This window comes from Tiliqua scincoides, chromosome 2, assembly GCF_035046505.1.
Source record: "Tiliqua scincoides isolate rTilSci1 chromosome 2, rTilSci1.hap2, whole genome shotgun sequence".
In the NCBI taxonomy this organism is placed as follows: domain Eukaryota; kingdom Metazoa; phylum Chordata; class Lepidosauria; order Squamata; family Scincidae; genus Tiliqua; species Tiliqua scincoides.
In genome coordinates, this window is record NC_089822.1 from 204,246,858 (window position 1) to 204,823,573 (window position 576,716).

At 44.9% G+C, this 576,716-nt stretch overlaps 10 protein-coding genes and 1 pseudogene across 15 annotated transcripts; 5 read left to right on the forward strand and 6 right to left on the reverse strand.

Annotated features, from left to right (window-relative positions):
* Positions 1-21,409: 21,409 nt before the first annotated feature.
* Positions 21,410-21,529, reverse strand: LOC136642735 (5S ribosomal RNA; annotated as a pseudogene).
* Positions 21,530-63,451: 41,922 nt separating this feature from the next.
* Positions 63,452-134,690, forward strand: SEMA3B (semaphorin 3B). 2 transcript variants are annotated; one of them, XM_066616489.1, is made up of 18 exons: positions 63,452-63,607; positions 99,458-99,602; positions 110,461-110,618; positions 113,145-113,207; positions 121,941-122,060; positions 122,243-122,336; positions 122,937-123,056; positions 123,931-124,076; positions 124,365-124,479; positions 125,173-125,242; positions 125,697-125,841; positions 126,636-126,855; positions 128,222-128,313; positions 128,614-128,655; positions 129,437-129,594; positions 129,885-129,940; positions 131,827-131,966; positions 132,554-134,690. In XM_066616489.1, the coding sequence occupies exons 1-18, from the start codon at positions 63,467-63,469 to the stop codon at positions 133,013-133,015; spliced, it is 2,487 nt and encodes an 828-aa protein (XP_066472586.1). In that variant the 5' UTR covers positions 63,452-63,466; the 3' UTR covers positions 133,016-134,690. The 2 variants fall into 2 exon arrangements, with proteins under 2 accessions (XP_066472586.1, XP_066472587.1); XM_066616490.1 differs by lacking the exon at positions 63,452-63,607 and adding an exon at positions 83,971-84,625.
* Positions 134,691-137,957: 3,267 nt separating this feature from the next.
* LOC136641101 (2'-5'-oligoadenylate synthase 1-like) lies at positions 137,958-151,275 on the forward strand. Its single transcript, XM_066616737.1, has 6 exons — positions 137,958-138,315; positions 139,111-139,399; positions 143,324-143,508; positions 144,131-144,372; positions 146,984-147,128; positions 150,017-151,275. Exons 1-6 carry the CDS (start codon positions 138,151-138,153, stop codon positions 150,503-150,505), a joined length of 1,515 nt encoding a protein of 504 aa, XP_066472834.1. The 5' UTR covers positions 137,958-138,150; the 3' UTR covers positions 150,506-151,275.
* A 54,325-nt stretch (positions 151,276-205,600) lies between these two features.
* Positions 205,601-465,826, forward strand: BSN (bassoon presynaptic cytomatrix protein). Its single transcript, XM_066612954.1, has 11 exons — positions 205,601-206,020; positions 252,435-253,277; positions 420,320-420,754; positions 431,688-438,521; positions 450,747-452,919; positions 453,279-454,108; positions 454,972-455,065; positions 456,039-456,188; positions 456,747-456,801; positions 457,080-457,177; positions 460,805-465,826. Exons 1-9 carry the CDS (start codon positions 205,601-205,603, stop codon positions 456,785-456,787), a joined length of 11,820 nt encoding a protein of 3,939 aa, XP_066469051.1. The 3' UTR covers positions 456,788-456,801; positions 457,080-457,177; positions 460,805-465,826.
* Positions 465,827-473,856: 8,030 nt separating this feature from the next.
* APEH (acylaminoacyl-peptide hydrolase) lies at positions 473,857-490,535 on the forward strand. Its single transcript, XM_066615157.1, has 22 exons — positions 473,857-473,935; positions 476,127-476,256; positions 476,665-476,791; positions 478,311-478,401; positions 479,052-479,127; positions 479,475-479,635; positions 480,296-480,433; positions 480,613-480,704; positions 481,435-481,475; positions 481,563-481,684; positions 482,354-482,414; positions 483,176-483,273; positions 483,693-483,744; positions 483,923-484,011; positions 485,031-485,169; positions 485,346-485,429; positions 485,525-485,605; positions 486,015-486,103; positions 486,559-486,749; positions 486,847-486,949; positions 487,083-487,189; positions 487,387-490,535. Exons 1-22 carry the CDS (start codon positions 473,924-473,926, stop codon positions 487,487-487,489), a joined length of 2,187 nt encoding a protein of 728 aa, XP_066471254.1. The 5' UTR covers positions 473,857-473,923; the 3' UTR covers positions 487,490-490,535.
* Positions 490,536-493,573: 3,038 nt separating this feature from the next.
* On the forward strand, positions 493,574-576,259 carry LOC136640595 (acylamino-acid-releasing enzyme-like). Of its 5 annotated transcripts, none has more exons than XM_066615778.1 (22): positions 493,574-493,845; positions 498,169-498,295; positions 499,052-499,139; positions 500,458-500,533; positions 501,361-501,500; positions 503,539-503,676; positions 504,378-504,469; positions 505,566-505,606; positions 506,873-506,994; positions 507,882-507,942; positions 508,115-508,209; positions 511,035-511,086; positions 513,416-513,504; positions 513,938-514,076; positions 514,956-515,042; positions 515,413-515,493; positions 517,067-517,155; positions 517,852-518,042; positions 518,445-518,547; positions 525,510-525,616; positions 573,617-573,755; positions 575,935-576,259. In XM_066615778.1, the coding sequence occupies exons 1-22, from the start codon at positions 493,611-493,613 to the stop codon at positions 575,944-575,946; spliced, it is 2,304 nt and encodes a 767-aa protein (XP_066471875.1). In that variant the 5' UTR covers positions 493,574-493,610; the 3' UTR covers positions 575,947-576,259. The 5 variants fall into 5 exon arrangements, with proteins under 5 accessions (XP_066471875.1, XP_066471876.1, XP_066471874.1 ...); XM_066615779.1 differs by lacking the exon at positions 575,935-576,259 and adding an exon at positions 520,788-520,885 and having other exon boundaries at positions 573,617-573,741; XM_066615777.1 differs by lacking the exons at positions 573,617-573,755; positions 575,935-576,259 and adding exons at positions 520,788-520,885; positions 546,160-546,313.
* On the reverse strand, positions 530,281-531,186 carry LOC136641141 (taste receptor type 2 member 40-like). Its single transcript, XM_066616803.1, has one exon. The coding sequence runs from the start codon at positions 531,184-531,186 to the stop codon at positions 530,281-530,283; it is 906 nt and encodes a 301-aa protein (XP_066472900.1).
* LOC136641150 (taste receptor type 2 member 60-like) lies at positions 531,198-541,006 on the reverse strand. Its single transcript, XM_066616814.1, is given in 5 exon segments — positions 531,198-531,262; positions 539,846-539,890; positions 539,893-540,187; positions 540,284-540,759; positions 540,946-541,006. Coding segments are annotated over 5 exon segments (942 nt in total).
* Positions 543,582-544,472, reverse strand: LOC136641156 (taste receptor type 2 member 8-like). The gene has a single exon (XM_066616823.1). The coding sequence runs from the start codon at positions 544,470-544,472 to the stop codon at positions 543,582-543,584; it is 891 nt and encodes a 296-aa protein (XP_066472920.1).
* Positions 549,174-550,061, reverse strand: LOC136641159 (taste receptor type 2 member 40-like). Its single transcript, XM_066616826.1, has one exon. The coding sequence runs from the start codon at positions 550,059-550,061 to the stop codon at positions 549,174-549,176; it is 888 nt and encodes a 295-aa protein (XP_066472923.1).
* LOC136641163 (taste receptor type 2 member 8-like) lies at positions 552,088-552,999 on the reverse strand. The gene has a single exon (XM_066616830.1). The coding sequence runs from the start codon at positions 552,997-552,999 to the stop codon at positions 552,088-552,090; it is 912 nt and encodes a 303-aa protein (XP_066472927.1).
* Positions 576,260-576,716: the final 457 nt, after the last annotated feature.

Consider the following 576,716-nt stretch of genomic DNA (forward strand, 5'->3'; position numbering starts at 1 on the left):
AACTTCTCAGCATGCATGTGTGTGCATCTCTCGCTTCTTATATTGTATCAGTGTGGTGAGTTTTGATTGTTATGGGCTGCTTGAGGAACTAATTTTAGCTGAAATTGGGGTGGAAATATCAGGACTAAGAGCAGTAGTTTATAAAGTTTAGTAATAAATAAATAGTAAGTAAATTTCATAGGTTTATTAATTTGTGTATGTAAATTATTATTATTGTTATTATTATTATTATTAATTATTATTATTAACAGTACTTATATGCTGCTTTTCACAATAAATTCACAAAGCGGTTTACAGAGAAGATCAAATAACGAATGGCTCCCTGTCTCCAAAGGGCTGACAATGTAAGAAGGTGCAAAAGAGCACCAGTAGGCAGCCACTAGAAAAGACACTGCTGGGGTGAGGAGGGCCGGTTACTCTCCCTCTGCTAAATAAAAGAGGAGCACCCACTTGAAAAAGTGCCTCTGACCCAGTTAGCAGGGGTAAATGCTGCTTCACTAGAAGGAAATTTAGAGTGAAGAAGCAGGGGAAGGTTTTAGCCTTTCCCCCAGCAATCTCCTCTCCGAAATTATCGTGCATGCACCTTCCCCGCCCCCAATATGATAAAAAAATAAACACATGTGAAAATCTATTTTTGAAAAATGCGTTGAAAAGCCACTTGGATGTATTGGGAGGATTAGAGAGTGAGGGAAAGGGTTAAGTGTTCATTCCTCCTATATGACTTCTTCATGCCAGATGGTCTCCTGGTGATATGGCTTTGAAGAAAAAAAAAACAGAAAGGAAAGAAGAGGAGCATGTGAGCATAGTTGCATGGATTAGCTGTGCGTACTGTGTATGGATACAGCAATGTCTCAGCAGCACAGCTTGACCACAGGGTGGCACCAGAAGACTTTTCAGGGCAGCATAGTTGCTCTTGAAAATCAGCAACAGTGTACTGCTGTCATCCTGTTCACAGCAGCCAATCCTTGATGCTTTGTAAAGTACGGTCTATGAAATTATCACATTTGCTTATGTTCAAACTATTAGTAATAGAAATTCCCTGAGTAATAAATAAATAAATAAACTTGGGGGGGGGGGGGAGAGAAACTCCCTGCTACTTAACATGCATCTGGGCTCTTCCCTGCTTTTTATTTTTATTTTTATTTTGGGCCAGACTCAACAAATGTGGTTCTCGTAGCAGGCTTTTCCTGGACTCATTTGACTAGAGCTGCAATCCAATACACACCTTCCTGGGAGTAAGCCCTACTGAACCCAGGCTTACTTCTGAGTAGATCCACTGTGCTGTTAGTTACTGACTCTTCTGGTTGTGTTCAATTGGGCTTGCTCCCAGGAAAGTATGTATAGGATTGCAGGCTGATAGCCCAACCCTAACCTGTGCTGGAACAGGCAGGCCAGTTGACCTGCTGTATACCTAGTGCAGGGTTGGAGGTGACTGTGGTGCAACTTAGGGCAAGGGGATATTTTTCCCTTTACCCTGAGCACTGCCCGAGCTACTACAATGGGGCTATTTGGATCTGTACCAGCTAAATAGCTGATGCAGATCATAAGAACATAAGAAGAGCCCTGCTGGATCAGGCCAAAGGCCCATCTAGTCCAGCTTCCTGTATCTCACAGTGGCCCACCAAATGCATCAGGGAGCACACAAGACAACAGGCACAACCTGTGTCCTGGTGCCCTCCTCTGCATCTGGCAATCAGAGGCAGCTTCCCCTAAAACCAAGAGCTTGCATATACCTACTATGACTTGTAACCCGCAATGAACTTTTCCTCCAGAAGTTTGTCCAATCCCCTCTTAAAGGCATCCAGGCAAGATGCCATAACTACTTCTTGTGGCAAAGAGTTCCAAAAACTAATCCAAGCAGAAAAAAACTAAAGATCCAAGCAGACCGGTGTTTGCAGTTTGCAGACGTGTAAATACAGGGATATATTTGAGGGCCTTTTTCTAGTTATTATTACTTGTACATATATAAATATCATTTCTTTTAGATATCCTTTTTTAAAGTCTAGCAAACTTAGATGGGTCCTGATAGAGTGTCACTGTAAGTGGGTCTTGGTGCTAAAACATTTGGGAACCACTGTTCTAGTGCTAACAGCATGTGGCAGCCTGGAATTGACATGCGTGTTGTATATTGATTGTTCTGTGTGACAGCTATACCATTTCTGTCTCACTATATATACACACAGGGTGACATGTACAGAATTTTGACACCACCACCACCACCACCCCCACCAAAAGTTCATTGTTGGAAATGGCACTAATGAAGGCACTTTGGAATCTAAGGGCAAAACACAGGTGAGGATTTCTCTTGCATCCTGAAATGAAACAAATGCCATGAAAGGCCCATCATCCTCTTGTGAACAGACTTGAGCAGAATGTTCTTCCAAGATGCCTGGGAATCTTTCCATTTTTCCTTCCCCTTTCAACACATTATCCTGCCTTTATGGTGAAAGGCCCTTGCCCTGCCTGCGATTCTCAAGTTGGCCTTCCCCTTCTAGCCACATTCCAGTCCTGTGCCTCACAACCATTTTCCTCAGATTTACATACCAGATGAGCAAACTGGTCCAAAAGGGGCTATTAGAGGGGCTGCATCATTCCTATCAAGTGCAGAGTCACATCTCAGAGATGCACTATGAAGGATGACAGTTCATTTTCCCCTTGAAATTTAAGCTTGGAACCCCTCCACCAATGGCAGGAAATGCCTTTCTCTGGTGCTTGATGCCAACAGTGAGGAATAGCCTTGAGTGTTCACTGTCTCAGAGTCGTGGCTTGCGCATGCTTAAGGCAGTGATGCCTAAAATCACCTCATAATCAGCTATGAGGTAGACTTTTTTCCAGGCAACATGTGGGAGAGGGAAGAACACTGGAGAAGAATCAACAGATACAAAGACACTTTGAGTGCCCTTCGAGGAAATAAAGCAGGGTATAAATACAGTAAATAAACACAGTAAGTAAATACATCACCATCAAAAAGCTAATTTGTCCCCATGGCAGGGTCTTATATTAGTTCAGTCCTAAGTGGTGCATGTCAGAAAAAGCTTAGGAAATGTCATTTGCTGTATAAGGCCTCTGCATCTGCCTCTTATGATCTAGAGCAGGGGTGTCAAACATAAGGCCCGGGGGCCAGATGCGGCCTGCGGAAGCTTTGTATCTGGCCCGTAGGCTCTCATCTGCTGAGCAGTGCTGTGGTGTTACTGCTGAAAGGGCAGCCAGCCCACATGAAAATTGGGCCCTCTCATATCTTGAAATATGATCAAGATTTGTGTATTTTCTCTACTGTTGTTTGCAGCTAATGAGTTCCTAAGTAAGAAAAACATGCTTATTTTTTATTTTGACCTGTTTAATGATATTAATTCCTGCCTAATGACATCACTTCCGGCCCTCAGCAGGTATCATGAATGCTATTCGGCCCTCGGTATGAAACAAGTTTGACACCCCTGGTCTAGAGCATCATTTCCCAGACTGTGGGTCTGGGCCCACCAGTGGGTCGCAACCTGATTGTGGTTGGTTGGTTGTAAAACTGACAAGCAAATAGTTGACAAGGAAACTGTATTGAGCCCTATAGAAAGTGAACCTGATCCATATGTGCATTTTTACTCACAAGTAGATGAATGTGTCTCAGCTCCTATCAAAGACCAGGCAAAGGAGAATGTAACAATGCCAGAATTGTCCCCATTTGATGAACCTGGAGCTCAACAAACACTCCATAAGTCATCCCTGTCCCCAACCAAAGTAAAAAGGATAAAAACAGAGACGTGAGCAGCTGGTAAAGTGAAACTTTTGTTTAAAGTCTCATAAAGCTAGGGGGTCCCGATAGAGTGTAATTTAAAAAAGTGGTTCCAGGTGCTAAAAAGTTTGGGAACCACTGATCTAGAGGCAAAACACAGGTCCAGCTCCCATCTTTTCATGCAGGAAGGCAGGGCTGGTTGGGGAGAGCAACTTTTGGAGTTGTAACACCTCACAATGCTCTGCCCCAGTTCTTCTAGCTGTGATTGGGGCAGTTATAACACTTGTTCACAGAGGCCTGCCACCATTCCATCTCAATACTTTATACCAGGGGTCTCCAAACCTTTTGGCCAGAGGGCTGCATCAAATACCTGGCACGGTGTTGAGGGCGGGAAAAAAATTTAAATATAAAATCTATATAAATAAATTAGAGATAGAACTTAGATGAGTGAATAAATGAATGAATTGGCTCATTCATTCAAACTCTATGGCCCTTAGAACACCCTCCAGACACAACCAGAGCATAGTTCCTGTCATCTTCAGCCAAGTGGGCCAGAGGCTTTCAGGGGACAAGAGGCTGGCCACGGGCCAGATAGAAGCTTGCCGCGGGCTGCTTCTGGCCGCTGGGCCGGGGTTTGGAGACCCTCTGCTTTATACCCAACACAACTGTGTAGGTAGACTTTTTGCTGTTGTAGGCTATGAACATCATTGAGGGGATAAGAAATCAGATGGTAGGGTGTGGAATAGGATAACAGAAGTAAGTGTATACTTTGAGACAGGGTAAGAGAGGATAAAGTTGACAGAAACAACCTGAAGGATAATGGAACAGGAACTTTGGAGTAATTTGCTGCAGAACAGAGGCAGAAAAGGAAAGGCCATCTGCCCTACCCTGCTAGGAAGGAAGGAACGGCCTCAAATGTATTGGAGCCATAGTCAACAGCCTCTCACAGGGCACCTAACATTCAGGCTGGAGGGCCTGCCGGCATTTGAAAGAGAATTCTTCCTTGAGTGTTCCAGGCGAAGGGATGTTCCCACAAAGCCACTCATTGTATGAGGGATGATGAGATTTCAACAGGGCCAGTTCGGCTCTCAAGGCGGGATGCAGGGGTTATGGTGCTTTTTCCTTTGGACCAAAGCCATGCGGCTAACAAAAGAGGCTTAGTCCTCCTCTGGGTGAATGGTGGGACAAGTCTATGTAGCATTTGAAGACTGAGACTAGGAACTAAGGTGCTCAGAGGCTCTTTATCAAGCAATATCTTCCTCAAATCAGCTCAAGAGAAACCATCCCATTAAAGCCACAATCAAGGGATGCCAATCCACATTGTTGAGTGAAGCTGCCCATCCAAGTAAATGATGGAAACCACCCCATTTACGCTAATTCCATTGCATAACATCAACACTGAAGTTAACATTGATGCCAATAGAAGCTTTTTTTCTTGGGGCAAACAGCAGCTGGAGGGGGGGTTGGAATCAGGGTCATAGTAGGTAGAAGGTTTATTCCCCCCACTTCAGGGTCCTGATGTGGGTGAGGACCCACCACTGGCTGTTTTTAACATTAACAAGCACAGAAGCACTACTGATGAGCTTCTCGCTAACTGCGGTTTAACCTAAATGTATAAACGTTAATAACACATACAGCACATTACAGTCCACACACTAGTGGGAAACAGAATCATAACCATTTCATGATAACAACAGATAACAATGTCTGTTATCATCTACTAAAAGTGATCTACAAATGCAGGGAAAGCATTCGGTATTGTCCTCCCTGGGATGCTACTATTTCAGACTGTAGATTGGGGATAACATTTCATAGTTCCTTGCTTCTTATTCAAAGAACTCCCTGCCCCTAGAAATCTAGCATGTAAGGGAAAAGGATTCTAACCTCACTTTCCCAGTGTGCTAATTTTCTATGTATATGGAGAATTTGTAATGGCTGCAACTGGCCTTTTTCATAGTGATGCTGCAGTTGTGGAATTCTCTCCCTCTGGAATTGATAGGCCCACTTCTCTATCAGTTTAACTCTTTCTGTTATGTTGTGAAGCCCCTCGCTCTGGTTTTTATTGTTGCTCTATAGTTGTTTACTACTTATTATTTTTGTTGGTAATGTGACTGAATTCTGTATCTTACCTAGTGGTTGCTTTTTCAGGTCCCATTTGGGAAAAGGTGAGCTATATATGTTTATAAATAAATAAAATATGAAGAGTGAGAAATAGTGGGGCAAAGGGGATTTCATTCATATCCTATCACCCCAGCTTTGGAACATTGCCTCTTTTGTGAGAATGAATCCCTTCCAGAAATTTGACAAGTCAGGCATGGCAGTGCTGTGCTGTGCTCATGGAAAGAATCTCCAAATGACACGTGGCTGAATTCTGAGTCCTTTGTAATGACAGAGAGAGCTTGTGTGAGACTAGACAGTGTCCCAAGATTGTTCAAATAGTGTTCCACCCACAGTGTCTCTGATAGGCATTCTTCTAAACTTGTGTAACTCTAGTGCCTAAAAGTAGGCTGAATTATCTTTTCTGTGCCTGATCCACAGAGATAACCGCCAGACTTGGGTGCTGTAGATTTTAACATTGCAAATACTTGGTCTCTTGCCAGTTATTCATGAAGGTGCCACATAGCACCCATACCACCAGCTCTGAGTATTGTTTCAGCAACTCTAAAACACAAGGTTGTGTCTTTAATATGTAATTGTATAACACTCAACCAAAATCTTAAATATGAAAAGTACGATATATTACAAATGTAATATAGGGGAGGGGAATAGTGCCACCATCAACAGAGTGACGGGCCATGGAAGATATGGCGGGAGGGCATGGGCTGGCCATTTCAGGGTAAGGAGGGTCCATCGTAGAAAGATTGTCTCTCTTTCCAGCCTTCCCTCCAGCTCTCTGACGACTGGGAGCCTTGGCAGTAGTGCCCTGGGTCTGAAACTGCTGCTCTTAAATGCCAGATCAGTTAACAATAAAACCTGTCTCATCCAGGATTAAATCCTGGGTGAGGGTGCTGATCTGGCTTGTATTATGGAGACCTGGTTGGATGAAGCAGGAGGAGTGAATCTTTCCCAGCTTTGTCCTCCAGGTTTCTGGGTAGTGCAGCAGCCACAACTGCAGGGACGGGGAGGGGAGGTCGCGATATTCTATCCGGAGTCCATCTCCCTTGCCAGGAGCCCTGTCTGGCAATTTACTGGGTTTGAGTGTCTGTATGTCTCGCTGGAAGGGTGAGACAGGATTGAGATTCTGTTGGTGTACCGTCCGCTTTGCTGCCCAACAGTCTCCCTGCCTGAGCTGACTGGGTTGATCTCGGACATTGCATTGGAGGCTCCCTGCCTATTGGTGTTGGGGACTTCAATGTGCACACCGAGGCCCCAGAAGTAGGTGTAGCTCAGGATTTCATGGCCGCCATGGCTACCATGGGCCTGTCACAGATCTCAACCTCAACCCACAAGGCTGGACCTGGTGTTTTTGTCGGGACAAAGGGATGGTGATCTGGATGTGGAGGAGATCATGTGGAGATCATGATCACTCCATTGTCATGGACAGATCACTTCCTGGTAAGGTCTAGGCTTGTTGCAGCCACCTGTCTCTGCAGAGACGGAGGACCTTATTGTATGGTCTGCCCCCGAAGATTAATGGATCCAAATGGTTTCCTGAGGGCTTTGGGGTTTTTCCTGCTGCTAAGGCCAGTGACTCATTTGAGGCTCTAGTTGACTTCTGGAATAGTGAGTTGGCCAGGGCCGTGGATGAGATTGCTCCTAAGCGGTGTCTGCCACTTAGCAAATGTAGCTCCTTGGTTTACCAAGGAGCTGCAGATGATGAAGCGGCAGGGTAGACATCTTGAGCAACAGTGGAGAAAGACTCGTGACAATTCCAACACAGGCTAGGACCCACTATAGGGCCTACTCTGTGGCGATGGTGGCAGCGAAGTGTTCCTTCTTCTCTGCTACCATTGCATCTGCACAGAGCCGACCAGTGGAACTGTTCTGTGTTGTACAGGGTCTTTTCCATCAGACCCCACCAACTAATCAGGAGGAACACAAGGAAGTCCACTGTGACATGTTTGCCAGACACTTTGGGAATAAAATTGCTCAGATTCACCACGACTTGGACTGCATGTTGACAATGTCTAGTGATGTCCCCGTGGCACCTGTCAGTCCTGTTTTGTTTGATTCTTTTCAGCTTGTAGAACCTGAGGATGTGGACAGGATCCTTTGGAGTGTGAGGCCATCCACCTGCCCGCTGGATCCATGCCCAGCATGGCTGATTAGATCTGCCCAGGAGGGACTGGCCGAGTGGACAGAGAAGGTAGTAAATGCATCTTTGAGTGAGGGGGTGTTGCCTCTGGCATTAAAGCAGGCAGTGGTTCATCCCCTCCTGAAAAAGCCCTCTCTGGATCCCTCTATACTGGATAATTATTGGCCAGTCTTGAACCTCCCATTTCTGGGCAAAGTGATCGAGTGGCGTGGTGGCGACTCAGCTCCAGAGGATCCTGGATGAAGCGGATTATCTAGATCCCTTTCAATCTGGCTTCAGGCCTGGCTTTGGGACAGAGACAGCCTTGATCGCCTTAGTGGATGACTTTTGCCAAGGGCTGGATGGAGGGAGTGCATCCTTGCTAGTCCTTTTGGACCTCTCAGTGGCTTTCGACACCATCAACCATGGTGTCCTTCTGGGACGGATGGCCGAGGGGGGCATTGGGGGCACTGTTTTGCAGTGGTTCCCATCCTTCTTGGCCAACAGATCCCAGATGGTGGTACTGGGAGACTCCTGTTTGGCACCCTGGCCCTTGAGGTGTGGGGTGCCACAGGGTTCTATACTGTCCCCCATGTTGTTTAATATCTACATGAAACTGCTGGGAGAGGTCATCCAGGGATTTGGAGTTGGGTGTCGTCAGTATGTGGATGACACTCGACTCTGTCTCTCCTTTCCACCAGACTCCAGGGTGGCTATCTCTGTCCCTGGAGCGCTGCCTGGAGGCAGTTGGGATCTGGATGAGGACAAACAAGCTGAAATTAAATACGGACAAGACAGAGGTTCTCCTGGTGCAGAAATCCACAATGCAGGTGCTGGAATATCGCCCTGCTCTGAATGGGGTTTCACTCCTCCTGAAAGAGCAGGTTTGCAGCTTGGGGGTTCTCCTGGACTCACGGCTCTTCCTCGATGTCGAGGTGTCGGCTCTGGCCAGGAGTGCCTTTGCCCAGCTTCGGCTGGTGTGCCAGCTGCAGCTGTACCTGTCTCGGGCGGATCTGGCCATGGTGGTTCATGCCATGGTGACATCAAGATAAGATTATTGTAACGCACTCTACGTGGGGCTGTCCTTGAAGGTAGTCTGGAAGTTACAGCTAGTGCAGAATGTGGCGGCTCATGTAGTTGCTAGAGTTCAGCGATTTGACTGTCACGCTGCTGCTCTGGCGGCTGCACTGGCTGCCCATTCGTTTCCAGGTTGAATTCAAGGTACCGATTTTGACCTTTAAAGCCCTAAATGGCTTGGGACCAGCGTATTGAGAGACTGCCTTCTTCCGTATAGTCTGATCCATTCTCTGAGGTCATCAGAAGAGGCCCTGTTGGTTGTGCCATCATTGAAAGTGGTGAGAGGGATGGCGGCCAGAAACAGGGCCTTTTTGGTGGTGGTACCTGTACTATGGAATTCCCTCCCCTTTGAATTAAGAACAGCTTCCTCATTATTGATATTCCGGCAGGGCCTGAAGACTTTTTTATTCAGGAAAGCCTTCGAGGTCTTACAAGGGCTGCTTCTATGAGTTATGTCTTTTACTGCGTGCTTTTAATCTGCTGCTGATATGTATTTTATCTTGTTTTAATTGTTTTTTATTTTTAATGTTTATTTGTATTTTACTTTGTTTGCATTTTAAATTTGATTGTTAGCTGCCTTTTGGCGCCCTTCGGGAAGAAAGGTGGAATACAAATCTAATAAATAAATAAATAAAATTATGCATAATCAAATTTATAGTTTTACATTCCACATGATAGTATATCCCTCTACTAAATATTTAAAATAAATAACTGGTCTTGAAGTCATGGAAAATATTTCATCATCCTGAAATGTACTAAGAACATAAGAACAGCCCCACTGGATCAGGCCATAGGCCCATCTAGTCCAGCTTCCTGTATCTCACAGCGGCCCACCAAATGCCCCAGGGAGCACACAAGATAACAAGAGACCTGTATCCTGGTGCCCTCCCTTGCATCTGACATAGCCCATTTCTAAAATTAGATTTCTAAAATCTGAAGACTGTTCCAAAATGCAAAAAAAGTAGATCATTTCTGAATAAATGGTTCTCCTTGTTATACGTGCCTCTTTCCCTTGCACAAAATACACTGTTTTTGACATTATGACTACTTTGCAATTTGTGGAACCATTTGAATATAGGAGCTAGATTCTTCTCCCTATAACAGGCAACAAACTTTAGCAGCAGTTAGCAACTTTATAACCATTTCCAATTCCCTCTTTTCCATCAGTCCATCCAAAGAGTTCAACCACAGAAATAAGTGATCCACAGAAATGTTATAGGCAGGTTATATTGGTACCAAATTTCCAAATGCCTGAATTGTATTATACTTTCAGTAAGTACGTAAAAGCAAAAATTCTGTACAGTATGTGACTTGCAGGATCACCAACAGTGATTGATGACTACTAGCACCCACGTAGTCATTTCATAACAACCTCTTTGCACAAAAGCCGCCTGGTTCATCAGTGAAAGACAATCTGGAATCCCCCATTCTTGTCTTGGAGAGTTGGCTGGAAAGTAATTTAAACACTTGTTCTTAGTTAAAAATGAATTTTATAGCTTGGGAAAAAGGGAAGGCTTACATCACAAATCTCACATGCATGCCAAAAACAATGGGTTTTGAGTTTGTTTGTCTACTTGTTTGTCCATTAGCAGGAAAACAGAGAATTAAAACCCAAAATGAAAAATGGTTACACACAAAGATATTGAAATCAAACATTTGTTAGAGCAAAATGTTAATTTGTTACATATGTTTGGGTGCCATGAAATACAGTTTGGCTTCTTTTGCAGAATATGGGTGTTATTGCCCCTGGTCCAAATGTCACCTTAGCCATAAACTCAGTAGGTGGTCCTAAGCAAGACATCATCACTCAGCCTTGGTCTCCCATCTGCAAAATGAGGACAATTACACTGACCGATCTTCTCACCAGGGGCGCATAAGCAAATTTAATAATACTGGGAATTTATATTGTGTAATTTATATAGCATCATTGGTGTACATGGTGCTTTACACAGAATGAGGAACAAGTCCCTATCCAGAGGGGCTTATAATCTAGAAAGACATGAGAAACAACAGATGAAAGAGAAGGAAATGGAAATAGGGGAGGCAGAAAAGAATATGCAGCTATTTCAGTGATTCATATTAAAGTTTAATTACAGTAATCAGACAAGATTAGGATGGTGTATAAAAGGCTTTGCTGAAAAAGTGAGTTTTAAGAAGGGATTTAAGTTAAAGAGGAGGGCTTTTGAGAAGCAGTTCCAAGCATAAGGGTCAACCAGGGAGATGTTTTGAGGAACCAGGAGACCCTCAGACTCTGCATTGTTCAGTTGCTAAAGAAGCAAATATCCTGGATAAAAGCTGGATAAAGAACTGGGAGCAGAGAATAGGAGTACTTAGATGGACAGCTGGATCTCCACCATGGATAGAACATAAGAACATAAGAACATAAGAACAGCCCCACTGGATCAGGCCATAGGCCCATCTAGTCCAGCTTCCTGTATCTCACAGCGGCCCACCGAATGCCCCAGGGAGCACACCAGATAACAAGAGACCTCATCCTGGTGCCCTCCCTTGCATCTGGCATTCTGACATAACCCATTTCTAACATCAGGAGGTTGCGCATACACATCATGGCTTGTACCCCATCATGGATTTTTCCTCCAGAAACTTGTCCAATCCCCTTTTAAAGGCGTCTAGGCTAGACGCTAGCACCACATCCTGTGGCAAGGAGTTCCACAGACCAACCACACGCTGAGTAAAGAAATATTTTCTCTTGTCTGTCCTAACCCGCCCAACACTCAATTTTAGTGGATGTCCCCTGGTTCTGGTATTATGTGAGAGTGTAAAGAGTATCTCCCTATCCACTCTGTCCATCCCCTGCATAATTTTGTATGTCTCAATCATGTCCCCCCTCAGGCGTCTCTTTTCTAGGCTGAAGAGGCCCAAACGCTGTAGCCTTTCCTCATAAGGAAGGTGCCCCAGCCCCGTAGATAGAAGTCATCCAAGAGTGTATTGGGGCTGGTGTTAACATTTATAAATGATAGGGGTAAGCAGTGAGGCAGCCAATATTGTGGTTGATAGCAAAATGTTCAAAATACTAAAAACCAATCCAGAATGTAAAGCATGCAAAAAGGACCTCTTCAAACTGGTCAATTGAGCAATGATATGGAAAATGAAATTCAAGGTAAAATGAAAAAAAAAGGTCTAACTTGACATAAACCCTGAATTTTGTAGAAATGACCTGGCTATGATCTCCAGGAAAGGTATCGTAGGGCCATCATGAATAGGTCAATAAAAAATGTCAACTCTGTGTGCAGAGTCCATTTTGGAGATCATTAGAGAAAGGGATGCAAATTAAATGGCCTATATCACAAAGTGTAGCCAGACTTGGAACACAGTGTATACAGTTCTGGTCATCCCATCTCAAAAAAGATACCTCAAAGCTGGAAAATTTGCAAGAAAGGGCAATGAGTTGAGGAACTTTCCTTTTAAAGAAAGGCAGAAGTATTTGGGGCTCTGGGACTATTTATTATGATGATGATTACTCACAGCCCATGTGGTGGCGGCTGGTGTTTTCTACATATTAAGTCCTTCCTAAGGACCTAGGATATTTAGGGTGGAATCCTAACCAACTTTCCAGCAAGGCAAGGGCAATGCAGCCCTGAGGAAAGATAACAAACATTCTCTTACCTTGAGGAGGCCTCCATGACTGCCTCTCAACTCCAGCACATACCTCATTGGCATAGCTATGATAGAGTTGGAAAGTGGATTAGGATTTGGGCCTTAGAAGTATTTACATAACATATGTGCAGTTCCGGGTAGAGTTGCCTTTTACAGCAGTTGTATGTAATTGTATGTATGTAGCAATTTTCATTTACACTTAAGATATGCAGGTGTTTTTACATGTTTTTCAGTATGGTGCCTAAAAGCACACACTACTATTGATACCATTTTCTCCTTTCTTTGCCAGAGTCATTCCACATCAATCTTGTACTTGATTTGTAGTTGATTACTTTTTCATGTTCTTTATCTTCAATTTGTGCATCTGCAGGTATTGCCACATCTACAATCCAGACCATTTTCTTTTCCACTGTTGTTAAATCTGGTGTGTTATGTGCCATGTATGAATGTGTTGTCGTCGTCATCATGGTCAGTTCCAAGTTTGTCATTTTTTCATGAGAATTGCCTCAAAGCTGAGTGGTACTGAGCCAGAAATGGTTAAAGGATCTCAGAGCTTGTATCTGTTGGAGTTGATGCAACTCCATCTGCTGTCCAGAGGGGCAGGATGCTATCCAGAAGGGGTCAAGCTATGGCCCAGTGAATCTGACCTTTCTACCTGTTCTCTCTGTGATCCTTGTGGGGTGTGGCCCTAACCCTTTATCCTTCCCTTCTCCTCTGAGCACTTCCTCTTGTCCTTTAACAACCACCGACCTGTTAAGATAGTGCACACCAGGGCTCTGATGCCCAGGCCATCTTGAGCACAAGGCATGCAGGGCAAGGCAGCTCCAGGGCCCTGCTATCTCTAAGTGTTAGCTGAACCTCTGATCCTAATCAGATGCTGTAAATATACACTCAATGGAACTGTAAGTAAATAACTTCTTTTTGTAACTTTAACAAGCCATTGCCTCTTTGTCTTTTTTTATTGATTAGCAGTCAGCTGGGTGAGGGAGGTTCCCTGGGGTGATGCACAAAGGGGGGGGGGGTCCGCTGCTTAAGCTACTCTGCTTCCCCCCCAAAGAGGAAACTATTTTTAATTTCCTCCAACAGTATCTTCTTCCCTCCCTGCTACATCATCATTTATCACGATTGATCCAAGCCCAAACTCAGACAGAAATGGCTCTTCGACTTTGAATCACTGTGGACAAAAGTGGCATTTTTGTTCTTGCTAGGCCCTAGAAACAAAGCAGTGGGAACTGAAGGCGGAGGAGGAATCATGGGCTGGGTTTCACTGCAGACTGCACAATGTTCGTCTGCTGGTGCCAAAGGAACTCTTATTGACCTGAGTCTTGGCATCTTTGGAGAGTGCTGCAGACACTAGGATGGAGAGGTCAGGAGAGAGATGACGCCATCTCCCACACATACATCCAGCTACAAAATAGCAAGGAAATTAAGGACATGCAATTCCCGTTGCTTTGACATTGCTCTTCCTCTCCAGAATTGTTATAATTTCTTTGCTCAACTTTTTCTGGAGAAGCAAGATAATATTGTTGTCAAAACAGTGTTTTCTGTGTTGCCTCCCATTTTTTTTCTCCCAGATCTGCAAAATAAAATAAAATGCAATTGCAACACCAGTGTGGATAGGCAAAGTACCATTGAGGCTCTCAGGGGTCCTGTGCCTTTAATGAAAAGTTTGCTGTTTGTCAATACTCTGCTTTATTGTATCCTCTTGATGGGGGGGGGGGTGGTTTAGTGATAAATCCCTCTGTGAGGTGTGGTAGAGTGGGGTCAGGAATCCCAACCAGAAGAGGAACCCAAGAAGGCTGTCTTATTGCAAGCAGCCCTCCCTTTTTCTAGGCTTATAGCTGTTCTTTTAAGGTTCTAATCCTAGCCTTCAATCTTTTGTATTTTCATTGGTACAGTATATTGTTCTACCTTTTAGATCTGACTTTGAGCTCAATCCTCTCCAACTTTCCAGCTGCAATGCAATCCCTAAGTAAGGAAACAAACATTCACTTACATTGAGGAGGCCTCCATGACTGCCTCCCCACCACAGGATGTAGCGCACCGTTGACACGGTTGCATCAAGCTCTGGAAAGTTGGATAGGTTTGGGTCCTTTGTTTCATACGGATTCCTACCAGGGTCATGTGTTGTGGGGACAGCAAATGAGATAGAACCACCTTACCATAGTCCTCAGAAAATAGCTGCAGCCTCCTTTGTGAATGCACACGCACTCCAGGTATACATGCTGAGTCAGAAAGTTGGTGGATCACATATACAATATGAGGGGAGGCTGTGGGTATTTTCTGTCATCTACTTTAGGGTTGTTCTGCTTCACTTGCCACTCCCACACAGCATGTCCCTGATTCTTACCTACACCAAAGCCTTGCAAAAGGGAGGGAGGAGAAGACGAATAATAGAATTGCCGAAGTTAAAGCAGGCATCTCCTATTCCATTAGACACTCAACTGCGGGCACATATATCATGGAAACAACAAGTGGAGGGGGAGGGAAACTGAGTCACAGAAGGCTGTTAGTGTGCAACCACTTCTGAACATAAGAACATAAGAACAGCCCCACTGGATCAGGCCATAGGCCCATCTAGTCCAGCTTCCTGTATCTCACAGCGGCCCACCAAATGCCCCAGGGAGCACACCAGATAACAAGAGACCTCATCCTGGTGCCCTCCCCTACATCTGGCATTCTGACTTAACCCATTCCTAAAATCAGGAGGTTGCGCATACTCATCATGGCTTGTACCCCATAATGGATTTTTCCTCCAGAAACTCGTCCAATCCCCTTTTAAAGGCGTCTAGGCTAGACGCCAGCACCACATCCTGTGGCAAGGAGTTCCACAGACCGACCACACGCTGAGTAAAGAAATATTTTCTTTTGTCTGTCCTAACCCGCCCAACACTCAATTTTAGTGGATGTCCCCTGGTTCTGGTGTTATGTGAGACTGTAAAGAGCATCTCCCTATCCACTCTGTCCATCCCCTGCATAATTTTGTATGTCTCAATCATGTCCCCCCTCAAGCGTCTCTTTTCTAGGCTGAAGAGGCCCAAACGCCGTAGCCTTTCCTCATAAGGAAGGTGCTCCAGCCCCGTAATCATCTTAGTCGCTCTCTTTTGCACCTTTTCCATTTCCACTATGTCTTTTTTGAGATGCGGCGACCAGAACTGGACACAATACTCCAGGTGTGGCCTTACCATCGATTTGTACAACGGCATTATAATACTAGCTGTTTTGTTCTCAATACCCTTCCTAATGATCCCAAGCATAGAATTGGCCTTCTTCACTGCCGCCGCACATTGGGTCGACACTTTCATCGACCTGTCCACCACCACCCCAAGATCTCTCTCCTGATCTGTCACAGTCAGCTCAGAACCCATCAGCCTATATGTGAAGTTTTGATTTTTTGCCCCAATGTGCATGACTTTACACTTACTGACATTGAAGCGCATCTGCCATTTTGCTGCCCATTCTGCCAGTCTGGAGAGATCCTTCTGGAGCTCCTCACAATCACTTCTGGTCTTTACCACTCGGAAAAGTTTGGTGTCGTCTGCAAACTTAGCCACTTCACTGCTCAACCCTGTCTCCAGGTCATTTATGAAGAGGTTGAAAAGCACCGGTCCCAGGACAGATCCTTGGGGCACACCGCCTTTCACCTCTCTCCATTGTGAAAATTGGTGTGCACCACACATTCTGCTATGGTGTGAGGGAGAGGGGGGTGAAAGAGAAAGGGGGAATTGGGCAGGCACCAGATTACTGTCTGCTATGAATCTTGGACTGCTCAGATAGCAATGATTATGCTGAACTGACCTGGCACAGTTCCTCGGAGTGTTCCAGGACTGCTTGCCAACCAGTGCTCATGACATGAGGGATATTCTTTGCATCACTTTGCAGAAATGGCTACATTAACTAATTACACAGGTTACACAGGCCAACACACATTTTGCTTCCTTAAACATTACATCAATTCCTGGGTATATTTGCGGTGCAGATTCCAAAAATGGCATCCGTTTAGTAAATGGTTCAAGTAACTTCCTCATGAGGAAGCCTACACCATGGCTTCCTCATGAGGAAGCTGCTTGAACCATTCAGTAATGAGGCTATACTATATCTCCAAAACTAGACGTGATAGGGCAAAACGGGTGCCTTTTTGGAATTGGCACCCCAAATTCATATCAAATCACCATAAAGTTTGGGAAAAACTTTTCTGACCCTCAGTTTTGTACGCCTGTGTTATAAGAAGGCATGCAGAAAATGAACAGCTTCATTCAAAATTGGAAGTGATTTATTGATTTGGGAAAGAATAAAGCCAACTCTTCTTCAGATGCATTTCATTTGTTTAACAGGCTGTAAAAATCAATGTTGCTGCTACGAAACTGTTGTCTTTTTGTCCTTTCTCTCTTTGTTCTAAATAACAATGTAAAAAAATCATGTATACAGCTTAGAATGTCATGTGGGGAAGCTTAAGAACTTTTGGCACATGAGACATGACACGGAGCCACCTCTCATACACCACAATAGTAAAAGGATATAATTATTCTGTGTAACAAAATGTGAACAATTTCATGTTTATCTGAATTTCAATGCTTCTTTATCAATTTTGGTGCAAGGATTTCAAAAATGCCACTATTTTTGACATAGCATCAATAGTGTAGCCACAATTTATGCTATTCAGGGCGCAATCCTAACTGCGCCTTATGCTGGCCCAAGTCCCTTGGTCTGGCATAGGAGAGTTGCAAACTTGCCGTAAAGCACATTTGTGCCTCCATGGGAGGAAGCCACATTGGCGCATGTAGATGCGCTGACGTGCGGAGGCCGGCAGAAGCCATCTAGTTTGGTCCCAAGTCAGAAAACATTCCCCCAGGACTTAGTTATACATCTTGTCCCAGCTTCTAAGCAGGAGGAAGACAACCCTCTGTGATAGGTCTTTCTTTTTCCTGCACTTCAAGAGTCTCAGAGAGGAGACATTCTTTTCCTCCAAAGGGATAAGCATTCCAGGAAGCAGCACTACCAGGCAATAGTGTCCCTTGATTTGCCAAGAGTGGCCCAGGGCTGACATCATGCAGCAATAGCAGGGTGGAAAGAGGAAGTACAGCAAGTGATTCCTTTTCCCAAGAGGGTCCAGCTGTCATTGTGATGCAACTAGAAAGTCTCCTGGTCTTGGCTGCATCCTCAAAACCAGCACCAGGCACAATAAGTCCTGCATGGAGCCTCTGTGGCCTTGGTCTTATTTCAGGGAAGTTCCAGTCCCTGACTCAACAGCTGTTTACAGGGAAAGGGACAGAAGGGCCATTGAAGCCTTTCTTTGGCAAGGGAAGTAGCTTTGTCTCTGAGTTATTTCCTCATTCATTAATGGACTGTCAACTGTTAGCCCATCACAAATGATGATCAAATTGTAAAGACTGGCTGAGTTCAACACAGTGTCCTCTGTGTGAAAAGGCCAAGGCTGAAGGAGATAGGAGCTGTCCCTCCCAGCCGCTGCCACTGAATTATCTAGAATAGATCAGTGGTTCCCAATCTTTTTAGCTCTAGGACCCACTTTTTAAAACAACACTCTGTCGGAACTACCTAGGTTTACAAGATTTTCAAAAAAGATCTAGAAAGTACTTACTTACTTACTTACTTACTTACTTACTTACTTACGTACAGTTAATAATATTTTTATTTATTTACAGAAATTTTGCTACATTTTTCTTAATGAAGCAGCCCTAATGAACTTTAAAGAATGCTCTCCTTCCTTTCCCATTCCTCCCCCCCCCCAAAATAAAAAAAACATAAAATCCAAAGGCGAAAGGGAGACATGATTTGGCTACAAATGGGGGGGGAGTCAGAGGGTGGGGCTTGTGAGGTTTGTTAAGGCCATTCACACTCTTCCTCCAACAGGTTCACCTGTTTTGATCCCACATGCAGCCTCTAGCAAGCTCACAGCACAAGACCCTGTTAGCATTCTGGACTTGGAGGGATGTCCAGATCAGCAGCTGCATTATTCTTGCACATGGTTCTTTAAGAAATTTCTAGTTTGGATGTTACATGAACGTGTTCTGGCCTGATGCTATCCATCTTCCCAGCACCAATGCAGCCACAATGCAGCCTCAGGGTAAGGGAACAAGCATCCTCTTACCTTGAGGAGACCCCCATGACTGCCCCCCCAACTACTGGAGGCAGCGCATGCCCCAATGGCACAGCTGCATCAGTGCTGGAAAGTTGGATAGGACTGGGCACTTATAAGGCACATTTATTAATTTTCAGTTGACCTTTAGTTAGGAATCTTGGTTTCATTGATGAGGTTTTATGACCTTCCCCCAGGTTGTTATGAGTCATGATTGGTGACTTCCTTTCTGCTGGTTGTTGATTAATTGGTTTTGGTTTATATCCTTGTTTTTTGGCTGTCCATATTTTAATGAGCTGCGTATCATGTACAATGGGTATTTTATTGCTATATATATTGTGCAATATATATACATTATATATTTTAAATATATTGTAATTTTCAACTTTTATTTTGTAAGCCTCTTTGAGTTATCTACCAGGTTTAAGAAAAGTGGGGTATAAATACTCCAAATAAATATACTGTATACTGTTACTGGATTAAAATCTCATGAGATTTTTGTGTGTTTTTTTCATTCAGCTGAGATTCTCTCTCTCTCTCTCTCTCTCTCTCTCTCTCTCTCTCTCTCTCTGCTTGATGGAGAGGTTAGGAACAAGGACTGTGAGCAGGATCTTTTGGGTTTAAGACATTATTGCGATTCAAGTCTTTCTCCTGGGGGGTGGAGCAATGCCTGGCCAAAGGATTTCTCTTTTCCTCTCAATAGGTTCACCTGTACCCCTCCTCCTGCTTCCAGCCTTAGAAGCAGGAGTTCTGAGCAAGTAAGCTGAACTATTAGTAGTTATCATTCTTATTTAATCTTCTTTTTAACTTTAATTACAAACACACATATATGCCACAGTCAATCTACAGTCCCATTTTACAGGTGAGAAACAGAGTCTAAGAAACTATGGGCCCAATCCTATCCTGTTCTGGAACAGGCAAACCAAGAGGCTTGCGCTGCATTCAGCGCAGGATAGGGGTCAGAATCGGCTCAGCCAGAGGCAAGGGGAAACTCTTTCCTTTACCCTTGGGTAAAGCACCCAGAACCCAATGGGTCTCCTTAGACTTGCGCCACCTCAGGAGATGGCACAAGTCTGACGAGAATGGAGCGGCTTCAAGCTACTTCGCGCTGCTCGGGAAACAGGGTTGGGATCCGGCATAACAGCCAGGTCCCAGCCCTGCCTCCTGCTCCCCGCCTGCCCGCCCCCAGAAGCCTCCTGGTGTGGCACAAGTCTGAGGAGAGTGGAGCGGCTTCAAGCCACTCCAAACTCCCCAGGAACGGGGGTTGGAATCTGGCAGAACTGCTGGATCCCAGCCCCGCCTCCTGCTCCCAGCCTCCTCCCCGCCTCCTTCCCACCCACCCCAGATCCTTGTGAACCCAGCTGGGCCGACACAAGGCTCTTTCCCTCCATCAGTGCAGAGGCTTCTGCCAGCCTGCGCAGCCTGACATGCCTCTGTGCACCGGCCTTGTCAACTGTCAAGGAGGCGCAAACATGCCTTATGGCATGTTTGCGACCCTCCTGGGCCAACACAGGGAACTTGCAACGGCCCATGTGCAGCTCAGGATTGCGCTGTTTGTCTCACCCCAAGACCAATTAGTGAGTTCATGGCCAAGCAGGAATTTACACCCATATTTAAGTTTAAGTAGTCTACAGTTAGGATTTGCACCTGATGGCTTGCATTTCTATCTGGGAAAGGTCACTGTTCTAGTGAGCATTTGAGAGCTGCCTCATACCGATTTCCGCACTTCATCCCTGCTAGAAGTGGTCTTCTCCTTGGTGATTACCTCCTCTCCAAACTGCCCCAGCCCTCCTTAGCGAGTGGAACTAAGTAAGATCAAACCCCCATGCAATATGCCTGCCCAGCTGCCAAGGTTGAGACACTCCCCTGCACCCTGGTTCTGGATCAGCCTGGGAGCTGGCACTTCAGATGCTGCAGTGCCCTCCCTTTCTAGCCCACATCCCGATGAAGTTCAGCCTTCCTTTGTTCCCCAAGACACTTGTGTTTGTTAAGTAAGGGACTAAAGAGAAAGGAAGCCTCGCCCCCTTCTTTACTCACACAGACACAGGCGCACAAAACCTTCCCTGCGTTGCTTTGTTTCCCTTACACAGGCAAGCAGTAAATTCTCCTTGGCTCCCAGGGATGGATTTGATCACAGCTTGCTTAATTGAATGCCTCAGCCAGCTCCCTGCTGGGACATGACACAAGGGAACAAGCATGGCTGCTTTGGCATTTTTCATAGGCACAGTAAGGCACAATGGTCATGTTACTGAGAGGTCTCAGTCCTTCAGGCCTGACATCCAGAGCCTTAGGAGCATGGTGGGACTCAAATGGGTGACCAATGATCCATTGTGTCACCCAGTTTCAGAAAGAAACACGTATGTGTGTGCAAGTATGGACAGATGTATTCAGGCTGTCAGAAGCCAGCTGAGTGCGGCTGTCTCTGTGTTTATTGTACTGGTACTTATGAGTAAAAAGCCTATGCTTTCTTTAACATGGTGAGATAGCAAAACCCCAAGGGAAGCGCATCTGTAAGTGGATATCAGAACTGCAAGCAGAACCCATTCCAGCTGGTCACAGAAAAAACACCAACAAGCCCAACTCTTCCCTCCTTGTGAGCTTCAGGTAGGGTCCATTCTAAGCTGATTGGCAACCTTCAGTCTCGAAAGACTATGGTATAAGCCTACAGCACCCGGTATTCCCAGGCAGTCTCCCATCCAAGTACTAACCAGGCCTGACCCTGCTTAGCTTCCAAGATTAGAGGAGATCAGGCATCTGCAGGGTAACAGTTGCTGCAGGCTAGGAATCCTTTGAACTTGGAATCCCAAAGGATTATCCAGTCATGTGTATGAGACTTTATTTACAGAACAGAAACACGCCCAGAATGGCATTCACCAATGCTACTCAAAGGGTCCGCTATTGTGGACCTTTAATTTTTTTCCTGATGTGCTGTGGACTGGCACTCCGTGTGTGTCAGGTCCCAGTTTGTGGCACATAGGCTTTCCTGGTCTTTCCTGCTTCTGCCTTCTCAGAGCCTCTCACAGGCATGGCCCATGTTGTGCACCAAGCTTTGGGAGACTCTGAGAAGCCAGAAGTGGGAAGCACCAGGAGACACACTACAGACTGATAGCCAATGGCTCACAGACCGGCAACTGGTCAGCTGTCCACACTTTGAGAAGCATTGGCATACATCACACTCCCTCTCTTGTTATGAACTATCTAGTATGATTTCTAGTTCATACTGTTGACAATGACCTTGCACTTGAAATGCGCACAGTTTCTCTAAACTGCATTTTGGCTCCTTAGCTGATACTCCTGAGAGTCAAAGGGACTGAATAATGAGTTAAGCCCAGTGGCCAGGCTTCCTAAACTGCCTTTTCAGACTCCTTATCCAGGATGTCCTTCCCACCAATGGCCTAAGGATGGGTGCTGCCCACCCTACCATACCTTTTGTCCCTTCAGGAACCTCTCCAACTGGGGTGCAATTGAACCTTTTGGGCTCTCCTGGAGGGGCACACCTTAATCAAGTCTAGGCTTACCTCAGGAGATGTTCCAGATATTTAAGAACACCCTTGTCCAAATTCCTATAACAAACTCTGAGTATTTGCTTCCCCACTGAAGGCATCCATGCAGTTCATTTTATAATGTGTCTTTCTGATAGAGACTTCCACAATGTTCATTTTTGTGAGGTTTTTCCTGCTTGCAGAACCACCTGCCTTGGTAATCACCTTCATCTCTAGAGAAACTACTTTCTCTTCAACTTTTTAGCTGCATTTTTCCATTTTTTCTCAGGAACTGACTTCATTTCATAGCACATCTTACCCTCATCTATCCAGCAGACTAAGGATAGGTAGATACTCGCCTATAGTACCTGAAATTTTTGTCAAATAATCAAGCTCAAATGCTCACTTTACCTTATCTCCAGGTCAATCAGAGGGCAAAGCCTTTCCACTCTGAAAAGTTTTGTTTCTCAAGGGTGCCAAGTTTCTCAAGCAGCAGGCAGGCACAGCTCCTTAGAAGCAATTTGTTTACCTTTTATTCTCCTTCCTTCCGATGCAGCCTGCTTCTGCTTTGCAAATGCTTGCAAAGCAGGTCTGTTTTTTGAAACACCAGGATGGGAATCCTCCTTTCCATCTGAAGCAGGCTACAATTCAATGCACCCTTACTTAAGAATAACACCTATGGAAAGCAGTGGGTCTACTTCTGAGTAAAAAATATATGCAACTGCATCACTCTGCTGTGAATTGAATTGCACACTCCCAGTTATGTGTTATGGGTTGTATGTTGTATGTAGAGCTTCTGGCTTAACACACCTTAAAGGTGGGTTTGATTCATGGTTCTCCTGCAGTGGTTCCCAACCTTTATCACTTGCATATCCCTTGGCAGCCCATTTCCATAAATTGTACCCTTCATATTAGCAAAATGTTTGTAATTAATAATACAAGCCCTCATCTCCTCTATATGAAAGCCCAGACTTCATGTATTCATCACAGTGTTTTCTCTTTTCATCTGTTTGAAGAACAGAAGACTCTGCCTTTGCACCAGAAGTGTGCTGAGAAATTCTGGGTGATTGATCACTTTCCATATTACGTTTCAGCTTTTTTACTGTGCTAGTTTTCAATCTCTGGTTCATACATGAATTGATGACCCAAAACTAGCTATTGGTGGGGCTTTCACAGCCAACTACCTACCTCCCTTCCTGCCTTGCTGGTCTTTGCAAGACATTCCAGTCCTGCAAGGCATTCTGGAGCATGACCTGCCTTTTCCTACCATTATTCCATTCTTTTTCAATTACCCCTAAAGGTCCTGTTGAGTGTCCCTGGGAGTACATGAATACCAGGTTGGGAACCACTGTTTTACTGGTATGTTGTTTACAGTGCACTTACTCTGATAGTGCTTACAAAAAGGTGATGAAGACCAGAATTTAAAAAGAAAAAAAATAAATTAGAGACTACAGTTCTTAGGTAACAATTAGTGGTGGGTTATTTTTCAGGATCTGGCCTGGAGTAAAATCAGCAAAACTATAATCAGACACCCCCCTAAGTTTAACCCCGACTTATCTGAGGGTCACAGAAAATTCCATGATTGTTGGCTCAAAACCTGCCCTCGACTTATCTGTGGGATCGACTTATAGGCAAGTGCCTGCGGTAATTTATCTTCTCCTTCTTCCCCAACCCTGTAACCACTCTTCCATCTTTCTGAAATCCTCCACTCCCCAGTGCCTATTTTAAACTTCCGCTGCAGTAATTCTCTCTCTCTCTCTCTCTCTCTCTCTCTCTCTCTCTCTCTCTCTCTCTCTCTCTGGGTCATCTCAGGCAGAGGAAACTCAGCCCAGGTGGCAGCCAACTCTTCCTCTTTCCCTCTTCCCTTCTTTCATTTTATCCCATGTCTGTCCAAATGGAGCTATTTACAAGCATCCTTTTTCGCCCACCACCACCTCTGTGCAAAAACCTCTGTGCAAGAAAGCATTGCCGTTCCTTTGTTTTTATAGATCTCTGAATAAAATCTGCATTCTTTTGGAAAATCCTGTCTTATGGTTATTGTCTGCCTAATTAGAGGCACCTTGAGGTTGTTTGCTCCACTATCCAGTCAATGGCTCCCAAACAACCATTCTGGTCTCTCTTGTTATACATTCCCTCAGTTTAGTCTATTTGTGGGCTGGGCAGACCTGAATGGTTTGTGTCTGCACATGTATTGGTGGAGGTGTAAGTGTGTGGGAGACTATTTTTGTGTTGTGTTGGCAATAATATCTCTATTAGTAGAAGCAGGCCTGTCAATTCTGCCCCTTCCCCAGTGCCCCATTCAAATAGTCACTTCACCCAGCCATATGGCTGGGCCAGCCCAGCTAGAAAGTTATGTAAATCTTGTGAGAATCTTCTTTCATTTCTGCATTTCACTACAGCGAATGAACGTGGTAGAGCAGCCATTCTTCTCTTCTCAGCAGGGATCTTTGTTGGTTTCGCTGCTTGCACTAATGGGTGATCTCATTGCTGATCCAGCCATTTCAGATTATTTCAGTTCTGACTGCTTGTGTTACTGGTTAAAGAGATGTTTCGTCCCGAGAATAATAGTGTTGCTTTCATTTGGCTTCATTGTTTGGTTGCTCATATTTTGTGGTGAAGTGAATGCTGGCTGCTTTGGCTGACCTGGCACTGAAAGCTGAACTCAGTTTTCTGTAGACTTAGTAACAAGGAGACTTGGGAGAAGGTTGCTTTGAAGCCTTTCTTCTTCAGCTCAAAACTTTTGCTTTCTTTTTCCATAGTCCCCCATTATGAAAGAGTCAGGCTTGGGAGAGGCAGAGAGCAGAGGCTGAGGGAACTTCTCTCTTTTATCTATAGAATGGAACCCACGTTCTTACCCTTTGAAGAGTCAGCGCATTTTCAGGCTGGTGCGTTTGCTGGCAGCGGTGGCATCCACCACTGAGGAAATGTGCCTGACGCTCATAAGTCTCATGTAGGAACTGTGCCCCCTGCTGGTCAGTGTTAGTCCAAACTGTAACACCACTACGGTGCCAAACCGCCATGCTTGGAAGTCCTTGTTCCTCAAAGAAAAGGCGCTTCCTATTCAGCTTTCTCCACTGGCAATAGGATTGTGCCATTTCAGCATCATGGGTGGAATGGAACAAGATATGGAGCTAAGTGCCAAATGGCACGTGATGTTCAATTGTACATACTTTTTCTTCCACTTTTTCTTCTGTGGCAAAATGAAGAAATACTTTGGCGTTGCAATCTGTAGCAGATGACTGGCATGGGACGGGGTTTCTTAGCTCTTTTCTCTCTGTTATTTTTTCCTTAAACTCTCTCCTGCCCTGTTTCTTTTCTCCTACAAGGCAAAAGCTGTGAATGTTTTTGTTTTTGCCATTTTAAGCAGAAAAAATGCGCAGATAAAAGTTTAGCAGGCCCTTCCCTCCCTCACTTTCTGTGCAGCTTCTGATCTGCAACCTCCATGCCTGCATTTTGTTAAGTAAGAGCATGTCAGAGGAAAAAGCTACAAGTTACTATCCTGTGTAGTTTGGACATAAGATAGCGCTCGCTCTCTCACTCTCTCTCTCTCTCTCTCTCTCTCTCTCTCTCTCTCTCAAGTTTTGTCCTCCACTGTACCACTTCACATGGTCCACCTATTCAAAGTATCACTGGAAGTAACTGGTGATGACATTATCACCAGTTACATCTGGGTTGGGAGGCCAGATGCAATGCAAGAAACACTAGTAAGAGGCTCAGGGTGGATGGGAGGGCTTTTTTGAATGTGGAAAAGCATACTTTGGAGCTTTGCCCGCCAAGCCAAGCCTCCTACTGCTGCTTGTTGCACCACGTTCCATGTCTTGCTGCTGGGCGGCAGGGATCCAGGGGTCCTGTGAGTACCACCAGACAACACCTCAAGTACCACTGGTGATACCTGTACCACTGGTTGAGAAACCTTGATCTATCTATCTCTCTCCATCCATTTCCTCTTATGATCCCTCTCTACTTGTTCTTCTTCCTTCTCATTGGTTCATCATATCACTAGTGCTTTGTTTGGAGAGTATGTCAATCAAAATGAAAGATTTTTAAAGTGACAGTAAGAAGGAGCTATCAGGGCTAAACCTGATGACTCCAGACAAGAAAGAAGGGTGAAAAAGCCAATATGGTAGGACTATGGCATAAGGAGCTGCACAGCCCAATCCTATGCCTTTCTACTCAAAAGTAAGTCCCATTAGAGTCAATAGGGCTTACCCCCAGGAAAGTGTGGATAGGATGGGGTTATAAATCAGCAGCAGATACATTGGTCTTGGTTGATGGATTTCTGCCTATGGAAAGAAAAGGGAGAAAGAACAGGGTATCCCAGCATGTGTGACCAGATAAAAGTCTGTCAAAGGGTCCCATGATGGAAACACCCTGCTTAAAAATAGCAGCCCACTGGCAGGGTGGGACACTGTCTCAGGAGAGCTATTTTTAATTGGGGGTGTGCCACAGTAGCATTGGTTTCCCTCTGAAGGTTGAAAGGGGGGAGGAGGAGGAGGAACATGGAAAAACTACAAGTCAGAAACAGATTTTAGGGGAATAGTTATGCTGGTCTGTGGCAGAAAAACAAGTAAGAGCTTTGAGGCACCTTAGAGATTATGATATGGAATTATTTCATAGGTATGGGGTTGTGATTAGAAATGTTAGCTAGTGCCATAAACTGATTTCTTAAATGGAGAGTATTGGCTGACTAACCACTTTCCTCACATGTACAGAAGAAGTGCCTGGAAGCTCAGAAAATCACTCAGCCCTCCCTAAAGGGATGTGAAGGATCTGGGATGCTTTGTAATGGGAAATTTCCCTAGAAGGTAGAGGAAGGCTTCAAAGTTTTGGAGAATGTTGTGTCATGCATGGAGAGGCGGGGCCCTGCGGTGAGAGTGGGAGCTCATTCATCCACATGTACTCTTTCCTGTAAAGAAAGTCTGAATCTAGCCCATGCTGTGCTCCTGGCACTTGTTAGCACTCCAGAAAGTGGGGCACAAGCGCATAACACTGTATTTTTCTAGATCAAAATTGCCTTTGGTCTAGGAGAAGAGTTCAGGTGTTTACAAACTTACTCATAAAGGAAATTATAGGGTAGTGGCCACCTCATTCAACACTGACTCGCTGCTTTTCCTATATCTTTCATTTGTGTTAGGAAGAATGGCACGCGTGAGTATTGGCAGGCTGGGTTGGGAGGGGAGGGGGCGGGATAGACCAAGTTGATGGATGGCATTTACATCCATTTGCACACCATGAAGGCCTTCCATAGACACAACACAACAATTCACTCCTTTTGTGAGGGATAGACCCACTGTGCCTCATTTTCTACCCTCCTCATGCCACTTCTGTGCCCCAGCTCTCTCCCCTCCCCTAGCCCTTCCACCTGTAAGGTGATGTATCTGTGTTCTAGTTAAATAGTTGATGTGACTGTAGTTGAAAATGTAAAGTGTGATTTCTTTCTTTTGTATTATTTATTGTAGTATGAAACTTTTTAAATAAAAATCTATATTTAAAAAAAAAAATAAAAATCTATATTTCCCAGCCCTTCTGCATATATTGTTCAAGAGGCAAGCTAGAGCCACTAACTGGGTGTCTTGGCCCTGCTTCCCAGAAATGCAACAACTCATTACCCTCCTGACTCCCTTCCCAGCTTCTTCGCTTCTTGAGCCCAACCAGAATTTTCTCAAAGATTTATTGCAGCTACTTAGAACTATTTCCACTATAGCTGTTCTTTAGGAATGGGATTCCTTTGGCCACAAAGATGCATGCATTTCAGTCCAAACAGAAATAAACTGAAAAGTGACATTGTAGAATTTCTTACAATGGAGACTGGGGTTTTTTTAATGATTTCTTCTGAGAGAGGGGGAAAAAATAGTATGAACAATCTGGTGTTTGAAGGACCCTTTATTTCCCTGTCTTTTAGGAGGGATTTATTTTTTTTCCTACACATATCAAGAATGGAAGTTGTCTACTAAGCAATTCAGATACCTGAAGAATCAGCTTCTCCCACATCACATGAACCTGCCCATTCACTGCATTTGGCATCAGAGGCCTTGTTTTACATGCTATCACTAGCAGAGGTGCCGCTGGTGGAGATACAAGATAGGGCCTTCTCAGTGGTGGCACAAAGACTGTAGACTCTCTCCCTGGGGAGGCCCAACTAGCCCAGTCACTTCCTGTTTTTAAGCAGGCAGTAAAAATTAACCTGTTCTGGGAAGAATTCTACTAATTCATTTTTTTGTTGTTGTTCCTGTCTCTTTGGATGCGTTTTTAATGTCATTCATGTATTTATTTGTTGTCTCTTATTTCTTGAGTTTTGATTATTTTGTATTAATTGATTTATACTTTGTCTTAAAATTAGAATTTTCACCCTGCCTTTCTCCCAGTAAGGGCAAATCTAGGTGGCTTACAAATTTAAACATAACAATAACAAAACATTAAAAACCATTTAAACAATAAAAACAATACAAAATCCCTAATGGATCAGATAAAAACAATTAAGAATTACATTTAATTACACCAGTCCATCCTGTCAGCTATCAAATGCCTGCACATACAATGCTGCATGCACATACTTAAGCCAGTCACCTTCACTCAAATTGTTAAGCACAATGACCATTCAAATTGTTAAGCAGGTCACCCATCTCTCATTATTGCTCCACTTTCCCGCTTTGTTCTGCAACATTCACCTTTTTGTCTAGTCCACCACTGAACTCGGATGCTGGAGTGGACAGGGCCACTTGAATCAATACACACTCAAGTGGACACGTCCTCTTCCTCCTCCTCAGGTCATCTGCTCAGAGCACTCTCAGAGCCTTGGACAGTTCCTCGTATTGGCAGCATAAGCAATAAGAAGTACAGGCTGTTTCTGCTATTGACCCACATTCCCCCAGGAAAAACAACATTTCACATGCCTAGAGTTTGCTGGCATTGCTTCCTCTCCATAATGGGATCCAGATTGTGTCACTCCCTCCTTTTGGGGGTAGGGCTGGGGGATAGTGTCATTCCTGGTCACTCTAACCTCTGCTTGGCTTCAATCCACCATAGGGAGCAAGATCTTGTGCTGCTGCCACCGTCACAGCTTTCAATGCATTCCCCGTGAAAGAGAGCCTAGCCAAGAGAAACCACAGCTCGTGCTGTGCAAAACCATGACCGTTTTATCATTCCCTGACAGCAAACCACACAGAGCACTCCCCACTGGGACCAATCCTTTGCAAGGGGGGCATTCAAGGCTTAGAGATGATCTGATTTTTCCATGTAATTCGTTTCCCTGACACATTCTATCAAAACTTTTAGAACGGGTATAATTAGGAGAAACATGACAAGGATCTGGTCAACATCTCTTTTCTTTCCGGGGTAGAGAGGCTGGATCTGTGCGTTACTAGACAGGGTTGCAGCAACTGTTTGTTAGACTAGAAAGAAAACTGCTTTCCTTTGAGATCCTCCCCTACAGCTAGAAGAGTGTCTGTATATTTGCAGTCAGAGAGATAAGGGATGGAGGAGAGCTGGATGCCAATCTGTCTGTTTGCTTGGAGTAAGCTGTGTATCTCCATAACACAAGTAACAAGGAAGAATCAATTTAAAAAGATAAAGAAGGAAGTTTGCAATTTCAGAGATTGTGAAGAAAGAGAGGGGGATGGAGGGCAAAACAGGTACAACACCTAGCAATTGACAAGAGTCCTTTACTTTCCAGTCTTTCTAGTGGACAGACTGGGGGTTAATGAGAAATTGGTTGTTTCCCTGCTGCCACCACCCAAGACAAGGAAGCTGTCAGAAAGGGGCCACCTTGGGAAGGTCCTTCTCCCAGGTTGACCAAAAGGACCCTAAATCCAAGGGTTACCTTTTGTGCCAATCAGTATAAAAACTTTAGCGATCCTATACACTTACACAAGACTATAAGATACTTGTACCCTATTGCCACTCCCTTGCATCCGGCATTCAGAGATAGGCTACCCCTATAACCTGGAGGTTGTGTTGCATGGAGTTATCATGACTTATAACCTGTAAGCAGTCCTCTCTTGTTGTTTGTCTCCAATTTCTGGTATTTAGAGAAGGATATTACATGTATCCTAGATAGTAGTCTGTAGTATGAATGGACTGACTCAAGATGACTATTTAGAGAAAAGTCAGAGGGCATCCAAACCTTGACAAATATTCCTGCAACACTGCTCCATGCCACCCATTCTGCTGGAAATGGATTTATTATCTGGACATATAAATACTGCACCTTGATGACCCTAGCAAGAACCTTAAATCAGTTGATGGACTGCAGGCTTCCCAAGAACTGCCTTGCTAAGGCTTGGAAAATTTCTGAACTGATTAGATACATTCCCTTTGCCAGTTCAGCCTGATTCTCTGGCTTGAATTTTGTTTGACTGGGGTAGTTTTAGCAGAGAAATAATCTATCCGAAATTCAAGCAAATGGTGGTTTCAAAATGTACACATCCAACATCAATAAACCATTAAGAGCAGTTTCCCCCTTGTTTTGGCAGGACTGCCATGTTGTGATGAACTGTGTCTCAATGGGCTAACTTTGTAAAAATGTTGTACTGTCTTCCCTGAGAGGGATTCATTAGTAGAAACACTCAGCAGCGAACAGACTCTGTACCTACCGTATTTCCTCTGTGAGATCAGACAGTTCCATGCTGACGTTAAACTCTGGAAAATGCCATCACCTTTCTTGCCAGAAAAAGTAGAAAATGTGGTTTTCTCTGGTCCGCCTCTGAACTCTCCTTTTCCACTACAGATAATTTTCATGAAATCGGTTTGAGAGTATAATTCCACTACATATGGTAGAGGATTCCAGATTGTTCATGTCTGACACACTGTTCATTCTATATTTTAATTTCTTAACTTTTTGACCAATAGGATGGGGGTAAAGAAAAGTCTTGAGGTACAGAGAGGTATCAAGAAACTTGGAGAGTGCTGGAAGGCAGGTTCTTGCTTGTAACCTGGAATAAATGTAGCCATGAACATGTAGCCCTGTCCCTTTCCTCATAGGAGGTAACAAACCAATTCAGCTTTCTTTCTGCCACTAGCAGATCTGTGGGCTTTAAAAGAAAAGACCAATAAAGATTTTTGATTGTGGCTTCTCAAGAAAATGGCAGCTGACCATCTTCAGGCCAAGTCACATGGCTTGACATTTAGCAGAAGCAAACATTTGAAAAAGAAGCCTGTTTTCCTTTAAAGGGTGGGTTCTCCTTAGGTAATTTAAGGGTTCATAACACTCAGTATTAAAAACTGTACATCTGGTCTGAAGAAAGAAACCTCCTTCAAGCAAAGAGGGAGTTTCTCCATTCCAAAGCTGATAAATGTAGTCCAACTGAGAAAATGCATTGTGGGGGCCAGAGAAGGAATAGGGTTGCCCAAGCCAATTGAACTCGAACAGCCTCCAAGGGTGAAACCACATGTGATATTCCAGATGCATGATTGGAACTTCCCACTCTAAATTTCATTAGGGCTTGGAATTTGATCATAGCAGGAGAGCTGGAAAAATGGCATTGAATTCTTACCTCCTTATGTCATTTCCCTAGACTAAACTCTCCTCCTCCCTCAGCTGCTATTTGCCCATATTTACCTGTGCATATGCTGTACCTGCATTTACCCCCTACAGGGCTAATAGCATCCGTAGAGGAAATTTAGGTCAGAAGAACAGCATAGGGAAATGGGTTAAAACTCTCTCCCCCAGCATCACTGCTCCCTATGAAAAATGCAGAGCTCCTGGCACCTGTTTAAAATCAGGAAATTCTATCATCGATTTCCCACATCATGTGTCCCCAAGTCTTCTAGATGTCGATACACAGTCTTATTCACTATGTTGCACTATGTTTCTGGTTCCCCATCTCGTGCTAAAGTGCTAGATTTTTTTCTGCCACGTGACAGCACCCAGAGCAAACTACATTCCCTAGAAAACTCTGTATCTAGTCGACACCCTGCATAGTCAAATACTCTCCTTGGAGCTCTGATCAACATAGTCAATATTTATGTTAGCTCTTGTGAGGTTTATCAGAGGATACCTGGTATTAGCAGGCAGGCCTGTTTAGCAGGACTTATCAAGTAGTTGCTGCAGGCAGTGCCAGATGTCTCACTTCCATGCCTCTCTCCCTGCAAGAGAACTGAAATGTATTGCTCCTCCTCATAGCTTGTGCCTCTTTGGAAGCAGGGTTCACAATGAAATGGGAGAGGAATGCTCCATTCTACACGCACCCTCATTATGAGATCCCAAAGCAATCACCCACCCGGGCTGGGGTGAGCAAACCCCAGCCCAGGGGCCATGTGCAGCCCTCATGGTCCCCCAATCTGGCCCCCAAGGAGCCCCCAGTCTCCAATGAGCCCCTGGTCCATCAAACACTGTTGGAGCCCGTGCTGGCCCGTGACTGCCAGTCACAACCACCTGATGCGAGCTGCCAGCCGAGATAGAGCAAGGCCTTTTATAGTCTTCATGCATTTTCTGCTTGTCCCAGGGCATTATTTTAACACACACACACACTCACTCACTCACTCACTGCCTCTGAACAACTTATGTCTCCATGTGTTTCTGGCTTGCATGTGTTTCACACCTCACTGTGCAAGAGGTGTGTGGCAAATAGCTCATAGTTCTCATGTGGTTCTACATGCCTGTATTATAGTTCTCATGTGTATAATAAATAAACCCAGTAAAATTCTTTCATTCATAAATGTTCCATCTCTAATGTATTCATTTATGTAAATTTATTCAAATTTTAAATGTAAATTAATTCTTTTTTCCCCAGCCCCTGACATAGTGCAGCCCTCATGGTCCCCCAACCTGGACCCCAAGGAGCCCCCAGTCTCCAATGAGCCTCTGGCCCATCAGAGACTGTTGGAGCCCATGCTGGCCCGCAACTGCCTCCTGCGACCGCCAGATGAAAGCTGTGAGCTGAGTTAGAGCAAGGCCTTTTATAGTTTCCATGTGTTTTCTGCTTTTCCCTGGGCATAATTTTAATTCCCCCCCCCAATTATCTCTGAACAACTTATGCCTCCATGTGTTTCTGGCTTGGTCTGTTTCCACTGTGAAAGGTGTGTAGCAAACAGTTCAAAGTTCATATGGTTCTAAAGGCCTGTATTACAGTTATCATGTGCATTATAAATATGCTCAGTAAAATTCATTCATTGGTATAAATTTCATCTCTGATATAGTCATTCATGTAAATTTATTCAAAATTGAAAAGTAAATTAATTCTTTTTTCCCAGCCCCCGACACAGTGTCAGAGAGACAACGTGGCCCTCCTACCTATGTTTGCCCACCTCTGTCTTAGACCAAAATTCAAAAGCTGGATCTGGACTCTAGGCACTTTCTGAACCTCATTCCTCAGTTATTTACATATTTCATCCAATATAGACAACAAAAATGTCCTGTGGTACTTGAAAGACTAGCAAATATATTGTTGCATAAGCTTTTGTGGGCCAGAGCCCACTTAATCAATGTTTTTTCAGATACTCCAATTGAGTTATATCGCTGTTCTGAAAGTGTCCTCATTGGTCCCAATTCTTGCCCATTCCACCCAAGTCTTTTCTGGGGTACGAAGTCCAGAGAGAAGATCAAACTACCCCAGGCTGCATTCTCTCACACCAGGGTAGCTGGATCGTCTGCATCCTCCTGCCATGTGGTCAGGGAGGATTTTACCACACGACACATGCTGATGTGTGGTGACTTGGAACCACACGCATTCCCCAGCCCCAGAGTTATGCTCAAGAGAGCCAAACTACACATTACGTGTGGCTGAAGTTTTGAATATTTGATTTCCAGTTATTTTCTTAGAAAAGCATGAGTGGATTGGACCAAAACGTTGTGAAACTACAGAAGGGGGGGGGGGGGCTTCAGTACTTTGTCCTGCCATGTTTCCTATCACGATTGTGCTCCCAACCACACCCAGGGCACTCGTTATGGAGGAAAAAATAAGTTCCACTGAAAGCCAACAGAAGCTTTTCTCCATCTGTAAGAAGCGAGTTGGGGAGGGTGTCATTTCTGGTAGAACTACAGCAGAGGCAAAGTGTAAAAAAAAAAAAATCATTTTGCCCAGTTTTGCTGCATTTCAGTGTTCTCTCCCACTTGCTTTTTAAAAGAAAATAACCCTAAAATTAAATAGGCAAAATATGTAGTATGTAACATGTAGTTGGGTGCTAACTCACCAGTTGACTCTGAACCACCATTCAGGAATTTCTTCCCCCCCCCCCCCCCAAAAAAAAAAAAGAAAAGAAAGAGGCTTCTGTGGTCAGTTATCACAGCAAGTGTCATGAACTCCCAGAGACTGATTCCAGCGATAGATGCCTCTTTGGAGGTCTCCTGAACCAAAGCAGGCAAACTGGATTTTCCCCCTGGAGGCCACCCAAGGAAAACTGCACATGGTCTATGCTCCCCTGCAGCTGAGGGTCACTTTCAGCCCAATCCCAAGGAAGGAAGTGCTGGCAGAACACATGCGCTGCTGGCGTCGGCTGCTGCAAAAGCGCTTGAAAGTGCCTTGCATCAACACAAGCAACAAGCATACCAGTGCAAAGACCAGAGCCTTTCTGCACACACTGGCAGATCAATGGAGACCTGCTGGCAGAGATGAGCCCACACAGGGGGTGGGGGGAGGACAGGAAGGGGGTTGAATGGGCTGGGGGAGGGCAGAATGGGGTTCAAAGGAGGCAATGGTGGCAAAAAATGAGGGAGAGGAGAGCTGGAGTCAAGTGTGACCTCAGATGCCCGAGGCCTGTGTGTGTAGGTGCATGCTGCCTGGTGCTGGAGGGATGGCATGAGGGAGGTAGGTGCTGGCAGATATACTTGCACATGCACACAGGCAGATCAGTGGCAGCATTGGGGGGACTGACAAATCAGGCAGTGGATCGATTTGGACTGCCCCTCCTGATACTGGCCCTGATTCTCAGAATTACAGTTCTGTAGGGGAGACCAGAGATTTTTAACAGGATTCTTTGTCTCCTCAAACTACAATTTCAGGAGTTTTAGGGGGAAGCCACTGAAAAAAAGAAAGATACAAGTATAACCAAAGACTTAGCCACACTGGGCTTGAAACCAATTTGATCTACTCATTGGTTTAAGTATTTTAATGCAAACAAAATCTGGAATTTTACTAATAGCTTTCTAAAATAAATCATACATGACTATGTTGGTTCAAAGAAAAAAGAATCAACAGTCCGAAACAGGAAACCTTCTCCCCACCCCCATCCTTTTGCTTGCATGTGCCTGATGAAGAGCCTTGTAGGGCTTCAATGCTCACAGCTCAACATTACCTTTGGTTGGCCCTAATGACTACCCTGCTTGGGATTATGAGTAACTTTCTGAAAGGTTCGTACTTTTTCACATGAGAGATTTAAAAAGCAGTGAGAGGTGGGGCATTTTTCAGTCTTTTTTTTTTTGTTTTAAAGACAAAAAAGGGATACCTTTCCTGTTTCTTGTATGAAATCGCTAATTCGTTGTATCCTGCTTTGGAGCATTTTGTGCAAATCCCTTGGCATTTCTCTTACATTCTAATACGCAAACTTCCACCCTTCCTTTGGCAACAGATACTTCCCTCTCTTCTTGCATGGTAGCTTGGATCCTCCTTTCAGATGGCTCTCTGCGTCACTTGTAACCCGACCCTCTGAAAATATCCACATATTTCCCAACTAGTGCTGGTGCTGTGATGCTGGTGTTCAGTTAACAAGCCTTGCTGGGCATAAACAATGTTATTCTTGCCTCCTCTGACGGCTCAAGTTAACCTAAACAATGACAGCAACAGTTCCTGTTGCCCTTCACAGGGGTCTGCTCATGTCCTTGTTCTTAAACACGTCATAATGAGATTACTTTGCACATTCCCAGCACAAAAAAGGGAAGTTGTGTTTTTTTTCTTTTTTAAAATGTCTAGAACAGTATTTCTCAAACTGTGGGTCAGGACCCACTAGGTGGGTCATGAGCCAGTTTCAGGTGGGTCCCCATTCATTTCTATATTTTATTTTTTATATATTAGACTTGATGCTACCATGGAATGTGACTGCATTTGCATTACAGACCTGTACTTTTAACAAGCTACTTTTAACAATGATAGTCAATGGGACTTACTCCTGGGTCAGTGTGGGTAGGATTGCAGCCTAGGACTGTTAAAATGTTCCTGCTTGGTGATGTCACTTCCGGTCATGACATCACTTCTGTTGCATCCTGACAGATTCTCATTCTAAAATGTGCATCCCGGTGCTAAATATGTGAGAACCACTGGTCTAGAATCTATAATCTTCATTCATCTGAGTCAGGGTGAGGTACAATTCCTTGGTCTTCATGTTATGCCCTTGGGACAAGAGTGATGGACTTTTTTCATTAGTTGCTGCCTAGTATTTATAGTCAGGTGCTATAACTGGGAGTGTTTGTGATCAACCTAGTTTCTAATTATCTGCTCTTGCCAGGGAGCCTATAACTCATATTCATCCAGTGTGGGAGGCCAGCGCATCACCCCCATGATGGACCTCCTCCCATGCAGTGGGCTGGGCAATGCTCCAGGTGGTGGGCGTGGTGATACATCATTGCTCTGCCCCCACTGCTTTTTAGCTATAACTTTTGATAGAGTAATTTCAACTTGGTTTGTTTCATTGCTTTTCTGCATGAAATTACACATCAAAACATATAGTATGATGGTATTATTCAAAAATACCAAGATTAAAAAAATTTTGGCCAGTAGTGGTACCACACCACAGTGCACGTCACCCAGTGCGACCTGCACCTCCTGTAGCGACACCATTGATGCAGTGACATTAGGAGTGAGCGCTCACATTGATATCCGACTATGGATTCATCACTTAGAAACAGTGCCAGATTAACCAAGTAGCAAAACTAGCATATGTTATGGGGCCTGCATTTTTGAAGGCCCTGCATTAAATGCTTGCAGTCTGTTTCTGGTGAAATTGGCATCTCAGGATCTGGCTACCTTGTTGTTTACATGGCAGGGGAGCTGCATGCTGCATGTTATGTAATCATTACGGATGTCATTAATGAAAAGATATGAGTAAATTTATGTTTTAATAGTTATGTGTATTTTTTTAATTTAGGGCTGCATAAAATATGCATAAAATATGTAGCATAAAATATGCTACAGGCAGCACACTAGCTTAATCCAACCCTGCTTAGAAATTATGTTCTATTTTTCTTGTTTCTTTTGTTCCTAGCATTACTAATGTTAAGTATTACAGTGTGTTGTGTTGTGTTGTGTTGTGTTTCTTTCTTTCTTTCTTTCTTTCTTTCTTTCTTTCTTTCTTTCTATTTGTGCATTTATTAAATATCATATTACTCCAAACATATCTGCCATTCACAGACCTTGCAGAAAGTTAACCATTTTTCAAACAGTATTTCCATAAAGAAGCTCCTCGTCCATTTACTGCAACACTACTTGCCTTCCCCACTTCACTATTAGTCTTTGGTCTTTGTTCACTAGTTATCTTTGTTCATGCTCCTTTCTGTGTCAGGTTCCCTCTTGCTGTTACTTGGATCCAAACATCCCTTCCCCCACCATGACGAAAGGCTGAGTGGGGACAGAGACCATGCCAAGAAGGTGGGAAGATGTGGGAGGTGCAGAGTGAGTCCCAGGAATGTGCCAACTCCATTCTTCTCAGCCACTGACATTCCCAGCATGGGAGCACACTAATGAGATCTGACTGGAAGCCTGGGTGGCGGCTTTGCTGCCAAGTAATCCCCACCGCCATCTTGCTCTCAATTAGCATGTTGGTCAACATTCTCTCTCTGTCCTGACCACTCTCATTTAGAACCCCAACCCCAGAGCTTTTCAGTCATGGGCCCTCATGACTTGGCTCAGACAAACTTGTCTGCAAGTCTGAAACACAACACCTTCTCATCTCTCATTTTAGCAGCTTCACCTTTCAGAGAAAACAGTAGTGGAGACTATTAGTGGCCTATGTTAATGACCCTCATTTCCCCAAAACTACTGGGTCAATCTCAAAAAGTCGCTTTTGCCAGCCATTGTTGACTCTGGCTTGTTTGAAAAGAGACATCAAATACAGGTAACTCTATTCAAATGACTGCTTGGGGGGGGGGCGGTAATTTTGATTGGCGGCACCAGGTAAACAAGCCCTCCCTGAGTATTGCTGCTCCTGTCAAACTGACAGCCTCCTGCAGCTGCATTTTATTAGGCAAAAATGACATGGGCTGGAGATCTGTGATTGAACCTTCCAAAGCTGTATTTTGGCCCTGAGAGACCAAAGTGATGTAATAACTCTCTTCCTCAATTCCCTTCATCCAAAGAACTTTCTCTTGTTTCAGCCACTGGAAACAAGAGGCTGAAACTAGAGGCTGAAACTTGCTACTGTCTGTCTGACGATAAAGTGTTTTACCAGAACTGTTGCCTTTTGTTGTCAGTCATCAGAGAACTGTGGCTTTTTCTCTATCAGGATGAATGTGGGCCAAGATGGCACCTTATCCAGCAGGGATGAAGTCTGTACCCCATCCCACATTGTGCTCTGGCCAAAGAAGAGTGCTAGAGAGAGATGCTGAAACAGAAAAGGAGGATCAAAAACAGATATTAAAAGATGCAGAAGCACCCACAGCAAGGACAGCTGCAAGGACCGGTGTAATCCAAGCGCCTTTTGATAGTAGCTTTGAAATGATACACACAACTCCTTTGTAAACCTGCTCAACAAAGCTGCATCCTCAATGAGCTCAAGCAAAAAAGCAAGTCTGAGGCTATTGCAGGATGCAGCTCTGTTGAACAGGTTTTCAAGGCGTTATGTGTAGCACATCAAAATGCATTGTTAACACTAATCATTGCAGTTGCCATTCCAATGTGTGAAAGACGTCTTGCCTACCTCTGTATGTATGTTACATGTCATCACAGGAGCGTGATATGTGTACTGTCTCAACTAAAGGCATGTCTAGATCCACAACAGTCTCATCTTACTTACTGTCAGCTGCATTATTAAAGACTAAGCAGTTACACATACATAATTTCACAGACAAGAAGACACCATCACCATGAGTCTTTTTCCTGAACTGTTACGTGCAACTCACAATCTCTCAGTGCGTACATGCCTTGGTTCACACTTACACCTGAATCTCATCTCCCATTCTGTTGCTCCGTCACCCAATTTGGTTAGAGTCTTCCAGGATTTTTCACACTGCATTGGAATTAAGTATTCTGAGTACCTCAGAGCCCAATCTCCTATTCCCTGCCATGCTCTTGTGCAGCTGTGCCCAAAAGGAGCACGCTGCATGCGATGATGGGAGGGGGCAACCTGAAGGCAAATGGGAAGTAATTAAAAAACATTTTTACTTACCTCTGCAAAAGCCCAGAGACTGCCTATGGGTCTCCTTGGAGCATGCCATTTTGGTGGCATATGTCCAAGGAGAGAAAAAGGGCATGGAGGTTTTGAAAAGATAGGATAACATCCAGTGTGTGTGACTGCCATCAGATTCACCCCTCCCTCCTGTTCCCCTTCCCCCTCCTTGGGTTCCTCCCCAACATGCTCCATTACTCCCCCTCCCTGCCTATGATTCCCCTCGCGCACTGGCTTTCCTGCACTAGAGCAAATTGCCAGTTGCAGCACCAGGCCACCAGTGTTGCTGCCACAGTGACTCAGAAATAGCCACCAGCAGCGTGCTCCACACATTGGCGATGGAGATCTCTTTACAACAGTGGGACAGTGTCCGCTGCTGTAAGTCAGGGGATAGCACTGGACTATCACTGTCATCTAAAAATGTGGCTCTCTCAATGTTCATTCTTTTCTTCTGATCATTTATTAATGTCAATCAAAGCTGGCCCACTGATGATGCAAAATGAAGTGATGGTGCAATGATGACGAGCACCCAACACCACCTACATTCCTGCCACTCCCTCCAGCCCACTGCCAACAGAAGCGCTTCAGTCCATACTTTATCCCCTTCCTGCTTGCTTTGAGCAGTCCCCTTCTTCTTCCTGGAAGAAGGGGGTAAACACTGCTGCAGCTGCCTTCCATCTCCCTGCCCCACAGCTGTTTAAGAAAGCAGACAATTGGGCCAAGAGAGGCAGAGCCCCCTCAGCCCCTTTCTCTTATCCCCAACTTTGGCGATGCTGGGCATAGCCTCCACTCAGGTCATGGTAAGGGAAAGAGGTGGGGGAGGCACAGTGGCTTGGCTTGGTTGGCTGACTCCCTTCCCCCCAGCACCTGAGGAGGAAGTGGGCTGGCATGCGGTAATGCATGTCAAGATTTTCATTTTTATTTTTTGAGAGACCAGGGAGTAAAAAGGACTTTTTGTGGGTCAGCTTGGTGACATGCAACCACCAGCTGGGCCTGATGTCAACTAATGGCAGCACAAGAGACGAGGATATACTATTCCAGACATGCTGATGAACAAATAGTACATTTAATTAAATTCTCTGGCTCAAGCAGGGCTACAGCTGACATTATACAAGGGAAAGTGGACAACAGCAAATCCAATTTAAGAAAAATCCCTTCTCTAACCCAGTCTGTTTGGCCCCACATGAAAAAACAAAACTTGCATTTTTATCTTTCTCCCCCAAAAGTGTATCTTAAGTGTCCTTCTGGAAGGAGAATTTCTATGACAGTCTTAATTATTTTTCGGATGACTTAGCCTGTTTCTGAATTAAAACAAAAGTTCCTTTCTCCCTTGCATTCTGACATTGCAACAGCTCAATTTTGCTAATGAACAAAAACCCCATTTGAAAAGCAAGGGGACAAATAATTAACAACCTACTGCTATCACAGTACTAGAAAAAAGACTAGAGAGGCAAGCCATGAACTCCAAGGACAGGGCAAGCATGCATATGAAGAGGGTCTGAAAAGCATATGTCTGCTTAATTGGCAAAGAATAAGAGGAGATGTAATAATGGCAGAGAGTGTAACAAAGCAACAGAAACACCCATTAAGAGCAGTCTCTTTTGATACAAAGAAACATTCATGGAGCACTGCAGTTTGAAGTGTATTGAAGGGAATAAAAGATCCCATGGAAAATACTTCCAAAGGATGTGATAAAATCAAAACAGTTAAGAACAAAAAGGACTAGATAATGTGACGTAATTCCAAGGACTTCTCTCTCTCAAGATCATTTTCCTATAGAGAGATAACATCTGTGTGAGAACATTGATTACAAATCATTACAAGTGATGAAACATACATGTCCATTTCTCCACACATGACAAGCATCCAGAATCTAGAAGTCATCTTGTATGAAATGGCTGTGGGGATCCATCCATCACAAAAATTTCTTGCACTGATTTGATAACTTGCACTTTTTGTAGCTCTTCTAAGAGGCTTTTTAATGTAAACAAAGAGGCTTCTAAGTGTAATTATGGAAACTGGGGTGGAAAATAAGTTCTTGCTTTTAGTAGACAACAGCCATTGTCACAGAATACAGGATTTGCCCTAAAGGTTTTGTCTCTTTCACCACCACAATCTCTGCCTGCCAAGAACCAAGCAGTGTCCTGCTAGTGGCTGAAACTAAGGGTGGCATTAATGTACTCCAATGACCAACCAACAGCTCAATCCTATTGAACTCCCCCCCCCCGCCACCCAACAGAGCATGTGCTGCATCTTATGGTAGGAGGGCAATCACAGAGCTCTCCTCAGAGTTTGAGAACTTTTGTTCCCTGCTACGTACTTTCCCAATGGGTTTCCTCAGTTCTGCACCAGCCACTTTGCTGGTGCAGAACCAATTTGAGTAAGGGAGAGAGAAGGGGAGTTGGCATCACCAACTCACTGGTCCTGGCAGATAGTGGCCTCTCCACTGGCCTACTCATGTAGTCTATAGTCATTGAGCTGATGGACTTGTTGCACTTGCTTACACAGTCAGCTCATTGGTCCCCCTCACCCCGTGTTGCCTACTCCAGAAGTAATCATGCTCTAGAGAGCATCAAGTGGCAGAGACCCTTTCCATCACTTGCAACCTATTCCCTAAACTGGATCTGCCGGGGATTGAACCTAGGACCTACTGCATGGAACGTATGTGCCACTGAGCTAGCTTCATCCCCCTGGACAGGGCATTGTTTGAAGTTTCCACTAGCAATTAAAGAGCATGTTGCTCTGAAACAGCCACAAGTATACATACCTCAAATGGTATCAAGGGCATTGATCTAGTACCAATACCACCTAAGCATTTCTCACCATCCCTGCTATTGACTTTCAGCATTAGTTCCAGCTCAAAGAAGTTTGTGGCACTGCATCAAATTGGATGCTGGCACTAGGATTACCAACCCTCTAGGATTGGTTTGGAGTCTCCAGGAATCAGCATCAGTCTCCAGGTGACTTCTGAAATAATCCTGAAGCTTTTAACAGGACCTTCAGGAATATCCGATGCTAATCCTGTTGGGAAAAAAAAAAAATCTCCAGCAACACTTCCTGTTAGAGTTGGCAACCCAAGTTGGCACATATGCATCTTTACCTCCTGGTTATCCCATTAGGTCTGCTAGGCTGTGGGTGATTGATTTGTCCAAGATCACCTAGTGAGATTTGGGCTCTGGGCTTCTCACCTGTACATTCTAGTCACTACACTGGCTGTCTGGCATAGCATGTCATGGAAGATGGTGCTATTATTTGATCCCCTCAGCCTCTATTGTGCTCAAGCACACACACAAATGGAAAAGAAATGCAAAAAAAAAAAACACACACACACACAAAATGGTAAAGAGAGAGAAGGAACATAAGAACATAAGAACATAAGAACATAAGAACAGCCCCACTGGATCAGGCCATAGGCCCATCTAGTCCAGCTTCCTGTATCTCACAGCGGCCCACCAAATGCCCCAGGGAGCACACCAGATAACAAGAGACCTCATCCTGGTGCCCTCCCCTACATCTGGCATTCTGACTTAACCCATTTCTAAAATCAGGAGGTTGCGCATACACATCATGGCTTGTACCCCATAATGGATTTTTCCTCCAGAAACTCGTCCAATCCCCTTTTAAAGGCATCTAGGCTAGACGCCAGCACCACATCCTGTGGCAAGGAGTTCCACAGACCGACCACGCGCTGAGTAAAGAAATATTTTCTTTTGTCTGTCCTAACCCGCCCAACACTCAATTTTAGTGGATGTCCCCTGGTTCTGGTATTATGTGAGAGTGTAAAGAGCATCTCCCTATCCACTCTGTCCATCCCCTGCATAATTTTGTATGTCTCAATCATGTCCCCCCTCAAGCGTCTCTTTTCTAGGCTGAAGAGGCCCAAACGCCGTAGCCTTTCCTCATAAGGAAGGTGCCCCAGCCCCGTAATCATCTTAGTCGCTCTCTTTTGCACCTTTTCCATTTCCACTATGTCTTTTTTGAGATGCGGCGACCAGAACTGGACACAATACTCCAGGTGTGGCCTTACCATCGATTTGTACAACGGCATTATAATACTAACCGTTTTGTTCTCAATACCCTTCCTAATGATCCCAAGCATAGAATTGGCCTTCTTCACTGCCGCCGCACATTGGGTCGACACTTTCATCGACCTGTCCACCACCACCCCAAGATCTCTCTCCTGATCTGTCACAGACAGCTCAGAACCCATCAGCCTATATCTAAAGTTTTGATTTTTTGCCCCAATGTGCATGACTTTACACTTACTGACATTGAAGCGCATCTGCCATTTTGCTGCCCATTCTGCCAGTCTGGAGAGATCCTTCTGGAGCTCCTCACAATCACTTCTGTTCTTTACCACTCGGAAAAGTTTGGTGTCGTCTGCAAACTTAGCCACTTCACTGCTCAACCCTGTCTCCAGGTCATTTATGAAGAGGTTGAAAAGCACCGGTCCCAGGACAGATCCTTGGGGCACACCACTTTTCACCTCTCTCCATTGGGAAAATTGCCCATTGACACCCACTCTCTGCTTCCTGGCCTCCAACCAGTTCTCAATCCACGAGAGGACCTGTCCTCTAATTCCCTGACTGTGGAGTTTTTTCAGTAGCCTTTGGTGAGGGACCGTGTCAAACGCCTTCTGAAAGTCCAGATATATAATGTCCACGGGTTCTCCCGCATCCACATGCCTGTTGATCTTTTCAAAGAATTCTATAAGGTTCGTGAGGCAAGACTTACCCTTACAGAAGCCATGCTGACTCTCCCTCAGCAAGGCCTGTTCGTCTATGTGTTTTGAGATCCTATCTTTGATGAGGCATTCCACCATCTTACCCGGTATGGATGTTAGGCTGACCGGCCTATAGTTTCCCGGGTCCCCCCTCTTTCCCTTTTTAAAAATAGGCGTGACATTTGCTATCCTCCAATCTTCTGGCACCGTGGCCGTTTTGAGGGACAAGTTGCATACCTTAGTCAAGAGATCTGCAACTTCATTCTTCAATTCCTTAATAACCCTTGGGTGTATGCCATCAGGGCCCGGTGACTTATTGATCTTTAATTTATCAATGAGGTCTGAAACATCTTCTCTTTTAACCTCTATCTGACTTAACTCCTCGGTCAGGAGGGGCCGTTCGGGCAGCGGTATCTGCCCGAGGTCTTCTGCCGTGAAGACAGATGCAAAGAACTCATTTAATTTCTCTGCCATCTCTAAGTCTCCTTTTATCTCCCCTTTCCCTCCCTCACCATCCAGAGGGCCAACCGCTTCTCTGGCGGGTTTCCTGCTTCTAACATATTTGAAGAAGCTTTTATTATTCCCCTTAATGTTGCTGGCCATGCGTTCCTCATAGTCTCGCTTGGCCTCCCCTATCACCTTCTTACATTTCTTTTGCCACAGTTTATGTTCCTTTTTATTCTCTTCATTAGGGCAAGACTTCCATTTACGGAAGGAAGCTTCCTTGCCCTTCACAGCCTCTCTAACTTGGCTGGTTAGCCATGTGGGCACTCTCCTGGATTTAGTGGAACCCTTCTTTCTTTGCGGTATACACCTCTGCTGGGCCTCTATTACTGTTGTTTTAAGCAGCCTCCATGCACTCTGGAGAGACTGGACTCTTTTTACCCTCCCTTTCAACCTCCTTCTAACCAGCCTCCTCATTTGAGGGAAGTCCGCCCGTCGGAAGTCAAGGGTTTTTGTTAGAGATTTGCCTGGTATTTTTCCCCCAACATGCACGTCAAAACGGATTGCAGCATGATCACTGTTCCCCAATGGCTCAGTAACGTTTACATCTCTAACCAGGTCCTGCGTACCGCACAAAATTAAATCCAGAGTCACCTGTCCTCTGGTGGGCTCCGTGACTAGCTGATCTAAGCCACAGTCATTTAGCACGTCAAGAAATCCGGTTTCCTTATCGTGACCAGAACACAAATTGACCCAGTCAATATGAGGATAATTGAAGTCCCCCATGATTACAAACCTGTCCTTCCTTGTCACCTCCCTGATCTGTTTCCTCATTTCAAGGTCCCCATCAGATTTCTGGTCTGGAGGACGATAGCACGCCCCCAGTATTACATCGCTGCACAAGCTTGGTAATTTAACCCACAGAGATTCTACGGTGGAGTCGGACCCACCTTCAATCTCTACTTTGCTGGATTCTATCCCTTCCTTAACATAGAGGGCCACCCCACCTCCAACACGCCCCTGCCTGTCCCTCCTGTAGAGTTTATAGCCCGGGATTGCGGTATCCCACTGATTCTCCGCATTCCACCAGGTTTCCGTTATGCCCACTATGTCAATGTTTTCCCTTGTCACCAGACATTCCAGTTCTCCCACCTTTGCTCGTAGACTTCGGGCATTCGCATAAAAGCATTTATACACGGAATGCCCCAGGATGGGCTGCTTATTCGCTCCTTTGTCCCCGCATCCTCTCATTGTGCCAAACCGTCTATCACATCCCATCACCCTACCTTTCCCAATTTCTTCTCCTACCCTGCCTTTGTCTTGTTGTTCTCTAACCTCCCCATCCTCATCCCATAGGGATGAGGAGTCCCGAACCGGATGCCTGTCGGCCTTCCCCCAGGGATCAGTTTAAAAGCTGCTCTGCCACCTTTTTAATGTTATGCGCCAGCAGTCTGGTTCCATTCTGGTTCAAATGGAGCCCGTCCCTCTTGTACAGGCCCCGCTTGTCCCAAAACGTTCCCCAGTGCCTAACAAATCTAAACCCCTCCTCCCTACACCACCGTCTCATCCACGCATTGAGACCCCTGATCTCCGCCTGCCTAGCTGGCCCTGCGCGTGGAACAGGTAGCACTTCAGAGAACGCTACCTTTGAGGTCCTGGCTTTCAGCTTCCTGCCTAAAAGCCTAAATTTGGCCTCCAGGACCTCCCAGCTACACTTGCCCACATCGTTGGTGCCGACATGCACCACAGCCACTACCTCTCCCCCAGCACTGTCTACCAGCCTGTCTAGACGAGAAGTGATGTCCGCAACCTTCGCACCAGGCAGGCAAGTCACCATGCGGTCCTCACATCCGTCGCAAACCCCCCTCTCTATGTTTCTAATAATCGAATCCCCCACTACAAGAAGCCCCCGACCCCCCTCCCGCCGAGGAGTATCCCGAGTGCGTATCCCGAGGAGTATCCCGAGTGCAAGGAAGGATTTGGCTAGAGCTAGCTCAGCTTCTGAAAGGTGGCAGATAAGATTAACAAGCATCTGTGAGGGGTTAAACTCAAGCCTTGCAAACTACCTGGCTTCCAAACTACTTATCAGGAAAATGTTCCTTAAGCAGGGCTGGAAGCAGGCCAGGAATCATTCTCACACTCAGTGCGGTACCAGGCAATCCCGCCAACGCTCCCAGCTGCCTAGCCTAGACTCAAAGTCTGCCGCACACACACGTCGAAGGGCTCAGCTCTTTGGTGTGGGCTTCTTTGATTTCCTATTTTGGGGAACTCTTTAGTGTGATTGAAAACAGCCACGCTGGCTTGAGGAAGTGAAAGAGGAGAAGGACCCTGAGCGACTGCTTGGATTCCTGAAGCAGCCCCTCTGCTGCTAGTCTGCTATTTACAGTGTCACCAGTACAAACCATTGCAATTGTCTAGCTCACTGGACTGCTCTCATCCCCGGGTGCTCACCTGGGGCTACTCCAGTCTTAGGAAATGCCTCCTTCCAAAATGCCATTAGTGCTTCTAAATTCTCATCCAGGATCTCAATTTCCAGACCTGTGTTTCCAACTTATGCACCTCTCCAGTCACTGAAACACCTTGGATCTTGCTTGGACACTCTGCCATTCATTGCCTTAATTCTCTTGGCAGCAAGAACATAAAAGTTAAAGAAAAGCCCTGCTAAATCCTGTCTGATCTCCCACCTTTTGTTAGCACAGGATTATTTGTTATGGTACATTTTGCTGCTTCAATCAAGTTGAAATTACTCCAGTGACAAAGTTCTCCCCAATTGCTAAGAAGGACCAAAGTTTCAAAGTCAATTCAAACCTAGGAACGTTTCTCTGAAAATCAGCCCATGTGCAGTGTCATCCTAATCAAACAGATGTACCTTATTTGTGTGTCTTTTCACCTGTAGTCTTTTTGGTTCTGTCTTGAAGGGTGCTCCTCTTTGAGTTGATCAGTAGCCTAGTTCTCACTCAGGTAGTCCATGTGGGTCTATGCTATATCACTTCTGACTACAAACGGTGCCAGACATAACTGAGCACTCTTCTCTACAAAAAGATTACCTCCATACAGAAAACTAGATCTCAGCAAGAAATGTCTCCTCAGAACTGAGCCAAGATATTCCGGCATCTAAGGTGGCTTGCTGCCAAATTCTACCCCGTGTTGGCAACCTTCAGAGACTATGGTGTCGCGCTCTGAATGGTGGTTCTGGAACAGCGTCTAGTGTGGCTGAAAAGGCCAATTCGGGAGTGACAATCCCTTCCACACTGGGAGCAAGTGCAGTCTGTCCCTGGTCTGTCTCCCTGGCTATGGGCCTTCCTTCTTTGCCTCTTTGCCTCAGACTGTTGGCCAAGTGTCTCTTCAAACTGGGAAAGGCCATGCTGCACAGCCTGCCTCCAAGCGGGCCGCTCAGAGGCCAGGGTTTCCCACTTGTTGAGGTCCACTCCTAAGGCCTTCAGATCCCTCTTGCAGATGTCCTTGTATCGCAGCTGTGGTCTACCTGTAGGGCGCTTTCCTTGCACGAGTTCTCCATAGAGGAGATCCTTTGGGATCCGGCCATCATCCATACTACCCCAGGGCCAGGCCAATCCTGGTAGCCTTCTTCCCAACATGCTAGTTTTCTGCATTTAGGAATGGTGTGCTACTGAGGAACAATGAAACCCAGAACCTCCATCTGCAAGAACTAAGGGGCATAGCCCAAACACAGGCTTACTTGCTTCATGAGAACTATGCCAACCTCACTCACTTAAATAAGAGCCCGGAAGCAAACACAGCACCCCAGATGCATAGAAGCTGCTAATTATATTGACTCTTGTTGGTTTTGCGACTTGAGCGAACTGGCTTCTGGTGCTTTTGTTGGCTGCCAGTTCCTTTCCCCCATGATGGCAAGTGTTAATTCAACTGCTTTAATCCATTTTTTACTCTGTGCTCACAATTCATAAATGGGAAATCCATTTGATGACAGTATTCTGTGAAGGTCTATGGAAGGCACTTGCTGCAGAGGCGCAGAAAGGTTTTCTTCTGCGGTGGCACTTCATGCAGCTCTGTCTTTAGACTAATTCAATTGCCACATGCAGACTCGACTGAGACTCCAATCCTACGTGGGCCAAGTGCTGTCACTGAGCTCCAGCTCTGGTGCTGGGTGTTGCAAACATGCCGTAACACCTGGAGAGGAGAGACTGCCGGCACTTGGCCAGTACCAGTCGGTGCCAGACCCAGTGCTGGATGGATGCCACCTGGAGCATGGTAAGAGCTCTGGGTGGCTGTGCCTTGGGGGCAGGGGGAGGCATTCCAGGGCAGGGAGAGGGTGGGGAAGAGCAGGGAGGGGACTGGTCTGGGAGCGGAGTGGGACTGCTGGAGTCCAAATCATATTCTGTGTTGGGCTGCACAGCCCAGCAGAGAGGTTCTCTCATCTGTACCAGCAAAATAGCTGGTGCAAACTTGAGAAGCCCCACTGCAGGGTCTGGGGCTTTCCTTGGGGGAAAGGAGACAAAAATCCTCTTCCCTCAAGGAGACCTCCAGCAGTGCCGCTAGATACAGCTGTAGCCATTTTGCCACTGCTGCACTTGGCAGTACCACCAAGGCATATAGGACTGGGCTGCCCAAGGAGAACATTGAACTACCCTTAGCACATTCTTTTATTAAACCAGCAATTGAGGAGACATCATCTTGCTTTTTGTCATAATTGCTAACCAATGTCTTTGACAAATTTGACAAATCAGTGTCTTTGACATGACTCAGAGCTGGCCCAAGATCTCATGACACTTGAGGCAGTATGTCAGATGCTTCCCCGTCTTGCCCAGTGATGTGCCAGCCTCTGCTCCTCCCACCCTCCAATGTTCTAGCTCAGCACTCTGCTCCCCTCTACACTTCCTCTTCCTCTCTCTTCCTTTTCCAATCCAGGGACTGGAAGGAGTAGTAGTAATGGGGGCAAGTAGGTGGGCAGAGATGGGCACTCTCACCAATCTGCAGCTTGAGGCAATCACTTCAGTTGGCCTCATGGTTAGGCCAGCTCTGATGACTGCAAGATTAACGGTAGAAAACAAGACCTTTACTAGTCAGCTCTAGAGCATCCTATTCCATTGATTTAGTTGAAACAGTGGCTAGTAGTAATCATACAATCATACATTACCCTACTTAGAAACCTGTTTGTTTTGCACAGCAAGTGACCACATTGTCAGATACACTTTCCTGGTTGTAACTTCTCTCGTATCCTGTGTAACCAATACCTAACTGTTCATAATGTTAGGAATGGATCCTATCCTGTTAGTCGAAGAATCATATTGGCAGAGCTTTTTTTGCTATTAGGTTGGCAGGTGCAAAACAGTTGCTGTAAGACATCTTGTCACCTTTCCAGTTGCCTTTTCTTTTTTTAAAGTGCAGGTGCTTGGCATGTGTCAGATTCTTGGTTTCCAAGAAACACAAGATTCACCAGCATCAAAGGGTTGAGGGTGACAGATGTGAAGCCACTGCTTTGTGCAAATTAAGACAATGGTATAGAAGAGGTCATGGCAATTAAATTTTATTCTTCACAAAGCTTAGCAAATTAAAATGAAAATTGAAGAGGCACTTCACTCCCACTGTTGGGGTGCTTCTCAATGCAATGGTGCTGGAATTTGCAAATAAACAACAGGCAATGGACAGACCATTCCATAACTGACCTTTTGGCTTTTTGTACACTTTCTCTAGCATCCACACTCATTTTGCCCCAAAATATTTAGTGATTAGCAATGCTGGCAGCCAGGAATAGCTGAAATCCAGGAATCTGTCATTCTTTGCTCAAGAAACACCATAGCTTGAACCAGCTTGAACTGGAAAAGGGAGTTCATCATGCTTGTAAGAGGTCTTCCATCCTGAACAGTTTATGCAAGATCTTCCTCAATGGAATCCATCCTAAATGAATTGCTAAACGCTGCCTTGTATATCACATTTTTCTTATTGTCACACACCTAGTGGAACATGAGTGTTTATTTCAGTTGCCTGATCTGTGTATCCATACCAAAACAACAGGCTGTACTATATGTGACTTGGAGCCCAATCCTATGCATGTCTATTCAGAATTAAGTATCATTATAGCCATTGTGGGGCTTATTCCTAGGTAAGCGTGGATAAGATTACAGCCACAGTGTTGTACACTTTTTCCTACATGGAGATTAATTCAATGTAGTTAGAATTAAACTACCATTAGTATTGCATCTCAGAGCTTATAGAGTGTGAAAATTCTAAACAGACCATGGCAGAGAAAAGTGTTCTGTAGCAAAGAAATCAAGCACCATCCTGCACAGGTGGAAATGGCTGTTCCATGCTCAACCACATTCAGTATATTAGCATAAAAGGGCACGTGGAAAAAGCAGAGTTGGCAGGACTGCAGCAAATGCTCAAAGAGAGGAAGAATTTCCAGTCAACTGACTATCATATTCACATGGTTGCTTTTATCAATAAACTGCTAGTAAAAAGGTGGTACATTTTTGTCCCTGCAAACATCCGCTCCAGGAAGAGACACACCACAATCCCTGAGGGACATATGATTAAAAAAGACAAGTGCAGCTCACAAAACTTAAACAACAGCTATTATGGTCCGGAGTGAGGAAGCAAGCACATGCCACCGCTCCTGGGCAGAGGTGTGACATTCATAAGAAGGGCAGGGAGAGAAAATGTTTAAAGCAGTTATTCTTGCAGAAATACCAGCCAAATTCTGGCAGCAAGAGCAACGGAATGGTTATTTTGAAATGGAAAGGCAGTAATTATTTCCACTTCTTTCTCCAGGCAGAGTAGCACAGAGTAGCACACTTCTTAGATACAGAAACTGGGATCAGTATTTATCAGATTATGCCGGATTCCCAAAACCCCCATTGACAGCTCTTCTTATGCCTTTGACATCCACAGCATCTGTACAGGGATCCAGCTTGGACCACTGCATTATCAGCATGCATCTACCTGCAGCAGAGCAAGGCAGGCAGGTAGGCAGAATGTTAAGGAGAAGTACTATAGACCTCAGAAAACCCCACTGAAGAAGCACTGGGCCCTTGCTAACTGGGTAAAGAGGCATCTTTTAAGTGACGGTTCTCTTATATTTTATAGATATTTCTCTTATATTTTATATCTTATATAGAAGAGCAACTGTTCCTGTTCATCCCAACATAGGTTTATAAATATTCATGATGATGATGGTGGTGGTGGTGATGATCTGTTGATCGCTTAATGCCACTGCCTTCAAATTCTCTGCAGATGAATTTGTAAGTGGAAGGTAAATAACGCTTCAACTCTAAGCACAGTGACTTCAAAGCAGCTATTTAAATTGCCCAGTTTTAAGTCTTGACCTTTGTAAGAGACTGAGGCCCAAATCCTAACCCACTTTTAAGCACTGGAATAGCTGTTTCAATGGGATGTGTGCTGCATCCTGCAGTTGGGTGGCACTCACGGAGACCTCCTCAAAGTAAGGGAATGTTTGTTCCCTTATTTTGCAGCTGCATTGCCCTTATGTCGGTGCTGGAAAGTGGGTTAGGATTGTGCCCTGTTAATTTCCATTCATAAAAATTCCATCATAGCCAATACATGTGAAAAATCAGAGTGACCAGGTCAGACCAAGGTAATACCTGCACTCCAGATCTGGTTTAAGTGAATATCTGTCACAAGATCCAGAATCAGAGAGTCACTCCACATATTCCACAGGTAAACAACAAGAAAAGAGACTGATGTTAACATACCACTGAAGTGTATAAGGATGTCAACATGGTGATAAAAATTCTCCAATATTCGTAATTTATACGCAGGACTGACATTTGTTTAGAACATTTAATACCCCACCTTCAGTTTTACAACTTCCAGACCAACTTACAATCAATATTGGAAAATAAAAAACAAACCAAGGAGAAAACAAAAATGTTTACAATCAGTTTCCATAGCACAGAAAAGTAGAATTAAAACAATTCCAAAAAAAGGACATCATAATACAACTAAAACAGCAGACCACATAAGCTAATTAATTCTTATCAACCACCTAAAAGAGGGGGAAGGTGGAAGAGGAAACCAGAAGCATTCAGGCAGTTTCAAATGAGAGTTGGTGAGGCTTTGGATCCCTGGTGCCAAGCCATATAAGCACGTTGAATTGTGCTTTGGAATTGACTGGAAGTTGTTTAAGAATAGGAAGATATGGTAAACCATGTTCATAAGAACATAAGAAGAGCCCCACTGGATCAGGCCATAGGCCCATCTAGTCCAGCTTCCTGTATCTCACAGCGGCCCACCAAATGCCCCAGGGAGCACACCAGATAACAAGAGACCTGCATCCTGGTGCCCTCCCTTGCATCTGGCATTCTGACATAGCACATTTCTAAAATCAGGAGGTTGCGCATACACATCATGGCTTGTACCCGTAATGGATTTTTCCTCCAGAAACTTGTCCAATCCCCTTTTAAAGGCGTCCAGGCCAGTCGCCATCACCACATCCTGTGGCAAGGAGTTCCACAGACCAACCACACGCTGAGTAAAGAAATATTTTCTCGTCTGTTCTAACTCTCCCAAAACTCAATTTTAGTGGATGTCCCCTGGTTCTGGTGTTATGTGAGAGTGTAAAGAGCATCTCCCTATCCACTCTGTCCATCCCCTGCATAATTTTGTATGTTTCAATCATGTCCCCCCTCAGGCGTCTCTTTTCTAGGCTGAAGAGGCCCAAACGCCATAGCCTTTCCTCGTAAGGAAGGTGCCCCAGCCCCGTAATCATCTTAGTCGCTCTCTTTTGCACCTTTTCCATTTCCACTATGGAGATGCGGCGACCAGAACTGGACACAATACTCCAGGTGTGGCTTTACCATAGATTTGTACAACGGCATTATAATATTAGCCATTTTGTTCTCAATACCTTTTCTAATGATCCCAAGCATAGAATTGGCCTTCTTCACTGCCGCCGCACATTGGGTCGACACTTTCATCGACCTGTCCACCACCACCCCAAGATCTCTCTCCTGATCTGTCACAGACAGTTCAGAACACATCAGCCTATATCTAAAGTTTTGATTTTTTGCCCCAATGTGCATGACCTTACACTTACTGACATTGAAGCACATCTGTCATTTTGTTGCCCATTCTGCCAGTCTGGAGAGATCCTTCTGGAGCTCCTCACAGTCACTTCTGGTCTTCACCACTTGGAAAAGTTTGCTGTCGTCTGCAAACTTTGCAACTTCACTGCTCACCCCTGTCTCCAGGTCATTTATGAAGAGGTTGAAAAGCACCGGTCCCAGGACAGATCCTTGGGGCACACCGCTTTTCACCTCTCTCCATTGTGAAAATTACCCATTGACACCCACTCTCTGCTTCCTGGCCTCCAACCAGTTCTCAATCCATGAGAGGACCTGTCCTCTAATTCCCTGACTGTGGAGTTTTTTCAGTAGCCTTTGATGAGGGACCGTGTAGAACGCCTTCTGAAAGTCCAGATATATAATGTCCATGGGTTCTCCCGCATCCACATGCCTGTTGACCTTTTCAAAGAATTCTATAAGGTTTGTGAGGCAAGACTTACCCTTACAGAAGCCATGCTGATTCTCCCTCAGCAAGGCCTGTTCATCTATGTGTTTTGAGATCCTATCTTTGATGAGGCATTCCACCATCTTACCCGGTATAGATGTTAGGCTGACCGGCCTATAGTTTCCCGGGTCCCCCCTCTTTCCCTTTTTAAAGATAGGCGTGACATTTGCTATCCTCCAATCTTCTGGCACCGTGTCCATTTTGAGGGACAAGCATATCTTATTCTGTCAGACCTGGATAACAAGCTAGCAGCTGAATTTGGATCAGTTGCAGCTTCTGAGAAGTCTTCAAGGCAGCTCCACATATAATGCATTGCAGGCCACTACCATGATGCCACCAGAGCATGGAGTATAGTGGCTGATTAATTGGTTGAGTTTTTGGAATTAGGGGTGAACTACAAGGTGGCCAAGTCTGCTTTGTAGATGACAGCAAACTATTCAGGGTAGTAAAAAACCAAAGCAGATTGTGGAGGGTTTCAAAATGACCTCTCCTAACTGATTTCATTGAACTGTTCTGGCTATTTTTAATGCATAATTATAATAATAGAGTTACACCCAAGGCAGACTGAAAAGTTACAGAAATACACCTTCGGGTAACAAAAGGGTAGCTATTTCAAGTTGAGAAAGAAAATTATAAATTCTGCCCAGCCCTCAGCAGGATGTTTCAAAAGCAAGTCTCAGTTAACTCAGTGGGATTTACTTCCACAATAGTTACCTAGATAGTCCACAATAGAGTCCACAATAGTTACCTAGATAGACAGGGATCGCACTGCCCATCCTGCTCAATGGCACAATTCTACGCATGTTTACTCAGAAGTAAGTCCCACTGTGTTCAGTGGTGCTCACTCCAAGTAAGCCTGTATTATTGGGATGTGCTTCAGCTCAGCCAGTACATGCAGCACTAAAGAAGGCAAAGGCAATCCCAGCAGAGATAATAAGGCCCTGGGAGACAGATGAAAATCATGCCTTGAGGTCTCTGTGTAGTCAACATCCTGAGTAATTGGATACTGAATGCTGCCCCTTGGCTGCCAGCTAGCACAGGGGTGACATTTCGCAACTCGTTTCACACAGAGGGCTGAACAGCATTCATGAAGCCTGCTGAGGGTCAGAAGTGATGTCATTAGGCAGGAAGTGATGTCATTAAAAAGGTCATAATCAAAAATAAGCACTTTTTTCTCCTTTAGAAACTCATTAGCTGCCAATGAGAAGAGAAAACACACAAATGCTGATCTTATTTCAAGAGACAGGACAGCCCAATCATTGTGTAGGCTGCCCGTTCAGCAGTAACACCTCAGCATTGCTCAGCAGCTGAGAGGGTCAGATAAAAAGCTTGGGTGGGCCACCAGGCTTTATGTGTGACACCCCTAAGGTAGCATCCTGCCAGCCAGCAACCCTTGGAGGAGTAGGATTGCCAACTTTTTCCCCAGGCAGAGCTCTTGTGCCTTTGACAGCTGCCTGCGATACCAAGAAAGCTTTTCCATTCACGTTGCATCTTCTGCATCAGCTTTCCTGGCTAACTGCCTGCTGCATCTCAGGCGCACAGAAAGCCAAAGCAGTGGCTGGTGGGGGGAAGCTGGCAACCTCTTGGCACAGAGTCGTCCAGCGCCAGAGCCTCGACTCGCGCTCCCCGCCTAAGATGCTCCCCTGCAGGCAGAACCAGCGCCCGTTCCTGCGCTCCCGCTCCTCCGAAGCCCACGTGGCCCACTGGGATGTCCTTGCCGGGAATGCTTTGGAGCCGCGTCACCCAGCCTGGAGGGCCCCCAGCTGGGGAGCCAAGAAACGAAGTGGCCTTGGCGCACACGTGAACCGAGCGCAGCCGGAGCCAAGAGCTCGGCCCCGCACGTGCTTCCCAGATCCGCCCTGGACTTAGAGCCAGTGTCCCCCCCAAAGGTCTCTGGGATTTGTAGTCCCGGCGGTCTTCTCAGCAGAGGGAAGGAGCAGGCGCATCCCCGTAGGCACCGATGGGCTGCTGGTGTCCTGTGCACGAGAGACGTGTCAGACCTGAGGAAGCGCGCCAGGGAATCCACAGGCGCCTCTCCCCTTTGGTGCTTGTGCAATCTGAACCTGTGCATCTTTACTCAGAAGTAAACTCTACGAAGTTCAATAGACTTTACTCGCAGAGCAGTTGCCAAAGCTGGCAGGGCAGGGTGGCCCCTTCTTGAGAACTTCAGTCTGGGGCTGAAGGATCACCAGTTTTTCTTTCTTTCAACGCTCCTCTGCCTCGATCAGCTCTATGTGGAGGTGTTTGGAAACTGTCAGCCCCATCCTATCCACACTTTCCTGGGAATAAGCCTCATTGACACTAATGGGACTTACTTCTGGGTAGACAGGCATAGGATTGGGCTGTGTGTTATTTATTTTACCCAGAAGTAAAGCCCACTGTGCTCAGTAAGACTTGGGCTGCAATCCTATCCTACTCACCAGAAACAAACACCTCAAAACACATGGCAAACTTCAAATGCTATTCAAGGAAGGCACAGGAATCTTTCGAACAACAACAAAAATGGCACAGGAGCCCTGCCAGGAAGAAAACATTGGCAAAAGGGTGCAGGAGCAAAGGCCTTAATTTTCAATAACAGTGTTGTACAGCACAGTATTTTCTAAAGCAGGCTCCATGTAAAATCATCCGTAAATCTTATCGCTGACTGCAATTCTATAGATTCTATAGAATGTTTCTCAAACACCAGTGTTTCTCAAACTGTGGGTCGGGATCCACTAGGTGGGTCACGAGCCAATTTCAGGTGGGTCCCCATTCATTTCAATATTTAATTTTTAATATATTAGACTTGATGCTACCATGGGATGTGACTGCATTTGGGGAAATGTTAAACACCTGTACTTTTAACAAGATAACTATGTATATTCTTTTAACAATGATAGTAAATGGGACTTACTCCTGGGTAAGTGTGGATAGGATTGCAGCCTAGGATTGTTAAAAATGGTCCTGCTTGATGATGTCACTTCCAATCATGACATCACTTCCAATCATGATATTACTTCCAGATTCTCAATCAATCAATCAAACCTTTATTAGGCATAAAAATTAACAGGTAATATCTCTATACAATCCAATATATAAATATATGTTAAAAAAGAGAAATAAAGATAAAGGTTAAAACACAACAATTTACTTGCGAGGTAACTCCAGGTTGCTTAGGACCAACAGATTAGCCCACTTCAAGTTACTCAGGTGTAAAAATTTCGCAACTGGAAGGGTCACAAGTTCAGAATCCCCCACCAACAAAAATTGTAGGCAAACATTCTCAGGAAGACCTTTTTCAGTTCTTAAGGATGGGAGAAGGTACTGGTCTCTGAGTACTTGATTGCTAACACAGTGCAAAACAATGTGTAAAAGAGAGTCTACCTCTCTAAGGCCGAAGTTACAGACTCGTTCTTCCTTCAGGGCATTTCTAAACTGCCAAGTAGGTCTTTAGAAGGCAACACGTTGCAGCGAGCTAATGTAAAAGTCCTCCTTGCAAAGGGGCACTCCAAGAAGGTCAGATACTTTGGTTGTTGACCAAATGTATTATTAAGGTGGAAATTCAGGGGCGAACTTTTTTTTGTGCTGCACCCAAAATCTCTTGCCTTTCTATATCAGTTAATCTTGTTATCAGGAGCCTAATAGAAACCTCAGGTGTTGAGATTTCCTTGTAGATCTGCCTCGAGGCCCATTTGTCTGATTTTCTTATAGAAAAGAGCTAAGCAGGGAGATAACAGTGGGTCAGTCAGTATCCCTTTTAACAATGGGTTTTGGTCAGCCCTGAAACACACTTTGGCCCAGTATTTTAAGAAACTGGACCATGCTAGAAACTCCAGTCTATATTGGCCTGTCTCCAGGCAGAGTGCCGCGTAGGGAACGCAATGCGGAACACCTAAGATTTCGTATAGAAAATTTGAATGGATCTTTTCAATCAAATCATTTAATGCTGGCATCCATACAGGAATGCCATACAGAATTTGAGGTGGATTCTCATTCTAAAAAGTGGGTCTTGGTGCTAAAAGTTTGAGAACCACTGCTATAGAGCTCTATCCATTTCTTCCCTTGAATAGTTGCTAACTCTGGTAGGGTTTCTGTGCCTTTAAGAGCTGCCTGGAATGGAAGAAAATTAGCAGGCATTGCAATGCTTTCCTGTTATTTTATTTTCATGCCAGAAAAATCTTTATTTGTTAAATTTCTGTTTGTCAGGCTGCAAGCAGTTGTTGCAAAAGGCATCAAACAAAGCCAGTTTATTTTTAAAAAAACAAAAAACTGACAGCCTTGAGAAAGCTAAATTAGTTCCTTGTGATGTTACACACTTTTGAAAACATCCTAAATTGATAAAATGGGATAACACGCACACACCCATGGTGTTGTTCTGTGTTCCTTGGAAGAAGGGTGGAGTACAATTGTGTTAAATAGAAACAGAAAATGTTATCATTGCCATGAAGAGGAAGCAAGTCTATATGCTCTGAAAAAATTTTATATGAAAAAATTATGTATTCTTGAGAGCCCTTGGCATAAATCAGCATTTTTAACATATTCACAGTCAGAGTAGTAAAAAATATGACATATATCTACAATTGCAGTGTGTACTATATGTGTACTTTTGCCAATCAGATATAGATTGTGCAAATTGTGCAACCAAATGCTGCACTTGGTTTATGCATCACTAACAACCCAATGCTTTCTAAATCTCCCCCTTGATGCATCCACAGCACCATAGCGTACACTGCGTCCTGCAGAGTGGGGGTAGTCATGGAGGTCTCCTCTGGGCAAGGAAACATTTGTTTCCTTGTCCAGGGATAAGTCTCCACTGCCCAAATGCGTCTACTCATACCTGAGGCAGCAATTTTGCTGGTGCAAGTCCAAGTGGGCCTGAAACTGTGAATCAAAGGCAGGAAGGGGATAGTATATCAGCAGTGCTGCTTCCAGCCCCCCCCCCCCCACTGATTTAGGGGTGCCAGGACTTTTCCTGAGGCTCCTGGCACATGGTCATGGCCATTCACCACTTGCAGCAATTGCCCAGTTGTGCTCTATGGCAGGGGTGGGCAAACCCCAGCCTGGGAGCTATTTGCAGCTCTCAGGGATTCCCAATCTGGCCCTCAGGGAGCCCCCAGTCTCCAAGGAGCCTCTGGTCCATCAAAGACTGTTGGAGCCCATGCTGGCCCGCTACTGCTGGTCGCGACCACCAGACATAGTGTTAGAGAGATGATGTGGTCCTCCTGCCACCCCTGCTCTATGGCATGTAACCTTTTATAAAAGCCATAAACTATGCTGCACTGCTGGAACATTGGTTCTGGTGATGCCGCTGGCCCATAGGATTGGGCCCTCAGTCTAAACAACATCTTTCCCCCTGACTATCACATAGGAGAGGCTAGGTCTCTGCCTACTATCATTTGGGAAGGGATATTCCTACATCCCTGGCGGGGAAGACTTCATCTCATGACAAAGAAATCCACAGAGCTCTGGACAATAACAAATCAATTTGGTGTTAATTTATCTTCAGAAGGACAAACGTCTTGTGCATTGCCAGAAAATAAGCGGCCTTTTTTGGATCAGCCCGCACATTGTGTGTTGTCCCTTAGATCTCTACTTTACCTTCCAAAACTGCATTTTTAGAAAAAAAAAAGTCCTCACTCTACTGCCTCTTTTCTTCCATTTTGAAATATGTTGCGTGCAAACACAAAAATAATAAACATGAGCAGACCTGCAAATGATTTCCTGCTCAGCAATTCCAGCTGGGTCCATTTACTCCTAAGTGCGATAAAGGCCACATCAAATAAAGAAACGGCATGCTTTCTACCACTCCTTGCAAAGGAACACCTGCCTGCTTTTAAACATCCCTCATCCCTCTCAGTGCCTCCTGCCAGTGGTTGAATATTACTGTCAATCCTGAAGGCTGTTCTGCAAAGTATAAGCAAAGTTAGCCTGCAGGTGTTTTTGAAGCAAACATTGCACGTGATGGCCTGCAAGTGCTCTAACTAATCTAAACTTTGTGGCATTTGACCTGCAAAGAAATGAGTGTTGTGTTTTTTTTAGTCTTTCTGTTTTCATGAGCACTTTCTGCTTAGACCAGTGATTTTCAACCTTTTTCATCTCGTGCACACTGGCAAGGCACTAAAATGGTCAAGGCACATAATCAGCTTTTTGAAAATTGACAAGGCACACTGTGCTGTCAACGGGAGCTCACATCTCCCAATGGTCCTATTGATAAATGACCTTCTCCCAAATTCCCGTGGCACACCTGGGGACCATTCACAGCACACCAGTGTGCCATGGCAGTGGTTGAAAATGGCTGGCTTAGATTACTCTGTCTAACAACTCCTGGACATCTGTCACAGGTTTGGGAGTTAGCTTAAACACTTAAACTTAAATTCATGTTGAACACTAGCCAGCAGCATTAGACCACGCCAGCATTTTGTGCAAACTGAGTATGCCCAACACCCCATTCTGTCTACTGTACAAACTGAATGAGAATTTTGACTGATCTGTATGTCTGAAGTTCATAGATTCATTAATGATCTTCTCTCTGGGGATTGCATAATAAAATCCCAAGGAGCACCCTTCAGCAGTATGAAAATCACTGACACAAAGGCTCACCAATGTTTTCCAGGCAGGACTCCTGTGCCTTCAACATTTAATAGGGGACATTCTTCTTGACATGGATATGGTGATGGGCAAAGCTTCCCCATGTTCTGTCTCAAAATTCAGGAAGCTCTTTCAAGGTTGGGTTCTTGAGCCGATGGCTGCCAGGCAGTGTTGACAATCCCGAGCTAGATGGATCAATCTTCTGACTGGGCATAAGGCAGCTTCCTCTGCCCCACTTTCCCCATCAGTGTAGTGGCAGCAGCTATTTATTTCAGTTTTATGTGGAGAGCCACTGCAGGTAGATGGTCAGATGTGGCTCAAGGAGGCAAAGCCCCACAGGTCAGCCATGATGATTCTGGTCACTTACCGTAGATACCGTAGATACTCGCCTATAGTGATACTTGCCTATAGTGAAATTTTTGCCAAGTAATCAAGCTCAAATTCTCACTTCGCCTTATCTCTGGGTCAATCAGAGGGCAAAGCCTTTCCACTCTGAAAAGTTTCTTTCTCAAGGGCAGAAAGGTACCAAGTTTCTCAAGCAGCAGGCAGGCACAGCTCCTTAGAAGCAATTTGTTAACCTTTTATTCTCCTTCCTTCTGCTGCAGCCTGCTTCTGCTTTGCAAATGCTTGCAAAGCAGGTCTGTTTTTTGAAACACCAGGATGGGAATCCTCCTTTCCATCTGAAGCAGGCTACAATTCAATGCACCCTTACTTAAGAATAACACCTATGGAAAGCAGTGGGTCTACTTCTGAGTAAAAAAATATATGCAGCTGCATCTCTCTGCTGTGAATTGAATTGCACACTCCCAGTTATGTGTTATGGGTTGTATGTTGTACGTAGAGCTCTGGCTTAACACACCAGACATCTTAAAGGTGGATTTGATTCATGGTTCTCCTGCAGTGGTTCCCAACCTTTTTCACTTGCATATCCCTTGGCAGCCCATTTCCATAAATTGTACCCTTCATATTAGCAAAATGTTTGTAATTAATAATACAAGCCCTCATCTCCTCTCTATGAAAGCACAGACTTCACGTATTTATCACAGTGTTTTCTCTTTTTATCTGTTTGAAGAACAGAAGACTCTGCCTTTGCACTATTTTGCACCAGAAGTGTGCTGAGAAATTCTGGGTGATTGATCACTTTCCATATTATGTTTCAGCTTTTTTACTGTGCTGGTTTTCAATCACTGGTTCATACATGAATTGATGACCAAAAACCAGCTATTGGTGGGGCTTTCACAGTCAACTACCTACCTCCCTTCCTGCCTTGCTGGTCCTTGCAAGGCATTCCTGTCTTGCAAGGCATTCTGGAACATGACCTGCCTTTTCCTACCATTATTCCATTCTTTTTCAAGTACCCCTAAAGGTCCTGTTGAGTGTCCCTGGGAGTACATGAATACCAGGTTGGGAACCACTGTTTTACTGGCATGTTGTTTACAGTGCACTTACTCTGATAGTGCTTACAAAAAGCTGATGAAGACCAGAATTTAAAAAGAATAAAAATGTATCTTATGATCTTTTACTATGTTTTTAATAAATTAGAGACTACAGTTCTTAGGTAACAATTAGTGGTGGATTATTTTTCAGGATCTGGCCTCGAGTAAAATCAGACAAAACTATAGTCAGACACCCCCCTAAGTTTAACCCCCGACTTATCCAAGGGTCATAGAAAATTCCATGATTATTGGCTCGAGACCTACCCTCGACTTATCTGTGGGGTCGACTTATGTTCAGGTGCCTGCGATGCTTTCGAATTCAGCCTAACCTACCTGTGTCAAGGGTAGAGAGGGTAATAACGTATGCTGGGGGGGGAGGGAAGGCTGAGATTATGATGGGGAGGGGGTGGCTATTTTGAAATTCTCCCAGCTGAATGAGAGCTGCATCCAGTGTGACTAGGGCGGCATTTGGAGGGAAGGGAGTGATGGTAGCCGCAGGTAAGTCACTGTCCCACATCAGCATTCTATCTGTGGCTTCTCACTTGCCTTGGGTAGAGTTTCCCACCCCCACCTGGAACACCAACAGCTGGGCTGAGCAAGGGTTTATTAACACTGAAACCAAGGGGTGGAGGGTGCAACTCTACTTTTTCTCAGTACTTTGTGTATCCACCTTGTGTATTCGCCTCTGGGGGGGGGGAGCCTAATGCAATGGAGCACCTTCTATGCACGCAGCGGGTATGTATTCTGGGTCGCCCCCCCCCTTTCTGCTTTTTCAATGAGATTGTTATAGGGAACGTTCACACAGTCATGAAGTTCAGGAGGTCTGATCTTTCCACGCACCCGAGAGCAGCTCAAGCACAGAAGCGGAGAGGGCGGACCATGTGGGGGGGGGGGGGGATTGTGGATGTGCTTCCCAGAAAAAAGGTTCGCTTCTACGAAGCGAGCTGGTCGCGCGTGTGCACGGCAGGGGCCCTTCTGGTTCTTGGCCCAGGGTGGTGCTCTGGCCCTGCAGTCAGGCGCTGGGACTTGGCCCGGGCTCCGGCTTCCAGGCTCCCCGCTCCACACACCGAGCTGGGATCGCAGAGTTCTGCTGCTCCCTCTGGCACGAGGCTGGCTTTTCCAGGAGGCTGCAGTGTCGCTCCCGCGGAGAGTTTCCTTCCTCCCTTTCCATGGAACGCGCTTGTTTGTCTCCGGCAGTCCCGCGGGGCGGGCCGGTGCCCTGCGCACTCTCTCCTGTTCCCGGCTCGCTCCGCTCAGCTGCTGGCCTGAGAGGCTGCGCACAAGCAAAACTGGCGGCGGAGTGGTCGATGTGGCAAGCGGCCTCCCCCAACACACACGCGCCGCAGCGGCTGCAAGACCCAGAGCTGCACCGGGCTCTTCCTGCTCTGTGCCGAGCGCGTGATGCTGGGGGAACTCGCAGCCCAAGCCTTAGCCATGTCTACTCAGAAGTAAGTCCCATCAGAGTCCATGCGGCTTACTCCCAAGAAAGTGTAGCAAACATTGCAGCCTCAGAGCCCAATCCTGTGCATGTCTACTCAGAAGTAAGTCCCATCAGAGTCCATGCGGCTTACTCCCAAGAAAGTGTAGCAAACATTGCAGCCTCAGAGCCCAATCCTGTGCATGTCTACTCAGAAGTAAGTCCCATCAGAGTCCATGCGGCTTACTCCCAAGAAAGTGTAGCAAGCACTGCAGCCTCAGAGCCCAATCCTAGGCATGTCTACTCAGAAGTAAGCCCCATCAGAGCCAAAGACGTTTACTCCCAGGAAAGCGTGGAGAGGAGCCTCAGAACCCAAGCCTATCCATGTCTACTCAGAAGTAAGTCCCACTATCGTCAGTGGAGCTTACTCCCAGGAAAGTATGGATAGGATTACAGCCTCATGCACACAGGTGGGGTCTGGGAGTTCATGCTCCTCTTAAATTTCTGCCCAGCCTACAGGTGTATGCATTTCATCCCTATTGCGTATATGGGACGTTGGGCAGAAATGGCTTAAAGATGCGTTGCTAGGAGGGTGGCAAGATGTGCAGCTCATTTTAGGAACTCTTCTTGTTGCCATTTTTCTTTTCCTGTGATGTGTTGCTGCTGCTGCTACTCTCCCCCCAAAGTGATGGGTGGATCAGATGCTGTGCTGGGTTTTGAGAACTGAACTTGTGGCTTGTCAGTTTTGCAAACTGGCCTCTAGGCTTTGAATAGCAGGTCAGCGTGCAAAAATTTTCCCCATGATAAATGCTAATCTCCATGTGGTGAAAAGCCGCACTTGGAAAGGTTTGCAGATCCAACAGCTGCTCAAGGCACAAGTGCAGAAGGCCAGGACTTCATGGGGCCAGTTGGCAACCCTCTCCACCTACCAATCCCAAGCCATGTTCCAAAAGAGACATTTCTTTCAAACCTCATTATGCATTATCCTAGCACACACTGAACCTCATGACCTACCTGACCAACTTCAGTTAACACTTTTGAAGTGTTATTGACACTGCGTGAAGCGTTATATACAGTCCGTAAGGAAGGTGTTGTACAATTAGTAGTACATACAGTTATAAACACCTCCCCTCCTCCCTTCAAAACATGAGCTTATTCTACTATATACGTACAGCCTACCTTTCCTCCAGGTAACACAGGCCAGAGTACACACAGCTCTCCTTTTTATCCTCACCCCATGGAGCAGAAGGTTAGGTTAAGAGAGTGGCTGACCCAAGGTCACTATAAGTGACCCTCACAGAGTGAGGATTGGAACCCACTTCTTCCCAATTCTAGTCTGACACATTAACCCAGCCATTTTCAACCACTATGCCATGGCACACTGGTGTGCCACGAATGGTCCCCAGGTGTGCCGCGGGAATTTGGGAGAGGGTCATTTATCAATAGGACCATTGGGGAATGTGAGCTCCCATTGACAGCACAGTGTGCCTTGCCAATTGTCAAAAAGCTGATGGTGTGCATTGACCATTTTAGTGCCTTGCCAGTGTGCCACGAGATGAAAAAGGTTGAAAATCACTGCATTAACCTCTAATCTACATCATGCTCTGGAGTTTCTGGTCATTAGTGTGCCTACCTAAGAGCAAGGGAGAGTACACTTACTAACTTTTTTTGACAGTACTATTGGATCTTTACAGCTACTATGCGTGATAACCAAAATGTAGCAGGTGCACCTTTCTGCCATCACTACATCTTCACACTGGAACTGGGTACTGGGTACACTACATCATACAGTGCCTGAACTTCTGCCTATTCTGTAATTGTCAAAGGCAGCAGAGCTGTTTTGGGAAAAAGTTGGCAACCCTAGGAAGAAAGGGAGGGAATGTCTGGTTTAATTTGAGACAGAGCTGAGTCCCAAAGCCTAGTCTTAGTGCTAGGGCTGAGCCCTGGGAGTGATGAAATAGTAGACAAGTGTGACTCTCAGCACATGCAGAGTGAATTTCCACTGAGAGTACACTAGTGACAATGTGCAATATGATAATGTAGGGAAAGAGTTTCCACATCACAAGCCATGACTTCTTGACAGAAGAGGCTTGAATTTTATAAATTCAACACTGGAAATGCCTTGCTTAATAAAGGTCACTCATGTGACCGAGAAATATGGTTCCAGAAGGAGCTGGTGTTAATGTATAAACCAGGATTTCTCAGGCAGCAGCAGAAACAAGCCAGAGCTTGTGAGGGGAGCCAGCCTGCATTCCTGAGCAGCAAAGGAGAAATTAGATCAACAGAGAACTGTGCACATTGGCCTAGACCCACCCTCCTTTGCTTTCCTTGCTCTTTTCTCTCCCCTTTGGCTGCACTCTTCCACTAATTATTGTCCTCTACCTTCCCATCTTTTAAGTTCTGGGTCACTTCTGGTGTGCTTTTGGAATAATTCTGCCCATGAAACCAAAACACTTTAAATAACCATGATGTCAGAGCTGTGTCAGGTAGCCAGCAGACCATAATTTTTCCAGCCTGCAACTTGCCCCAGCAAGATCAATAATGGGCATTATCCAGGAGTTATCCAGAAAGTGAATGGGTCTGCAATACCAGTGAATTCAGATCTCACTAGATCTAATTCCTCCTTTGCTTTGCTGAGACATGGTATACGTGTTCCATGCACAGTACAATGCTTTTTACCGTACATGTCATCACGAAACTATTCTCCCTACATATTCTGGAAGGTTCTGTGTGTGCCATGAATGTTGCAAATGTTCAAAAATGTGCCATCTTACTTGGAGTCAGCAAACCTGACTGAGCAAGCCAAACAGGAAACTGAAGAAATAAAATCTGGTGCTCAAGTCTTGGAGAAGTAAGAACGTTTTCACATGTGATGCTGCAAACATCTTTGAACCATACCTGATATTTATATGTATTCATTTTTAATGTGGAAGTGGAAAGGATTCATTGTTAGATCCGTCTTACGGCCTAGGACTGGTAATGCAAGTGTTGCACTCCTACTACTGTTCAGAGAAATTTTCAATGTGTTTTAATGTCATGTGCAGGGGTGGCTCGCCTGTTGGAAGAGGTGATGCAGGCTGCATCAGTGGCAGATTGCAATGAGGGCAAGAGGGCAGCAGCCCTGATTCTAATCTGAGATAGGAATGTAGATGGAGCAGGACAGTTAAGAGCAAAGCCCCTTGGATGTAGTTCTAGGTGGGGAGCAGTGGTTTAGAGAGAGCTTGCATGAAATGGCTATGAAATTCTGTTTTTGGATTCCTCTGATCTGACGTTATGTTGATCAACACAATTATTTTTTGGAACTTCTGGTGCCTATTCCCAATTGTCCTATGATAATTAGTTTTCCCCATCCCTCATCCAAGAGCCACTTTGTCCATTATGCAGCAAAGCTAATTTCCCACAGTGTGTACACCTTAGCTATGACTAATCCTGCCCTCCTAAAAGTGCACCTTTCCAACACAAGTGTTTGTGAACCTCTGTTTGTCACATCTAGAGTGTGAGAAACATAATAGATTATAATGATCATTTCTTTTTCCATGCACCAAGCACAGATGAGGCACCAGGCCACTGAGTGATAGATGAGGTAAAATCAACTTTCCATGCTCATTTGATGAAGCTCACCTGCTTCCATTGTCTGGACTTGGGAAAAGGAAGTCTCTACCACAGATTGTCATTGACTAACTGTGTGACACAATCAAATAATATTTCTCTTGTACCCCCAGTGAAGATTCATGAGTGTTTTGAGTTAAGCTGTGCTATTCCATACAAAAAGTTCTTTCATGCTGTAGTGTTAGAGATCCCCGAGTGCAGGAATTCACTAGCCACGAATGCATATCTGGCTACTGGGTTGCTGGGTTCTGGATTGTAGTACGGGAAGAAATGCTTTTTGGAGAAGCCTCATTGGGCAGGGATTTGAATATAGTTTACTTGTCTGTGAATACAGTTATTTAGGATACTGAATACCTACCACATATTCTTCCATTTGCATTTCATGTTCAAAGTATAGTGAGTGCACCATTATGCACCCTTAAATCTCAGTTTTCAGCAGGAGAAATGAAAGCGTGCACTCCATTTAAATAAATGGACCATTGCACTTAATTGTGGTTGTGCTGTGCTTGATCTTTGTACTTTCAGCTTACTGTGACAGTGCTATGGTTCTGCACTGAGATCTTGGTACAGCAATTTTTTTCTTCTTCTCAGTGCTCACTGATCTTTATGGTCTTCTCTATGGTCCTCACCTCTTGTGATGTCCCGGGAGACTTGTCCAGGTTCTGAAACTCTGTTTCTAGGGCAACTGTCTGTTGTAACGAGTTGCCTGTTCTTTTGCCTTCGGAGCCATTACTACAGACAGGGTGCAAGCCTAACCTACTTTCCAGCACCAACATAAGGGCAATGCAGCTCCAAGGTAAGGGAATAAACATTCCCTTACTTTGAGGAGGGCTCCGTGAGTGCCCCCCAACTGCAGGATGCAGCACACGTCCCATTCGCACAGCAATGCCAGTGCTGGAAAAGTTGGTTAGGATTTGGGCCACAGTTGCCCTAGAAACAAAGGTGCAGAACCCAGAAGAGTTTTTCAGCAATTTTCAACACTGTGCTTCAAACTCCCATGGCACACCCGTGGACCTTTTACAGCACACCAACGTACCTTGGCAAATCAGTTGAAAATTGCTGTCTTGGAAGTTTAAATTGCTCAATTGGTTGAGGTAAATGAGCAGTGTTGTGACCTAGGCAGTTCTAGGAGCCTTAAGTATATGCTCCTATCATACAAAGCTGCCTTATGTTAATCAACCCATTGATCCACATAGTTCAGCATCAGCTACACTGGTTGGTAGCTCTTTTCAGTTTCAGGGTCTTTTCCAGCCCTTCCTGAAGATACCAGGTATTGAACTTGGGACCTTCTCTATGTAACACATGTTCTACCATAGAGCTATCGTCCCAACCTAGCTTGTAGCGAGCCATGTGATGCTTATTGTGCATAAAATGATCACATGGCAACATTCTGTGGGAGAACTGTTGGACCAGACATCCCAAATTCCCTCCTCAAAGGATTCACATCAATTGTGCATGAAACTTGTCCCTTGCTCCACCCATGTTATCTGTGCCACATGCATTTTTATCTATGCCTAAATGACGCTGAGCCTGATAGTTTCCACAGCAAAACTTTCCAGGCAGTTCCTTTACATGCTGATGTATTCATGACAGTTTCTTTCAAACACTTTGAGAGAACAGAAGAATAGAATGGCTGTCTCATTACTGTTGCTTAATCACTGCAGAGATGCTAATAAACATGGGGGCAGGAATGCATAAGTTGAGGAGACCACCACCCCCTCCAAGTGGAGAGACCACTGTGGGCTGCATGACAAGATTAATGTAGTATATAAATACAGTAACCTGTCCCTGAAGACCCAGAGAGAATCCAATCAGAGGAGAGCCAGGCTCTAGGAGACTTTGAAACTGGACAAGGCTTAAATCAGGGTTTGAAGGCTGACCAGGCTTGCCCCCACTGACAAAACTGGCTGAAACAAGCCTTGTTTAAAAGAAACTGCCATGCTGGGTCACAGTCAACCCAAGTATTCATCTAGCCCATATCCTGCCTCTGGGGCCTTGTATACATGGACCATAACAACTGGTGGTAAGGGAATAAACATCTGTGCGTTTTGAAGTGGGGGCAGACTGGCCAAGGCAAGGGCTTTGCATGCTTATTATAGCAATGTAATAACCTCCCTGCTAATTACCACTGTGCAATAAAAACCAGTGGTAATTCGAGTTGCAATCCTATGTGGACATATTTGAACTCAGAGGGATAATAGAATTCCGATATAGCACATATGGAAGTGAGGTGGAAGTCTTGTTGGTCATGCAAACTGACCATAGCCTTCATGATCTGCAGTGAGGTTACTTAAAGGACCACTTTCGTTCATATAAGTCCGCCTGATCCTATCCAGCTCCTAGAAGGTTCTACTCTCTAGACCAGGGGTGTCCAAACTTTTTTGGCAGAAGAGCTACATTATCTCTCCAACAGTCAGGGGGGGCGGGGTGGGAAAAAAGCATTAATTTACATTTCAAATTTAAATAAATCTACATAAATGAATATATTAGAGATGGAAGTTATATGAATGAATGAAGCTCTTACAATAACTCAAGCCTATAAAAGGCCTTGCACAAAGCAAGGCCGACCTTTCCTTTGCTGCCACTGCTGCATCACAGACGTGAAACAGCAAGCAGTGGAGGGAGCCTTTGTCCCACAGCTCACACAAGAGGCTGAACAATTGGCTGTCATGCTGAGAGCAGTTGCATCAGGCCAGCATGGGCTTCAGCAAGTCTCAGGAGGGCCAGAAGTTCTTTTGAGAATGGGGGAATCCCCGCATGGCTGGATTAGGAGTCCTCAAGAGCCACAAGTGGCCCCAGGGCTGGGGTTTGGGCACCCCTACTCTAGACCATTGCTGTTGGCTACAAGGTTGGTGAGTAACAGGCTCTTTCCTTGTCCACCTTCTGGTGGACTTCTAAATTTAGGCAGACTTTGGGGATTCGTTTTACCATTGTTGAACTGCCCCTTCAATTGTTTGGTTGCCTGGTGCTGTGTTTTTGGCTTAAATTGACTTCATATTGTCTGCCTTGAAGCTATCAGAAGGAAAATGTGATAATGTCCTGTAGTGTAGTGTAGTGAGGAGGTCAGAGAAGTTTCCTTTTTTCCATTCTTTGTCTCTACCCCAAGACAACTGTAGTCTGAGGAGTTTACAGATGTTTACCTATCTCATTAAACTCCTATCCCAGTCAAAATACCCCTCCCCTAAAAATGGGTAGGTCATACTACATTTAGACCAATTGACACTTGGGGTGTTTTCTGTCCTGTAGAAAGGATTCTCAGGGCCCAATAATTATCTTCACTCAGCCATGACCTTGGCTGTTCATTATTGTGCAGAGTTGAAACCAGGAGACCTTCACTACAGCCTAAACAACACATCCAAGCCCAGACAGCAAGTGCGTGAAAGGCTGGGAAGTGTTTACATCTGCCTACTCTAGAGATTATGACCTCACTAACCACTCTAAATAAGGGAGATAAAGCACTTTGGTTATTGCTCATCCTTCCCTCTGATAAAGGAAGCTGGTGGGGGGGAAGGCATAATTTGATGCAGACCGAGCAAGCTTCTTTAAATGGCTGTTCCTACTGGAAAAGATCAGCAGCTTCTCTATCAAGAGAGATTCACTCAGCTGCCACTTTCCATAAGCACCCACCCAGCACTGTTTCCATTACTGCCACAAGTGTCCAAGTGGCTGCCATATTTAGCACCCCTTACGGCAACCTCCCTGGGAAAGTAAGCTCAGAAGAATGATTCACCAAAGTCCCAAGTGATCAGTTTGTGGTTTTGATGTCCAACAAAACTGTGATTGACCGTCCATCCCCACCCTTATTGAGGCTTAGCGGCTTCCATTCTATGCTTTAATTGGGCTAGTTTTGTTTCTTCAGAAATGAGGTCCCAAAAGATGGTGATTTTATTTTTTTCATCACTTTGAATGTAAGCAGCCTTGCATATCTAGTTTAAAGGCAACGAGCAAGTAACATTTCCTTATCTTGTTCTTATAACATTGTATTTCAAAGAAGATCACTATTATTCCCATTACAAGAACAGATATTGAAATATAATGTCCAGATGACAGCCACAGAGTGGATCCTCATTCTTCCCAGAGCAGATATATATCCCATGAGCTATCTTTACCCCTTTCCTGAAATAGACTGGTCAGATGGCAGCTTTATTCTCAAGGTCTCTTTCTGCAGAGCCTGCCAGAGGGGAACTAAGTTAGTACAGTTTATGTTCCAAGAGGGAAGGGCATCTCCATGCCCCCCCCTCAGCCACCCATCACCATCAAGGTCACCAGAAAGCATGTATTACATGCATATCAATATTTCATATGCTGACACTGAGCAAACAGATCTAATTCAAATCAGCACCGAGATGTGAGAGATTTTTTCCTCAAATCTTAGAATGCCATCACTGATCACTTCTTATCTCTCACAGCTACCTCCTGAATATCCGAGGCCCGGTCTGTGTGGGAGTGATGTAGCAGAATGGACCAGCAGGTGCAGAATTTGCATGAGTGTTCTTCTATTGAAAGAAACTTCCCTTGAGTAGAGACCAGCTCAACAGAGAGCAGTACTCCAGGCTTTCTCCCAGATTTTATTTGCAGCAATTGAAAAAATGTTTTTAATGTTTAAAAAACATTTTGAATGAGTTGCCCTGGGATGGCAGACCTGAAGGGAAGCACCTACTGGCCAGTGCTTTCAGCCAAAGGACTAAAGTTCACCGGAAGCTGCACCCCCTTTCTCCTAGGAAAAACATCTTAGCAAGAGGAATCCCAGCCTGGCTCCATCCATTGGCCAGAGAAGGAGTAGCTGCAGGACCTTGTTTTCCCCAGCCCTGCCAGAAAGAACACTGTGGTCCAATTGTCAGTTGCCCAAGGACTGCAGAAGTGAAAGGATGCACACTCTGGCCTCGCCTGTTGACTAATTAAGAGCTGTTGGATTGTGTGGATATCTGTGGGATTTATTATTTGTATCAGAGCCGGTCAGTCCATGAGACTGACAGAACTGGTTGCTTTGGGCAGCAAGTTGGTAAAAGGCACCTGCTTCTGCTGCTCCTTCTCCCTGGATTCAGGAAGGAAGAGGGGGTGGAGGGGGAGCAGAGAGGAGACTGGTGAGCTAGATCACCCCTGGCCCAACTATCCACAAATGTTTTGGTCCCTGGAGCCCTTTAACCTCCTAAGAGGAGTCTCAGGGCAGTAACAGACCTGCCCCTCTATGCGCCCTGGGACAAAGGTCCACAATGCTGCCCCCCTGCACCATGCCACCACCCCCATACTTACCCAGCGCAACAGAGCCTCACGCAGAGTTAGAGACTACTCAAAAAGCCTTCTGAGGCTTCCAATGCAGTGTGAAACAGTACTTTCAGGAAACCGGAAGTATTAACACCATGTTGGAAGCCCCAGAAGGCTTCCCGCGTGGTTCGCAACACCATGCAGACACAGCACTTGTGGCTTTTGCTCCCCTACCACCCTCCAGACCTGCTATTGTCTCAGGGAGTCCTGCCGGCACATGCAAGGAGTCACGGAGAGCCCCAGAGTGGTGCAGTGCTAAGGCCAGTTCCAAATACCAGCAAAGAGCTAGAACAGGAGGGGAATGAGGAAGGGCGGTAGGGGAGTCAGATGAGCACAGGGGGCAGAAGGCAGCCATTTATGGTGCGCTTGTGGAGCCACTAAAAGGGTCTCAAGGAGCCCCGGGGATTCTAGGAGCACACTTTGAGTTTGTGAAATGCTGCTGTAGCCCACCACTCACTCACTCACTCAATCTAGGCAGCAGAATACAGAGAAGCAGTGGAAGAAACAATGGATGCACCATTGGGTACAGGGCAGTATTTGGCCACAACCTCCAGAACCAGGAGGTCTTGGGCTAGCCCCAGTTTGTATCTTTGCAACTGTATTGTTGATATTCTGTGGAAGCCACCTTGAGGATCCTTTGATTGAAAGATGGGATATCTTCAAAATAAATTGATGAGTAATGTTGGGGAACATTATAAAAAGGGCACACTGAAGCTCAGGGTTCTACCACCCCATTGCACTGCATGTGGAGACGAGCCTGATAAATTCTTCTTTGCCCTTCTCAGGGACCAGACAATTCCTTCACTTTTGGTCCCAATCCTAAATTCAGCTAGCACCACGCTGAATAAAAGCATGTTTACAGCACAGGATGAGTAAGATGCTCCGGTGCTGGGCCCATGCCAGGCAGAGCTCTGCTCAGCCAGATCCTGAACTTTCTGTCAGGCCAGAAGGCCAGACACAGAGTCTCTCAAGTCTGTGCTGCAAAATAGCTGGTGCAGACTTGAGAAGCCCCACTGTGGCACTTGGGGCTTTTCCCTGGGGGAAGGAGACAAAAGTCCCCTTCCCCAAGGTGATCTCCGGCTGCTTCCTGGCACTCGCTGGATATAGTGGTAGCTGCTTTCACGCTGCTTTTCCAGTGGGCACCAGGAAGCTCTGGATTGGGCTGCCTATTAGTTCTATATCAGCTGAGCTGGCCATGTTCACCTCTTTGCCACCCTTGTCCTGATGGTTGCTGAAGCAAGGTCAGTGTGGAGGTCACAGTGTGCCCTGCTGTCCTCTTGGCTCTGCTGATAACAGAAAGGTGGAAAGCACAAAGCATCAGATGCCTGATGCTGGATAGCACTTGCTATTCTTGGCATCAAAGGCTGGAAAATTGGAAGCTTCCAAAGAATTTTGTTTTCATTTGTTTGGGAGGCAGCCAGGCATCTGGGAAGCAGCTGAGGGGAAACAGTGTAAGTGAAGGGAGACCTGCCTAGTCACTATCCACCTATCAGCTATGCATCCAAAATTGCCTGTCACCAGGTGTTGCAGTAGTCTGAAGGAACATCTTCATGTCTCCTGCCTAGAACTTCAAGATGTGCTTGTGCTGTCTTCTGCCCTGATGACTTTTCAGCATGCACAGAGTAGGTATTCCTACCTACCTTAGCATCAAGTCAGAGATTCCCCTGATCAATGTAACTATCTTCTATATTGTTATTGAAAGAGCTCTGGTTTCTCACCCCATTCTTAGATCTTCACAGTCACCCTGTAAGATAGGTAGTTAGGAAGAGAGTGGGGGGGGGGGGAGCACTGAATCTCTTCATGACTGAATGGGGATTTCAATCCAAGCCTCCCTGGTCTAGTGTAAATGCAACACTCTAGCTGGCCACTACATCACACTGGCTGTAATCAGGACACTCCTTGAGTAGTAACTGGCAGCAAGAAACAAAGTCAACATCCTGAAAGACACATTGCTTGCTTTTCTTCCAAAGCCATAATCCTGATTCAACACAATCTCTACTTTATGTTGTCGCTTCAGTGCAGCCATTTTCAACCACAGTGCCGTGGCACACTGATGTGCCACGAGTGGCCCACAGGTGTGCCACAAGAATTTGGGGGAAAGTTATTTATTAATAGGGCCAATGGGAGATGTGAGCCCCCACTGGCAGCATGGTGTGCCTTGCCAATTGTCAAAAACCTGGTGGTGTGCCTTGACCATTTTAGTGCCTTGTCAGTGTGCAGTGAGATGGAAAAGGTTGACAATCACTGCTTCAGTGCATTTGCATCGCTTCCTATATTTAGAAAAAAAAGGAAATGCAATAGCTTTATAGAAAGGGCGTTCACACAACCTGTTGGCTGTTTTTTTTTATGTTTGCTGTGACGGAATTGGTCATGTGCTCATGTCAGGGCTGCTTTAAGTGTATACTATAAATAAAGGCTTATAGCACAATAAAACTGTGACTTGTTAACAGGCCACAAGACTCTTCGTACATTTACTCTTTAGCAGGGCTTTAATACAAACTATTTATAAACTTGGCAAATCTTTGAACATATTTGAAATTCCACTTTCATCACTGATGAGCTTTCTGGATGATACTTAACATTTCATGCATTTTGTGCACTCAAAATGTGCCTGTTTACTTATCACACTCACTTCCTCACAATGTGTGGCAACTTTTGATGAGCAGTAATATATATGTACCATGCAGATGAAGCACACTTTCAAATTGGGTGTTCTTTTCTTTTTCTATGATACCAGCTGCAAGTATGGCACCAGTTCTTAAAATAGAAGGAACTAAATTGTACATGACTGGAAATGTTGGCCACCGTCCAACTCAGAGTTAAGCATGTTTAAAAATCCATTGATTTCAATGAGCTTAAGTGCAGTGTGTCGGATTATTGTAGCCATGATTAGTATTTGTGATGCTTTGCAACACAATGAATACTATTCAGATCTACAGTCCAACTCCTATGCAAATTTCTTTAGAAGCAAGTGCCATTGTACTCAGTGGGACGTGTTTCTGAGTACACATGTATAGCAGCAGGCTGCAAAAAGTTGCATATTTTCAATCCACTGTTTCAGAAATTCCTTAAAGATGGCTTCTGCCACACTGCATGGAAACAGCTGAGCTTGCTGTCTGTTATGGGATGTGTCACTTGACTACTTAACATATAGTAGAGTGAATTTATTTTTATCTGTCAATTGCTGGAGGTTAGAGTTGAGCTCCTCTCAGACAGTCCTGTTGATGAATACTCATCGACATTGTCTAAAATAAGGGTAGTAATTGGAGCATTTCTGAGCAGGAGTTGCTTTAATTTCATGAGGTGACTTCCCACTGTTTAATACAGGTTGTTGCAAACACACACACACACACACAACTCCTTGAGAAGCAGAACAAATTCCCAAGCAAGGACATTGTTTACTTCATACAGTTTAATCATATCCTTTTTTCCAATGAGCTCAGAGCAGCTTACACATAGGCTTTCCAAACAAAATACTGGTTGGGTCCAGGCTTGGTTAACTCTCAGGATGAAACTGCATCAGATGCCATCAAGCCATTTCCTGGACCCAAGACTAAGAGCCCAATCCTAAGTCCCCCCAGCATCAAAGCAGTGGCACCCCAACTACAGGTGTGCACTGCATCCTGTAGCGGTGGAGGGCAGTCACAGAGGCCTCTTCAAGGTAAAGGAACTTTCATTCCCTTACCTCAGAGCAGGGGTGTCCAAAGTTTTTGGCAGAAGGGCCACATCATCTCTCTGACACTGTGTCGGGGGCTGGGGGAAAAAAGAATTAATTTACATTCAAAATTTGAGTACATTGACATAAGTATACATAAATGAATATATTAAAGATGAACTTATATGAATGAATGAAAGTCTTGCAATAGCTCAAGGCCTATAAAAGGCCTTGCACAAAGCAAGGCTGGCCTTTCCTTTGCTGTAGCTACTGTATCACAGATGTGAAACAGCAAGCAGTGGAGGGAGCCCTCATCCCACAGCTCACGCAAAGAGGTCAAACAGTTGCCCTCACGCTGAGAGCAGTTGCGTCAGGCCAGTGCTGGCTCCAACAAATCTCTGGAGGGCCAGAGGCTCATTGGAGACTGGGGGCTCCCTGAAGGCTGCATTGAGAGGCCTCGAGGGCCGCATGTGGCCCCAGGGCCGGGGTTTGGGCACCCCTGCCTCAGAGTAAGCCTCTGTTTCCCTAATGGGTCTCTGCAGATGTACATCAGCTATTTTACTGGTGTAATTCCAAGGAGAGTAAAGCACATGCCTGATCTCATCTGATCTTGGAAGCTAAGTATGGTCAGGCCTGGTTAGTACTTGGATGGGGGACCGCCTGGGAATACCGAGTGCTGCAGGCTTATACCAGAGTCTTTTAAGACTGAAGGAGGCCAACCAAACAAAGGAGACAGAAGGTGAGAAAGGATGGGGATAGAATCCTGGCAGAAGTCATTGCTGCTGGGATGCACACCCTTCTTTGCCCCAGTCCTCCTCCTGCCATCTCCCCTCTCCATCCAGATGTTCCCCTGTTCTTCCCCCTCCCACCCCATATCTCCCTCTGTCCACCCCCATGCTTAACTTGTGCTCCCACAGGTAGCGGCTGCAGCAGCAAGCCACTGACACTGCCTCCATTTGTGGCACCAGCCCCCAAATGGCAGCACACTGCATATGCTGCCGTATGGCACTTTGTGATAGCAGGACCATGATTCCACTGTTGTAAAAGTTCGGTTTGGGCTGTAAGCAAACCAAGTTTTTGATTTGAAGTTTCAACCTTCATATCTAGCTAGCCTCAGAGATGGGTCATATTTTTATTTTCAAGTCTCTATTTTGGATTATCTCTACAGCAGCCTTTGCACAGGATTGTTATCCTCACAATGACCTTGTCAGGTAAGCAGTTACTATTCCCATTTCATAGATGACAACATGAGATTGAGATAGCAACTAGCACAAAGTTTGCCATGGCTGTGCAGGAAGTTGAATTAGTCACTGTGAATCTAGGTGTCTCAGGTTCCAACCCAAATGTTCTCCACTGGGGCACACTACTTGACCTGTTTCACGGGGCTGTCAATCAGGCTGCACTTCATGTACATTTACTTGGAAATAAGTTAAGAACATAAGAACATAAGAAGAGCCCCGCTGGATCAGGCCATAGGCCCATCTAGTCCAGCTTCCTGTATCTCACAGTGGCCCACCAAATGCTTCAGGAGCACACAAGACAGCAAGACACAACCTGTGTCCTGGTGCCCTCCCCTGCATCCGGCATTCTGAGGTAGTCCACCACTAAAATCAGGAGGTTGCCCATACCCATCATGGCTTGTAACCCGTGATGAACTTTTCCTCCAGAAATTTATCCAATTCCCTCTTAAAGCCATCTAGGCAAGATGCCATCACCACTTCCTGTGGCAAGGAGTTCCACAGACTAACTACACTGAGTTCAAGAGACCTTTCTTCTGAGTAAACGTGTAGGGGATAGAGTTGCCAATAAGATAAAGCTGTTTGAATCCATTACAAGACCTGAGGGTAAGCCAGGAAAAAATCAACAACAGCAATATATGATTCATAGTCCCAAGTCAACCATTTAAACTACAAGACAATTTGACCTGACATGAGATACTTGCATCTGTGGGATCTGGCATAACCTTAGCCTCTTCCAGTGTTGTACATGTGGTACACAGAAAACACTTCCGTGCAGGAAAGAAGTGTCAAAATCATTGGCTGTTGGCTTCCCTGAGCTTTTGTACTCTATGTGTGCATGCTGAATCACGTACACACACATTGCACTTGTGGCTGTTTAAAAAAAAATAATAATGAAGCAACACAAGTTTTATTGCTTCTTTAATAATAGGAATTCTCCTCATTAGGCTCCTGGAACAAATTATGGTGGCAGGAACATATGGAGGGTCTCCTTCCAGCATAGACTACATGTGCCTTTAGTGGAAACCCCAAGCCAAACCCAGGCTAATTGTTCTCCTCTGAGGGAAGTCTTCCCAGGTGGCTCCTATGGAAAATCTCCCTTATGCTTCAGAAAGGCCCCAAGGGCCACATTACCCCTTCTCCCTCCCTCGAATCAAACTCCAATCTCAACCCTCTGTGCCTCCTGTTTCTCCGAAGTTCACACCACCTCTCATGATTTTCAGGCACTTCTGATTCGTTTTATTTCATGGCTCATGCAGGATGTAGCTAAGCTTGCTGCAACTAAGCAGGTCTGAGTCTGGACAGGACCTGGATGAGACAGTGGTTGAGAACTCCATGTATACTGCCTTTGGTTCCGTGATTGAAGAAGCTGGGATGTCAATAAATACTTGAGAATCAGGATAGCACATGAAAGGGCTGACTGCTGGGGTTGCTGGGAAAGCTCTAAGCCAAATCTCCTAGCCAAGGGGCAGTGAGGATGTAAAAACCCAAAATTTGTACTATGCTTTGCTTTTCCCATCAGACCCTCTGCCTCTCCTACCTTCAGGTCTTTCTTAGAGGCATCAAATTAATGTTGCTCAACAGTGTGGGAAGCATGTAAAGCACAGAAAGGCCCTCAGGGTCACTTTGCTTGGATTGTTCTGCACACCAGTTGAAAGCATCAGTGGCCATTCTTGTTCTGCCAAAGCAATTCCAGCCCACACACATCCTGAAACATTCAGGACAAGCAATCAGTCAATCCTGGATATACAAATCCTGGACAATCCTGGATGTACAAATCACAGAATGTTAGAGTTGGAAGGGATCATAGTGGTCACCTGGTCCAATCACCTGCTCACTGCAGGCAACTGCTACAACATCCTTGACACATGTCTGTCAAGCTAGCCTCTGCTTGAAACCTCCAATGGGGGGAGAGCACACAACTGCCCAAGGTAGACTGTTTCAGTGCTGGACAGCTCTTACAGTTAGGGAATCCTTCCTAATGTCCAGCCTAAATCTCCTTTCCTATAGCTTCAACCCAGTTCTAGTTAGTCAGGTACTTCTCCAGTACTTTCGCATTAGGTAGCTCATTTTCCCAAGAGCTGTTGTGGTTTCTCCTTGTGTATCAGACTGGGCCAGGGTGGAAATGACTGAAACAAAGAAGAGTAGTAACTCAGACAGAGGCACTAGAGTTCTTATAATGCAAGAGCATGAATAATTGGGGAATTGGGATAGAGTCAGCTTTCCTTTGTGGATTCAAATCTCCAGCCACAATCATAATTCCATGGCATCCCTTTCTGTCAACTCTATTGAGGAAACAGTTCATATGACTTTAGAGCTATTTAGTGTTCAAACTGTGTGCAATGAAAACGTGGGAGGGAATTACATATGTGGGGCTAATTCTGCAGGGTTAGGATCCCTACTTTTCCTGGGTTCTCAGCTGTGCTTCTAGAACCTTATGCACCTACAGTTATACAACCATAGGCTTCATGCAGATATTCAGCTGAACATGTATGACAATAGGACCTGCAGCCACAATCTCCCACCCAAGTGCATTCACAACTTGAATGTCTTTATAGTGCTTTTGTTTCTCACAAGTCCCAGGAAATTTCCAAACTGAAGCACAGAAATGCTTTTGGCGCTATCAAAGACATTTTCAGTTCTCCACCTGATACAGCCTGTTAGGCTGTCCACCTGGCCATTCTTCTCTTGCTCTATTGATTTTTGTCCCTTCCTATCCTGGTACCTATCTTTAAGGCAGTGATTTTCAACCACTGTTCTGCAGCACATTGGTGTGCTGTGGATGTCCAGACATGTGCTGCGGGAGTTTAGGGAGGGACATTTATTTGTAGGGCCATTGGGGGATGTGAGCCCCCCCTCTGGTGGTGCAGTTTGCCTTGTCGATTATCAAAAAACTGATGGTATGCCTTGACAATTTTAGCACCTTGTTGTGTGCCATGAGATGAAAAAGCCTGAAAATAGCTGCTTTAAAGCATACACACATCCTCCTCTTGGAATGCAAGGGCTGCTTATTTCATTGTTTAAAATAACATTGAACGTACACCATGGTATACAAACCCATGCCAATCAAATAGATGCAGCTTGCCAAAAATCTTACATTAAAAAGAGCAGGCGGGAGGAAGGAGGAATCTGAAATGAGATAATAAGTCCTCAGAATTGTGAAGCAGCCAGGTTTCATTTACACTGAAAGAAATTGGTGGAAAAAATTAACAAGGTGCATGACAAGTGAAAATGACATACACATGCTTACTTTTTATGACACAGACAGATGGAAGCCAGAGGAAGGAAAACAGTAGCACTTCTTCAATGTGCCACCCCAAACAATCTTTTAACCATGGGTCCAAGGACATGCATTCACTTTAATTTCTTTTTAAATACTCAGTAATGAGGAGGAGGGTGCAGGACAACACTGGAAGGATTAAGAATTATATTTCTTTCCAGACTGTAAATGTAGCACTAAACTGGATGCAGTGTGGATTACTCTGCCATTTCCTTATGCAATTGTCAATCATAGATTGCATCCAAAACACACAGACACAGACACAGACACACACAGACACACACACACATGCAGAGCTTATCTGGGTACATCTTCAGACATGACTACTTCCTGAGCAGAGGAAGGTTTACCCTAATGAAATCTGCTCTGGTTTTAAATAGACATGCTCCACAGAAAGCGGCTGGAGATGGCGGACAGGTTTTAAGAGCTAACAGGGGTCAGAATGAAGTTCCACCAATATACACACACATGTCCTTTTCCCCACTGCCTTCTCTGGTCAAACAGGTTTGTCATACTTTTGAAATAACACAAACACTTTCAAAACCTGTCACCCTGATGCGTTAGTGGGATGAGCGCACAGACCTCCAACAACAGCCCCTCTTTCACCTCTTAAAAAAGTCTGTCTCCAACTAGAAATGCTGTGGGACAGAAGATGATATACACATGTGCATACAGTACTACCATATCCCACAGACATATAAAGGATCCCCCTAATAATCAGTGAGCACAACTCTTGTCAATCTCTCCAGCACTTTGGAGAGATGCAGTACAACACAGTAAGTTAGTTTAGGCAGGTTGCTTACCAGGAGCTGAGCAAAGGCAGGCTGTGGGCCCTGGGGGGATCACACCAGCCAGTAACCCGTTCTGCAAGATGCTGGGGGGGGGGGGGAGGGAGAACGACCCTGTCCAGGGAGAGTGGGAGGAAGAGAGAATGCCTTACAGTAAAAGCCCGCTGCAGTAGCAGCCCTGAACTTTCCCAGCACCCCATGCCAGAGACTGAGCCTCTGTGAGCAGAATGCAAGGTCAGAAGGGCCCCAGAGCTTGTTCCACCCCCATCACTGGCTTGCAAAGGAGGCCCAAGAATGGACAATAGAAATAGCAAATACTGGGGTCACAGAGCATCAGGAAGAAGAGGCCCTTCTGGGAGTAATAGTCCTTGGGTGTGTGTCCTTCCCTACCAGAGAGAGAGAGAGAGAGAGAGAGAGAGAGAGAGAAAGAGAGAGAGAGTCGACTTTTTCAAACTACAGTTCTATGGATTTGTATGTAAGTGCCTGTCTGGGAATTTGCATGCATGTACAGTAAGGCTGCAATGCTATAACACTTGCCTGGGTGAAAGTCCTATAGAACACAATGGGACTGACTTCTGAGTCGGCAAGCATAGGATTGTGCCCTAAGAGAGTCTGATTCCAAGGAGCTGGGAGAACAAGGGGTTTCCAGGCCACTGTCTGTGTCCCATGTATGTCACCAGATATACAACAAACAATGTCTCGTATCCATCATCACAACAGCTCCTCTCCTTCCAAAGGTTCTCTGGTCTAGATGTTTGTGCATGGTTGCGAGGAGTCGTCGTGTTCACCTGTTGCAGAGCCTGGCAGCACCCTAAAACACTGAGCGGTTTATTTCAGCACAGGCTTTTGAGGACTACAGTCCCCTTCACCGGATGCAGGCTGCAAAACTTTCAGTGCGTGCTTTCTGTGCACCTGCAAGACCGTGCCACGTTTCAACGCCCAGTTCAAGATGCAATCGGTGGCTAAGCCAGGCCATTTCCCTCTAACAGTCCTGCACCCACCTGAGGAAGGGGAGCATCGCGCAGTGGCCAGAGCAGATGGTTTGCATGTGGAAGATCACAGGTTCGCCCCCCCCCCCAGCCACTTCCAGAAACGTTTCTGGTGGGCCAGTGGCATAGCTAGCAGGGGGTGCTTCGCCCCGGGTGCCACCCTTGGGTGGTGTAACACCACAAATGCCCCAACATCGCTAACATCGTGAAAGTTAGGAGTAACCCCATCATGCTATACACCGTTGGATGCAGAATTTCCAGCGGAATGCAATGCAAAAAGCCAGATTGAAGTATCTCCTTTCCATCAAAAGTTATGGCAAAAATACCGGAAACCAAAAAATGCATTGAACCCTATGGAAAATGAAACTGAGCTATATCACGCGTTTACTTGCAAGTAGGTGAACTTGCCATAGTTTGTCGGAAAGGGCAGGCTGAGAGGAATCCAATGACACCAGAATGGGTCCTATCCAATGAAAGTAGCCCCCAAAAAACACCCAAGAAGGAAGTCCCTCCCTCCAAGCAGACAAATGTATTGAGCCCCATGGAAAGCGAAAGTAAGCCACATGGTCTCGAGTAAGCAAATGGCACTGGGGACGGCTGAAAATGTCACTGCTTTATCTGTGTGTGTGTGTGTGGGGGGAGTGTTATTGCAAGCAGGCTACAGAAAAAATTCACTTGGTGAAACAGGGCTGGCTTCCCCTTATTTATCTGTTGTTTTTTTTAATTTATTTATAATTATTTTATTTTGCTTGCTGATGTCACTTCCAGCCATAACATCACTTCCGGGGGTCCTGGACAGATTGTCATTCTAAAAAGTGGGTCCCAGTGTTAAAAGTTTGAGAACCACTGCCTTAACTCAAAACAGACCAATGAAACATGGGGGAGGGGTGATACCCTAGTGACCAAAATTCTGGAAATCATGGCTTTTAGGAATAATACTATCATGTTATAAACCATTTGATGTAGAATTTCATCCACTGCTTGTGGGGAAATATTCACTGCATTTATTTTTCTGGTCATTATTATTATTCATTCCATGTCATGACTATTACTATCTCTGTCTCACCTACCTCACAGGGTTGTTGTGAGGACAAAATAAGGGGAGGAACCATGTACACCACCCTGAGCTGCTTAGAGGAAGGGTGTTATAAAAAAGTGAATTAATTAATCAAACAATATAATTAATTAATTAAGTCATATGGGGTGACAAAAATTTATGGGCCCCGCGTGTCAAATGACCTAGCTATGCCTCTGTGGGGGGCAACAGGATCACAGCCTGCTGGGAAAGTTCTCTGCCCAAATGCCGCTCAGTGAACCGCACTGAGAGCCCAACCCTATGCATGTCTACTCAGAAGTACCAAGTTCCATTATCGTCAGTGGAGCTTACTCCCAGGAAAGGGTGCATAGGATGGGAGCCTGAGCGCCCAACCCTATGCATGTCTACTCAGAAGTAAATCCCATTAGTCAGTGGGGCTTACTCCCAGGAAAGGGTGCATAGGATTGCAACCTGACTCCAGATCGGGAGTGGCGCTCTCTGGCAAAAGGTGGTGACTAGGGCTGAAATCCTATCCTCACTTTCCTGGGTGTAAGCCCCATTGACTATAATGGAACTTTCTGCTGGGTGCGGAACTGGGCTCTAGATCTGCCCGCTTTGGGGGCGCCTGAAGGCGATGAACGTGGGCAGGGGGAGCGGAGGGCTGCCCCTGCTGGGCGTGAGCGTGTGCGGGGCGCTGGTACTCCGCGTCTGCCGAAAGGACCCCGCTCCGACTGCTCGGGGGGCGCGCCCCGCGCTCCGCTCCTGCCTTTCCCCTCTGCGGGCTCTGGGCGTGCATCGGCCCCTTTGGCCCCACCCAGGGACTCCGCTGCCTGCCTGACGCCTCCGGCGGGAACCACTTCGGATCAAGCCGGCCCGGCTCCACCCCTTCTGGTCAGTCGCCGGCGCTGCGGGCTGAGAGGAGCGAGAGCGGCCGGGTGGAGGGCGAGAAGGTGGCCAGCCAGCCAGCCAGTCAGCCGCACTCCCAGGCAGGAGCCGGCAGCCCAGTGTCACCTCCGCGGACTGCGAGGACCCGCGACAGCCCGGGCGGAGCGGGATCGGGACCGGGACCGGGACCCTTCCCCAGTGGGACTCCGGAGAGGCGCTGCGCCAAGTGCCCGTCTGACAAGCGCCCCCCACCGGCGGCCACGGCGGGAGCAAGGAGGAAAGGGGTCGCCGCGCCTGGAGGCAGGTGAGACCGGCGCCCCTTCCCTTCCCTTCTGTATCCACAGGGACTGGAGGGGTGCGGGCGCAGAAGGGGAGCGAGGCGGCTGGGAAGAAGAGCCTGGGGCTTGGAGTGGGGATGGTCTTTGCCCCCGTGGAGGTGGTCCGGGGGAGAGAGACAGCGCGTTCCCTGTCTTCCCTGAAAGTAAGAGCCAAATCCTAGGCATCTCTACTCGGAAGTAAGTCCCATTATAATCAGTGGGGCTTACTCCCAGGAAAGTGTGCATAGGATTGTAGCCCAGGGGTGTCCAAACTTTTGGCAGGAGGGCCACATAATCTCTCTGACGGCGGGGGGGGGGGGAGAGAATTAATTTACATTTCAAATTTGAATAATTTACACAAATGAATAGATTAATACGAATGAATGAAGGCCTTGCAATAGCTCAAGGCCTATAAAAGGCCTTGCACAAAGCAAGGCTGGCCTTTCCTTTGCTGCCTCTGCTGCATCACAGAAGTGAAACAACAAGCAGTGGAGGGAGCCCTCATCCCACAGCTCACGCAAGAGGTTGAACAGCTGACCATCACGCTGAGAGCAGTTGCGTTGGGCCAGCACAGGCTCCAGCAAGTCTCTGGAGGGTCAGAGGCTCATTGGAGACTGGGAGCTTCTTGAGGGCTGGATTGGGAGTCCTGGAGGGCCCCAAGTGGCCCCAGGGTTGGGGTTTGGGCACCCCTGTTGTAGCCTAACAGCTCAATCCTATGCACACTTTCCTGGAAGTAAGCCCCATTGATTCTAATGGGACTTGAGCTGTTAGGCTACAATCCTATGCACACTTTCCTGGCAGTAAGCCCCACTGACTATAATGGGACTTACTTCTGAGTAGGCATGCATAGGATTGGACTGTAAGCCATTTCTGCCCAATGTTGCCTATATGCAACAGGGATCCAATGTGCACACCTGTGGGCTGGGCAGAAATGGGTTAAACAATCTCACAGTTCCCACCACCACCACCACCACCACCACACACCATTGATTCATGTGAAACAGCCCTGGCTGTTATCATCACTCCCATTGCACTCCCCATTTCACTCTATTTGGACTGGGGCAGTCCACATTCTCTAGCCACTAGGACTGTGTGTAGTCAAAGGGGTGCACTGATGTGCGCTGGGAAGAGGCGCCTGGTTTGGTTTTGGTCCACCTCCACATGCATCCCAAGCCATTCAATGGAAGGGATACAAGGTACCAGGAAGAGAGTTCTCATAGCATGCTTGGAGGTGATTCTCATTCTACAGAATCAGTGGATTGTCAAGCAGATGGGACTTTAAGGTTGTGTGCTCTTGACCTCCTTTCTCCATGACACACCTGAACACGTAATAACAGGCTATGTGTGAGGTGTGAAAGGGCTGGAATAAAAATCAGGACGCCTCATGGATTCTGGTAGTGTGGAAAAAGCGAGCAAAGCCTACTGGTTTGAGGATGGAAACCTGAGACTAGAAATCTACACCCCCCAAATGTGTTGATTACTTCTGGGAGAGCAGTGGCTGTGGCATCCAAGAGTTAATAATGGAGAAGTGGAAGTTGGAAGTTTGTCCACACTGAGAAGAGACTGTATGTTCTGGGGTGACTAGTAAAGAGTGGATTTGTTCAATGTGTAGTCATGGGGGAGTGGGGGAGATCTCCTGCAGGTGACTCGCCATTGGATGGTATCACTTCCTGTAATTAGATTGAAGAGATGGAAACAGTAGAACTGAGCAGTCTTCAGTATTGTTCATTCAAGCTCTATGGCTCTATGGATGCTTGTTCCTTAGAAGTTTGGTATTTTTTTAGGAGAATGACTGTATATTCCTCAGTCAGCATTTCTCCTTGCAAAGCCACTAGAGTCAGCCCAAGTGGAAGGAGGCCAAGCCTCTGTGTGGAATCAGGGCATATTATTTTGGGACAGGGCTTTAAAGGAATATGGAGTCGGTTCCTTCCTCTCCTTGTGTTAGTTCTCCCTTTAATTTTCTGTATCATTACACAGAGCAAGGTCGGGAAGGAGGTATGTGCATGCATGATTTAACATTGATGTGGCAGACTTAATATGACCCGTCACTGGGACAAACCAAGTATTATAATAGCTCTCCTGTTTTATAGCTTTCATGTGTGATGGATGCAAAGAATTATTGGGGGAAAGTTGGATTCCTGGTCACATACGCATGTGCCACATTGATAAGGACAACTATTAAATGTGTAGCTCACCCAGCTCAAGTAACAATCTGAACACAACCATTTTTGAGGAAATCAGACATATCAGACTCCCAGTAGGAAGGTATTAGCGACTAATTAAGTATGCTGGGGTTGGAATAAATATCCGGAGAAGGGGAAGTTCCTTTGATTTGGTCAGTCACAGAGATTGCATCTCAGTATGCCCATATTGTACACAGTGCACTGGTGAAATGTCACAGACACTGATGTAATGGGGCAAATGCTAAAGAGATTCAGGAAGTTGAAGGTGAGAAGCTTCTCCCACTTTTGCCTCTGTTTCTGCTCCATTCCACCCTCTCTGTCCCCCCCCCCCCCCACTGATTTACTGGCACTGGGGCTTTTCCTGAGTCTCTGCTGAGGCAGCTCTCAGCAGTGGTCTGGTTATGCTCTGTGGGGTGTTGCCTTTCATGACAGACATAAAGCACATTGCGCTGCCAGAACATGAGTCCAGGCAGTGCAGCTGGCCCATGGGATTGGGCCAAAAAAGAAAATGTGCATACATCATGAGAAGTGAGACCTCTTTAAACAATTTTCAAATCTCCCAAAATCATTGTCCTCCTCTTCAGACCATCTCTACCTTGGAAGGACAAGGCTATGGAAATAAGATACTGCAGGTGGCTATTGTCAGAACTGAGTACCTGTTGGAGTTGTGGACAAGAGCTGGGGAGGTGGAATCCAAGCCAAAAGCTTACAGGACTGCTTCATGCAACACACTCACCGTTTGTGAAATAAAACACCTTTGCATTGGGGATACTGTGCCTCCTAGGCCATGGGGATAAGGTCCCTTTGCATGGTCTGCCTCTGGACTGCTGCTAGTGTCACAAGGGATGTTGGAAATAGACCATGCACTGAAAGTGGATCCCTTTTGTGAATGGGTCATGCAGAGCTGCCTACTGCAAGGGGACAGGTTCAAGAAGCCCCTCTGTGGTGGTCCTGTCAGAGGAAGCAACTGTCGACCCAAACCTGGTAGTCAGTAGGAAAGTCTGGTGATGTTTGGTGCTTGCAGTGATGTTTTGGAGAACTGAGCAACAACCCAGGTTTGTGGAATGCAACTAATGAGAGTCTCTGAGACCTATAAGGAGTCTTATGTGGTCCAGAGTGGTAGGCTGCAGTATTGCAACCGAGAACTCTCCCCAGAACCTGAGTTCGATCCCAGTGGAAGCTGGAATCTCAGGTAGCCAGCTCAAGATCGACTCAGCCTTCCGTCCTTCTGAGGTCAGTAAAATGAGTACCCAGCTGACTTGGGGAAAGGTAACATGACTGTGGAAGGCAATGGCAAACCACCCCATGATGTGCATGTACAACCTCCTGATTTTAGAAATGGGCTATGTCAGAATGCCAGATGCAAGGGTGGGCACCAGGATGAGGTCTCTTGTTATCAGGTGTGCTCCCTGGGGCATTTGGTGGGCCACTGTGAGATACAGGAAGCTGGACTAGATGGGCCTATGGCCTGATCCAGTGGGGCTCTTCTTATGTTCTTATTTATAGTCTGCTGTGAAAGTGTTGTGGAAGCAGCTACACCCCAAGAGTCAGTAATGACTCTGTGTTTGCACAGGGAACCTTTCTTTTCTCTCTGTACTGTATTGTGACTGAGAGAATTTATTTCCCCTGGCCTGAAAGTGTGAGGAGACAACCAGCATGTGGAGTTCTTGTTCCTGTTCCTTGTCCTCCATCATCTGAATGGGGTAATCAGGTGATAGTCCTGATGCATTTATTAGTCCACACATCAGGTAATGATGGGATGGCTTTGAATTTTTTTTTTTTAACATTTTAGGTTAATGACCTTTTGATTTAAATAACAACCAACTCTGTGGTTAATTTCCACAAGCGTAATAAGACTGGATTTGGGTTTAGCATGCCTGCATCAGGATTTTCTCCTGCATCGAGAAACTCCAGCTAAACACACCCTAATATGGACAAGTTCTTTGGGTCCTTTAGTACGTAGAGCAGCATTGCATAACTGAAGCTGAGCTGGTGCTGCTTAGTTTGTTCTGCTCCAAGATTTGCTACGGGCATCTTCCATTTATCTGCTCAATCTCCCTTCCCCTCTGCCTGTGGAGAGGATGGAGTCAAGAGTATTGCCTTACCAGCTGACTTCTGTTCTTCTTGTCACCCAGTCCATGTACAGTAATAAACTTTTACAGGATTCAAGCATGCTGTGGTTTCTCTGGCTTTGCTCCCTTCCCTGGCAAGACCTCAGCTTTGAATCTTTCTTTTAAAGGAACAGTCCATCTTTCAGTTGGAGAGAAAACAACTCTATCCTTGGCTGGTAATGGGGATGTGCAAAGTAGCACCATGAGGTCTCTGGCATCTGGAAACAGTTTACTTTCAAAGCAACCAGAGGACAGATGTGAGACGATCCCCATTGGCATGGCATGGTGATTGTCATGGATTTACTCTGCAAACCTATGCATGTCTACTCAGATCTAAGTCCCATTGTATTCAGTGGGGCTTCTTCCCAGGAAAGTGTAGATAGGAGCAACTTCATTTAGTCACATCAAATCCTTCAGTTAGAAGACTTTGGATTTCTCAGACTTTTACCTAGAATGACACTGAAGTTCTCTCTGTGTGTATGTTGTAAAAAACCTCAGAGAAACCACAAGAAGCTGTGGGGAAAAGCAAATCATAACAGAGTTTTACCAGGAGGATGGAGTAGCACTTTCGGAAAAGCAATTCTTGAGAGTCAACTGTGCCTCATTTTTGATGCAGAAAGTGTCCCCAATAGGCATCTTGGCTTTGAGAGCAAAGAAAACAAAAACAAATGGGTCAAATGATCAGGAAGCTGCCTTATACAGACACTTCGCCATTCAGTTTAGTATTGTGATCACTGTTGGGAAGGAGCTCCCCAGGACTTCAGATTGGGGTCTTTCTGAGCCCTACCTGCAGACACCTGGAGTTGAATCTGCATTCTTCTGCATGCAAAACATGTGTTACATCACTGTGCTGCACAGCTCCTTTCCATGCATGATTGTTGACTTCCATAAAATGCCCCTATCGCACTGCCACAATTTAGCAATGGAGCAGCATCTTTCCAGGCAACATCTGGCAAGGATGATGAAAACCTGACCCTCCTGTGGGGCCACACTGTCATCCTGTGTGCCTGACTGAAATGGTTATGAGGATGCTTGGGAGAATGAGTTACAGTTCCATCCCCCCAGGGGCGGAGATGGACATTAGTAATGCCTTGGTGAAACACTCAGTGCAACACTTTCCAAAGAATTCCAGCAACCTGTAGCCACCAGGTAGTCCACTGGAAACTAACCAGTAATTTTTTCTGCTTGTCCATACTACGTGGAGAACACAGGGCTGTTTTCTACGTAGATAACAGATGACTCTGGATTCTCGGCTGCAAAAATTCCACACGCTTTCCCTTTCGAGTGCCACTGCCTTTTGCAGCCCAGTGCAGGGGAGGTCTAATTTCAGAACTGATGGAGGTGCCCCCCTGCCCAGTGGCAGGGGCGGGTTCCTTAGGAAACCAGCCAACTCCTCACTAGTCACTTCTTTGCTTTCTTCCAAGGGGGAGTGCTTCAGTGCAGTCATTTTAATGTGCTCTAATTAGGCATCTGCTGGGAGGGAAGACTGGTTTCTCCAGCAGTCACACCACAAAGCCCTTCCCTGCTGGGACTGGGAAAATTTTCTATCTGATAAAATATGACTTTGGATGGGGCTGCTCAGCACTGCGAGGAATTCTTGAACATGGGACAGAGCCGGTTTCCAGACCCCACAAATCCAGCCTGGGCAATTCTACGTAGCTGCGAGTCTTCTTGTAGAGCATGTTTGCATATTATCCAAGAGTTCCTCCCCACAAATTTCCAGGAGCTGCTGCAGCCAGAGCCTATTCTAGGAAGCACTCCCACTCCCACCTCACGCACACCAAATATGAATTAAGGCTTTCTAGAATTAAACCTCTTTCTAAGGAGATAGATTATTCTTGACGCCTGGGCAGTTTGTTAGTTGACACGCCAACCATGGAGTAGTAACCAGAAAATCCCTGCCTTACAGTAGGGCTTACATGACATGCCCATAATTGCTTTAGGAAGCTGGCATCATTTAATTGCCAGGGTTCAGAGAAATAATTGCCACAGACAAATGGACTCCAAGGTGGCCCTGTCTGTCTGTAAAGAACAGGCTGGAGAAGATTCATTCAAGGAAAATGCTAAAAGGGGTGAAGTAAATAAAGGCATGGGGGAAAGGGGGAAGGGGCTGAATTCACCGTCTTTGCTGGGAGCTTGGCTGGCAGCCTTGCTTTTCACACAGGGGGAAAATGCCGTAGTTTTGTTTCTGGCTTGTGTACAGAGGGGTTGATTTGTTTTGGATACCACCAATTATGAGATGTATGGCACCCATGCAACCCCAGGAACTGTGACTAGCCTGAGAAGAGAGGCAAGCAGGCCCTTGGCTATAGATTGAGCTCCTTTGGGTCATCATGCATATAAGCCAACAAGTTTATGATAATAATATTGCAGTGTCCTAATTGGTAGACTGCAGGGCAATGAAGGAGCCACATCTAGGGGCTGGCATCTTTTTCATCTGGCTGCAATGCCTTCTGCCTAGACTCTCTGAAACACCCCTTCCTAAGATCATGGTACATTTTTGGTTATTATTTACAGTGTCAGCCACTTTAGGAGCCTTCCTGGCAGAAAAACGGGGTATACATGTAAACTTAAATAAATGAAATAACTGACCTGTTAGTCAGTGAGTGCCTAGGAAGGATGTAGCCATCGCTCTCATTGTATTACTTTGGATGCCATCAGCTGGCAAGACATCCAAGGGGCAGCTTCCTTTGGCTGCTTTTTGATCAGCAGAAGGACCCAGATGGTCTATGGAAATTGGGATGGACTCTTGGCTCAGTGTGGGGCAATGTTGTACTGTACATGAATGGCTGTCATAATAAGGAACTCTTCTTGGTTCTCAGTGATGGCACATACATCGCTGATGTATTAATATTCCATTCTGCTTATGTGTGTGTTTGGCTATGTAAACCACCTTATGGACTACTTTTTGTTGAAAAGCCAGTATATACATATTTTTATTCTTAACCATTATTAGAAAAGGTTATTTTAGTTAGCAGTTTTTTTGTGAAGAGACTGTGGGTGGATCCTTCACTTATGCCCTCTGGATGGCTTTTGTTGTCTGTTGAGCAAGCAGCCATTCCACTCACAGTGCCCCTTGATGCCACCCTTTGGCAGTGCCCTTCAGAGAAGCCAGGATGTTATCTTCATATGTTGACTTCCTCTTGTTGCCCCACATGTTTGTTGCCATTCTTCTTGTTGCCTCATTTTCCCCCTTGCTGTCTATGGCTTTCTCTCTACACTTACAATTATCTCTTTTGCTATCTGTCATCCTTCTGCTCTTTTTCCCCCTCTTAAAGGCCTCTTATCTTTCCACCCCCTCCCTCAACATTTTATTTTCACCTGCGTGCACACACGCCCAAAAGGAAACTTCCATCCACCTGCAACAATGATTTCGGCTATTTTTGAAGGTGTGCTGTTCGATGCATAATGCACATCTGTGCACATTCTTGTCTCCCGTTTTTTCTATTCTACTCTTCCCTCTTTGTCATGTCAACATCAAGACTTGGAAAACTTATAGTTTTCCGTTCAAGGCTTAATTTACTTCATGCTCTTATTCAGAGGAATAAAAATGTGGTAGTTTTGCACATACTGTACTGTGGAATGGCATTCCCCATGGCATTCCACAATATGTGCAAAGCCAGACTCAGAGGCTGTACTGTGGACACAATTGAAAAGTATTACAGACCTTGGCTTGGGCCAGTATTTTGTGGCTGGTTTTAAGTGTGTGTAGAGTAGGGGGGCATTTAAATGTATAGACTTTTACATAGGCTCCTCAAGTTATAGACACCTGCAGCAGCACTTTGATGCAGGCACAGTATATCCTTTAGTGGTGGTTTTGTACAGGTTCAATAGCTTTGGGCTGGCATGAGCTGGATGTCTCAAGCCACGTATGTTTCAACTTCCATACAGACTTCTGGAATCGAACTGGAACATATGTGGGGGATTTAGTATGTTTTCTATTATGATGCCTTTGGTGGCCAAAGTGGGGCACTGGCCAGGTGTCCATGCCACCTGTCTGGGCTGGTCCCCAGGTGGCAGTAATAGTGTCCAGTGTGCCAATAGAGTGCATCCGGGGAGTGTAGGACTTTGTCCCAGGGCCCCCAGTGTCATGGAGCAGAATCCACCTGATGGCTTTTATGTGCTAGACCAGTGTTTCCCAAACTGTGGATTGGGACCTACAGGTGGACTGCAAGCTGATTTTTGGCGGGTCACAAAAAGTTTTTGAAACATTGAAAATAAAACTTTGCATGTACCCTTGCCCGGTTTGCAGAAGAAAATTGTTAGCTGGAATGCTAACCTGTGGTATGAGGCAATCTTCATACCCTTCAATCAAAATGTCACATTTTCTGATTTTCTCTAGTACTGTTGACATGCCATCGATCGTGTGTGAACCCAGTTCCAGCCCTTTATCTGACCTGGAAGTCCCTAACAGTGCATCTTGCCTTCTGGATACCCTGAAATAACTGTAGAGCAGGGGTGCTCACACTTTTTTGGCTCGAGAGCTACTTTGAAACCCAGCAAGGCCTGGAGATCTACCAGAGTTTTTTTTACAATGTTCGCGCCATCATAACATATAACATTTATGTGTACAATGTATGTTGGTGTACCTTGAGCCCCACTGAGTATAACAGGACTTACTCCTGAGTAGACATGCCTAGGATTAGGCTGTGAGGCTGCAATCCTAGCCACACTTACCTGGGAGTAAGCCCCATTGAGTACAATGGGCCTTACTCCCTGCGTTTCCTCCCAGAGGCACCTGAAAGGGGGGGGTCAGCACTCCGCGATCTACTCATTTTGCCTCGCGATCTACTGGTAGATCGCGATCCACCTATTGAGCACCCCTGCTGTAGAGGTTTGGGAGAATATTCCTTGAGCTCCATTTCTAGGAAGAGTCTAGCAAATGTCTACACACAAATACTACATGTAAGATTTCTAGCAGCCTTGTGAGCTCAGGATCCTGTTTATTATTAACAAATTATTATTATTATTATTATTGTCTAGTGAGTCTTGATAGAGTGTCATTTTTAAAAGTGAGTCCTGGTACTAAAAGACTTGGGAAGCACTGACCAGACAACGCTGTGCCTACATACAGCAGACTGGTTTTCTTTTCCGTTAGATTGTCGTCAGACAATGATAAATACTTGTAGGCAATCCAGCCATATATTATGGTTGCATTAGCTGCAACTGCCACATATTCAACTCCTTTAATTCCAGAGTCAGATCAGCCATTCCAAGTGTATTTGTGAAAACATTCCGCTGCCCAACCCACACATGGCATTACAGGACTATTCTGAACTTGAACATAGCAACGTTGCTCCTCTGTGCTTAGTAGCTTAACCATAATATCTTAGGAGGCTGCCTTATGCCAGATCATTCCATTGTTCCAGCCAATTCCATCTTGTCAGCTCAGACTAACTGTGGCTCTCCAGAGTTTTAGGTAGGAATGTTTCTCTGCCCTACCTGGAGGTGCTAGACCTGGAGGTGTTGAAACTGGGGCCTTCTGCATGCAAAACAGATGCTCTTCCTATGAATGACATCCCCTCTCTCTTTACCTCTTCTGGTACCCTGTGTAAGCTTGACAACATTTGCTGATCAGAAGTATCACACACAATGCAATCTGATTCATGTCTACTTAGACATAAATCCCATTGTGTTCAGTGGGATTTACTCCCAGGAAGGTGTGCATATGCAATCTTAGAGTCCAATCGTATGGGCACTCTGCACTGCCAGAATTCGCGTTCTGGTGGTGCAGCATGCTTTGTGGTGGTCACAAAAGCCAGGCCACCACCATGAGCAACTGCACACCAGTGGGTCCCAGAAAAGTCAGTGCAGCAGGTCTACAGAATGGGGCAGGGCAGGGGAGGAATGGGGCAGAGATCAGGGTGGGGAAGGGTTTGTGTTGAGGCCAGGAAGGGAGCAATATCAATGTTGGTGGCATCACTAATAACCTATCCCTCTTTCTGACCTCATTACACCTTCCTGGGTCCCCTCAGACTTGTGCCAGCACAGATCACATTTGGGCAAAGGTTCCCTTACCTAGAGGAGACCTCTAGGGCTGCCCCCCCACAGGGTGCAGCACTCCAGTGGCACAGCTGCATTAGTAGGGGTGGTTTAGATCAAATTGGGCTCTTAGTCACTGCAGTCTGAAACATGCTTCCTAGGCAGTAAGCCCCACTGAAGACAGCAGGACTTGTTTCTAAGTAAACCAGCATAGGAATGTGCTGTTAGTTTCTGCAAAGGAGTAAACCACAACAACAGTTCTTCAGGAGACATCTGCAAAATGTCCCTCTGATGCCTCTTTGTGACTGATGTGCAAAGCACATGAGGCTGCCAAGGTTTAATCTGGCAAATGGAATTGTGTTTTCAGTTGGGCTAGGTGTGTTTCCACTGATGGAGTGGAAGATGAATGCAGTATGGGCTGTTTGGAGAACGCTGCAGATAGCGCTTGCATGTGAGTAGTAAATGGTGAGGGATGTGGGCTGCTTTCCTCACCAGGTGTTGTTGTGAGACTTTAGGTGTTCCTTCAGTGGACTTAGAACAGTTTTGTATCTTAGTGGCCTTTTTCCTGAGTGCACAGCCAGCTCTGTTGTATGATGGAAAATGGGAAGAAAGAGCAGAACTGCAGGAAAGGAATGATGTGGCTTTGGAGAGAGTGCCTGGCCTTTTATTGTATGATACAGGGCAGATCAGGGCAGGAGGGCAACTTGAAGATGCCAGGGATTGAACTTGCCACCTTCTGAATATAATGAAAATGTTCTTTCATTGAGCTACAGCTCCTCCTCACATGGCAACCCCTACTATATCTGGATATTTTCAAGATTCCCCCCCCCCCCCGAATGCATGACTGCAAATCTAGAGTGCTAACTTTCACTGATCTGTACTTAAACAAGCTTCACCTAATGGCCCTTTATTTGTACTTGGGTTTCATTCCATAGCCATTACTTTGTTAGCCTCTTCCTAACTATCATGGGGACTAGAGGTACTTCTATTGGATTAAACTGAGAAATTCGAACTGCTGGAAAGCCTACCCCTGCTCAGCTTCTTAGCTTTCCAGTTAACCTACTTTAGCTTCAAACTATGCCAAAAGATCAAATTTACATAAGGGAACTGCATCCGTTTTGTTGTGAAAGCAGTGCAGTAAGGCTAGGCCTGCATGCAGTGGACCAAGGGCTATCTCCTGTCTCTAAGTCAGAGCAAGGGTGGTGCCACAGGTGGGACATATTTCTTTACCCAGCATGTAATTAGTCTGTGGAACTCCTTGCCACGGAATGTAGTGATGGCATCTGGCCTGGATGCCTTTAAAAGGGGATTGGACAAATTTCTGGAGGAAAAGTCCATCACAGTTTACAAGCTGTTTTGAGTACAGTATGTATGACTTCCAGATTTTAGAAGTAGGCTACCTCAGAATGCCAGATGCAAGGGAGTGCACCAGGATAGAGATCTCTTGTTGTCTTGTGTGCTCCCTGAAGCATCTGGTGGGCCACTATGAGATACAGGAAGCTGGACTAGATAGACCTATGATCTGATCCAGCAGGGTTCTTCTTGTGTTCTTAAGAGTCTTCCTTCACTGTTGCTCCTGTAGCTGCAGGCAGAAGCAAGAATAAGTACTAGGAGCAATGGCCTAAGCGCACGCTTTTCAGAGCACGTGGGAGTGTGCAATTGGGGATCCTTGCAGGGCTTTTGCAACAAGCCTTCCTGAAAATGTGAACCACGTGGTCCTATTTTGACCTGAGGTTTTAATCATCCAATTTGTACCCTCTTAGAGTGAAGTGATAGTTGGATGGACAGATCCATTGTTCTGCACATGGATTTAACTGGGACTAATTAAGCCTTGGTAGTTCTGACTGCCACCACCCAAGACCAGGGAAAACATGAGAAAAGGAGGCTGCCTTGGGGTAATCTCCCTGCCAAAAAAATGGAATGCCCCCCATCCCCTGGGGGGGTCCCTTTAAAAGCCAGCCAGTAATCAAGGTTGGGGGACTGGGAAGATGGGATAACCAACTCCCTCCTTAGTGAACTGAGACCAAGCAGGTTGAAATAGTAATAATCAAAAGAGTTTTATTTTATTAAAAGGAAGAACACCAGACAAAGGGGATAAAATAAAAGGCAACAATTGTATTGTGGATGGGCAACAGAAAGTTTAGGTGAATGGGTTGGGCAAAGGTTGGCATGAAGCCAAAAAGGCAAACTAAAAATAAAACAAAACCCTAATACAGCTACCTGGGGATTTTTCCTACTCAATGTAGTCAAGCTAGCTCTGGATGTTCCTTATACCCACATCTAGCTGGGGTTGCCGGCAATGCCTGATGAAGCACCGTATGCTCCAGCTGATGGACCAGGGTAAATGCACTCAGTGGCACAATCTTGCTTTTTCAAACCTGTGGATGTTAACTAGGCTTTACCTATGGGATTGGATTCTAGGACGGGTCACCTAAGCTCTGATTTCCTTCTCTTGGGAATCAGGTTGGCTTCCCAGACCAGTGAGCTGGCTCGAACCATGTTCTTGGTTTATCAGTCAGTTGAGGATGAAGGGTAAACAACTGGCAACAACAGGGTAAACATGACTTTTACACCTCCATGATTCAACAGCCCCTTCAGGATGCTGAAATATCACCAGAGCTTCTGAGATAAGAGGAAGGTTCAAAGGCGGAAAACAGGGATTTTCACCACAAGTGGAGTGAGGAAGAAAGATTGAAATCTGCACCAAATTTAGTTTGAGGTGTGAATAACAGCGATTGGAGTCCTTTGATCTTGGTTGCCATGCAAGCAGACAGCTTTTCCTTGCCCTCCCCTATCTCTGAGATCAGGATAGGATAGGGAGAAGAGCGCATTGACTTTTTGTCTGATTTATGAGCTGCTGTTCACAATGGGTTGCCAGAGCACTTTGTGTGAAGCTCAAATGCTCAGGCATTGGGTGTTTCTGGGGCCATCATGCCCTTCACTGCAGTTTGTTCTGAATAGCCCTCTCTAAACTTTCACTAGACTCAGAATTTTAATGGCCCATTAAACTGTAATGAATTGGAATACCCAGCCCCTATCACTGGAGTCAGGATAACATTACCCAACATCAGTCTTCCCTAAAAGTGAAGTACAGAGCCCAAGGTGTGAATTACTGATCAAGGGGTAGGATAGCCTTTTGGGTCCCAAACAGTGCCAAAAAATGGTCTTGTTCATGCACAGAAAAAATGTCATATCAAGTAATTGACTGGACACCTCAGTTTCTTCATTTGGACAGAGGTGTTTGTACCCTGGGTATCATAAATTGGTAAGAGACTGGGAGAGTCTTCTTTTAGCTCGCTACAAAAATCAAAGGGGTGCTTGACTTAACTGAATCACACATATTTCTCTGGACATCATGGCTCTATCGTAGTGGTAACTTAACTGTTCTGTGGTTTTTGCTCCAACCAGCTTTCTCACACACACACACCCCCACAATGCCTTGGAAATCCTGCATGAAATGTTTCACGTTATGTCCATCCTTTGACAGCATTTGCCATTGTTTGGGATGAACAATTGGTTTCTTGCTCCCCCCCCTTTCCTTTAGTATCATTGATACTGCAAGATACACTGAGCTAATACATTCACTCCACCCTCTAGGGTGCCTATCAGGGGACTTCTATGGACACCAGATCAAATGTTTATAGATCCTATAAATAAAAGTAGAACAAGGAAAGCATGGCAGGGGCTGAAATAAATAATATTGCAGCAGATTCCCAAATAACAAATATAAGATGGCTTCCTCGCCTGGTTTGTCTGTGTTACTGTAGAAACCTCTCTTCACTGAGACCCTGTTATGCTGGACACTGCCTCAGTTCCAACAATGAGCTATAAGTCAAACCCTGTCTTCAGATGCATGAACAGCACTTGTTCAACAACACTTCCATCCTCATCAAGTTTGACTGACTGAACAATCCTATAGATGTCTACTTAGAAGTAAGTCCCAATGAGTTCAAAGGGACTTATTCCTAGGTAAGTGTGTATAGGATTGCATCCAAATGACCCAATCCTATTCAGTGGATCTCATGATCCGGTGCTGTAACCCCATTCCAGGGCTCAAAAGCCACGTCTGCATCATGCGCTTTGGAGCTGCTGGCGCAAACAACCAGAGGCTCCGCACAACCAGAGGCTTGCTCAGCCTATACCAGAATGCGAGAAAATGACATTCTATAAGGGAGGCGTAGGTTTGTCAATAAATGTGGAAAAACATGTTATGGCAGCAACTGTGGAAGCCCTAAGGGAGCCCTTGTAAACTGAAAGGACCTTTTGCACCATCATGGAAGAAGTGGGTGCGTGCATCCCTTGCAGTTCTTTTGGGAAGACTTCTTCAAGCCACTTGCTTTGCTTTGGAATGTGACTTGACAAGCAGAAAGTAGGTGAATAGTTCTAGGAGATCATTGTTTCTCCAGATGGGTCTCTTTCCCTTCTAAGGCAGGCTGAGGATTTTCCCCCTCACTGCCTCCTCCCCCCCCTCCCATTTGCCATGTGAGGGGCTGTTGTAACCCAATCTTGCAGACAGTCTCACTCTTGTTTCTCTGTCTTTCAGCCGCCAGAAGTTCAGAGTCCAGCACTTTCTTGCAGAGGAGGGGAGGCAGCAACTGCGATGATCCACGCACTGATGCTCCTGTGGCTGGCTGGGAATGGAGCCATGGCCACCAGCACCAATCCCCGACTGAAGCTCTCTTTCCAGGGTAAGGGGGAAACAAACCAGTCAAGGTGGTAGATGAGCAAGGAGTGAGGTATGTATAAGACAGAGTTTGCCACTGCTCAGGGGAGCTATGAACTTGGGATTAGCTCTGTGGGAGTCTCTAGTGCTCTGAATGGGCAGTGTTGCATAGGTGAGAGAGTGTGCGCTAGGATGGTGTGGGCCATGCATTTGCCTGGAGTAAGTCTCTGAAAGGTGGGCTGTGAGATGGCAAACAGAGTCAATGTGTCTGGAAGGGGTGGGGCAGCCCGCAAGTTAAGTGTGGCAAGTACTGGACAATTATTCTTTTTACTAAGGCTTTGCATCCTTTGACCCATTTGACATTTGCCACTCCCCTTGTATACTTCCTTCTTCCTCTGATTCAACAAGTGATCTTTATAGAAACACACAAGGTTGTGGAGAACTGCACACCACCACCACCCCCCACTCTCCAGTGCTTGACATGGTAGCTGGAACAGTCAATTTCCAGTCTGTTCTGTGGGCAGCAAGGCCATGTAGGATGTCTGGAAAGGCAAAGTCCTTCTGTATAAATTGGGAATGGTTCTTTTCTGGAGTGAAAACTGGATTCTGCCCTTTTCAACCCTTGTGTAAGCTAGAGAGCAAGTTTCCTTATGCTGGCAGCATTACCTTGGATTTATGTGCTGTTGTCATTGAGGTCTGGCTCTGATCCCGCACGCTGTGGATATACAGTATTTCTTTCCAGTTTAGGGCAGAGATGCTCAAGAAGAACTGAGATCTGTAACATAATAAACACTTTGGGAAAGCCAAAATGGAACATTAGCTCACTGCGATATGACACCACAGGTTAAGTGGTAATATTAGTAATCCTCGGGTTTAAAGCGAACTGAAAGATTTTGACAAAGGTTTGATACTGAGTGACAGTACACCAGGGCTTTAAAAGGGACAAGATAAGTTAAAGAACAACAGAGGTGTTCAGAATGCACCCTGTTAGAGGTAGACTCACTTAAATCTTTTCTTAAAAGCTTTTTTATTGTCAAGGTTTTAAGTAACGTTTTAGATACAATAACAAATGTAACATTAATAAGGGTCTCTTTAAAAAAAAACATTATCCTCATGGGCCATTGATGTGTTTTAAATTTAGAAAGCAGGAGTTCATTCTCCTGCTTCTTAACGTTAAGGCATAGCTGTTCAGTGTTAATTGATTCAGAGCATTGCATTCTTGCTGATGAATATAAGAAGTGCCTTGCTGGATCAGGCAAGGTCCACCAGATTCAGTTGTCTTTGCAAGAATCCCTGCAGCCAGCAGGTATTGAATGATCCACCAGAAATTTCCCATTGGTGGACAAGGGTCCCACTATTTGCACAGCCTGCAAAATACATCTCGAGATGCAAACCTATGCACATTTTCCTGTAAGCGCTGCAAATAATGGGATTTACCTCTGAGTAGACATGCATAGTATTGTGCTGCCAATAGTTAGACTGTTGGAAGTGATAAATGGCAAGCCCTGGAATACTCAGTGCTTAACATGCTTCTTTTAAAGTATCTGGAAGTATTTCAGAGATTAGATGGACTGTTAGTTTGTTTAATAAAGGATGTTCTTATATGACATAAGATATAAAGCAGCTGGCCAAGATGAAGAGAAATAAGAAACCAGTTCTGACATGCACTCGTACGGATGATATCATGGAACCTAGTTCTGGGATAAACCACAGAAAGTCATCCAATTCATATATGTGATTTTAAGGGGAAACAGGTCTACTGAAACTGTTGCTGTCCTACGTATTCCTAACAGGGTTCTATCATTATTCTTGCCATTCCTCCATTGCCTTCTGGTTTTTGAACCCTTGCTATGTACTGCCCAGCTTCTAAACCTTTTCCTACAAACAGGAGATTTCAAACATGGTTTTTTTTTTTAATTGAAGAGAGAGATTCCTAGGTTGTACTAGATTGGTGGTATAATTCATAGACACCAGAATATCATTCAGCCAATAAAAGGGTTTTGCCAGCAGTGCTGCTGTTTGGGGAGGGTTCTTTTGGGCTGATCCCCCACACCACCCGAGAAGTATAAATTTACTAAGAGCCAGTCTAGAATGGTATAGAAGTTTATCTACCACTAATGGCCATAATGGGGTGTTCAGGAGCTGGTCCAACTTGCCGGTGTGGCTGTGTGATCTTTAGAGGAATTTCTGCTGGGCTTTTTTCTTTCCACCAGACTAGTAAATCCAGTAAAATGTTGGGCTGTTTCATCATTTGGGTGATTTCCCAAAGTTGCTAGCAGAGCAACTTTAGGTCACACAGTTAGGCTGTACCACGTCCAGTCCTTGAATGCTCACAGCCGAGTTCTTTGACAGCAAGCATTGCACAAATTGCAGAGGAAGGAAATTAGGAAAAGAGAGGCTGCCCATCTGGTCAGGGAAGGGCACTGTGTTTGTGTCAGGCTTCAGCCAAGTTGAAGGACAATTTCCAGAGCAGGCAAACATGGGGTGGGGGGGAGGACAGAAGCAGCTATGTTGTCAAGTCAAACATACAGTTGTGTCATTAATGGTGGCAGTTGGAGGGCTGACTGAAGGAGCAAGCATGAAGCAACAGTCACTGAGAACCATCTAGCCCCCTATTTGTTCTCCAGTGCACTTGCCAGGCTGACCCAATCAGGAAAGACCTTCTCTGGCCATCATCTGGGTGGCACTGCAGCATAGCACAGATAAGGCCAATAGCTCCCCCAACGTGAGAGCTATTTCCAGGGTGCCTAGTTTACCACATATAGATGGTGCCTTATAGCAGGGGTGCCCAAATCCCAGCCCTGGGGCCACTTGTGGCCCTCGAGGACTCTCAATCTGGCCCTCAGGGAGCCCCCAGTCTCCAATAAGCCCCTGGCCCTCCTGAGACTTGCTGGAGCCTGTGCTGGCCTGATGCAACTGTTCTCAGCATGAAAGCCGACCTCTTGTATGAACTGTGAGACAAGGGCTCCCTCCATTGCTTGCTGTTTCACATCTGTGATGCAGCAGTGGCAGCAAAGGAAACACCGGCCTTGCTTTGTGCAAGGCCTTTTAGAGGACTTGAGCTATTGCAAGACCTTCATTCGTCCATATACTCGTAAGTTCCATCTCTAATATATTCATTTATGTAAATTTATTCAAATTTGAAATGTTAATTAATTTTTTCCCAGCCCCCAACAGTGTCAGAGAGATGATGTGGTCCTCCTGCAATAAAGTTTGGACACCCTTCCCTTATACGAGTAGTATGGGACTAAGCAACGAGGGCAGATGGGTTAGTGTTTAGGGCAGTATGTTCTTTCTACATAGTCATTTCTCCTAGATTGGGGTTTCTCAAACTGGGTCATGACCCACTTGATGGGTCACAACCTGATTGTTAGTGGGTAGTGAGCCTGAAACTGACAAGATGATAGCTGAGGAGGAAAATGCATGGAGCCCTATGGAAAGTGAAACTGAGCCACATCGTGTGTTCAGTCATGAGCAGGTGAATGTGCCTTGGTCCATTTCAAAGGGCAGGCTGAGAGGAATCCAATGCCACCAGAATGGTTCCAATCCGAAGATCGCAGCCCCCAAGAAAAACCCAAAAAGGAAGTCCCTCCCTCCATTCTGACAAATGTATTGAACCCTATGGAAAGCAAAACAGCTATACAGTCATGTTTACTCATGAGTAAGCAACCATGGGGAATATAAGGCCACCAGAATGGTCTCGATCTGATCAAAGTGGAGCTCCACAAATGCTCCAGAAGACAGCTTCCCCCCCCCCATCAAAAAGGCTAAAAATAGGCTTGCACTAATAAGGTGATTTTTTTTTTCTTTTTTAGACTTGTAAAGCTAGGTGTGTTCTAGGAGTTTCTCATTTTAAATAGTGGGTTCTGGTACTAATAGGTTTGTTGCCTTTTCCATACTTCTCTCCCCCCTCCATCACTCTGGGGTTTTAATGCTGTTTAGCGGGAAGCTTTGAATCTCAATCTAGCCCCCCCCCCCCCAAAAAAAAAATTTGGATTTAAAACTGATTTCATTCCAAAGCACACTGAACTGGTTTAAATATAATAACTTAAACAGAACTGAGCACTGGATAGGGCTGGAAATCTTACTGGTTTTGGGGGTAGGTTGGGGTTGAGGCTATTGCAGGCAGGCTACAGAGAGGCAGGCTTCCATTCACTTGGTGGAACAGGGCTAGCTTCCCCATCTCATCTCCCTTTATTTAATTATTTGTTTCACTTTAATTAATTATAATTATTTATTTTAATTTGCTTGATGATGTCACTTCTGGCCATAACATCACTTCTGGTAGGTTCCGGAAAGATTCTCATTTTAAAAAGTGGGTCGCATGCTAAAATGTTTGGGAACCACTGTCCTAGATTAAACCAAGAGTATTTGTCCCAACTGAGGCTATCTGTTAACCATCCTCCTTTTCCTCCCTTAACCCCACAAATGTAACCCAAGCCAGACTAAGTTCACCAGATTTCATCCAGGCATCTTGTCCCCCAAATTAGTTTTTCTCAAACTATGGGTCAGGACCCACTAGGTGGGTCACAAGCCAATTTCAGGTGGGTCCCCATTCATTTCAATATTTTATTTTTCATATATTAGAATTGATGCTACCATGGTATGTGACTGCATTTGGGGAAATGTTACAGATCTGTACTTTTAATAAGCTGCTATGTATATTCTTTTAACAATGTTAGTAAATGGGACTTACTCCTGGGTCAATGTGGGTAGGATTGCAGCCCAGGATTGTTAAAAATGTTCCTGCTTGCTGATGTCACTTTTGGTCATGACATCACTTCCGGTGGGCTCTGACAGATTCTCATTCTAAAAAGTGGGTCCTGGTGTTAAATGTATGAGAACCACTGCTCCAGAGTATAGCAATCACAGCAGATGCTCGCCTATAAGTTGATCTCACAGATGAGCCAAGGACAGGTTTTGAGCCAAAAATCATAATTTTCTATTATAAGAAAATATTCTTGGATAAGTCGGGGGTTAAACGTAGAGGGGCGTCTGGCAATAGTTTTGTCCGATTTTACCCGAGGCCAGATCCTGAAAAATAACTTATCAGTAATTGTTACCTAAGAACTGTACAGTCTCTAATTTATTAAAAACATAGTAAAAGGTTGTAAGATCCATTTTTATTCTTTAACTTTTAAATTCTGGTCTTCACTACCTTTTGTAAACATTATCAAAGTAAGTGCACTGTAAACAACATACCAGTAAAACAGTGGTTTCCAACATGTGGTACTTGTACCCCCAGGGGCACTCAACAGGACCTTTAGGGGTACTTGAAAAAGAATGGAATAATGGCAGGGGGCATAGCTAGTTGACTGTGAAAGCCCCACCAATAGCTAGTTTTTGGTCATCAATTCATATATGAACCAGAGACTGAAAACCAGCACAGTAAAAATATAATGGAAAGTGATCAGTCACCAGTTCTGCTGCAAAACAGTGCAGAGGCATAGCCTTCTGTTCTTCAAACAGACAAAAAGAGAAAATACTTGTATTCATGAATACATGAAGTATGAGTTTTGATATGGAGGAGATGAGGGCTCATATTATTTATTACAAACATTTTGCTAATATGAAGGGTACAATTTATGGAAATAGGCTGCCAAGGGATATGCAAGTGAAAAAGGTTGGGAACCACTGCAGAAGAACCATGAATCAAATCCATGGTACTATCACTGAGGGCTTCCTTATGCTCAGGAGGAAATGGGTTGTTACTCCGACTGCGAAAATCTGCAGCTCATGTGCCCTTCAGACCATCCAACTCTTTTTTTATTTTATTTTTTTTGCCATCCCTGTTTTAAAATGAAAAACTAAGGCAAAGCAGCAAGGCTTTAGGTAGGCCCACTATATCCAGAATAATCACAGAGCAGAATGTTTCTTTGAAAAAGATTTTATGAAGTGGAAGTAGATAAGCAGAAGTGTTTAGAAAACCGAACTGCAGTAGAAGAAACTACAGGGCTATCTTGTCTAGCCCCTGCTTTATTGAACAGTCCCTTCTCATTTCCCATCTCTGGTTAAGTGAGGCTACTTGATGCACATAGCATTGCACGACTGCAATGTGACAAACTTCAGTCAACTTATAAGAGTTACAGCACAATTCTGTCTTGTGCTGGAACAGGCACCTCAGGAGATGGCATAAGTCCGAGGAGAGCGAAGCGGCTTGTAGCCATTCTGCACTGCTTGGGGAACGGGGTTGGGATCTGACATAGCTGCCAGGTCCCAGCACCACCTCCCACTCCTCACCTGCCCGCCCCCTGGACCACCCTCCACCCGCCCTGCCCCAGAATGCCTCTGTCTTATCCCCACCCTCCCCAGACCCTTGCGTCAGCTGAGCTCAGCCAGTGCATCCCTCCCTGTCTGAGTCAGCGTGGAGGCTGTTGCGGGCCAGCACACGTTCCAGCGCCAGCTCAACCGGCTCTCGAGGAGGCGCAAATGTACTTTATGGCCTTCTTGGGCTGGTGCAAGGTGCACTCAGGATTGCACCCTTATTGACTTATGGCCTCAGTCTTACAGAGTATTTATGTCAAAGCCTTTCATTGGAAACCCAGAGCACTGGTGCTCTGTGCCAGGCTTTTGAAGTCTCTGCACAAATCAGTGCTCAGATTATAAGGGGAGTGTAGGGGCAGGGATGGCGCCAGCCTAAGACTTCCTGTCACCTGAGGCAGTGTGCCAAATGCTATCCTCCTCTTACAAGATGATGTTCCACTCTCCAAGGTTCTAGCTCAGCACTCTTGTCCTCTCCACTTTTCCTCTTCCTCTCTGTCCCTCTCTCGCTTTTCCAATTCAAAGAGGGGAGGGGGGAGAGAGAGAAAGAGCATTTTCATCCATGCCATGGAGTCTAGGTGTGTGTTTCCTGTCTCTTCAATGGATTGCGACATCATTGGGGGCAATGTTGGTGATCTGGTTTGAGAAAGGAATCATCATGTTCAGTTACTGTCCATTTTCTAAAGTATCTGAAATTGGAGACTGGCACTTTTAAAATTAAAAAAGTGGTTACCCTCTCTATGTGTTGCTGTTAAAACTGAGCTGCCTTGACCAATCACTTGGAAAATTTGTGCACTTGGGATATCCCTCCTAAGGGACAACACAAAGTGCTTTTTAAATGGTTTCTCTGCTCCCCATTAAGGTGCATTATGTTTAACCTGTTGCTCTCTAGAGTCCCCTGTGAATAATATGGAAAGCAGGGAGAGTCCAGCTGATCATCTTGTCCGGGTCAGTGTGATTCAAAGTCATTCTCAAGGAGGCACTCGATTTCGCTCTTCCCTTTCTCCCTCCCTGTGACGCTTGCACTTGCACCAGCTCCCCTCCTCCCTGTGTTCTTTCTTTCTTTTGCATGAATGGCAAAAGGAGGAGTTTATTTTAGAGGTCAAACATATATAAGTGGAAATCACAGGTGCATGGTTGTCTTGTGGGCTGTACAGCCCAGGTGTACAGCCATGTGCTAAGCTATATGCATAGGGAAACCAAAGTGCAGATTTTCCAAAGTGCTCTTTCAATCATATTCGCACTAGGCCTTTCCACAGGCTTTAATGCAGGAGCATGAGAAAGAAACATTCTTTCAAATCAGGAGCGGCATGGTACTGTATACAGGAGAAAGTCAGTACGACATGACTTCAGCCCCACAAAGGCTGTGCTCACCCATGCTTGCTCCTTGGTGTTTCTCAGCCTTTGTGCCCCAGTGTACCACTTCTCATGGTCTTTCTTATCTTAAGTACCACCAATCAACTCAAGGTGCTGCCCCTTCCAGTCCCATCATGTGGAAGCTTCGAGGGAAGGCGGGAAACTTTCATGCTCTTACCAGCCAGCAGCTCATCAGCTGAATGTCTGCAGCGCGGCCAGCAGTCAGCTGGTGAATGGGAGCCTGCCTGAGCCTGCCTGAGATTCTTCCATGAAAATTGGCTCAGGTAGCGGAGGCTGACAGCATCTAAACAGAAGCTCAGGACAGCAGCTCAGGTACCCCTGGTTGTACATGTACCACTTGTTGAGAAACGCTGCTGGTCAAATGTGATCCAGCCATTTGCTGTGGGCCCTGCAACTGTGGTGCACTTCATGTACTTGTGCGATGTCACATCCTGTCTGCTAATAACCCCTGTCTGGCCTGGCTGGTACTGGTGTGATTGCAAAGCTCCCTATTCCACTGTTTGTCAGCTCCGTATGCAGATAGCCCAACAAGATGGCATGTTTTTACTGCAGTCTGGGCCTGTGTGAAAAACGTATGTAACCAGTTCACAATGGATGAAATGCAGCAGAAGGCAATTTGAATGTAAAAATAAAAACATACTAGAGGCCTGGTGATTGTGAGAATCGGTCCTCTTTCATCATCAATGGGCATATGAAACAAATGAGCAATTTGCTGCTGTTTGAACTGGATGTGGGCCTTGCTCCTTGAATATTATTATTATTAACAGTATTTATATACTGCTTTTCAACAAAAAGTTCACAAAGCGGTTTACGGAGAAAAATCAAATAACTAATGGCTCCCTGTCCCAAAAGGGCTCACAATCCAAAAAGATGCCAAAGAACACCAGCAGACAGCCACTAGAAAAGACACTGCTGGGGTGAGGTGGGCCAGTTACTCTCCCCCTGCTAAAAAGAGGAGCACCCACTTGAAAAAGTTTCTCTTACCCAGTTAGCAGGGGTTAAATATTTAGATTTAGCAAAAAATCTCCTTTGATTTAAATTGGATGGAGGAGGAAGGAATGGGAGAGGCGAGAGTCAGGTGAGTCAAAAGAGATACTCCAGCAGCCCAATGCAATGCTGGGCTTATACTGATGGATTTTGGAATCCTTCAGTGTAAGTCCTACTCCAACAGTATGAAAGTCACGCTGCCACTGTGCATTTTGATGCTGCAAGCGCAAATAGCCAGAGGCCCTGCATACACAGCAGTGATGCCCAGATGCCCCACCAGAGCAAGGAAGGTGGCAGTGGAGGCGGTTTGGGGTAGGGAGGGGCCTGAACCAGGAGCAGGAGAGGGGAATCAGTGAGGTAATCAGTGAGGTGAGGATCTCAGTGGCCGCAGTGCATGCCAAGATCCTATCCCCCTTTTTGTGTCCCAACATGTCCCCTGAGGCTTTTTGGATTTACACCAGCTAAGCAGCTGGGATAGGTCCAAGGACACCCATTCAGGGCCACACAGCTAATGGGGATGTAAGTGAAAATTATTTTTACTTCCCTCTCCTGGGCTGTCTGGTTGCTCCCCCTCCCAGCATTCAGCATGCACTCGGTGCCACTGCATTGCAGGGGATAGGATTGTGCTGTAGGCGAGGTAAGCTCAGACGTTTCTGCCAAGTGTGGTACAACCAGAGCAGGAGAAATTGGCACAGAGAAGCAGGGAGAGGCATGGAGAGAAGGCTGCAGTGAAGTGATGGCACTGCAGAACCAGAGGTTTATGCCAATAAAAGCCAAACCTTTGGAAGCCCATGGGGCAGATCAGGCCATGATGTCCCTGTGGACACTGTGCACCCCATGCACCCGACATGGGTGACAGCTCATTAGCGGGTGGATTGCTCCCCTGCCAGCCATTTTCTTTCACATCCCCACAATGGCTTTTTTGTTCCTTTTGCTGAAAGCAGATTAGGCTCTGTGGATAGAGAAAGGGCCCTTTCTCCACACAGATGCCTATTGTGCTGGAAGATTAATGTGTCAGTGCTGTTGTGGCTGCTAACCTGTTAACGCCAATGGGGAAGATCAGGGGCTTAAAAGGTGGGTTGGGGGAGCCTGTCATAGCCCAGATATTGGATGGGGGTGGGGTGGGAAGATTAGATCAGTAGAGCCTCTGGGACCCTCAGCCTACTCCATCCTAGCTGCCTGACAAGCTGCTTCTTGTCAAAGGACCACAGCAAGTTCTTTACCAACTTCTAGTCTGTGGTTGTGAATGCTGGTTGGGAGGAACTGTGACTTCCTATTGGAGAAGATGTTGGACTGTGATGCTTCTTGGCTAAGTGCTATTGGCATGCAGTCTGATTCTGTTTTGGATTTTGTGTGTGTCTGCCAGCACACCTGTTTATTTGAAGAAAACTTCAGTATTGAGCAATGAGCAACTTGAATTCTGCATACCTTTTGATAATATTTGAGAGACGGTGTCCTTAAAACAGCCTTTCCAACACCATCTTGCAATTTGGAGACATCTGCCAGGCACAGATACTGGACTTGCCCCAGTGCTCTTGTGAAGACACAATTGTGATCATGCTCCCCTCAGAAGCCCGCTGGGTGGCGTGCAAGAAAGCAACAACGGGACTCACCCTGCTCCAAGACACTTGCTGTCTGAAGAACTAAAAGTGTGTGAAGGACATGGAGGCCTAGAGAGGGGCCTTGACTTGGCCAAGGTCACACAAAGGTCATCTGTGGAGCCCAGACTTGGAACATGAGTCTCTTGTCAGCCATACTCTTGGTGTGGGAGATTTGCATTCATTGTTTAAGTACAAGATAATTTTACTCCATAAATGCTATTTAGTTAACCTCCTGAAGTTTGAATGATTTCTGAGTGAATAACCACCTCTTTCCTTTTCACTATGAATTTGGTAGTCAAGCAGCAGTACGTGGCCACTATATCTGTCTATGACATGAATGTTAACAGAGACATTTGTAAGCATCTCTTAGAATGCCCATGCCCAAATTAACAGTCTCCTGTTGGGTGTTTTATTTTTTTAGTGTTTGTGAGTCTCTTTCTATTCATGTACCTAAGGTGATCTTTAGCCATAAAAAAAAAAAAATTACAAAAGCATAAAACAATCAGTCTTTGTTTGTATTGGAGCTTTGCTGTACTTGGTTGATTCCAGCTGAATCCTTCTGACTCGGCTTTGAGAACATGGATGGAGTTGTGTGACGTGTGACCTTCCCTGTGGTTGTGATTCTCAGTTTGTTTCTTTCTTCCTTTTCCTCTCCAGACCTACGAACGCGCCACGGACTGCGTACCTATGAGCTGGAGCGCTCCTGCTGCTATGACACCCTGCTGCTGGATGAAGAGAGAGGGCGTCTTTTTGTGGGTGGGAAAAACTTTCTGGCCTCCCTAAGCTTAGACAACATCAGCAAGCAGGACAAAAAGGTAACATGCCTCTGTGCTGCCTGGGACTTACCATCAGGATTAGGGTGTTGTGTACCCATTCTCTCTCAGTGCTGGGCTATGTTGTTGCCCAGAGTGTATGTTGGCTTCTTTTTCCATGGAGGAGTGTCAGGAAGAAGGCGTCCTGCTTGTCATGACAACATCCCCTGCATTCCAGACTTCTCCGTGAAATCTTCTTTAATCAACTTGCCTGTCTAATGAAGTACAACAGAGGCCACTGACGCCCTCGCTGCTGGGCTATGGATAGTAGTTGCATTCTAAGCCTTGCAGGAGAAATGCTTCAGGAGCACAATAGCACTGCCTTCAATCCCCTGCCCCCTGCAGTTTGCGTTTCTTGGCTTGTATAGCTGGAAGATGGTAGTGCATGACTCTCTGCTTAGAAGACCTGCTGGCTGTTTTTCCCACAAGTCCTGTTCCTGTGAATTGGCATTGGTTTTTTGCAATATAAACAGAGCTTTGCATCAGAGTCTTGGAAATGACATCTGGTTCATGGGCAAATCATCTTCAGGTTGCCCCCCTTTCTACAGCAAATACCATTTGCCCATTTCCTATTTGCAGGTTTGACAAACAGCTGGTAGCATGCACCTCAATTGGAGTGCTGGTATAAGCACTGAAAGGTTGCTGCTTCGCCATCAAGGAATGAGGAAACAAGTTGCCTTGCGGGCTCTCCAGATTGAATTTTAAGGTGTTGCATCAAGCAGTGCCTTCAGCTAACCTTGCTAGAAGCAGGGACTAGGTTAGTGATGCCTACAGATCAATTTGCTAAAGCAAATCCATTAGGATGATTTCAGGCATCTAAAGCATTCTCTGACTTAGAGCCCAGTCCTGTCTAAACCCCCACCCCCTTCCGTTGCAGCTGCACCACCAGAGCATATGTTACATCCTGAGGGGGGCATCCTGGAGGTCACCTCTGGGTGAGTGAACATTTGTTCCCTTTCCCTGGAGTAAATTTCTTCTGCCCATATGGGTCTAGACTCACACCAGAGATTTTGCTGGCACAAGTCCAGGTGGACCTGGAAAGGCCAATCAGGTCTGGGAAGGGCGATAGGATATTGGCAGCACAGCTGTTATCGATAGTGCCACCTTCCCAGCCTCAATCTGCTCCCCCTCTCCCCCTCATTCCTTCTGCCTGCCCCCCCACTCTCCTGTACTGACCTTCCAGCGCTGTGACCCCTCTGCAGACAGCTACCACATAGTTGTGGTCACTCAGCTCTTGCAGCAGTGGTCCAGCTGCGCTGAATAGTGCCTTGTTATTTACAATTGCTGTAAAGCATGCTGTGCCACTGGAATGCGAGTTCTGGTGGTGCAGCATGCCCATAGGATTGGGCTATTAGGTTGCAGTCTGTGTCACAATGCCATGGTGTATTGCGGTGCGCTCACAGGGGCACTGCAGGATGTCACCCATGGTCCCTCCTACCTGTTCTCCCAGGTGCCACCATCTTGGATTTTGCAAGATCTCATGAAATTTGGACACCGCCATTTTGGATTGCGTGAAATCTCACAGGATTTGGGCACCACCATCTTGGATCTCAAGAGATTTCTTGAGATCCAAGATGGTGGTACCGAGCTGAGCCAGAATGAAGAGGCTGTGGGGATGCTGTGACCCCTGTAAATTTGGGAACCATTGCTATACACACTTTTCTGGAAGTAAATTTCACTGCATTCAGTGAGATTTACTTCTAAGTAGACATGCAAAGGCTTTTGCTGCTAGTCCTGTTTTTGGGATATTGATTTTTTGGTCCTGTTTAGCATCGGTTTAGGGCAGGGGTGTCCAAACTTTTTGGCGGGAGCGCCACATCATCTCTCTGACACTGTGTCAGGGGCCGGTAAAAAAAGAATTAATTTACATATCAAATTTGAATAAATTTACATAAATGAATAGATTAGAGATGGAACTTATGTGAATGAATGAAGGTCTTGCAATAGCTCCGGGCCTACAAAAGACCTTGCAAAAAGCAAGACTGACCTTTCCTTCACTGCTGCTGCAGTATCACAGACATGAAACAGCAAGCAGTGGAGGGAGCTCTCATCCCACAGCTCATGTGAGAGGTAGAACAGTTGCCCTCATGCTGAGAGCAACTGCGTCAGGCCAGCACGGGCTCCAGCAAGTCTCCAGAAGGCCAGAGGCTCATTGGAGACTGGGGGCTCCCTGTGGGCTGGATTGGGAGTCTCTGAGGGCCGCAAGTGGCGCCCGGGCCGGTGTTTGGACACCCCTGGTCTAGGGTACATAGGGTTTGAGAGCTCTTGGTAATGTTCATTGACGTCAGGCGTAATACACACTGCAGCTGTTGTACAGTGTGCCACATCCCATGTTGGAAGAGACTCTGGGCTCGAGTAGCTGGGAGAGTGTGTATCCTGACTAGCAGATGTTGGGAACATTGCAAGCAAAGAACTTTCCTGCCAGTTCTTTATAGCACTTCACTAACCTCAAGTGTGATGAATGAGGGCACTAACAGATTTTTATTTTTATTTTTTGGTTAATGATTGTCCTTGTCTTTGCTTCCACAGATTTACTGGCCAGCCCCTGTAGAGTGGAGGGAAGAATGCAACTGGGCAGGCAAAGACATCAATGTAAGTGACCTGTTGGGACTGAGAGGGGAATCCAACCCCCCCCCCCCATGCCATACATTGGCAATGGCATAAAATAAGAGACGAGTAACTTCAGGAACTATGATGGAATTAGAGCAGTGTTTCTCAGACTTGATGATATTGTGACCCCTGAAAAATAATACATAAATTAATGCAAACCCCCCCCCCCCCTGTATTACAGTTAGCTATGACCCATACTTTGAGAACCTTTGGTGGAAGACAGTTGGCCATGTAGTCCAAAGTTGCCTACACTTACTGTCAGTGGCTTTCTGGGGTTTCAGGCAGGGGTTATTGCTAGCTCTACTTGCAGATTCCTGGGAGTGAACCTAGTTCTTCAGAGTTTTCAATCCCCTTCCCCAGGGTCACAACCCATGCTCTGAGAATCTCTGAATTAGTATGCTTCCAAAGAGAAGGGACCAATCAGCTCTCCACACAGCAACCCAGAGAGATTTCAGTGAGTTGGAATTATTGTACCTATGGTGTGTTGAGAAGGACAGATGGCTTGGGGGCCCCTGACTGCCCTCTGACCCTCTGTTGCTCCTAAGGATCTCAACTGTTTTCTCTGTACCTTGCAAATAGCACCATCATGTTCAAGCCCTGTAAGGCCCTGTGATGGTTGGGAGTCGTGTTGCTGTGGAAGGACCGGTTGGTGCACTTAGGGATTTCTGCTTAGCCGTGACCCACCCTGACCTTCCAGGAGATAAGAAGGTGGTTCCCACCCATTTGGCAGGAGCAGAGATGAACCAGAACACATTCAGATTTGCTCCTTGATAACTGTGGGCCAGCAGCTGGAAGGGTCTGGGGCACCTTGGCTATAACTCACACAGGGGGTCCAGGGGAGGGGACAGCACTGTGCAAAGCCTGGAAATAAGAGCTTTGTGAGCAATCTCAAGTCCCTTTCTTCCTTTGGAATGGCCTAACAAAAAGGGATGGAGGAGGGGAAGAATGTCCGATTTGAGCGTGTTTGGGGCAACCCAGGCTGAAAGGCACCAGAGGGGAAACACATCAGTGATCCATGTGAACTGTCTACTGGTCTCTGTCTAATGCTGCTCTAATTGATGGCTTGGGTTAAGCAAGGATTGCCCCTGTCCATCTAAAACTTGAGAGCGATGTTGGGTTTGGAGGCTGTAGGGGTGAGATCTTGGACACATTCAGATACCTTTAATAATTTGGAGGCTTGCTCCTGCTTTTTCACTATTCAGTACCTCACAGCCTAGAGTTCATGTGAACGCAAGCCACTCTGGCCCACACAACTGACAGAGTTGATCTGGGACAAATCACATGGGTGCTCAGGGAGAAAAAGCCTTTCTCCGGTGCAGTGCAGTTCACTTCCAGTCCAGTCCTGTGGGATGGGAAGTTGCCAGTCACACCTGTTCCTAGATGGGCTGTGGTGTTTTGTGTTCTGTGATTTGCCATTGGCACTGTGGCCAGGCACAGAGCCCATGAAAACATGTGACGTGATCATGATGACCTCCTTTCCATGGTTTAACTATTTGCCTGATGGCAAAAGCCAAGTAAGAGCAGAGCCCAGCAAGAGTGTTCTGAGGAGTCTTAATAGACGCACGAGTGTGCTCATGAATACATTGGAAGGGGCAGCACTGTCATTCTGAACAAGGCAAGGGAATTTCTTTTCCCTACATAGGGAGAAGTGAAATCTGGAGAGAAGAATCATTTGCCCAAGACCACAGTGGCCTTTCTGAAATGCAGTCAGAATCAGGAAGAGGTTGTGGGTAGGGGGGCTGAGAACCAAGTCACATCGCTCCTGTTTTAACCTGAAACTATTGTTATGGTCCCACTCTAGCCATAGGGCAGCAGAACAGGCTGACACTTACAGGGGCACCGGGGGATCCACTGGCAGAGCCAAGAATGGAGTGGAAGGCTCTGTATGGTGCAGAGACACTTCTCCTCTCCTGCTTTTGCTTTCAATTGTACACAGCATTTTGTGAGTTGCTAACAATGCTGAAAAATAGGAACTGAGAAACCAGTGCCTCCTTACTGTGCTGAGCAAAAGGGGGTGCCAGGCAGTTTGGGAATCAGTCTGTCAGAAAGATCAGACTGCTGGCTGAAGAGCTGCATTAGTGAGAAATGACTTTCTGGGATGGGTCCCTGTCTCCTTTGTCTTCTGCTGTCAACAGCTCTGGATACTCTGCCTGCTTTATCCATCAGGGCAAAAGGGCAAGAAAACAAAGAGCCCCAAGGTTGTTTGTCTTCCTGGGCTAGCTCAAGAGTGATGATAGGGATGTGTTCACTCCAGGACCTGTTTGCTCAAGACCTGCCCAGTTGTGAGTAGGTGGGAAGGTTTAGACCACAGTGACTGTGAGAGAGAGAGAGATCTTCCCCCTTTAAATCAGATGAACAGATCTGCTTTCACCCCAGTTTAAAGCAGCTGTATATTCCATGCTGGGCACAAATCCTACTGCTATCCTGAGATTGTGGAGTAAATAATGGAGACACCCCTTTGTTGTGCAAATGATGTGGAGGCAGAGTGATTATCTCCCAAGCAAAAATCCTAACATAGCTATAGTGGCGCAAACTAGCAAGTGGGAACACCAGCTCAGTAGGAACATGTGCGCCAGTAGCCTGCCTGACATGGGCTGTACAGAAAAGGGATTTTAATTTTAATGGGACTGGGAAGGGCTCCAGGCTCAGCTCAGCAGCCATCCTGATGCTTGAAGTTCATTTAAATTCAGTGATACAAATTGACGTCACAGTCTAGGTTAAGCATTGCCAGAGCAAAAGCTACCAGATCACATGCTCAGCTTTCCAGCTGAATGAGAAAGTCAGTCAAGAGGGGAAAGCAGAACTAGAGCATGGAAGTGTTTTCCTCTGGGGAGAGGACCAGGACTGGGAATACAGCAGGGATAAAGAGTTAAAGCCCACACTGCCTGCTACAGGATTGAGGCCCTACTTGGCTCTATAGTTTGGCTGTGGTGAAAGGAAGGAAGAAGGAATGTGGCCAAGCTGGGGTACTGGTAGATTTCTTCGTGGCCCAGGGAGCATTTTGCAGAGGCTCCAGCCATGTCCTTGATCTTGCCTTGGTTATACATTACCTGGGGAGTGAGTTAGTGCTACTAACTAATGATTTTTTCACAGTTGGTCTGTGGGTGTTTGAGTGCCTAGCCTAGGGTCTGCTTTTTGCTCCTCTCACCTGACTCAATTAATGTGGCGTGGCATGAGAAGCCCACTGTTCTTATATCTGTTCCATGACATGAGCAACATTTGCCATGCTGTCTCTCTCTAGGACTTGTCATCCTTGTGATGGATGGCCTGAGGAATACAGTTCAGCAGAAGCTCAGTGGAGCATATCCAATCTCCTAAGAGAGAGCCAGCAACACCAGAACATCTGGCCTGTACCTGATCAGTACATCGGTCCATTAGTGTTGTATATGGCTCATTTCCTTTTCCCATTAGCTATGCCACTGGACAGCCTTGTGGGGTGAGGGAGGCCAAACCCTTCCTGTATATGGAACATTGTTCCCTCATCTTGGGTTTCAGTTTTCCTTGACCTGAATCAGAATGCTGGCTATCGGGTGTCAGAGTCGACTGCCACTTGAATGGTTTTTCCAGCTGGAAAGGTGCTAACTACACAGCAGGCCCAGTTGCAAAGTGATACACTCTCAGCTTTTATGAGTGTGCCTGCAGGTGACCGGATTTCTATAGGAGAGAAATGGCTGATCCTTGCCAGATCAGGAGCCACCCCCCTCAAGGAGCCACCTTGACGATATGTAGATATATTATACCCAGCTGAAGATATATGGCTCAGAACAAAGCAATGTCCAAGCTGGGTTTTGTTGCATCCATCCATCCATACATGTGCAGTGGGAAAACAGCTAGTGTGGGATGGTTTGAGACCCTTTCTCCATGTTCCTTCCTCTGGAAGCTAATTCTCTTTACAAAAATCAGTCACTAAGCCTTGCTTCTATGCCTTTTCTTGAAATCTCCAGTTTGCTTCTCAGCTAATTTCCTCTGATAAGTAATTTAGTTTCTTCTAGCACTTAATATAGTAAAGCAATTAAAGCTATGTCTGGGTAACACGTATGTCCAGACCTCTATTTTTCTCACCTGATCAGTCACTTATAATAGCCACTAGAAATCTTCCCATGATTAGTCTGGACTAATGATTTACATTCCCCTGGGGGCTGGGGATAAGAATAGGCCCTCAGTTTGGCTGTACTTGTCCTAAGAGGCGACTAAACAGCCATCAGGTAGATGGGACTCATAAGCCTGGGAAGGCAGCTCATCTGAGAGAAGGAAAACTCTCCCTCCACTGCCTTGTGGCTACATCCAGTTATGGAAAAGGCTTCAGGAGTCAACCTCGAGGCAAAATCCGGAGCCAGAGTCCCTGAGGCAGTTCATGGCTGAACACAGTCACGTTCTGGCAACTCCTGTGACGCCGCTGGAACCAACCATATTGGCCTCTGCCTTTCCATTGGAAGAGCCACTAGAAATCTTCCCATGATTAGTCTGGACTAATGATTTACATTCCCCTGGGGGCTGGGGATAAGAATAGGCCCTCAGTTTGGCTGTACTTGTCCTAAGAGGCGACTAAACAGCCATCAGGTAGATGGGACTCATAAGCCTGGGAAGGCAGCTCATCTGAGAGAAGGAAAACTCTCCCTCCACTGCCTTGTGGCTACATCCAGTTATGGAAAAGGCTTCAGGAGTCAACCTCGAGGCAAAATCCGGAGCCAGAGTCCCTGAGGCAGTTCATGGCTGAACACAGTCACGTTCTGGCAACTCCTGTGACGCCGCTGGAACCAACCATATTGGCCTCTGCCTTTCCATTGGACCATTTCAGCGACATGGAGAGGGGGGATCTGCTGCATGGGTAACAGCCTGTCCTCCATACCTACTTTACCCAGGCTTTGCGCACTGGAGAGGACACTCTGTTCCAGAACCACTATTCAGAGCGCGATACCAGAGTCTTCCAAGACTGAAGACTTGGACCAAAACAAAGACCAAAGACCAAAACAAAAATGATTTACAGTGTCCCTCCTTCTGTTCCACCTCTCTAGCACTGACACCTTGCTAAGATTTTCTACATTTTTTGTTGTTGAAGAGGTTGTTTTTAATCTTCCAGGATCTTGTCTACTTAAAAGTCTCCCTCCCCATACTTGAGGGCATACTGCTTCCAAGTTATTGTTGGATATATATATATATATAAACAATGCAGCAATCATTCTAGGACAGTGATTCTCACCCTTTTTAGCCTAGGACCCACTTCTGAGAATGACAATCTGTCTTGGGCCCACCGGAAGTGATGTCAGCAACCTGGAAGTGATGTCATAGCCAGAAATGACATCATCAAACAGAAAGTAACATCACTGTGGTGTCAGAGCCGGGAGAGATGTCACCAAGCAAGACGTTCCTGCCTAGAAACTCAAACTGTAAATGACAAGAGACAGTATTCCAGCTCAGAAGCTTCTTCCAGTTCTCCCTGCCCTCGCTACCATTGCTACCAAGCAAAAAATAAAACGCCTGGAACAAAATATTTGTGTATTTATTTACTACTGTTTTTATTTGTCTTTATTTACAAAATCTCAAGCTACTTTTTGTATTGCGCTTGAAACTAACAAACATTGATGCGGCTATCGATACTGTGGTCAACACTAGCCAGAAACAAGTGCACCCTACTCATGCACCTCAATACAAGAAGTAGCTTGAGTTTTTGTAAATAAAGGAAATAGAAACAGTAGTATCCCCCTCAGAAGGAAGATAAGCAGGGACACTTCCCCTCATCTCCCCTAAGCCCAAGCACGTCTACTCAGAATTGACTCCCATTATTGGCAATGGGGCTTACTCCCAGGTAAGAGTAGACGGAATTGCAGCCTAAGAGAGAAGTAAGAAGAGGGCAAGCGTGCACATCAGAGAAGCAGCTGGGGGAGCAGCACTTTCCCTGGGTGCTCCCCTGTATATGCCAGGCTTGCCCTCCCCCCCCTTCCTGACTGCTCTCTTGGCAGCCAGACAACCAGGGATCCCTCCTCACCCCAGCAAAGATATAAAGAGAGGACACACTAGCCAGGGCAGGAAAGGATCGTGGCTTCCAGGTGATTTCAGAGAGGGAGAGCAGTTGTGATGCAGAGGACGAGAACGGCAGTGGGGTGGCGGCGGCGGTGATACTGCTTTCAAGACAGGCTCACAAGAGGGGAGATCACACTGGTCTGCCTCTGCTCACCCAAGCCCTGTGTTCAGGTCTCCGCCTACATGCTCCAGCCCAGTCCAGCTGTGGGGGGAGGGGGGAGCTGCTCTGTCTTGCAACCCCAAGGCAGCCCATCCCATAAAGGCAGCCATGCTGACAAGTTTGGTGGGGAGAAGCCTGGCTGGCTCGTCCATGTCTCTCCCACTCCTTCTTTGCCTGCAGTCCAAGCCTGCACTCCACGATTGGCCCCCCTGAGGGAAGCCTCCAAGTGCAGAGGGAGGTCCAACTGGAAGGCAGCAGCACGCTTTCTAGGGAAAAGCGGCACGCTGCTTTCTTTGCACATGTGCAAGCTGCTCTTAGTTATGTCTCAATGCCGGGAAGCTTAAAATGGCGATGCCCAGGCTTTGCCCACTTCCAAAATGGCGCTGCCTAAGTCTTTTGCCATCTTCCAAGAGGCTGTCGCCAGCTTCTTGCAACCCACCAGAAATCGGATTGCGATTGCGGGACCAAGTGGGTCCCTACCCACAGTTTGAGAACCACTGTTCTAGGGGGAAGAATTAAACAGCATAGTCTATATCCGCAGGCTAGAAAGTGTGTGTGTGTGTAGTAATGATGTGTGTAATGTCATTTGTGTAATGATGAGGGTCAAGTGGAAAGGAAAGAAAACGGAATGTGCGCAGGAGCTCAGGTGTAGTCACAGCCCACAGTAACTCTTAATGCATCTGTTCTGGTTTGATTGTTTGCAAATCATTGGAAATCTTTGTCCAAGGCTGAGGCAGTGATAAGGCTGCAGCTTGAACTCTTGATCCCACTGCAGCCCAATAAGCACTGCATTGACTCTGGGGTCCTTTCTTCCCTCTGCCTCTTCCTCCACCCCCATGTTTACTTGCTCCTTCTCCACCACTGGTGGCTGTTTGCCGAGGTCTTCTTGCAATTAACGGCCACGTGTGAAGTGGCTCTTTTGGAGTGATGCATTCAGCTCTCTTTATTTGCCTTGTCTTCCTCTGCAGGCTTGTTGTCAGCCTTTGAGAGGCTGAGAGGAGACAACTTGGTCTGTGATGCTCATGTCCTTCCTGGGATCTGTTAACCCGTCAAGGAACCTATTAGTGCTGAATTTCTTTCCCTTTCCTCACCCTGTCCTGTCACTCTCCCAGCTTTGAATTTACTGCCTGTTCATCAAGGAGGCATCAGTTTTGTTTGAAATATTCCAGGCTTGTGTTTTTTGTGTTTTTTTTTAAACAGCCCATTTAATGTGCTGTCCTGGCAAGAGTGATTCCTGGATAGGTAATTGTGCTCAGTGGTACGTCAAACAGATGTCCGGCTCCTGACAGGCTTTGGAGGGGAGGGGCTGCTGGGGCATTTGTTTTTCTGGAAAAAGAAGGCAGTGTGATGGCTGAACTGGGGCCTCCGTATCTGCCGGTGACTGGCACAAAATCACTCCCTGAAATCTTCCCTGATCCCCTTCAATTCTGCATCCAGCTTTCTGCTTCCTACAGTGCCCTCTGCTGGCAGAAACCGGTGGTGAAATGTGCAAGCATTCCAAACCAGCTGGGGCCATCACAGCACCACCATTCCTACCCAGTGAGAAAATGCAACCCAGTTCTGCTTGCAGTGAGAGGCTCCTACGTGCTCTGGCATTTCAGCAATGTCAGGGGAGGACGTCCAGAGGCAAGGAAAGCATCAACCCAACAAATGCCAACGCCAGAGGCCAACCAGCTCGTGTGCTTCATTTCATGTACAATGACATGCTGCACCTTGCTCTGGCCTCTGTTTCTTCATTCCCAGTTTTGTTTGTCTGCCCCCCACCCACAAGATGTTCTTTCTGGCAGTATAGGAGACACATCTGTAATAAGAATTTGACTGTGAAGTTGGAGCCTCTGGATGGAATGTAAGAGATAGGGATGTGGAAAGCATCTTTAATTCAAGCTGCCTTTTTTTTTATGGCTGGTCGAGTGGTTAAGAACATAAGAAGAGCCCCGCTGGATCAGGCCATAGGCCCATCTAGTCTAGCTTCCTGTATCTCACAGCAGCTCACCAGATGACTCAGGGAGCACACACAAGACCACAAGATCTTGCATCTTGCTACCTCCTCCCTGCATCTAGCATTCTATTTACGCTCACACCCCCCAGCAAAGATACCAGATTGCACTTGGGTTTAACTTGTGCTACTTTATTAACACAGTGACCAATTTTTAATGCATGAAACCTACTGAATGTACCTTCCCTCTCTTACCAGTCTGGGGTAGGCGAAGAAAACTGCCATCCATGGCCACTTTGGATGATAGAAAAAAATTCCTACCCAGCCCTCATAATGAGTGATCAGCTAATCTCAGACTGTGCATACCCATCATGGCTTGTAACTTGTGATGGAGTTTTCTTCCAGAAATCTGTCCAATACTGTTTTAAAGGCATCCAGGCCAGATGCCATCACCACATCTGTGGCAAGGAGTTCCACATACTAATTACACGCCTGTTCTAACTCTCCCGACACTCAATTTTAGTGGATGTCCCCTGGTACAGGTGTTGTGTGTGAGAGAAAAGAACATTCCTCTATTCACTCTGTTCTTATTTTGCAGGCCGAGTGCATGAACTTTGTCAAGATCTTACACCTCTACAACCGCACGCACCTGTACACCTGTGGCACAGGGGCCTTTCACCCCATCTGTGGCTTTGTGGAGGTTGGGCAGCGTGTGGAGGTGAGTCCTGGACCAAGCAAGGTTCATCAGGTACAGAAATGGCTGGAGGGTGGCTGAGTCTTGCAGGGAGAGATGGCTGGGGCCAGAGATAGGGTAGGAGAATATGATGGGCCTCAGGGCTTTCCTGCCCAGTCCTGCTTTCTGACATGCTTCTCTCCCCAACCCCCCTTCTCCCACCCCAGGACTCTGTTTTTAAGCTAGACCTCAAAAGATTGGAGGACGGCAAAGGCAGGAGCCCCTATGACCCACGTCACACAGCTGCCTCTGTGCTTGTAGGTAAGAGAATGCGCCTGAAAACAAATAACAATTGTGAGGTTCTTTAGGATGCTGCCATAACACAACTCACCTCTTTTTGTCTCTTACACGCACACATGCATCCACCCTCGTCATGCAGACTTCTGGTGCCTTCTATTGAATAGGAAACACAGTCCTTCCTTAGCCAGTATCACAGTGTCCAGATCCAGGCAGGCCAGGAAGGGTCTTCCACTCTCTAGTTCTTGTCTTAGACAAGAGCTTGGGAGTCATTGCACATGGGAAGCAGAGACTTCCTTCCATCTGATGTGGGAACAACTTGCATGTGCACTGAGGATACACTTGCTAGTGTGGCACCTCTCCTACTGACTCCAAGGGGCCCTTTAATACAGCTCCACAGGTGGTAGCTGCTCCTGCACTGACTGGCCATTTATATGTAACAACTTGGAGGCTTGCTGTGTTTGCAGGGAGAGGGGGATCTGTGAGGAAAATGAACTTGCCCACAGGCCGAAGAAAGAGTCTGGAATGCAGCCCAGCAGCACCCCATGTGGTCAACCTGGGTATAGTTTTGGCCTTGGAAAGGTAGGAAGCCCTCTTACCTTTTATTCCTTTCATGTCTGCTAGGTGAAGAGCTCTATTCTGGTGTGGCGACTGACCTAATGGGCCGCGACTTCACAATCTTCCGCAGTCTGGGCTCAAGACCTTCTGTTCGTACAGAGCAGCATGATTCCCGGTGGCTCAACGGTCAGTGGTGGTGGAGGAGCCACACCCTAGAGTGGGCACGTGGGGGACGAGGAATGGCAAGAGGGACTCCAAAGACCAATGGTTTTCTTACACCCAACTTGTTGTCCTTTTTTTCCCCCTGATGAATTACTGACTCTCAGGACTATTATTATTAAGAATACATATACCTTTTTTCAACAAGAGTAATTCACAAAGTGGTTTAAAAATAAGCAGTAAAATAAACCAATGAATGGTTCCCTGTCCCCAAAGGGCTGACAACCTAAATTGAAGTGACACCAGCAACAGCCACCAGAAAAGATGCCTTGCTGGCATAAAGAGGCTGTTGCTCTCCCCCTGCTAAAAGGTGCCTCTTCACCCAGTTAGCAAAGGTGCGATTGGGAAGCAACAGTTTGTTCCCTTCCTCCTACCCCAACAAAGTAGCAAAACAAGGTGAATTCTTCTTTCCAAACAATGAGATGAGTTTAGTGTTTTTCAATCTCTAGATAATTTCTTTTTAATCTCTATAGTTTTTCTTTTAAGTGCCAAGGAAATCCGTTAAGGGTTTTGGTTTCTTAGCAACTTGTCCTGCTGCGGAATCCAGTTACTTGCTAGCCGCTCAGTGACTGGTGAATGTCTACTGCCACCTCATGGTCAAAGTCTGATTGGCAGCTTCAGGAGCTGTCCCAGAGCATGACAACAGCTAACACAGGGTGTTATACTGCTTTCTCCATACTGGCACTGGGTCTAAGGTGGTAGAGAAACCAGGTTCTAAGAAGCAGGTAGATGGGGCAGAGTTTGCCCACCCATTGTTCTGCCTCACTGTAGCAGGAACTTCCAATCCTCAGTTCCCATCTCCTTGCCCAGCAATGACATTCTCCCATCTGTCTCACTAAAGAGCCCAAGTTCGTTGATGTCTTCTGGATCCCAGAGAGCGAGAACCCCGATGATGACAAAATCTTCTTCTTCTTTCGGGAGACAGCAGTGGAGGGGGCGCAGGGACTGGGCAAACACTCCTTCGCCCGCATTGGCCAGATCTGCCGGGTGAGAACTCTTGCCTTCTTCAGAACTGAGACTGGCCCAGACACCTGGGGATGGGCAGACTGTCAGACAAGCAGGTTAGAGCATATGGCTGGGAGCCAGCATGTGCTTTGGCTAGGGAATGTGCATGGTCCTACTTGTGCTGGTGCATGGTATTTATCTCAGACGGCTGAAACACATGGTAGCTGTTCTGCATCAGTGCCCAGTGAAAACGCTGAAGGATCTCAAGAAGCACCAGAGGAAAAGGAACCCCTGGCCAGCTTATTAAAAAATCTTTGCGTCTCTCTGCAGAATGACTTGGGTGGACAGAGGAGCCTGGTGAATAAATGGACAACGTTTCTGAAGGCTCGGCTGGTGTGCTCAGTGCCGGGCAGTGATGGGAGCGACACCCACTTTGACCAGCTGCGTGAGTGACTCTGGCTGACTGAGAGCTGGGCTGATCCTCAGTGAGGCAAATAGCTGCGGAGCTACCTAAGGTTGTCACAGAGCCAAATGATGGGGTGGGCTAGTGGGCCTCTCCTCAGTAGACCCATCTCTTGCATTTCCAGGATCCCCTTGAAATGGTATCTTCCTTCTCCATCTGGAGAAACAGCTTATTTTCTTTCTTATTTTCTTTGTGTGGGTGTGTATGTGTGTAATATTTTAAAAGGCACATGGGTCTTACTCTGTCCAATAATGACAAGGATACATGAAAAATTCTTTCTGCATAAATCGTTAGATCTTGAAATATTGTACTAAAACCCAATGTCCTTTGACAAGTGTCATTTTTGCTTGTCTCAGGATAGCTTATTTTCCTTGACAGCCAAATCCCATAGTCTTCAGTAACCAAGTTTTAACACTTATTTTTGACTTCTGCCAGAGTTTTTTTGCAACTTTGTTATTTAAAAATATTTTGGAGTTGTTGCTTCATAGCTGTGGTATGAGCAATATAGAGCGGGAAGAGGGTTGATGGATCTGTGTCTTGTTGAGTCACAGAGTTGGAGAGAGGCCACTCTGGAGCAAGCTCACCCTTTCTTCCAAATTGGAAAAAGGCTGGCATGTGCATGGTGGAGTCCTGCAGGTAGATGACTCCTTCCCTCCTTCTTCTTGCTCTCATCAGGTGATGTCTTCTTGCTGCCAACCAGGGACAGGCGTAATCCACTGCTCTATGCTGTTTTTACCACCTCCAGGTAAGGATAATAGTCTCCCAGTGAGTAACTTCCTTCATTTCCATCCCAGGTTGTCTTTTCCACAAGGTGACGGAGGTCTGGGCTGACCCTCTAGCACAGCAATTTTCAATCTTTTTCATCTCACACACACTGAGAAGGCTCTAAAATTGTCAAGGCACAGCATCAGTTTTTTTGAGAATTGGCAAGTCACACCGCACTGCTGGCAGAAGGCTCATATCCCCCAATGGCCCTATTAATAAATGACCCTCCCCCAAACTCCCGCGGCACACCTGTGGACCATTCACAACACAGTGTGCCCCAGTGCACTGGTTGAAAATTGCTGCTCTAGCAAATGACCTTCCTGGTTTGACAGGGTGGGAAGGACCACAAATTTTGTGACTACTCCTGTATTTCCTGCAATGTCTTTCATCAACCTTTCCCCAGCCTAATGCTTTTCTTTGATCTGCTCCCATAGCACCATTTTCAAAGGTTCGGCTGTCTGTGTGTACCACATGAATGACATCCGTCGAGCCTTCTTGGGGCCTTTTGCACACAAGGAGGGGCCCAACTATCAATGGGTGTCGTACCAAGGCCGGGTCCCTTACCCCCGCCCAGGAATGGTATGTGTCTGGGGACTAGGCTGAACTGTGGAGCTGGGGAAAAATGATAGCAGGAGAGGGTTTCTGGGCCAGAATGCTAGTGTTCAGTTGCATCAAACTTATGACCCAATCTAATAGGGAACTTACAGCAGTGCAAACATTGTGCCACAATTGCGCTCTGTAGAGCCACTGGCAGAAACAGCCTGAGGCTTCATGTGCACGCCATAACTTCCCAAATACTCTACCAGTGCAGATAAGACAGTGGAGGGGGTGGTTTATGGGCAGATCAGGGCAGGGAGTGGGACAAACTGGGGAGGGCAGTTTGAGGACAGGAGGGGAGTATCTTGGCAGCAGTTGTACATGCCAAATCCTATCCCTGCCTGGATCCACCCCCTACTCAGAATTACCCCAACAAAATAGTTGGCATAGGACCAAGGAGACCCATTGATGACTAGATTGATGACAACCCCCCCCCTTTTTTTTTTTGCTTACCTCTCACATGCCATCTGGTTGGCCAAGCATAGCATTTAGCATGCACTCGGTGCTGCATCCTGTGGTCTGGGAGGGGGTAGCATTGGGCTGTTCAAGTTGTTGAAGGTCAAAATAGAGGAACATCAGGAGAGCTGCTTATGAGGTTTGGGGCTAAGTGGTGGAATGTCTGTGGTTGCAAAAGAAGAGCAGAGAGGTCTGTGTCTGAGTGCATGCATGGGTGCAAGGGGGGCCGTAACTGGGTGTATGTAGACTCAGTGTGGTTGTTTTTTTACATGCCTGGGCATTCTGTCCTCATTCACCTCCCTTCCTTCCACTCCTCACAGTGTCCCAGTAAAACCTTTGGTACATTTAGTTCCACCAAGGATTTCCCTGATGATGTGATTCAGTTCGCCCGCAACCATCCCTTAATGTACAACTCAGTGTTGCCACATGACCAGCGACCCATCTTCCTGCAAACCAACGTGGACTACACTTTCACCCTCATTGCAGTGGACCGGGTGGCTGCTGCTGATGGCCACTATGATGTCCTCTTCATTGGCACAGGTGTGTCTGCTCTCCTACCCTTTCCCCCAATGGGAAAGCCTACACATGTTTAGCCAAGTCCACCCCTGCTCCATAAAACTATACAGCAGGATGTCAAGGTCAAACATACGTGCCTTTCTCATATGGCCCTTGAAAACATCTCTGAGGAATGCTTAGTTCATCCTTTGCAGAGCACTAGGTGTGGCCTATTTCTGGCCATTTCTGAGAGATGAACTCCTTGAACTGAAGGTATTTAGAGAGTGATGCCAAGCCTGCCAAGTGTCTTTGGTTGACCCACAGTGTATTATACTGCATCATTTTGTCTGCTCTTTGCCATTTTAGGTGATATCATTGTTTTGAATGTATGAAGTTGTCTTATCTGAGTTAAACCATTGGTCCATCCAGCCCAGTTTTTGCCTGCCTGAGAGACTGACAATGACTCTCCCAGGTTTCAGGCAGAGGTTTTTCCCTGCCTTCCTTGAAGATGCCTGGGATAGAATTTGGTCAGTTCTGCATGTAGGACATGTTCTCTGCCACACAAATGTGCCCCTCTCCTCCTTGCCTGTTTATAATGATGCCCTCTTCATTTTATTGATGGATCTCCCACATCATGGCTAGTTGTGCCCTAAGTGCAGGGATGGGAAAACTTTCAACTTTAGGGGTCCTGGGCCTTTAACAATTATATGGAAGAGGGAGTTTCAGCAGGTGCAGCTTGTCATCTCACAGATGATAAGCTGTACCTGCTGAAATTCTACACAATTGTTAAAGGTCCAGGATCCCTAAAGTGTATCGTGTCAAGCAATATAGATGCTTTTTACAAGAGGCCATATCCAGTTACCTTTGGCTGCAGCATGGGCCGCCTTCACCCTTGCAGCTGGTGGATTTGAGACTCCCATTTAGCACAAAAGCTGCATTCTACTGAATTAGATCATTGGTCCACTGAGCTCAGTATCGTCAGCATTGACTGGTGGTAGCTCTGCAGGGTTTCAGAGAGGATCTTTCCCTGCCCTACCTGGTGCTACCAGAGATTGAACCTGGGGACCTTTTGCATGCCAAAGATGGACTCTAGCACCATGTGGCTATGCAGCTCAGAGCTCAGCTTCCCAGAAGTCAGTGATGACAGTGATGTCATCACCATGCACTCCAGAGGCCCCACTGCACAGCCATGAAAGGAGTCCACACAGTGGTGTGAAGACTTAGAGGCAACACTGTCTACCACTGAGCTACAAGCCTTCCCTGCAACCAAGATCAGAAGAGCTCAGAAGCAGGATCCCTGCAGGTTGCAGCTTCATGCCCTGGCCCATCGGTGTTCAGACTGCAACCAAAAAGTATGCCTGGAACTTGGCACAATTGTGCTAAGCTCTCCCTCTTTTCTCCCTTCTGGCAGACATTGGCACAGTCTTGAAGGTGGTCTCTGTGCCCAAGGAGAGCTGGCAGAACATGGAGGAGCTGCTTCTGGAAGAGCTACAGGTGTTTAAGGTGAGCCTGGACAAAGTGGAAGGGTAGCTTGGCCAGTCACATGCAGCTGCACTGTGAAAGGATCTGGAAGTAGCTTGAAAGTGCTGCATCTGGCCTAACAATGTCTCTGCATTTTCTCTTAGGGGTTCTCTGCATTTTCTGTACAATTCTGTAATAGCTTCAGGGCTTCTCCTGAAAAGAGAGAGACAATAGCAGGGGTGCCCTGGGAAAGGACTTAGGTCTCTGGTTGCAAAGGACCCCTCAGATGAGATTGCCAGTCAGCATTTCAGCCACATCAACCTTCCTTTTTCTTTTCTGCAGGACTCCTCCCCAGTTACCAGCATGCAGATCTCCTCAAAGCGGGTATGTACTAGATCAAGGTTTGGGAGAACCAGAGCTTGTGAGAAGGAATGGAAATAGGGAGGCCAATGTCAGGCAGAAAGGACTCTCGCATGCACCTGGGTGGAGAGGTCTGCAGTGTGAAATTGCTCAAGCAGGGGCTGATCCCCCACCCCAGAAAAGGAGGTTTCCATGGGATGTTGCACTAATGGATCTAGTCCTTATCATGCTGCTTGGACTATCTTGACTACTGTACCCATCTGTGTTGGTTAAAGCAGCAGAGATGCAAGCTCCTCCTGAGAAATGGTCTCTGGACTAAAACCAATAGAACTTGTTTGCTTGGGAAGTAATTGTCAGTCCCACATCCTGTTTGTACACTCCCTTAAACTCAAGTAGTACTCAGGACGAGTAGTACATTGTCCTGTCAGCAGCTAGAAGAATGCCATCTCATCTGCAGAGTTTCTCTGACTCCCTGCTGGATCCCTTGTCTGCGATTTGGGAGTTACGATGTTACTTTGTTGGTTTGGTTTGGTTTGATTTGTATCTGGCCTTTGATCCAGAAGGATCTGCGAGGCAAGAAAACGCAATGCCACTCAGGCTATTTCTGCTCCGTCCAACACTTGCCCTTTTGGGAAAGGGTAATGTCATTTCCACCTGGGCCATGACATTAAAGTGACTGAGAAGGACCTTGCAGCTGGCTTGACTTGGGTATGATTCTTGGGCAAGCAGCAGAAGACATTGGATTTCTTGGGTGTTCTTAGCAGAAGGCTTCTTAACAGGGCTGTGTGACTTTGTCTCCTAACAGCAACAGCTCTACGTGGGCTCCAGGACTTCCATTTCTCAGCTGCCCTTGCACCGATGTGGGATCTATGGCAAAGCCTGTGCAGAATGCTGCTTGGCTAGAGACCCCTACTGTGCCTGGGATGGCACCACCTGCACTCGCTACATGCATAACACCAAACGGTATGGCCAACAGGCTATTGGCTCAGGATTGACTTCCCTGCGCTGGGGATTGATGGGGTCTATTTGCTGTGTCTGTTTGCCCACAAATCCTTTTCCTTCCAGTCACCTGTGATGCAGTGATTTCGTTCAGCTCTAGCAGCTCCTGCCTTTTGGCTCCCAAGTTTAAAGTGCTGTGACTGCACCAAATCTTATTTGGCTCCTCCATGGAACTCTGACTGGTGGTTCCCCCAAGAGCAGAAGAGTTCTGTTTTTAATCTTGACACATCTTTTGGCTTTTTCTCTCTCGGCAGACGGTTCCGGCGCCAGGATGTGAGAAATGGGGACCCCAATACATTGTGCTCTGGAGGTGAGTCATCTTGTACCCTACACTCTTAGCAACATAAGAACATAAGAACAGCCCCACTGGATCAGGCCATAGGCCCATCTAGTCCAGCTTCCTGTATCTCACAGCGGCCCACCAAATGCCCCAGGGAGCACCCCAGATAACAAGAGACCTCATCCTGGTGCCCTCCCTTGCATCTGGCATTCTGACATAACCCACTTCTAAAATCAGGAGGTTGCGCATACACATCATGGCTTGTACCCCATAATGGATTTTTCCTCCAGAAACTTGTCCAATCCCCTTTTAAAGGCGTCCAGGCTAGACGCCAGCACCACATCCTGTGGCAAGGAGTTCCACAGACCAACCACACGCTGAGTAAAGAAATATTTTCTTTTGTCTGTCCTAACCCGCCCAACACTCAATTTTAGTGGATGTCCCCTGGTTCTGGTATTATGTGAGAGTGTAAAGAGCATCTCCCTATCCACTCTGTCCATCCCCTGCATAATTTTGTATGTCTCAATCATGTCCCCCCTCAGGCGTCTCTTTTCTAGGCTGAAGGGGCCCAAACGCCGTAGCCTTTCCTCATAAGGAAGGTGCCCCAGCCCCATAATCATCTTAGTCGCTCTCTTTTGCATCTTTTCCATTTCCATTTTTTCCATCATTTGCATCCACTCCAGTGAGTCTCCCATCACCAGAAGTCAGGTGTGATCCTTCTGCCTTCATCGCTCGTTCTCTGCTTCACACATCTGAAGTATGAATTCTATGCCAGAAATGAAGAAGTGTCAAAAAGGGTGTGAGTGTGAGAGAGTTTATGTGTAGCCCTAGTTATTGTAAACTGTAAATTCAGGCTCATTCTTTTTTCTTCAGATTGCTTCTGGTTTCTTTTCTATTCACTGGCATACAAAATAAGAAACTTTTGCTGCTGGTGCTGTATTTTGTCCAAAGAAAGATGGCAGAGATTATACCAGGCCCCTAAGCAGAATCCAAACTTAATACCTTACTCAGAGCTGAGCTACTCACTTATGTTTGAGCCAAATGTTAACCCTGTTCCATGGAGATATCCCTCCAACACACAACCAACCCTCCCCAATCCAGGAGTAGATCTCCCATATTTTAATTACATATTTTATTTAAAAGATTTATAAACTGCTTTTCCAATGCTCAAAGCGTTGTAAAGTTAGTATAATAAAATATAATAAAAAATTAGCAATAAAAACAATTAATGATACACGGAGCAGACAAAAACATTTGATACAGCAGGGATGAAACCATAAAAATGTAAAAACCACACAGAGAAATCTAGATACAATAATTAAAAAGGGGGTCACTAGGGCAATCATCCCTCCTCAAAAGCCAAACAAAATAAATGTGTTTTTAAACCCCACTGGAAACTCTGTAGAGAGGGGGTGCCACTACAGCAAAGACCCTGCACTTTGTCGCCTTTTGTCTTCAGATAGTGATAGTACTCTAAGCAGGGCCCTATCTGATGATTATAGGTGACAAGTGGGATTATGTGGGAGAAGGTGGTCTTTAAAATATTCCAGTTATGTGCCATGTAGGTAATCGCCAGCATTTTTAATTGGGTTTAGAATTGAAATGAGTGTAGCCATCAGAGCAACAGCATTGCAGACTCAAACCTTCAAGTCTCAACTTATCTATATCTATACTAAGGACCTCTTCTTAGATCCATAGATTCTTCCCTAAGAGTGCTTTCCACTGCAAGCCAAGGAACTGTTTTACCCCTTTAGTAAGCATGAGCTCTTCATAGAGACCCACTGTTCCATACCTAACTTTGCCTTTGCCCTGATATCACATGTTCATGTTTTTGCTTCTGTCTCTCTCACCTATTTGCATCCATTGCTGACCATGTTCAAATATCGCAGTTTGTGTTGTCCCTTGTTTCCATGCAGATTTCCAGAGAAACCACGTGCCAGAAAAGAAATTATATGGAGTGGAAGGCAGCAGCACCTTCCTGGAGTGCCTCCCAAAATCACTACAGGCCCAGGTTATGTGGACATACCAGAAAACTAGCAGTGCATCCCAAAAGGAGGTATGAGCCTATCTGCTGAGTGCATTTAAAGACAATGAGGCTGTACAAGGCTAATGGAGTCTAGTAAAAGTTCCTGGAACTTCTTTGCTCTTCCTTTCCAAGAGAGGTGTTTTTCCAGTGCTTCCTGTCCTAGAAATACCTTCTAACCAACTCACTCTATGCATGGGATAACATGGACCAAGATGCTCTGGCTGACATCTCCTTTTCTCCCCTGACATCAAACCATACCCTGTTGCAGCACAGACCTGCCTCCAGGCAGGTACCTTAAATTGGTGTTTGTACAATCATCCACCCCCTTATTCTGGAATTGTATTTTTTTTATGTAAAAGATTTATACCTTGCCTTTCCCCTCAATGACCAGGTTGCCATAAAAACAAAACTACAAAAAATAAAAGATGGAGGAAGCCAGAAGTTTTTAAACCTTATCAACTTAATAATGAAACATTTAACAACGCCCCCCCCCCAAAAAGGAACTGAGGAGGCAAGGCTAAACGAAAGTTTACAGCCCTGTCTTCTTCACCTTCGACTCTCATTCATCCTTTGTTCTCAAGCTCTGTTCTCAGATTAATTTCTGTGTTAACTTCTAGGTCTTGTTGGATGATCGAGTTATTAAGATGGAGCAAGGAATCCTTTTGCGCAGCGTGCAACGCAAAGATGCTGGCCTCTACCACTGCCACGCCACAGAACATGGCTTTACCCAGAGTTTGCTGCAGCTCCGTCTTGAAGTGATTCATGCTCAGCAGGCTGATGCGCTTGCCCTCTCCTGGGAAGAGGAGCCCACCCAGTCTTTCCATCGCAAGCTCTGGTATCAGGATTTCTTGCAGTTGGTGGATCACCCCAACCTCAGCACTATGGACCAGGTGTGCGAGCAACTGTGGAGCCGCAAAAGCCACCAGCCCAAAAAGAAGCCGCCGCTGCCCCCTCCACTTAGCGTCAAGGTCAAGAGTCACAAGTGGAAGCACATGGAGGAAAAAAGGAGAGCGCGTAACCGGAGAACACACGAAGTGCTCCGTGCAGAAAGGGGCCCCCGAAGCACTAACATCTGGTGACCTACCAAGAGCACAGTTGGACAACCTCTTTGCTGGGAGGGGAACAGGGTGGGAGGGTGGGAGAGAGCAGGACCATTTATGTCTTCTGTGGTTCGGTGGAGAGAACTTCCTTCTGCACAGGCCCCATTCTCCTGGCTGTTGCCTATGTAGTTTGTAGGATGAAGTCATAGCAATTTAGCTGTCCTTCTTCAGACCTTGGCACAACTTGGCAGAATCTGATAGAAGTTCTGTGTGTGTATGTGTGTCCACACCCCTTGCCTCTTCTATAGTGCACAACCAAAGATGGGGTGCCAATCTCCAAGGACCAGTGACGTGTATCTTGTACACCTTGTGCAGTGGGAATTATTGTTGGCAGGACGCGCTAGGAGATGTGGTTCTTGCTCATAGATCTGCTGGTTGCCATGATGTGACCTAGGGATGGAGGTGCCCCCAGCTCTGCTGGTTCCAGTGGTGTTCAGACATCCTTCCTCTGCCAGGGTAGCACTTGGATGTGTCTTTCAATGCCCTGCTCAAGACTCTTTCACAATAGGCAGAGCATCAGGCATCTTTCATTCGCCTCCCATAACCAAGGCTCTCCTGCCACATCTGCATAAGTGTCGCAATGTGGAGACACAACAGAATCACTGATGTAACTATTTATTAACAGACTGTTTACTGATGAATGTAAACCCACCAGCGGGTGACCCGACACGATGTAGCTTCTGACAGGATGATCAGGGCTGCTGTGGCCCAAAGGACTATGGGTACATTTCTGACTGACATTTTCTGGACATGCATTAAGATGATGGTAATGGCAGCAGAGGGACTTGATGAGGGACCATGCAGGAGTATCTGCTGCCTCTCATCTTGTGTAGGCCTCAGGGAATTCTTCCTTAGCTGGAGGCCTCATCAAGCAGCTGGACAGTTAGGGAAGAGTCCCAGCTGTGAGAAACATTTATGGAGATGCCATTTATGGAGAAACATTTATGGAAGATGGCTAGATGGCATCTGACCATAGGGGTCAGATGAATGCAGGATTGGGGTAGACAATGAACTAGAAAAGTCACAAAGCTGTGGCCCGGAGCACTGTGCTTGGGGAGGGGCTGTGGCTCAGTGGTTAGAGAGCACATGCATTGCGTGCAGAGCAAGCCTCGGCATCTCCAGGTAGGGCAGGAAAAGACCCCTGTCCAAAACCCCAGGGCAGCTACTTCTATCTCAAGGCATCTTCAGTGTGAGAAAAACATAACAAACCAGAAACCTCATGAATAAAACCCTGATCCTCCCTTTCCATTGATCCCTGCCTTGTCCAGTAAGAACAGCTATTTTGATCATGTGCTAGGATCTTAAAATCCCAATTTGGAGTTACAGTATTTTGGCCATGAAGGATTTTGGTTTGATATGCACCGAAGAAACAGGCAGGAAGAAGATAGCTTGAGGCTACCGCTCCGTTCTTTATGTATGTTCTTTCTGACAGCAGCAAACTCTCAAGGGAAAAAGAACTAAGAAAAGAAGAATAAACAACATGGGAAGTGGGAGGAGTTGTTGGGAGCAAGCTAGAAGCATTGGGTTGTGGTGGTCTTTTGGAGCTAATGGTGAGTGAGCTGTGCTTAGGTACAGGACTCACATGGGACCTACAGCAGCCAGTGCTGGATCCATCGTGGTGGGAATGTATTAACACAATAAAGCAGTCATTTGACTTGTGTTTGTCTGATTTGCCATTGGATGCAGAAACCTCTGGAAAAGGAGCATGTCATACATTTCAGGTACTCGCAGAAATTTAGCTGCCATCTTTTGATAGAACTAGGACATTTAGCATGGAGGCAGCAGGTATCTCTCTCTCTCATGATTCCACTGAGCAAAATGCGGTAAGGGAGTATGGCTTCACAAAGCTGCACGATTGCTGTCCAGTGGTTCAGAAGGCAGGCTACCTATTACCCTTTGTGATTCCATGTCCAGCCACCAAAAGTCATCCACAGTTTCTCTGTCATTTAGTCCTGTGCTGTCAAGGGTGGTGCAAACACGTCCTGTTTCTGAGCCTATAGTAGTGTCCTGACCAGGAAGACACTGAACCGGTGACCGTTTTTCTGACATAAAGAGAAAGTGGTGGAAAGATCTTCACTTGCTTCATTTTTGCCTATCAGGCTACTGGAAAAGGCACAGGAGTCAGAGCTGTGGCAAAGGTGGCAGATCAGGTGCAGTGTGCATCTTCAGCTCATGCAGTGCCTGTTGGGACTCATGACTGGTAGAGAACACTATACCTCTGTAATTTCTGCATCTAGGTTCTAGGAATTGGAGCCTGTACTATAATCAGCAGAAAGGGACCTGACCTGCCTTTCTCAGCAGTTGTGGACCTGCTGTTAGGTCCAATGGAGCAAAAGCCTTGGGCCCGACGGATAGGACCCCGCGGAAGCCTCTCTGAGGCTCCTGACAGGGTTGGAAACAGTGCTTCCGGAAGCATTTTAAAGCATTGGGGAACTCAGAGAGGCTTCCCCGACATGGGTGGATATCGTGTGAGGCTCCATGAGCCTCAGGTAAGGAGGGGCAGTGGCCACAGCCTGCGGGGGGGGTACCATTGTGGACCTTTGCCCCGGGCACAGGGCTGGGGAGATCTGCTGCTGTTTCTCAGTGATATGTCCAGTCATATGGATTAAAGTTCTTTAGTTGGATTTAGAGGGACTTGCTGTGGAAAGAATCCTCTTTGAGAATAATTGGAGTAGTGTACCTTGCAGCCATTTTCAGAAACTACAGCACACATAGTATGTATGAGAGCCTACAACCAGGTTTAGGCAAGGTCATAAACAAGGGGGAACTGGAGGGCATAAGGACTCAGGACTTGCAAACTGAAATCTGTAGAGGTGTGTACTGTTAATGTCTAGGCCAGCAGTTCCCAAACTTTTAAGTGCCGCAACCCACCTCGTCCTCCTTGGTGGGTCGCGATGCGATGCTCCTGTAGTGCTGTAATGCCTTACTGGGAGCACCTGGAAGTTGCTTCTGGGGCATCGCTGTGCCTGCAACACACTCCATTGACTTCTGCGGGCCTTAGAATGCCCCACCGAAGCGACATCTGGTTTGCAGAAGCAAAGCTTGTATATTGATGTGAAACATTTTTAATGGCATTTTTCAATTTCCATACTTTTTAAACTTGCAGTTTGCTCCAAGAGATTGGAATAAAATATGCTAGATCCTTTATTTATTTAATCAATTTATATCCCACCTTTCTGCCCAAAGAGCATCTAATAAGTTTCAGAGTGGGAAAACATAGCAGGGAAAAATACACTGTAATGAAAAACCTGAAGGTTGGGGGGCTTTTTTGTTTGTTATAATCTTAACAGAGTGTAGCTATAGTATGGGGGGATGTCATGATGAGCTCGTGCACAAATGTATAACTATACCACTGGCTTTAGATTTGAAAACAATGAAGCAATCCAAGCTATTAGTAATACTATTATTAAGAATATATACTGTGCCACTTTTCAAAAGGAAATAGTTCACATACGGTTTACAACATCAATCAATGGTTCCCTGCCAGTGAGTGCATCCAGCACAAAGCCAGCACAGAGGCTGGGAGCAGGATTGAATGCCATGGGCCAGAGGAAGGCCACCCCTTCCCAGCGTGACCACACAACAGTGAGGTGGCCCCACCCTTTCCAGCGGCAACAAGGGGGCACAGCAGCAGGGTGTGTGTGTGCGCATTTCCAGAACTTGAATCAAAGCCTGACCCAGGGGAGGTCATAGGCAGGACTGTGACCGGACATGCCTGGCCGTGTCACACACACTGATGGTGTCACCCCTCACACCCTGCTAGTGATGCCATTGTTAGAAAGCATACTTCTCTGAGGAGTTTGCAAAAACTACATGTCTAAGTGCTCTCAAGCTGTCACACTGCTGCTTCACCCACAACTCCCTCCCACTGCTACTATTGCTGGGACCAGAAGAGCAGCAAGGGAAGCAGGCAGGTGGTTGGGTGGGAGGAAGAGAGAGCAACTGAGTATTTCTGTGGCTCAGTTTTAATCCATCCCTGAAGCAAGTATCATGAGCCATCAGGGACAGTAATCTGCGCCTGGGCATGATGAGCTTTGGTGGCACTTCTAACTCAGATGCCCTGCTGATGTCCTCCCTGACCAACATCTGCTTCTTTTCCTTGTGCTGAGTTTGGTACATTTGGTACCTGAGGTTCTGCTGCTTCTGTCTTTGGGCCTAGCAGCTGTTTACAGAGGGATATTCATTGAGCAGAGGGCAACAGGAAACGGGATCAGATTATGAGTCATTCAGAAAATGCTTGCTCATTACCAGCAAATGTTTGCTGGAGATCTTTATTTCCACATATGAGTTTCGTTTCTGGCTGGCATGAAACTTGACAGAACTGGCATCTCCTCCAGGAAGTCCATGGGGCGGATTTGAAAATGCCCCAAAAACAAGCCCAAGGGAATCCCTGTCCTAGGACTGGAAAAGCTGAAGCATTTTCGTATACATGGAAGCTCAGAAAACAGAACATAAGCAATAAAAAAGACCTAATTTTTTTTATAAATTGATGATTTGAAGACAATTTGAAAATATCTTAGACTTTGCTCCTTACCCAGGGACAGAAGTGATGGTATTTTTTCAACATTTCAGTTTCTTTTGTCAATACAAGAGGACATCGTCTTTCCAGGATTTGTACGTTTAATACAACAATTCACCAGCTTTGCTAAGAATAATCAATGAAGGTGGAATCTGAGTTGTTTTTTTATAGCTGAGTGAGAAATTCCACTTCAAATGTCAAACGTACATGAAACTGCTTTATACTGAGTCAGACCTCTAGTGAAGTCAGCCTGGCACTTTGATCTGCAGCTGCTCTTCAAGGTCTTTCTTAGGGAACGAAGGTTGAGCCCAGCAATTATCTTTCCCCTATCTTAGCAAACAGAAGTTGCTTGTCCTCACCAGGCTGGCTTTCAGTTTCATTTCTAGCTGAATGGAAAGCATAACTGGAGAACTCACCCATGCCTTTTAATTGCTTGTTTTGATAGCAGATGCCTGGGAAATGTTCTAAAATATCACAGTCTACTCCACTTTAACTGCCAGGCTGTGTCATCAGGGGGGTGAGCAATAGGATAAATAGGGCTGAGCTGCACTAAACTTTAAACAAGTGGTCGAGACAGAGGTGCTGGACAGAAACGATGGGGCTCTACCAAGTCTCTTCTCGTGATCTCGATGGCTGGATTGCTGAACAGCTGCAGCCCAGTAAGAAATTCCGTCAGAATGTTCAAGACGATATTCACAGAATCTGCGCGTTCTTGAAAGAGAGGTGCTCCATGGATGTCAGCGTGATCAAAACAGTCAAGGTGAGACTGTCTTGATAATTAATCTAACTTAACTTCAGTACTGCTAGACCAGCAGTATGGCATCACATATGCATTCTCCATCCCTCTTCCCCATTCCAGCCACAGGTTCATCTGTCCATCCATTGGACAGTAGCTATGTAAGTTTCAGTGATCCACATGATCAGGAAACTGCCAAGGCTTTTCCAGTCCATTGATGACTGGAGTTGCAGAGATAATCTCTTTTTCCTGATGGAAAGGGTATCCCTGCCATGAAGGTGAGAAGTCAATTCTAGCAGGGGTGAAAAGCATGGAATGTTCTTATATATATGAAACTCATATTTTTTTATGGGTTTGAACAAAATCCCCTAACTCTCTCTCCCTCATGATACTATATTGACTGTAATTATCAATGGGATTGAGCCATCATAATTGATTCCCCCACTTAAGCCATTTCTGCCCAATGTTGCTTATACACAACAGGGATCAAATGTGTACACCTGTGGGCTGGGCAGAAATGGGTTAACAGAAATTGTTGAACCTGAGGATTGTCCTTATGGGGAAGAGTGAAGGAAGGTTTAATGCCCCTGTTTCTACTTTCCTGCTTAGAAAAGGACAAGGTAAATCAAGGTACCCCATTTTAACAAAGAAGCAGTCCAATCTAAAGGTGTGGTTGCTGGAACAGAGCTGACTGTTTCCCCAGTCACTGATAATACTGCTACTCTGTGTGCCATTTGTTTGCTAATGGAAGTACAAGTGCAGCTGTTTTAATTTACAGGCTATGCTAAATGACAGAGTAGGCATATATCTTCTTTGCAGGGTGGCTCTGCAGGAAAGGGGACAGCCCTGGATGACAATTCAGATGCTGATCTGGTTACTTTCCTCGACTGCTTCTCCAGCTTCAATGATCAGAAAGAGAAGCGTGCTTTAATAATCAAGACCATTGAGACAGAACTGAAACGGTGCCAAAAGAGTATTGCCTACAAAGTTGAGATCCCACCCTCAAATGTGGATGACAGCTTACGAAGAGCACTCAAACTCAAAATCACATCCACCAAGAAAAAGGAGCCTGTTGAGGTGGACATCCTTCCAGCATATGATGCTTTAGGTAACCCATAACAGCGCTTCCCTTGATACCTTACAGAGTAGGCAGACTCATGTAGAGAGATATGGTACTTCAAGTACTTAAGTCCCAAATAATTAAGAACTTTATAGGTCATCACCAGTATTTTGAATGTGCCCCCAAAACATAAGGGAACCCTTGCAGATGTTAAGATAGGTGTGTGAAATGGTCACACCCCCTGGCTCCAGTCAATAATCTGGCAGTTGCATCCTGTTCTAATTGCAGCTTCCAAAAAGTCTTGATAGCCCCATGTCATAATCATCACAATAGTGATATAATGAGTGCATGGGTAACTATAGGCAGATTTGATTGATCCAAGAAAGGTTACAGTTGGCATGCCAGCCTAAGCTGGCTAAAGGCAGTCTGGGCCACATCCACCACCTTGACAGTCAGGTTCAAGGCTGGGTCCAAGGGAAAACCTAATCCTTCAAGGAGAGTACAACCTCATGAAGAACAAGTTGACAGTCTGATTTCTAGATCACACATCTCCTCAATAATAGCACTTCGTCTGGAGTTAATTTAGGGTTTTTAACCCTCCTGCCCATCATTATAGCATTGATCAGGGCTTCAACCACTGCCTTGACCAGAGATGGAAATAACAACTAGGCTCAGTGATTCCCACTTATTTGTGACACCCAACCCCCAGATGTTCACCCGGGCAGTTTCATATACAGTATATGTGTTAAGATGTACAGTGGATAGAATGAAAGCTGGAAGGACACCATAGGCTGACAATCAAGATGTCAAAAAGGAATCCTCCAGCAGTATTGTGGCCCCCTCTTCCCAGGCATCCAAGGGGGTAATGCCAATGTCTTGGGGCTGTGGGGAGAAAAAATTTATTCACATGGTAGCAGCTCACCTCTAGCAAGCTTGCTGTTCATGGTTAGCCTGTTAACAAACTCCCTTCCTCCATTCTTAGGCCTTGGGTAGCTGACAGGCCTGATGGTGCAGTCTTTACCACAGAGCAGCTGGGTGGAAGTTGGTGGCGACTTCACCCAGCCTCCTCTCTCTCCCTGTTCCTACATAGACACTCTCTAAACCTGGGAGACATGGGAGTGTAGGGCTTAAATAGTGCAGCATGCTTCTCAGCAACTATTGCACCTGGGTTGCCAGATTGGAAATGTCCTGTTTCCCTGGCATAAGAACAGCCCCACTGGATCAGGCCATAGGCCCATCTAGTCCAACTTCCTGTAACTCACAGCAGCCCACCAAATGCCCCAGGGAGCACACCTGATAACAAGAGTCCTGCATCCTGGTGCCCTCCCTTGCATCTGACATAGCCCATTGCTAAAATCAGGAGGTTGCACATACGCATCATGGCTTGTAACCCATAATGGATTTTTCCTCCAGAAACTTGTCCAATCCCCTTTTAAAGGCGTCCAGGCCAGATGCCATTGCCATATCCTGTGGCAAGGACTTCCACATACCAACCACACACTGAGTAAAGAAATATTTTCTTTTGTCTGTCTTAACTCTCCCAACACTCAATTTGAGTGGATGTCCCCTGGTTCTGGTGTTATGTGAGAGTGTAAAGAGCATCTCTCTATCCACTTTATCCTTCCCATGCATAATTTTGTATGTCTCAATCATGTCCCCCCTCAGGAGTCTCTTTTCTAGGCTGAAGAGGCCCAAACGCCTTAGCTTTTCCTCATAATGAAGGTGCCCCAGCCCAGCAATCATCTTGGTTGCTCTCTTTTGCACCTTTTCCATTTCCAGTATATCCTTTTGAGATGTGGCGACCAGAACTGGACACAATACGCCAGGTGTAGCCTTACCATCGATTTGTACAACGGCATTATAATACTAGCCGTTTTGTTCTCAATACCTTTTCTAATGATCCCAAGCATAGAATTGGCCTTCTTTACTGCCGCCACACATTGGGTCGACTCTTTCATCGACTTGTCCACCAGCACCCCAAGATCTCTCTCCTGATCTGTCACAGACAGCTCAGAACCCATCAGCCTATATGTGAAGTTTTGATTTTTTGCCCCAATGTGCATGACCTTACACTTACTGACATTGAAACGCATCTGCCATTTTGCTGCCCATTCTGCCAGTTTGGAGAGATCCTTCTGGAGCTCCTCACAATCACGTCTGGTCTTCACCAATCAGAAAAGTTTGGTGTCGTCTGCAAACTTAGCCACCTCACTGCTCAACCCTGTCTCCAGGTCATTTATAAAGAGGTTGAAGAGCACCAGTACCAGGACAGATCCTTGGGGCATACCGCTTTTCACCTCTCTCCATTGTGAAAATTGCCCATTGACACCCACTCTCTGTTTCCTGGTCTTCAAGCAGGTCTCAATCCAGGAAAGGACCTGCCCTCTAATTCCCTGACTGTGGAGTTTTTTCAGTAGCCTTTGGTGAGGGACTGTGTCGAACGCCTTCTGAAAGTCCAGATATATAATGTCCACGGGTTCTCCCACATCCACATGCTTGTTGAACTTTTCAAAGAATTCTATAAGGTTCGTGAGGCAAGACTTACCCTTATGGAAGCCATGCTGATTCTCCCTCAGCAAGGCCTGTTCATCTACGTGTTTTGAGATTCTATCTTTGATGAGGCATTCCACCATCTTACCCAGTATAGATGTTAGGCTGACCGGCCTATAGTTTCCCAGGTCCCCCCTCTTTCCCTTTTTAAAGATAGGCGTGACATTTGCTATCCTCCAATCTTCTGGCACCGTGGCCATTTTGAGGGACAAGTTGCATATTTAGTCAAGAGATCAGCAACTTCATTCTTCAATTCCTTAATAACTCTTGGGTGGATGCCATCCAGGCCCGGTGACTTATTGATCTTTAATTTATCAATGAGGTTTGAAACATCTTCTCTTTTAACCTCTATCTGACTTAACTCCTCGGTCAGGAGGGGCTGTTTGGGCAGCGGTATCTGCCTGAGGCCTTCTGCCGTGAAGACAGATGCAAGAACTCATTTAATTTCTCTGCCATCTCTAAGTCTCCTTTTATCTCCCCTTTCCCTCCCTCACCATCCAGAGGGCCAACCGCTTCTTTGGCGGGTTTCCTGCTTCTAACATATTTGAAGAAGCTTTTATTATTCCCCTTAATGTTGCTGGCCATGCGTTCCTCATAGTCTCGCTTGGCCTCCCGTATCACATTTCTTTTGCCAAAGTTTATGTTCCTTTTTATTCTCCTCATTAGGGCAAGACTTCCATTTACAACTGACTGGCCTATCAGGTAGTGGCCTCACAAAGGACCATCACAGTCCAAGGCACCCTGACTAGCCCTGAGTTGACCCAGACTCTCTCCCCAACTGAGGGGTGCCTTGGGGCAGCCTCTGCTTTCCACCATTCCTCGGTTGGGGGTATCCATGTCCCTTGCATTTTTGGTTTTTCATCCCTTTCCCCCTCTGCTCTCCCTGTCCTTCCTCCTTCCCAAAACTTTTCTCCTTCACCTTCTTCAGCATCTATGCCCCAGTTGGCCATGGGACATGCAGAGATGTCATGCCGCTCTGCTTTCTGTCAGCTCACCAATCTGCTGCACCAATCTGCTTTCTGCCTGCTCAAACTGAGGGGAAAACAGATTTCCTGCCCTCTTACCTTGCTCCATGTGTAGTTTCTTCAAACACAGGACTTCCATTTTCATCAACACTGATTCCATGAATGAAGGAGCTCCTTTATTTGCACAGTCCTGTTAAATATCTTTGGGGCATGTCTTTTGCCCCTGCATGTGGTGTTGCTAGTTACCTGGCTTGCCCCTTCAAGCAAGTCTGACTAAAATCCATTCTCTCCTTCCAAGTGAATCATATCTTCTCTTTGCTGTATAGTCCAAAATGCGCCCCATCTCCCACCCAAACGTGCCAGTGCTGGGAGCTGGGCAGTTGTTGATGGCTCTGCTTATATGTGATGGGTTCCGAATAATGGTCTAACCTGCTATGTTTCCTTCTTCTCACCCCAGGGCAGGTCACTTCAACATACAAGCCATCCTCAATGGTCTATATAAATCTAATCAAGACCAAGGGACTCCCTGGTGAGTTTAATACCTCCTTCACAGAGCTGCAGAGGAATTTTGTGAAGTGTTGTCCAGGAAAATTCAAGAATCTATTGAGGCTGGTCAAGCATTGGTACAAAGAATACAAAGAGGTGAGCTCACTTTCCAATGTAGGATCCAGACAAGGGTGTGGTTGGCCAGCCCTTATTTGGAGCATTTACCCCTCTCTCCTGCCCCTTCAACTTGCCACTTCTGCTTCCCTTGGCCCTATGAACCTGGGGGAAGTAATGGCAGAGATACATTCCTGTGCTGGTCCCTAATGTTTCCCTGTCCCTATAGCAGGAAACCAAAAGAAAGGGCCAATTCCTCAACCACTGCTTACACTGGACCTAGCAGTCCTGAGCTGCTTCCTCCTTGAGGACGCTAAGGAGGTGGCTAAGTTGCAGACGGCTGGAAAGTGGGTTAGAATTGTGCCATTAGCTACTCTTCTGAACAGAACCAGAACCTTGAGGCTTGAGACTCCTGGAGAGTGGGGGTGTCAGTGTTTATAAGGTCTGAGGACCAAGCCTGAAGGTCTTCGGCTTCCTTTTAGTTGAAGGACGGGTTCTTCAAAGGAATGGCGGCACCTGCTGTAGGGTGAGTTCACGTCTACCACCAGCAGTCTGGCATAGGGCCAGTGGGGTGGTTTTGTGACATGGCTGATGTAGCATGATAATGCAACAATTGGCAGCAACTTCTAATTCAGGCAGGGGGTCTCCTCATCTCTTTCAACAGTGCCTCAGAAAGGTTGACCCATCATCGTCCCTACCCCCCAAGTTTGCCCTGGAATTGCTGACCATCTATGCTTGGGAAGAAGGGACAGGCAGGGCTGAGAAATTTGACACAGCAGAAGGGTTTTGCACAGTGATGAAGTTGTTGTGCCGGCACCAGGACCTCTGCTTCTATTGGACTAAGTACTATGATCTAGAGCATCCCATAATAGGGGCTCATGTGAAAGAACAGCTGAAGGGACAACGGTAAGAACATTACTTTTCTTTCATTGCTGTTTCATATATGGTGTATGCTGCTCATATATTTTCAGTTTGAATGTGATCAGGCCAAAATTATGTCCTTTTAAGTTTGATGGATTTTTGTGCAAGAAGGTTTGACTTGTGCTTAACTTTCCGTCAGAGAGAAAGTGCCTAAAATTGGTTAGATTGCATGCCTTGTATGCCTTATTCCTACTGTCTCTACAGCCTGGGAGACTCTGATGGGTCTTTATTCACTGTGCATGCTGTGGAGTGATGTTTAATATGTGCAGTTGCTCTGCTCCATAATTATCACTGTGTATCCACCAGCTGATAAAACAAACCCCACTAATTAGCTTCACTGTGCCAAACATGTAGCCTGTTCCAAGGCTACGAGGTAATCAAACTTTATGTCCTGCAAGATGCCAGTTGCTTCTTCTTGAATGCCCTGGTGTCGTTGACAGGTTTCAGCATGCTTTAATCCCACAGTTCTCAAACCTTTTAGCCCAGGACCCACTTTTTAGAATGACAATCTGTCAGGACCCACTGGAAGTGATGTCATTAACCTGAAGTGATGTCATGGCCAGAAGTGACATCATCAAGCAGGAAATTTTTTTAACAATCCAAGGCTGCAATCTTATCCATGCTTACCCAGGAGCATGACTATCATTGACTATCATTGTTAACAGCACATGCATTGTAGCCTGTTAAAAGTACAGATCTCCCCAAATGCAGTCACATATCATATTGGCATCAAGTCTAACATACTAAAAATAAAATATTGAAATGAATGAGGACTCATGTGAAATTGTCTCACAACCCACCTGGTTGGTCCCAACCCACAGTTTAAGAAACAGTGCTTTAATCCATTTCTCAAAGAGTTCAGCATCTCTTGCCAGAGCAAGGAACCATCATTTATTCTGTATTTAAGCTCCACACCTGCTCTAGCTTGGCTTGCACTCTTATAGGTTGTGTGTATGTGAATGCTCTTTCAGTGGAACTTGCTTCCAGGTAAAGGTGCTTCCAGTTGTGCTTCTTTAAGCCCCAGTGCTATCTGGATGTTACACCAATTTTGCACGGATGCAAGCCCATCATCCATCCATAAGCCCAGCCAGCACAGGGAGGGGAGGAGGAGAGATTGTGGAGCCCAAGCCATGTCCCACTGATGCAGCAGCACTGCATCACCACCGCTCACTAGATGCCCCAACACCCACACAGTCCCATCCACAACTCATCCTGTGTATCAGCTACATGTTTCAGGTCAGCCTGCCAACAACCTCAAGGAGGCTACACACAGCATTGTCACCCTGGCACATGCCACATGTCACAAGGCTGGAGGCATCAAGGCCCACTCTTATGTGGTAGTACAGATGCCAGCCCAATGCAGGCACCTGGGGTCGTCAAAGCAGGCACCTGGGTGACTGGGATCACCCAGTCAATTCTGGAGGGGACAAAGATACAGAGGACCCAGCCACCCCCACTGAGAGCACTGCTCCCTGAAGCCACTCCATCAGGAGCAAAAAGTGGGGCTCTTCCTTTTCTGTCCTAGAGCCCAAAGTTGCTGTAGGACAGGCACCCTGGCTGTGTCCAAATTATGATGGCATGGTGTTTCCTAACCATTATGTCAGCATCTCTGGTATGGCCATCAGTTGGGGGAGGGGCCTTCTGAGCCAGGGGGGCTGTGGTTGCACCAGCATATGTGGTGTTAGGCCAGTGTATCTCATGGATAGGATTGAGCCTTTTGCTGCAATCTATAGACAGCAGCAAACCTATAGAGTTCCCTGGGAGAACATGACGGAGCAGACATTCTTCTGAGCAGACACTCATAGAATAAGATACTGCAGGTTGTGACTGTCCAGTCCGCCAAAGATAGGTACCCAACTATCTCCATTAGTTGTGTATTTCTTATTACTCTTCCATGATTTAATATAATACTTTGCATTTTTCATAATAACCCAGTTGGGCCCCACAGCTCAAGGAGGCCGAGTGTGGAGAGGGGGACGCAACCGTGACATACCGAGCTGGTCTGGGTGGCTGTGGCTAAGGCGTGGCTGCAGCTTCAGCAGCAGCAGATGGCTGCCAGAGCCCAGAGGCAGCCGCTCCGCATTAGGGCCTGCTGGGACAGCTTCCGCCTACTATGGGGCCAGCGATGTGGAGGGAAGTGAGAGGGCTGTCCCACCCAGCTGCCAGCCTCAGGGGTGGGGATAATGCAGATAATGAGGGGCAGAGAATCAGAATGAGCACAAGGGTGAAGGGAGGCTGAGTCTGGGGGCAATCCTTATCAGAGCAGGGGCCAGAGGGGGCAGGTGGGGGACCAGAGGAGGCCTCTATAAGACCTGAGCAAGCCAGGGATGAGGGACAGTGGTGGCAACCTGGCTGGCTGGTGAGAAAGTTGGCTGGACTGTGAACCTATCAGGAGCCATGTCCAGGAAGAAGGAGAAAGGGTGGCACAACCCCCTTGTCCCCGTAGCCTGTCTGAGGTCTTTAGCTCAAAGCCACCTCCTTTGGCAGGAAACCATGACCCCTCGTGGACCCTACTGATCCTGACTTCCTCAGGTTAATGGGTGCCAACCCCAGAGCCAGACAAAGAATAATAACAATGCCGTGTTTGTGTTTGCAGTCCTGTGGTCATGGATCCAGCAGACCCAACAGGAAATGTAGGGAAAGGAAAAGGTTGGGATCTGCTGGCCAAAGAAGCACTGAAATGCCTGGGACAGTCATGCTGCCAGAAAGGAACTGAGCCTGTTCAGCCCTGGAAAGTGCAGGTATTCTTAATGCCCAGCTCAGAAAACCATTAATTGCATTCATGGGTTTTGATATTCATAGCATGTTCAAATTATTCTTCAGCAGCATGCATGTGAAGAAGTCAGATTAAAGTGGGTTATGACTCAATCCTATTGAAATGTTGGGATGCCTGAATGTGCGTTTCGGTGGTGTAACACGTTGGTATGCAAACATGACGTGCTGGTGTGCACAAGCTAGGTGCAGTGAGAAGCAGCAAGCAGCTGGCTCTGTGCGGCAATGGACACTGGTTGCCCACTGCCCCAGGCAGGATCACACAGGGAGTGGGAGGCAACCATGGAGGGGATGGAACTGGGCAGGGGAAGGGAGGAACAGGAGGTGACAGGGTGGGGAGGAGGGTGGATCAGACTTGGGAAGGGGACAGCTTCAACAGCAGCAGCATCTACCAATTCTAACTACCTTCCCTGGCCCGATTCACCTTTGTGAGTCCAAGCTGACTTGCACCAGTGATATCGCTGGCTCAGGCCCAAGTTGACCCACCAGGCCAGCAGGGGCTTACCCTGGGGGAACTGAACAAATGTTCTCCCGAGGAGGCCTTCAGAGTTTGAAACTCTTCCGTGGGATTCAGCAGATGCCATGTTGATGCTGCTGCAACACCACTCACAGAATTAGGTAGAATTGGGCATGTAGTTTTCTACCACTGATTTTTTGAGCATGGTTACAGGAGTGGTGTACCTATGCAGTTCTTTCATCAGTGCTCTCTGTGCAAAAACCCTTGGACTCATCCTTGCTCATTTTCACATGAAGAAAGCAGTGTGTGAACCAGAAGTCCACACACTTTACTCATTCATGTATGACCGTAGCAAACTCCACCATCTTGGAAGCTCAAAAGGGGGTTGCTGCAACCATGGGAACTGAATGTTAGTCATAAATGCACATTGCTTCTTCTATATGCCTGTGAATAGACATGACTGAGCCTGTGGATGTTTGCATGGAAGAGGTGCAGTACAGGAGCCTCAGGTAGAAACCTCCCCTTAGAGTTCTGTTGAATCTTTCTTTATGTACTTAGAGAGCCATGTAAACAAAGAGATGATCTTGCTCAGGATCATTCCTGGAAAGATACTGTGAACAACCCTTTCCAATTTTTTCTTGGGTCAGTTCTGACAGTAACACTAGCAACCCAAATCCTATGCTTTTCCCCACCCTAGTATGCAGCTGCACCAAAATGGGCTGCACACTTCATCAGAGGCGTTCCTGGGGGTCCCCGCGCCTGGGGTAACCCCCAGTATTCTGCCCCCTGCACCCTGTTTCGCCTCCTTTCTCCGCCCCCCGTGCACCTGACCCGGAAGTAATTGCGGCAACATCATCATCACCGCAATTACTTCCACGCAGCTGCCTCCTCCGTTCCCCTTTTAAAAACAAGGGGGAACGGAGGAGGCAGCCAAGGCCCCCACGGAGCCTTCTGTGCCGCGGGGGTCTCCATGGCAGCGGTCTGGGGCTGCTTCCAGCGGAGTGCAGTGGAGACCTCCGCGCCACTTGTAAGCTGCGTGGGAGGCTCCATGGGGACCGGGAAGTGGCATGCGTCTCCTCTGAAGTCGGACGCCCTCAGAGGTGGAGCAGGGACACCCAGGAGCGCTCCTGGGAGGCAGCGTCTCAGCGCCGAGTGGGCCGCCCCCTCTCCCCTCCTCCTTTATAGGAGGAGACAAGATGGGCACCCTAGAGCGTCACTGCCTCTCTAGGGCGCCTGTCTCCTATCCTCCTATAAAGGAGGAGGGGAGGGGGTGGCTCAGTCAGCACTGAGGCGCTGATGGAGAGGCAGCAAGCTGCCTCTCTGCAGCACTCCTGGGCGCTCCTCCTGGGGGGGGCGGGGTGAGGGTCCAGAAGCGCCCCGGAGGGTCTGCGCTTGGGGCATTTGCCGTCTGTCCCCCCAGGTACGTCAGTGCACTTCATGCTTTGGTGGGGGGGCTGATCAGGAGGCTTGGGGGGAAAGGGAAAAACATTTTTCCTTGCCCCTCGACTGACAATGCGTCTCCTCAGACCTGGGCCAGCTCTTTAGCTGGCACAAGTCTGAGAAGACAAAGGAGTCATGTTGGCTGGCACCAGAGGAGATTGCATGCAAGTCACTTGCTCCAAGCGCCACCCCCTCTCACTTCTGTCTCCGACCCTCCCCTATTACAACCACCTTTCCATCTGTTTCACCTTCCCTGCCAACTCACCTCTAATGGCAGGCCTCTGTCATCCCACCACCATGTGCAGGCCCTCCACAGCCTCTCCAGTGGTGGACCAGAAGCGCCGAGCTCCACATTCTCCTGCAGCACTTTTAATAATAGTTGGAAAGTGCATTCTGCCACTGGAGCATTCATTCCAGCATCACCTTCAACCCATAGGATTGGGCTATTAGCTATCCTAGAATAGAATTGCTAAGAACTCATCCTCACTTGGCGCTCTTTTCCCAACTCATAACAGAAGGATGGTTTTGAATGTTGTTGCGCTTGCAGGTCTTTGAGAATGCCCACCAAAGATGTGGGTGAAACGTTAGGAGTTGACATTTTTACCAGACCACAGCCTTTAATCCTGCATTGCAACAATAGTTCACAAAGTGGTTTATATACACTTGGTTTATATTATATAATTATATATAATTATATAATAGCGGTTTAATTATATATTGTACGCTATTACGTTTGGTCCAACTTGCTGGACTTTTTCTCCATGCTGGGTAAAAATCCACGCTAGTGGCCGCTTAGGTGGATTTTTAACTGACCTGGTAAAAGGATAGAGATGTTTCTAGAGATTGGGATGTGCCTCCCACATCAATGCTCTTGTCTACATGCCATCTCAACTTGCTGGCATAAAAATGTGCATTCCTGGCAAATGCATCTTAATCAGTTGCTTTGTCTTTCTCTTCCAGCCAGCCAGAGCCATTAACTTGACAGTGAAGCTACTGACAGGAGAAAGTTGGATTGTGCCATGCAGTCCTTATGTTGCCATTTGGCAGATCAAGATGGAGATCGAAAAAAAGAATTCTATCTCTGCCTATGTGCAGTCCCTGGCTCTGCCAGAATCAAACACAGCCCTGCAGGATGAGAAGACATTAGCAGATTATGGTGTGTTCTGTGATACCACGATCCTGTCACTCCATACTAAGCTACAGGAGATAGAGATTTTTGTGAAAGACTTGAACAGCAGAACCTCAGTCTATACAATCTCAACCAGTTCAACTGTTTTGGACCTGAAAAAAAAGATTGAAGGTCGTACACGCATACCTGTGAACCAGCAGCACCTGATTTATAATGAGAAAGAGCTGGAAGACGGAAAGAAACTGACCTATTACAGCATTAGGAGCAAAGACTCAGTCCACCTGGTTTTGCGTCTTCGTGGAGGGCTAAACCTCTTCTGAACTAACAATTTAGGGGTGTCCAGATACATCCTACTTTACACAGAGCAAGCACCAAGACAGTGTTTGGTGCTTTCAGACTCCTAGCCTTTGCATGGTAATTCATTATCACTAGTTTTATTTTACAAATTATTTCAAATATTTGAATGTACAAATATACTTTTCATGTACAAATAATGATTAACGAAAATCCATTCCTTTCATATTTTACTATAAATACCATACATGATAAGAAGATGTAAAGACCTCAATCATATAATGGTTGCAATAGATATAGCTTCCAATTAAGCCAGTATCGCCCCCTGGCAGTGCAATCCTAGGCATGTCTACTCTAAAGCATGTCCTATTGAGTTGAATGGAAGTAATTCCCAGAAAAACACAGGACTGCAGCATTAAAGTACTACTTAAAACAAAATACAACAACAGTATGTGGCAGTGAATATTTCTATAGATTACATCTTGCAGGAGAATCAATGCATGTTGCAAAATATGGCCATATGTGCTATTCTTATATTCTACAACCCTCAGCGAAAATTCTGCAAAAGTTGCCGGGTCATACATTCATCCATATGTTCAAGCATTGATCTATGTTAATTTTTCTATTTTAATTATGTACTATAATTTTATTAAAGGCGCCTTCCATCCTGGTACAACATTTGTTTTCTGATGCTTTTCATATGCAATCTTTGCTGTTGTTAATAGATTCATTATGAAAAATCTTTCTCACACTTTCATGCCTGGAAGCATACCTTATAAAATTTATTTCAAACCTTTCTGAGCCTACATGACTTGATTTTATAAATAATATTCATAACCACATCCCGGTATTCTGAAGCAGGCTAAGAAATGTTAATAACCCAAGCAATTCCTTGAATGGAAATCTCCATTGAGACCCTCGGGACCCTCAAGTACATCTACCTGAGAGGAGGAGAGGATTTCAAGCCCCACGGAAGCTCGACCACCTGCCTGAGACAGGCCAAATCTCCCACCCCTCTCTTGACCTCCTATCTCACCAGCACTTCTTCAACATTGGCCAGCACTGAGGGGATGATGGGAATCATCCTCCCTGCACTAGACTGTTTTGAAGAAACATTGGTGGGAGAGGAAGAAAGGAGGCTGCAATCTCTTCAAGGGTTCAGAAGAGCCATTGGAACAATGTTGCAGCCTGTAGGACACAATTCCTGTGGTAAGCCAGCCCACCCTTTTTGCTCACTTTCCAAAAAGAGTGAGCGAGTCTTGGATGGGACAGTGGTTGAGCAGGTGGTGGGCCAAAAGAAGTGGAGGATGGGCAGAGGGGTAGAGTATCCCTGTCAGTTTACAATCTCCCACTGGTTGCTGCTTGAAGAAAGCTCCTCAGTCATCCTCATGGCTGAGTCACCCCAGCTGATTCCTCCCTTCTTCACTCTCTGACAGCCCAATCCTATCCACACTTTCCTGGGAGTCAGCCCCATTGACACTAATGGGACTTACTTCTGAGTAGACATGCATAGGATCGGGCTGTGAGTTAGTAAGATCAGGGGCAGGAGATTGCAGAAGAGACAGGGAGAGTCAGATTTAATCTGACCACAACTGGAAAGGAAGCCTGGAGGAAGATTTGGCAGCTAGCAGCTGCCAACGTGCTTAGAAGAAACATTTACCCAATGTCCTTTACAGAAGTGTGTGCTACCTGACACCATCTAAATGTTCCCACATGTATACTTGTAAATAAAATCAATATTGCAAAGGAACAAGGCATCCAGTGCTCGCTTGCTCTCTCTCTCTCTCTCTCTCTCTCTCTCTCTCTCTCTCTCTCTCTTCCAAAAGAAGCCCAACCTTGGGTTGTGGTGCAGCTCCTGGAACTTCTCAATGCTTGGAGAGGTGGGACGCAAGCACACAGTACATAGTCTCTCAACCTCCCTGTACATCTTCCCTACAGAATTAATGACATAAAAACAGAAGTTGCCTACAGTACAGTAAGGGTGGTTGACAAAAATGTATAAGAAGAGTTTTAAGCACTGAGCAAAACCTCGATATAAATTATTATGGGCTCAATTTTGGGGAGGGGGAGTAGGGGGTTGAACTAGATTGCATTTGCTGCCTCTAGTAGTCTGACCCTAAAAGATTCTGCCATTTAGTGCTTTTGCTTGTCAGGGGCAGCTGTAACTACTGTGAAATGTAGAGACATTTATCAGTTGCTAGAAATATCAAAATAAGCAGTAGCGTAAAGCTAGCTGTGTAACAAGTCACCTACAAAGACACTGATCATTCAAGCTTACAGAAATTTAAAGAACAAACTTGAGCTGACTGAAAGCGGCCACAAGGGGGCGGAGGAGCACCACAGCCTGGTTACAGAATCTGGGAGGGAGGGGGAGAGAGAGAGAGAATTGTTTGATTTCAAGAAGTATCACAACTGCTGGGCTTATATAAGTAAGACAATTTTAGCTTGGCAAAACACAGTGGCACAAACTGTTCAAATACTGGAGGAAGTCAATCAAATATGTTAATAAATATCACCAATACACATCATTCCCAGCCACCCGCAAACATAAAAGTATGCATTTTTTTTTAACCTTCCGGAAGATGAAAACTTTTCAGTCAAAATTGTATTGCTTAGCCAAGGTCCATCACAAATGGCCTTAATTTCCAAAAGTCAAACGGATGTTGCTCTATTAGGCATTAGCTGCAAAGGGTGATTCAGATGGAAACTGTGGCATGGGGCTGGGGGGTAGGGAAGAGTTCAAGCCCCATGCACCATGTTCCCACTGATAATAGCAGCAAATAGAACAAACATTCCCATGCCTCCACCCCACCCCCCACTCCCCCAATGCAGTGGGCATTTTTTTCAAACAGCTGCTTCGGCACTGAAAAATTGGTTAGGACTGGGTTCTTAAAGGCTGGAAAAACTGTACTAGTTTACTGAATATAAAATTGTACTAGTGAACTGAATTGGTGATATGCATGCACTGATTGTGCTACCTTATGAAGCACTTGCATCTCCTCCCACCCCACCCCCCTCCCCATGTTCCTTGCCTCTGCCATCTCCTTAGCAAAACTGAAGAGGTCTTTTAGATTTCATTAGCCCAAAGAGCCTGAGATAAGAGATTCAAAAAAGAAAGAAAGAAAAGCATAATGCAGACAGCTAATTAAAAGTGCTTACATTTAAACAGCAACACTTAAACAAACATGTTTGGATGATAATTGAACTGAAAAATTGTTTTCATACAGAATTGTTAAGCGTACTACTTAATAATAAACTGAAAGTTTTATTACAAAAAGTTAAATACTGCTAGGGCATTTTGTGCTATGTATCAAATTTGATGAGTGCTGCGATCTTCTTGGAAGGTAATTTCAATGTGTGATAAAAGAAGACTGCAAGGATTTAATTGTATTTCTTTTGGAGGGTGCAAGTTCATATCACCTGGCAATTAAGTTTATGCCAGTCACATTAACACAAGAAATGAAGCATATGTCAGTTAAGATTTACAGACTTGACCAAATAAGCTAAAATATGTTCAATGGGAACAATCCAGCCAATTTAGAGTGCAATCCTAGGCATATTTAGTCAGAAGAAAATTCCACTGAGTACAATGGGGCTTACTCCCAGGTAACCACATATAGGCTTGTAGCCTACAGCCCCTTTAAATCTCTAATCCTATTTACTTAAACATAAATCCCATTGAAATCAATGGGACTTAGGGCCCAATCCTATTCAACTTTCCAGTGCTGATGGAGCTGCAATGCAGCTCCGAGATGAGGGAACAATCATTCCCATACCTTGAGGAGGTCTCTGTGACTACACCCCACCACAGGATGCAGCATTGGAAAGCATTGCAAAGGGTGCATCCAATATACTATATTGGATGCACCCTTTTGGCATAGCTATACCAGCATTGGAAAGCTGGATAGGATTGGGCCCTGATTAAATATCAGTACAAAAGCAAAGCATGTGTGCATGCTTCACCATTTCCCATTGGAGTCATTTGGACTTAATGACTCTTAAATGTGGCTTTTATCTGCCTATCAGTGTGTGTTTTTTAAACCACTACTCTGTTGGGGCAACACCACTGGTAAGGAACTCAGCCTTCTTTTCCTGGATAGAGAGCCCCCATTCTCCCTTTCCTACAGCAGCTGCATTCTACCTTCTTGTAGCACCAGTCTATATCTCCAGATGGGCACCTCCAGGAGCTGGACTTGAGCCCATCTCTCAGACTAACCAACCTCACAGGGTTGTTGTGAGGACAAGAACATAAGAACATAAGAACATAAGAACAGCCCCACTGGATCAGGCCATAGGCCCATCTAGTCCAGCTTCCTGTATCTCACAGCGGCCCACCAAATGCCCCAGGGAGCACACCAGATAACAAGAGACCTCATCCTGGTGCTCTCCCCTACATCTGGCATTCTGACTTAACCCATTCCTAAAATCAGGAGGTTGCGCATACACATCATGGCTTGTACCCCATAATGGATTTTTCCTCCAGAAACTTGTCCAATCCCCTTTTAAAGGCGTCTAGGCTAGACGCCAGCACCACATCCTGTGGCAAGGAGTTCCACAGACCGACCACACGCTGAGTAAAGAAATATTTTCTTTTGTCTGTCCTAACTCGCCCAACACTCAATTTTAGTGGATGTCCCCTGGTTCTGGTATTATGTGAGAGTGTAAAGAGCATCTCCCTATCCACTCTGTCCATCCCCTGCATAATTTTGTATGTCTCAATCATGTCCCCCCTCAAGCGTCTCTTTTCTAGGCTGAAGAGGCCCAAACGCCGTAGCCTTTCCTCATAAGGAAGGTGCCCCAGCCCCGTAATCAACTTAGTCGCTCTCTTTTGCACCTTTTCCATTTCCACTATGTCTTTTTTGAGATGCGGCGACCAGAACTGGACACAATACTCCAGGTGTGGCCTTACCATCGATTTGTACAACGGCATTATAATACTAACCGTTTTGTTCTCAATACCCTTCCTAATGATCCCAAGCATAGAATTGGCCTTCTTCACTGCCGCCGCACATTGGGTCGACACTTTCATCGACCTGTCCACCACCACCCCAAGATCTCTCTCCTGATCTGTCACAGACAGCTCAGAACCCATCAGCCTATATCTAAAGTTTTGATTTTTTGCCCCAATGTGCATGACTTTACACTTACTGACATTGAAGCGCATCTGCCATTTTGCTGCCCATTCTGCCAGTCTGGAGAGATCCTTCTGGAGCTCCTCACAATCGCTTCTGGTCTTTACCACTCAGAAAAGTTTGGTGTCGTCTGCAAACTTAGCCACTTCACTGCTCAACCCTGTCTCCAGGTCATTTATGAAGAGGTTGAAAAGCACCGGTCCCAGGACAGATCCTTGGGGCACACCGCTTTTCACCTCTCTCCATTGTGAAAATTGCCCATTGACACCCACTCTCTGCTTCCTGGCCTCCAACCAGTTCTCAATCCACGAGAGGACCTGTCCTCTAATTCCCTGACTGTGGAGTTTTTTCAGTAGCCTTTGGTGAGGGACCGTGTCAAACGCCTTCTGAAAGTCCAGATATATAATGTCCACGGGTTCTCCCGCATCCACATGCCTGTTGATCTTTTCAAAGAATTCTATAAGGTTCGTGAGGCAAGACTTACCCTTACAGAAGCCATGCTGACTCTCCCTCAGCAAGGCCTGTTCGTCTATGTGTTTTGAGATCCTATCTTTGATGAGGCATTCCACCATCTTACCCGGTATAGATGTTAGGCTGACCGGCCTATAGTTTCCCGGGTCCCCCCTCTTTCCCTTTTTAAAAATAGGCATGACATTTGCTATCCTCCAATCTTCTGGTACCGTGGCCGTTTTGAGGGACAAGTTGCATACCTTAGTCAAGAGATCTGCAACTTCATTCTTCAATTCCTTAATAACCCTTGGGTGTATGCCATCAGGGCCCGGTGACTTATTGATCTTTAATTTATCAATGAGGTCTGAAACATCTTCTCTTTTAACCTCTATCTGACTTAACTCCTCGGTCAGGAGGGGCCGTTCGGGCAGCGGTATCTGCCCGAGGTCTTCTGCCGTGAAGACAGATGCAAAGAACTCATTTAATTTCTCTGCCATCTCTAAGTCTCCTTTTATCTCCCCTTTCCCTCCCTCACCATCCAGAGGGCCAACCGCTTCTCTGGCGGGTTTCCTGCTTCTAACATATTTGAAGAAGCTTTTATTATTCCCCTTAATGTTGCTGGCCATGCATTCCTCATAGTCTCGCTTGGCCTCCCCTATCACCTTCTTACATTTCTTTTGCCACAGTTTATGTTCCTTTTTATTCTCTTCATTAGGGCAAGACTTCCATTTACGGAAGGAAGCTTCCTTGCCCTTCACAGCCTCTCTAACTTGGCTGGTTAGCCATGCGGGCACCCTCCTGGATTTAGTGGAACCCTTCTTTCTTTGCGGTATACACCTCTGCTGGGCCTCTATTACTGTTGTTTTAAGCAGCCTCCATGCACTCTGGAGAGACTGGACTCTTTTTACCCTCCCTTTCAACCTCCTTCTAACCAGCCTCCTCATTTGAGGGAAGTCCGCCCGTCGGAAGTCAAGGGTTTTTGTTAGAGATTTGCCTGGTATTCTTCCCCCAACGTGCACGTCAAAACGGATCGCAGCATGATCACTGTTCCCCAATGGCTCAGTAACGTTTACATCTCTAACCAGGTCCTGCGTACCGCACAAAATTAAATCCAGAGTCACCTGTCCTCTGGTGGGCTCCGTGACTAGCTGATCTAAGCCACAGTCATTTAGCACGTCAAGAAATCCGGTTTCCTTATCGTGACCAGAACACAAATTGACCCAGTCAATATGAGGATAATTGAAGTCCCCCATGATTACAACCCTGTCCTTCCTTGTCACCTCCCTGATCTGTTTCCTCATTTCAAGGTCCCCATCAGATTTCTGGTCTGGAGGACGATAGCACACCCCCAGTATTACATCGCTGCACAAGCCTGGTAATTTAACCCACAGAGATTCTACGGTGGAGTCGGACCCACCTTCAATCTCTACTTTGCTGGATTCTATCCCTTCCTTAACATAAAGGGCCACCCCACCTCCAACACGCCCCTGCCTGTCCCTCCTGTAGAGTTTATAGCCCGGGATTGCGGTATCCCACTGATTCTCCGCATTCCACCAGGTTTCCGTTATGCCCACTATGTCAATATTTTCCCTTGTCACCAGACATTCCAGTTCTCCCACCTTTGCTCGTAGACTTCGGGCATTCGCATAAAAGCATTTATACACGGAATGCCCCAGGATGGGCTGCTTATTCGCTCCTTTGTCCCCGCATCCTCTCATTGTGCCAAACCGTCTATCACATCCCATCTCCCTACCTTTCCCAATTTCTTCTCCTACCCTGCCTTTGTCTTGTTGTTCTCTAACCTCCCCATCCTCATCCCATAGGAATGAGGAGTCCCGAACCGGATGCCCCTCGGCTCCTGTCGGCCTTCCCCCAGGGATCAGTTTAAAAGTAGGGAGAGAACGATGTACACCACCCTGAATTCCTTGGAGGAAGAGTAGTATAAAAAAGAGTCTGTGTGAGTGTGAGAAAGTTGTGGCTTGATTGCTGACTATATATGTAGGGATAAAGCCACAGGATGAGTTCTCAGATAAGAACTTAATTACTGGATCAATCTAATTGGGAAGTACCTTCCCCCCCATTCATGTTTCAAATGTGCATTTACCCTCACAGACATGTGTATATAGCACCATGGGAGGATTGGCAGAAGCAGGGAGGTATGATGCAGCACAGGGAAGTGGCGGGCAGGGAAAAGGCCAGTGTGTTCACAAAAGGTAATCTCATAATGGTACAAAATGAGAACACAAATATCAGAAGTTGTAAAATGAATTAATAAATTAAGAAAGTTGTGTATATTTATATAGCTTGATGATTAATAGTTGAATGTTGGGACAGTTGGTGTTGAGTTGATCTAGTGTTGCATTGAGTTAGTGTTGAAAGTTGAGTGTTGGGAGAGTTAGGATAGACAGAAGAAAATATTTCTTTACCCAGCATGTAATTAGTTTGTGGAACTCCTTGCCACAGGATGTAGTGATGGCATCTTGCCTGGATGCCTTTAAGAGGGGATTGGACAAAGTTCTGGAGGAAAAGTTCATTACGGCTTACAAGTCATAGTAGGTATATGCAAGCTCTTGGTTTTAGAGGCAGGCTGCCTCTGGCTGCCAGATGCAGGGGAGGGCACCAGGACGCAGACTGTGTCTATTGTCTTGTGTGCTCCCTGGGGCATTTGGTGGGCCACTGTGAGATACAAGAAGCTGGACTAGGTGGGCCTTTGGCCTGATCCAGCGGGGCTCTTCTTATGTAATATGTGCATTCAGGGGCCCACCTGTGCCTGTCCAAAAACCCCTGAGGCAGTGAAGGTCTGCCTTTGCTGCTGCTCCCTACCACCACCCAGTATGTCAGGGCCCACTGGGATGCTTACAGGGCAATTGTGGGAGGGCAGCAGACACAGTGTGCCATCACCCTGTTGCCATTTTACAGGTCCCAGATAAGCAGTCCTTTGATGCTGCATTGGGGATGGGGCATCTGGGAATTGCTATATAGCATCAGGGAAAGAAAGAGAATGGTCCATTCCTGCTACTTGCTCTCCACTCTCTCCAGTGAAGCTTCGCCACTGGGACCATCCTCTTCATCACCAAAACCTGGGGTTATGCATTGGGAGACCCTCACAGGGTTTTATTCAAAGGTAAAATCCTCAGGCTGGTGCTCACACTGTTACAAATTCAAACATCCTGAAAAATTAAGCCATTTCTGCCCAATGTAGCATATATGTAATAGGGACCAAATGTGTACAACTGTGAGCCAGGCAAAAATGGGTTAAAGTACAATTAAAATAAACTTACAGTACTTAACCCTTAATTTTTGTACAAGGAATGGCCTTTCTATCAGTCCATTTTGCTGAAAATTCCAATGTCATCTAAGGTCTTCCAATTCTTCCCTATACCTATTGATGGGAAATGAACTATTATTAACTTCAACATAGCAAGTAAAAGTACTCATTGCAGCCAGATTCATCCACTTATAACAAACCATTCTCTTGGCCCTGGTAAAGTTGCAGCTTCCTGGTATTTGGCAATTGTCCATCTTGTGACTACCACCATATGGGCCCATAAGATTGCTACTATCTTTGGGACCTTACCTTTAACCTGAGTTAGCAGAAATAATGCTAGCTCCAAAGAAAAGTCCATTTTTAATATTTTAATTTATCAGAACTAACTATTTTAACCTTAGAGCAGTTGCAGCAACAGCGTGTGAAATCTGAGATTTAAAATGAGAAAAGTTTAATTTTAAATTCTTCAAAATTGATGGTCAGTGAGCATTACATACTTAACACTAGGGAAAAAAACCATTTGTAATGTTTGCTGATTCTAAGTAGTTTAGGAAACCATATGCTTCCTCTATATTTTGAACAAAAAGAAAAGATCACATAATAGCATCCTCCATATGAGTTTCCTAATTTTTGTTATAATCAATGAATGTTTTCTTTGTGCAAATCACATAGCTCTATTCTGGTGGTGAAAATTTTCCTGATTCCCAAATTAGTACGTATAATTAATAAATTATTTTTAATCCGCACAAGAGAATTACTCAGAAAATTATCTTGGTATAGTAGACCAGATCCTGACAGAAAGCTGAAACTGGCATTCCTCCAAAAGTGCATAAGGAAGAGAGAAAGTTTGGTTTATGCTTACATCTCTCCCATTCATAAAAGCATTTGAACGTAAAAGTGCTTTAACTGTGACGGGACTGTGCCTGGTGTATTTGAACTGACATTGGATAATACATGAATGTTCTGTTTCTGGTGACTAACCAGTGATGGCGCATTCACTCCTGCAAGTCATCATTTGATATTATAGTGATTGATGAGTGATGAACACTCATGTGTGAACCAGTCCACAGCATTTCATGTTTGAGATAAACACATTCCTGAATATATACATATTTTTGTTCTATCAGATTAATCTATTTTGTAACCAGCTTTTGAGATGGCCAAAATCTAACAAGATGTCCTTTAATTAATAGTCTTTGAATGAAAGCTTTTGCTAGAGTTTAGGCTGTGATGGAGTCATTTCTGACAGTCCTTTAAAGGGTCTTTATCACAGAATATTTTTACATAATGGATTTCAACTTTTACATGCAGCATCTGGATAAAATTATACAAACAGGCTCTCAGCATTCTGTTACAAGTTTCCTCATCATATGAGCCATTTGGCACCTCATTACACAGCAAAGCAATGCTCCATTCTCCTGTTAAAGCCAATTAGCCAGGCATACAGTACTGTGGGTACTACTCATGTCTATCAATCCTCAGGTGGTCACTTTTGTTCCTGGCAGGACTCCAATGTCTTCAACAGCATTGTGGCAGGCAGACGATCCACAGATATAGTTTTTCCAATATGAAGTTGCAGTTATGTGAAACAGTTATGTGAAGTTGCTGCATGTGATGAATTTCTGCCTGTCATGTGGCCAGTAAATACATTAGAGCCTTGCTTGAAATAATGGCACAATCCTATCCTTCCCTCCCACTGCTGGTGCAGCCTCACTGAAAAGGCGCATGCTGTATCCAGCAAGGGGAGTGGTGGAGTGAGAGGTTTTAGAAAGAAAGGGGGATTTAAATTGCTTTTCCCTCCATGAGTCTCCCGTCCCACAATGGCTCTCTTCGGACCTGCACCAGCAATTTCGCTTGTGCAAGTCCCAGGAGAGAAAGGGGGTAGGGAGGAAATGGAGGAATAAGATCTGTTATTATTTTTATTATTACAGTACTATTAATATACCACTTTTCAACAAGAGTACAGTAGTTCACAGAGGGAACCATAATATTAGAGTAAATAATATTAGTGATCCCAAAACCTCAATTTATTTACAAGGGGCCCAATCCTATCCAACCTTCCAGCACCAGTGCAGCTGTGCCAAGAGGGTGCACACTGCATCCTGCAGTGGGGGGTGCAGTCATGAAGACCTCCTCATAATATTCCGTAACCAACAAATGTTCCCTTACCTCGGGGCTGCATTGCATCCACATCAGTTCTGGAAAGCTGGATAGGATTGGGCCCAAGGTTGATTGTGTCCAAAAGTCAGAGATCTCCAGGCAGCATAGTGTCATATTATTGTAATTAAAAAGCGTGTTCTTCATGAATATGATGATACAGTTCAGTCATTATCAGTGCTAGTACCAAGTTGCTGGGGAATCTAGGGCCAATCCATGCACTGGGGTATGGGGGGGGGGTCAGTAGATGCAAGTGCTCCTGGCATGCCACCCCTTCCATGCCACAATGCTACTGCCCCCACTGGTTATGTCTTCTGAGGGCCAGAAAGGCACTCCATGGTTCTACAGGTGAACTATAGGAACATCTTTAGAACCCCTTAATGTATGCTATATGTAGAATTGTAATGATTCAGAGAAAAAGAGGGAGGAATGTCCACATATTTATTTATAACAAAGTGCTTGGCATTCTTTTATTGTACTTCAGAAAAGAACTTCCAGCTGATTGCTCTGGCGAAAGCAATTCGCTTTCCCAAATACCTTGTCACCTAGTTATGAATATGTAGATCAGAATGAGATCTGCCAGCCCCTAGTCCTAACAAACACTTGACTGAAGTAATAGTTCTACTGACAGCAGTGGGGCCATCTGAAGCCAAGGGCTTCAAGACCTGGGACCTTGTTCCGTGGAGGACCATGCTAAGGCCTGGAACTGCAAGCAGATCTCAGATGCTCATCCTTGTCTCTACATTTTCATTATACTAATTATTCTTTTAAAACCATAAATAAATAATAAGGTCCCTGTTCAAAGATTAGATTTCTTGCAGTGCAGTTGAGATGTTAATGAGGCAGTTGAACTTACATAGCAGAGAAGCAACAGCTTTGTTTTTTAATTACAAGGAACAGCTTGGGGATCCTTGCACTGGGCCAGCTGGTTTCTCAACGCTCATTATTTGACCCCTTCTCAAGCAATGCAGTGTGTGTACGTGTTTTCTGACATTCATTCATTTTCTCTTCACTTTCAGTTTCTTTGCAACTTGGTTTGAAGTTGAACTGCATCTAGGGTCACATCTTGAAGAGAGACTTGCAAATTTATGGGCAGCACAATCCAGCTTGAGCTGGAACAGGCAGGTTGGCTGGCCTGTGCTGTATCCAGCGTGGGTTTCAGGCTGGCTGTGGCCTGATCCGAGGAAAGGGGAGTAATTCCCCTTACCTCAGGTAGAGCTGCTGCAACCCCAATGGGTCAGCTAGAATCGGCACCACCTAAAGATGCTGCCTTGGGCTACCAGGGAATGGGGATAAGGTCTGGCATAAGTGCTGGATCCTGGCGCCCCCCCCCCGCTTACCACTGCCCACCCATGGGACTGCCCACCCTCCCCATGGCCCCCAGACCTCTGCACCAGCCAAGCTCAGCTGGCGCGGGTTTACCATTGCACTGGTGGATCGGGGCTTGCGCCGGCCTCCCTCCTCTTAAGTCAGCGCAAAAGTACTTTATGGCACTTTCGCGACTGTCTTGGGCTGGTGCAGGGGACTTGCATCGGCCCAGGGCGCTGTTGGGATTGCGCCCTTAGTGTGCTACTTTGGAGATGACACAAAGAAAGCAGGATTCTCTACTGTATCTACCTCAAAAGGTTTCACAGTGATCCAAACCCTGCAGTTGCAAACCAGTGACAAATAGCACATGGGAAGGCCACTTAACCCAGAAAGCACGGCTCACTTGCATTAATTCTGAAATTTGCTGAGTCCCTCACCAGTCTATTCACCCAAAAGTAAAACACATCCTTACCATTAATGCTTTCTCACTGTACAATCCTAGGCATGACTATTCAAAAGTAAGTCCCAGTGAGCTCAGAAAGACTTTCTCCTACATAAATGTGTATAGTAGTGGTTCTCAAGCTTTTAGCATGGGGACCCACTTTTTAGAATGAGGTGGTGATCACCGGAAGATCACCGATCACATCACCGGAAGTGATGTCATGACTGGAAATAACATCATCATGCAAGAACATTTTTAACAATCCTAGACTGAAATCCTACCCACACTTACCCAGGAGTAAGTCCCATTTACTATCATTGTTCAAAGCATATACATAGTAGCCTGTTAAAAGTACAGATGTATAACTTTTTCCCAAATACAGTCACATACCATGGTAGCATCAAACCTAATATATTTTAATACACTAGTGTATAGGATTAGTCTTACTTGAGAAAATGTCTGATTTCAGTATCTGTAGTGGGAAATTGGGGAGAACATAATTTACTACACAATCCTAACTAGGTCTACTCAGAAGTAAGTCCTATTTTGTTCAGTGGGGCTTACTCTCAGGAAAGTGTGGTTAGGATTGTGGCCTTAGAGAGATCAGAGGTCTTGCAGAATTTCCTAAAGTGAGGAGCACTTGTGGTGCCAACTACCTTGAAAATTTTGGAATAAATTCAAACTTATCAGTGTAACCATGAAATCTAGAATTTAAAATACAGAAGCTGTGGTGTGATGTTTTTGTAAACCAATAATTCTTCCAGCCACACAATTAACCTCAGAGGTAGCCTATCTTCCACAAGGCCCAAGGGCCTACTCTTGCTTAAACTGATTATTTATGTGTTCAGTGTTTATTCAGTGTCTTGAGGCTGAATTTAAAGGAAAGAAAGGCATTTATTTTTTGCTTTTGTGACAAACATGCATGATTCAGATTCTCTGGATGGGAATGTACAATCAGGTTTTAGATATGCCTCCGCTAAAGTAGATGTTCTCTCTTTTCAGGCATCTGAATTGCAACTCCTTCTATTTCCCTGAGCACAAAAAAGGAAGTTTCAGAATTATAGATGGAATCTTTGCTCTTATCATTAGCAAAAATTACTTATGTCCTGAGCAAATCCAAGTGGACAAGTAGCTCTAATAATTTCCTTCTTCCTGGTTCCAGACTAATACCATTATAAATAACTGTCTTATACTCAGGAGGGACAAGTCAGCCTGAACATTTTAAATTGCACAGTTTAATCAGAAGCAGGCTGGGTGCAAAAAGATTTATTCATTCATTGAAAATTTAAGAAGCATATTTTGCTCTTCTAAATCTATAGCAGTTTTATTCATCAGTCTAAGAAGCAACAGAGAATGAAAAAATAATTGTAGAAGAGGGTAGGCCATTTCCTAGCTAAGAATTTTTTTGCCTCTTACCTGATTGTTTTTAAAAAAAATTTTTTTGCCAACCCAGACTGTTCTAATTAGCCAAGTTGGTCACAACTAGCAGGTATAGTGTGGCTCAGAGAGTAGAATTAAGGATTTGGTGTAATAGGAGGAACCAGAACTAATCTCAAGATTAGTGGCTCAGGGGGTGCAGGCTGTTCGGTATCTCCTCAGGCTTGGATTACAAAACCTCCATCTTTCCAGTTTGGAGGAGAAAGGGCAATTCAGCTTCACTTTAACTTCCTAATCCCTTTCAGGGGTTGGTGTAGAAAAGCTGAGATTGTTAGCAGATGAGCTGCAGCTTTGAGTAAGGATGTACATCCATGGGCATAATCCTAAACAGGTCTACTCAGAAGTAAGTCCTATTATGTTCAATGGGACTTACTCCCAGGAAAGCAAGGTTAGGATTACAGCCTATATCAGTTTACCTGCACTGAAACTCAGATAAACTGTAGTTTGCTCTGGTGAGACAGTGAAAACAAAGGAGAAATATTAGATTCAAATTGTTCTGAGAGGCATTTTCTTCCCATAATCTTTCAACTGGCATTCTGCAACTGCACTTTCAAACACACCAGCTTGTAAAAACCTGCAGATCCCATGAGGGATTGTGCTGCTGCTTTGCTGGGTGCCTACTGTGGTGACAGCTTCTTCAAGAATCACAGGACCCAGAGTTTTGGGGCCCAATTCCAAACTCAGCCAGCGCTGGTGCTGGGTATTGTAAACATAAAGCACATTTATGGCACCTGGTGAGTAAGGAGCTCTGGCATTGGGCCCGCACCAGTCAGGTGCCAGTCCCAACGCTGACAGGAAGAGGATGTGCCACCACAAGGGATGTGCAACTGCCCGGCTGCAGTGCGGCCTCTGGGTGGCAAGTAGAACAAGCATGGAGGAGGAACTGGGAGGGAGGGTATGGGACCAGTGGAGCTGCTTCACTGGATCCTGAACTCTGTTTCAGGCCAGAAGGCCTGACACAGAGTCTCTCAAGTGTGCGCCGGCAAAATAGACGGAACTTGGCAAAAATGATTGTGGGACTTGGGGCTTTCCCTGGAGGAAGGCATCAAAAGTCCCCTTTCCTTTCCAGGGGTGCCCAAACCCTGGCCCTGGGGCCACTTGTGGCCCTCGAGGACTCCCAATGCGGCCCTCAGGGAGCCCCCTGTCTCCAATGAGCCTCTGGCCCTCCGGAGACTTGCTAGAGCCGGCACTGGCCCAATGCAACTGTTTGACCTGTTGTGAGAGCTGTGGGAATACGGCTCCCTCCACTGCTTACTGTTTCACATCTGTGATGTAGCAGCACTAGCGAAGGAAAGGCCAGCCTTGCTTTGTACAAGGCCTTTTATAGGCCTTGAGCTATTGCAAGACCTGCATTCATTCATATAAGTCCATTTTTAATATATTCATTTATGTAAACTTATGTAAATTTTTTCAAATTTTAAAAGTAAATTTATTCTTTTTTTCCCCAGCCCCCAGAACAGTGTCAGAGAGATGATGTGGCCCTCCTGCCAAAAACTTTGGACACCCCTGCTTTAGACCACTGCTGCTTCCTGGCACCTGCTGGATACAGTGGTAGCCGCTTTAGCACCACTACTCCAGCAGCACTGGGAAGCTCAGGATGGGGCTGCCACTCAGTTGTCAGCTCCATTTGCTGTTATTCAAACTAGCAAAAAAGACATAAAAAATGATGACATACAATTTGTATTGAATTATGAGTGTGATGTTTCTTCATAACTGATGGCAGGAACTATTAGTTAGAGGTATTTTTAATTCTTAGCCATTAGCAATTGACAACTGGTCATTAAGCATGACCATAACCCTAGCGAAGAGACATCTGGAAATAGTGAGGAATGTTTCTGATAGCTATTGACAGTAAGTTGTTGATCTCCCTTGGGGGCTGGGGATAAGAATAGGCCCTGAGTTTGGCTGTACTTGTTATAAGAGGTGACTAAACAGCAACCGGGTAGATGGGACTCGATAGCCTGGGAAGGCAGCTCATCTGAGAGAAGGAAAACTCTGATCCCAAACCTCCACTGCCTTGTAGCTACATCCCAGTTATGGAAAAGGCTTCAGGAGTCAACCTCGAGGCAAAATCTGGAGCCCCTGAGGCAGTTCATGGCTGAACACAGTCACATTCTGGCAACTCCTGTGATGCTGCTGGAATCAATCATATTGGCTTCCGCCTTTCCATTGGACCATTTCAGAGATGTGGAGAGGAGGGATTTGCTGCATGGAAAACAGTCTATCCTCCATATCTACTTTACCCAGGCTTCACGCACTGGAGAGGACACTGTTCCAGAACCACTATTCAGAGCGCGATACCATAGTCTTCCAAGACTGAAGGGTGCCAACATGTATGTTGATACACAGTAACACTGAAAGTACCTGGTACTCAGTTCATTGGCTTGTATCATCACAAGACTCAGAAACTTTCATGAAAGTGAGTTTGTCTGAAATGTTTGTTCTTTACAACTCTAAAGTGGGTACTGAAAAGGCCTCTCTCTAGTTTTTCATATGAGAATTTGATATTTTATTATTTATTACAATATTTATATATTGCCTTTCTCAATACACTCAAGGCAGTTTACATAGGCAGGCTGAACATAAATCCACTTTTCAAGGAGATTTTTTACAAACAATATTCCATGAAAAATCTCATGGAAACCTTCATTTCTCCAGATGCTTCCCTCCACAGTGCTGCCATCATCCTGGCTGCTGACTCTTGGACTTTTCAAGCCTGTTTCAGACAGCTACAGCCACACTTCAGACGGTTTTGCAAAGATGCTATCTTTTTTGCCAGCTGACTCCCCCACATGGATAGGCCAACAGCCTCCAGGTCCCACACCCAGACAGCCATCCATTTTAGCTTTTTCAGGCAAAGTGACAGCTCAAACCTCTGAACCACATATCCTGCCACAGGTGTAGTTGGTCTGAAGAAATCTATTGAGCTAATTTAAATAATAATGCTGCTACTTCGGACTTAATAAATTCTCCATGATTAATAAGAATGACATAAGAAAAATACATAAAATTATGTCATGCAACACACATACTAAAAGATTATGTTGTATTTTCAGCAGGGTTCATGGGGAGTAAAGGGGATAATTTGTACCTGGACCCAGGTCAAAAAAGGGGGCCAAGGAGTCAAAGGAAAGGGCCCAGAAATTTCCTGGGATCTTACATTTTCCAATCTCACCTGGATTCACTTCCCATGTGGGGTGCTGGGGATGCAAACCATAAGTACCAGGCCGAGAAATGCATAGATGACACTCCTCAACAGTGTAAAACAGGGAGGAAACTGGCCTGCTACAGTAACTTTTTGGCACACAGATCTGCTTGGAGCGTGTTTGGTTTTCCATATCCAGCTGCTGATGTCACACGGTGCATTGGAATTGAGGAAGATATTGTGAGGAGATGTGGTGTGACTGCAGTGGCCCTTTGCTCTAGTGACTCTGGGAAACATGGGGTTAAAACCTGGGCTTTCAGCAGTGAGTGTGCTGCACAGCTTCAGCCATTAGAGACAACATCTGTATTGGCAACCTTCAGTCTCGAAAGACTATGGTATCACGCTCTGAATGGTGGTTCTGGCACAGCGTCTAGTGTGGCTGAAAAGGCCAATCCGGGAGTGACAATCCCTTCCACACCGGGAGCAAGTGCAGTCTGTCCCTGGTCTGTCTCCCTGACTATGGGCCTTCCTTCTTTGCCTCTTAGCCTCAGACTGTTGGCAAAGTGTCTCTTCAAACTGGGAAAGGCCATGCTGCACAGCCTGCCTCCAAGCGGGCCGCTCAGAGGCCAGGGTTTCCCACTTGTTGAGGTCCATCCCTAAGGCCTTCAGATCCCTCTTGCAGATGTCCTTGTATCGCAGCTGTGGTCTGCCTGTAGGGCGCTTTCCTTGCACGAGTTCTCCATAGAGGAGATCCTTTGGGATCCGGCCATCATCCATTCTCACGACATGACCAAGCCAACGCAGGCGTCTCTGTTTCAGCAGTGAATACATGCTAGGGATTCCAGCACGTTCCAGGACTGTGTTGTTTGGAACTTTGTCCTGCCAGGTGATGCCGAGGATGCGTCGGAGGCAGCGCATGTGGAAAGCGCTCAGTTTCCTCTCCTGTTGTGAGTGAAGAGTCCATGACTCGCTGCAGTACAGAAGTGTACTCAGGACGCAAGCTCTGTAGACCTGGATCTTGGTATGTTCCGTCAGCTTCTTGTTGGACCAGACTCTCTTTGTGAGTCTGGAAAACGTGGTAGCTGCTTTACCGATGCGCTTGTTTAGCTCGGTATCGAGAGAATGAGTGTCGGAGATCGTTGAGCCAAGGTACACAAAGTCATGGACAACCTCCAGTTCATGCTCAGAGATTGTAATGCAGGGAGGTGAGTCCACATCCTGAACCATGACCTGTGTTTTCTTCAGGCTGATTGTCAGTCCAAAATCTTGGCAGGCCTTGCTAAAACGATCCATGAGCTGCTGGAGATCTTTGGCAGAGTGGGTAGTGACAGCTGCATCGTCGGCAAAGAGGAAGTCACGCAGACATTTCAGCTGGACTTTGGATTTTGCTCTCAGTCTGGAGAGGTTGAAGAGCTTTCCGTCTGATCTGGTCCGGAGATAGATGCCTTCTGTTGCAGTTCCAAAGGCCTGCTTCAGCAGGACAGCGAAGAAAATCCCAAACAAGGTTGGTGCAAGAACACAGCCCTGCTTCACTCCGCTTCGGATGTCAAAAGGGTCTGATGTGGAGCCATCGAAGACAACAGTGCCCTTCATGTCCTTGTGGAAAGATCTGATGATGCTGAGGAGCCTGGGTGGACATCCAATCTTGGGGAGAATCTTGAAGAGGCCGTCTCTGCTGACCAGGTCGAAAGCCTTTGTGAGATCTATGAAGGCTATAAAGAGTGGCTGTCGTTGTTCCCTGCATTTCTCCTGCAGTTGTCTAAGGGAGAATACCATATCAGTGGTGGACCTGTTGGCTCGGAATCCACACTGCGATTCTGGATAGACGCTCTCTGCAAGTACCTGGAGCCTCTTTAGTACAACTCGGGCAAACAGCTTTCCTACAACGCTAAGGAGAGAGATGCCGCGGTAGTTGTTGCAGTCACCCCTGTCACCTTTGTTCTTGTACAGCGTGATGATGTTTGCATCCCTCATGTCTTGAGGTACTCCACCTTCTCTCCAGCAGAGACAGAGGATTTCATGCAGCTCAGTGACGATGATCTCTTTGCAGCATTTTAGGACTTCAGCAGGGATGCTGTCTTTTCCAGGTGCCTTGCCAAAGGCAAGGGAGTCCAGGGCCATGTGAAGTTCTTCTAGGGTTGGTTCACTGTCAAGCTCTTCCAGCACAGGCAGGCACTCAATGTTGTTCAGTGCTTCTTCGGTGACTACATTTTCTCTGGAATATAGCTCAGAGTAGTGCTGCACCCAGCGTTCCATCTGCTGCGCCCGATCCTGGATGACCTCGTCTGTGGCAGACTTCAGAGGGGCAATTTTCTTCTGTGTTGGACCTAGGGCCTGCTTGATACCATCATACATCCCCTTGATGTTGCCCGTGTCAGCTGCTATCTGTATCTCGGAACAGAGCTGGAGCCAGTAGTCGTTAGCACATCTCCTGGCAGTCTGTTGGACTTTGCTGCGAGCAGTTCGGAGGACCTGCAGGTTGCGCTCACTGGGACAGGCCTTGTATGCTGCTTGAGCTCTCCTCTTTTCCTCAATGACTGGTGTCAACTCCTCAGAGTGGGCTTCAAACCAGTCTGCCGCCTTGTTGGTCTTCTTGCCGAATATGGACAAGGCGGTGTTGTAAACGGTATTCTTGAAATGTTCCCATCTGTTGGATGCGTTTGCGTCGGCCGGGCCTGGAAGAGATTCCTCAAGCGCTTGTGCAAATTTCTCCACTTTTCTCTGATCCCGGGTCTTGCTGGTATCAATGCGAGGTCTTCCTTCCTTTTTCGTGTGATACAGTCGCTTTGTTTGCAGTTTCACTCTGCTGCACACCAGGGAGTGGTCAGTGTCGCAGGCAGCACCATGATAACTGCGTGTGATCTTGATGCTGGGAAGGCTGGAGCGTCTGGTAAGGATCAGGTCGAGCTGGTGCCAGTGCTTTGATCTTGGATGTCTCCAAGAGACTCTATGTTGGGGCTTTGTGTTGAAGAACGTGTTGCTGACACAGAGACCGTGATGACAGCAAAACTCTAGCAGGCGTTGGCCATTTTCGTTCATCCTCCCAGTGCCAAACTGACCTAAGCAAGTGGGCCATGAACTGTTATCAGCACCAACTCTAGCATTGAAATCGCCGAGGATGAACAATGGCTCTTTTACAGGGATTTTCTTGACAGTGGTGGCCAGGTCATCATAGAATTTGTCTTTGGCTTCTGCTGGAGACGACAGAGTCGGTGCATAAGCACTGATGAGAGTGATAGGTCCTGCTGATGACTGGAGCTGCAGGGACAAAATTCTTTCACTTCCCACAGTAGGTGGGATGATGGATTTCAGCAGGGTATTTCTGACCGCAAAGCCAACGCCATGCTCCCTGGTTTCGTTTGGTGGTTTTCCCTGCCAGAAAAATGAGAAATTTCTCTCCTTGACAGATCCGGAATCTGGCAGCCTAGTCTCTTGAAGGGCGACGATGTCCATCTGCAGTCTGCTCAGCTCCATGTCGATGACAGCTGTTTTGCGTGCGTCGTCTATTTCTTGCAGGTCATCAGAGAAGCCAGGTGTCATTGTCCTAACGTTCCAGGTGCCCAGCTTTAGGGCAGTAGTTTTCTGTTTTCTGTTGCATGGTGCAGAGTTGTCGATCCGCTTGTCGGTTTTCACCCTAAACCCCACGCACCCCATGAGGTTAACGGACCGTGGCGAGGCAACACCTTACTGGCTGGGGACTGCCCAGCTTAAGGCGGGCGGTAGCTGCCCAATGAGATGCAATGATCTCTCCCACCGTCGGAAGCAGCCCCTGGCGTCATGCTCTACGCCAATCGAGCAAAGACTTATAACCGGTAAACTGCTGCTTCCCGTGTTGTGCCGACGCCGTATGGCGAAGTTGGAGTGTCCTCTCCAGTGCGCGAAGCCTGGGTAAAGAAGGTATGGAGGATAGGCTGTTACCCATGCAGCAAATCCCCCCTCTCCACGCCGCTGGAATGGTCCAATGGAAAGGCAGAAGCCAATACGGTTGGTTCCAGCGGCGTCGCAGGAGTTGCCAGAACGTGACTGTGTTCAGCCATGAACTGCTAAGGGACTCCGGCTCCTGATTTTGCCTCGAGGTTGACTCCTGAAGCCTTTTCCAGAACTGGATGTAGCCACAAGGCAGTGGAGGTTTGAGGTCAGAGTTTCCTTCTCTTAGATGAGCTGCCTTCCTAGGCTGACGAGTCCCATCTACCCGGTGGCTGTTTAGTCGCTTCTTACGACAAGTACAGCCAAACTGAGGGCCTATTCTTAGCCCCAGCCCCCAGGGACATAGAGACAACAAAGGTCTTTAGAAGCACATGAAGGTTAGAAAGACTGTGGGTTGCAGATGGAGAGAGAGGAGGAGGGGAAGGAGACTTGCTAGCTTATTGGACTGACTTTCTGGCTGACTAACTGACTGAGTCATGGGCTGGCTAACAGATTACGATTGGCTAACTGTTTAATGGATCTGCTCTGAACAAGGAGAGACTGTTGGAGACAGGTGTGTGGCTGCCATGCCCAGGAGTTGCTGCTGACAGGACAGGACAGGACAGGACAGGATGACCTCTACATGTTGAACAGGCAAGCCACCCTGATAGTGGGGTCCAGCAGTGCTTTCTGCAGAATTAGGGCTATTTTGAGTGAAGAGTGGAACTAATTAGCTTAAAGTGGGCATAAGTTCTATAGGTGAAGCTTGGGATGGGAATTTGGCACAACACACAGGTGGGTAGACCTGGGTTCTACATCAGGAAGGCTGGTAGACCATCCCCCTGCCTATTTTGCTCCCTCCCTGCCCTTGTTCTGCCAATCCCTGCCACCACCACCCCCTAGGGTCGCCCAGAAAGTAATGCACCACATTTTTTTTCTCAGCCTACAGTAATGGTACGAATGCAAAACTTTAGATATACATTATTTGAATTTTCAGGAGTGCGCACACAAATTTTTGGTTTCTTCAGACAGATAGCGTAGCTGCAGCAGTGTTTCGAAATGGCGTCTGTAAGTGATGTACGTTACAAGCAGCGTGTTGTCATTGAATTTCTCACTGCGGAGAAAGAAACTGTTGGGAACATTCACAAACGTTTGTGTACAGTTTATGGAGAATCTGCAGTCCACAGAAGTATGGTTAGTCGCTGGGCACAGAGGGTGAGGCCATTAGAAGGCGGTTCGGCAGAGCTCCAAGATTTGCAGCGTTCGGGGTGGCCATCCACGGCTGTCACACCTGACAAGATGCAGCTTGCTGATGTGCTCATTGGCGAGGACCGACGCATAACGACTAGGCAGTTGGCGCTGAAGCTGTCAATCAGCAAAGGAAGTGTGGATGCAATCATCCGTGCTCTTGATTACTCAAAAGTGTGTGCACGGTGGGTTCCGCGCTGTCTTACGGTGGACCACAAATCTCTTCTGAGATTTCTTCTGAGTTGCTGAGAAATGAAAACATTTCTTCTGAGTTGCTGAAACATTTTGAAGATGAGGGGAAGCGTTCTTGTCCAGGATTGTGACAGGTGATGAAACCTGGGTTCACCATTTTGAGCCCGAAACAAAACGACAGTCGATGGAGTGGCGTCATCCTCAATCTCCACAGAAGAAAAAATTCAAAGCAACTGCTCCCGCCGGTAAGGTCATGATCACTGTGTTTTGGGACTGTGAGGGCGTCATACTCATTGCTGTGATGCCAAGAGGCAGCACCATTAATTCTGAAGCTTATGTGAAGACATTAACCAAACTCAAGAAGCGCTTCCAGAGACTTCGGCGCCATAACAACCCAGGTGAATGTTTGATTCAACATGATAACGCTCGGCCTCACACAAGTTTGAGGACTTTGGAACACATCACTAAACAGGGTTGGACTGTGTTACCCCATCCACCCTACTGCCCTGACCTAGCTCCCCCAGACTTCCACTTGTTTGGGCCATTAAAGGATGCCATTCGCGGAAGACATTTTGAGGATGACGAAGAGGTGATTTGCACAGTGCAGAAATGGCTACATGACCAGAACAAGGAGTGGTACCGACAGGGCATACATGCCCTTGTGTCTCACTGGAGGAAGGCCATAGAACTGGACGGAGATTACGTGGAAAAATAGGGAGTGTAGAAGAAACATCATTCTTTCTTGTGTGTAAGTTTCATTGTGTTCAATAAATAATTGTTGAAGAAAAAAATGTGGTGCATTACTTTCTGGGCGACCCTCGTATGTTATAGCAATTCCCTCCCCCTTGAGCGGCAGCCAAAAGAAACTTTGTACCCAGATAAAATTCCTCTGAGGCTGTGGGCTTCAGGATCACTGACAGCCACAAGATGGATACCTATCACCAATGTATTTGCCAGGAGCCTGCGAGCCCAATCCTGTTACAGCCAATGGGGCTTACTCCTGGGTAAGTGTGCGCAGCACTGCAGCCGGAGAGCCCACTCTAGGCATGCCTACTCAGATGTAAGCCCCATGATAGTCAAATGGGCTTACTCCCGGGTAAGTGTGCGCAGGACTGCAGCCGGAGAGCCCACTCTAGGCATGCCTACTCAGATGTAAGCCCCATGATAGTCAATGGGGCTTACTCCCGGGTAAGAGTGCGCAGGACTGCAGCCGGTGAGCCCAGTGCTGGCGACCAGAGTCTGCCACCGGCTGCTGCTTTGGTCCTTCGGACTCGAGGGGGGAGCGAGCTGGGCGGTGCCGGGAAGGGTCGAGCCGCCTGCTGCGAGGCGAGCCCTGCATGTGCCGGAGGGTGGAGTGAGGGAGAGGCTCCCATTGGCCGAGCGAACGGCGGAGGGAAGGAGCGCGGCCGCCCATTGGCCGGCCCGGAGGCGAAGGAATGGCCAGTCCGTCCACGCCTGGCTCGGCGCCCGCTCGAGGGGGAGGCGCTGCGGGATTTCCTTTCGGCCGCCGGCGCGCGCGCCCGCGGACAGGTCCTGGGGGTGGTCCGGTCAGATCGCGTACACGCGCGCCGGCGGGAAGACTGAGGAAACGGGACGAATCGGCGCCGCCGGGCGCTTCCAGTGGCCGCCCGCTCGCACGTGCCCCGGTGGGCGGGGCCGATCCCTGCCCCGGGCCGCGCGCCCGCACCGCTCGCGCGCGCGCGTCCCCATCTCCCGGCTCGCCCTCTCGGGGAGGGCGGGGGCCGAGCACGCGCCAGGTGAGCGCATGCCCAGTGCGGATGGGGCAGGCGGCGATGGTGGAGCTCGGCTGATGGCGGCGCAGGCGGCGCTGCGCTGAGGACGCCCAGGGAGCCCGTGCCCGTCCCGGCCGCGGCCGGCGCCCCGCCATGGGCAACGAGGCCAGCTTGGAGGGCGGGGGGGCCGAGGGGCAGCCGCCCCCGGGCCCCGCCGCCGGCCCCCCCACCTCGCCCGGGACCGCCAAGCTGCCTTCAGCACCAGGCGGCGGCGGACAGCTCCCCCCGGGCAGGGCTCCGGCCGTCGCACCGGGCCCCGCGCAGCCGCACGGACCCTCCGCCAGGTGGGAGACGCACGCCGGCCGGCCGGGAGCGAGGCAGCGGGGGAGGAGCCGGGCTGAGGGACCGGGATTAAGGGCGCAGTCCGCCGGGGACCGCTCTGCTGCGGAGCCGTCCGGGCTTCGCGCGCCCGGGGCTGGGACGGGAGTGGGGAGCCCAGCCTTCCGGGGGCTGGAGAGGCGAGCTGCCCCCTGGAGGGCTGCCAGTGGCTGGGGGGCTCTGGAGGTGCCCCACCAGGGTGTGGGTGTTGGGAAGTTGGCTTGGCCTGGTGGGAGCTCTGCCTTGTGCGCCCCACTGCAACCCCCAGCCTCCGATGCTGTCCCTTCATCCCAGAGAGTCTCCACCCCATGGAGTGTCCTGGGCATCCATCACAGCACCCTCATTTTGGGAGGTGTCCATCAGTTGCAGGCTCTGTGACAGGTCAGGTGTTGTCTAAAGTGCAACCGTGGAGACAGCAGGTGATCCTCAAGAACACCTGCCCTGGGTGCCATTTAAGAGTTGTCTTTTAAGCGAGAGCATGGGGAAGGCTGGGTTTCAGAGTATTAACTAGTGAGTGAGAAGATCAGTCCCTCTGATAGGTGGTGGTAGTGCTAGAAGGGAGAGGACCAACAGATGCCAACATGTGCGCATGCATAGGGTAAAGGCTCTTCCACAGCGTGGTAGGGCACATATGTGGGGGATAAAGGCTCTTCCACAGAGTGTCACAGTGCACATACATTGCATGAAGTCTCTTCCACGGAGTCCTAGTGCAGGCTAGTGTTGGGGAAAGGGGAGCAGGGAAACATGAATGGGATGCTGATTACACAGCAGAGGGTGGAATGAATGGCGTGCAAAGCAGAGGAGAGGATGTTGATTGCAAGTGAGGAACCCACAAGTAGCTTTTCTCAGTCTCTGCATTGTCAAAAATATGTCTGCCTTGAGTGGTCAACATGAACAAATATTTTTCTGTTGTATTCACCTGGGTGTTTAGTCATCCCTCCTTGATCACTTGTGCAGCTACAACGCCTGTTCATAATGATTCAGTTGATGGTGCTTAAACTCAGCACGTATATGGCTACCCTAACTGCAGCCTGTTTGTAATATAAAAAATAGTAGTAGTTATGTAATCTAAATGAAGTACATCAATGTAGAGAAATAATTGAACTAAAATTTCAGGGCTCTGTATAGCGTCTCTCCTAGGAAAACAAAACATGATCGAGGGAAAAGTATTTTCATGCAGCAGTATAGTACACTAAAACATAATTGTCATCCCCAGTCACCATAGTGTTGGGAAAACAGCATAGATGAAAAACAAAAGTTCGTGAACAAATCGGGAGACTAATATTTTTTTTTAGTGTCTTAACATCCTTTAGTAAATCTATCTATGGCAAGTAGATATTGAGTCAATTTTTGGGTGAAAAACTGATTACAACTGTAGGAAATAAATGAATTTAACAGTGTACCCCCATTTTTTTGCAGGTTTAAACAGGATGTGTTATTGAATGCTTTTCTATTACATGAATGTAATAATGGGTTCTGGATAAATTCAAATAGCTCAGTGTTAAGGCTGTGTTGGGATTAAACTTGGAACCTTCTTTATTACCCTTTAATGAACAAATGTATCTGTCCCTGGCTGAACTGAATTTTTGATATCGTGTCCCTGGATTTTCTCCGACAAGTTTGTTGAAAAAATGTTAAAGCATTTAATGTTCTGTACTATTCTCTTTGCATTTTTATGTGAACATTACTCTCTGTTTACTCCAAATTTATGTAGACATATATTTTGATAGTTCTAGTTTTAAATTTGTTTTGGAAATGTAGATAATGTATACATAGAATTGCTTCCTCTGAAAATAAAATTAAGTCGGTGGCAGTTATTCTATTCTGTAGGATTCTAGGTTTCCAAATTATTCCCCAGCTGAGCTTAGGGAGGATGTAGGCCAAGAATCACTGCATATACTTATGAAGTTCTCACAGACATGGGACTGAATGGATGTTGAAATGCTCAGGTAAAATGAACCGATTTTTGCATAAGGCTTGGGAGGAGTGTACATGCATATGTGCATACAGTCCTATGCATGTTTTCTCAGAAATAAACCCCGTTGAGTTCAGGGGGCCTTACTCCCAGGTAACTGTGTATAAGTTTGCAGCCTGTGTTATGGAAAGGAGAAAAGCATGTTTGCATTGGGACTTGGAGCAGGATTATCTAGTTTTTGTGGGTAGGGAATGTGTGCCTTTGGAAGGTTTCTTTAATTCTGCAGCTTAGATTCGCTTATGCACCGTGAAGTGTTACTGATGGAGAGAGCTGAGTGTCTCTGTTTAGAGGCATCTGCGCATTGAGGCTTTTCCATGACACTCCTGCCATGGTGTGTCAAAGAGCAGGGCTGGGAAGCCTTCCAAGTAATAATACATCTGTGCAGAAGCACTGGACTCTCTTCCAGCCCAAGACAATCAGTACAGTCCTATTCTCTCAAAGCAGACATCCTGTCATATGCCTGCTCCAATTAATGAATGCTTATTCTGTCAGTCTTGTAGTCATCTGCTTAGAGAATGTGCTGGAATAATCATGAATATAGGCAGTTTACAGGGAAGGTAGCTGTGTTAGTCCTTTGCAGAAAAAAAACAGAAAAGTCTTGTGGTTCCTTAAAATAGCATATTAAGTACTAGAAATGCTTCTGTGCAAAAGAGTATTTGGACCTGACATCTAGTAAGGAAGGCTGTTTTGCTTAATCAAAGGTAGATTTTTATTAGGGGAGCTTATTTCACAGTACAACTGAGATGTATTTAGTTCCACATCTTTACCACTATCCATGGCTGTGTTTCAAAGCAGATGAGCTGAATCCATATAAAACCCTCTTATTTTGAACACACTGCTGTATTTCACATTTACCAACGTGGAGCCATCTCATTGTAGGGGGTTGCAATAGCAGCAGACTTATGATCTATCTGATGTTTTTATGCTCTAACTTTTCATGATCACATTTGCTCCCTCCCCTGCATCCTATTTCAGATATTTGCTATGCTTGAATCATGAGTCCAGCTATATCAGTCTTCCTAATTAAAAGAATTAGAACTCACTTGTGGTCCAAGATTGGAAATAATCCTCTTTTTTTGCCATCTGACCTGAATTTTTTCCTATGTTCAATTAATCTAGGGCAAAATCTAGTCAAATTTAAGTAACTGGGGCACAATTCAGCCCAAAATAAGCATTTTAAAGTCCACTGATCTAACTTACATGAGCGTAAAACTTTCCAGTCTTTCCATATTTTGTCTTTATTATTTTACTAATAAAACTGTTGCTGTATAAATGTTTCATTTTGGGTTTTGGTAGTATTGGAGCTAGTTTTTGTTAATCAGCTGTTATACCTTTTATAATACACTAAGGGCGCAATCCTAACCACTTATGTCAGTGCTTTCCAGCACTGGCATAGCGGTGCCAATGGCACATGTGCTGTATCCTGCAGTTGGATGTCACTCATGGAGGCCTCCTCAAAGTCAGGGAATGTTTGTTCCCTTACCTCAGAGCTGCATTTAGGGTTAGGATTGTGTCCTAAAAATGTTTTTCCCCTGCCTGTTACCAAAGACAGTCCCCCAAGCCATTGACTGAACTGTTGCTATGGAATAGGGCCTGGAGGCAGGTTGCTGAAGGAAAGAGTTAGTAGACATTAGGCTTAGAGGGAGTAGCTTCAGGGAAGAATGACAAGAGGAGGACCAAGGGACAAAGAAGAAAATTAGGAGTCAAATACAAACCCAAGATAGATAAAAACTTTATACAGTACATCATTTCAGGACAGGAGGAAACTAGGGAGACTAAAGAGGCAAGTGAGGCTGTTGGAGTCTATTATTACATTTTGATTTGAAGTAACCAGTTGGGTCGTATGTTACAAATTTATTTGTAATTTTGTAATCAAAAACAGCAATTGGGAGTTAGACTAATGGAGCTAGTGTTTTGGCAGCTCGAGGTCCTTTACAGTGGAGTGAGAGCAGGGCCACTGTCATATGCTGCCAGGCTGTTGCTACAAATGGCAGGAGGCGAGGCATGTGCAACAACAGCTTTGGGAGACACCACACGCACCAATAAGTTGGGAGGGGGACTTACAGCAGTGTTTCAGGTTGAGAGGTAGGAAAATCTAGGTGGCAGGTGTGCATGCCAGATCTTATCCCTCATTTTTTGACCTGCCTGCCTCCCTTTTCTCCTCAGCCTTATACCAGCTATATCGCTGGCATGGGTCTAAGGAGTCCCATAGGCCATCAGGAGGCCTACAAAGAGGTAAGTAAAAATAATGTATCTTAGACAAGCATCCTGATCACCCTCCACCATTGGTTGCAATACATGATTCATCAGTGCAGCTGCATTTACGCCAATGGTGGAGATAGGATTGGGCAGAAAAACAGATGTGTTTTGGTCATCATCCTGCTAATATACAGTATAGAGCCTGCTCCTGTAATCTCAGCTATAGAGAATTTGTAAGTTATACGGTTTCATGTTAAGAAACTTTTACAGGTTAACACAGAGTTGGTGCAGGTCCGAGTTGACCCATGGCAGTTGTTGGGGCTTACCCCAAGGCTAAGGAACAAATGTTCCCTTACCCCAAGGAAGCTTCAACATGCCAAAACTCCCCCACAGGATACAGCGGAAGCCATGCTGTCGTTGCTGCATTATCATGTGTAGTGTTAGAATTGAGCTGTGAATGTATCATCTCAGTAACATTCAGTAGCATTCTTTAGCAGTATTCATTTCTGACCCGTTTCTTTTTTTATACATACATTTTATTGAATATTTGACTATAAAAATATGAATAGCAGTACAAATTTAAAACACAAACTGTCAAATAAGGAAAAATAGTAGGAAAGTTTAAGAATCTGTTAGAGAGATTGGAGGTATGTAGAGACACTATGGCCCAAATCCTAACCAACTTTCCTCACTGACACAGCTGTGCCAATGGGGTGTGTACTGCATCCTGCAGTTGGGGGCACTTACAGAGGTTTCCTTAAAGTAAGGGGATGTTTGTTTTCTTACCTAGGAGCTACATTGCCATTATGTTGGTGCTGGAAAGTGCACCCTTAGTATGTTAAGTGTTGGACTTGAAATGGAAGATCCAGGTTCAAATCCTTGCTTATTTATGACAGTTTTTGGGTGACCTTGGATCAATCACTAACTCTTAGCTTTACCAACCTTATAGGATTGTGTGAGGATAAAATGTGGAAAACTCCATATACACAACTGATATCCTTGGAAGAAAATAGAAATTTGATAAGTTGGACATTATATTTCTAACTGCAGATGCACAAAAGGAAAATTTATAAGACTTTGATTATAATACTTACCATGTATACAATTTATCTCCAATATTCAAAACACTTCTCAGTAATATTTGCAATGCCCCTGTAATGTAGAGTGGGATTATCCCCATATAAAAGAAAGAAAATAAGCAGTTTGTGAATAGTATCAACTTCTTTGCTTCACTCATATTAACTTTTTCTTTTCTGCCAAGCTTTTGAAGTTTAAGGTTTTAATAAATCTTAATACCAGTAGCTTGCAGGGAAAGGTGAAAGAAGGAACCTAGAATGGGGCAGATGATTCCGTCAACCTTTTAGGGCCCAATCCTGTCCAACTTTCTGCAACCACAGTGCAGCCCTGAGATAAGGAAACAAACATTCCCTTACCTTGAGAAGGCTTCCATGACTGACTGACTGACTCCTGACCACTGGAAGCAGTGCACACCCCAGTGACACTGCTGCACCAGCACTGGAAAATTGGATAGGATTGGGCCCTTAGTCCTTGATTGTAGGATAGGGTGTGGTCCACTCTTACTTAGGGCCCAATCCTATCCAACTTTCCAGCTGTGTTGCAGTCACAATGCAGCCCAAAGGTAAAGCAACAAATTTTCCCTTATGTTGAGGAGGCCTCCATGACTGCTCCCCCCCCCCCCCCACAGTATGCTGTGCATTCCTGTAGGCATGGCTGCATCAGCTCTGGAGTGTTGGATAGGATTGTGCCCTTACTAACGTTGGCAATATATTTTTCACATTTATTTCAATAGCGGAGAATTAAGCATAGGCTTAACTATATTACAGACATCAAAGTACAGTACTTTACTCGGGTTATTTTATGATCTTTGGGGGGGGGTGCGTGTGAGTGAGAGAGAGATTACAATGATGGTTTCAGAGGGTTGCATTGAATTTAAAATGGGATAAAGCTGTCAATCTAAAAATAACCCTAATTAATTAATAATTTATAATGGGGAAACTGGAATCACTTGTAACTTTCTGAAGGTTATGAACATTTCTACTATAGTTAGTGACTTTATAGAAGAGATAGCCTTTATTATGTTTGATAAGTTGAAGATACAGTGGACAGACAACATCTCTAAACTACTGCTTTCAGCTCACAATAGAAATTATTAGTTATTAATTGAATTGCTTGTAAATGATGCAACAGAGTGTAGATCCTTAGAAAGGCCCTTTGTTGTTTAAGAACCAAAATTTAGACATATTTATGGAAGGAATACCCAACAGGCTGCTCAGGTCATCCATGCAAATGATAATTTGTATTCTGCCTTTCTCTCCTAGAGGTTGAAAATTATCACTCCATCAGGTACTTTGATCTGGCCACTGTTAGAGTTTGAATGTTGGAATTGATGAACTTTTTTGTGTGCTGTAGGGCGGTTTTCACTGTTTCTCTTACAGAGTCTGCCCCCACAAGGGGGAGCTTGTTCTCCTCCGCTGCTCCAGTCCTGAAGAGGTTCTTTATCATCTTAGTAATCCTGCCACCATGCAGTAAGAGATCATTTTACATCTCAGATAATGTGTACCTTAAATCTTGTATGTCATTAGCCAGATCATACCCTGGCAAGAGGAAGTGTTACTTCAGAGACTCACAGCCCAATCCTATCCACACTTTCCTGGGAGCAAGCCCCATTGACTCTAATGGGACTTACTTCTGAGTAGATATGCATAGGTTTGGGCTGTCACTCTGCTGCTGGCAGAGAGTATTTTATTTTTTGCTTTTGCCCATAGTTATAGAACTGGCTGGATGGTTTGGTTTCTATGCCCCTATTTTGACAACATTTTCTCTTTAAACTCCATAAAACCTAGGATTGATGCACACTTTACATGGCAAGAGTATTTGCTGCATATGCACCAATGTTTGGAAGAGCAAGCACCAGGAGGATAATTGGCTAGGGCTCCCTAGTGTGCCCATTTTTACAAGCATGCATTTATACTTAATGTTTTCCAGTGTTTACTATATCAGCACATATGCAGCAACATCCTTGCTATGTAAAATGTGAATCAGTTCGTACTTTGTCACAACCTATTACTGGACTGCTACTTCCTCTTTTTCATGTTTTCTGCTATGTGCTCTATTGCCCTTCATATTGAAGTCCTGTCTTAGATTATGAATTTTCTGGACAGAGATCATGTCACTTCTTATTGTGTATGATCCATATATTAAATAAATGTATCATAATGGGCAGCCCAATCCTGAACTGCCCGGAGCGTGGGGCTGCTGCAGTTGCAAAACGGCTGCCACGGCATCCAGTGCACTCAGGCAGCTCTAGAGCTGCCACAGAATCAGAAAGCTCTGTGTCGGGCTATGCACCCTGACAAAGGGCTTAGGATCCGGTGGAACAGAGCTCCACTAGTCCCACTGTGCTCTCTCCCCCCGCCATGCCTCTGCCCCACATTCCGACTGCCTTTCCTCCACCCTGGAACTCCTCCTCCCCACCTTCCCCTACACCCACACTAACCTCTCCACTGCTCATCGGTCCGGGTGACTGCTGGGCAGTGGAACACGGGCCCACCGCTGGAGCTAGACCAACATAAGCTTATGTTGAGCTACTTCTGGTGATGGGCCTGTGATAAGGCTTGCAAATGTGCATTATGGCATGTTTGTGACAGTGTGTGCTGGCAGTAAGCTGGCATGCAAGGGCTCGGGATTGGGCCCTGTGGCAGCACTTATCTGACCAGACTGTAAATGTGCTGTGTGGTAGGCTGCATCAGCACAAGGAAGGAATGGCCATTGCCTCAAATATTCAAGGAGGCCCTGAAAGAATCACTAAGACCCAACTGGTGGCAGAGGGAGAGCCCAGATGGCTGGCTGAGATTAAAGATGGAGCTTCAATTAATCTGTGATCAAGGAATTAATCAGTTAATTGTGCAGACTACTCAATGTTATAAGCTTCCATTTTATTCCAAGAAAATACAATTATTGCTGCTCATCTTTCCATTTGTATTGTGTTCTTCATTTTCTTCTCAATCTAGTTTCTTGTATCGTTTTCACTGTGAGGGGAATCTAGACTTTAGAAATGTGTCGGGTGTGGTCACACATGATTTTTTTCTCCCTTTTCTTCTTTTCCACTAAATTGAATGACTATGACACTCATATCAACCAAGACTTTCTTGAATTATTATATCTTCCCCTGGCAACAAGAATTGGTGAAATTCGTATCACCATTTTAAAATTGCCCATAAGAAAATGGTCTACAGCTGAGCCATTGGGCAGTGGGCACAGTTATATTCGCTCCAAGGAGTAGGAATACTTGCCACGATCTGTAGTTTATTTGATAATTCTTTTTACTGTGCCTTTTACATCGTTGAAAGCAAAGGTTCTTGTTTTCTACCATTTCTTCCAGACAGTTGTTGGAAGCAATAAAGGAGTGTATAGTGGAAGCAAAACAGTGTTCCTGTTTAGTGGGGTGCTGTTTCCTCTATATAAAATGGATTTTCTGATATACTGCCAGTGAATAGCTTTGTCGAAACAGTTTAGCTTTACCCATAAATTAACTTTATCCAAAGTGGAACAGCCATATAGTTAATAAATGATTACTAATGTATACTAATATGTTTTGCTTCCCTTGCTGCAGACATGCTGCACTTGTGTATTATTTAGAACTTCAGATTTAACACTATCTTTGGATGACAACAAATGCGACAATTAAAAATAAGCTATATGGATAGAGGCCTTTTGTTTTTATTTATTCTTTGGTGTATATTGAAGGAAACTAACTTGACTAGGTAGTGCCATGACCAGCTTTTTGTTCCAGCACCTAAACAGATGGGAACATAAGCTGCAATCCTAACCATACTTTCCTGAGAGTAAGCCCCATTGAACAAAATAGGACTTACTTCTGAGTAGACCTGGTTAGGATTATGCCCTTAATGAAGCAAAACTTGAGTTCCCCTCTTTGCTACTGCTCACCAAGCAGAGGCACAGGCTTGGCAAAGAGGATGGCTCTAATCAGTCATCAGAGGACTTTGAGTATAGTTGAATGTTCCCCATTGCCTGCTTCTTGTAAATCTTGCATTCCACACTGAATTATGGGATTTGGCTGTTGTAGAAGTTTGTTGTTCTGGGTACCATCAACAACTTTAGCTGACTGATGCCAGTTGTGTAATTTTCCCCCCCTAAACATATGGACTGCTTGTAAGATAGTTATAAATGTGTGAAAACGAGATTTGTTGTGCTAAATTGTTATCTTTGCCTGGTTTGTGCCTTTTTCCCTGAGGGACCAACGTGCTAATAATGTCTAGATTTTATAGCTGTAAGATTTAAAAAAAATTGTTGTTTAAAATATTGATTGTTTCATTGTGGTTGTAAGCTGCCCTAAGTCCTTTGGGAACAGATAGGTTAAGAACGAGCAGTGGAGAATTAAAAAAAACAAAAACATGTCAAGTAATTGATCATACAGTTGGGGAATAAGCATGGGTTGCTAAAAGCGAGTGTGATTGATGTGGAACTGCAGGAGCAGAACACCAGTAGTCCCTTATTTTACCCAGCCCCACATCCACCAGAGTTAATGCAGCTGTTCCATTTCATTCTAGGACTTGTGTCAGAGCTACGGGAGCAGCTGCTGAAGCATACTAGCCTTTTTAGAAATCATGCATCTGGCCAATTCTATTCCTATTTCCCAGATCTCCAACTTGAAGTATTTCAAATTATATTTCAGATTGCTGTTATCCCTTAACAGCAATTGGTCTATTTACTACTCTTCTTCCTGAATGAGAGTAAGGGGTTTTGTTTAGGTATTCTACCCTGTTCTCACAGTTCGGTTACTCTGATTCATGTTGAGAATTGCCAGAGGACACTAATTAATCTGTGAGTGTACTGTATTTAAAAAAAAATTCCTGAGAAAAGAGCAGGCCATGTGCTTGACATCTGTTAAGACCTTGTTTAAATGAAGAAGCACAAAATCATGCAGAGCAGAATGAGCTCAGTAGTTTGTCTAAGCCAGTGGTTCTCATGCATTTAGCACTGGAACCCACTTTTTAGAATGAGAATCTGTCAGGACCCACCGGAAGTGATGTCATGACCTGAAGTGACATCATCAAGCAAGAACATTTTTAACAATCCTGGGCTGCAACCCTATCCACACTTACCGAGGAGTAAATCCCACTTACTATCATTGTTAAAAGAATATACATGGTAGCATGTTAGAAGTACAGGTTTGTAACATTTCCCCAAATGCAGTCACATACCATGATAGCATGAAGTCTAATATATTAAAATAAAATATTGCAATGAATGAGGACCCACCTGAAATTAGCTCGCGACCCACCTAGTGAGAAACACAGTGAGAAACACTGGTCTAAGCATCACATTGTGGCTTAGATAGTACTTACAACAACCTATGTCAGTTGCAATTTGAAATGGGACTTTATGGGTACCTGGCAATGCAGACTTCATGTCCTGGTTGCATGAAGATCACAGAAGAGATTGGCCTGTTTATGGGGTGTATACATCTGAGATCCCAAACCTAGGTGGCTCAATGATATATATCTGTGGGAGACTGGAAAAGGTGACATTGGTGATCCAATAGGATCGCCATGGGATTGCCACTGGATGGCATTCCCTGAGACCCAGGGCTAGATGACTGTGGTGGCAATTGGCCTCAGATAGATACTGAAGGTATTGCAAGAGCTGGGGGGTGGGCATCTGATGATGAATGGGATAGCACTTGGAAGCCCACTAGAAAGGTTATGGCTGAGAATTCCGAAGGGCTGGAGAAGGAAGAGGAGGGTTTAAGGTTCACTGCACAAGAACACATCCACATGACAACTTCTGGGCAATTTTAACCATAATAATAATAATTGGTATTTGTATAGCACTTCCTCGGTGTTCAAAGCACTCCTCATTAATTATCTTTTTGTTAGCCTTACAGCAGCCCTGAGAGACTTGCTTAAGGCCATCCAATGAGGCTATGGTACAGGGTGAGATTAAAACTGGAGAGTCCTGAATCACAGTTAATTCTCTCCTCCACTGTGCTACACCAGCTCACAATGCCAATATAACTCCTCTGACTTTATGATTGCGTGACTGAAATCATACAAAGAGAGGCATAGACAAATAGCTTAATGTGTGAGACTGAGCCCATATGGTTCTATCCAAAGCAGGTTGCCAAATTTTTGAGTCTGGTCACAGTGAGCTTCTTCTGCATTCACTTGAGGCCATGCTACACAACATGATGTAAATTGGTTGTACAGAAAGGAGGGATGCTTTCTTTGTTTACAGAAAAACTAACAGAGGTTAAACAGGACCAATGGAAGGATCAGAATTCTCCTCCAATGCTGTTTAAACTACTCTGGCTATAGCTTTCTGATAGTAACTTTTCATGAAAGCATGACAACGCCTTCTCTAGTGGCAGCAGAATGGAGGTTTTTGTTTTTTTAAAACAGCTCCTGAGGCTCAAGGGTAGAGTTTTAAAAATGAGTAGGAATTTCCAGGATTTTGGTATTGTTCTTGAGATTGATAGTAGATGTCCACGTGATCTAGCCCTTTGTTGAGTTTTCAAAGTTTTGATTATATGATGTGGGAAAAAGGCTTGTACTATAACTGATGTACACTGCAATAATAATCCAGTGGCAATATCATGTATTTTCTGCTGCTTGTCATCACATACTGTAAAGGGAAGGCCAACATTTACTCTCAAAATACACATATCAGAAATTACTATACATGATTCTGTAACGCAAACAAAGAAAAAGAATTTTAAAAATGGGTTACATACTAGAGCACAATTGTATATTCTTTGTAGCCTTGGAGCGTTACTGTGTAATTACTGCAAGGCAAGGTGACTCTGTTTGTTTACTGCTACGCTTCTCATACTCTACTAAAGGTAGCATAGCTGTCAACTGTTCTCAGCCACCGGAAAGGCATTCTGCTTCATCAGTGGTACTGTTCATCTTGTACCATTTGAAAGATGTCTGTGTTTGATGCAGACTAGTACAAAATATGCTGATGAAAACAAACATAATGTAACTCTTTCTTGGGATATACTCTGCAGTAACATGTTCTTGCATGTGCTGTTGCTTTCTCTCTGATATTGAGAGGATTGTGGTTTCATAAACCAAAAATTGATAAAACATTCTGTACTAGAGCTTTGCGATCAAAGATTTGACTGGTTGATTCCCATGAATATGTAAACTTGAGCCACCCTATCCCAGCTCATTAGCTTCCCAGTTTTCCAGGTTCCTTTCTTGTGCCACAGCATCCCTCCGGCCCCCAGATATATATGAATTGTTTTTTTTCAGTCTGTCTGCTTAGATCTCATGTTCTCAATGCCTTTCCTCCATTGATTCCTTTTCCACTCATGCTTTTGCATCTTCTTTCCACATTTCCTTCTAGGTGCCCATTTTTCAGGTCACTGACTACCATGTCCCAGTTTTCTTCAGTCATTCTGATTCTTAGTTCCCTTCATATTCAGCTTCCCAATATGCAGTATTCTTGTATTGCGTCTTCTCTTCCTGCATACAGCAAATGATGTCTCGCATACTGTCCTTAGGCCCTGCATTAAGATGAAGGAAAAATCTTTCTTGGTGATCTCCCTCATTTCCTTAACTTCCTGTCTCTTCTGCTAGGTTGCAGCCTTCATTACCTCTCTGTCCTTTATCACCGTTTCTCTACTTACTGAATGCCTTTCTCATTCAGTTTTCTTTCTTACAGCTTTCCTTTCTGTACAGCGTCCCTGTCTCTGTCTGCCTTCTACCAAAAGCAAGCAACTTCTTTTGGCCCTAGACCCTGTGTGAAGTTGTTTCATCGCAATTGACCTTTTTTTACAGAAGCTGCTTTCATTATCTTAGTTCCATTGCTAGTTTGCTCTGTTTAGCTAGAATGTTTGTGTATATTTCATAACATTACAACATTTCAGGTAGTGTGAAAGGGAGGGGCACTGGCACCAAGGCAAGCTTGCAGTTTTCTGCCCATATTTCCAGACAGAATAATTTCTAGGTGGATACCAGAAAACTATGGGTACAGTGTTTGGGCCCAATCCTATGCTCTGGCAGTGCCGCACAGTGCAGAAACTGCCACCACTGTATCCTGTAAGGCCAGAGAAGCAGTGCAGAACCCTGGTGGCCATGATGGATCTACTTGGACCTGCACCAGCTATTTAGCTGGTGCAGAACTGAGGAGACCTGTGTCGGGCTCTGAGGCTTGGGAGAGGGAGATAGGATTTGGTGGCAGCTTCTACTGCTATTCCTGCCCCTTCTAGACCTAGCTTGCCCTTCCCTGCCCAGTTTCACCCCTCCCTTCCTTCCCCTGCCCCCGCCCTGAAACACCTTCCTGCCACTTGGCAGGCAACTTACTGCTGCACACTCCTCCTGCTCCTCCCGCCAGCACAGAGGCCTTATGGCATGCTTGCGACCACCTTTGCTGGGGCAGTGCATGGGCTGCTGTAGCTGCCCCACCATTGGATCAGGCTGCATGTATAGTAATATTTTTCAGTGAATCAGTTCTTGTTTGTGTAGGAATGTGCAGGTTTTTGAGATATACAAACCTCTTTATCAGATGTGATACTAATTTCCAGTTATACCTGGAGGAAAAGCAGTTTTCTAAACTTTTACGCAGATGGCAGCCTTGCCCAATTAAATTGTTCATTTTTAAATAATTTGTTAAAATCATCCCAGTAAGTTTTTGCACATCAGTTGTTCTTTGTCAGGGGACACTGAAAGAAAAAACAACAACATAGAACCATGTGTCTTGTGAACTATCGCAGGTAGTCATGGAAAGGCATAATCTTAAAACTTGCCTTTGACTGTCTGTGAATTGGCAGTGTCCACTATAAATTCAACATTTGTTATGATTCTGAGATTTTTTAAAAATATTAGGTCGGTGATCTTATGGCCCCAAAAGTGGCCAAGTGCCATGCCAGAAGTCTAGACAGAGATGGTGTCAAAAGTTGTCTATATCAGGTACTGGCTGAGGGGCCTGCCTGACCAGGCCAACTCCTGAATTCTCAGGATCAGCAGTAGCATCCAATGCACCATCGGGCCCAAGTGGGGAGCACTGGGTGGCCCACTGCAAGAATTTTCCCCAAAGCCCTCAGCAACCTGGTACCAGCACCAGGCTAACACCAGTGTTATACAGTTGCAATGCTGTGCCTCCCTGGCAGAAAATAGAAAGCATAAGAATAGCTGTAGAAATAAAAGACAATGTCACAGTATCGACAGACACTTTTGGTGCACTCCTGGCAGCTCCACTGCTACCCACCAATTATGATGTTGTGCACCATAAATTAGCCATGCATGGAAGGCACCAATTAACACACAGTGACGGCACAAGAAGCACAATGACATCATCCTAACCGGTCTGCGCCTCCTATCACATGCGGTACACAAGCTTGTAGCCAGTTTGAACAAGTTTCTCCCTTGTGAGAGGCCTCTGTTGCCCAAAACATGGAAAGTAGCAGCTGATTCAGAAGCTGCAAGTATTCCAGTCTTCCCTTGGACACATACAGCCAGCAAGTGGCAAGCAGCCTGCAAACAACAATTTTGCCTGGGGAAAAGGCAAGGCTAGACAGGGAAGGAAGACATTACAATGTCAATCATTAACAGAGAACTCCACAGCCCAGTGGATAGGAATTGCACATGGAATTTATACAGGCTCCCTAGGAGAAGGGTTCAAGCATTGCTGGAAGACCAGTAATCTAACAGAGACAGTGTTCAGAACACCGTATGTGCAATGCTTTTTATTGGGTTCTGCATAAGGGGAATAAACTTTAAGCAAGGGATGAAGATGAGGACCACGTGGACAAGGAAGGACAGAAACTACAACAACAAACTCACAAATAGGGACATGCAGTCGGGGTTGAGAGGAGAGGCTGAGCCTCACCTGAGTTCCCAGACCTGGGCTCCAGGACACAACCAGAAATGTTTCCCAGTCGCGTCTGGAGCCTTTCTGAGACCCACACAGGCTAGTTTTTGGCAAAAACCAGAAGTGCTGTTTAAACACCTCCGGGGGACTCAGAAAAGCTCTGGACAGCCTTCAGAGGCCCTGAGTGACCTGGAAATGTTACATCACTTCTGGGTCACTGGGCTCCATGGTGCTGTATCCCTCACTGGCACATAGCATCACAGCATGCCCCTGTTCACATTATAAGTTGCCCAGTGAGTCAGTGAGAAGTCACAAACCAAGGGGATGTCAGTATAAGTCTTGTTGTGGTAGGCAGAGCTTACCTTCTGGATATTCTGTTGGTGTTCATAAATTTGATGGAAGGGGAGAAGCAACAGGACTAGTATCTCAGATTACTTACTGTTCCAGACAGCTACATTATCTTCACTCAGCTACAAGAAAGACTCATAATGGGGTGCTGGTAGCCTCGGAGGACCGCAGCCTGTGGAATACCTCCTTTCCACTCTCCCTAATCCTAGCTATATAGTTCAGGAGTCTCAAAGGGTTCTAGATACATGGAGTTTTGATATGTGAAACACAACAGGTTTGGCAGACAAGAGGCCCCAGGCTCAATGGGGCTATAGTCTTTCAGGGGAAAGGATAAGAACAGCCCCACTGGATCAGGCCATAGGCCCATCGAGTCCAGCTACCTGTATCTCACGGCGGCCCACCAAATGCCCCAGGGAGCATACCAGATAACAAGAAACATCCTGGTGCCCTCCCTTGCATCTGGCATTCTGACATAGCCCATTTCTAAAATCAGGAGGTTGCACATACGCATCATGGCTTGTAACCCATAATGGATTTTTCCTCCAGAAACTTGTCCAATCCCCTTTTAAAGGCGTCCAGGCCAGACGCCATCACCACATCCTGTGGCAGGGAGTTCCACAGACCAACCACACACTGAGTAAAGAAATATTTTCTTTTGTCTGTTCTAACTCTCCCAACATTCAATTTTAGTGGATGTCCCCTGGTTCTGGTGTTGTGTGAGAGTGTAAAGAGCATCTCTCTATCCACTCTGTCCATCCCCTGCATAATTTTGTATGTCTCAATCATGTCCCCCCTCAGGTGCCTCTTTTCTAGGCTGAAGAGGCCCAAACGCCGTAGCCTTTCCTCATAAGGAAAGTGCCCCAGCCCAGTAATCATCTTAGTCGCTCTCTTTTGCACCTTTTCCATTTCCATTATGTCTTTTTTGAGATGCGGCGTCCAGAACTGGACACAATACTCCAGGTGTGGCCTTACCATCGATTTGGACAACGGCATTATAATATTAGCCGTTTTGTTCTCAGTACCTTTTCTAATGATCCCAAGCATAGAATTGGCCTTCTTTACTGCCGCCACACATTGAGTCGACACTTTCATCAAACTGTCCACCACCACCCCAAGATCTCTCCTGAACTGTCACAGACAGCTCAGAACCCATCAGTCTATATGTAAAGTTTTGATTTTTTGCCCCAATGTGCATGACCTTACACTTACTGACATTGAAGCGCATCTGCCATTTTGCTGCCCATTCTGCCAGTCTGGAGAGATCCTTCTGGAGCTCCTCACAATCACTTCTGGTCTTCACCACTCAGAAATGTTTGGTGTCGTCTGCAAACTTTGCCACCTCACTGCTCACCCGTCTCCAGGTCATTTATGAAGAGTTTGAAAAGCACCGGTCCCAGGACAGATCCTTGGGGCACAGCGCATTTGACCTCTCTCCATTGTGAAAATTGCCCATTGACACCCACTCTCTGCTTCCTGGTCTTCAACCAGTTCTCAAACTACGAGAGGACCTTTCCTCTAATTCCCTGACTGTGGAGTTTTTTTAGTAGCCTTTGGTGAGGGACTGTGTCGAACGCCTTCTGAAAGTCCAGATATATAATGTCTACGGATATAGTCAGATATATAATGATATATAATGTCTATAATGAAGACATGCCCATATCCTTGACAGTGCAGTGCCTGACCTGCCTGACTGCTTATTTTATCACCCCAGCAATATTTGAAGAAGAGGACAGCCAGGAAGATAATGACTTTGGGTTAGCCCCATTCCCCTTGCTGGTGTTCTGTGGCAAGACTTGGGCCAAGATCTCTTAAATTTGGTAGGATATTATATATCCTGCCTGTCCCATTCTATATCTGCTAATGAATGCTGCTGAGGTGAGAAACTGGAAGGGGGAGGGGAAAGAGTGTCTTTCAACTAATTATCATGAGAGCAAAGACACAGCTGAAATAGCCATAGCATATTAATTGAACAAGTTCAGTTGTTGGTAGAGCTCCCATAGCATCACAGAACTGTGTTGTTCTTTCTAGGTTCCCATGTCTTTCTAGATTGCACAATAGACAGAAATGTAACATGTACAGTGATACCCAGATATGCAGTAATGGCGAAAGCTATCTGTCAAGCAGTTTTCAAAGGCATGAGGGCAAATGAGAACAAATAGTTTGGCAACCACACAGAGGAACAGCTGGCTTCCTACTGGCCACTGCTGCTTCTAGTGCTCTAGATCTTATTTCTGACCTTCATGGTATTTGGGGTTGGGTTGAAAATATGGGGTGCATGTTGAATGGCTGTCTGGTGGCATGGGAAAAATGATTAATAATAAAAGTAGCAGCTGCAACAGATAGAGCCTGTGACTTGGTGCTTATTTGTGGTTGTTGGGGAGCAATTGAGAAAGGGTGCCCCCATCCAGCTGCTCTTCCATTCCTCATGCCACAGCTTCACTCTTTATTTTCATACATGTAGCCCTTCCATTCTCAACATTTGAAGATTAACTTGTTGAGAGAGATTAGTCATTATGGCAATAATCATTGGTATATCAGTATATCATTTAGGAGTTACATTGGAAGTCTGTTTGCAGTTTCTGTTTGTTCTGATCAGTGTACCTTGGCCAATATGTTATGACTATGTATAGTAAGCTGGAACTGGCCTCTGTGCAAGCATAGGATTCTAAGGGTCCAATCCTGAGCCCTGCATGCTGGCTTACTACTGGTGCACATTGTCGCAAATGTGCCTTAAGGCACATTTGTGAGCCCTTACCACGGGCCCAGGGCTGGAGCTAGCCGAGCATTAGCCCTGCTGGGCCAGCTCCAGTGCTGGGCTCATGTTCCACCGCCCGGTGGTCACTTAGACTACCAGGCGGTGGAGAGGTGACTGGTGGTGTGGGGGGAGACAGGGAGAGGTGTTCTGATGTGGGCGGAGGGAGGGCAGAAGGCAGAGAGGAGGTGCGGTGGGAAAGGGAGCAAGGTGGGAAGGGGTGGGACCAAAGGAGCTCGGCCCCATCAGATCGGGAGCCCCATGTCAAGCTGTGTGACCTGACATGGGACTCTTTGATTCTGCGCTGGCTCAAGAGCTGCCACAGAATCAAGTAACCCCATTGCAGGTCTACTTCCCTTATGCCGAGGAAGGGGACAAAAGTCCTCTTTTCCTGAGGAGATGATGACAGCTGCCTGAGGCACACAGAATAGCCATATTTGGTGACACGGCAGCCTTGCATTCCAGGCAGCTCAGGACTGGGCTGCCTGGTGGCAATCCTATTCTCACTTGGGAGTAAACCTATTTGACTATAATGGTGCTGAGTAGACATGCGTAGGGTTGAGCTCTAAACCATATCTCTCCTTGCCACATCTTCAACTCTGTCCTTCATTACACCTTGCACTGGCAGTGTCATGCCGATGTAGCAGAACATTACATTGGTGCAACGCTGGCATAAACCTATAATGCTGGGTTAACTTTGGGCTGGGTTAATACAAGGGGTTTAGGAGCAATTTTACCCCTACTTGGTGGGCATAACTTATAGGGCTGTAGTTGTAAATAACAGGATCCAAAGTTAGACAGTCCCCTCAGGTGGAGCTGCTTGCAGAATAAGAAAGGGTGCTGGCAGGTCACCCATTTGTCTTCCCTTAGACTCAATTTTTTTTGGGGGGAGACTCTGACTGTTCATTTACTGATTTCAGGACGCTTCCTTAAAGCTAGCTGAAGGAAATTGGACATTGTCCAAAGCTTAGTGAATACTTCGCTGCAGTTTTTGTATGCTTGTAATATATCTTGACACTGTGTTAATAATTGATAGCAAAGTTCAGTTTTAATTGACTGCAATATTAATAATTCCTTTGTTTTGATTTTTAAGCATTCATGTATCTATTTTAAAGGACACCTACGTACTTCTTTGCTCTCCATTTTGCACATGTCACTATGTATCAGGTATCGCACTGGAGTCAAAGAATATTAACCATCCCTGTTTTCTTTGTTCATTAAGAATAAGTTTCACTTGGCTTATTCTTCCACATAGTTACACTGACTTCAGTTTACTTGCATCTGTACCTTTGCTGAACAGGATATAGACTTTAAAATGTGGAGGAAATAGTTTGACATACTTTGCTGTTGTGTAGCGCAAGACCAGTCTAATTGTTTGATCATTCACAGCCCAATCCTGAGCTGCCCGGAGCTCCCGGACCCAGTGGCTCCATGGAGGGCTGCCTCTGGATCCTGCGCTTCCCAGGCTACCGTGGGAGGCTCCTTGGGAGAAGGGGTTGTTCGTCCCCTTCCCCCGAGTAAGGGAAGCAGAAAGGCGCTCGTGTAGGGCGAGCAGTCCTGCACGAGCACCTAGGATCCTGCGTAGCTCAGCTCTGCAGATCTGCCTCTCCCTCGCCCCCGACACTCCTCCCCCACGCCGCCGGCCATGCCTCCCCCCTCCCCAGAATGCCTCCCCCACACCCTCTGGCCACATCCCTGCCTCTCGTTCTGCAGCCCCGCAGTCTGGGGGACCATGGAGCTGCGGAACCCGGGCGACCACCGGGCGCTAGCCTAGCGCCGGCTGGTGCTGGGCTATCTCTGGTGGGCGCCCAGCGGTAAGCCCTGCAAACATGCCTTACGGCACATTTGCGACTGAGGTACACGGTGCAGAGCTGTGCTGCGGACCTCAGGATTGGGCTCTAAGCCTCTATTTAAAATAGTAGTACTGAAAATTTTTTCCCATAACCAGTTCCAATTGATTTCCTTTTTGATGATGGAAATTTGTTTTTTGTCTTTCTTCCCAGTGTAAAAAAATGGAGCAAAGTCCACCCCTTCTTGCAAGTGTAGTTCTGTGCTCTTGGGGAGAGAATTCTCCCAGGGAACCACTCTTTCCCTCTTCCTGCCTGGCCTTCAGCTGGACACTGGTTGTGCGCACTGGAGAGGACACTCCAACTTCGCCATACGGCGTCGGCACAACACGGGAAGCAGCAGTTTACCGGTTATAAGTCTTTGCTCGATTGGCGTAGAGCATGACGCCAGGGGCTGCTTCCGACGGTGGGAGAGATCATTGCATCTCATTGGGCAGCTACCGCCCGCCTTAAGCTGGGCAGTCCCCAGCCAGTAAGGTGTTGCCTCGCCACGGTCCGTTAACCTCATGGGGTGCTTGGGGTTTAGAGTGAAAACCGATAAGCGGAAGGCCCATAGCCAGGGAGACAGACCAGGGACAGACTGCACTTGCTCCCGGTGTGGAAGGGATTGTCACTCCCGGATTGGCCTTTTCAGCCACACTAGACGCTGTGCCAGAACCACCTTTCAGAGCGCGATACCATAGTCTTGCGAGACTGAAGGTTTCCAATACAATACAATATTCTGAGAATACTTTTACTTACATTCAGGTATTCATCAAATGATCTTGAAAGTATTGTCCATCAGATGGTTCTGAATCTTGATTTAAAAAATGAGATTCTGTTTGGATTTTCAATTCAATTTTCAATTGAAAATTTTAACTACAGATAGTCCTTGGCTTATGTCCTGGTCCCAGTCCAGACATTTGCCAAGAAATCATAACCAACATAAGTCGGAACAGTGACATCAGTCAAACGGTCAGAATGAAAGCACAAGGCCAGGTGGAGCTTCCGCGCCTGTAGAAAAGCACCGACATGGCTGTCCAAAAGTCAGTTATAAAAATATCGTAAAAAATAGTTTAAAAAATGTGTTTTAAAATCGAATTTGAATTCAATACATATTTAAACAGAAAGCTTGCACGTAGTCAAATTTAAATCCATGACCTTCCATCAAGTGCATTTCACACAAATTGAGTTAAATATTGATTTTCTAGGTAAAGAATGAACTACATGTAAAATATTTGCCTTTTGTGGTCAAGAATCATGAATGTGACACAAGAGAACATGTTTAATGTTATGAGCTTAAATACTGGTAGCTCAAGATCTTCTGCGACCTGAGGTGGCATGTCAAATGCTGCCCCCCCCACCTGGTGATGTGCCAGCCCCTGGTCCTCCAGCACTCTAGCCCACCACTCTCCTTTCCTTCATATTTCTGCATCGTCTCCCTATTCCTTTTCTTGTCCAGGAAGTGGGAGTAGGGAGATCAGTGGAGGTAAACAGTTGGACAGAAGTGGGTGCCCCCTGCCAGCATGAGGCAACTGCTTCAGATGAGCTCTTGGCCCTGGCTGGTAGCCAGGACTGGCAGGTCTTCACAGGTGATGGAATTTATTCTCTTCATTTCAAATTATAAACATTTATGAGTCCACCTACCAAGCAAACACCATGACACCCCGTCTGTCAAGAGAGATCAGCATGTGGTAGCAACTTTTCACTTACATTGTTGAAGTGGATACCCATCTGACCTCACATCCACATTGATGTTTGATGCTCATCTGCAGTATTGGCACTCAAATTTTAAGTATTTTTCAACCGTAGTATGAGATGACAAGCCTGAGGGCATGGATTGTTAATTTTTTTTTTCTTGTAAGGTGCGTAGTACACATTAAGCACTCTCAAAATAATAAATGGTGATGATGATGCCTAGACATTTGATTCTGGTTTTAAACACTCGATGCTGGCATGAAGGGATTTGAAATGTTTCTGCTCAAGGTATCTGTGATATGTTTGGTTTTGGTCATTGTGTATGTGGTGTTGGAGTGGGAGAATGAGTTGAGATACTCATCCCTATTACCGCACATGGGATACTTAAGACTGGCTTATGGATGAACAAAATGCCTTTTTTATTTGCTATCCTCCAGTTCCCTGTCTCTTTGAGCCTTCATTGATCATTTACGTCAAACCATAAAGGCCTAGTAGGTTTTTACTAAAGCAACCCAACTTCTTTGACGCTGCCCCTTCCTGCTTCTTATTGGATCATTGGTCTTGTGCAGTCTTCAAAGAGTCTCCTGTCATAGTAGGTGCTACATTTTACTAGTCTGCAGTTCTTTACTTAACCCAGATGGGTTGAATATGATCAGATCCCTGTGCAATCTAGCTTCTTCACATGACATTTTCCCTTTTTCAGTGTAATAAAATGGTGTTTTAAAATTAGTGTAGCCCATTGAGATGCTGCCATTTATGCTAGTTCAAATGTGCTGATTGATATAGGGTTTTGGCATACTCTTAGATTAGTGAGTTAGGTCTGCAATAGTCATGTGCTGTAATTAAATCTGTGCAGTACCCTTACAGGGAAGAAACACTGCACTATCTTTTTAATGGTGTTTGGCAAACTGAGGGTAAGTAATATAGGCTTTAAGGTGCTTCTCTGCAGTGTATTAGGACCATCCAGAGGTTGTAATAATACCACATAATTTAATGCCAAATTCATATTTAGTAACTGGACTAAATAAGTATAGGATATTTCAAATTAGATAACATAAAATTAGAATAAAGGTATTTTATGTTATCTAATTTGAAATATCCTGTACTTATTTAGTCCAGTTACTAAATATGAATTTGTATCTTCCTCATTTCAACAATGATTATTTTAATAAACCCTCTATAGCAGGGGCCCTCTAAACTTTTAGACCAGAGGGCCACATCAAATATCTGGCATGGTGTTGAGGGCCAGAAAAATAAATTTTAAATATAAAATTTAAATAAATACATTAGATAGCCTCAGAAAGCCTGAGGCCTTCAGACGACTCAAAAAGTTACTTCTGGTTTTTTAGAAAAACCATGATGTTTCTTTAGAAGGCATTCTGAGGGGAGGCACATGGCCTCCCCAGCCCTCAGAGCATCTTCCAGATGCAACTGGAGCACAGCTCTGGTCACATTCAGATGAGCGGGCCAGAGGCTTGCAGGGGACCAGGAACCTGTCATGGGCTAGATAGAGGCTTGTTGCGGGCTGCACCTGGTCCCTGGGCCAAGGGGTAGGAGACCCCTGTTCTATAGTAATGGACTTGCCCCTTGCTGCTCCTGGGGCGAAGGTCCACAATTCCACCCCCTGTGCCATGCCACTCCCCCCATACTTACCCAGAACAATGGAGTCTCTCGCGACTCCAGGACTAAGTGGAAAAGCATTCTGAGGCTTCTCTGCAGTCTTAAACAGTACTATTTCCGATTGCATTGGGAGCCTCAGAACTCTTCCCACGTGGTCCTGGAGTTGCCTGAGGCTCGGTTCCTGGGGCATTTGCCCCGTTTGCCCCATCCCAGGTCTGCTGCTGCCTCTCTTTTTCTGACAAATCATTATTTTGAGGAATGTTCTTTTTTTTTTTTTGCATATTTGTATTGGAATCTGGATGTTCCATGCATTTGATAACAAAGCATAATCACCTGGTTTGAATTGTCAAGGTAGCATTTCAAACTTTAACAGCTAACTCTTTTCTGAACTTCTTGAATTTCTTTTTCAAACTGCTTCAGAGGTTTCAGAGGTATAGATCGGTCTACACACTTTCCCTTAGAATCCATTTATACAACCTTGTGGTTTCTTACAGCCCAATCCTATTATATTTTCTATCATAGTATATAGCAGCATCAAAGCAAGCTGCAGTTCATGCTTTAGTAAGGGGGCCAATTGCGAGGCTGGGGAGTGGTAAGAGAAAATATTTTCCCTTACCTCCCATAAGCCTCTCAATTACCAGTGGGTCTGCTTGGACCTGTACCAGTTCTTTAGCTGGCACAAGTCTGAGGAGACAAGTTATATATATAAAAGCAAGAAATAAATTATTAAAACATAGTGAATAAAATCATGAGCACATGGTGCTCCTTGGCTTCTGTGGCGGTATACTTTGAATGTTATGGTTTCAATTTCAGTATATGTACACAATGAACATAATACAAGTGCTATTGTAATGTGGGCATGCAAAATGATGGGCAACCCAATCCTGAGCTACCCAGGGCGCAAAGGCTCGGTGGCACCGAGAACGGCTGCCGCCGGATCCTGCGCACATCAGGCTACTGCGGGAGGCGCCTCGGGAGAAGTGGACTTTTGTCCCCTTTCCCTGGGTAAGTTAGGCGGCCCTGCAGTGGGGCTACTCACTTTACCGCCGACTGAAAGGTCGGTGGTAAAGTAAAGGTGCTCGTGTAGAGGGCGGAGCCCTCCATGAGCACCTTGGATCCTGAGGAGCTCCGAGGACCCACCTCCCTCCCTCCCTCCCCCGGCATGCCTCCAGCCTGCCCCCTCCCCACATCATGCCTTCATGTCATGCCTCCCCCCGCCCTCTTCACCCCCCACTGGCCTCCACCTTCCCTGGAACGCCTCCTCCCTGCCCCGTCCCCACCGCCACTTACCATGCCACGGCTTGGCGGTCCATGAGGTGCTGGGCTAGCACGGGTGGGAGACCGGCAGAGAGGCTCACAAATGTGCCTTACGACACATTTGCGGCAATGCTCAGTGGCATGAAGCCGTGCTGCCGAGCACAGGATTGGGCTCTTAGTAAAGTGTGAAATAAAAATACTTTCAAATGTTAATAGAAATTAATAAAATAATGTACAATATTGTGATACGCATTTCTGTGGAGCCGTAACTAGTGGTAGAAACTGGAGAGACTAAAGTAATTGGAAATTTCATTTACAGTCACTTGACAGAATTACATCAGGTAGGGTTTGGAATGAGTCTTTTCTAATGTAAATAGCTCACTGCATTTTATGTAGCCATCAATATACTTGAGATAAGGGAAAGACCTGGCTCAAAATATGTCCATTTTTCTTGTTAAGAAATGACTAGATATCTCTTATATTTGTGTCTGGGTGTCTGGGTGCAAAAAAATGTTAACCAGGCTACATAATAAACTTTTGTTTATTACATTCTAAAATTGTTTCTCATAATGGAGATCATTTCCATTACTGATGCAGTTACTCATGTAAAGAGAAAGTAATAATGGTATGAAGTAGTGTTTTTTTTTTTTTAAATAGCTATCTCAATCATATTGCAAATCAGTAGTAATTAAAACCAGTAGTTATTTATAGTCAGCTCAAATTTTTTATCAATTTTAAATGGCTTAAGGGAGTGCTCATAGTGAAGCTGGAAGAGAGAAAAGACAATATATGACTAGAGTCTGATTCATGCTTACATAGGAGTTAAGCCCTGTTGAATACAGTGGAACTTATTTCCAATAAATATGCTTAGGATTGTATTGCACATCTGTTTAGTTGATGGAATTAGTACTGTTATTTTGAACAAGAAAAAAACTTCTCTGTAGCTGGAAACAGGGTTGCTGAAAATGGCAGTTCCATCTTGCTAAGACCCTTTCTCCCCTATTAGGACCTCATAACATGATCATTGACTTCATAACATAACACCATCACATTGTACATTTCCCTATCTCCTTCCATATAAGTAGGTACTGCTGCTGCAGGCAGAGAAATGTACAACATAGTAGTGTCAGGATCATGGATAAGGAATCCTACACATTACAGCATGGGGGACAAAATTTGATGCAGGGCTGCCATTTTTTGTGTAAGTCCTCTATTTGTTATATAGGTGGAGCCTATTTATGTGTGTGAGTTCCGTTCAGTGACTGTTGAAATTAAGAAATAATGCATTGTACTAAATTGCATAGAGTTAAGCAAATACACTGCAGCCTGACACTTGGGGATGGAAGGAAACTAAGGCAGCTGTTCTCAATTGCCTCCGCTCCATACTCAGCCCTCCCTGTTGCCAGCTGCCCAGCTTCTTTCGCAGGTGGGATGTTGAGCTTTTAAGAGTCCAGCCCTATGCATTTCTACTCAGAAGTACAATGACTACAATGGGGCTTACTCTCAGGAAAGTGTGGATTGGATTGTAGCCTGGGAGCCCAGGCCTATGCCTGCCTACTCAGAAGTAAGTCCCATTCTAGTCAATGGGGCTTACTCCCCGGAAAGTGTGGATCGGATTGTAGCCTAAATCTCATGCTTTGGCTTGCTGGGAAGACTTGCTTGCTGGGCTGTTTTGTTTCCATAGGCTGGAGCACAGAGGGCCTGAACCATCTCAGTCTGAAGGGGGGGGGGATTGGGCAAACACTCCCTGGGTTTTTTAAAGCAATCCCCTCTGTTACTACCACCCCTGTGAGTGAGTGAGTGAGTTCCACCTTGCTGCATGTGTTCTGGCTATAGTCCGTCCCCCACATCTTTGCTGGCTTAGGGGCTCCAGGAGTCTTACTGTTCCTTCGAAAGGGGAACAGGGCTATTCCCTGCCTGTTCAAGGCAGAGCTTTTTTGCAGTGTTTTGGGCTGCCTTGAAATGGAGGTCAGTGCAGGGCAAAGGAGGCAAAGGTGTGTTCGACTTTCAATTCCCCCCACCCGATTGAGACAAATCTGAAGATAAAAAAATCCATGGATAAATAGGTTGCACCTATACTGTGTTGTTCCACACAGCTGGACCCTAGAAATTTTATGACTAGAACAGCAGATCATATGCTGCAGGTAAAATAGGCATGATACAGGCATTCTATGATTGAAACTCCTGACTATGTTCTAACTCCTTTTTAAAAAAGGAAATGGGGGCACAATGTGGCCAGGGCCTCAATTCCTGCCTTCTCCATGCTACATCTCTGATCCATATTGCCCCCTCCAAAAGGAGGGTAAAACTTATGGGCAAAAAAATTACTGCATACTTCCAAGTTTAACACTCCATAGGTAATAGCAGGTTTGGGGAATGATTTATATTGAGTCATTGACACAGGGACAACAGATTAATTTCCTTCCTCCTTCCTCATGACCCTGATCCAAGTCAGGAGAGCTCACAGTTTCTTTTTTCATCCCTGAAATTATGTAATTAAACTGTGTGAAACTACTGTTGATATATCATAAGATTTATTGAGTTTGTTAAAATCCCGAAAATCTGAGCCCTGTCTTCAGTTTTGTCTACATCAAATCCATGCTTTTGGGCAGATTACTTTTTTGGTCCTTTGTTATATAACACCACTATGTATCAGAGGGCCACATAAGGTGATTTTCCAACATGAGTATATCTTATTTATAGGAAAACTGCATGTACGTTATAGTGTTTAAAAGCACAGTTTCCTGTTCTACAACATATACATGTGAAGGAACCATCAGCCCATAGCAGTTTTCTGCTACACAGGCAAGCAGGCATGCACATTTATCACACTTTATGGTATATCCAGAAGCACTATTTGTGTAGGAAACCTCTGTGTGTGAAGCAGCCTGGTATCAGAAGCAGCTTTTAATACGAAAGTGCCATGAAAGGTATTTAAAAATAAATACTTAAGAGACCCTGCTGCATATATGCATGCCTTACTGGCACATCAGTGTACTAAAGAGTATACACTCCCGAACATGACACATGCAATCTTGTGTTGTTTTTCAGTTGTAGACCAACTACAACTTTATTATTGGCAACTTTATTATTGTGGCAAGTTTATTATGTTTGTTTTTTGCTTTCTTGGGTTCCTCTCCTGGTTATCTTAAAAGCAGAGATTATATGGCACTCTTCCCTTCTTTTTTCTTTCTTGCTCTTTAACCAAGTCTAAGAGCAAGCACTCGTGCAAAACTGCTAGCATTTATTACCTTTGTAGTTGGATGCATGTTTTCTTGACTTGCAGCTGTCAAGCTGTGCATGTTTACTCAGAAATAAGCCCCACTGTGCTCATTGGGGCTTACTACAGGTATATGTGCAGAAGATTGCAACCTGAGGAAGGATCAGACGTGGTTTAGATATTACCTGTGCAGTGTGGTTGCCATTCCTCTGTAGTCAGCATCCATGCCACATTGGTAACTTCTCAAATTCTGCAGGATATGAGTTTTCAGGATCACATGAGGATTTTCTGCTATAACATCCTGCTCTTGCCCATCAGAGATACTGACACTGAAATGGGAAGTACCCATGTGACATTGTCACCCTTTGTTGAGATGTTACCTGTACAATTGGGCAGCCAGTTAAAGGAGAATGGCAGCCCTGCCATGAATGTAGCTGAAATTCGTTCTCATTATAATAAAACTTTGAATCTTAATGACTAAATATATTCAAGAGATACACTTTTCCTTGTCACAAACACATTCCTGTGATTGGATTATGGAAAGTATATTTAACATTATTCTTTTGTAAATTCATTCTTGAGTTTATTTTATTGTGTGGGTTGTTGTTTCTTTGTTATATTTTAAATGTAGCTCTGGTTACACAGGGATTCATAAAGCATTTGGGACTTAGCCAAACCATTTGACATACAAAGCGGGATGTCAAATGAGCAGTATAGGATTTTCTGTTTCTGATTAATAGGGAATGTATTAATATTACTTGGACAGAAAACTGCAAAGTGGATTGGAGTGTTGCATGAGAGAAATGAAAATTGCAACACAGCCTACTTGTTAACTTGGCCAGGCTTGAACTCTAAAAGGCCAGGAGTGTGCATAATCTTGTCATATTAAGGGGACAGAGGGTAGGTGGGAACAAATGAGAGTGGCATTTTTCCTTCATTTGACCATACTTTCTTATGTAGATATTTCACACAGAGGTCTGAGAATCCCAAATATTTGATATTTTTGATTGACATAGTCTTTAAAGAGTGAAGCCGAAATGAATGGCAATGTACACTATGCGCATGCTTGCCTGTGTACTAAAGAAGAGATATTGCCGCAGTTGTTCCCAACTACACCGTTGACCTATTTTTAAATTAGAAATAGTGAACACACAGCAGCTCCAGAGCTCTATTTTAAATGCCTTTCCATTTTTGGCGAAATGGAAGAACTGCTTTCTAAAATGTCAGGTAATGGCTGGATAAGCTATGTGTCCTCTGGCCGTTTTGTACCCTAGAATCATCATAAGGTAGATGGGATTTATCTGCTGCAAGGGGACTTTAAAGGGGCATTTCCAATGCCTATATAGTCTTTTCCAATAATGAAGAGTTCTGGTGCACCTGATTTTGGTTAGTTTTTAGCTGACGTACAGCATCCCCCACACTTATCCCTTGGAAATTATAGCCTGCAGATAATAGATAACCTTCACACACATTACAGCTTGGCCAGTGTGGGAAACTAGTTAAAACTGCATCTCCAAAAATAAGTTTTCAGCATTTCTGAGTAAAGAGAGTAATAATGGCAATCATTTCTGGACATTTATTTTTCATTTTTGCTTTCATTAATTTCAAAACTTAAGAGATTCTAATATTGAAAGTCCGGTTGAATTCCAAAGAAATATATGAAGAAGTTTTGTCTCATATCTTGGTAGAAAAAAACAGCAGTCCATCCTTCCGTGAGTTAGGGCTGTCTTGAGAGATTTTGTTGGAATGGCAGAATAGAAATTTGTATAAATCTATCATTCTGATACTGTAAAAGAGTTTATCTCCGTATGTTGAAAGGGTTACTTGAAACAGCAGTCTTTCCCCCCCAGTATACATAGAATTATCAAACTGACCATAATATATCAGAGCAGATGGAAGAGATTTTAAATAGCTTTTAATGTATTAAAGCAGAATTAAATTAAAAGTTTGTTTGTTTGTTTGTTTGTTTAAAAGATAAATACTTTTATTTATCTTATTTTATATATTTATCTTATTTATTATATTATCTTTTTAATACTGCTTTTCTAAAAACCCAAAAAGCGGTGTATGACATAGCATAAATACATCAAGATAAAAACATCAGAATAAAATATTAAAAGAGAAACCAAAACAACACTAAAAGAGCAGATTGCAGATAAAATAATGTATAGCAGCATAAAAGTTAATGGGTCCCGAAGGAGTATCTCCCTCCCCAAACGCCAGGCGAAACAGATCGGTCTTCAAACCCTGCAGGAAACCATATACCAAAGAAGCTGCTCTCAGATCTTCTGGCATCTGGTTCCAGAGTTGTGGTGTCACAACTGAGAAGGCCGTACACATTGCCGCCTTCCCCCTGTCTTCAGTTGGCGGTGGTATCCTTAGAATCCAATATCTTTAGAAACAAGTATCCTTAGAATCTATTAAGTTGCACTTGCTCAACATCTTAGAAAATTACTTCAGGATAATTGCAACAGTCCAATAATTGTGCTTGTGTGTGACAATTTATTGTATTTTTAATGTTGTGTCTAGGATTTGACACTGGTAGCCCAGCTTCTCTGTAACCTGGTTCACGTATGAATTTAATATGTTTCAGCACACCAAGAAGACCAGATCAATCGGATCAGTCCTTTGGAAAGAGAGCATCTTCCCCATCCTTTAAACAAGCTGCTCCAACCAGTGAAAGCACAAGAGAGATGAGGAGCCATGAGCAGGCCACCCAACAGGCTGATGGGCCGAGGAGGACACTCCAAGTGGAAAACAGGGGCCAGAGATCAGGACGTTCTCCATCTGTGTCACCCGATCGAGACAGCACCCCTACCTCACCATATTCTGTCCCTCAAATTGCACCCCTTCCCAGCAGCACTCTCTGTCCTATATGCAAGACAACAGAACTCACCTCCTCTCCTAACCAGCCAAACTTCAACACCTGTACACAGTGTCACAGCAAGGTCTGCAACCAATGTGGATTCAATCCCAACCCTCACCTGACTGAGGTAATGGGTCTTCGTACATCCATATATGAGCCTAACATATTGAGCAACCTATTTTGCAATATGGCTCTTATAAGTTAATTGATTACTGTTGCTGTTTCTGTATGTTGTGGATCAGGCTAGCATGTTGAGGAAGCACTATGCCCTATGAAAAAAAGTCTGATTAACAGGTATATATTCACTCTCATCCAGGATAATTCCAGAATCTTATACTCTTTTGCATTCTTTGGCTTACAGTTTCACTGTCCATTTTTCTTTGCATCATGTTGACAGTGTCATTGATGGCTTGTAGAAAGCTCCTTGATTGTACTAAAATAACTGCAGAGACCACAATCCAGCAAATTGCCAAATGCACATGAAACAGATTAACCTGAGATTTCCCAACTCCCTTGCAGTCTCTTTTTCTAAATAAATTATCCTTCATGTACTGTAGCAACAACTAGGAGAGCTAAGGCAGGGCCAAGACAGGTTATCATATATAAACACCCCTCCCCATCTCTGTGCTTCTTTGTTGAGGAACTGCAGTAGTTGCACCTAGGGAAGGGTGAGGCTATAACTTAGTTGGTGAGCACAAACATTATATGCACAAGCTTTTAGGTTCAATTCCTGATCACCTTGTAATGGAAATGTGAAAGATCCCTTGTAATGGAAGATGTGAAAGAAGATAGGGTGTGGTGGCAACAGTGGCCCCTTGCTCCGGCTAGTCTGGGAAGCAGATTACAGTGAGAGTGCTGTACATCTGCAGCCACTTAGAGGTAACAAGGCCCTCAGAGCTAATAGCAGCACCTGAAGGAAGGAAAAGAGTGTAGGTGTAGGAGGTTGAAGAGACTGAGAGAGCAGGGGGAAGGAACTTGGAGGTAAGAGGACTAAACAAACTAACAGACTACTGGAGACTGGTGTGTGGCTGCCATACCCAAGAGCTGCTGAGAATCAAAGTGTTGCTACAGTGGCTGGAGAAGCTGCTGGTGGGGAAGGGAGGAAGGAGGACCTCTGCAGGTTGAACAGGAGAGCTAGCCTGGTGGTCGGGTCCTGCAGTGCAGAACTAGGGCCATTATGGGGAAAGAAGGGGAACTAGCTTAAAGTGGGCATACATTCTCTAGGTGAAGCTTGGAATAGGAATTGGCAAAACACATCTCTTGGTAAGTCTGGGAAGACCCCTTCCTGAAAATCTCTAGAGATGTAGAATAGACAGTGCTGAGCTAAGCACCAATTGTCCCATTTATTCATATTAAGGCAGTTTCATATGTTCATAGAGGGACATAGCTGCTTCAGGCAGAGAAGCCCTGCCCAGTAAGAGAGCTGTGTTTGACTGCTTGCAACTGCTTTCAGAATGGGTTATACTTCCCTGAGAATTGGTTATACTTCCCTGAGTGGGTGCCAGATCACCTCTGAAGTAAGTGATATCAAAGTGGGGTCTCCAGTTTCCCTGGGACATTTGGTAGGCCGCTGTGAGATACAGGAAGCTGGACTAGATGGGCCTATGGCCTGCTCCAGTGGGGCTGTTCTTATGTTCTTAGTTCAGGGAACAGCAAGAACAAGGTCCAATTCAACCTGTTATGTGAAGGAAGGAAGGCTAGGCTTTGAGGGTTCTGAGATGTTGTCTGCTTGCCTTATGCTTCTGTGCTGTTGTCAGGACGAGTAAGGGGGAATCCATTCCAAGTCCAATGTTGCTTAGGTGTTGGAGGACCCTTTCAGTTAGCCATTTCAGCTAGCTCTTTCTTGTTTCTCTGTTGTTGATTTGTCGCTCATCCCAACCTAGTTTTTTTGGTCAAGTTTTATTTGCAAGCAGTTATTCCTGGTCTGCCACTTCATTATCCTAGCATTTTTTTTTAAATAATCCAACTCAGAGGATTGGGTAAGAAACTGACATGGTGTTTTTTGTTTTTGTTACTCCAGATGATATTCCAGACGAATAATTCAAATGCATAACATTTCTAAATCACTTCCTTAAATAATTTAATCTTGAAAGTTGCTTTCTACCAAGAAGTGTTTGATCTTATTTTGGCATGCCATATACTTGGATGGAAAGTGGGGTGGAGGTGAAGCATTTCCTGCAGTCCTTCACAATGACCTACTCCAGCATATTTTTTTGTTGTCCTCAAAAGGAACCAAGTTCACCCAGAGATGCAGTTTGTTGTTTGGAATAAGATGATGAATTTACCTTCAGTGCAATGGGTTGTTATAGGGACAAAGATTTTCCCATGGACTCTTGAGTGGAGCAACAAAGGCCCCAATTCTATCCCCCATTACCAGTGCTGATGCAGTTGTGCCAAAAAGTTATGCATGGCATTCTGTGATGGGTTTATGTGTGGTTGGACAGCCTGCAGGAGGCTAGTAAAAAATGTTTTGTATTTACCTCCTGGTTGGCTGCCTGATTGCCAGTGGGTCTCCTTGGACGTACACCAGGATGGTGTAGTGGTTTGGGAGTTGCTTACCTAGAAAATCCAGGTTCAAATTCCTGCTCAGCCATGAAGCTTCCTGGGCCAGTCACTATCCCACAGTCTCGACTATCTCACAGGGTTGTTGTGAGGGTAAAAGGAGAGATGGAACAATGTATACCAGCCTGAGCTCCTTAGAGGAAAAGCGCTATAAAAATGTGACAAGTATTTTGATGGCATGTGTCCGAGGAGAGAAAAGAGGTGAGGAGTCTTTAAAAAACAGGATGAGAGCTGGCATATGCCATTGTTTCTGGATTGACCCCTCCCCTGTTCCTACCTCTTCCCCATTCCTCCTACTCTCTCCCACCCCCCACTGCTTTACCTGGCACCAGTGGATGGGGCCTTCACCACCGCAAGTATGTGTGGCTGTCAGTAACTGTGCTGGCAGCCTCATTGTGCTTGCTGGAGCCAAGCACTTCTGTCTGCAACGTAGTGCTTCCGCTGGTGGAAACTGCATTTTGCTAGCAGAGCCCAGCTGATAGGATAGGGCTGAAATATAGCTAGCATCTGAAGATGTCAAGTTCTGTGGATGTCTAGCTTCAGTCTTCTGTTACATTTTCAAAGGGCTCCTCTAGATCATCTTTTATTCTGAAATAAATCTGCAGTTGTTCCTTATTCATAGTGAGGTATCCATAGGTCTTTTCACAAGGTAGCTTTTCTTTTACAGGGATATCACATTTTCCTACATCAGACAGACGCTTTTGTAGTTGGGAAAATTCAGTACTTACATGGTTGCAATTTCTGCTATTGCTGTAGTTTCTCTGAAGTAAATATAATCACCCCCTCTGTTAGGTCTCTGACAATCAAGAGACAAATTAGGTTTACCTTGAATTGGATATCAGCTTGCAAAGGGGCTGACCTACCACAGCAGCCACCAAATAGTTCTCACATTCCCTGGGCACAAGGCTTGTGCATGACCTGAATGAAAAATAAATCTAGGTTCCATAACCATAAGTAGACTTAAACATCCAGGTATTGGACAGCAGGCAATCAAGCATATAAGATCTTGTTGCATTATTTCATGGTGCCTACTTAATGAATATCAAATTGTTTTGCCTTCCCAACAGGGGGTGAGGGAGAGTACTCCAGGCTGAAATTTTGAGGCATGTGAACATATGAAACTGCATACTCAGACTACTGGTCCATCTAACAGCCCAATCCTAACTAAATGCTACTTGCAGCGTGCAATGGCACCAGCATGGGCTTGCGGCAACCTACAGGCAGCAGGACACCATGCAAGGACAGAAGGGGAAGTAAAAGAATGTTCTACTTACCCTTGTCTGTTCCTTCATGGTCCCCAATGGGTCTCCTTGAACCTGGGTTTGGGTAGAGCAAAGGAGGTGTTTCAGAAATAAAATGGGAGTTAGAATATTGCTTAGCTTTCCCTGTGGAGACAGATCCCCACCCATCTTCAACATGTCCTGATCTACCCATCCTCCCACTCCACCTATGGCTTACCTGTCCTGGTGGGGGCACAGCAAGTAACAGGTGCCTGAGAGGTCTGGCTACAGTAGTTGGTTTTCCATGGAGTTTTCAAAACCACATGGACCCAACTGGAACAAATAGGTTAACAACCTCACCAAGCAGCAGCTGGACTCACACTAGTCAGTGCATAAGAACATAAGAACAGCCCTGCTGGATCAGGCCATAGGCCATAGAAGATACAGCCTCCTGTATCTCACAGTGGCCCAATGCCCCAGGGAGCACACAAGAGACCTGCATCCTGGTGCCCTCCCTTACATCTGGCATTCTGACATAACCCATTTCTAAAATGCAGAGGTTGCACATACATATTATGGCTTGTAACCCGTGATGAACTTTTCCTCCAGAACTTTGTCCAATCTCCTTTTAAAAGCATCTAGGCCAGATGCCACCACCACATCTTGTGGCAAGGAGTTCCACATACTAACTATACATGCAGACAGGCTATAAGTGTCTTTTTGGGTCTGCATGATGTTCTCATCTGTGGAACAAGGGGAAATACAGAGAGCATAACAAAGAAAAGACAGCAGCACTGGCCACACCTTTTCTCTGGTTTGAGATGCCTACTTGGTGTTGTGAAGAAGAGTGGTACAACCAGAGTGTACCTGCAGTTGTGCCTTCTTGGGGGAAAGAGCATGGTGGCTTGGAACATTACCTTTCCCTTTCTTGGGGGTGGACTGCAGTCAAGCTCTGCAGAAGACAACTGTTCAGCCCCTTATGGCAATGATGCAATCCTGAAAAAAATGGGAAATCAGATGTTTGCCAGCAGTAGCAATGGTTAGCATCTCTGGCTTTCACCAACAGAGCAGACACTCCCTGCTCTTAGTAGTTGTTGGAAAGGAAGGGATAGTTGAGCAACACTTTCAGTAGAAGAGACAGATGTGAACATTCTAAAGCAGTGCTTCCCAAACACCTGCAAGGGAGTTAGGAGCACTGTAAGGGTGTGAGATGGAGGTGCTATGGCAGCAGTGCAAATCCCAGGATTGTGCTGCTGCTGGAGGGGTGGTGGTGTTTACACTTACCTGAGGGAGTGCCAGCTTCCAGGGGCTCCCCAATCCGCCAAAGCACTGTAAAAATGAGATGGGAAACCACTTACTGTCTTTGGTAGAAAACTGGAAGTAGTTTTCAATCACATTTTTTAAAAACTGTTTGGAAGCTACCTACACCCCCTGGTTGCTGGCAATCCCTCAGGTAAGTAAAAACACTTCCCTTCTTGTCCAGCAGCAGCATGTCGCTGCCTCCCCCTGCCACTTAAAAAGACGGGGACAAGTGCTTCCCTGGCTGGTGGGTAGCCAACCACTGTTCTGAAGGGTCAGAGTGAGGAAGGTAGAGACATGGGAGAGAGATGCAAAATCAATACATTGCAGCATGGGATTCCCACCCACCCCCTTCTTACCTGTGTGGAATGTATGATCTTTTCTTCCCTGTTGGCAGGTTGAGGTAGAGTTCCCATTGGGTGTTTGTGTATGGAGACCTCCTGGGGCAGACTGCCTACAATCAGAATTCTGAGGAGTGTTAAAATAACTTGCCCTACATGTTGTGAGGGACAAGTGGTTGTTGGTGCAAAGTACTCCGTTTGTGTACCAATTGCCCATTCTCTATGATTCCCATCACCATAGTTCCCCTTTGAGAGGCCAAAGACATAGCCCCATGGTATGTCTGAGGTATAGTCTTCCTGGCAGGGGTTTTAGTACTCGGGTTGGTGTGCTGTGATTGGCTACCAAATGTAATCTGTATCCTATGCTTTTGTTGTGCAAAAGTGGGTGGGGCAAGGGGTGTCTCAGTTTTCTGCTGTTTGTCCCTTTCCCATTGTTCGCTGTGGAATTACTCTTATCAACACCATTTGGGTCACTGGCATTTCCAGGATCTGGGGTGTGTCCATAATCTGAAGGGATGTTAGAATATGGGATATGTCTACTCCTCCTAGTCCCTCCCATGTTTTGCCCCAATCTCCTCCTTGTTTTGGTCTTGCTGCCAATGAATTGCACAAGCATTGGAATATTCTGGAGCTATATTGGTGAGTGTGTTTTCAACATTGCAATGACAACTGTGGCCTATCGGTCAATGGGTGGGCTTCTAAGCCAGCAAGGCTGTCATTGCACCAGCATACAGAGGGATATGCTGATGTATCTTCTGTATAGAATTGGCCTGTTAGTAGAGATATGCTGTTAGATTCATTATGTTTTCTTCCCACTTGTCTTTGTTGTTTAGAATATTATATATCACTTCTCAACACCAACAACGAAAGTGATCAATGTGGTTTATGTAGCAGAAATGAGTAATATGATTGTTCCTTGCCCAAATAAGGCTCCCAGCCTAAAAAAACAGATAGCCACTGGGAAAAATGCTTTGCTGGGATGTGTAGGGACAGTTATTCTCCCGCTGCTACCATCAAGGAGCTACCACTTTTAAAAAGTGCCTCTTTTCCCAGCTAGCAGGGAATATGAGAGCCTAGACACCACAGATGTAAAGAATCCCTTATGCAAGGATAAATCATTTGGGTGTCCCCTAAGCAGGGACCTGCAAGACATCATTCTTCATCTAGCATCCTTTCATTTATGATTAAAACTGGGTGAGTTATTTGCTGCAACATTTACGATATGTCTTTTTTCATTTCAGAAATTATTTACATATGATTAAAGATGCAACACCCTAATGTCTGCTACTATTCAATCTCCATTTATTTCAATGGACTTGAAATTAATGGAGTTTGTACAGAAGCTGTGCTTGAATTATGCCCCTGTTGTGCTAATGCATATTTGCCTGAGTATTCTGTGTGAAATATATTTTCCAGTGCACGTTCATTATGCTTTTCCATTTAGAGAAATGAAATGGAATGATATTAAAGAGAATTTAAAAGTTTGAAATAAAAGGATTTATAAGCTCAAGTGAGCTAGTCTAAAGAGTATTTCAGAATTTGTTCATTTCATTTTTGGTTCTAGCAAGTCAGAGAACCAAACCACTTTCATTGTTTAGGAAGATTTAAGTGGATAATACAAAATAAGAACTGAAGAACCATGTTCTTCAGTTAAAAGATAATGCACTCAGTAAAACATAATGCACTGAGAATACCTGATAATTTTTTTAACTCTTTGATAAAGAGTACTTGTGAAATGTGATTCTTGAAGACACACAAAACCAGTTCTAAAGGCAGAAGCTACTGATTTCACATTTGACATGTTGATCATCTGCTCAGTGGTGAAATGTCCATTATCATATTCTTCCAACTACTCCCTTCTTGAAAAACAACAAGTTTCAGTTCAGCACCAGGGTGCCCTGGGAGACAGAAATGTTTCTCCAGGGGTTTCTAATTGTTGGCATTTCTGATGTCAGATTTGTGCCCATGTATTATTTTGCATAGAGACTGATCTGCAGTGTTGGCAGGTGGTCACAAAATCTAATGCCATAATGAAATCTATAAGTCATCCAGGTGCTACAGTATACTTTGTAGTTCATGCCCAGGAATAGAGGCTAGCAAGATCCCCTTTTGCACATCTTTCATGCATTCCTGTATGTCTGTGTGTGTGTGGGGGGGGGGGGTTAAGTAGGAGGGGACAAGAGGGTTTTTCTGGCTTGCCCCATCCCTCAACTGTGTGTGAGGGAGAGGGAGAGAGAGAAGCCCCCTCCCAGCTCTGTCTATGGCAACAAATGCTGATCTTGAGGAGAAATCTTCCCCACGATTGCCACCCTAGAACTGTGGAAGGTTGGAAAGGGGGTGGGATTTCACTCACACCTTACAGGTGGGGCGGGGTTTGCTAGTGTTATGGTCCTGCTTCGTAATCCACCCACTCCCACATGTACAGAAATGCATAGAAGATAATGTGTGAAGAGGATTATGATTTAACAATGAAGTAGGAATCTTGTTTTCTGCATCAAAATATGTTTTCCTCATTTCCATTTTTTAAGAAATGTTCAGGCAAATCTTCCTATGACATTTTTCTCCTCCTCAGACCGAAGGCTTGGTTTTAAGCCAGTAGAATAGTCTCAGGAAATCCTCTTCCTGTACATTATTTGTTGAATGCTAGTAGTACTGCCATTCCTTTAGCTTTTTGATTGGTTGACAGGACAAAAGCTTTGCTGCTTGGATTTTTTTTCCTCTTTTGTTTTAGGGATAATCCCTCAACTCTTCTGTATTATAGATTCCAGTGTGGGCTTGGGATATTCAAACTGATCTGCTAATTTAAAGAACTGATAATGTCTCTGTTTTATCTACATATATTTTGCTTGCTTTCTTTGCTGGATTAATTAGTGCTGTATATAAAGATACTGTATATAGTGCTGTATATAAAGCGCTGTATATAAATTATAGCCAAGAGACATTTTCTTCTTTGGCACTTTTATGTAGTGTGTTTTGTACGTGATAATCCTAGAGTTTTTTTTAAAGAAAAAGAGATAAGTTTGTAGCTCTTTGACTATGATATACTTTTGAAATTTTGCAGGCAGTTTGTGCACATTCTTGAGTGCAGAGCTATTGCATTTTGTATGGTGGCTGAGGGGTGGATCCGGTGTTGAGGGTGTACATCAGATCCTATCCTCGGTTTCTTCAACTTCCCCACCCCTTTCTCTCCTGGGTTTTTTGCCAGTGAAATCATTGGCCTAGGACTGAGGAAACCTATTGTGAGGTGGGAGACATTTGGAGGGGTAAAGGGATCAATTCCTTTCCCCCTCTGAATCCTCTCACCCCCTCCCCATTGGCTCCAGTACATGCCTTTTGGTGTAGCTGCACCTGTGGGGGAAGGATAGAATTGAGCCGTTGGCTAGTTTACACTGTCCTAATGCACTGGAAGAAGTAACTGAACAAGCTGGAAGAAGTAACTGAACAATTCACCATTGTTGATGATGGTGATTAAGACTATTTATATACCACTTTTCAACAAAAAAAGTTCACAAAGCATTTACACAGAAGATCAGATAACTAAATGGTTCCCTAACCCAAAATGGCTCAGTCAGAGGCTAAAAGAGCAGAAGGAACAACGGCAAAAGCCACTAGAAAAGACACTACTGGAGTGAAGAGAGACAGTTACACTCTTCATGGGTTACTGTGTCCCATTTAACTCCCCTTACCCAGAGCTATGCCACAGCCAGCCGCAGCCCTGCTTTGGATGCATTGCATGCCTGCAAGCCTCCCTGCTCCAGGGCAGGTTAGGATTGCGCTGCCTAGGAATCCAGGCAGTATTATCCAATTATTTATAGGTTATTCAGGGCACAATCCTAACCAACTTTCCAGCACTAAGATAAGGGCAATGCAGCTCTGAGATAAGGGAACAAACATTACCTTGAGGAGTCCTCTGTAACTGCCACCCAGCTGCAGGATGCAGCACATGCCCCTTTGGCCCAGCTGTGTCAGTGCTGGAAGGTTGGTTAGGATTTGGGCCTTTGAGAAACCATAATTAAATTCATCCACAATCTAAAATTGAATAATACTTGTATTAGGACCAATGTTAGAGTCACAAAGCTTTAAGGAGTGAGATTTTGAGTTCTGCAGAACTCTTCATGAAGCAAGGTGAAAGTAAAAGGATGTGGGGGACTTATTGGAAGTGCTCTAGTGGTTTGCAGTTTGCACAATCTAAAGAGGGAGTTACAGGTATTTTATACAATCATAGATCAGCGTATGGTAGGTGTGAGATGATTTGATTACACATAGGCTGCTGGAATGAAGATATATGGCTATAGCCCCATATTTTGGAAATATAAGATCCAGATTTTACAAAATAAATAAATTGCTGAATAGCTGGAAAGCATTTTACCAGGTGGTTTTAACAGGAGAATAGGTTTGACTAATCCTCCTCTACTGCAATTGGGAATACTAGAAAACAGATGTTGTTATACTAGATATTCTTCTCAGATTCTCTGTTCATTTGAATTTCTCAAACCCTAAGAACATAAGAACAGCCCCACTGGATCAGGCCATAGGCTCATCTAGTCCAGCTTCCTGTATCTCATAGCGGCCCACCAAATGCCCCAGGGAGCACACCAGATACCCTGTATTTTTTATTCTGTTAAACATAAAATGGTAAACATCTGTACATCCAGGCAAGTAATATGAGTTCAGTTAAAGAGTTGTGCAAGTATATGCTTTAAGTGCTCTGTTTGCTCAGTAGTTCTTTGATGCCTGATAATTAATCATGATGCTTAAGCACGATTTTGCTGAGAAGTGCTTGCAAGGTTATGAACGTGATTTGACATTACTTTACTACTCAGAATGTTGATAATTTAAGGAACTACAAATTAAGTGCAGTCTTGAAGGTATTTACACCCACTCAACATTTAATTTTGCTTTGCATGAGAGGAAGCATATTTAGTCTTATTTTGTTCCTTTGCTCTCTGCTTGACTTGGGCTATCACATGTGTTGAGCCCAGGCTGAGTCTGTTTTCCCCAGTGCCGTAACATCATTTGGAATCTTGTTGGCTTTATCTTAATTTTGAGAATGTTGCAGACTGTCTCTTCAAAGAAAAAATATAACCAGCCTTACTGCTTAGTGAAGCATCTGTTTTAAGACGCAGCCACAGAATGCAAAAGGGATGAGAAACAAGGGAGAAGTGTCCTGTTCGACATGCAGTACCAAAATGGAGAGAGTAATGAAGAGTTGTGTGCTGCATTCTTTACCTGTTGTTGCATATTTTGCCTGCATTTTTGATAAACTAGATAACCATTCTTCTTCATTCCCGTAAGGGAAGTCCTGCTGGCTCAGGCTGAAGGTACTTCCAGCCCAGCATTCTGTTTCCTACAGTGGCCCACCAGCTGCCTCAGGGAAGCTCACAAGCAGGAGAGAAAGGCTTGCCTACTTTTCTCCTGCCATTGCTCCCATGTAAATAGTATTCAAAGGCAAACTTATACAGAACTTGGAGGTAGTGCGTAGTCATCATGGCAAGTCCCTATTAATAGGCTGGTCCTCTACGACTTTACCCAATTCCCCTTCAAAGCCATCCAAGCCAATGGCTATCACCATGTCTTGAGGCAATGAATTTCACAGACGCACAGTCCCATCCAGTCCTCCTGCTGTGCAGCCATGCAGTATCCAGTGGGATGGATCTGGAAGCTTCAGAGGGGAAAAGAGATCTAAATGCCCTTATCTGTGCATACGCCTCCAGCCCACAATGGGTCTCCTCAGATAGGAACTAGCAATTTTGCTTGTGTAAGTCCAAGAAAGGGGGCAGGGAAGTTGCTTCTGGAGGGGATAGGATCTGCCACACACCATCACCACCAGATCCACCCCCTCCACAGCCTTCATTCCTCCTCTTCCCCATCCAGTTCCACCTCATTCTCATTTTGCCCTCCCCTGCCCCTTCCAGCTTCTCCTGCTGGCTTACCTGCACTGGCAGGTGGCCAGCAGTCCAAAGATATGGCCAGAAAGGCTCCACTCTTCCACTGGTGCTCCAGCAGTGCGAGAGTTTGTATGCTGCCAGAGTGCCTTTTACAGCTGGCACTGACTGCTTTAAGGCAGTCAGCGCCAGCAGATCATGAGTTCTGCTGCCACCCAGCCCCAGTAGGATTGGTCTGTCATTATGCCTGAGTGGAAAAGTATTAAAAAGTTAAAATTAAAGAATAGTCTGAAACATAAGTTTACTAAAATCTTAGAGACAGGCTGAAATATTCTTATTTTTGTTTATCTGCCGCATCTTCCATGTGGCTGAAAGTATATTAGACAGCTCTTCTCTCTCTGGGTATGAAAAACCAATCTTCACCATTTTCAGTGTGGCTATTCTTGTTAAGGAATAACCAGGTTGAAGTTTCATCTGTACTAGAGAGGATACCCAAAACATTTGGTTAATGCTATGGGTCTTTATAGACCAAGGCCACACAGTGAACTTGCATACCCAGCATTTTGGATTATTGAGACTAACAACCCAATCCTATTCCTTACTCTTAATGATGATGCAGCCGCACTGACAAAGTGTGGGCTGCATCCAGTGGTGGTGGTAGGGGCAACCAGGAGGCATACCTTTAAATATTTTAGGTTCTTGAAAATGTCTTGACGTTTGGAAAATGCCAGCCACCATTAGGTGGGCTGTGACTAACCAAAATAATAATGTTGGGAGTTGTTAGTCTAGTGTTGGGTTAATGTACTGGATGTACATAGCTAAAGCAACCTGAACGTCCATCTTTCCCAGGGCCTTCTGTGGCTATGTGAGAGATATAGAGCAGCCCCAGATGCTTCTGTGACTATGGAAGTAGTGGTTTGTGTCCTTTGCAGGGAAATCATTTGCTCTCCTATCCTACAGCCCAATCCTATCCACACTTTCCTGGGAGTAAGCCCCATTGATTCTAATGGAACTTACTTCTGAGTAGACAGGCATAAGATTGGGCTCCTAGTCATTCGAAAGATTTCCCATTTTGTCCTGGAAAGCATAAGTGAAAATGAATGAAGAGCTTTTTCCATGAATGTACCTGTCTTTAAATTGAAACGTAGAACACCCATTTATCAGTGTTATCAGATGGGAACTTTCTCTTGCACAAAAGAGGTTACAATAGTCAAACCCGGAAGTTAATTATTTGCATAAACAGACTCTTGAACAGGTGATCACTCTGATCTTCGAAGCAGTGATGTGTGGTGAGGTCCAGTCCTGGGAAGGCAATACACACTCTCCTCCCCTCATCTTAAGCTCAGTCTCTAAAACACACACTCTCTGTTTTCCCTACTCTCCAGAAATAAACAAATTAGACTTGGGCTGCAATCCTAACCATACTTACCTGGGGTAAACTTGCACTGACGATAGTGTGACTTACTTCTGAGTATACCTGCAATAGGTTGGGCTCTCAGTTTCTGAAACACTTTTTCTCCCTTCCCAGAAATAGATAGATAAATTAAGTTTAGTCTCTGAGACACACACTCTCTCTCTCCCCTCCCCCCCCATTCTGGAAATTTTAAAAACTCAACTGTTTTTTCACCCATTTGGAGCTAGAGAGAGCACAGCAACATGCCCCCTGAGGCAACTGGAAAGTTGCCTCTTCTGGCGCTTTAGAGCAGTGGTTTCCTAACTGAAGACTTCTGCATTCCAAAAAAGTCTTCCCCGGAACGAATGGAATGCTCTGTTCTGCCAGGAAGCCTCCTTACTGTGCCACTGATCTCCTCCGAACTGCATGTGGGCTAACTGCCTTTTCTCCTAAATCTGGGCACAAAGCCTGCTTGGGTGATTGACCCCGGAAGCAGCTGGCTGGCACTCAGTTTACCTGGCTAGAAGCAGTTGGCCATCATGTTAGGAAGGCTCCCCAGTGGAATGGAGCATTCCATTTACCCGAGGGACAGATTTGTTCGTGCGCTAGATCGGACCATGGCATAGGGTACCAAGCGCCCTGCTATAGAGAGCCAGTTCATTGCACAGGCTCCCTGCTTTTTTGTGGCTTTTTTTAACAGATGCAACTCTTCCTGCTGCCTTCCCAAAGCTTGCTGATGCAAACGCCCTACTGTTTTTTGATTGGAAGTCAGCCGCTCTGCTTTTTTTTTCAGTTGGAAGCCACCTATGATTGCAGCCTAACCTGCTGGAGGCAACTCTTCCTGCTACCTCCCCAGAGATTGCTGACACAGGCATCCTGCTGGTTTTTTTTCAATGGAAGCCGGCCATGATTACAGCGAATCAACTGCTGACTGCTTCACTGTGAATTGTAATGGGTGTGTATGCTCTGCTTATTTCACTGACTGTGTTGGTGAAGAAAGGAGCAGCATGGAAAGGCAAGGGGCTTTATAAAAAATATGGTTGGTTTTTGGACTTCTTCTTACTTGTTGGGTCCGGTGAGGTTCTACCTCCCCTAACTACATGTCATTGCTTTGAAGTGAAATTCAGGAAGCAGCAGACAGCAAGCAGGGGTGATATGTTTGCCTTGAAACATCCATTCAGCAGCATCAACTCATTAATTCTTTAGGGTACTGCTCTATACTGCTATAAGATACTGCAATCTCTCAATCCCTATGGAAAATAGAATGCACTTTTTCTGTGTAGTACTTGGTCTGGTACAGCCTGTTCAACTGTTATTTTTTCCTTTCAAGAAACCTAACATTGCCAGTACCGAGGCCAAGATACTTAAGGCCCTCTTTGATTAAATTTGAAATTGACTAGGTGGCAGCTATAGCAGGGTATCTCAGATGTGTGACACTTTGGGACAACATCATGGAAACAATGTATTTTTTATCTCCATTTTACCAGCTCCTTTACGAAACCCCACAATTTAAAGAACATTTTTCCCCACTTGGGTCCCTAAGTTTTTTTTCTAGATCAGGGGTGCCCACACCACTTGCAGCCCTTGAGGACTCCCAATGCAGCCCTCAGGGAGCCCCCAGACTCCAATGAGCCTCTGGCCCTCCAGAGACTTGCAGGAGCCCGCACTGTCCCAACGCAACTGGTTTCAGTGTGAGGGCAACTGTTTGACCTGTCACATAAGTACATAAGAACAGCCCCACTGGATCAGGCCATAGGCCCATCTAGTCCAGCTTCCTGTATCTCACAGCGGCCCACCAAATGCCCACCAAATGCCCCACCAGATAACGAGAGACCTCATCCTGGTGCCCTCCCTTGCATCTGGCATTCTGACATAACCCATTTCTAAAATCAGGAGGTTGTGCATACACATCATGGCTTGTACCCCGTAATGGATTTTTCCTCCAGAAACTTGTCCAATCCCCTTTTAAAGGCGTCCAGGCCAGTCGCCATCACCACATCCTGTGGCAAGGAGTTCCACAGACCAACCACACGCTGAGTAAAGAAATATTTTCTTTTGTCTGTCCTAACCTGCCCAACACTCAATTTTAGTGGATGTCCCCTGGTTCTGTGGGCTGTGGGATGAGGGCTCCCTCCACTGCTTGCTGTTTCATGTCTGTGATGCAGCAGTGACAGCAAAGGAAAGGCCAGCCTTGTTTTGTGCAAGGCCTTTTATAGGCCTTGAGCTATTGCAAGACCTTCATTCATTCATATTAGTTCATCTTTAATATATTCATTTATGTAAATTCAAATTTCAAATGTAAATTAATTCTTTTTTCCCCCAGCCCTTGACACAGTGTCAGAAAGATGATGTGGCCCTCCTGCCAAAAACTTGGACACCCCTGTTCTAGATCACTTACTACCTTGCATTGTATACAATCCTCATGTCCTTTTTATGTTTTCCCTGCCTGGCATCTGAATCGTATGTATCTTCTCTGACTGCATTCACAGCAATTCTTTCTAGGTTATAAACTATCTTCAGATCCAATTGTCAATTTGTTTTTCATTTCAGACATTCTGCAATATGCTTTATTCTTTGAGGGGTGGTGTGTGGACAGCTTCTTCCATGTGACATAACTTTCTTTCATTACCTGACAGCTGCAACATTTTACCCACTTGCTGACAGTTTGCTGAACAAGCCACTTGCATCAGACAGTCTAAGGAATATTTGTGGAATAGATACCTACAGAGAAAAGATCTGATTTAAGGGCGTGAATACTGTGATTTAAGGAATACGTACTTGTGAATATTGCAGAGAATGAGAAATTGAGATGCAACCACCATCTGTGTAGTGACTTCTGGAATTCCATTATGTTAAAATCCCTGATTTTCTCCTTACTTTTTTGTTTAATTTTCTCCTGTTTGGGGCATTTCTGCCACCTTAGAGCTTCTTTGATTCCTAAAGAATGTGCTGAGTCATTTTAAAACAGTAGCCATATTTTCCTGACCGTGTTTGAGCATTTTCTTCTCCATTTGATCATTAAACAGAGAACCTGGCTTTAAGTCAACTCATTGGAATCCCATGCATTCCACCTGTTTTCCAGGAATGGGTAATTCAAGTACCTTAGGGGACCCACAGTATCCAGACCCACAAGGGAAGCTAGTTTACAGAGGTGTTCTAAGGGTACATTGTACCTGATATGGCACTTGTGGAGCTCAGTGTTGTGGAAGTTCAGGGGTGATAGAAAGATGTAATCACATCACCCTGACTTTCAGCCCTATTGCATTGTTTTCAGTGTGTCCACCCACAAACTGCCTCTGTTCAGTGATCTTTGGCCTTCTCCAGGCACAGTCTTTGTGTTCTTGCTGTGGCAAAAACATGATTGCTGCTAAGAGTGTGAGGTGGCTAGATCAAGGGAGTGCTGAAGATTACCAAACTGAGGCTCAGGCTGTGAAGTTTCACCCCCCCCCCGTACTGAGGCTGGTGCAGCCTGTACCAGCCACACTCCCCATAGGGATGTCACTGCAAGTTTAGCATTCAGTTTATTCACAGGTTATGAAAAGTGGGCTCATGCACTCTCTGTTTGCACACTTGTCCCAGTTTGGTATCAAGATCATCTAACAGGCTTGCATGCCTATCCGCTATAAGGACCAGTACAAGGACCTGATACAAGGACTACCTGGTACCAGAAACCTGAAACAATGTGAGTAAGCAGGGTAGGAAAAGTATCCTGATAATCCTAGCATCAGTGCTGGAAAGAACCTATGAGATAATTGAATCTCACTCCCTACCAGTGTGGGCAATACATATCTGCATCATACCTGATAGATGGGTATCCAGCCTCTGCTTAAAGACCTCCAGCGGAGAGTCTACCACCTTCCAAAACATGAGTTCACAGCTGAACAGTTCTTAGCTAACATTTAACCGAAATCAGCTTTGATGTAATTGTTGTGTTGGTCTTTCCTTCAAGAACAACCAAGAGTAAGTCTTCTCTATCTTCCACACAGCAGGCCCTCATATATTTCTATATAGTTATCATGTCAGTTCTTAACTATCTCTCCTCCAAACAAAACATGTCCAAGTTCTTCAATCTTTCTTCTACACATGATCTCCAACCCCCTCACCATCCTAGTTGCCCTTGTCTGAACCTGCTCCAGTTTGTCAATATCCCTCTTAAACTGCAGCTCCCAGAACTGGACTCGGTATGCTACGTGGGCTCTGACTAAAGCTGAATACTGTGGCACCATTACTTCTTGTGATCTGAATACTATACAGTACTTCTGCTGATGCAGCTTAGAAGCACATCTGCTTTCTTTGCTATCACACTGCACTGCTGACTCATGTTTAGGTTGTCATCCACTAAAATGCCCTCATCCTTTTCACATGTACTACTGCCCAGATAAGTATTCCCAATCTTTCTGTCACTTCCGGTTTTTGTTTTATTTGCTGTATGCATTTTAACATTCTTGCCAACCCTTGCATCTTTCTCTTCATTTCTTTGATATTTTACAGCTTTTCAATAAATAGTCTGAGAGATGTGGCAAACTGCTGCCTCTTGAGTGAACAGAGATCAGGCAGGTTAAACAGTAAAAACAAAGTAATTTATTAAAGGGCTGAGGAATCAAACCAATGGATGAAAAAAGCAATGGGTGAAAGCAAGTCACTAAGCAACTAGCAAATGAAGGGGACAGCAGCATGAGAGAGAAACAAGATGCTTATCAATTAAGAAGAAAAGGATTGTGGGTGGTAAAAGTTGGTAAGAAGGTTGAAAGGCAAATTGAAAACAAAACAAATAACTGATGTGGCTAACTGGGTACGATCCCTACTTTTTATAACTCACATTGTTCCAGAATTTGCATGCAGCACAATGAACAGGCAGGCCTTTTGTGAAGCAGCAGCTGCTTACTACAACGGACCTGGACAACAAGCAAAAACGTTGTGTGTGCTCCCTATTTATGTAGCCAGTGGACATTAAACCTGCTTTAATTGTGATATCGGCCATTTGGAGTGGTCATCTGAGTGCTGAATCTCCTACTGTTGGTCATCAAGTGGACTTTATGGTTCAATGAGAAGACTCAAATTCAGGTTTCTTTTTTCGGTGGTCAAGGGATGCTCATACAAAGTGCAGCACCCCTGGATAATGGCTACAGCATCACAGTAACTTTGCAGTCTTTTTACAACTAGGAGGCATTTTAAAAATCTCTGGGAGAAGGGTTCAAAATATGGGACAAGATTAAGAATAAGGAAAATCTGGGATTTGCACCTCATTTAGTGAAAAAGGACGAAGCACACAACAGGTGGGTGGATACCAGTCACTAGCTGCTGTGCTCATCTTGTCCCCTGTCTACCCTTGCACGCATAACAAGCCTTCCCAACAAACTCTCCTTGACATTTTCAGCTTTTCAATTCCTTACTGACTATTGTATACATCTGAATGAGGAGCAGAGAAAAGATAATTGCTTATTTATAAATGTGCATAGATTTGCCCACCAGCATTGAGGCTGATCACTAAAAATGTTATGTAACAGCCAGCTAAGGGCCACCTTTGTGTTCAGCCTGCTGTTTCCGCAGCCTGTATGCTTTGTTCAGTGCTATAATTTGGAGCATGTTGAAGTAGAAGTGTTGTGTACTTACCTATGATGGTGATTGGTTAAAATCCATGCATTCTCCCCTCTAACATCCTCAGGGCTTTCTTTTAACTGTTACTTAGGTTTGGTCATTTAGCATAGCTTCGTGCTATGTGATGATGCTTCTAATAGCCTAACTCAAATGTTAGACTATGTACTAGTCTTCCTTATAGTTAGTGGTAGATTGCTATAATATATAGTATATGCAATTCTTGGTGCAACTAGATGTTGAAATTGCTCAGTAGCATTGCATTTGTATAATCTTTCACTGTACACAGTGTTATACTAGATTTGACCAGTGGCTCTTCTTTGTTTATATTCCACTCTTCAACATTAACTGTTGTTTGATGCAAAAAAGTTGAACATAAAAAATATTGATGTACATAATATAGGCATGAAGAATGTTATGCCTTGAGAAAATCATGGCTTATGTCTGATCTTAATGCTTTTTGACCCCACATCAATTTATTATGGTCTCTTTGGGTACTTTTATCAAACATTTCCACCTCTGGTATTTTTGTTCTTAACTTCTGGAAAATAAAAATGCAAACTTTAGTATCTTTAATGGATACACATCCTTTGTGAAAATATCCATTAAATCCATCTAAAGGAAAAATGTGCAAGCAGTCTGATTTATCCTTGCAACTTCAGCACTGTCTCTAGTCTTGTCAGAGCACTATGACATCACTTTGCCTTCAATTTAAGCACTTATTTTCTGGTGCTGAAAGCGAAACTTGGGTTTTCTACATTTCATTCTAATCGCTATAAACATTTGTAATGCTTCTATAACTCATACTAAGCTTTTGTCCTTTGTCCCTTGTTGCAGTGGGTTTTACAAGGTAATATCAGCAAGTTGAAGTGTTTCCATTTTCATCTTGCAGCATTTCCATTTTCTTATTCTTTTACTGAAGAAATAAATAAGCATCTGGCTTTCTTTTTATAGCGGATTCAATATTTCCTGCTCCTCTGTCACACTGGCTTCTCTCTGAACTAAATATACCTGTTCTTTTGAGTCTTCTCTAATCTGAGATTTTTTTAGTTTGTCACTTGTTTTTTTGGAAAGAACTGCATGCAACAAGACTTTACATAACGGCATGTGTCTCAATTCTCGGAACCCTTGAAAATACACACTTTCCAACTATAATTTCTAAATCTATTAAACAGAAATAACAAGTTGCCACTGCTGCACAGTGGGCAATGTTTTGCAGTAATCTTCAATAACATCCAAGGTTGTTTTATGCACCAAGAGTTTAAGGTACTCTTTTCTAGCATGCTCTCCCGCTCTGTTTTTCCTATTGTGATTTGCAGAATATGGGAAATATTGAAAAGAGTGTTTTAATGGAACAAAACAAGAAAAAAAGATGAAACAAGTGTTAATAAAAAAATGTGTTGGATACATTATTCACTATGAATAAGGCAATTAGTTCTACTGACAGTCTTCCTTAGATTGTGTCATCCACACACTCTGCCTCCAGTATCAGAAGTGAGCAGGGCCACGCAAGAGTTCTACAGTGCTTTAAGAGGCATGACAAACTGTGGGGTGGTTCAGTCTAAAGCATTGCGCCTTGTTCAAAGGATGTAGGCGTGTGGGTTTCCTTGTGGGAGAGTGAATGTGGGGGTGAAAAGTAATTAAAGCAGCTGGTAGCGGAGGCATCAACTTTGGATGTATTAAAAACAGCATGTTTTCTTCTTTGCAATCACAGCTTTGTCAAGGGCAGCATGAAGAGCACTGAATGTTGTACTGAACTAGCTCAGCTTTCCAAGGTTTCAAACTCTTGATTTTAAGTGGTCATTAAAGAATACATTTGTGATATCGGCCATTAAAACTATCTCAGTTAATTAAAAGTAAAATGTTCATGAGTAACCTTTACATCAACAGAATTCTGATGCCAAGCACAGGCACAAATGAACTAAAGCCTGCAACTGGAAATGACAAACAGCCGTGCAAAGAGGCTGCTTCACAAGTGTAAATTCCCACGCGGTGATACAGCGGCACTGGTGCAGGCTACGCTGCATTCCGTTGTGGAATTTTGATTGCTGGAGGTTTCCTCAAGGTAAGGACATTATGCCCCAGCAGTTGCAACGCATCAACTTGGACCTGGATCAGCTCTGTAGATGCACCAGACTTTAGTGCAACTCTGCACCACAGACTTGATCTGTATAAGTGAATCAGGCCTGGGAAGAGGGATAGGATATGGCACGTACCAGCACTGCTAATCCCATCCCCCTGGCACTGCCCTTCCCTGCACCATACCACCTTTACCTGCCCTCCTCCCACCCCTGTGCCAGATATATCTGCTCCAGCAGGTGTCTGCAAGCGTAGTTAGGTCTTGCGTTGTTGCAAAGCATTTTATGGCGCAAGTAAACTGACATTCTGCTGGTGCATGTAGCAGTTAGGATTGGTCCAAAGGAGGCTTAACTGGGTATCTTGGCTCACATTGTAGAAGCAGCAGCCCCAGTCTTTTAGCCATTCCCTACAGCTCACCACTCAATTCAGCCCCAACAGTTGCCTCTCTCTGGAGCTGCCCCTGGTCCCAACCTTTTGAAAGAACGTGGTGATGTAACTGTTCCTAAAGAAATCTTCCTTGAATCCAGGTGATCTGTCCAGTTACTAGCAGCTTGCTAATATCCCCATTGGCAGAGATATAAATGAATACGAACACTCCTTCATGAAACTGCTTTTCCTTAGAAGGGGTTGTCACTGTGCTGTTACACACATTTGCATGTAACAATATTATTTCTCAGTTTTGACTCTGGTCTTGCTATTATCATCTTTGCAATAATGAGAAAAAAGATATTTAATACATTGTCTCAGAAAGAGGCAATTATCTTGCCCTGTGGCTCTCCACTAGATGCATTTAAAAGAATTTTTGGCATTGTATTAATGATTAAAGGAGAGAGCTATTTATTTTATCTCCTCCTTGTCTGAGGAACTGAGTTTGTTTTCCTTAAGCTTTCAAAGAAATGGGCAGAAATGGAGCATATGGAGTCAACTGAAGTAATTTAGTTAATAAGTAAAGGAAAGAGAACAGAAGAAACCAAAGAATTATACTGGGCAACTCTGACTAAAACAAATTACATTTCCAGTTATATCCACCAGTCCATTTCTTTCAGAAGGCACTCAACTATTTCACAAAGGTTGCTGTGCTAATTAGACTATAAAATACAGATATTTTTAGCTTTGATTTAAAATGTCACTTTTATCTGTTCTGTGAATGTTTTTGATCAAAGATAGCCTAAAGGATGTAGTTCCTTACTACAGATTTAACATATGAAAGAAATGTATTATGGCTGGAATCAAGTCTTCCACAGGACTCAGATGAAAATATTGGATTCTCTTTAGATAGGCACAGAAGGCTTAAATTGGTTGGCAACCTTCAGTCTCGAAAGACTATGGTATAAGCCTACAGAACCCGGTATTCCCAGGCGGTCTCCCATCCAAGTACTAACTAGGCCTGACCCTGCTTAGCTTCCAAGATCAGACAACATATTTATTGGCAAGAACTACAGTGGTCCAATCTGATGCTGGCATTGCATCGGCAGTGCAGCAACAACACATCCCAAGCCCATCCATATCCAAAGCCCATCCATCACAAAGGGAGAGGAAGAACGTTAGAGCCCTAGGCAACATCACACTGGCTTGGCCCTCCCAATAATATCACCAGCATCCATGAAAATCCCAATGTAGCCCATCATCCAGCCTCATATGCCCAGCGTACAAGGAGCCAATCACCACATGTCCCCAACTTCAGTGCAGGTGTCCTGAGACATGCCAGAATATCCCAAAATAAAGCAAGCAGTTGGTAAGGGCATGCTCGGGTCCAGTGAGTGGCCACTGTTGGGATAATGCCCCTCCAGCAGCCCCTAGGCAGGAGTATAACAGCAATAGTCACTACCACCAATGAACCCCAGTAAGCATTTCAAAGTAAGCAGTGTGTGCGTGCCCCTCTCTCTCTCTCTGAACTACTGTGACATAAGCAGCAAAGGCTAAAAGTGGAGATCTGCTAGAAATTCCAGCAGTTCTTACCTCCAAAAGATGGACGATAGCTACCTTGGAAGAGGGCAGCCATTATAAGTAGATACATCGGTTTCTGTTTGGCAAAAGTTTGAGCCCTTCAACTGGAAAAAGTACTTTTTACCAGGGGAGGGACTGGAGCAAGTCAAAAGGAGACACGCAACAGCACTCACATAAGGCAGGGCTTTCTTAGCCCACTGCACAGCCACACAGACCAGGAGCCAAGTTAGGCAAATCTGAACACAGCCAAGTTGCTTACAAGACGACTGGCCAGAAGCACCCATGGCTGGGATGAAAGAAGTAGAGGCATTTCTAGAACCCATACTGGGCAGTCCACAGAGTTGTTCTTTAACCCTTCAGGTATAGCAGGGGAAAAGCAAAGAGCACCTTGTAGAATATTGAGCCAATCCTGTTGGGCTTTAGTACCTGCAGATCAGGTTGCAGTCCTATCCTGTGCTTGGAACAGGCAAGCCAAGAGGCTTGCATTGAATCCAGCACAAGATAGGGGCCCTAGCCAGGCTGATGCAAGGCTCACCAAGGAAGCTGGCGCGGAGGCTTGTCAATCTGTGTGCCGGCCTGGTGCTGGCCCGGCTTACTCCCGAGGAGGCGCAAACGTGCTTTAAGGGACTTGCATCAGCCCAATTTGTTTTCTGGATTTGTGCCCATAGTCTCCTTTCTCTTCTTGAACCTGTGCCAGCAATTTCAGTGGTGCAGGTCTGAGAAGACTCACTGCAGGGCGGGGGAGGCTTATGGAGGGGAAAAGCGATTTAAATCCCCTTCAGGAGCATCTCACTGCCCCCCTCTGGATACAGTGCATGCCTTTTTGTCAGAGCTGCAATAGCAGTGAGGGGGGAGGGGAAGAATAGGATTGGGCTGTGAATGCATTAGCAGGGTCATCCATGTGTATGGTTTTCTGTGTATGCACAATGGAGCAAGCATCACCTTATACTGTAGTGTAGGCAAACAATGGCACATTCATGTTTTCACTTACAATTCCTGATGCCTTTTCAAGTGATGCCTATTTGCGGTTTTAGAATTTGTACCTTGTTTTAGGTCAAGGGATAGGGTATTTTAATCAAGTCGCAATGGAGCTGTTATTTCCCCTTCCCCCTTATAAGCAACAATCAGGAAATTAAACTTGAGCCCCTTCACTCCCCCCCCCCCAAAGAGTTGGATGAGTCACTTCTAGTTTTACATGTAATTTACCTCTGGCTACTGGCCACAGCAATGCAAATGTGCAAGGAGCAGCATAGAGGCTTAAAGTAGAAAAAAATGTAATCCTACACGGTGCGTTGACAATTCTTTTACTTCTAATAGATATGATGAATGGTATTCTTAAAAAGACACGTACAACCCAGCAACAGTAAACACACCAGCTTTAATGTTGAGCAAAGTTGAGATGATTCAGGAGCATCTAATGTTCTTATCAGAGCGGTGCAGACACTGTTTCCATCAGTCACGGTTCAGGCCTCATCTCCGAGTCAGCCGCAGTGCTCTTCCAATGTAGTCACTGCCAGGCAGCTAGCTGAAGCACTGCCCTGATAAAACAGAAGTTTTTGTCACTGCCTAATTCCACCTTGCAGAAAACATTCACATTTATGAAATTTATGACCTGAAGGGAGCCTTTGGAAGGAAGGTGAGTATGAGGATAGACTCGGGTAGCACCAAGAGGCAGCGTCTCTGCCCACCTTGCAGGCTTGTTTGCATATTATCAAATGCATGGGGGGGGGGGAAGGCTTCCTGACTAAAGTATGCACAATGTATGCACATTGTTTGGTTTGCCCACAGAATGCAGTAATTTCCATTGCAGGGATTTTCAACCTGTAATCCTTGAAAATGTCACCGGGAGTGCATTATGAAGCTCTGCAGAGGACTGCGAATGATGGTGCTTCTGCTTTGACTGATGCAGCTTGTCCAAATGAGGCAACTGATGTACAAATTATTGCCTTTTCCATAGTATTCTGTATTCAGGACCAATTCTTGTGCTCTTTTCATCTATTGAAGTTCATATTGGTGTGCAAAAGTGAGTGTGTGTGTGTGAGAGAAAGTTGGGGTCCAATCCTATCCTATTTTCAAGCTCCGGTGTAGCCAAAATGCAGTTCTGAAGTAAGGAAACAAGCATTGCCTTAGCTTGAGAAGGCCTCCATGACTGTCCCCCAATCACAGGATGCAGCACACATCCCATTGCCATGAGTCATCAGAACATAAGAACAGCCCCACTGGATCAGGCCATAGGCCCATCTAGTCCAGCTTCCTGTATCTCACAGCGGCCCACCAAATGCCCCAGGGAGCACACCAGATAACAAGAGACCTCATCCTGGTGCCCTCCCTTGCATCTGGCATTCTGACATAACCCACCTCTAAAATCAGGAGGTTGCGCATACGCATCATGGCTTGTACCCCATAATTGATTTTTCCTCCAGAAACTTGTCCAATCCCCTTTTAAAGGCGTCTAGGGTAGACGCCAGCACCACATCCTGTGGCAAGGAGTTCCACAGACCAACCACACACTGAGTAAAGAAATATTTTCTTTTGTCTGTTCTAACTCTCCCAACACTCAATTTTAGTGGATGTCCCCTGGTTCTGGTATTATGTGAGAGTGTAAAGAGCATCTCCCTATCCACTCTGTCCATCCCCTGCATAATTTTGTATGTCTCAATCATGTCCCCCCTCAGGCGTCTCTTTTCTAGGCTGAAGAGGCCCAAACGCTGTAGCCTTTCCTCATAAGGAAGGTGCCCCAGCCCCGAAATCATCTTAGTCGCTCTCTTTTGCACCTTTTCCATTTCCACTATGTCTTTTATGAGATGCGGCGACCAGAACTGGACACAATACTCCAGGTGTGGTCTTACCATAGATTTGTACAACGGCATTATAATACTAGCCGTTTTGTTCTCAATACCCTTCCTAATGATCCCAAGCATAGAATTGGCCTTCTTCACTGCCGCCGCACATTGGGTCGACACTTTCATCGACCTGTCCACCACCACCCCAAGATCTCTCTCCTGATCTGTCACAGACAGCTCAGAACCCATCAGCCTATATCGAAAGTTTTGATTTTTTGCCCCAATGTGCATGACTTTACACTTACTGACATTGAAGCGCATCTGCCATTTTGCTGCCCATTCTGCCAGTCTGGAGAGATCCTTCTGGAGCTCCTCACAATCACTTCTGGTCTTTACCACTCGGAAAAATTTGGTGTCGTCTGCAAACTTTGCCACTTCACTGCTCACCCCTGTCTCCAGGTCATTTATGAAGAGGTTGAAAAGCACCGGTCCCAGGACAGATCCTTGGGGCACACCGCTTTTCACCTCTCTCCATTGTGAAAATTGCCCATTGACACCCACTCTCTGCTTCCTGGCCTCCAACCAGTTCTCAATCCATGAGAGGACCTGTCCTCTAATTCCCTGACTGTGGAGTTTTTTCAGTAGCCTTTGGTGAGGGACCGTGTCAAACGCCTTCTGAAAGTCCAGATATATAATGTCCACGGGTTCTCCTGCATCCACATGCCTGTTGACCTTTTCAAAGAATTCTATAAGGTTCGTGAGGCAAGACTTACCCTTACAGAAGCCATGCTGACTCTCCCTCAGCAAGGCCTGTTCGTCTATGTGTTTTGAGATCCTATCTTTGATGAGGCATTCCACCATCTTACCCGGTGTGGATGTTAGGCTGACCGGCCTATAGTTTCCTGGGTCCCCCCTCTTTCCCTTTTTAAAAATAGGCGTGACATTTGCTATCCTCCAATCTTCTGGCACCGTGGCTGTTTTGAGGGACAAGTTGCATACCTTAGTCAAGAGATCTGCATCTTCATTCTTCAATTCCTTAATAACTCTTGGGTGGATGCCATCAGGGCCCGGTGACTTATTTATCTTTATTAATGAGGTCTGAAACATCTTCTCTTTTAACCTCTATCTGACTTAACTCCTCAGTCAGGTGGGGCCGTTCGGGCAGCGGTATCTGCCCGAGGTCTTCTGCCGTGAAGACAGATGCAAAGAACTCATTTAATTTCTCTGCCATCTCTAAGTCTCCTTTTATCTCCCCTTTCCCTCCCTCACCATCCAGAGGGCCAACCGCTTCTCTGGCGGGTTTCCTGCTTCTAACATATTTGAAGAAGCTTTTATTATTCCCCTTAATGTTGCTGGCCATGCGTTCCTCATAGTCTCGCTTGGCCTCCCGTATCACCTTCTTACATTTCTTTTGCCACAGTTTATGTTCCTTTTTATTCTCCTCATTAGGGCAAGACTTCCATTTACGGAAGGAAGCTTCCTTGCCCTTCACAGCCTCTCTAACTTGGCTGGTTAGCCATGCGGACACCCTCCTGGATTTAGTGGAACCCTTCTTTCTTTGCGGTATACACCTCTGCTGGGCCTCTATTACTGTTGTGTTAAGCAGCCTCCATGCACTCTGGAGAGATTGGACTCTTTTTACCCTCCCTTTCAACCTCCTTCTAACCAGCCTCCTCATTTGAGGGAAGTCCGCCCGTTGGAAGTCAAGGGTTTTTGTTAGAGATTTGCCTGGTATTCTTCCCCCAACGTGCACGTCAAAACGGATCGCAGCATGATCACTATTCCCCAATGGCTCAGTAACGTTTACATCTCTAACCAGGTCCTGCGTGCCGCACAATATTAAATCCAGAATCACCTGTCCTCTGGTGGGCTCCGTGACTAGTTGCTCTAAGCCACAGTCATTTAGCACATCAACAAATCCGGTTTCCTTATCGTGACCAGAACACAAATTGACCCAGTCAATATGAGGATAATTGAAGTCCCCCATGATTACAACCCTGTCCCTCCTTGTCACCTCCCTGATCTGTTTCCTCATTTCAAGGTCCCCATCCGATTTCTGGTCTGGAGGACGATAGCACACCCCCAGTATTACATCGCTGCACAAGCCTGGTAATTTAACCCACAGAGATTCTACGGTGGAGTCGGACCCACCTTCAGTCTCTACTTTGCTGGATTCTATCCCTTCCTTAACATAAATGGCCACCCCACCTCCAACACGCCCCTGCCTGTCCCTCCTGTAGAGTTTATAGCCCGGGATTGCGGTACCCCACTGATTCTCCGCATTCCACCAGGTTTCCGTTATGCCCACTATGTCAATATTTTCCCTTGTCACCAGACATTCCAGTTCTCCCACCTTTGCTCGTAGACTTTGGGCATTCGCATAAAAGCATTTGTACACAGAATGCCCCAGGATGCGCTGCTTATTCGCTCCTTTGTCCCCACATCCTCTCATTGTGCCAAACCGTCTATCATATCCCATCACCCTACCTTTCCCAATTTCTTCTCCTACTCTCTGCCTTTGTCTTGTTGTTCTCTAACCTCCCCATCTGCATCCCATAGGGATGAGGAGTCCCGAACCGGATGCCCCTCGGCTCCTGTCGGCCTTCCCCCATGGATCAGTTTAAAAGCTGCTCTGCCACCTTGTTAATGTTACGCGCCAGCAGTCTGGTTCCATTCTGGTTCAAGTGGAGCCCGTCCCTTTTGTACAGGCCCCGCTTGTCCCAAAACGTTCCCCAGTGCCTAACGAATCTAAACCCCTCCTCCCTACACCACCGTCTCATCCACGCATTGAGACCCCTGATCTCCACCTGCCTAGCTGGCCCAGTGCTGACTGATTGTGCCATTGTCATCAGTGCTGGAAAGTTGGATAGGATTGGGCCCTTAGTGTCTGTAAAGAATGATTGTGCAAGAGCAGGGGTGCCGAAACCCCGGCCCGGGGGCCACTTGCGGCCCTCAAGGCCTCTCAATGCGGCCCTCAGGGAGCCCCCAGTCTCCAATGAGCCTCTGGCCCTCCGGAGATTTGTTGAAGCCCACACTGGCCCGACACAACTTCTCTCAGTGTGAGGGAGACTGTTTGACCTCTCATGTGAGCTGTGGGATGAGAGCTCCCTCCACTGCTTGCTCTTTCACATCTGTGATGCAGCAGCGGCAGCTAAGGAAAGGTCAGCCTTGCTTTTTGCAAGGCCTGTTATAGGCATTGAGCTATTGCAAGACCTTGATTCATTTATATAAGTTCATCTTCAATATATTTATTTATGTAAACTTATGTAAATTTATTCAAATTTTAAATGTAGATTAATTAATTATTTCCCCGGCCCCCGACACAGTGTCAGAGAGATGATGTGGCCCTCCTGCCAAAAACTTTGGACACCCCTGTGCAAGAGCAATAGCATAGCTAGAGGGGGAACACAATGGTAAGTATTGTAGGCGCCCCAAGGCATTGTGTAAGTAGGCCCGCCCACTCACTGTGGGACACATTTCAGGCAACATCAGCAACACATTGCATTGCCATTGCAGCCTGGAATGGCTCCAATGGCAAGTGGGAGGGGCTGCTTACCCTGCATTTTAGGGTGCCAACATTACTTACCATTGTGCTCTCCCTCTAGCTGTGCTACTGTGCAAGAGTGTCTTTGTACAAGAACCAGGAAGCCAATACTTTCATTACCTTCCTGGTCTGTGTATTGGGACTACATTACATTATTTGCATGATCATGATTACGTTATGTAAAATATCCTTTGTTATATATCACCCTGTAATTTATTGACATAAAAGTAAGTTGAGAATCATCTTGCATAAACAAAAAGTAAAGCTGTTCATGTGCCTTAATATAGTTGTCCCATCTCCTTGCATAACATCCGGCTTCTCTTGCATGGTTTGATCACACTGCAGTGCAGCTTGACCATGTAGGCAGACTTCACAAGTATTATTATTACTATTATTATTTCTTGCATATCACAGCTGCCGGTTCTTTATCTGGACTTGGCTTTAATTACTAGTTGGCCCCACCTGAGGCCTGGGATGTCATTATTATTTGCTGAACAAAATGGTAACTTTTTGAATTTGACCAATAGAAATTTTGTCAATATTTAGATGTTTGTCAATATGTAAATGCAGTTCAGGTGTTTTTGGGATTGCACCCAGTGTACCAATCATATCTGGGATAACCACTGCTGGTGGTTATCCATAGTCTTTGGATTTCAATTTTTAAATTCTGATATTTACTAATTTTTTCATGCTCTTTTCGATCAATTCTGCTATCTCCAGGTATTGCTATGTCGATAATGGTCACAATTTTTTTCTGTTACTGTAATATCTGGTGTATTATGTGCTAAAGTTTATCAGTTTGTATTCAAAAATCCCACAAGATATTATTATTAATTATTATCGTTATTAAATCCTGCCTTTCCCATTCCATAGAAAGTTCCCAAGGTGACTTACAAAGCTCTATAATAAAATGTACAATGTATAACAACAGTGAATAAAATCATTTACAAATTAAAACGGGACAAAAACACATACCTACAGTAGAGCCAGTGGGGGGGGGGGTAATTATTTAGTCCAGAAAGAAGCAACCAAGCCACAGTCCTACTACAGAGGTGCAGAGGTCAGACATTAATCCATCACCCAAATGCCAGACGAAATAGACGTGTTTTCAGCCCTTGCTGCAAAGCCATGCAGGAGGGGATAGTTCTTAATTTCCTGGAAGGGAATGCCATAGTTGTGCTGCCATTACAGAGAAGGCTTGCCCCCACACCACCAGTCCTCCAATTCCTGAGGGAGAGCCCTCTCAGAAAACCTAAGAGGGTGGGCCAGAATGCAAGGGAAAAGGCAGTCCATCAGATAACCTGGAAAGAAACTGTGAAGGGCTTTAAAGGTCAGTATACCAGCAGTTTGAATTGGGACTGGAGATATGGTTTGCCATGATGTTACTTTTAAGTAAAGAATTCAGTTGATTTTCTGATTCTGTTATAATTTATGAGAAGTAACATGCTGGCATGAGCATGTATTGATTGTCTTCTGGCTATCTAATATGGACTGTGTACATGGTTCCCAAGCCAGCACCAGGAACTAGACTACATTGCCTCTGTTGTGAGATGCAGCCATCCAACCACAAGGCAAAGAACACAGCATTCATTTGTACATATTTTCCAATCCAAAAGGGAAAGTGGTTTGGGAAGTGCATTTCCTCAGGTCCGCTGCCCTTAGTGAACTGGAGTGAAAATTTCTAATTATAGTTGTCTTGGTAGCAGTTTGAGTTCTTAAAAATATGAGTGCAAAATTCCCCATAGAGTTGGCATCTATGTAAATGCCAAACATTTTTCTGTTTGTATTTTAGACCAATTGCTGATTCTTAGAAGAGAGAATAAAATACCGTATCATTATTACCGTTATGGTGTTTCAGAATGTCAGAACAACGTCACATGGAAAAAAGTCTTGCTACTGTTTACTCAATGCCATTTGCAAATTGTGCTATATTTGCTGCTACAAGGAAAAAAATACAATTTTTTCTTGTAATACTTAATACTGGATACCCACAATACCTTCAGTGATACCTGTGAAAATAATACCATTGGTGCTAGGATCTGTTTAGTCCAGGGGTTCTCAGACTACATGCGTGCATCGCTTAAGGATCTTCTGCCTAATGACAGACCGCGCATATAGGACAGTAGTCAAAGCACAACAAAGAAGCTCTTAATGAAGCAATCAGGTCTCCCATAGCCTGCAGCAGAGTATTTATGTACATAACAAAGAGACTCTTAATGCAAAGAAGAAGCAGTCTATTGCCTCTAGGCTTCCATTTTTGCTACACTCTTGTACATATTTGGAAATGGTAGTTTTAACTTTTCTCCCTGTAGGAAAATATGAAGCGAAAATCTTGTCAACTTCATCAGTACTAAATTTGATTTTGTCGTGGAGGGGGGACGATACTACAAATTGACCCCCAGATAGCAGATAGATGCCTTAGCTATGCCACTGGCTATGGGGAGGTGGCAGAGCACAAGTGAGTGGCGAGCTGCTGGGGGCAGGAGGGGTTTTTTTAAATCTGATTTTCACTTTTTCAAAAGCCCAGGTGTGGCATCACTTCTGGATGTGACATTACTTCCAGGGCATTGTTTTGAGCTCAGCACCAGCATTAGCTGGCATTAGCTATGCCGCTGCTTGATGCTGTGTTGTAACAAATGAAATAGCTTGGGCAAAGAACACTAGAAATGTAGGACTGGTGGCAGATATCTTGGTGGTTTGTTTGTGTGTGCACACGTGCATTTTTTTTGAAAAAGATAGGTGGAAAGTGCCAAGGGGTAAATGAACTTTCTCTTCTTGTTCCCAAGTTTTTCATAGGAGCATACTGAGGAAAGGTAATGAGTAACAAATCCTGAGACATTGGACAGATTGGTTGGACTGTCATTCAGAGTCCTCAAGATTTATATTGTGCTGCCCAGTGCATAAGTAAATAACACTCTGGAGCTGGGGTAACATTCAGCCATTTATAGTTCGGCCTTATCAAAACAGATTTATGTTGTTAGCAGCAGCCTCTTCCATGTCTTGACCAAAATTCAGTTAAGAGCAACAAGAAAAAAACCTGTATCTTTTGCAACCTATATAGAGAAGACCCTTTTGTGCTCTTGGCTCATTATATTTGTGTAGTCTCTTTTTAAAAAATGGAATTTTACCAGGACACTTGAGAAAACACCCTGCGTTTTTAAGTAGAGAGCACACACTGCAAGTACCATCTGAAGCTTTTCACTGCCTGTTTCTGAAAGTCATTTAAAAAGAGAGGTTTTTTTTGTAAGAGCTTGTCTATCCTAACTGAATATTCCTTTCTTGGACTCATAGTCCTTTCTTTATGACACCATAATAACTTCTCCAGTAACTGTTTCAGGTATTGTATGTGAAAAACGACAACTTTATAAGGGAAATGAGCACCAGGACGAGTTTGCTTCTAAAGACGGAATCTTTTTTTTTCCTAAAAAGGTATTATTATAGAAAGATATTATTTTCTATAAAGATATTGTTATAGTTTTACGCCATGCTTCCTCTAGTGTGCTTGGGATGGCATACAGGCAATGAGCAATCAGTCCCCCTATGTTTATTCTCAAGCCAACTTTGTGGGTCTAGCTGAGAGAATGTGTGTGAGAGTGACTCTCCTGTCATAATCCAGTGTGCTTCACAGATTTAAACCCAGTTTTCTGTGTCTTCTGGCTTTCTAGTCATATTAATGTAGTGCTCTCTTCCTATGAAGACTCACCAAAGCCCAGACTGGAGCATCTTTAAGAAGCAGCACAGGATGTTTTTCATTTGGTTAAAATCTAGATTGCCAAGTAGTGTAGTGCAGGACTTTTAGAATTAGGAGAGGGGTTAGGATGTGGCAGAGGCCTTCTCTGCTGTCCCCACCCCCTCTCAGACCTGAACCTCCCTGCCCTCCCCCGCCCTGCCCCCTTCTGCCCTCCCCCACCCTCTTGGTTGATTTTTATGAATACTGTGAAGGAATGGCAAACCATGGAAGGAATGTGAGCCAAAATTTAATAGGTATACAGTACTGGGATTGTTCCTTGTCAAGCAAACAAGCAAACTAGAAATTCTAGTGAATTCAATGAATGGGTAATCTAATAAATAGGCTAATGCACATTGACAGATTGTGCATATACCGCATCAAGCACTTGTCAGCCTTTCTCCTGTGATTGGTGTGCATGTGTGAAAGCAGAAGAGCAGTTTTTAATGCGGTGTATAAGGTCCTTTTCAAAATTTAAGGATTAATATCAATCATTGCAGAGGAAGGTGAACGTAGTGCGCGAACCTAGGTTGCCCTTGGGCCGTTGCAAGTCCCTTGCGCCAGCCCAAGAGGGCCACAAACTGGCCGTAAAGCACATTTGCGCCTCCTCTAGAGTCGGCTGGGCTGGCGCAGGGATGCGTGCTGGCCTGTGGAGGCTGAAACCAGCCTTTGTGCCAACTGACAGGGGGCCTTGCATTGGCAAGGGCGACCGACACAAGGCTCTGAGGTGGGTGGGGAAGAGCTGGGGAGGAGGGTGTTCAGGGGTGCTGCGGAGGGTGGCCCCAGCGGCAGGTGGGGAACGGGAGGTGGGGCTGGGATCCAACAGATATGCCGGATCTTAGCCCCCATGCCTGCACAAGACAGGATTGTGCTGCATGTGTTTCAACTTCCTGGGTTTTATATCTATGAACAACAGTGTTCAAAGCATGTTTCTAGGCTTCCATTTTTTGCTACACTCTTATACGTATTTGGGAATGGTAGTTTTAACTTTTCTCCCTGTAGGAAAATATGAAGGGGAGATCTTGTCAACTTCATCAGTACTGATTTTCTTTACTGTCTCCACCAATCCCTTCTCTGCCCTCTATTGATCAGAGTAAGGCTTTGTAATCATATTTAACCCCTGTTGTTCCAGTTACATTGCTTACCAGTTTGGTTCTGGATGCAAAGCAAGGTGTTGGCTATTACTTTTATGGCCCAGTCCTATACGCCATTTATGACAGTGTATATCCTGAAATGCTGTTTTGAAAGTCCCAAGGATGTTGCAAATATCACACTGCTGTTGAGTGATTCAGAGCCGCCCTCTCAAATTGTGTAGTAGTCCAACATGACAGAGCCAGGGCTGTGCTGACCCCAGTAAGTTGGCAGCAGGGAGAAGTCGTGGGCAAGGAGTGAGTGGTTTGGGAGAGTATAAGGCTGAGAGGTGGGAGGGCAAGGGTGATTCAGGGGAAGGAGGGGGTGGATCCTGGAAGCAGTGACTTACACTGGACGCTAGCCCCTCTTTCCCCCAGTCCGTCCTGCCCCTTTTCTTTCCTTGGACTTACTCTAGCTACATAGCAAGTGTGAATCCAAAGAGACTCAAAATATTTTCACTTACTTCTGGTAGGCCTTCTTGTTGCCCACTTTCAGCATAGCATGCAGTATATGCTGTGTTAAGGTGGTTGCATGCTATAGCATGGCGGGGGATAGGATTGGGCAGCAAAAGTCCTTTTTGGCTTAGAACCTTAGATGCCTTAAGGCAGTGGTATTCAAACTGGGGCGTTGTGATGCCCCAGCCTGAAGGCCCTGGCCTCTGCCCCCTTCAGGGGTGGGGGCAGCGAGGACGCAGGGAAGAGGCAGTCACACAGTCCCCAGGATCACATTGCTCAGGGGGCTACAGGCACTGGGATGCACTCACCAGTCTCCACAGCAGCTGTCCTGGGGTGTGGGGAGCCCTGCGTGAGCTTCTGCAGGGCTCCCCAACGTTCTAAAAGTGAAAGTGGAGCGATCGTGCTCCACTTCCACAAAACTGGAAGTGGAGCGCAATTGCTCCACTTTCACTTTCTGCAGGCTGGGGAGCCCTGCAGACGCTTGTTTGGGGCTGGAAGAAACTCTGCCTGGGGCAAGGGGAATTGCTTCCCTTTACCACAAGTAGAGCTACAGCAGCACCAATGGGTCTGCTCGGATCTGCGCCACCTAAAATGGTGGCCACAAAGGTGGCGCAGATCCGAGCAGCCTGGAGCTGCTCCGTGTGCCTGGGAACGAGGTCTGGATCCTGGCCCCATCCCCGCTCTCCCACCCACAGGTCCACCTCCTGCCCACCCTCTTCCCACCCTCCGCCTGCCCCCAAACACCTCCTCCTAACCCTCCCCATATACCCCCAGACCTCTGTGCCAGCTGAGCTTGGTCTGTGCGAACATACCTGAGTCTGTCAGGGGCTGACACCCAAGGGGGCACAAATGTGCTTTACCGCACATTTGCGACCTTCCCAGACCAGTGCAAGGGACCTGAGCCAGCCCAGCACAATGTAAGGGTTGCGCTCTAAGTGATAATAACTACAGTTTGATTATTGTATGACCTGTATTGATTGTTTACATGTTTTTTTTTAATTCTAAGCCTCTTCATTATAAGCCTTTTAAAATAAGCCTTTTTATTATTAAAATTTTAGATTTTTTAAATAAGCCTAATATAGGCAAAAACATGGGGTGTAATTTGTTTAATTAAGTCTAGTTATGCTAGGCAGGAGGTGTATTTTGTCTCTCAAACATGTTGCAGAGGTCATGGTGACATTTAGAGTGGGAAAATCTTTAGTAGTGGTAATGCACATTTACCAAAGTGTGTACAGTGGACTCTTCTTATCCACGGCATCCTTGGATTTGAGTATCTGCAGCTTCTGGTGGCTTTGCATCTCGGAGGTGTTCTGAGGAGGCTGGGAGGCCACGCACAACTTCTGTAGGTTGGGTATGGTCCCCCCACTAAGTTGTTGCAGTGCCCCCCAGATTCAGTTATCTACAGAATTTGGTATCCTCAGGGGATCCTGGAACAGATCCCCCGTGGATAACAAGGGCCCACTGTATATGGGAGGAGAAGATTCACAACAGAAAATTAAATCATTGTAAGTGCACATATGATTTCAGCCATAACAATAACCTAATCTGGCTGGCTTCAGCTATCATTAGCCTGATGTTCACTGTTTGAATTTCAATAGTACAATGTGAAGAAGTGAAGTAGAATACAAGGAGAATATTGTAGTGATGCATCGAAATATGCACAAACAAAGCCCTGGATGTATTTAGTTTAGTTTCAGTAAGGAGTTGCAGAACTCAGAGCCTTTAGCAATATTGCAGTAGTCTAGAAGGGGTGTTCCCCCCCCTGCCCAGTTTGCTTAGAAGTAGCGGTACTGCTTATAATAATATGATGCCCTGAAAAGATTTGCATGGGGAGTCCATATGTGTTGTTTTGTTTAGTTGTGACTGACTAATGTGGCAATCTCTCTGGAAATTATTTTATATGACTCTCCTTAGAATGACATGCTCTTAAGTTACCAAATGTAAGACTGTTTACACAGAGCAGTTTGTTCTTTTTACTATAATATATATTGTGAATGACATCAGTACTGCACCCTCCAGCTAAAATCCCCCCACCCCATCCACACAAAAATCTAATGTCTTTTTGAGTTTCTTCTGCTTCAGGCGCAAGGTACCAGTGAATGAAAACAATTTTGAGCACCAGTGATCCTTGTTGCCCTCAGGCCACCCTCCTCCCTCTCAAGTTGCTATTTTAATTCTGAGAAAGACAAAGAATGACTTCCCAGGACCCTGAGGCCTGTAGTTTGTTACTGTTTCTATCCCTCTGCACAAGAAAGCATCCTAAATGCTGTTGTCTTGATTGAGAAGGCTGATGCTGAGGGCAAGTGATGTTTTTCTTTTAAACAGTAGCAAAAAGAAGTATAGATACTTATTGGTGAAGTCAAGAGCTGCAATCAGGATTTCCCCAGTTCAAACTCCACCTCTTCCATCATTTCACTAGCTGGCTTTAGGCCTCTCAGCCTCAGCCCCCCAGTTGCAATATGAGGATAATATTATACAGGACCATTGTAAGGAATACATTATGATACCTTGTTATCTTTAAACCCTAACTAATTTAGGACCAGGGTACCTTAACTATGGCTTCTTTCTACCTGTAACAGCCCATCTGCTGATGAGGTCTGCTGTAGGGGCCCTCTTCCATGTTCTTCCACCACAAGCAGAAATGTGGCTGGCAGAAGGGAAAGGGCTTCCTCTGCTGTGGCACCTTGCATGTGGAACGCCTTACCAGAGGAAATCTGGACAGCTCCCTGTCTCTCATCATTCTTAAGACAGTTGAAGACCTGTCTTTTTAGAGCTGCATTTGTGGGTGTTTTTTTTTAAAAAATGTACCATATTTTTTTTTTAAATCTTTTTGTATCCTTTTCTGATGTTCTTATGTTTTTATATTGCCTTCTGTTCATGCATTTGAATTGACTGTAAGCCACCTTGGGCGCTTCTTGATTGGAAGGGAAAGGTAGGAATAAAATACTTCAAATAAGTAAATAAATAAATGTGAAGAGATTTGCACATTCAAAAAGCAGGTATTTAGTATTATGATTAACTCTTTTTACATTCTGGTTTCAAAGGCTAAACTCTGTGGAATGACTCTTGGATTTGTTGCTTGTTAAGCAAAGAAAGTAAGGATTGCGTGTGTGTGTACACAGAGACACACGTACAGAAACATTGTGGCCTTTTCCCTGAGTGAAGGAACAAAGAACATCTAAACGGAGCCTAGTGAGGCATCAAATCACACTAGAAATATTTCTTAATGAACTGGAAGGGCTGTCTTTTTGCCTTGGGCTGGTTTGCTGGGAGAATGTTTTGGAAGTTGTAGTTGACAGCTCAGTGCCTTGATTGGAAGACCTCCTGCAGATAATAGAGGTGGTGTGGTTTCCATAAAAGGAAGAAAAAGCCTTTCATTAGTTGTGCTTTCTGGAAGATTGTTTTCTTTAGTCACTCTAATATTGATTTCTGTCTGTTGGTGAGAATATATGTGGGGAGGGGCTGTAGCAAGGAGCTAGATCTTCAGATCCATTGGGAATATATTGCATTGACTTATGCTTTTAATGGAGGAAAATGTGAGAGAAGATCCATCCCACACACAGCTGTAAATCAGCGTTAATAGGAATGATTTTTCTGTGGGTAGACTTTAGGTTTTTAAAATTGGCTTCATTTATGGGACAGTTGTTGAGTCTTTTCATATGGTCATCACATACATACATACATGTTGGCAACCTTCAGTCTCGAAAGACTATGGTATCGCGCTCTGAAAGGTGGTTCTGGAACAGCGTCTAGTGTGGCTGAAAAGGCCGATTCGGGAGTGACAATCCCTTCCACACTGGGAGCAAGTGCAGTCTGTCCCTGGTCTGTCTCCCTGGCTATGGGCCTTCCTTCTTTGCCTCTGTGCCTCAGACTGTTGGCCAAGTGTCTCTTCAAACTGGGAAAGGCCATGCTGCACAGCCTGCCTCCAAGCGGGCCGCTCAGAGGCCAGGGTTTCCCACCTCTTGAGGTCCACTCCTAAGGCCTTCAGATCCCTCTTGCAGATGTCCTTGTATCGCAGCTGTGGTCTACCTGTAGGGCGCTTTCCTTGCACAAGCTCTCCATAGAGGAGATCCTTTGGGATCCGGCCATCATCCATTCTCACGACATGACCGAGCCAACGCAGGCGTCTCTGTTTCAGCAGTGCATACATGCTAGGGATTCCAGCACGTTCCAGGACTGTGTTGTTTGGAACTTTGGCCTGCCAAGTGATGCCGAGAATGTGTCGGAGGCAGCGCATGTGGAAAGCGTTCAGTTTCCTCTCACAAGAATGAGGTAAACATATCAAGGTTCAGTCTCCCTGGGTAGAGTTATCTCTGGATTCTGTGCACTGGGTTTTCAAGGGCTCCAATTCCCTGGGTGACTTTGAGCCCAATTCTTTTCTCTCCCCCCCCCCACCAATGCAGCAGCACCAAGATGGCTACTGCTGCATCCTGCAGGGGGGCAGTTGTGGAGGTCTCCTTCGGGTAAGGGAACAATAATTCCCTTATCTGGGAGGGAGGGCAAGTCTCCATGACACATGGGGTGTCTACTCCCCCTATGCTAGCTAAATAGCTGGTGCAAGCCTGCATGGACTCATGCCATAGGATTGGGTCTGGGAAGGGGTAGGATTGGTGGCCACTGACCCGCCCTGGGGCATTTGGTGGGCCGCTGTGAGATACAGGAAGCTGGACTAGATGGGCCTATGGCCTGATCCAGTGGGGCTGTTCTTATGTTCTTATGCCCATCCCTTGTTCCATCACTGCCCTGTTTTCCCTGCCCCTATTCCACCCTCCCACCACCCCATTCCACTATGACTTCCGCCTCCCCCCACCATCTCACCTTCGGTGTTGGGCAGCTCCAGATCTGTCGGCTTTACAACAGTCAGCACCAGCAGAAGAGGTACTTTGATGACAGCTGGCCCCTTTAAGATTGGACCATTTGTAAATGAACCCAGGTACAGTCATTCACTTGACATTGTGTACCCAGATACAGAATAATGTGTGAATAAGCCCATAGGTCTTTCAGACAGAGAATAGAAAAAAAGCACTTGGAGATTGTTTTAAAATGTATAATCTTGTTTCTGTTGCAATCTTAGAAATACGCCCCATTGAATTCAGTGGCACTTATTTTCAGTAAATGTGCATGGGAGTAGGTTGTTGTCATGCAAAAGAGATCTAATGTAAATTGTGGTTGTGCCATTACAAAATGCTAACCTTGTCAATGAAATTCCTCTGAAGTTTATCAGATCACAGCAGATGGGGAGGGGGATGGAGAGCATGGGGGGAGATGAGTATGCATATTTTTCCCCCTGAAACTTTAGAAAGACCTTGGGATCAAAGGACACATGTATATACAATTGAACCCAATGGCTGTTTTTATTTTTTATTTTTGCAAGCCTTTTCCCCCTGAAGAAGTTTCACAAGGGGCCAGTTTTGAGCCTAGCAGTTTTGAGCCACTCAGTGAGGAGGCTCTCAGCTGTCCCCCCCCCCATGGCCAACTGCCTTTCCAAATGCAAGCAAACACACAGTTGTTAGGTTGATCAGGGTGGGAGCGTTTTGCACAGATGGCTAACATGCCAGATTCTTGACAGCACTTTGAGATGGAACATCTAGTTCAGTCTCCCCTGGCATTGCTGTCTTTGTACAGCTTTTGCCGTTTTCCTACTAAGTAAAGCAATTACTAGCTGCTGTGTCAATGTAATTGGACACATCTCAGATAAGTGCTTCTTTAAAAACAGGTATACAGCAGGTCTAACCAATTGCAGAGAAGATACTTATGGCACACAAATGTGGTTGTCTCCTGTAAATCATTTTCTTTTTCACGTGTATTTAAGCAGAGGTAGTCTCAACTGAGGAAAGATAATGGAGCATTCCCAACTCTACCTTTTTTCTCCCCACTCACCTCTTTTCAATGCAGTATAATCATTCTGATTTTGTAAGACTGTAAATGGAACTCCATATATTAGGAGAAAGGAACACACAGACCCTTCGTTGTTCATATGTGTGTTACTTAAGCATATGAAGTTGCCCATTCTGACTGGTGGCAGTAGCTGTCTGAAGTCTTAGGCAGTGGCCTTTCTGCCTACCTGAGATATTTAACTGGAGATTGAACCTTGGACCTTCTGTCCAAAGAAGGTATGCCGCAATTAACATATGACCTTCTAACTATGGTTGAACCAATTACGGACCTGGCCTCTATGCCACCCTAATGTACAGGTCCGCATCACGCTGCCCTGCCTGTATCATGCTGTTCCTCCCAGGGATACTTACCAAGGCGCATGGAGCTTCGCACAGTGCTCTGATGAAAACTGGAAGTACTCTTTAAGATCACGTCAGAAGGCTTTTGGAGCTGTTTGTAGCGGTGTGCGGGGCTTCGCCTGCCCGCAGAACAGCTCTGATGGGCAGGCAGAGGCAGGCGGAGGAAGGGGTGTGGCAGGTGCGATGCCTGGGGCTTTTGCCACTCCAGGCCCCCCCACTGCCCCCCCGGCCCTCCCCGGCCCACCACTGGGTTGAACCTTTTTTTTCCCAATATTACATTTATGATTGTAGTTGTTGAAAAGTGAAAGTCTGAAGGTGGTTGATTGCTGTATTTGAAAAGAAATATACGAAATAAACTACATTCATTTCCAAACTGGTCTGGTCATAGAAGTGACAGCTAAATGAAAAAATTTCTTTACTCATGGCTGTGCTTCTACATCTGCCGCCTTCAGAGACAAATAAAACTGGTTGCTTTGTTCTCTTGCTGAAAATGAGGAAAGTTTCCCGTTATCTTAACTTCTTATCTCTCAATTGAAACTAAAATGACTGTGGATTCTATTCAGATTTACACATCATTAACAGCCCAATCCTATCTAAATCGTGGCACAGTGGCGCCAGTGTGGCCACCACTGTACCCCACTGGGGATTTTGGGCTGCAGGAAGTCTCCTTGGGGTAAGGGGATATTTGTCTCCTTGTCCCAGCGTGAGCCCCAGCAGCTGCTATGGGTCTACTCAGACTTGGACTAGGTTGATCGCTGGCACAACTCCACATTGACCCAGGAAGGCAGATCAGGCCCAGGAAGGCTGTCAGGATTTGGCATGCACCATTGCTGCTGATCCCACCCCTCTTCCAGGCCTGATCAGCCCTCTTCCTTGCTCCTGTCACCGCCCCGTTCTGCCCACCCTCACCCTTTTCCCACCCACCCTTGCCCCATTCAACCCCCTGCCTCCCTCCAACCCCTTGGGCAGGCTTACCTGTTCTGACAGGTGGTTCTACTGGCACACAGAAGGCCGCTCCAGCCTCCTCGCTAGCGGGCCTGCAGCGCATGTCACTAGAGCCTGCTTTGTGACTGCTGTAAAGCAGCCTCCGCCTGTGCAACACTAGTAACGCCAGAGAGGGAGGGGGTAGGATTGGGCCGTAAGTCTTTGCATAAAGAACTAAGAATGCACATTTCCTTATGGCAAGGGCAAAACTGGAAACCATTTTGGAGTGATAATGATCATTTATACCTTTCTCCCCTGCATCAGGTCCTCATGAATCTCCTTAGGTTTCCATACCAGTCATAGGAGGTCTACAGGGTGGAAAGAATATAGTTTAAAACTGTGTGTTTGTTGGGTAGAAATACAGCTGGATGTGCTGCTGTTGCCTACTCATCTCAGTACCAAGCCCCAAAGTTCTATTATTTTTCTCTTTGGCAGGCCTTTCTTGATTCAGCTTCTTTTTAGTGCTGTAATTGCTTCCTTAGGAAAAAAAATATCCTCCAGTTTGTGAAGAGCTCTGATTATTCAACAAACAGTGTGTTATATATTGGTATTTGCATGGTTACATTGTGTCCTGGGGATTCCAAGAATCAAAAGACTTGCAGCTCCCATAAAGCCTCTTTAATTAACTTGATTTAGATATTATTGTGTCACTGGGTATGTCTCTTATTGGACGAATGTTTCATTTGTTAGTTCTTAGCCAATGAATGTCAGTTTTCATTTGGTTTCATATTTATTGAGTAAAAGCGTGCTTGGCTTTCAATCAACTTTCAATACCTGGAGTATTGTGTCCAGTTCTGGTTGCCACATCACAAAAAGGACATAGTGGAAATGGAAAAGGTGCAAAAGAGAGCGACTAAGATGATTACGGGGCTGGGGCACCTTCCTTATGAGGAAAGGCTACGGCGTTTGGGCCTCTTCAGCCTAGAAAAGAGACACCTGAGGGGGGACATGATTGAGACATACAAAACTATGCATGGGAAGGATAAAGTGGATAGAGGGATGCTCTTTACACTCTCATATAACACCAGAACAGGGGACATCCACTAAAATTGAGTGTTGGGAGAGTTAGGACAGACAAAAGGAAATATTTCTTTACTCAGCGTGTAGTTGGTCTGTGAAACTCCTTGCCACAGGATGTGGTGACGGCATCTGACCTAGATGCCTTTAAAAGGGGATTGGACAAGTTTCCGGAGGAAAAATCCATTTTGGGTTACATGCCATGATGCGTATGTGCAGCCTCCTGATTTAAGAAATGGGCTATGTCAGAATGCCAGATGCAGGGGAGGGCACCAGGATGAGGTCTCTTGTTATCTGGTGTGCTCCCTGGGGCATTTGGTGGGCCGCTGTGAGATACAGGAAGCTGGACTAGATGGGCCTATGGCCTGATCCAGTGGGGTTGTTGTTATGTTCTTATGTAACTGTATGTCTAGTGAAGAAGCTGAAAAAATCTGTACCTTTCTTCCTTGTCTCTGAGAGGTTGCTGTGCTTCTCAAAACTCTGGAGTATAGTTTGAAACAGCAATAGTGTGTCCAGGCAATTGCTTTGATTGCCTACTGTGGCCAGTTGGACCATTCACTTCATAGGTTTTTCCAGATAAACTACAATATGTTGGAGTAGACAAAGCTGAACCTGTCCTATAAATTCAGGGCTGACTCAAACATATCCATGGTCGCACACATGGGGCTGTTGGCGAGTCTCCATTTGGACTGTGTTCATGCTGCAGTACCATTTGTGTGAATGCATGCCTCCACACAGCAGTCCTGTATATGGCCACTGTGATTTTCTTGATAATGGTGCCTCTCAAAGTATACACAATTGTTGTGGCATAAGAACATAAGAACAGCCCCACTGGATCAGGCCATAGGCCCATCTAGTCCAGCTTCCTGTATCTCACAGCGGCCCACCAAATGCCCCAGGGAGCACACCAGATAACAAGAGACCTCATCCTGGTGCCCTCCCCTGCATCTGGTATTCTGACATAACCCATTTCTAAAATCAGGAGGTTGTGCATACACATCATGGCTTGTACCCCGTAATGGATTTTTCCTCCAGAAACTTGTCCAATCCCCTTTTAAAGGCGTCCAGGCCAGTCGCCATCACCACATCCTGTGGCAAGGAGTTCCACAGACCGACCACACGCTGAGTAAAGAAATATTTTCTTTTGTCTGTCCTAACCCGCCCAACACTCAATTTTAGTGGATATCCCCTGGTCCTGGTATTATGTGAGAGTGTAAAGAGCATCTCCCTATCCACTCTGTCCATCCCCTGCATAATTTTGTATGTCTCAATCATGTCCCCCCTCAGGTGTCTCTTTTCTAGGCTGAAGAGGCCCAAACGCCGTAGCCTTTCCTCATAAGGAAGGTGCCCCAGCCCCGTAATCATCTTAGTCGCTCTCTTTTGCACCTTTTCCATTTCCACTATGTCTTTTTTGAGATGCGGTGACTAGAACTGGACACAATACTCCAGGTGTGGCCTTACCATAGATTTGTACAACAGCATTATAATACTAGCCGTTTTGTTCTCAATACCCTTCCTAATGATCCCAAGCATAGAATTGGCCTTCTTCACTGCCGCCGCACATTGGGTCAACACTTTCATCGACCTGTCCACCACCACCCCAAGATCTCTCTCCTGATCTGTCACAGACAGCTCAGAACCCATCAGCCTATATCGAAAGTTTTGATTTTTTGCCCCAATGTGCATGACTTTACACTTACTGACATTGAAGCGCATCTGCCATTTTGCTGCCCATTCTGCCAGTCTGGAGAGATCCTTCTGGAGCTCCTCACAATCACTTCTGGTCTTTACCACTCAGAAAAGTTTGGTGTCGTCTGCAAACTTAGCCACTTCACTGCTCACCCCTGTCTCCAGGTCATTTATGAAGAGGTTGAAAAGCACCGGTCCCAGGACAGATCCTTGGGGCACACCGCTTTTCACCTCTCTCCATTGTGAAAATTGCCCATTGACACCCACTCTCTGCTTCCTGGCCTCCAACCAGTTCTCAATCCATGAGAGGACCTGTCCTCTAATTCCCTGACTGTGGAGTTTTTTCAGTAGCCTTTGGTGAGGGACCGTGTCAAACGCCTTCTGAAAGTCCAGATATATAATGTCCACGGGTTCTCCCGCATCCACATGCCTGTTGACCTTTTCAAAGAATTCTATAAGGTTCGTGAGGCAAGACTTACCCTTACAGAAGCCATGCTGACTCTCCCTCAGCAAGGCCTGTTCGTCTATGTGTTTTGAGATCCTATCTTTGATGAGGCATTCCACCATCTTACCCGGTATGGATGTTAGGCTGACCGGGCTATAGTTTCCCGGGTCCCCCCTCTTTCCCTTTTTAAAAATAGGCGTGACATTTGCTATCCTCCAATCTTCTGGCACCGTGGCCATTTTGAGGGACAAGTTGCATTCCTTAGTCAAGAGATCTGCAACTTCATTCTTCAATTCCTTAATAACTCTTGGGTGGATGCCATCAGGGCCCGGTGACTTATTGATCTTTAATTTATCAATGAGGTCTGAAACATCTTCTCTTTTAACCTCTATCTGACTTAACTCCTCGGTTAGGAGGGGCTGTTCTGCCGTGAAGACAGATGCAAAGAACTCATTTAATTTCTCTGCCATCTCTAAGTCTCCTTTTATCTCTCCTTTCCCTCCCTCACCATCCAGAGGGCCAACCGCTTCTCTGGTGGGTTTCCTGCTTCTAACATATTTGAAGAAGCTTTTATTATTCCCCTTAATGTTGCTGGCCATGCGTTCCTCATAGTCTTGCTTGGCCTCCCGTATCACCTTCTTACATTTCTTTTGCCACAGTTTATGTTCCTTTTTATTCTCCTCATTAGAGCAAGACTTCCATTTACGGAAGGAAGCTTGGCATGGCTGTGATCTGGTTGGCAGACCTGCTTGCTTTTGACATGCTCGGGCAGGGGCTGCCAACAAATATAGTATGAACCAACCCATTTGCATCGCTGCCTCCCCCCTCCCCACCCCTTCATGGGGAAGAGGCCATGGCTCTCTGGCTGGGACATCAGGATGCCCCAGTTTGAGAACCACTGCTTTTTGGGTAGCAAAATGATTATTCAAAGTTGGTTATGTACATCAGGGGTGCTCACACTTTTTTGGCTCGAGAGCTACTTTGAAACCCAGCAAGGCCCGGAGATCTACCAGAGTTTTTTTACAATGTTCGCGCCATCATAACATATAACATTTATGTGTACAATGTATGTTGGTGTACCTTGCATAACCGCATGAGCCAATATTGCACAACACAACATAATTAACTATAAACATTTTTTGTAATTACTTGAGTTTATTTTGACGACTTGCACTGAAGTGAATCAGCCAAGGATGCATAGTCTGGACAGTAGCTGCTGACAGCCAGCCTCAAGCACACTTCCAAATGTTCATCAGTCATGGTGGAATGGTACTTGGACTTAATGATCTTCATGTAGGAAAAGGCTGACTCACATAAATAAGTGGAGCCCTTCCTGCCTCAGGTGCTCTTATATCCCTGAGGGTCCTATTGCCTTCAAGTGGCTGCAGCTGTGCAGCACACTCTGCTGGATGCCCAGGCCTTTCCCTTAAAGGGGCCACTGCTGACACCACATCTACCTCCTCACCAGATCTTCCTTGATTCCAATACAAGTTGGGGGGAGGAGCAGATCTCTATACAGACCAGTGCAAAAACAGGAAAGGTGTGGGGAAGATCTCTATATAGACATCACAGCAAGACCAGTGCAAAACCCCTTGCACACAGAACCAACAGATGGAAGTTGGGGGGGGGGGGCAGATCTCCATACATACCAGTTCAAAAACAGGGGAAAGGTGTGGGGGAGGGAAGATCTCTATATAGACATCACAGCAAGACCAGTGCAAAACCCCTTGCACACAGAACCAACAGATGGAAGTTGGGGGGGGGGCAGATCTCCATACATACCAGTGCAAAAACAGGGGAAAGGTAAGTCAGCCCCAGTAGAGTCAACAGGGCTCACTCCCAGGGATGCGTCACTCCTAGGGATGCGTGGACAGGAGCTCACTCCCAGGGATGCGTCACTCCCAGGGAGCTCACTCCCAGGACGGGGCTCACTCCCAGAGATCCTTGAATGGGTGAGAAGCCTGTGATCGACTCATTTTGCCTCGCGATCGACCGGTAGATCGCAATCGAAGTCTTGAGCGCCCCTGATGTACATGGTTATGATTTTGACTAGGTAATGAGTTTTGCTCATTTGGTAGAATGTTGTCTGTTAACATGGGACAAGAGTCTGTGTATTCACATTGTCAAATAATTGCTGGTCAAACTGTTGTCTGAGGGTGAGATGTATGTGTCCTCATTCGATTATCTTTCTCTGTTTTTTGTCTTCTAGGTGCAAGAGTGGTTATGTTTAAATTGCCAGATGCAGAGAGCTTTGGGGATGGACATGACCACAGCGCCCCGGTCCAAAAGCCAGCAGCAGCTACACTCCCCTTCACTTTCTCCTTCCCATTCCCCAGCCAAACAGCCGCAACTGCAGCCTCAAGTGGCACCAGGACCAGAAAAACAACCAGGAACTATGCAGCCAGGCCCCAGGCCAAGTGCTGGTGGCATGCAGCCTGAGTCCCCCAAACCACCCCCAGCTTCAGCACAGAGGGAGCCACACAGCCAAGCCCAGCCAAAACCTGCTGCTCCTCAGGAAGTGGTGAGGTCTTCCCCTCAACATCAACAAGCAAAGCCTTCATCCATTGATCCAAGAAAGACTGTGGGGGACTCCCCAGCTAAGACTCCAGCACCTCCCACCAGTGGTGGGGTACCTGAGCAACCCCAAGAGGGCCTCACTGGGAAGCTCTTTGGATTTGGGGCTTCTCTCTTGACCCAGGCAAGCACACTCATGTCTGTCCAGCCAGAGGCCACCCCACCAAGTCAGCAGTCCCCTGGCAAAGTGCCTCCAAAAATCGTCTTCAGTGATGCCAGCAAAGAAGCTGGCCCTAAAGCCCCAGGCACTGCACCTGGAATGCAGGGTAAGACTGGAACTGTCCCAGCTGCAAAGCAAGTGAAAGCAGAAAAAGTAATCAAGCCAAAGGAAGTGCCGAAAGAAAGGGTCTTATGCCCCCTCTGCAAAGCAGAGATAAAGGTGGGCTCTGGGGAACCCTCCAACTATAATACCTGTACAACCTGTAAGCAGCGGGTCTGCAACATGTGTGGATTCAACCCAACACCTCACCTGGTAGAGGTAAGACTGTTTCTGATACAGGGATAAGGGTATCTTTCCATTTTCTTTACATACTTGTCTTGTTTTTGGTGTTGTAAAGTCTTGCATTTCCTGTGGTGGCTTTCGATGCAGATAAGCTTATGGTCAGTAATTGATGGTTTGATGGAGCATATTCTAACTACGCTGGTAAGATTACAAGCATACTAAAATAAGTTATTTGTGCAGTTTTCCATTTTTACAGTTTTGATTGTGAGATAAGGATCAGGAGCAGCCCATGCTTCCCTTCTGTCTGATCCCTCCTACCATTTTGGTGCTCCTGGTGCACCCACCCACCACTCCATAAATGAGGAGAGAGGGCAAGTGAAGGAGAAAGCAAGCAAACGTAGAGATCCCCACTTATGTGCCCCTTCCTCAACTTACTATGAGTACAGTGTGTAGTCTTCTTCCTCCATGCTGCTTCTGATTTGAATGGAGCAGTGCAAGTGCCACACTCCTGGTAGGTTAAGAGAAGGGAAAGCAGGCTCCGGATCACCTCTCCCTTTGTGAGCATTAGGTGGGAAGGGAGAACTGTTCTGGATCCGTGGCAGAACACAGACAGAACAACTGGGGTCTTGTTTGTATACTGTCTGCCTCTCCAAGGGTGTTGCTCCATGTGACTGTTTCAGGTCACTTCATGGTAAGGCCAACCCTGGTGAGGGTCTTTGAGAAGGTATTTCTGACAAGTTCAGTGAGCAAATAAATTTTTTTCCCCGTTTCATGAGCACAATCACGCATCAGGTATAGGTGAGAAAGAGGATTTTGTTGCTGTTCTGCAGCATTTGAGTTGGATAACAAACTGAAATGGCAATGTGCTTTATAACTCTCTGGTGGGGTAGACCTTGGCCAGCCTCTGGTTGCCAGTGTGAGGAGGAAGTACTACTCTTGCCTGTTAAAGGTTTGGAAGATAGTGTTGATTTTGTAGGTCTAAGGACCTTTGGTGCCTGTGGCTGAGGGAAGGGAAACTGCAAGCAAGAAAATGTCCTACACTACCCAAAGTCTTATATCACCACATTAGCATCTCTTGTGTGTTCCTCAGAATGAAAAAAGATGCTAAATGAGCATTCTGGTCTTAGGCTTCTGTTGCGTAAAGGAAAGATGATAATAAATGAGACAACATCATTTGATAGGAACAAAACCTCACCTTTTTATATGTGATGATGAATTGTGCCTGGATGATGTCAGGCTGCTTTTACTAGGAAATCATGGAAATAGTGGATTTGCCAGGAAGATGGTGAGAGCATTCTCCTTACTGGTCATGTATATGAACAACTTATCCAGTTCCAGTAGAATCTGATACATAAGTTATGTGCTTAAAAAAAATAGAGCTGATGATACAAGGATGGACATTTTACACTGCCAGCTCTAAGTCCAGCCAAAAGGTACAGAAACTGGTAATACTCAATGATTTTGTCTTCTTTATGATTATCAGATATCCTGGGCACTGGTAGGAATTTTACATCCACAGGTGACTCCTAAGTAGGGGGTAGGCAGGAAATATCTCACATGGCCTTAAGTAACTTTCCTCAGGTATTTTTATCGTTAGAAATGAAAGTATGAACAAATAGTATACCACTGCCTCTTAGAATATTGTATTTGGTGGATTAATTTTTAGAATTTTGAAGACAACTCATGGAAGAACAAATGCAATTAAAGTTCTTTATCCAAAGAGCCTTGGAGATATAAAAATACATGCAGAATCAGAAAATTTGGGTTAAAGCAAGTGCTATTTATATACACTTACATTGCTGCTGGGTTAGGAGGAAACAGTGAATTTGAACAAATTAGACTGGAGCAACTGGGGTGTGGATCATCTAGAGTCTACTCTTCATGATTTGGATTTACCAAATATGATTTCTATTGACGTAAGCACAAAAATATCAAGCCAGATTTCTGATGCAGAGCAGTTCCTTTGGTTTTGTAAGGTATTGATTGCTCTCAGTAGCTTATTTTCAGAGTTGATCCAATAAGTATCATTGTCTCGCTCTCTTTGTTGTTCCTCTTCAGCAAGTTAAATCAGGGATAGGATGCAGTTCTAGATGGTCCAGGAACTGATGTCGGTGACTGGGAAGTTTTCTAAATTAGCACCAAAGCCATCATACTGTGGGGTGCCATGCCATAGGCACACCTGTTTTTTGAATGGAACATAAAACCCAATCCCGGATTACCTCCCCCAATCCCAAATTGTGTTTTTCGTTTTAGCTCGCTCCCCCCCCCCACTTTCATTCCTTAAAGAAAAAAGAAGAAGCTGCCTTAATATTCCAAGTGGATTTAAATGTTTCCCACGCAGCTTTAAAATGGTTCTGGCTTACATCTGCTTCTGTTTAAAACAGCTGTCACATTCTACTCAGATTAACAGAGCTGCACTGATAGTGTAGAAGTGCCTGTGTGGATGTGATTGTATCACTGAAGTTGCAAGACCAGTAGGGTAGTACATTTTACAGACCTTCATCCCCAGAAAGCCAGGAGGCCCCCTTTCCCCATAGTCCAAGCTTCTACCCTTGAGCCACAGGTGGCAAGCTCTGATAACCTACCTATAGACAGGAAGTTGCAATCAAGTGTATTCACAGATCTGGCTCAATATGCGTCCCCCGGACCCACGTTGAGCCAGACTTGGCCCAACCAGAACCCTCTGAAGGCAAACAAAGCTGTACTCTGATTGCCTTCAGAGGACTTTCTGAATTCTGCAGAGGCTTCATGCATCTCCCTGTGACCTCTGCAGGTTTCAGAATGACCACTTCAAGCCTGAAAATGCCACTAGTTTCTCTTGAGAAACAGCTATTCAGAAACCCACAGCTATTCAGAGGCTACAGGTGAATGATGCTGTGGGCTTCAGAAAGCCCTCCAGAGGCGATCGAGCTTTAGAGGGCTTAAAGGGGCTGAAACCACAAATTTTGTTATCTGTGGTTTTTGGTATCTGGGGGGTGGTGATCTGAGAATGGATCCCTCATGGATTCTGGGGCGGGCCGCATCTGTATGTAACTAAGGGAATACAGGATTTTAAAGTGGCAAGAAAGGGTATGATGTTACAGTTTCGGAACAAAGGCCACATCAAGAGCCATTAGATAAAACCCTGAATAAAATCTGAGCCTCTTCATCCATTGGGGCAGTCCATTAACTATGCAATAATATATCAAGAAGGAGCAGGGAATTGATGAAGTTGCGATGAAGCAGACTTAGCTTTTGATTAAAACAGGAAAAAGAGTAGCAAAGGGAAAGCAGGAAGGGTTCAAAACTGTTGAGGTTCAAAACCTATGCTGCCTTGGGGAACAGGACTGCAACTTGCCACCCCCCTACAACACACCGACCCCACTCAGAAGACTTACCAAGCTCCATATGGAGCCTTGCACAATATTCCCAGGTGCTCTGAAAGCCTTCTGAGTCCTCCGGAGTGCCATTCATTTTCTGATGAATACCGGAAGTACTGTTTAAGGGCACTCTGGAGGCCTCAGAGGGCTTTTAGAGCATCTGGAGATGCAGCATAGGGCTTCGCCAGCCCATGGAACTGTTGTGGCCGTGTGGCGGACATGGCAGCGCCAACTCCACAGGGCCCACAGGTATGGCGCCTGGGGCTTTTGCTCCCCCAACCCCATCCCAAGACTGCCACTGGTTCCAAAAGACTTTAAACACACAATATGTATTCTAGATAGTTCTGTGTAGCAAACAACCGGTCTTTACCTCCTCACTTAAGGTCAATTCTATATTTTATAATATTGTAATACTGTCTGAAAACATGGGGCAGATAGTCCTAGAAGCCTTGACCATTTGGAAATGCTTAGCATGCTGTATGGAGATAGGCATAAGGAATACTTCCTAACGTTGAACCTGTAATGGCCTCCAACCAGTCCGTCAGTCCCTGACACTTAAAAGAATGGGATCTTGCTGCTTGTGCAGTCTTTCATGTGTGCATCAGAGCCCTACAGAGTATTGGAATTTCAACCCAAGGGTGTGGAATAGGTTGTTGCTGCAAAATGATCTTTCAGGTGTGCAGGAGAGAGTGCAGGAATAGGCTCTGCAGTTGTCTACAGAAAGATCTACAGCAGCCTGCCAAAATTTAAGATTTGGGTCCATGCAAGCCTGTATAAGCATAATTCAGTGCAGACAAGAGGAACAATTCTGAAAATGAAAGATTAAATATTACATCAAGTTTACTAACCTAGCAGGGCTGCTATTTTAAAAAAGAAAAACTGACAGACTGATTGCTAGACTAGCTGGTGTGCTCTTATAATTTTACCAATTGTGCTTGTAATGAAGAAGTGACTAGAATAATAATTACTTGGTCAGGTATTGCTTCACACTTGCATATCTTCTTTCCCTTTGTTTAAAAAAATAGAATTGTAGTTATTGACCTGAACTTCTCTATATACATTGCCTATAGATTCAGATTTAAGGCTCTTAACTGTAGTGCAAGACACAAGCAATGCCCTTACTAGAACTGAAAATTGGTAGGCAGAGAGATGGTGTCAGCCCTCCCATATAGCATCCTCTGAACCATTTGGTTGGCCCCCAGCCATAACTGTAACACTTGCTTTTACTTACTTGATTTTTCACAGTTATGTCCAATTTTTATTCCTATAACCTAGAGCAGTATACTTGAGGATTTCCCTCACAACAACCCTGTGAAGTAGGTTAGGCTGAGCCTGTGTCACCCAGTGAACTTCATCACTGGATAGGATTCTAGTCTAGGTCTCTCCAGCCCAACACTCTGGTTGTGGAGGACTCCTCCTTTCTTCCCAAGCATAGAATCCCATTTTAGCAGTTTTCCTGATCTGTAAAAGAGGTTAGCAAAATCTATTCAACCAGTAGTATGCTTTGTGCTTGTAGTGAGCTACTCCACTGGATACTTCATTACATTTCAAAACTTTCAGAGAGGCATAAGAAAAACATCAACAAGCTCAGTTGTAGTCATGTGAACTTGCCCCTTTGCTAGAGTCAAACATGGTTCTTCAGCAATTTATCAGCTCATGTAGCTGCAATCATACAATGTTTACCATGCAAACAAAAATAGAGAACGGAGCACTGCCGCTGCTAACTGGACAGAGAAGCACCTTTTAATGTGGTGTCCTCTTATATTTAGCAGGGGGAGAGCAGCTGTCCCTCTTCACCCCAGCATGACTTTCCAGAGGTGGTTGTTATAGTTTTAAAGATTGTAAGTCTTTTGTGGACAGTGAACCATTTATTGATTTATTTCTATGTAAACCGCTTTTTGAACTACTCTGTTGAAAAGTGGTGTATAAATATTCTTAATATAATGATATATACCACTGTGTGTTTTTCTTTTGTTTATGAAGAGTCCACTATCTGTAAGCTAAAGTTAATGAAAGAGTGATAAATTATAAAACCAAAGACTACAGGCATTGTCCATTTTATCTATAAATGGAGAAAGGCTGATGACTGCACTGTTGAAGATATAAAAATTTGTTTCAGTTTTACAGTCTACACAGACAATTTCACATTATCTATTATAGGTAAAGTACAACAAAGTCAGTGCTCTGGCAATACATTTTTAACAGTTCTGTTCTAACTACATTTACTTGGAAGTTAGCACTACTGATTTTAATTCCAGAGAGTTACAGCACAAGCCTGTACATTTTTACTTAGAAGTAAGTCTCATTGAGTTCAATGGGACTTACTCCAAGATAAGTGTGAATGGGATTGCAGCCTCACAGCCCAATCCTGAGCTGCCTGGGGCACCCCGAGAATGGCTGCCACCGGATCCTGCGCGCCCTGGGCTACCACGGGAGGCGCCTAGGGAGAAGGGGACTTTCATCCCCTTCCCCTGGGTAAGGTAAGCAGCCCCTCCACGAGCGCCTTGGATCCTGCGAAGCAGAGCTCCACAGACCTGCCTCCTTCCCTCCCCCCAGCATGACTCCAGCCTGCCCCCCTCCCTGCGTCACGCCTCCGCATCACGCCTCCCCCTGCCCTCTTTCCGCCATCTCTCCACCCCTGCTGGCCTCCCCCCTCCCTGGAACGCCTCCTCCCCGCCCCCACTTATTGTGCCACGGCTTGGCAGTCCATGAGACCGCCGAGCTGCGGAGGCTGGGCTACCGCCCCACACTAGCCCAGCACCAGCCAGTGCTGGGCTAGCATGGGTGGGAGCCCAGTGGAGAGGCTCACAAACGTGCCTTACGGCACATTTGCAACAGTGCTTGGTGGCACGAAGCTGTGCCGCCGAGCACAGGATTGGGCTCTAAGTTGTGTGTGTTTGTTGCAGCAACAACAACAAAGAAGCCTCTAACATAACTATTTTCAACCACTGTGCTGTGGCACACTGGTGTGCCGCGAGTGGTCCACAGGTGTGCCACCGGAATTTGGGGGAAGGTCATTTATTAGTAGGGCCAATGGGGGATGAGAGCTCCTACTGGCAGCATGGTGTACCTTGTCAGTTGTCAAAAACTTGGTGGTGTGCCTTGACCATTTTAATGCCCTGTCAGTGTGCCATGAGATTAAAAAGGTTGAAAATCGCTGCTCTAACATCTGAAAGACTGGCACATTTATTGCAGCGTAAGCTTTCTTGGGCTATAGCAGGGATGTCAAACATAAGGCATGCGTCACCTTGCAACTTGGCAGCTAAAGGTGGTGCTGGGGGAGTCCCACTATCACATGGGCTAGATAAAGAGTTTCTGTGAGCCATATCTGGGCACGTTTGCAACAGTTGTCCCACCGATAGTAGCCAGCTTAGGTTTGGGCTGTAAAACTCTTAAAGTTGACATAGTTCATATGTTTTAAAAACATATTCTTAATATCAAGTGGTATTGCCTTTACTTGCAATGTATTTTGTTCTGACTGCATTTCAATAATTCACTTTGAGTACTTAACACGGTTGAATGTTTTAAGACAGCGTTCCTCAAACTGTGGGTTTTGATCTGATTGTTGGTGGGTCACAAAGCTTTAACTGGTAAGCTGAGAAGGCAAATGCATAGAGCCCTATGGAAAGTGAGACTGCAGATGGCTCCAGGGGGTGTGGGGATCCCCTCGCAAGCCTCCACAGGGCTCCCAAGCATGCAAAGACACTCAAAATAACAATCGCGACCCACTTCTGAAAGTGGATTGCAATCGTTATTTTGATTTATTTCTCTGCGCCCCCAGGAGCCTGCTGCAGGCTCTGGTAAGTCAAAGCAAACCCCTGTGCCCCTCGAAAGCGATGCTATTCCAGCAATCGCATTGCTGCCTCCCCACTCCTTAAGGGGACAGAGGCCAGGGCTCTCAGACTGGGGTGTTTCAATGCCCCATTTTGAGAACCACTAGACTAAGGCTAGTTTGCCTGCTCATGAGTAAACGTGTGATTTACTCATTTTCATTTTCCATAGGGCTCCACGCATTTGCCTTCTGTGGCTGTGCCAGCACCGCTGTATGCTCTGGACCAGCTCAGGGTAGGATTGGGCCATAGGTGTGACATTAGCAGACCCATCTGTCACAATCCTTTTGACTTCTTGAAATGTATTGATGCCTATTGACTTCTTGAAACAGGAGGGGGGGTGAAAGAAGAACTGAAAGTCCAGCATGGGAAGGTGAGAGGGGGAATTGCTGAACCTTTCTCCCTTCTGTGCTTTCCCCTTGAATTGCTTTTACCCAGTACTAGGGCAGAAGTAACACCTATCAAGTAAGAATGAAGTATGCCTCTATCATTAACTCAGAAAAAAAGTGTGCTGCAGGTAGCAGCTGCTTGTGAAATGTTGGGTTTAACAGTCAGTTCAGGGATGTGTTGTGCAGACGGATCCCTGCCTTATATCAGAGACTGGCCTGAATAGTGTATGTGATCCTCTGCGAGCCAATTTCATTATATTTTTATAATATTGATTTTTATCTCCTCGGAGACAGCTGTACCCTTGTTCAAAGGACTTCAGTTGTCCATTATTTTGAATCTAGTAAGTGAATTACTCCTCTGCACTATTTTAGCAAAACCAAGTACTGTACACAGTACCCACTACAAAGCTAGCATTTTACAGTTTGTTTTCAGAGAGAGAAAGCATGTTGTGCAGGACATTCAAAGATGGGCTATGACTCTTCATTCACAGACCCAACTGGCTTTGCAGGAAACAGATTCATAGATTGCAGCTCTGCCTGTTACTACAGGAGTGCTACACTGCAGCTCTTTCTTTCCTTAGTCTTTCTAGCGCAGCAGTACCGAGGTCAGCAGATGCGGCTTCCATACGCCGGGGGCCTGAGCTGTTGGAGAAGATGAGCCCAGTTGAAACTGTGAAAGGATAATACACACTGTGCTCCCAGTGGAGGCTAGATTTCTGTTTCGAGCAGTGCTGTGCCTTGGTTGGTTGACCATACATGGCACATTTTCAGCAGCCTCTCTACACATGCCCGAGTGGTAACGCTTGATTGGTGGGCAGGACGTGCAATTCTGTGAAGCAGAAGATTTCAGGAGACACTGCCATGTAACAGTCACATTCAGAAACAGCAAAGAAAATGCAAACTGAAATGAACGGGATTTAGCCTTAGCCTGTAAGGTAAAGGGGATGGGAAATAGATGTGACATATAGAACTCTAGCCAAGGGCCTTGCCTCAGCCCATTCCAGAGAGGTGATGAACTCCCATCTCAAACTTTTGCTGGTGTCTCTTTTGTGCCTTTTTAAGTTAATGAGCCCCTTTGGAACAGGGCCCCATCTTTTTCATTTGTTTGTCTATTACTTTGGGAGCTTTTTTTGGGAAAGCAATATGTAAATATCATTATTGTAGCTGTTGTTGAAAAAAGCAAAGTTATAATTATGCTGTGAAATAGAGGGACTCCATCAGTCAAATCTCTAGAAGAGACTACAGAACTAAAGCATATCAGCTACTTTTGGTATATGGTATCTGGGACTGTTTAATTTGGGACCCACCCTTAATAAAGATCTAACCTATAACTTTATGTTCCAAAATAGGAATGACTGGGCTGGTAGCACGTAACGTGACTTGTCCAGCCCCAGCAACCCTATCGGATGTGGAGTACAGAGTAGGCTGTGAGAACTGGGAAAGGTTTCCTATACCAGCCAGCTTAAGCGAAGCCAAGAATGTCTCAGTGTCTGTACTGTCCTCTGCTCAGAGTTTGCCTAAGGGCTTTCTCATGACACTTTCACCTTTAATCAGAGCCTAACAATAGTGTCATGGCCAAGGATGAGCATCCAGGTTGGGAGAAATCTACCCCTTCAGCTTCAAAAGTTGCCAGTTGGTGCTTGACATAATTATTCCTTTGATGGGTGGTACCACATGAGGGAGCATGCTAGCAAATTTGACAAAAGGGACAGGTCTTTATTCTGGACTAATCATCAGCTATGCACAGTTAGAGCTGTGAAGTGTATCACTGGGCTGGTTCGCAACATCACACACACAGTGATCTGAAAATTCTGTATGAGAAGTGGGTAAGCAGCTTCACATCTAGCATGTGAGAAGGGTGGTATGCATTCAATATGTATGCTCAAGTTATTCTTCCCTCCCCCTGCAAAATTGGTGTGGGGAGAGTGTGTCAATTAGAGCAGTGGTTCCCACACATTTAGCACTGGGACCTACTTTTTAGAATGAGAATCTGTCAGGCCTCACCGGAAGTGATGACATGGCTGGAAGTGACATTATCAAGCAGGACAATTTCTAACAATCCTTGGCTGCTATCCTACCCCCACTTACCCAAAAGTAAGTCCCATTTACTATCATTGTTAAAATAACATACATAGTAGCTTGTTAAAAGGACAGGTCTGTAACATTTCCCCAAATGCAGTCACATACCATGGTAGCATCAAGTCTAATATATTAAAAATAAAATATTGAAATGAATGGGGACACACCTGAAACTGGCTCACGACCCACCTGGTGGGACCCAAACCACAGTTCGAGAAACACTGAATTAGAGTGTACTGTCTGCGGTTGTATATGTGGTGGGACGGGCATGCATGCATCCCTCCTGCTCTCTTTCATGCACAGTATATTATTTCCAATTGAGTGAGACTATAAACACTTTCCTGCAGTAAGCTCCATTGTGCACAATCGGACTTACTTCTGAATGGACGTGGCTAGGATTGCACTGTGCTGCCATATCATTAAAAGACCCATCAAAATCTCTCAGTCCTCATATTCTGTACTCACATATCCCCAACTGATGCGTGTTCAGCCTGCAAAGGAGATTTCACCATTTTCCTCCCCAGACAGCTTATTGCCTTCAGCTAGAGAGATGGCTGTTTAGATCTCCGGGGAGACCATTTCAAGCAGTAGCAGCAGACCTATTTCAGGGTTGCTTTCTCAATCCTTTTTCCCTGGGGAGAAAATCCATGATGACTGCATGGTTCTCTACACTAGTTGAGCAAACAGAAGGCAATGCCCTTCTTAATATATGTTAAATTCCTTATTATCTTTTGTTTAATTCTCAGTTCATATAATAGGTTGTCATGCAAAATCAATAGACAGAGGAAAAATAGAACCTCCAAGGCCATGAGGGCTGAGGGAGAAAGAAAAGAGCAAAACAGCTTTCTTACTACTATTGTATCTTTAACATTTAGGTAGCTGTGTGTGTTGTACAATTGCAGAAGTTGGTTGGCAACCTTCAGTCTCGAAAAACTATGGTATAAGCCTGCAGCACCCAGTAAGCACCCTTCCCAGAGGGCTTACAGTGTACATTATTAACCTGACAGGACAGGGGAACAGAGAAAGACCAGAATCTGAAATACAAGTGGTGGGAGTGAGATAAGGGAAAATCAGGTGAAGGTAAGGTGAGATTAAGCAGATTCAGGCAACTCCTAATAACACATTGTGGTCCTGAGGAGGGGCTTAGAGGAAGTGTGTTAAGCTGGTTAAGGGAAATTGAGAGGGAGAAGCTGAAATAGTGGGAGAGTATGAAGGAAAATAAGAAGAGATGTGGTAATATTGGCACAGTAGCACATTGCTGGAGTGCCAGTGGGATCTCTGAAGCCTTCCAGTGCCCACCAGAGCAGCATACTGGATCCAACCAGGCAGGTAGGATGTTGGGGGAGGAGGGATGGGCAAAGGGAAGGCAGAATGGGGGCTGGGAGGGAGTGAAACTGGGCAGGGAGCTAGCAGAATGGGGTGAAGAAGCTGTGGGGTGGATCTGGCACCTTTGGTGTGTGCCGGATCCTACCCGCTCTGTGGACAGCATCCCTGCCCCCTTTCTCTCCTCAGACATGTACCAGCTAAAGAGCTGATGCAGGTCCAAGGAGACACATTGTTGAGCAGGAAGCCTTAAGGTAGTGTAAGGGGATTTAAATCCCCTTTCTCTTCTGAAGCCATCTGATCTGCACCCCCCCCCCCACTGGATATAGTGCACCCACTTTTTGGTGTTGCTGCACCAACAGATGGGGGATAGGATTGGGGGGGATAGGATAAGATTAGAAGAGGGAAGGAGAGGGAACCCGGGTAATTATAGGCCGATCAGCCTAACGTCTGTTCCAGGTAAGATGGTGGAATACCTCATCAAAGAAAAAATCTTAAAACACATAGACAAACAAGCCTTGCTGAAGGAGAATCAGCATGGCTTCTGTAAGGGTAAGTCTTGCCTCACAAACCTTTTAGAATTCTTTGAAAAGGTCAACAGGCATGTGGATGTGGGAGAACCCGTGGACATTATATATCTGGACTTTCAGAAGGCATTTGACATGGTCCCTCACCAAAGGCTACTAAAAAAACTCCACAGTCAGGGAATTAGAGGGGAGGTCCTCTCTTGGATTAGGAACTGGTTGAGGTCCAGGAAGCAGAGAGTGACTGTCAATGGGCAATTTTCACAATGGTGAAAAGTGGAGTGCCCCAAGGATCTGTCCTGGGACCGGTGCTTTTCATAAATGACCTGGAAACAGGGTTGAGCAGCAAGGTGGCCAAGTTTGCAGATGACACCAAACTTTTCCAAGTGGTGAAGACTAGAAGAGATTGTGAAGAGCTCCAGAAGGATCTCTCCAAACTGGGAGACTGGGCAGCTAAATGGCAGATGCATTTCAATGTAAGTAAGTGTAAAATCATGCACATTGGGGCAAAGAATCAAAACTTTACATATAGGCTAATGGGTTCTGAGCTGTCTGAAACAAATTAGGAAAGAGATCTTGGGGTGCTTGTGGACAGCTCGATGAAAGTGTTGACCCAATGTACGGCAGCAGTGAAGAGGGCTAATTCCATGCTTGGGATCATTAGGAAAGGCTAATATTGTAATGCCGTTGTACAAATCGATGGTAAGGCCACACCTAGACTATTTTGTCCAGTTTTGGTTGCCGCATCTCAAAAAGGATATAGTGGAGATGGAAAAGGTGCAAAAGAGAGCAACCAAAATGATTAGTGGGCTGGAGCACCTTTCCTATGAGGAAAGGCTACAGCGTTTGGGCCTCTTCAGCCTAGAAAAGAGGCGCCTGAGGGGGGGCATGATTGAGACATAGAAAATTATGCAGGGGATGGACAGAGTGGATACAGAGACGCTCTTTTCCCTCTTACATAACACCAGAGCCAGGGGACATCCACGGAAGTTGAGTGTTGGGAGAGTTAGGACAGACAGAAGAAAATATTTCTTTACCCAGCGTGTAATTAGTTTGTGGAACTCCTTGCCACAGGATGTAGCAATGATATCTTCCCTGGATGCCTTTAAGAGGGGATTGGATAAATTTCTGGAGGAAAAGTTCATTACAGGTTACAGTTCATAGTAGGTATGTGTAAGCTCTTGGTTTTAGAGGCAAGCTGCCTCTGATTGGCAGATGCAGGGTTGGGCACCAAGATGCAGGTTGTGTCTGTTGTCTTGTGTGCTCCCTGGGGCATTTGGTGGGCCACTGTGAGACACAGGGAGCTGGACTTGATGGGCCCTTGGCCTGATCCAGCAGGGCTCTTCTTATGTCCTTACCCTTGAAGAAGCCATGCTGATTTTCCATCAGCAAAGCTTGTTCCTCCTCTTCCTCCTCTGTTCCTCAGTCTAAGTGATTAGACTTTCTACCATCTTACCTGGAAGAGATGTGAGACTGACCAGCCTGTAGTTTTTTTTTAGTCCCCTCATCTTCCTTTTTTAAAGATTGATGTGATATTAGCTATCCTCCAATCCCCTAGCACAGTAGCCCTCTGAAGTCCTTTTGGTTGCAGATGAATATTTAATTTGCCCAGTTCTTCTTAAGTCAATAGGTCTGTTTTATGTTCCTGTTCACCACCAGCCTATGTGATGTAGTAGCACAAGCAGAACACATGCTTCATGCAAGGGTGCAACCAGATAGCTCCAGAGTTTTATTTGTTTTCTATTGTGGCGATACTCTTGCTTTCTGTGTTTAATTTTTGACAATATTTATCTGAGCAGAAGAGCAGTGAGAACAATTTTCATAGTAAATGATATAAAGCACCCAAACATTGACAGCAAAGTTTAGTCTATTGGAAGTTCTAGCCAAGTGGAGGTTGCTGCAGCAAACAGAAGGTTGCCAACAACAAACAAAATAGACATAGAACTCACCCAGAATATCTACTCTCTTAACAGTTCATGCCTGTATAGAATATAGAAGATAAATAGAGCAAGCATCAGCTTAGAAGATTGGGGGGGGGGCGTTCTCTGACATTGTTTCCTAAAGCTTTCAACAACTCCTTTCCTGTTCTGTCAAGAAAAGAATACACATAAAGAATCTGTGGAAATACAGCCCTTCAGCTAATAAGCTAATCTGACATGTGACCTGTCAAGTTTCCAGTGGAGGATATGATAACATCCTACCAGGAAATTGTAAAGAAAATTTGAAAGACAACAGTGTGCTCAGACTAGCAGCCCTGTTGCAGTGACAGCCTTTCCAATATTTTTCTCATGGTACACATACGTATGAACTTCCTTCTCCCAAAATTCCAAACTTGAGGTTTTAATGCATTTCCCCTAAAATAACACTGCAGCAGCATTCATGTATCAGTTCAAACCTCAATACATGTGATGGATGTTGCCCAAAACAGGAAAAGGAAACTGATATGGAACTTTGAAGCATCTTGGTTCCAGGATCACAAGGTAGCTGGGTTTAGCTTCAGCTAGAAAAAATAGCAACAGCAACAAATCCCCATCTGACAAATTAACAGACTGGCAACCCAATCCTATCCACACTTTCCTGGGAGTAAGCCCCATCGACTCAAATGGGACTGACTTCTGAGTAGACATGCATAGGATTGGGCTGTGAGGTTGCAGTCTAACCACACTTTAATGGGAGCAAGCCCCATTGAACAAAATAGGACTTACTTCTGAGTAGACCTGGTTAGAATTGTGCCCTAACAGAACATTCCTAAGTATCTTAACTTGTAGGTAAGTCCCAATATGTTCAATGGAGTTTACCTGTGCTATGAGTATGCAGGATTTCAGTCTGAAGCTGCAATCCTTGCATACTTATTTGGGAATAAGGTTCCAGTCCTAGCCCCACCAGCAGTACTGATGCAGCCATGCCAAAATAACATGTGCTGCATCCAGTGGTGTGTGTGTATGGGGGGGGGAGAGGTACCCCAAATGGGAGCTAAACATTGATACTTACCCCCACATAAGCCCTCTCTTTTTACATACACTATCTCTTTTGGTGGCTTCTGTCCAAGGAGAGAAAAAGGGCATGGAGGTTCAAAATGGAGGGGATAGGATTCAGTGTGCGCCATTGACACCGGATCAGCCCCCTCCCACCTCCTCCCCATCCTTGATTCCTCCCCCCTCTCTGCCTAGTTACACCTCAAGTCCTCCCTCCCCTTCCCCGCTCACCCTCCCCCCCGCTCCCTCTGCTGACTTACCAGGTACAGTGGGTGCAGTGGAGCCTGGTGGCAAAGCTGCAGCACTGCCATCTCTTGTAGCAGTTTACAGAATGGCTGCTGTCAGATTTCTGTGCACACCAACAGCAATAATAATAATAACTAGGTATTTATATACCGCCTTTCTGGTCATCGGATTACTCCTCTGACTTTATTCAAGGCAGTTTACATAGGCAGGCGTTTCTAAATCCCTCAGGGGGATTTTTACAAACATAGAGGTTCTCTCTTTCAAGAACCAACTACATTTCAGAATGGATCTTCCTGGTTTGGTCTCACTTCTGGCATCCAGGTCTCCCACGCAGGCTGACAAGCAGATCCATCTCTCAATGGAGAGCCAAGACAGCCAAGACAGCAACCATTTCATGACAGCAGAAGTTTCTTCCTATGTTGTAAATCCCTCCTCCTGGCAGCCCAATCCTGCATAGAATTTGGATTTTTGTCCCATTGAACTCAGTGGGTTTGCCTCTGAGTACATAGGCATAGGGTTGTATTGTTAATTCTCAAAGTGTCTAAGTGGCACGTTCACATGGCTACAATGGAACAAATTCAACATATAGACTAACAAAAATGTTTTAGTAATGAAAGAGAACAATGTGAGATTTCTGTCCTGACCAGTCACTGGAAGATCTGTATATCTTTAGTGAGGGAGAAGTTTTACCCTGAATGTGTAATGCTAAAGAGGAATGGTGGTAATTGGTCAGGGTAAAGTGCATGTATCATGCATGTTCCTTGCTATTTATCAGTATCAAATTGTACAAGATCTCATCAGTCTAAACACATCCAAGGTCATATGTTCACATTTTTGTTTACAGGTGATGGTTACTTTGATTTCACTTTCAGTGCTTGCACAAACTTCAGTATGGTACACTTTGATATCAGCTTATATACCTGCTTAAAGAGATACTGTTTCTTGGAGCTGTTTCAGATATGACAGTAAATGGGGAGGGACAGAAACTTTGAGGAGTTTTCAGGCTCCCAATGCAGGGACATCTTGTGCAAAAGTTCCCTTCAGAAATGACAGATTGCACTTCTGAATTCCTTCCCCACTTACCGGTACTTTAATATCCAAAATAGCTCTTTGTTGTGATTTTCAGCTATGACTAAAATTCAGAGCCTTTCCATATTAGTACATTGCTTAGATCATCAATCATTCTGCTATCTAACTGGTAACCCAAGACACCATTCATTTTCATATAGCATCCCCCTGAGTTCCATAATATGCCATTTCCATAGTTTGCTGCCTCAGATATTTTATCTATGAAAACAAGGAAGTGACCACTTCAAGATGTTCTAACAGTTTCCCACCAAAACTCTCACCGCACCACCAATGATAATCTAACAACCATTTATCCCACCTGCTCCTTTTAGACTGCCAGGTAAAAGAGTTATGTAGTGTGCAGGTTAATGACATCTGCCACAAGGGGAAAGAAAGGATGCTTCAAAACCAAGTAATTTACTTTGGTTATTCTGAGGACTCTAAAAAAATCTGTTAGCTTGCAGTCCTGGTACTTACTCAGAATTGTGCAGAGTTCTTGCTGCAGTGCCTTATTTCATTACAAGCTCAGACATCTCGTGTTCAGCTCATTATTGCAAGGTCCCTGTTAGCATGGTTGCTCAGTTTCTTTCTGCTTCCAACTTGTATAGGTTTTTTGGGGAAAGAGCGCTGCATTTTCCCCTTCAGAATCCCATCTACCTTTTTGAAAGATCTACCCTGTTCTGTTCCCTCAATAATTCCTCTGTAACCTTTTAATGTTAGAATCAACATTGATTGGTATTGCAGTTCTCATTATCTGGGCCCTTTATCATTAACAGAGAGAGCTCAGGTCTAATGCTTGACAATCACTTAAAATTGTTCCTCCCTGATCTGCCAAGTACGCATTGGTTAATCAGCCTGGCTTCCTGCGGTCTGCCACTGCCAGTCAAACAAAGTCCATTCAAAAAGAATTTTCAATCCAGAGATTGTGTCTGTGTGCTGGAGTTCAAAAGAATTAGTTATATTAGGGTGAAGAATGGATCCCAGATATATAACATTACTGGAAAATGCAGTGTAAGACTTGAGTTTGAAGTTATAAATGAAAGAGGAGGAGGGTAGGAAGAATGAAACACAGTCTGGCCTACCTGCAGTGCTTGCATTTGGCTATACTAAATAAAGCTTGTAAATTACATAAAACACTCTGTTAGCTCAGCATTAGCGAGTAACATGCTACATCCCCAGGCATCAAAAGAACAATGAGAAGGAGGGGGGAGTTTGAAGCATTCACATTTCAGTTCTCCTTATTTCATGCTTTACATGCATGATTTTGAAAAAACATGTGTGTGACCAAAAGTCAACCAGTGCATTGGAGTTTGTCAGGCCCCATCTTACTGCTTTGAGTTCCTGAGTGTTCCCAATCTAGTTGCATGTAATACAGTAGGCGTGGTATGTGTGGGTGTATGACATTGAGTTAACTCTGTTTTAGCTTTGTTTATGGAAATAAGACTAACTGCTATGTTGGGACTCATTTTCCTTAAGAACATTTGCTTCCTTTCTCAATTGAAGTACCTTCTGCTATCCTGGGAGAGGACCACATTACTGGGCATGTAATTGTTTAGTAATTCCTGACCAAAGAGGATTAGCAGGTTAAGACAATTCCAGGAGCTCAGTGTTACCCACTCTCTGGAACTACATGTATTGCTTCTTGCAAGAGAAGAAAATATCATGGCTGAAAGAAAAGAATAGAATCCAAGGATATTTAACAACACCCTCTTGCTTACTTTCTCATATTATGTTCTTATCACTGTATACTGAGGTGAATTTTGAACATCACCTACTTTTTGCCTAGCCAGGAATAAAGACCATGCTATACACTGTAGTCTACAAACATACTTCTCCCAAGAAAAAACTAAAGCAAGTCAATAGCCTCTATTTAGAGCCCCTTTTGCTCACTTTCATCTTGCTTTCATCACCCTCTGATTAGCCCCATAATCATGTAAACAGATCAGAGACTAGAGCAGGTTAAAAGGTTATAGTGCTGAGACAAATGATTATGGAAATAAGCCCTTAGATTCTGGATAAGGTTCAGGTCTTTTACTGGCCTGTGCCTCTGATACAATCTGGCATGCAGCAATAGCTTTCCCCACAAGAAGCATGTATGTGTTCTTCTACCAGACAGTGGTAAGTTAGCATGGATGACGATCTCATGTTGCAACACATTGCAAAGACTCATCATTCCATGGAAGAAGAAATTCAGTACCATTCCACACAATATAGACTACATTTGAAATCTACATTATGACCCCGCCACTCTCCTGACACTCAATTTTAGTGGGTGTCCCCTGGTTCTGGTGTTGTGTGAGAGGCAAAAGAGCATTCCTTTATCCACTCTATCGATCCCCTCCATAATTTTGTATTTTTCAATCATGTCTCCCTTCAAGTGCTTCTTTTCTAGACTGAAGAGCCTCAAACGCTGCAGACTTTCCTCATAAGGGAGGTGCTGCAGTCCAGTAATCATTTTGGTTGCTCTCTTCTGCACATTTTCTAGTTCCACTATATCCTTTTTGAGATGTGGGGACCAGAACTGAACACAATACTCTAGATGTGGCTATATCATTGATTTATACAATGGCATTATAATAGTAGCTGTTTTATTCTCAATCCCCTTTTTAATGATCCCTAGCATGGAATTGGCCTTCCTTACCGCCGCCGTACATTGGCTTGATGCTTTCATCGAGCTGTCCACTAACAGTTCAAGATCTCTCTCATGAGTTGTGGTAGATAGCTCAGACCCCATTAGTTTATATTTGGATTTTTTGCCCCAGTGTGCATTACTTTACACTTACTTACATTGAAACACATCTGCCATTTTTTCTGCCCATTCTCCCAGTTTGGAAAGATACTTCTGGAGCTCCCCACAATCCCTTCTGGTCTTCACCACTCAGAAAAGTTTAGTGTCATCTGCAAACTTGGCCAAACTTGCTTATCCCTATCTCCAGGTCATTTATAAACAAGTTGAAAAGCACTGGTCCCAGGACAGATCCTTGGGGCATGCTGCTTTTCACCTCTCTCCATTGTGAAAACCGCCTATTGATACCCACTCTCTGTTGCCTGGACCTCAACCAATTCTTAATCCATAAGATGACCTTCCCTCTAATTCCCTGACTGTGAAATTTTCTCAGTAGCCTTTGGTTCCACTCTATAAACTCCAGAGGCTGCCCCAGACATTACCCACTCTTCAGAGGCCATGGGCTGACATCTCTGGATATCATTGCTGAACTCCTAACCTCACAAGGGAGTACTGTGGTAGTAGACACTCTGACCAAGATGACTCATTTGATTCCAATCCAGGGTCCATCATATTGTCCAGAAACTGCAACTAGTGCAGAATGCAGTGGGCTTGGGGACTTAACTCTGCTCACTGTGCTCTTGCAGTTACACTGATGGCTGGTTCATTTCCAGGTACAATTCAATGTCCTAGTTTTGACCTTTAAAGTCCTTTACAGCTGGGGGCCGTAGCACTTGAGGAACCACCTTCTTTCTTAGGAACTGCTGCCAGTGCTGCCTTTGGTTGAAGCCATATCTGTGACAACTAGGGGCCCAATCCTATCCAATTTTCTAGTGCCAGTGCAGCCATGAGAATGGCGTGTGTACTTTATCATGTGGTGGTGGGGCAGTCACAGTGGCCTCCTCAAGGTATGGGAACTTTTGTTCCCTTACCTTGGGGCTTCATTACATCTGCATCGGTGCTGGAAAGTTGGGTAGGATTGGGCCTCAGGTCTCCTCCACAGCATCAGTATTATTGTGGAATTCCCCCTGAGTTGAATTAAAAACTATACTCTTCCCTTTAACCTTTTGGTAGGGACTGAAAGTTTAGCCTTTCTTTCTTGGTTTTTTGTTGTTTCTCCTGTTTTTGTACAATCTAAATTTCAACCCCGCTCACCAAGTTGGGAAGACATTAAACAAACAAAATGTTGCTAACAAGTGTTTTTTTTTCCTTAGAGATACTATTGTACTGGCAGTGGCAGTTAGAGCTAACTTGATGCTTTATTGCTTTTGACAATTCTGAAATAAGACCAGGTGAAATTAGTAAACCTAGTTAGAGCTTCTGAATTGAAAAATGCATCTTTTAATTACCAAACATTTGCCTCTTGTTTTGAAGAATTACTTCCTGCTGTGATTATGCAGACTGGGTAATTTTGCCTACTCAGGGTGCAATCCAAACCCCTAATGTCAGTGCTTTCCAGCACTGACATAGGGGCATTGCAGCTCTGAGGTAAGGGAATAAACATTCCCTTACCTTGAGAAGGCCTCTGTGAGTGACATCTAACTGCAGGATGCTGCACATATCCCATTGGCATCGCTGTGCCAGTGCTGGAAAGCACTGACATAAGGGGTTTGGATTTCGCCCTTAGAGTTTCAAGAGTCAAATGCAGAATACAACTGAGTCTGTAAATGAATGGGTAACATAGATGGTATCTCTGAAGGGATTATGGTGTTAAGGGATACTTATAAATGAAGCCAGACTGTAAATAGTATGTGATCTTTGCAGTGGACCCTACACTGTGTTAAAATCAACAATGAAAGACTCATCCTGAGTCTTCAACACTTATTTACATGAGCTTTCTAACTGGGTTAATTAGTATTTAGTAATGTGATTTTAATATGGGTTAGTTAACCATTATTAAGCCTCTGTATTGACAAGGTTCCTGACTTAACAAGTGATTGTCTGCAAGTTTGTTGGTATACACAACCTATATTAACCAAGAGGATTGCCACCTTTTCTTTCTGGCAAGGCTTCTATGCCTTACACAGCTGAGGGAGTGGCAGAGATTCAGAAGTTGAAGATCCTCAATGTCTATGAAAAAAGACAATCTTCACATTTTAAATTTCTTCATGTTATGCAGCTGTTGATAGCGGATGAATCCTGTCTGAAAAAGGTGGCAGTTCAAATTAAACCTGAAACACCTAACAAGACAAGAGCACAGTAAGAGGTGTGGTGACATAATCAGGCTAGACACAAGAACAGATCCTAAACTCCCCCCCCCCCCCAATTACTTGTGACTTACTGAGGAGACTGTAGGATGCCTTGGCTTCAACATTGCCTCTTTCCAGAACTACATCCTCTAGTACAGGGGATATATCTAGAATAATTGGGAATCCAAAATGACAAAGTCTGCTCAATAAAATCCCAGCTGTCTCCTAGACACCACTGTCATTTGGCAGAGGTTAGAACACTGTAGAATAAGGAGAGAATCAGGGAGTTACTGTCAGCTGTCTCCTAGAATTTCTTCCCTGGCACCTAGCATGACAAGACACAGCAGAGAATCTGGGTCATAACTGTAATTAACTTTTCTTCAACAGATACATTTTGGGAACAGAAGACAAGAACCCAAAAAAGTTAATGTTCCATAATGTTTCTATGATAGTCCAATGCAACCACAGAAATATAGATGCTGTGATACTTTTAGTGTTCAGAAATAAGCAATTTGCTTCTTGCTTCCTCACCTTATTTGTTCCTGAAGTGGTAACACTTAATTTCTTAAATAACACATCCGTGATTTATTTTTAATTTGCTTTGGTTCCAAGCTGAAGAGTGCAAAGATATTAACATATGAAAAGAGTTTCTAACCAGTTTTCTGCATTCAGTTGCCATGCTGTGTGCAGCTTGGATATCTGGCTTCTGTTTCAAATGCTGTCTGTACTCCAGGCATAAACAGGTAGAACAGGGTGCTGAATAACTGGTAGTATAAACCAAAGTCAATATCAGTTTCTGTTTCAGTTTATTTGCTTAAAACCATAGGTTGTCACAATACATTAAAAACAGCAACAAAATATATAGCAACAGCCAATAAAAGCATAGTGCATCTCTTACTTAAGATTTCTGGAGTTTTGCACGGATCTTCTTTGTGGCTTTAGCAAACTTTGCTACTTGGTAGTTGATGGTAACATCTGTACCTGCAAGCAAACTGCATAGCTGAACAGGCAAGGGTCTATCATACAATACAATAATTTAAGTATACCAGCAAGAAATTGATTCCTAGGACGTTCATACAAGGGGCAACTAAATAAATAGTGAAAGATATCATCAATAACCACTAGTCCACATAGGCAAACTCTTTGATAAAAGGGGTTATTATTATATTTCCCCTCTAACCAGGCTGATGGCATACATTGAAAGTGGAGCGCCGTAAATGCTTTTCGTAATGGAGCAGCAATTAAATTTATAAAATAATTTTTCAAAACAAAAGATGTTTTATAAACATGAAACCAAAGGGCAGATGACATTTGGGAAATAATACATAAATCCATCCTCTTAGAGTAAAGGCTAATTTTTTCTTTGAGCAACTTCTTGATTTCATTAGAAATAAGAGTAGGAAGGAATTCTAAATTGAGTCCGCATTCATCCATTATGGGTCTAACCAGATTTGCCCAAGATTCTCGTGAAGGATTTTGAAGTTGTTCTAAAAAACATTTCTTTGGAAGGCGGGAATCATTCATGGAGTTCAATTTTAACCAATACATAATAAGTGCAATATGAGAGCGAGCTTCAATTGAAATAAATCCCACTTCAGCTCTTAAATATACAATCGGTGTTGCACGGGTACAGATAAAAGGGATCATATTAAAAAATTATGGGCCAATTCCAGAATAGGGGACTTTATATATCCCCAGACCTCAGCCCCATAGGTTATTTGAGGAATTATTTTTTTAGCAAACACCTCAACAGCTGGTGCAACTAAACTTCCCCTGTGATCTCTAGTAAATCAAAGTAAAGGTTGAGTAGAGTGAGTCGCTTTCAAATTAACTGCATTTAAATGGTACTTCCATGAGAGTTGAGCACTAAAATGGAGACCAAGGTAAGTAAAAGCACCAAGCTGTTCTTTAGGTTCCATCTATGAGTTTTTCTGTTTCTCCCAAAAACTACAACTTTAGTTTTGGCATAATTAATAGCCAAATGTTCTCTTACACAATACTTACTCAATTTGACCGAAAGCCTCCGCATACCCACAAGAGTGGTAGAAATCATTGCAATATCATCTGCATATAAAAGAATTGAGAGCTTAACATCCCAAATTGAAGGTGGAAAAAAGTCTGGGCCACTGAATTCCTGTACAACATCATTAATATAGATGTTAGAAAGAAAAGGAGCCAACAGGCATCCCTGCCAAACTCCTCTGTCTACAGGTATTGCCTCAGAAAGCAATCCATTTGCCCCTAATCTAACTCTAAGACTGGTATTTGAGTGGAGTATCTGGATTAAAAACAACAATCTTCTATCAATATTAGTCGCAGCCAATTTTTGCCACAGATGGTCTCTATTAATAAGATCAAAAGTAAAAAAAACACAAAAGTAACATAAATCTTCTTTTTACCCAACTGGGAGTATTTTTGAATCAAATGATGGAGTACAAAGCATTGATCTATAGTGGATTTCCCCTTTTGAAACCCAACCTGTTCTGCAATTACTGAATTCTCAACAGCCCAATGCTCTAGTTTACTCAATAGGTATTTAGAATACAATTTAGAAATTATACTAAGAAGACTAATAGGCCTAAAATTCTTTGGGTTAGCCTTAGAGCCTTTTTTATGGATAGGGACAATAACACTAACTTGCCACCCCTGTGGTATTTTCCCAGACTGATTTATATAAGTAAACAACTTAGCAAGAACTGCGCTCCACCAAATAATGTTTGACTTAAACAATTCACCAGGGAGCATATCCTCCCCTGGCGCTTTGTTACTTGGCAGGGAAATAATCAGATTTTTTACTTCACCCAAAGTGACTGGATCCCACTCCAGGAAGGATGAGTAAAGGTGGTGATTTGAACCCAAGGACAAACATGGGCTAGTCCCATAGGAAGAGGGACTGAAGAGCGATGTAAAATGGGTATGCCATTGTGTAGAAGTTATTTGATTGTCTAGGGCAGGGGTGCCCAAACCCCGGCCCGGGGGCCACTTGCGGCCCTTGAGAACTCCCATCCAGCCCGCAGGGAGCCTCCAGTCTCCAATGAGCCTCTGGCCCTCCAGAGACCTGCTGGAGCCCATGCTGGCCCGATGCAACTGCTCTCAGTGTGAGGGCAAATGTTTGAACTTTCTCATGAGCTGTGGGACAAAGGCTCCCTCCACTGCTTGCTGTTTCACGTCTGTGATGCAGCAGCAACAGCAAAGGAAAAACCAGTCTTGCTTTGTGTAAGGTCTTTCATAGGCCTTGAACTATTGCAAGACCTTCATTCATTTATATAAGTTCCATCTCTAATACATTCATTTATGCAAATTATGTAAATTGATTCAAATTTGAAATGTAAATTAATTCTTTTTTATTCCTGGCCCCTGGCACAGTGTCAGAGAGATGATGTGGCCCTCCTGTCAAAAAGTTTGGACACCCCTGGTCTAGGGCTCCAGAATATCTCTTCATTCCCCTTGACACTAATGTCCAGAACCTGGCCGAATCTCTTTCCAGAGCTGCCAAGCCAAGCTCTAGCCAGGTTTTCCTTATATACTCTTCCTTTTTCATCCGTATCAAATTTTTATACTCTCTACGCAGTTGGACATAAGAAGAAAAATTTTCCCATGAATCCTCTTGTCTCAATCTTCTTATGTCCCAGCCAAGATACGTTTTTTGGGCAGCACACTGAGCATCAAACCATCCACCATAAGGCTGAGTTTCTGTATGGGCAGACTTAGAAGTGACTAAAAAAGGTTTAATTTCTTGAACAATTTTTCCAAAAGCTTGCAAGGGATCTGGAGAAGAAAGAGCCTGTCTCTTAAAGATAGTAATCTAGAGGACAATAATACAGAAGTTATTCGTTCTTGTAAATTTCCAGTCCAGCGCAGCCTTCTCTCTCCCTGCACTACTAAGTTTTCTTCAAATAATTTCTTTTCCGAGACTTTACTAATAGGTAGGGAGAGAAATAGCTGTATTGGCATATGATCACTTTCAGGTCTAATGAGTACCTTAAAACTTTTGAAATGGGGTAACATCGAGTGCGAAACTATCATATAATCTATCACACTTTTACCCCTTGGGCCAAAAAAGTATATAAACCAGAATCTGGATCTATATTTGTTCCATTACAAATATAAAGTTGATATTTGTAAATAAGACTAAAGAGAAGATGTCCAGCTCTATTTATCCCAGAGTCCCTTGAAATCCTAGTGAGAAGATATGTTAGATCTTCAGGTGAAAGGCCCAATTTTGCACCTATAACATAATTGTTTTCCCCTATTCTGGAGTTCGTCTCCTGCCAACAAAATTAAAGGGTCATTATGCTGGTCAAATAAATTGGAGAGAACCAAATCTAATTCAGAAAATAATAAATTACCATCGCACCTTAAGATCTCTGGAGGGCAATACATATTCAAAAGGAAAAGATTAAAACCTGCAGGCCAAGAAACCTGTAAAATTAAAATGTTGGGACTAGAGCCCATATTCAGCTCTACAAGAGTTGAATTTCCATCAACTGAAATTAAAGTAGCCAAGCCCCCTCTTTGTCATCCTCTTGATTCCGATTTTGCAGCAGGGTGAAAACATACTGCAAAACCAGGGAGAGAAGGGAAGGCAGATGAGGAAACCCAGGTTTCTTGGAGAAAAATAATTTCAAAATGAGAACAAAAGTCTTTAAAATCTTTCTCTGACAATTTAGAGCACCATCCTGCAATATTCAATGAAATAACTCTAATGGAGGATCTGTAAGAATATGGAGGGGGAGATAGTCAATGCTGATCGTTCCTTTCTGTAGCCTCACATATATGAGAGGCCAAACTTATTTGAGTAAACTTAGAATCGTGCTTCTTACTATTTATCAAACCATCAGTAATTATCTCAGAAGGGGAAACAATTACCGGCTCTTCCTATATAATATCTAATCTAAAACCTTTTTCATCTGCTATACAGTTTTGAGCTGCATGGGCCCCATGATGAGGTAGATTCACAGGGGTGTAGTCATCTCTTAACTGAGAGCTTTTATTTATATCAGCTATAACCTTATGTGTTTTATTTTGAAAGTACCCTATATGCAATTGATTTACTTCCTCACGAGGGCCAAAGTTAACCAGATCCATTGAATGCAAAGAACAAATTTGGGGTAAAGGTGTCTGGGATGCCTCTGAATCTAGTATTTGTCCATGCCTCTCATCAACTCTCAGATCTACCAAAGGAGTAAAGTCTATAAGGTTTAATTGTGACTCATTTACTTGCTCAAATAAACATTTTGAACTGGCAGGTCCCCTATCTAAACTACTAAGGAGCATTTGTAACCTATTTTTAATATATTGTTCATTTGCAGAAAAAGAAAAAAACCTATCAATTAGGACATTCTCCTCTTCAATAAAAGTATCAGGCTCCGCCTCATTTTCCTCTAAAGGTTTATCACGTACTTCTTGGGGATTTAAGATAGTATCTTTTAGATCAATATTTAATTGATCCTTAGGAGCACTGTTCATCTTGCTATGTTCAGAAAAATTTGAAACCTCACATCCAATATTATTTTTATATTTCCAATCTTCTTCCCCTAAATCTAAATTTATTAAGTCATTATTAGGAAGAACAGCAGTATAATAAATAAATATTAAAGAAGCTTCTTTCTTTTGAATGACTGTACCCCTAGGAACCCAATCTTTAATCAAAGGTTGGATTTTAGAATTTAAAAAATGCCTATTCACCTGTCTTAGCAAGGGTCTCGCTATGTCTAAGTATGGAATGCACTGTAGACAAACTTACAAAGGAAACCTTAATACCAAAGACAGGGTAAATATATGATAAATATTCAACTTTCTTCACATTCTCTAATAACACTACGCTTACCCCTATATCTCCAAGAATTTGCAAAAAATGGTACTTCTTTCCTAGTTGAGTTGATTTTGTACAGGGCATTGGAAAATTCAAAAAAATTAGCTGATCCCTCAAAAGAGTTATAGCCAATTTTGAAGAACGATCAAATTTATAAACAGCGAAAGTCTCATCAGTAAGTGAATTAACATTCAATGCAGGATTATTTTACAAAGAATCCCGTCCAGATAGCTTAAGAGCCAGGAAGTCCATAATTCCTGCTTCAGGATTAGGATCTACAGTCATTGGAGGGGGTAAGAATGGAATAGGATCAAAAATTAATACAGTATTTAAAGGCTGAGTCAGTCTTTCTCTAACAGAGATCTCTTCAACATGTAGAGCAGGAGTCAAGGATGAAACATTTGCTAGTAGGTCCAAGACAGGAAGATCAAAGGGAAAAGTATACCTGGTCATTTGTTGTCCATTTAAATCCTCCCCTACTTGGATTTGTGAGGAATCAGCTGTTTCTCTATATGGCCCACTTGATGACTTCTGAGCTATCTTTGTCTGTTTAGACCGAACTCTTCTACCTCTTTGTCCTCTGTCTTGTGCCTCTAAGAGCTGAAAGAGTCTCTTAAAAATAAAATTTCTGTATTTAATTCCCCTGCTCTAAGAAGATTTATCATTTCTTTTTTGCTTAATTTTCCTTTTTTTTCTGTTCAACCGTTGCTTTCTTCCTATGTCATCATTATGATAATTAGAATATTTTTCTGCCTCTAATTCAGTTGATTCAAATGAAGTCTTCTGAGCTAATCCTGTAGATCCTGGCACACCATCTGAAGAGTACACTTGAGTACTAACATTGACACGTGCATTCACAACTGAGGAAAAATTTTCACAGAAGTCGCTCATCGAATTGGAAAAAGCACTAGGTGGAGACTTGCGCATAAATGAAGTGATAGTCCTAAGTAACAGTTCTTCATTTTTTTAAAATTAATTTCTCAATTTTATGATTAATATCAGAAATATCACGGAGAAGGATCTGTAGTGTGTTTGCAATTAACGTACTTTGGGTCCCCATAACATCAAGAGAAATTGGATCAAGAAGAGATTTTGAAATTGGGGGAGAACAAAAAGGAGTTTTATACTGAGAAGATATAAACTGTTTCTCCTCCTGAAAAAAGTCCATTTCAAAGGAGCAATCCTTCTGATGGATCTCATTTTGCTGTGGAGTCTTGGTCAGTATACCAGCTAAGTTGGTCCAACTTTGGCGTAGTACTTCAGGACTCTTAACTGCATACTCCTCATTTGATGTTACAGAGTTTGAATTAAAGAAAAAATTTGTTATCTTTGTCTGAGCCAAGGCTCGCTGTTGTTGCTTGACAGGATGTTGCAAGGATTGAGGCGAAAGACCAAGATCTTTATATTTTTTCCTTATATACACCATTTCTCTACTTCAAGTCCTTAAAACCTTAAAAAGTCCTTAAAAACACCAAAACACCTGCGCTTTAAAAATTTAAAAACTGCAGTCTTCACTCACATTCCTGTAAGCGAGCAATCTTATCTTTCGTTTATTCAACACCAACAATTAACTATATAAAATACAATCTCACTAATCAGGCGTCTGCAGCTCCACACAGCAAGGTCAAAATCTAACAAGGGAGTAGTAATACAAACAGTCCACGTCTTCTCAAATAATCCAAAACATTCCTTCTGAATTCCATGTCTGCCAAAGTCCCAATCTCATTTGTAAAAAACAACAGTAATCACTAAAGATAAAACTAGGAAAATATTAAAAAATGCTGGAGCTCCATATTATGTGTCCTTGCTAGACGATGCCCAAGGACCCATCCGTGCAGAATCAAAAAATGGCAACAGTTTTGCCTGATTGGCTCTCCAAGTGAATACCAGAAAGTCTATTATGACACATGCTCCAATCTGGCTTTGTCTGCATCATCCCTCAAATCCCATTACAAATCTGTAATTAACTTCTTTCAGTCACATTGGAATGTTTTGGGCTTTTGTATTCAAAGCAAAGAAGTCTGATGCTCAGTCTTTTGATACATGGCTTCTACTGCATGATACAATTGCATTTTCCCCAGGAACAAAATATTGTGGCTTGTGTCCTGGGCAAATGTAGTGTCCTTGCAACAGGGATGCAGCTTTAAAGAAAGACTCATGGACTGCACTGAGGAGAAACCAGTGTATTCACTGCAATTTAACTGGCTGCCTAGAAAGGCTAACTGAACCCTTCTGGCTCTGAAACTGTCACTAGACCAGTGATTTTCAACCTTTTTCATCTCTCGGCAAACCAAAAGGGCAATAAAATGGTCAAGGCCACACCAGTGGTGTAGCTAATGAACGTGTAGCCCGGTGCAGAACTCAAAATTATGCCCTGGAAGTGATGTCAGGCCTGGGCTGTTTAAAAAGTGCAGATTGGGAGGAAACCTGCCTCTTCCCCCCAGCAGTTCACCATCCACTTGATCTGCCACTTTCCCCCAGCCAGTGACATAGCTAAGGCATCTATCTGCTACCTGGGATAAAAGAATACTTTGTAGCCCTTCTCATGACAAAACCAAATTTAATTAGGTAAATAAATAAAAAGTGTGCCCCTGATTGGTTCGAGACACTGTGCTGGGGTGAAGAGGGATGGTTATTCTCCCCCTGCTATATATAAGAGGAGCACCACTTGAAAAAATGCCTCTTTACCAGTTAGTAGGAGTAACTGTATTATGATACATGGAAATGAGAGCTGACTCATATTAACATCTTATTGGTTCCATGCTGTATAATAACAACATCTCATTGACTCTCAGAACAATCAGTCTCACAGGTCTGTTCAGTTTTGAATTTTAAAAATCTACTTTTTGTTCCATAAGGCAGTTGTGTTTTTGTTTTCTGGTTAATTGACCATAACTTTTGATAGAATACAGATAGTCCAGTGGGGTTTTTTCATTGCATTCTGCATTAAATTACCTTTCCAATGATATATAACATGATAGTATTACTCGTACATACCAAATTTTTTTTCCACAGTTTTGGCCACTGGTGTCAAGCTCCTCTTGTTGCCCCCCTAAAGCTTGTTACCCATTGCGACCCCTACCCCTGCACCCCCTTAGCTACGCCACTGAGGCACACCACCAGTGTTTTAACCATTGACAAGGCAAACCATGCTGTTGATGCGGGGCTCACATCCCCCTTGTATTGGCAACCTTCAGTCTCGAAAGACTATGGTATCGCGCTCTGAAAGGTGGTTCTGGCACAGCGTCTAGTGTGGCTGAAAAGGCCAATCCGGGAGTGACAATCCCTTCCACACCGGGAGCAAGTGCAGTCTGTCCCTGGCCTGTCTCCCTGGCTATGGGCCTTCCTTCTTTGCCTCTTAGCCTCAGACTGTTGGCAAAGTGTCTCTTCAAACTGGGAAAGGCCATGCTGCACAGCCTGCCTCCAAGCGGGCCGCTCAGAGGCCAGGGTTTCCCACTTGTTGAGGTCCATCCCTAAGGCCTTCAGATCCCTCTTGCAGATGTCCTTGTATCGCAGCTGTGGTCTACCTGTAGGGCGCTTTCCTTGCACGAGTTCTCCATAGAGGAGATCTTTGGGATCCGGCCATCATCCATTCTCACGACATGACCAAGCCAACGCAGGCGTCTCTGTTTCAGCAGTGCATACATGCTAGGGATTCCAGCACGTTCCAGGACTGTGTTGTTTGGAACTTTGTCCTGCCAGGTGATGCCGAGGATGCGTCGGAGGCAGCGCATGTGGAAAGCGCTCAGTTTCCTCTCCTGTTGTGAGCAAAGAGTCCATGACTCGCTGCAGTACAGAAGTGTACTCAGGACGCAAGCTCTGTAGACCTGGATCTTGGTATGTTCCATCAGCTTCTTGTTGGACCAGACTCTCTTTGTGAGTCTGGAAAACGTGGTAGCTGCTTTACCGATGCGCTTGTTTAGCTCGGTATTGAGAGAATGAGTGTCAGAGATCGTTGAGCCAAGGTACACAAAGTCATGGACAACCTCCAGTTCATGCTCAGAGATTGTAATGCAGGGAGGTGAGTCCACATCCTGAACCATGACCTGTGTTTTCTTCAGGCTGATTGTCAGTCCAAAATCTTGGCAGGCCTTGCTAAAACGATCCATGAGCTGCTGGAGATCTTTGGCAGAGTGGGTAGTGACAGCTGCATCGTCAGCAAAGAGGAAGTCACGCAGACATTTCAGCTGGACTTTGGATCCCCCTATGGCTCTACTAACAATGACCCTGTCCCAAATTCCTGTGACACACCTGGGGACCATTCACGGCACACCAGTGTACCACGGCACAGTGGTTGAAAATGGCTGCACTAGACTGTTACCTACAGAAGTGATTACAGATGTTAAGACCTCACTATACATTTTAAGTTTTTTGATGATATCAATTTAGTTCCAATCTTCCCCTGCTAGAGACATAGTCTTTAAGATCCCTTGAAGCCATCTCAGGGAATGAGTGCATATCAGTAACATCTTTGGCATGATCTGTTGTTAAGCAATTATTAGCACATCTCAGCCTATGGTAGAGGCTAGACTGACAGTGACAAGGGAGAAGACCTTCTCTGTGGTGGCTCTGATACTGTGGAATTCTCTCTCAGCTGAGTTGAGATCTGTGCCCTCCCGGGCTTTCAGTGTGGGCTAAAACATTTTATTTCAGATAGATTTCCCTGCTCACAGTGTAATCCTATGCATGTCTGTTCAGAAGTAAGCCCATTTGTTCAAGGCTTGCCCTAGGTAAGTGCATATAGGACCTTATGGCCCAATCCTGACTAGCCTTTGAGGCAGCATAAAAGCATTTATGGCAGCATAAATGCCTTTTTACATTGCAAACTGAGCAATAGCACTCACCATTTTAGAGGCACCACTGCAAATAGCTGCCACAAAGCGTGACCTGTGCCAGAGCTGGTAAGCCGTTATGGGAGAGGTGATGGGTGGGGAGGGAAGGGGTGGTTCCCAGTGACAGTGACTTGTTCTAGATTCTAACCCATTTCCCTTTCTGTCTTCTCCTCAGAACTGGTGTAGATCTGAGGAGACCCAGTGGGGTAGTAGAGGCTTACCTCAAGGTAAGGGAATGTAAGTTTGCTGATCTTAAGGAGGCCTCTGTGAATGCCCCCACATAGAATGCAGTTTGCATTCCATTCGCATGGGTAGGTTTACTTAGGATTGGGCTGTAAGGTTACAATCCTACAATGTTTTCCTTGGAGTAAGCCCCATTTAACATATAGTGGGTCTTATTTTTGTGTAGACATGCATAGGATTGTACTGTTAGTGTGAGTAATCTTTTGTGGGTTGTAATGTTTTTTATTGCATTTCTACAAATTATTGTTTTTTAATGCTGATTTTACTGTGACTTTAAAAAAAAATTAATTTTATGGGTGAAAGCTGATCTAGGCACCCCACGGGGGGGGGGGGCAGATACAAATGTTTAAAATAAATACATCTTTCCTGTATTGTGTGTCACTTCTCTCTGATGCATAGCTTTATCTCCAGAGAAGCACTGCACTAACCCAAATTCAGAAGTTATACCTAAAGCAGTAGTATTCATCAGATAATTACCAAGGAACAATGTGGATAGAAGTGATGTTTAATGGGATTCCAGATATAATCAGATATGTTTTGGTATAACAAGGTAAACAGTTGAGATTTACTGGATATAACTTCAAACATAGTCTCAAAATTTTAACACACATTTGTGAAAACATGGTCTCTTAATTACTCTTCCCTCCAAAAGGCAGCTTGCCCCCAGTGACCTCACTGATTAATTCTGTTTCTTTTGTGTGTGTCTGCATTTGCAGTTCCCTCTATATCTAGAAATTTTGAAGATACTATCCCTTATTTCTCTTGTGCTGCTGCAGTGTTCATGATCTCCTGGTTTGCACATTCAGTTTGTCCATGTGAACATGACCTCAAGCATGCTCAGGACCCCTTGCCTGTAGAGCAAATGACCAATGTGAATATTCCCAATTAGTTAAACTAAGCTTTTAAATATATTTGCTCATGTTCTTCATCCAATATGAGTGCTCAGAACAAAAATAACCCAGATCCTGTTGTATGTCCAGGATGATGGTTGCTTTATATTTTCTGTATCTTCTGAAAACAAAGGAGGGTAGATCACACAATAGACTATTCCCAGAGTTTTATGACAAGTTCAGTTTTGAACTGCATTGTAAAATTCGTGAGTTTATTGATGAGATTGTTATTCAGCTTCAGAGTTGCTACTCCAGGTTAGTTACTAAGGAACAAGAGGGTAACCAAAATGTAAATTTAACACAGATTATAGGATAGATTGTAAATACTTGCCAATTAATTCTTATGGTAGGATGATCACAGGTCAAATAGCCATTGTCAAAGAAGCAACCAGAATGCATTGTTTTTAAAAAGAAAAAAAATATATGCCACTATACAAATCAGTGATTCACCCTTCTATAAAATTGGTGTCAGCAATACTTATCTCAAAATGAATAATACAGAATCGTAGATGACTCAGAGGATGGATCATAAGTTTAAGTTAACAGAAAAGTTTTCTCACAAACAGAATGTAAAAAGATAAAGATTATTTACCTGTAAGATATATATTGGCAACCTTCAGTCTCAAAAGACTATGGTATCGCACTCTGAAAGGTGGTTCTGGCACAGCGTCTAGTGTGGCTGAAAAGGCCAATCCGGGAGTGACAATCCCTTCCACACCGGGAGCAAGTGCAGTCTGTCCCTGGTCTGTCTCACTGGCTATGGGCCTTCCTTCTTTGCCTCTTAGCCTCAGACTGTTGGCCAAGTGTCTCTTCAAACTGGGAAAGGCCATGCTGCACAGCCTGCCTCCAAGCGGGCCGCTCAGAGGCCAGGGTTTCCCACTTGTTGAGGTCCATCCCTAAGGCCTTCAGATCCCTCTTGCAGATGTCCTTGTATCGCAGCTGTGGTCTACCTGTAGGGCGCTTTCCTTGCACGAGTTCTCCATAGAGGAGATCCTTTGGGATCCGGCCATCATCCATTCTCACGACATGACCAAGCCAACGCAGGCGTCTCTGTTTCAGCAGTGAATACATGCTAGGGATTCCAGCACGTTCCAGGACTGTGTTGTTTGGAACTTTGTCCTGCCAGGTGATGCCGAGGATGCGTCGGAGGCAGCGCATGTGGAAAGCGCTCAGTTTCCTCTCCTGTTGTGAGCGAAGAGTCCATGACTCGCTGCAGTACAGAAGTGTACTCAGGACGCAAGCTCTGTAGACCTGGATCTTGGTATGTTCCGTCAGCTTCTTGTTGGACCAGACTCTCTTTGTGAGTCTGGAAAACGTGGTAGCTGCTTTACCGATGCGCTTGTTTAGCTCGATATCGAGAGAAAGAGTGTCGGAGATCGTTGAGCCAAGGTACACAAAGTCATGGACAACCTCCAGTTCATGCGCAGAGATTGTAATGCAGGGAGGTGAGTCCACATCCTGAACCATGACCTGTGTTTTCTTCAGGCTGATTGGTATTCAGGCTGATATGGTATTCTCCCTTAGACAACTGCAGGAGAAATGCAGGGAACGACGACAGCCACTCTTTATAGCCTTCATAGATCTCACAAAGGCTTTCGACCTGGTCAGCAGAGACGGCCTCTTCAAGATTCTCCCCAAGACCTGTAAGAATAGATGGCATAAAAGTACAAATAGGGAATTAGTTGTAGAAAAGGCATTTCGAGAACTGTTCTTGAACTTGAGAACCTGGGGTCATTCAGGTAAAAGGAAAGGTTGCAGATTCAAAATAGAAGTACTTTTTCATTAGGTGTTGGAGAATCCAATGTCAAATTAAGATACTGCATCAAAATAGAGTGAGAGTGGTAGAACAGTTTGGAAGATACCAGCATTGAAAGCTATTGCTATAGCACCATCAATTTTTGGAGAAAGTTACAGAACATGAAGCCCCAACTTTACTGGATTTGAGAAGATAACAAGGAAGTCAGCCAAGTTTACAGAATAAAAGAATAAAAGCTATGTTTCTATAAATGTGAAGTTGTGAAATTAACCTCTCCCCCAAAAGATGATTATACTGGATAAGTAGGAGAACTTGGGATGATCCGTAATGGAATAAAAACGACATTGTATATTATTCTATAAGATCCCATGTTACGTATTACAACCATAGTGTTTGAAAAGGTGTCTTCAGGGTTCTCAGGAGATGTTGATTGGAGATGTTAAAAACAAAAACATACCTTAATGACCTACCAAATGCAATTTATGTTTATTTATCCTGTCAATACACTAAATGGTGTTGGAAGAAAGTTGTTAGGATCGTGTCTAGCAAGGCATAACCTTTCATGTAGCCCTCTGATTTTATTTTTAAAATAAAAAGACTGTTTACCAAAGACTGGTTAAGGGGTAGTAGAAGAAAAGATTGCCAATTATTGGGGCAGGCAGAATCTTTTATGGCCCCAGTTCTGTCTGATGCTTGCTAGCTGCTAGCCCCTGTTTTAAGGTATTTAGCATTTGGTTTAGAACCAGGATAAGTTAATACTAAATTTCTTGACTTTAGAAAGACTGTTAGCTAAAAATTATAACAAGGCTATCTCCTGCAGTAGAACTGTGAAGCTTGGGAGAAAGCTGTAATGGTTAAATTGACCAGCTACATTCATTTGTAAGAAGGTAAACATAATTACAGTGCATTTTTTAAAATGGAAATATTTTCTGAATGTCCTTACAATCATGAGAAAACCAATTTAAGCAAAATATATCCATATTTAAAATCTAAAAATGTGTTTGTATCCTGATACTTTTGAATATACATGAATGAAATGCTTTTAAAGGTCAAGCACCTTATTTGATACTTGGAAAGTATGATAGTTTAAACTTTTCTGGGTGTTCATAAATTAATATTCCTGCTCAAACCAATGGATTCTTAAAGAAAGTCAAATGAACTTTCTTTTAAAGAAAACATCTGATGGCCCAATCCTGTACTTACCGGCTGTCATTGGCATGCCTCTTCCGCTGGTGCTGACTGCTGTTAAGTGGTCAGTGGTAGTCATAAAAGGCTTTCCAGTAGTGTGGTACTCCAGTAGTGTGCTCAGGACACTGGTGGGAAGGCCAGTGCCTTCCTACCTGCATTGTTGTTTCTCTCGCCACTCACCACAGTCATTGAGAGAGGTGGGGGTGGAAAGGGATGAAAGGATTGAAACTGTGCAGGGAGGGGGCATAACCCAGGGTGTGGAGGCTGTGGGAGGAATGGATTCAGTGGCACATGCTGGCCCCTGTCCCCCTTCCTGCAGCCTCCCTGCCCGGTTCTTTCCTTAGACCTGCGCTAGCAAAATCACTAGCATCGGTTTTACACATTGTGGTCAGGAGGCTTACAGAGATGCAAGGGGATTTAAATGCCTTTTTACTTCTGTAGCCCCGCTGGATACTGTGCACCTGTTTTTAGCACAGCTGCACCCCCTGGGCAGCGGGAAGGATAGGACTGGGCTCTTGGATACTGAATGTTCCTTTTTGACAAATGTGTCAAGAGTTCTTTATAAATAGGAAACTTTTAATGTACCAACAGAGTAAGGTTCAGTAAAAATGAATTTATTCGTTGTGCGTTTCTTAATCTCTGGATGCAGCATCATATCAACTGTCTATATTAGATAAAGCATAGAATACTGAATTTGTTATGGTTGCATCCTATATTGCTGAGTGCAAAGGACTAGAAATCATAAGAAGATAGGAATATTTGGTGGTTTGAATCTGTGGAAAACAAGACAGAATGGCTATTGGTGAGGGTTCTGGGGAGATATACAGTAGTGCTAGAGGCAGTATTTGCTTGTCAATGGGCTTTTCAGTGGAACAGAGGTGGGTTGGTTCACTTTCTTTATCAACACAATGTTTGTGAAAATCATTAGAAATGCTGCAGAGGAAGCTGAGCAGCAGGAACTGCAGAAGCAAGGCAGCCTCTATGATTTTCTAAAGCACATCAAAGTTGATTGAGAAAGTGGGACAGTGCAGCAGGAGAGAAGAAGAGAATGTTCCCTTCCTCCTGCTGTGCCCTTAGCTTTCTTGATAGTCCAATTCACTACAATGATTGATCATTTCATTTGGGTTCTTGGCAGAGCCTTCCTAACCCATCTGAGAAGTCATGCATTAATTACTTGTGACAGTGATCACCTTTTAATATGCTAGGGAACTACTACTAGAAAATGCTAAACAGCATTTTGTAGAGCAGTAACTCCCTAATGAGTATCTTAGGCAGTGCTTTTTTTGTGTAAAAAAAAAAAAAAGTGCAGGAACTCACAACTTGTTAATCATTTATTTATTTATTTTAAAACCATTTTTTATTGGAGAAATAAAATATTTTTTATGTGCTTCCCCCCTAAAGATGAACTTACTTCTGAGTAGACATGCATAGGATTGGCTGTCAATCTTCACATCCCCTCCCCCTAGCTACTTTTTGTACACATGGGGAAAAATACTGTACAGATGCACTTGTAGCGTGTAGTATGTAGTGTGGCACTACTTCGAGGGCAGGAAGCAGTGAATGGATTCCGAAAAATGGCTTACATGAGTTCCATGTAGTAAAATTACTCTAAGCAACTGTGGAAGTAAGAACAAAAAAGGAATCCTTACACGAGGGGGGTCCTTAGGTGCACATAGAAACAGCTACGTTTGCAAACAAGCGATTAAATATGGTTTAATTCAGGTATCAGAATACTCTGTGTCTTTGGGAAGGCGCTTGACATGCAATTGTACAGTATGTTCTCTGCTGCCCTGAGCCGCTGCTGTGCATTGCTGGAGAGGAGCTGCAAATGCTGGCTGGTGGAGGGCATGCTTGTGGGGAAAGGATGAGGAGGATCTCTGGCAAGGCTGGACAGCACGTTGTACACATGTAGAATCCCTTTTCACCTGCTCTTAGCATGTGAAAACGGGTGCAGATATATATCTCTGCCAGGATTAAGAGCCCAATCCTAGGTATGTCTACTCTGAAGTAAGTCTCGTTCTAGTCAATGGAGCTTACTCCCAGGAAAGTGCCTAGGATTGCAGCCTAAGAGCCCAATCCTATGCATGTCTACTCAGAAGTCCACTTTAGTGAATGGGGCTTACTGTGGATAGGATGGCAGCCTTAGAGTCCAATCCTGTGCCTGTCTACTCAGAAGTCAGTCCCATTAGAGGCAGTGGGGCTTCCTCCCAGGAAAGTGTGGAGAGGACTGCAGCCTCAGAGCCCCTCCTGTGCCTGTCTTCTCAGAAGTCAGTCCCATTAGAGGCAGTGGGGCTTCCTCCCAGGAAAGTGTGGACAGGACTGCAGCCTCAGAGCCCTTACTCTGCCTGTCTACTCAGAAGTCAGTCCCACTAGAGGCAGTGGGGCTTCCTCCCAGGAAAGTGTGGAGAGGACTGCAGCCTCAGAGCCCCTCCTCTGCCTGTCTACTCGGGCTGCAAGGCTATGACACTTTCTTGGGAGCAAGCCCCATTGAACACAATGGAACTTACTTCTGAGTAGACATGCATAGGCTTAGGCTCTCAGGCTGCAAGGCTATGCACCCTTTCCCAGGAGCAAGCCTCATTGAGCACAATGAGACTTACTTCTGAGTAGACACACCTAGGCTCGTGCTGCAGATTGGCACAGGAGCTGCACCAGCCGGCTTCCTTCCCCTTCTACTCCGCCAAGCCAGTACCTGGGCGTTCCGTGGGTGCCGCAGCCCGTCTCCCTGGCTGGCTGGCTGTCTGTCCTCCTCCTCAGCGTCGGCACGTGTCCCCCGCGCCCTCCACCGGCTTGGAAGCTGCGTGGGGAAGCAGAGCGCAGGGCAAGGGGAGGCGGGCTGGGCTCAGGCAAGAGCTTGGAGATGGGGCAGGAGGGGGTCATTGTGCGGTCAGGCAGGGGGCAGGCGCCCGCCCCCCCTGCACCCCCCAGCACCTACCCAGCAAATGCCTCTGTTTTGCTCCCCCCCCCTCCTGGAATGCCTCCGAAGGGGAGGGGCCCCTGCAAAAAGGTGCCAGAACTCCGTTCCCCCTCGTTCCATTAGAAAAAAAGCCCTGATCTTAGGTATATTGCAGCATGTATGTACGGTGAACGTAACGATGGGTTTTAAGTGATCTAAGGCTGGTACCAAATGTCAAATCACATTAGAAGTAAGAATTGTTGTTTGGGGGGGAAAAATGCCATGGGTCATATCAGGTCACTCTAGTCAAAATGTGCATTGTTGGCACTGGTAAGGTAAGACTCAAGAATTGAACAAACATAGTTGTTTTGTTTCTGTGAAGTGCTTATGGGCTCTTCAGGGAAGCACTCCTCCTTGCATACAAAGCCTTATACTACCTACACCCCATGACAACTGACTTCCCCAGGATTTGTATGTTTTAGAAAACCTTTTAAGAAACGTCCATTGCTTCTTAAGAGGTTTTTTATGTAGTTGTATTAGTCTTCTTAACATTAACAGTATTTATTAACAGTATTTATATACCGCTTTTCAACTAAAAGTTCACAAAGCGGTTTACAGAGAAAAATCAAATAACTAATGGCTCCCTGTCCCAAAAGGGCTCACAATCTAAAAGGATGCAAAAGAACACCAGCAGACAGCCACTAGAAAAGACACTGCTGGGGTGAGGTGGGCCAGTTATTCTTCCCAATAAAGTAGATGCTGTCCTAAAAGTGAGGGACATAAGCAAGGGACTTGCCTTGGATTGAGAAGGTAACTTGCCCATTATTTGAGAGTGTGCATTATCAGGAACATTTGAATGGTCGGATGTTTTCCTCTGAGCCTGTACTCAAGTCCTGAAGATGGGCAATGGCCAGATCAAATTGTCTCAGTTACTTTTGTGAAAAGATGAGGTGGTGAAGAACTGCAAAAACTTATTGATTATTCCATTGTTTCTCAAACTGTGGGTCAGGACCCACTAGGTGGGTTGCAAGCCAGTTTCAGGTGGGTCTCCATTCATGTCAATATTTTATTTTTAATATATTAGACCAGTCCAGCTTCCTGTATCTCACAGCGGCCCACCAAATGCCCCAGGGAGCACACCAGATAACAAGAAACCTCATCCTGGTGCCCTCCCTTGCATCTGGCCTTCTGACATAGCCCTCCAGAAACTTGTCCAATCCCCTTTTAAAGGCACCCAGGCCAGATGCTGGGAGACTAAGATGCCGTCTTAGTCGCTCTCTTTTGCACCTTTTCCATTTTCACTATGCCTTTTTTGAGATATTCTTGATTTTGAAGCATTCTGTGCTTGGGATCATTAGAAAAGGTATTGAGAACAAAACAGCTAATATTATAATGCTGTTGTACAAATCAATGGTAAGGCCACACCTGGAGTATTGTGTCCAGTTCTGTTCGCCACATCTCAAAAAGGATATACTGGAAATGGAAAAGGTGCAAAAGAGAGTGGGGCTGGAGCACTTTCCTTATGAGGAAAGGCTACGGCGTTTGGGCCTCTTCAGTCTAGAAAAGAGACGCCTAAGGGGGGACATGATTGAGACATACAAAATTATGCAGGGGATGGACAGAGTGGATAGAGAGATGCTCTTTACACTCTCACATAACACCAGAACCAGGGGACATCCACTAAAATTGAGTGTTGGGAGAGTTAGGACAGACAAAAGAAAATAATTCTTTACTCAGCGTGTGGTTGGTCTGTGGAACTCCTTGCCACAGGATGTGATGACGGTATCTGGCCTGGATGCCTTTAAAAGGGGATTGGACAAGTTTCTGGAGAAAAGATCCATTATGGGTTACAAGCCATGATGTGTATGTGCAACCTCCTGATTTTAGAAATGGGCTATGTCAGAATGCCAGATGCAAGGGAGGGCACCAGGATGAGGTCTCTTGTTATCTGGTGTGCTCCCTGGGGCATTTGGTGGGCCGCTGTGAGATACAGGATGCTGGACTAGATGGGCCTATGGCCTGATTCAGTGGGGCTGTTCTTATGTAACTTCCACATCCTGCATGCTTGACTATCCTCATCTGCATTTTTACCTCCTGACTACTTTCAGCAACATGTTCCTTTTTTTCCTAACACCCTTTCTCTCTGAGGTTTGCAGAAGCCCGTTTTCTTAGACTATCTTTGTTCTACTCTAATCTTCCTGCCTTCTGTTTTGTATTTTTTAATGCCCAGAACAGCCTTCTCATCTCTAGTCGTTAAGTATGCATTCCTTCTACTTAAAATCACATCCCAAGCCTTCAGTAAAGGCTTTTCTGAACAATTCCTAACTGCACTGCATATGAACTTCCATTGCCAATTAATTTGCATCTTACTCAACACTATTTAACAGAAATGTCAGAGAATTTCACTGAATTTGGGTTCAGAGGAGAATTTCAGAGCTTGGAAAGCCCACTTCAGAGGAGAGGTGTTCTACCCTCTAAAATTATTCTCCCCTCCAGAAAGGTTTGGTGAATCCGTCCCCCTGCCCTTTGCTTACTAATCTGGGGAAGTGGCAGAGGGGTGGCAGTGGCAGCAGCAGAGTGGGAGGAGGATAGTGGCTTCTCTTTCTGCCCTTCATTTCTGCTCTGTGTTGCTTTGTAGTGTGCTAGGAGAAAATGCAGTGGTGACTTAGAGGCTGGGAGGTTTTCTTCTTTCCCTCTTTGTCCCCCTTCCCTTTTTTTGAGGGAGGACAACAATTTAGGACTTAGGGCAATTGTACTATCCCCCAGAGAAACTACAAATCTCAAGGGACGTTGTGAATTTCCCTTCAGTCCTGGCATGCAAAGGTATAGTCGTAGTGATAGCAGATCATCTGCTTGTCCATGCATGACAATGACAACATTGTTTTTTTATGATGGCCCAATAGTTTGACTGACAGTTGTGTGTATAACTGAGCAATTTTCAACCACTGTGCACATTGATGTGCTGTGAATGGTCTATAGATGTGCTGGGGGATTTGGGGGGGGGGAGGGTCATTTATTAGTAGGGCCATTGAGAGATGTGAGACCCCTGCCAGCAGTGTAGTATGTCTGGTCAATTGTCAGAAAACTAATGGTGTGCCTTGGCAATTTTAGCACCTTGTCAGTGTACCCTGAGATGAAAATGGTTGAAAATTACTGGTGTAACTCAACACTGTGAATTCTGTTTCATTGTTCCTAGATGGTATGTGGTAAGTTGTCTTTGGGATGTTAGTATTGTATTGCAATGCTAGCAGCACATGGTACTTTCTCTGCTGTACACTGGACATTGACATCTTTATAACTGTGACCAGCCACAACTCTAGTACAACAGAGTGGATTGATTCATTTAGCTGTACATTATTAGCTCCTTCTATGTCTTGCTCCTCTGCTTTTGTCAGGTGGGAGCGGAGATCTGGATAGGAGTCAACTGGCTCAGCTTCAACTTGGAAAATATAGATGAGGTGGATATTGGCAAGAGAGCCTGCTTTAGGAATTGGCAAAAGACTGAGACAAAATGGTTCCCAAGATTTTAGTTTTCAGATCTTTATTGGTTTCAAGAAATGTGTTTATCATATTTTATTTTGGCCAAGAGAAAATTATGTTTCTTCTATGGTATTGTCCTCTTTCAAATAATTCATGTGCTTTAGTGCCAAATGGAGCCAGCTTCTAGAGAAGGACTTGGTCATGCCAATTCTAAACTCAGAAGTGAAGAAAATATTTGACTTCCATTTAGAATTCTAGTCTCTTTTCAGTTAGTTCGGGCCCAATCCTAACCAACTTTCCAGTACTGATGCAGTCATGCTAATGGGGCACATGCTGCATTGTGTGATGGTGGGAGGCTTTCTCAAGGTAAGAGAACTTTTGTTCCCTTACCTTGGGGCTGCATTGTGACTGCATCAGTGCTGGAAAGTTGGATAGGATTGGGCCCTCACTTTTGTCTGAGAACCAGTGTGATGGCAGTGGTTAGAGTGCTGGTTTGGAAACCTCAAATTTATAAACCCAGTTTATTGAACCCAGTTTATTAAGTTCACTGAATGGCTTTGGGCAAGTCACTATCTCATTACCTCCTGTCCAGGATTGGTTAGTGCTCAAATTATTGAATAGAGAGAAGGAAGGGGAGTCCTTATGAAAACCAGAAGGCCCATAAGCCCCCCCTATTTCAACCTGATTATGCCCCCTTTTTGTAGCCTGTCACAAAAGATAACATGATGAGTCCCCCTTTGCTTCCCAATAATTTAGACATTTTAATTTGCCCCACTAGTGGCAATGGAATGCTGTAATGGAAGATCATCAGATCATCAGGTGGATGATGTGATGTTGACTGCTATTCCATGTTTTGATAGCTGGTTGACAGCTCTGGGAAGGGCAGGGCTAGCTTCACAGCTGTAATCAATCAAGGCCAATGGAGACTCTGATGGACACCTGAGCTTCCTTTGACCTTGATGGAACTTTGAATGGACATGGACTAACAAGGCAGCTCACAGCTGAGCTGCATCTTCGATAAAGGGACATACAGGAATAAAAGGCAGTTTCAGAAGGACCCAGACCTAAGGGATGTCCAGACCTACGGGACACAGAAGAAACTGCACACACACAGGACCCTGCTGGAGGAGACACTCTGCTGAAGAAGATAGAGGAAGGGACTCTGCTGCATTGGACTGCTACTGGGAAGATTGGACTGTGCTTTCGAGATTGGACTGTGGACTTGGACTGGGGGCTTCAGACCTTTACCCACTAAGTTAAATGGAGTTTTGGGGAGGGAAAGCCTCTGGACAAGAGGAATTGCAGGGAGTGTGTTTGTATCAATAAATTTTGTGAATTGTTCAAACTGATAAGGAATTCTGTAGTCATTCCTTTGCACACTGCAGCTGCTGTTCTTCGAAGAATGGGGTGTAAATTAGCCAAATAGCGGGTATTAGGAGATGGAGTTTTTTGGATGGGACAAACTGGCGTAGTCGGCAGGATTTGAACCTATTGGACAAGACACAAGCATTCTTCCAATGCTGACTGCATAATGGGAGTCGTAAACATCACTCCAGCAGCATTTAGAGGTGCATGTTGCCGGAGCACCGGCAGAAAGGCTGGAACCTTCCAGTGCATGCTTGCTGATCTAGGAGGATCTGCTGAGGCAGGTAAGTTGGCAGGGGAGGTGGGATGCAGTAGGCAGCTAGCGAAATAGGTGGAATGGGGAGCCAACAGTGGGCAGAGGATAAGTATGGGCAGATTGGGTTCAGGAAAGGGTTGGGTTTGGCAGCAGTTGGCAATCTTAACCCCCTTCCTAGGCCCAATCCACTGTTTCAAAGTATTCACTAGTGCAGGTCAGAGTAATCACCCCCCCCCCTCATACCACAGATGCTTATCCCTGGGTAAGGGAACATTTGTTTACCTACCCAGAGGACACCTCTGCAACTGCCCCACCCCCACAAAATACAGCAATAACCTTTTTGTGCTACTGCATCAATTGGGGGTGTGTGGATAGGATTGGTCTAGGAGATGTTATGCTAAAACACAGCTCCTTGGAGGAAGTATGGAATAGAAATATAGTAAATAAATTCAACTATTTGATTAAGCTCAGTGGTTCGCAAAGTGTGAGATGTGGTTTCTTGGGGAGCCGCAGAAACCAGCCAGAGGAGCTGAGGAAACCTCATGAAAAACCAGCCACCCTATATAATGTATAGAATTGTAGCTCTAATGGGGAGCCAAGGGTCCAGTAGGTCAAGGTGGAAGCGGAGTTCTGGATAGGAGTCAACTGGCTCAGTTGAAAAATTTGGGAACCGCTGATTTAGCTGATCAAATTCTGCTTATGGAAACTAAAGATATGGAAGAAGTACACAGGGAGAAATACACAGGAAGATAAAGAAGTATGTAATAATGGCATGAGAGTTAAAAGGGGGTAAAATCATTTGATTGCTGACAAAGCTGAGTGTTGAATTACTCTAGTTCAGTGGTACTCATAATCCTACTCGGACTTTGGGACTTAAAGTATTTGCCTGGGAAGTGCAGGGGGTAATAACAGGATCAGGACAATTGTGCTGCTGCTGGCCAGCAAGGAGTTTTTTCCACTTCCCTGTGGGTCACTAAGGTTTTCTGAGGCCTCCCCTAAGGTCTGGGGAGGCTGCAACCCCCTCTGTAGCCCTCCCAGCACCTTCATAGTATTAAGAGAGGGGGGAAAAGCACTTCCTGTTTTTGCCACGAAACCAGAAGTGTTTTGTTTCCCCCCCCCCCAACATTTTGAAAATGCTGGAGGACTGCAGAGGGGGTCTCAGGCTTCCCAGACCCTCCGGAGAGCCATTGCAACCCCCAGGTATGTGAAAAAACCCCTCTATGCCTGGCATCAGCACAATCATCCTGAATGCATTGCCGTGGACTTCTGGTTCCCCTGGTGGGTCACGACCCACATTTGGTAACCACTGGTTAGCCTCTTGTTTAGTGATCTAGTGCTTTGGTTCTTCACAATGCTGAGGCTTGCTGAATACCAGAAAACAACCATGACTATGCTTACCTGTACTAAATGGAACAAATGCTTCTGCTGCATCGAGTGAATGTACAGCAATAACTAGAGTTGAGGTCTTTGGCATGAGGAATGTTTTTGTGCTCAATTGAAGGGACATACAGGTGTACCCCCATATCCTTAGGGGCTCCATTCTGGAACCCCCCATGGTTAAGTGAAACTGCAGATATGGGATCCTTGGATTTAGGTCCCCCCCCCTTATTTGTTTAACAGCAGAGCAAGAAACTTCCAGGGTCAGCAACGTATACATGCTGTGTTGGGAAATAGCATCTTAATGACATCTCTAAAGCTAAGAGAGCAAAATGAAACCGCAAATAGAGTTTAGTTGATGGACTAGGAGAGCAGAGAAGAGAGGGTGGCAGGTACAGTAATGTAGGTAACATGAATTCTGAAACAAGTGTAATGGTCTCGTATGCAGGAAAATGGGAGGGAGAAGAGTCTGTTTTGAAACTTCTTTTTGTAGCTGTCCATTTTTTGTTAAAATCTCCTGGAAATGAATGATACCTATAAACAGAACAGAAGAAAAGAGAAAATCTGCCTGCAACTATCTGCAGTGGTCATAATAACTGTGTAGCCATGAAGCTGTGCATGTGTGTTAAAATTATTTTTTGTGTGCTTCATGTAGACTTGTTTAAAAAGGCAAGTGCAATTGCAAAGTTGCTGAAGATATGCAGGACTGGGAGCCTAATTCTGAGCTCTTCAGCGCTGATGGTATGAGCATACCGTTTGTGCTGGATGTCACAAACATGCTGTAAGACATGCCTGCAACACCCTGCGCTGAATCAGCACCGGCGCCCACCCAGTACCAGACAGACACTGCCCAGAGCTGGGTAAGAACTCCTGGTGGTGGTGAAGGCATTGGGGTGGGGGTGGGGTAGGTGTTCCAGGGCGGGAGGAGGAACTGGTGCGGAAGCGGGCAGGACTGGCAAAGCTGAGCTAGTAACCAGCAGTAGTAACCATTGCAGATTTGAGAAACCCCATTATGGCGCTTGGGGGTGTTGCCTGGGGGAAGGGAACAAAAGTCCCCTTCCCCCAAGGAGACCTCTGGTGACTACCACGGGGCCGCTGGATGCAGCGGTGGCTGCTTTGGCACCTCTGCACTCAGTGCTGCAGCCGCCTTTAGAATTGGACCATAGGTCTGCTATGTGTTTGGACAGGAGACAGCCTGAGAACTGTATTTCAGCCTTGCTTAAGTCTAAGCTAAAGTGAAGTGACCATACAGAAATGTTGACAAGTTAAAGAGTATAGATTTTGATTTCAGAAACATAGTTTCTGCTACTTTGAATTCTTGGGAGAAAAGGTGGAATATAAAAGTATAAAATAGGATAATTGCAGGAACTTGTGAGCTAAAAAAAAGAGCAAACCTGGATTTCCTGCTGTCTCAAAGCACTCTCTCTCAGATGATCAGATACTCCATTACTGGCCTCCCTGAAAGGAGCCTCCTTTATAACATGGATTGGAGCAGTAAGTAAAGATAGCGTATGATGTCTTATGGTTGAAGAAGAAACTTAATCTCTTACTTAGTGTTCAAAACCTTCAGTTGAATAAAGGAGATCTCTTAATATTTAATGCTGAAAGAGACCACTTTCCCTGGCTCCCCTCACTGCCAGTAGTCATTGAGTGTCAATATTCAAGGACAGAGCAAAGCATTAAAATATAGTAGAACCTTCTCTGCCCCTGTCCTCCCTCTTCCCTCAACTCCCAGCACTGACAGGCACCAGGGGATGTAGACAGCCCACCGGCACATGGACTCGGCCACTCGCTGCTTGTGAAGACAGCGAGGCCACACAAAATGGCATGTTGCACTTTGCAACAACCATAAAAAGTCTTATGGAGTCAGAATGCTCGTTCTGGCAGCATAAGACTCTAATAGGATTGGGTCATTAGCTTACTGTTGTTATTTATACAGGCAAGAATGATAATATCACAGAACAGTGGCGTAGCTAATGATCATGTAGCCCAGTGCCAAGTTCAAAATGTTGCTCCAGAAGTGATGTCACAACCGGAAGTGACGTCATGCCCGGTCTTTTTAAAAAGTGAAAGTTGGGAAGAACCCACCTCCTCCGCCCAACAGCTCACCACCCACTTGCTCTGCTGCCTCCGCCTAGTCAGTGGCATAGCTAAGGCATATATCTGCCACCTGGGGTCAAAGAGGATATTGCAGCCCCCCCCCCCGCATGACAAAATCAAATCTAATTAAGTAAATAAATAAAAAGATATTGGTTCCATGCTGTATTATAATAGCATTTCATTGGCACTCAGAACAATCAGTCTCATAGGTCAGTTTTGAGTTAAGCAAATCCACTTTTTGTTCCACAAAGCAGTTGTGTTTTCATTTTCTGGTTAATTGGCCATAACGTTTGATAGAATACAGATATTCCAGTGCAGTTCATTGCATTATATTCTGCATTATGAATGATATGGAATGACCTTTCCAATGATATATAACATGATGGTATTATTCATACATACCAAGATTTTCACAATTTTAGTCACTAGAGTCAAGCTCAGCTTGTTGCCCCCCTAAAGTATGATGCCCAGTGCAACTGCTACCCCCTGCACCCGCTTAGCTACGCCACTGTCACAGAATTATAATATCAGTGGTCCAAATCAAACACAATTACCAAAAGAGAAAACAATTAGTTCATTACTAAAAGTCAATCGTTCTTATAACAAAAGAGAATTGGACCAAATTGTATCAGATAACACAAAATGATTACATTATCTTGAACTCTTTCTCCAAAATATGCAGATAAACTACATCAAAGAGTAAATGTATCAACTGGTTGTCTTCCTTTCCTGACTAAAACTAGATCAGTTAACTTTACTGGTAACACTATATCCCAAAGCTTATTTGGCCATCAGCAAGCTTTTAATGCAGGAGGCTTCAGTTTTTTTCAGCAGCTTCTACTATCCAGCTGAGCAACAGTGAGCAAATGGATTACCAATTTCAGGTCATTGGGGATAAGTAATAATTTTATTCTCCCCAAAAGCAATATCACGTATAAGTTATTTGTTCAATAACAACTCAATTCTGGACTTAATTAGTAGCTATCTTAGGGCCAAATCTTATCCAACTTTCCAGCACTGATGTAGCTGTGTCAGTGCGGTGTGCGCTGCATCCTGTGGTGGGAGGGTTGTTATGGAGGCCTCCACAAGGTAGGGGAACATTTGTTCCCTTGCCTCAGGGCTACATTGCTATCTGTGCTGGGGCAGAATTGGGCCTTTAGGCTGCAGTCCTATACACACTTTCCTGGGAGTAAGTACTGTTGAACATAGTGGAACTTACATCTGAATAGATATGCATAGGCTTGTGCTGTTAGAAACAAGTAAGAAAATATAAAATGGTTCTGAACCTGTGTTGCTGCATCTCCAACAAGTGTCTTTACATATGGAATAGATTCTGTTCACACTCTGAGATGGGGGTCTGGAAGATCTGTCTTGAGCCAGGTCCGCTGATCCAAAATCCGTGGATAGGTAGTCTCAACCTGAATTTAGCTTACCCCCAAATTGTGATATCACTATATTATCTACATTATTCAATTCGGTATAAAATTCTGCAAATTTATTTATTTGCAAATTTATACCCTGCTTTATCTCCTTCATGGCATTCAAAGTGGCTTCCAAGCATGATAAAAAACATAAGTTTTAAAAATATAAATATTAAAAAACTTCTAAAATCCAATGAGCACTTAAAAAACCTTATTAAAAACCAGGAGCAATAAAAAGCAGATAAAACCAGCAGAAGACAATTTTAAAAAGCACCATAAAATTAATCAGCATAAAAAACCCCAAATGTCTATATAAAAACTCAAAAGGCCAGAGTTAAAAAAACAAATGTTTTTAAACCTTGCCAGCAGTAGTGTAGCTAGAGGGTGCAGGGGGTAGCAAGTGGCCCAGGCTACAGGCTGGGTGGGGGCAACAACTTGCAGGCAACAGCACCTGTGTGCAACAATTGGGCTGCTGCCGGCAGCCCTGCCAGTGCCAGGCACTGCCAGGGAGGGAGGGAGGAAGAGCAACAGTCACGGAGAAGGGCGAAACTGCATGTTGCCCCTCCCTGCAGCTGAGACGGAAGGTAGGTCTCTGCAGACGCGTGTGGCCTCTGGGAACCAAGTGCCTTGGGAACTAAGTGCCAGGTAAGGCACGAGAGTTTAGCATCTGGGCGAGGAGAAGGCAAGGAGACTTCTGAGTTTTGGAGAAGGAGAGGAGGAGGAGCAGGAGGAGGAGGTAAGTGTACTCATTCTAACGCTTTTCTTTCTAACTCCCTGTCTTCTAACCTTAACTTTACCTTTAAAGCAACCTTAACTCAAAATTGACCGGGTAGATGGGACTCGTCAGCCTAGGAAGGCAGCTCATCTAAGAGAAGGAAACTCTGACCTCAAACCTCCACTGCCTTGTGGCTACATCCAGTTCTGGAAAAGGCTTCAGGAGTCAACCTCGAGGCAAAATCAGGAGCCGGAGTCCCTTAGGCAGTTCATGGCTGAACACAGTCACGTTCTGGCAACTCCTGCGACGCCGCTGGAACCAACCGTATTGGCTTCTGCCTTTCCATTGGACCATTCCAGCGACGTGGAGAGGGGGGATTTGCTGCATGGGTAACAGCCTATCCTCCATACCTTCTTTACCCAGGCTTCGCGCACTGGAGAGGACACTCCAACTTCGCCATACGGCGTCGGCACAACACGGGAAGCAGCAGTTTACCGGTTATAAGTCTTTGCTCGATTGGCGTAGAGCATGACGCCAGGGGCTGCTTCCGACGGTGGGAGAGATCATTGCATCTCATTGGGCAGCTACCGCCCGCCTTAAGCTGGGCAGTCCCCAGCCAGTAAGGTGTTGCCTCGCCACGGTCTGTTAACCTCATGGGGTTGGGCGGGTTAGGACAGACAAAAGAAAATATTTCTTTACTCAGCGTGTGGTCGGTCTGTGGAACTCCTTGCCACAGGATGTGGTGCTGGCATCTAGCCTAGACGTCTTTAAAAGGGGATTGGACAAGTTTCTGGAGGAAAAATCCATTATGGGGTACAAGCCATGATGTGTATGCGCAACCTCCTGATTTTAGGAATGGGTTAAGTCAGAATGCCAGATGTAGGGGAGGGCACCAGGATGAGGTCTCTTGTCATCTGGTGTGCTACCTGGGGCATTTGGTGGGCCGCTGTGAGATACAGGAAGCTGGACTAGATGGGCCTATGGCCTGATCCAGTGGGGCTGTTCTTATGTTCTTATGTTCAGGCATGAGAAGCTGGCCCTCTCCCCCTCCCAAAGCTGAGATGCTGGCGATGGGCACAGACCGTCTCAGAGTCTTCTTTTCATGCGCCTACCAGCCCTCATTCCCTCCACCTGGTGATTTCCTCCACCTGTCCTGCTCAACATGCTGCCCTCTGAAACCCTATTTGGCTTAAATGGCAAGAGAGGCGTGTGGGGAGCAGAGCAGAGTGTGTCAGTGTTTGTTTGTGTTTAGAGAGGAAGGAAGAAGTGTATTGGTGAGGGGGGAGGGCTGTTGGATGCTGATCAGGACACTGGGTGTGTGTGTGTGTGTGTGTGAGAGAGAGAGAGATGGAGCCCCTGATAGGCAGGCATAGCTCCCAGAAACCTGTGGAGCCCAGCCTGGACAGAGGAGGGGGTTCCCCTTGTGCAGCGGGACCAGTTACTCACTACTCCCCCACCCTGCGTAGCCTACTCTCTTCTGCTCATCACAGTCCTCTCTCTACTTGCCTACCCCCTTATTCTCCTCCTGGCAAGGCTGCAGGAGCCCAATTGTCTGGGCAATCTAAACCAGTAGGGCTTGCTCCTGAGTAGACATGCAGGAGATTGGGCTCTGAGGCTGCAACCCTATCCACACTCTCCTGGGAGTAAGCCCCATTGACTAAACTGGGCTTGCTTCCAAGTAGACAGGCAGAGGATTGGGCTCAAAGGCTGCAATTCTCTCCCCCCTTTCCTGGGAGTAAGCTCCATTGACTATAATGGGCTTGCTTCCAAGTAAGGCAGAGAATTGGGCTCCAAGGCTGCAATCCTCTCCCCACTTTCCTGGGAGTAAGCCCCATTGACTAGACTGGGCTTGCTTCCAAGTAGACAGGCAGAGGATTGGGCTCTGAGTTGGCTGACTGTGATAGGTTACCTGCGCATGTCCAGGAACCTGAAGAGGGTAGCAAGCAAGGCACAGCAACCTGGGAGGCAAGTTGCAGCAGGAGCACTGAGCAGCAGGTGGTTTGGCCTCATTTATTCACATAATTCCTCAATTCCACTTCCTCAAGGTCAGCTGCTGGCTCTTAGGATTGTCTCCAGTCCCCTCCTGCACTTCTCAAACTGTGTAAGGCTGCAAGGCTGTGTACGGCTTACTTCACTTACCAGGGAGTAAGCCCCATTGAACACAGTGGGACTTACTTTTGAGTAGACATGAATAGATTGCGCTGTAAAAGTGCAATAAGTACTTTCAACAAGTGTTTGCTATTTTAAAATATTAGCTGACATTTCTCACTCACTTGAACAAATAAAAAGACCCAATGTAATTAATTAAGTTTGATGTCATTGCTACAGAATTTTTTTTTTGCACCGGGCAGCAACTTGGTTAGCTATGCCACTGCTTGCCAGAGAGCCTCCAAGCAGTTTGTAAACTAAAAGGGAGGGAATTCCACCAAGTGCCACCGCAGAAAAGCCCTATTCCTTGCCACTGCCCCTTCCACCTTCATGGGCAGCGGCACCTGTAAAAGGGCCCTCTCCCATGACCAGATGAGAGGATGAGCTAGATTGTATGGAAGAAGGCAGTCTCTCAATACTTTTGCAATATCTTGATGGATAGCAGAAGCTTTTTTCTCTGCCTTTAAAAGTGATATCAAATTATTTTTTTCTTTTTTAATATGCAGATTTCACATTTATTTCCTATCTCAAAAGTTATTTGCTTCAAATATAAAAGTGATCCCCCACCTTTGTACAATTTAGCAAGCTATGTTTCCCTTGCACTCTCCATCTTCAAATGATCTTTAAGCATTTCTTTTTATGTTGATTTTCAAGATTTTGATCCTGCAGATCTTGCATTTCCCTATACCTTTCCTTCTTTAATAAGTCCATTTTTAATAAAAACCCTCTATAACCACCACATTATATACTTGTCATGATAGACTAGTAGTTGGTGTATTATTAGCAAATTGTAAATGCACAATATATCCATTTAAGAGATTTAGATGTTGATGCATCATCTCATTTAATAATAAAAGATTAATTAAAAGTCAACTTTTGGCAGCAGGTTCAGAAGAAAGAACTTACCAAATTAACAAGGTGCAATCTGCATAAATTTAAGGATTAATAGTACGTACTTCTCATTACTTAAGTTACTTACTAGGCATAGCAAAGAAATCCTGCTGAATATGTAATATTTTAACAGGCCTCTTTCTAATCAGCTCCATTTATTCTAACCAGAGCCAGGGGAATCAGAGTGATAGTTTGTTCTTAAAAGAACCATCTTTTAGAATCAGTCCTCTTTGGTAAATAGCATAAATAAGACAATGTCACAGTCCATGCATTTTTAAAAAAACCCTTTGGGCTCTTTGAGATTTTCTTGTTGTTAGGGCCGACAATTCTGCGGAGGCCCTGGTTGGTCTCTGGAGAGGGGGAATGCCTAGTGCTATCAGCAGTGTTGCTCCTGAGCACCCTCTGCCTAACCGCAGGGCAAAGCTGCCACTCTGTTTTTCTGGAGAGTGGCTTTCATGAAATATCTTGGAAGATGCCAAACAGCAAAGGAGGAAAAATCACAATGAATGCAACTGAGCACAAGCTAGAGCCTAATAGTAGACCCTGCTCTGTGGCAAAGTGTGTACTTCTCTACCACTATTGTATCTGCTGTAGGTCATCCAGTGCAACTTGTTCTGGGTTGTCTGTTATGTCTTGGGCCTTAGAATGGGATGTAGGATACCTCAGTTACCCCTGCAACCAATTTGCCTTGTACCTTTATGTATAAAATCATTCACATGTGCCATGACTTGGACTTCATGTTTAGATGCACTTTTGGCAACTGTTTGTCCAGCTGTTATAAATTCTTTTTACCTTGTATAACCTGAGTATGTGGACTGGATTCTTGGATTTGTGAGGACATCCACATGCTTGCTCAACTCTCATCCATCTTTGCCTGGGAGCTACCCGGGAGGACTAGCTGTGTGGTCAGGGAGGGTTATTAATACGTCTCTGAGTGAGATACCAGACAGTTTGAAACTGATAGATGGCTGCCCTTTCTTGAAAAAGAGATACTCCCACTGAATTGGAGAATTACCAACCAGTCTCAAACCTCCCATTTTGGGGCAAGGTGCTTAAACAATTAGTGGCTTACAGCAATTAGTAGCATACACAGTTATGGCATATACAATTAGTGGCATACAAATTCCAGGATATTTGAGTGAAATTAATTATTTAGTTCCCTTTCAGTCTGGCTGGGGTTTGGATAATTATCTTACAGCACAATCCTATGCATGTCTACTCAGAAGTAAGTCCCATTGTGTTCAATGGGGCTTACTCCCAGGAAAGTGTGCATAGGATTACAGTCATGCTGGTGGATGACCTATGCCAGGCCCTGGATGAAGGAGTGCATCCCTATGGTCTTGTTGGGCCTCTCAGTGACTTTTGACACTATCAACCATGATGTGTTCCTGGATTGTCTGTCTGGGCTGGTGCTGTGGGGCACTGTCTTGTAGTGGCTTTGGTTCTTCCTGAAGGACAGATTTCAGAAATGTTATTGAAGAAGACTGCTCTTCACCTTGGCCTATAACGTGTGGTGTTCCACAGAGATAATTAGTGAGGATAGGGTCAGCAATAGGCATACCCAGGTCTATGCCTCTATTTTATCTAATACTGAAAGGGCAGTAGAAGTCATGAACTGCTGGCTGGATGAAGGTGAATAAGATGAAATTTTAATACTGATAAAGTAGAAGTGTTGCTGTTCAAGAGACTTGTGATTTGGATGATGGATGATGAATTGTTGATGTAGTAAAGACAGGGTAGCATCCCACTCCCAAAGAGCAGGTCTGCAGTTTGGGGTTTTTCCTGGATCCAGTGCTGCTTATGGTGCCTTTGCCCTGCTTAAGCAGGTGTGCCAACTGCAACCGTACATGAGTCAACCGGACTAGACTGTGGTCATTCATGTGTTGGTTATACTGGGATTGGATTACTGCAATGTGCTTTGTGTGGGCTGCACCTGAAGATCACGTGGATAATAATAATATCTCAGTTGGTGCAGAATGAGGCCGCAGGTGTGGTGACTGGGGCCAGGCAGTTTGACTTGGTCATGTCGTTATAGTACAAGTTTCACTGATTGTTGTTTCATTTTTGTGTGCCGTTCAAGGTGCTGGTTGTAATCTTTCAAGTACTTTACAGCATAGGGTCATGGTATTTGAGGGATTGGCCTGTTCTTTAAGGTCAGCTGGAGAGGCCTTCTTGTGGATGAAGGTTTCAATCAGAGGTCTGGTTGTGGGCAACGCAGGTGTTACTCCTTCTCTATGGCAGAGGCCTATGTCCTAGGAGTTGGTGTACAACATACCTGGAGTTTTCTAAGGCCAAGGAACCATGCAACACCAAGAATATGTTGCAGGGGGGGGGGGAGTTATTAGAACAAATTAAGTAAACACTTTTGAATAACAAGTACACTCCATATCTTGATTCCTGGTCTTGACCTACTAGTCTCTGTTCAGCTCCCTTCCAACCTCTTCCTTCATTCTCTTCTTCACCTAGTCCTGGGGTCGGCAACCTGCCATTCTGGAGCCAAGCGGCTCTTTCAGCCTTCTCCTGCGGGGCCAAGCCGTGGGGGGAGGGGCACGCCCCTCCCGTGAAGCTGCTGCTGCTCACCAGCCCGAGCGCACAGGCTCAGCTCCCTCACCTCCTGCGGCTGCACCCCATAGGAGAGGGCATGAACGGCTGGCGGAGCAGCTCCTGCCCAAAGAGCCTGCACCGCAGCCGCCGCCACATGTTCCCTGCCGCCCAAGCCGCAGCGCCAGCCACCTCCCTGTGTAGGGGAGGGTGCGTAAATGAACCTGACCCCACAGAGCCAAGGCAAAAGCAAGCAATTGAGTGCAGCTGCTCTGCCCTTCTCCCAAGCTTAGAGCACAATCCTGTGCACATCTCCTCAGAAGTAAGTCCCATTGTGCTTGCTCCCAGGAAAGTGTGCACAGGATTACAGCCTTCAAGCTCCCCACTCAGCATCCCCCAGTCACTCACTCACACTCTCACTGCCCCATTTCCTTCACTTCAAAACTTGAAGGGGGTTTAGAGACCCCTGCACCAGATGGTATTCTGTATAAGTTTGTATACTGTATGTGTAACATACTGTATATGTAACACCAAAGCATAGTTCATGGTTGGGAAGCAATCACTGTTAGTATGCCTTTTATTTTATGCAGTTTTGAACTCTTAGCTTGTTTGTTCAGGAGCACCTTTGTGAACAGTGTTAAGTAGTACTAAGTGGTCTTGTTCAGAGGTAGTATTGTGTGGAAAGGCATTTACAGAAGTACAGAAGTAAATGACAGTAAAGAATGACAGTATCCTTCACAAGCAGTTCACTTGTGCACAATTTAAAACAGTTGTTCTCCAACTGTGGGTCTGGACCTGATTTTTAGTGGGACCTAGAAGAGGGAAGTGTATTATATAACTGTGACCTACAAGAGGGGAGCGCAAACTATATATGCAGTGTATATATACTCCCCTGGGAGTGAGCCCCGTTGACTCCACTGGGGCTGACTTACCTTTCCCCCTGTTTTTGCACTGGTATGTATGGAGATCTGCCCCCCCCCAACTTCCATGTGTTGGTTCTGTGTGCAAGGGGTTTTGCAATGGTCTTGCTGTGATATCTATATAGAGATCTTCCCTCCCCCCCCCAACCTTCTCCCTGTTTTTGCACTGGTCTGTATAGAGATCTGCCCCCCCCCACTTGTATTGGAATCTAGGAAGATCTGGTGAGTAGGTAGATGTGGTGTCAGCAGTGGCCCCTTTGAGGGTAAGGCCTGGGCATCCAGCAGAGTGTGCTGCACAGCTGCAGCCACTTGAAGGCAATAGGGCCCTCAGGGATATAAGGAGCACCTGAGGAAGGGGGTGTGGGTTGTAGAAGGAGTGCAGGTTGGAGGTAGGAGAGGAGACTGACTGGGCTTATTGACTTGGATACTCTGACTGATTTGACTGACTTTGGAATCTGACCTGGGACTGCGACTTGGCTTATTGACTTTGGACTCTGCCCTGGATACTCTTACTGACTTTGTGACTAAGGGACTGCTAGAGACACTGGAGTTTGAAGTGCGGCTGCTGTGCCCAAGACCTGCTGACGATCCAGGGTCTGCTGTAGTGGTGGGAGGCTGCTGGCAGGAGAGAGGACCACTGCAGGTTGAACAGGGGAGCTACCCTGGAGGTGGGGTCCAGCAGGACTGCAGGGCAGAACCAGGGTGATTTGTTGGGGGAAAGGGCAGCTAATTTGCTTAAAGTGGGCATAATTCTCTAGGCAGAGAATGGCCTTGGAATCAGGCAAAACACCATAGAGGACCAGGTGTCTGAAAACACAGGACAAGAATGTATGACAAAACTAACTAAAAGCTACAAGAGGGGGCTACTTTATAAAAATGGGACCTATAAGAGCATAAAGGTAAAAAAAAAAAACTATATATGCAGCGTTAGCTTCATTTTAGGTGTCAAAAGGGTTTTGTGGCTCCCAAGGTTTTTTTTCCTCTGGAAAATGGGTCCAAATGGCTCTTTGAGTGTTTAAGGTTGCCGACCCCTGACCTAGTCCATGCCTTCCCTCTCCTCTTGTCCTTGTACCTTGTTCCAACCTGTCCATCTCTCCTCATGTAGTTTCCTTGTCCCATTCTCTCTTGTTCTCCTTCTTTCCCCAACTCTTCATTCCTGCTTCCCCTCTTTCCTCATCCTATCACTTTTGAGGTCATTCACTTCTTTAGGCTCCACCCCCTTCCACCTTTACTGTCCATTAGCTCTGTGGCTCCTGGCAGTGACATTACCAGTCACAATAGAGACAAGCAGATGGCCCATGCAGTTCCATTTGGCCAACTCTACAGGGTAGGCTCAAACCTCACAGTGAGAAAGGACTTTCTCCATGGTGGTGCCCCATAGGTGGAATTTTTTCTTCTCCAAGATTAGGTTCTCACCTCTCTGTGTGTGTATTGGCAGAGTTTGAAGTGTTTCTTTTTCTTTATGCCTTCCATGATTGGGACAGACACCCCTGGTTAGCTCTCTGTCTGGCTTGCTGTTTTGTTTCTTCATTTGCTTTGTTATATTTTAATTGTTTGTTGGTTTTAGTTGTCATTGTAAGTCATGTTGAATGCCTCTAATTGGGTGGGGAAAGGGGGGTACAAATATTTTAAATTAAATAAATACATCTGTGGAGACCCCTTGTTATATCAGTATAAAAACAAAAGACCCAGTCATGTACTACCCTATGATAGACCTGAATTAAACTTTCCTTTGTTACAGAGGGCATTGGCCTGATGAGGGTAAAAAAAAAGCCAACTCATTCCCAATAGAGCATAATAGCGTTTTGGAAAGAACAGTAGACAATGAGCCAGACCAGATTTTGTTTTTAGTGTTATAAGATACTTAGATTTGACCAATCTCGGGGCCCAATCCTATCCACATTTCTGGCACCAGTGCTGCTGCAATGCAGCTCCAAGGTAAGGGAACAGATGTTCACATCTCTGTGACTCTGTGACTCTGTCTCTGTGACTGCCTCTCCACCACAGGATGCAGTACATGCCCCATTGGCACAGGTATACCAGCACTGGAAAATTGGATAGGTTTGGGCCCTCAGTTGGCTTCACTGGCTTTGCAGCCTTGATAACTATTATACATGTGAAAATATAACTTTTCCCAAGAAAATTTCTGAGGAGCTGATGGCACACTCAGTTTCAAGGCTGCATATGTTTGACACTCTCCTGAAAAAAAACTGCAGTCCAGATGAATGATGGAGCCCCCACAACCCTTCTGATGGCTGTTGGGGTCAGTGGAAGGGAATATCATTAATATAGTTCTAATATTTTGGGCAGTCATAATTAGTAAAGGAAAAAGACTCCATTCTGTAAAAATGGGCTGCTGCAATGTATTCCCCTATCACCACTAGCCCTTATTCAGGAATTCTGCAAAAAGATTTTGCAGATGGTGTCAGCAAAGGAGTGGAAGGTCAGTAGTCCCAGAGATGAAAATCTGAATGGAAAGATAATGTTCAAATTCTTGGCATGCCCTTACTTTTTCTGCACCATTTACACAACATAGTTGCATGCGAATTTATGAAAAACAAATTGTATGAATGGAATGATTATTATTTGGAAGGATACTACAGCCTGGGAGAGTCTGAGGCTGTAGTATGCAGCCTGAAGTCACAGTGCAGTGCTATAAGGCAGTCCTTGACAAGTTTGTACCGTTTGACTAAAAACGGTGCGAGTTTTACTTGGTCTTCTGAATAATAAATGTTGCTGCACCAAGGATGTTATGTAACCAAGTTGTATCTTGAGCTTGCCGGTGCAGTGGGATGGAATAAGTCTGTTCAAGATGTGTCTATAAAAATTCTGTGTAGTAACAAAAGAAATCAAATAAATATTAATCAAAAGAAAAAAAGATGAAAGCAATCTTTAAAAAAAGTTGAAATGGATTAAACTGAAAAGCAAATGTAAACAAACCTACTAAAATTAACCAACTTAATAAAATTAGTTATGACAGGCCTGCTCTCTCTCTCTAAGCCAGGGATGACCAACTTCTGAAGCCCAGCGGGCCTTATGCTTTAGCACTCAGAAGCTTCGGGGTCAATTCATTAAAAAATTTTCTACTGCATATTAAAATTTCTGTCCATGAGTTCTTGCATTTCTTTGAAACACCCCTAAAAGAAACACGGAAGGTACTGTGGACAGCTTCAGCATTCTTCAAACCAAGAGCCATTGCCAATGCTGGCTACTTTCAGTGAGAACTGTAGAATTGTCTCCCTCTTCTGCCAGCTGGGTTTTATCACCCAATATTTATTTGAGTTTGTCATCACAGCATCCACAAATACACAGGCCAACACACGTTTTGCTTCCTTAAATATTACGCCAATTCCTGGGTATATTTGGGGTGCTGATTCCAAAAATGGCACCCGTTTTGCCCCATTACATCTAGTTTTGGAGATAAAGTATAGCCTCTTTAGTGAATTGTTCAAGCAGCTTCCTCATGATGAAGTGTACACCTTGGCTTCCTCATGAGGAAGCTGCTTGAACCATTCACTAATGAGACTATACTGTATCTCCAAGACTAGATTTGATAAGGCAAAACGGATGCCATTTTTGGAATCGACACCCCAAATTCATACCAAACCACCATGAAGTTTGGGAAAAACGTTTCTGACCCTCAATTTTGTAGGCCTGTGTTATCTCAGCAGAAAAAGATTCCACGAACATGATTCAGGGAGTTGAGGATCATGAGAACTGTACAGAATCATCTTCTAGACCAGTGATTTTCAACCTTTTTCATCTTGTGGCACACTGAAAAGGTGCTAAAATTGTCAAGGCACACCATCAGTTTTTTGACAATTGACAAGGCACACCACACTCAAATCACCCAATGGCTGTATTAATAAATGACCCTTCCTCAAATTCCCATGGCAAATCTGCAGACCATTCAGACACCAATGGGCCATTGCACAGTGGTTGAAAATTGCTGTTGTAGGCCTTTCACTTCCTGTAGATTCCCAGTTGGGCATCCCAGCTGTAAACCAATCAGGTTGTAGCATTTTTCAGTGCTGTTATGATAACCTGTGAGTTACACGAAAACATTTCTGTGTTTGAAATTTATTAAAAGATAAAGTGCAAAAATAATTTGCTAGATGGCCCCCACAGCTGATCCATCACACAGACATCCTCTTTCATTATTAACATTTCAATACTGTGACTTACAGACTTTATGACAGTTGTGGGAATGATGATTCAGAGTTATGAGTCAGAGTCTTAGAAAAATTAACTTTATAGTATTGTATATATGATGTATATATTAGATCAAATTATGGAGGGGGGCCGTATCTGTGAATCCCTTATCTGTGTATTCATTTATCTGTGGATAAATCTGTATTCATTTATCTGTGGATCAAATCCATGGTCTACCCCCCGCTCCCCTCACCTCCGGTGGGTCCTCTGAACCCAGCAGAGGCTACACACATCTGTCTGCAGCCTCTACAGGGCTCAGATTGAGCCTTAGCGTAAAAAAAGTCATTTCCTGGTTTTTTGTAAAACCTGAAGTTACGTTTTTAATGTCTTATAAGGCATTAGGAAGTCCGGGGAAGTCCTATGGCATTTCCCCAGGCCTTCTTATGTCTTAGAAGACATTATAAACATCACTTCCAGTTTTACAAAACATCCCAGAAGTGACTTTCTTTTGCTCTAAGGCTCAGTCTGAGTCCGGCAGAGGCTGCAGATGGATGTGTACAGCCTCTGCTAGGTTCAGAGGAAGGCTGGGGCATTCCCTTGTATCCACGATTTCGGGGGGGGGGGTCCGAAATGGAACCCCCCGGATAGAAGGGCATGCCTGTGTCTTTGTTTCTTAGCAACAAATTGTTGAGAAAATTTTATCCTGGGGTCCATAAGCTCCATGGTGATAAAAAATTAAATTATCTAAGCGGTATCTACCTTCAGAGAATTGTTGTTCCAGGGTGGCATCCTTTCAAGGTAGGATCTTATCTGTGTTCAGCAATTGTTGCTGCAGGCAAATGCTGATCACAGGGAGTGTGGATTCAGGGCTAAATGTGCATCATTGACATGCTCTTAGGAAGTTTTCATGCATTTGTCTCCACAGGGAGATGAAGGCCTGACCCTGAGTACAGTCTTGCAACAGTAATAATCTGACTGATTGTACTTTGATATGAGCCCTATTTAGGACAGGGTTTGGTTTTCCCAATAGCTAACAGAGTCATTCTGCTTAGTGCTGCATTCATTTGAAAATATGTCTATGTGTGAAATTGCACCTCCTTCTGCCCTTGTTATAGATTCTTTCCTTCAACACTTAAGCAGGCATTTGAGAGGCTGTATTGAACTGCAAAAAATTAAAGGCACGCTGTAGATCTGATTCATTATTCTGTGAAACAGTGGCAGGCTTAGGACCATTCTGTGCACTATCAAACAAACAGTTTGCCACCAAAGTAAGCCCAACATAGAACTTTAGTCAATTTGGGCTCTCTAATGGATGTTCTTGATATACGGGCATGCCCCAATATCCACAGGCCATTTTAGAACCCCCATGGATACATTAATCTGCAGATATGGGGTGACATCTTCCCCCACCTTCCGGAAGCAAAGGGCGCTTTACTCCCCCCACCTCTGGAGGGTCTTCTGAGCCCAGCTGCTGGGCTCAGAATGACTGTAAGAAGAGGAAAAAAAGAAGTAACTTCCAGCAAAACCGAAAGTGACATTTTTATACCTTTAAAGGGAAACCTGGGTGGGTGGACACATGTGGCCTCTGCTGAGCTCAGGAGACCCTCCAGTGGTGGAGGATGCAGGAGGTCTGTGGATCCCTGATCCACAGATAAGTGAAACCTCGAGTCCAGGATTCACGGATACGCCTCCCCCATTTCTTTAAATTGTATTTTGTTGCTTGTAATGTGTTTATTGTATAGTTAGACACTTTGGACATTTTATATATAATATATGTTCCAAACATGTTTGTAGCTCGCTTACACCTGTATAGAATTAGTTGCAACGATGGCATTTCTGATATACAGCTTCAGTATAGAATTGAGTATGTACATGGATAGTATCAGTTATATGGCATCAGTATAAAGTTTTAGATGAATTCCATTAATGCAAATTTAAAAATGTGGACTGTATTTATCCTTAGACAACAGAGGTAAGAACTTTGAAAAAGTAAGTTTTGAAAAATGTGCGAGTTTCTTTTTAAAATAGACTTCTTTAACAAGCCTCTCCCTAGATGACAGTTCATTTATGTGTCAGCTGAGTTCAAGCAGGATTCCACACCGGGTTTATTATTAACATAGTTTATGATTCTAGATAGCACTTGAAATTCACACTTAAAAGGTGAAAAAGATGTTGGAAAAGGTGCAGAGTTAAATGCTAATTGCCTCAAATCAGTAACTTATAGGGGAAGCTCCGTTCATTTTGACACTTCACACATGGTTACCATTTTAACAATTGTTTGTAACATAGTGGTTGCCTAGAGGCCATTTATCTTGAATGATGAACTAGCCAGTGAAATGATACTTAAAAATATGGGTGATCAGCATACAAGAGCTCATTGTGATGTTTGGGAACAACATATATTCAGCAAGCACTTGGATAAAACATGCCAAGATAATTTAGAGCCCAATCCTGAGCTCTGTTACCACTGGTGCTGCTGCTCAACGCTGGCTCTGGGTTTTGTAAATGTGCCATAAAGCACATTTACAGCACCCAGGGAGTAGGGAGTGCCATTGCTGGGCTAGCCACAGTATGCACTGCACCTCAGCACGGGGAGGATGGCCGGCTGGCGCTCCTGCCGCACTGGCCGGTAGCGAGTGTTTTCGGGGTGAAGGAGGCAGGAGTGGAACAGGAGGGAGGGACGGGAGCATCAGGCCCACGAAGGGGGTGGAGATGGCGACAGCCTCTGCCGCCAAATCCTAACCCCTCTCCTGAACCGGGTGGCCTGATATGGGCCCAACATGGGCCTCTTCAACTCTGCACCTGTTCAAACATGGGTGCAGAGCTGAGGAGACCCATTGCCACTGGTTGATGTCTACTCATGGGAAGGGAGCGAATGCTTCTTTCCCACAAGGAGACCCTGGTGGTAGCTGCAGCGCCAGCAGGATTCAGTGGTTGTCATTTTGGCGCTGCTGGAGCCATAGGGGTAAGGGGATTTAAATCCTCTTAATCTGTCTCCTAATTTGCACTTCTCCCATTCCCTGGCTGGATACTGTGCACACCTTCTTGGCATGGCTACACTGGTGGGGGTGGATAGGATTGGGCTCCTAGTTCAGTATATATCCAGCCTCTTAAACTAAGCCAAGCCTTCAAGTCAGCAAGTTAGCAGAAACGCACTGTGCTAAAGTTTGAGTCTGTTTGGCATCTTCATGGATTGATGCCCCAGTAAAGAAAAATGTGCATTAAATGGGTCTGTTAAAATTCAAGCAGAGTGGGAGGTGAGTGAGGGTATGTAGGCTGATGCAATGAAGAGAGGATTTTTGCAGTCTAAATGCGCCGCCAACATTAAAAGCTCTTTTAGGTGCTTCTGAAAATTATTCTACCACAAAGCAAACAGTTTCACCTAATTAAGAACCTGTTTCATAAGCTCCAGATAATACTTTGCAACTTAAACAATTTTCCAGTGGTTGTTTTTTTAGAACAGAAATAGTTTTAAAGGAGCAGCTGTTGCTTTTTACCAGTCTGAGAATGTGTGATTAGAATAATTACTAGATTTTCTCTTTTGGTGCTTCATGATGTGATCTGAGACAATAAATAGGACCATCTGAATGTACTGCAGCTCCAAGAGTCTGTACAGACAAAAGAGTCTATCAAGATTATGCCAGTAATGTATGGTAAGAAAACTCTAGCCCAGCCCCAAACAGGAGGATGTGTGGTAATTTAATGATTTTTTTTCTACACAGAAATATACTGTTTATTTCTATATGTAAAAGCCAGATCTTTACTCTGAACAGGTCATGGTGCATGCCATCTGTATTCCTATATCCTGTACTCAACCCTGATTCGAGAGTGGAGATTAACCCTCATTCAGAAAAAAACTCCAATGCTTTTTGTTCAGAGTGGTAACTGCTTACCTCTAGATAGATTTTGTGGGATTTACAAATGAACACTAATAAAATTTAATTGTATTTGATAGTAGAAGTCAGCATGTGTCATAAAACATACTGTTCACCACCACCTTGAAGCAGAAACATGTGTGTACTATTGTATTTGTGGTGTTATATTTACAATCCCAGTGCAGGCTCCAGCAAGTGTCCCGTGGGCCAGAGGCTCATTGGAGACTGGGGGCTCTCTGAGGGCTGTATTGAGAGGCCTTGAGGGCCGCATGTGGCCCCAGGGCTGGGGTTTGGGCACCCCTGGTCTAACTCATTGAATCCATAGTTCATTTGACCCATTTTTCCCTTCTCATGCAGGGAGTTCATGAATAGTTTCCAATTGTCCACAAAGGTTTGTAGTGACTTGTCTTTAAGAAGAATTGTAAATTTGTCAATTTCTGCAAGGTCCAGTGTCTTTAACCACCATTCTTCCGCTGAAGGTATCTCTGGAACCTTCCATTATTGAGCATACAATATTCTTGCGGCGGTTGTCATAAATAAAAACATAATTTCACAGTCTTTCTGAATCGAATCATCCAATATTCCCAAATTCAATGTTGTTTCTTAGGCACCACTGTACTGCTCCTTGCATCAAAGAAAAGGCAATACAAGCACCATAGGCTAGTGCTGAACCGGTTAATGGAGTTGGGGATATAATGTGATTTGTACTTTAGTCTTGAATCAGGGCACACATTATTGTCAAAATCAACAATGGCATAGTTAGAACAAAAACATGTTTGGTATCCTTTACCTTGTGATAAGTATTTCACCATGAATGTAGAAAAGAAAGCAGAACATTTCCATGAAAAAAAACACAGCTACCAGTATATGTACTAACTGTGCATGGATGTACTCTAGTGGTTGCAGGCACATTGAACACAAATTGCTTGGATATGGAATGCAGTGAAGGTTAACTCTCCTGTCATGCAGTTCCCAGGAAGTTGCACTATATACATCTGCTTTGTCCATATGGAACTTCCTCAGGACTCTGACATTGCTTTATTAAGCTAATATTCTGAACTTTTTTGTTGAAAAGCGGTATATAAATACTGTAGTTTATAGTCCTATCGTAAAACTACTGAAAACCAAACTCAGACATGAAGAGAGTCATGTGGCCTACAGAGAGATTTGATGGTCAATTTCATGTCTGAATTGTCTTCTGTGTTGCAACTTGACTGTTCATGGAGTTTCTGACTGCTTGCTCTCGGATGCCATCTGCTGGTATACTTGCAACAAGTCCTTCCTGATTTCTTGTGGACTAAAATGCTTGTGAAGAGTGTCTCACAAGTAGCTGAAAGTGGGACAAAGCTAGCACCTTAGTCCAGTGGGCATATGGGATTATGCTGTCTCTCATTTGAAAAGAACAGCTGGTAATTTGGGGTACATGAGTACCCCGCTGTGACAAGCAAAGTGCAGAAGGCATTGTGATGATTCACACTGGAAGATGGCAAATTGGTTGTTGTAACTTTAGTTGAATAAAGTGAATGCTCTAGCATAGTCTTTTCTCTTCAGTATGGATGATTGATAGAGCACTATGGATGCAGTACATCCTGTTGTAATGATAAAAGAGGAAATAGAAAGCATGGACAGGCAAGGGGTGGTGTTTACATAATTCAGTATTAGATGCAAGTTCTTTAATTTAGAGTGCAATCCTAATCCACTTTTCAGCACTGATATAAGGGCAATGCACCACTGAGGTAAGGGAACAAACATTCCCTTACTTTGAGGAGGCCTCCATGAGTGCCACCCAATTGCAGGATGATGCAGTATATGTTTCATTGGCACAGCTATGCCAATGCTGGAAAGTTCGTTAGGGTTTGGACCTTATAATGATAGCTAACATAGGACTTTGCATCTTCTTCGTTCAACTCTGAATGCTCTGTTTTCCCCCCAGTATTGCTTCAGAATTATATGTATGCTGCTTTGTGGGTGTTTTTTTGTGTGTGTTTTTTTTTGAGATTAGACTTCAAAACTGGGGAATTCTTGAAGAGATGTTGCGAGTGGAGGAGTCCTAACCTTCAGATTTCTGAGAACTTTGTTGTGTCATCCAAAGAGCATGTAAATATATCTCGTGCTCCACCTGATTATAAAGCATTTCTCCCTCCCAGCCATTTTGGGTGTTTGACTTTGTCTTTGTTTCAGTCAGTTTTGCCTTCACTGAGCAAGTGCTTCAGTGATCTACAGTTCAGCAACAAGCATTTCATCTTGGCAATCTCTGGAGCACTGGCAATGGGACAAAATCTTTCTTCCTCTTTCATGCACACTTCTGTTGCTGATGTAGCTGTGCCAGTGGGGTATGTGCTGCATCCTGCAGTGAGGAGAGCAATCACAGAGGCCTCCTCAAGGTAAGGGAATGTTTGTTCCTTTACCTTGGGGATACATTGTAGTTGCATCGGTGCTGGAAAGTTGGATAGGATTCAGCCCTAAGTTTTGTGTGAAGAAGCAGAGAAGGAAGCAGCAGAGCTTGAGAAAGGAGAGACAAGAGCCATAACCAACAGAGAGAAGGTAGGAGTGGAGAGAGGCAAGATCAACAATGAATGAATGGAAGCCATGCTGTTTTTCAGTGGCAGTGCATGCAAGATAGCTTCATGTGGTACACTTGGCAGTAGTGGAGGCAGGAGCTGCACAGAGAGGTGTTCAGATGTGTTATTATACTGTGATTATATTATCATTCTACATCGGCACTGGTTGCAGTGCCACCCATCAACACCATGCAGCCCTGGCCACTCGCTGCCTCTGCCACCAAGCCACATTCATCAATAAGGACATGGGGATCCTCCTGCCCCCAGCTGTTGCTCAGCAATAGCATCAGCATTCGATCCCCCTGTAGGTTAAGGGTGCCATATGGGCTGTGAGCGATTCAGCAGTGGCCTGTTCCATGGCTTTGCTTTGTTCCTAAGGAAAACATTCAGGCCAGATTAGGCGTCTGGAGTTTGCCATAGTGTCAGTAGCAAACAGGAAGAAGATTAATGTTCAAGCTCACTTGGCCGTGATCCAGGCTGTCTCTGACATCCAGATGAAATTCTGAGATCTGTTAGTTAGCCAGTTTTTAATCCATTTAGTAGATGTTGCTTGGCTTTTTCTAAGCTTGGAACATTATGAAATACAGTGTTGAGCAAAATATCCAATGTCAGTATGATTTTGACCCACAAATACAATATAGTATTTTCACATATCCACTTTGATATCTTTCAAAATGTCCACTTAATATTTATGTGTATTCTGTGTTATCTATTACATGTATAACACACTCTTCCTCTGAGAATCTCAGTGTAGCATTTTGGTCTCAGTACAACATGTGCAGGTAGGTTACAATGCGAAAGTGTGAAGGAGACAGCGATTCACTGAAGGCTTCATAGTGCAATGTGAACCCAGTTGGCTTCATATCTGAGCAAAGATTAGTCCCTGGAAATCATGTAAACCCCAGGTTCTAGCCATGGAAGTAATGTGGATTGTAGTCCACAAAAACTTATGATAATTTGATTACTTTTTAAGGGACTACAGCAGTGGTATTCAAACTGGGGCATTGCAACATCCCAGCCTGAGGGCCCTGGCCTCTTTCCCCTTAAGGGGCAGGGGGGAAGGCGGCGACGCAATCCCCAGGATCATGTCACTCGGGGGGGGGGGGGCTGCAGGGACTGGGATGTACTCACCAGTTCCTGCAGCAGTCTTCCCGGGGTACGGGGAGCCCTGCACGAGAATCTGCAGGGCTCCCCAGGCTTCTAAAAGTGAAAGTGGAGCGATGGTGCTCCATTTCCGGTTTTGCAGAGGTGGAGCACAATTGCTCCACTTTCACTTTTGGAAGGCTGGGGAGCCCTGCAGATGTTTGTGCAGGACTCCGCACACCCCCGGGAGGCTGCTGCAGAAACTGTTGAATACATCCCTGTCCCTTCACCTCCCCTCCCAGCGATGCAATCTTGGGGATCACGTCACTGCCTTCCTCCCGCCCCCTCTGCCCCCTCCCCTCCCTTGCAAGAACTTACTGTGCTTTTCAAACTCCCAGAGTTCAAAAACTTTTCAAACTCCTGGAGTGTTTGAAAACCTCAGAGCTACAGGATTCTTTGTTGTTTTTACTGATTCTCTGCTATCTAAAGTTAATACAGGTCCATACATTATGGGCCTTTGCATAAGAAGGAAATTATTATTTTAACTCCAGTACTCATGACCCTGACAGCTTTCAGAGAAAGTGGTTAGGTATGCTCTTTATTCTAAGAATGATGTGCTTCCCTGAAAGCAAAGAACAGATTTTGAATTTGTGAAGCCTTGGGCTACAGAAATTTGCCAGAATGATATTTAGTTTCTCAGGAAGTGCAGTGTTTTATATAAACTATTTCCTTTGAGACCACTTTTCATATCTTTGACAACTTGTTTATTAGGTTTCCCTTGTCTCATGCTGAAAATACACTGTACCAAACAAAGATAACTCTGTACCAGCCAGTGTTTGTACTAATAACCTGTGCTTGCCACTGTTTCACACCTATGTTCCAGTTTGTTCTCCATGTGTGGTTTTTACTGCAACAGTTAATGCTGTGCAGAACTGCCCTGCAGTCCCCTTCATGCTATCAATTCTTTAGGTCAGAGGTTCCCAAAGTGTTCACGGCAGCACCCAGGGCACTGCAGCACACTCACAGGGGTGCCATGCAGCCTCTTCTTCCCTCACCAGGGTGACATCTCACTCGATAGTGTGAGATTTTGCAAATAGCAAGAGATCTCGAAAGATCTTGCACTATTCTCATAAGATCTCATGCTAATAGCACAAGATCTCATACTAATAGTGTGAAATCGTAGAAATAGCCATTTCTTTTTTCCTTGTCCTTTCTACCTTTCCAACTTTATCAAAGCATGCTATCTTTTGCTTTTTAAGTAGTCTCATTGTGGGCTCAGCCACCCATTGCAATCAGCACCTTGTTTCAATTTCTACCGGAGTGAACTCTTGACTATGTCCCATCTCCGCAGAATTGTCTCAAGCCCCCCTGGCTCTGAACATCCAGTTTAGAAAACCCCAGCAAGGTTTGTAACATCTAAGTGGGATGCACATCTGGCTCTGTGCAAAGTTGTCATGGAGACAGCAAGGAACAATGTGGAACAACTTTGCAACCAGGCCAAGTGCCCTGGAAAACACTGAGTTCCAGTCTGAAGTATTTTTCAGTGCTAACATTGTTGAGAATATGTGGGTATCATTTGAAAAACTCAGCACACACACATTCCAGTTATCTATTAAAGCATCTTGAAAGGCCCAGTACTGTTAAAATCAGCAGCAAATTCAGATTTTTTTCCATCACATTCAGCAGTAGTATAGGTGATTTTGGAGTTCTTTATTATTTTGAATAATATCATTAAATGTGCACATGGGATACACAGGGCGCAATCCTAACCAGCAAATGTGCCGGCATAGGTGCCCCAGAAACGTCGCAAATGTGCCGTAAAGCATGTTTACGCCTCTGTGGGAGGAAGCTGCGTCGGTGCATCTAGATGCACCAGAGACCAGCAGAAGCCTCCACAGTGGCTTCCTTGCCACCACTTGTGCTATTGCACCCATACCAACACAAGCGACGAAGGTAGGTGTGGGGGGCATGGGAGGAGTCGGGAGGGAGGTGTTTCTGGGTGAGGGGAGCGCGGGTGGGCGATGGGCGGCCCCAGGGGCGGGCACACGGGGAGCCGGGGGCGGGGCTGGGACCCGGCAGTTATGCCGGATCCCAACCCCTGTCCCCGCAGAGAACGGAGCGGCTTCAAGCCTCCCTGCTCTCCTCAGACTTGCGCCACCTCCAGATATGGCACAGGTCCGAGGAGACCCATTGGGGTGAGCAGCCCTAAGGGAAAGAGCTTCCCCTTGCCCCTGGCTGAGCCGCTGCAGCCAACGAACCTGCGTTGGTTGCAGCGCAAGCCTCCTGGCTTGCCTGCTCCAGCGCAGGTTTGGATTGCACCCACAGTTGGGATAAATTCTTATTTGTATCATACAAGCAAAAAACTTGCTTGTTTTAAACAGTGGTTCTCAAACTTTTTCAGCTGGCGGTTCCCTTGACCTACTGGGCCATTAGCCAAGGCTCCCCATTAGGGCTACAATCCTATACATTGCATAGGGCAGGGGTCGGCAACCTTAAACACTCAAAGAGCCATCTGGACCCATTTTCTGGAGGAAAAAAAACCTCAGGAGTCACAAAACCCTTTTGACATCTAAAATGCATATATAGTTTTTTTTCACCTTTATGCTCTTATAGGTCCCATTTTTATAATGTAGCCCCCTCTTGTAGCTTTTAGTTAGTTTTGTCATACATTCTTACCCTGTGTTTTCAGACGCCTGGTCCTCTATGGTGTTTTGCCTGATTCCAAGGCCATTCTCTGCCTGGAGAATTATGCCCACTTTAAGCAAATTAGCTCCCCTTCTTTCCCCCAACAAATGACCCTAGTTCTGCCCTGCAGTCCTGCTGGACCCCACCTCCAGGGTAGCTCACATGTTCAACCTGCAGAGGTCCTCTCTCCTGCCAGCAGCCTCCCACCACTACAGCAGACCCTGGGTCCTCAGCAGGTCTTGGGCACAGCAGCCACACTTCAAACTCCAGTGTCTCCAGCAGTCCATTAGTCACAAAGTCAGAGTATCCAGGGCAGAGTCCAAAGTCAATAAGCCAAGTCACAGTCCAAGATCAGATTCCAAAGTAAGTCAGTCAAATCAGTCAGAGTATCAAAGTCAATAAGCCAACTCAGTCAGTCTCCCCTCCAACCTACACTCCTTCTACAACCCACACCCCCTTCCTCATGTGCATGTTATATCCCTGAGGGCCCTATTGTGTTCAAGTGGCTGCAGCTGTGCAGCACACTCTGCTGGATGCCCAGGCCTTACCCTTAAAGGGGCCACTGCTGACACCACATCTACCTCCTCACCAGATCTTCCAGGATTCCAATACTTATGTGGGTTATGACATCTGCTTATCTTACATGGATACTAAAGAACTCCCCCCCCCACCTTCCAGAGGCACCCTGCTGGAAGGAAAAAAGGGCACTAGAGGTGGGGAAGAGAAGAAGGGGGGGCAGCCACAGGCCAGCTTCTTCCCTGCCTGCCTGCCTGCCTGCCTGCCCTCCCTCCCTTCCTCAGGCTGCAACCCTCTCCACACTATCCTGGGAGTAAGTCCCATTGGCTAAAATGGGACTTCTGAGCAGAAAAGTTGGTTGGAGCTCTCAGGTTGCAGTCCTCTCCGCACTTTCCTGGGAGGAAGCCTCACTGACTACTTGTGAGTAGACCTGCATAGGAGGGGGCTGAGGCTGCAGCCTTACACACCTTCCTGGGAGGAAGCCCCACTGACTACAATGGGGCTTACTTGTGAGTAGACCTGCACAGGAGGGGGCTGAGGCTACAGCCCTCCACATCTTCCTGGGAGTAGCCCAGGGACTACAGTGGGGCTTGCTCTCCTTGCGCTTGGCCCTGAGTAAGCTCCAAGGCTGCAATCCCAGGCACCCTTTCCTGGGAGTAAGCCTCATCTGCTGTAATGGGGCTTACAACTGAGTAGACACACATAGGAGCAGGTTCCAAGGCTGCAATTTAATCAGGGATGTGATTAACAACTCCACAATCAGGGAATTAGAGGACAGGTCCTCTCGTGGATTGAGAACTGGTTGGAGGCCAGGAAGCAGAGAGTGGGTGTCAATGGGCAATTTTCACAATAGAGAGAGGTGAAAAGTGGTGTGCCCCAAGGATCTGTCCTGGGACTGGTGCTTTTCAACCTCTTCATAAATGACCTGGAGACAGGGTTGAGCAGTGAAGTGGCTAAGTTTGCAGATGACACCAAACTTTTCCGAGTGGTAAAGACCAGAAGTGATTGTGAGGAGCTCCAGAAGGATCTCTCCAGACTGGCAGAATGGGCAGCAAAATGGCAGATGCGCATCAGTGTCAGTAAGTGTAAAGTCATGCACATTGGGGCAAAAAATCAAAACTTTAGATATAGGCTGATGGGTTCTGAGCTGTCTGTGACAGATCAGGAGAGAGATCTTGGGGTGGTGGTGGACAGGTCGATGAAAGTGTCGACCCAATGTGCGGCGGCAGTGAAGAAGGCCAATTCTATGCTTGGGATCATTAGGAAGGGTATTGAAAACAAAACGGCTAGTATTATAATGCCGTTGTACAAATCTATGGTAAGACCACACCTGGAGTATTGTGTCCAGTTCTGGTCGCCGCATCTCAAAAAAGACATAGTGGAAATGGAAAAGGTGCAAAAGAGAGCGACTAAGATGATTACGGGGCTGGGGCACCTTCCTTATGAGGAAAGGCTACGGCGTTTGGGCCTCTTCAGCCTAGAAAAGAGACGTCTGAGGGGGGACATGATTGAGACATACAAAATTATGCAGGGGATGGACAGAGTGGATAGGGAGATGCTCTTTACACTCTCACATAATACCAGAACCAGGGGACATCCACTAAAATTGAGTGTTGGGCGGGTTAGGACAGACAAAAGAAAATTTCTTTACTCAGCGTGTGGTTGGTCTGTGGAACTCCTTGCCACAGGATGTGGTGCTGGTGTCTAGCCTAGACGCCTTTAAAAGGGGATTGGACAGGTTTCTGGAGGAAAAATCCATTATGGGGTACAAGCCATGATGTGTGTGCGCAACCTCCTGATTCTAGAAATGGGTTATGTCAGAATGCCAGATGCAAGGGAGGGCACCAGGATGAAGTCTCTTGTTATGAGGTGTGCTCCCTGGGGCATTTGGTGGGCAGCTGTGAGATACAGGAAGCTGGACTAGATGGGCCTATGGCCTGATCCAGTGGGGCTGTTCTTATGTTCTTATGTAAGTCCATCTAAATGCTTCAGCATGTATCACACAGGCATCAGAGCCCTCCAGTGTGCTCTCCTTCAAAGGGCACTCATACCTGGGTTATGCTGTCACGCCTGGAACTTCTTACCACTTGAAGAATGAGCATGTAATAATACTTAACTTCACTAAACAACTTTAATAGTGAAGGTAAAAATATATTGTAATCTTTAGTGAGATAAGTCTGCAATCGTGTGCATGGTGCTGAGATCTTTATGTGTTATCGGAATTTACAAGAATCATGTTTCCAGAATGGTCTGAAATGACAGGAAAACTTACTTGGTTTTGCTTTTTAAAATGGGCTATTTGAAACTGTTATGCCAATGTTGTCTTTAAATTTTCAATAAAGGTATACTTTTAAATGGTTAATGTCTGATTTTATAAAATGTGTTTTCAGATCTGAAATTACTGGAACAGTCATTTTAATGCAACAGCAGTTAAGCAATAATAATGCTGTTGCTTTTCTCTATGCAAGCTAGTTCATGTCTTTTAAAATCAAGTGATAGAATTTTGGATTATTAAATCCCCATATTAAAAGCGTTGTTTGGTGTAGCAGTTAGTGTTGTGCTTAGATCAGGGGGACCAAGGTTCTTATTCTCACTTAGCCATAAAGTTTATCAGGCAACCTTGGTCCATTGACCAATTTCAACAGAACCCACCTTACACTTGTGTGGATAAAGGAGGATAAAATATTGTGTGGATAAAAATATTAAACTGATCCCTGGGGGAAGGCCGACAGGAGCCGAGGGGCATCCGGTTCGGGACTCCTCATCCCTATGGGATGAGGATGGGGAGGTTAGAGAACAACAAGACAAAGGCAGGGTAGGAGAAGAAATTGGGAAAGGTAGGGTGATGGGATGTGATAGACGGTTTGGCACAATGAGAGGATGCGGGGACAAAGGAGCGAATAAGCAGCCCATCCTGGGGCATTCCGTGTATAAATGCTTTTATGCGAATGCCCGAAGTCTACGAGCAAAGGTGGGAGAACTGGAATGTCTGGTGACAAGGGAAAATATTGACATAGTGGGCATAACGGAAACCTGGTGGAATGCGGAGAATCAGTGGGATACCGCAATCCCGGGCTATAAACTCTACAGGAGGGAAAGGCAGGGGCGTGTTGGAGGTGGGGTGGCCCTTTATGTTAAGGAAGGGATAGAATCCAGCAAAGTAGAGATTGAAGGTGGGTCCGACTCCACCGTAGAATCTCTGTGGGTTAAATTACCAGGCTTGTGCAGCGATGTAATACTGGGGGCGTGCTATCGTCCTCCAGACCAGAAATCGGATGGGGACCTTGAAATGAGGAAACAGATCAGGGAGGTGACAAGGAAGGACAGGGTTGTAATCATGGGGGACTTCAATTATCCTCATATTGACTGGGTCAATTTGTGTTCTGGTCACGATAAGGAAACCGGATTTCTTGACGTGCTAAATGACTGTGGCTTAGATCAGCTAGTCAAGGAGCCCACCAGAGGACAGGTGACTCTGGATTTAATTTTGTGCGGTACGCAGGACCTGGTTAGAGATGTAAACGTTACTGAGCCATTGGGGAACAGTGATCATGCTGCGATCCGTTTTGATGTGCACGTTGGGGGAAGAATACCAAGCAAATCTCTAACAAAAACCCTTGACTTCCGACGGGCGGACTTCCCTCAAATGAGGAGGCTGGTTAGAAGGAGGTTGAAAGGGAGGGTAAAAAGAGTCCAGTCTCTCCAGAGTGCATGGAGGCTGCTTAAAACAACAGTAATAGAGGCCCAGCAGAGGTGTATACCGCAAAGAAAGAAGGGTTCCACTAAATCCAGGAGAGTGCCCGCATGGCTAACCAGCCAAGTTAGAGAGGCTGTGAAGGGCAAGGAAGCTTCCTTCCGTAAATGGAAGTCTTGCCCTAATGAAGAGAATAAAAAGGAACATAAACTGTGGCAAAAGAAATGTAAGAAGGTGATAGGGGAGGCCAAGCGAGACTATGAGGAACGCATGGCCAGCAACATTAAGGGGAATAATAAAAGCTTCTTCAAATATGTTAGAAGCAGGAAACCCGCCAGAGAAGCGGTTGGCCCCCTGGATGGTGAGGGAGGGAAAGGGGAGATAAAAGGAGACTTAGAGATGGCAGAGAAATTAAATGAGTTCTTTGCATCTGTCTTCACGGCAGAAGACCTCGGGCAGATACCGCTGCCCGAACGGCCCCTCCTGACCGAGGAGTTAAGTCAGATAGAGGTTAAAAGAGAAGATGTTTCAGACCTCATTGATAAATTAAAGATCAATAAGTCACCGGGCCCTGATGGCATACACCCAAGGGTTATTAAGGAATTGAAGAATGAAGTTGCAGATCTCTTGACTAAGGTATGCAACTTGTCCCTCAAAACAGCCACGGTACCAGAAGATTGGAGGATAGCAAATGTCACGCCTATTTTTAAAAAGGGAAAGAGGGGGGACCCGGGAAACTATAGGCCGGTCAGCCTAACATCGGGTAAGATGGTGGAATGCCTCATCAAAGATAGGATCTCAAAACACATAGACGAACAGGCCTTGCTGAGGGAGAGTCAGCATGGCTTCTGTAAGGGTAAGTCTTGCCTCACAAACCTTATAGAATTCTTTGAAAAGGTCAACAGGCATGTGGATGCGGGAGAACCCGTGGACATTATATATCTGGACTTTCAGAAGGCATTTGACACGGTCCCTCACCAAAGGCTATTGAAAAAACTCCACAGTCAGGGAATTAGAGGACAGGTCCTCTCGTGGATTGAGAACTGGTTGGAGGCCAGGAAGCAGAGAGTGGGTGTCAATGGGCAATTTTCACAATGGAGAGAGGTGAAAAGCGGTGTGCCCCAAGGATCTGTCCTGGGACCGGTGCTTTTCAACCTCTTCATAAATGACCTGGAGACAGGGTTGAGCAGTGAAGTGGCTAAGTTTGCAGACGACACCAAACTTTTCCGAGTGGTGAAGACCAGAAGTGATTGTGAGGAGCTCCAGAAGGATCTCTCCAGACTGGCAGAATGGGCAGCAAAATGGCAGATGCGCTTCAATGTCAGTAAGTGTAAAGTCATGCACATTGGGGCAAAAAATCAAAACTTTAGATATAGGCTGATGGGTTCTGAGCTGTCTGTGACAGATCAGGAGAGAGATCTTGGGGTGGTGGTGGACAGGTCGATGAAAGTGTCGACCCAATGTGCGGCGGCAGTGAAGAAGGCCAATTCTATGCTTGGGATCGTTAGGAAGGGTATTGAGAACAAAACGGCTAATATTATAATGCCGTTGTACAAATCGATGGTAAGGCCACACCTGGAGTATTGTGTCCAGTTCTGGTCGCCGCATCTCAAAAAAGACATAGTGGAAATGGAAAAGGTGCAAAAGAGAGCGACTAAGCTGATTACGGGGCTGGGGCACCTTCCTTATGAGGAAAGGCTACGGCGTTTGGGCCTCTTCAGCCTAGAAAAGAGACGCTTGAGGGGGGACATGATTGAGACATACAAAATTATGCAGGGGATGGACAGAGTGGATAGGGAGATGCTCTTTACACTCTCACATAATACCAGAACCAGGGGACATCCACTAAAATTGAGTGTTGGGCGGGTTAGGACAGACAAAAGAAAATATTTCTTTACTCAGCGCGTGATTAGTCTGTGGAACTCCTTGCCACAGGATGTGGTGCTGGCGTCTAGCCTAGACGCCTTTAAAAGGGGATTGGATGAGTTTCTGGAGGAAAAATCCATTATGGGGTACAAGCCATGATGTGTATGCGCAACCTCCTGATTTTAGGAATGGGTTAAGTCAGAATGCCAGATGTAGGGGAGAGCACCAGGACGTGGTCTCTTGTTATCTGGTGTGCTCCCTGGGGCATTTGGTGGGCCGCTGTGAGATACAGGAAGCTGGACTAGATGGGCCTATGGCCTGATCCAGTGGGGCTGTTCTTATGTTCTTATGTTCTTATGAGGGAAGCCACATACACCACCAAGAGATCCTTGGAAGAAGGGATGGATAAAATGATAGTTTCAAGCCCCAGGTCGTCTTAAGAGCTAGCAATGCTCCTGCTCCTAGGAAAGTTATGTCCAGCTTCCTATTCTTAATGTGCTAACACCACACAAATGCTCCATTAACCAATCAATGTAATAAGTGTATTCATTCAGTAAAGTATCGGGGTTCATGCTGTGAGAATGTGAAGTCCCTGCTGTTTTCTCTTTTCAGTTATTAGCACTGGCTCATTACATTCCAAAAGATTGGTGCTTGTAGAAATCATTTAGGTTTATCAAGAGCGTTGGAAGAGCAAGCAGTTATTAACTTTTATACAGTTAGCATGAGTTTGGGTGAGAAGACAGGGGGAACCCAGAGGTTATACTGTTCCTTGTAAATGCTTGTTTGTTTATTTACCTAAGAAATTTCTACCCTGCCCTTTCACTCCCATCGGGGCCACCAGGGTAGCTCACATATATTAAAACCTCACAGATATTAAAACCTAAAACTATGAAAAACTAGCACAGCTACCCTTCCAAAAGTATTTCTAGAACATTTGCAGTTGTTTCTGCATTCACAGCAACCGTATTTCAGTGCTTTGGTGCCAGCAGTGGTTATTCCTTGCTGTTTGCACCAACACAGTATTATTTCTGATACAGTTTTTGCCTTTATTCCAGAACTACAGTCCTCTTGATTTCTTAGTCCTTGGCCAGACTTTGCTTTATCGGTTAGGTTCATCTACAATGCCGTATAATCTGTGATTGCATTTATCAAGGTTTCCAACCGCACTATTCATTGCAAATTTGTTTAACCTAGTCCTAGTGTAATATTCATCTGTTGTCTCTGTAGCTTTCCATTTTGCTTGCCTAAACTGATATATTTCACTGTTTTCTTCCACATACTCCATGGGGTATTTTACAGGCAGCTACTGTATTTGGAAATCATCTTCTTCTCCTCTATCTGAAATTGGGTCAAATACATGAAAAATGTCTTTTCCTGCATAACGGAAAAGCGAAGCTTTTTTCCTGGGATGATCACCAGGGCCATAAATAATATTTGCCTGCTCTGGTCTATTTTTGTCTCGCCTTGTGCTGACCACACCACTGGCATGCGCTTCGAAGTAGGGGAATGCTGGTAGGCCGTTAGCAGCCATTTTAGAATCGGAGAATGGACTTTTCCAGTTTATTTTCATTTTTGTTGCATAAAACAAGGCAGGGTTGTTTTTATCTTCATGAGCTTGTTTGATTTCATTTGTTGCTGTGTCTTTATTTCATTTGGCTTTGTTGATGTATAGACTGTTGTTCATGAATAATTCCTCGTACACTAAGTTCAGACACTAGCATAATTTTATTGAACAATTGCACTGCCATATGTCCTCACGTGCCCCTCTGTTTCTTTTTCTTCTAATCCTCCTTTCCCATGTGTGAGAGAGTTGCCTTCTCATAAAGTGGCAGGTGTACCTAATGGATCATATCTCCATGTTCACACTGTCCTATCAGTGCCTAATGCATGTGCATATGCAGACTTTCTAAAGAGGGGTATGGGATGGTGGTGGACTATGTCTGCCCACCTCTCTCTTTTTTTGCCATTAGCTGCAGCAGCACCTGCCTCCTCACCACCTGACTTAACTAAACAGCTTCAGCCTCATGTATGCAACCTGTACAATGAGATAGGAAAGAATGGTGGATTCACTGGAGAAAGCAGGTAGCTGACTGGCATGTAGCTCAATGATCTAGGACGCACTGGTGAGTCCCAACCCACAGTTTGGGAAACCACTGATCTAGGAGGAACAGGCAATGTGGAAAGGGGTTCTCAGGCCACTCGTCAATAGAGCAGTAAGCAACTGGTGGTGCCTGGTCAGAACCTTTCACTGATAAATGCCATTGTAGATTAGATTGCTGTTTCTTTCCATCCAGCTAGCAACTGTAAAATAGGCTCCCTAAATGGTCTTCCTTTGCTATTTCACAGCAAACTAATAACAAAGTCTCCCTAAACTGGTCATGGACACAAAGAGGTTCTTTTATTTTCAAACAGAGCCATTAAATGTAGGAAGAGAATTGTGGGATAAATTTTAGACTGGGGTCTTATTAGGGATCTGTTGCAGTTATGAAATAAATTTGTTTCCCTCTCTCAATACCAAAGTATTTTTTCCTTGTTCCTTTGAAATAACCATATATTATGCATTTGGAAGTTTCACTGCCTTCCTCATTGGCATGTAGCACAGCTTTCTTGTTTGAACTATCTTTGTTTAATTTGCCAGACAGGTACATGGTTTTTATTACATCATTTAGAATTAAATGTGTATTAAACTGAACACTATTTAGTAAGCTATTGACCAATGTGTTAGTCCTTATTAAGATTATTTACCTTATAGGTGTTTGGCACTCCTTGCAGAAGTTACTCTCACCCTTCTGCTCTTGCTTTGTACCATGTTACCAGTGTTGGGAACTCAAGTCACAAAAATGCGCGATTTTATAAATATCATAGATATTGTGCCAGCGCCTGATTGCAATTAGTGCTGTAGCATGGGCACATCTCCAAAGTTCCCCTATTCTGCTGTGGTTTCTCCCCCTCGTGTGCTATTTCAAAAATAAAAGGAAAACCCTTGGGCCAAGTAGCACATTCCTAGTGTAGTTTGGTCCTGAGTTGTGAACCAAGAAGTCCCCAGTTTAAATTAAAGCACAGTTGCGGGCTTGCTGGCTGGCTGGCAGTGAGCCTCAGTATGAGGACATCAGTACTGACCTTCCTTACAGTGTCGTCATAAGGATGAAATAACATGACGCACTTTGAACACTGCAAAGCGCTGTAGAAGTGCTAATGCAGTTATTGTAAAGCCTGCTTTGGTGGGAAACCCTGTGGTAAATCATTCACAATCTCATAAGAACATAAGAACATAAGAACAGCCCCACTGGATCAGGCCATAGGCCCATCTAGTCCAGCTTCCTGTATCTCACAGCGGCCCACCAAATGCCCCAGGGAGCACACCAGATAACAGGAGACCTCGTCCTGGTGCTCTCCCCTACATCTGGCATTCTGACTTAACCCATTCCTAAAATCAGGAGGTTGCGCATACACATCATGGCTTGTACCCCATAATGGATTTTTCCTCCAGAAACTCGTCCAATCCCCTTTTAAAGGCGTCTAGGCTAGACGCCAGCACCACATCCTGTGGCAAGGAGTTCCACAGACTGACCACGCGCTGAGTAAAGAAATATTTTCTTTTGTCTGTCCTAACCCGCCCAACACTCAATTTTAGTGGATGTCCCCTGGTTCTGGTATTATGTGAGAGTGTAAAGAGCATCTCCCTATCTACTCTGTCCATCCCCTGCATAATTTTGTATGTCTCAATCATGTCCCCCCTCAAGCGTCTCTTTTCTAGGCTGAAGAGGCCCAAACGCCGTAGCCTTTCCTCATAAGGAAGGTGCCCCAGCCCCGTAATCAGCTTAGTCGCTCTCTTTTGCACCTTTTCCATTTCCACTATGTCTTTTTTGAGATGCGGCGACCAGAACTGGACACAATACTCCAGGTGTGGCCTTACCATCGATTTGTACAACGGCATTATAATATTAGCCGTTTTGTTCTCAATACCCTTCCTAATGATCCCAAGCATAGAATTGGCCTTCTTCACTGCCGCCGCACATTGGGTCGACACTTTCATCGACCTGTCCACCACCACCCCAAGATCTCTCTCCTGATCTGTCACAGACAGCTCAGAACCCATCAGCCTATATCTAAAGTTTTGATTTTTTGCCCCAATGTGCATGACTTTACACTTACTGACATTGAAGCGCATCTGCCATTTTGCTGCCCATTCTGCCAGTCTGGAGAGATCCTTCTGGAGCTCCTCACAATCACTTCTGGTCTTCACCACTCGGAAAAGTTTGGTGTCGTCTGCAAACTTAGCCACTTCACTGCTCAACCCTGTCTCCAGGTCATTTATGAAGAGGTTGAAAAGCACCGGTCCCAGGACAGATCCTTGGGGCACACCGCTTTTCACCTCTCTCCATTGTGAAAATTGCCCATTGACACCCACTCTCTGCTTCCTGGCCTCCAACCAGTTCTCAATCCACGAGAGGACCTGTCCTCTAATTCCCTGACTGTGGAGTTTTTTCAGTAGCCTTTTCTCCCATCTCCCACTCAGTAAGCCCCAGCCTGAGATGTGTCAACTGCTGTTGGACTTCACCTTTCTACCTGCTGTCATAATACTTGAGTTGGAAAGGAAAGTTGGACTCCCTTCTGTTTTACAGTAGAAAAGCAGGCAGTCCTACACCATAAAAATGTATCTGTGGTGCTGACAGCACCTGTGCCCCTTGAGGTAGGTTTCACATTCTCTCTAGGGATTAATCTATCCACCTGATGGGCCAGCATTTTCTTGTCTCTCTAAGCAATTTTGCTTGGCATATTCTTAGATTTTCTTTTTTTTCTATAGTTGTATATTTTTCTATATTTGTTCTGCAAATTTTATTTATTTATTTAAAAACATTTCTATCCCATTTTTCCTCCCACAACTGGCTAACAATAAATTAAAATATAATCAACACAATAAATATAACAAATGCAATTAATAAAAAGAAACAACAAATAAAAACACCCATATCAACAAAAGCAACAGCAAAGCACAAGTAATCCATTCATTAATGGTGCTGATGAACCCAGAAAAATGAAATAGCAGCTTAAAGCAACAGAAAACTTGGAGCAGGAAGGCCAAAAAGACAAGTATTGTGACCCTGCTGAAAAGTTAAGATGCAAAACTTAAATGTGAGAGAGATGTGATGCCAGTACCAAATAGGCCTTATCTCTTCTGGTTGTCAACCTGTCCTCAGCCATGGATGGCACAGACAGAAGGGTCATCTCTGTTTATCTTATGACCAACTGATATGGAGATTGATATGGTATGGAGAAGGTAGCCTGGAAATGAACTGGCAGCCAGTGCAACCGCTGGACCACTGTCTCAACAGGGTCTAAATCCTGCATCCATGCCACCATACAGCCTACCACATTCTCCACTTACTGCGGTTTCTAGTCATCATGGACAGCTCCATGTTACACTAGTTGAATCTTGAAGTCACCAGGGCATGAACCACCTTCCCCACCACTTCTGCAATTAGATTTTCCAGCCCCCCTTTAAAAATGTCTGTTTTTTTTTTAAACAAAACTATCTAAAATGATCGCACATCTCCCAGTATCTCTTCTAGTTTGACCATCTGTATTCCATGTTTGCAATCTTGATGATGGAAGGCAGAGATAGTAGCTGTAAGTTAAAATTAATGTATATATTTCCTGCAACAAGTGCTGTGATCAAGTTGTACTTCCCTGCACATCCCAAAAAATTAAATACTTGCATGCTACATTACAAATTCTCATTCCTTTCTGATTAAAATCCATTATCTCCAGTGGCTGAGCTAATTAAAAGACGAGGCTGGCTAGGTAGAAGAAATCTCATATAAGGAGATTGCTCCTACAACTTGGGTATCTGGTTTTATTCTTGTAATCAAATTCTCTTACACTTTTTTTTATTTCTTTGGAGCTTTAAAAAAATCTTTAATCTACAGTCTATAAAAGGGAGATACAGGCATCCTCTGATTTTTCTATTACATTATTGAGCAGTGATTCTGGGTGTGACATAGCCAAAATCCCAGCAAAAAACACATGAGCTATGGATGAGCGAAGAACGTGTTTCAGACCATTCCTGATTAGCCCCCCCCCCCTTTTCAGCATGTTGTATAAAACCTCTTGGAAGGCACATATGTCCAGTTGTACAGATTTAGCCTGTATTTCCCAAACAACCATGTCCAGGCCTTCAGTTCTGGGAGGTGTAAGGTGCATATACAGGAAGTATGTAAAGATATGTTTGTGCAAGAACTGAAATAGTGAAAGGAAATGTGACAAGAGTGTCCGGGAGGACAAAACTCTGAGGATCTTGGTAGTATCTGTGAGGCTGTTAATATGTTCACAGTTTCACCTGCATGGAAATAGGCACAATATGGCTCATGAACAGCTGTTGGTGTGTGATACAACACTTGCATATGTGTAGTAGAAAGTTGGAATTTTTTTGTTAATGTGTTTGTCTTAAAGGAGCAGAACAATGGTCTGTGAGTGCATTGAACAAAATAGGAATAGCAGGTGTTTTAACCTGATGAGGCACTGTGCATAATGTGAAAGTGCAGTGTGGGTCACTGCTCTGGAACACACTTCTTCCACCCAGGCATTGCCTCATCCTCAGAAACCTGGTGCTTAATTTATAAAACAAGAAGTGCCAAAGCTCAATTTCAGCTACGAGTCACAGTCTGAGTGCTGTTTCTCCCTCTCCTCATATGCAAGGCTGCTAGTAGTGAAAGAAAGAGATTCTGCGTAGGCGTAGAGCATATCTTTCTTGTATCTCTGAAAGCAGTAATAACAGATTGTGGCACGCCTATGCCTCAGATTAAGTCCTGAGGAAACAAGGCCTACAGAAGACCATTTAGTGACCCTTGTGTCACCAGAAGCAGATAAAAAGGCCTCTACTGGGAACCAAAATACAAAGATGATGTTTGCTTTGCTAATACAACAGTAAGTGGCATTACTAGGGGGTGCAGGGGGGTGCAGACCGCACCGGATGACACCCTCAGAGAGAGAGAGAGAGAGAGAGAGAGAGAGAGAGAGAGAGAGTGTGTGTGTGTGTGTGTGTGTGTGTGTGACACCACTAGTGGCCAAAACTTTGGAAACATTTTGGCAAATGTTTATTTATGAATCATACCATTGGAAAGGTAATTTTATGCAAAATGTAATGGAACAAACTGTGTAGAATTATCTGTATTCTAACGAACATGATGGCCAATTAACCAGAAAAAGAAAACAGAACTGCCTTATGTAACAAAAAGTGAATTTTCTTAACTCAAAACTGACCAATGAGACTGCTTGTTCTAAAAGCCAATGATGTGCTAATATGACACAGGAGGGAACCAACAAGGTGTATGAATCAGTTCTTATTTCCATGTATCAGACAGAGTGAATATTAGAACTCTTATTCAGTTGTGTGGTTCAAGTTGGCCACTGGTTTTTTTATTGGTTACTGATTTGTTGGGTGACCTGTACTTTTATACATTAAAATAAATAAATAAAGTTAATGGGAATTACCCCAACCCTAGTGATGCCACTGCATTTAGACTGTACATATGATATTGCAATTTATTCTGTATGGTTTGGTACTGAAGGAGGTCCATCGTGGGGGAGATGCAATGAGCTCCTGCATCAGGTGACGCAAACCTAATTTTGCTTCTGACAACAGTCCTAGCAATTGCATGACTGACAAACCATGTATTTTCAACAAGCAATCACAGAACAAGTGCACCAAACTGGCACCTATAAAGAATCTTACCATAGAACTAAACTCATATTTTCACTAATTAAAAAACAAACAAAAAAACCTCACTTACAGTGCTAACTTTAGCTTGAATCAAGCTATATCCTATATCTGCGGTTTTCAAACTCGCAGGGAGTTTGAATCTCACAGTAAGTCTTTGTGGGGGCGGGGGGAGGTAGCAGCAGTGGTGCGGGGAGCCGGGTGCAAGTGCCTGCAGGGCTCCTTGGGTCAGGGAAAGTGAGAGTGGGGCGATCGCGCTCACCTTCCTGTTTTGTGAAGGTGGAGCGCGATCACCCCACTCTCACTTTCCCTAAACCGAGGAGCCCTGCAGGCGCTCGCACCCGGCTCCCCACAGCCAGGGATGGCTGCTGCAGGGACTGGAGGGAGCACCCCAGTCCCTGCAGCCTGGTCAAAAGGGGAAGTGGGGCGATTGCGCACCACTTTTGGTTTAGCGGAGCGGGGCGCGATCGCTCCGCTGTCACCTTCCCTGACCCGAGGAGCCCTGCCGAAGCTTTTGCAGGGCTCCCCGCAGCCCCGGGGAGTTGCAGGGGGCTTGGCCCTGCAGCCCCCCTGAGCGACGCGATCCTGGGGATCGCGCCACTGCCTCCTCCCTACCTCCTGGCTGCCCCGGCCCCTTAAGGGGAAAGGGACCAGGACTCTCAGGCTGGGGCGTCACAGCTCCCCAGTTTGAATACCACTGCCCTATATAGTAATTTAATTTTGATTAACAAGATATATTCATGGCAGCTGGCTGGGCTCCTCTGAATAGTAATAAATGTCAAGATTAATTTCCTAGGCAATGATGCTGGTAATAAGAAAACTTGGACACAGACTGTATCTCACCAACTTGGAAAGGATGCCTTGAAGCATGCAGTGCATTGGGACTGGCAGGCACAATGATCCTGAATGCTGTAATATCAGTTGTTTATTTGGAAGGAAGTGTAATGTGTGCATTGGCATGGCTGCTATGTGTTTGTGGTTTTTTGCACGGTAGTACAGCTCCCATTATTACCTTGATGCTGATATACTAATTAGTATTAGTATACTAATATACTAATGTAGGCGTTCTCAAACTGGGGTGTAACAATGCCCCAGCAAGGGAACCTCTGTCACTTTAAGGGGTGGGGCAACAGTGACGGGGGGGGGGCGCAATGTGTGCTACACTGACACTATCACCACGAAACTAGAAGTAACTTTTTTTGCTGTTTACTGCAGTTTGGAAGCACAGGGAAACCTGCAGAGGGGGTCTTGGGCTCCAGAGAGCCATAGTGACCCTCAGGTAAATTTTTAAAAAACCCGTTTGTCCCCTGCAGTAACACAATCATGATGATTGCATCGCTGCCCGTCCACTCCCCTGCAAGCACTTACAGAATTCGACCCAATCCTTCTCAGCTCTACTGTGACATATAGAAGCTCTTATAGACAATGATATTCAGATTTTCTGTATTAGCTCAGTCTTTAGAAAAGTTGCCTTAATATGATTCATTTTAAACATACTTCTTCCTAACTTCCATATTACAGCCTAACTTCCAAAAGGAATAAGTTTATTCCATTTTGGAGATGTATCATGCTGGCTGATTGCATGATCCAAGAGGGTCGCAGTTCAGTGAAGTGAACTTTGCATAACCTTGTGATTCTTCAACCTCAGCGTCCCCTATCATGAAAGCTCAATGACATGCACATTCTGCAGATATGATGTTCAGCTCAGTCAGTCATTCCATAAGCTTCATGAAATGATGCCTTATCTCAGTTCTCATACGTAGGGCATCATTTCACTTCAAGTGTGTCTGAGTCAGTTAGCAAGTTAGGAATAATGAGGCAGGGGGGCATCCCTGGGAGAATGGAACCACAGTAGGTCAGGGGGAGAGGAAAGCTGTGTGTGTGTTGTCAAGAATTCTAATCAGTAATGGCAATAACAGGACATGGAAGCATTTGACAGACTATGAAATCTCATGTGGCTTTTTTCCATAATTGGCTAGAAACCATTTAATTAATGCAAAGACATCAAGTCAATAGGGGCTTTACATAGATTTGAGTGCATTCTCGATTGTGAACTATACGCCTGGAGCCACAACTCCATTTAAATCAATAGTATTTTCCCTGATGTTCTGATATACAGTACATATTTGTCACTTCGTTTGCTTAAAACTGGTTTTGGAAACTGGATTTAGGGGAAAAATAGATCTGATGTTTAAAATCTGATAACAGGCATTGTAGTAATTATCTCTGCCTGTGGTACACTGCAAAAGAGTCTTGATGTATATTGTACATGTATTATTATTTATATCATACTTAACTTTTACTAAGTGCTTTAAGAAAAAGTCCTTTCTCATGTAGCTCACAGTTTATGTGCAGCAGGGGGAAAAACCCCTACATTCCTTGAATATGTATCGAAGACAGCTTATATAAGAAACAGAAATATGCAAGTACGAACCAAAAAACCCTGTGCATTCTCTTTAAATGTGCCACTTCCAAAACGGAACATATTTCCTTATCTTTATAGTAAAGTGAAAAAGAAATTAAGCTGTGTTTTAGGGAGCTTTTTAAAAAGAAGCAATGATGAAACATACTGAATATAAATTATCAATATTAACAGAAAGAGTAGTAGAGAGAATGTTGATATCACAAAGGGAAAGGAGGATGCAGAACTGTTTCATTTTCCTTAGGTTGTTCTGGTACTGTAAAAGAACAAACTGCAGAACTGATTTCTACTTTTTGCATAAAGATTACTGTGGAGCAGGAGTGGCCTCAAAGTTCAGCTAGATCAGGCAGTGGCCAAGAGCCCTTGGAAATCGGAGTGCCCACCTGACCTCTGAACCCTTCATATCAGTGGCCTCAGTGTGCCTTCTGATAGCAGACCGGGGTGCCAACAAGGAACCAGTGCAGGGTTTTGGTCCATGAACCCTAGCAAGCTGGTACCAGCACCGGTGTGGAAAGAACCTTTGTTCAGTGGTAGAAGTGCCACTCTGCATAGCTAAAGGGCATCAAGTGTAATATGATCCAGTGATTACAGTTGATTGATTGATATTTCATTTTTCACCCTATACCAGCCCAGCATACTGACAATCCTCCCTTCTGAAATCCCCCAGTTCCTTTCATTCATTCACTGTGCAGCATTATAAATAGCTTCTCCCACCTGGCTAACACTTCCCCTCATTGTCATAACTGGGACCATTTAACTGTCAACCCAGTGTTGGGCCGCTTACCCTAGAGACCCTATCCACAGCAGAATGCTCCCTGGGCATGCTCCATTGCACTTGGTGTACACATCATTCCTGTTTGCAAATAAGCACAAGAATGTTCTTCCCATCATATGCAGGATGCTCTGTTTTCCCTTCCCTGTGAATAGTAAATTATAATATGCTGTCTCTTTCTGTTCAGCCTCTTGAGCCATGTTTAGTTGAGTTTACTCTTGAAGTTCAAATAAGAAAAACCGGGGGGGGGGGGAAGTATTTATTGATACTCCTTGTCATCCTGCTTCCCCTCCCACCCAAGTATGAACCAGGCCCAAAAGAAAAGAGCACACCTGCTCTGCCAGTATCATCTTCAGTAACCAGTATAAGGAAATCTTTGTTTTACTTTCCAGAAGAAGATAACATGGCCTATTGGGAATTCTCTGGTATTGTGCATTCGTCCTTGCCCTATTTTTCCTGCTTTCAAACCTGCTATAATTTCTCCAACTTCTTTTTCTCACTCCAAGAGTTGTTGCAGAGAGGCCTTTCACATTTTGTGACGTGAGAAGGTATTTGCTTTCTGAGTATTGATTCAGTGTTGCATTTGACCAGACTTTTATTGCTAATTAGAGAGGAGTTCAACTCTATTCACAGTCCAACATCTTCTTCTCAGCTCTTTTTGGTCACCAAATCGCCTGGTGCACAGCTTCACCATTTTCTCAAACAGTAGAACAGACTTAATTGAAATTCAAGTTACTATGCATGTGTTGCCTTTCTTCCTGATACACTGTATTTCTACAAGCTGATAACTGTTGAGGAGGGCAGTCATTTTATGCTGAAGTTCAAGAACAAATTGTGATCTAGAAAAGCATGGTTTCTGAAAAAACAACAGAGAGAGAGAGAGAGAGAGAGAGAGAGAGAGAGAGAGAGATTTTAATACAGTTTGTTTAGATCAGAAGCCTGCAGAAAGAGCCAGACTTCAGTTTTGTTTTGTTGCACAGTGCCTAGATCAGGGGTATCAAACATAAGGCTTGCAAGTTGGATGAGGCCCATGGAACCTCTTCATCCAGTTCCTGTGATACTTGGGCTTGCTCAGCCCTGCCTTTTCAGAAATGCCACTTCTGCTGAGGGAGGGACAGAGGGAAGGAGGAATGCTATGAGGTAAGTGGCAGACCAAGAGGTGTCACCCAAGTTGCCCTTTCAGCAGCACCTTCTACTGAGGTTTCACTTTGCAGGCCACCTCTTAGTGCTGAGCTGTGAAGTGATGATGTGGCAGAAATGGCAGTGCTGAAAGGGCACACCCTGCATGATAATTGGGCTCTCCCATATCTTGAAAATATGGTGAAAATTTGCACATTTTATCTTCTGCCATTTGCTGCTGAGTTCCTAGGTGAGAACAAACTGCTTATTTCTGGTCATCATGTGCTTCATGATATCACTTCCTGCTTGATGATGTCAATTTTAGCCCCCAGAGGTACCATGAAAGATGTTTGGCCTACTATATGAAATGAATTTGACACCCTTGGCCTAGATCTTGAAATAATATAATAGTTGTTTTAGTACATTCTGCTGTATGTTGGGGTGAACATGTTATCTTCTTGTCCATACTTTTTTCGTGTAGCCTTTCATTACTGTCTGCGATGAAAGAAGATGGGTTTGGATATGTTCTCTCTCTTACTCTTCCCCCCCTTCAAAAAGAATAGAAAGAAGGTAGAAATTAACTCCATCCCTTGGTTTCAGTATTTTGATTGCTGCTAGCTCCCCTTTTTCAAAAACTTGGAGCACTGGTGTAATTACAAGCAAAATTAACCCTCTGGATCGAGGGTGTTAGATCTGTTCTCTGGCACCATTCATCCAGAGCTTACACCACTTCTCAAAACACTTTTGAAAACGATAGGAAACCTTGTCATGAGATACCAGTGACTTTTTAAGGCACAGAAGATGCAGGGGATAGCAAGGAAGCATCAAGGGCAAAAATTGAATATACTGTAAACAAATGCTGTATGTTTATAAGAAAACATAAATATGAACACAGATTTAAAGAATTAGAGAGCAGAAGGAAGTAGATACAAGCAGGAATGTCATCAAGGTTTGCTGGGCCCTGAGGTACAACACAGTTTAAAACTCTTGTGCGCACACCTGGATGCCCCCCCCCCAACTTGTTCTCTGGTGGAGATTTCACCATTCGGAGACATTTCCAGATCCTGCTTCATTGACTGATGGGGAAGGAGGCAAGAGGAGATACCTGAGTAACCTCATACTCTTCCTCCCATCTCCAGTAGCCAATTCAGCTGGGTCCAGCAATGCTCCCTGGAGAGCAAGCTGGACCATGTTGACTCCTGGGGAAAGGAGGGCACTCTCTTGTCTCCCTTCCTCTGCAGCATATGCAGTCACTTGGCAATGCATCCCAGAGGCAAAACTACTGCTAGAGAGCAAGCTGGGGCCAAAGCTAATGATGGGGTTGGTCTCTGGGACAACATGGGCCCCAGATGTGCCTGCCGGCTGAAACTGGCCCTGGATGCAAACTAGTTATTTATTTATTTATTTATTTATTTATTTATTTATTTATTTATTTATTTATTATTATTATTATTATTATTATTATTATTATTATTATTAACAGTATTTATATACCACTTTTCAAGTAAAAGTTCACAAAGCGGTTTACAAAGAAAAATCAAATAACTAAATGGCTCCCTGTCCCAAAAGGGCTCACAATCTAAAAAGATGCAAATGAATACCAGCAGACAGCCACTAGAACAGACAGTGCTGGGGTGAGGTGGGCCAGTTACTCTCCCCCTGCTAAAAAAGGAGTACCCACTTGAAAAAGTGCCTCTTACCCAATTAGCAGGTAAGTGCCTCTTACCCAATTAATTTACTTTTGTTTAGCATAGTCTTTGTTAATTCCAAGGTCTCAATGTTTATGTTATTATTCCATCTTGAAAAAGTTGATATATCCAAAGTCCAGAAATCTTGGCCAGGAGCAGCTTCTTTCTGACCAGTGGTCTGATGAGTTTAGCATGGATACCTTTGCTCAGAGTCCCTGCTCAGAAACATATGTTGAACAAAAGTACTTAAATCAAAGACAGAAGTGTGATTGAAAGACTTAGCAAGCTTCAGATAAAAGGTAGGCGCCAAGAAGTGAATTCTAAACATATATGTAGCTCTGAGTATTTAAAATATCACACTTTTTGTCATTGTCCCACATTTGCACTATGAAATGACAGATAACAAAACAGTTAAGTTTGAAGAAGTAGACTGATTCATTACAGTGAAAATGTTGAGTGTTGATCAGGAGTCTGATAGGTGTGAGATGATGTCATTTAGTCTCTGCTAATAACAAGACCTGAAGTAGGGAACTATTTGAAACACAACTTTTTCAATCTTTATTGAGTTAAGCCCAGCAGCTTTATAGCCTGAGAATATATTGACCTATATACCTCTCCTGCCTTCATATTTACTGATGTGCTTTCATGTTCCTGTGGCAGCTCAACTTTGATGTTTTAAACCCAAGGTTAGAAATGCAATGTTGACAGGTACAATCATCACTCTTCAACAGAATATATGATGTTTTGTGGATCATATATAGTAACACAGGATTGTAGTAGCACAGTAACACAGGATTGGACTTTATAGGGCTATTCAGTAGTATTGCTTTAGGAAAATTAAGTGGAAGCCTTGCTTTGGGAGTTATTTCTTCCTCATTCATTTATATATATAGCACAAATCAATAATCTTCAAAAAATAGTGCAATTAAAGTTATAGATGTCTACTCTCCTAACTTAGCATGGTTCAGTGCTAACAAAAAAGTAATAAGATGCTCAGTTGGTGTTTTTCAACCTATGTCAATTGCTTTTGACTAAATACCCAAGCCCCCCTTCTTAAAAACACAAGTGCTTGTATGAGCTCTGTGGATTTCAGTGAAACTCCTACTGACATTCCAGCTGTCAGCTTTTTGTCTTCGTTCTTATAGCCATTTGGTACAACCCATTATCAGAATATGAGAACATGTCTATTTGCAGTGACAGACTCTGAAATCCAGCATTGAAGGCTGGGCTGAGCAGTGATTTCTAGGTGTATAGAGTGATGAAACAACATGGATTGTCATACTGCGTTAACAACATGGGCTGTCAAATTAAATGTGGCATAGTCATGGATGAGCAAGACAGAAAATAAAAGGGAATCTGGCAAGAAGTTCTGTACTGTGAAAATAAGTATGCACAACAATAGAAGTCTAAACCTGAAACAAGCTTGAGGAATAGGGATATCTGTCTATGAAACACTTCCTTATTCAGACATACACAGTCATTGGGGTCCAAAGGCGCTGCTCTGCTCATACCAGTCTCCCATAACGTATAGAATACATTGGAGAGTTCCTGGTCTTTGGAAGTGCAAACAGCTGAGATGGGAGGTGGCTGAAATTGCCACATGGTAGACAGCATGTGATCTTTTGACTCTAAGTAATGTGATGAGATTTTAAAACTTAGTCAATCAGGTTAATCCAAGATGCTATTATTGCTAATTTAAAATTTAGTGAATCAGTGGTGAGCACAGCAGAGTCAGTTCAGTCAGTGGTAATTCTAAGGGTCCATACACATTTCTTTGCCCTCCCCCAGTTTTCTGCCACCTGCGTTGTCATTTATATCACTGCAAATATACTGTATTTTTGTACCATGGCATTGCCATGTGAACTTGTGAGTGGATTATAAGCACTTGTTTTTAGCTATTGTAAACGATAATGGTTTTCCATTGTATAGTATGAATGGCTGCATAAGGAACAATGCAGTAGAGTCATCTTCTGCAGTTGCAAACTTTTTTTTTTTCCTAGTTTGGTTTCTGGGCCTTTATTGGAAGCTCAATATGCTGAAATTAATCAAGTGCAGCATTTCCAGGCATAGCAGTAAGTGATGGGGACAGTTTCCATTGTTTGCTTAATGCATATCAGGAGCAGGGGAAAAAAGTTGGCTGCTGTCTGTCTGGGGCATTCCAGAGCATGTGACCCACACTAGAGAGTTTCCAGATGTCATGAATGCAAAATGACATCTCTTTATCCTGAACTCTTGCTAGCTAGAGCCTTTTCAAGCAGTGGTGTCACTAGGGAGGTGCGGGGGGTGCGGGCCACACCGAGTGACGTGCACTGGGGGGGTGATGTGCACTGGGGGGGTGACGCGCACTGGGGGGTGACGCTCAATGGGGGTGACGCGCTAAAATTGCGGTGGTTAGGAGTAACCCCATCATATTATATACTGTTGGATGCGGAATTTTGAGCGGAATGCAATGCAAAAAACGAGAGTGAAATATCTCATTTCCATCAAAAGTTATGGCCAAAAAACTGGAGAACAAAAAATGCATGGAGCCCTATGGAAAGTGAAAGTGAACCGTATCGCGCGTTTACTCGCGAGTAGGCAAACTTGCCTTAGTCCGTCTGAAAGGGCAGGATGAGAGGAATCCAACGACATCAGAATGGTCCTGATCCAATGAATGCAGCCCCCAAAAACACCTGGGAAGGAAGTCCCTTCCTCCAAGCAGATGAATGTATTGAGTCCTATGGAAATCAAAACTAAGCCTCATGGTCGCGTTTACTTGTGAGTAAGCAAGCATGCCTTGGCTGGTATGGAAGATTAGGTAAAGGAGAGTGCAAGGCTACCAGAATGGTCCTGATCCTATGCACCTGGAGCTAAACAAGTCCTGCAGAAGGCAGCCTTCCCCCCCCCCCCCCACAATTAAAAAGGATCAAAACAGAGGCTTCAGCTGATAAGGTGATCCTTTTTGAGACTTGCAAAGCCAAGTGGATCCTGACAGTGATCTGGTTTAAACAGAAGTTCTTAAATTGAACTGGGCACTGAGTAGGACTGAAAACCTTACTGATTTTGGAGGGGGGGTGTGTTATTGCAGGCAGGCTACAGAGGAAATTCACTTGGTGGAACAGGGTTGGCTTCTGCTTATTTAATTATTTGTTTTACTTTATTTATACTTATTTATTTTAATTTGCCTGATGATGTCACTTCCACCATGACATCACTTCTGGTGGGTCTTGGACAGATTGTCATTCTAAAAAGTGGGTCCCAGTGCTAAAAGTTTGAGAACTGCTGCAATAAGGTGTTAGTAAGTTGACACCCTGGGGAGTGTGTGTGTGACACCACTAGTGACCAAAATCACTAAAATCATAATTTGGAGGAATAATACCATCATGTTATATATCAATCAATGCGTAATTTCATGCAGAATGTGTTCTATCTTTGCTCTCTCAAGAAGTACAGCCAAAAAACCAGTGGGGGTGGAGTGATGGTACATCGCCATGGCCACCACCTGGGGTGTAGCCCTGCCCACTGCATGGGGGGTGAAGCGCTTGCATCCCGCACCGGGTGACACGAACCCTAGTGATGCCACTGTTTTCAAGTGTTGTTCAGTGAATAAACAAGTAATGCCCTTTGCCAACTGCTGTTAGCTGTTGCCTGTGCTAATAGTTCCTACAAAGCAATTCTAACACAGCAAGTCTCAGTTATTTCCTTTTTGCTGTAAGTTCTCATGGAAATGACATATTGAGCTGTTTAAGCTTTTGCTATCGTATTTGGGTGGGAAAGGAATTATTTCCCTGCCCTTTGCTCTTAGGGATAAAGTTGGGTCACGGTAGAGAAAACACACAAAAGCCAAACAAAAATTATACAGAGTACTTCCCTTTCCCGTTTAGAGAGTGTTATTGGCGCAAGACAACTGTATGCAGCAATTTTCTCCTTCCATACATAAAGCTGGTGTAGCTGTCACTCTGTTTTCATAATCTAGGATAAAGTACCCAGGGAAGCTGATCGTATCAGCTTTGTAAAATAAGACTGTCATTTCCACTTTCATGCCTGACTTTTGTTTCAGTGCTTAATGCCTGAGTAGAATAGCTTGGAATAATAATTCTACAGTAAGCTTAGCTCTGCCTTTTATTTTTCTTGACTTCAGTTTAAAGAGGATCTTTAAAATTTGGCAGCAGGTCTCAGTGGAGGAGAACTCATTTGGTTCTGCTTTTTTGAGCTCCCTGGAATTATGTTTTAATAATGGTTAACACCCGACAGGACAATAGGACATGTTCACATTTTGGGTCCTTCTTTCATTTCTTTGGGAGCAACTCTGATTTATATTCCTAAGCACTGCAAGAAACACAACTTAAAATTAGAATTAAATTATCTGGCATTTCCCATTATTTCAACAACAATGCTCACTACAACAATGTTGTAAGAAAAAATCCATGTTTGGACAAGTCTGAATAGTTACATTAGACCTGTTGTCATACTTTACAAAAAGAACTAGAGATCAACAGTGCAGTTGAAGCAAACCATATTTCTACTTCCGAGTTCCAGCAACTATACTGAACTCTACCATGCATTTGGAGAATGTTTCATATTTATCTGATACTAAAAAATAGAAACCACTGTCTTGTGGTTTACTGAGTTGCCTGAGTTAGAATTCTAATTCTTTGGCCCCATCCTACCCCGCACCATCTTACTTGATGTAGCCACTTTGCTGGAGTGTGTGCTGCATGCAGGAGGGAGGAGGCAGCCAGGCAGCTTGGGAGGGGCAAGTAAAAATATGAATTTCTGATTTCCAGCCTCTCATGAAACATCTGTTTCTCAGGAAACACGTCTCTTGCAAAAAATAGCATCTTTAGGATTAAACATGCTATGCGAAGTGTTTTTTGCCAAGAAAGCAGTACAGGAGTAAAGAAACATTCTTTTTCAGTGTTAGGCACTTTTTTAAGTGTTAAAGAGTTAGTGCGCAATCCTAACCAGCTTTCCAGCACTGGCATAGTTGTGCCAGTGGGCGTGTGCTGCATCCTGCAGTTGGGGGGCAGTCATGGAGGCCTCCTCAAGGTAGGGCAATGTTTGTTCCCTTACCTCGGAGTTGCATTGCCCTTATGTCAGTGCTGGAAAGTTGGTTAGAATTGCGGCCTTAAAGAGTTAAGCCCAGTGGCATAGCTACGGGGGTGCAGGGGGTAACAATTGCACCAGGCAACAAACTTTAGGGGAGCAACAACCTAAACTTGACACTAGTGGCCAAAATTGTGAAAATCTTTGTATTTTTGAATAATACCATCATGTTATATACCACTTGATGCGGAATTTAATGTAGAATGCAATGAAACAAACCATATCAAAATCTCTGTTCTATCAAAAGTTATAGCCAAATAACCAGAAAATAAAAACACAACTGCATTATGTAACAAAAACTGAATTTTCTTAACTCAAAACTAAGTAGTGAGAATGATTGTTCCAAGAATCAATTAGGTGTTATTATGATACAGCAGGGAACCAATAAGGTGTTAATATGGAAGGGGAGCCTGGGGAGAGGTACCAGAGCAAGTGAGCTGCTGCGGGGAAGAGACAGATTTTCCCCATTTTCACATTTGGAAAAGCCTAGGCGTGATGTCACTTCTGAGGCATCATTTTGAGTTTCGCATCGGGCTATATCAGTGGTTCTCAAACTCTCTGGGAGAGTACTCTAAGTACTTGCGTGGGCAGGGGGGAGGCAGCCTTCACTAAAGTGGAAGTGGAGTGTGATCGCTCCATATTTACTTTCACTGCTGCAGGGAGCCCTGCTGCAGGTCGCGCCAGGCTCCCCGCAGCCTGGGGAGGCTGCAGGAGGCTTGGGTAAGTGCACCCAAGCCCCTGCAGCCCCCCTGGGCGGCACGATCCTGGGGATCGCGCCGCTGCCTCCTTCCTACCTCCAGGCTGCCCCCGCCCCTTACGGAGGCAGAGGCCAGGGCTTACAGGCTGGGGCGTCGTGATGCCCCAGTTTGAAAAGCCCTGGGCTATGTGATCGTTAGCTATGCCACTGGTTAAGCCCCTAACTAGATGGTGATATCCAGTTGCGTTTAGATTGGCCCTGAATTCTTGCATGTTTGTGTCCAAAAGTGCAAAAGGTCCTGTGCCCTTTACAAAGATCACAGCTATATATGTACAAGAATTTTTACGACTGGGAACCCTGGCAGGGTTCCCGCTCCATTATGTGAAAAGACCAAGATGAGGCAGGCAGGTGGGAATACGAGAGCTCTAAGCATACTGGGTTGTTGCAACCCTGCAACCCAACCTTTGAGTGCATCTAAATGTAATTGTGAAATGTGTAAATGTTTTGGATGTGAACAGCTGAAGACTGAAAAGACCAAGACAGCATACCAAGAAGGCATACAGTATGAATGACCAAATAGCACAATGAAGCAAGCCTTGCCAAGACATGATTCCAGTGTAATAAGATTACAGCCTCCTTCCTTCTGCTTTTAATCACATTACTTGTAGTGTGAAGACCCTGAAGTACATCACTGGCACATCTTAAATAGTAACTGGAGAGATTATCAACTTCATCACTGTACAGAAATTGGCATGAGTCACTTGGGAATGCACCACTCATTTCACTTATTGAAATACTCTGTCTTGCTGTGAAATGAATAAACTCCTGTGATTTTTCAAATAGCCAAACATATAGACCCTTTTTCTGCTAATACTCACTACAATGGTTGCTATAAGCTGACAGTAATAATATTGGAAGGTTTATAAACTGCTCACAACAGGAGAGGAAACTGAGCGCTTTCCACATGCGCTGCCTCCGACGCATCCTCGGCATCACCTGGCAGGACAAAGTTCCAAACAACACAGTCCTGGAACGTGCTGGAATCCCTAGCATGTATTCACTGCTGAAACAGAGACGCCTGCGTTGGCTTGGTCATGTCGTGAGAATGGATGATGGCCGGATCCCAAAGGATCTCCTCTATGGAGAACTCGTGCAAGGAAAGCGCCCTACAGGTAGACCACAGCTGCGATACAAGGACATCTGCAAGAGGGATCTGAAGGCCTTAGGGATGGACCTCAACAAGTGGGAAACCCTGGCCTCTGAGCGGCCCGCTTGGAGGCAGGCTGTGCAGCATGGCCTTTCCCAGTTTGAAGAGACACTTTGCCAACAGTCTGAGGCTAAGAGGCAAAGAAGGAAGGCCCATAGCCAGGGAGACAGACCAGGGACAGACTGCACTTGCTCCCGGTGTGGAAGGGATTGTCACTCCCGGATTGGCCTTTTCAGCCACACTAGACGCTGTGCCAGAACCACCTTTCAGAGCGCGATACCATAGTCTTTCGAGACTGAAGGTTGCCAATACAAATATAAACTGCGACAGCCTTTTAGTTGATTGCATGCTGGGGGAATCGTGTCACTTAAACTTTTTATAGCAGATGTTTAAACCTGTTTTCACTTTCATATGATATCGCAGAACCTCAGAGGTTGCCTGCAATTCCTAATCTAGGCCTTGTAAAAATTATTTCAGCCCAGGGAGTATGGGAGAAAAATTAATTTGGGGTCATTTTCCTGTGTCTTCTTAAAACATTTGCCATAGACCTATGAATTTCATGGAGGCATGCTTATTTCAATCTAGCTGGTGACATGCTTTTAAAAAGTATAGTACAATACTTACTTGTACTTACTAAAAGTAAGTACAATACTTACTTGTTAATATGCTTTTATCTGTTTATCTGATTGATCTGTTTTTAAATTATGTTTTTAAATTTGTTTTAACCTTTGTTGTAAGCCGCCCCTTGAGTCCCTCCGGGGAGAAAGGCGTAGTAGTAGTAGTAGTAGTAGTAGTAGTAGTAGTAGTAAATAAGTGACTCTTGGTGCCAGGTGTGGATCGTCTTGTCCTTTCAAATGTGCATTGCATCAGCAGAGTGTAGATGGCATCCACACTCACACATGCACATGGTCTGAGAACTCAATGGAGCTTATTTCTGAATAGGCATGCCTAGGATTGTTCTGTAAATCTTGTTTACCTGGTTATGGCAGTCAGTGTTTCTCCTGGATTTTCACTATACTCTCACCCAGCCCACTTTTTCTAGGTTCTTGTTTATTTGGTTGGGGATGGATAAGATTTTGCTGAGTAATATGCTGCTGCAACAGCACATGAAAGAAACATCCCCTGAAAGCTTTGAGAAGATTATATTTAGATCACATTTGTTCCCCTGTAGGCTGGGTTGGACATGCTGTATAAAAATGCTACTAGTACCTTTTGGAGAGGGGACAATTTAGGTACCAGCCTGTTTCATATATTCTGGTTTCACCCCATTGGAACTTAATTCTCATACATATTAAAGGCATAATTGGTTATGATCTGCCTCTGGACCTTTTGGTGATACCCTTCTGTTATCTGAAATCTATTGTACACTGCAGGAAGATCTTGAAACTGATATGCTCTGTGACAGCAGCTAGAATGGCATTCAGTTACCAGTGGAAATATGTAGATCCACTGTCCGTTTCAGGCTAGTTGAAAAGACTATGGCTATGGCATGGTTGTCAAACACTTTGATAGTGAACCAAGTAGCATTTATGATGCCTGCAGAGGGCCAGAAGTGATATCACTAAGCAAGGAGTGATGTCATTAAGCAGTTGATGGCCAGAAATAAGCACTTTAAATGCTTTAATAAGCACCTAACAGCGCAGTTCTAACCCACCTGGGAGCCAGCACAAATATCTTGTGCCAGCTCCCAGCCGTGCCATAAAGCATGTTCGCGATGACTTGGGAATAGGATAGTAGGCCCTGTGCCTGGAGGAGGTAGGTTTGTGCTTGTCTGGGCAGAACTGACACAGGGAATGGGAAAGGGTGGAATGGAAGCAGAGAGGGGGCATTTCATCATGGGGGGAGGGCGGCCCAGGAGGGCTGATCAGGAATGGGAAGGGGGTGGCTCTGGCTGCGGTGGTGCAGGCTGGATCCCAACCCCTGTCCCCAGCCCGAGCTGCATTACTTGGACTGCTTGGATTTGTTGGCCTGCCTGTTCCAGTGCAGGTTAGGATTGTACCCTAAGTGAGATCCTCAGTTAGGACCTCATTAGCTGCAAGTGACAGAACAGAAAGTATGCAAACCTTGATCATATTTTCAAGATATGGGAGAGTCGGTTATCACGTGGGCCACCCTTTCAGAAGTGCCACTTCGGCTGCAGTGCCATTTCACAGCTCAGCAGCTGAGAGGTGCTTTGTAAAGTGACAGCTTGGCAGAAGTGGTGCTGCTGAAAGGGCAATGCTGAGCCAGCCCAATTATCATGGGGGCCGGATAAAGAGCTTCTGGAGGCCATATCTGGTCCTCGAGCCTTATTTTTACACTCTCCGCTGTATGGGCTATCACTATATTGTAAATTTGACTAGTTAGTGTAAGTGACTAGTTAGTGTAATTTAACTAGGCTTAGTGTAAGAAGACAGGTAGGCAATTGCTAACCCCTGCTAATTGGGTAAGAGGCACTTTTTCAAGTGGGTGCTCCTTTTTTTTAGCAGGGGGAGAGTAACTGGCCCACCTCACCCCAGCACTGTCTGTTCTAGTGGCTGTCTGCTGGTATTCCTTGGCATCTTTTTAGATTGTGAGCCCTTTTGGGACAGGGAGCCATTTAGTTATTTGATTTTTCTCTGTAAACCGCTTTGTGAACTTTAGTTGAAAAGCAGTGTATAAATACTGTTGATAATAATAATAATAATTGCTTTGTTTTAAAAAAACGGAGTTTTAAAATTAAATTGTTTAGGAACAAGAAAGTACATGACAATATCCAACCATTTTGTTCTAGGCAATGTAATAATATATAATGGTGCTTAAGTACCACGGGATAGTGTGAAAACTGGCTAAATGTCCTAATTGTGATTATGTTGTTTTATTTCATTATTGTATTACCCAACTCTGGACTCTTACAAAAAGACTGAATCTTTCCCTTTCTACGACTGCCTTTGGAGGCTCCACCAGGGGTGATATCAGGAATTGGTCAGGACATGCACTGATCAGGCATCCAGAACCATGAAAGTGTTCACTTGGTCATGAGAGTGCCCACCTGAGTGACCCCTGAAGTCTCTGCATTGGTGGCAGCCAGTGTGCCATCAAGGGATGGGTAAGAGTATCAAGTGAAGCAATAAAACAAATAGGGTAAATAGAATAACATTTAAGGATGCATTGTAGGTAAGATCAGTGAGACTGTCATCCAAATCCTATAAGGCTAATTATGCCTGCAGAACACAGTACTGCTGTAACGAGTATATAGCAATGCACACAATGCACCACCAGTGACTATTTTGGAGTCGCAGCTACAAATAGCCAGCAACCCGCTCTGAAGCAGATCGTGGGGTGTGTGTATGGAATCAGGCATTCTGGGGCAGAAACCAGGAAATTGGGAGGGGATGGATCTGGCAGCAATGACGCACACTGAATTTTATTCCCTCTTTCACAAACCTCCCTACCCCTTTTCCCGCCTTAGGCCACTAAAATAGGTGGAGTATATTCAAGGAGACCCATAGGCAGCCCAAGATCTTATCTGGAGGTAAGTAAAAACCATTCTTACCTCCCATTGGCCTTCAGGTCACCCTCCCCCACCATAGGATGCAATGTGCACCTTTTTGGTACAGCTGCAACAGCACTGATGACAGGGAATAGGATTGAGGCCTTATATTCAGAGAATTGCTGTTCACTTTTCTTCTAGCTCTGTGCAAGTACTGTAATCAGCAGTCCACACTGTACATGAAATTCCCTTATGTGGCCTTAACCTAAACACCAGCAGCAACATGACTTTTTCAGTCCCTCTCATCTTCTATATAAGGTTTTTATCACCATCCTACAGTATTAGTAAAAACCTTTCTCACACAGAACATAGTAATTGGTTTCCTAACAGACAGTGAGAGAGCAGTGCATCTGTCGAACTCATTTGGGTCTGAAATGGATTGACTTGTATTCTTGTGCAGTTTAATATAATTCACAGCTGAAGCTGGTTGATAGTAGAGTCACAGGAAGGACAGATTTAAAGCTACTTGGATTTCTTCGGGAGATTTAACTCCACAGCAGAGACTTTTACGTGACTTCAGCTCTCACCTGTTTTGAAGTCTGCACCTCTTTAATTTATAGTTCTCTGGACTGATGACATTGTGGCAAGTTTATTAAAAATACAACATTACATTTTGTGACAATGGCTGCTGTGTGAAAAGCAAAAGGTCCGATTATCCCCTGCTTCAGAATGCGGAGATTCTTCAGCCTTAAATGTATTTTGCAGTATTCTGTTTGTTCTTAGCAACCCAATCCTATTTAGATATCTCATTAATGTCACAGGATGTTGGCATGTTGACCTTCGTATCCTAAGCCCACCCCAGCAATGCCACACCAGTGGTGTACTGATGCTGGTGATCCAAGGGCCAAATGTCAAACCTGTCCTTGCAGAGCAATGCTGGCACAGCCCTGTGCAGTAACATCTGCACCATCCATGGAAATGTTATGGACAAGAGCAGCATCCTGATGGTAGCATGTCATTACCATGGCATCAGCCTGTCTTCTGTGTCTTGTTGACATGAAGTTGGCTCATCATCTATGTAACATCCGTGCATCATTCCCATAAAGATAATGCATCATCCACGTGACGTGGATGTTGTGTGTGATGTCCAAGGTGCAAATCACCACAGCCCCAATATTGGCAACCAGGGTGCTGGTGGTGCACTCCTCAAGAGCACAAGCTGGGAGGCAGGTTTAAGCCCAGCCAAATTACCAGCAAGGCACTCACTATTTGCATGACTAGCGAGAAACACCCATTCCAGGGAACAAAAGAAGAGAGGGAAACAGGTCTAGAACCCAAATTGGTCACTCCACAAAGCTGCTTGCTAAGCATCCAGCCATTGAAGGAGACAGGCAGAGAGCACCCCATCCGGCATTTAACATCGTGCACCACCACAAATGGGCATAATTGGCTGGGAGCCTGTACCACATGGTTCTGTCAGAGGGAGCACTCCATAGGCCAGTCATTGGGCTTGCAGGTGACACAAGGTGCCTATTGCAGCAGTCCACCCAGCTAGCTCACTCACCCACACCCTTTGTCCTTTGGTGAACAGCTAGAAACTACTGGCTGGTTGTCAATATACTCCACCCATCCCCTTAACACTGCCCACTATATACCATGGCAGCAGAGAACAGGGACCTCCTGATCACTGAGGAATGCCTCCCTCCCTCAGAGTCCATGAAGTCATGGAGTGTGGATGTTGCAGATTCTGAAAATGGAGAGGCCCCTCCCCCCACAGATTTTCTCTCTGAGGCAAGCTGAGGTAAAGAACAACTAGGCTGGGTAGAAGGGATCGCTATCTTCTAACAAATAACATGAGCTAGCCAAAGGTTTTCTTGAACTGTGCAGTGATAGAACAGCATCTGAAAGACAAGCACACACATGGGGTTACCAACCGTCTCCTCCCAGCAGGGCTGTTGTGCCATTGCAAGTTATCCAACAGACAAATCCAGTAACAGTTGCCTCTGAGGCCTGGCTGCACCAGCTGGTTCACTGCCTGACATGGAGTTTGCAAAACCACAAAGCCTGACTGGAATGAATATGTCAGCAGCCTCACTGAGCAGTACCTGGGCTCTCACTGGTCATTTCAGGCAGGCTGTAGGCTTCCATTGGGGTTTGCACAGTATCTTCACCTGTGGGAAAGCTGCCTGTGGGGATCAAGGTGAAATGCAGAGAGAATAACTGGAACATGACAACAGCATCAGTTACCCCTGTCCTCTGGCGTGAGATGCATACTCAGTTTGTGAGGGGAAAGTCGTGCCACCAGAGTGTACTTGTAGTGTTGCCTTGTTGGGGGCAAGAGCATGATGCCTTGGAATATTACCTTTCCCTCTCTGGGGAGAGCTGCAGTGGACCACTGTTCAAATCCCTGTGGCAATGGTGCAGTCCTGAAATGTTGGGCTACAAATAGTTGGAGCCCTTGGCATTCACCAAAAGGGAGCTGCCATTTCCTGCTCTTAGCTGTTGCAAAGGAAGGGATGTTAGCCAACACAGTTGATAGCAGAGACCCATGTAATAATCCTGAGGGTTATTAGGCAGGGGGCAAAAACATGAGAGGGAGATGGAACATTATTACATTGTGGCATGGAATTTCCTCTCTTTGCTTACCTGTTGGGGTGTATTGTGCTTGCTTCCCCTGTTGGGATGGTGAAATAGATATTCCAGTTGGGTGTTTGTGTGTAGTGTCCTCCTGGGGCAAGGTCCCTGCAGTAAGAATTCTGAGGAGACAAGTGTTAACCTAATAGTTTGCCATACTTACTGTGAAGAACAAGAGGTTATTTGTAGAAGGCATTCCCTTTGTGTGTCAAGTGCCCTGTCACCATGGTTCCCATCACCAAAGTTCCCCTTAGAGAATCAGAGAGGTATAGCCCCATGCTACACACCTGATAATCTGAGTTGTAGCCTCCCTGGCAGGGTCTTTAGTACTGCGGAGGGTGTGCATGCAATGATTGACTGCCAAATATAGTCTGTATCCTATGCTCCATCATTGGGGAGTGTGTGCAGGGCAGGGAGGTGGCAGGAGGTGAAATTTTCTGCTGTATTTCCCTTCCCTACTGTTTTTTATAGGGCTACTCCTACCTATGCCAGCTTTGTTGTTTGTGAAGCATTTTTCAGGAGTTGGAGGCATGTCCATTATTTGAAGAAGTTAGGATATGTTGTACATCTCCGCCCCACATCCTTCTACATCCCTCCCATATCATACCCCAGTCTTCTCCCTGTTTTGGCCTCTCCACTGGCAAAGTTGCACTGGTGCCTGAATAATATCTTAGCTACATTGGCATGATGTTTTTTCCAGTGTTGTACCGGCATCTATGGTGTCTCCTTCAGTGGATGAGCTTCTACTCTGGTGGGGCTGACCCAGCATATGTAAAGATACACTGGTGTATTTCTAGGATATAATTGGGCCTTAACATTCTTGCCCTGACTTCATTTCTAAGGTGTTACCTGGATTTCATGTAGAATTGTTTACTATCTCTTTGCTTGCCAGAACAGAGTACAGGTGTGCACCACTTAACGGGATTCTCCAATCCCCATTGTTATGCAGTTAGGTCATTAAGTGAACATTCAGTCCAATCTGTTGCCTTTGTTGTGTAAACAGACACTCCCTGCCAGACACTAGGTCGCTGCACAGGCTACTGGAGATAGATTGACTCTTCTTTGCATTAAGAGCCTCTGTGTTGTGTAAACATACACTCTGCTGCAGGCTATGGGAGATGTGATTGTCTCATTAAGAGTATCTTTATTGTACTTTGACAACTGTCATATATGCGGTCCATCATTAAGCAAACGGTTGTTAAGCGGCGCGTGGCTGTAGTATTTTTCCTATATTTTTCCTATCTTGCAAGGGAGGGCACCAGGATGAGGTCTCTTGTTATCTGGTGTGCTCCCTGGGGCATTTGGTGGGCCGCTGTGAGATACAGGAAGCTGGACTAGATGGGCCTATGGCCTGATCCAGTGGGGCTGTTCTTATGTTCTTATGTCTGTTTCCAAAGATCATTTTTATTTTATTTTTTAAAAGAATAGTCTGCCCTTCTCAACAAGAATTAAGGACAGCTTGCAAAAATTGTTAAAAACCAATACAATTAAACAAAATAAAAAAAATACAGGAATACAAAAACGGTCAAATTAAGATGGAACTTTACAAGGGGGCAAAATTATAGAAACCTGTAAAGGCCTGCTGAATTAGTTAGGTCTTCAACTGATGGCGAAAAACATGAAAAAAAGGCATCAGTTGCTCCTCCAGGGACCATATTAGTGCCTGTGTATTTGTTTTAAAGTTCATTATATGTGTTATCTGGTGGATCTGTTTAAATTGATATTTTGGAGAAAGTCCTCATCCTCACCCCGGGGAAATTTGGTTATTTTAAAGTGTGTGCTTTGGTTTATGGTCTTGAAACAATGGCTGAAGTGCCCAAGATTAAGCACTTAAGTTCTAAAGTGCTAGTTATTCCATTATCCAAAGCTGCTGGACAGTTACCACAGGGAGTTTGAGTGGCTGTCTGAATCTTGGCAGAGGTGCAAAGGCACCCTGGCGCAGGAGAGGCAATTCACTTTCTAAGACTATTATTGTACTGCAGCTAATTCAATTACTAAGATGGTAAATGTTGTTAGATGATATGGATAACTCAAGTGGTGTTGAAAGACAGAGAAAACAGGCTATGGACAAATTCCTTCCAAACATAAAAGGTTACAATTAATGAAAAAAAATCTAATTTTATCTGTAAAGTGAATGTAAAAGAAGTGAATGTTCAACCAACACGTAACCATTGGCTTACAAATCTTGGCAGAAATCTACTTAGAAAATAAATGAGTTTCACATAATGTAACTTGACTTCAGAAAAGTACTTGGAGAATTAATTCCAATTGGCTTAGCTGCTAGCCCTGTCACATATTATTACTAGGCCATGTATGCAAGAATTTCTAGCACAAGTTACTCCTCCCTTTCCATTTTGGGAAACTTGTAAATACATACTTTCCTGAACTTGATGCTAATTGACTTCTCTTGATTTTGGCGAAGATTGAAATGTTGGGCTTAATTATTAACTGACAAAAATATTTGCTAAACAGCAACATCATCTTTTAGAGCCATACAAAAGAACAACTAGATCTGCTGTCATACTCAAGATTGCTGTCATACTAGCAAACATTGAGTTCAGGCTCAAACACCTAAGCCAGGATATTTGTCAGGTACAGCGGGAACTCCAGTATCCATGCATCCGACAACCAGAGATTTGACTTACGGTGGATACAGGGGTCCTAATATACATGTGTTTAAAAACAAACAAACAAAAAACACCAGAACTGGCACTCCTCAGCACGTCGAAACTTGATGGGGCTGAATGTAATGGAATGAAATTATTCCATTACATTTAGCCCCATCTAGTGGCTGAATGTGGTATAGCATCTATACCAATGCATTCTGGGGCAATCCTGGAGGAGAGGAACCTTCATGCAATCCGGAAGTAGGTCTTTAGAGTTATCTTTAACCCTGAGAACCCTGATCAGTATAGCTCTCTGGGAAATGGCATGGTTTGGCAGCACCAAGGTAGGAATGCCAGTGTTGGCACTTTTTTACTTTTAAACACATTTGCACTGGAACTCCAGTATCTGCGGATTTCAATATCCGCAGGGTATACCAGAACAGAACCCCAGTGGACTCTGAGGTCCCACCGTACATCTCATTCTTCTGAAAAGCCAACTTCTTGCACAATTTTGAAAATGGATATATCTCATCATCATCATCATCAGTATTTATATACCGCTTTTCAACAAAAGTTCACAAAGCGGTTTACAGAGAAAAATCAAATAACTAATGGCTCCCTGTCCCAAAAGGGCTCACAATCTAAAAGATGCAAAACACCAGCAGACAGCCACTAGAAAAGACACTGCTGGGGTGAGGAGGGCCAGCTATATTGATCCAGCTATATTGATAAAGAGACTCTGGTACTGAAGCAGTCAACCTTTTTTCACAGTTAAAGAACTATGAAGTATTCTTTCATCATTTCACAATCTCACACCGGTAAGAATCTAGCAATCTTGACTAAAAATTCTGAATCTTGACTAAAAACTAAAAAGTCCAATCTCGACTTAAAAAAAAAAAGAAAAACCACCATTGAAGCCCTACCAACAGCATGTGTGCTGCATCCTGCATCCAGGACAGTTATGTTCACGACAAATGTTCTCTTACCCTCAACTGCCAAAGCTGGTGCAAAACCAAGGGGAGTAAAAGAGAGGGAATAGGATAGGATTAGTGCATGCCAGTGCCACCTGGATTCATTGCATCTCCTATGTAGCCTCCTGCTCCATCCCGCTTCCCACCCAACCACTCCCCAGTACCTCCCCGTCCATCACCAATTTACTCGTGCTGGTAGTAGATGGCTCCTCCAGCTATGTGTGCTGGCAGCCTACTATGGCTGCCAGCTATGTGCTGGCAGTCCAATCATGCACACCTTTGCAGTGGCACATCTGTCATTGCAGTGGCACTTCTGCTGGCTGAATGCTTAGTTTGGGTTTTACCCTATGGTACCTATTTCAGCCAATCATCAGATGACCAGAAAAGACTGATCAAGTATTGTGATTTGATTGAAGCATTAGGGAGACCTCGAAGAGCAAGACTCAGATTCAGTGAATTGTGTAACATTCCTGTACAGATTGGCACACACATAATGACACTTTTTATTTAAATTTTTAACAGGATGGTTTCCTGTTAATCAGTTGATTAAATTTCCATAGGTAAAAAGTAATTCTGAATATATTTTGTTTTTAGATGGTGTATGCATGTATTGTAGCAAGTCATGACTTAGGAGAGACATTCACTCCTTTGTGAGATAAAAGGGGGGATGCCCCTTTAAAAAGGGAGCTTTCTCAGCTACAGTTTTATTAGTACTTACACAGTATTGATATATACATTTATATACAGTTATAGATCGATATACGCATAGATATATATTACAAAAATGCTGCTCAATTAATCAGAAGTATCTTTTCAGTCAGTTAAAAAATGCTTACAGTGCAATCCTATGCATGCTTATTCAAAAGTAAGTCTTGCTGTGTTCAGTGAGGATTACTTGCTTATAAGTGTGTTAAGGATTGTAACCTTAATTGATAAATCTCTAACCAATTAAATGATTAATTAGTTAAATGCTGCAGCCAGTAGCGGACCTGCCATTAACTAAATGGGGCAATTGCCCCAGGCGTGGAGTTATGTGCCCCTCTAGGACCACACGGAAGCCTCTCTGAGGCTCCCAACACAGTCAGAAACTGTGCTTCCGGTTTTGCCAGAAGCACAGTTTAAGACATCAGGGAAGTCTCAGGAAGCTTCTCTAAAGCATCCTGGAGTCATGCAAAGCTCCACAACTTTTTGGTGAGTGGGGGGTGGTGGCGGTGGCATCTCGCAGGGGGAATGGTGGCATCTCGTGGGGGTGCCATCACAGACCTTTGCCCCGCCACTGGTTGCAGCCCTGGTGACATATGCTTTCATCAAGACCACTTACTAGTAAGCTGTTGTGTTCTGTATTATCTTTATGGTGGATTGCCTAGATCGGTGATTCTCAAACTTTTAGGGAGCATTACTCCCTAAATAAGTCTTTGCGGGGGAGGAAAAAGGGCAGCAACGCAATCCCCAGGATTGCATCACTAAGGGACGTTAGGAGGGGTGCTTTTACTTACTGTGAGCTTCTGCAAGCAGCAGGAGGTGCAGGATGGCCCACACAGCCCGCTGCAAGGCTCCCCAAGTGTTTAGGATGTTGAGAAACGGCAAATGCAAACCACCTCCTACAAACTGGAAGTGGTTTGCGCATGCTGTTTCTCACCATTCTAATACTCGGGGAGCCCTGCGGAGGTTGTGCAGGGCTCCCGGCACTTCCTGTTGCTTGCAGAAGCCCACAGTAAGTAAAAGTGCCCTCCTTAGCGACCCAATCCTGGGGATTTCTGTGTAACCATTTTCTCTAAGGATTTTGCAAATTTTTTTTTTTTTACACAAGCCAATTTATAAAGAAAAAGTCCATAGATATACTTATTCCAAGCAAGAGATACGCAAGTCAGTGGCATTTCCTGAGTAATTCTATGCCAGGGCATCTTTGGACGTTGGTGTTTGATTTCAAATAGTGCCAGGTGCTCCTAAATTGCTGATTAAAAGTATTGACACCATGAAATCCTGAGTGATAATGACTAATGGCAATGAAACATTGAACAAAATGAAAAGCCAGAAATGATTTCCTGTAGAAACTGCTACATGTTATAAGAGTAAATGAAGTTTTATGCCAGGGCCAGGGAAAACTTCACAAGATATCACAGTTGACAGCTGTTTGATTTTTTTCTTAAAGCTGTATTGAATGTGAAGTTGAGAAATGCACACCTCATACATTATTTTCAGAAATCTCTGCTTCTGGCTTGGTATCTGAGATGCAAAATGTGCTTCCCAGACATTTAGCACTGCAATAAACACCAGACTCATGTCTATTTATATATTACTTAAAATGAAGATTTCACAATCTTCGTTTTCACAAGCAGACTTTAAGATACTTCCACTCTCTCACCCTATCTGCCATGGCTAGAGGTGTTTGTTTCCAGTGAGTAAGATAGGATTACCACCTAAGGCTGCAATCCTAACCACACTTTCCTGAGAGTAAGCCCCATTGAACAAAATAGGACTTACTTCTGAGTAGACCTGGTTAGGATTGTGCCCTAAGTCTTACAGAACACAAGGGGCTTACTTCTGGGTATGGTAAATAACACCATTTTCAAAAACCCTCTAGCCATGGCAGCTGGACAACCGCACTTTGCTCGTTAAAGAGGAGATTGGTTGTGAGGGTTGAGTTACTCAAACTGCCATCCTATGCATACTCTCCTGAGGGCAAGCCCCATTGGCATAAATAAGACTTATTTCCAATCTGAGTAGACCAGTACAGAATTGTGCTGTCACGTATTTAATATGATGGTTGCATCTTTTTTCCACACCTTTTCTGATAACAGAGGTTGTCATGGCAATTGCCTCTCTACCCTACATATATTTTGCAAAGAATAATATGTTTAGCTCTCTGATCAGCACCCTCAACGCATTTGTGTGGGAGCTTCCCAGAAAAGAGGATGTTTATTGTTATTTCCTTATTTTTCATACAGTCTAACCCAGCCATTTTCAACCACTGTGCCATGGCATAGTGGTGTGCCATGAATGGAGTTTGGGGCAGAGTCATTTATTAGTAGGGCCATTAGGGGATTTGAGCTCCCACCAACAGCATGGTGTGCCTTTTCAATTGTCAAAAGACTGATGTGTGCCTAGACAATTTTAGTACCTTGTCAGTGTGCCACAAAAAGGTTGAAAATCACTGGTCTAACTGCACAGTAATCAGGTTTGTGTGCAGGTGAAGCAGTCTCCTAAGTTTGTCAAATAACTCAGAATTGTGTGGCACTACTAGCCCATGCCATTGGAAGCCCTTTGTAATTCATTTAAAGCTCATAAATTCAGGTTGCAAGTTGGCACCTGCATAGAGGCTCTTGGGGGGGGGGGGCACTGAGCTCTAGCATCCTAAATGATAAATCCATCAGTAGTTCTACCCAGAATACACCTCTGGCATGACACAACTTTTGCAATTTGTATTGACTACGATTCTACATGTTACTGTATACTTAAGGTTTTGTAAGCCACTTTGTGTGTTTTAAACAGAAAAAAAGAGATAATTAGGTGGTAACTGTTCAGAGGATGGGACAAGTGCTGATTCCAACATGTCAACCCCTACCAGCATTAGGATTTCAGTACTAGAGCAAGGAGGCAGGTTTTACATATTCCTCATTGCTAACCCCCTACTATCAAGGTCAGCAAAGTAGCTTGTATGACTACTGAAATGCTTTGTAGTATTTGTCATGAAACATAGTAATCTAGCAGTGAAACAATCAACTTTGGCAGTGAGTAATTCTTTACTGAGTAGGAAAGGAGTAATGATTGAAGTAGCTTTTCTTTCCATCACTTTCATGAGTCAATGAATAGCCACAAAGATTGGAGATTGGAATTGACGGGTATTAGCAAAGCTACAGGAGGTTAGAGTTGATGAGATGAATAGCAGGTACTGAGGAGTACAATTGAGGGTGCAATCCTAACTTGCGCTGGAACAGGCAGGGTGATAAACCTGTGCTGTATCCAGTGTGAGGTAGGTTGGGGCTGGGGGGCAACTCAGGATTTTATTCCCCTTACCCCAAGAAATGCCCCATGCAGTCCTATGGAGCTGCTCAGATGCGCTGGCCTCCCAAGTCATCACAAACATGCTTTATGTATGTTCAGCTCAGGGGTGGGAATAAGTTTGCGCTGACCATGGGATAGACTGGGCTCTTAGACAGGAATAATACATAGGATGCAAGTTAGTTTTCTTGGGTTACATCAGCCATTTTCAACCACTGTGCCATGGCACATTGGTGTGCCACGAGTGGTCCACAGGTGTGCCACAGGAATTTGGGGAAAGGTCATTTATTAGTAGAGTGAATATGGGATGTAAGTTCCCCACTGGCAGCATGGTGTGCCTCGTCAGTTGTCAAAAACCTGATGGTGTGCCTTGACAATTTTAGTGCCTTGTCAGTGTGCTGTGAGATGAAAAAGATTGAAAATCACTGGGTTACATAGTTGGAGAAGAAATACTTGGAGATGTTTTCTTGTTGTATTTTTGGCTTTGGTATACAGTTATCAGAAACTTGCAAACGTTGTCTATGATTAGTTGTGTTAAAAGAATGTATTAGATTCACATGCAAAATGTCAAGCTAATGTGACCTATAAAATGTCACTAGCCTGGCAGTGTAGTTGAATTCAGTATTTAAGTAATGGAATGACAATGTTGGCCAAAACCTGCAGAAGCAGTTTTATTTTTCCTAATTACAATTTTAGATGCCATGCATTAGTAAATTAAAATAATTGCTGGGTAGGAGCCCTTTGTTGGCTACCACTGCACTGACTAAATGCCAATGAGTGCAGAACAGCTTTTTTTAAAAACCACATAGTGTGGTTTGGGCTTGTAACAAATCACTGCACTTCTGTAGCACAGCTTCTTCCTGGTCCTGGTGCCTAGTTCTAAATTAATTTCAGAGGAGGTTAGAAAGTAGAGGACAGCACAAGGAAGATCCCTTGCTCACTTGGTTGTCTCTGTTGGTAATAACGTAGAAGGACCTCCATGGGGTTCTGGGATTTGAAACTGGTTTATGGTATTGGTAGTGATTCTGTTAGTTATTGCTACTTGAGACCATGACATGTTTTACTAAACCCCAAAAAGTAAGTTCCGTTTCACTAACTGTGACTGTAAATGATGAACACATAAGCTGCAATTCACGCTGAGAATATATACAATATGGGGGAGGTATATAGGGACACAGATCTGCACGCAGGAGCAATGCACAACAAAGGGCGCAGTCCTAACCAATGTTCCAGCACTGACCTGGCCACAATGCAGGCCCAAGGTAAGGTAACAAACTTGCCCTTACGTTGAGGAGGCCCCCCTTGACTACCACTGCAGGATGCAGCGCACACCACATTGGCACAGCTATGTCAATGCTGGAAAGTTAGTTAGGATTGCGCCCAAAATATTGTAGTATATCATTAGCCCCTAAATGTTTGGTTTTAATACTTGCTTGCAATATACGATATAATATACAATTGCATTGTATTGTGTATGTGTTGTATGCAGTAGAGGTCCTCTTGGTTAATGGCCCAATCCTTTCTCCCACCATAGCATGCAACCATGCCAAAATGGGCTGCACTGTATGCTATGGGGAGGGGGCAGATCAGGAGGCTTGGAAAGTATTTTCACTTACCCCTCCCTTACCACATAAATGGCTTGCAGATTGCTAATGGATCTAGCTGGCGTATGTCTGAGTAGACAAAAGGGGGGGTGCCAGTTGCTATTAAAGAGGATAGCATCCGGTGCAAGTCACCAGCACCAGATGCCAACCCCTCCCACCTCCATCATACTTCCATCATGCCCCAACCTTCCCCCATCCTATTCTCCCCCCAACCTACCTGGTCAGTGGGGGCTTCTGTCACTGCTATTATCTGCTGGGCCTCTGCTACCTCTCCAGTGTTGAGCCGGAAGCACGCATCCAGAAGGCCATTTATGATGATTGGGGATAGAATTGGGCTGTATAGCACATATTTCATCAGTTTACATCTTCCTGGGAGTAAGCCACGCTGGACTGCATGTGTCTTACCTCAAAATAAGTAGTTTTTGGATCTCACTGTTCAGTTGCAGGAACTGTGCTGGAGTAGTAAACATTGAGCTGTCAGTGTTAATTCTGTTTTTCTGTTCCCTGTATTCTCTTTTTGTAAATGTACTTCTTTGTGTCCAGTATTGACAGTTTCTTTCCCCTTCCCCAGTCTGGCTCAGTACCATTATATCTGAGGTATGCCAAACAAAGAAATGAGAGACTTTAATAGGTCTTTGGTTGAAACAAATGGAGAATGCTGGCACTGCAGACTCTTTGGGCACCCTTCCTGTTTATCTCCATCCATTCTTCTTTCCTTTTATTCTTTTGCTTCACATTCAGACCTCTCCCCCTCTTTTCTCATTTCCCTTTCATTTCCTAACATACGTGACTATAGAAAGGGCTGTGGTTCATTGAAAGAGCATATGCTTTGTATGCAGATGATCCCGTGTGCATACTTGGCATTCCCAGGTGGGGCTAGGAAAACTCCCATCTGGACCATCTGAAAGCAGCAACCAATCAGTGTTGACAGTACTGAGCTAGGTGGACCAATAATGTCCACCATCATAATTACTTGTTGTAAGGCAACTTTCTATATTCCTTTGTATGTCTAGTTAGAACACTGGGTTTCTTACGTAATATATCACATGTTTGTCATATTTTGTATGCTGTATTATAATATACACACTCTCTCTTTCCAGGAGGGTTTAAAAGCACATCTATTTCATGTAGGATTCAATCCTATACAACTTTCCAGTGCTAATGCAGCAATGCAGATGAGGGATGTGCTGCGATCTGCAATAGAGGTGCAGTCACAGAGGCTCTTCAAAGTTAGGGAAAGTTTGTTCCCTTGCCTTGGGACTCCATTGATGCTATATTGGTGTTGGAAAGTTGGATAGGATTTGGGCCCTTAGCCTTTGAGGAGGGATGATGCTCCAGGGCTTCCTTTTTAGTCACGGTTTATGAGCCTTTGTTTAACCACTGCTTTTATAGTCTTTGGGGTGCAATCCTACCCTGCGCTGGAACAGTGAAGCCAAGAGGCTTGCGCTGTATCCATCGCAGGATAGGGGCAAAAAGCGCCTCAGCCAGGGGCAAGCGGAACCTTTTCCCTTTGCGCCCTTTCCCCTATGGGTCTCCTCGTACTTGCACCACTTCTTGAGCAACTTGAAGCAGCTCCATTCTCCCCAGGAACAGGGGTTGGAATCTAGCATAAGTGCTGGATCCCAGCCCCACCTCCTGCTCCTCGCCTGCCCGGCCACCCCCCCGGCCACCCCCCCACCCAGGAATGACTCCCTCTCACCTCCTCCCCGCTCACCCCAGATGCTTGCGTTGGCCAGCTGGGCCAATGCAAGCCTCAGAGAGGAAACTGGCACGGAGGCTTATGTCAGCATCCGCAGGCCGGCGCTCCTCTGAGCACCAGCCCAGCTTCCTCCGGAAGAGGCGCTGGCACTTGTGCCGGCCCATGGGCGCCTCTGGATTGCGCCCTTACTCTGTTACGAATCCACTCATATTATATTGTTTTTGTTTGGTTTTAAAGTATGTATTATTACTATAGTATTTTTGTTTGTTTTAGGTATAACTGTACTGTATTTTAGATTTATTTATTATTATTATTTATTATTATTATTTTATTGATTTGTACCCCGCCTTTTTGCCCAATGGGCACACAAGGTGGCTAACAAACAATTTAAAAATACAACATGAAAAACAGTTAAAAACAATTTACAATGATTAAAAAGCTAAAAACAAAACAAACCCCGTGGATTTTCGTATAAAAAGCAAGAACGCCAGCCAGCCTGTCAACAATTAAAAGCTTTTTGAAATAAAAAGGTCTTCAGTCCACGCCGAAACGTTAGCAACGAGGGAGCAGTTCTCAGTTCTAAGGGGAGGGTATTCCACAGTTCGGGGGCCACCACCGAGAAGGCCCTCTTCCTGGCCGCCACCCCTCTCACATCTCTTAGTGGCGGCACAGTCAAAAGGGCCCCCCCAGAAGATCTAAGAGCACAGGCCGGATTGTAGGGAAGGAGGCGGTCCCTCAAATACCCTGGACCCGAGCCGTAAAGGGCTTTAAAAGTCAAAACTAGCACCTTGAATTGGGCCTGGAACAGAACCGGCAACCAGTGTAGCCGCTGGAGCAACGGCTCAACAGAGTCAAACCAACGTGCCCCAGCAACCACACGAGCAGCTGCGTTCTGTACTAGTTGTAATTTCCGGACCGTCTTCAAAGGCAGCCCCACGTAGAGCGCATTGCAATAATCTAATCTAGATGTCACTAGGGCATGGGTTACTGTGGCCAGGTCCGCGCAGCTCAGGTACAGTCGCAGCTGGCGAATCAGCCGAAGCTGAGCAAAGGCTCCCCTGGCCACCGCCGCCACCTGGGACTCCAGGAGCAGCTGTGGATCCAGGAGAACCCCCAAGCTGCGGACCTGCTCCTTCAGAGGGAGTGCAACCCCATTCAGAGCAGGACAATAGTCCAGCACCCGAGCTGTGGATTTCTGAACCAAGAGCACCTCTGTCTTTTCCGGATTTAATTTCAGCTTGTTCGCCCACATCCAGTCCCTAACCGCCTCCAGACAGCGATCCAGGACCCCAACCGCCTCCTCAGAATCAGGGGGAAAGGGGAGATAAAGCTGGGTGTCATCAGCGTACTGGTGGCAACCCACTCCAAACCCCCAGATGACCTCTCCCAGCGGCTTCATGTAGATGTTAAAAAGCATGGGGGATAAGATGGAACCCTGCGGCACCCCAAACCTAAGAGGACAGGATGCTGAACAGGCATCCCCCAGCACCACCTTCTGGGATCTGTCAGCCAGGAAGGAGTGGAACCACTTCAAAACAGTGCCTCCAAGCCCCAACCCAGCCAGCCGGCCCAGAAGGACACCATGGTCGATGGTGTCGAATGCCACCGAGAGGTCCAGTAGGACTAACAGGGTTGCACTCCCCCTGTCCATCCCCTGGCGAAGGTCATCCACCAAGGCGACAAAGGCAGTCTCCGTCCCGAACCCTGGCCTGAAGCCAGATTGGAATGGGTCCAGATAATCCATTTCCTCCAGTACCCTCTGATGCTGGGACGCCACCACCCGCTCAATCACCTTGCCCAGGAATGGGATATTCGAGACCGGCCGAAAGTTATTTAAATTAGTGGGATCCAGGGAGGGCTTCTTCAGGAGGGAGCGAACCATCGCCTGCTTCAAGGCAGGCGGGAGCACCCCCTCCCTCAGAGATGAGTTCACCACCCTCCCCGTCCACTCGGCCAGCCCTTCCCGGGCAGCCCTAATTAACCATGCTGGGCACGGGTCGAGCGGGCAAGCAGCAGGTCTCACACTCCAGAGAATCCTGTCCACATCCTCAGGCTCTACAAGCTGAAAAGAATCCCAAATAGCAGGATAGACAGGTGCCCCGGGGACATCACTAGACATGCCCATAGCGGCGTCCAAGTCATGCCAAGTCATATTTAATTGAAGAGTTTTTATATCGCTTTTCTAAAAATCCAAAGCAGTGATTGTAAATAAATAAATTTACATAAATAGCATCCCCTTCTTATTGACAGTTGTGTCCTTTCTGTAGGACATACACAGCACAATCCTATGCGTGCCTACTCAGAAGTCCCATTGTATTTAATGGGGCTTACTTATCCATGAAAGTATGTATAGGATTACAGCTACTATTTGTAACCTAGGTAAAGGTAAAAGTTTCCCCGCACAGGTGATTACTTCCAATACTCTTGTCGCCCCCCCCGATACCCTGACCCCCGACTTACCAATGCCCAGGGTGGGGAGGCTTCCCTTTCCTTAAGGGGGGCAAAGAGGGTTGGCTCACCCCAACCAGGCAGGGGAGGCTGGCAAAGCAAACAGGTAACACTGATGAAAACAAGCCATAAACAGGAAAGGGACTTTTCTGTCCCTCCTGGAGGTAGGGGAGGGGCCAAAGTGGGCGGGCTTGCTCCATAAAATAGGGAAGCCAGGGATGAGAGGCAGTCAGTGTGAAGCAGGGAGCTGTGAGGTGAACAGCTCCTGCTCCTAAGCCAGGTTTGGCAACTCTGCTAGGGAGGAGGACAAGGGTGCTGGACAAGGGAGGACAAGTCTGCCTCAGGCCCCTCAAGGGTGGAACCCTACAACTCTCTCCTGGGGTGGTTCCTGAACCAGTATTGGCCTCATTTTCAGATAGGATGATATCTAAGTCCTGGGCTGTGACACATAACTATTTCTCTTACAACAGTGCCTGGGCAGTTTGCTCTGTGTGCACAGCATCATAAATGATCCAGGGCTAGTAGTGAGATAACCAAGATGGCAAACTACACTAAATTATTCAAGACAGGGAAATCCCAAGTAGAGGATCTCTTGAAACAGTAACTAGCCAACAGGATGCCAGCTGATATCCAAAGCAAACATAAAGTTGTGTGTGTTGGTACCAAAGCTAAAAATCAGCATATGCTCGGTCTGCTGTGGCAGTGACAAAGGCAAATTACGTAAACATTAAGAAAGGAAGTTGAAAATACAAGTATCACAAGGCCTTTATATAAATCTATGGTGTGGCCACATTTAGAATAGGGTGAGTAGCCTGATCACTCCTTGTCAAAAGGTTTCTGTAAAATGTCAACTAAAATTGTGAACAGTGAAGCATATTTTGCATGAGAAAAGGCTGAAAAGGAGCTTTTTTTAGTTTAGGAAAGAAACTACCAAAGGGGAACATGGTTAAAGCTCTATAAACGCATTAAAGCTTTATAAAATTGTGAACCATGGTGAAAAGTGAATAAAGGTTCTTGCTCACACACAATACAAGAACTTGGCATCATCCAGTAATGCTGATTTGCTGATATAGGACAGATAAAAAGAAGTAATGCTTCACGTAGAAAATTAATGGACGATTAGTTATCAGTGACTGTTAGATTAGAACCATCACGTTCCAAAAACAGCATGCTATCTTTAATTTATTGATGAGAAGGTATGTATAAACATCACTATTGTGCCCTTTTTGTGAGTTTCCCAGAGACAGAATGCTGGGCAACATGGACCTTTGGTCTAGCAGTTAAATTCTTATATAGTACTGCTGTACTGGGTCTGATTGTGTTGCCACCACAATGCCATAGGCTGTAATGTTATGATGGCTTGGCAGTTGTTCTGTTCCCTTTGCATTTAATGGTCATCACGACTACCTATTTGCTGGAATACTGACTCATAGAATTTGCTTTTAAACTGGGTCCTACGTTTGTGAGGAGCCATCTGCCTAGGTGCTCCATCGAAGCACACTTCACTCTGAATCACTCTCGGCTTCCTCTTGTTCTCTTCTACGTCACTGTTATGATAGCTCTTTTATTCTCTGGCTAGTACACGTACAGTTTGCCTTGTTTCATCTAACTTCCAGCACTTCGAAAGCAACCCCAGTTCATTCATCTAACCTCCAGCACTTCGAAAGCAACCCCAGTTCATTGTGTGTGTTTTCCCCCTCCCACCTGCCTGTTTTCTGCTTTTACATGTGCCTTCCCATTAGAATGCCAGGTAGTATTATGTGGTTTCTAAAATACATCCTGCTTCGTCTCCTTCTTCCTGCTGCTGACCCAGAGTTGAGCATATTGCCGTCAATCTAATGGCGAGAGCTGCTATCAGGCAATGTTGCAATTTCTTTACCAGTAGTAATTTCTCACAGCAGTAGCCCTGCTTATGAAGGTTCATGGGCAATAAATATCTCATTATGACCTGTTTTGCTTTGTACTTTGCCTCCTATTATTGTGAACATTTTGAAAATTAGCATCTTTCTGACTGATTGAAACTTGAAGCATACATTTGAACAATGTGTGTTTTTCTTCTTGTCTTACTGACTTCTGCTGCTGAGTATGTATTGGCAACCTTCAGTCTCGAAAGACTATGGTATCGCGCTCTCAAAGGTGGTTCTGGCACAGCGTCTAGTGTGGCTGAAAAGGCCAATCCGGGAGTGATAATCCCTTCCACACCGGGAACAAGTGCAGTCTGTCCCTGGTCTGTCTCCCTGGCTATGGGCCTTCCTTCTTTGCCTCTTTGCCTCAGACTGTTGGCAAAGTGTCTCTTCAAACTGGGAAAGGCCATGCTGCACAGCCTGCCTTCAAGCGGGCCGCTCAGAGGCCAGGGTTTCCCACTTGTTGAGGTCCATCCCTAAGGCCTTCAGATCCCTCTTGCAGATGTCCTTGTATCGCAGCTGTGGTCTACCTGTAGGGTGCTTTCCTTGCACGAGTTCTCCATAGAGGAGATCCTTTGGGATCCGGCCATCATCCATTCTCACGACATGACCGAGCCAACGCAGGCGTCTCTGTTTCAGCAGTGCATACATGCTAGGGATTCCAGCACGTTCCAGGACTGTGTTGTTAGGAACTTTGTCCTGCCAAGTGATGCCGAGAATGCGCCGGAGGCAGCGCATGTGGAAAGCGTTCAGTTTCCTCTCCTGTTGTGAGCGGAGAGTCCATGACTCGCTGCAGTACAGAAGTGTACTCAGGACGCAAGCTCTGTAGACCTGGATCTTGGTATGTTCTGTCAGCTTCTTGTTGGACCAGACTCTCTTTGTGACTCTGGAAAACGTGGTAGCTGCTTTACCGATGCGTTTGTTTAGCTCAGTATCGAGAGAAAGAGTGTTGGAGATCGTTGAGCCAAAGTACACAAAGTCATGGACAACCTCCAGTTCATGCGCAGAGATTGTAATGCAGGGAGGTGAGTCCACATCCTGAACCATGACCTGTGTTTTCTTTAGGCTGATCGTCAGTCCAAAATCTTGGCAGGCCTTTCTAAAACGATCCATGAGCTGCTGGAGATCTTTGGCAGAGTGGGTAGTGACAGCTGCATTGTCGGCAAAGAGGAAGTCACGAAGACATTTCAGCTGGACTTTGGACTTTGCTCTCAGTCTGGAGAGGTTGAAGAGCTTTCCATCTGATCTGGTCCGGAGATAGATGCCTTCTGTTGCCGTTCCAAAGGCCTGCTTCAGCAGGACAGCGAAGAAAATCCCAAACAAGGTTGGTGCAAGACCACAGCCCTGCTTCATGCCACTTCAGATGTCAAAGGGGTCTGATGTGGAGCCATCGAAGACAACAGTGCCCTTCATGTCCTTGTGGAAGGATCTGATGATGCTGAGGAGCCTGGGTGGACATCCGATCTTGGGGAGAATCTTGAAGAGGCCGTCCCTGCTGACCAGGTCGAAAGCCTTCGTGAGATCTATGAAGGCTATAAAGAGTGGCTGTCGTTGTTCCCTGCATTTCTCCTGCAGTTGTCTAAGGGAGAATACCATATCAGTGGTGGACCTGTTGCCTCGGAATCCACACTGCGATTCTGGATAGACGCTCTCTGCAAGTACCTGGAGCCTCTTTAGTGCAACTCGGGCAAACAACTTTCCTACAATGCTAAGGAGAGAGATGCCACAGTAGTTGTTGCAGTCACCCCTGTCACCTTTGTTCTTATACAGCGTGATGAAGTTTGCATCCCTCATGTCTTGAGGTACTTCACCTTCTCTCCAGCAGAGACAGAGGATTTCATGCAGCTCAGTAGCGATGATCTCTTTGCAGCACTTTAGGACTTCAGCAGGGATGCTGTCTTTTCCAGGTGCCTTGCCAAAGGCAAGAGAGTCCAGGGCCACGTGAAGTTCTTCTAGGGTTGGTTCACTGTCAAGCTCCTCCTGCAAAGGCAGGCACTCAATGTTGTTCAGCACTTCTTCGGTGACTACATTTTCTCTGGAATATAGCTGAGTAGGGAGTAGAAGAGAAAAGGAGCAGAAAGTCACAGCACGATTATTCAGTATACAGTAAGGTTCACACACTGTTTGCAGCAACCTCTGTGTACACTCATAGGAAGAGTATCTCATTATTCTGTAATAAGATCTCTGCAGCAGTAAACAATCAGTTATACATTCTTGGCTGTATTATCACTCTGAAATTTGTGCTAGCATTACAGTTCATAAACGATTCCCACAGAGTAAGAGCTCCAAAAGTTATTTATCTTCATTGCTCAGCTTGTAAAAATTCTCACTCTTTTCCCCTTGTGCCTTTCTCTAACTGCTTTCTGAAACAGATTTCTCTTTGGGAACATTTACTACACTTTAATATACTGGCGTCTACATGAAGCGCACAAAGATTCAGTTGCCTAGTCAGAATAGGAGACTAAAGATGTTCCCAGGCAACCTGAGTATTTGTCACAATACTGAATATTCCTGTTCGGTTTTTTGTTTTTTTTAAGTGTCTGTACTTTATCATCATTGAGAAAAATCTTGAACACGTGACCATTAGCTTCTGATTTCCTTTTCCAAACAAGAGGGTCAAAATCCATCACTAGACTGAAGGTAGATCAGGCAACTAGCATAAGAGTACTGAGCTTCCAGATCAGGAGTTAGAATCTAGAGCTGTGACATCCCTGAGGTCCTTTAGAGAGTCCTGACTCTGTTCCATCACTGCAGGTACTCTCTAGCTCATCTGAATCAACTGAGTGTCTGGTTGCTCCAACTTTACCACTTGAGCTAGATTCTCCCTACAATATCATTTTCCCTACAATATCAAGAAAACTATCTGCTTTGTCCTACTGAGTTGACCTAATGAGTTTAAGATCTGTATAAGGGGGAAGGGATCCATCTAGCTAGTATCTGTCCCAAGTTACAACTGTGCCCAGCTACTGATCTGATCCTGCCCAAGCCCCTGTAACTGTATCGGTAACTTGGTAGAGAGAACCAAGGCAATAATGTGGGCTGAGATAATTAATGTGGGTTAGCCAGAATCTCATCAGATCAGAAAACTCCAGTTTTATTAACCAAAGGGTTGGGGCCCAATCCTAGCCAACTTTCCAGCACTGATGTAGCTGTGCCAATGGGGCATGCACTGCATCCTGTAACGGTGGGGACAGTCACAGAGGCCTCCTCAAGGTAAGGGAATGTTTGTCCCCTTATCTTGGGTCTTCATTGGCACTGGAAAGTTGGATAGGATTGAGCTCTAGGTTTATTAACAAAACACAATGGACATAGAATTGCAGTCATGCAAATAAACAGGGAAATATGTTGGTTCTCATGTCTAATAGGTGCTTTGGCTGGCAAAATAGGCAGGCAGGCAAACTATATCTTACATAACTGCAGAAGATCCACAGCAAAAGTCAACAGTTGGAAAAGGAAAAACAGTCTCTTGCTGCCCTCCTGATAGAAGATGCAGCATAGTATCTAGGGAGCATGGTTACCTTCAGACTAAAGGTCCATTTGCCTACTTACTTACTACATTTATATTCAACTTCCCCCCCCCCCTTTGAGGGCACCCAAAGAGGCTAACACAGATAAAAAACCACATGTAAAACAAAAAGTTATATATAAACATTAAAATAACTTTCAACATTAAAACAACCTTAAAGTTATAAAATACAAAGCCAGCAGCATTAAGAAAGGGCAGTGCCTGTAAAATCTAAAACAGCATGGAAGTAAGACCCAGATTTAAAAACAACAACAACTTTCCCAGTTAAACTGAACCAATATCATAACATGCTTTAGGATATAGAATATAGGTGAAATAAGAATCACCCCTTGGAAAGGAAGGCAGTTAGTACATCTGGGTGAAACAAAGGTTAGTAACAGATTTACAAATGATATATGATTCTTGCTATTTAACATGCACTTTTAACTCTCTGTGATAAGTGCGTTCCTGAATAAAGATAAAACTTTCTAGAAAATGTTGGGAATCCAGTTAATGCAATGGCAATGTCACTGACCTCTAAACTTGAAGAATGTAGCTGAGACCCAGCTGACCCAGGCCATAAGTGTGCATGTGATAGCTCTCCTAAGCATATCTGTGTGTGCACTATGACGTTCTCAGCTCCCCTTTTCAATCACTGCATCCCTCAAGTTTAAGCATGGCTTGACAGGTGGTTCAGGGGTCTGCCAGAAGTATGCATGTGATAGCTCACTATGTGGCACTTTGGATCTTTGCCCTTAAGCCTATATCTAGGCAGCTGTCATTAAGATAAAGATCATTTCATTAGATAGCTTTAGACATCACCAAATTGGTATTTTTCCCCCCTAAATCTTTTTTTTGACTTTTTTACAAAACAGATATTTTATGTCTACAATGTTCCCTTCAACTACCTTTCCTTTCTTTATAATGTTTATAGTCATTATAATTATATTAATCAATAGTCATTAACATTATAATGTTTATAGTCATTATAGTCATGTTCGGTTTTGACTTGACTGACTGACTGACTGCATTTTTGTACCACTCTTCCTCCAAGGCGCTCAGGGCAGAGTATATAGTTCTTCCCATCATTTTGTTCTCACGACTTGACAAATTCTTAAATAGATACTCATTTTTCTTTGACCAGTGGTAATGTAATGGCTTTGTCTCCCTCTCTGATTTGTGCTGAAACCTCCATGATTTTGCATTAATAGCTTCCAAGCTTCTAATGAATTAATTAGTAAGTTAGTTTAAGTGGTCAAGCGTTAGTAATCAAAGCTTGTGCTTTTTCTAGGCTTTCCCCTTATATAAAACTATTACAAATATGTATGTGTTATTTCTTTACCCTACTACTTTATTGCATTAACCTTTTTCCTATGCTTTTAGAACAGAGATTCATCCATTATAGAAGCCTCTTTGATTTTGTTTCTGCCCTGAATAATTAATTACGTTTGTTTTCTCAGGGAATTCTTTCTTCTTTAATAATTTGTCAGACACTTTCCCTGGTTCTGCAGAAGGTTGGGTTTTTTGTAGCATTTGGGGGAAGATTCATAATTCTTCCAGCATGTGTTAAACTGAGTGATCTATTTCTGACAAATCACCTACTACTCTTCCATTGGTCTGAGTTTCATGTACAGTAGCTTCTCCACTTTTTGAAGTCATCAAACATATCATTTAAAAGGCAGGTAGTTCCTCATGCTTATACTTTCACTTAAAAAAGAATTATGTGGATTGTTTCCAATATCAGTTGGTCTTGCCTAAGTCCCATTCAGATTAATAGGGTTTAAATTCTTCACAAGAAACTTGGCTCACTTATTTCAGTGGGGCCTAGTCATGACTTAATTTCTTTGGATACAATCCTGTATGTCTAGCCTCCTCATCTGTTGCATCTAAAAGACAAAGGACCCTATCCAAATGTTCAGGTCCAGACTCACCAGTCACCCGGTTGCAGGGCCTATGAGAGGAATTTTATCAGGGGTACAAAGTTTCTTTTGGGCCCCTTTGCCCAGGGGGAGGGGTGAAACAGAGCAGGGGAGGGTGGTGATGGTTGAGCAAAATAGGGGCAGGGAGGGGCAAAGCAGGGTGAGGGGAGGGTAGAGACAAGACTTTGGAAGAGTCTGGAACTTTGGAAGACTTTGGAAAAGACTGGAAAAGACTTTGGAGCCCAGGTCTACCCACTCAATTGGCATCAGTAGTGTCCCCAGTTTCCATATGGGCACCAGGTCTGAGTAGATAGGAAAATGTCAGATCCCAGGAAATTTCTGGGCCCTCTCCTTTGGCTCCTGGGCCCCCCTTTTTACCCTGGGCCCGGGTACAAATTACCCCCTTTAGCCCCCTCTCCTAGGCCCTGCCTGGTTGGGTGCTGGTCCTGCCACAAGGACACAGAGCTGCTCCAGGGCAGCACATTCCCTTTCAGTACCTTATCTGGAGGTGGCTGCTTCATGCAGGCATGCTTAACTTTGAATGGTTCCCATCAACCTGATAGTCAGGAGCCTGGGATGAGGAGAGGGGCAAGGCTGACTGGTCGGGGAGCCAATCTGTGAGCCAAGAAAAATGACTGGCTCAGTGGCCAGAGGCCAGGGAAAGTGAGACAGGGAGGGGGATGAGTCAGGTGAGATTTATGGGCTACCAAGAGTGGCGTTCTGTGCCCTTTGATGTATTTTTTTCACTTCCCAATATGCAATATTGGCTGCTCTCAGGCACAATATGTATGGCAAGTGTATCTAATCCTGTTACAAACTTTAGTATTTTTACAGCCCAATGCTATACTGGGTTTACAATGGCGGATCTCCTAATCCACCACTGTAAGTCCCGGAACAATGGTGTAAAAGCAGCTGTGCCATTTCTCAGGCCATGGCCACTAGCACAAATGGCTAGAGTCCAGAATGGTGACAGTTGCCTTCATAACTACTGCCATCCTCCACTGTTGCCAGTAAATCAGCAGGGAGTCAGTTCATGGGATAATCAGGGTGGGGAGCAGGGTGGGAGGGGGAGGGTCTTGGTGGCAGCCTCCCATGCTGAGATCCTATCCCCCCTACCTGACTGTTTTGGATTTATGCCAGCAAAAGAGCTGGTGTGGGTCCAAGGAGACCTACTGGAGACAGGTGCCCTACAGAGAGGTAAGCAAAAAGTGTTTTCCTTGACTGTCTTTGGCTGTCTGCATGCAGCATACACTTCACCAGTGGCTCTGCACACTTTGGGCAGGTAGGGGATAGGATTGGGCTGTTAGTGGTGGCTCGATAAATAAGCAAAGCAATAATTCCCAGGGAATGGACAGACTGATATCAGATTAATTTCCTTGCACAAATACATTTTCAGTCTAAACAAATTCTCCTTTTTTTAACATTATCATTGTCATGTGTTTGCTATGAATGTGCCATTAGGGTACATATTACAGTAGATAGTGTTTCTCATTGGTCTATATTTTTTAACCCCAACCTTGTGGAACAGTGGCTATTTTTAAGGTGTTTCTATTGATGGTTTTTCTTACTCATTTAAAGTTTGGGAAGAATTAAGAGAAATGCTGCATGGCCTTTTGTGATTTAGGCCTCTGCATTAGCATTTGTGAGCTGAGGATTACTTCTTCAAGTTTCTACACAGTACTCATCTCCATAGTATTCAAGGCTGAAATCCTAGTTTCTTTTATTGGCCTTTTGTATAGTTTCAGAAATTGCAGCTCATAGCTCTCACCCACTTACGCTCCAGCAATGGGAATATAATAATGCTTATATGTGTTTTGAAAATGTTAAATACAGAAGAAGTGATAATTGCTATCACTATCAAATCTCCTTAATCTTAATGCAGGTTTAACTGCTAGTAAATCCACTGGACAATTTGCATTTTTCTCTGAAGCAGCTTCATGTTTCCTCCCATGAGACATTAACAAGTGTGGAGCCATAAAACATGAGAAATTGGATACCTAATTATTACACACAAAGACTTACAGCCCAATCCTATGCTGGGCCAATCCATAGCATGAAACAGCATTGGCACTGCCTCCACTACATGTTATAGGTTCCAAGCAGCAACAGAGCGGTAAGTAAAAAAATGTTTTTACTTACTTACGCTGCTGTGCCATTGTTCCCAATAGGCTTACTCAGACTTACCTAGTTTCTTTGGCTGACATAAAACTGAGTGGGTGCTCATTTGGTGGAACTGCTACTGCCAATATCCACCCCAGCCCATCCTCAACATGCCCCAACACTCCCTGATCCTCCATCCTGATCCACACTAGCAGCTCAGCCGTGTCAGCAGCCCAAGCCTTGTGCTGACAGAATGTAAGTTCCATCAAAGTAATGCCTGGATAGGATTGGGTCAATAATACTACACCATTTGTGATAGTTCTCCCTCCCCCCCAATCTGTTTGGTTGAGGGAAAAGTTAAGTTTGAATTTTTCCATGCAACTGATTTTGTTTAGTAAGGTGAAGCCTGTTTGGTCTGTTCTTTAAACTCACACACTCTACATTACTGTGATCCCTATAGTCCCTTGATCATTGTTCTGAAAACACTCAGCTTCTGCAATACATTCTACACAGTAGTATTTTGTCCTCAGAATAGTAGAACAGTATACACATCAGGGACACTTCTAACTAGGGCAGATTTATTAAGGAATTTCTTTTACAACTCTACAGAAAGACCTGGGATTAGATTTTATAACTACAGCAGTCAGTACAGCAAGCAAACAATTAACTGAACTGTGGTAGCCTAGTGGCAGATAAATTTATATTGCCTCTCTGCCAAAGAATCCCAGTACCCAGGAGGTCAGGAGGCAACCATCTTGATCCTGTATTACTGAAATCAGTAACCTAAGGCTGTAACACTGGTGTAAAATTCAGACGTAATATAAGTTGATGTACAACAATAGTATTCATGAAGAAACAGCCCAACCCAAGCAAAACAATTAGCATTTGTGTCTGAGGTGTGCTCTTTAGATATGGGTTGCACACCTACCAGAAGAGTAGTTTTGCAGTTTGAGAGTTCTCCTGGATTCTTGGTTGTTCTGACAGTGGTGGTCTGATGAATTTTGTTCTGTTTAGGTTGGCATGCCACCTGCAGAGTCCGCTGAGGTGGTCAAACTTAACCACATTGGTCCATGCACAGGTGGCCAAGACTTGGTTACTATAACATGCTCTACATAGGGCTGCCCTCGAAGACTGGAAACTGATTGGTGCAGAATGCAGCAGTTCATGTGGTCATGGGGGTTTGGCAGTTTGACACTGTGATGTCACTGCAACTGCACTGGATGCCAGATTGTTTCTGGGTGCTATTCAACATGCTAGTGTTGATCTTAAAATCTTTTATGGCTTAGGACCTGGAGTATCTGAGGGACTACTTTCTCCCATATGAGCTGGCCTATCCCTTGAAACTGAATGACTGTAGTGAAGGAGAAGTGAATACTGCCCAATGATTGAAAACATGCCACAAGGGTGTTGTGGCCCAAGAATAAACCGGACATCTTCAGGAGAGAATACAAGTTACAAGAGAGCCACCTTGCAACGGAGAATACAATGGTTAGAGTGTCAGACTAAGACTGGGGGAAAGTAGACTCAAATTCCTGTTTGCTTGTGCTGCAACTTAGTAGGTGACTTGGACCAATCAGTCTCTTTCAACCTAACCTCCTTCACAGGGTTGCTGTGATGATAAAGTGGGACACACACACACACACTGTCCTGTACTTCTTGGAGGAAGGGTAGAATACAAATAAAATAAATAAATTTGATCCCAGGTTTTGTAGCTTCTAGTGGCTCAGCCACAAGCTCCTGCCCCATATCGGCAAACTCAGCAGAAAAAGGATTGCCTGTGACATCTCTGAGAACTCACTGTCACATAATTTTCTTAGAAATGTATTCAGTTTGTGACAAGCAATTACATTTTCTTTTATGGCCTGAAATAATTACATTGCTGTCTGTTGTGAGGAAGAAATCAGATTCAGAAGCAAGCTGATGAGAATGAATTCTGAAATAAAGGAGACAAATGCAATCATTAAGATATAAAGGGCTGCACTCGCCCTCTAATTAGGCTCTCTTTTTGATTAAGCAGTAATTAAATATAGCAGTGCTGAAAGGGGTTTTATGGCCAGCAAAATCAGCACCCTTCTTAAGATGTTTATGTGATGAAGAAGCATAGTGCATTGTAATGCCCACAGCGCAATGAAGCTTTTTTATGTTCATGAGTCAAATTTGAGTATATGTTTACTTGAAGAAATATTTGAATGCGCTGTCATGGAATAGTTTAAAATACTTTTAATTTGCAGTTTCTGAGTTGCTGTGAATTTATTCATAGTGAATGTAGTGAACTGAATCTGAATTTGATTAGATCTGATCTGGGCGGATGAATCACCAGGCATCCACCTATAAGTCATTCTCACAGATAAGTCGAGGGGCAGCTTTTGAGCCAAAATCATGAACTGTTCTATGACCCTTGGATAAGTGGGGGTGGTGGGGGTGGTTAGAGAATGTGTGAAATTATTTGAAAAAGACTTACCAGGAATTGTTCTGAGTCAGCGGCAAAAAGGAAAGAAAGAGATATTTTACCTTTTTCAATCAGGAAGGGAGATGAAAGTGCTTATGGGAGTTGTAGACGTTGAGTCTACAGTGCACCACTTCCATAGCAGCAGCCCTCATACGGACTACAATTATCTTAAGTGCCTTCACTTATCTTCCTGTTTGCAGAAGAAGCTAAAATGGGTACCTTTTTTGTTGTTGCATCTGAATACTGTAATTACTGGTAAGTAAAATCACTCCTTTTTTCTCCATGCCCCCTTGTGTCCTGCTTCTCAGCCCATTCCCAGCCCCACCTTACCAGGCAGATGCTCATAGAAACTTCATCCACTGCATTCACTCGTGTATAAGTTGACCCAGGTTTTCAGGGTTGATTTTTAGGCATTTTTGACTTACATAAGAACAGCCCCACTGGATCAGGCCATAGGCCCACCTAGTCCAGCTTCCTGTATCTCACAGCGGCCCACCAAATGCCCCAGGGAGCACACCAGATAACAAGAGACCTCATTCTGGTGCCCTCCCTTGCATCTGGCATTCTGACATAGCCCATTTCTAAAGTCAGGAGGTTGCACATACACATCATGGCTTGTAACCTGTAATGGATTTTCCTCCAGAAACTTGTCCAATCCCCTTTTAAAGGCGTCCAGGCCAGTCGCCATCACCACATCCTGTGGCAAAGAGTTCCACAGACCAACCACATGCTGAGTAAAGAAATATTTTCTTTTGTCTGTTCTATTTAACTTGGCGTGTGGTTCTTTACTCAGCGTGTGGTTCTATACTTGACTTGTACACACTTGTTTTGTTTTCATTGTAATTCATGAACTTTTAATGAATTTATTTCTGAGCACTTTATTCATCTATTTATTTACTTGCATGTAATGGATGGGGTCTCTGTTTGTGAATGATTCTTAAACAAAATTAACAAAATTTGGCCTAGTGGTGGAGGTTCAAGCAGTCCTGTATTTGTTTCCAGTGATGGTCTACCAGAAAAACTACGAACAAAGTATGGTGCTCTGAGGAGTTTTTGCTGTTTATCCTCAGTATCTGCTAATCAAAAGTATACTACCTCTGAATGCAGAAATCCCATGTTGCTGATTTGGCTAATAACCGCTGCTAGACCTTTATCTTCCATGGATTTGCCTTCTCCCTTTAAAAAGCTTCTTCACCTGTGGTCACCCCCTCATCATGTGGCAGTTAGGTCCAAGAGTTAATGATAAGTTGTACAAAGGTGCACTCCTTTTTTCTGGGTGTATGTGTTTTGATTGTGCAAACAAAGACCAGGGAAAAGGTCTAGCAGCAGGGCAGTGAGGTTCATGACACCCAGTTTGTTGGAAGGCCAGGAATTAGCTGCTGACCATGCAGACTGTCCAGTTTCATGTTGTCATAGAGGACAGCATTTTGGCTTAACTTCAAGCGGTTGTAAAGGTCTTTCCGGAATTTTTTTTTATAGAAAACTCTGGTGTGTCTTTCTTTGACTTGTTGTTTCTGACGACTTCATGAATGTAACATTCTTAAAGTTCATGATTTATGAAGCAACATGAGAAGGAAAGGAATTTGTTGTGGTTCATGGTACTTGGAGTTCTTCGCCTTTTTATATCTGATATTGCTGTGGCTATTTGTACGTCTAGATTGGGAGGACACAAAGAAGTGATGCCCTTTTTTGCTGTAAGGAGATAAATCTTCTTTTTCCAAATGAGCTAACTGGGCTCAGATCTAGTAAGGGCACTGGACTGCATATCCTAACATCTATGTTTGACTTACATCTTCAGGGTACCTTTCAGCCAATGTTTACCTGCTTCTTCTTTTTTGCATTCCACTCACTCTGTCTTGGTGTAATGCAAAGATTCCCCCTTAAAAGTATTTGTTAGTCAAGAGAAGGAGGTTTTCATTTCAGCTCTGTTCTTGCCATCTAGAGCTCTCTGCTATACTTGGCTCAGTAGGATGACACTCACAACGAGTATGTATTTAAAAAATAATCTTCAAAAATAAAAAGTTTTTAAGAAAAGACCGTGATAATACGAACTGTCCTGTGGGGGAGAAGAAGCAGAGAAAGGGAAAGGCAGTTGAAGACATCAGGCACCTGTTCAATTTCTGCAGGAAGGTGCCCTCCTACCCCTCACCCTTTAGCAGGCTGTTTAACACCAACTGTCCTGAGAGGGAGAACAAACAGAGAAAGGGGCAGGTAGATGAAGATCTGTGATTTTATTGTTTTAATTTTTTAAAAATGTTTCCTTTCCCCCTTCTTTCTTATGAGCTTCCTCCTAGCAACACCAGCTCTGTTGTTAACATAGTGTTTTCAGGCTTTAGGTGCAGTTCTGAAGGGATTTTATAATAAGGTGTACGTCAGCTCCTCCTCATCCCTCTCATGTCACATTTCAGTCTCATCCCTGTTGTGGCCTCTTTGCTGTCGGGGTTGCACTGGCTTCTGACAGAGACAGACTTATACATTAGTGTCATTGTGCCAGCATATGTTCCCAGTTCGGATGGGAAACATGAACAAAGATTAAAAGAATGATAGTCAACAAAGGGGCATGGCTGGAGTACCTTGGAATTACTTTTTAAAAGCTACTTAGGATACTACCAATCAGATAGGCAGGGTGGGCATAACGAAGCTGAGATTTCAATCTCTGAATCTCAGATTAACTGGCTGTATGTGGCTGGGGGTGGGGGGGAGAGATACACTCAATCTGGAAGTCCACCATGAAGTAGCTTTGTTAAGATCACTGATAGAATTCGACAGAAGGCAGTAGTTCCCAAACGTTTTAGCTCCAGGACCCACTTTTTAAAATGACACTCTCTCAGGACCCACCTAACTTTATGAGACTAAAAAAGGTTTCACCTTACCAGCTGCTCAAGCCTCTGTCTTTGTTGTTTTTATTGGGGGGGGGGGAGTAACTTTTTGGAGCATTTGAGCTTCACATTCATCAAATCATGACCCTTCTGATGGCTTTGCATTTTTTCCTAAGAGTCCAGGCACATTTACATACTCATGAGTAAATGTGCATGTGTGGCTCAGTTTCCACAGGGCTTAATACATTTTCCTTGTCAGCATGGAGAGTGGGGCATCCTCCTCGAGAGTTTGTTGGATTTGTCTCATTTAAATGATTGATATAGTCTAAAACAGTGTTTCCCAAACTGCGAGTCGGGCCCACCAGTGGGTCACAAACCAATTTTTGGTGGGTCACTAAAAGTTTTTGAAACATTAAAACACGTGCGCGCGCGCGCACACACACACACACACACACACACAACTTTGCAAGCACAGTTGCCCAGTTTGCAAAAGAAAATCGTTAGCTGGTATGTCGTTAGCTGGTAATCTTCATATTCCCAAATTAAAATGTCACATTTTCCATTTTCACTAGTAATTAGCATGCCATAGATTACGTGTGAATCCAGTTTCAGCCTCAGTCCCTAACTGTACATCTTGAGCTCCAGTTCAGTCCTGAGTATCCAGGAATGACTGTTCAGGGAACAGTCCTTGAACTCCATTTTTAGAGAAGGACTAGCAAATGTCTACACACGCACACATTATATGTAAGGCCTCTAGCAGCCTCAGGAACACAGGACCCTAATTATTATTAAGAATTTATGAATTATTATTACTAATTAATAAAATTATTTCTTTCTAGCTCTCTTTTTTGGGTCTAGTGGGTCGTGTTAGATTGTCTTTTTAAAAAGTGGGTCCTAGTGCTAAAAAGTTTGGAAACCCTGTTCTAAAATAATGCATTTACAGAAAAGAGAGTTATAGGAAAAATGGCTTTCAACTCAGCTGAGAAAGGAACAGATTTAAAATGATGAAACATCAAAAGGCAAGAAAATGTCAAGCCCCCTCTTCCTGGACACTGCTGTGGCGATAAAAATAGTGCTTTCAAGACCATTTCTGATCTATTAACACAGAGCAGTTGCTTTAAGCCCTGCAGGCTTCTTACCCCTTGCACATCCCTAGCTGGAAACTGCTCTTTCCCAGTCAGCCAGGTCAGAAAACGGCAGTGTTGGCTGCCTATTTCTTTGGACAAAGGTTAGTTTATCCATTGTTCAACAATGTATCCTTCAGATGTTATCTTTGGCCACTTTGCTACTGGCATTTCCACCACCTCATTTTCTCATAAGCAAAATGAATTTAAACTTTCTAAACCTAGAACAGTGACTCTTTTAGAAGTGGAGTCATGAGTCAATATACTGCGAGTGCCGGCGGCTAGCTAGAGTGTTGGATTTGCCTGTTGGGCAATCACACTGAGTTCAAATTCTTGCTGAACCATGAAATTCCCTAGGTGGCTTCATGCAATGCACTATTTCTCAACCTAACTCCACTAAGAAATAAAATATTTCTTATTTTAAATAATTGCCATTCTAAGACACCACATCTCTCTTGGAGGTTCAGAAATTCCCTTATCTTGGGTCATTACAGAGCTATGGAATTGAGTAGCCATTGTGATGTCCAAGATGCTAGAGATTAGAAAATGCCAGTCATTATAAAATGAACAGGGCAGGTGCAGGCGAGGCTGTACACCCTGAGCAGGGTTGGCACGTCCCCATGTATACTGTCAATATAGGCTTGTCATCCAGTATTAGTGCCACAGTACAGGTTTTGTCTCACTGCAACAGATTATTATTATTATTAACAGTATTTATATACCGCTTTTCAACAAAAAGTTCACATAGTAGGTTTACAGAGAAAAATCAAATAACTAATGGCTCCCTTTCCCAAAAGGGCTCACAGTCTAAAAAGATGCAAAAGAACACCAGCAGACAGCCACTAGAAAAGACAGGGGTACTGGGGTGAGGAGTACCCCTGTACTGGGGTGAGGAGGGCCAGTTACTCTCCCTTTGCTAAATCAAAAAGGAGCACCTACTTGAAAAAGTGCCTTTTACCCAGTTAGCAGGGGTGACAGGTCTCCAAAGATTGCATACCTATTTCCATTGGGTTTTTAAAATTGATTTCCTCTTGGGAGTAAATGATGAGTTTGGAAAGCTTTGGTACAAAGCAGTGAGTGTGTTTGCAGAGCGTGTGCCAATTCAGATTATGCTTGTTAGTAGTTGCCACATCTCAGGTGTCCCATTTATCGGAATCAAAATGTGATAGATAGTAGCAGTTCCCTGCATTTAGGGACCATGTGAAACTTGGCTTGCTTTCTCCTGTCACTGTGCATTTCAAATTCATTCTAGGTCTGAGTGAGAGTAGCATGCTGGCTCTGCTAGAACACTGTTTGACTGACAATCGTATCCACACTTTCTTGTAAGTTCCATTGAACACAGTGGGGCATACTTCAGAGTAAACAAGCATAGCTTGTGCTATTGGTGTATGATGCCTCTGAATTGCCAAATAATTCTCAGCCCAATCCTGGCACACGGGGCTACAGCAGCACCAAAAATGGCTGCCGCAGCATCTTACACACTCTGGGCAGCTGCTGGCTGCTCCTCAGGAGAAGGGGACTTTCATTGACCACCAAGCGGTGGAGCTGCAGTGGCCACCCACTGACCCACTGACCCACTGACTGGTGCTGGGCTACCACCAGCGCTCGCCTAGTGCTGAGGCTCACAAACGCACCTTATGGCACATCTGCAACAGTGAGATGTGTGAGACGCCAGTAAACCGGCACACACTGTTCAGGATTGGGCTCTCTATTTCTTATTAACCTGGAATATTCTATGAGTTTTATCTTCAGTAGTTCTGCAGTTTTAGAGTTAAGAAAAAGCTATTTGGGGTTTTCCATTTTTTTGTTTTATGAACTAGTTAGCAAGACTGGGCAAGGACTGTTTCTGGAAAGCCCATCCTTGTTGCTATAAGACTGGGAGGTTTAACCAAACAAACTATTTTGAGTTAGCTCTCTTTCGGCATTAATATATATGTGTACATGCAAGTTACTTAGAGCGGCCTGTAAGACATTTATTAAACCTCTGCAGATATCATGACAGAAGTAGTTCAGCTGGGAGTGGTATATTGTACTGCCCTGCAGAGCATTAAGAAATGTTTTGTGAATGCTAACATATCTGCCAAGTATATTAGGGTAGCTGGGCATTCAAAGCATTTTGTGTGGGGAATTTGTTTCATTCAACAAAGCCTTTGTAATATGGAAGTAATTTGGGGCTCCCTCGGTGTGAAACACGTGGATACTGCTGCTACACTGCATTTATGTATTTCCAGGTGAGCATTAGGCTTTATAGAAGCAAATATAACACACTGCATTCCCTGCTCTCTCTGTACAGGGTCTAAATGAAACCAGACACATTGCCAGCAGACTATAGTGTCTGTTCCAGAGGGGTAAATGTACTGGCTTATTGTTGCTAAAGCAACAAACCGTCTGGTGGCACCTTAAAAACCTAATAAATACATTGTGGCATAGGCTCTCATGAGCCTATGTGTGGCACAACCAAAGAGTAACCAATGCATATAATTTCCTGCAAACAGAGGTCTTCCACAGTTCTCTTCCAACACAAGCCTTTCTGTTCTTCCTCTATTCCCTTTTTGTCAGCAGGTTGAAAAAGGAATGGAAGTCCTATGCCAGTAAATCTCATGCTGTTTAGGAAATTATCCCATGCTTGATTCAAACTGTATACATATTACCTGTTCATACAATTAAGCAAACCATTCTGGAAGATCTGTTTACAAATAAACAGCTACTGTTGCTTGCTTTTTTTTCCTGAATGTATCCTGCTTTTGCTTTTGAGCTTGAAGCACTAGTTAAAGTAGATTTAGCTCTTCATTGTAGCTTTCAGTCTGGCGTAATTAAAACCCAAAACAAACCCCAACCCAAACTGTTTCATACTTCCCTGATTTTGCTAGGGAAGACTTCATGCATATACTGTATAATAACATTGGGAAAAACTCCAAAAGGGAGCATAGGATGCAGGTAGAAAGAGGTTATATAGTAACTAACATCAGAAAGCAGCAGTTCTCAACAGTTCTGTGTCTCCATAGAGCATTTTCCTCATCAATTTTGTTCTCTGAGGAATACCTGCCATGGAATCTTTGTGCTTTGCAAAGGATTTTGGGAATATGGAAATATCCCAGGTCACACACTAAGTTGGCTGCACCTGTTGGTTCTCACTATTGGCCCTGAGTGAACTGAGATTAGAGCATACTCCAAACTGCTGTGTGGCTGTAAGCTACAAAACAAGGATTGGTAGTGGTGAGTAAGAAGCTTTCAGAGATGCTTGTCTTTCATAATTCATCTCATTGACAAACTTGAGTGCATCTCCCGTATCATTCCCTCATCTCTACCGCATCATTCCCTCATCTCCACGAGTTTTAAGATCTGTATTGAAGTTTTCATGGGAAAACACCATTACACAGTAGTAGAGCACATGCTTTGCATCAAGAACATTCTAGTTTCAGTTCCCCACATTACCCCAAAGAATCTTGAGTAGTAGGACTAGAACACTCTGTGTCTAAATCCTTGGAGAGCAGCTACCTCTCAAAATAGATAGCTTTGGACTAGATGGACCAGTGGGCTCACTCAAATGGGTCATTGGTCCATCTAAGCAGCTTAATATGTTGTGAATGCAGGACTTTTTTAGTAGATGCCCTGGTGTTATGGAATTGTCCCCTCCAGGAAATTTGCATAGCCCCTTTTTTATTGCTTTACACAAGCAGACACAGGGCCAAATCCTATCCAACTTTCCAGTGCCGGTGCAGCCGTACCAGTGGAGTATGCGCTGCATCCTGAGATGGGGGGCAATCACAGAGGCCTCCACCAGCTAAAGGAATTTTTGTTCCCTTTCTTTGGGGCTGCATTGATGCAGCACCAGCATTGGAAAGTTGGATAGGATTGGGCCCACAGCTATCTTATGTTTGTGAACCCAAGGGCCCAGTCCTGCCCAACTTTCCAGCTCTTATGCAGCCGTGTCAAAGGGGCATGCACTGCATCCTGTGGTGAGGGGTGGGGGAAGTCACAGAGGCCAAATGTTCCTTTACCCTGAGGCTGCATTGCAGCTGTTTCAGCACTGGAAATTTCAGTAGGAATGGCCTCTGAAATAAGAGATCCAAGGATACAGATACTGTTTGGTTGTTACTGATTTTGTTGGTTTTCCTTTTAATTTCAGTCAATTATTGTTGATTATTGGTTATGATTTTACACTGTAAGTGACTTAAAATCAACCATTGAAATGCAGGCTATAGATTATATAATTCGTATCTGAATGTATCTGAATGCACTCAGGATACTCCCTCGACGGGAGGGGGCTCGGGGGCTTCTTGTAGTGGGGATTCAATTATTAGAAACATAGAGAGGGGGGTTTGCGACGGATGTGAGGACTACACGGCGACTTGCCTGCCTGGTGCGAAGGTTGCAGACATCACTTCTTGTCTAGACAGGCTGGTAGACAGTGCTGGGGAAGAGGTAGCAGTTGTGGTGCATGTTGGCACCAACAACGTGGGCAAGTGTAGCCAGGAGGTCCTGGAGGCCAAATTTAGGCTTTTAGGTAGGAAGCTGAAAGCCAGGACCTCAAAGGTAGCGTTCTCTGAAGTGCTACCTGTTCCACGTGCAGGGCCAGCTAGGCGGGTGGAGATCAGGGGTCTCAATGCGTGGATGAGATGGTGGTGTAGGGAAGAGGGGTTTAGATTCGTTAGGCACTGGGGAACATTTTGGGACAAGCAGGGCTTGTACAAGAGGGACAGGCTTCACTTGAACCAGAATGGAACCAGACTGCTGGTGCATAACATTAAAAAGGTGGCAGAGCAGCTTTTAAACTGATCCATGGGGGAAGGCCGACAGGAGCAGAGGGGCATCCAGTTCGGGACTCCTCATCCCTATGGGACAAGGATGGGGAGGTTAGAGAACAACAAGACAAAGGCAGAGTAGGAGAAGAAATTGGGAATGGTAGTGTGATGGGATGTGATAGACAGTTTGGCACAGTGAGAGGATGCGGGGACAAAGGAGCAAATAAGCAGCGCATCCTGGGGCATTCCATGTACAAATGCTTTTATGCAAATACCTGAAGTCTCTGAGCCAAGATGGGAGAACTAGAATGTCTGGTGACTAGGGAAAACATTGACATAGTGGGCATAACAGAAACCTGGTGGAATGCGGAGAATCAGTGGGATACCGCAATCCCGGGCTATAAACTCTACAGGAGGGACAGGCAGGGGTGTGTTGGCCGTTTATGTTAAGGAAGGGATAGAATCCAGCAAAGTAGAGTTTGAAGGTGGGCCCGACTCCACCATAAAATCTCTGTGGGTTAAATTACCAGGCCTGTGGAGCGATGTAATACTGGGGGCGTACTATCGTCCTCCAGACCAGATATCGGAAGGGGACCTTGAAATGAGGAAACTGATCCGGGAGGTGACAAGGAGGAACAGGGTTGTAATCATGGGGGACTTAAATTATCCTCATATAGACTGGGTCAATTTGTGTTGTGGTCACGAAAAGGAGACCGGATTCCTTGACATGCTAAATGACTGTGCCTTAGAGCAGCTAGTCATGGAGCCCACCAGAGGACAGGTGACTCTGGATTTAATATTGTGCGGTATTCAGGACCTGGTTAGAGATGTCAGTGTTACGGAGCCGTTGGGGAACAGTGATCATGCTGCGATCCGTTTCGACATGCACATCGGGGGAAGAATACAGGGCAAATCTCTCACAAAAACCCTTGACTTCCGACTTCCCTCAAATGAGGAGGCTGGTTAGAAGGAGGTTGAAAGGGAAGGTAAAGAGAGTCCAATCTCTCCAGAGTGCATGGAGGCTGCTTAAAATAACAGTAATAGAGGCCCCGCAGAGGTGTATACCACAAAGAAAGAAGGCTCGACTAAGTCCAGGAGGGTGCCCGGATAGCTAACAAGCCAAGTTAGAGAAGCTGTAAAGGGCAAGGAAGCTTCCTTCCGTAAATGGAAGTCTTGCCCTAATGAGGAGAATAAAAAGGAACATAAACTGTGGCAAAAGAAATGTAAGAAGGTGATACGGGAGGCCAAGCGAGACTATGAGGAATGCATGGCCAGCAACATTAAGGGGAATAATAAAAGCTTCTTCAAATATGTTAGAAGCAGGAAACCCGCCAAAGAAGCAGTTGGCCCTCAGGATGGTGAGGGAGGGAAAGGGGAGATAAAAGGAGACTTAGAGATGGCAGAGAAATTAAATGAGTTCTTTGCATCTGTCTTCATGGCAGAAGACCTCGGGCAGATACCGCTGCCCGAACAGCCCCTCCTTACCAAGGAATTAAGTCAGATAGAGGTTAAAAGAGAAGATGTTTCAGACCTCATTGATAAATTAAAGATCAGTAAGTCACCGGGCCCTGATGGCATCCACCCAAGAGTTATTAAGGAATTGAAGAATGAAGTTGCTGATCTCTTGACTAAGGTATGCAACTTGTCCCTCAGAACGGCCACGGTGCCAGAAGATTGGAGGATAGCAAATGTCACGCCTATCTTTAAAAAGGGAAAGAGGGGGGACCCGGGAAACTCTAGACCGGTCAGCCTAACATCTATACCGGGTAAGATGGTGGAATGCCTCATCAAAGATAGAATATCAAAACACATAGACGAACAGGCCTTGCTGAGGGAGAATCAGCATGGCTTCTGTAAGGGTACGTTTTACCTCACAAACCTTACAGAACTCTTTGAAAAGTTCAACAGGCATGTGGATGCGGGAGAACCCGTGGACATTATATATCTGGACTTTCAGAAGGCGTTTGACACGGTCCCTCACCAAAGGCTACTGAAAAAACTCCACAGTCAGGGAATTAGAGGGCAGGTCCTCTAATGGATTGAGAACTGGTTGAAGACCAGGAAACAGAGTGGGTGTCAATGGGCAATTTTCACAATGGAGAGAAGTGAAAAGCATTGTGCCCCAAGGATCTGTCCTAGGACTGGTGCTCTTCAACCTCTTCATAAATGACCTGGAGACAGGGGTGAGCAGTGAGGTGGTTAATTTTGCAGACGACACCAAACTTTTCCGAGTGGTGAAGACCAGACGTGATTGTGAGGAGCTCCAGAAGGATCTCTCCAGACTGGCAGAATGGGCAGCAAAATGGCAGATGCGCTTCAATGTCAATAAGTGTAAGGTCATGCACATTGGGGCAAAAAATCAAAACTTTACATATAGGCTAATGGATTCTGAGCTGCCTGTGACAGATCAGGAGAGAGATCTTGGGGTGGTGGTGGACAGGTCAATGAAAGTGTCGACTCAATGTGCGGCGGCAGTGAAGAAGGGCAATTCCATGCTTGGGATCATTAGAAAAGGTATTGAGAACAAAACGGCTAATATTATAATGCCGTTGTACAAATCGATGGTAAGGCCACACCTGGAGTATTGTGTCCAGATCTGGTCGCCGCATCTCAAAAAAGACATAGTGGAAATGGAAAAGGTGCAAATGGAGAGCGACTAAGATGATTACTGGGCTGGGGCACCTTCCTTATGAGGAAAGGCTACGGCGTTTGGGCCTCTTCAGTCTAGAAAAGAGGCATCTAAAGGGGACATGATTGAGACATACAAAATTATGCAGGGAATGGACAGAGTGGATAGGGAGATGCTCTTTACACTCTCACATAATACCAGAACCAGGGAACATCCACTAAAATTGAGTGTTGGGAGAGTTAGGACAGACAAAAGAAAATATTTCTTTACTCAGCATGTGGTTGGTCTGTGGAACTCCTTGCCACAGGATGTGGTGATGGCATCTGGCCTGGACGCCTTTAAAAGGGGATTGGACAAGTTTCTGGAGGAAAAATCCATTACGGGTTACAAGCCATGATGTGCATGTGCAACCTCCTGATTTTAGAAATGGGCTATGTCAGAATGGGCTATGTCAGTGGTCCACCACTGATATGGTATTCTCCCTTAGACAACTGCAGGAGAAATGCAGGGAACAACGACAGCCACTCTTTATAGCCTTCATAGATCTCACGAAGGCTTTCGACCTGGTCAGCAGAGACGGCCTCTTCAAGATTCTCCCCAAGATTGGATGTCCACCCAGGCTCCTCAGCATCATCAGATCTTTCCACAAGGACATGAAGGGCACTGTTGTCTTCGATGGCTCCACATCACACCCCTTTGACATCCGAAGCGGAGTGAAGCAGGGCTGTGTTCTTGCACCAACCTTGTTTGGGATTTTCTTCGCTGTCTTGCTGAAGCAGGCCTTTGGAACTGCAACAGAAGGCATCTATCTCCGAACCAGATCAGACGGAAAGCTCTTCAACCTCTCCAGACTGAGAGCAAAATCCAAAGTCCAGCTGAAATGTCTTCGTGACTTCCTCTTTGCCGACGATGCAGCTGTCACTACCCACTCTGCCAAAGATCTCCAGCAGCTCATGGATCGTTTTAGCAAGGCCTGCCAAGATTTTGGACTGACAATCAGCCTGAAGAAAACACAGGTCATGGTTCAGGATGTGGACTCACCTCCCTGCATTACAATCTCTGGGCATGAACTGGAGGTTGTCCATGACTTTGTGTACCTTGGCTCAACGATCTCCGACACTCTTTCTCTCGATACCGAGCTAAACAAGCGCATCGGTAAAGCAGCTACCACGTTTTCCAGACTCACAAAGAGAGTCTGGTCCAACAAGAAGCTGACGGAACATACCAAGATCCAGGTCTACAGAGCTTGCATCCTGAGTACACTTCTGTACTGCAGTGAGTCATGGACTCTTCGCTCACAACAGGAGAGGAAACTGAGCGCTTTCCACATGCGCTGCCTCCGACGCATCCTCGGCATCACCTGGCAGGACAAAGTTCCAAACAACACAGTCCTGGAACGTGCTGGAATCCCTAGCATGTATTCACTGCTGAAACAGAGACGCCTGCGTTGGCTTGGTCATGTCGTGAGAATGGATGATGGCCGGATCCCAAAGGATCTCCTCTATGGAGAACTCGTGCAAGGAAAGCGCCCTACAGGTAGACCACAGCTGCGATACAAGGACATCTGCAAGAGGGATCTGAAGGCCTTAGGGATGGACCTCAACAAGTGGGAAACCCTGGCCTCTGAGCGGCCCGCTTGGAGGCAGGCTGTGCAGCATGGCCTTTCCCAGTTTGAAGAGACACTTTGCCAACAGTCTGAGGCTAAGAGGCAAAGAAGGAAGGCCCATAGCCAGGGAGACAGACCAGGGACAGACTGCACTTGCTCCCGGTGTGGAAGGGATTGTCACTCCCGGATTGGCCTTTTCAGCCACACTAGACGCTGTGCCAGAACCACCTTTCAGAGCGCGATACCATAGTCTTTCGAGACTGAAGGTTGCCAATACAATGTCAGAATGCCAGATGCAAGGGAGGGCACCAGGATGCAGGTCTCTTGTTATCTGGTGTGCTCCCTGGGGCATTTGGTGGGCTGCTGTGAGATACAGGAAGCTGGACTAGATGGGCCTATGGCCTGATCCAGTGGGGCTGTTCTTATGTTCTTATAATTAAACAAATTTCAGGATATGCGTGTCAGTAGAATACCAGACAATGGCCCCTTGTTGTTGTGTATGTGAAGCTAAAGCCAATCACTTTGTGAATGACCATGTTGCCTTGAAGGCTTGTTTTAGATTGAGCATCTCACTTGCTACTCTGTATAGTGGAGCAGGTGTGTTAGATATAGCTGTGGTTAGGTTAGGGAACAACTAGAAAGTAAAGGTTAATAATAAGTCTTTGGACTCTTCTTGTTATGCAATGCCAGCTGTAGGGGGTCCCTTGGTACCTGCATTGCTCCCCCCCCATGCACTGATGCCAGAAACTGTGGATAAGGGGGGACCCTAACTCCATACCTTCCTGCACCTGCCACACCCATTATTTTAATTATTCTTGTTTACAGCTGCACAAAGCAATCCATATCTTGCTTGTACAGAAAACTAAAAACAGAATACTTATAGATGGAAAAGCAGGCAGGAAGCCTGCACAGTAGAGGGATGACTCAGAGAACATTAACAGGAAGCAGGAAGCTTCCTATTAATGTTCTCTGAGTCGTTCCTCTAGTGTGCAAGCTTCGTGCTTGCTTGTCTGTCTATAACAATTCTGTTTATAGCCTCGAGTACAAGCAAGATACTAATTGCTTTGTGCTAGGGTAAACAAGAACAATGAAGGTAATGAGCACCTGGAGGGGGTGCACCCCCCCAGATCACAGATAAGTAAAACCGCAGATACCCGATATGGCGGGGGAGTGTCTGTACTAGATTCCTGTTAACCTGCCCTATCCACTGACTGATACCTTCTGTGCCACAAGTTATGGGGGCTTCAGCTTTTCCTTCAGTTTCAAAAGTAAAACCTAAGCACGAGCTGTTTTATAGTTTGGTTATTTTTAAACAGCTCTATTAATACATTTTTAAGAGTACATATGATATCATCATGTCCATATGGCACTTCTTTCAAAAGAGAAAAATGAAAAACAAGTCAGAACCTCTGGCTAACTTTGGAGACATTCACATGAATGTTAGTGAATGAGCAATGTTTAAGATCAAGGAATTAAACCTAATCGGAAGCTGAGCCACAAAAACCAGGGCAGAGGTTTTTTCTCAGAAAACCAGGACTGAATCTGAACCTCACATTTTTTACAGTGCAATCCTAACTTGCTCTGGAACAGGCAGGCCAGTGGGCCTGCGCTGTATCCATTGCAAGGTTCCAGCGCTTAGTGGCTCAGCCCAGGGCAAGAGGAATCACTTCCCCTTACCCTGGGGTTAGCCACTACTGCCCCAATGGGGCTACTCTGATCTGTGCCACCTCAGCAGGTAGAGCAAATCCGAGCAACCTGGGTCTGGCCCAGGCTGCCCAGGAACAGGTTAGGATCTGGCATAACCGCCGTATCCTGGCCCCACCCCCCACCCTCCCGCCCACAGTCCTGCCTGCCTCCCTCCACCCTAGAACGCTTCCCCCTGCCTCCTTTGCACCTGCACCAGACCCCTGCATTGGCCAAGCTCGGCCAACACAACTCACCCTTTCCCTGGGGCCCGCGTTGGCACGGGGAGACTGGTGCAAGTTCGTGAGCCAGCCCAACCCCACCTATGTTGGCACAAAAGTACTTTAAGGCACTTTCGTGGTGACGATGGGCGGGCACAAGGGATTTGTGCTGGCCTGTCTGCCTCTTAGGATTGCACCCTTAGTTGCTTTGATCCTAAACTGGAATTGAGCCCTTAAATACAATAAGTGGTAACTTGTGCAAAATAAGTAGATAAATAATCAGGTGCTCTTCTTGCAATTGTGTGATGAATGCTTTATTTTCCTTTTGGTTTGATCCTGTCATAATTTTATAAAAATTCAAAAGTAAAATGATTTTTAAAATTTTTTATTTCTCATGCTAAATATCTATTCATATACATTTGAGAATATAATTGCAAGCAAAGGTTTACTCTTATCTTGCATGAAATAGTTATATAAACCTGTTAAAAAGTAGTCCAACGGGTCAGGCTGCCCGGAGCACGGGGCTGCCACAACACCAAAATGATGGCCACAGTATTCAATGCACCCCAGGCAGCCTCCACCACTTCCTTGGGAGCTGGGAACTTTCGTCCCCTTCCCCAGAGTAAGGGAAGCAACCCTGCAATGGGACTACTCAATTCTGTGGCTCTCAAGCCATAGCAGAATCGAAGAGTCGCATGTCAGACCACACAGTCCGAAACGGGGCTCTGGATAAGGTGGAGCTGAGTTCCACCAGTGCTGCTCCCTCCTCCCGCCACGCATCCTCCCTGCCCTCCGCCCATCTCCCCCACACCAGAACACCTCCTCCCTGCCTCCCCCGCATCCCACTCATCTCTCCACCACCAGGCGGTCTGGGTGACTGCTGGGCTGCGGAACAAGGGCCTAATGCGGAGTTGCCCTGGGCTAACTCCAGCGCTGGGCCCACAGTAAGGTCTTGCAAACGTTCCTTACGGCACATTTGCAACAGTGCGCACCGGCGGTGAGCCGGCACACACTGTTCAGGATTGGACCCTGAATCTGTTAAACATTTCAGTGTTAGCGTCTGAAACCAGAGAATTTTGAAATACTGATGAACTTGAGCTGGAACAGAACCGAAATGTGTAATAGTTTGGCTCCTTGTTAGATAAATATGCTCATTTTTTCTTCCTGTTTGCACATATTTTAAGAATAAGAGTATGGAATGCTGTTCATGCTCATGTGGGAGATATCCCAGAGTTCATCTTTGATCCACTTTGTTCACATTCCTATCCACATACACCCTAAACTAGTAACATTCACTGTGAAGGTGTTGGGGCAATACTGTACTCCTTTAAAGAGACCATATTGATGTTTCTTCCTTACTTTACATTCTCCTTGTGTAAACAGGAAAGCCCTTAAAGAGCATTAAGGGCTTAAAGCTTAGTGCTTTCTCTTGCTCAGATCTCTGCCATGAACTCACTACGCGTGCTTAGACAAACCACTGCCTCAAACTCCCATCTGTGGTATGGGGATAATGATGCCCACTTGGCTTACTAGGGGTGTTATAAAGGTTGCAGCAAGATCATATGCATAAAAAGTGCTTTAAGTACTCAAAAAAGATAGGGCGGGCCCATTCATGAGGCTGACTGGGGCAGTAGCCTGAGGCAGCAGATTGGTGGAAGTGCTCCTTTCACTCCCTTCCACTGCTTTTCCTTGCTTTAGCCCACCAGTCTCCACTCCTCCACACTAATGCTCTTCCTTTTCCAATCCAGGAAGTGGGGGGAGCAGAGGCAGACACATCACCAGTGGAAGGAGAGGAAAATTGCTCAGGGCAAATGCCTCCTCAGACGCAGAAAGTCTTAGGCCAGCCCTTTAAAAAACATTGTACAAATACTTATTGTCATTTATAATTAAAGTATGTGTGTTAAACTGAAAGTGGGTCATGTTTCATTCCCTTCGTCAGCCATTTTCAACCACTGTACTGTGGCATGTTGGTGTGCTGTGCATGGTCCACAAGTGTGCCAAAGAAATTTGGGAGTTGTTGGCAACCTTCAGTCTCGAAAGACTATGGTATCGCACTCTGAAAGGTGGTTCTGGAACAGCGTCTAGTGTGGCTGAAAAGGCCAATTCGGGAGTGACAATCCCTTCCACACTGGGAGCAAGTGCAGTCTGTCCCTGGTCTGTCTCCCTGGCTATGGGCCTTCCTTCTTTGCCTCTTTGCCTCAGACTGTTGGCAAAGTGTCTCTTCAAACTGGGAAAGGCCATGCTGCACAGCCTGCCTCCAAGCAGGCCGCTCAGAGGCCAGGGTTTACCCACTTGTTGAGGTCCACTCCTAAGGCCTTCAGATCCCTCTTGCAGATGTCCTTGTATCGCAGCTGTGGTCTACCTGTAGGGCGCTTTCCTTGCACGAGTTCTCCATAGAGGAGATCCTTTGGGATCCGGCCATCATCCATTCTCACGACATGACCGAGCCAACGCAGGCGTCTCTGTTTCAGCAGTGCATACATGCTAGGGATTCCAGCACGTTCCAGGACTGTGTTGTTTGGAACTTTGTCCTGCCAAGTGATGCCGAGAATGCGTCGGAGGCAGTGCATGTGGAAAGTGTTCAGTTTCCTCTCCTGTTGTGAGCGGAGAGTCCATGATTCGCTGCAGTACAGAAGTGTACTCAGGACGCAAGCTCTGTAGACCTGAGGGAGCAGTGGAGAGACAAACGGGATGCAGGGGGAGGGGCAAGAGAGGGGTTTGTGAGTATCTGGAAAAATTTGGGAGTAGATCATTTATTAGTAGGGTCAATGGGGGAGGTGAGCCCCTCACTGGCAGCATGGTGTGCCTTGTCAGTTGTCAAAAACCTGATGGTTTGCCTTGAGAATTTTAGTGCCTTGTTAGTGTGCCATGAGATGGAAAAGGTTGAAAATCGCTGCTCTAGGTCCTCGTATTTTAGTAGCCACTTCCTCCTACAGTCACTGTTTTATTTGGAAATGCTGTATAATGTATTCAGGGAAAATTTTCACATTGACCGCTGGAAATTTTACATGGAACCAGGCCCCAAGGATGATGGGCTCTGATCACCTTCTTCCCAACATCTTTCTTTCTTTCTTTCTTTCTTTCTTTCTTTCTTTCTTTCTTTCTTTCTTTCTTTCTTTCTTTCTTTCAACATGAAACAGCAAATTCGAATGTCAAAATCTAGTAAGTTTCACAAACTCAGAAATTTCGGACAGAGCTCTCTGTCACCCCTCTGGACCCTTTACTCAGGGTCCAATCCTATCCAACTTTCTAACGGTGATGCAGCTATGCCAACAGGACATGTGTTGCATCCTGCAGGAGGGGGGCAGTCACAGAGGCCTCCTCAAGGTAAGGGAACATTTGTTGCCTTACCTCATGGCTGCATTGGTACTGGAACATTGGATAGGATTGGGTCCTCTGTCTTCCATCTAAGAGTTGATCTAGGTAAACTTCAGGTGGTTTGTGACTTGTTTATTTTGTCTTGCTTATTGTGCAAATGCATGCAAAGTAAAACAAAAAAGATGAAGGGGTACTTTCTATTGCTTTTCAATACATAACTAAATGCATCTCATTGTTCTTTATGAGAGAAAAACAGGCTAATCAGTGCTGCCTGATTATTTGTATCCCAAGCCTAAAAGCATTCACTTAGAAATGTGCCCTTGTGATTTCAGTAGGATCTCCTTCCAAATAAACAGAGACTGCAACCTTAGTACTAATGCATGAAAAACATCCATGCATCTATCCTGCAGCATGTACCTATTTTCTGACTTTAGGGTGCATTCTTCTTTGGCGAGTGCTTCACAGAGTTTCTTTCTGCAAGGAAGAGTGCCCATTGCATGCCTTAAGGTTGTGCAGTCCCTATCCATTAGATGTTAAAAGCATTTCCTTTTGTGGCTCTGAAACAGAAGCACCTAAGTATATGAAGTTTTCCCTTTCCTTTTGCAGATGATAAATTAGATGGGGAGCCCTTCAGGGATGGAACTGGATGCTATTTTAACATAAATATCTCTGTCCTGTGCCTTTGAGATCAGGCTGGCTATACATCTAAACAAATAAATCACATCAAAAGACAACTTCTTGTCACTAATGAGTATCTGTTCCATGTCTTCCACTCCTTATTAAGTTGCTATCATAAGGGGGTGGCAACATTTGGAGCAAACATATCCCCTCTTCCTTTGGTTAGCACCAAAGCCTGCAGCAGCTCTGCAGGACAGGTGCTGGCTGTCATCAGGCTGCGTTAGTCGACAGGCTCATGACCAGGATTGGCCCACACTGTCACCACTCACAGATTCAGAAGTTGTTCTGCAGGTAACTGTTGTAGGGCAGAACTCAAGGTTGGGAGCCCTTCCGTGGTTGTTGAAATGTTTGGAGGGTAGGATATGAAGTTTTGGTAATACCAAACTGAGAAAAAGATGTGCACACTCTGGAAACAGAGGGATATTGGCCATGGTATGTTACAAAATGCAGATTTTTGTCTGGAGGTAATAATTAAGGGGAGTGGAAGTAGCATGAAAACATTTGACCAACAGTGAATGGGAATATTTTTTACAACAAAAGGAAAGGAAAACAATCCAATTCTATCCACCACCACCACCCTGCTGATTCAGCTGCACCACTGAAGCATGTGTTGCATCCTGTGAGGGGGGCAGTCCCAGAGGTCTCTTCTAGGTCAGGGAGCATTTGTTCCCTTGCCCATGAGTAAGCCTCCACTGCCTGGGAAATGGTCTACTCGGACCTGTGCCAGCAGTTTTTCTGGCACAAGTTCAAGTGGACCTGGGAAGACAAATTGAGGCCAGGAAGGGGAAATAGGATATCAGTGGTGCCACTGCTACCAGCCTCAATCCACCCCATTCCACCCACCCACTCCAGGCTGATGGGGCTCCTTGGTAGGCTGCTGGCACACAGCCATGCACCACTTGCAGAAGGAACCTGGCTGTGCTAAACGGCACATGAACTTTTGCGACTGTTGTAAAGCATGCTATGAGTTCTGGAGTTCTGACACATGAGTTCTGGAGGTGCAGCATACTCATAGGATTGGGTCAAAAGTGTGGCTAGACTGAAGAACTTATTATAACCCAATCCTATGGGCTCTTCATGTTGGTGGAACTAACATTCTGCCAACAGTGTCTGCCTTAAGACATTCATAAAAGTGCTTCTAGCAGCATTCAAAGAAGCATACTGCCAGAGTTCTGGCACCAGCCACCTGCCACTGCCTAGGAAGGTAAGGCAGCAGGGGGGAATTGGAAGGGATGCAACTGGGCAGGAAGGGGCATAACGGGGCATGGGGGCTGTGGGAGGGGGTGGATCTGGCAGCAATGGCTCCACCAGATCCTATCCTCTCTGTGAGCAGCCTCCCCTCTCCCTTTCTCTCCTTAGACTTGTGCCAGCTAAAGAGCTTGTGCAGGAGGCTTACAGAGTTGTAAGGGGATTTAAATCCCCTTTCCCTCTGAAGTCTCCCAATCCACACCCCTGCTGGATATAATGCACCTATTTTTGGTGTGACTGCACCAGTGGGGGCGGGGGAATAGAATTGATCCCTTAGTATTATAAAAGTAGGTGAAACTTGTATACATTGTAGAGAGAAAGCTTTACATCACTGTACACTTTCTAAGTCTTAAGATTAGAAGAGAACGGTGTATTTTCATATCGTATAGTGTTGTAACATAAGAACATAAGAACAGCCCCACTGGATCAGGCCATAGGCCCATCTAGTCCAGCTTCCTGTGTCTCACAACTGCCTACCAAATGCCCCAGGGAGCATACCACATAACAAGAGACCTCATTCTGGTGCCCTCCCTTGCATCTGGCATTCTGACATAGCCCATTTCTAAAATCAGGAGGTTGCACATGCACATCATGGCTTGTAACCCGTAATGGATTTTTCCTCCAGAAACTTGTCCAATCCCCTTTTAAAGGCATCCAGGCCAGACGCCATCACCACATCCTGTGGCAAGGAGTTCCACAGACCAACCACATGCTGAGTAAAGAAATATTTTCTTTTGTCTGTCCTAACTCTCCCAACACTCAATTTTAGTGGATGTTCCCTGGTTCTGGTGTTATGTGAGAGTGTAAAGAGCATCTCTCTATCCACTCTGTCCTTCCCATGCATAATTTTGTATGTCTCAATCATGTCCCCCCTCAGGCGTCTCTTTTCTAGACTGAAGAGGCCCAAACGCCGTAGCCTTTCCTCATAATGAAGGTGTCCCAGCCCAGTAATCATCTTAGTCGCTCTCTTTTGCACCTGGCAAAAGCACACATCCTGCAACCTCAGAGTAAAATAGAATATGCATCTAAATAAAACAGAAATACTGTTCTACGGCTGGATGTAAGGGTGAACATACACTGTCCTTAATAATAGGTAGAATACCACCTATGGACAACTTTCCCCCTTGTCATTCTTCCCTGTTGAATTTTCTTGTTAATGAAGCTTGATCAGGCTTATATTTAACTACATCCTGAAAACTGATTGAAAACTAACCTTTTCCAGGTCACCCTCACTCACCCTCTGAAGTATGCTTCAAGCTGTAGAATTTAATTAAAGAGGAAGTGGGTGGACAAGGCTGGCTATTTATACCTCTGTGACTGGCACGCATATATTGTCTTCACTTGCTCTTTCCTGGATGGAGATTTTGATAATCATTAAATGAATGCCTTATTTTTTGAACAAGTGGCAGAAAGGATGGCCGGAAAATTCTTTGGAAGTTTCTATCAGTGTTATGAAGCCTATTCCAATAGCTTACCAGAAATTGACTTCTGTTGTGATGGTAATAATGAGGGCAGAATCCTGCTCTGGGAAGCTACTGCCTTCCCACACTAAAATCTAGCAACCAGTGAAACCTTGAGGCTTATGCCCTTGTTCAAATCCCTTGGTTTAACTTCCATAGGGGTGATTAAAGGTTGCAGGTTGACTACCTCTATGGGCCGCTAATGAAGAGGACAGGTTCATGGGGTAAGTGGAACTGAAAATCTGGAACCAAGAATGAGCAAAGAGCAGAGCAACCAAAGTAAATAGCCGCTGACTTTCTTTGCGCTTCCTTATAGTACTGGTGTTTTTTTGTTTTTTGTTTTTTAAAGCTTGGAGGAGCAGGTTCAGCAACACAGGCCTTGTAGCACAGCATCAGATCATCACTACATCTGTACTGGCATGATTGCTATGATTTGTGATGATTAGATTTGTGGCTTTCACATTTTATCTCTCTCCCAAAGTTGACACTGCTGGATGACACACGCACCTTTCCTACCCCATCAGTCTCCCCTGATTAAGCTTTCTCCAGCACTTGGATAACATTAAAGGACTGCGCCATGGATCAGAAGGTTCCTCATTTAAATCATGTTTTACTAGGTAGCATGCAAAGTGATTCTCTATTGGCCTTGGCCCCTAGGGCCAGCCCATCCATGAACCCAACTGTGGCAGTCACCTCAGGCAGCAGATTAGCAGGGGGAAGTAGGCATTTCCATTCCTTGCACCTCCACTTCTCCTTCTCCATCTCTCATTCCCTGAATTTTAAAAAGAAGGAAGGAACAGAGTGGGAAAGGAAGTATGGAGGAGAATGCTCTAGCCCATCACTCTCTCTTTCACACTTCATCTTCTGCCCTTGTCTTTTCTCCTTTTCCAATCCAGTGAGCATGAGGAGCAGAGGCTGGCACATCACCAAATAAAGGGGTGAAGCATTTCTCATGGTGCCTCAGGTGCCGGGAGGTCTTGTGCTGGCCATGTTAGCCCCCATAGTAAAACAGGGATAATACTGATCTACCCTACAAGTTTGTTGTATGGATTGCAGCAAAATAATGTATGTGATCACATGCTGTTGCTGCTGCTTTTTTCTTTCTTATGAACAAGTCTTCCCTCCTTGCGTAATCAGACTTATCTTTAACTAAGGGTGCAATCCTGACCTGGGCTTGGGAGGGCGCAAGTCCCTTGCGTCAGCCCAGGAGGGTCGCAAATGTGCCATAAGGCACATTTGCGCCTCCTCAGGAGGAAACCGCATTGGCGCACAGAGATGCGCCAACACATGGAGACTGAATCCAGCCTCCGTGGCAGCTTCCTTGCCAATTCTTGCGTCAGCCCGGCTGCGCCGACACAAGCAGCAAAGGTAGGTGGAGGGGAGGCAGGAGGGAGGTGTTCCTGGATGGGCGGTGGGTGGCCCCGGGGGTGGGTGGGTGGGGAGTGGGAGGCGGGGCTGGTATCCGGCAGTTATGCCGGATCCCAACCCCTGTTCCTGGGGAGAACAGAGCGACTTCAAGCCGCTCTGCTCTCCTCAAACTTGTGCTATCTCAAGAGGTGGCGCAAGTCCAAGGAAACTCATAGGCACCAGTGGCCCTTACCCAGAAATAAGGGGAAAAGTTTCCCCTTGCCTCTGACTACGCCTCTTACGGCCACAATCCTGCGCTGGATACAGTGCAAGCCTCTTAGCTTTCCTATTCTAGCACAGGATAGGACTGCACCCTAAGTCCTGAGAAGTAATGAAAAGCTAGTCCCTTCTAGGTCCATTTTCATGGTTTTTTTTTTCTTTTTCTGTAAAACCTTACAGTCCAATCCTAATTGATGTCACAATGTGCTTTACATTATGTTTGTGACAGTGTGTGCTGGCAGAGCATTCGCTCTGCCAGTGCAGAGGTACAATAGCATTGTGCCTCCAGACAGATCTAAAGAAAATCCTTGGCAACGGTACTCATCCACTGTGGAAATGAATCAAGGCTGTGCCAAGCTGTTTATCAAACGCACTTCTGCGTAGGTTTGTGTATTGAAGTGGATCTGTACACATACATGATTCAACAGGTGTTGACCAAGTTAAACTGCATACGTATGTTAGTCTATACATTTATATGGCTACAAACATGGCACAGAGCTGATGATGAGAAGCGTCGTTTTTTGGTTGCTCTGCCTGTCCATCTCTGCATTTCTATTTTTCTAATCACCATGGCAACTCTCATTATTTCAATGGGTTATTTTTACTCCCAGTTCCTGTAGTACCATCCATCTCCCTGAGGATTAGCACTTGCTTCTTCTCAACAGGAGAAGGCTATAATCATGCTAACAAACTTCACCACACAGCAGGAACTAATGGATCTTCTTGAAAAGCCAGAGTCATCAACAGCGTTAATTGCTCAGTTACCTGAAGTGGAGTGAGTACAACTGAAACGGCACTGAAAGTGTGTTCTTTGGGATCACCAGGGAATAAGCTACTAAAGACATTAAGAAAGAAGCTGTGACATCTTCCAACTGGTTGGTCAACACTCTGGGCCTTTGGGATGATCTGTATTTAGCTGACCTCACTGGTGGCTCAACAACTGGAGGGGATCCTGCTGAGGCCTCCTTCGTCCCACAGTGCCATGGCATTGCAGTTTAGCGATAGTAAAGACAAAGAAAAGGAAATATATGACTGGAAGGAGTATGGTCTGCCTTAATAATGCTCAGAAGATGACTGGTTCAGCAGTGGGGGCCTTTGGACTTCCCCAAGATTCCGTTTCTTCCATATGTGGACATTCCATAGCCCTAAATGGAAAACAAACTTTGGGAAATGAAAGCATGGTGCAGACTGAGGCATCAGCAAAAAGCGTGTGCATGGTGAAATAATGCCTGTGATAGACTTAGAATCTGAAGAGACAGCTGGGTTGAGAAGACTAGACATCACACAGACTTTGTGGATCTTTCAGTGCATAAAGCTTTCTGAAATTCTGATCTGAATGTATCTGAGGCAACGCTAGTTCCTTGGTGACCGTAAACAGGATTTTCTGTAGCAATTAAGAAAAAGCATGATCTCTAGGAGACTTCTAAATGGGTCACTTTTCAGTCCAAACAGAATAGCTCAGCAGTTGTTGTTTGTGGCAATTATCTGTGATCCTTTCAGAACTATTAGGTAGCTAAGGTATATTTTGAAGTTGATATATAGGGAACAAATATGAATTCAATTAGCACTAGATAGGAGGGCATAGGTTGCTAACTGCTGTTCTATATCTGAAAATACCTTCCACAGCCTGATCCACTGACTCAGAAGATATGTGACAGGAGAGAAGCTGGAAATACTGCTTTCTGAAATCATATAGATATTATCAGAAGTAGCAGGAGCCCAGCCAAAATCTCTCCCAGCTAGATTTTCTACCTGATTAAGGGAAAGATGCAGCTCTCAAATATGTGATTTTTTTTTTTCTCCAGTTGGGAAAAGTCTGATTATAAATGAAACGACAAGTGGCTCTTGTGGCTGAAGGTTAAATTTCAGAATTCTACAGCCAAGTTCCATATATAGAACATCATAATGTATCTAATCCACCATTCCTTGTAACATCATCCACAAATGCATACATTACTACACAGTTGCTGAAAGCAACTGCAGATTTTGCATAGACAAATTTGGAAAGTATATGAAGAGGTTCTTTGAGGTTTTTGCTACTGAGATGTTGCTTAACATTGAAAACAGATGTTGTGATTACTTATTGATAGGGACTCATGACAAAGACGGGCTTGGTTTCATGATATTGCCCAGCCATAAAGCCTTCAGAAAGTAAATGTATTTGAAATCTTCACTGCAATATTGACAACCCAATCCTATATGGACGTTGTCCTGTGCTGCACCAGTGCCAGGCAATGACTGCTGTATCTTAGGCCTGTCCAGTGCTAGGGGGAGGAAGTGCATCAAGTGCCAGGGAGCATAATGCAGTTGCAGGTTCTCCCAGTAATTCCCCAGAGGGACAACTATGACACAGTCCATTGTCCATGGAGCAGTGTTCTGACGTTGCTGCATCATTAGTGCAATGTTCACAGAGCCAATCATTGCTTCCACCCAACCCCATTGCTAGTGGCCAAAGAAGTGCCGCCAGGGAGAATTGAGGTGGGGGCATACACAGGGCCAATGAATGACCACCATTGGAGAGAAGGGCCTCCATCAGCCCCTAGGAATGAGCACCCCAGCAACAGTCACCACTACCAATCATGGAGAGATGCTTAAAGCATGAATGCACATATATGTATGTGAATGCACACACATGCACACACCACATATGCCACACCAGCCACCTCTGTCTACAGGAGCTTCTGTGGTGCATGCAGCACAGACCTCCTGGGAATCCCAGCACTCAGGGTTTAAGTGCCCTTCTGCCACTAGTGCAAACAGGCACGTCCAGGAAATACCTTTTAGGTCCCAGCAGAACAAAGCTAGAAAGGGAGCTCCTATGTAAAACAAGCATACAGATTGCTCCGTGGCAGGGGTTTGAGTCCCTGTGCAGGACTTCACCAGCTGCAAATAACTCTTGCAGGGAAGAGACTGGGATGAGTCACAAGGGGAGCCTCTATAGCCCTCAGGCCAAGCAGGGTGCTGGTGGTTCACTGCACAGTGATGCAGGTTAAGAGTAAGACAGGTTTGAGCCCAGGCAAAGGGCATGCCCGAAAGAGCAAAGAAGTCGCCTTCTGCAAGAGTGGCCAGAATCTTCCATGGCAGAGATGAAAGAAGAAGCGTAGGGATAGGTAGTCTAGAACCCTTACTGGCCACTGCATAAAGCTGTTCTCTCATCATCCAGTCACAAGAGACCGGCACAAAGCACTCTTTCCCATGGCATTTAACTTCATGGTAAATGCCAGGGGTTCAGGATATGGGGTACAACAGTAGCAACAGGTATTTATATACCGACTTTCTGACCATTGGATTGTTCTTTTGGCTTTATTCAAGGCATTTTACTTGGGCAGGCTTTCTCTAAACCCCCAAAGGTGTTTTTACAATGAACAGGAAGTTCTGTCTTTCAAGAACTGATGACATTCCAAGTGGATCTTCTCACAGTTTGTTCACATTCTGGCTCCCACAACACTGGTTCCGGTGGCATAAGGCCCACATAGGATTGGGCTGTAAGTGTTACAACAGCAGAACAAACTTTCTGCTGTTGTAATTGGCCATATGGTGGCTGCAACTAGTGGCAGTATCAGCAATTGCTGCTACTGTGGTTACCTGTGTGAGTGCAACTAAACTGGCATAGGGCGGAGTGAAAGGAATGGGTCAGGGAGGAGGAAATAGAGGGATGGATTCTAGAGGGAGGAAATAGAGGCAGGTGGGAGGCATGGCTGGGAGGCGGGGGGCAGAGAGAGGGTGGGTGGGAGGCATGTCAGGGGAGGGAGCGGGGAGGCAGGAGTCGGGTTTCTCCACCATTCTGTCCATTCGTGCAGGGTGCAGCACCCTACATGAACGCCTTTACAGGTTGAACCTCATTATTCACGTGGGTTCCGTTCCAAGCACTCACATGGATGGCAAAAAATGCACTATAGCAAATCATTTTTAAAAACAACGTTTCTTTGCTCTGGTGACTTAAAAACAGCCTTGCTGACCTTTGTGATGTAAAATAAGAGTCATTAGAAAACAATCCATCAATCAGTCCTCCAAGCCGGCTTAGAAAGGTGCTTCACTCAGCCCCTCCCTTCACCAATGCAAAGTGATCACCTTTCTTTCACTGCTCAGGGGGAAGGGAGGGGTCGCCTGAAGTGAGAAGGATTGATGGATTGTCAGCCAGCTGCCCTCTCTCTCTCTCTCTCAGTAAGGAGGCTATTGTTAAAGGACTGTTCAGTTTTTTAAACTGATTTTTAAGGGATGCATTTTTCCCCTTCTCCAGGGATCAGCACATTCCTTCTCACATAAAAAATCAGTGTGTAAATAGGGTGGACCTGTACTTTACTGCCAACCTTTTGGTCGGCGGTAAAGTGAGTAGCCCAATTGTGGGACTGCTTCCCTTACCCGGGAGAAGGGGACGACAGTCCCCTTCTCCCGTGGTGCTGTCCGTGGCAGGTTGAGGCGCACAGGATGCAGCGGATTGGGCTGCCCGTCCCCTATGGAAAGTAGAGGCTTATGTCTCCATCATGAGCAAGTCTACTGGTGTGAGTACAATGTGAAGGATACTTCTAGTAACATGAGGAGGTAAGAGAAGAGAACTTTGGTTGGACAGCATCAAATAAATATTTCTCTCTGGATATTAGAGAGCAGCCTAGATTTCAAAACTAAGTATTTTGCTAATTATTCCAGTAATTTGCATAAGAATCTTTCCACTGCTCCACCATCTGTGTAAGAAATCTGGCTTGCTTTTTTGATATGGTCAGCATTAATCTGAGCTGTAGGGGGACATAAATTTTTCTTAGCCTCGCTGATGATAAATGTCACTGTTGCATCATTGACTGTCTTAGCGCTAGAGGTTTATTGTTCCAGACAAATCTGTTTATTAATGTATTAATATATGTCAGTTTCACTTCTGATATGAATAATTTTTTAAGTATTCCACCTTATCACAAACACACATCTCATCAAATCTTTTGAACCAGGAATGTAAAACTCGTTTGATTTTTGTTGTTAATGAATCACAGTTGTATTTCAGTGAATTGAGATGATTGGATTTATCATTAATGACTGTGCTTGCTTGTCCTTCAACTCCCCCCGCCCTCAACCAATGCAGCTACATCAAAAAGGTGCACACTGTATAAGGGGAGGGGGGAGATAGGGAAGCTTTGCAAGGTGAAAGGGGAATTATGGGTCTCCTTGGAAATGCACCAGCCGTTTACTTAATGCATGTCCAAGGAAGAAAAGGGTGATGAGGTTTGAAAAAGAGGGGATCGTATCCATCATGCGTCATTGCAGCTGGACCCACCCCTCTTGCAACCTTCCCATCCCCCATTCCTTCCCTCCCCATCAACCCTACCCTCACCACTGCCTTACCTTACCCAGCAAGTGCAGCTGGACTCTCTAATAGAAGCACTTATAAAATGACCGCCAACAGAGCACTATGTGCTCTGTCAATAGCCTTTTTACGCACAACATTTGTGTATTCTGAAGCTTTCTCTAAGCTTTATGGGTGCCTCTAGAGAAATGGTGATTAGTAAGACAGTCCATGCCACCACCAAACATCTTCAGTACATGGCAGATGTGTAGCTGTTAATTGGTTCACTGAATTAATATGCTAGCCCAGAATTTTCTGGATGAATACATAGATTAATTGAGATAAAGGCAATACAGCAGCAGATCAGATCTAGCAGGGACAAAATAGATTGTATGTATGTTACCCTCGTATAAATCAATTTAGAGCTGAAATGAATATGGCACCAAATATTCTCAAAATTCTCCTCTGTGATTTTTGGTGAATATTCTCTTCATGTTTTCAATGACCATTCAATGTTCAACATCAGCATTTGACAATCCATGGGTTTTACAATAATGCTCAGCATTTGCAGTATTTGACAGCTGACTTGCAACAGATCATAATACATTTTATATTGTATTGTTTTGCTGTCCGATTGTCATGAATAGGCCTATCACTACAGGTTTGCCTTAATGCCTGATCAGAGTATGATTTGAGTAAGCAATAGTTATATTCCTTAATGGTCTGTCAATTTTTCTTTATAAGTTGACCTGTTTTGGATACAGAGATCTCTTTGAAGTGTTTGTAACAAGAAAGCCATTTGAGTTCAGAGACTACTGAACACTGCTACCCTCCAGCTAAGTGGACAGGGTCAGTGTAAAGTGTGTGTATAACGAAACAGCAGACTGAGGCAAGGAGAGAGAGCTATGAGCTGGAAGCCTTTTGTGAGATGTTGAACCTTTCTCTTGGTTTGATGTTAGATAGGGGATCTGTTGCCTGGTAGAAGAATGCATGCTGCCTACCTCCACTTATACACCATTTGAATAAGTGTTCCTATGACATGTAGTGTCTCCAGTGTACTCTCATCCAAAATAAACCAAAATGGGGTAGCACTGCCCCTGGAACTTCTCACTCAGGGCAGATCTGACAGAAATGGTGTGGAGCTGATGCCAGTGCATATCTCACCACCACCAACCCCCAGTTTAAGTGGTGCCTAAGGCAGTGCCTGAATCTCCACCCCCCTTTAGAGTGTTGCCCCACTGTAGTAGCCACTGCCTGCTCCTCACCCATCCAGCTATTTAAAGAAGCAGTCAGGTGGCTAAGGGGAGGGGAGGGAGCGTAACACAGCACTCTCACAGCACCCTGTTGCTACAGCCTCCTTCTCCTTATCTCTACTTCTGTCACCTCCCACTTGTTCCTGCCTGGCTGGGTTCAAACAAAGAGGATGGGCAGAGAATACTGAGAGCTGAGACCTCTGCCATTTCCAGCATGCTCCACCCAACTTGTTTGTTCAAAGATGTGACTGGACATTAAAAAGTGAGAAGTGATGCAGGTAAAGGGGCTGGGGCACTTCACTTATGTTTCTTCTTGCTTCCTGACTGGATGGCAAACTGGGAGAGGCACAGATCAGAGGTGCAGGGCGCTCCTCATTAGTTCACTGACCCCTCCATCCCACTGTTCAAAGCAACCACCTCAGTTTGCCTCATGGGTGGGCCAGTTCTGTTGTCACTGTTGGTGACAGGAAATGGGGAGTTAATTGAAAGGAGTCAGCAAACTAACAAGGGGTGCCTTGCACCCCACATCTGTGTGCTGCCTCCCCCAATTTGCACTCTGTGTGGGACTGCCCTTGAAGACTGCTTAGAAACCGCAATTAGTGCAGAATGCAGCAGCTCTTGTGGTCACTGATAGTCAGCAATTCAACTCAGTTGGACTTCTGCTTCAGTGGCTGCACAGGTGCTTTTTCGTCTCCGGTCCAGTTCAAGGTGCTGGTCTTGACATTTAAAGCCTTATGGCCTAGACCAGGAGTGTCCAAACTTTTTGGCAGGAGGGCCACATTATCTCTCTGACACTGTGTCAGGGGCCAGGAAAAAAAAGAATTGATTTACATTTCAAATTTGAATAAATTTACATAAATGAATATATTAGGGATGGAACTTACATGAATGAATTAAGGTCTTGCAATAGTTCAAGGCCTATAAAAGGCCTTTCCTTTGCTGCCGCTGCTGCATCACAGATGCGAAACAGCAAGCAGTGGAGGGAGCCCTTGTCCCACAGCCCGTGTGAGAGGTCGAACAGTTGGCTGTCATGCTGAGAGCAGTTGCATCAGGCCAGCGTGGGCTCCAGCAAGTCTCCGGAGGGCCAGAGGCTCATTGGAGATTGGGGGCTCCCTGAGGGCCGGATTGGGAGTCCTCGAGGGCTGCAATTGGCCCCAGGGCCAGGGTTTGGGCACCCCTGGCCTAGATCCAGCATATCTGAAGAACCACCTCTGTCCATATAATATTATTATACCATTATAAACTGTTTTATGTATATGTTTTATGCTTTTGTAAGGCTCTCTGGGACCTATCTGGGATAAAAGCAGGATAAAAATTAAGTAGAATCTTGCCCAGTTTTGTAAGAAAGTTGCAGAGAAACAAAATAGGAAGCATAGTAGTTTTCTCTTGTCATATGGTCCAGATGGGCAGCCAGTGTTATGGTGGCAGTTTCCAAGTGGCAGCCTTTTCCACTAAGCCTTTTCCAGTAACCACTAAGCCTTTTCCTTGGTTTCTGTGTATTTATTTCATCTATTTAATGTGAGCTTCTTTGCAGTTGCTGTCTTCTTACTATTTCGCCCCTCTTTTGTTGCATTGGGACATTTGAGCTGAGCCTTAGCACTGACCTGAATAAAGAGAAACAGCCTGTTACATTAATTATAGTCCCTGAGGAGAATGAATACACAGGATTTTCAAAATGATGATCTCTCCTCATTTTAACCATGCATTTACCTTCCTGCACAACAGGAATTGGTGTGCTTAATGTTCTCAGGCAATTGGTCACAGAATCTCAGGTGTGTCAAAGCCATGTTTTCACCCATACTCTTATGATATAAAGATATTGAAAATGTTCGACGTATTTCATAATTCCATCTGGGAAATAATTCTGAAATAATAAAAGTGTGACAAGATGGATGCTAAGAAGCAGGGCATCCAAGTCATAAGCTATTACACGTCCATAAAGAAAAAAAGATGACAGGTCTTGGGTCCATCGTTACTCTTGCAAAATGAGAGTGGGAAGGAGTGCAGAAGGCCTGTATGGCAGTGGAGGACAGACACAAGAAGGACAGTATCTGTACTGGATCAAACGTTGCATAGTCAGTGTGTTTCTTGATGAGGCCCACCACACTGTCTTTTGTGTATTTTCCCTTTAAAGGCATGGGGCTAAACCAGGGGTGCTTAATAGGTGGATCACGATCTACCGGTAGATCGCGAGGCAAAATGAGTAGATCGCGGAGTGCCGACCCCCCCCTTCAGGTGCCTCTGGGAGGAAACGCCGGGAGTAAGGGCCATTGTACTTAATGGGGCTTACTCCCAGGTAAGTGTGGCTAGGATTGCAGCCTCACAGCCTAATCCTAGGCATGTCTACTCAGGAGTAAGTCCTGTTATACTCAGTAGGGCTCAAGGTACACCAACATACATTGTACACATAAATGTTATATGTTATGATGGCGCGAACATTGTAAAAAAAACTCTGGTAGATCTCCGGGCCTTGCTGGGCTTCAAAGTAGCTCTCGAGCCAAAAAAGTGTGAGCACACCATGCAGCCCGGTTTCCTTAGCCCACAGTCACCATCACTTTTCCTCAGTTCTGCCCCACCTGGCATTCTCTTAGGCACTTGCACTTATTGATGATTCTGCCCCTTTTCTTCCATTTCTGTTTCTGGTCTCCATTTTTGCACTTATCTTTCCCTGGAGTCAGGAATGTTTAAGTCAGGTATGAGCTTGCTGATTGGCTCAAGTTCCAGCCAGCTCTCTTCCAGGAAGGGAGAAGGAGAAGATCAGGTAACATGGTGATGACATTCCAGCCACATGAAAAATCTTCTATGCAAATGGAAGCTCTCTTCCCCCCCCCCTTCCTCTACCTGTCCAGAGCTCTGGCAAGGAGCTCCACATCAGAAAGCCCACCAGCACTTGCAGGAAATACAAGGGGAGGCTGGTGGCCCAGGTAAATTAATACATGGAACCATCTAGTTAAAGAACCATCAGGGTAAGTTTTGTAGTTTTCCAGTACTCAAAATTCCCACAGACTTGCAGTCACTGTAACCTAAAGTCAGTGGTATTCAAACTGGGGCATCACGACACCCCAGCCTGAGGGTCCTGGTCCCTTTCCCCTTAAGGGGCGGAGGCAGCCAGGAGGCAGGGAGGAGGCAGCGGCGCAATCCCCGGGATCGCGCCACTCAGGGGGGCTGCAGGGGCTTGGTGCACTTGCCCAAGCCCCCTGCAACCCTCCCGGGGATGCGGGGAGCCCTTTGCAACCTTCGGCAGGGCTCCCCGGATCAGGGAAGGTGACAGCTGAGTGATCGCGCACTACTCCGCTAAACTGGAAGCGGTGCACAATCGACCCATTTCCCCTTGTGATCGGGCTGCAGGGACTGGGGTGCACCCTCCAGTCTTTGCAGCAGCTGTCCCTGGCTGTGGGGAGCCAGGCACGAGTGCCTGCAGGGCTCCTCGGGTCAGGAAAAGTGAGAGTGGGGCGATCGCGCTCCGCTTCCTGTTTTGTGAAGGTGGAGCGCGATCACCCCACTCTCACTTTCCCTGACCCGAGGAGAGCTGCAGGCGCTCGCACCCGGCTCCCCGCAGCCAGGGATGGCTGCTGCAGGGACTGGAGGGAGTACCCCAGTCCCTGCAGCCTGGTCAAAAGGGGAAGTGGGGCGATTGTGCACCACTTCCGGTTTAGCGGAGCGGGGCACAATATCTCTGCTGTCACCTTCCCTGACCCGGGGAGCCCTGCGGAAGGTTGCACTAAACCTGGGGCTAAACCTGGGTCCTGCAATGTGCGTGTTGCTATACAAACTTCAGAAAGAGGGAGAACATGGTCTCTGACGTTGAGCAGAGTGGATAGGCAGATTCGTACAGGGAGAGACGAATTCACTCCCAAATCGGCCTTTTCAGCCACACTAGACGCTGTTCCAGAACCACCTTTCAGAGCGCGATACCATAGTCTTTCGAGACTGAAGGTTGCCAACTAAACAGGGAGAGATGGCTGTTAAGGACTGAATTCAGAAGTGAGCCCTGAAACACTGTGGTAACCAGTGGATATGGTACAAAATAGGAATTGCATATTCCCAAGCACAGGCTGCATCCAAGTTGTTAGACTTGGTTCCCACCATGAAATGAGTCAAGTAATACAGCACATGGGTGTTAATTCAGAATGGTGGAAATGATGAGATAGAAGTGATATGGCAGTTAAGTGAGATGTCTTTTCATTAACCATAATTTAAGACTTTTGAAGCACTGCAGGATGCAATAAACTTAAGTGGAGTACTATATAAATATTATGCGAAAGAAAAGCAAACAGTAGGAAAAATTTGTACAGTGCCGAAAGCAATGAGCTTGTTGAAAAGATATCCTAATCATTCATATTGACTAGATGGCGTTTGTATATGGTACAAATGATGCACCAAACTTTTTCACTTGTGAAAATGTTCAGGGCCCAGATGGGCTTTTGAGAAGCACAGAGTGCCCCGGCCAAACATATCTTTGTTCATGGCTATTTGCAGCTGCTGTGTTTGTCACTCTCTGTTGCTCATTTGACATCCTGGTGAGCCCAGACAATTAGGGACTAAGTTCTGAGCATGATGAGGCCAAACACACTAATTTGACAGTGCACAGATAAATTTCTAATGCTGAGGCAGCCAAGCAGACTCTCCTTGTTTTGTGGCACCAGGTGTCAGTTACCTCGGTGCCACATAGCCAATCTGACTAGCTGCTTGGTCTGTTCACGAAGGAGAAGCTCAGCCTGCTCATTTCCCTCTTTTTGAGCAATGGGCTACAATCTATTGTTGCCTTCTTTCTGGAAAGGGAGGAGAAAGAGAGGATGCATTCCCCATTGCCAAGGCAATAGATGCACATTTCTTTTACCCATCAGCCCCCCCACCTCCATGCAATGCAAAAACAGTTTCATATCCTTTCAAAACCCCCCCCCCCCCCATTTCTGACCAGGGGATGTTTTGAGGGGCATATAAACATCAGCCAAAAATCTAGCCCCTCTTTCACCTGAATACTACCACCATAGGCATATAGCATGTCAAATAGTGTAATATGAAGTCTAAAATGAAGCATATAAGAAAGATCTAATTGTGCTAAGCAATACTGAGGGTTAAAAGGGCACGTTAATGTGGGGGGTGGGCTGGGCACATCTTTTTCTTCCTCCATCCGTGTTGTAGCCAATCGAGCAAACTCAAAGGATTCTCATTATAGAAAATCATTCTCTCTGTAAAATACATTTTCGCTTGTGAGCTTCAGAGAGCTAAAAATAAAAGAACAAGAGAAGAATTTTTGCTGTTATACATGCAGCAGATGCACTGCACACAAGGGAGCCATTATGAGCAGAATGAGTGAATGCAATTAACAGCACTGAAGTGACTAAGCATTCCATATAAAATCAGTGTGGATCAAAATGTAGCTGCTAGTGTATTTGAATGGGCATTTTTAGCAACAGGAAACACAATATCAAATAACTTTTCTTAATGTTAGGACATTGGGGCTTTTTTTGACTAATGCCTCATTAAGATTATAATATTTCCTAAAGAATAATATTGGATGGAACCAAATAATGCTAAGTAATAATGCTACTAGTGTGTGACAAAAGGCCATATTCACATGGCTAACTTCGACAACGTGGTGTTTTGGGGTGAGATGCACAACGAGCAAGGCATTGTGGAAGTACTGAGCAAGTATGTTAGCTTCCCACCGAACATCCAGAGATAACTTTTGCAAATCCAGAAAATTGAGTTAAAGCAGCTGTGATATTTTGCCATATTTTTTAATCCTTTCAAAAACTTCACAACCCAATCTGAAACTTGTTTATTTAGAAATAAATCCCACTGAAGGAAATATATATTTCCTCTGTGGTGTAGCTTCCATTTCCGTGTGGTTGAGTCCCACAACATAGCAATTGTATCTAAACCTAGTAAACACATATGGAGAACTGGTCACATGGGATGTTTCCATGCCAGCACTGCACTTGTCCAGAGCCCAGTGATGGTGCTATGGTAACATCCTGCATGCTTACCAGACTTACAGCACAATCCTAGGCATGTCTACTCAGAAGTAAGTCAGATTGTGTTCTATGTGACCTACTCCCAGAAAAGTGTTAGGATTGCAGCCTTAGATGCTACAGCTGCAATGTGATACCCTCTGAAGCAAAACTAGCAACTGTGTTGCAGAAGAAATACTCATATATCAGTTGGCTTTTCATTGAATGGCACTTCCCTCCAACCACAGCCTCCAAGAGGAATTTTATCAGGGGATACAAAGCTTTGTTTGGAACCCTTCCCTCTTTGGGAAGGGATGAAACAGAGCGGAGGAGGGTGGTAACAAGGATGAGCAGAACAGGGGTGGAGAGGGGGCAAAACAGGGCAGGGGGAGGGTAGTGACAGCTGGAAAAGTCTTTGGAGCCCAGGTCTATCTTCCCATGCATCACTGGCAGCTAGAAACACTAATATGGAAAATCAAACACACCCCTAAGTTTTTCTAAAATCTTTTAACTATAGAAAATTTCTGCAGAAATTTAGCAACATTGTATTTAGGCTCATACTAGAATGGAAAGTGTCCTGTTTGCACCAAAACTTTCTTCTGCAGCAGCTGTAGTTCCACAGCTGTCTCCCTCAGTGCCTATACACTCCCTGATGGTCAGTGGATCCACAAGCCAAATTGCTCCTGTAGCAGGCCAGTTGCCTCCCGGATTTGACACTGTGTTAAGGAGTGTCATGTATGCATTCCTTGGCCCAGCAGATAGGGCTTTCAGTAGCAGCAGCAGCCATGCACCCGGCATCCCATGTGTGCAGTGAGTCCGAGTGAGATAGGAAAATATAATTTCTGAGCCCCCATCTTTGTCTCCTAGGCCCCCTTTTTGACCCTGAGCTCGGGTACAAAGTATCCCCATTACCCCCCTCTCCTAGGCCCTGCCTCCAACTCCCTCACAAGTACTACAAGTTTCTAATGTGTACAAATATATAGACCAGATAAGATACTGTATACCATTGACAGCCTTGGGGGCCCTTCAGTGGGTGGAAAGGTGGGGTATAAATCTCTTAAATAAATAAATACATAAGTTTTAATGTCATCTGTCCAGTGCTATGAATAATGCATTATCTCCATTTCTAAGTCACAAAGAAAAAATATAGCATTCATAGGAAACTATCTTGTATTGAATCAGACCATTGGTCCTTCTGGATCAGACTGGCAGGGGTTCTCCAGGGTTCCAGTCAAGAACTTTTCTCTGCCCAACCTGGAGACATTGAGGATTGGACTTAGGACCTTAGCAACCTGCTGATGAGTCAGGTACACAGAGCCTTGGGCAAAGAGAAGCTTTCACTTAAAAGGCTTCCCCAAAGATCACCCCAGAAGGCTCTTAGAAAGAGAGCTTCTCTGGGAGGGGTGTGTGTGTGTGTAAAGACAGACAGGGGGGGGGTTAAACAGCAAGAGTAACTTCTGCCTGATTCTCAATTTCCCAAATTATAACACATCCTTTTTGAACACCTGAGAGAAGGAATACCCAGATACATTCAATACCCTGATCAGACTGTTGGCTAGTCAGTCTCATCTGTCTGACACTTACTGAAAGCAAGTTCTCTTTACAAATTTATTTATTAATTTCTCCCAATTTATTACTCAATTTCTCCCAACACTTTATACCTTCAACACATTAATTCTCTCCCCAATATGTCCAAATTGCCCCTTCAGAAAATGTTTTTCCAAAAATATTGATTTCTACCATATTCCTCCTTTCACAAATTCATTCTCCCAAAATTAATTTCCCTTTTCAAAATCCAGTCCCCCCTTCCATCTCTGAAATATTTATTTGTTTATTTTCCTGCCCTTGACACTGTGTCAGATATACGATGCGGCCCTCGTGCCAAAAAGTTTGGAGACCCCTAAAACTTTGTTCACATTGTACAATTTGCTTGCTCACACTGAGTCACCATTTTTGTGGACTTTGGGGGGGGGGAAGCATACAGTGTTTTCAAAATAAGACTCAAATCTTGAGGTAAAATATTGATTTAATTACCTGTTTAACTTTAACGTACTGGGAAAGGGGGATTAATTAAAAACACCTGACCGGCCTCTCTGCCGATCAGGGAAGAGAGTTCTTTAACTCTCTGCCCCCACCCTTATCTCACTCTCACTCTCTGTGGTGACTTCATCCTGGAGAAAAAAACTTGTTTTCCAGGATAAATACCAGCCCCATGGGAGCAATCCAGATTGAGACCATGGCAGAACCAAGAGTTAAACTCCACTTTCCCTGATACCATAATCCTATTATGTGGGGGGCCCAATTTTGGTGCTACCTGGAAAAAAGAAAAACACATTGCAATTGAGCACATGCTTAATGTAACCTGTAGCATGAACTTATGTATTTCCATTCCATCAGTGCCTCAACAGAAGAGACTTCGGTCTTTTAAGGAACACATGCTTTACTCAAGACCTACACGGTAACATTTAATACTTTAATATATGTTTTAATATTGCTATCTGTAGTCCTGCTTGGCTTCCACGCAGTTCAGAGGCCACAAATTTTCAATCACAGTACCTTTAAACATAGCAATGCCATGTGAAAACTGTGTGGTCAATTTAATTAAATATGGTCTTCAGAGTGCAAAATGGCTATCGTAACTACTGGTAGCCATTGAGTATATTTTGGAAGTTAAAAAATCCAGGTCCAGTTCAAGACCTCCTGGCTCCTGAAGTGGCATGCCAGATGCTGCCCCCTTTACTTGGTGGTGTGGGTTCCTGCTCCTCCTCTAATACTTGTCTAGCCCACAGCTCCTTTCTCTTCCACACTTCTATCCCTTCTTCGTTTTCCAATCCAGAGAGTGGAAGCAGGAAGAGGATCAGTAGAGGCGAGTGGGTGGCCAGAGGTGGACGCTCTCCACCAACCTGCTGCTTGAGGAGACCACTTCAATTGCTTTCATGGATGGGCTGGCCCTGCCTTTCTGTTAGATAAACAGGAAAAGAAAGCTTAATCTTTAGTGTTCTGCTTCAGTTATAGTTGTTAATAACCATGTATATCACATTAATGTTCAGAATTTCTTGTAATCCTTGATCATCTTCACATCAGTCTTGGGGAACTGGTCACTGTTACTCTCTCTCCAGATGACCAATTGAAGCTGATGCACAATTACTTGTGCATTACTTGTGATGCCCAAGTGAATAAAGTGAATAAATTGAGCTGTGGCTAGGGAAGAACATGAATCAAGATCTAAGCCTGGTATTACCCACCACACCATGCTGCTCTGGGGTTATATTGTCCGTCATATCATGCAAAGTGAAAGTAATCATGTCTAACGTGAAAGCAGGAGCTATTGTCTTCCCTAAGGGTGGTACCTTCAAACTCAACTTTGAGGCTTTGAATAAATTTGAATGAACATATTGCTGAATAAAATACAGGCTTCTGAGGATATATTGGTTAAAGACTGAATACCTCTCATTGTCTTTCAGAAAAATGAATGGCTGTGTTTGAACTGCCAAACTCAGAGGCTGCTAGAAGGAAGCCTAGGAGACCCTGCTCCAATGCCACTGCCTAGCCCAAAGCATCAGCCAACTGGATCCCCCCGACACCAACCTGGTCAGCAACAGAGAGGAGCCCCTCCATCTGCAACACCCCAGCAACCTGAGACATCAGCTCCTCAAGACAGACACCTGTCACAAGCAAAACAGCTCAGGACTTCAGAACAGAGTAAATTACCAACCACTGTCCAAGAAAAAAAGCCTCCAGCTCCATCAGAAGGAAGGCCACTGCCCAAGCTATACGACGAGCCTCCCAAAGCTTCTGAGAGTCCATTGCCAAAGGGGAAAAGTGTGATCACAAAATCAGAAACTGATATCAAAGACCCTATGACCTTTTCAGAGTCTCAGAAAATAAGAGAGCAGGAGGTAAGAATGCATTGGACACAGCAATGGGTTAGGGCAGCGTTTCTCAACTTTTGCCCCCTGCTGTACCAGTTTGCATTGTCCACCTATTGCAAATGCCACTGGAAGTAACTGATGATGATGTCATCGCCAGTTACTTCTGACTTGGGAGGCCAGACATGACACAACAAACACTGGTAAGAAGCTCAGGGTGAATGGGAGGGCTTTTTTGAGTGTGCAAAAAGTGCATGCTGGAGCTCTGTCTGCCAAGCCAAACATCCTACTTCTGCTTGTCGTGTTGCATTGCTGGTCTTTCTGCAAGACAACAGGGGTCTGGGGGTCCCATGAGAACCACCAGACACCACCCCAAGTACCTCTGGTTGAGAAACACTGGCTTTGGGGTTATTTGCTGAAACAGAAGCCCACACTGACAGGAAGTAGTTTATATAAGTGATTTTAGCTGGCGATCAGACTGAGGGTGGTCAATGAATGGGCTATAATCCAACACTTGTGCAAATTAACAGTGGGGCTTTTTACGTTTTTCTCCTTTTGCCAAGAAATATTGCTTCACTTCACTGCATGTTATTTTTTAAAACACATCCTCAGGTTCAGTCCTTGCCATCTTCAGATAGGGCTGGTCAAAACTCTTGCCTGAACCCCTGGAGAGCCGCTGATAGTCAGTGTAGGCAAAAGCTGAGCTAGACAGACCAAAGATCTGACTCTGTATAGGGCAGCTTCCTATGTAAGGTCCTCTCCCTAAGGGAGAAAAAAAAAATCTCCCAGTATAATTGCAGGTATGTTAGTCTCCAAAATATGTGAAATTTCGTTTTGAGTGTCCTCTTAATAGGTTAATGGAAAATGCATAATTGGGTCTGCTGGGACAACATACCAGTAGTTTACAGACCACACAACATCACAGTTGTTTCCTGTAAATCTTTTTTGTAATATAGTGCTTTAATCCAAATGCAAGAGCTACCCTGCTGGCTCATCCAAGGGTCTATCTGGCATTCTGCAATAGCAGACAGCCGGATCCCTGCAGGAGTTCACAAGCAGGTTATGAAAGGTGATGCCCTCTCCTGCTGCTCCCAGCATCTCATATTGGTATGCAGTACCAATATGTATGCTGCTTGTATGCAGAAGTTCCACCTAATTAGTAGAGTGAAAGGCTGTTGACAGACCTGTCCTCCATGAATTTGTTTAATCTTTAAAAAAATCATTTAAAATTATTGTCATCAACAGATCATCTGTTAATGAAGTCTGTGAGGACAGTGTAAAGAAATACTTTTTATTTGTCCTGAACCTACAACCAATCAACTTCACTTTTGACTACCATACAGTTTCTTTATATACATGGTGATTTAAGGCGACTTTACAAAGGAGGCAATTGACTGAGTCTTATTTGTCTTTCTAACTATGCTGAAATTCCATTATAATCTCAGGGTCAAACTACATGTTACATACCAATCTATTGCCCAATGGCCCACTTTCATTGTAAAAACTGATTCAGAAGGGTGATTATCCACCAAATGGCACCCTGAGTCAAATACGCTCCTGGAATAAAACTCGCGCCTGTGAAATCAGCATCAGGTCCTTTTTAATAGCATTTTCTACTGGATAATGAGAGGAGTTACCAGGATCTAGCAGAGTTGCTGAAAAGACTCAAAGCATGAGTCAAAAGAGGTGTAGTGTTAGGTGCTATCTGCACAGTGTGAAATGAATTATGAGATGCTCTGGAGAAAAACAAAGGTGGGATTGAGTGCCTGGGGAGAATCAGAAAGTTCCTACTTACAAAATGGAAGCAAGTAAGAGAGGTTGTCAAAGCTACACCCATGATTTTGAGCAATGGAATGTACAGTTGAAATGTGCTTACTGTACCCCTACAGTCTCTCAGACAGCAGAGATATTTCCCAAACATCTGCACAGCATGCTGACATCTTAATGTTAGCAAAAAGGGTTCTTCCTACAAGCCGTTGTTTTTGTTATTAATAGAATGTTTTCTAATTGCACATTGACTAATTTTCCCGTTATTGTAGCTGTAGGGCCCTTCTCTTCCCCCCCCCCCAGCTGGAAGTTAGCATCAGCACAAAGACACTTGTGCCCCTTTAACTGTCGCTTTGTGGTAGTCCTGAGTTATGCAGAACCATTCCACTGCCAACATTTTGACTAGAGTATTGATTAAAAACAAAATTTGATCTGCACCACTGTCTGATAAGCTCCCTTGTCTTTATCTCTTGGGTTTTCTGGGCAAAATTGCTTGCACCTGAAATTAAACTCCATGCAGTGGTTGCTGCCCCCAGAGACTCTGATTAGCTGGCCCTTTTGTCCTCTTGTCCTCTTTTATTTTCAGGTGCCCAGTCTTGGCATCTGAAGTACAAGAATTAAGATCTTGGGCCACTTGCCTTTCAGGGCACGCAGACAATTCCTTTCCTAAATTCAAATTCTAATTACAGGTTGTGTGTGCAGATTAAAAAATCTCTGTGCTGCATATGGGATTGCAATCACAAACCTTACTGGAGCCTGGGGAAGAAACATAGCTGATGGTCAGTACGGTTTCTGAAATGCCTTTTTGGATGATTTGCTGCTCTAAGGAATGCAAGAACAGGGGAGTTTGCATTCCAAGCCAGTGTCTTCTTTGTCCAGCAAAAAGAAATGTCCATCAGATATTTGCATGGGTGTAGCACAAAGTGGTGCCAGACTGCAAATCAGCAGACCCGGCATGTATTGTAAAGAGCCTGAAAGAAAGCAAGATCCTTGCTCCCATTCTATTTATAGAGGCTTGCAGCCTGCAGGAAGCTGCTAAGTTGCTGGGGCAGAAGTGGCTCATTATATTATATCCTCAGCATGAACAGAAACCTCTTAGGCACCAAAGGTGGGTGGCTGTTTCAAGGAGAAACTAAAGCTAGCCTTTTAGAGTCATGTTTTCTACGTTGAAGACAGCCAGTTTTTATTTAGCACTTGTAGGAGATATCAGGACGGACAGCACTTGTTTATGATTGTTTGGCAAACACCTATTACTTTCTTAATTGATAATTAAGCATGTTACTTGAAAGAGTACATAATTTCCAAATTACTTTAAGGCATTTTCTGAAGAAGCTTCAGACTGCCTTTAGGCAGACAGGGCTGTCAAATCTTGCCCTGGAGAGGGCTCTGCTTATCTCTTTCAGACTATATTGCCTCCAGCCAAGATTCTTTTGCCTTCTCCTGGCCTGGGAAAAGGGGGATGAGGAGGCAAAATCTCCTTTAGCCTCCCAGAACTTAGGAGAGGCTTGCTGTGTGATATCTGCTAGAAATCTTACAAGCAAACCAAGGACACACACATACACAACTGGGTTCATAACCTGGCATTCTATTGAGTAATAAACTCTGTATGTAAAATTAATAGATACAACAGAACAGTAGCTTCAGTATAGCCAGCTACTGATGGCAGAATCTTAAGCAGTATGCGCACTGTATTGGTGCTAGCCATCACAACACTTTGCGACAGCATAGCAGTCCGGCACACTGGTGGGAAACCCTGTGCCGGCCTACACACACTGGCACAAGGAGCAGCATGCACCAGATGTGGTAAGTTCCCACTGGACAGTGCAGGGGGAGGGCGGGGAATGGGACAGAGGGGTGGCGGCTGTGGGGCGAGGTGGGCAGATCAGGCCAGGGAGGGAGTGAGAACAGCAGCACCAGCACTCGCCTCATGCAGGCCTGATCCACTGTTGGTCCACTTATCCGCCATATGGCTCGCACAAGTTTAAGTAGATGTTTGGGCTGGGGCTTTTCCTGAGGCAAATTCCTCTTCCCCCAAGGAGACTGCCTGCCTGCTAAATTACCCCATGAGATGCAGTGCAGGTCGCACTGACTTCACTACATCAGCGCAGGGAATTGGGCTGCCTATGAATCTTAATTGAAGATTCACTTTTGCCCTATCCTATCTGTGGATTTACAGCAGTGGGACACTGTTCCACTGACATAAATGGGCTGCTGGTGACATAGCAAGCATGCTGCCAACAGTCATTTCTGAGTTGCCCTTGCAAAGTAGCAGCAGCATCAGAATCAGAGGCCCACTGCCCTGAACCACAGCAGTGTGGGGGCTGGCCGTGGGTGGAGTAAAGAAGTAACAGGGCATTTTGAAAGAGGAAGGAGGGGTATGAGTCAGGAGAGGGAGGGGTGGCTCTGCCAGCAGTCACACATGCCTGATCTTATCCCCTCTTCTTAAAACCTCCCCATCCCTTTTCTCTCCTTGGACATAAACCTCCAAAATGTCTAGCATATCTCCAAGAAGACCCATAAGCAATTGTGTAGCCTACCAGGAGGTGAGTAAATATCTTTACGTACCTCCTGCAGGCTGTCCAATTGCCCCCACCACCACCATAGCATGCAACGCAGCCTCTTTTGGAGCAGCTGAATGCTATAACGTGGTGGGGGTTAGGACTGGGGCCTTATAGTTCAATCCGAAACAGTGCACACCATAAAGCATATTTGCAAGCCCTTAGTGCTGCAGAGCGCCAGAGCTAGCCTAGTGCCAGCCAGTGCTGGGCTAGAGCCGGTGGAACACCAGTGCTCCACTGCTCCACGGTTGCCCAAACCACCGGGCGGTTGAGAGGTAGGTGGAAACACGAGGAGAGGCAGGGAGGAGGTGTTCTGGGGTGGGGGGAGGTGGGGAGAGGGCGGGAAGGAGGCATGCCAGGGGAGGGGGTGGAGCAGGAGGGAGGTGGGACTAGTGAAGCTCAGCTCCGCCAGATTATGTGTTGGGCCACGCAGCCCAACACAGAGGCTCTATGGCAGCCCAAGGGCTGCCACAGAATCAAATAGCCCCATTGTGGGGCTACTTCCCTTCCCTCAAGAAGCTGCCAGTGACTGCCCCATTACACACAGGATGCCACGGCACCTCTCTTGTCCACACTGGGAAAGCTCTGCTGCAGCCATACCAGAGACAGAATGCAGAGGTCCCAGTGCAACGGGCAGTTTAGGATTGGGCAGCTAGGCTACAAGCCTATATATACTTACTTGGGAGTAAGTACCACTGAACTCAGTGAGGTTTGCTTTTGAGCAGGTATTCATAAGATTACACTGTCAAGCATGATCAGTATACATAACACTCGCGAAGCAGTGACTTTGCTTTGCAAGCTTCTTCACAGCCAGTGTCACAAGTGAAGCCCCATCCCCCCTGAGCTCTAGCTGAGCGAAGCAAAGAAAAGTTAAAAATTTTGTGCTAGTATTTCAGTGCAAAAGGGAAGTGAGAAAGTGAAAAAATAAAAGAGCACTTCAAATGTAAGGGGAAAGTGAGAATGATGGGAATCCTGGCAGAAAGGCCCAAGACGGTACTGCTGGGATAAAATAAGGCTAAATTTCTTGAGATAACCATGGCACCTCCCTTGTCCACACTGGGAAAGCTCTGCTGCAGTCATGCCAGAGTCATGCAGTAGTCACAAACCAGCTCATAGAAGAATCAGGAAACTGAAGGGTGACCACAGAAAAGCACCTGGTTGACAAGTGCAGCAACTGGATTTTCAGTTGTAACTGAGTGAGGGTCCTATCCTATGCAGTGCGTGCGGGCTAACCACTGGCACATAGTGTTGCAAATGTGCCGTAAGGCACATTTGCAGGGCTTAGGGCCACCAGAGCTAGTTCAGCACCAGCAAGTGCTGGGCTCGTGCCGGGGGATAGCTGGTGCGCTGCTGCTCAGTGGTGCTCGCTTTTCAGAATGCGTTTGACACGGTCCCTCACCAGAGGCTACTGAAAAAACTCCACAGTCAGGGAATTAGAGGACAGGTCCTCTCGTGGATTGTGAACTGGTTGGAGGCCAGGAAGCAGAGAGTGGGTGTCAATGGGCAATTTTCACAATGGAGAGAGGTGAAAAGCGGTGTGCCCCAAGGATCTGTCCTGGGACCGGTGCTTTTCAACCTCTTCATAAATGACCTGGAGACAGGGTTGAGCAGTGAAGTGGCTAAGTTTGCAGACGACACCAAACTTTTCCGAGTGGTGAAGACCAGAAGTGATTGTGAGGAGCTCCAGAAGGATCTCTCCAGACTGGCAGAATGGGCAGCAAAATGGCAGATGCGCTTCAATGTCAGTAAGTGTAAAGTCATGCACATTGGGGCAAAAAATCAAAACTTTAGATATAGGCTGATGGGTTCTGAGCTGTCTGTGACAGATCAGGAGAGAGATCTTGGGGTGGTGGTGGACAGGTCGATGAAAGTGTCGACCCAATGTGCGGCGGCAGTGGAGAAGGCCAATTCTATGCTCACATAATACCAGAACCAGGGGACATCCACTAAAATTGAGTGTTGAGCGGGTTAGGACAGACAAAAGAAAATATTTCTTTACTCAGCGTGTGGTCGGTCTGTGGAACTCCTTGCCGCAGAATGTGGTGCTGGCGTCTAGCCTAGATGCCTTTATTGGGGGATTAGACAAGTTTCTGGAGGAAAAGTCCATTACGGGGTACAAGCCATGATGTGTATGCGCAACCTCCTGATTTTAGGAATGGGTTATGTCAGAATGCCAGATGCAAAGGAGGGCACCAGGATGAGGTCTCTTGTTATCTGGTGTGCTCCTTGGGGCATTTGGTGGGCCGCTGTGAGATACAGGAAGCTGGACTAATGGGCCTATGGCCTGATCCAGTGGGGCTGTTCTTATGTTCTTATGTTCTTATGTCGCCGGGCAGCGGAGAGGTAGGTAGGGGCGTGGGGGGAGGCAGGGAGGAGGCATTCTGGGACAGTGGGAGGCATTCCTGTTTGGCATTCCTGTTTGCTGTGATACAGAGGCAGATCTTTACATATGGGAGCAAGTGGATATGGGTGGGTGGTGATGAGTACCACTGTGCAGGAGAAGAGGTGATAGGGCCACAAAGTATCATCAGAGCCCTGCCCAGAACAGTGTTAGGGCCTGACTAGTTCAGAGATATAGGCAGCCATTGTCCAGGGAGTGCGTGCTCTCCATCTCAGGTTCCCTGAGGTCAGTCTTGAATCATGAGCCTGACGTACAGAAGGAAGAAGACATTACTCTGTCAACAAAGACAGAAGGCCAGGCTTCTGCTATTTATCCCACGTCTGGTCAATCTGGAGGCTTCAGACTGCTTCCCAATTGTGGGGAATACAGTTGCATACCCTTGTCCCTTCTAGGCCTGGAAAGGACTCTGAGGCCTGAGCATTGCCTTGAAGAATGATTTGTCTGATTCAAGACCCAGAGTCCCTAAGACGCAGGACTGGATAACGCTACAACCATGCATCATGTTAGCAAAGCAGATGGGCTGCTTCCCAAGTACTATTACAGTCAAATATATTGTATATGTAACTTATATATTTTGGAGAGTGGGATGAAATGTGATTGAAATTATTATCTTTTTCTGCAGTAAATGCTTTAAGGTTGGTGTGCGTGTTGCAACCACCACACAGCATTTGTTTTAAATTTTTTCATGTGTAACTCTCACCTCATGGGGTATTCATTCATATGCAGAGGCTGGTTCTTCATGGTGATTGGATGATTTTCTAAATACCACCATAAACCTTTTTTTAAAAAACCACTTGCTGTGAAGACCACCCAATCTCTGCCATGAGACCATGAGCCAATGCACATAAAATGGTTTGCCATATGGTGATAGCTGCCAGCATTTTAAAACAGCCTCCATTGGGGGGCACTATAAGATGAGCCAGGGCTCAGTCTCCCAAATACTCCACCACGATAGTGCCCCTTGTTAATAGTACCACATCATTTTGTAGCATTGTAAGGATATTAAATGCTCTGTTAGACCATGTGTTAGCTGTTCTTCCACACCAAAGAATAATTGTTTTATGACAGCTGGTTATAACTTAATCTGTGAAGGCTTTTTTTCCTCAACAAATGTTCTTGGCAATTAATCTTCCAACCCACATTTTCAAAGACATGCACAGAGCAAATATTTGACCAAGTAGAAAGCAGAGCTGTGCATACACATTGGATAGTTGCAGGGACCACCGGCAGCAGAGTACCCAACTGTCCTTGATTAGCTGGCTTGGTGGATTTGTACAGCCAGACAAGCAATTGGACACGTTTAGACATGAATTAACATTGAGAATTGTACCTATCAACAGATAGTGGTCTTGATAGATCTGTTGCAAATAGATCACTAGCCTAAATAGACCTTGGGCTGATTCAGTAAGAAAATTCTTTCATTTTCATGGCTAGGCATTTCCATGAGCATTGGACAAGACTATAGAAATGCTTACGCTGTAAGGCAGGCATATCTGCCAACCTCTCTAGCTTCCCATGCCAAAATATATCAGTAAGATGGAGGAGGAAAAAACCCTTCTTAAGTAACTCAAACAGGACATTGCCGTTTTTGTCCACAATGCAGTTTCTGATGGAATATGTGAATATAGTGGGCCTTGTATGCAGCATCCTAAGCAGCCATTTTTAAAAAATTTGAATAATTTTGCACTTTAATTAAAATTATGTTTCATTTCCCTGCTCCTTGGAAATGGAGGCAGTCTTAAGACCGTGTTGCACATTACATGAAAGACAAGTCTCTGATTATGCACTGTGTGGCTGTACAGTGACAGTTGTAATATATGGAAGAGGAGGCACATGTCTGAAAACACAGGTGCTTTCCACACCTTTTCCCTCCACACTGTCCAGTGTTTGTCATATAAGCAAAAATGGACAAACAGGAACTTGAATTTTTCCCATACAATGCAAAGCATTCCTCAGGTATAATTATTATCAGTGATTGATTACCAGAAGATTAGTGTGTGGCCCTTACTCACGGCTTAGAGGCAGATACCATCTTCGCCATATTCAAAAATAGCATCTAAGGTCTCTTCCTTTTGGGGTATGTATGATCTCTCCTATGCTAGAAAATGTTAGAATATATCTGTGGGCATTTTAAAAGGAAAACATTAGTGTTTGAAATTCCAAAAGCAATTTAACCCACTTTTGTGACAGACATCAAATAGAAATGTGCTTGTCTTTGCAGACTAGTAAGATTTCAGGGGCTCTATTCCTCATCAGAGCAAAAGCAACAGTTGTATTTTCACTGTACTTCAGGTTATGCAAAAGGGTAGAGCACGTAACTTTGGAGTTGACCAGCGTTGGGCAAGCCAGATGGCCTTTTTTCATTCATTCATTCCACCTTTATTGGCATAAAGATGGCCTTTTTTAAAATGGTAGGAACCAGCCAGAACAACACTGTAGTCTGAGCCTTGGACAGAAGACAGAGAGCGTGGATTTCCAAATTTGCAGAGCAAGCTATTTTGATTTTACTAATGTTTTGTATGCTTTGTATGCCCCTGAGGACTTGCTAAAATGAAGTCCTGTCATCAGCAGACAGATTCAGTGAGACTCAGCATGAATGTCAGGATTGGGGACTTCAGCTACATTTAGATATTTAATTTTGAAAGAAAAAAGTTCATTGCAGAGGATGGGATAAGATTTTTAAAAGAGAAGTTGTATACATTACCATAGGTAACTAGTTGTCATCAGAGCAATTAGGCAGAATAATTCTGATTTGCTCATTCAGGGGAAGGGAAAAATCACCATTTCCTAGCAACAGAAACATCATCATTTAAGTGCTGAGAAGATGTACTATTCCACGCAACAGAAATACTATCTGATGGAATGACATTTAAAACAAATGAGTAACAATTGCCCATTTATTGGGCTGTGAATGGATTGTGTGGAAAGGCTCTATGCATGTTTTCCTGATATGAGCCTGGCAAGGTAGTATTTTTAATTAACGGCACAATCCTATCCAGGATTGAGCCAGCACACATGGGGTTTGCTACAATAGGGCATTGTTCCACTGTTGTAAAATGACCTCTGGCAGTACACACAGCACCCCCAGTGCCTATAGTGCATGCACTGCTGCACCTGGCAGCAGCGCAAGATGCTATACAGCTGTATCAGATCTTGTCTGATCTCAGAAGCTAAGCAGGGTCAGGCCTGGTTAATACTTGGATGGGAGACCGCCTGGGAATACCGGGTGCTGTAGGCTTATATCATGATCTCGGAAGCTAAGCAGGGTCAGGCCTGGTTAGTACTTGGATGGGAGACCGCCTGGGAATACTGGGTGCTGTAGGCTTATACCATGATCTCGGAAGCTAAGCAGGGTCAGGCCTGGTTAGTACTTGGATAGGAGACCGCCTGGGAATACCAGGTGCTGTAGGCTTATACCATGATCTCGGAAGCTAAGCAGGGTCAGGCCTGGTTAGTACTTGGATGGGAGACCGCCTGGGAATACTGGGTGCTGTAGGCTTATACCATAGTCTTTCGAGACTGAAGGTTGCCAACCAGGGGCAGAATGGGGCAGGAAGTAAGAGAAACAAGCATGGTCCAAGGAAGGCAAGGTCCAAGGAAGGAGGGAAGCAGACCTGGAGCAGCATTGGCAGCACTTGCATGTGCTGATGTCTTATCCCTGTTCGTCTCCTTTACTGTCGCTATTGGCACACCTTGTACTTACAGCTGCTAAACAGCAGGCATAGATCTGAGGAGTCCCATGGTGGTAACAAGTGAACAAAAGTTCACTTACTCCGAGGAGGCCTTTCTAACTGTCCCCTTCCCATGGATGCAGCACATGCTCTGTTGACACAGCTACATTAGCGGCAGCGGGGGGTTCAGTAGAATGGGGCGGAACCTGTGTGATGGTTTTCTTATATCAGTTTGTAAAACTGCCAGTTTATACACACATACAAATCAAAGCTTTTCTTAGGTTTGTTTGACATCTGAGTATGGTGAGATTGAAGTTTTAAAAATAGATTACTTGCTTAACCCTCTGAGGTTAGGAGCCATCCCCATATGAGCTTTAAAGATACTCTCCTCTCTTGCCATGTTACAGCTATTGTTTATTGGAATGTTGAAGGTTTTATAGCCTTCCAGGAATGCCCAAGTTAATTACAGCTAGAGATCACTGCAAACCTGCACAGTAAAATGGATTGTGTTCACAGTAATCTGTTATAATGGAATCTGACAGATTTTCTTTTATCTTCCTTCGCAGGAATCCAGTAAGCCTTATCCCTCAGACCTGTCCCGTAGCCCCCAAAGCCTGAGTGACACTGGCTACTCATCTGATGGAATCTCCAGCTCCCAGAGTGAGATCACAGGCTTAGTGCAGCAAGAAGAAGAGCAGCTGAATGAGACAGGAATTGCAGAGCAGAGCCCCCCTAGTCCTTCTGAACTCACTAAGCTGGAAAGCAGCATGCGGCCCCTGCTGGAATCAAAGGGTATGACCCAAGAGCCAACAGAGAGAGGGAAAACGTACCATGAATTGAGGGAAGAGCAAAGACAGAGACAGCGGCCTCGTTCTCTTTCTATCACTCCAGAGGCCTTTGATTCAGATGAGGAGCTAGAAGACATCATGGAAGAAGATGAAGACTCTTTGGAATGGGAGAACCAAAGGGAGCAGAGGGAGAGCATGGAGTCCTCAGATGACTTTGGCAGCAAGCTGCGCCATGACTATGTGGAGGACAGCAGTGAAGGAGGGTTCTCCCCGTTACCAACGAGGCAGAAGAGCAGAGAACCTGAGATGACTGATGAAGAGTTCATGAGAAGGCAACTCCTGGAGATGAGTGCGGAGGAAGATAACCTGGAGGAGGAGGAGGAATATGATCGTGTGAAATACAGCATGGCAAAAAACGGACACAAGCCTGACTCTGAAAAAAGCAGGGAGGCTCCCTCGTCCAAAAGGCGCCTGCCTCATAGTTCTGGCAGCATATATGAGGAAGAAAGAAAAGAACTGGAAAGTGCTGAGGAGGATGGCCTGGCATCTCAGGGAGGTTTGCGGCGTTTCAAGACGATTGAGTTGAACAGTACAAATAACTATGGCAGAGACGTGGAGATCAGCCAAGAGGCAGACATTAGCCTGGACAGAGAACCTGAACTGGAGATGGAGAGCCTTACAGGCTCCCCAGAAGACAGGTCAAGGGGCGAATATTCTTCCACCTTGCCAGCCACAACACCCAGTTACACATCAGGAACCTCCCCCACCTCCATCTCTTCCCTGGAGGAGGACAGCGACAGCAGCCCTAGCCGCAGGCAAAGGCTGGAAGAGGTCAAGCAGCAGAGGAAAGCCCGGCACCGCTCCCATGGTCCTCTGCTGCCAACCATAGAAGATTCTTCTGAGGAGGAGGAGCTGCGTGAGGAAGAGGAGCTCTTGCGAGAGCAGGAGAAAATGCGAGAGGTGGAGCAGCAGCGCATTCGCAGTACAGCTCGCAAAACCAAACGCGATAAAGAAGAGCTGAGGGCCCAGAGGAGGAGAGAGAGATCAAAAACTCCCCCCAGCAATCTGTCTCCCATAGAAGATGCTTCGCCCACTGAAGAACTGCGGCAGGCTGCAGAGATGGAGGAGCTGCACAGGTCTTCCTGCTCAGAATACTCTCCCTCCATTGACTCGGAAGCCGAGGGATTTGATGTCATTGCCTCTAAGCTGTACAAGTCTGGCAGTGAGTACAACCTCCCAACGTTCATGTCCCTCTATTCCCCAACAGAAAAAACTGCTGGCTCTGGCTACCCCACTAGCAAGCCCCTGAAAAGTGCAGAAGAAGCTTATGAAGAGATGATGAGGAAAGCTGAAATGTTCCAAAAGCAGCAACCATCCCAGCAAAGCGTTGCCTACAGCAGTGCTTTTCCTCAGGCAGGATATCGTAGTTCCGAAGGCCAAAACAGTTTTGAATACCAGTACATAGATGACTACGGTTATGACGGTCGGAACGTAGATTCCTCTCATTCTGACTACCAGAGTGAACTTTCCAAATCTGGGGCGGTTTATGAGGAAATCCTTCAGACATCACAGAACATTTCCAGGATGCATCAGTCCTCTTCTCTGGATTTGACTCTTGAACAGGAAGTAAAGAAGAAGGGGAGAGAAGACCTTTATCAAGAAAAACAGTTTCTGAACACAGAAAGTGCTTATGAAACTGGTCCACTTACTCCTGGGACAAGTCCTACACAGCTGGCTGCTCCTGTCTCCTTTTCGTCCACCGAAAGCAGTGCCGGCAGAATAATTCCTGACGTTAGAGTCACGCAGCATTTTGCAAAAGAGAGTCATGAGCATCCAAAGCTTCACAGTTCACCCACTGCACCCAGCTCAGTTTCAAAGAGTGTAACAACGCCTTATACCTACAGCAAAGGAACTGGAACAGTCACTGCAGTTGTCCCTAGTCCCGCAAGTGCACCACGAATCTACAGCTCCCCAACATCTGTGAGTGGCTCAGATGCACCATCCGTGTCCACCACTGGTCGAAGTTATAGTCAAACAAAAGTGACTGCAAGTTTTGGATCTCAAACAGAAAATATGCCCAGGGTCAAGGGTGTCACAGAAATCAGTGGGCCATCAGCAAGAGAAAAACTCCAAAGCATGACTGAGAGCAAAGCAAATATACCTATCTCATCACCTAAAATGTATTCTTTCTTCAAAAGCTCCAGCCCACCACTTTCTCCCTCTTCTCCTACTCAGAGTCCCACTCATTCTGTTCCAAGAGTGCCACCCAGCACAGGGGTGGGAACTAAATCAACTGCTGAATTTTCCACCCAGACACACAGCACAATTCTGTCCTATGATGTCTCCACTACTCCTGTTGTATCAGCATCTTCTCCAATGATAGCTCAAGGAACGCAAACACCCCATCGATCAAGCTCCCCTCGCCTTGCAAGGCAGCAGTCATCACAAGAAGCCCCTTTTATGGTTATCACATTAGCATCTGATGCAGCCATTCAAACTAAGCCAATTGGCGTAAGCTCCTCCATTTCACCAGCCTCATCGCCAACTAGGCAGGGCCACCAGCATAGTTACAGTCAGACAGTAATCAATGCAGCGCAACTCCAGCAAGAGCATCTGCAGTCCACTTACACAAAGACACAATCAGTGCTAGAAAGAGCCTCTGCTTCTAGTGCTGCAATGCAGAAAGTACAATCCGCTGCTGCTGCTGCTGACAGTACTCCTGGCGTGTACAGCTGGGGAACACTGCCTGCAGAGAACATTTCTTTGTGCAGGATATCATCAGTCCCTGGGACATCCAGAGTGGAACCTGGACCTCGACCACCTGGCACTAATATTGTAGATTTGAGAACTGCTATCAAATCAGCCCCAATCATTATAACAGATCAGGGTATGGATCTCACATCCCTGGCTACTGAGAGCAGAAAATATTGTCTCACTATGGACCAGTCCCCAAGTCGGCAGGCCACAGCCATCCAACCATTAATTATCAATCTCAATGCCCAAGAACAGCCCCATGCTATCATCAGCACAGCCACCACAGTCAGCATTACAGTTGCATCTTCCATGCTTGTGTCTCAGCCAAAGCAGCCTGTAGTCTACGGAGACCCTTTCCATAACAGAATGGACTTTGGTCAAGGAACAGGAAGTCCTGTCTGTCTGACACAAATTAAACAGGTAGAACAAGCCATTCAGACTGGCACCTTTAGAGGAGCTGTGGGTAGTGCGGGCATTTCAGCTTCTGTTGGCCGGCCAGAAGCTGCAGGTCCACAGCAAATGAAATTTGCAAGGTATAATCTGCCCAACCAGATGTCCTCTTTGATGAAGAAAGATGCTCTCATCACTCAGACCAGTAATGCACAGAATGTTGTCAGTGCCATCCCTAGACAGTTTCCTCAAGATCAAAGCTCAGAGGTCTACAGAGGGATTCCAGTAGAACTGAAAACTCAGACTCCTCCAGTAAGCCTGGGAAGTCAGAAATCTCAGGTGATGATGGTGCAGATGGATGAAATAGCAACAGGTCCGGTAACAAAACTGATCAAAGAGGAACCTCCTCCCAACGCACTGGATCTCACTGGGATGAAACCTGAAAGCCAGGTGGCATGCTGTGACGTGGTATATAAATTTCCCTTTGGGAGTAGCTGTACTGGAGCTTTCAACCCTTCTTCCAAGGTGCCAGAGAAAAATGTTGGGGATGCAGCTCATGCTGGCAAACCTAGTGGCCAGTACTATGGAAGCAGACAACCAGAAGCAGCAGATACATATCCCTATAGAGAACCACCAGCACCAGGGCCTAACCCATATGAAGAGCACAGGTTCTATCCACATGGCCTGTTTGGGAGACTGTATTCCTCAATGTCAGATACAAACCTTTCCGAAATGGGCTTGAACTATTACCCTGTCAAAGGAGATCAGCCCTTCCACTCCCCTGCTGGGGATTCTGCAGTGGATCTGACAACCATGAAACATTCCTACAGCATCGGCTTCACTGAAGGAGGCTACATGGGTCATGGAATGCAATATGGCTCTTTCTCTGACCTCAGGCAGCCCACCGATTTGCTCAGCCATTCCTACCCAATGCGAAGGTACAGCTCAGCCTCCAATATCTACTCTGATTACAGGTATTCACCAAGAGCAGACTTGGCAAATTTCCAGGAAGCCAGCCTGGCCCACTACAGCGCCACTACAGCTCGTGAAATCAGTCGGATGTGTGCGGCACTCAACTCCATGGACCAATATGGGGGCAGACATACGAACAGCCCTGATCTTCTCCAGTATGGACCAAGTGCTCTGGGTGGGGGTCCAACAGGAAGTGGAGGCATTTCTGGTCAGCAGACTGCCATGAAACAAAACATGATGTACAATCCAAATTTTCCAGAGACTCGCCCAGGCTTTGGAAACCTCGCCCAGTACAGACTTGGAGCTATCAGGCAAGTGCTCCCTTCCACAGCCACTGTGCGAGCTGCTGATGGCATGATTTATTCAACCATCAATACTCCAATAGCATCGACCCTTCCCATCACCACACAGCCCGCTTCCGTGCTACGGCCCATGCTCCGAGGCCTATACAGACCCTATGCTCCAGGCAGTATCACAGCTGTCCCTCTGGCTAGCCTGACCAGAGTGCCTCTGGTTGCCCCAAGAATCCCCCTTGCAGCCCAAGGTCTGTATCGCTATGCAGTACCCAGCAGGCTACCAGCAGTTCCCACAACATCAGTGATGGAAACACCAATGTATTTGGGGAAGCCCACAGCAGCTAGCAGTGCAAGCCCAGCACCAGCTTCCAAGCCCTCAGCAACAACTGCTGTTGGCTTGCAAAGGCCTGAACAACAGACAGCCCTGAGCACACGAGAGGAGGTGCCTGTGGCAACCTCTGGAGCACAGAGTACTACAAGGGACACGAACCAGGGTCAGCAGCCGCCCCCACCGCCCCCACCACCACCTCCACAAATCCCAGTCCCCAAACAGCAAGCAGAAGTTCCCCAGTTCAGTGTCCACAGCAAAGGAGCCCCAGAAAGGGAAGAAAAGGAGAAGGAGGAAGAGAGGCAGAGGAAGCAGCAGGAGCACATTCTCCAGATAGAGAGGGAGAGAGTGGAGCTGGAGAAGCTGAGGCAACTGAGGCTGCACGAGGAGCTGGAGAGGGAGCGGGTGGAGCTGCAGAGACACCGGGAGAAGGAGCAGCTGCTGATGCACCGGGAGATCCAGGAGCTGCAGTCAATCAAGCACCAGGTGCTGCAGCAGCAGCAGGAGGAGCGCCAGGCCCAGTTTGCCCTTCAGCGGGAGCAGCTGGCCCAGCAGCGCTTGCAGCTGGAGCAGATCCAGCAGTTGCAACAACAGCTGCAGCAGCAGCTGGAGGAGCAGAAGAGGCAAAAGAGCACCTTCCCCCCAGTCTGTGACCCATCAGGCAGGATCCCTCCCCAGGCTGCCTCTGATCTAGCAGTAGAAATGCAGAGGACCATGGCTCAGAATGGGCAATACTGGCCACCCCTCAACCAAGCCTTTATAGCCACCGCAGCCCCAGGGCAAGACGCGGCGCAAGCACAGCCTCGCTTTCCTGGTCTCCAGAGGCCTCTCACCAACTCAGCCTCTGAGATGTCTCTGCAGACTGAGGACCAGTGGGAAGCCAGTCGCGGCATCAAGAAACGGAACTCTATGCCTCGCCTTCGGGATGCCTATGAGAAGGAGCCTGGCCACGAGCCGTATGTTGTGAAGAAGATCACAGACAGCAGCGTACAGACTGATGAGGAGGACGGTGAGGAGCACTTCTATGCGTCCCGGCGACGTCGGACCCGGCGCAGCACTGACTGCAGCGTTCAGACAGATGAGGAAGACAATGGCGAGTGGGAACAGCCAGTGCGGCGCCGACGCTCCCGCTTCTCCCGGCACTCTGACTCCAGTGCAGATACCAAGCAAGACTCCTCTGCCAAAGGCATGGCCAGCATAGCGATTCAAACTATCAGCGATTGTTCCGTGCAAACAGAGCCCGACCAGCTGCACAGAGTGTCCCCTTCCATCCACATCACCACCCCTGACCCCAAGGTGGAGATAGTGAAGTACATCTCTGCCCCTGAGAAGACTCAGCGAGGAGAAAGCCTGGCCTGCCAGACTGAGCCAGAAGCACAGCCCCAGCCAGGCATTGTGGTCCCTCAGCTCACTGTGCCTACAACAATTACGCCTTACTCCTCCAACATTCAGATTGTAAGCACAGGCCCCTTGGATCCCCATTCGGTTCGACAGCAAGCACTAGTGAAGAAAAAGCCGGACCCCTTGGAAATTGGCTACCAGTCTCACCTGCCCACAGACTCTTTGTCTCAGCTGGTGTCTCGTCAGCCTCCCAAGTCACCTCACGTGCTCTATTCTCCAGTCTCTCCCCTCTCCCCACATCGACTGCTCGAGTCAACCTTCACCACAAGTGAGAGGCTCAACAAAGCCCATGTGACCCCCCAAAAGCACTTCACGGCTGACTCTGTCCAGCGCCAGCAGCAGACCCTACCTCGCCCCATCAAAACCATGCAGAGATCTTTATCTGATCCCAAGCCCATCAGCCCAACGTCAGAGGAGGCTGCAAAGGACAGGTTCTCCTTGTATCAGCACACATTGCTCCCTGGCAGTCAGGTAAGATTGCTGCTTATCTGACAAATGAGATGAGTCTGATAATATTTCTACAATCCATTTTCAAGGACCCAAAACCTTTCCTAGGTCAGCCTTGTGGGTACATCTGCTTATCACTGTATGAATCAGCAGGCATCAAACAAGGAATGGAGAGTAGCTGTGCTTAACTTGTTCTGAAGACAGACATCACATTCTTATAATCACAGAAGCTGCCTTTTTTTCTCATGCAAACTATTATTTTAAAAATATTTGCATTTCACTGTATTATTCAACTGTAGTTAAAATCACAATAATGCAACGACTAACTAAAACTAAGTAAAAGAAATAGAACAGCATGTACATATGTGTGTATGCATGTACATACATGCACATCCTGTCTCACTTGTGCAGCCTTGGAGATTCACATCCGGGTGAATCACTAATCTTTTACTATATAGCATTCTTGCTGGATACTGGCTGAAGGAACTCCATTCCCACATATGTTGCATATAGTCAACAAGGAAGTGGGCTTTACCGACACTTGCTGCAGTCAGTGGGTTCAGTAGGGCTTACTGAGCCAGCCATGCATCAACCTTGCACATATAACATTGCGTTGTGTCTTATTGCATTACCTATTTATTGCAATCTATTTTGCTTTTGCTATTTATAGCCATTTGTTTTGCTTCTGTTTTGTATAAGCATACTCTCTGCTGTATGCATTGCAAGATACTGAATGAATTCAAGTTTAAAACAGAGAGCAATACCTTTTCTTCATGCTAAAGCCCCAAGAAAATTCAGAAGCAAAGTTGTGTTCTCTGCCATGACATCTAGTGGCAATAAAGAGAATATCCTTGTCACAATCTGGTAAAAACATGCATTGTTAACTGCTGTGGAACCCCCACATGGCATCTCAGCAAAACTTTCCCTTCATTAGTGCATATGAAAACAAGACAACCATGTGGGAATTGTCATCGAATTTTTTGCTATGGATGCACAAGAACAGCTGAGTAGTGGCCGGCCAGAGTGGGCAATGGGGGTGGATAAAACCTGTGAGGGAGAAAACATGGGGCAACTGGGAAAAGGGAAAGGTGGAGGGAGAAAGAGTGGGAGGATAAAGGAGAGAAAAGAAGCCAATGCAGAATTTGGGAGGAGGAAGGAGATGCTGCTGTGGGGAGGGGAGAATCAATAGGAGATGGGCAGGAAGGGGCCCCTTCCTGAGCCCCCAAAGAAGTGAATGGGGAAGAGGGGAACCTCCTCCAGACTGGAGGATGAGAGCAGAAGCCTCCCACAAGACTCTACCCCTTCCAGAGGAACAAAGGGCTGGGCTTCGACTTAGGGCAATCTGGCCTAGTGGTCAGATGCCACAGATGAAGGTACTACCTCTTCTGATAAAGCACACCAGTGGACTTAAAGGGATAGGGACCCTGGACGAGCTATCCAAGTGCAGCACCTGGTGAGAGGCATGCTGCCCTATTTACACCCCTCCCTCCGGGGGTAGACATGCCTTGCTTGACCGAGAGATATATTTGCCTCAACCACAAGATATCATCTTGTTCCCTTAGGGTTACAGGGAGGTGGGGGCCACGGCTACAAGGAAGAAAGAAGAAAAGCTGGAGAAAGTAGAGGCAGTGGGTTTTGCAGGGGTCACCAGTACTGATTGTAGGATTCCCTTCAATACACAGCTGAAAAAAACAGAAAGGGAGAAATACTGTAGATGCCCTCACAGTTTAAAGGGCTGGGAATCGTTTTTGTCATATGGGTGCAAACTGGGAGATATGCCCTATTGGAGCACAGCTTGCACTATTGCACAGCTGCAGCTCTAAGGCTAGGAGTGGGCAGCCCAATCCTCAGCTGCCCAGCATGTGAGGCTGCAGCGGTGCTGAAAATGAGCCTCCGTGTCAGGTGGATGGCCTGACACAGAGGCTCAGGATCAGGTGGAGCAAAGTTTACAGCACATTTGCAACAGTGCGCATCAGCAGTAAGCCAGCGTGCACTCTTTAGGATTGGATCCTAAGGACCCAATCCTATCCAATTTTCCAGTGCTGGTGCAACCATGCGAATGGGGTGTGCACTGCATCCTTTGGTGAGGTGGCAGTCACAGAGGCCTCCTCAAGGTATGGGAACATTTGTTCCCTTATCTCTGGGCTGCATTGTGTCTGCACCAGTACTGGAAAGTTGGTTAGGATTGGATCCTAAATCATTACTTTTTACGTTGTCCAAGCATCAGCCTGTGAGCCATTAAGAACTATAGGTTGTAAGTGAAGAGTCAAGTTTGTCAAGACATTTTACAAATAGCTGTCTGACTCCTGTTCCCTAGCAGAAAAATTGAAACTGTAGTGCTGAAGGATCATGTTGAGTGGTGGGAGGGTTTGCTCCAACCTGCTGTGTCTGCAGTTTCTCCCCTTATTTCACATTCTGATTAGCAGCAGAGCCCCCAGGCAGGCCTCTTGTTACAGCTCAATTGCTTATTCATTTATACTGATTAACGTATAGCTTCACTTTGCCTCTTGCTTTGCCATGACCCTGGCAATATCACTGGCTTTCAGGTCTTATCTAAATGATTTAAAAACCTGGCCTTTCCTTGGTTTATCTTTGACTGGGGGCTTCTTCCAACCATTACATAGTCCCTACAATGAAAGGATGATGACTTTCACATGTGGCAATCACACATGTGTATGCGGCTCCATTCATGCACATGCTTGAAAGCTGTACCGCTGGCAGCATTCCCACCCAGTGTGCTCTAAGGTGCAGATACTCATTTTGTCTAAGGCAGTGTTTCTCAAACTGTGGGTCATAAGAACATAAGAACAGCCCCACTGGATCAGGCCATAGGCCCATCTAGTCCAGCTTCCTGTATCTCACAGTGGCCCACCAAATGCCCCAGGGAGCACACCAGATAACAAGAGACCTCATCCTGGTGCCCTCCCTTGCATCTGGCATTCTGACATAGCCCATTTCTAAAATCAGGAGGTTGCACTTACACATCATGGCTTGTAACCCATATTGGATTTTTCCTCCAGAAACTTGTCCAATCCCCTTTTAAAGGACCCACTAGGTGGGCCGTGAGCCAATTTCAGGTTGGTTCCCACTCATTTCAATATTTTATTTTTAATATATTAGACTTGATGTTGCCATGGTATGTGACTGCATTTGGGGAAGTGTTACAGCTTTTAACAATGATGGTCAATGGGACTTACTCCTAGGTAAGCGTGGGTGGAATTACAGCCTAGGATTGTTAAAAATGTTCCTGCTTAATGATGTAACTTCTGGCCATGACATCACTTCACCGGTGGGTCCTGTCAGATTTTCATTCTAAAAAGTGGGTCCCAATGCTAAAAGTGTGAGAACCACTGGTCTAAGGATCACATACTTCCTCCTCCCCTGAGTGTGCCGATTATACACACTTTCCATACTTAGCTACTGTAATAGTTTGCCATCACATCTGAATCTCTAACCAGGATTTCCCCCCCCCAGCACTTTTTGCAGACCCACTTCAAACCATGGTCAAAGACTTTGTTTGGGCAACCCAGATTAGTAATCACAGATTGGCTCCAATTCTGATATAATCAAATGGCATATAGGAGGGAATATGTGAGCCTGCCATGATTTGGAGATCTGGAATGTGATGTCTTAGTTGTGCTTGTGAGTCCAGTCAGCATTGCAGGCTATTCCAATGTTTTCCATGTAGGAATTTGGTACGATTTGGTGTCTCTCAGTGTATCGTGAAAGATATTTCCGAATTATGGAACTGGATTGACAGTTCTGCAAATGCATTATTTACAAGCATGCTTTGACCAGGAATGGGACTGGGAATTTGCCAGGATTTCCCAGCCTAGTTAGAAATGCTGCCTCGTTGTGAGATGGCCACGAGGTTCTTTGTTTGATTTTATTGACAGAACAGTGGTGCTTACTTGTTGATAAAGTGGCATGATGTTTTAATATCTCCTCTCTGGCACAGGAGGTGTCATTCAGTGCAACTGGAAGATACACTTAGATTGAGACATGAATGTTTTATTGCAGAGTATTTGTAAATTTTTCTGTATATCTGCTTTGCCTCTGTCAGGGAAAGGGACTCCTAGGAAAAGGCAGGCTGACCAAGGAGAATAACATTGAGTGGTTAGTGCACATGCTAAACTGAGCTTGGCTGGAAAATGCAAAGAAAACTTTTCATCAAATAGATAAAGTAACCAGTAATGCTCAGCAGATGGAACTGGAATGCTGCTCAAAACTCTTAGCCCACAACCCCCTTCCATTAGCCCCCAGCCCAATTGGGGGAAGTTTATGCCCTGGCTGGAATCACTTAGCAGACAAAGCATCAAAACTTCTCTGATAGTAAAATAGCTAAACAGTCTTTAGTTTAAGCTACTTACATTGCTCAATGAATTCTCCAGTCATTGCCCTTGTGGATGAGCAAGTGGGTACTCCTCTCTGAGCTCCCAGCAAAAGGGTCAGCCAGGCAACTGGCAAACCTGCATTTCCTGTGGGCTGGGGAAAATATACGTTTGCTTTAATGATGCCATCAAGTTACCTGATGGGAGGAGTGGAACCCACCTCATCACTCTATTCCACCCCTTGGATAGACAGGTTTGGCTGCCCAATTGCTAAGCACTTGCCAATCCAGGGGTGGGGGATAGCCATTCCAGACAGGAAGAGGAACAGAATCCACATGCTGCAAGTTTAGGGAATAATGGAGTTTCCAAACAAAGGCTGCTTGCAAAGGATGCCCCAGAAGTCTTTTAGGCTGCTGAATCTCTGGGAAGGAATCTCTGGGAATCTCTGGGAAGTGTCAAAAACTACCAAAAAAATGGACAAAAAATAGGGGGGAAACCTCTTTAAACTTCCAACATATTTTGTTCCATCTGATACATTCAGACATCACCATTTGATTAATGTTCCAGCAATGAATATTTTAAAACTCTGGCTTGAGATTACAGGCACAGACATGGTCACAGATGCACTAACAGTGCATCTCCCCATAGAGAGAGTTAGTGGCAGTCGTTTCTTGATCAACAGACTGAAGGCTAGTGAAATCCCTCTTTCCCTGGACACCCTGCCTCCAGTGCATTTAACAAAACATGGGTGACTAAAATAGCTGAAAGCTGTATTATATAAGATACTTGCATAGTGGTTGGTGTGAGAGGTTAAGGTTGCACAGTTACTTTAATTTTGACATTTCTTAGCTTTCTAGTACTAATTGAAAATGTAATATAGTTATATAAGCAAAAGAAAAGAGCCCTGCTGGGTCAAACCAAGATTCCATCAAGTCCACCATCCTGTTTCCAACAACAGACAGCCAGATGCTTCTGAAAAGCTCCCAGGCCTTGAGGGGTTTGGCCCTCAGGAACTGGTTTTCCATTTAGCTGCCATAGTTAATAGTTGTCGATAGACCTCTCCGCCATGAATTTGTCTAGATATCTTAAACATTTTAACAGGTTATTTTCCTGCAGCTTTTCCAGCTCTGTGACATCCCCTTTAAGTTGGGTGACCAGAAATATGATTAGTACTCCAAATGAGGTTGTATCCTAGCATTACAAAACAGAATTCTGTGCATTCCTGTGGTGCTCAGAGGCTCCACAAGGTTAAGAACCCCTGGTTTAACCCTTTTCTCACACCATTGCTTCAACCCAAATTCAGCATCTCCAAATCCATGCCTCATGTGCCCCTCCAGAGGCCCAAGTGTGTTGGCACAATACAGATGCCTGTATGTTTTCTTCACCACAGCTTATAGCAGCTCCTGGGGAGGACCAGTGGGATGGGGTTACAGTGCAGAGGGAAAGGGTTAAGTTTCCCTCCCACTCATAAGAACGTAAGAACAGCCCCACTGGATCAGGCCATAGGCCCATCTAGTCCAGCTTCCTGTATCTCACAGCGGCCCACCAAATGCCCCAGGGAGCACCCCAGATAACAAGAGACCTCATCCTGGTGCCCTCCCTTGCATCTGGCATTCTGACATAACCCATTTCTAAAATCAAACTCGCCATACTCACCCCAGTATGGCGCTGATACAAATTGGTTGCCCTTGCAGCTGCTTTTAGCAAAAACAAAAATCAAAGTCATTTGGAGGTGCATTCTCCATATGTCCAAATTGGCACACTTGCACTCAAACCAGTTTGTCATTGGTAGCCGATTCAGCCTGTTTTGAGAGATTATTCTGGAACTGTTTGCACTCTGCTTGGGTGACCATTCTGAGTAATTTGGTGTTATCTGCAAACTTGACCACCTCGCTGCTTTGAAATAAGTGATATTGTATCAGCTCCAATATAGATCCTTGGAGGACACAACTGGTTAGTTATGTCCATTGGGAAAACTGCGCATTTGTCAGTAGCATCACAAAGGAGATGTGGCTGGTGCAGGCCACCCTCAGGCAGGGAAACGCCATACCACCCGAGCCTCTGTTTAGCAGTCTTCAGCACATTCCAGTCCCACCTGCCTTGTGCTTCTGCCGACAGTTGTGCTTTTGCTGCTCACCAGTGAGAACACGAAGCAACTGGGCCTGGAGTGGGCCGAAGATTGCCAAACAGAGACAATCCTGATGTTGGCTTTTCGCATTTAATGCAATGTGATAGCCTGGAAGGTTGGGGTGATGCGATTACATCATTATGTCACCCCCAAAGTTCCAGAATGACAAGCCTCCTAAAGCAAGCGCCACACTGGGTGGCACCTCGCACTAGGGTCCCTGGCACCCAGGGATGCCTCTGCCATTTATTTATTTCTGTCTTCTACTTCCTGTCCCTTAACCAGCTATGCATCCATAAAATGATCCACCTTCTTATCCCATGACTGCTATAAATTAAAAGCGTTTTGGGGATTTACCAAGTTGGGTATCAGATCAACCGTATCCGCATGTTTGTGATACTCTCAGAGATTTCAGAAATGTTAATGATGCGAAACTTCCCTGTGCAGAAGCCATCCTGATTATTCTTCACTGAGGCTGCAATCCTAACCACACTTTCCTGAGAGTAAGTAAGCCCCACTGAACAAAGTAGGACTTACTTCTGAGTAGACCCGGTTAGGATTGTGCCCTAAGATTTTTTCTTCTATACATTTAATAATTTTAACTTTGATAATGCTTTCTAGACTTGTGACAGACCTTAGGCCACCAAGCCTGCAATTTCTATGCTCCCAGTGGCATGGAATAGGTGTTACATTGTCAGCCTTCCTCCTGTAAGGAATGTGATTTTTAATTTTTAAAAATTGCATATTTTTATTGAAAGATCTACAAAATAGCCTTGGGTATTCATTTCTTGCCTCCACCACAGGCATCTTCCCCAACATAAATAGTTGAGTCATGAGTGTCTTCAACATTCCACAGCAGCAAATAATTTATTAGTCTTTTCTGGAGTCTTTAATTATCTTTACACACCTTTATCAAACCCCTCATTGTCTGATCACCACCCCCTTGCATTATTGTCAACTTACATTCGTTTTGCCAGAATTTGTGCTCCTTTTTATTGTCCTCATTTGGACTGAACTTCCACTTTTTAAATCAAAGCCATCTTGCCTTTGAATAGCTTCCTTGAACTCTGCTTATTAACTATGCTGGCACCCACTCAGATTTGTTTCCTAATCTCTGTTATACATTATATCTGAGCTCCTAGCGTAGTATTTTTAAATAGCCTCCAAGCATCTTGAATAAATGTCACACTTCTGACTCTCAACTTCCTCTTGACTAATCCCCTCCTTTTTTACAAGTGTCTTCTGTCAGCCAATTTATGAATCCCATTTCTAGTATTCAAACACTTTTTCCATCTAGCTTTTGTCTCCAGGCTTTACGCGTGGAAATTCAAGCAGCACAACAGACTTTTATCATTTGAAAAATAGACTGTATTCCTTAATTGGCAGAAAATAAAGATCAATACTTGTCTGTAACAGCTATTAGGGGAAGGATAGGAGCTCGGTGCTAAATTTGCGTGACAAATTTTTGTAAGCAAAAACAATGTCTTTTTTTAAAAAGGCCACAGTTTTGCTGTTTTTCCCCACTTGTTTGCAGCCCCCACCTCCAGTCCACCTCAGCCCAACATGATATCCTAGAGTAGGTTATAAAAGGATGGCAGGTGGCTCATTTTTACAAATGATGCAAGCTCCTATTCTTGGCAGATTCATTTTATTTCTGCACACAACTTATCCCAGGTCAGTGTCGAAGTTCTGTTGCTTTAACCAGCATTTGACCTGCACTATCTTTGCCTCTAGGGACTCACGTCTTGCTTGCTTCTGCACTGATAACAGGTGGGGCTGTTATAGGTACCATCTGCTTTTGTTTTATGGTACTACAAATTGCACAAGAGAGAAGTTTTCCCACACTTACGTATGAGGCTGGAGGGGTGCAGTTTGTTTAATGCCCTTAGCTGCAGAACCTGCTGTTGCAACAGTTGCCTTCTCTTCTCCTATTCATTGCAGCTGAGGAATGTGGAGGAAAGCTCTGAAGATCAGCACCTTCAACAGTTCAGGGTGATGCTGTGGCTCAGTGCTGGTCCCCGTCATCTACGGGGAGTGCTTGGAAGGACCCAACACTCAACCACTGATATCTGGTGCCCCAGTTTAATCAGCAAAAATATCTCATCCTTCTGTTGCTCCAGTAGCTCTTTCACAGATTTTGCCAGTTTTAAAGACAGTTTTAAAGGCCACAACCCTATACACACTTACCTGGGAGTAATTCCCACTTAATTCAATGGGGCTTACTTCTGAATAGACATGCCTAGATTTTCACAATAAGTGAGTAAATGAAGCCAAGCACTGTCTGCTCAGAGCCCTGTTGGTGCAGAAGGAACCCACCTGTACTGAGATAAAGGCTGTGATCCCAGCCAAAAAGCACAAAGAAAAAGAAAGCCAGGTGCAGCTGTGTTATAAGTGCATTATAAGTAACACCAGCCACCAATACATTAGACAAAAACACACACAAGTGTTTGCAGTGCAATTAAGCCTTATGTGAGAAGTCCCACTGAAGTCATTAAGAGTCTTGGCCCAGATTTCAATGAATAGCTGAACTAAGTATAGATTCACACAATATTTCTTTCAGACTGTTGACTATAAAAGGCAATGCTGTTAGGCAATACATATTCAGTGCAGTGGAATTGGCATCCAAAGAAAGAATTGTGTATTGCAACCCAAAGACCTACAGTATGTTTGGTAGCAGTTGGTCTCACCCTTACCCCCTTTTCCTTCACACTCCCTTTATCTCTTCTTTTTTCCCTTCCCAAATGCTTAAAAATAACCCACTGACAGCCCAATCCTGGGCTCGATGTACTGGCTTACTGTGCACATTGTCACAAACATGCTGTAAGGCACGTTTGCGAGGCTTACTGCCGGGCGAGTGCCCGTGCTAGCCCAGCGCTGGCCGGTGCTGGGCGAGCTTCGGGCGGGTGCCCAACCTCCGCTACTCGGTGGTCTCCTGGATCACCGAGCCACAGTAAGGTAAGCGGGGGCAGGGGGAGGCAGGAAGGAGGCATTCTGGAAAGGGGGGAGGCAGGGAGAGGGCGGGGAGGAGGTGTGCTGGGGAGAGGGAGCCAGGAGGAAGAGAGGTGGGTCCGGCGGAGCTCTGCTGCACCAGATCCAGAGCATTCATGTGGGGCCCGGCACCCTACACGAATGCTCTTCCCTCTTCCCAAAAGGTCAGTGGTGAATTAAGTAGCCCCATTGCGGGGCTACTTCCCTTACCCCGAGGCGGCTGCCGTGGGTGTGCTGGATGTGGCGGCAGCCATTTTCTGTCCCACCGCAGCCACGTGCCACGGGAGCGCAAGATTGGGCTGCCTGAGCCCAATTCTGAGCTTGGCATGCCGGCTCACCGCTGGCACGCACTGTTGCAAACATGCCATAAGACACATTTGTGGGCCCTAGCACCAGGCGAGCGCCAGTGGTAGCCAACTGCTGGCCAGTGCCGGGCTACTGCTGGGCAGACATCTGACCTCTGCCACTTGGCAGTTGCGTGGACCGCTAAGCAGCAGAGATGTAAGTGTGCTTGACTCCATCTTTGCTGGCTTTGTCACAGTTCATTCAAACTTGACTTTTCAGGAAAGGAATTAAAACTCAGAACCTTAATAACTGCTAATTTAAAACAGAAAGTGTTCTGCCCTTACCAAGGGTGAGTTCACTGTACAATTTTAAATGGCTTCTTTTCTGGTACATTTTCTATTATTTAAGCTATTTTTTCCCAGCCCACAGGTGTACCCACTTGGTCCCTGTTGTGTATATGCAACATTGGGCAGAAACAGCTTAAAGTGCAATGAAAGTTTAGTCAGAGAGATACATTTGTCAAGCCCAGAATTCTGAATGGTTCAAGATACAACCAATCATGAGCTAGAACCTCTTGTAAAATTTTTAATACTTTGCAAAGGATGTTGGCCAGCTATCTTGACATACGTATGTTGAATCCTTATAAGACAATATTATGTCTGGCTCTATTTGGGTGAAGTCAACATTAACAAATTGAACAAAGACTGTACAAAATTGAACAAAAGTTAAAAGACTGTTTGAAAGGGATTAAAAGGCGAATAACCTCTTTTCCTGTTGTTTGTCTTTCTGTCAGCACAATCCTATGCATGTCTGCTCAGAAATATAGGATTGCAGCCACTGTCTACTCCAACAGGGATCTGCTGAATGCAACAACAAAACATGAGACTATGCTTTTGTGAATGCATCATTCTAGGACTAGCAAAAGCTGTGTGTTTAAGAATCTCTGCATTTTTTTAGCAATGAGAAGTGAAAACTAGTTGTTATGAAAATACCCATGGGAAGTGTTATCTCTGCTCATCAGAGCATCTTCATGGCAAAATGATGGCATTTTGCCTTCAAGACATCCTGGCCCTCTCTGCCTGCCCCTGATGGAAAGCTGCGGGCTACATGACCCTTTGAGAGATACTGAACTAGAATTGCTATTATTGCCTCCCCCAATATCTATATGATAAATATATCTTTGTACAATACTGCCAATCCCACATAGCTTTTTCAGCATATGTGATTTGCATAACCCCAGCATACAAACAGGACTTTTTATGGTTTTATAAAAATCTCTACAAAACATTTTTTTTTTTAAACCAGTCGTGATGATAGGATCTTTCAGGAAATTTCTTTACTCCTGGATTTGGATATTATTTAGTATGAAACCTCAGAATCATCTGAATTTCAAAGGCAATAGATTTTAACTTTCATACTAACAAAGAATGCCTTTTTGCAGTTACATGGATTTTGTATTGTAAGAAACTTGGATAGCTTGTCATAGTGAAAATCTTCTCCCCAAAATGCTAAACCAGATATTATTGTCCAGATTTTATTTAAGTCTTTGAACCAGACTAGACTGGTTTTGCCCTGTATCCTCTGGGGAAAATGTTCAAGCTGATTCGCCCTTCTTTCGGAATTCATTTTCTACATGTCAGTAATGGGCCCTTCACATGGCAAAAGCTTGGCACCAGCAGTATCATTATTCAGTCCAAAATGCTGTTCCAAAATGTTGAAGCAGTATTTTTCAAATCAGTATTATTTTATATAAATAATTGATATATTTTGGAGTCATACATTTTAGTGTTTATCTGCACCTAGGAGGACTGGGTACCCTCTTTGGTTTTGTGACATACAGAGATCTGATTTTGCATATACTTCCATATACATGGCATTTGCTTAACATTTCATGAGATGTGAGGTTTATGACATCGTTTCAAGGATCTGGCACAGAATGTGACTTTACAGAAGCAACAGAAGTTTCTTTGGGTGCAAGGTCTTTTGACTATTGAAGCAATACTTCAATACTTCAATAACCCCTGCTAATTGGGTAAGAGGCACTTTTTCAAGTGGGTGCTCCTTTTTTTAGCAGGGGAAGAGTAACTGGCCCACCTCACCCCAGCAGTGTCTGTTCTAGTGGCTGTCTGCTGGTGTTCTTTTTGCATCTTTTTAGATTGTGAGCCCTTCTGGGACAGGGAGCCATTTAGTTATTTGATTTTTCTCTGTAAACCGCTTTGTGAACTTTTAGTTGAAAAGCGGTATATAAATACTGTTAATAATAATAATAAATACTTGCTTAAAAAGCAATACTTGCTAATACTTGCTTAAAAAAAACGTTTTAGCATATGCTAGTGCTCCATGTTACTCTTATGACTCAATTTTTTTATGTAATATACCAAGCTTAGAATACAGGAATGTCAGGAATACAGGCCATGGTTGAGAGATGGACCCATTTTGTAACTCAAGATGCAGGCATGTTCTTTCACACTCACAATTACGTACTGTCTAAATTCCATTGCCATTTCAATTGCCTTCTAGATTTCCACACTGCAGTCTAACACCCTCATTCGGAAAGTGAAGCGGACACTGCCCAGTCCTCCCCCAGAAGAAGCTCACCTCCCTTTGGTCAGCCAGGCTCACTCACAGATGTACATGCCTGGCCTCCTGCAAAAAGGAGTGGGTGGGCAGGCCATTCAAGTGACCAAAGCCAGTCTCCTCAAAGACATTGACCGTGACTTGAAGCTGGTGGAGCATGAATCCACCAAATTGCGGAAGAAACAAGCTGAGCTGGATGAGGAAGAGAAAGAGATTGATGCCAAGCTGAAGTATTTGGAACTAGGAATCACCCAGCGAAAGGAGTCTTTGCTAAAGGACCGGAATGTCCGTGATTATCCTTACCTGAGGTGCCTGGGAGAAAACAGGGACTACATGTCTGACAGTGAGCTCAACAACCTTCGCCTCTCTGGCTACGAGAGCAGCGGTCTCCTCACAAGGCCCAGTACTGCGCCTTCTAACCAGTTCACGGACTTCACCAGTGCACAGTATACATCGGCCTCTTCCTACACCCCATATCAGTACTCCTCAGGACAGGCTCCTCCTCCAGGCCCAGCTGCATTCCAGCAAACAAGGTTCCAGCCACCACACTATGCCCCTGGAAGCAATGGCCCTGCTCAAGAAGGTTTCCAGGCAAGCCAGGTGCCTGCCTACCCTTCCCAAACCACTTACCAGGCACACAGCTTCACTCCAAGCACTGGCTATCAGTCCGAACTGGGCCTGCAGAGCCATCAGAGCTTTCGGCCACCTTACCAAGCTCAGACCACATACCCCAGTCAAACATCTTTGCAGACTGCACAGAGCGCCCTTTTCCAAACTCATGCAGACACTCACACAACCTCCCAGAAACCACGGCAGACATCACTAGCAGACCTAGAGCAAAAGATACCCACCAATTATGAAGTTATTGCCAATCCCACTGTAGTGATCTGTGCTGCAACTCCAGAAGTTACATACAGCACCACAACAGTGACTAGCAGCTATGACCAATACAGGGCCCCAGAGGGGAGGCCAGCGGACAGGAGCAGTGCAGTCCAAAGTCCCTCCACCAGCTATTCCTCCGACTCGCTCTACACCAACCTGGAGCAAAACATTCCTCGGAACTATGTGATGATTGACGATATCAGTGAACTAACCAAAGAAAGCACCGCAGGGGAAGGTCAGAAAGGAGATTTGCAGTCGCAGAGCAGCAATGGGCGACATATGAAAGAAAAGGGCGACCTGGTGGATGCAGACATCTCCAGCAGGCCTTGCTGCTATTCGAAAGGAGAAGAGGAGTCTGAGGAGGATATGTATGATCACCATGGCCCTGATCATAGGGGGAAAAGCTACCACAGAGGCACCGAGAGCAATGGGAGGATGTCCAGTAGTTCTGGGTCCTACTACTATGGGGACAGTGATTACAGGCATCCCTCTCGGCCAGACAAGCATGGGTCCAGTATGGGAGTGCAGAAGCATTCTTCAAAAAACTTGGCCCCGGCTGTAATTTCCTCCAAACGCAGCAAGCATCGGAAGCAAGGTATGGAGCAGAAGATCTCCAAATTCTCCCCTATAGAAGAAGCCAAAGATGTAGAATCAGACCTGGCCTCTTATACAGTGACCACGTCAGTCAGCTGCAGCAGCGTAGCATCCAGAGCAAAGAAACTGCAGGATGATATCACCTATGGCCTCAAGAAGAATGTCTATGACCAACAAAAGTACTATAGCATGTCCGGCAGGGATATGATGGAAGAGGATGACAGAGCATATAGTGGTGGGCGATCGAGATCCTCTGGTTATGTGTCAGAGAAATTGACAAACCGTGAGGCCAGCAGCAGGAGCAGGTCGTATGAGAGAGAAAGCATGGAGAGACCTCCGAAAGGAAGCTCCAAGCCTTCTTCCCTTAGCATGAGTCAGAGTCGCGGGCGACCTCCAATGCGGACACAGACTTCAGAAGAGGAGAGCCCCATCAGTCCTTTGGGGAAATCCATGGGTGTGTCACGATCCTCGGGCGGACCTCTCCCTCAGTCGGCTGGCGATACCTGCCCCCAGTTTTGCTCCAGTCACTCATTGCCTGATGTACAGGAACATATCAAAGATGTGCCAAGGACTCACTCTTACAAGCATGAAGAAGGTTACATCATGGATGATTCACACTGTGTTGTTTCAGACAGTGAAGGTAACGGCTACCTGTGGTAACTTACCCCAGAGCATGCTCAAGCCGGTCATATTTTCAAAGACAGTACCACAGCCTGAGTTTGCTTGCCATGTGCCTTTCTCCCTCATTTTGTTTTCCGTTTGGATTGTTTTGTGTTAGCATGTTGCACTCTGCATGTCCCACTGGTGCTCACTGCTTGTTCAGTGTCATTATGTGCTAAGATTCCTGTTTTTTAATTTCCTGAGTGGCTGCTGTAACGTATCCAGTACGCGTGTGACAAGCTCCCTGCATTCTTTTATTTCATTGCATGGCTTCAGCCTGGGCTACATTCACACCCTCGGATCAGGAGACTGACTGTGATCTGTTTTTGGTTTCTGAAGCCTATCACTTGGGCCAGGAAGAGACGGATTGGTTTGATAAGCCGAGGGAACCTCGTTCAGAGAGGATGAGGCATTATGGCGGTCACTCCTCATCCTCCCAGAAGAGGGGTCCCATTAAACACACCTACCATGACTATGACGAACACCCAGATGAAGATATGTGGCATCATGACGATTACTCGCACCCACGTCACTCCTCTTCCAAAGAACACAGGCACCATGGAGAGTATGGGAGGCATTCATCCTCCTCCCGCCACTCCAGCGATGATCTGCCCAGGAGATCATCTAGACCACATCCCAGAGATCCAAGCCGCCACGAGCCTCGTGGGCATGGACCGCCCTCTTCCCAGAAGAAATCTCAGCAAGCAGATGTGAGATCACAACCAGGTTATCCTTCCAGCTCCTCAGAGTACTCCCAGCAGTCCCGGCAGCCATCTGGCTACCATCATACCTCAGAGGCCCCCAAATCACAGAGGCAGATGCAACACGGGCCACCATCACAGCAGCCAAAATCAGAGCCTCTCTCCCACCAACAGCAGCAAACAAGGCAGCAACAAGCAGGACAGCAGCAGCAGCAGCAGCCGCCACCGCAACAACCGTCATCTAGGCAGCAGCCACAAGCAGGCAGGCAGCCTCAGCAGCATCAAGCTGGTCCTGCACAGCAGGCGTCTCAGCAGCAGCCCCAGCAAGCTAGGATCCAGCAGCAGCCGCCGCCACCAGGAACACAGCCCTCCTCCCGGCCAGCCCAGCAGCAGCCTGGCCAGCCCCAGCCACCAGGCAAGCCACAGTCAACCCTCCAAGCACAACCTACCGCTCACCAAGCAGGACCGGTAAGCAACAGTTCTCTTTGCTTGGTGCCATGAATGTCATAGGTCTGTGGCAGGCAGCTGTGCCTTGTCTTGCCCACATCAAGGTGAGAGATGACTGGACAGAGCAGTGCTCTGTTCTGCAGCATCGGAGGTACACAAAAATGGCACTTGCCTCAAAACACAAGAACTATGCAGGCAGAGTCTGTGCTTGGGTCATTGCCCAGACTAAGTGACATGTTGTATGATGTCTTCCTAGCAGAAGCATTTCAAGAACTAACAAATAGTGAGCATTTATATAGCACTTTCTGAGTAGGCAGAGCACTTCACAGGTATTAAAGCTGCGATCCTCTAAGTAAGCAAGTGTTATTGTCTCCACATTCGGCTGGGGCTGGGATGGAGTAGCTTGCCTAAATTCGCCTAGCAAGTTCATGGCAGAGGTGAGATTTGAGCCAGGGATTTCCTGATTTGCAGCTCTGCCTCTTAGCAGACCGCACCAGCAATCAAAGGTTGTGGAAAGCTGGGGAGGTGCCCATCAGGGCATTTGTGTGGCAGTTTGGAGTGAGAGATGGGCAAGACAGAAAGAGCATGCACTTATGGAGAGTGGGCAACATCCCCTCCATTAGTGAAGAGGCTTATATGTAGTTGTGGCTGAGGTCATAGTTGGTACCTCAGAAATATTGCAAGGAGGGGAATGTTGAGTCTGATGGAGGCTAGAATTGTGTGGAGGGCTAGTTTGAGATAGCCAAGATGACTTAGCCTTTAAATTCAGGGGAAAGTGTTGAATGTCGAAAGACTGGGTGTCATGTTACAGTTATTTGTCTCGAATCCTCCTGCCCATCACCTAAGAAGAAACTTTTAAAAAGAATCTCTGTTTCCTATTACAGCCTAAAGCAGAGCAGACGGATGCATCCAAGCCTACCACAAAAGTGCCACAGGTGGGGAAAGCACCCCAAACACAGCCGCAGGGAATAGCAGCAGGTCAGTAAGATCTCTCCTCTCACAGGCAATCCCTTTTCCACACTTATCATTTTGGGTATTTCCTAACAAAACAGAAAACCTCAGTAGTTTACTAGCCGAGGCTCTCTTCTCCAAGGAGATTTTGCTTATGGTTGTCAGAATGAATTCCAAAACTATCCACTGCAGAGAACGGAAACTTCCTAAAGCAAAATGAAGGAGAAAGCAGGTCTGTTTGCCCAAACCATTGTATAGCCACATTAGACCAATCAATGTAGCATTAACTTAGACAAATATTGTGCAGGTTATGGAAAAGGTGGCACAAGTGAGATGCCTCCATAAGAAAAGCCCAGCTGGATCAGGCCAAAAACCCATCTGGTCTAGCATTCTGGTTGGCACAGTGGCCTACCAGCTGCCTCTGGGAAGCCAAATTCATAAGCAAGAAAGAAGGTATACTTCACACTCCCACCCTGGCTCTCCTGCCAGCGGTATAGCTCCAGCCTTTTGCCTTGCGGGGCACTTTGTTCAGTGTTCCATACTCGTGAAGCTGTCGAGCAGAGCAAGGCGTGCTAGATGTGTGTTCTTCAGTCAGTTGTGCACTCACCATACTTTGAATTTTCATCGTGCAGCTTCAACTTAAAATGCTGTTTTCACCAGAGAGATTTAAATCATTCCTTCTATTTCCTGGTCTGCAGAGTGATGGTTCTTCAGCCACTTTGTGTGTGGTCAGATGTTAATATGTCTGTGTAATACTGTGTGTGCATGGGATTATATTCTGGTGCAAGTGGATGCAAGAATTAATCTCAGGTGCAAGAGATTCTGGTGTCAGTGGCTTGACAGAGATTGGTGATGAACTTTCAGTGCATGCAGTGGGGGAATATGAGCACAGGGTAAGATGTTTTAAAATTTTGCTAGCTGCCACTTGCATCGGCCCTAGCAAAGAGAGCTGCATATACAATTCAATAAAATCTACGGTTTAATTCCTTTCGCCCACAAGGCATTAAACTGGGTCCTAAACCAGCTGGAGCACCCACTGCTGCAGGTGCAGCAGCTGGACAGCCAGGCGCAGAGGGAGAGAGTGTCTTCTCCAAAATCCTGCCAGGAGGGGCAGCAGCAGCAGCAGAGCAAGCAGGCAAATTGACAGAAGGTAAGAGATTTCTAAGCCGTTCCTCCAAGATGGTCAGGCTTGTGGGAACAGCCTGTCTGGTTTGTGGCTCACAAACATGAACTTGCTCAAAACTCAAGTCAGAACTTTTCCCTGTTCCATTTTCAGAGCTCCTTTTAACCGGGGATGCTGGGAATAGAACCTGAAGCCTTTTGCATGCAAAACACATGCTCTATCACTGCACATCAAGCTGACAGTTAAATTATTGCATGATATAAGCCAATATAGGGAACCAAATATCATCAGCTTGCCTCAAAAACAGAGACGTGGAGACAAAGGCTTCAATCCAACCTCACTTTCCTAGGAGTAAGTCCCATTGAACACAATAGAACTAACTTCTGAGTAGACCTGGTTAGGGTTGTGCCCTAAAACTGATATGTAGACAGAGGTATAGAGTCAGGGACAGATACGGAAAAATACGGTTATACAAGCTGCAGATGAGATGGAAAGAGGTGGGGTGGCTGCAGGCTGGTCATATCTAGCAGTTGATGCAGGGGGACTGCTTCAGATATTAATTTTTCTTGTCTCTTTCACCCACAGCTGTGTCAGCTTTTGGCAAGAAATTCACATCATTTTGGTGAGAGAACGCCACAGGGTGAGTCGTGTTTGGCCTTCTGTATATACCATTGCCAATAACTTTACTGCCAGACAAATCTCAAGACCACTTTCGTTCACTTGGGTCTTGAAACCCAAAGACCTCTTCAGTCATTACTTACTTGATGCCCAATGGTACTGCAAAGCCTACGGTTCCCTCAACTAATCCACTTAAATCCTCTCAGTTACAATGACACCTTCTTTCTTTTCTGTACTTTTCCCTTCTCTTTCCTAACAGTTCCTCCCTATCTCTCTGTTTCTTTCCATCTCCCCCAGCAGGAGTTTGGGAGAATAAGTGGAGATCTCATCATTGCACCTGAAAAACCTATGAAGAATCCATTGAATTCAGTCTGCTGCTCCAGACTCTGGGTATAACAGTGAGTGTCACCTGGCTGCCTCAGTATCCAACTGTCCCGCTGTGTTTGGGAGAGGGAGCAGAAGAGGAATGGAAGTCATATACCTGACTTTCATTGAGGTTCAGAGATGGCTTCTGTGGGGCACAATCCGGAGAAGATATATTTATTTTCCCAAGTCAAATGATATCCTGCTTAGTTTAGGGCAATTTGCCAGTGGCTTTAGGTAAGTTCTGGCATCTGCAATTAAAAGCACATCCTGCTGCTACTAGTTGTTTGTTCATGTCCTCAGCCTTTTCCACACCTTGTAGAAATACAGAAGTGCTACAGTCCCTGCCCAGAGCTCTTGCAGGTACATTAGATGTGTGTGGCTGGCATGAAGAGGGATGGGGAGACCAGTGAGGGGGAATACCTGTGAAAATGAATGATGGTGATGGGAGCATCAAAAGGAAATAAAGAAAATGGTAGGTTATGTTTAAGATGGACCAGGTGGTAGTATTGGAAAGCTGTTCTGGGCCCAGGGAACGCATGACTGGAGGCACAGAGATAAAACTAGCTGAGCTGAGGCAGAATGGAGGGAACAAAAAAAAAAAAAAGGAAGGTATAGTGAACAATGTGCTGAAAGATTGGAGAGTGAGAGTACCTTAAATGATTTAGAGATTCTTTTCAAGCAACAGCACATTTTATTGAACACTTTCTGCTTGCAAGTTTAGCATGTTTTATTACTTCCTTTGAGTGAGGGCATGAACAGTCATGAATATCCTCTTTGAAGAGCCTCTCTTAATTGTGCCAGTGTATGTTTTTGGTCCCAAAGTGTGTGGGGTATGGGGGTTTTAAATTACAGTATTCCCTTTATATCATTATTATTTTTTCTTTTCATTTTTTTAAGTATAAACAATGAAAAAAAGAGTAGAAAATCCTTCCATAGAGACAGAAATGGATACTGAGGCAACTGCAAGCTATTCAAGGGGCAATTAAGAGGCTAGTTATTGCTAATCCTCCATTGAGGTTCATCAAGAAGCAATAAAACGTGCTGAACTTACAAGGAGAGAGTTTTTAATTAATGTTGCTGAACCGGAATAACTGGGGAGTAAATGTTACAGGAGTCCCTTGTTCATGGCAGAGGGCATTGTAGGGTAATATTAAGGAGTTTGCATAATTTCACTTCCAACTAATTGGGGGAAATAAATGCCTCAGTTGCACTAAAGGGATCTAGTGTGAAAGCAGCTAGTGTCAGAGCTGTCAGACAAGTAAATGAGAATACAAACTGAAAAAGAGCCTTTGGATTTAACCAAAAAAATGTGATTATGATAAATCTTGGAGAGAGTAGCTTCAGTAGTTCAGGAGAGGCAAGAAAAACAAAACAGGGATAAGAATTTGGAGAAGAAAAAGTAAAGACAGATAATATAATGAAGGAGAAGAATGGGTGGTAGCCAGAAGGGAGAAAGAGAGAGAGATAAGGTCCAGGGTAGGTTTTAATGAAGGGGCAGATTTGTGTATATTGGAAAGCATAGCAGGACTAGCTGGAGAAGTCTGATTATAGAGATCTGGGAAGCATTAGATATGGATGGAAAAAGCCATGAGAGCATAGAATCATCCAGATTGTGAGGTTGGTGATGAAAAGCAGTAGTTATTAGACTAGTTGTGTAGCAGGTAGGGGTTGCCAAGTGAAGAGGGTTGAGGGAAATCAAATGAGAGGTGATCATTGGAGAGGGGAAATTCAGAGCAGACATCAGAGAAAGAACATAAGGGAAAGATGAAACCAAGGGAATGACCAGAACAGTGAAGCTGGTAGTGGCAAGGAAAAAAAAGCAAGAAAGAGGGCAATGAATCAGAGAAACCGTCACTCGGAATATTCAGATTCAGATCAAATTAAGGGCAGGAGAGGAGAATTAAATCAAATCTGTAGTCATAGAAACGATACAGAAAAGACACCCCATTTGTCCAAGTGCTTTGTTGTACCAGTGGCATGGAAGAGCACTATAATGGCTTCACATCTGCAGGACTGTTTCTATGTCCTACACACACATACACTTTTACCCCCAGAACCCGGAATGGTCAGCCAGATGTAAATGGACAAGAAGACATAATGGGGAGCACTGTCACTTCCTTCTAATTTTTATGAAGAGACGTTGCCTCCTTTAGCATTTGCTTTCAGCAGCATAACAGTGACCGTTCTTGGCAAAGCATCAGCTGTGATTTGGAGCCCTCTCACTGTAGGCAGTAGACAACAATCCCATTCCAGACTTTTTGCTCTATCAATAGAATACAAGGGCTGTTATAGCAAAGGAAAAACAAACAAGGTATTGTGCTATACCTTAACTGCTGTGCTAAATTCCATCAGAAAAAGTGATGGGATCAAAAGCTGAATACTCTTCTCTGAGGGAGTGCTGGAAAGAGAGAAGAGACTGAGAGAGACATGGCAAGGAGTTATATTGCCTCTGGAATGTGTCTCATTCTGAACTCCAAAATGCTGGTAACAAAGAGTTACAAAGGGCCTCAGACTCACAGCTCTACCCTGGGGTCTCCAAACCCCAGCCCCGGGGCCAGATGCAACCTGCAGTGAGCCTCTGTTTGGCCCACAGCCAGCCTCTGGCCCGGTTGACCAAACACAACCGGAGCTAAGCTTGTGGGGTGGAGGAATGGGTCTATTTAAGTGTGTGCTTTATTACTCTGATGTGTGTTGGTGCTTGGAGAAATTCTGGAAAATTGAGCCCATTCATTTATTCATTCATCTCAGTTCCATCTCTAATGTATTTATTTAAATTCTATACTTAAAATTTTTTTCCGGCCCTCGACACTGTGCCAGATATTTGATGCGGCCCTTTGGCCCAAACATTTGGAGGCCCCTGCTCTAGCCAAGAGCTGAGCGATCATTTCTGTCCCACTGATTCTGGCCCCTCTTCCTTTTCCAATCCAGGGAGTGGAAGGAGAAAGAGGAGCAGTGGAGGCAAGTAGGTGGACAGAGATGGATGCCCCTCACCAGTCTGCTGCCGGAGGCAACCACCTCAGCTGGCCTCATGGAAGGGCCAGCCCTGTACTAGTCCACAGGTGTGCTAGGAGCTTTCTCCCATATAGCACAGTCTCCTTTCATGGCTCTGTCTGTTTCTCCATTTTAGAGAGCTCACTGAAAGGACTGCATGCTTTTTGATTTGGGGGAAAAAATGAACTTATCCCAGTTGAGGTAAGTGGGTAGCTTCTTACACTTCCTGCCTCACTGTGTGCATTGCAATGTTGACAGAGTGCATCCTGATTGGAGTGAAGAGATGAGACCAAAGAATGAGCCTCTTTGAGAAAGCACTGGCCCCTTCAGTTCTAATCATCAAATAATCCCAATATGAAAGTGATGCACCTCACTAAGTGTGGACAGCAGATCTGATTTCTTGACTATCCATGTTCTTTGTTTGTCTTTTAAAGCCAGTTCCTCAGGTTACTTTGGTACTTCTTGTTTTCCACGGGGAAATACAAGACGCTCACTGCAGCAAAACAGTACAACAGAGTTTTTTCATAGGATGTTCTTGAGGAACACTAAAAGAGTCAGAAAAGTGGGTACCAAATTGTGAGATGTTAAGAAATGTTATTTCCATGAATAATTCTCATCTATATAAGAAATAGAAATAGTCCTATTTGTATTTTCTTTTTCTCATCAAGCTTTTGAAACCATGGAAAACCACTAGGCTGTGAAAATGGTGGAAGAGGTGTTTATAAAGATGTCTGCCTGCAGATCCCATAAGAAGCTCCATGAAGACACCCGAGCCAACTATCACAAAGGGCTTTCAGAAGCCGCCTGACACCGACAACATGGTCTGTGTCATATGAATCCCATGGGGTGAAGGCAGGTTCTTAGTCTGAGAGTTTGTACATAAAAGACATTTACAGAACATGGGCCTGTTGCAGCTTGTCACACAGACGGGCCCCTTCACTGATGCTGGAGGAGATGTTTGGGACTCCAGAGACTACTCATTGCTGTGGTTCCATTTGTGCCTAGGGTCTGACGTTGGGAGCCATGGCCCTTTCTCAAGATTATACACAGAGTTTCTCTCTTACTGAATCTTAACTGTAGAGTCTTCATAGGTTTTTCCCACTCTCCAAGATGTGCTTAAGTTGAGGGCTGGGAGCTGGATGCTCCATTCTCCTTCACATTCCAGTTTGCCCCGTTGACCCCTCCACATGCACAGTGTTCGTTCCCTCTCATCGCCCCTGCAATGGAAAGCATGGGACGGAGAGAACTTCGACTAGGACCTAACACTGTTTCACTACTGAGATAAGAGGCCATAGGACTCTGAAAGGCAGTGCGTTAAACTGGCTGACTTTTGACTGAAGCAAATGCTGGCCAGGCATGTCTGTCAGCCACCCCAAAGCCATCCTGAAGCCATTCTAAAGCATTCAAATGGCAGTGCTTTCCATTGCTATTGTTGCGCATTGTTTTTCGTATGCCTGGGGATTATTTTTATTTCAAAGAACAGCCTTAATCATTTCACTTTTATTTACGTGTATACCTCATCAACACCCAGCAATTGGGTGTTGGATTATTTTTGTCTCTCTTTTTTGTGAGGTTATTTTTTGTTTTGTTTTTTACTTTGTATTGAACACATTTTATTTCCTCTTTGCTTTGAACTGAGTTAGCACATGGGCTGTTGTCGGTAGAAGCAATAGAGTGCAGAAGGCTATCAAGAGCACAATCCAGTGTTATGAGATAGGGAGAGCTTGCCTCTGCCATCCTCCTTCCTACTACTGTGCAATTCAAGTCCTTCTTAAGCCATTACCAGTGGGCATGCTCAGAACGATGGAGGAGCTACTTGGAGCAGGATGCCGTTGAACCTGCCAGTCTGGAGCTCCGTGCCCCGTAACCTGCAAGAGCCGAATGAATACCCTGTGAAACAGCTCCTTTTTTTGCTGTACAGAATGCAGCAAGTGTACAGATGCTCTGGTTCCCATTTGTTTGTGCTGTCCGTTTCCTGCCCGTCTCTCGTCCATGCTGAGCATGCTCAAGAACAACAATTCATTGGTGTGACCCATAGGAGCTTCCATTCACCATGGGTAACAGCAAAATGATTCTCATGTCTAATGTTCTATGCAATGAAATAACAAAATTTTAAAAAACAAACTGTTAATATTTAATAAGTTCAATGTTATGTATAAGGATTTAATTGCAAATGTGCTATTGAGAAACTGGATAGATATCTTTATATCGAACACCTGTGTGTATGAAGTTTTCCATTAGTGGCATGCTTGACCCGTTTGAGGGACACTTTTGCCAAAGGGTAGCCATAGAGCCGGTGACCGTCTCTGTCTGTTGTAGAGCATGGCTTGCTACTTCTCTGCACGGTTTCACCTACTTAGAATGCTTGCAGTTCTTTACTTGACATTTTTTTCCCTCTTCTCTACTGAATGCCATTAGCAGATTTATGCACTTGTTATTGCAGGCCTGTCAGTGACACTGTGGAGCATAGTGATCCTGCAGAATGTAACACCAGATGTCCCCCTCCTGAATTACATCAACCCCCTGCTTTTTGCCACATCCTTCCCTCCAGTAGCCACTAGTGTCTCCCCCTCCCCTCCCCCAGAGGATCCCAGGCTTCCTCTAGACCTGAAGCACATTCTTTCTGGTCCAAAATTAAACCTAAATCCTCTCTAGATTTGGAATCACCACAGGCTGAGGAGGTGCTCCAAACATGCTGATAAATTCTGCAAGGGCAATTTGAAGCGTTCTGGCATCAAGAATGATAAAGAACACATCTATTTTTCCTTTCCTGGGTTCAGAAGCTGGGAACCAACAACAGTGGCAGCTGTTCCTGCTAGAATAAAGAGTTACTGAAGCACAGCTCATGTTGCTAGGAAGCTGCACGTCATTGAGAGAAGGTTTTAAACGTTGCAGTTTCTGAATCTAGAGCAATCCCACCCATTCCTACCTTGCCGTTGGTGCAATGATGACACTGGACCATTTCCCGCATAGCTGGACTGAAAGCCAGAGCTCTATTTTTGCAAAAATTAGATCAAGATGGTGACCTTTTACACTGAGAGAAGAGCAGGAGAAAGGTTGAGGCTAATATGTGAACTGTGTGAGAGGTTCTTGAAGGTGCAGGTGTTTTGATGTGGACTATATAGAACAAAATTTATTTCCCCTTTGATCCAGGCACATGACAAGGGTACTCCAAGTCTTGTCTGCCACCATCTTTTGTAGTCACGGCACAGATGCCAGCCAGAGATTATAGCTGCCAGCATGCAATGCTCTACCTTAGATTCAAAGGCATACTATTTGTAGACCACACTGGCATACACTATACAGGCAAACTATTTCTAAAAATTGAAATAAAGTTCAACATTTTAGAGAGAACCTGGCAGATCAGTGAGCGCAAGGACCATCTCATGCATTATGCTGCGGCAAATCTAGGCTTGCCACCATTTGTACACTCAACAAGGAGCTGCAGCTAATCTCGGCTCTCTGATTTCTGTAAAATGCATATTTACAAATGTGCTTCTTGCAGCCACATTAAAAACCTCTCAGGTGTACACCCAAAAAGGAATGTGTGATGTCACCATTCAGATGGCAGGAGCTCTCTACAGCCATCAGTGCAGGTCTCTGTCCTTTTAATAAGCCTTAATATGACAAGAGACTCATTCAAATAATTTGCATACAATGACTTGGAGACTTCATGTGGTGCATCGTATAGCCAAAGAGTACGACTATGAGACTCTGTAAAGAGAACCATAATGGAGGGCAGCCTTAAACGGACAACAACGGACATGCAGTTAGGATAAGCTCGGGGCATGCTCACGCTTGGCAGTGTGTTTGGGCAGCATTGACCTCTCTTTGTCAGAGGACATGTTCACACAACAATTCACTATGCTACTGGTTTGCCAAGCAGTGTGGTGCAAAGGAACCCTAGAAAAGGTTTGTGACCTTTTCACTTGGGACACCTGTGCACTGCTAGCAGTTATCTATCTGAACAAGTAGCTCAGTCATCTCTACCAGCTAGGCTAGGTAGATTGAGGTCGGGGACCTGGTCAGGTTAAAGCCTGGGGCTGTGTGGACTACACAAGCACATCCAGTCATTAAGTAAGGTCGCCCAGTGCAGACATGGCCGTGGGTGGCAGTGTAAAAGCATTTGTAGAAAGGCTGTTTGTGGTTATTCAGTGGACGCGTCAAACAGAACTCAGGTCTTCAGTCAAGAGGCAGGCATGCTGCCTACACCACCTTTGGTCTTCCCTTCCTGCTCTAGTAGTCTGAGGGGTCATCATGTTTGACAACCAATAAGTTTGAGGCTAGTCCTTTCCGTGAGAGTCAGAAGTACCAGGTGCAGATGGTTTTGCTCCTTTACTGAGACTTGAAGCAATTTTTCAGAAGAATCAACCCAATCATTAGGCCTTGAAGTTCATGTAAGAGATGAAAACAGAAGCTAAAGTTTTTGATGTCAAGAGCTGCGTGCCAGCATTGGGGGGGGGGGGTCCCAGCAGTGTTAAATCAGTTATGCTCCTAATAAAAATAACTTAGCCAAAAAATCCTCAAATACCACTCTGTGCTGCCTCACTGAAGCAAAACGTAAACACTGGAAGGCATCATCTTAGCTTGAGAAAATGGTGACCACATTCTATGTGGACAAGAAAAATGGTTGCCCCCCACTATGGGGAACTCCCCATTGTCAAAGAACCAGCTCTCAGCCCTTTTTAGCTGCAGTGTTCACTTCATGTCCAACCTTAGTTCATTCTAAGCATGTGGCATCCATAGCAGCAGCCGAGTGCATGAACCTTCTGAGGATGGACTGACTGGAAATAATTCTAGAGGAGGAAGAATTCCTAATGGAACTGCTCTGGTGTGGAAAATTTGCAGGCATGGGCTTTAGCTAGGGTGGCAAGTTGGGCCAGAAAGATTCCTGCCGTTCTCTGTCTCCTGGGGTTTTGCTTCCATTATGAACCGACCAAGGCATTTAGGTGGTGGCAACTGCAGATTTTTCAACCCACTTCCTTCCCAACCGCACAGGCCTTTTCTTCTAGGGATTCATCACAATGACAAGTGCATAATCAGAGGATGCTTCTTCAGGGCTCTAGGTTGAATTTGTGCCCCTACAGGTTTTCTCAGCAGTGGCTGCTACAATCTCCTGTCATCCTTTTCATTGTAAATATTTGTACAGTGTGTAAAAAAAAAAAATCTCACATGTGGTATGAAGAACAACAACGACAAAATCAACTCACAGGCCCCTTCTGCGGGCTCCATTTCAATGACCAGCACACCTGCCAACTCTTGCTTTTATGTACAAAAACCGAGATCAACAAACAAAGCCTGGTGTTTGTGGCTGGCTCCTTTGGACTGTTCCTCTTCTTGCGAAGCATAGCAGAGTCTCGTAGAGTTGTTGTGGCTGTTCACATGACACGTTCCTTCCACGTCCTCCTCCTGCCTTCCATGTACTTGAGTTGTTTTCTTCCTTTCTCTCCCTCTTTTTTTTATTATTTTGGAGGTGGGAGGGGGTTCTGTATAAAAAAAACCCATCAAACAAATGAAGAAGTTTACAGTTGTAAGTGCAATGACCTAAATCCTTTATCTGAACATTGTAAATGATGTGTGTGTCCTGCTGTGCTCTGTGAGAACTTGTAGTATTTCAGTGTACCACCTCATGTATTGTGATTCCGTATGGGAAGTTGCCCTCCAAGGTATTTCTGTGGAAAACAGAATAAAAGGACTTGATATGATTCACAAGGTGCTCTGGCTTAGTCCCTGCCTGCTGGGGGGCCTGGAAGCTGGAGTGGATCCTCTGTGTGGCTGGCTGGCTTTGCTGTTCTAATTGCAGAGATCATCACTTTTTTTGTTCCAATTGCAGAGATCAACACTTTCTTTGTGTTGACTTCTGAAGTTGACTCCTGAAAGCTGGTTGCAGATGGGGAATTGTTTGGCTGAATTCTTTCACACGCATCAACATTTCTTTAGCTAAGCATTTCATTCCTGACCCTTCCATATTTGCAGAGGCCACAACACTAGATTACAACAATTGTAAAAACAATATCAATTCTTTGCACATAAAAAACTACATGTCAATGAGAAGCTCTCATTCACTCCAACCTCCAGATTTCTATTCTGAAGGATTTTTATGGGTGCTTGGGTGGAGAAATGTGGAGGTGAACTCCACCTGCAGTCTTGAAGTGGTACAGCCTAGACCCTGCCTTGCAACTGCAGTAAAAACCCAGCCCACACCGAAGAGGGTTAGATACGCTCCATCTCTGCATTATAACTTCATTAATTGCAGCGGTCACAGCCAGGTCACCAATGGGCAAATTAGCCTGAGAATTTCCATGCTTTAAGAGGGAGGTCATATCATCAGAGCCAGTCCATCTGCACACTTGTTACCAAAAAGGCTGCTTTGTTTAGGGGAATTAGTATAGTAGCCTTTTGGAAACTTTTGGGACCATAGGCTGGATACCAAGACAGCGTTAAGCAAAGAGATCCCTTGCCTAGCTTAATGAGGAGCCTGGGAGGAAGGTAACTTTCAATCAAAGGATTATATTTTTATTGCAATAACACACAAAGGTAACATAATACACATGGAGAATTGATAAGTATAGATTACTAGTACTTGTCTGGTGTACCTAGCTAATGGTGAATGCATGTGCTATGTATTTGGGTGCATCCGAAAAGGAATCAGAAATGGATAAGGTGTAGGGAAGTATTTAGGGGTTCCTTAATCTGCTAAACCCAGTTGCTGACTAAAGATGGGGGAGAAGGGAGGGATAGGGAAGAGGGGAGGGAGTTTAGACGCCAGATATATTTACCTGTCCGGGGGGAGGAGTTGGAGGAAGAGTCCCATGTAGGACCACTCTCGCAGGAGAGCAATCAGAGAGAGACATGTGCTCTGAGTTCTCTCTTATAAGAGTTGTCTTTGACCTGGAAGTTGATCCAAACTGACCGGAAGTATCCCAGAGCTGTGGGCATGCTTAGTAACACTTGGAGTATGTAAAGAAAAGGTGGAAGGGTCCAGAACTCAGTTATCAGCAAAGCTTGACTCTGGGGGAGGGGGAGTAGCTTACTTCCTGTTGCTACTGGATTTGAGTCTGGAGGTGGCTTAATGGCTGTGATTTAGTTAACAATAGACTTTGCTGCCAAATTCCTCCTCCTTTAATGTGTTTGCATATTCAGTGATTGACATAAACAATAAAGACATTTCCAGTGTCTCCAGAGAATGAGTCTTTCAGACTGGAGGTGGCCAACAACATGAGAAATGAGTGAGCTTACGATTTGACTCCTTTTGTGGCCTGAAAGAGAAGTTTTAGGCCTGCATTTGAGTCCATGATATATATATAAAATCACAACTTGGAAGGGAAAAAGGGGATTTTCACGTAACACACCAGTCATCTATAAGTCACCCTATGCCATCCTGGCCCCTAAACAAAGGGAAAGTGTGCCACAAAAGAGGCACACAGAATTACTGTCCTTATGTGACTCAAAAGGCCACTTCACACACAACCAGGTGTTCAGTACATTGTGAAGGATTGTGTGGTTGTCCCTACTCTGTGCTTGATGGAAAGGTTCCTTGCATAGACCTCACAGTTGTCATCTCAGTAAGTCATCAGAGGTAGCCAGGTAAGGAGCATGCCATGAGAATACAAAGTTGTGAACAACCATCACTAGGTCTGGATCTCAGAGAAAGTGCCTCACCAAAAAAAAACAATGCTGGTGAAAATTAAATTTGGCCACCACCCCAACCTGAATGTCTAGGCACAGTTAAACTTTTGAAAGCATCCCAAAGCTGTCAACACTGGAGGTAACACTAGGAATACTAATGACACTGAACTCCTCACAATGTCAGCTTATCATGTACACTTCGAAATGGAAAGCAGTATGATGTGTTTATTTTTAGCAGCGGCTGAGCCATAGTGGATTCAAGGCTGTTTAGCAACCAGTCCTCCAGGAGTAAAGTATTGATGAACACAGCCAATACAAGACCCAGTTCAGGTGCCATTGTATGATATTTAGGCTGTGATCAGGCATGGTCTCATTCACTTCTCAAAATGAGGCAACCATTACCAGGGTCTCTTTCCACTTGTCGTGTTGCTTTTTCAGGTCATGGGTTTCTGTGCGCAAGCCAAACTTTCTGCAGCTACATGCGCTTGTAAGGTAGACAACACCAGAACACATACAGATCTACTCTTGCACATGTTCAGGCTTCAGATATAGGCTCCTATGCCTGCTTTGGAAAGCACATGATGAAGTATTCCTCAGGAAGAGTGCTGCCTCCAACCCTGATGCTGCAAGGGCTGTGCACTGGGGCCTGTTCAAAACATTCCTTCTCTCCACGCTCTAGCTAACTCCCCCCTTTTTTCTTACTGTTGAGTAAGTGAGTGTGTGTCCCTTCCAGTTTGCGTTACCGTACCTGGGCCTTTCTCACCCACCCACCCCATGCGGACGCAGCTCCCACTCAGTGCCTGCGCAGCCATCTGTCGCCCAGTGCTTCGTGTCACATTTCAGCTGACAATTAGGAACACAGAGGAAATGCCATTCAGCATGTGTCACTCATCATTACCCTCCAATCACACTGCCACAGGGCTGGCTTCCCACTCAGCTTTGCTAGGAGGTGCCTCCTGACCCCAAGATGCTGCTGGCTGGCCTAGTGGGGGTGCTGCTCCTGTGGCGATCTTACTCATTAGTGAGCTGGGCAGGGAGTTGGCTCCTGCCGCCAACTGAATCTGCCTCCTGCCACGAGACTCATCCATTCAGATTGAGCAGGAGCCGCCTGCAGACCTTGGAGCTGCACAGCTTTCCTGTGGGAGTCACACAGCATGTGCTATTCCCTGCTCAGAACTGGCACAGGAACATTTAGTCCTACACAGCCAGTGTTGGCAAAAGCAGCACGAGGCACCACTCATTTGCCAAGAGGGGTGGCTGCTTTCGTCCCTGGTGTTGTTAGGTGTTGTGAGCAAAACAGCCGTTTCAGCCAAGTGCAGTGCAAAAGAGACAACCAGCCCCAGAGTCTCCCTTTCTTTTGCTCGGGAATCAAAGCTGTCCGTTAGAGCTCATGGCAGATCTCGCCCAGAGGCTTCTCATTCTCTTGGCAGAAGAAGAGTAATTCTGCACACCCTCTTCATGGACTGGATTTCAGTACACAGCAGGGAATGAATACGTTGTCTGACCCTTTGTTAACTGTTGTTATCTTCCATCCCCGAAGGAAATTTCCTTACTCTCTCTTTCTGTCCTGCTTACTACTGTTGCGATAATAAACCAGAGTGCTCTTGCTACATAAAGTGGGAAAGAGGTGGATAACAAGACAACATTAACCAGCAAGACTGAAACCAGCTGAAGAGAGTGTTAGTGGTTGGAGAAAACGGGATCTGGGACAAAGCATTGCAGGAGAAGGGTTAGGAAGGCTCGTCATTTGCAGCAGACACTCACTAGAAGATACTTTTTGTAATTGGCTCGCAGACCTCACCTGCTAAGAGCTGCTAAAATTCTAAATAAGAAGCTGACATCAGGTGAGGACTGTATCTATTATGCCCAGATTGGAGGGCTTGAGTTTTACACTGGGTGGCCCCCTCCTAGACAAGTGGCTCCTTGTTGCATTGAACTGGGAGAATCAAACATAGCCAAATTTTTTCAGGGTGGCTGCACTGGAGGTTGTAGGAACTATAAACAACCCCAGCCTTTACAGCCTATGGTATGGATTTTTTAAAAGACCTCTTTTTATTTGTGTTAAGACTGGCATTTCAAAAAATAAGTACATCCTCAATTCAAATGAAAAACAATTATCACAGCACTTAATTTGCCCAATGTTAGCAATAAGAGAAACAGCTTGATTAACACTAATGGAAGTGGTGGGGGCAAGACAACCCTGATCACAGAGTAGGTTTTGCATTCAAAACCATGGCAGCTGCAAGATCACTGAAATGGTTTTCAAAATTTCTTCATCCTGAAGAATCAGGGCACTCAAAATTAGTTTGACACCCCCCCCACCCCCAAGTCACTTAGCAAATATGAGCCAAATTCATACTGAAAAATACATGACATTTATTAAGGAAAGCTGGAAGTAATTTGGAATGAAAGTTAGAAAAAAGTAGAAGGCATGTACAAGAATAAAAGCAAAATATATAATTGCTTCATATATTTACATACAGTTACAAATTTACTCAATTTTATTCCAGCACATGTTTGTCCTGGGAAGCTATACGCAATTAAAAAAAACTGAATAGTACCTCAATAGTTGGGGCATTTTAGTACATATTTTTGGGTTTCACAAAGTGACAAAGGTCCATGAGTGATTCTGCACTCTCCCCCTACTGCCTAAGGCTCCAGCCCTTGGCATCAAATTCCTTTTCAGTAGGTGGGCAAGTGTCAACTGGAAGCTAAGGCACAATTTCACAGGCACATTCAGGATCCTGTGAATCTGGTGTGGCACTGTATGAGTAAGACAGAAGACCTCTTCAACTAGTAAGTAGTCGACTGTAGTAAAGAGTTCCACTTTAGACATCTTCAGCCAAAGCAGAGGGCTACCCCCCTTCTGCTACATGCAAGGCTCTTCTTTACTAAACAGATTAAAAGTGGCATCAGCTTTCACAGTACTGATCACTTTCAACAGAAAATTGATCACTTTCTTAATTTCTTCCAATAACTCCTAAATCAGTGTGTGGAAAACAAACCTATTTTCATGCCTAGGCCACCCTTGTTGAATCATGGCAAAGCAGTCTGGCAAAGGTCATCACCCACTATGCATGCACTTCTTGACATTGTCAATTTTTGAGACTGTCACTAGGCAGCAATAGCCCTGGAAATTAGTCTTCAATACACAAATGTGATATTGGGCCCAGAAGAACAAGCACACAAGTTTCACCAACAGCTCTCCAGAAGTTCAGTGGCTTCTGAGCTCAAAAATGTCTTATCAAAATAGATTGTGAGGACATTTAATGTACTCTTGTAGCCTAAAGATTCATTGACTCCTTGTCACATTGGCTAAACCATTACAAAGGAGGTTATCACCCCTGACACAGCTGAGCAGCCAGTTCCCTACAAAAGCAGTGGTACATGTGTGAAGTCTCACTGTCTCTTGTCATCAGTGTAGTAAACATGGGAAAACACAGAGTAAAAATAACAGGTCAGCAGCAATCTGTGGCTGCATCTATGATTTGTAACCCTCAGGGAATGCCTGGCAAGTGGCATTAACCATCTGAATGAGAGAAGGTCTTGCTCCTGAAAGATCAAGTGGTACTACCTGGAATGGGTTTATCTTCTCAGTTCAAAAGCTTTCAAGAAGGGAAACTGCTCTATAGATCAAAGCCAACTGCATTTCTTCATTGCCATGGAGCCCAGCTGGTCACAGCTAGGATGAGGTCAGGCCCCTCAGTTACACAGCAAGTATCACAGGAGTGCCTGGTTCTTCTGACAATGTTTCGGACTAGGGCAAGGATATGTTTATCTATGCAGACCCAAACTCAAAAAGGAGAGAAACTGTATGTAATTCAGGCTAGGTAGGAAAGTGACAATATGAAAGAGCCCAATTGTTGGGCACAGGGGGGGCTGAAGCATTTGAGGCTTCGTGCCACCCCAGGACTACATTTCAGGTTTCTTGTAAATTGCTTTCAGCTTCAGCCACCACCTTCACCATAAGACTAAAAACCCTGTGCAGTGGTTCTCAAACTGATGGGTTGCAAACCACCAGTTCATCTAAAAGTTCCCCCATCCCTTTAAGGGGAAGGGGGAGTGACATGACCCCCAGAATCATGTTGCTGCCCTAGCCCCTCACCCGCAAAGACTTAGTTAGGGAGTAAATCTCCCTTAAAGTTTGAGAACCACTGCCCTATAGGGATGTTGGGCGGCAGCTGTGTGCTTAGAGAAAGTTCCAGGTTTGTGTTCTGCTTTGGTTACCAAGCTGGAATATTTAAAATGCACGCTATGCAAAATAACAGCACAGGCATGCTGTGTAATGGGACCTTTGGCTGATCGTGGTTTATATTTGAAGCCTAAATTGATGGTATCATTTCCAGCCATGACATCACATCCAGGTTAATGACATCACTTTGGTGGGTTTGGACAGATTGTCATTCTAAAAAGTGGGTCCCAGTGCTAAAACATTTGAGAACCACTGCCTTGGAGTAAGCCCACTGACTGAACACAGTGACACTTGTGCAGAAACATGTACAGGACTATGCTGGAGGAGGCAGCCTTAGGAGCTGTGGGGTCCATTTGGAAACACTTCTGCAGGGCCCCAGGTTCAGAGCCAAGGTCTGTAGAATCTTAGAGATAGAGATAAAATTTATTATAGACTTTAAACCTCTTTTTAAGAATTTTTATATTTCTTTTTTAACTTTTTACAAATTCCAAAAATTGTTGTTAATTCTCCATAAATCCTGCAGTGTGGTGTTAGGTGTCTGATGCAATGTGTTTTCGACAAGACTAGAATAGGTTACCCTAGCATGGGGAGCCCTTAAGTGTGGGGCCCAGTTGAGAGCAAGTGTTTTAAATGGCTTAAAGCTGGCCCTGGGTGAGGGTCATAAGACACCAAAGCTGCAGCTGCTCTGCTCACCACCCCTCCAGTGCAGTGCCCCAATTTAGCCAAATTGCCTTAAGGCAGACCCTGGGAGGCGGAGCTGCAAATCAGGGCTTCCCTGCTTCGACTCTCACCTGCGTCACTAGTGCAAGCCATGTCCTCTCAACCTCAGTTCAGGGTGGCCAGATGTCCTCTTTTTCCAGGATAGGTCCTCTTTTTTAGCCTTGTGTCCTGGAAAAGAACACTAATGTCCACCTTTCCCCTGTGAACAGGCAGCGCATAACCTCCTAGTCAGCAATAAATTCTACGTAATATAGTTTAAAAATTAATAGTAGTGTTTTTCGCTTGTTTTGTCACATCCTACATTTTTCTTGGGTGTCCTACGTTTTGGGGCATCTGGTCCTCTTTGGTGGTCATGACACCAGGTCACCCTGCCTCTGTTGCAACGGGTGGTTGGACACTCACTCACCTGACAGCAGCCACTTTCAACCCCTGTGCCGTGGCGCACACTGGTGTGCCGTGGATGGTGCCACGGGAGTTTGGAAGAGGGTCATTAATTAGTAGGGCAATCGGGAGACATATGCCCTCTGCCAGCAGCTTGGTGTGCCTTGTCAATGGTCCCAAAAAGGAAGGTGGGCCTTGACCATTTTAGTCAGTGTGCCCTGAGATGATAGATTGAAAATCACTGCCTTACAGGGTTGCCGTGCAGCCGAATCCTCTCCACACTTTCCTGGGATTAAGCCCCATTGACTCTAATGGGACTGACTTCTGAGTAGACATGCCTGGGATTGGGCTGACAGTCTCTTGACGATGTCCTCAGACGGGTCTGCGCAAGCGGGGGCGTAGCTGGGGGGGGTAGCGCTCGGCCTGGCAGGGAGCCTCAGCAGGGTGGGCGAGCGGCGCCTCCCTTCGGAGCCATTCCCGGCGGGGGGAGCACAACGGAGCCGCACGGCTCCCACCCTGCCAGGCTGAGCGCCCGCCCCCTCCAGCTACGCCACCGCGCGCAAGTGTTGCCCTGTGGTCGGCCAGCCGGACCCGAGTCCCGGAAGAGGCGCAGGGCGCCCTCGTGCGCGCGCACCTGCAGGGAGAAGGCACACCTGGGGGCGCTTCTGTCGTCCCGCGGCTCCCTGGAGCGGCCCGCAGAGCGAGCAGGAAGTCCCGTCTCCAGCCTCTCCACGCGGGCTTTGACGCGCAGGTGCGCAGCCAATGCCTGCAGCCGGCCTCGCTGCGCGCTCCCCCCGTCCAAGGGCCGCCGAGCGGAAGGCGCAGGCAGCGCCACTCGGGGAAGGGTCGCAGGCGCGGCGGCGCGATGGACCTGCCGGTGAGGGGCTGCGGCTGGCTGGGGAGGGCGCCGAGAGAGGCGCGCGGGACGTGCAGTCCCCTTGGAGGGGGGCGCGGGGGGCTTCCGTGCGCTTTGGCCACCTGCTCGCCAAGGCTGCCCGCTTCTCCCGGAGCCTTTCAGCAGCCTGCGGCAGGCGGAAGTGAAGCGCCAGACCAGGTGGGGGTGCGGGGCTGGAAGCTTTGCCTGTTGGATTTCCGCCTGGCTGCTTCTGTTCTGAAACTGGACTTTGAGGAGTGTTGGATTCCCCACTTCCCCCATCATCAGTCTGGAACCTTTCTTTGAGGTTTTCTCCTGAAATCGGCCAGCAGCAGATTTACAGCCCAATCCCATGCCTGTCTGCTCAGAAGTAAGTCCCATTATAGTCAATAGGGCTTACTCACAGGAAAGTGTGCATAGGATTGCACCAGAGAACCCAATCCAAGGCCTGTCTACTCAGAAGTAAGTCCCATTGTAGTCAATAGGGCTTACTCCCAGGGGCCTTAGCTGCTGTTAAGTCGTTGCCCTCCAGGAGTCACAGGTGGAGGAAGAACTCTTGCAATCTTGTAACAGGTGGAGGGCGTGGCCTCAGAGAGAGCTTCCTGCCAGTTGCCATTTCTTCTCTCTGCTGAAGGAAGTCTGAGCTCTGCTCCCCATTTGTCCCCAGTGCACTAAAAGGAGAGACCAGTGAAAAGATCATGGGAAAGGTAGTGCTATTGCCCATTTCTTTCAGGGTTCAGGAACAGCCTTCCTGCCCAGCAGCTTCTTGTATTGGCTGAATGAAAAGCAACCTGTTCCACTTCAGCCAACACAATTTCCCATCATCATCCCAAGTCCAGGGGGGATTTCTTGATGCAGCAAGAAAAGTATGTATGAGGTAGGGGGACTGTTCTGATCACTGAGTTTTTTTCCTACCCTCTCTCAGTCTATTCTCATTGCCTTGGTATTTCTGCATGATCAGTAGTTCTGGACTTTGCAAAGTAAGTGCAGATTGCAGCTCTTGAAGATCTGCTCCTCCCCACAGAATATTCCTGAGGTCACACATTAACTTGGGCTGGGCTGACAAACATCTTGTATGTTTAAAAGAAATCCCTCATGCAAAGCCTGTAGAGCGCAAACATCCTATATTTATCTCTCACAAAATAGATACAGTAAAGACATTACATTCCAAACTCTTGTCTGCTTTTGCTTACAAACTTGAGTCAAAACATAAAGGAGTTTTGTAGTAGCTTAAAGACTAAGGGCACAATCCTCACCAACTTTCCAGCACTGACATAAGCTGTGCCACTGTAGCTTGCACTGCATCCAGCAGTGAGGAGGCAGTCAAGGAGACCTCCGCAAGGTAAGGGCATGTTTGTTACTTTACCTTGGGTCTGCATTGCAGGTAAGTCAGTGCTGGAAAGTTGGTTAGGATTGCGCCCTAAGAGGTATATTGTGACATGAGCTTTGATAGACTAGAGCCCACTCCCATCAGATGCATAAACTTCTCAGGAGACAGGTGTGTAGACATTTACACGCACACATAAGAACAAATAAATCAAATTAACAGTGCAAGCCTAAGCATGTCTACTTGGAAGTAAGTCCCACTGTGTTCAATAGGACTTACTCCCAGGAAACTATTGAGCTCAATAGGACTTTTGAGTAAACCTGATTTTTTTTTATCTTTATTTTTTTTAATTCATGCTGCTAGTATCAGAGCAATAATAGACCTGCCCTTTCAGTGACCACCTGATGCTGCATTTCAAATTGACAGGGAAGAATGTAGGAGGAAAATCAGGGAGATTTCCCATTCCCTCCTATTTTCTGTATGACAGCTCCATTTTAGTGAAGCATTTGCTGGATGGGAGATGAGGGTCTCTTAAAACTGCACTGTGGATGTAACCCTTCTCGACGTGCTCATCTGGCCTCCAGTTTAGGGAGGAAGAACAGCTGCTGGAGCCAGCCTCCCCTCATGATGCTCAAGGCCCCAAAGCCAGGCTCCTGCTGCTGTGTTGCCAGCCAGCATCCTCTGATTTCCTGCACATTTTTTCAGTTTGATGAACTGGCCTCCTGTCACATGCTTACTCGTGGCTGCTTGCACTTCACCCAGAAGGAGTTGTTACTTGCCTTGAGCAAATGGTTAATTACAAGGATTTTTCCTTGGAGCTCATCCCAACTAATTATGTTTCTTTTTCTTTCTTTCTACAATGTGCAGTTGATGAATGATGCAGAAGAAATAGCCACTTTGTACCGTGAGCTTAGCCAGTTTCCATCTCTTTCCAGTGCCTGTATTGGGCCTGAAGTAACAACTCAGTATGGGGGCAAATACTGCGGCCTTCACACAGGTAAACATTTTGCCTACATCATTGAGAACTGTATTTACTTTGTAGGAATAGGATGTATATTGTAGGCATGGGTACAGCTCTTCAGGTTGCCCTGAGCCCTTTGGCTTTTAACAACCAAAGGGAGTCTCCCTTTATTTTTGCCTGAGTATGCAACTGGACTCACTTGCTTGAGTCTTCTAAAGGTAGTGTGCCTACGAGCAAATAGCTTGTCTGTTCTCTGCTTGGGATTTTCTGCAGTCTAGATTTGTATGGGTTGATCTTTCGGTACTTGACATGGGCATGCTCCTTGCCTTGCTATGGTGGGGGAAGAGGGCGACTGGACTTGACAATTTGTGGTCTGTGTGTGTGTGTAGGGGTTCAGTTCTCATTGTGCCAAACTAGAAAGAAACTGAGTTCTTTTCTTTACAGAGTGGTCTCAGAGGGACTTGGAAAGAGCTGAGAATGTGAAATTCTGCCGCCAGTATCTCATCTTCCATGACAGCCACTCCATTGTGTACTCAAGCCCTTCAGGCAACTGCACTGAGATCAAGGGAGAGTAAGTCTCCATTTGCTGCATTGCACCATCTTTTCTCTCAGAAACACCAGACTAGCTTCAGCACTGAAGCCTTGCACTGAACATAGTTTCCTGCTGCTCCTGGGAGGTGGATTAATTCTCCTAATGACCAGAGTATTCTTGAATCTGCATTGCCAACGTTGCATGCATTCAGCAGCAAAAGAAATTAAAAGTTCTGTGTTAGGGCAGTGAATACTGTGATGAGATATTGTCCAGATTACATACATTTGCATACATTTCCTTTATTTTTCATGATGTAATCAGCTTTCAGGAGTCCTCAAATGTTGAAATTTTCTGGGGTGATGCAGATGACTTCGAGGAAGCAACTGAGACAGCTTTCAATTTTCCTCTTTACATGCAGGGGGGTTCTTTCTTATTACAATAGTATTGATTCTATTAAAAACATAAATGATCAAAAATGCCCCACATAGTTCACCCACACCTTTCTTAAGCCTAGCAAGATGTCCAGGCAGGGCTACTGGTGTAACACTTCTTTGCGTGACATATTTGCTGTCTCTCTCAACCGTGAAGCTGCATTGCCTTTTTCTTGCGCTTTGCACAGGTTGTTTCTCCTAATGCAGTGGTTCCCAACCTGGGGTATGTGTATCCCCAGGAGTACTTGCCAGGACCTTTAGGGGTACTTGAAAAAGAATTGAATAATGGCAGAAAAAAGCAGATTTGTATTAAAATGCAGTGTGGCGCTGGCAAAGCAGGAAGGAAGGCAACTAGCTGGCTGCAAAAACCCCACCAACTGCTAGTTTTTGGCTATCAATTCATGTATTATCAGATATGGATCAGTGGTTGAAAACTGGTACAGTAAAAAAGCTGAAACCTAATGTGGAAATTGATCAATCCCTAAGAATTTCTTAGGTCACATCTAACACTTTGATGCAGAACACTGAAAAGGCGTAGTCTTCAGTTCTTCAAAAAGGTAAGAAAGAGAAAATAATGTGATGAATACACGAAATATACATGGGTTTTCGTATATAGAAGATGAGGACTGTCCTAAGCCCCAATGTGAAGTGTGTGGGGAAATATTATCCAATGGTAGCATGAAACCTTCTTTACTCTTGAGGATATGGAGCTGGTGGAGAGGGTTTTCTCTTCACAAAAAATAAATACCAAAGTAGGCTGAATGCAGTTCCAGATTTAAGACTGTATCTTACATCAGTTGAACCTGGTTTAAAAAAAAAACAAAAACTATGCACCTCAAAACAAGCTTAAGGATCACACTGAACATTTGTTGTGTATAAAATATTTGTTTTATAAAAATCACAGTTACAATGTATAAATTTGCAATAACAGCAACTATATTAGTTACAAACATTTTTGCTAATATGAGCGGTACAATTTATGGGCTGCCAAGGGGTATGCAAGTGAAAAAAGGTTGGGAACCACTGCTCTAATGAATATTCAGTCTGAACCAGTTGTACCCTGGTTGTCCTGCTACATGTCTGTAGAGTTGACTTTCCATGTACAAACTGTGTTCTCCCTCTCTTAGGCTGCTCAGTCGGGACTCTCCTAGCGGGGCACAGAAAGCTGTTCTGCGAAAGACCAGCAACAGCAAAGGCGAGGAAAAACAGTTCCTAGAGGTATATCGGCTAGATATCCTAGAGGTATATCGGCTTAGAGCAGGGGTGCCTTGGGGCCACTTGCAGCCCTCGAGGCCTCTCAATGCGGCCCTCAGGGAGCCCCCAGTTTCCAATGAGCCTCTGGAGATTTGTTGGAGCCCACACTGGCCCAACACAACTGTTCTTTGCATGAGGGTGACTGTTTGACCTCTTGCGTGAGCCTGTGGGACGAGGGCTCCCTCCTTTTTTCACGTCTGTGATGCAGTAGTGGCAGCAAAGAAAAGGCCAGCCTTGCTTTGTACAAGGCCTTTTATAGGCCTTGAGCTATTGCAAGACTTTCATTCATTCATTTAAGTTCATCTTTAATATATTCATTTATGTAAACTTATGTAAATTTATTCAAATTTTAAATGTAAATTAATTCTTTTTTTTCCCTGGCCCCTGACACAGTGTCAGAGAGATGATGTGGCCCTTCTGCCAAAAACTTTGGACACCCCTGGTTTAGAGGAAGATTCATCTCTTCCGTCTCTCATACTTTTGTCCTGCTTGGGGCAAGGCTTCTACAGATGCTCAGACCTTCTTCCTAGAGCAGTGTGGCTTCCCATTCTGCCTGTTTGCTCAGTGAGACGAGTGATTCAGAGACTAATGCTGTGATCTTCCTGTTCCCGCAGGTGTGGGAAAAGAACCGTAAGGTGAAGAGCCTGGAGTTGACAGCCCTGGAGAAGCATGGCCCAGTGTATGAGGATGGTGAGACTTTCCAGCATCAATAATTTGATTTGTAAGAGGCAAGGGGATAGTCAGGCCCCAACTAACCATTTTCCTTTGGGCTTGGTGGGGAGAAGGGTTCTTACAGTTGTTGTAAAATACACTGGTAGGGACTAGAGTTGTGAGCCAGTTGTCAGATTTGATATCAAAGCTCAGGTGATCCTGGCTGTCTTTGGCTAATTGAAAATATGACTGTGATGGATTTTAAGGAATATTTGGCTGATAGTGCAGCATGGACTAGCGGAGTGCAGCTGGTCCAGCATTGTAAGGTGATGGGGGTGGAATCAGTGCTACACTTGAGTAGTTTGTCATGCTGTTCTCTTCCCCAGACCAATTTGGCTGCTTGGCCTGGTCACACTCGGAGACTCACCTCCTCTATGTGGCAGAGAAGAAGCGTCCCAAGGCTGAGTCCTTCTTTAAGCCAAAAGCCCCTGTGCTAAGCAGTGAGGAGGAACTCACCAAGACAGAGCAACAAGACAAAGCCGTTAAGGTAGGACCAGCTTTCTTCCAATCGGATTTCAACTTTGCTTGGTGTAAGGCAAGCAAGAAGGGAAGCTGGAGTGCCTGAGCACAGGGAACGAGAGCATAGCATTCCGTTTGACCAGAGCTACAGAGTGACCTTTCTGGGCAAGCCACTTAACCACCTGATTTGAAACGGGATGGCAGCCAATCCTTGTCACTTCCAAGCCTTTGGACTTGTGACTTCCACTTTCGCTATGCTGCATATACAGCACATGACATGAACCTGCCAAGCGGAACCTGCCACTTTCCTTATTCACCATTTCAACATATGAAGTGGAAGCTTCCATATGTGATCATTTTGGAGTCTCATTATACTTAGGATGATGTTGATGTTTCCTTCTGGAGCAGTCTCCTTTGATGGAGCAACAACCCCTATCTCCAAGATGATGTGAGGTGCTGTGGAATGGCTGTTTGTCTGCACCTTGCATGCTTACTTACATGCACCTAGTGAAAGAAGTGTTTTGACTGAGGTGCTTTCTGTCTTGACTGAGGCAGAGTTGAAACCAATGGTATGAATCTGCCTGGCAACGTGCCAGGCAGGTGAGAGTCTCTTTGCCAACACTAGAGGTGTCCCACGGGATCTCTGCATTATGCTCACTCTTGTTTTCTCACTGTCTACCTTTCCCAGGGGGAGCAGTTTGTATTTCATGAAGATTGGGGAGAGACCCTGGTGACTAAGAGCATTCCTTTACTCTGTGTTTTGGACATTGAGAGCAACAATGTCTCTGTTCTGGAAGGTGTCCCGGAGCACATCTCCCCTGGACAGGTCAGTGCCAAGCAACAGGGGGGAGCGCCGGGATCCTGCAGTTCAGTGGCTTGTTTTTTATCCAGTGACTCTTATCTTCATTCTACCCCCTTCAGCATGTTGGAGACCATTTCTGCCCAATAAAGTTTTAGCCTTAGCTGTCTCTTCATCACACTGACATTACATCCCTGTCTCCCAAGGCTTTCTGGACTCCTGGTGACACAGGAGTGGTGTTCACAGGCTGGTGGCACGAGCCTTTCCGTCTAGGTTTGCGGCATTGCACCAATCGCAGGTGAGTTCACTGTTGGAACCAATAGGAATCTAGGTGTGCTTGATCGTTGGGATGGGTTAGAGAACCAAGTGATAGGGAAATGGACCTAGGAACATCCTGATCTTAAACATGGAAGTCACTTTTCTGTGAAGACCCTTTGGGGTTGAGGGCAGCACTTGTGGGGAGGAGTTGCTGTATTCGTATGACCAAGAAAAAGCTGTGTGCTTCTCCGCAAATGAACTACCTTCCCACAGTAGACTGAGGCCGTTTCCATTTGTATGCTGTTTGAAGCCCTGTCGTACCTTGTCGAGGAGATCCACTGAGATATCAGCACAAAAGTATTTCTGTCCAGGTGTTGTAGCGAGGCAGGAGCTTTTTCCTAGAACAGGAAATGTTCCTGTTCTCACACATTTGGCACCGGGAACAACTTTTTAGAAGGAGAATCTATCAGGAGCCACCAGAAGTGATGTCATGACCAGAAGTGACATCAAGCAGGAACATTTTTAACAGTCCTAGGCTGCAATCCTACTCACACATACCCAGGAGTAAGTCCCATTTACTGTCATTGTTAAAAGAAAAATAAAATAAAATATTGAAATGAATTGGAACCCACTTGGAATTGATTCGTGTCCCATCTAGTGGGTCCCGGCCCACAGTTTGAGAAACGCTGTGTTTTTCTCTTTTTCCCTTCTGGCCAATATTGAATGGTGTCTTCCCACTTAACCATCACCTCTACTTTTTTCCCTTCCAGATCAGCTCTCTTCTATGTGAACCTGACAGGTGGTCGTTGTGGTGAGGAACTTGTTGCACTTGCTTATTTCCTAGCACTAGTTTCTTATGGCTCTCCTTCTTCATCTGCTGGTTCCCTTTCCTTTGCAGAGCTGCTGTCAGATGATACCAAAGCTATTTGGTCTCCACGTTTGAGCCCAGACCAATGTCGCATTATATACCTAGAGAACCAGGCTTCTGGGCCCCACCAACAGTGCAGTCGCCTGTGCATGGTGAGTGCAGTGTGTATTGGCTATTTGTGCTAGAAACCTGATAGGTTGTCAGTATAGAAACCGATGGGTTCATTGAGTTGTTTAACCTTTTCTGTGCTCAGACCTTTATATATGTGATAGAACGCAGCCATCATAGAAACTGCAGTTTGGATCAGAATACTGTATTTATTTACCACCTTCAGTAAAAATGCTTTACCAAGCAGTTTGCATAGCAAAAGGAATTTAAAAAATAGTTCCGTGTCCAAAAAGTGCTCATGATCTTAAAGATCCAAGAGAGACACAAGCAATAGTCCTTGGAAGCAACACTGTGCTGGAATGAATAGTGACAACTGCTCTCCATCTGCTAAATATAAGGAAATTACTGGACACTTCTTTATCCGGTTGGCAAGCATAATTCTGTGATGAGAGTAAGGAGAACAGAAACAGAATAGACCCTAATCTACCCTGAAATTTCATGTTAGCTCTTCCTAGGGAAGGAAGCTCTTCCCAGGGACTGACTGGGGGCATCATGAAACATTGCATCACCTCTTCCCTATTAGTAACTTACTTAAAAGCACCTTCTTTGCCCCATTGGCCCATAGGATGTGTCTTGACACTGGAAAGAAGCTGAGGGGCAAAGAATTGTGCTTTGTCACATTCCTTTCTGACCTCATTTGATCTCTCTTTCAGTATGACTGGTATACAAAGCTCACGACTACTGTGGTGGATATTGTGCCTCGGCAGAGCCAAGGTGAGTCCTCTGACAGAACTGGCACTTCCATAATTTTGTGCAGTGGATGAATCTGAATATGATTTGAGGAGATCTGATGGGAATCTGTGGATTTGACATCAAGACTTTCATATGAATCAGTAAACAAAAGCTAAGTGTGACCTGCTGTATATTAAGCATGAACATATAGCTCAGGCAAAATTGCTCATTTTTATCATTGTAGCCACAGAAGCAGAACGAGACTAGTGGGATTCTTCAACAAGCAAAAAACACTGAAGAGCCTTACAACATCTTAAAAACTCACCATTTCAGCATAAGCTTTCATTGACTACCACCCACTGGCTTGTGCTAGTACTTTCTGCAAGATTTTTCTGCCTATGTACCAAACTCTGGGACACCTTCAGCATTTCAAAACCCACATCTGCTTTGTCATTAGGAAGTCATGATCAGGCTGAACCTGGATGTGGAACATCATTAGGTATCCAATACAAGAGGGATTGATGGGCATTGGCATATTCTAGGGAAGATGATATCTAGGTCAGTGACCATCCTAAGGCAAAGGAGGTCATCTCAGACAGCAGACTTTCTGGATATCATTAATAAAAGCAAAATATCAATTATTTTATCAATGTATTTTTACTACTGGGAGTGGCAGAGAGGGCTCCACTTAGATTTTCTGCCTCAAGGATGCAAATATCGTACATCCTCTTTATAGTAGGTGAACAGAAGAGGCTGATGGAGCTTACTGTGTGTGTTGAGTGAACATGAGCTTTTTCTTGCAGGAGAATTCACTGGGATCTACAGCACAGCATTGCCAGAGCACTGCTGGGCAGCAGACAGCCAGAGGGTTGTGCTGGACACAACTCAACGCAGTAGGCAGGTAAGAATGAACAGTAGGGTACTCTGAGCATTAGGCTGCCAGGCATGATTTGAGCCAACGCAGTGTTCTGTGCCTAACTAACCCTTAAGGGCACTTCCAAATGGAAGTTCTCTTAAGTGTCAAGCACATTGATTCAATACATTAAACAACTGTGGGCCACATGTATCGGCAGATTGCAGAGATCCAAATAAGAGTAAATGATTAACCACACTGGAACATTTGGCTCAATCCAAGTGACATTTTGTACAGCAGTTGCTATGCAAAATCTGTGAAGCCTTGCGCCTCTATCATTTTGCAGCACTGCTTCCCACACTTCTAGATTAATGCTAAATTGTACAACCAGACGTGTGGAAAGCTGCTGTCTGGATGCAGCCTAAGATGGAGCTCTACTATGTTGTCTCTTCTTTTTTCCCCTCTAGGAGCTGATTGTAGTGGATTCAGTATCGGGCAATGTGTGTTCTCTCACCAAAGGTAAGGACAAGATCCAATACCCTGGCCTAGTGATTAGCTCTTTTCTTTCAGTAACCAGAGGCCATACTCTATCTTGCTGCTGCTCAGGAATGAACTCTCACTGTCAGTTGCTAGAAAATGCTCATATACCAGGTCAGAAACTGAGAGGGGCAGTGATGACACTTTGTTTCTAACACAGGGTCGCAACCTGGAAGCTGGGCATTGCTCACTGTTGACAGAGATCTGCTGGTGGCCAGATTCTCTACTCCAAACTGTCCTCCCATGCTTGTAAGTATCACGTGACTTGGTTTGGCAGAGGGATCTGGGTATGAAATTGCTCAGAAGTGTCTTACACTAGTGCTTGTTGCAGTAATGTGAAAAAAAAATTACTTAAGTGTATGCTCCATAAGTTATATCTTGGGGCATTAATATTAAATAGGTCAAATCAATAGACTCCTAATTAGGAAACATTCCATTCCAAGCTAACCTGACAAGGTTCTTTCCTCCTCCACTTAGAAGATTATCTCTTCACTTTATGCCAAAACGTTGTTTGGGTGTGATTGTACAAGCCTTGTGCCCAGAATGATGATGATAATTATTGACATTTAGGCAGCATGTTATAAACGTACAAAGCAATTCACTTGTTTTATTTTGATGTTGTCATTATAATAACCCTGTTGGGTAAGGAAGAATTATTATTCTACTGTTGCTGCTGGGGAAGAGAGGCAGTGGCTTGCCTAAAACCACCTAGGAAGTTCATGGCAAAAGCAAGATTTGAGTTGGAAAGGTCCTGATTTGCAACTCGGTTTCTTAGCCACTATGCTACACTAGCTCAACATCTTGGTACAGGAGCTTAGGTTATTTTTGTTTGCTTTTGGTCAATTTGTTGAATCAGAATGTGGGGTGACCAGCATCATGTCACTGCGAGTATGGATGAGACTTTTACAGGCCCAGGCTGAAACAGCAAAAGCTTTTGGGTGAGACTTACTGAGAATTACCAGCAAAGCAGAATACTGTGACTAAGCTCAGGAATTTGGGGTTGTACACATGTCATCATGCATGTGTACTGAATCTCCCTAACTTTTTAGCCAAAGTGATCCTTGTCACCCTGCATTTCCACTGGTCTGGTTTCTGTTCCATATTCCTTCTCAAATGTCTGGCTTGTTCTGCCATTTACGGGCACGTGCTCTGTGACCAAGTTCCTGGCTCACTTCCTCCAGTTCGCTCTCCTAAATGAAGGAAGCCTACCCCAGTGGCACTGAATTCCTTCTTGCCTTTGCTGAATTAATGGTTTTCTCTTGCTGCAGATGGTGGCTTTCCTACCGCCTGCTGGCAAGGAAGCTGAAGTGAACTGGGTGTGTCTGGAAGAAGCCAGCCCAATTCAAGAGATCACTTGGGATGTCTGTACACTGCAGCCTCCTCCAGAACAGGACAACCCCCAGTATAGTGAGTGCCCAGGGAGGAAAATTGGGCAGACTTTGCCAGCTGGCCTTCTTTCCCTGTCCCAAGCTGGGTTCCTAGAAAAGAATTTGGGGCACTGGGGTTGTGATGCAGGCTGCTGTGTATTTTGACTTTCACATGGACCCCTCCATAATCTACGTGTGATGGTCTTTTTTTCATAGAGGGCCTTGATTTTGAAGCCATCCTACTCCGTCCTACTGAGGTGCCAGAGAAGACCAAGTTCCCATTAGTGGTAACACCTCATGGTAAGTGCCTTCCCCCCCCCCATTTAATTAAAGGCATGATGCAATTCCATCACAGTTTGTCCCAGTATTCTTCCATCTCTCTTCTGTCCTTGCAGGAGGCCCACACTCAGTGTTTACCACCAGTTGGATGCTGTACCCAGCAGCGCTCTGTCGGATGGGCTTTGCTGTACTGCTGGGTGAGTGACAGTCTGGCTTGTTTCCAGCCATCCGGGGGCTTGCTGAGGTCTGGGTATATCCTAGAATAACACACTGTGGTCTGGGGCACTGAGCCTGGGTAGTCACTGAATCCTGCCTATTACCAGTGGTGAAGGATTGTAGAGTTGTGACGTCCAATCCAAAACTCTTGGCCAGGAGTCCAGATGAGGAGGCTCCTCTTTATATTTCCTTAGCTAGCTAGCCTATTTCTTCTGTAAGACATCACAATTGTTCAAAAGAAGAGCAAGAGGCGAAATAGCACACGTTGCAGCAAAGGGAATACTCCTGGGGGGCAGCATTCTTGGCAATAACCACTTTGTAGGACACTGAGCTTGAGGGCAGCAAGGAACTAGGCGCAGCAGTCACAGCAATACTACTTTTTCCCCTTAGTGAATTATCGAGGATCATTGGGCTTCGGCCAGGATAGTGTGGACTCCTTGCCAGGGAATGTGGGCAGTCAAGATGTCAAAGATGTTCAGGTAAGGGGGGCCCAATCCGCCATTCTGTCATCCTCAACAGGAATCCATATGCCTCTGGAAGAATGTGGCTACATACAAGACATAGCATAAGCAGCAAAGGACATTCATCCTGGCCTCTCAAGTACTGTGAATCTTTCTATTCTGTTGCAAATGTACAACATGCAATTCTGCCATAGAGCCCATTCAGATGATCAGCAAGGCATATGTTGCAGTGTGACTGTACCACCTCTGAATAAGCATGTCATGTACTTGTTTTTGCATGTGCAGACAGCTTTTGACATGGGCATATTTAAACATGGGCACCTCCCTTAAGTATATATTGAAGTCAAAAGCCCTATGTAGACTGTGTAACACACTCTGCTGAATATTTGGATTCTTAGTTCACCTGCCCAGAGCTTCCACCAAGATGCTACAATCCTGTTAGCATAGTTGCCTGTCTCTTCTCTTCTTTGCAGTTCTGCGTGGAACAGGTGCTGCAGAAGGCGCCCCTGGATCCCCAACGAGTGGCTTTGCTTGGAGGCTCCCATGGGGGTTTTCTATCCTGCCATCTCATTGGCCAATATCCTAGTACCTACAAGGCCTGCGTGGCTAGGAATCCAGTAGTCAACATGGCCTCCATGGTTGGAAGCACTGACATTCCAGACTGGTGAGTAATCCAAGCATCCTGAACAGTCTCATTACTGCCATCAGCTCTAGCCTGTGACTGTTCTCCTCACTGATGCTTGCTGCTCTGCTTCCACTAGGTGTCTAGCTGAGGCTGGCTTACCGTATGACCAAGCTGCTCTCCCAGTTCCCCAACAGTGGACCAAGATGTTGCATCATTCACCTATGCAGTATGTTGATAAGGTAAAACTAAAACCCAACCTGCCCCTACACACTGGTCTGAGATCCCTGTGTTTTCCCTACATCCGTTTCAGGGCTCCAGTTTTCAACACTTGTATGACACCTTAGGATTTTTGTCTTGCTCTTTTCCTGTTAGGTTCAGGCACCTGTTCTCTTAATGATAGGAGAGGAAGACAGGCGTGTACCTCCCAAGCAAGGCTTGGAATATTACCGTGCTCTCAAGGCCAGGGGCATTCCAACCCGGTAAGCATATCAGGCAAATCTGAGAAGAAATGCAAGGAAGGAGGTACTGTTAACCACAAAGGCATATAGGCAAGAGAATGGAAATATATGGGACTGGAACAGAAGAGAGACTCATGTGGGCAGAAAGTCTGGCTAGCGATGGTGATGTGAATGAAATAACTGCACTTTGGCTAATGTCTGTTTCTGTCCCTTTCTAGGATGCTCTTGTATCCAGGCAATAACCATGCACTATCTGGTGTGGAAGCAGAGGCTGATGGCTTCATGAACATTGCACTCTGGCTGATCCAGCATCTGAAATGATGACTGTGGAGGCTGGGCTTTATCATAACCCACTTCCCTATTAAGCAGTCTGGCTAGCTAACAAAACTTCCAAGTCACTTCTGTTCCAAATAGCCACTGTGAAGACTGAGTGCTCTGGCACCCTGATCCATGATCTCCAAAGAGTGGATGCATAGATAAAGTCGGTGGTAGAAGCTGGCACGTGTCCTCTTGATTAGCTCAGTTGGCCTGGAGGTTTCCCTGGCCACATGCTGTTGCCAAATATTGCAGTCTCCTCACCAGTTCCACCAGTGGGTGGCTAGTAAAACATGTCAGATGCTTAAGAAATTGTCCTGTTCAATGGTAATGGTCTGTCTTTAGCACTAGCCTTTGGGAGCAGAACTGAAAAGAGTGAACCCCAAAGGGTCTAGTTGCAAAAGATAAATAAACAGAATTGATTGCCTAAGACTTCTGTCTCCTAACTTCTGAGAGGCTGCCTTGACAAGTATAATTACTTGAATTGAGAATGACTGGGGCTCATCAACTACAGAAGTCCAGTCTGTAAACTGCACATATGAGTCTTGCCCCATCCTGTTTCATTGCTAATTCTGCTTGTCATTCTGAAATTTAGCGATATACCTAAAAAGGCTGTTCCATAAATGTCTCAGAAAAATTCTGATAATCTGTTTCCTCCAGCCACTTGCAGTAATATGAAGATATAAAGCAGTATAATGGGCAGGTAGCTGGATATTATTGTGAATACCTCAGTTTGGAAAGGGGGAGACCATGGGTGCATGGCTCCTCCAAACTGTTGTGCCATAAGGAAGGGCGCCCACTGGGATGGGGAGCAGCCCAAGCATGGCTGGGAGTCCAGGTCTACTTGGCAGTAGATCTGGCCTTCAAGTCTGGGCGGGAGCCCAGGTCTACCCACCCAGCAAACCATGGCCATGGAAACCAAAGTTCAATCGGGAGCCTAGGTCTACCTGCTTGGTTGACCTGGGCTCTGGAATTAAGGTAGTGCTCATACCCCCCTGCCTACATACCCATGACCACTAGATAATGGGTTGTTATCAAACCATCTATTCACCTAATGCAGTGTTCCACAAACTATGGGTCGGGACCCACTAAGTGGGTCGCGAGCCAATTTCAGGTGGGTTCCCATTCATTTCAATATTTTATTTTTAATATATTAGACTTGATGCTAGCCTTGTAAGTGACTGCATTTGGGGAAATGTCACAGATCTGTCCATTTAACAGGCTACTATAAAGATGCTTTTAACAATGCTAGTAAATGGGACTTATTCCTGGATAAATTGGGTAGGATTGCAGCCTAGGATGTAAAAAATGTTCCTGTTTGATGCTATCTCTTCCGGTCATGACATCACTTCTGGTGGGTCCTGACAGAGTCTCATTCTAAAAAGTGGGTCCTAGAGCTAAAGGAGTGAGAACCACTGACTTAATGGCTTCATTTACCTTTTCCTCTCATACAGTTAGCATCTTCAGAAGATTCTTTGATATAGACACCTCTTTCAGTTTTGTCTGAGCTAATTAGAAAAGGTTCCAGAGTTTTTGGATTTGTCCTCATTTAATATCAAGCAAAACATTCTCTATTAAAAGTTAATATGACCTGTAAATATCCAGATAAACGGCAAGTATTTAAAATGAGAAAAAGTGGATTTTTTTCTAATAGCACTTCATTGCTGCAGTAGTTACTCAACCATTGTTGAGTCTTCCATCTCTTCTAAGATGTCCACTCATTGGGGTAAGTGTTGGAAAGCTTTATACCCTGCTGGTTTAGCATCTGCTCTTCAGCTGCTCTTACCCTGAGTTAAGGGTAAACTGTGAGGTGGCCATATTTGCAGATGATACTAAACTATTCAAACTAAAGTAGATTGTAAAGTGCTCCAAACGGACTTCTCCTGCTCACTGGACAACTAGATAGCAAATGCGGTTTGCTGTCAATAAGTACAAAGTGATACACATTTTCTCAGACAGTCCCAACCATGTAACATTTATGGGGTCTGAACTATTGGTGTTGAACCAAATGATTGTGGGGTTTGTTCTAGATAGCTCTATTAAAAAGTAGACCTACTATGCAGTCGCATTAACACAAATTCTATGCTAGGTGTTGGTAGGAAAAGGATAATAAGACTGCTACATTATGTTGCCCTTTTATAAATTTATGGTGCCATCACATTTGGAATACTATATAAAATTCGGATCACACTTCAGGAAGGATAACTAAGAGCCATCTTTCAAAGCGGTGGTTCTCGCAGGCAGTGTGCAATTGTACCTATTCACATCAGCATAATATTGTTCCTTTGGCTCTTTGTTAGTATCTCTTCTGTGCCTTGTTTTTGATCGAGAGCCCTTTGGGACAGGAAATCATCATTTCATTTTCCTATGTGAAATTTGTGAACTTCTTTTGTTGAAAAGTGGTGTATAAATATTTTTAGTAATGTAGAGCTGGAAAAAATTCAAAAGAGAATAACTGAAATGACCAGAGGGCTGGAACACCTTCCCTGCAAGGAAAGGATATATCATTTGGTGCTTTTTAGCTTTTAAAAAGGGTGATTAAATGGGGGGACATGATTGAGACTTACAAAAATATACATGGTGTGGGGTGAGGCAACTTTTTCTCCCTCTCTCACAATACTAGAAGTGGGGGTCATCCAATTAAACTGATTAGTGAGTGATACAGGACACACAAAAGGAGAAACCTTTTTACACTGCTGTATAACTAGTCTGGAACTCATTGCCATAAGATGTAGGGGTGGCCATTTGCTTGGATAGCACTAAAAGAAGTGGACAGATCTATGGAGGATATATCTATCAATAGATACTACTGGGTTCAATGGTAGTATCTTCTGAATACCAGTTGCAGCGGAGAAATGGTGGAAAAGATGTATGTATGCCTCTCCTGCTTATGGCCCACTTTGGGAAACAAAATTGTGGACTAGATAGGCTTTTGGCCTGATCCATTGTGGCTTTTTTATGTTCTTGTGTAACATGAAAGTGAGAGAAAGAAGTGCCTGAGAAGGGAAAGTACTGTTATGTGGGCTCTTGTACAACTGTGTCTTTTGTCACTTGTGACCTTAATAATTTTCCAAGCCTATCAACTATAAAGTGTTCTGGGAAAAAAGCACACACAAGAACTGCCCACAGAAAAAAATGCCCTAACCCTTACCCTAACATTAATCCATTGAATCCCCCCACCCTAAATCTAACCCACATGAGCAAAGTTTGTGTGGGCTTTTTTCTGGTTACCTGTTTCTGTAAGTTGAGCCCATTCCTTCTGATTGTGAACTTAAATAGATTTAGTCACAGCTGATTGGTTAAGGAGTGCCCTTGCATAAAAGATTACACCATGCCTGGATGCTCCATAATAGGCTATCAAGCGATCCCTAATCTTTACTGTTTACTGAGAAGTAAGTCTGATTTAGTTCAATGAAATCTACTGTACAGTACTCCCTAGTAAATATGCTTGAGATTGGGGGAAAAATGTATTTAGGATTACCCCATTGATCACAGTGGGCTTTAAGGTAAACTTTCATAGAATTGGGTTTCATAGCTATCGCCTCTTCTGATAAAGATGATTATAGGTCTTACCTAATAAATGGGTCTTACCTCTAAGTCAATACTCCTAAGATTATGCTGTATATGTCTATTCCTGCTAAACAGAAGATGGTTTGGGACTGCTCATTCTGTAATTCCTCTGTGTATTTTGTATCTACATTGCCTTTTTCTTTCTATCTCAAGGGCTCTGGCTGGATTAAAATATATATTTTGTTTAAATCTTCAGTAGTGTGTGAGGTAGATTAAATCAAGAGTAAGCATGCACCTAATTGGCTGCATCCCTCTTTCACTCCTTCAAGGTGTAGTAGCATAGACCAGAGTTTCTAAACCAGTGGTATGGGTACCACCAGTGTAGTTGAGGTGGTATCTGGTGAGATGCATGAGACCCCTGCACACCTGCTGCCTGGCAGTGAGACCAGGAGCACAACAAACTGGTAGCAGGCTCAGCTCGGTGAGCCCAAAGCATGCTTTTCTGCTCTCAAAAAAGCCCTCCTATCTACCCTGTGCCTCTTACCTGTGTTTGTTGTGTTGCATCTGGCCTCCAAACCCAGAAGGAACTGGTAATGATGTCATCACCAGTTACTTCCAGTGGTACTTCAAATAGGTGGATCATGTGAAGTGGTACGGCAGAAGAAAAACGTTGAGAAACACTGGCATAGACTCCAAGGTGCAATGAGAGCCCTATGAGGATTGTGGGACAGTTGAAGAAAGCACAGCTGCTTTGCCTTGGCCTCTCTCCTTCAAAGCTGACACTTGCTTCCAAGGTTGGCCTTCTGTGAACTCGGATACCCTTTCCAAGTGTGGAGAAAATGTGTCAACATTCACACATGCTTTGCTGAGGTTGGGAGGGGGGTGCATGCAGTTGTGACTTGTTAACTATGTGAGGGAGATAACAGGAGGTTTCTGTGTGAGTAGAAAAACAATGCTTCCTCGCTTAAGAATGACTGTAAAGCTGGCCTCAGGCTGGGGCTATGAAATTAAGAGAGAACTAGATTCCCAGAGGCAGGAGTTTAGACCCTACCTCTGTTGTGTCCCTGAAAGCACCCTTCTCTTTCTCTCCCATCTTCTTGTTTCCTATAGCAGGGGTGTCCAAAGTTTTTGGCAGGAGGGCCACATCGTCTCTCTGACACTGTGTCGGGGGCCGGGGAAAAGATGAACTTATATGATTGAATGAAGGTCTTTTGAATGAAGGTCTTGCAATAGCTCAAGGCCTATAAAAGGCCTTGCACAAAGCAAGGCTGGCCTTTCCTTTGCTGCCGCTACTGCATCACAGACATGAAACCACAAGCAGTGGAGGGCGCTCTCATCCCACAGCTCATGCAAGAGGTCAAACAGTTGCCCTCACACTGAGAACAGTTGTGTCCAGTGTGGGCTCCAGCAAATCTCCGGAGGGCCAGAGGCTCATTGGAGACTGGGGGCTCCCTGAGGGCCGCATTGAGAGGCCTCAAGGGCCATAAGTGGCCCCAGGGCCGGGGTTTGGGCACCCCTGTCCTATAGGATTGAATAGTTGGCATTTGCTGTTAACAAAGCTGTTTCTGATGCATTCGCTCAGTTCTCCTTTTTGGCCAGGCTCCTGCAGACAGTGCAGGATTTTCTTGACACTAGACTCTGGGGGGATTTTTTTCAGGGGGCAAAAGTTTCTCTTGGGCCCCTTCCCTTCACTGGATCATAATTTCTATGAATTACGGTATGTAAAACCATGTAGGCTTATGCACAAAATGTGAATGCCAGTTTTTGCATGATTGACGCAACCATTTTCTGAGATCCCAGGAAATCTTTGGGCCTCTGGTTCTTGGCCCCCCCCTTGACCGTGGGCCTGGGTACAGTTTACCCCCCTGCACCTCTTTCTCATGGGCCCTGCATGCAGAGCCCCCAGATAGTTATTTGATGGCAGGTGTGCATACCCCCCCCCCCCATAATGATAGATACAGTATTCTGGTTAGTTTAATAGCCAGTGTGGGCTGCGTGACCAAACAGCAGACTCAGGATTAACTGTCAGGCTCCAATCCTATCCATGCTTTCCTGGGAGTAAACCCCTTAACTATAATGGGGCTTACTGCTGCGTAGACATGCATAGGATTGGGCCCTAAGGGTCTGAGTTAGTGAAGGTGACTGATGTGTCCATAGGATCACTGCACCAGTCTCCAATCCTATGCACACTTCTGGGAGTAAGTCCCTTAACTACAATGGGACTTACTGCGGAGTAGACATGCATAAGATTGGGCTTACAGTTCGCAAAATCACAGCCCAATCCTATCCACACTTTCCTGGGAGTAAGTCCCATTGACTTTAATGGGACTCCGGAGTAGACATGCATAGGCGTGGGCTCCCAGGCTCCAACCCTATGCACACTTACCTGGGAGTAAACCCCACTGCCTATAAGAGGACACGCACAGGAGCGGGGTCTTGTCTTGTCCAAGAAAGGGGCGAGCGGGGCCAGGGGAGGAGCTGCAGCGCCCGGAGGGGCAGGACTGACTGACAGACAGCTGCGGGGCTGCTCCCGGGCTGGAGAGCTGCGCCTGCCCTTTCCGCGCCCGGCCGGCTGGAGCTTGAGCAGCCCGGGAGCCGGACGCCTGCCGCGGGGGTCATGGCTGGGGCGCTGCGGCCGGGAAGCGAGGAGGTGGGCCTGGGGGGCGAGCGGGAGAGGCCCTCTCTGGGCCGCCCTGGAAAGCAACCCGCTTCTCTCTTCCAGCTGCCGGGCGCTGCGGACCGCCTCAGTGCCGCGTACCGGGAGGTGGGCCAGTTCCCCGCCGTCGCCTGCGCCAGCGTGGGAGTCGCACTGGCTGCCTGCTGCGGCGCCGAGTGCCTGCCCCTCTACGCGGGTGAGCCCCGGGGTAGGGCTAGCCCGGCTTGCGGGGACCCAGGGGGAAGGCCTGGGGGTGTCTTTCCCCTCGCGCTGCCCTTTCTGAAGGCCGCGGTGCCTCCTTGTGCGAACCAGAAACAGGCTCCCTCTTGTAAGCTAAAGGGCCTGCTTTGCCCCCTGCACACCACGTTGTGCCCCAGGGTGGCACAAGGAGGCACTGAGGAACAGGCAGCTGCTGCCCAGGGTCTTCAACCTTTTTCATGCCGCAATCTCAATAAATAAACTAGGAGACTGGGGACCCACCGCAGAACCCGCTCCTGTCCCAGGACCCAATCCTCTCACCCCCTGCTCAGTCACTGCCCGCTCCATTTCCCCTAGCTCTTGTGTCACTGTCTGCTGAGAGCATTGCAAGCACTGCCTTAGATTAGGGAAGAATATGGATAATTGTGTAACATAAGGAGGACTGAGCTTGAGCCACTCCTGTTCTTGTAAGCTGGGGCTTTGAAAGGTTGCCACAACTCCCAAATGAGGTCTTGTGACTCCTTTGGGATCACATCCCACAGGTTGAAGAACACTGCCCCTAGAGCAGGGGTGTCCAAAGTTTTTGGCAGGAGGGCCACATCATTGACACTGTGTCGGGGGTAAGGAGAAAAAAGGAATTAATTTACATTTTAAATTTGAATAAATTTACATAAGTTTACATAAATGAATATATTAACAATGAACTTATAGGAATGAATGGTCTTGCAATAGCTCAAGGCCTATAAAAGGCCTTGCACAAAGCAAGGCTGGCCTTTGCTGCCGCTGCTGCATCACAGACGTGAAACAACAAGCCATGGAGGGAGCCCTCATCCCACAGCTCACGCGAGCGGTCAAACAGTCACCCTTACACTAAGAGCAGTTGCATCGGGCCAGTGTGGGCTCCAACAAATCTCTGGAGGGCCAGAGGCTCATTGGAGACTGGGGGCTCCCTGAGGGCCGCATTGAGAGGCCTTGAGGGCCACAAGTGGCCCCAGGGCCGGGGTTTGGGCACCCCTGCCCTAGACTAATAAACTGAATGCTTAGAAATCTAGCTGTGGTGCATCATTTAACTTACTGGCCATAACCGAGTGCCCACACTGATGATTGAATGAAGCCAATTCTGCCAAAGGAAAATGTTTTGAGAAATGAAGGTCCCCATCCTAACAAAATTTCCAGTGCAGATGCAGCCACAGTGCAGCCCCAAGGTAAGGGAACAAACATTCCACTGCCTCAAGGAGGCCTCTGTGACTACCCTTCACCTCAGGGTGCAGCACACACCACATTGGCATGGCTGCATTGTCACTGGAAAGTTGGATAGGATTGGAACCTTATGACAGCAAATGTGGTATATGTAAGATTACATGCACGATTATGGGTGCAATCCTAACTTTCCAACACTGGCACAGTTGTGCTAGTGGGACATGTGCTGCATCCAGCAGTTGGGGGGGGCAGTCATGGAGGCCTCCTCAAGGTAAGGCAATGTTTATACCCTTACCTTGGAGTTGCGTTGTCCTTACCTCGGTGCTGGAAAATTGGTTAGGATTGCGCCATATATGTCTCTTTTTGTTTAAGCCATTTCTGCTCAACTTGGCATATACACAAAAGGGACAAAATGTGTACACCTGTGGTTCATGCAAAAAAGGTTGATTTTTTCATTTTTATTTTAGTTGTCAAATTGGCTTGTGCTTACTCAGGGCCCAATCCTATCCAATTTTCCAGTGCCGGTGCAACTGTGCCAATGCATTGCATCTTGTGGTGGGGCACCAGTCACAGGCCTCCTTGAGGTATGGGAACATTTGTTCCCTTACCTTGGAGCTGCATTGCGGCTGCACTGGTGCTGGAAAATTGGATAGGATTGGGCCCTCAATTACTTATTTTAAACACGAATATTAGTATGGAAGCCCCCCTGTTTGGGGCATCTCAGAGGTTAAACAACAGATCTCAAACCAGAACTTGTTGAATATGGAGCTGTAATAACCTTCCATCAAAATTTCAACAGCATGTGCTTGTGCTACAGAAATTAGTTAACCAAAGATTTTGTACTTAACAGCAGATGAGTACATTAGATGATTGGCCCTGGCCAGTACTTCATCTGCAGCTGGTATTTGAGGAACTAGGGCAGAAAATAGGCTTCCCTTTTAACAACTTAACTCTCACGGGGCCTTGTGTTAGTGGAATGCGACTGAAGTTGGCCCAGTCTTGCAAACGTTTGCACGTGTTATCATTATACGCACTGCAAATAGCTGACTACACTGTGTAAGAACAACACCCTTACAGCCCGTACATCTCAAGTTTGCAGTTACATTCCATCCCTTAGAATAGAGGTAATTTATAAAAAGAAAAACAATTATCACATATGCTGAAATCAAAAGGTGAATAGCTGCCCTCTCCTGTTTGGTAAAGAAACTTGCATATACAGTACAGTATATTAAAAACCAGAGATAAAGAATAGTGCTGAATCTCCTGTTTATGCTGCTATGATGTGGTATTGAATTTAGTGTGTTTTGTGGCAACTTATTTTATTGCAGGGTATGCTGCAGGAGAAATGGCTCTGAAATAGCTGCTCAAGTCTTTAGCCCTGTATTAATTCAGGGTGTTTTTTGCATCATCCTATCCATTGTGGACAAGAAAAGTGCTGGTACAGGTTTTAAGGGCTGGTGTGATTTTAATTAAAATGTTGTATAGTTGCAGGTCCTGCTCATTTTATGGCTTCCTGTGGTTGCACTTAGTGACTGATTGCCCTTTGAATTATTTCAGTGTCAATTTCTGATTGCAGGTAGGGCTGGGAAAGACCCCTGTCTGAAATCCTGAGAGAGTCACTGGCAGAAGCTGAGCTAGATGATACAATTATCTGACTTGGTTTAGGGCAGCATCCTATGTTCCCAAGGGAAAGCAGAGGCATTAATTACTGCTTTCCTCTCTTTATTACAATTTTTGTTTCATTTTTTTTGTAGCTTTAGAAATGGAAAGCAAAAATGAGAGGAAGCCTCTCATGGGAGTTCAGAGAGGCTGTTCAAGGCAAATCAACAGAAGATTCACCCACCCCCCTCCATCTGTGTTCAACAGGGAGCAATAAAGTGGTTTGAACCTTCAAGCATTAAACTTTTAATTGAAGTTGCCAGGACCATTGTTGAATAGAATTTATTTGTGTGTAAGCATTAGAGGAGGCTTGTGACCCTGGAGAAGGGTGGTGTTGGATAATGTAGTACTGTAATAGTTCACCTAACCGTCTTCCTCTCCTGCAGAGTGGCACCACTCTGATCTGGAGCACTGTCAGCAACTACTTCTGTTATAGTTCCTCTTCCAGCTAGCTGTGGGAAAGCATTGCCTCGACAGTACTAAAGGCCTCTAGAGTAGAAGCAACCTTTGATATCAGATTGTTAACCTATTTGTTGTTGTTGCTGTTAAGTCATGTCTGACTCCTCATGGACCACAGCACAGTCGGGCCCCCATCCACCACTAACTTCTGGAGTTTGTCCAAATTCATGTTCATTGCCTCCGTGACACTATCTAACCATCTCATCCTTTGCCATCCCCTTCTCCTTTTGCCTTCAATGTTCCCCAGCATCAGGGTCTTTTCTAAATTCAGTCCTCCCTTCTCATGAGATGACCAAAGTATTTAAGCTTCAGCTTTAGCATCTGTTCTTCCAGTGAACAGTCAGGGTTGATTTCCTGTCGGATTGACTGATTTGATCTCATTGCAATCCAGGGGACTCTCAAAAGTCTTCTCCAACAACACCGTAATTCAAAAGCATCCATTCTATTGTTATCCTATGCACAGTTACAGTCATGCAAGAAGGTGGCAGCTGTACTTGTGTAATAATTAAGTAAATGTTAGTTTTAAGTATAAAAATATAAGGGCTAAATGATAAGGAAACGTACATCTTGAAATCAAGGTCTCCAAAAGCGTTTAGAGAGACAGCCTTATTCATGCTGCTTGCTCGCTGTTTCAGTTCTGATATGCTGCACACTTGCTAAATGTAGAACAAGCATAGCTATCTCAAACATCATTATCTCCCACATAATTAACTCTGGCAGAAAGTGTTATGCTAATTAAATCCTTTCTTTCCATATCAGGTGCTCTGTCTCCTTGTAGCTGTAAAGTGAGGATATGTTTCTGAACTTCTTCATGGTATTTAGAATCTCAGATTAGAATTGGATTTTTCTGTCTTTATTGCTCCCTGGACTTTGCTTCTCCCCCATATTTTCACCATAGAATCAATCAATTTTAGATACGGTAGTTCTTGCAGGTGAGGTGATTCTTGACTCAGTAACCTCATCAGCATGAGTTTTCTCACCTAACCTTCTTTCTCTCCTGCAGAGTGGCACCAATCTGATCTGGAGCACTGTCAGCAACTACACTTCAGCCGTCAGTACATCCTGCACTGTGATGGCAAAGCAGTTGTCTCAGTCACTCCTTTTGGCATGCCAGCTGAGATCAGAAATCAGTATGTAGAACACCCATTGCCCCAGCATAACCCTAACCCCAACCCCATGCAGGCCAAGCCAGGCTTAGAGTGACCCTAATCTGGTGCAAGAAATAATATAAGCTATAGTATGGATGACAAGCTTTGATACGTATCCTGAGTCATGAGTTTGGGAAGTCTGGTAGCATGCTGGTAGTTGGCATTGTGTTTTTTCCTAAAACATTCTCTCAGTTGTAGTCCCTTTGTGGGTTGAAAGTTTTTACCCAAAGAATGTGGAAAGGATGATGATGAAGAAGAAGAAGAAGAAGAAGAAGAACATTTATACAGGTGAAGCCTCTTCATTTGCGGAATTTCTATCCATGCATCTGGCTCAACGCATCCCCAGGATCTGCGTGGAGCCAGACTTGGCCCCACCTGAGCCCTCCAGAGGCTCCCAGTGGCCTTTCTGAGGCTCTTTTTGCCAGAAAACTGGATGTGCCCTTCTGGAGGGCCCTTTTGAGGCCTCAGAACAGCTTCGGATGTTTGGAGCTGGGTGAACCCCAAATTTTGCGTGACTTGGTTTCACGCGAAATCTAGTATTTGCATGGGTTCCAGGAACAGAACCCTCACGAATAAGGAGGCTCTACCTGTATACCACTTTTCAACAGGAGCAGTTCACAGAGTGGTCTACATAGTAAAATAAATCAATGAATGGTTAGGCCTTGTCCCCCCTGTTTCTTTGACAGAACACCTCTCTATGCAGGCTCATGCTGTTCTTTTCTATCTCCTGTGTCACAGACTGCTGATGCGGGTGTCACCAACCAGGAGGCACAAGGCTATTCTTGCCCACCACTTTGAAATGGATCAGAAACAGGAGGTGCTAGAGGTAAAATGGCATGAGTGAATGATGGTGAAAGAGCATAGTAATTAGGCCAATGATTCCCAAACTGTGGGTTGGGACCCACTGGTGGGTCCCAACCTGATTCTGGGTGGGTTGCCAAAGGGTGATGGAAAGATCAGATAAAAATCAGATACTATAACTACTAATCACCCTACAAAGAGCTCAGCTTCTGCAGTTTGCAAGAATGTGTAAATATAGGGAGATAAATGTTTGAGGGTATTTTTTCTGGTTGTTATTTCTTTAAATATATAAAACATTTCTTTCTAGATCTCCTTCTTTCAAATCTGGTAAACCTAGGTGGGTCCTGATATAATGTCACTTAAAAAAATGGGTTCCAGTGCTATAAAAAGTTTGGGAACCACTGAATTAGGCAATAACCTTCCATGCCAAATAGCAGGGATAATGTTGCAAAGCATTGTGCTCCGAAATGATTTATGTAGATAAGTAGGGATACTATTATTACACCAGGTTTGTGTGCTAGAGAAGAACCAACCAAAGTTGCAGCAAGCTCCTTAAGGCAGCCATTTTCAACCACTGTGCCATGGCACACTGGTATTCCGCAAATGGTCTGCAGGAGTTTGGGCTAGGGTCATTTATTAATAGGGCCATTGGGAGATGTGAGCCCCCCCACCACCAGCATGGTGTGCCTTGTCCATTGTCAAAAAACTGATGGTGTGCCTTGGCAATTTTAGTCCCTTGTCAGTGTGTCGTGAGACAAAAAAGGTTGAAAATCACTGGTTTAGGGAGAGAACGTGGAATTGACTTTTCTTTAACATGAAAGACGACGATTCAGACTCAGTGGGAATGAAGAGGAAGGAAAAGTTCAATAATAATAATAATAATAATAATAATAATAATAATAATAATAATAATAACAACAGTATTTATATACCGCTTTTCAAGTTCAATACATGCAGCATCACCTTAGAAAGTAGGAAGTTATGATCTAGGAAATCTGCTAATGTGTGGAAAGAACTAAAAGTGTCCGCAGGCTTACAGGAACAGTCCTTTCACAGTGACTTTACTGGGGCCCATGATTCACCCTGCAGTAACTGACTATCTCCCCCAAGAAGATGTGCTAAGGACTCAGCTCCTGACAGGGAATAGAATCACATCTTATCACCCCGTTTTGCCATCTCTCCCCTCCTTGGTGCACCTGCAGCTCTTGCTATCTCCCCTATATTTTCAGTAATCACAGTGAACCAGGGAGGACTGCAGGTCTGTGGTATGAAGGCCTGTTGATTGCCCAGGTTGGGAACATAGTGGTGGGCCCTGCCCTGTGCTGATTTCTGTGTCCCAGCAGGTCTGGAGCAACAGTGGGAGGGTGAGAAGTGTCAACCTCACCATGCTGGATAAACATGGCAGAATGTACACAGATGGTAAGGGCAGTGGTGATGGCATTGGCTGCATGTCACTCTCTGTAGGCAGAGCAACTGATGCTGCCTTAATCCAATGTGCTGATCTCTGCTTTCTGCCACTTTAGCTCCTTCTTCCTAATTTCTTCCCCCAGTGTCCAAAAAGAGTTTAGCACTCCCATTCTATGTGTTTGCCCCTTCCTTGTGCAAATAGATGGAATCAGAGTGCCTGTGCCTCTGGAGCATCACTCTCTTATGTAAATTGACAGCCCATCTGCTGAACCAAATTTGCCTGATTTTTTGTGTGTGCTGCTTTGTGTCCATATGTCAAAATAAACATTCTGATGTACTGTACAAGCGACATTATTTGTATGACAGAATGTATTTGGTATCAACATAAATAGAGTATCTGTGCAGAGGAGCAGAGTCATGGTTTTTGAAGTGACCTTAGCATAACCACAGAGAATTCTGCTTCCACATTAGGGTTCTTTAGCGCCTCAGGGCTGTCTTGTAATTTATTTCCAAGACAGTATAGCCATTCCAGGCTATTTACTTTCTCCACTGCATGGCTGTGACAATATTTCAGGGCACATTCACATTTAAATCCAAAGAAACAGTGTAAAGCCCAAATCCTAAACCAGCTTTCCAGCTCTGACATAGCTGTGCCAATGGGGCATGTTCTGCATCCTGCAGTTGGGGGGGGGGGCGGTTATAGAGGCCTCCTCAAGGTAAGGGAATGTTTGCTTTGTGGGCAGCCTTGTAACTGCCTGCTCCTTTCAGTTCCCATTCTACTTTGGCATGGCTTAACTTAAGGAGTGTGCTTATTTTCCTATCTGTCCTTCTGCCACCAGGGCAGTTTGGGTGTTTGGCATGGTCCCATTCAGAAACACAGATCGCATACATTGCAGAGCGAAGATGCCCCAAAGTGCAACTACTGTTCCCTCGAGACAGGTCCACCCAGGAAGGAGAAAAGCAAGATGAAGCAAGAAAGGTATTTCTGTCTGTATGATGTATCATATTACTGATTGTACAGCACTTGCTACAGTCTTTTATCTTGCTAATCTTAACAGTTGAGCATACCAAAACTACATACTTGAGAACATTTTTCAAAGCAAAACAGGTCCATTTGCTTAAAGTGAACAAGACAATCATAAAATATTAAGCCATCCAAAATAGCAGCCCACATCTGTAAGTTCTAGTATACCCCCCCCCCCAAAGTTTTTGGAACACTATTTTCTCAGTTCAGGAGGCACATTGTCAAAATAAGATGCCATTTATGAGGTTAGATTCTATGCAAGCACACTAGGAGAGTTGTTAGATCAAGTTCCCAAGCAACTTTATGTTGTGCTGCTGTTCCAAGCACAGCTGTAAAATATAAAGTCAGCACACACCAGCCTCCTATTGTCCTGTGTGTCTCATATTGGAACTGTTTAAAGATAAGAAACGACTCACATTTTACTAAATGAGTTTAAAGATAGTGACTTGCTCAAAGCCCCCCATTCAGTGTTTAGGGAGCAGTCAATCTCCTCTCTTCCTTATTCTCCCATGTTCCATATGGGTGGTGATAGACTGTAGTTAGTGGTGAGGTAAATGCTCAGAGACACATGCTTAGAAAGGCACTCATTGTTTCATCAGAGAACTCTGCCTTGGCACTTAAAATTGGTTCTGGAGCTGAGGAACTCGTTTTCAGTACCAGATTCTCTTGCCTATAGTAACATAGAAAGATAAGAGACTTAGGGTGCAATCCCAACCCCTTATGTCAGTGCTTTCCAGCACTGGCATAGGGGTACCAATAGGACATGTGCTGCATCCTACAGTTGGGTGTCACAGAGGCCTCCTCAAAGTAAGGGAATATTTATTCCCTTAACTCGGAGCTTCATTGCCCTTATGTCAGTACTGGAAAGCACTGACATAAGGGGTTAGGATTGCGCCCTTATGATTACACCATGTGCCTATGCAGGAAAAGTGATTGGCCTCAAGCATGGCTTCTTTCTTTCTTTCTTTCTTTCTTTCTTTCTTTCTTTCTTTCTTTCTTTCTTTCTTTCTTTCTTTCTTTCTTTCTTTCTTTCTTTCTTTCTTTCTTTCTTTCTTTCTTTCTTTCTTTCTTTCTTTCTTTCTTTCTTTCTTTCTTTCTTTCTTTCTTTCTTTCTTTCTTTCTTTCTTTCTTTCTTTCTTTCTTTCTTTCTTTCTTTCTTTCTTTCTTTCTTAAAACAACGAAAATTAACAAACACAAACTCAGAAAACTGGACATACAATAACATAATCGCACACTCTAAAACATACTACAAACAGACCAAAATAAACATAGCAATTGAAAGTTATGTAGCAAGTATTGAGTCCTAAATCTAAATTACTTGGTTCTGCAAAAACATATTAAGTCTCATATCTTAAATAGTTATTACTTATTTCTAAAACATTTTCTTCAATTATTCTAAGACTTTTTTCTATTCCTCTCTTTCTCAATTATTTAATTATCATTTCTTTAGGTGTGGCTCCTCTTTCCATGGATCATGAGGAACAGGGTAGAGCCTAATTCAGGGCTGATTCACTGACACAGAACTTTCTCCCTGTGGCTGTGGGCAAACATGATTTCTTGGCAGAAGTGAATGAGCACCAGCTGCGCAACATACAACCACTGTCCTAGCGAGAAGGGGAGTGGGGGATTTTAGACTACAGAGTCACATTTGTGTAAGCAGGTCATTCGATAAAGGGATTGAGGCTCAGTCTGCTGTCATGATGGCTGCAGCAAACTGATGAGTGTAGAAAGCCTTCATGTGCCACTCAGGCCTCTGTGTCTGTCTCTCAGAGAACTTCAGATAGTGATTTAGAACTCACCATAGTCACTACAGGGAGGGTATGGATCCCACACAGAGCTGCCCAGGGGCAACTTCAGAATGCTTGGCAAAGATGTCATCACCTGAGCTGGTACACTGTGATGGAAACTGCACGGGGCTCCAGTTTGAGTTGCATGCTTATGCAGCTTAGAGGGAATACTGCCCACAGTATGTTTCCCTCTGTGTTTGTCCTAGGGAAAGCGATCTGTGTCCTATGAGAACTGGGGAGAAGCACTGGGTGATAAGAGCGTCCCTGCCTTGTGCCTGCTAAATATCAAAACTGGTGAAGTTTCAGTGCCAGAAGGCATCCCAGGGTACATCTCCCCTGGACAGGTTAGTGCACTATGGGAAATTAATGGGCCACTGCAGTCTGACAGATCGCAAGCGTTCCTGAGTATTGGCAAGCAGCAGGGTTTAAAGAGATTGGGTGGGAGTGGAGGTGGGGACTCTGACTGGATTCTGTTGGACCTGAGTTATTGAATGGTTGTGATTGCTTACAGAGGGAAGTGTGAGAAAAGGCCCTGTCAGGGGACCTTGGGTTCTAATTTCTGTTCTAAGCTCCAAAAACAGCTCTCCTCTCTACTTTTTATATACCCTTTGTGAGTCCAGAATTCCTCTTTGTGACCCTTGGACTTTGAATTGGGATTTAGCATTGGTCTGAATTGGAAATTGGAAACTAAAGCTGCAAACCTGTATGCTCTTACCTAGGAGTAAGTCCCATTGAATTCAGTGGGACTTATTTTTTAGTAGACATGCCTAAGATTTCACTATAAGTGCACTCCTATTTTTCCATGACAAATGCCATGCCATGGCAAATTTCTTCTGTCTGTATTAGGGGGAAACAGTCCTTGGGGAGTTACTAGCTCAGATATCAGAGTTAGAGCAGGTCCCAATTGGGGGGGGGGTTTGAAGTTGATCACTACTGAGAAATGGAACAAGCAACTCCAATGATGTTCTGCAGGGCACTTGCGAAGATCATACATCACACACCCAGATGCTGCTGGCCAATACTGTGTTTTTACTTCCCTGGCCAGGCCCTGTGGTCCCCAGATGATAAGAGTATAGTATTTGTTGGCTGGTGGCATGAGCCCTTCAGACTTGGATTGAGTGCTTGCTCCAACAGAAGGTAGGTTTGCCCATGAGTGTGAAAAAGCATACTGATCTTGCTCTCTGTTTGCCTGCAACTGAACCAGGCACAGAGCAAATCCAGAAAATCACAGTGCCCTTTTTGCTCAGTTCCCAGAAAGGATGAGAAGAATAAAAGGCTAAGTGTTGAGATTCATGTGATCAGTCAGTTTGATCGTTTATTGTTGCTTAAGTTCACAGTTGTGGAAGTGAGAATCAGAGATTTGGTAGGAACTCAGTGGGTCTAGTCCAGTTACACCTTTGCCCTCCTTAAGTTGGGATAGCCTGTGCCCAGTGGATCCTTGACAGGTGCCAGTCCAACCTTTCCTTGTAATCCTCCAAGAGTTTCCTTAACTTCACTAAGGTGGGTTCTTAACAGATAAATATTTATCAATAGGATACATTGAATTATAATACATTTATATGAATATAAATAATTCACTTTGAGAAGTTCCAAAAACAGTATGGGGTCGGTGAAGAGAAGCAAGTAACAGCCCTCTGGATTCTGAATTTCACATGTCTTGCAGAACATGACTATTTGGACTCACAGTAAAATGGTTCCTAGGACGCAGGGATGGCATGCCAGTCAACATCGCTGCCATGTCTGCTGCAGCGCTCTGGAGATTGAGGGGAAAGGAAGCACCTTACTGTTCTGTGGCACGATTCTGTGCAATGGTCAAGTTCCATTGCATGGTTTTCTGAAACTAGGAAATGCGAGGCTTCCAGTTTTATTTAAAGGAACCATGCAGACAAAGGAACTCCTTCGTTTACACAGTCCCTGTAAATAAGGCCTGTATTCTCATAGTTCTGGGTTTGAGAATACTGCTCAACAAAGGACATTAAAGAAGAAGATTGCCCACTTTTCATTCGAGTGAGCGGGAAGCAGATCAGTGGCTCATGTCTGCGGTGGGCTGGAAGGAGGCACCAGCAGGCCTGGGGTGAAGGGCACCCAAATCTGTCAGTCTTCCCACTACCCACCCCGATGCAAGCTGCATCAGGTGGCTTCAGTAGTGCTAGGTCTGGCGTGGAGCATGGCTGGAGGTACAAGCCAAGTTTCCTTTTGTAGACTTTTCACCATTTCCTTCTCCTTGTCATAGATCAGCCCTGTTTCTCTTGGACCTCTCTAGAAGTAGCTGTGGTAAGTCTTTATAGAGGCTGCCTTCATTCTATCACTTGTCCCTTCATGTAGTGGCATTCCTTTCAGAGTCACCCTTGGTGATGGCACACCTGTATCTTCCTGGTCAGCCCCAGTGACCTCAGCTATATGAAGCCTGGACTGGATCTCCTGGCATTCTGATCCTGCCACAAGGTGTTTGTTGCATTAGGAAAGTTATATTCAAATATAGGTCCAAAATATTCTGCCTTTAACACTTGCTCCAAACCGAGAATTTTTTCAGGGACCACTTTTTCTGTTTTAATATTTGAGGAGTAAGAGCATCTGTGCCTGCTAAATTCTCTTTCCTGTGCAGTTTGTGAAAGTCAGAGGAGCCTCGCCCTCTGTGAGACGCTGCAGCCTGGCAAGGCCTACTTCTGATAATTAGTTTTTCTCAGTTTGGTGCTTTATAGTGCCGGAACACCCAGTTACATAAGAACAGCCCCACTGGATTAGGCCAAAGTCCATCTAGTCCAGCCTCCTGTATCTTACAGTGGTCCACCAGATGCCTCGGGTAGCACACAAGACCACAAGAGAACCTGCCTCCCTGGTGCCTCCCTTGCACCTGGCATTCTGAGGTAGCTTACTTCTAAAACCAGGTGGTCATATATACCTATCATGGCTTGTAACCTGTGTTGAATGTTATTTCCAGTAATCTGTCCAATCCCCTTTGAAAGGCATCTAGGCCAGATGCAATCTATCACTGTGACCTGTGGCAAGGAATTCCACAGATTATTTACACTCTGGGTAAAGAAATATTTTCGGAACATTTATGAGGAGACGATTGCATTGAAGCATTACTTCAGATGTTGGTCACCATGGGAATCAGGATGCTGGACTAAACTCTTGTCTGGACCCCTTTATAATGGGTTTCTCCCAGCATGGTAATTGAGCTCTCTCATATTTCTCTTCCGTTACTTGCAGCTAATGAGTTTCTATGTGAGAACAAAGTGCTTATCTCTGGCCATCATCTACTTAATGATGTAACTTCTGGCCCTCAGAAGGCACCATGAACTTCAGCCCTCTGTATGAGTTTGAGATCCCTGCTCTAGAGAGTGTGTCTTGTGGGGACCGAAGGTGAATTTAGATGATCAGTTACAAGCCATTCGCATTCTGATAATTTTATCACTTGGGAGCTTTTGGCCAACTGCTTTTTGGAGATTGAAAGAGGCTGTCTCATGATTCTCATATCTGTAACTCCATTTAGCCAGAACTGTACTCCCAGATTCTATTCTGTGGCTATTCTTACAGAACTGCTTTCCTCAGACCACCAAGCTGTCTCCTGTCCCCGGCTCAGTCCTGATGGGACCCACCTGGTATACCTGGAAGGCCCAGTATTTGGGCCTCATTCCCAGTGCCTCAAGCTGAAAATGGTGAGTATAGGATTCCTCATCAAGATCTGCACTGGAAATTAGAGACTTTGAAAATGTGCCAGTCTTGCAGAAACCATGGAATCAGAAATTAGGAAGCAGCAGCAGAAGTATTTAGAGAATACATGAACGTATGAAAATGCCTTATAAAGAAATAAACTACAGGCATGTCCCCTTATCTGCAGGGTTTCCATTCCGGAATCCCCCACAGATAGTTGAAACCGTGAATGCCCACCTCCATGGTCCAGGGGCCGCCCTCCCTCCGGAGGTGAGCCCTCACCTCTGGAGGGGCTTCTGAGCTCAGCAGAGGCCAGGAACACCTGAGCTCAGACTGAGCTCGGCAGAAGAAATAACACAACTTCTGGTTTCATGGAGAAACCAAAAGTGACATTTTTCATGCCTAATAAATTGGGAGGCCCAGGGAAGCCCTCCAGAGTGGGTGCACGTGGGGAGACATGGACCCAATCCGCAGATAACTGATCTGTAGATATGGCCCTCCTCCCGTATTGATCTATCCAACTCAGTATTGTCAACACTAATTGGCAGTGGCTCTCTAGACTTTCAGACAGGACTGAAGATGCTAGGAATTGAATTCTGAGCTATGGTATCTTCCCTCAAGGAAAAGCTAAGTTCTTCAAGATTTTATTATTTGAAGATAAAAGTTAAAGTAAATTGTACTAAATCCTGTCTACCAAATTATAACCGTTTTCTAGAGTTTAGAACGACTTGATGGCTGGAAGGGAGATTAGCTTGGAGTCAATTGCTGGAAAAATGCTGAGTAACTTCATCCACGGGATAAAGTGGAGTAGTAGCTTGAAGGCTCATCCTTTCTATTCTCAACTTGTGTGCCTTCCAAATTGTGTGTCTATTTGATCTGCTCTTCTATCCAGCTCAACTGGCAAACAAAGCTCTCATCCACAGTGATAGATGTGATCAGGACTGCTACAACTGGTAAGTTTGAACTTCAGAGACTGCAGATGCAAAGCTTCAGGTATTAACTTTGTCTAGTACACAATGCATTTGCTCCCTCTGTCCTACATTTTACCTGAAACTTTGTTTTACTTGAAACTTTGTTTTGCTTGAGCTATATCTGACTCCATTGGGTCTTTCTTCTCCTTTTGAGGTTTTTTTGGGATTTATTCAGGAGCACTGCCCCTGCTTTGTTGGGCTGATGACAACTATAGAATCCTACTGAACACTCCTCAGAGAAGTAAGAAGGTATGTTGAAACAGAATGATTGCAGATCCTCAGGGATGTTGGAAAATGATGTGATAGGAATGAAACCAAAGAGAAGGGTGCAGCAAGATGTCCTGGTATATGAGGTGCAGAGGACTTACCCTTCAAGAAATAACAACATAAGAACAGCCCCACTGGATCAGGCCATAGGCCCATCTAGTCCAGCTTCCTGTGTCTCACAACTGCCCACCAAATGCCCCAGGGAGCACACCAGATAACAAGAGACCTCATTCTGGTGCCCTCCCTTGCATCTGGGATTCTGACATAGCCCATTTCTAAAATCAGGAGGTTGCACAGGCACATCATGGCTTGTAACTCGTAATGGATTTTTCCTCCAGAAACTTTTCCAATCCCCTTTTAAAGGCATCCAGGCCAGATGCCGTCACCACATGCTGTGCAAGGAGTTCCACAGACCAACAACATGCTGAGTAAATAAATATTTTCTTTTGTCTGTCCTAACTCTCCCAACACTCAGTTTTAGTGGATGTCCCCTGGTTCTGGTGTTATTTGAGAGTGTAAAGAGCATCTCTCTATCCACTTTATCCTTCCCATGCATAATTTTGTATGTCTCGATCATGTCCCCCCTCAGGCGTCTCTTTTCTAGGCTGAAGAGGCCCAAACGCCATAGCCTTTCCTCATAAGGAAGGTGCCCCAGCCCAGTAATCACCTCAGTCGCTCTCTTTTGCACCTTTTCCATTTCCACTATGTCATTTTTGAGATGTGGCGACCAGAACTGGACTCCAGGTGTGGCCTTACTATCCATTTGTACAATGGCATTATATTAGCCGTTTTGTTCTCAATACCTTTTCTAATGATCCCAAGCATAGAATTAGCCTTCTTCACTGCCTCCGCACATTGGGTCGACACTTTCATCGACCTGTCCACCACCATCCTAAGATCTCTCTCCTGATCTGTCACAGTCAGCTCAGAACCCCTTAGCCTGTATGTGAAGTTTTGATTTTTTGCCCCAATGTGAATGACTTTACACTTACTTACATTGAAACGCATCTGCCATTTTGCTGCCCATTCTGCCAGTTTGGAGAGATCCTTCTGGAGCTCCTCACAGTCACTTCTGATCTTCACTAGTCAGAGAAGTTTGGTGTTGTCTGCAAACTTAGCCACCTCACTGCTCAACCCTGTCTCCAGGTCATTTATGAAGAGGATGAAAAGCACGAGTCCCAGGACAGATCCTTGGGGCACACTGCTTTTCACTTCTCTCCATTGTGAAAATTGCCCATTGACACCAACTCTTTGTTTCCTGGTCTTCAACCAGGTCTCAATCCAGGAGAGGACCTGCCCTCTAATTCCCTGACTGTGGAGATTTTTAGTAGCCTTTGGTGAGGGACCGTGTTGAACGCCTTCTGAAAGTCCAGATATATAATGTCCACAGGTTCTCCCATATCCCCATGCCTGTTGACCTTTTCAAAGAATTCTATAAAGTTTGTGAGGCAAGACTTACCCTTACAGAAGCCATGCTGATTCTTCCTCAGCAAGGCTTGTTCATCTATGTGTTTTGAGATTCTATCTTTGATGAGGCATTCCACCATCTTACCCGGTATAGATATTAGGCTGACCGGCCTATAGTTTCCCGGGTCCCCCCTCCTTCCCTTTTTAAAGATCGGTGTGACATTTGCTATCCTCCAATCCTCTGGCACCGTGGCTGTTTTGAGGGACAAGTTGCATATTTTAGTCAAGAGATCAGCAACTTCATTCTTCAATTCCTTAATAACTCTTGGATGGATGCCATCCAGGCCCAGTGACTTATTGATCTTTAATTTATCAATGAAGTTTGAAACATCTTCTCTTTTAACCTCTATCTGACTTAATTCCTTGGTCAAGAGGGGCTGTTCGGGCAGTGGTATCTGCCTGAGGTCTTCTGCCGTGAAGGCAGATGCAAAGAACTCATTTAATTTCTCTGCCATCTCTAAGTCTCCTTTTATCTTCCCTTTTCCTCCCTCACCATCCAGAGGGCCATCCGCTTCTCTGGCGGGTTTCCTGCTTCTAACATACCTGAAGAAGTTTTTATTCTTCTTCTTAATGTTGCTGGCCATGTGTACCTCATAGTCTCTCTTGGCCTCCCGTATCACCTTACATTTCTTTTGCCACAGTTTATGTTCCTTTTTATTCTCCTCATTAGGGCAAGACTTCCATTTACAGAAGGAAGCTTCCTTGCCCTTTACAACCTCTCTAAATTGGCTGGTTAGCCATGCGGGCACCCTCCTGGACTTAGTCGAGCCCTTCTTTCTTTGTGGTGTACACCTCTGCTGGGCCTCTATTACTGTTGTTTTAAGCAGCTTCCATGCACTCTGGATTCTTTTTACCTTCCTTTTCAACCTCCTTCTAACCAGCCTCCTCAGTTGATGGAAGTCCGCCTGTCGGAAGTCAAGGGTTTTTGTGAGAGATTTGCCCAGTATTCTTCCCCCAACGTCCATGTCAAAACGGATCGCAGCATGATTGCTGTTCCCCAACGGCTCAGTAACATTGACATCTCTAACCATCTCTAAATGAATGAGTGTATTTTATTTATTTCTGTATTCCACCCTTCCTCCAAAGGCAGCATTTGAGCCATGTGGCAATCCACAAGTCAGATGACAGTGAGAAACAGTGGCTTGCCCAGTGCACTTCATAGCTTAACAAGAGTTTGAATCTGGGTTTGTCCTTTCCTATGAACGATGGCTCTCTAGACCCAAATCTGCGGTGAGGGTGGAGAATGCAAGATGTACTTTCTCCTAATACTGGTTCAGAATGAATTCCTGTACCTCAACAGCTACTTCCTCAATCCTAATACTCCTTTACCATCTTTTTAGGAGCTGTTAGTTGTGGATACCAGACGGAGAAGTGTGAGGTCTATTACAGCAGGTACAATCAAATCTTACTTGATAGACTACAGGAGTTTTACTGTTTTCATTTAGACCTCTTTCAGACATAGTAATTTGAAAGTTTCCTATAGACCAGTGGTTCTCAAACTTTTTAGCACTGGGACCCACTTTTTAGAATGACAGTCTGTCAGGGCCCACCGAAGTGATGTCATTAACCTGGAAGTGATCTCGTGGCCAGAAGTGACTTCATTGATTTAGTCTTCAAACCTAAACTGCAATCAGCCAGAGGTTCCATTACACAGTGTGCTTGTACTCCCTGTATAAACAAAAAAAAGCCTTTTTTGTCTACGCAAAGACTTTTTAAAAGATTATTTGAACTTGGCCTCAACTGCTAATAGATCAACAAAAGTCAATAATATATTTCCTTATTAGTCAAAGTACTTATTGTGTTTGGCTTTTCATCAATATTGACAAATAACTATTGGAAATATCTCTTAAACTGTCAGTAGCGCTGGTTATATGTACATGTGAGTCTGAATTTTCAATATTGTCATCAATACAAAGGCTTGGGTTCAAATGAATGCAAGACAAATGCAGATGGTATGTATCTGACTTTATAAAAAGTTTCTCTTCAAATTAACCTTCTGATTGAGGGGAGATGGTAGCAGTCTTCTAATTGGTATTTCTTGCAAGTTTTTTTGATGTCTTCACAGTCTGTGAAGTAAACACTTTTTTTCTATGATTAAAATATAACATTGGTTTTTGAAGTTCTACTTTATGCCATACCTGTTCAAAGCAATTTCAGGAAAATAATAATTGCAATAAAATTATTTATTTTATTTTATTTGGGGGTGTGTGAGCAGTTTTAAATTCTCCTGGGAGTGCATGAGGCACAAAACATTAAGAACCTCAGCTTTACAGCATCCTCAACTGACAAGTCTTGTTGTCACCCAGATTCTAATCATGCCAGATCCAGTGCCCCGCCCCATGGCGGGACCCCTTCCTAGGCAAATAAAGCTGGAATGCAGGTTTTAGACCACTACAATTCTCAGCACATATGTTGCTACAGTAAGTGCATACTCTTCTAGAACCCCAGCTGTCCTGTAACTTGCATCATGTCTCAATGTGAAGACATGATCTCAGTGAGATCAGCAAGACTTTTGAACAGTTGTGTACTCTCTCCTTCTTGCTTTTGAAAAAATGGAATTCATCCCTTTAGGCCTTTGTGGGTAGATTCTTGTACAATACATTTGTAGTTTTATCCATTTGTTTCATGAAGTCATTCAGATTATGCTTCTGTTTGTCTGGATATTACACCTACCCTGCACTGGATAAGCTATCATTTGTAACTGGAATGATATGATTCTTCTCTCAGATAAACATATCCTTTACTGTTGCAGCTGTGGTGGGGAATACCGTCATGCAAGCAATACAGACAACTGGTGATATTTCCTAATATGATAGTGATACGCAACTCCTCCTTACCATTTTGTGATTGCTTAAAAAATGAATGACTAAGAACAAGCAGCTAGTTGCTCAGAGGCTTTCCATCTGACCCCTAGTCTAGCCCCCTTATCCAAGAGATGGCTACTTGTGTATTAGACACTTTCTCCTATAAAAATTGAGACATGTCAAAGACCCAAGCAAATGGATCTTTAACTCCCTCCTCTCCAGTATGAGCAGCCTATATCAGGGGTCTGACAGACCACCCTTCCCCCAGATATATAGGGAAGCCAAGACAAAGCAACATAAGTGTTTGGACAAAGCTCTGACAAAGCTTCTGAAAACTCTGACAAAGGCTTCTTTGCTGTTCAGTCTGCGGAGGAAGGGGTTATTAGAACCTTTCACCTGTGCCTTAATTCTCATGGATCTCCACCAGGGTGGAGGAGCCAACATTGCAGGTCCTTCATTACTTGTTACATTTAAATGTGATTCCCAGTCAGTTATTGGTCAGGGCTTTATATACTGAGTATATGTGTCATTATCACTTCACTGTATTACTCCAGTCCTGGAGCTGCTCATCAGGCCTTCAGACAAAACAGTGCCAGGTACTGCTCCCCCCCCCCCACTTTTGTGAACCTTTGCTTTATTAAGTCTTTATTTCATCTCATTTTTTAAAAGATTGTTTGTCTCTCCTGGACTAGAGTACATTCCAGTATGTATTTTTTCTAGAGAAGCAAACCATGGCATGACTATTATTCATTCCCCACCCCAGCCAACCCTTTCCCCACTGCCTTTTTGCCCTAACCATCAAATACAGACTGGACTTGTGCAGTGATCTTTGAATGGGGCCTTTTCACCTGTTGGGTTACACATTCACTGATAGTCCAGGTTAGATCCTCAGTAGTGTTCTCTGTGTTCCACCCTAGGCACAGCAGAAGGTAGCTGGACTCTTCTGGGGGTTGAGCAAGATCTGCTGGTGGTGAGCTGTTCATCTCCTAATTGCCCACCAAACCTGGTAAGAAACTTCCTTTGTAGCTCAGTGTGGAGGGATGGGTGTGGGTATGCACATGTGCACTTCAGACCACCATTTCATGTTTTTGAATATCATCATGGTAAAAATTTTAGGAAGATTGGCAGAAAAAAAATAGAAACTTTAGATATTTCCTTAATATGACTTGTTGTATTGGTTTATGCAGTGACCAATGCAAAACCAGTCAAAAGCGGCACATAACAATCAGAAAGAAATGAAAACCCCAAATCCAGAGCCCATTGAAGTAACTTGATCTTCAGAACTAAGGCTTGTAAATGACCCAGAGCAACATGCCAGTGAGCAAATGATGTTCTGGTTTTCAATAGATATAAACCTTTCCAAAAAATGCTTGAGCATAAAGCGAACCAGAAGTTACATCTAATGCTTCTTGTAATAGCATATTCTGTCTGCTTTGTAGAAGGTAGGTGTGCTTCCCCCTGCAGGGAGTGAGCTGGAACTGCAGTGGATGAATGTGGAGGAAACCTCTGTACTGACAGACGTAAAATGGAAAATCCTTACCGTGCAGGTGCCTGTGACTCAGGAGAGCATCCCATACAGTAAGGGGGCAGGAACATAGAAATATCATCCAACGACATGACTGGCTTGGCTTTTTGGATGGAATTTACTGCCTGTGTTGTAGTTCATTGGTTTGACTGTGATAGCACATGGTTCAGCTTCTAGCATGATAAAGACTGGCACACTGTCTGGCTTATAGGGGCAGTGTTGGCTACAGAACTGGAAAGCTGCCTGCTTGATATGTGACTAAAGAAGAGTCTGATCCTGGCATAGAAATGGTAGATAAATACATCAAGTTCTAGTCAAGTACTAGATCATATGAATTATGAGAGTGGGTGTTAGGAGTGAAATTGTAAGAATTTGCTGGGCCTGGATTCTTGGCCCACTTTCACAATGATGCTCAGGTTGTAGAGGTCAAATAGGAAGGATCACGGTTGATCGTTTGTGGCTTCCCTCAACTGATATCCTAATTTAGGATAGGTTTGGGAGGTCTTGTTACCCTGCTGGTGCTATTACAAGTAGAGAAGCATTTAGGCTGCTGGTGGTTGATGTGCAACCAGCTCTGATTTCTTCTGGAACAAAATTGGAGCAGGATCTCCCACCAGACAGATGCATCAACCAACTCCAGCAGAGATTTTGTGAAGCTATTTTTTCAGTGTTTTGATGTGGTATTGTATTCTTTTACAAAAATAGATGGATTGGGATTTCCCTCCTCAGGAGCAAAATCTCTTTGACTGGCCTTGCATATAAAATAAAGTCTTAAGGGCTTCTTCTGTTGCTAGAGACCCTGATTTCAGCAGAAAGGCTGTTTCTAGCGAGGAAGAGGCGGGCTGCATGCAGACCCCTCGTTCTCTGGCTTCTCCAGAGCAGCAGAGGTTGGAGGTTAGTGGTCTGCAACTAACCTATGACCTTTCTTGCAGCTGAACAGACGTTTGAAGCTCTGTTGCTGAGACCACAAGGAAGTAAACACAGAGGAAGGGCCTTTCCCCTTGTAGTTTCTCCACATGGTGAGTCAGACCCAGCTCTCTGTTGCCTGAACACCCTCTGAGTTCATGGCCAGGCAGCTAATCCTGCCCTCCCAGCTTCTTTTTCATCTTTGTTAGGATACCTTCAAAGATGGTCATAATTTCATTTCCCTTTTTTCTTTAGTTGGGGACATTGTCTGAAATCAGAGGCCCCTCCCCTTTTTTTTTGCTCTTCAGGGGGTACTGTCACAAGTATCAGCCCATGATCTGGCTTCCTCTTTTCTCCTAAGCCCATTTCAGCTAGTGATAAAGGTGTACATGATAGAGTTGTAGTGCTTTGGCTTCTCAGAGTTATTTTCCAGAATAGGAGAGACTGTGGCACTTCTCTGTGCAGCTGCCATTCTGTTTTCAGGTGGTCCACATGCAGTCTTCGATGCCTGTTGGCGTCCAACTATGGCGTGTTTCTGCAAGTTGGGTTTTGCTGTGCTTATGGGTGAGTAATACACAACTTTGAATGTACCCTTCCCCCCAAATACCCTTTCCCTTCTAAGGGCTTATCTATATGGCCAGTGCATGCTACAAATCTGCTTTCAAAGACAATTGAGTGATGGGTGGGAGGGAAGCCTTGCTGCCAAAGAATAGCCATCTGACTGCCTGAGGGCCTCTGGGACCCTCCTAGCTCTTCCCCCCCCCCGTCCCACCACCACTACTACAACATAAATTTATAGGCTGAGCTGAGGTAGGTGTAATGATGGGAGGGCCAGGAACACATAACAAAATATTCAGGTTCCAAAATGACTTTAAAAATTGAGGCATATAATGTCTAGTTTCTTCCTTTTCATGCAACAACAGACTAATGCCCTTCCAAGCATCCCTAGCCCTTCCGGTGTACACCCTGGAATGGACTGAATGTTGTCAAGGAATGGATTAGTCAGGAACATTGCACTTGCTTTTTCCCCCTGTCAATTTTTTGCCACTTAAGCAGCATGAAAAAGTGAACTTACTTTTGCCTATCCTGGCAGAAGAGGAAAGCTGAACAAGCTAGTGTACTTGAGATTCCCTGTTATATTATCTGGCGGGATGGGATGGAACAGGACCAAGCCTTGAAATTAAAGGCTTGTTCATCTTGCCATATAAATGAAAAAAACAAAACATTCCGCCCTAGTTTTTTACTTCATTATCTGCCTGCCCTTTTCCTGCTTTGATGCCCACTTTCTGATTGCATAGCACAATTTGCTCCATGTATGTATCTTAGAACATCAGACTGAATATTTCTTTCTTCTTTCTGTGAATAGTTTCCTTTCAGGGCATTCATCTGGGGCTTCCAAGAATAGATGAATTACTTCACCATGGAAGTCCAACAGCAATTGTGACTAAAAAAAATAAGGCTGCAATCTTTTACACACTAGTCTGGGATAAAGCCCCACTGAACATAGTGGGACTTACTTCTGACAAAAGAAGGATTAGGATTGTGGTGTTGGGCAGTGAATACCATGATCACAAAATCTTACGAAATGGGCAGTGTAATAGCTATGCAGAAATATTCTGCCATAAGAAACAGAATGACCACACTCAACTCTGTGCTCCATTTGTAATGTTCTCATATTCAGACACGTTGCTTGCAATGCAGGTTTATGACGTCATTTGACGCACTAATTTGTTCATTCTCTGCCCCCTCCCAACATGAAGATTGCCTGAAAATTGCCCCACTGAAGCAGCAATTTGCTGTAGAAGTGAAATTGCTGCCTTAGGGACAAATCAGCCTTTTTAGCAAGGTTTAAAGCAGCACATGGGGTGAGAACGAAGTGCCCCACCCCTGCATGCCCCAGTTCCAACCAGGATTGCCACCCCACACAGTTGTTTAGCAAAAGAGAGCTGTCTCCAGCTGGAAGCTCACCTCTCAAGCACACATTTATTTACTTTTGTAGCTTTGATATAATGGAGCAGGTAGAGGGAAGCATCAGTGACAGCCGCTTGCTAGTGAGCAACCTCAGGGAAGTAGAACATTCCATAAGTCTGTATGTGAAGGCTACATTCCACTCACTCTTCTGCTTTGCCTTTGCCAGTGAATTACAGGGGTTCCTTGGGCTTTGGTCAGGCCAGCATCGACTCACTGATCTCTCGTGTAGGGGTGCAAGATGTGGAGGACACACAGGTCAGTCTTTCTTTTCCTACTCTCAGCAGGAAACCTGGACTTAGAGTTAGGTTTTGATAGCAAAACTGAGAAGGACAATATCATATTGACCTTATAATAGCAGACATCTCACCTCCCTTTTAAGTAGGGAGGACCAGACATTGTCACAGATTGCATCTGGAGCACACTATAGACCCAGCTCTTACTGGGTTCATTTCTTCCTTTGCTCGCCCTTTTGTCTCCACAGCTGCATGTGCTCAGTCTTGGTAATACTAATCCAACCAGCTTATTGGATTGCTCAGGTCTCCTTGGGTAGTTTTAAGCTTTTCTGTGTTTTTAACTGAGATGCTGTTCATGGCATTGGACCCAAGAGCACAAAAGAGACATCTCCATGCACAGGGCATCCTCCAGCATCTCTTATCAGCATTCCCCAAGAAGGTGGCCTCTGTATTTACTTATGCACCTGGGTTTTGCAGAGCTTTGTGGGAGAGAAAATATTGGGGAATCATATTTGTGAATAGATTATCATAGACACCCTCACACCCCAGTCTTTTGAGAGCACCACCCCCTTTTCTAGGCTAGAAGTATGTTCTGCCTCTGAGAAGCAAAAGCTAGCTGGTTTGTAGCCTTCTCACCAGAAGCACCTGCTATTGTTGCATTTGGTTTGTAGCAGTCTCCAAGAACACACTTGACTCTTGCTTGCTTCTGTCCTCACAGTTGGCAGTGGAGCTGGCACTGCAGATGGAGCCCCTGGATCCAAATAGAATTGCCTTGCTGGGAGGCTCCCATGGTGGCTTTATCTGTTGTCATCTGATTGGCCGATACCCAGAGATGTACAAAGCCTGCGCAGTGAGAAGCCCAGTCATAAACATGGCCACTCTGCTGGGGACCTCTGACATCCCTGACTGGTAAAGACCTTTTCTGCTTCATCCATGTCATGAATCTGGCTTTTAGCCAAAAGCACCTACTATTGTTGCATTGGGTTTGCGGCAGTCTCCAAGAACACCCTTTACCCTTGCTTGCTTCTGTCCTCACAGTTGGCAGTGGAGTTGGCACTGCAGGTGGAACCCATATCCCCATTTCTCTCTTAGCATTTCTCACACACCCATTTTTCCACCTTGTTACCTCATCAGGTCTCAGTTCATGTATCAGTCTCACGAGTCCACACACTTCAAGTTGCATCTGTTCTCCTTTCTCTCTCCTTCCCTCCACAAAAGCCCCTCTTCCAGCTGTGGAGCTAGTGTTGTTTGGCTCCATGGCAGAGCTCAGGGATTAGTTCAGGATGCTAATGGACTGTTCCATTCCAATAGGCGTTATGCAGCTCTAGGTCTGCCATACTGCTTCGAACGAATTCCCACAGAGCAAGATCTGGCTGCTATGCTCCTCCACTCTCCCATCATTCATGCTGCTAAGGTAAGACCCAGGTAGTGGAATGGTTCTTGGCAGTGGTGTAGCTAATGATCGTGTAGCCTGGTGCCAAGTTCAAATGTTGCCCCGGAAGTGATGTCGCAACCGGAAGTGTCATCACGTCCAGGCTTTTTAAAAAGTGAAAAGTGGGAGGAACCCACCTCCTCCCCCTAGCAGCTCACCACCCACTTGCTCTGCTGCCTCTCCCCAGTCAATGGCATAGCTAAGGCTTCTCTTTCTGAAACCTTTATTGGCATATCAAACGATTAACAATTGTACTTTACAATTGACATGACAATTTGCATAACACTCAACAATTTAAACAAGATACTAGAATTATTTAAATTCTAACAGCGTTACTTTAAGGATCTCGGATAAATAACCAGCAACAGCTGCAGTTAGGGAATCACAAACATCACTCATAAACTTGGAGAGAATAATATCAGAGGGGATAAGGTCAGAAGGGATCCAAGAATCAAGGTAATGATTCCGAATATCAAAGTGTGCTGGGCAAAGAAAGAGTATATGAAACAAAAAATCAGGAGTCTCATGACAAAAGAGACAGAGCCTTTTCTCCCGTGGAATGTTAAAAAAACGGCCAGAATGAACTGCCGACGGGAAAATGTTGAGGCGAGCTAACATAAAGGCTCGTCTATGTAACGGATTGGTTAATGTATAAAAAATAATTAGATGCATGATTAAAGGATGGGGCCAAACCAAGGGAAAGAGGGGAAACAAACAGAATTGAGACTATTACTTAGATAATTGAATTCAAGTGCTAAGAGCTTGTCTTTTATCAATGAATATGCTCTTGGAAGACTCATATCTGCCAGGGATTCTAATGAGAGGTCGAGAGAAGCAAGTTTATTTTCTATCAACTGAAACCAAGAAGAAAAATAAGAATCTCTTAACAAATCATATAATAAGGAACCAGAATGAGAATTTAAAAACAGCTTAAGCCAATATTTAAAAGTAAGTAACCAGGCTGTAGTTGTTGGAAGATGGATACCTAATTCTAGGATAATTGTGGAAACACAAATTAAATTTGGAATCCCTAGAATTCTACGAAAAAAAGATCCTGCAATCTGATCAATATCCTTATTAATTGCTTTAATCCAAATTGGGGCACCATAAAACAAATGAGAAAGAATTTTGGACTGAAAGATCTGGATAGCAGCAGGAACATACTGGTTACCTTCATTATAAAAAATTTTTTAAAATGGCTTTAAGTTGGGGAGAAAGAGATGAAGTGATAGCTTTCTTATGAAGAGTCCAAGAAAGTTTATAATGAAATATAAGGCCCAAATATTTATAAGACTGGACTTGCTTATATATATTTGGACCTATCGTCCATGTTGTAGGGGACCAAGAGCGGGAAAACACCATAATTTGAGTTTTGTTTGAATTGATTGTTAGGTCATTTAGTGTACAGTACTCCTGAAATTTAGCCAAGATGCAGCGAAGTCCAGATTTAGTTAGAGATAATAGTACTGCATCATCTGCATACAAGAGGGTAAAGACAGGGACCCCGTTTAGAACCGGAGTAGAATGAGTAGAAGAAGAAAGAAAAGAAGGTAAATCAGATAGAAATAAATTGAATAATAAGGGAGCAAGGATACAACCCTGGCGGACACCATTGTGAATAGGAAATCTGTCAGTGAGAATATTAGAATTTGGGATCCGAACCTGACAAAAATTTTGAGAGTGTAATTGACGTAGCAGGAATAATAAACGCAAGTCTATTCCCCATTTAAGTAGTTTAGACCATAAAAGGTCTCTAGTCACAGAATCAAAAGCACCTTGGAGATCAACAAATGCAGCAAAAAGGTTAGCTTTATTATAAATAAAATACTTCTCTGCTAAATAAGTCAACGTAAAAATATGATCAAGGGTAGAAGCTCCTGCCCGAAAACCAATCTGTTCCTTTCCGGGGAGGTTTTTAGAAATTGCCCAGGAAGAGAGTTTTGTTAAAAGATACTTTGAATACAATTTTCCAATGTTTGATAATAAACTTATTGGGCGATAATTTGAGGGTGATGAAGGGTCACCTTTTTTGTAGACTGGAATGAGAGTAGATGTCAACCAGGCATCAGGAAAACGACCTGTGGAATTAACCAAGGTAAAAAAGGATGCAAGTGGTTCTGCCCACCAATTGGGATTATTAGACAAAGTCTCATTCAAAATGTTATCGGGCCCAGGAGCTTTACCGGGTTTTAAAGAAAGAATTAACTCATGTATTTCATTAGGGGAAACTGGAGGCCATTCCAAGAGATCCTGTGGAGTACTGCTGGGAAGTTGAATTGGGGACAAAGATGAGAATTTTTTTGAAAAAAAGTCAACCCAGGTAACTGCAGAGATAGATGGAAGCAAATTTGAAATTGAACAGGTTGATCTGGAAACTAAAGTCCAAAAGCCCTTTTGATTATGGGAAATAATTGCAGAATGTAATTGGTCCCACTTACGCAGAGCATACTGATGTCTTTTCTCATCAAATAATTCATAGCATGTTCTGCGTAAATAAAAATAGTCTCTTAAAAAAGATGGGATTGGATGAGAACGAATGAAAAAAAAAGAGAGCGTATTTGTTTCTTTAATTGCCAACAATCAGCATCAAACCAAGAATTATGGTTAAAAGGAACCCTGGATGGCTGTGAGGAACTAGAGAAGCTAAGAAAATTAACTAGAGAATCAATTAAAGAATCGTAATCTCTTATAGCTGAGGATGGAGAAGAAAAAGAAAGAAGGTTACGAATTAGAACAATAGTCTCCGGGTGACTAGTCCACTGGGAAAAGGCTTGTTGTGAAGTAAAGGACCATTTATAAGATCGACTGGAGTTAGAAGGAAATGAAGAAGAGTGGGGCACATCATGGGGAAAAGAAAATGTTAATAAAAGTGGAAGGTGATCTCCCTCAGAACGATGGCCCACTGAGAAATCAGAGAGGAAAGATAAGAGATCAGGGGAAACAAGGGCATAATCAATAACACTTGGGCCTCTCACTGAAAAATGAGTAAACTCTCCTGGGGAATCATTACCTCTAGAGCCATTTAATATAACTACATTAGCAGAGGCACATAAATCGACAAAGGAAGCAGCATAACTATTAAAGGATAAATCTTTGGAAACCCTTGGAAGATGAAGCCAAGGAGGGATTTGGTCATCCATAAACCAGTTCATATGTTGGACTAGCGCAGAATTACTGGGGCCAATTCTAGTATTAAGGTCCCCTATTATTATCAGCAAAGCAGAAGGAAAAGCTTTTAAATTTTCTTCTATAAGTTTTTCAAGAGATTCCCATAGATTGGAGGGAGTAATAGCAGCAGGGGGGATATACACATTAAACAGCAAAATCTTAAAAAAATTTATCTGTAAAAGAAAAATTTGACAATACAAAGATTGAATTGGTATATGAGAAAAGGAAAAAGGTGATGATAACTTTACAAGACAACAAAGTCCAACACATGGACGTCCCAAAATATTATTTTTGAAAGCGGGTAAATGGTAGGGAGTATAACCAGGAATGGACGGGGAAGACAAAGAGCATGTCTCCTGAAATAAAATTACATCAAAAGTTTTCAGAAAATTGATGAAGTCTTTATCTGAAGCTTTTCTGGACCACCCTGAAATGTTCCATGAAATTATAGTAATAGTCATAACGTTATGCAAGGAAGGAGAACAAAAATCAGTCAACGGGGAGAGGGGAAAGCAGAATGACTTTTAGGGGAAGCTTGAGGATCGTGTGAAACCTCTAGCTGAGTTATAATTGAGTTAGGAGGGGTGATCTGAGTATCTAAAGGAGGGCCAGATGTAAATTTATTAATCTCATTGTTTTTTAACGTACTGGAACCAATAAAATCAAAATTTAAAGGCGGGGGATATTGAGAGGAAGCATCAATTAAACGAAAAGAGTCAGATAAAGAACTTTTCTTAATAATACAAGTAGGAAAAAGGGATGTATGTGAAAGGGGCATCGGATTCAGGTTAGAGGGAACAACTGGAAGAGATAGAACATCATTTGGAATCAAAGCATCAGTAGAGATTTCTAAATTCGACATAATAGGCATTGGAGAAGGCTGACTAAAACAAGGATCATCCGGTCCTACAGAAGAATTAGGCAACAGGTTTGTTTTGGAAAATGCAATTTCTGGTTTATCAGCCTCCAAAGGGCAAGGAAGGGGAAATAATTTGGAAGCAGACAAAGAGCAATCCAAAAGGGGTAAAGTAGAGGAACCATTCTTTGCCGAATAGGGAGACTGTGCTGACGCAGGAACGTCCATATTTCCTCCTTGGAGAGAAATTTTAGATGGAACCAGTTTGGTTATAGAGGTATCACGAAAATAACGATGGACAGATATACCTACTTCCTGGAGAAATCTGGAGGTGGCAAATAAGAGTCTCGGAATATATGAGGAACGAAATTCCAGGAGGAGACGAAGAGGGCGACAAACAGAAGGTAGATGGACTGAATTCCGTAAATCCACCTTAGAAACAGGAACATTCAGCAAGGAGGCTAAATGTCTTCTGGCCAAATGGATTGTAGACCAGGCTGGGTGTCTCCTGGATGCCAGTTGATCAAATGATAGCACAGCTGCAGAAGCTTGATAAACCAGTTGGCTTGAACGTTCCAGCGAAGTTGCAGAGACAAACTTAGAGTGAGATGTTGAGGCTAAAGTAGAATGTCTCATCTCCAATGCAGATTGAGAAAAATTTTTAACAAAAAAGTTTGATGGCTTAGAAATCATTTGGTGTTGCTCCTTTAAAAGGCTCAATATATGGGAGATCTGAGAAAATATAGAAGATACCGTCTGGGCCGTCAATTGAGAATATTCCTTTAGCTTCGTAGATAATTCACAAGGATCTCCATTAATCATTTGTGCACTCCCCTCCAACTGAGAAGACTGCTGAGTTTCCAGCAGAGGTTGTTCTTTCGAAAGGGGAGACACAGGCTGGAAAAACTCTTCCAGAGACGGCTGACTCTCTTTGGAATTAGAGTTGTAGGAGGGCATAAACTTCTCTAATTTAGTTTGTTTCAGAGAAGGTAATGATGGCTCAAGGTCAGGACTAGACGGAGACAAAGCTCTTTTACGCCTCATTTGGAAAGACTGATTAGCCGTAGTTTTACAAACAATTGAGCTCTGCACAAGGAAATGACGGCCAAATAATGACAGGCTGACGATAAACTCAAGGGCAAGGCTTATCAAACTCAAGCACTTGAAGTCTGTAAAAGCAAAAACATGCTGGGAAGAAGTTCCTTAGTTCACGAGCAAGCAAAAATAAGACAAAAAACTCTCCAAATTGGCAGGGAAAATTAAAACAAAGTACAGTTACCGGAGCTCCGAATTCCAACGTCCTGTGGCTTGGACTCTCCCACGTGACCCAGCTAGCTAAGGCTTATATCTGCTACCTGGGGTCAAAGAAGATTTTGTAGCTCCCCTGCATAACAAAATCAAATTTAATTAAGTCAGTAAATAAAAAGCTATTGGTTCCATGCTGTATCATAATAACATCTCATTGGCACTCAGAACAATCAGTCTCATAGGTCAGTTTGGAGTTAAGCAAATCCACTTTTTGTTTCACAAGGCAGTTGTGTTTTCATTTTCTGGTTAATTGGCCATAACTTTTGATCGAATACAGATATTCCAGTGCAGTTTGTTGCATTGCATTCGGCATTAAATTACCTTTCCAGTTTTATATAACATGATGGTATTATTCATACATACCAAGATTTTCACAATTTTGGTCACTAGTGTCAAGCTCAGCTTGTTGCCCCCCTAAAGCTTGAAGCCTGGTGCAACTACTACCCCCGCACCCCCTTGGCTACACCACTGTTCTTGGATGTGAACTCTTCTACCTGTAAGAAATGTCTTGTGTTTTTCCTTTGTGTGCCATTTGCAGGGCCATGGCTTTTCCACATGGTTCAGCACTAGCACTGTATTTGTACAGATGTGTATCATCTTATTACTCTTAATATCACCTGGATCTGCTTTAGGAATAGCAGAAGCAAAACAAGCCCCTTATTGTGGTTGGCACACGGATTCTTTTTGTTAGGTAGGCTGCTGGTTAATGTTCCTTGATGGTCAGATGATGTGTCTATATTGAAGGAACTTATCAGGAGATGGTTTCTTGATATAAATCTCTCTCTCTCTCTCTCTCTCTCTCTCTCTCTCTCTCTCATTGGAATGAAAAAGTAACCAGAGTTTGGAGAAGGTGGTGTTGGGGAGGGGGAGAAGGGTAAGTGTGGAAGAAGAAACAGTGTTTTGGCAGTCTTGGAACAGATAGAGAGAGCTGCAGGTTGGCTTGAAGACACCTAGTGGTCTGTTGTTAGGAACTCACTTGTACTTCAACAGCTCCACTGGTCTTCTTCAGAGCACTATTCAAAGTGCTCATGTATTTAAGACCTTGGTACTCTCCCCACCACCATCACCACCACTGACACACACATCAGCCTGCCTAGACACAGTAGTGGTCACTGGAGGGTCTGGGGTTTTTTTTGCCTACTAAGGTGAGATAGATGATGACTAGGGAGAAGAGAGCCTTCTCAGCTGTGATTGTCAAATGCTCTCCCCACAAAAGGCTTGCCTGTCACTAAATTTGATGTCCTCTCATTACTAGACAAATATCTTTTTATTTTCCCAGGCCTTTAAAACCTTTTTAACTATTGTTGACTTGTTTTATCAACTGTCCCCCCCCCCCCCATTTACTCTTGCTGTGGAGTCTATTTAGTTGTTGTTTTGACTTTCTTTTGTAGGAAGGAATGTTATTTGTGCTGAAGAAGAAGGCATCACATGCAAAAGTGTTGGGCCAATACTAACAATATATTAGTAATTACATTTATCTTCTCTGCACCTATATGAAGGTTGTCTCCTTTCCCCCTTGCTATTGTTCAGGTGTTTCCCTCCCCTTTCTACTTCAAAGTGACAAGCAACAGTTTCTTTGTGTTACTCATGCAGATTACTCCTGCTCCTCTAGGTGTGTGCTCCTCTGCTGCTGTGTGTGGGTGCTAAGGACCAGCGGGTGTCTCCATGTCAAGCAATGGAATATTATCGTGTGCTGCGAGCCAGAGGTATCCCTGTCCGGTGAGTTCTCAGCCTTGTCTGCTAGCCCAAATACAGAGAAAGCTTCTTTGACATTCTTGTTTATACAGAGAGCCTTATGCTGGCCTGATGTCCAACAGGAACCTGTAGTGAGAGATAAAAGCAGTGGTTCCAAAACTGTGTGCTGTGGTGCATGAGGGCACTGCAGCAAGCTCACAAGAGTGTGCGGGATATCCCCGTCTGCCTCCTCTCCTCAGCTCTTCTGGGTGCTGTCATCTTGGATTGCGCAAGGTCCCAGGAAAGCCAAGAAGAAGAAGCCACTGCAAAAGAAGGGCACTGTGACCATGGTAAATTTGGGAACTGCTGACCTAGGAGATCTTGCAAAACTTGCTCCAGCAATGGTCAGAGCTGACCTAATTTATATCGGAGCAGATTCTGCAACCCCAGCCAGGCTCTGACTCCCAGAATAAGAGCCTTCTCTTTAAAAGGCTCACCCTTGTCCTCAGAGCCAGTGTGATGTGGTGGTTAAAGTGTTGGGCAAGGAAACCCAGGTTCAAATCCTCACTCAGCTATGAAGCAGGGTCAGTGACCTCGAGTCAATCAATCTCTCTCAGTCCAACCTACCTCACTGTGTTTAGAATAGAAAGAGGGGGAGAAGCCATGTATACTAAGCAGCTTGTAGAAAAGATGCTGTGTAAGTATGAATACTATACCTATGAATCAATTTATTATTGTTATTATTATTATTAATTGCAAACATCCACAGTCCAATAACATGTTTGCCAACAATGTTCAAATTGTTCTCCAAAGTAATCACAAATGCAAGTCAAGGACATTTGATTGTCAACCATCTTCTCCCCAAAGAACAAAAGGGAAATTGTCAAAACTCACATGGAACAAAGGATCAATTGCTGATTGATAAAATGATACTGAACAATTGCAAGTGAAGAAAAATGAATTTGGATGTTGCTTGGATCTTTGACTCCTTGCCACATACGTGGATTGAAAAAACATTGGAAATATTCAGCTAGTAGCAATATCCGAAAATTTTTATTAATGGGAATGGAAAAATGGAAAACTGACACTGAATAGGGAGGAACTTGGTCCTTGTAGATATCAGGCATGGAATATTTCGGGGAGACTCACATTCTCCTTCTCTGTTCATAATTACTATGATGCCAGTAACAGCAATACCAAACAAAACAAATTGTGGCTACAAAATATCAAAAAGAGCTGGAAAAATTTCTCTTGTAGTATATGGATAGTTTAAAATTAATAAAAAAAAGAAGTGGAAATCAAATCATTATTAAATAGAGTCCAAATATTCAGCCAAGACATAGCAATGAACTTTTATAAATGTGTGATACTGTCAATAAAAAGAGTAAAAATTGCTGACTCCGAAGGAATACAGAACAACTCTAGGATAGAATGATAATAAAAGGCCTGGCTAATAAGGAAAGCTACAAGTACCTGGGAACTCTACAAGCTGAAGGAGTACAACATGCTACAGTGAAAAAGATACGCCCCAAATACACAAAATGAGTATTACTAAATACTCATTACTAAATAGGAAATACTAAAATCAAAACTAAATGGTGGGAGCACAATCACAGCCATAAACTCCTGGGCCATTTCCAATGATTCGATATAGTTCAGGAATTATTTATTGGACTCAAGCAGAATATGATGCACTTGACTGTAAGACTAGAAAACTTATGACATGCCTTTCATCCTTGCAGTGACATTGACCAACTGTACCTACTGAGGAATAATATAATTATTTCAAAAAAATAATTGTAATAAATTATATAAAATTGATAAGAATAGTATCTTGGAAAAGAAGTTAGACTGCATTTGGAGATCTTGTGTGTGGCCTGTTTTCCTCAAACCTGCCAGCATTCTTATTCCATTCAAAATGCCTTTCTTCCATTTCAGCTGACTGGTTTGCATTGGTTTTTTTAGCCCTATTGTTTGATTTTTATTGTTAATTTTTTAAAATTTATTTTTTTCTTGTTCTCCATCTTGAGCATTACAAAGTTGACTAGCAAATGCTGTTAACCAATTTATGTTAAACTTCTTATTGGGATAAGTGGCAGGATATCCAGTAGGTGGTGCTATTGCAGCACAGACCCTATTTCAATCAAATAAGAGAAGAATTATCTCTCCAAAATTAATATCATCCAATGATCAACTTCCCTCTTAAGCAACTATGTTCAGCTTTGACACTCCATTGAATAATGATGCTCCATTGACTATACATGTTGTATAGTCTATAATATAGTACTAAAACAAAATATCAGGAAAATGTATCTTATAAGAGATACTTGGTGTTTTAATAAGGGGTGCAATATGCAAAGATTGGAAAGACAAAAGTATTGGGGGTGTGAATTTCATTTTTCCCCTTCTTTGAGCACTGGAATGGCATTTTGGTATTTCAATGGTATTTTCACACTGAAACTCTTGTGTCTGAAGACTATAAAAGAACATTCACTCAGCTCAAACATGTCATTGCATGTCTACATTAAGGCATTGGTCACCTGGGGCATCCTGGGGGACAAAGAGTAGACTGAGCTGTTCATCTAATTAACATAAGAACATAAGAAGAGCCCCGCTGGATCAGGCCATAGGCCCATCTAGGCCAGCTGCCCCCACCTGCCCAACTTCCCTCCTGCCTCCTGATTAAAACAATTGACAATTACCTTCCTCCATCTACAGTTGACAAAAGTAACACTTCGTTTTTCCAAGTAGCTCTGCTCTGTCTGCACAGAGGGCAAAAGGCCGCTTAAGAACATAAGAAGAACATAAAAAAGCCCATCCAATCCAGCTTCCTGGATCTCACAGTGACTCACCAGATGCCTCAGGGAGCATACAAGACCACAAGAGACCTGCACCATGGTGCCACTCATAAGAACAGCCCCACTGGATTAGGCCAAAAGTCCATCTAGTCCAGCCTCCTGTATCTCACAATGGCCCACCAGATGCCTCATGGAGCACACAAGACAACAAGAGACCTGCATCTTGGTACTCTCCCTTGCATATGGCATTTTGAGGTAACCCACTTCTAAAATCAAGAGGTTGCACATACACATCATGGCTTGTAACTTTTTCCCCAGAAATTTATCCAATCCCCTTTTAAAGGCATCTAAGCCAGGATGTCATCATAACATCCTGTGGCTAGCTGTTCCACAGACTAAATAGATGCTGGGTAAAGAAATTTTCTTCTGTCTGTCCTAACTCTCCCAACACTCAATTTTAGTGGATGTCCCCTGGTTCTGGTGTTGTGTGAGAGGGAAAAGAGCATCTCTCTATCCGCTCTATCCATCCCCTACATAATTTTGTATGTCTCAATCATGTCCCGTCCCCCCCAGGCGCCTCTTTTCTAGACTGAAAAATCCCAAACACTGTAGCCTTTCCTCATAAGGGAGGTGCCCCAGTCCAGTAATCATTTTGGTCACTCTCTTCTGCACCTTTTCAATTTCCACTATATCCTTTTTGAGATGTGGCAACCAGAACTGGATGCAATATTTCAGGTATGGCCAAACCATTGATTTGTACAATGGCATTATAGTATTAGTCGTTTTGTTCTCAGTACCGTTTCTAATGATCTCAAGCATGGAATTAGCCTTCTTAACCACTGCCACATATTGGGTTGACACTTTGTAATGTAGTATAATAATTCCAATAATGTAAAATAATTTGAGAAACCACAAATTGTTTTTTTTCCAACAAAAATGTTTGACTTTTTATTCTTATTGATCTGATCAAATGCTAATTTCACTATGTGCAGTTCTCTAACTCATTTTTTAAAGGGATCCAAGTGAAAAATAACCGTGTCTGAAATGTAGGAATGTCTTCATCCCTTATTTTAGTGAGGGCATTCATAACATTTTGAAGTCACATGTTGAGGTTGGGCCCCTTTCTAACCAAATGCCTCCACAGGAGTGCCCCAATACTTGTTGAGACCTGAAAAAGGAGGAAGTTAACCCTTTTGCATAAAAAATACGAGGCTCAAAGCTGCTGTTGGCCACAAATAATGCTCTTTACTGCAAATAGCAGCCTTGGGGGTAACAGAAGAAAAGATGGAGGAGACAAATGATTATGAAGAGATGAGATCGAGAATAGCTAACTAATACCAGTAGGCAAGGAAATATTAACAGCATGAGACAGGATAACTTTTGCTAAAAATGGATTTAACAAATCCTAAAGCAATACATAACATTATTAAGAAGCTCTCATCCATTCCTTGTTTCCAGATTTTCCAGTTGCAGAGCCTGTGTGTTAGAAGTATGTTATAGACACCACAGCATCTTAACCTAAACAGTCCACAGTTTTTTACCTGTGCCTACCAAAATCTGTGAACCTCTTCTACAGTATATCTTGTTACATCTGCATCTGTTGAAAGATTGCATCTTGCAGTGGTTTTCTAACAGGTCAGATGAATAGTTCCATGGCACCTAAGGGAAACTGAGGGCCCAATCCTATCCAACTTGCCAGTGCCAGTGCAGCAGCAATGCAGCCCCAAGGAAAGGGAACAAATATTCCATTACCTGGAGCAGTTCTCCGTGGTTGCCCTTCTATTCCAGGATGCAGCATATGTCCCATTGGCATGGCTGCACCAGTGCTGGAAAGTTGGTTAGGATTTGGCCCTGAGTTACTCAGTACCCATGGTAGAAAGTTGTCCTTTGAGTTGATGAATTGGGGAGAGTTTAAGGTTTTCTTCCTGGGAGCATCTGGGTAAGTGCCTGCTTGAGCCTGGTGTTAACTAGCACCAGGATGGCAGCCTGGGCAAGAGAGTACCCTATCAACACTATACAATACACACAAAAAACAATCTTCTTGTATTCAGTGGATGATGTCAAAGGCAAGATCTGTGCTAAGAAGAAAGAAAGGTAAAGGAAGAGGAGAAAGAGCACAGTTCTGGCTGCCTTGAAATGAGCTTCTGTTTGGGGGTTCCTGAAACTGGACTCTTTGCCTGTCATCTGGCAAACATGTCTGTAGAGGAAGGCAACAGTCACAGTGGAGCAAAGTAAAACCACAAGAAGAGAGCCGGAGCAGCCGATAACGAAATAGAATATTTCGTAGGAAGGGAGAATTTTGTCCTCTCCTGCATTTTGGGTCATGTCTGTAATGTTGGCTGTGGTTGTGTTGCTCTGGAGATGTACAGGAACAAACTGAAATGCAAAGACAGAAGAGAAGATTGAGATGACTGCAGATGCCGCAAGAGTCCAGGGTAACAGACACAATATCCGCTGCTTGCACCAAAGGAAAAGAGAGTGTGTGCCGTTCACTATCTTGATGCAGTAGAAGACACAGAGCCAAGCAGTGAACCAGTATCTGGATAAGACAGCAATGTTTAGAAGGACGTTGGTTACTCGACTCATTAAGTAGTTCCTAATGTTGAAGTGCTCCCTGTAGACAACTGCCATCACTGAAGCTGTGCAGCAGATATTGGAAATGCTGAGACTCAGGAGGAGGAGTTCGCTGGAATTCAGACTCCTGGATTTAGCCCATTCAATGACTATCACTGCAGTTATGAAGGCATTGGAGGTGAACCCACCCAGGGCTAATCCATGAAGGGTTACCAGAAAGGCAATGGGTAGGGGAGAAATCATATTGCCCGGTCCTAAGTGCGGATGGACTTCACCCTACCAAAGTTGCTGAAGAGAGAAGGAAATGCCTGTAGCTGACCTGAAACACGCATTAGGAACTGAGCATTAACCAATGCAAATCAAAGGGACTCTTCTGTTACCTATTTCCATAAGGCTTCCATGTGGCTCACTGGTGCTGATGTGTGCCATATGGAAGGGCCTGCCTGACAACTTTCGTTAAGTGATGCTCTAGGGGTTATGTGAAATGAGGGTTTGTCAAGTCCCAAGACATTCGTCGTTGCAGGCTTTGGTTTTCTCCTTCAGTAGACAGATAAATGGGAGGAATTGGAGACAGATTGGTTGAAATAAGTAGTGCCTTAGCAAGTGGGGGGGGGTGTAGTCCGCCTTGGGTGCCAGGTTGAGGTATCTTGTGAGGATCACAAAATGCAGCTGTAAGAGAGGTTGCAGCACTCCCATGTTCTTCTTCTGAGGTGAAGAGCACATGCTGCTTCACTGCCAACTCTTCTGCTCAGTGGTTCTAAGAGGGTGACAAAACACCACTTAGCCTCCTGGCTCCTGTCATAAAGCAACCAATGAAGCAACAGATGTCACAGCCAGATCACCCTCACATCCAAAGAAAATGTGTGCCAAATTGCTGTATAAACTTCTGTCTGTGGTATTACATCAAAGTTAGGGTGACATTAACTGAGTGAGCTCTCTGACTAAATGACCCCTAATTTCTTACTAAAAAGAGATACATGTCTAATAAAAATGGAGGAGAGTGTCTTGCAACAGAAGCACCCTTTTGCTCTGCCCAAACTGTTAGAAAGCATTGAGTGAAATGCCAGTTAAGCGCTTCTCTATTAGCTGGTCGACTTGGCCTCTTTTCTCTGCTCAAGCATCTGTTTATTTCAAAACTGGTCATGTGCAGAGCACTACGAAGCCCTGAAATGTGCAGATCTGAGGCCATCCCTTTTTGAAGGAATTGGAGCGTAGTTGTAACTAGGCTGCAGATGCTTTAAAATCTCTGGAAGGAGACTCAATGAATCTGTTGAGAAAATGTTATGTGTTGGAAAAATGTTACGTGTTGGAAATTCTGTCTGCCTTTTCCTACCTACCCACAAAAAGTTGTGTTTTGTTGTTTGGCAAGCAGACTTCAATTTATCTGCTTGGTCCCAGTGTTGTACAAGAAAAAAAATCCATTGGCACAGTAACTTATAGTTTGGTTTCCACTCAGTCCTTTTTCTCCTGCCATTGCTAAGCTTAAGTACAAGCATCTGAGAGAATCACTTGTTCTTCCCCATTTTGTTCCTCACTCAGTTTTCCTTCTCATCCTCTGTTTCCCTTGTGTCTGTTTAGACTGTAAGCCTCTTGAGGAAGGGTCTTTTCATTCTGTGTAAAACATCATGAACATTGATGCACAGCGATGTCTTTAGGGTTTGTGTCACCCTGTGTCACCTTGTGGCACTCCTATGATGAACCTTCTCCCATGCAGTAGGTGTGGCAACTCCCTGGGTGGTGGGCATGGTGATATACCATCATCCCACTCCTGCTGTTTGTTTTTGCTATAACTTTTGATAGAATAGAAATTTCAGCACGGTTTGTTTCATTGCATTCTGCATGAAATTGCACATCGATTACTATATAACATGATCGTATTATTCAAAAATACAAAGATTTTAAAAATGTGAGCCAGTAGTGGTATCACACACAAACACCCTGTGTGTGTCACCCGGTGCAGCCCGTACCCCCTAGAAACACCACTGTGATGGCATTCTATAAATATTGCCTGTTTTTCTATAAACAACATGTTCTCATTTGCTTGTATTTGCTTGCAGGTAAAGTCTTTCAGGTCACACAGAGTTCTTGCAGCTTGTTGATTAGGAGGAGGGTGTCAGAGGTTAATGTGGGGTTGTGGGAAGTTTGGATATTGGTCACTAGCTTAGATTACTTTAAAAGTGGATTCTGAACATTCAAGGCAGATTATAGATCAATCGGTGGCTATTAACCATGATGGCTACATTAAACCCCCAGATGCAGGGACAGTAGATTGTATACTGGGGGTGTCAAAAATATACAGGCTACGGGTGTTGAATGGCCTAGCTACACCTCAGAAAATAAGGAATAAGCTACCCGATGCTCACACCATCTCAGTGTTAGTTAGTAATTCTACTAGCACTGTTAATAGCTGAATTTATTTTATTAATATTGTATAGCAGTATTTCTCAAACTGTGGGTTAGGACCCACTAGGTGGGCTGCAAACCAATTTCAGATGGGTTCCCATTCTTTTCAATATTTTATTTTTAATATATTAGACTTGATGCTGCCATAGTATGTGACTGCATTTAGGGAAATGTTACAGATCTGTACTTTTAACAGGCTACTATGTATATGCTTTTAACTATGAGAGTAAATGGGACTTACTCCTGTGTAAGTGTTGGTAGGATTGCAGCCTAGGATTGTAAAAATTTTTCCTACTTGATGATGTCACTTATGGCCATGACATCACATCACTGTAGGTCCCAACAGATTCTTTTTCTAAAAAGGTCCCAGTGCTAAACGTTTGAAAACCACTGATGTATAAGATGCAAATATTAAGTATGTTTCATTAATATAAGAGATAAGTGTGCTACTTATTTACATGTTAAATGACAATAGAATAGAATAAAAAAGAGCAAAAAACAGAGCAGCAAATAAGAGTAGCATGGAAACAATTAAGAGCCCAATCCTACTGATGGTGAGCACCAGCGCAACAGTTACTGCGCTGGCACTGGTGTAAAGCACTTTTTGACACCTGGAGAGTAAGCTTCACTGGTGGGCAGACCAGTGTCCTACGGGTGCCACATACAGCCTGATGGCCACTGGGGCAGGTAAGTGCTGGGCCGAGCAATGGAGGAGTGGGGGAGAAGGCAGAACAGAGGTGGAGAGGGGATTTTTGGGGAGGGAGAGGGTGGAGAGAGGGATGGTTCAGGTCAGGGAGGGTGGCGGGGGCAGCAGAGGAGGCCTCCACTGCATCCTAACCCCTTTCCTGGACCTGAAAGTCCTATACAGGGCTGCTCGGTTCTGTTTCAGATCCGGTAGCCCCATTGAGCAGATTGGGGCTCTACTTTAGGTCTGCTCATTTTCAGCACAGGATACTGTGTGGGACTTCACCGCCAATGCTCCTGCGTTGGATAGGTTTGGGCTGCCAATCAGTTATTTAAAAGTCTAGCAAAATGAAAACATGTGTGCCTGACATCAACGGAACACCAGGTCCCCAACTGGCAAACCTTCCTGGGGTGTGAGAATACTAAAACAAGGGCACCACCCCCAGAAGGCCATGACCCCAGTTGCTCCCTGCCTGAACTCAAAAGGCAGGAACACCCAAACATGGCCTCCAAAGATGATCTTGGTGCATGGACAGGCTAGTGTTGCTATACATTATATTTTCAGGCATCCATGCCCAGAATTGTGCAAGGCTGGGAATACACCAACATTTTTAATTGGGCCTGGATGTGGAGTGGGAGGCTATATAATGCTGTAAGCACATTAAGTACCAATCCTATCCAACTTTCCAGCACCGGTGCAGCCGCAGTGTAGCCTTGAGGTAAGGGTACAAATGTTTCCATACCTTGAGAAGACCTCTGTAACTGCCCCACCACCACAGGATGCAGCTCATGTCCCATTGGCACGGCTGCACTGGCACTGGAAAATCAGATAGGTTTGGGTCCTAAGAGATGTTCCCACCACCCAGTTCTTCCTAGCAGCTGCATTTTGAGCCAACTGCAGTTTATGTACAGTCTTCAAAAACAACCCCATATACATTATGCCTCAGTTATTTTCACAGCAGATGCTATCATCTCCCAAACTGAGAGCCCGGCATTGGCACTAAGCCACAATAGCTGATTTACCTCAGAGATCGACCTGCACTGAGCTAAACAGAACTTAACTGTAGTAGGTTTTTTAGGTGACCCACATGGTGGGTTACATCCAGTGTAACATGCCTCAGAGAAAGAATGACTCTGGATGCCACCCATCTTGTTCCTGAGCACTGCCATCTTGAGCCAGTCAGATACCATTTTTGATGTTCACTTTCCTGATCAGTTCAGGCAGGTGCTGCATGTCCACTGCTGGTTATAGCAACTTTGGCTCTGCACTGGATCCCAGTAGTATTTTGTGTCACGTAGAACGAACTTAATACAGTCAACCCCTCAGGGCCAGCCCTATTGTGAAGCAGGGTGGATTGGCTGCTTCAGGTAGCAGATAATGGTCTGGTTCTTGGGAGCAGCACAGCAGCCCATCCAGATACCACTCCCATGGGTGGTCTGCATAGGAAAGAAGGCAAATTGGCATCACGCTGTTTTTCCTCCTGCCCCCGTTTTCTATTAGGAAGGGGAAGAGACTGGAAAGAAGGAAAGAATTTGAGCTGTAATTCTAATGACATGCAAAGGGCCAGGTGGTATTTGGTGCTCTGGTTCCTGCAGCAAAATGTTATGAGCTGACACTGCAGGCACTTTCTAAAGCCAAAGGGCCCTGTTACCCACAGTGTTCCCAGAAAGTGTTTGATAGTGCTTAAGAGGCTGCTCCTGATTTCGTGCCAAATCTTTCAGCTTTGAAATGCCTCTTTGAGTGAAAGGGAGCCTTGCAGCCCCGATTGATACATGCAGGGCTTTTTTTCTAATGGAACGCGGGGGAACGGAGTTCCGGCACCTTTTTGCAGGGGCCCCTCCCCTTCGGAGGCATTCTAGGAGGGGGGAGCAAAACAGAGGCAAAGTAGACAGCCACAGGATTGGACTCTAAGGCTGCCATCCTATCCACAGTAAGCCCCATTCACTAAAGTGGACTTCTGAGTAGACATGCATAGGATTGGGCTCTTAGGCTGCAATCCTAGGCACTTTCCTGGGAGTAAGCTCCATTGACTAGAACGAGACTTACTTCAGAGTAGACATACCTAGGATTTGGCTCTTAATCCTGGCAGAGATATATATCTGCACCCATTTTCACATACTAAGGACAGGTGAAAAGGGATTCTACGTGTGTACAACATGCTGTTCAGCCTTGCCAGAGATCTTCCTCATCCTTCCCCCACAAGCATGCCCTCCGCCAGCCAGCATTTGCAGCTCCTCTCCAGCAATGCACAGCAGCTGCTCAGGGCAGCAGAGAACATACAATTGCATGACAAGTGCCTTCCCAAAGACATAGAGTATTCTGATACCTGAATTAAACCATATTTAATCACTTGTTTGCAAATGTAGCTGTTTCTATGTGCACCTAAGGACCCCTCTCGTGTAAGAATTCCTTTTTTGTTCTTACTCCCACAGTTACTTAGAGTAATTTTACTACTTGGAACTCATGTAAGCCATTTTTCAGACTCCATTCACTGTTTCCTCTCCTCGAATTAGTGCCACACTACATACTACACACTACAAGTGCACCTGTACAGTATTTTTCCCCATGTGTAGAAAAAATAGCTAGAGGGTAGGGGATGTGGAGATTGACAGCCCAATCCTATGCATGTCTACTCAGAAGTAAGTTCATCTTTAGGGGGGAAGCACATAAAAAATATTTTATTTCTCCAATAAAAAAGGGTTTATAAATAAATAAATAAATAAGTTAAATAAAAGATTAACAAGTTGTGAGTTCTTGCACCTTTTTTTCCACAAAAAAAGCACTGGATACATGTAATAGAATGCGTAGCAGCCCCTGTTGTGTTAGTAGGTCTGTTGTGTTAGTAGGTCTTGCTCTCAAAGTGCAAACAGGGTTGCAGTCTTAGGTGATAATGTTTTTGGAGTTATGTAGCGGTGTTAGCTTTTTAACATCTTAAAAGCACACCATTGTGTGTGCTGCTGTTTACCAGAAGGCAGATGCAAATATGCATCCCTGATATGGCACAGTGGTAATTGTATCCATTCTCCATTTGCATCTCTCTGATTACAGCTGGATGTTCCATAAACAACAACTTCTACTAGATTCCTGAAAAACCATCGCCTCTTCATTGCCTCTGCATTGCCTCTGCAGAGCTTCTGTAATGTAGTTACTAAGAAGGTGTACTGTAAATCAGATCTTTCACTGCTGCTAATCCCACCTACGAGCAGCCAAATCCCATTCTCTCCAGCGCCAGAGTGGCTTCCACTGTATCCAGCTGGGCCAGGGAGGCCACCAGAGGTCTCCACAGGAAGGGGCCTTTCATCCCCTTCCCTCTAGGAAAGCCCCAGGCCCAACAATGGGGCTACTTGAGTCTGATCCAGCTATTTTGCAGGTGCAGACTTGAGAAGCCCCATGTTGGGCTTATCAGCCCGATGTGGGGCATAGGATCCTGTGGAGGATGCCTCCACCAATCCTACCTCCATCCCAAGCCACTCCCTCCACCTATTCTGCCCTCCCCCAGCCCCAGAACACCTCCCCCTGCCCCCAAAAGGCGCATTGCTACCCGGTGCAGCTGCTTACCCCAGCAGCTCAACACGGGCATTATCCCAGCACTGATGCTCAGCAGCAAGTGGTGCTGGCCCAGCACTGACACTCCCTCCTCCCCAGGTGCCAAAAACATGCTTTACAGCCGATTTTCTACGCCCAGCACCAAAACTACGCTTGTATTGCTGGTGCTTGAGCCCTGTGGATTGGGCTGTAAGGAAGTTTAACCATTCCTTCTCAGCCTTTGCTCCCCAGCTGTAATATAGGGATAATAATGCTTACTTCAGTGTCATAAGGACTATATTAAGCTAACACATATGAAACATCCTGCTCACTCGCAGGCAGTGCTAAACAGTTCAATTTTATTATCAGTTGAGGCTTGAGATATGGGAAGCAAGCTTCAGAAAGGGCTAGTAAAAGAAGTTCAACTTTACATTTTCAGAAAAGTTTTCAAAATATTCTGCTTTTGAGTGCACAGAAAAATGCAGTCCCACACAATTTCTTTCTGTTAGTCACTGTAGACATGTGAAATAATAAAGCAGTACTTTGCTAACAATGTTTTAAAATAGGGGTGTCCAAAGTTTTTGGCAGGAGGGCCACATCAGCTCTCTGACATTGTGTTGGGGGTCGGGGAAAAAAGAATTAATTTGGATTTAAAATTTGAATAAGTTTACATAAATGAATATATTAAAGATGAACTTATATGAATGAATGAAGGTATTGCAATAGCTCAAGGTCTATAAAAAGGCTTTGCACAAAGTAAGGCTGGCCTTTCCTTTGCTGCTGCTACTGCATCACAGACGTGAAACAACAAACAGTGGAGGAGCCCTCATCCCACAGCTCACGCAAGAGGTCAAACAGTTGCCCTCACACTGAGAGTAGTTGCATTGGGCCAGTGTGGGCTCCAACAAATCTCTGGAGGGCCAGAGGCTCATTGGAGACTGGGGGCTCCCTGAGGGCCGCATTGAGAGGCCTCAAGGGCTGCAAGTGGCCCCAGGGCTGGGGTTTGGGCACTCCTGTTTTAGAATGAAATGAGTATTATTAGTCCTGTGAAATAAGCATTTGACCTGGATCTTAACAATAAAAAGTTGACAGTTACAGGAAATGTTTGCTGTATTTATCTCATAGCCATGATAAACATATAGAAAGTCCCCAACTCCTGGATTCTAAAATTTCACCTAAAATTGCTCTCTGAGATTTTCTAACCTTTTGGAGTGCAAGAACATCCAGTGATTCATTTCAGATTTATCCAGTTAGTTGTATAGAGATGGTACTGATTAGATAAACAGAACGGAATCCATCATTTTCCAAACTGACAGCATTCCCCAAGTTCAGTTTTTCCCAGATTTTCAATATGTCCGTCGCAGGGATCAAATGAAGGTTTCCTGCAATGTTCAGCTTTTGTTCTTAATGTTGTGGTGAAATGCTAATGCCACTAGATTAATGTATGAGCTTGGTTGTTTTTGTTTTTTTTAAAGGAATGCCAAGGGAAAAATAACCCTGTGTAGAGGAAACTTATTTCTTCATTTCTGGTTCCAACATGGTTGTTCATAGCACCCGAGTAAGAACAATGGGCCTCAAATGTACTTCAAAGTCATGTGCTGTGGAAGGGGCCTCTATTGCTTCTAAAGAAAATGACTCTATAGAGAACCCCAGGACAACTTAGGACCTCAGATAAGAGGAAGTTAACCCTTTCCTTTGGTTCCATTTTCCCACCAAAAATCCTGACCCTAAATCTGCTACAGGTGCTGTTGTTTGCTCCAGTTGGCAGTGTCAGGGACAAGACAGAAGGCAGAGGAGAAAAATGGTTGTCAGGAATAGCAGGAAAGGGATAAGGAACAATTAACCAATTGCAGAAGGCAGGGAAAATTTTACTGCCTTGGGTGGGATAGCCCTTGTTGGTAAACAAACTTAACAAAACTGAGAGCAATACATCTCCGAAGCTCTCAATGTATTCCTTGTTTTCAGATTTGCCAGTTCCAGAGGCTCTGTATTCAAAGTAAGTCAGAGACATCACAGCATCTTAGCCAACCTTTATTTGCCAATCTCTTCTGCAGTATGCCTTGTTCAAAGATTCTTGTTCAAATGTTCAAAGATTCCTTTTTGCAGTAGGGATTCTAACAGAGCAGTTGAGTTTACAGAGCAGATGAATATTCCACTGCATCAAAGGAAAACTGAATAACACAGTACTCAGTACCACTGGAAGGAATTTCTCCCTCAGATGAATGCATTGGGCAGAGGTTAAGTCTTTCTTCCTGGAAGCATCCAGGTAATTGCTTGCTTGAGCCTCACCAAGCACCAAGTTAACCAGCACCAGGATGACAGCCTGGACAAGTGAATCACCATGGCAGACAGCCAAAAAGTAATCATATTTTCTTCAGCCTTTGTCATCACAGTCAAGATCTGTGCTATAAATGAAGAAAGGTAAAGGAAGAGAAGGAGGAGCACAGTTCCAGCTGCCTTGAAATGAGCTTTTGTTTGGGGGTTCCTGAAACTGGATTCCTTGCCTGTCATTTGGCAAACATGTTTGTAGAGGGAGGCAACAATCACAATGGAGCAAAGGAAAACCACAAAAAGAGGACAGGAAGAGCCAATAACTAAGAAGAAAGTTATGAAGGAAGGGAGAATTTTGATCTCTAACTCTTCTCTGCCCATGTCTGTAATGTTGACTGTGGATGTGTTGCTCTGGAGATACACAGGAACAAGGTGAACTTCATAGGAAGGGAGAACAATTAAGTCAAACTCTTCTTGGTCCATGCCTGTAACGTTGACTGTGGTTGTGTTGCTCTGGAGATGTACAGCAACAAGCTTAAATGCAAAGATAGAAGAGAAGATTGAGATGGCTGCAGATGCCACAAGAGTCCAGGGTAACAGCCACGATATTCTCTGCTTGCACCAAAGGAAAAGGAAGTTGGTGCTATTCACTATCTTGATGCAATAGAAGATACAGAGCCAGGCATTGAGCCAGAATCTAGATAACATGGCAGTGCTCAGAAAAATGTTGATTACATGAGACATTAAGTGGTTCCTGAAATTAGACTTGAAGTGCTCCCTGTAGACAATTGCCGTCACTGAAGCTGTGCAGCAGATATTGGACATGCCGAGGCTCAGGTAGAGGAGTGCACTGGAATTCAGACTCCTGGATTTAACCCATTCAGTGACTATCACTGCAATTATAAAGGCATTGGAGGTGAACCCACCCAGGGCTAAACCAGTAAGAGTTACCAGACAGGCAATGGATAGGAGAAAAGACATATTGCCTGGTCCTCTGTGCAAGTGGACTTCGCCCCAACCAAAGTTGCAGAAGAGAGACAGAAAGTGACACTAGCTGACCTAGAGTGTACTTTACGAACTGAGCATCAACCAATGCAAATGAAAGGCTCTTCTGTTACCTATTTTCGTAAGGCTTCCATCTGGCACACGAGAGCTGATGTGAGGCAGGTCCTTCCACATGGTCCACAACTTTCCATAGGTAATGCTCTGTTCTGAGGGTTAACCCAAGTCATTCATAGCCAAATCATTATTTCTAGCAGGCTTTGATTTTTTTCCTTCAATGTACAAATAAATGGCAGGAATTAGAGACAGCATTGTTAAATTAACGAATGAGATGCCCCATATTCAGACTCTCCCAATTAAAGTTTTTGGTTCTACTAGTGGCTGGTACAGCTGATTTTCTTTTATTAATGCCATATAGGTAGCAAAAATTATGTATTTTAGTAATTTAAGGGACCTGTATGCCATGGATTTACTAGTTAAAAGAACATAAGAAGAGCTCTGCTGGATCAGGCCAAAGGTCCATCTAATCCAGCTTCTTGTATTTCACAGTGGCCCACCAGATGCCTCAGGGAGCACACAAGATACCTGCATCCTGTTGTCACTCACTTGCAAATGATATATTGAGGTAGCCTACTTCTAAGACCAGGAGGTTGCACATACCCTTCATGGCAATAGAATGCTGAAGATTTGTAAATTAAATTTACCTTCTCTGCCCTACTGGTTGCTACTTGCTCTTCATCCTCTTCCCCCAATACCTTGGTTTTTCATTTTTTTAAAAAACTGTGCAGTTTTACACAGCAGCAAATGCAGCTACTGACACTCTGTCATGATACCTGATTTACCTTGGAGATTGGCCTGCACTATAAACAGGCCAATCCAGACTAGTGGTCTGGCAGTGCAGGGTTCTTTACAGCTGTCGCCATTTTTCTTTACAGAAGCCATTTTTCACAGCCAGACTGCTGCTGCAATCATTCAGGGGCTGCGTGCCAGTGGCCTTGCGGATACCCAGTGGGGGGGGGATGATGTGGGGCGTGGAACAGGATGCAAAGAGAGGAGGAATGGGGCTAAGAACAAGGTGGGGAGGAGGGTGGATCAAGGCAGGGAAGGGGAAGGTATCTGTGACAGTGGTGCTGCCACTGTCGCCCTTCATTTCCTATCCTATCTCCCTTCATTTCACCATCCTGGGTCCACTCGGATTTGCAGCAGCTAAAGTGCTGGTGCAGGTCTGTGTAGATGCATTTGAGCAGTGAAGGCTAACCACTGGGCAAGGGAACAAATGTTCCACAGACTTGGAGGAAACCTCCAGGACATCCCTGCCCCCCCCCCCCGTAGGATGCAGCACACACTCCAGTGACATGGCTGCATTGACAGTGGGGTTGTGTGATAGAATTGGGTGGTAATTGCACTTAACTTTAGTAGGTTTTGCCAGAAACATTGTGGTTTGCGTCCTCTGTAACATGCTTCACAGGAAGGGTTACTCTGGATGCCGCCCATCTGCTTCCTCAAAGCGCTGCCATCTCATGCCAGACAGACACCATTTTTGGTGTTCCCTTTCCAGATGGGTCCGTGTTGTATGTCGAGTGCTGGTTAGAAAAGCTTTTTCCTGCACTGGGCCACAATATTTGTGGAATGTAGAGTGAACCTTTAATCCTGTCAGCCCCTCAAGGCTGGCCCTCTCATGAAGCAGGGTGGAGTGGCTGCTTCAGGTGGCAGGTCATGGTCTGGTTTTTGGGGGCAGCACAGCAGCCCATGCAGAAACCTTTCCCATGGACAATCTGCATAGGAAGGAAGGCAAGTTGGCATCGTGCTGCTTTTCCTCCTGCCCCGCTCCTCTTTCCTATTAGGAAGGGGAAGAGACTGGAAAGAAGGAAGGAATTCGAGCTGTGATTTTAATGACGTGCAAAGGAAAGGGCCAGGTGGTATTTGGTGTTCCGGTTCGTGAAGCAAAATGTTACATGAAGCAAAATGCTGCTGGCGCTGCAGACACTTCTGAAGTCAAAGGGCCTCATTGCCCACAGTTTTCCCAGCAAGTGTTTGATAGTGCTTAAGAGGCTGCTGATGCTGTACCAAATCTTTCAGCTTTGAAATGTACCTTTGTTTGAAAGGAAGATTGTACCTTTGGAAAGGAAATGTACCTTTGTGTGAAAGGAAGGACCCCTATTTCCATGTTACATTAAATGCATTTTGTAGTCACATGTTGAAGTCAGCTTCCTCTCTATCAAAATGCCTCCCAACAAGCTCCAATACTAGTTGGGACCTGAAAAGGAAAGAGTTAACTTTTTCCCATTTATAAAATACCAGGCTCAAACTGCCACATATATTGCTTTTTATTGCAAATAGCAGCCTCAGGATAAGACAGAGGAGAGGGCTGATTATGAGAAGATGATGTAAAGAATAGCTAACCAATACCAGAAGGCAGCATAAGTCGGAATAAAGAACTAAAGAACAAATCTCGAAGCATTTTTGGGAAACTCTCATCCATTCCTTGTTTTCCAATTCTAGAGCCTGTGTGTTAGAAGCAAGTCATAGGCATCTTAGTCTACAGTTGTGTTCATGTGCCCATCCAAGTTTTGAACCTCTTCTACAGTATATCTTGTGACATCAGTATGTGTTGAAAGATTGCATCTTGCAGTGGTTTTCTAACTGAGAGGTTGAGTTTTTCTGAGTGGTTCAATAGTTCCACAGTGCCTATGGGAAACGGAGTTACTCAGTCCCCATAGTACAAAGTTGTCCTTTGAGAAGTTGGGAAAGTTTAAGATTTTCTTCCTGGAAGCATCCGGGTAAGTGCCTGCTTGAGCTTGGAGTTAACCAGCACCAGGATGGAAGCCTGGGCAAGAGAGTACCCTGTCAACACTACAAAATACACAGAGGAAACAATCTCAGTGGGTATTACCAAAGTCAGCACCTGTGTTATGTAGAAAGAAAGGTAAAGGAAGAGGAGGAAGAGCACTGTTCCAGCTGCCTTGAAATGAGCTTCTGTTTGGGGGCTCCTGAAACTGGACTCCTTGCCTCTCATCTGGCAAGCATGTTTGTAGAGGGAGGCAACAATCACAATGGAGCAAAGGAAAACCACAAGAAGAGGACAGGAAGAGCCAATAACTAAGAAGAATATTTCATAGGATGGGAGAATTTTTCCTTCTGTCTCTACTTGGGCCATGCCTGTAATGTTGACTGTGCTTGTGTTGCCCTGGAGATGCACAGGAACAAGCCGAAATGCAAAGAAGGGAGAGATGATGGAGATGGCTGCAGATGCTGCAAGAATCCAGGGCAGCAGCTGCGATATCCTCTGCTTGCACCAAAGGAAAAGGAAGTGGGTGCCGTTCACTATCTTGACGCAGTAGAAGATGCAGAGCCAGGCAGTGAACCAGAATCTGGATAAGACAGCAATGCCCTTAATGATGCCGATTACTTGAGACATCAAGAAGTTCCTGAAGATGGACCAGAAGACAGCTGCAATCGCGGTAGCTATGAAGCAGATATTAGACACACCGAGGCTGAGAAGGAGAAGTTCGCTGGAATTCAGACTGCTGGATTTAGCCCATTCAGTGACTATCACTGCAATTATGAAGGCATTGGAGGTGAACCCACCCAGGGCTAATCCAAACACAGTTATCAGAATGACAGTGTATAGGGGAGGAATCATACTGCCTAATCGTACGTGCAGGTGGACTTTACCCGACCAAAGTTGCTGAAGAGAGAAGGAAAGAGAGAAGTAGCTGACCTGAAACATGCATTAGGAGCTGAGCATCAACCAATGCAAATGGAAAGGGCGCTTCTGTTACCTATTTCCATAAGGCTTCCATCTGGCACACCCGTGCTGGTGTGCACCATGTGGAAGGGCCTGCCTCACATCTTTTCCGCAGGTGCTCTTGTTTTGGAGGCTGTTTGAAAAAGAGGCTTTGCTCTAACCCAAGTCATTCTCTTTTGCGGGCTTAACTTTTCCTTTCCAGTGTACAGCTAAAGAGTGTCTGGAATTGGAGACATCTTAGTTGAAATAAGAAATAAGCCACCCCATACTCAGACCCTCTCATTGTTGGTCCTCAGTTCTAGCAGCTCTGCTACTGATGACTTTCTTTTCTAAATCCCATATAGGATGCAAACGTTATGTGTGTGTTTTATTCATTTAAGGGATTGGAGCCCAATCCTATGCACATCTACTCAGGTCTAACTCCCATGATAGTTAATGGTACTTACTCCCACGTAAGTGTGGACGGGATTGTAACCATGCAGCGAAATCCTGTCTTGTGCTGGAACAGGCAGACCAGGAGACTTGCTCTGTGTCCAGCGCAAGATTGGGGCCAGATGTGGCTCAGCTGTAGGCAAGGGGAACCTCTTCCCCTTACCCCAGGTAAGCCACCACAGCCCCAATGAGTCTCCTTAGACTTGCGCCACCTCAGGAGATGGCACAAGTCTGAGGAGAATGGAGTGGCTTCAGTCTGCTCCATGCTGCTCGGGAAACAGGGTTGGGATCCGGCATAACAGTCGGGTCCCAGCCCTGCCTCCTGCTCCCCGCCTGCCCGTCCCCAGGAACCTGGAACATGGTCTCCAAAGATGATCTTGGTATATGGACAGGCTAATGTTGCAGTGCATTATAATCTCAGGCATCCATGCCCAGAGTCGTGCAGGGCTCTAAAGGAAAACAGCAACATTTTGAATCAGACCTGGATGTGGAGTGGAGGCTCTGTAACACTGTAAGCATGTTGAGAGAAGTTCCCACCACCCAGCCCTGCTTAGCAGCTGTATTTTGACCTTATGGCAGTTTTTGTACAGTCTTCAAAAGCAGCTTCTATATATATTATGCTTCAGTTATGTCTATAGTAGAAGCTTTCTTGTGCCCCACACTGAGAGCTCCACACTGGCACTAAGCTATAATAGCTGATTTACCTCAGAGACTGTCCTGCACTGAATAGTACTTGTAGTAAGTTTTGCCAGAAATGTGGTTTTGCCATTGTGACATGCCCCAGTGGAAGGGTGACTCTGGATGCTAACCACCTGCTTCCTCAGCACAGCCATCTTGAGCCAGACACCATTTTTGGTGTTCACCTTCCAGACGAGTCCATGCAGGTGCTGCATGTCCACTGCTGGTTATACCAGCTTTGGCTCTACACTGGGCCACAGTATATGTGTCATGTAGAACAAACTTTTAATCCTGTCAGCCCCTCAGAGCTGGCCCTATCATGATGCAGGTTGGAGTGGCTGCTTCAGGTGGCAGGTTCTTAGGGGCAGCACAGCAGCCCATTCAGACACCTCATCCATGGATGGTCTGCATAAGAAGGAAGACAAGCTGGCATCATGCTGCTTTTACTCCTGCCCTTCTCCTTTTTTATTAGGAAAGGGAAGAGACTGGAAAGAAGGAAGGAATTTGAGCAGTGATTTTAATGATGTGCAAAGGAAAGGGCCAGATGGGATTTGGTGCTCTGGTTCCTGCAGCAAAATGTTATGAGCTGACACTGCAGACACTTTCTAAAGCCAAAGGACTCCGTTGCCCACAGTGTTCCCAGTAAGTATTTGATAGTGCTTAAGAGGCTGCTCCTGATTCTGTGCCAAATCTTTCTGCTTTGAAAGGTCACTTTGTGTGAAAGGGAGCTTGCAGCCCAGATTGAGGCATGTAATAGAATGCATAGCAGCCCCTGCTATGTTTAGCAGGTCTTGTTCTCAGCTAAGTGCAAACAGGGTTGCAGTCTTATGACAAACAATAATGTTTGTTGAGTTATGAAGCGGTGTGTGCTTTTTAATATCTTAAAAGCACACCTTTTTGTGTGTTGCTGTTTGCCAGAACATAGATGCAAATATACATCCCTGATATAGCACAGTGGTAATTGTATCCGTTCTCCATTTGCATCTCTCTGATTGCAGCGGAATGTTCCATAAACAGCACCTTTTACTAAATTCCTGAAAAGTGTCATTGTTGCATTGCCTCAGCAGAGCTGGTATAATGTATTTGCTAAGAAGATGAACTGTGAATTTGGTTTTTCACCACTGGCAATCTTGAATCAACTAGAGTTTGTGACTCTCTTCTCCAGTCTTCCTTGTTACCTCTGTGTCACTTAGATTGCATCTTTCCATGGGGTTTCTAAAGGGTTGACCCAAGATACCCTGATAGTGAGATGGTGCCCCCTCCAGCTGCTTCAAAATCTTACTCTGAGGAAGCCTCCATGACGGCCCCCCAACTGCAGGATGCAGAACTTGTCCCACACTGCTGTGCCAGCGCTGGGAAGTTGGTTAGGATTTGGGCCTTTTTTCCCTGCATTTGGCAATATGCAACTTTATCTTCCAATCAAAAAACAGTTTCCTTGTGTGCACTCCCTTCCTCAGTGCAATTCACACTTTTAATTGTCATTTAAAGCTGTATTTGCTGAAATCAAAATGAAAAGATTCATACTTATTTCAAGAAAGAAGTGTACTGAATTTTAAAAAACAACATCTTGATTAGAAGTAAAGGACATAGAATTCCTGAAAGCTTAGGAAAGCAACAAATAGTCTCACTTCTGTAATAGGTCCAATTACAAACACATTTTAAAAACCTGTCATCAAAATCGCTCCTCCAAATGCACAAGAAAGGTTGTGGAGATTTTCTCTTCACTACTAGCTTACATTTTATACTAGTGTTTTCTATAGCCAACAGTGTTTTTATATGTGTGTCTCTGTATTTCAGAACTGGGCAAAAAAAAAAAATCATTGGTTATGAAGGCTGCAATCCTAAGCACACTTACCTGGAAGTAAATCTCATTGAAGTTGATAAGCTTTACCTGTGAGTAGATATGCCTAGGATTGGACTTCGTGTGTGTGTGTGTGTGTGTGTGTGTGTGTGTGTGTGTGTGTATTAAAAAATAAAAACCACAAGAATTTGTGACTCTGGAGGATTGATCCCCCTCACCTTCAGAAAGCTAAGTAGGAAGCTGTTTGTTCAACTTCTGTGTGTTCTCTCTATGATTTGCGGGGGGGGGGGGATTATTAAGGTTGTTCTGGGATGGCACAACCAAAAAACCCTTATGGTGCAGTTTTCCCAAACTTATGGGAAACTTATGGCTGCAGCCTTATGTGCAGTTTTCCCAAACCTGGCAGTGTGGGACTTCTGGTTTTATTTAAATGGACTGTGCAAATGAAGGAGCTTCTTTCTTTGCACAGTCCCTTGAATGAAGCCAAAAGCCCTGTGCTTCCAGGTTTTGGAAACCATGTGGTGGAGCCTGGTAAGGAGTGATTTCATTTATTGAGCAAGAAGTGGATCAACGGGACTTGTGTTCACTGTGGGCTGGAGGGAGGAGGCAGCAGCAGCAGTAGTCTTGGTGTAAAGGGCACTGTGCCCCTTCCTCCTCCCTTTGCCCTCTGCACTGATGCATGCCATGTCTGGACCTTCATGGTTGGGCTGGCAGTGAGCGTTCTTCTGAAAGAAAGTTGAATTTCCTCCTTCCCTCATCTTGTATTTAAAAAAAAAAGGCAGAGAGAGAATGAAAACACAAAAATTGATTTTACTAGAGTTTCTAGTTCATATCCCACCCCTCTTTCTGGCAATTTCACATGAAGGAAAAGGAAGAAGAAAGGAAGGAAGCAGGCAGGCAGGCAGCAAGCAGGTTCCCAATCCAAGGAATTTTGTTCTTGAAACAAAAGCAGAAACTTCTGAAAGGCCATCACTGGGGGAAGAGAGGAACAAAGAAAGGCAAGAAAGCGCACACACAAATTGGGGTGCTTGTTCTCTAGGAAAGCACTGTCAGCTGAGGTGAGGAAGACGCAGCGGCTGAAATAAAGCAAGACAAAAAACCACAAATGCAGTGTGAGGAAAGGGCTGCCCTGCAGATGTGAACCTCCTGCAACAGATATTGGACTACTATGGAGTGGAGGCAGGGCGGTCCTGAGCAGACAGAGAATCAAGCCTGGAGCGATGAGGGATCTGCTTGCGAAGAGGGAGCTTGTGCCTTCCCGGCTGCTCTTCTGGGAGAAGAGGGGGAAAAACTGCCAAAAGCAGCCTGGGATGAAGGAGCACTCTGAGGATGGGACCATTACACACATCTTAGCAAGCACCCAGTGGTCCCGCAGCCTGTCCTGTCCTGTGCTGCCTGCCGCTCATCGACATGCTCAGAGATCTCAGCAGGATAGCGGGTGATGAGGACAGCATTGAGTTGCTGCTGAAGAGAAGCTGTTTGGAAGGAAGAAGGGAGATTTCCTTGCCTCATGAAGGTACTGCTCCGAGCGACAGTTTCAACCAGTGTCATTGTGAGGCTGAGCCTGGGATTCTAATTGAGTGGTTGAGTTCACAGCTCAGATGAATAGTTCTGTTGCACCTAAGGAATACGGAGTTATCCAGTGCCTCTAGAAGAACGTTTTCCTTTGAATGGATGGGAAGTGTTCAGGGTCTTCTGCCTGGAAGCATCTGGGGAATTGCCTGCTTGAGTTTGGGGTTAACCCACACCAAGATGACAGCCTGGGCAAGAGAATACCCCATTATCACCATGAAACACACAAAATGAGCGCTTTCTTCAATTCTTGCTATTGAAACCAAGATCATTGCTATGTAGTTAGAAAGGTAAAGGAAGAAGAGGAAGAGCATAGCTCTGGCTGCCTTGAAATGAGCTTCTGTTTGGGAGTTCCTTAAACTGGAGTCTTTGCCGGTCATCTGGCAAACATGTCTATAGAGGGAGGCAACAGTCACAATGGAGCAAAGAAAAACCACAAGAAGAGGAAAGGAAGAGCCATTAACTAAGAAGAAAGTCATGAAGGAAGGAAGAACTTTGATCTCTAACTCTTCTCTGCCCATGTCTGTCATGTTGACTGTGGTTGTGTTGCTCTGGAGATGCACAGGAACAAGGTGAAATGCAAAGACAGAAGCCAGGATGGAGATGGCTGCAGATGCCAGAAGAATCCAGGGTAGCAGCTGCGATATCCTCTGCTTGCACCAAAGGAAAAGGAAGTGGGTGCTGTTCACTATCTTGATGCAGTAGAAGACACAGAGCCAGGCAGTGAACCAGAATCTGGATAACATGGCAATGTTCCCGAAGGTGTAGATTGCTTGAGTCGTTTCGATGTTCCTGAAGTCAAAAATCGATACATTCAGTGAAACTGTGCAGCAGATATTGGATGTGCCAAGACTCAGAAGGAGAAGTTCACTGGAATTCAGACTCCTGGATTTAGCCCATTCAGTGACTATCACTGCAATTATGAAGGCATTGGAGGTGAACCCAACCAGGGCTAAACCAGTAAGAGTTACCAGCCAGGCAGTGGGTAGGAGAAAAGACATAGTTCCTGGTCCTCTGTGCAAATGGACTTCACCCCAACCTAAGTTGCTGAAGAGAGATGGAAAGTGACATTAGCTGACCTGGAGCATACATTCAGAACTGAGCATCAATCAGTGCAAATGAATGGGGCTCTCCTGTTACCTATTTCCATAATGCCTTCATTTGGCACAATGGTGCTGATGTGTGGATCACATAGGAGAGCCTGTCTACAACTGTCTATAGGTGCTGCACCATTCTGGAGGCTATGTGAGAAAGAGGTTTGTCATAATCCATGTCATTTTCTTTAGTATTTTTTTTTCCTTCAGTGTGCAGGTAAAGAATGGTAGGAATTGGAGTTGGCTCACTTGAAATAAGGAATAAACCACCCTATACAGTCAAACCATCCCAGTGTTGGTTGTCAGTTCTACTAGAGTTGGTACAACTGAGTTTCTTTTATTGATCCCATTTAGGAAGCTCACTGTTGGCACCCTTCAGTCTCGAAAGACTATGGTATCGTGCTCTGAAAGGTGGTTCTGGAACAGCGTCTAGTGTGGCTGAAAAGGCCGATTCGGGAGTGACAATCCCTTCCACACCGGGAGCAAGTACAGTCTGTCCCTGGTCTGTCTCCCTGGCTATGGGCCTTCCTTCTTTGCCTCTTTGCCTCAGACTGTTGGCCAAGTGTCTCTTCAAACTGGGAAAGGCCATGCTGCACAGCCTGCCTCCAAGCGGGCCGCTTAGAGGCCAGGGTTTCCCACTTGTTGAGGTCCACTCCTAAGGCCTTCAGATCCCTCTTGCAGATGTCCTTGTATCGCAGCTGTGGTCTACCAGTAGGGCGCTTTCCGTGCATGAGTTCTCCATAGCTACTTTTGTGTTTTTATTTTGTTAATGTTAAGAAGTTGAAGGCCACTGCTGTGGTGATTTATGTGTTAGGACACTATAGCAGAATAAAAAGGCAACTGTAAAATAATAGAAAATACTGAGCAGTAGACAAAGCAGTATAAAAAAATATTTCAGTCAGGACTTTAAAAGCTTGAGGAAATTAAAAGGTCTGTTTTTGATAACAAAAGAACATCAGTATTCTTGACAGGCAAACCTCTCCATGTGAGTCATTCTACACACACTAGGAGTACCATTGCTGAGAAGGTCCTGTCCCCAATTGCCATCTCCCTCTCTTCAGGTGGCAGGGACACTCAAGGGAAGGCCTCCAAATATAAAATCCATTTACAAACAGCACCATGTTGCAGACCATTTTTTGTTGGTTGGTAGTTGCTCATCCATCCCCTCGTACTCCTTGTTTCAAAAGGGGACGCACAAGTGTTTATTGCAACATTTATGTATTTATTTAAGAGTTATACACCATTTTGAGCTTTAAAAAGCAGTATATAACAATAAAACAATGCAAAAACAAATTAAATAATAAAAACAATTAAAAAGATACAGGAGCAGGTAAAACAATCTAGAAACGGCTATAAAACTATAAAAACAGCACAGAGTAAAACCTACAAATGCCGATTAAAGGATCCTTAGGAGCATTTATTTATTCACAATATTTTTTACCCCACCTTTCTCCCCGAGGATGCCCAAGGCGGCATCGTCCCTCCTCAAGAATCAAGCAAAATAAATGTGCCTTTCACCATATAGAAACCATATAGAGAGGGGGCTGTCCTCATATCTTTCAGGATACCACAGATGTGGTGCTACAACAGAAAAGGCCCTGCACCTTGCCACCACAGTGGTGGTATGCTAAACAGGCTTGTTTACGATGGCTTACGATTGTGGTGGTATGCTAAACAGGGACCTCTCTTATGATTGTAGGAGAAGTACACGATTATGTGGGAGACAGCTGACCTTAAGATATCCCATGCTCATGCCATATAGGGCTTTAAAAGTCATCCCCAAAACCTTGAATTGGGCTTGGAATTGAATTGTCAGCCAGTGTAGCTGCTGGAGTAATGGCATGGCAAGCTCCATTCACCAGCTTTGATGACCAGCTGGGCTGCCGCATTCTGCAATAACTGCAGCTTCTGAACTTGTTGAGCTGGAAAGCATTTAAGGTTTTCTGCCTGGAAGCATCCGGGGAATTGCCTGCTTGAGCTTGGGGTTAACCCACACCAGGATGGCAGCCTGGGCAAGAGAATACCCCATTATCACCATAGCACACACAAAATTAGCAATCTTATTTTCTTTCATTCTTGTCATTGAAACCAGCACCTGTGCTATGTAGAAAGAAAGGTAAAGGAAGAGGAGAGAGAGCACAGTTCCAGCTGCCTTGAAATGAGCTTCTGTTTGGGGGTCCCTGAAACTGAACTCTTTGCCTCTCATCTGGCAAACATGTCTATAGAGGGAGGCAACAGTCACAATAGAGCCAAGTAAAACCACAAGAAGAGGACAGGAAGAGCCAATAACTAAGAAGAAAGTTATGAAGGAAGGGAGAATTTTGATCTCTAACTCTTCTCTACCCATGTCTGTAATGTTGACTGTGGATGTGTTGTTCTGGAGATGCACAGGAACAAGGTGAACTGCAAAGACAGAAGCCAAGATGGAGATGGCTGCAGATGCCAGAAGAATCCAGGGTAGCAGCCACGATATCCTCTGCTTGCACCAAAGGGAAAGGGAGTGGGTGCTGTTCACTATCTTGATGCAGTAGAAGACACAGAGCCAGGCAGTGAACCAGAATCTGGATAACATGGCAATATTCCAGAAGGTGTAGAGCGCTTGAGCCGTTGTGAGGGTACTGAAGATAGGCTGGAAGAGTGAGTCGAAGGTACATGCACCCAATGAAGCTGTGCAGCAGATATTGGACATGCCGAGACTCAGGAGGAGGAGTGCGCTGGAATTTAGGCTCCTGGATTTAGCCCATTCAGTGACTATCACTGCAATTATAAAGGCATTGGAGGTGAACCCACCCAGGGCTAAACCAGTAAGAGTTACCAGACAGGCAATGGGTACGAGAGAAGACATACTCCCTGATTCTGTGTGCAGGTGGACTTTGCCCCAAGCAAGTTGCTGAAGAGAGATGGAAAGTAACAGTGGCTGACCTGGAGCGTGTGTTAAGAACTGAGCATTAACACATGTAAATGAACGGGACTCCTTTGTTACCTATTTCCATAAGATTTCCATCTGGACACTGGTTCTGACATGGAGCACGTGGGAGCAGGGATGGATCCAAGGGGGGGTTATGGGTGCATGCCCCCCCAGTCTGACACCAGAGGGGAAGGGCACCTACTAGGATGGGAAACAACCCAAGCACGGCCAGGAGCCCAGGTCTACCCGCCTGGAAGATGTAAAATGGGAGCCCAGATCTATCAGGCAGGTAGATCTGGACTCTAAGTCCAGGCAAGAGAGTAGGTCTACCCACCCAGCGAGCCTGGACCACAGAGACCATTAAGCACAACCTGGAGTCCAGGTCTACCCACCTGGTTAACCTGGGCTCTAGAGTTGGTCGTGCTCATGGCTCCCCTTCTTCTTCCTCTTTAGCGTTCGTCCCGTCTGGTGGCAGAGTTACCATTTCTCTCAGTCGCAGGCTTGGTCTGGGTGTAGGTGGGTGATTTTCATGTTGTCGTGCAGGGTGTCAAGCCAGCTGTGCTTCATTTGGCTCTTCTGAAGTGCTCATAGGCCCCACCCAATCACAAACACTGGATCCGCTGCTGCATGGGAGAGCCTGTCTCACAACTGTCTATAGCTGCTGCTGCGTTCTGGAGGCTGTGTGGGAAAGAGAGTTTGTCGTAGCCCAAGAAGTCCCTTTAGCAGGTTTTCTTTTTTCAGTGTAGAAGTAAAGAATGGCAGGAATTGGAGTTGGCTTGCTTGAAATAAGGAATAAACCATCCTATACAGTCAGACCCTCCCTTTGTTGGTTATCAGTTCTACTAGTGATGTTACAGCCAAGTTTATTTTATTGATCCTATTTAGGAAGCTACTCATATGCTTTTATTAATATTAAGTAACTGTAGGCCACTTCAGTGGTGGTTTATGAGGACAATATAGTAGAATGGGCCTTCGGAGCTGGCTGGTGCATCATTTCGGTTTTCTTTGTGTTGATGAGGAAACCAAAGTTGTCACATGCTGCTTCAAATTTGTCCACGCTGGCCTGCATTTCCTGTTCTGATCCAGCATTCAGGGCACAGTCATCAGCAAAAAGAAGGTCTCGTAGCACAGTCTCCTTTATCTTGGTGACAGCCTGGAGTCTACGCAGGTTAAACAGTTTCCCATCAGTCCTGTATCTCAGGCTGACTAGTAGTAGGAAGTACATACCTTATGTCAAACTATTTTGACAGCTGAAAGTCCCGCCCCTTTTTACTGGAAATCCCGCCCCCTAAGGGGGTTCAAGTGACCCCTCAAACAACTCCCCCCACTGCCCCCCACCACTGGGGAGGGTTTTTGGGGCACCCCGACATTTGGTTTGGCGGGAAAAGGAACCCCCCAAAAAGTGTGGGAAAGGGGTTCATGTGACCACTCAAACAACTCGCCCCGTTCCCCTCGACCGCTAGGGAAGGGTTTTGTAGCACCCCGACATTTGGTTTGGTGGGAAAAGGAGCCCCCCAATAAAGTGTGGGAAAGGGGTTCATGTGACCCCTCAAACAACTTCTCCCGTTCCCCTCGACCGCTAGAGAGGGGTTTTGTAGCACCCCGACATTTGGTTTGGCGGGAAAAGGAGCCCCCCAAAAAGTGTGGGAAAGGGGTTCATGTGACCCCTCAAACAACTTCTCCCGTTCCCCTCGACCACTAGAGAGGGGTTTTGTAGCACCCCGACATTTGGTTTGGTGGGAAAAGGAGCCCCCCAATAAAGTGTGGGAAAGGGGTTCATGTGACCCCTCAAACAACTTCTCCCGTTCCCCTCGACCACTAGAGAGGGGTTTTGTAGCACCCCGACATTTGGTTTGGCGGGAAAAGGAACCCGTCAATAAAAGTGTGGGAAAGGGGTTCATGTGACCACTCAAACAACTCGCCCCGTTCCCCTCGACCGCTAGGGAAGGGTTTTGTAGCACCCCGACATTTGGTTTGGTGGGAAAAGGAGCCCCCCAATGAAGTGTGGGAAAGGGGTTCATGTGACCCCTCAAACAACTTTCCCCGTTCCCCTCGACCGCTAGAGAGGGGTTTTGTAGCACCCCGACATTTGGTTTGGTGGGAAAAGGAGCCCCCCAATAAAGTGTGGGAAAGGGGTTCATGTGACCACTCAAACAACTTGCCCCATCGTCGCCGACCAATAGGCGCAGGTTTCATAGCTCTCAGACCACCGTGTGGAGCCAATGGGAAAAAAGGGGGAGTGGGAACAGGTCCGGACATGTCCTTGTATTTAAGGCACAGGTCCTTTGGGGGGGGGAGGGAGAAACCTGTTCAGCCTTTTGCTGTTGCTGCTGTTTCTGCCATGGCCTCCCCTCTGAAAAGCTCACCCGCTTCGCCTTCTGAGACCGAGACTCCCCAGTTGGAGTGCGAATCCCCTGCTAGGGAATTGACCAAGATGGAGAGCCCCGAAGAAGAGAAGGAGAAGGTGCTGCCTTCTGAGGGGGGGGGGAGACCCCGGTCAGACCCACTGATTCTCAAAGCCTACCACAGGCACCTATGAAGAAGAAGCAAAAATGTAGGCATTATGAGGATGACGTGTTACCGTTTCCATCTTTGAACCTGGTTTACCAATTTGCAATGGAAGAACCACCTGTACCTAGAGAACCTGAAGGAGAGGTAAATTATTGTGCTTGAGTGCATACGTGAGTGTGTTGCCTGAAATGTAAAAATCAAAAAAATACTTATTTGTGTTTTTTTTTTCTGTAGGCTATTCCAAAGAAGGACGCTTTCAAAACGTTACGAAACCTATGTCTGAAAGTAAACCACAGAATGTGGAACACCTTCTAAATGTCATCAATTGCCATGACCCAACTGAAATCTAACCATAAAGGTGTTCTCATGATTACATCATCTTATTCACTGACAGGTGAAGACAGCTCTGAAGTTCAAAGCAGCATTAAGTATAACTGGAAAATGGGTGTATAATATTCTGTTAAAATACTAAATGGCAAGGTGTTGTAAAGTAATAGCAGCAGCTAATAAATAATGTGTCCCCATCCAACATATTAAACTGTCTTATACTCAGTCAGACCATTAGTCCAGTATTGTCCACTGTGGCTTGCTTTGGCTTTCTAGGGTTTCAGTCCTCAGGGTTCTCAGTCCTGACTGGTATGGACAGGGATGAACCTTGTACTGTACTGCTGAGCTGTGGCCCCTCCTCCCATCATCACAACACTTCAGATTTATCCAGGCAAATGAAATAATTGCAATGTATGTTGATCAGGTTTACCTGAATATTTTATTATTACTTGTAAGGGGCAGATATTGTGGTAGTCTCAAACTTATAAATATTATTTTAGTATGCATGATGTTTTCGTCAGCTTTGAAACTAATGGAAATTGTGGCAGTAGTTACAGGTTAGAATTTGACCCCCAGGTGGGAAAAAATAATGTTCTAAAGCAAGGGTGGCCAATCTGCAGCACAAATGCTACTAGTGGCACACTGACTCTTTCTGATTGGCATGCATGAAGTTGCCATATATTTTTGAAAAACTTTTAAATGATAACAAAGAATTATTACAAAAAATGGCAACGAAAGAAAACTGCAGTTTACAGTTTGCTTGCTTTCTTTGCTACTTCTTACACAACAAACCTTCAAGTTTCTAATGCTGCAGTGTGCACACTAAGGGTGGCCACACCTACTGTGCTTGACTTGCTTTGACTGAAAAACAGGCAGTAAGGTAAGAAAAGAATTTTGAATAGGAGAGAAAGTCCATAGGGCAAATGCTAGAGAGCTGCATTTCACTAACAGGCATGTCACTTGCTTACCCAAGAAGTCTTGGGGTGGGCTGTGGAAGGCAGCAGGGGACAAGCGGGACAGCGCAGAGATGACCAATGAGATCAGCAAAGGCCAGATGGCGCAGCTGTGTGGAGATACTATCTTTGAGAAAATCAGTCGCAAAGAGGTCCTGGCTAAGTTATCATCTTTGATAACAAGAAAGTGAGCAAGCAGAGGGGGGCTGGGCTGTGCAGAAGGGGAGTGAATACATGTTATATAGACTTTGGAATGGGTTCCACAAGGCCAGACTAAAGGTCCATGCAAGCTGTCTTTCTGGCCTCATCAGCAGTCAGCCAGGTGTCTTTGGAAAGCCACAAATAAGCAACAGCATTCTCATGTTTTTTGCTCCGTACCATCTGGTACTTGGAGACATACTGCTCTTGAACTTGGAGGCTCTATTTAGCTAGCTTGATAATCACTAAAAAAAAAAGACATTAAAGTGGAGTGACATGTTCAAGATTTTCTACATAAAAAGTGGCACATCTTGTGCTTCGGGTTGGCCACCCTGTACTTAAGATTACAGTGTGGGTTCTTTGTTTCCTCACAAAATGTTAATTTCCACCTACTGATTAAATCTCTGCCTACTAGTTTCCTTGTATCTAGAGTTCCTCTTTTTAAATTTCTGTTGCTGCTTTTATATTATGAAATAGCTGTTTTATATTTGAATCTACTCTTATATTTTTAATTTTAAGTGTTTAATTGTTAAATATTTTTATTCAGATGTTTTATCTTCTACATGTTTTACTTTGATGTTGAGTACGAGAACAGTGCTATATAAATCTTTTAAATAAATATCTGTCATTGTATTTTTAATTATTTGTATCTTTTTTTGGAAAGCAATCCCAAACTGACTTGAACTAAGTATTTGCTGAAGTTCACCTGTGGCTCACTATTCTCTTTGTATCTCTCCGTATCTAATGAGAGCATAAATATGAAACAAAGCAATAACTTCCCCTCGCCTGAACTTGTCTCCCATGCCATGACACACATGTTGATTACATGTGATTTGACTGTGCCTTCTGACAAATTAATAGCAGGGCTTCATATTACAAAATGTGACACAGATTCGGATGCATCACAGAAGCCCATAAATAGAACGCACAATGCTAAAACATGGTTATATGCTTGATTAGATGCAAACCTTGGACTCAGAGGCTCCCTCTTTCCTTCTGCTTGGCTAGCAGGGAGGTTTAAAGCTTCTGATTTGATATAGAAACATGATCAGACATGATTATTTATTCATCTACATGATTAAATATTTGTGGTTATCTTCTAGTTTATGTTCATATCAATATTTGTATAAACAAATACTGATGTATATAAAGCTGACACTAGAATGGCTGGGAACTTGTTTTGTTCCTCTAATACAGTGATTTTCATCCTTTTTCATCTCATGGCATTAAAATTGTCAAGCCACACCCACCAGATTTTTGACCATTTAGAAGGTACACCATGTTACCAGAGGGGGGCTCACATCCCCCATTGGCCCTACTAATAAATGACCTTCCCACAAATTTCTGTGGCACACCTGTGGACCACTCGCAGCACACCAATGTGCCATGGCACAGTGGTTGAAAACGGCTGCTCTAATATTAATATACTAAAAGTAATATATTTACTATATAATAATAAATAATATTGTGGAAATATTTGTTCCAGTATATTATTTGTTGACATTTCATTCATAAAATAGGCAACGGAGTCCATGTACCTTTATTTGTTTGATTTCATACCGGATCATTTTGTGAGTGTCAAGTGGATCATCACTTGCTGGAACCACCTTTTCACTTGAAATTTTTTTGCTCTAATCACTGTAAGAAAATGAAAAAGAAATGTTAATGGCAACAAAACGGATGTTTTCTTATTCCCTTGCTTTTTATTTAGTGTTATACAATACTAGGATTATAAAGTACAGCTACTGTGCTAACATATTCAGTACTATTTATGTTTTTCCCCCAAAGCAAATAACAGAATCTTCAACACCAGAGTTTGAATGGATTGCTTATCTGAATTTCTTCACGTTTCTGGAAATGCAGTCTTCTCTCAGCCAGACACAGGTCAAAAACTGGGGTTAATCCTGAAGGATTGCATTCCAATAACTTGGAAATTTTCAAACTTTTTGACATGGGAACAGAATCTGTATCTGGTTTTTTTCACGTGCAAAAATCAGACACAGGTCAAAAACTGGGGTTAATCCAGGACTATTGCAGAATTTGGGGTCTGTTTTTCACGTGTCTTCTTTTAAGATTTATGGTGTGAAAATAAAAACATACTAACTTACCAACATTTTTGTTTATTGTATGGGCCTGGGAAGAAAAAACTAATTGGAATGTCCAGTTGTGAGGGGTACTGAGATTTTTCCTATAAAAGGGGACACCTTATTGTGTGTGTCAGAACATCTCTCAAAAAAGGTTGCAGTTCTTTTTGGTAAGCATATTGCTCTCTCTCCTTTGCTTTTGGAATTTGTATGTGTTGGGGCGTGTATGTGAATCTGTTAGAATTAAATTTTGCTTCTCTCTAACAGAATCTGTATGTCAGATTGTCTGTCTCAGAGTCCTATTAGGTTGTCTTTAATTCAGGGACCATGCTCTGTGATTTTGGGAGGGGTTGGGGATGTTTTTTCGCGTGTTCTGTGATCCTGTGTGAATCTGTTAGAAATTAAAAAATGCTGCCTTTATTCATAAGGGGGAGATGGTCAGGCTGCACAGTTTTTTTTGGAATGTTCCTTTTCACCTGTATGACTTGAATTTTGATCATTATCCAGCTAGGACAATGGCTGTGTGTGTGTGTGTGTGTGTGTGTGGGTGGGTGGGTGGGTGGGGTGGGGCTGTCAGCAGAGGCCTCTCTTATTCATTGTGGGCCTTTACACTTTACAAGTGGCCAGTACACTCAAGCATATCTCTGCCTGCTTATTGTCTGGACTGGATCTGTAAAGTGGGAAAAATATTGACCTACCTGGAAGGGTTGTTAGGGGGATGCCACAAAGATTTATGGTGTGAAAATAAAAACATACTAACTTACCAACATTTTTGTTTATTGTATGGGCCTGGGAAGAAAAAACTAATTGGAATGTCCAGTTGTGAGGGGTACTGAGATTTTTCCTATAAAAGGGGACACCTTATTGTGTGTGTCAGAACATCTCTCAAAAAAGGTTGCAGTTCTTTTTGGTAAGCATATTGCTCTCTCTCCTTTGCTTTTGGAATTTGTATGTGTTGGGGCGTGTATGTGAATCTGTTAGAATTAAATTTTGCTTCTCTCTAACAGAATCTGTATGTCAGATTGTCTGTCTCAGAGTCCTATTAGGTTGTCTTTAATTCAGGGACCATGCTCTGTGATTTTGGGAGGGGTTGGGGATGTTTTTTCGCGTGTTCTGTGATCCTGTGTGAATCTGTTAGAAATTAAAAAATGCTGCCTTTATTCATAAGGGGGAGATGGTCAGGCTGCACAGTTTTTTTTGGAATGTTCCTTTTCACCTGTATGACTTGAATTTTGATCATTATCCAGCTAGGACAATGGCTGTGTGTGTGTGTGTGTGTGTGTGTGGGTGGGTGGGTGGGTGGGGTGGGGCTGTCAGCAGAGGCCTCTCTTATTCATTGTGGGCCTTTACACTTTACAAGTGGCCAGTACACTCAAGCATATCTCTGCCTGCTTATTGTCTGGACTGGATCTGTAAAGTGGGAAAAATATTGACCTACCTGGAAGGGTTGTTAGGGGGATGCCACAAAGATTTATGGTGTGAAAATAAAAACATACTAACTTACCAACATTTTTGTTTATTGTATGGGCCTGGGAAGAAAAAACTAATTGGAATGTCCAGTTGTGAGGGGTACTGAGATTTTTCCTATAAAAGGGGACACCTTATTGTGTGTGTCAGAACATCTCTCAAAAAAGGTTGCAGTTCTTTTTGGTAAGCATATTGCTCTCTCTCCTTTGCTTTTGGAATTTGTATGTGTTGGGGCGTGTATGTGAATCTGTTAGAATTAAATTTTGCTTCTCTCTAACAGAATCTGTATGTCAGATTGTCTGTCTCAGAGTCCTATTAGGTTGTCTTTAATTCAGGGACCATGCTCTGTGATTTTGGGAGGGGTTGGGGATGTTTTTTCGCGTGTTCTGTGATCCTGTGTGAATCTGTTAGAAATTAAAAAATGCTGCCTTTATTCATAAGGGGGAGATGGTCAGGCTGCACAGTTTTTTTTGGAATGTTCCTTTTCACCTGTATGACTTGAATTTTGATCATTATCCAGCTAGGACAATGGCTGTGTGTGTGTGTGTGTGTGTGGGTGGGTGGGTGGGTGGGGTGGGGCTGTCAGCAGAGGCCTCTCTTATTCATTGTGGGCCTTTACACTTTACAAGTGGCCAGTACACTCAAGCATATCTCTGCCTGCTTATTGTCTGGACTGGATCTGTAAAGTGGGAAAAATATTGACCTACCTGGAAGGGTTGTTAGGGGGATGCCACAAAGATTTTTAGTAACGCTGCAGATGATAGCAGCTAGTAGGTAACTTCAAATGAGTTGACAAAAAACAACTCAACAACCAATCAACCCGATGATGGCAACACACTTCTCAGAAAGCTATGTGGACCAGATCTCACAGGTCTGGGAAGTGGCACTGTAATTAACACAGCGGCCAGTCAGTATCCCTGTAGAAGGAAACAGCCTGTCATGCCAACATTACAGTAAAAACCAAAGTTCAGTGTAATATGAAGCTATCTCTTTTCTCAAATCCTTTCAATGAATTTTGTGTCTCAAATACGGACACTATTTGCAGTTCTTCAGTTCATGTTAATATGCCTAATATAGCCCTTAGCACTGAACACATTTGCTCACCCACAAATTAGACCACGCTTAAGACCAAACCATCAGAGATCTGGTCCACATAGCTTTCTGAGAAGTGTGTTGCCATCATCGGGTTGATTGGTTGTTGAGTTGTTTTTTGTCAACTCATTTGAAGTTACCTACTAGCTGCTATCATCTGCAGCGTTACTAAAAATCTTTGTGGCATCCCCCTAACAACCCTTCCAGGTAGGTCAATATTTTTCCCACTTTACAGATCCAGTCCAGACAATAAGCAGGCAGAGATATGCTTGAGTGTACTGGCCACTTGTAAAGTGTAAAGGCCCACAATGAATAAGAGAGGCCTCTGCTGACAGCCCCACCCCACCCACCCACCCACCCACACACACACACACACACACAGCCATTGTCCTAGCTGGATAATGATCAAAATTCAAGTCATACAGGTGAAAAGGAACATTCCAAAAAAAACTGTGCAGCCTGACCATCTCCCCCTTATGAATAAAGGCAGCATTTTTTAATTTCTAACAGATTCACACAGGATCACAGAACACGCGAAAAAACATCCCCAACCCCTCCCAAAATCACAGAGCATGGTCCCTGAATTAAAGACAACCTAATAGGACTCTGAGACAGACAATCTGACATACAGATTCTGTTAGAGAGAAGCAAAATTTAATTCTAACAGATTCACATACACGCCCCAACACATACAAATTCCAAAAGCAAAGGAGAGAGAGCAATATGCTTACCAAAAAGAACTGCAACCTTTTTTGAGAGATGTTCTGACACACACAATAAGGTGTCCCCTTTTATAGGAAAAATCTCAGTACCCCTCACAACTGGACATTCCAATTAGTTTTTTCTTCCCAGGCCCATACAATAAACAAAAATGTTGGTAAGTTAGTATGTTTTTATTTTCACACCATAAATCTTTGTGGCATCCCCCTAACAACCCTTCCAGGTAGGTCAATATTTTTCCCACTTTACAGATCCAGTCCAGACAATAAGCAGGCAGAGATATGCTTGAGTGTACTGGCCACTTGTAAAGTGTAAAGGCCCACAATGAATAAGAGAGGCCTCTGCTGACAGCCCCACCCCACCCACCCACCCACCCACACACACACACACACACACACACAGCCATTGTCCTAGCTGGATAATGATCAAAATTCAAGTCATACAGGTGAAAAGGAACATTCCAAAAAAAACTGTGCAGCCTGACCATCTCCCCCTTATGAATAAAGGCAGCATTTTTTAATTTCTAACAGATTCACACAGGATCACAGAACACGCGAAAAAACATCCCCAACCCCTCCCAAAATCACAGAGCATGGTCCCTGAATTAAAGACAACCTAATAGGACTCTGAGACAGACAATCTGACATACAGATTCTGTTAGAGAGAAGCAAAATTTAATTCTAACAGATTCACATACACGCCCCAACACATACAAATTCCAAAAGCAAAGGAGAGAGAGCAATATGCTTACCAAAAAGAACTGCAACCTTTTTTGAGAGATGTTCTGACACACACAATAAGGTGTCCCCTTTTATAGGAAAAATCTCAGTACCCCTCACAACTGGACATTCCAATTAGTTTTTTCTTCCCAGGCCCATACAATAAACAAAAATGTTGGTAAGTTAGTATGTTTTTATTTTCACACCATAAATCTTTGTGGCATCCCCCTAACAACCCTTCCAGGTAGGTCAATATTTTTCCCACTTTACAGATCCAGTCCAGACAATAAGCAGGCAGAGATATGCTTGAGTGTACTGGCCACTTGTAAAGTGTAAAGGCCCACAATGAATAAGAGAGGCCTCTGCTGACAGCCCCACCCCACCCACCCACACACACACACACACACACACAGCCATTGTCCTAGCTGGATAATGATCAAAATTCAAGTCATACAGGTGAAAAGGAACATTCCAAAAAAAACTGTGCAGCCTGACCATCTCCCCCTTATGAATAAAGGCAGCATTTTTTAATTTCTAACAGATTCACACAGGATCACAGAACACGCGAAAAAACATCCCCAACCCCTCCCAAAATCACAGAGCATGGTCCCTGAATTAAAGACAACCTAATAGGACTCTGAGACAGACAATCTGACATACAGATTCTGTTAGAGAGAAGCAAAATTTAATTCTAACAGATTCACATACACGCCCCAACACATACAAATTCCAAAAGCAAAGGAGAGAGAGCAATATGCTTACCAAAAAGAACTGCAACCTTTTTTGAGAGATGTTCTGACACACACAATAAGGTGTCCCCTTTTATAGGAAAAATCTCAGTACCCCTCACAACTGGACATTCCAATTAGTTTTTTCTTCCCAGGCCCATACAATAAACAAAAATGTTGGTAAGTTAGTATGTTTTTATTTTCACACCATAAATCTTAAAAGAAGACACGTGAAAAACAGACCCCAAATTCTGCAATAGTCCTGGATTAACCCCAGTTTTTGACCTGTGTCTGATTTTTGCACGTGAAAAAAACCAGATACAGATTCTGTTCCCATGTCAAAAAGTTTGAAAATTTCCAAGTTATTGGAATGCAATCCTTCAGGATTAACCCCAGTTTTTGACCTGTGTCTGGCTGAGAGAAGACTGCATTTCCAGAAACGTGAAGAAATTCAGATAAGCAATCCATTCAAACTCTGGTGTTGAAGATTCTGTTATTTGCTTTGGGGGAAAAACATAAATAGTACTGAATATGTTAGCACAGTAGCTGTACTTTATAATCCTAGTATTGTATAACACTAAATAAAAAGCAAGGGAATAAGAAAACATCCGTTTTGTTGCCATTAACATTTCTTTTTCATTTTCTTACAGTGATTAGAGCAAAAAAATTTCAAGTGAAAAGGTGGTTCCAGCAAGTGATGATCCACTTGACACTCACAAAATGATCCGGTATGAAATCAAACAAATAAAGGTACATGGACTCCGTTGCCTATTTTATGAATGAAATGTCAACAAATAATATACTGGAACAAATATTTCCACAATATTATTTATTATTATATAGTAAATATATTACTTTTAGTATATTAATATTAGAGCAGCCGTTTTCAACCACTGTGCCATGGCACATTGGTGTGCTGCGAGTGGTCCACAGGTGTGCCACAGAAATTTGTGGGAAGGTCATTTATTAGTAGGGCCAATGGGGGATGTGAGCCCCCCTCTGGTAACATGGTGTACCTTCTAAATGGTCAAAAATCTGGTGGGTGTGGCTTGACAATTTTAATGCCATGAGATGAAAAAGGATGAAAATCACTGTATTAGAGGAACAAAACAAGTTCCCAGCCATTCTAGTGTCAGCTTTATATACATCAGTATTTGTTTATACAAATATTGATATGAACATAAACTAGAAGATAACCACAAATATTTAATCATGTAGATGAATAAATAATCATGTCTGATCATGTTTCTATATCAAATCAGAAGCTTTAAACCTCCCTGCTAGCCAAGCAGAAGGAAAGAGGGAGCCTCTGAGTCCAAGGTTTGCATCTAATCAAGCATATAACCATGTTTTAGCATTGTGCGTTCTATTTATGGGCTTCTGTGATGCATCCGAATCTGTGTCACATTTTGTAATATGAAGCCCTGCTATTAATTTGTCAGAAGGCACAGTCAAATCACATGTAATCAACATGTGTGTCATGGCATGGGAGACAAGTTCAGGCGAGGGGAAGTTATTGCTTTGTTTCATATTTATGCTCTCATTAGATACGGAGAGATACAAAGAGAATAGTGAGCCACAGGTGAACTTCAGCAAATACTTAGTTCAAGTCAGTTTGGGATTGCTTTCCAAAAAAAGATACAAATAATTAAAAATACAATGACAGATATTTATTTAAAAGATTTATATAGCACTGTTCTCGTACTCAACATCAAAGTAAAACATGTAGAAGATAAAACATCTGAATAAAAATATTTAACAATTAAACACTTAAAATTAAAAATATAAGAGTAGATTCAAATATAAAACAGCTATTTCATAATATAAAAGCAGCAACAGAAATTTAAAAAGAGGAACTCTAGATACAAGGAAACTAGTAGGCAGAGATTTAATCAGTAGGTGGAAATTAACATTTTGTGAGGAAACAAAGAACCCACACTGTAATCTTAAGTACAGGGTGGCCAACCCGAAGCACAAGATGTGCCACTTTTTATGTAGAAAATCTTGAACATGTCACTCCACTTTAATGTCTTTTTTTTTTAGTGATTATCAAGCTAGCTAAATAGAGCCTCCAAGTTCAAGAGCAGTATGTCTCCAAGTACCAGATGGTACGGAGCAAAAAACATGAGAATGCTGTTGCTTATTTGTGGCTTTCCAAAGACACCTGGCTGACTGCTGATGAGGCCAGAAAGACAGCTTGCATGGACCTTTAGTCTGGCCTTGTGGAACCCATTCCAAAGTCTATATAACATGTATTCACTCCCCTTCTGCACAGCCCAGCCCCCCTCTGCTTGCTCACTTTCTTGTTATCAAAGATGATAACTTAGCCAGGACCTCTTTGCGACTGATTTTCTCAAAGATAGTATCTCCACACAGCTGCGCCATCTGGCCTTTGCTGATCTCATTGGTCATCTCTGCGCTGTCCCGCTTGTCCCCTGCTGCCTTCCACAGCCCACCCCAAGACTTCTTGGGTAAGCAAGTGACATGCCTGTTAGTGAAATGCAGCTCTCTAGCATTTGCCCTATGGACTTTCTCTCCTATTCAAAATTCTTTTCTTACCTTACTGCCTGTTTTTCAGTCAAAGCAAGTCAAGCACAGTAGGTGTGGCCACCCTTAGTGTGCACACTGCAGCATTAGAAACTTGAAGGTTTGTTGTGTAAGAAGTAGCAAAGAAAGCAAGCAAACTGTAAACTGCAGTTTTCTTTCGTTGCCATTTTTTGTAATAATTCTTTGTTATCATTTAAAAGTTTTTCAAAAATATATGGCAACTTCATGCATGCCAATCAGAAAGAGTCAGTGTGCCACTAGTAGCATTTGTGCTGCAGATTGGCCACCCTTGCTTTAGAACATTATTTTTTCCCACCTGGGGGTCAAATTCTAACCTGTAACTACTGCCACAATTTCCATTAGTTTCAAAGCTGACGAAAACATCATGCATACTAAAATAATATTTATAAGTTTGAGACTACCACAATATCTGCCCCTTACAAGTAATAATAAAATATTCAGGTAAACCTGATCAACATACATTGCAATTATTTCATTTGCCTGGATAAATCTGAAGTGTTGTGATGATGGGAGGAGGGGCCACAGCTCAGCAGTACAGTACAAGGTTCATCCCTGTCCATACCAGTCAGGACTGAGAACCCTGAGGACTGAAACCCTAGAAAGCCAAAGCAAGCCACAGTGGACAATACTGGACTAATGGTCTGACTGAGTATAAGACAGTTTAATATGTTGGATGGGGACACATTATTTATTAGCTGCTGCTATTACTTTACAACACCTTGCCATTTAGTATTTTAACAGAATATTATACACCCATTTTCCAGTTATACTTAATGCTGCTTTGAACTTCAGAGCTGTCTTCACCTGTCAGTGAATAAGATGATGTAATCATGAGAACACCTTTATGGTTAGATTTCAGTTGGGTCATGGCAATTGATGACATTTAGAAGGTGTTCCACATTCTGTGGTTTACTTTCAGACATAGGTTTCGTAACGTTTTGAAAGCGTCCTTCTTTGGAATAGCCTACAGAAAAAAAAAACACAAATAAGTATTTTTTTGATTTTTACATTTCAGGCAACACACTCACGTATGCACTCAAGCACAATAATTTACCTCTCCTTCAGGTTCTCTAGGTACAGGTGGTTCTTCCATTGCAAATTGGTAAACCAGGTTCAAAGATGGAAACGGTAACACGTCATCCTCATAATGCCTACATTTTTGCTTCTTCTTCATAGGTGCCTGTGGTAGGCTTTGAGAATCAGTGGGTCTGACCGGGGTCTCCCCCCCCCCTCAGAAGGCAGCACCTTCTCCTTCTCTTCTTCGGGGCTCTCCATCTTGGTCAATTCCCTAGCAGGGGATTCGCACTCCAACTGGGGAGTCTCGGTCTCAGAAGGCGAAGCGGGTGAGCTTTTCAGAGGGGAGGCCATGGCAGAAACAGCAGCAACAGCAAAAGGCTGAACAGGTTTCTCCCTCCCCCCCCCAAAGGACCTGTGCCTTAAATACAAGGACATGTCCGGACCTGTTCCCACTCCCCCTTTTTTCCCATTGGCTCCACACGGTGGTCTGAGAGCTATGAAACCTGCGCCTATTGGTCGGCGACGATGGGGCAAGTTGTTTGAGTGGTCACATGAACCCCTTTCCCACACTTTATTGGGGGGCTCCTTTTCCCACCAAACCAAATGTCGGGGTGCTACAAAACCCCTCTCTAGCGGTCGAGGGGAACGGGGAAAGTTGTTTGAGGGGTCACATGAACCCCTTTCCCACACTTCATTGGGGGGCTCCTTTTCCCACCAAACCAAATGTCGGGGTGCTACAAAACCCTTCCCTAGCGGTCGAGGGGAACGGGGCGAGTTGTTTGAGTGGTCACATGAACCCCTTTCCCACACTTTTATTGACGGGTTCCTTTTCCCGCCAAACCAAATGTCGGGGTGCTACAAAACCCCTCTCTAGTGGTCGAGGGGAACGGGAGAAGTTGTTTGAGGGGTCACATGAACCCCTTTCCCACACTTTATTGGGGGGCTCCTTTTCCCACCAAACCAAATGTCGGGGTGCTACAAAACCCCTCTCTAGTGGTCGAGGGGAACGGGAGAAGTTGTTTGAGGGGTCACATGAACCCCTTTCCCACACTTTTTGGGGGGCTCCTTTTCCCGCCAAACCAAATGTCGGGGTGCTACAAAACCCCTCTCTAGCGGTCGAGGGGAACGGGAGAAGTTGTTTGAGGGGTCACATGAACCCCTTTCCCACACTTTATTGGGGGGCTCCTTTTCCCACCAAACCAAATGTCGGGGTGCTACAAAACCCTTCCCTAGCGGTCGAGGGGAACGGGGCGAGTTGTTTGAGTGGTCACATGAACCCCTTTCCCACACTTTTTGGGGGGTTCCTTTTCCCGCCAAACCAAATGTCGGGGTGCCCCAAAAACCCTCCCCAGTGGTGGGGGGCAGTGGGGGGAGTTGTTTGAGGGGTCACTTGAACCCCCTTAGGGGGCGGGATTTCCAGTAAAAAGGGGCGGGACTTTCAGCTGTCAAAATAGTTTGACATAAGGTATGTACTTCCTACTACTCTGACTCCCAAGGAACTGTTCTGAAAGGCGTCTGACAGCATGGCTGAAAACATTATACTGAACAGGGTCGTTGCCAGCACGCACCCTTGCTTGATGCCGGTTGTGTCACCAAGAGCCCACCAGCATAGTGAAGGGACAAAAGCTGCAAGTAGTGGACCAATTTACATACCTTGGCAGCACACTCTCCCACACAGTGACAATTGACATGGAGGTCAACTGCAGAATCGCCAAGGCAAGTTCTGCATTCGGCAAACTGCTGACCAACGTGTGGAATCGCCGTGGAATAAGCCTTGCTACAAAGCTTAAAGTCTACCGAGCAGTTGTGCTAACTACTCTGATGTATGCCAGTGAGACTTGGACTGTATACAGGAGGCACGCTAGACAACTGAACTACTTCCACACAACATGCCTCCGCAGACTTCTGAGGATCCGGTGGCAGGCCAGGGTGCCAGATACAGAAGTCCTCTCCAGGGCAGGACTGCCGTCAGTTCATACCCTGCTGATGAAAGCCCAGACACACTGGACAGGTCATGCTGTAAGGAGGCCAGACCACCGCATCCCTTAACAGCTCTTATATGGTGAGCTGTCTCAAGGAAAGTGATCGCATGGGGGACAAAAGAAGCGGTATAAAGACACACTGAAAGCCTCTCTCAAGTCCCTGGCTATTGACACCCCCACCTGGGAAATCCTGGCACAAGACCGATCAACATGATGCACGCTGATCCACCAAGGCTGTCAGACATCTGAAGCCAGAAGGAAACCATAGCACAAGGGAAGCGTGCACTCCGTAAAGCCAGAGCTGCCAATGCTGCTACAGTGGTGCCTTCACATGTCTGCCCGACATGTGGCAGAACATTCCGTGCTTGTATCACCCTTATTAGTCACCTGCGGACACACAGTGGACAGTCCACAACCCATTAGATGTCAAGGTCTTCTTTGAAAACAATGGATGAACATCATCATAGCAGAATACAAAGGCAATTGTAAAATAATAAATACTGAGCAGTGGAAAGAGCAGTTTAAAAAAATTCCGTCAGAACATTAAAAGCCTGAGGAAGTTAAAATGTCTGTTTCTGGTAGCAAAAGGCCATCAGTATTCTTGGCAGGCAAACCTCTCCGCTTGAGTCATTCTACAAACACCATTGCTAAGAAGGTCCTGTCTCAGTTGCCATCTCCCTCACCTCAAATGGTAGGAATACTTAGGGGAAGGCCTCCAAATATAATATCTACTTACAAACAGCACCATGTTGCAGAAGACCATTTTTTGTTGGTTGGTATTTGCTTATCCCATCCCCTTGTTTCAAAAGGGAATACACAAGTGTTTACCATAACATTTATGTAGTTAAAGGAGTTATATACTGCATTTTAAAGCTCAAAATAGTGCATAACAATAAAACAATCAATAATGCAGAAACACATGAAATAAAAAACAATTAAAAAGATAGAGGAGCAGATAAAACAATCTAGAAACAGCTATAAAACTATAAAAACAGCACAGAGTAAAACCTTACATGCTGATTAAAGGATCCTTAGGAGTATTTATTTATTAACTATTTTTACCCCACCTTTCTCCCCAAGGGGACCCAAGGTGACTTCTTCCCTGCTGAAAGGCCAAGCGAAATAAATGTGCCTTTAAATTCTACTGGAAACCATATAGAGAGTAGGCCATCCTCAGATCTTTCAGAACTTGATTCCACAGCCATGGTGCTAAAACAGAAAAGGCCCTGCACCTTGTCACCATCTCCTTGGCTTCAGATGGTGGCGGTATCCTAATCGGAGACCTTTCTGATGATCGTAGGAGATGTGCAGGATTATGTGGGAGTGAGCCAATCTTAAAATAGCCTGTTCTCATGCCATTTAGGGCTTTAACAATCATCATCAAAACTTTGAATTGGACTTGGATTGAAGTTACAGCCAGTGTAGCTGCCAGAGCAGTGGCATGGCAAGCTCCAACCAGTGACCAACATTCTGCACTAACTGCAACTTCTGGACCAACTTCAATAGCCAGCACTTTGGAGCCCTGATAGCCAATTTGACCCAGCCAATTTGCCCCAGAGATCTGCCTGTACTGAACTAAATTGCACTTAATTGATAGGTTTTACCAAAAGAAATATTCTGAGTTGCATCCAGTGTAATTTGCTGCAAAGGAAGAGTAACTGGATGCTGCCATTCTGCTTCCTCAGACTGCTCTATGGACACAGTTTTTGGCTCCCTGATGCATGTTTGTAACAAACTTTTAGTACCATCAAACTCTCAGATTGAAGTGGCGGCTTCAGATAGCAGCTTGTGCTTCAGTTGTCAGGGGCATCATCAAAGCCTAGAAGTGATCTGCACAGGAAGGAAGGCAGAACAGCATCGTGCTGCTTTTCCTCCTCCTCCTTCCTTTTTCTATTACAACAGTGTTTCTCAAACTGTGGGTCGGGATCCACTAGGTGGGTCACAAGCCAATTTCAGGTGGGTTCCCATTGTTTCAATATTTTACTTTTAATATATTAGACTTGATGCTACTCTGGTATGTGACTGCATTTGGGGAAATGTTACAGACCTGTCCTTTTAACAGACTACTATGTATATGCTGTTAACAATGACAGTAAATAGGACTTACTCCTGGGTAAGTGTAGGTAGGACTGCAGCCTAGGATTGTTAAAAAATTTTCCTGCTTGATGATGTCACTTCCGGTCATGACATCACTTCCGGTGGGTCCAACAAGATTCTTTTTCTAAAAAGTGGGTCCCGATGCTAAATGTGTGAGAACCACTGTATTAGAAAGCCTAAGAAATTTGAAGGAAGGAGTTGGGTGTATGATTTTAATAGAGAAAGAAGGAACAGGCTATCTCTGCAATTTTTAAAAAGGGAAGGAGGGGGGACCCGGGAAACTATAGGCTGGTCAGCCTAATATCTATATCGGGTAAGATGGCGGAATGCCTCATCAAAGATAAAATCTCAAAACAAATAGACGAACAAGCCTTGCTGAGAGAGAATCAGCATGGCTTCTGTAAGGGTAAGTCTTGCCTCACAAACCTTATAGAATTCTTTGAAAAGGTCAACAGGCATGTGCATGCGGGAGAACCCGTGGACATTATATATCTGGACTTTCAGAAGGCGTTCAACACGGTCCCTCACCAAAGGTTACTGAAAAAACTCCAGTCAGGGAATTAGAGGGCAGGTCCTCTCCTGGACTGAGACCTGGTTGAAGACCAGGAAACAGAGAGTGGGTGTCAATGGGCAATTTTCACAATGGAGAGAGGTGAAAAGCGGTGTTTCCCAAGGATCTGTCCTGGGACCGGTGCTTTTCAACCTCTTCATAAATGACCTGGAGACAGGGGTGAGCAGTGAGGAGGCTAAGTTTGCAGATGACACCAAACTTTTCTGAGTGGTGAAGACCAGAAGTGATTGTGAGGAGCTCCAGAAGGATCTCTCCAAACTGACAGAATGGGCAGCAAAATGGCAGATGCGTTTCAATGTAAGTCAGTGTAAAGTCATGCACATTGGGGCAAAAAATCAAAACTTCACATATAGGCTAATGGGTTCTGAGCTGTCTGTGACAGATCAGGAGAGAGATCTTAGGATGGTGGTGGACAGGTCGATGAAAGTGTCGACCCAGTGTGCGGCGGCAGTGAAGAAGGCCAATTCTATGCTTGGGATCATTAGAAAAGGTATTGAGAACAAAACGGCTAATATTATAATGCCGTTGTACAAATGGATGGTAAGGCCACACCTGGAGTATTGCGTCCAGTTCTGGTTGCCGCATCTCAAAAAAGACATAGTAGAAATGGAAAAGGTGCAAAAGAGAGTGACTAAGATGATTACTGGGCTGGGGCACCTTCCTTATGAGGAAAGGCTACAGCGTTTGGGCGTCTTCAGTCTAGAAAAGAGACACCTGAGGGGGGACATGATTGAGACATACAAAATTATACACGGGAAGGATAGAGTGGATAGAGAGATGGTCTTTACACTCTCACATAACACCAGAACCAGGGGACATCCACTAAACGTGAGTGTTGGGCGGGTTAGGACAGACAAAAGAAAATATTTCTTTCCTCAGCGTGTGGTTGGTCTGTGGAACTCTTTGCCACAGCATGTGGTGACGGCCTCTGGCCAGGATGCCTTTAAAAGGGGATTGGACAAGTTTCTGGAGGAAAAATCCATTCCGAGTTACAAGCCATGATGTGTATGTGCAACCTCCTGATTTTAGAAATGGGCTGTCAGAATTCCAGTGCAAGGGAGGGCACCAGGATGCAGGTCTCTTGTTATCTGGTGTGCTCCCTGGGGCATTTGGTGGGGCCGCTGTGGGATACAGGAAGCTGGGCTAGATGGGCCTATGGCCTGATCCAGTGGGGCTGTTCTTATGTTCTTATGCTTCAGTCAGCAAAATGGCATGAGCTGTCATTGCAAACCGTTTCATAAGCCAAAGGCCCTCATTGACTACAAGATTCCGAGTAAATTTTGTGTTCAAGGCTGCTGTTGCTGTGCCAACAGCAATAGTTCACATTTTACAGGCTTAAATGCTATTCTTAGTCATTGACTTGTGTTAGTTTTTTGTTTCTTAAAAGTGCGCAATTTGTTTACAGAGAGCTAAACGCAAACATAAATCACTGATATAGCACAGCGGTAACTGTATCCATTTTCTGTTTGCATCCCTCTGATTGAGCTGTAGATGATGCTTTCTTACTGTTGCTTTTGTAGATTGCTGTGGTACCCTGAAGGGAATCATTCCCTAAGTGGAGTAGAGATGGAAGCAGATGTCTTCATGAACTGTGCGCACTGGATCATACAGTACCTTTCTGCAGAAGCAGCTGCTGGAAGACAGCAGCCAGCAGAAAAGGTAGTGGTCTAGATTCTAAAAGGTTAAAAAGGCAGTGGCTTGGCTCTGGGGATGTGTTTCTACTGCAAGAATTTTCAACCTTTTTCACCACATGGCACACTGACAAGGCGCTGAATTGTCCAGACACACCATCTGGTTTTTGATAATTGCCAAGGCACACCTTGCTGCCAGTGGGGGGGCTCACATCCCATTGGCCCTACTAACAAATGACCTTCCCCCAAATTCCTGTGCCACACCTATGGCTCACCAATGTGCCACAGCACAGTGGTTGAAAATGGCTGTTCTACTGCATGAAGAGTACTGGAGGACCCTGATCCTCAGAGCCTGACAGAAATTCCCTTTCTTCTAGTATGCAATTAATTACGCTTAAAAGAAACCTAGCCACAGTGGTATGTCACAAGGCCCCCTTCCAAGAACAAGTTACCAGAGAGGTACCAGGTTGGCTGCTGAGTACCTGCCTGACAGTGGAATTATAACTTGAAGCTACTGTGTGAACAGAGTCGAGAATGAGTAATATACCAAAACCAGCATTGTTCTTCCATTCTTCTCCAGTAAGAAAGTATTTACTTCCTGTTTGGTACTCACCCTTCCTTGGAATATTACTGCCATCCTTGGACACTAAGCTAGCAAATTCAGTATAGTGCTCCATCTATTTCTGAACTTGCCGCCCTGGTGTGGAGAAAATTGTAGCCCAAGCAGGGCCACCCATAAAGAAGATTTTCCTGGGTACTTGCCAGATTCCAGGGCAGGAATAGAGCTAGGATCCAGCAGCCCACAGGAGCAAGAATCAATGTGGTGCCCTTGCATGCATGTTCACACACTTCCACATACTCCTTTGCTGCAGGGCTCCTCCTTTTCTGTCCTGCCAGATGGGCTTGGTGCTGGAGGGTGGGTCTCTTCTTCTTAGCACCCTCATGTTGCAGTTGCTGGCAACCTAGCTAGCAGCTGCACTGGCCTCAGGAAAGGAGTGAGAAGGTTTGGTCAAAACCTGCCTCCCCACTCCACAGACCAGTGCTTTCAGGGGGCCCTGAGGAATCCCAATGTCTGAGGTGGAACTTTCAGCCTTTTTGTATGAAAATCTAGCGTCATCCTGGGACGCTGTGTGGGAATGCAGGGCTCCACACTCTGAATGTGAGAATGTTCAGAAGTAAACTTTTGAGGCACTGAAAGTCCTGCAGCAGTCCCAAGAGAAGATGGTGTTGCTACAGCATTCTGGGGCTCATGGGCTCTGGTATATGCCTAGGTAGGGCCACCTACTGAAGCTGGCCTCGTGCTTTGAAACACTTAAAAAAAATCCCAAGAGACCAAATAAATATTTTTATTTAATAAAATTTATTTAATAAAATGAGAAATCTATAGTAGTCAGTTCTTCATTTCTTTAAAATGAACAATGTAAACTTTTGGCCTATGTGAATTTCCTGTGAAATTGATTTTCTTATTCTGCACTTTTGAAACTCTCTTCCTATTGCATCCTCTACAAAAAATTTTGAAATAAGTACTTATGTTTTAAAATAGAACCATTCTGATTCTTGATTAGGACAGTACAGAATTCCAGATGTAAACAATCCAATTTCAGCTGTTATTCTGTAGCATGTGTGGTTACGATCACAACTCTAGTCAAACGATGGGCGTTTTAAATCATGCAGCTCTCTTGTCAAAATAATTTTTGGCCTGTCTCTTTTGAGTCTGCTCTTTGAGATATATTAAAGATCTTTGACCTATGACTGACAATACTTCTTAAATTCTCCAGTATATAAACTAGCATACAAAACAATATTTGTGAATAAAAGATGTGGCTATAAGGTCTGATAGCAAACTTTCTGGAAAGAAAATTTGGGGAACTTACTAACAAAGCTGTGAAAAAAATTACAGTTTTATTGTATTCTGAAGCTAAATCTACACTAAAGAAGCTTCTCTGTTTTGAATATTTTCAAAGATCTTAAATATTCCTTAAAGGAGTAAATATCCAATTAAGAAATCTAACATGCTTGGAAAAAGATACTTCGAAGAGAAGCATTTCTTATCTAAAATGCATACAATTTTACTAGAATGTAAATGATGAATAAGTGGGGAAAAATATGATGAAATGGGATGAAATTTTGACTCCAGATGAATAAAATCATAATTTCCTAATTGTTGAAAATGTTAGACATTAAAAGGAGATTTTTACCCCCTTTAGCATATGTGGTAGACCTTCATTGGGGAAAAAAGTTCTGGAGGAAGGTTGAAACTATCCTGGAAAAAAGATGGCTATCCTACTACAAATGGATCCATGCTCTGTTTCATCATAGTTATAGTGATAATAAAATACCAGTCAGTGACAGAAGACAAAGATCCCTCATATAAGAGATTGGATTGATAATGTATGGGAAAATGTGTGCATGACAAATGTAATCAGTTATGTACACATTTAAATAAAAATGATAGATTTTCAAGAGACTGAACTCATTCTATTCTGTAATAACTTGATTTATTTTTATATACAAATTTGTTTTGCATTTACCATTGACCATTGGAGTTCTCCAATTTTATTGCAATAAACAGCTTCAACTTACAAAGAAAAAGTTTGTGTATTAAAATCTAATTGAGCAAATGAAAGCGGCATCTATATCTGTTGCCCCCATCCTGGAACTCTACTTTTCCAAAAATCCTTTCTTTCCCCAAACTGAGATGAGCATTTTCCTTTACCTGAAATAAGGGCTGCTAAGGGGAGTAAGCAAAAATAGCTAAAGCTCCCTTGCTAAGACAGTAATATGACTGTCTGTTTGGCCCTAGCAGAAACAACAGAATGGAACAATGGCCCCTGATCCTTCAGGTCTTCCACAGTTTCCTTTATACACGGATAACACTTTATCAGACTGAATGCTAGATTCACAAATCTTGCCCAATCTTTTGTCTGTCTGACTAATTTAATGACCATTCTATATAGAGTTATGTTTGGGGCATACATAGAGATGTTTT

Coding starts and splice junctions, on each gene's coding strand:
- APEH (XM_066615157.1), top strand. Junction 486,750..486,846: donor AGCACTGACATTCCAGACTG/GTGAGTAATCCA, acceptor TGCTTCCACTAG/GTGTCTAGCTGAGGCTGGCT. Junction 486,950..487,082: donor CTATGCAGTATGTTGATAAG/GTAAAACTAAAA, acceptor TTTTCCTGTTAG/GTTCAGGCACCTGTTCTCTT.
- LOC136641101 (XM_066616737.1), top strand. CDS start 138,151: ATGGGGCTCTACCAAGTCTCTTCTCGTGATCTCGATGGCTGGATTGCT. Junction 139,400..143,323: donor TCCAGCATATGATGCTTTAG/GTAACCCATAAC, acceptor TTCTCACCCCAG/GGCAGGTCACTTCAACATAC. Junction 147,129..150,016: donor TTCAGCCCTGGAAAGTGCAG/GTATTCTTAATG, acceptor TTTCTCTTCCAG/CCAGCCAGAGCCATTAACTT.
- BSN (XM_066612954.1), top strand. CDS start 205,601: ATGAATTTAATATGTTTCAGCACACCAAGAAGACCAGATCAATCGGAT. Junction 452,920..453,278: donor TGTTGTTTCAGACAGTGAAG/GTAACGGCTACC, acceptor TGGTTTCTGAAG/CCTATCACTTGGGCCAGGAA. Junction 456,189..456,746: donor AGCAGGCAAATTGACAGAAG/GTAAGAGATTTC, acceptor TTTCACCCACAG/CTGTGTCAGCTTTTGGCAAG.
- LOC136641141 (XM_066616803.1), bottom strand. CDS start 531,186: ATGATTTCTCCCCTACCCATTGCCTTTCTGGTAACCCTTCATGGATTA.
- LOC136641156 (XM_066616823.1), bottom strand. CDS start 544,472: ATGATTCCTCCCCTATACACTGTCATTCTGATAACTGTGTTTGGATTA.
- LOC136641159 (XM_066616826.1), bottom strand. CDS start 550,061: ATGTCTTTTCTCCTACCCACTGCCTGGCTGGTAACTCTTACTGGTTTA.
- LOC136641163 (XM_066616830.1), bottom strand. CDS start 552,999: ATGTCTTCTCTCGTACCCATTGCCTGTCTGGTAACTCTTACTGGTTTA.
- LOC136640595 (XM_066615777.1), top strand. CDS start 493,611: ATGGCTGGGGCGCTGCGGCCGGGAAGCGAGGAGGTGGGCCTGGGGGGC. Junction 506,995..507,881: donor AGTGCCTCAAGCTGAAAATG/GTGAGTATAGGA, acceptor TCTTCTATCCAG/CTCAACTGGCAAACAAAGCT. Junction 514,077..514,955: donor TCAGGAGAGCATCCCATACA/GTAAGGGGGCAG, acceptor CCTTTCTTGCAG/CTGAACAGACGTTTGAAGCT.
- SEMA3B (XM_066616489.1), top strand. CDS start 63,467: ATGTGGCAAGCGGCCTCCCCCAACACACACGCGCCGCAGCGGCTGCAA. Junction 124,077..124,364: donor GCATTGGCCAGATCTGCCGG/GTGAGAACTCTT, acceptor GTCTCTCTGCAG/AATGACTTGGGTGGACAGAG. Junction 129,941..131,826: donor CAATACATTGTGCTCTGGAG/GTGAGTCATCTT, acceptor GTTTCCATGCAG/ATTTCCAGAGAAACCACGTG.